The sequence below is a fragment of the Homo sapiens genome, chromosome 3 (genome assembly GCF_000001405.40).
Source record: "Homo sapiens chromosome 3, GRCh38.p14 Primary Assembly".
Classification (NCBI taxonomy): Eukaryota; Metazoa; Chordata; class Mammalia; order Primates; family Hominidae; genus Homo; species Homo sapiens.
In genome coordinates this window covers 196042443-196595329 of record NC_000003.12, presented here as the reverse complement: position 1 = coordinate 196595329, position 552887 = coordinate 196042443, and the positions used below count along the sequence as shown (strand labels likewise).

Here is a 552887-nt window from a genome sequence, read left to right as displayed (position 1 = left end):
AACACAAAATCAAAGTTGCCTCCAGAAAGAAATAGAATTGGTAGAGAGAAAAATTAAAAGGTGTGTTTCCTAGGGTTGCCACAGCAAAGTACCACAAAGTTGGTGGCTTCAACGACAAAAATGTATCGTCCCTTGCCGGGCGCAGTGGCTCCCGCCTGTAATCCCAGCACTTTGGGAGGCCGAGGCAGGGGGATCACCTAAGGTCAGGAGTTCAAGACGAGCCTGACCAATATGGTGAAACCGCGTCTCTACTAAAAATACAAAAATTAGCCGGGCATGGTGGTGGGCGCCTGTAACCCCCGCTACTCAGGAGGCTGGGACAGGAGAATTGCTTGAACCCGGGAGGCGGAGCTTGCAGTGAGCCAAGATTGCACTACTGCACTCCAGCCTGGGCGACAGAGCGAGACTCCGTCTCAAAAAAAAAAAAAGAAAAAAGTATCGTCCCACAGTCCTGGAGGCTAGAAGTCTGAGATGAAGGTGTCAGCAGGGCTGGTTTCCTCTGAGGGTGGTGCGGAAGAATCTGCTTCGCGCCGCTGCCCGGTTTCTGTTGGTTTGCTGGCAGTTTTTGGCACTTGGCATCTGCTGGATGGCCCTGATCGCTGCCTTCATCTTCACATGGGATCCTCCCTGTGTGCATGTCTGCGTCTAAATCTCTTTTTCATAAGGATACCAGTTATCTTAAATTAGGGACCCAGTCTTTTCTGGTATGACCTCATCTTAACTAGTAACATCTGAGATGACCCCATTTACAAATAAGGTCACATTCTGCGGTACTGGAGGATTTCAACATATAAATTTTCAAGGGGATGCAACTCAGCCCATGACATTAGGTTTTATTGTTTCTTTCCTGTAGCAATTTTCAATCATTATATCTCCTTTTATCAGAGATAAGAAGTTTGATTTTAAGATGTGACAAACCACAGGTGCAGCTGCTCAGCTTTGGTTAGGCACCCAAATGTCATTGCCACTCCGATATAGGAAGGACCAAAGCACTAATTCCTGAAAGAATCCTGATAAGGACACCTCTTTTTTTTTTTTTTTTTTTTTTTCCTGAGACGGAGTCTCACTGTGTGGCCCAGGCTGGAGTGCAGTGGCACCATCTTGACTCACTGCAACCTCTGCCTCCTGGGTTCAAGCGATTCTCCTGCCTCAGCCTCCCGAGTAGCTGGGATTACAGGCACCCACCACCACACCCAGCTAATTTTTGTATTATTAGTAGAGCTGGGGTTTCACCATGTTCGCCAGCCTGATCTTGAACTCCTGATCTCATAATCTGTCCGCCTTGGCCTCCCAAAGTGCTGGGATGGCAGGCGTGAGCCACCGCACCCGGGCTAGAACCTCTTTTAAATGACAGCCTCACTTTAGCTCACTAAGGGCCATAGAAAGACCCACAGAAGAGACAGTCTTGCCTTAGGTGCTCACTCTGGCACTGCCATCACCTTGCTCTTGGTCTCTAGAGCTAGAGCTCTTTTTTCTCATACAATTTTCCTGGTTATAAACCAGAGATTTTTGCCTGGCACGGTGGCTCACGTCTGTAATCCCTGCACTTTGGGAGGCCCAGGCGGGTGGATCACAAGGTCAGGAGTTCGAGACCAGCCTGACCAACATGGTGAAACCCCGTCTCTACTAAAAATACAAAATTTAGCTGGGCATGGTGGCACTTGCCTGTAATCCCAGCTACTCAAGAGGCTGAGGCAGGAGAGTCGCTTGCAGCCAGGAGGCAAAGGTTCCAGTGAGCCAAGATCGCGCCACTGTATTCCAGCCTAGGCAACAGAGTGAGACTCCGTCTCAAAAAATAAAATAAATAAAATAAAATAAAATAATCAAATCGTAACATAAAATAAACCAGAGATTTTTGCCTCCACTTGAGGCTGCTCAAATGTCATTCCTGAATGGTGGTCTCCTAGTTCAGGGGAGAAGTACCTGGAGACTTAAAAACAAACAAAAGGCTGGGTGCGTTGGCTCACACCTGTAATCCCAGCACTTTGGGAGGCCGAGGGGGGTGGATCACGAGATGAGGAGATTGAGACCATCCTGGTTAACACGGTGAAACCCCGTCTCTATTAAAAATGCAAAAAATTAGCTGGGCGTGGTGGCGGGCGCCTGTAGTCCCAGCTACTTGGGAGGCTGAGGCAGGAGAATGGCGTGAACTCGGGAGGCGGAGCTTGCAGTGAGCCGAGATCGGGCCACTGCACTCCAGCCTGGGAGAGAGTGAGACTCTGTCTCAAAAAAAACCAACAACAAAAACAAACAAACAAAACTCCACTCTACTACTCCATGGAATTTAATTTGCTAGGGCATCTTATTTATTTATTTGAGAAGGAGTTTTGCTCTTGTTGCCCAGGCTGGAGTGCAATGGCTGGATCTCAGCTCACTGCAACCTCCCCCTCCCGAGTTCAAATGATTCTCCTGCCTCAGTCTCCCGAGTAGCTGGGATAACAGGCACGCGCCACCACACCCGGCTAATTTTTGTATTTTTAGTAGAGACGGGGTTTCTCCATGCTGGTCAGGCTGGTCTCGAACTCCCGACCTCAGGTGATCCGCCTGCCTCGGCCTCCCAAAGTGCTGGGATTACAGGCGTGAGCCACCGCGCCCGGCTGCATCTTATCTTTTAAAAGCTTCCCACATATAGGCTATCTTGATTGTGATGGATATATACATACATCAAAGCTTATCAAATTGTGCACTGGTAAATAGGTATAGCTTGTTTGATGTCAGTTATTATCTCAATAAAGCTAATTTAAAGAAATAAAAAACTCCCCAGGTGATTCTAGTGGGCATCCCAAAATGAGAAGCATTGAGCTAGGTCAGCCTCAGCAACAGCCCCAGGAAGGAAGACATCTGCTCCGGAATCGCGTCGTGACCAGCAGCGCCCCCAGGACTTAGACCGCATGAGTCCTGTGCTGTTGATCCAGTGGTCTTGCCTCAAGACCAAAATGATAGAACATTGCTGAGCTTCTCCCAAAATTAAAAAGAGGCACCTAAAAATTTTGAACTGAGGCTGGGCGCGGTGGCTCACGCCTGTAATCCCAGCACTTTGGGAGGCCGAGGCGGGCAGATCACGAGGTCAAGAGATCAAGACCATCCTGGCTAACACGGTGAAACTCCATCTCTCCTAAAAATACAAAAATTAGCCGGGCGTGGTGGCGGGCGCCTGTAATCCCAGCTACTCGGGAGGCTGAGGCAGGAGAATGGCTGGAACCCGGGAGGCGGAGGTTGCAGTGAGCCGAGATCACACCACCGCACTCCAGCCTGGGCGACAGAGCGAGACTCTGTCTCCAAGAAAAAAAAAAAAAATTGAACTGCTAGGATTGTTATTCAGAGGTGTGGGGTATGTAAGGAAAAGAAAAATCCCGAAACAACAAAACACCCCCGCAGCCTTTAGTTGGCAGAGTCACGGTTTAGAAGGCAGTTGGTTGTCCTTTGGGGGTATTGCAGGCCCGCCTCCCTCGCTCTACCCGCTGGGCTGTGGAGCCCGTACGGCCAGTGAGGAACGCGGCACACCAGCAGCTCTCTCATCCAGCTGGCTGCCGATCTCCTTAACTCCAGGCTCACTAGTTCCAACTGCCTTTTCTGTATTTCCACCTCCGATTTAACATGTTCAAAACCGCACTCGTTACCCTCACCCCCCAATCTTTTTTTTTGAGACAGAGTCTCGCTCTGTCACCCAGGCTGGAGTGCAATGGCGCGATCTCGGCTCACTGCAAGCTCCGCCTCCTGGGTTCCCGCCATTCTCCTGCCTCAGCCTCCCGAGTAGCTGGGATTACAGGCACCTGCCACCACAACCGACTAATTTTTGTATTTTTAGTAGAGGCGGGGTTTCACCACGTTGGCCAGGCTGGTCTCGAACTCCTGGCCTCAGGTGATCTGCCCACCTCAGCCTCCCAAAGTGCTGGGATGACAGATGTGAGCCACTGCGCTCGGCCCCTCACCTCCCAATCTATTCCTCCTTTTCAATACCCTTTCTTAATAAGCAGTACCTTATAAATGTCTGCACCAAAAAGCTTCTCACTCTTGACATACAAATGGTGTCCACATGTGTTCCTGCATTCTCTTAAATACATCCCTCCTCCATCTTTAGTCACCTTAGTTTAGGTCCTCATCATTTTCTGCCTAGACCTCCTGACTCCCACCTTTCAGATATTGGTTTTTGTAGCTAATCATGCCCCTGCTGAAAACTTTTGAATGGCTTCCCCCATGAAAAAATAGACAAAACCCAAACTATTTGGTATGGCAATTATAATCCAGACGCAATTTCCCTGTTCCATGCCCTCCCCCACCACTTGTCCAGCATGGTTCCAGACATAGCGGACCTATCTGTGCCTCCGTATCATAGCACGTCCTATCCCACTTGCCTGGAACAGTGGATTTATCCTCATTAGCTCCCACCTACTATCTTCTAAGCTCAGCTTAAACATCGCCCCAGGTTAACTATTCCCTCTCCTATGCCACCCTGGACCTCACCTGTAATTTCGTTAAAGCAGTTACCTCAGTTTCACAGTAGTCTGTTTCCACATTTGCTTTCACAGAAGCTTGTCAGCAACTTCGATTTTTCCTTCTCATCTTTCCATCTCTAGTACCTGGTAAAAGCCTGCTAGATAACGGATGTTAGAAAATAATTTGATGAATGATCTTTCCTGCCTTTTTCATTCTGTCTACATTACCAAGTGGATGACTAGTAGCTGGGTGGGCAGGGAGATCCTTCAAAATTTCAGAAGCTCAACTATGGCCATGTAAAACCTAGAGTGGCCTCCGTGACTCCGTCGGCACTGAAGTTCCTGTAGGCTGTGCTCAGAAGGGTGGATTGCGCTGGGCTTTGCCACCAGTCTCTGCTCAGAGCAGTGTCTTTGCTACCAACATGTCTTTTAGCAAAGTAACCATCTGTCCGTGCTATTCTGGGCAATTGGATCATGAACTACATCACTCTTTGGCCTACTGAGGGGTTAGAGATGTCATCAACAACTCTCATTGCAACCTTAAGCCTCCTTTCCTTCCAAGGTGAAGATGACCAACAAGGGGGCACAGATCAATCATATGCTCTTTAAACATGGGTTGGGAATATGAACAAGTTAGCTATATTAAAATAAACAAAGATATCTGGTCTGTTCCCACTACAATATGCCTCTAATGAATCTAACTTGAGACGCTAGAATTTTAATACATTATTTCAGGGAGACTTTCTTAAGGGAGCTATGACCTCAAAACCATTACTTGATTTTATCCCCATTTTATTTATACAGGAAAGGGGGCAGAAATATAACATGGTGTACAAGTATCATATCATATCATAGACAGGACTTGACTTCTCTAATCTTTTCTTAATGTTTTCCTGCCTTAAACAGAAATTAAACACTATCAACAGGGTGACCTAAGGAAACTCCCCAAATGATTCCTACTTCTTGAGCCACTCATCATGAAATCCTACATACAAAAGCTGAATAACAATCTTAAATCTTAAAGGGCTACTTCTTTCAGCAAACTATTATTCTGAAGACTAGAGAACATGTTGCTCTCAACAGTATTTTAGTGAACACATTAAATAAGAAGCAAACAGTTCGAGGGAGGATCCAAAAAAGAAATCAGGACAACAGACTGGTAAAGCTGTCTCTGGCGTCTCTTTCCACTAAACAAAGCGGCAAATACAGAACATTTACACCTATTTTTCTTTTATAAAATTTAAATGCTTTGGGCTGGGCACGGTGGCTCATGCCTGTAATCCCAGCACTTTGGGAGGCCGAGGCACACGGATCACCTGAGGCAGGGGTTGCAATGAGCCGAGAGCACATCAACTGCTCTCCAGCCTGGGTGACAGAGCAAGACTTTGTCTCAAAAAAAAAAAAAAAAAAAAAAAAAAAAAAAAAAAAAAAAAAAAAATTAAAATGCTTTGAACTTTAACATATCAGCCAACTTGTTTAGCAACATCATCAACTGATTCTCTTTTAAGCTTTTGGATCACAGGAGCCGTGTATTCAGCCAGTTCAGGAATAGCATGCCTGTCTCTCATAATTCTTGGCAAACAACTGCATTATCAAACAAATGTCAGCAGGAGGGTGGGGTGGGGGGCGGTAGAGGCAATTGGGAAATAAGACCCTAGTGAATTACTGTTCTCTGTCCACTTTCCATTCTAAACATGGGGAATGTGGATTCTATTATTAAAGCCATGGAATTTATAGGTAAATTCCATCACCACCTCTGGCTATTAAGGCACCCCAATTTTTCTTTCTAACCAATGTGTAAAAAATGTCTTTAAATGTAAGCAATCACAGGTGGTTAATGTTTAACTTTTTATTAAGAAACTAAGGCAAAACAACAGAATTCCAAAAAATAAAGATACAGAATTCTAATTTAAATTCTAAACAAATATAAAAATCAGAGTTTACCAGTATTTTTGAGTAGAGGGGAGTGGCTAAATGCATTCACAGTAATTATTTCTTCCTTACCAGCCTCAAGTTTGCAACCCTTTCCTTCCTGCTTCACTGGGACTAGAACAGAATTTCTCATTCATCTTTTGCTACTATAATTTTTGCTTCTATAGTCTAAAACTTCAGAGGAGCTTTTGTCTTTCTCCGCAGTTCTTTCTCTGTTCCTTCAGCAAATATGTGAGCACCTGCCTATTGGGCTTACATGTTGTGGCACAAAGATGAGTCCGTTAGAGATCCTGTCCCAGTTTAGGGGCGATATGACACCAATAAATAATCAATAAATAATTTTAAACAAGGTATAAATAAATACAGCATGAGTCAACTATAGATATATAAAACTAGGGAAATTTCAAGGAGAGATTACATTCAGCTAGAGAAACTGAGGAATGTTTTTGAGGACAGCATTTGGGCTGGGTGTGGGCTGTTCCTAATAAAGGCTTCCAAGTGGTCCTGATTATCTACCACAGTCCCAATTGTGGAACTGTGGTGGTCTCAATTTCTGGAAAGTAATCTTTTCAATGCTAACCTTTAAAACTCCTTAAATTTCTGGCCTGGCACGGTGGCTCGCGCCTGTAACCCCAGCACTTTGGGAGGCGAGGTGGGTGGTGTTGGCCAGGAGTTCAAGACCAGCCTGGCCAACATGGCATAAACCCCCTCTACTAAAAATACAAAGATTAGGCCCGGGAACAGTGGCTCATGCCTGTAATCCCAGCACTTTGGGAGGCTGAGGTGGGTGGATCACAAGGTCAGGAGTTCGAGACCAGCCTGGCCAACATGGTGAAACCCCGTCTCTATTAAAAATACAAAAATTAGCCAGGCATGGTGGCAGGTGCCTGTAATCCCAGCTACTCGGGAGACTGAGGCAGGAGAATCACTTGAACCCGGGAGGCAAAGGTTGCAGTGAACTGAGATCACACCACCGCACTCCAGCCTGGGCAACAGAGCAAGACTCCGTCTAAAAGAAAAAAGAAAAAAATTAGCCAGGTGTGGTGGCACATGCTACTCGGGAGGCTGAGGCACGAGAATTGCTTGAACCTGGGTGGCAAAGGTTGCAGTGAGTCAAGATCGTGCACTCCAGCCTGCGTGACTCTGTCTCCAAAAAAGAAACACACACACCACTCCCTAAGTTTCTATCTCTTCAAATTACTCACTTCTTCAAAATAACAAAAAAAAATTAATATTAATATGACAATCTACATAGTTTGGGGATTTAAAAGTTAAAGCTGGGTATAGTGGCATACACCTGTAATCCCAGCTACTTGGGAGGCTGAGGCAGGAAGACTGCTTGAGCCCAGGAGTTCAAGACCTGCCTAGGCAGTAGAGTGAAACCCTGTCTCCAAAAACAAACAAAAGTTCATTATACAGTAGTAGTTTCTTTATGGTTTAGGGCTCTGCTATTTTTGAAACTCTTTCTCCAGTCAAATAATTCTAAAAGGCAGAAAATGCCTAATCACTGAACAATGATTTTAAATATTAACTGGGTAAATCTTACTTTCTTTTGGTGTCTTATTGAATCCATATCTACACTTTATGTGAATGAGGGAGATGAAATAAATGGCTTAACATTTAAGTCAAATAATGAGAAAATAATGGCAACTATGAAATGACATTAACCACAAATTCCTTGTATGAAAAGATTTAATGAATTATGAGCCATTGATCATTACAAACTTTAAGCCTTAATATTTCTTCTTTCCTATGTAAAACCAGGTAATTAAAACAGCCTGTCTCAGTATGACAGAAGACCATAGTAGGGATAATAGTAACGTCTGCTTCCACATCTGCATGCTTCGTTAACCAACCAAAGAAAGTGCTCCAGGTTTCCCAAGTCAACAAAGTATACTCAGTTACACTTTCCCTGATCATACTATGAATTGAAACAGAACACTCCTTTGACTTTTAATAGCACTTTTCATCCACGGCACAAGCACTTTCCCATTATTTTCTCCTTTACCCTCAATATCCTTGTGAGGTAGTGAAGGGAGGGAGCAAGGATTTTTTTTTTTCTATTTTGCAGATGAGAAAACTCAAGGTGAATTTTACAACAGTGGTTCTCAACCTTGGCAGCATATTGAAATGACCAGAAAGTTTTTAAAAATCCTTATGACCAGCTCATATTCCAGACCAACATCAGAATCTTGGCATACGGAACCCAAGCATCGATGTGTCTTCCAACATTCCAAAGTGACTACAAAGTGTATACAGCCAACACTGAGAACCACTGGTTTGAATGATTTACACTCAATCTTCAGGCGCAACTGTCTTCTACCGAAATGCTCTCCTCAGCACCAATGACAAAGATATTCCATCTCCTTGAGCACTGCAGCAGTTTAAGATTTTGTAGAGCTACTACTGGGTTTTAGTGACAAATTTACGTAAATGAAGGCCCTCATGACCCAGATGCTCATGCTGCTCACTTCAATTGCATATGATTTGCGAATGGGACATTCGGGAATTTAAATCTTTGAGATAAGAATGGCTTGTTGTTAAATATTGAGGCAATTATTTCATTCTAGGTCCAATACGCAATAACCATGTGTTTCGGTTTTCCACTCAGCACCTTCAAAACTGTTGCAAATGAATGTTTACTAACAAGACAAAAGAGACAATTATAAACCAAACTCTCAACAAAATTCGGAATGGCCACATCACAACCTGAAAAAGAAACAAGTACTTAAAGGACTTGATCACTTCCTAACAAGTCCATCTTCAACCTGAACCACTTCTCTTGTTTAATCAAATTTTAAACTTTGCCGAACTGAGTTGTTCTACACCAAGAAAAATCAATTTCTATACCACCTACATTCTCTAATACATTTAACATATAATTTCACTCAATACAAGGAGGTTTCTTCTTAACCTGGACATCGAAAAGAATCTTTAACAGATTTCATCTTTTCAAGCAATGTATCAAATACACAATAAATACTTGTAAACTTTTCAGGTGGCAACAATAAATCTTTGTTCTATGGCTGAAATCCCTTGCTTCACAGGAGTATTGACAATCTTAACTCCCAAGGAGCAATCCAAGAATCCCGGCCAGCTGCTGGGTGTCCCTAATCAGATTTAAAACAAAACATACATACAGCAAGAACTCAGAAGTACAAAGATTTCGCTCGCTTTTGTCAATTCTTATGTATCTAAAACCATACAATTTATACTTTCATACAGAAAGATGTCTGTTTCTTTTCTAACAAAAGAAAAACTCTCAGCTCATGTGGGTTGGATTATTAATTCAAAAGCATTTTAGTGATGAGAAACAAGATTTGTAAGTCAAAATAGGAGTTAATGTTAAACTCTTCTACAACGAAACCTTCAAATATTGCCAACCTGAAGTTTTCAGCACAAGGTGTTGTATTTCAAGTCCCATGGGGGCAATTATCTATAATGAGATTAAGAATATTCTTAACCTGTTTCAGCTGGGTAAGTAAACGTTTTCTTTATAGCCCCAATAACGAGTTTGAGGCTTAGATTAGTTGCATGATGTAAACAATATGAAATTAAAATTTTTTTGATAATATCTACAGCATTTATAAGGTTACAAAATAAAAGGACCATTAATCAATTCTTTTTTTCCTAGGCTCTATGACTAATAGCTTTCATATTTGAGGCCTACAAGAGCAAATGGCAATGTTCTGTGTTATGAGACACTTTCTTAGAAGGCCAAAAATAAAACTGGATACCAAAAGATACACATTACTATTATGTTGAGATCATCCTTACTGATATATGTATAATTAGAAATAGATTTGCCTTCCTTCAATCTTTAGCCAGGAGACTGAGAGATCTTTACTATGATTTTGAGAGTAAAAACAAAAACAAACCAGACTCTAACAGCTATGGGAACTGTAAGCCAAAAATAATACAAAATGAGTCAATACAACACATCTCCTCTTAAAATCCTCTTCTTTGTAGTTAACCCAGTTGTCCCCAAATGTTATTCCAATTTTGTAACCATGTAGTGGTTTTTAAGAAATTAGAACTAGAACAAAACAACCTGTTTGTCCTTTCTTTTTTACAGTTTTTTTTTTTTACACACATATTATATACAACTTTTAAAATAGCTGCACAATTTTATATCTCACTTTTAGAGAAGTGCAGTCCAGGCAGACCATGCTTCTCAATATATTAAAAATATTAAATAAAACCCAACCAGTTTCATACTTTTCTAATAGTCAAGCTGGCTGGAAAAAAAAGGACTGGAGAAAGAACAGGCAGTTGTAAAATGGGATCAGTCTTCACAAACACACTACTTAAAAATCTTGCTATTTCCTTATCCCTTTGACAGCATCTCTACAATCTCACCTTTAAAGCTGGAAATAACACATTGCTAACTTAGAGACAACATCGGGTGCAACATGCATATGTCAACTGCCCACTCAACCAACTGCAACCCTGAGGATTTTTCTGGCCCAGTAGAAAGAGGAAACACGAAGATAATCTCTGCTGTAGAGCTGCTTCTCCAGTTTACGACTTCATGTGTTTTCAGGATGTTTCTTGGACATGCATGTGTGACAGTCACTTCATGGTTCTACTTCCCATAAGCAGATCTCTCCTCCATTCTGTCTGTCATCACAAGAAAGCCACTGTCATCCGTCCAAAGGTTTTCCAAGGTAAACCAAAGTCACTTCTGTGTTGCCATATACAGCAGAAACTGCTGGGTATAAGCAGACCTTTGGAAGTCCTCTAAAAGCAACCCCCAGGAACTCATATCCACGTTCAAAAGCTAAAGTCTTATCTTCCATGTCCAAGATGACTCGAATTCTTTCTCCTATCTGCAAACAGATATCAAAAGGTTAGAAGAAAATCTGCCAAGGGTGTAGCTAGAAGAAACAAGACACAAATCAAGAAGTTGAAAATATTAAGAATATTATCCTGAAAGCTATCTAGAAAAATCAGAAGGGAAGCTTTCTAGTCAGGAAGAAACATCTATAAAAAAAGGACATACATCTGGCCGGGCATAGTGGCTCATGCCTATAATCCCAGCACTTTGGGAGGCTGAGGCGGGCGGATTGCTTGAGCCCAGGAGTTCAAGACCAGCCTGGGCAACATGGTGAAAACCCATCTCTATTAAAAATACAAAAATTAGCTGGGTGTGGTGGCGCAAAGCTGGTATCGCACCACTGCCCACTGCACTCCAGCCTAGGTAACACATCACAAATGCTTACTTTGATAGTTTTGTTTTTAAGACTCACATGGAATCTACACTTAATTACTTACAATTTAAATGTTCCACCTGAACACTACCTAGATTGATTTTATTTACTCTTTGTTTAAAGGTTTTTCTTAAGGTTAACACTAAAATCTATAACTTGGCATATTTTACCAAAAAGAGCAATCTAAATCAGCTTCTCAAATTACTATACTATACATACAACGGAACTTTTTTTTTTTTTTTTTTTGAGACGGAGTCTTGCTCTGTCGCCCAGGCTGGAGTGCAGTGGTGCAATCTCAGCTCACTGCAAGCTCCGCCTCCCGGGTTCATGCCATTCTCCTGCCTCAGCCTCCCCAGTAGCTGGGACTACAGGTGCCCGCCACCACGCCCGGCTAATTTTTTGTATTTTTAGTAGAGACGGGTTTCACCGTGTTAGCCAGGATGGTCTCCATCTCCTGACCTCGTGATCCACCTGCCTCAGCCTCCCAAAGTGCTGGGATTACAGGCATGAGCCATCGCGCCCGGCCGTACAATGGAATATTATTCAGCCATAAACAGAAATGAAATTTTGATATATGCTACAACATAGATAGACCCTGAAAATATTATGCTAAGTGAAATGAGCCAGACACAAAAGGCTAAATGGTATGATTCCACCTATATAAAGTATCTAGAATACTCAAATATATATAGTTGTAGAGCAGAGTTTACCAGGGGTGGGGAGTGAAGGAAATAGGGAATGAACATAATAGAGATTATGTTGGGGTGAGGAAAAAGTTTTGGGTATAGAGAGAGGTGTGTGAATGTATTTAATGCCACTGAATTGTATACTTACAAATGGTTAAAATAATAAATATGTATGTTTCACCACAATTTTAAAAATCACCTTAGTAAGACACACAGCTTTTAAAGTTTACAAAGCAGTTCCACATGTAATGTGGAATCATGAATAATCCAATCTGGCTACAAATTCTAATGTAGAATATAGAATAGGCTTATTAAACAATTTGTGGTTCACAACTCTGAAACACCTGTTTGTTATAAAAAACAGCAGCACTGATTATTAAACGAAACTGGAAGCAGAATATATCCAGTTTTTTCCCATTTGGAAAAGTAAGCAAAAAAAAAAAAAGGATGTTTCATCTTTTTAGTTTGCCTTTATAAAAAGATGTTGCATCTACAAAATTGGAAACAGAAAGTCCTAATGTTTGCAATCAAAATTTAATTCTACCTGATTATAACCCCTACTATTGTCATTTACTTTCCTTCACTGTATTTCCTGTTAACAGTAACTGCCAACATCTGCTTTTTTCCTCCCTTTGCCCACCTCACAGATTAACCCACACCTCATTTTATGGATCTAAGAACCTCCAAATCATCATCACCACCACTCCTACCAACAAAATATTAACAAAGTAGAAATGAAAAGCTAATTTTGTTGGGTATTTGTGTTGTGTCGTATTTGTATTATCCCATTTAATCCTCACACTAATCCTAGGAACTATCCCTATTTTACAGAAGTTGAAACTAAGTAACGATTACTCCTGGTGAAATCTGCAAATCTGCTTCACCTTTGAGCACACAGCACGCACAAAGCCCAGGGTGGAGAAAGCGAAGTCTTACCATCTTTAGGTGCTGGGGTAAAACGTGGGGAGATGGCAGAGCAACTGGAAACTTAGAGGAGGAACTCCAGAAGCAACAGAACCACAGAAAGGATGAACCCCAAAATCTGAGAATTAACTTCCCAAATCCCTGAGTGACCACTATATTACAAAGGCACAGGGTAAACCTCCAGGACTAAAAAAGCAGCAAAGCTGAAAAAACTGAGCAGACATTAGCTGCCACACATCACATGAGACAGAGTTTATAGTTTGAGTATAGGCAAGTTAACTGCCTACTAAAACAAGAAAACCTATACTTTTCAGAGAATAAAGCAGTTTCTAGAAACAAAACATTCAGGAGTTACTACTACATATTATCTACACATCTAGGTTTCAGTTAAAAAAATTACTAGATATGAAAAGAAACAGGAAAGCGTGATTCATATTTAGGGGAAAAAAGCAATCAACAGAAGCTGAATCCAAGTGGTCCTAAGTGTTGGATTTGGTAAAGACTTCAAAGCAGCTGTTATGAATATGTCCAAAGATTTTTTTACAAATATAGTATAAGTAAATAAATAAGGAATCTCGAAAAGGAAATTTACTCTAAAAAAGAACCAGGCCCAGTGTGGTGGCTCACGCCTGTAATCCCAGTACTTTCACTTTGGGAGGCCGAGGCGGGCGGATCACGAGGTCAAGAGATCGAGACCATCCTGGCCAACATGGTGAAACCTCATCTCTACTAAAAATACAAAAATTAGCTGGGCATGGTGGCACACACCTGTAGTCCCAGCTACTCAGGAGGCTGAGGCAGAAGAATCACTTGAACCCGGGAGTCGGTGGCTGCAGTGAGCCCAGATCGTGCCACTGCACTCCAGCCTGACGACAGAGTGAGACTGTCTCAAAAAAAAAAAAAAAAAAAAAAAAAAAAGGAAAAAGAAAAAAAAGGAAATTCTAAAGCTGAAGTGTACAATAAGCAAAATTTACTAGCCCAGTTCAATAGCAGAGGTGAGATGGCAAAAGAAAAAAATTTATAACCTTGAAGACAGAACAGAAATTATCTAATTTAGGTCAAGCCCAGTGGTTCATGCCTATAATCCCAGCACTTTGGGAGACTGAGGCAGGCAGCTGCTTGAGCTCAGGAGTTTGAAACCAGCCTGGGCAAAATGGCAAAACCCTGTCTCTACAAAAAATACAAATATTAGCCAGGCATTGGTGGGGAGCACCTGTAGTCCCAGCTACTCTGGAGGCTGAGGTGGGATGATCACTTGAGCCTGGGAGGCAGAGGTTTCAGTGAGCCAAGATCATCACGCCACTGCACCACTGCACCACTCCAGCCGAGGTGTCAGAGCGAGACCCTATCTCAAAAAAAAAAAGGAAAAGAAATTATCTAATGCAAAGATTAGAGAGAAACAAGGTTGGGGGAAAAAACAAGAACATAGTTTTAGAGGCAGAGATAAGGACAACATCAAGCAATCCAACACTTACATTAAAGGTAAATGAACTAAACACTTAAAAGTCAGAGACCGAAGCTGGGCGCAGTGGCTCACAACCTGTAATCCCAGCAACTGGGAGGCCAAGGCAGGTGGATCACTTGAGGTTGGGAGTTCGAGACCAGCCTGACCAACATGGAGAAACCCCGTCTCGCCAGGCATGGTGGCTCATGCCTGTAATCCGAGCACTTTGGGAGGCTGAGGCAGGCGGATCACGAGGTCAGGAGTTCGAGACCAGCCTGGCCAACGTGGTGAAACCCCGTCTCTACTAAAAATACAAAAATTAGCTGGGTGTGGTGGCGCATGCCTGTAATCCCAGCTACCCAAGAGGCTGAGGTAGGAGAACTGCTTGAACCGGGACCCGGGAGGCAGAGGTTGCGGTGAGCTGAGATCATGCCATTGCACTCCAGCATGGGCAACAAGAGTGAAACTCTGTCTCAAAAGGAGAAAAAAAAAAAAAAGAAACCCCTTCTCTACTAAAAAAATATAAAATTAAATTAGCCGGGCGTGGTTTAGAGGCGCATGCCTCTAATCCCAGCTACTCGGGAGGCTGAGGCAGGAGAATCACTTGAACCTGGGAGGTGGAGGTTGCGGTGAGCCGAGATTGCGCCATTGCACTTCCAGCCTGGGCAACAAGAGTAAAACTCCGTCTCAAAAAAAAAAAGTCAGAGACAGAGACTGGGTTAGATAAAAATCAAGATCCAACTATGTGCTGTGTAGGAGCTCCACTTTAAATACAAAGACAGATTGACAGAGGATTACTAGAGTCAAAGGAAGTCATTTCATAATAAAAGAATAAATCAGGCAGGGAGATAAAACAATTAGAAATGTATATGCACCAGTAGTAACAGAGCTCCAAAATACATGAAGCAAACACTGAGAGAACTAAAAGAAGAAAGACAAATTAGCAAGGATAGATGGAGATTTCAATACTCCTCTTAGTAAATAATAGAAGGGTAGAAAAAAATCAGTAACACTATGTAAGACTTGAACATTATCAATCGACTTTGCCTAATTCTCATTTACAGAATATTCCATTCAGCAAAAGAATATACATTTTTTCAAGCACACATGGGACACTCATCCAGACAGACCACATATTAGAATAAAACAAATCTCAATAAATTTAAAAGGACTAAAACCATAGAGCATGTTCTCTGAAAAACAGACTTAAGGACTTTCACTTACAAAATCATTACAAGGGTGGCGACAGGACTTCGTTTTTAGTGATAAAGTCTACACACCCTTCTCCTTATAGTATCCGCAGAGCCTAAAAGGATAGTGAGGAAACATTCCATGAAAAAAATCCTTCCAGCTTTTATACCTCAGAAAATGGGATGTATTTTTGGTTCTTCTGCTTTAGTATGCCTGACTTGAGGTCATTACTGAGGCTGGAACTTTCACGCCACAGGTGGCTCTGAAATATGCAATCTATAGTTCTTTAAAGACTTCCAATTTCTTATCAGATTATTGTATATTACACCCTGTTAAGTCTGTAGTAATAAATACGGCTTTTACAAATAGGAACTATAATTTTAACTTGAGTCAAATGAGTATGCCTTAAGCCTAAGATGAAAAGAATAAAAAATACAGCAGTTTGCCTGAATTTGCCTGTCTCTGCAGAACTCACTGATGCCTCCAGGGGCTTTGAATCCACAAACATGTGCATGCACAGAGCTGTATTTACTGGGGTAAGGAGCCTAGAAAAAGATTTGGATGTGCCGTGATACAGGAAAGATGACCATCTAGAGCAGGGGTATTCAATCCTTTGGCTTCCCTGGGCCACACTGGAAGAATTGTTTTGGGCCACACATAAAATACACTAACACTAAAGATAGCTAATCAGCTTTAAAAAAAAAAATTGCAAAAAAATCTCATAATGTTTTAAGAAAGTTTATGAATTTGCATTGGGTCACAATCAAAGCCATCTTGGGCTGCATGCAGGCTGTGGGTTGGACAAGCTTGATATAGAGCATGAACTGGCAAACTACAGCCCCTGGACCAAATCTGTCCTGCAGCCCATAAATAAGGTCTATGGAATACAGCCATGTTCGTTCATTTACGTATTATCGATGACTGCTTTTGTACTATAAATAGAGTTGAAACTCGTGATAGATCCTTACCTTGAAAATGACATTAAAAAAAAAAAGTTGTGACAGAGACCATATGGACTGCAAAGACTTAAAGATTTACTACGTGGCCCTTACAAAAAGTTTGCCAACCCCTGATCTGGAGCAAAAATAGGCTGCTTAAAGTTGTATTAGGAAACAAATATTGAGATAGATCATTTATACATTTATTTAAAAATGGTCAAAAAATCTCCTTGAGGCTGGGCATGGTGGCTCACGCCTGTAATCCCAGCACTTTGGGAGGCCAAGGCAGGTGAATCACGAGGTTAGGAGTTCAAGACCAGCCTGGCCAAGATGGTGAAACCCTGTCTCTACTAAAAATACAAAAATTAGCCAGGCATGGTGGTGGGCGCCTGTAATCCCAACTACTGAGGCTGAGGCAGAGAATTGCTTGAACCTGGGAGGTGCAGGTTGCAGTGAGCCGAGTTGGCGCCACTGCACTCTAGCCTGGGCAACGGAGTGAGATTCTGTCTAAAAAAAAAAAAAGAATATTTTTCTGCATAGCCAAAATCAAAATATAACACCCAACAAAATTAACTATAACCCCCTAACATTAAAAAAAAAAAATCTCCTTGAAGTCTGGGTATCTGAAAAAATAAAAAAATAATAAAAATAAAAATTACCAAAAAGACAAAAACTGCTATATAAAAATTTGTAAATTTAAAACAAATTAAGGCGTGATTTGACAAAGGCCCATACTTGAGAAAAACCCCAGTTTCTCACCTGATATTTTGGTGCGTTGTTGCACTGTGGAAAACTGCCATTGACTTCTCCATTATGTAGTAGATTATTGTCCACCAGATTCCAGCCCCAGCTCTGGTCATCACTGCCCAGCAATGCCACATAACCTTGGCACTGCATGGGGGCCCGTTTTGTGGCAATTCCAATCACTGCCACAGTGCCCAGAGGGCCCTCCCACCACACTTCCCATGCATGGCGGCCCTCACTGAAACCAATCTTGGTCCTTGCACCATCAGTGCTCTGAGCAATGGGGTTTCGATGTAAAGTAAAGCCATTCTTCTTAATGTAGACATTCCTGGAGCAGTCATTAGTGCTGAAGGCATGTTGAAAAGCACGTATCTAAAAAGATGAAAAACAGACCAAATAAATAACAATTTTATTTTTCTTAAATATTAAAAATTACCCAAACTTCACGCTGTATGTTTTTAAATAACGAAGTTATATATTTTAAAATAACACAAGTATTTCCAAATAATGGCTGAAGTTTCAGGATGGAATACTAACAGAATAAATAACATTAAAAAATAAATGCCAACCGTTTCATCACTGACCAAAATTTTAAATTGTAGTATTTCCTCAAACAGACTTCTTAAAACATCAAAAGATACAAAAAAGAAAAATCCTTATATCTTACAGATAATACTGAAACGTTTATGGATAAAATAATGGTATCTGGGAATTGCTTTGAAATATCCAGAGATGGAGTGGGAGAGTGTGCAATAGAAACATGAAACTAGACTGGCCATAAATTAATCATTGGCAAAGCTTGGTGATGGGTATAAGGAAGTTCATCAAACTATTTTCTCTACTTTTGTTTATATTTGATATTTTTATACCAAAAAGTTGAGATGTACAGTTTTCATATGGGCAATGCTGTCATCAAAAAGAATTATATTTTACATAAAACAGAAACTTTAATCCTAGCAGCTCTAAAGTTTATGAAAAATTTTAGTAAACACAAACTACCTTAGATCCTCAGCCTACTTGCTGGATATGACTTACACAATAAAAAAATCACCAATCTCATTTTACCAAATCAAATAATCCCTTAGATAGCATCTAGGTTCAACTACTAGAATTTATGAAGAGAAGCTATCAATAAGACAAGTTAGTTGACTCTTCAGTAAATACAAAGGTTTACACTTCCAAAATAAAGAGGGTATGAAAATAGCTCTTCTATACAAACAATAACAATTTCTCATAAACAATTTTAAACTTTTAGTTTGTGTATTTTAAATTTTTTTTAGACAACGTCTCACTCTGTCACCCAGACTGCAGTGCAGTGGCACAATCGTAGCGCACTGCAGCCTTGAACTCCTTGGCTCAAGTGATACTCCCATCTCAGTCTTCCGAGTAGCTGGGGTTACAGGTTCGAGTCACTACGCCTGCCTGGCTAGTATGTTTTTAAAAAATCCCTTCTCTACTTTAGTCAAACTACCCAAAGCAGTGGAAGGCTGGGACCTATGCTTCAGCTAACCTGAGAAAAATCAACTCCAGAGGCATAGAATGTCAGCATTTAGGAAGACCCTTAAAGGTCACCTAGTCCTTCTCAGGGATTTCAACCGCGAGTTAGTGCAAGAGGCCCAAAGAGAGATCAAGGATCCAGTCCCCTCACCACCTGTTCGTTTACCATTCGCTGGCACTCTACCGTTTCAGTGAGCTGCAGAGCGCAGATTTAAAAACAGAGAACTATTTGTTTCCAGTATCCCATGCATTCACAATAAAACTGAGGCATTCCCAATGTTTTTCCTATCTGCTCGTATTATAAAATACTTTAAGGCACTTATAAGACCAAAACGTAAGATTCAATGAAGGGGCCGGGCGCGGTGGCTCACCCCTGCAATCCCAGCACTTTGGGAAGGCAAGGTGGGCAAATCGCCTGAACTCGGAGTTCAAGACTAGCCTGGGCAACATGGCGAAACCCCAACTCTAGTAAAAATACAAAAAATTAGCTGGGCGTGGCAGTGCACGCTTGTAATCCCAGCTACTTGGGAGGCTGAGGCAGAAGGAATGCTTGAGCCCAGGAGGCAGAGGATGCAGTGAGCCAAAATCACACCACTGCACTCCAGCCTGGGTGACAAAGTGAGACCCTGTCTCAAAAAAAAAAAAAGAAACAAAGAAAAGAAAGGAAAAGAAGATTAAATGGGGAAGGAACATGTCCCCAAAATAGCAAATACTGTCTAAATAACTCAAGAGAATAATATCAATAATTCACTATAAAATATTTAATTAATATTTCCCTATGCCTACTCCCCAATTCTTATAAATTCCAATTTCACATTGACACTATTGACAACCTCTTCCTTAAACTTCCTTTTCTTTTTTTTTTTTTTTGAGACAGAGTCTCACTCTGTCACCCAAGCTGGAGTGCAGTGGCTCAATCTCAGCTCACTGCAACCTCTGCCTCCTGGGTTCAAGCGATTCTCCTGTCTCAGCCTCCCCCGAGTAGCTGGGATTACAGACGTGCACCACCACACCCGGCTAATTTTTGAATTTTGAATAGAGACAGGGTTTCACCATGTTGGCCAGGCTGGTCTCAAACTCCTGACCTCAGGTGATCCGCCTGCCTTGGCCTCCGCAAGTGCTGGGATTACAGGCGTGAGCCACCACGCCCGGCCCTCTCTTCCTCAAACTTCTATGACATCTTCCTATTTCCCTGAACTGATCCTGTATCATTTCCTTTTTTGGTGACCACCCTTCCTCTGCCCCAACCAAATTCTCCAAACTCAGTCCTCAACTCTCTATCTGAATTATTTCCAAACCTGTCTTTCTAAAACAGCACCTTTACTACATATCTCATCCCAGTTCTATAACCTCTGGTAGTTCCATACTTAGTAGCATCACCAACTGCAAATTCTTCTGCCTGGCTTTCACAGCCCTCCAAATCTGATTCTTCCTATTTCCCTTTCTACCTTGATGATGTTCTTCTTGCTGAAAGTATTATATGTGCTTTCTTCTCCCACACATTCTCTAAGATCACCTCTATTAAGCTATTCTTAACCAGGGCCACCCAATTCCCTTGATGTCTCTCTCTGCCGGGTGCTTGCCCACCACTTTCTGTGCCACGTAACAATTTAGCAGCTCTTATTTTCTAACACACTTTTAACCACTGAGTCTAGTACAAAATAACTTGCAAAAAAAATCTAATCTAATCTAAATTGATCACACCTCAGTAGGAAATAGAGGACAGAAGAACATGTCAAGCAACACGATGATAATGAAATCCGCAAAATCGAGCTGAGAGTAAACCACCTTGTTTCCTCAACAAATAAGGTGGGAGGTTGGGGAGATGGTGAGTGAATATGTAGACTAAAATAGCCTTAAGAGACATATCAACCTTTGCCATGGGACCCTTATATAGATCTTGATTATATAAAATATAACTTTAAAATGCAACATTTAACATTTATGAGACAACTGGCAATTTGAACACTGCATTTTTGATATTAAGGAATTAATGTACATTTATATTTAGATGTGATAACCATATTGTGATTACATTAAGTGTCTTTACTTTTTAGAAACAGATACTGGAAACTTCATATGAAATGGGAAAATAGGCCGGGCATGGTGGCTCACACCTATAATCCCAGCACTTCAGGAGGCCGAGGCAGGCGGATCACGAGGTCAAGAAATCGAGACCGTCCTGGCCAACATGGTGAAAGCCTGTCTCTACTAAAAATACAAAAATTAGCTGGACGTAGTGGCAGGCTCCTGTAATCCAAGCTACTTGGGAGGCTGAGGCAGAATCACTTGAACCCAGGAAGCAGAGGTTGCAGTGAGCTGAAATTGTGCCACTGCGCTCCAGCCTGGGCAACAGAGCAAGACTCTGTCTCAAAAAAAAAAAAAAAAAGGAAAATAAAGACCAAATTAATAAATTAAAAACAACCCATAGCCTCACATTCCCATGCACAACCTGAATTTTGTTATGGCAAAAGCAGCATGAAGACCTAGCTTAAAATCTAAGTCTGAACTTTAGAGAATTCTCATCAGATGCCAAGTATGACTTAAATAATTAATGCTACGGGGTGATATGTAAAATATGAACTTAAAAAAAAAACAACTGAACAGATTAATAAACTCCACTTTCCTGTTCTATGCTATCCCTAAACCTTTTCCTATCATTCTCTGTTATCCAGGCTCCTGGGAAAATCCATTTGACACATCCATCTTCCTCATCCCATTCACCCAGTCAGCTGTCTACCTATGTATATTGTTTTCTACGACAGCTCTCCAGCCATCCCCTTCTCTCCTCGATGTACCTGTTCCAGTCTTAAGTATCTCTGGTATAGGCACTAACCGCTGCCCTCTCCAACTCATCTATGGCCTAGTCTTTTTGAAGTAGAGCCTTTGTCACTCTGCTGTTCAAACTTCTATGGTTTACAACTGTAGTACAAAACCCAAACTATAGACTGAAGGCTATATTTCAAAGCCCTCCATGATATATCTAGTCCCATAATATAGCTTTATAATATTTCCCACTACTTCCTTTCATTCAATCTAACTATATTATTTTATATCTTTAGCGCAGATCTCTCCTCTAAGCTCCAACCTCCAACAGCTGCCTATTGGAAATCTCTGTCTCAAAAATACTGTAAATGCTGCTCTCCCAAAACTGAACTCACTGCCATTTCTTCGAAACCTAGCCCACCAGCCTGGGCAACATAATGAGACATCTCTACAAAAAAAAATAATAATAAAAATTAGCTGGGCATGGTGGCACATGCCTGTAGTCCCAGCCACACAGAAGGCTGAAGTGGGAGGATCGCTTGAGCCCAGGAGTTCAAGGCTGCAGTGAGCTATGATCATTCCACTGCACTCCAGCCAGGGCAACAGAGCAAGACCTCATCTCAAAAAAAAAATCTAGATCAACTGATCTCTACATTATGTGAGCCAAATACTAGGAGTCATCCTTACCACTTCCCTCTTCCTCATCCCTATTTCAAATCTATTGCCAATTCTATAGATTTTACTTACTAAATCTGCCCATTTCTATCTCCTCCACTACCTATTTCCTAATTGATCTACCATATTTCTAAGGTCCTCTTCCAACCAACAATTTAGTTCTCCATACTAAAGTCAGAAATAATCTCTTAAAATGCAAAATAATCATATCACCAATCCCCACACCTCAAATCCTTCTTGCTTACAACTCAAAATGGCTTCCCTACGCTTTGGTCCCAGTCCACTTCTTCCATCTTATCTCAAACCAGCATCACCTTTGCTCTCTGTGCTCCAGCCACATTGACATATTTTCCATCCCTCACACTCATAAGGTTCCCTCCTGGAAGGCTGTTCTCTCTCCCCTTTGCCTACTTATCATCCTTCAGGTCTCAGTACATGGATCTGAGAAAGCCTTCCCTCACCTCTCCACCAGGTTAAATCCTCCACTACTGACAATCAGAGCACTAGGTATTTTTCCTTCATACTACTTACCAGATGCGGTTTTACATCTGTGTGATTATTTGATTAATATCCATTTCCCCTACTAGACTGTAAGCTCCATAAGGCAAGACATCCATTAAGAGACTGTGTTTGTTTTATTTGCCATTGCATCTGCAAATGAGCATAGTGCCTGGCACTCATTTTTTTAAATAAAAATATATGTTGTACAAACCCTTTACTTTCCTCTTGTCCTGCTTCTGCTCAGAGTACTTCCTCTTCCTAAAATACTAAACTCCTCCTCATCTTTAAAATTCAGCTCAAATATAAGCTCAACCTCAAATCTCCTCCAATCCTCCACTCAGTTTGTAAATTCCTCCTTTCACTGAACTTCTAGTATACTTTTTTATGTCTGTAACAGTAAGGAGCAATTTCTACCACACATTAGCAGTTCTTTCTATACATTTTTCTCTCCTCTACTAGACTGAAAGATTTCCTACTAGACTATTTGACTCCTTTTGAATTAATCTTTTATCCTCAAAATATTCAAGGGAAGTCCTACAATGTGTGAATGAACAGTGATTGGTACAAGTCTACAACATCTATAATGCACATAGCAGAAAAGCAAAGTATTAAAAACCTCAGAAACCTAAAATATCTCTGGAAGGATACAAAAGAAAAAGTAAGACAGGTTGCATACATGGAGAGGAACCGGGTAGCTGAGCGACAAGGATGAAAGGAAAACATTTTGCTTGATATCATTTTGCTTCTATTGAAGCTTGACTCACACGAACACATTATCTATTACATATTATAATATGAATCTTGAATCATGTGAACATTTCTATTACAAGTCAATTATCAAAACAACAACTCCTAATTTAGGCTGGGTGCAGTGGCTAATGCCTGTAACCCCAGCACTTTGGGAGGCTGAGGCAAGAAGATCGCTTGAGTCCAGGAGTTTGAGACCAGCTTAGGCAACAAGGTGAGACCCCGTGTCTCTAAAAAATAAAAAATTAGCCAGTGTGGTGGCACATGACTGAAGTGCCAGCTACTCGGGAGGCTAAGCTAAGGAGGATCCCTTGAGCTCAGGAGGTCGAGGATGCAGTGAGCTATGATTGTGCCACTGCACTGCAGCCTGGGCGACAGAGTTTTGTTGTTTTGTTGTCTCAAAAACAACAACAAAAACTCCTAGTTTAAAATAAGTAAAAACAATAAACTTTACAGAAAAATAAAAACTAAATAAAATTTATGAAACCGACACATTTATCAAAGTAGGACAAAATTCCAATCGTCTGTACTCACCTATATAAATTACAACCAGTATCCACTGAATAGCCACCACGCACAAACAGTCCTAGTAAATTATTGTTATTTCGCTTAATAGAAAAACAACTTGAGGCCGGGCGCATGAGCTCACGCCTGTAATCCCAGCACTTTGGGAGGCCAAGGCGACGGATCACGAGGTCAGGAGATTGAGACCATGCTGGTTAACACGGTGAAACCCTGTCTCTACTGAAAGTACAAAAAATTAGCCGGGCGTGGTGGCGGGCGCCTGTAATCCCAGCTACTCAGGAGGCTGAGGCAGGAGAATGGCGTGAACCCGGGAGGCGGAGGTTGCAGTGAGCTGAGATCCCGCCACTGCACTCCAGCCTGGGTGACAGAGCGAGACTCCGTCTCAAAAAAAAAAAAAAAAAGAAAAAAGAAAAGAGAAACAACTTGATAGTTTACATATTTAATGGCAATGTTCCCTATCTTCTATAACTAAAACCGGTTTTACTACATAAGTATAAATTTTACATGCTTCACATGAAAAAAAAATTTTTACTTCTTACTCCGACCCCTGTTGGCAAGCTAGCATTAAAAAGGGGGTGTTATCGCGCGGTGGCTCACGCCTCTAATCCCAGCACTCTGGGAGGCCGAGGAGGGCGGATCACCTGAGGTCGGGAGTTCGAGGCCAGCCTAACCAACAAGAAGAAACCACAACTCTACTAAAAATACAAAATTAGCCGGGCATGGTGGCGCATGCCTGTAATCCCAGCTACTCGGGAGGCTGAGGCAAGACAATTGCTTGAACCTGGAAGGCGGAGGTTGCGGTGAGCCGAGATCACGCCATTGCACTCCGTCTCAAAAAAAAAAAAAAAGGGGGGGATGTTATCGTTTTAGTTACTAATGCATTCATTATGTTTAACACATTGCAATCAGACTTTATCTTCTCTTATATATGATCTTGATTGACTGCTATACTGAATAGCTGTTAACCATTCAACTCAACTCAAGACCAAGACCCTTTGTTTATTCGGCCTGAGAGTCCTTTCAGCCGTACCACAACTTGTTCCTTGACATTTTTATTTTGTATATGAAGGCGGGCGGAATATGCAGGAAGGATGCAGCGAAACTGTAATCAGCACGTTAGATGACAAATAGAAAAAGAGAGACACCATCAATGTGGAACTATTAAAAAGTTAGCAAGGAAACAGCCAATAACAGCAGGACAAAGCAGTATGTTAGGTGGTGCCCGTGGACGTTCTATAAAAGCCTGTATCTTGTAAGTGAGCAGGATGACTAGAACTACACTCACTTGTAAGCCTCCAATATAGTGGAGGGAACTAAAGAGAACTTGGGGGAAAATAATGAAAACAAATGGTTAAAAATCAGAGCTTGGAAAAGATGAGATAAACGTGGAGTGAAAGCAAACTAGAAACTTAGAAACTTAGAAACTAAGCCCATGTTAAGGTGGCCGGGATTATTTAATATAATGAAGTCTATCTGGAGGCCGGGGAGAAAAGTAGGATGAGGGCATTAAAAGGTACAAGAGTGGTGGTCTGTCTTTAACGGGGAAAACTGTCAAAAGTTGAATGAGTGAGGCAAACTACCTAGTTGTTTGAAAAGTGGATCACGGAAGTGGGATGGGTTAAGGAGCAGAACTTCGATCCAAAGAAAAGAGAATCTTTATCTTGGGGGGAGGTGAGGAAGATACTGACTGGAGCCGTGGAAAGGCGGGCTGGTGAGGCGAAGCTTCTGACTCAGAAGCTCGGATGAGAAACACCGCGAACGACGCCGGGGAGCGGGACTGGGGGCAGCGGTGTGGCCCGGGGCTCTCTCACCTTGGCCTTGTAGCTGGGCAGGTTGCACAGGATGTCCGTGCGCAGAGCCTCTTCTGCCAGGCTGCGGGCGCACAGGCTCCGCCACACCTCGCTGTTCTCATCGCCGTGCAGGCAGCGGTACCAGTGCTTGCACACCAGGGCGCAGCTCCGCAGCTCGGACAGCTCCAGGTAAGAGAACACCAACTCCAGCACCCGGCTGGGCAGCCGGCCCCCGGCCCCCGCGGCCCCAGAGCCCGAGCCCGCGCCCGCGCCCGCGCCGCCGCCGCTACAGCCAGCGCCGCCCGAGGCTGCCCCAGCCCCCGGGGCCGGCGCCGCCATCGCCTCACCAGCCGGCCCTAGGGCCGCCGCTGCCGCCGCCGCTTCCCGCCGTCTCTGCTCGGAAGGCCAAGCCTCGCCCGGAGACCGGAGCGGCTCGCTCACCGCCCCTGTCAGTGCCAACCGCCGGCGCCTCCACCACTCCCGCCCCTGCCCGGGGGCGTCCGCCGCGCGCCCCGCCTCACTGAGGGCAGACGCACCGGCTGCAGGGGCGTCCTCCGCCCCTCCTCCGCGGCTCAGCGCGGGCGCCGAAACCGCCCGACTCGCCCGGCCTCTCCGCGGCGCGCCAGCGGCTCCGCCATGCGGGTTGAGGGCACGAAGCAAGGGCGCACGCCCAGCTCGTTCGCGGTTCCTCTCGGCCCCGGATGTGACTGTTTGGCTGCGCCGCCTCACGCCTGACGCTCGACGGGATTGGGCGCCGGCGGGTGAGGTTATCACTAGGCGCCGAGGAGGGGAGCGGGAAGCGCAGGTATGAGGCTGGCGCCGGTGGCTTCGATGCTGCTTTCCGGTGACTTCGATGCTGTTTTCCAGTGCTTTTTCCTTTTTCTGGTCTGGTGGCTCCGCGTCTGCTCTCCTGGGCTCCCTTTCCTGTGACGTTTCCCTGTGTCCGTTAGGTCCTTGCTTCAGACTCCAGCTCAACGCATGAAACTTTTCTCTCCTTGCTTGCCGGGTCCTGGCTCCCCAACCTTTTTGTGTAGCTTGGGCAGCGGAGGCCGTCTTTACCTGGTCAGGCCCTCTCGTTCTCCCTAAGTATCGGCACTTAGCGAACGTCTGTCCCTGTGTGCCTTCGCAAAGTAAGGTGGCTGCGACTGAACACCCCCTCGCCCAAACGTTCGAGTGCCATTTGAGCGCTAATTAAGTGCTGCCGTCTTTTGGACAAGATGTGGTCTTTACTGGATCCACCGCTTAGTAAGCAGATGAAGGCAATGTAGTTTTAGTCAATTAAACATTCCAATAGGGAGAATGACGTGGAGGCTATAATTATAGATGGATTCTTGGAAGGGGAAGAATTTCAGCATCCCAGCTTGGGCAACATTGCGAGGCAGTGTCGCTACAAAAAAATAGAAAAATTAGCCGAGGGTGGTGGCGTGCGCCTCTGGTCCCAGCTACTTGGGAGGCTGAGCCCGGGAGGTCGAGGCTGAGGTGAACCGTAATCGCCCTGCTGTGCTCCAGCCTGGGCGACAGAGTGAGCCCCTACCTCACACACACACACACACACACACACACACACACACAAGAATTTCAGCATTATTTGATTATACTACGATTTCCTAGGTGGCCCCAAAGTTTTCCGACAGCCTTTAAAGCATGCTTAGTAAGAGAATAATAATAACCATCATTTGAGCCACGGTGTGAACCAGGCACTGTATACTACGTCATTTACGCAGATTTTTATATACGTAATCCTCAAAACAACTCCATGAGCTGAGTAATTAAAATAATAGGGTTCACAGACTCCCTTGGTCAACTCCAATGTCTTGGAACCTTTATGTAGTAAGAAATCTTTTCTGAAGCTTCTTGCTATGTATAATCCATTTCTTAGTCTCTAGTAAAAGCAAAGGAACGGTGGCTACCTTCCCTACCCTCTGATTCATGGTGTTTGATTATTATTTGCCTGTCCCTTCTCCTCATGTCTTTTTCACCAAGTCCAGTAACCCTAATTCTTTTCATTCTTACCAGTGCCAGCGCCACAGCCCTTCAATCATTTTGGTTGCTATCCAGCTTCTCCACATCAAGTCCAACTTCAGAAACCCCAAGCCTGTAGAGAAAAGTTGACCTGTGCTGACTCTGGTGATGGTGACTGTCTCTCACTAATTTCTTTGAAGTCTTCAAGGATAAGCAGAGTTGATCCATCTGAGAAAGGGATCATGAACTAGACAGAATGAACAGCCTTAGAGGCACAGACTCTTGAACGGGACGGTGGTGGTATGACTAGTGCAGAGTGTTTAGAGATCACTCAGTTTTTAAAGACTGGCCTTTATCGTGTCTCAGTGCAGCCGAGGCAGAGCCTTTGAAGGATGCGATGTTGTCATTCTTACTAATCTAGTCCAGCCGCTGAGGTGACTTTCAACGGCAGACCGTCTCCTGAGCGCCCCAGGTAGAATTTCAAAGTAAGATTACCCTTCTCAACCCCTCCTTTTCTTTTTTACAAATCTTTCACCTGCTCATCACCCACCCCACCAAGCCCCTTCCCCATGTTCAGTACTCTCATTCTGCGCTCTGGCTGATGAGAACTGCCGGCTGTGGCACTTCACCCTTTTAAAAAATGCTCTCGGCCGGGTGCCGTGGCTCACGCCTGGAATCCCAGCACTTTGGGAGGCCGAAGCGGGCGGATCACCTGCAGTCAGGAGTTTGAGACCAGCCTGGCCAACATGGTGAAACCCCATCTCTACCAAACATACAAAAATTAACCGGGCGTGGTGGTGCATGCCTGTAGTTCCAGCTACTCAGGAGGCTGAGGCACAAGAATCGCTTGAACCTGGGAGACGGAGGTTGCAGTGAGCCGAGATTGCACCATTGCACTCCAGCCTGGGCGACGAGAGCGAAACTCTGTCTCAAAAAAAAAAAAAAGAAAAAAATGCTCTCAAAATAACTCACCTGGCAGGGCACAGTGGCTCATGCCTGTAATCCCAGCACTTTGGGAGGCCGAGGTGGGTGGATTGCTTGAGCTCAGGAGTTAGACCAGCTTGGGCAACATGGTGAAATCCTGTCTCTACAAAAAATAAGATAATTAGCTGGGCGTGGTGGTGCATGCCTGTAATCCCAGCTACTTGGGAGACTGAGGTGGGAGGATTACTTGAGCCCCGAAGGTGGAAGTTGCAGTGAGCAGAGATTGGGCCACTACACTCCAGTATGGGTAACAGAGGGAGATACTGTCTCAAAAAAAAAACACAAGAAAAAACTCACCTTTCCCTCACCCACTCTGTGTGATTTCTTTAGGTATTAGAAGGAAGTGATCTATTATCTAATTAAAGTAATTTACAGTAGGATATGATTAACTGCTGTGCTTAACGCTTTAGGCAACTCCATAGGAAAAGAGAAGCTTGTTGACTTGATACGTGAATGTGGGGATGGTGACACTTCACCTCTTTCTGCCAGGCTTTCCAGTTGCAGTCATAGAAAAGCAAGAAACAGTGGCTTGCCAACTCATTTCTGAAAAATTGTTTTGATTTAACCCAACTTTAATTACATTTTTTCCCACTACCCTTCTATCACAGCAATCTGATTAACTTTTTCATAGTGTTCTTTGGTGTGTTTCAAATAATAACAAATCATTTTAGTTTTATAGACTAAGTAAACAATTTTGGAGGCTCTAGTTGAATCGCTGATCAATAGTTTGCATAATAAATCTTGATTGACTAAAATTAATAGCCTCAGAGTTTATGGATTTCTGTTTCTGGGGCTTTCCAAACTCCCCCCTGCCCCCTCACCCCGACTCTCACCCAGGCTGGAGTGCAGTGGCACAATCTCAGTTCACCACTGCAACCTCCACCTCCCAGGTTCAAGCCCTCAGCCTCCCGAGTAGCTGGGATTACAGGCACGTACCACCACACCCTGCTAATTTTTGTATTTTTAGTAGAGACAGGGTTTCTCCATCTTGGCCAGGGTGGTCTTGAACTCCTGACCTCAAGTGATCCGCCCTCCTCAGCCTCCCAAAGTGCTAGGATTGCAGGCGTGAGCCACCACGCCCAGCCTCCCCTGGCCCCTGCCTTTTTTTTTTTTTTAACATTCCCAGTAACAGTTATTTATTTTTCTGACTAGATAAATGATCAGTAAATATTATCTATGTGATTTAGAGAGTAGGAGTTTAGTGTGTAGAGTTTAATAAGATGAAAGTGTTCTTGGGGTCTTGTGAGACTAATAGAACAAGAGTTACTACTGGTTCCACTGTGGAAAAATTTATAGGAACTGTAGTCTTTATAATAATCCCTTTAAGGACAAAATTCGTTTATTGCCTGTCTTCTCACACTTCGGAGCAAAACTTAACTGAATGAACCTTGAAGATTGAGTTAATCTTTTCTAGAAAAGAATTAAATTAGGAAGAAAACCTGCTAAAACTTTTGTCTGTCAGTCAGCATTTATTTGGCTCTCCTGTGGGTAGATTTGTAATGGAGAAACAGGAGCACTAGAAACCTTGCCTCATTCTTGTTTCAGAGAAAACCTAAAATCCCAGCTGGGATCCAAAACCTGTATGCACACAAATATCAGCAAATCTTAATGCTCTAGAGTACAGACTTCCTGACTTCAAAGTTGATTCATCATAGCAAAATTAAAACTATAACTTGGCAAAAAAGTGATCGACATTCTAAAGATTTGAAAGCATTGGCTGGGTGCAGTGGCTCATGCCTGTGATGCCAGCACTTTGAGAGGCTGAGACGGGAGGATCACTTGAGCCCAGGAGTTCAAGAACAGCCTGGGGAATGTGGGGAAACCTCATCTCTACAAAAAAAATACAAAAAATTAGGTGGGTTTGGTGGTGAGAGCCTGTAGTTCCAGCTACTCAGGAGGCTAAGGCGGGAGGATCACTTGAGCCTGGGGAGGTCAAGGCCTGCATGACAGAGCAAGACCCTGTCTCAAAAAAAAAAAAAAAAGAAAAAAGAAAAAAAATTGAAATCGTTAAACAAAATTATTTGTAACTTAAATTGACTTTTCAATACTCAATTCAAATTTGTAGGATAGCATCTTTATCATGAGGTAAGTCAGTATTACAGTTCCTAAGCCTAAATACTATCAGTGCCTTTCGTTTAAAATCTAGGTTTATCTGGAACTTTTGGCAACAGTCTTCGTTACGGCATATTTACCTGCTGCTGTTTCAGTACTTGTCAGCAAAAATCAAACCACCAGGGCTCCCTGTTTTTACCTCCCTCTGAGTCATTTCCTCTCCAATTCTCTCCTTTAAATATTATTGCTTCAGTCTCCAGTTAGTTTCCTCTGTATATTAGTTGAGTGCTTCTGCTTGAAAACAAAAGTTTAATTTTGTTTTTTATTTTGTTATTTTTATGAACATTTCTGTATTTGATTTTGTGATCACGTTTCCGTTACCTTGATTACTAATAGATCAGTGATTTTTTTGCAGTCTAATTAGTGATCGTATGTGTGACTAAAAGTAGGGGGAGGCTGGGTGCGGTGACGCACGCCTATAATCCCAGCACTTTGGGAGGCTGAAGTGGGTGGATCATGTAAGGTCAGAAGTTCAAGACCAGCCTGGCCAACATGGTGAAACCCTGTCTCTACTAAAAATGGAAAAGTTAGCCTGGCGTGGTGGCAGGCGTCTATAATCTCAGCTACTTGGGAGGCTGAGGCAGGAGAATCGCTTAAACATAGGAGGCAGAGGTTGCAGAGAGCTGAGATTGTGCCATTGCACTCCAACCTGGGCGACAGAGCAAGACTCCGTCTCAAAAAAAAAAAAAAGCTTTGTGTTGGGAATGGAAACTTTGGGCAGATTGCCAGATTATTTTAAATGATTTTATCTCTGTACCACTGGGCTAAATTCAAGTATCTTATCTGAAAATAGCACAACAGCTCTGGGGGCTGGCACTCGGGTAAGCTCTCCTTTCGCTTATGAAATGAAAAATTAAATTTGTCCAGGTAGATTTATTTGCTTCCTTTTGTCTTGACCAAGATTAGAGTTGTATAAATTGCCCTGATTTCCTTTTTGCCTTGACCAGCAGGCGGGCACGGCAGGCCGGTATTATGTGGCATTTCCAGTGTGTGTATATCTGGGATTCCTAGAGGATGAGAAATCTAAATTTTACACTGTTGTGTAAGTGCAGGTAGATGATAATATGATTAAACATATGTGAGTACATTTTCAAGCACTGATGACTTACTAGTAACTTTTGGTCATTTTCTGTTTCTTCAAAGAATAATAACAAAACTGTTGTCAGGTGGAGTTGTTAGAAAAGGACCTTCATTATTTAAATATTTGGAGCCTGGGCAACATAGGGAGACCCCGACTTTGCAAAAAAAAATTTAATAAAATAAAAATTAGCCAGGCATGGTGGTGCACATAAGTGGTCTGAGCTACTCAGGAGACTGAGGTGGGAGGATTGCTTAGGCCTGGGAGGTCAAGGCTGCAGTGAGCCACGATTGTGCCACTGCACTGCAGCCTGGGTGACAGAGCAAAACCCTGTCTCAAAACAAAAACAAAACATTTGGGATCTGTTACAAATCCTAAGAGTCAAGTGACCTTGGGAAAATTATTTAACATTTCTGAGACTCGGTTTTATTATCCCTAAAATGGAATAATACCAATCAAAAGGGTTGTTTTGAGATAAAATTAGATAACCTACTGAATAAGTGTCTGGTGGGGAGACCAAGGGCCTGCCATTTTCACCATTTCCCCAGGTGGTCATTAGTTTAATACAGATTCTGCAATTCCACTGTACATCAGGATCACCTGGAGGACTTACTAAAACACATTGCAGCCGGGCGTGGTGGCTCACGCTTATAATCCCAGCACTTTGGGAGGCCAAGGTGGGTGGATCACCTGAGGTCAGGAGTTTGAGACCAGCCTGGCCAACATGGTGAAACCCCGTCTCTACTAAAAATACAAAAATTAGCCAGGCATGGTGCCGGGTGCCTGTTATCTCAGCTACTCGGGAGGCTGAGGCAGGAAAATTGCTGGAACCCGGGAGGCGGAGGTTGCAGTGAGCCGAGATCATCCATTGCAGTCCAGCCCGGGCTAACGGCAGCGAGACTCCATCTCAGAAAACAAAACAAAACAACAACAACAAAAACACACTGCTTGGTCTCACCCCCATTTTCAGATTCAGTAGATCTAGGGTTGGGTCTGACAATTTGCATTTCTGACAAGTTCCTAGGGGATGCTGATGCTGCTAGTGTGGAGACCACACTTTGAGAGTACTGGTGCAGTGTATGTAATGCCGCTTTGCACCGGCCTAATAAAAATCGAAAAAGTAACAATAGCAATGCTTGTTGAGGATTCATTATGTATCAGGCACTATTATGTGTGATTTACATATATTATGATCCTATGAAATGAGTGTCATTATTATCCTCATTTTATAGAGAAGAAAAGTGGGTGACAGGTTCAGTAATTTGCCCAGTCCCCTAGCTACTGCAAACCTGGAGAGCCTAGCTGCAGAGCTCACCATCTAAAACATTATTCAGATAAGAGGCATAACCTGATGATTTTGCAGCCCTCTCTTTAAAATAATTTTTCTTAATTTAAAATATGTAGTGTTTATTCTTCTGTGGGTTCCATATGAAAGACTGGAGGACTGGCCTTACCTAGATCCCTGATGGCAAAGGAAGCCCACTGAAGTATTTGCCAGCCAGGATACAACCCTGTGTTCAGCTAGGCTTTTGGAGATGTGATCTTTAAGTGTCTTTTTTTTTTTTAATTAATTGAGTTTTTTTAAGATGTATTTTTAAAACATTTTAAAAGATGAAATATTGTTTATTACATCTGTCTCCTCCCATCAAGTCGATGTATAAAACATGAGATTACAGTTGTTTCCCCCACTTCACAGAGTCTCCGGGACCATTATGGCAGTCAAGTGGACGGGTGGGCATTCTTCTCCTGTCCTCTGCCTGAATGCAAGTAAAGAAGGGCTGCTGGCTTCTGGAGCAGAGGGCGGAGATCTCACGGCTTGGGGTGAAGATGGAACTCCATTAGGACACACGCGGTTCCAAGGGGCTGATGATGTTACCAGTGTCTTATTTTCTCCCTCCTGTCCCACCAAGCTCTATGCCTCACATGGAGAAACCATTAGTGTACTGGATGTCAGGTCCCTCAAAGATTCCTTGGACCATTTTCATGTGAATGAAGAAGAAATCAATTGTCTTTCATTGAATCAAACGGAAAACCTGCTGGCTTCTGCTGACGACTCTGGGGCAATCAAAATCCTAGACTTGGAAAACAAGAAAGTTATCAGATCCTTGAAGAGACATTCCAATATCTGCTCCTCAGTGGCTTTTCGGCCTCAGAGGCCTCAGAGCCTGGTGTCATGTGGACTGGATATGCAGGTGATGCTTTTGCACAGAGTACTTGGGGAATTTCTAAGTGGGATTTGCTAACAGGATCAAATTATTGATCACACGAAATATCTTTGCTTTTTCTGTTTTCTACTAACATATCCATTTATGAACAATAAGCCTTATTTCTACATTTAATGCTAGTCTGATAAAACCTAATAGAATTTATTCACAAAGTAATCATTAATCCTTTACTTTTCCTTTCTCTATACTGTAAGATACTCCTAAAACCTGAAAATGCAAATATTTGATTGTAAACATCTGTTTAAACAAACAGTGAGTACTAAAGGCAGAGTTGGTCCACCCACTCTCTGTAAACTCTGTTTAAACAAAAAGTTAGAGGGGTCTGTTTTTACTTTAAAGTTCTGGGGTACATTAACTGAAATAGTGTGTATTGGTGATCAGGATCAGAGCACTGTATTCAATGCTGAGTTTTGAAAGGAGCATCACGGCTGGGCACGGTGGCTCACGCCTGTAATCCCAGCACTTTGGAAGGCCGAGGTGGGCAGATCACTTGAGGTCATCAAGACCAGCCTGGCCAACGTGGTGAAACCCTGTCTCTACTAGAAATACAAAAATTAGCCAGGCGTGGTGGTGGGCTCCTGCAATCCCAGCTACTTGGGAGGCTGAGGCAGCAGAATCGCTTGACCCAGGAGGTGGAGGTTGCAGTGAGCCGAGATCATGCCACTGCACTCCTGCCTAGGCAACAGAGTGAGACTCTGTCTCAAAAAAAAAAAAAGAAAAAAGAAAGGAGCATCACAAATTGCCCAAATACAGAGGAAGTCCATCAGGAGAGTAGATGTATCTAGAAACCCATTATGTAGAGAACTGGAGGTGTTTAATTCTTAGTTTTCATGAGGGGAAAAAATGGAATGTGCTGGTCTTCATAAGAGAAGTCATGGGAAAGCAGATTTGGGCTTAATGTAAACGTTTTCAAATAGCTTGAACGTTCCCATGGCAGGATGTGCTTCCTCTTGAGAGAGTAAATCTCATCACTGGAGTGAGTCGTCATGATTTCTGTCTGTTGAGCACTTAGTTCTTGCCAATGCTTTGTGTATATTAGTTTTAATTCTAATCACACCCTCCTAGTTATTTTTTTTAATAAATAAAGAAACTGAAATTCACATGAAGTATCTACATTGCCACCTGACTGAGATTCAAACCTCAATCTCTCTGGCTCCAAAGGCTATGTTTTTTCTCTAAGATGACAGGTATTCAAGCAGAGTATCATCAATAATGTCACAGAAAAGTTTCTTGGTTTGGGGTCAGGTGGCTTCTAGAGAGAGAACCATTGTGAATGACCGATGTGTCCAGCACTGTTCAGGCATTTAATCTCTGTTCTCAGTTACATACAGTATCTTCTAAGATTCCATGTTCTTTTTAATAGCATCAGTTATGACTTCCACCCTCTTGGCTAGTGGTCTTTACCTTTCCCTCCCCAACCCTGCATACCCCTCATAACTGAAGAATGATGAGACTGTTTTTGTTGTCACCATGCTGTTCCCCTCTCCTGCAAGCTACCAGTATTCAGTAGGCAGAATCAGTGGGTGTCCTGCAGTGCTGGGATAGTCTCCAAACAATAAAGAATTGTCTCCCCAAAAACATCTGTAGTGCCTGGGTTGAGACTCACTCTACATGTATGGGGCATAGTGACCCTACAACCTCTATCTTCCTTTTCCACTCCTAGGTTTTGACCAAGCCCTTTATAAATCTCCTACATTCTCCACCCTAGTGGTGATAATCTGCCCTTGTGGTTGTAAAGAAAGACCTATACAACCAGATGGATATGTTTTAAGTAGGCAGATTGTACAGTGTGTCTTTGAGTAGTCATTCTGTCATCCTTCAGCTGTACCACTTTTCCATCAGTGGTTCATTAACCACTAGGCATGGCAATAGACAATTGGGTACGCAAAAGTGATGTGTACTTTTCAGATTAGATGAGGAATGGGCATTCAGAATTTACTGTCTTGCCCCCAGTTCCAGGTAAGACGTTTTAGTGGCAGGCACTTGCTAGTGAACAGCCCTGGAAACAAGTATTTTGAAAAAGGGAGGCTCAGGTAATTTCTTATTTTGATTTGCCTGGTAAAATTGCTAAAGGTTCATGGTAGATTTGTTTCTACACTGGGTTGTGATGTAACAGCCATACAACCATGCTTTTAAGAAATGACTTCCTTAACTGAAGTTGAAACTCTATAATTATTTCCACAGTTGTCTTCCTAAAACCTGTTGATCCAGTATTATCCTAAACTTTAAGGATAGCCAGTCTATGGGGGAGCCCAAGAATGTAGGCACAGTAATAGTGGAAGGGAGTTCTGACTATTTTGAGTTACTTCTCTCTGAGCAAACAAATTTTATCTCAAGGCAGGAATTGAATGATTGCCATGTTCAGCATACCTATCTTTTTTCTTATGTAACAGTAATTATAAAGTTATGTCTTTTGACTTAGGTTTAAATAATTAGGCAGGGCCAGGTGTGGTAGCTTATGTGCCTGAGGGCTCATGCCTGGGATCCCAGCACTTTGGGAGGCCAAGGCAGGCAGATCACTTGAGCCCAGGAGTTCGAGACCAGCCTGGACAACATGGCAAAACCCTATCTCTACCGAAAATACGAAAATTAGCCAGGTGTGCTAGCATCCACCTGTGGTCCCAGCTACTTAGGAAGTTGACGTGGGAGGATCACCTGAGCCCAGGGAGGTGGAGGTTGTAGTGAGCCATGATCTCGCCACTGCACTCCAGCCTGGATGACAAAGTGAGACCCTGTCTCAAAAAAATAAAATAGGCAAAGCGCATTCAAAGAGGCAGGGACCCTAAAAGCAAAGTGTGGTTCTTTAAGACACGTGAGACTGCTTAATTTTTTATTTAATAGGTACAAAGTAATATTTATATATATGAGGTGTAAAGGATAACATTAGGCCAGGCGCAGTGGCTCATGCCTATAATCCCAGAACTTTGGGAGGCCATGGCAGGTGGATCGCTTGAGCTCAGGAGTTTGTGACCAGCCTGGGCAACATAGCGAAACCCCATCTCTACAAAAGATACAAAAAGTAGCCAGGTGTGTAGTGAGCACCTGTAGTCCCAGCTACTTGGGGGGCTGAGACGGGAGAATTGCTTGATCCCGAGAGGTTGAGGTTGCAGTGAGCCAAGATTGTGCCACTGCACTCCAGCCTGGGTGACAGTGAGACCTTGTCTCAAAAAAAAAAAAAGAAAAGAAAAAAAATTAAATAAATACCTGTATACCTACCATTCAACTATAGTTTTTTTCTTGAAAGACTTAGAAAATTAAAACTGTCATATTTCTGTAGCATACATGTTGATTTTCTTTCCCTGCCCCTTTCTGCATCTGAAAACAAATGATTGAAAGGTTTGTTGTTCTTTCTGGATTTTTAAAACCAAAATCCCAACACTTACAGACCAGGATGGTAGAGAAGGCTCTTTTGTTTGTTTGTTTTTGAGACAGGGTCTTTGTCATCCAGGCTGGAGTGCAGTGGTACAATTAGAGCTCACCGCAGCCTCGCACTCCCTCAGGTGATCCTCCCACCTCATCCTCCTGCATAGCTGGGACTACAGGCACAAGCCGACACACCCAGCTAATTTTTTTTATTTTTGCTGCAGAGGAGGGCTGGCTCCCTGTGTTCCCCAGGCTGGTCTCGAACTCCTGGGCTCAAGCAGTCCTGCCATGGCCTCCCAAAGTGCTGGGATTATAGGCATGAGCCACTGCACCTGGCCTGAAGAGGCTCTTTATCTTGAAGACGAGTCTTTTATGTGGAAAGAAATGTTTTTGTAAAAGGGGAATTTGTTTTGAAAGGTCACTTTGTTATGATTACATTCACTTCTGAACATTTGCTGGTTCCCCACTTTTTCTCCCTTCGATGTTTTGCAGAACCATAAGCCCCAAACTCTTTATTCTTTTCTTTCAGTATCTCTAGCTCTCTTGATTAGGATGAGAACTGCTTGAACAGCTGGTTGAGAAATTAAGTGTGAAACACCTTGGAGTCTTTAGCATTTTAGAAAAGTCAAGAAGCATAAAGGGAATGTCCAGACAGGAACAGTCTGGAATCCTCAATACGTGGAAATGATTCTAGACTTGGTAGAATCTGGGATGGCTGTTAACACATTTAGATGATTTAAGTCAAATACAAAAGGTGTTTCAGCTGCTGAAACACTCTGGGTGCAGTGCATGTTTGAATGTCTTTGGAGGACAGAAAATACAGTCCATTCATAAGGGCTGTATGAGAAAGAACTGGGTCTATCTGCCAATACAGTGAAGCTAGCAGATTCTAGAATGTCCATTTTCTGTGTGTGTGTGTGTGTATTTTCTTTTTTTTTTTTTTAAAGACGGAGTCTTGCTCTGTTGCCCAGGCTGGAGTGCAATGGTGTGATCTCGGCTCACTGCAAGCTCTGCCTCCCAGGTTCACGCCATTCTCCTGCCTCAGCCTCCCGAGTAGCTGGGACTACAGGCGCCCACCACCATGCCTAGCTAATTTTTTGTATTTTTAGTAGAGATGCAGTTTCACTGTGTTAGCCAGGATGGTCTCGATCTCCTGACATCGTGATCCGCCCACCTCAGCCTCCCAAAGTGCTGGGATTAGAGGTGTGAGCCACCGTGCCCAGCCGTGTTCAGATTTTTTAATAGAAACTGTTTTGGGGCATTGTGGCTGATGCGTGTAATCCCATCACTTTGGGAGGTGGAGATGAGTGGATCGCTTGAGCCCAGCAGTTGGAGACCAGCCTGGGCAACATAGCAAAAACCCCATCTCTACAAAAAAATACAAAAATTAGCTGGGTGTGGTAGCATGCGCCTGTAGTCCCATCTACTTGGGAGGCTGAGGTGGAAGGATCACTTGAACCCAAGAGGTCAAGGCTGCAGTGAGCCATGGTCATGCCACTGCACTCTAGCCTGGGTGACAAAGTGAGACCCTATTTTTAAAAAAAAAACTATTTTCATATCAAGTTTCAGCACTCCTTCGTGTTATATTTTCTAATATTTATTTATTTTACTTTAGCTTATTTCAATTTGTTCGTACTTTAACTTCACCCAAACAGTGATTGTTAGTCACATAGTATAATGTTATAAATCCAATTCAAAGAGATTTTCATCTAAGAGAAGCAGAATGTAAGTGTTACTAGATGTCACTGCTTTTGAAAATAGGCCACTGAGAATAATCATAAGGGAAGTTACCTTGAATAGGAAACCAAATTCTTAATAGCATTAGCAATAGTAATCTTGCCAATTCAGATCTATGCTTTTCACTGTCTAAACAAGCTCATGCTTCTTCCAGTGTCTGTTAAAATTGTGAGTTATAATTCAGGGATGATGGTAAACTACATGATAAAGCTGTCTGTTTGCTTTGAAAGTATTAAGAGTATTTTTCTTTGCAAAATGGTTGATACAGGAAAAGAATGAATCACTAGATGATAATGTAAAACCCATTCACAAAGCTTATTTAAAAAAAACAAAAAGCACCAGGTCGGGAACAACGAAAAGCCAAATGAAATTAATACCAGGATGTCATATTAATCAACAGACATGTTTGGAATTTCTCCTCTTTCTCAGCCATTATGCTAGGCATTAGCAAAGACTAAGTAAGTCTCAAGAAACTGATAAGCTAGTAGAATATGTCAATTAATAGAATAGAAACTAGATACAGGAAGGAGAAGCGGGCTGAAATAGGAAAGCCTTCTTGGAGGCACCAGGACTGAGCTTAAGCCCCTTGGATGGGTAATTGGGTAATGTGAAAGGAAAGGAAGGCATTCCAGATGGAAAGCATTTCAATGATAGTCCAGATCGAGTTTATTTAGTTGATAGGCCTTTTGACCTATAACCAGCATAGACTAAAACTAGCAAATTTGATAATCTTTGGTTTTACTTGAAGAGATGAGAGCAGAAAAACCTTTAGAAACTGGCAGCTGCTTAACAATTACACTTTAATGGAGTTTATTAATCAAAAATTATTCAGGATCTTGTTTAATTCTACCTAACCGCACTCTAGTTTTAGTCCCGGGGTAGCATTCCACTGGCATGTTATGGCAGCATTTGATTATTTTTTAATACTGCTGAGAACGTGCACTACTGCTCATTCTCAGACTACTTTAACGATTTTATTAGAAGCTGAATAAGCATGATAGTTGAGCAAATTGGCTAGCATTTTGTATGACTGTGTAATTTCTTCTTATGTAAAGGTGATGCTGTGGAGTCTTCAAAAAGCCCGACCACTCTGGATTACAAATTTACAGGAGGATGAAACAGAAGAAATGGAAGGCCCACAGTCACCTGGTCAGCTCTTAAACCCTGCCCTAGCCCATTCTATCTCTGTGGCTTCGTGTGGTAATATTTTTAGTTGTGGTGCAGAAGATGGTAAGGTTCGAATCTTTCGGGTGATGGGAGTTAAGTGTGAACAGGAACTGGGATTTAAGGGCCACACTTCAGGGGTATCCCAGGTCTGCTTTCTCCCAGAATCCTATTTGCTGCTTACTGGAGGGAATGATGGGAAGATCACGTTGTGGGATGCAAACAGTGAAGTTGAGAAAAAACAGAAGAGTCCCACAAAACGTACCCACAGGAAGAAACCTAAAAGAGGAACTTGCACCAAGCAGGGTGGAAATACTAACGCTTCAGTAACAGATGAGGAAGAACATGGCAACATTTTACCAAAGCTAAATATTGAACATGGAGAAAAAGTGAACTGGCTCTTGGGTACAAAAATAAAGGGACACCAAAATATATTAGTAGCTGATCAAACTAGTTGTATATCTGTATACCCCTTAAATGAATTTTAAATCCAATAAAAACATTTGAAGAATTGTGGCAAAACTGTTTTTCAGATTAAAAAAAAAAGCTCCTGGTTCTTTATTTAAGCTGTTTGTTATATGTAAAATCATACTCTTCTGCTGTACAAATTTTAAGATATTTGAACAAAAGACAATTGGATATTTATATAGTAAGTGATATGTTAAAGTTTGGAGGAAGAGAATGAATATTCATTGTGTACCATGTACCAGCCATTTTACGTATATTTGATTTCTTGTTCCGAATCATTGAAGTGATTTCCCCCATTTTAGTGCCACAGGAATTAAGACTTAGAAATGTTAAGTAACTTAAAGATCCAGGAAAATTGCAGGCACAACGACTTGTCTGGAAAGGACCTTGTTAAGCTGCCTACCGTAGGGAAGCCCACATCCTGGTCCAAATTGGTCACCATATTAGTTATTTCTGTCCAGGCGCAGTGACTCACGCCTGTAATCCCAGCACTTTGGGAGGCCGATGCGGGCAGATCATCTGAGGTCAGGAGTTAGAAACCAGCCTGGCCAACATGGCAAAAACCCATCTCTACTAAAAATACAAAAATTGGCTGGGCCTAGTGGCACGTGCCTGTAATCCAAGCTACTCAGGAGACTGAGACGGGAGAATCGCTTGAACCCAGAAGGTAGAGGTTGCAGTGAGCCAAGATCACACCACTGCACTCTAGCCTAGGTGACAGAGCGACTCTGTCTCTAAATAAATAAATAAATAACATTAGTTATTTCTGATCCCAGGATGTCATGAGGAGCATTACCAAGTTGGAAGAGGAAACCTGTTCTTGCTTGTTCTGTGTAAAGCCCAAATTGCTTTGCTGACAATTACCTTTTGCTGTGTTTCTAAAAAACAAAAAGGGTTCCAGGGTCAAATCAGTTTAGGGTATTATGCAGCAATCCAGGCCATGATGCTGGTGGAGTGAGAATAAGTTGCAGTTATTAATAAGCAGAAATTCTGACGAAGCAGAAGATAGAAAAGAGAATAGAGGCCTAGATAGGGTGTCAAGAGTTATGTTCCTTTTCATTGAGGCCTGGATTGCTGTCTTCTCTGCATGTTCTTTCAGCTTTCACTCATACTGCCTACTCTTATATTTAGAGTTTTTTAAATTTTAATTTAATTTTTTTATAGAGAGGAGCCTTGCTATGTTGGCCAAACTGGTCTCAAACTCCTGGCCTCAAGCAATCCTCCTGTCTTAGCCTCCCAAAGTGCTGGGAGTACAGGTGTGAGCCACCGTACCTGGCCTATATTCAAAGCTTTGAAGAGATCATCTGATTGGTTACCATTATTCTTGTTTGTGGAGATCTCTTTTTCATAAATTCAGTTTTAGTCAGGACTCCTGTTGCAGGTGACAGAAACCAAATTCAAATTGGCTTAACAGAATAAAAAGGAATGTATTGGCTCACATAGCTGAGAAGTCCAAGAACAGTCAGGTGCATACTGCTGAGGCGGCTACGCTGGCAGGGTAAGCAAAAGAAGCACCCCAGCCTAAGTTTACAGAGAACCAGGACATCATTTTGAATATAACTTAGTTCTAATAGTCAAATGGCCACTCAAGGTGACAAATAGGAACTTCAGTGGTCACCCCTCGGAAGCAAGCTTTCAATGTCCCCCACCTGTAGAAGGCTGAAAAACATCCTCCAAAGATAACAGGTTCCAATCACTGGAACCTGTATTACTTATTACCATTAAATATAAATTTTAATTATTTAATTTAAAATATTGTGAATATTATGAGATTGCTATGTAACTTAAATAATATTGATAATATTAATTATTAATATTTATATTTAATTATAAGTAAATTTATAAACATTTGGCAGAAGGATCTTTGCAGATCCGATTAATTTATGAATCTTAAAGAATTATGTTAAAATAATATTTTGCAAATAACCTATGTACGTCCTCCTATAAACGTTAAATCATCTCGATTACTTATAATCCTTAATACAATGGAAATGCTATATAAATAGTATTCTGTATTTTTTATTTGTATTATTTTTTATCATTGTATAGTTGTATAGTTGTGTTCTGTTGTTTTTTCTTCCCCGAAGACATTTGAGCCACGGTTGATTGACTCCACAGACTGTGGAACCCATGAGTACCGAGGCATAACTACGTGCTTTTCTATTTTTATTAGAGTGTAAGATGCTTGAAGGCAAAGACTACCCTCTTTCACTTCAGAGCATATCGTGTGGCCTGTCCTAGGCTTCCCAGCCAACACAAACAGTACTCATAAGATATTAAATGAATCAAAGGAGATCCAGAAAGTTAAAATGTGGTTAGAAAAAAAAGCCTGAAGGGAACTGGTGGCAGGATTGCCTGACAACTAGACCCAACCCTTTGCTTGTTCTTCAAGTTATTTTTATTTTATTTATTTTTATTTATTTATTTTTATTTTTTGAGATGAAGTCTTGCTGTGTCACCCAGGCTGGAGTGCAGTAGTATGATCTCAGCTCACTGCAACCTACACCTCCCAGGTTCAAACAGTTCTCCTGCCTCAGCCTTTTGAGTAGCTGGGATTACAGGCACCTGCCACCACACCCAGCTAATTTTTGTATTTTTGGTAGAGACTCAGTTTTGCCATGTTGCCCAGGCTGGTCTCAAACTCCTGACCTCAGGTGATCCCCACCTCGGCCTCTCAAAGGGATGGGATTACAGGCATGAGCCTCCACACCCAGCCTCTTCAGATTATTTTTAACGCCAGCTATCAGGGCTACACATTCTCCTAACCAATGCTGAACTCACAGACACCTAAACATGCTCATTTCACATTTCTTTTTTCTTTTTTTTTTTTTTTTTTGAGACAGTCTTACTGTCACCCAGGCTGGAGGGCAATGGCATGATCTTGGCTCACTGCAAACTCTGCCTCCTGGGTTCAAGCAATTCTCGTGCCTCAGCCTCTTGAATAGCTGGGATTACATGGGTTTGCCACTACACCTGGCTAATTTTTTTTGTTGTTGTTTTCAAGATGGAGTTGTACTCTGTCACCCAGGCTGGAATGCAGTGGCACCATCTCGGCTCACTGCAACCTCCATCTCCCAGGTTCAAGCAGTTCTCGTGCCTCAGCCTCCCGAGTAGCTGGGATTACAGGTGCCCGCCACCATGCCCAGCTAATTTGTATTTTTAGTAGAGATGGGGTTTCACCATGTTGGCCAGGCTTGTCTTGAACTCCTGACCTCAAGTAATCCACCCACCTCGGACTCCCAAAGTGTTGGGATTGCAGGTATGAGCCACTGCGCCTGGCCAATTTTTGTATTTTTAATAGAGATGGGGTTTCACCATGTTGGCCAGGCTGGTCTTGAACTCTTGACCTCAGGTGATCCGCCCACCCTGGCCTACCAAATTATTTCACATTTCATGTACCCTCTCCAAATTACAATCAGTTTGTGGTCCTGGATGCACAAACTTGAGGCTGATACAGGGCCACCCAACCACTCCTTGCCAAGGGCAGAAATACTTTTCAGGATTAATCAGTCACATTCTGGCAGAATCGTGTAGTTCTGGTGCCATCAGCCTATGACCAGCTCTCCCTTGACCACAATTTTCCTATTTACAAGGAAAGAATTAGTGAAAAACAGTAATGCACAGCACATATGTTTTGTATGTATGTATGTGTGTGTGTCTTGTTTGCTGAACTATTTGAAAGTGAGGTACCTTGACACTTTGTATTAGTCTGTTTTCATGCTGCTGATAAAGACATACCTGAGTCTGGATAATTTATACAGGAAAAAAGTTTAATGGACTTACAGATCCACGTGGTTAGGGAGGCCTTACAATCATGGTGCAAGGCAAGGAGGAGCAAGTCATGTCTTACATGGATGGCGGCAGGCAACCCGAGAGAGAGCTTGTGCAGGGAAACTCCCCCTTATAGAACCATCAGATCTTGTGAGACTTAATTCACTATCATGAAAACAGCATGGGAAAGACCTGTCCCCATGATTTAATTACCTCCCACTGGGTCCCTCCTACAACATGTGGGAATTCAAGATGAAATTTGGGTAAAGACACAGCCAAACCATATCATTTCACCCTCAGCCCCTCCCAAATCTCATGTCCTCACATTTCAAACCCAATCATGCTTTCCCAACAGTCCCCCAAAGTCTTATTTCAGCATTAACTCAAAAATCCACAGTCCAAAGTCTCACCTGAGACAAGGCAAGTCCCTTCCTCTATAAGCCTGTAAAATCAAAAGCAAGTTAGTTACTTCCTAGATACAATGGGGGTACAGGCATTGGGTAAATACAGCTGTTCAAAATGGGAAAAATTGGCCAAAACAAAGGGGCTACAGTCCCCATACAAGTCCAAAATCCAGCAGGGCAGTCAAATCTTAAAACTCCAGAGTGATCTGTTTTGACTCTCTGTCTCACATCCAGGTCACACTGGTGCAAGAGGTGGGTTCCCATGGTCTTGGGCAGCTCTGCCCCTGTGTGCTTTGCAGGGTGCAGCCTCCCAGCTGCTTTCACAGGCTGGTGTTGAGTATCTGTGGCTTTTCCAGGTGAATGATGCAAGCTATCAGTGAAGCTACCATTTTGGGGTCTGGAGGATGGTGGCCCTCTTCTCACAGCTCCACCTGAAGGTGCCCCTGTAGGGACTCTGTGTGGAGACTCCTACCCCACATTTCCCTTCCACACTGCCCTAGCAGAGGTTCTCCATGAGGGCCCCACCCCTGCAGCAAACTTCTGCCTGGACATCCAGGTGTGTCCATACATCTTCTGAAATCTAGGCAGAGTTTCCCAAACCCCAGTTCTTGACTTCTGTGCACTCACAGGCTCAACACTATGTGGAAGCTGCCAAGGCTTTGGGCTTGCACTCTCTGAAGCCACAGCCCAAGCTCTATGTTGGCCCCTTTTAGCCATGGCTGGATTGGCTGTGACACGGCACCAAGTCCCTAGGCTGCACACAGCAGGGGGACCCTGGGCCTGACCCACTAAACCATTTTTTCCTCCTAGGCCTTAGGACCTGTGATGGGAAGGGTTGCCATGAAGACTTCTGACATGCCCTGGAGACATTTTCCCCATTGTCTTGTGGATTAACATTTGGCTTCTTCTTAACTTATGCAAGTTTCTGCAGCTGGCTTGAATTTCTCCTCAGAAAATGGGATTTTCTTTTCTATTGCATTGTCAGGCTGCAAATTTTCCAAATTTTTATTCTGTTTCCCTTTTAAAACTGAATGCTGGCTGGGTGTGGTGGCTCATACCTGTAAACCCAGCACTTTGGGAGGCCGGGGCAGGCAGATCACAAGATCAGGAGATGGAGACCATCCTGGCTAACACGGTGAAACCCTGTCTCTACTAAAAATACAAAAACAAAATTAGCTGGGCATGGTGGTGGGCGCCTGTAGTCCCAGCTACTCAGGAGGCTGAGGCAGGAGAATGGCATGAACCCTGGAGGTGGAGCTTGCAGTGAGCTGAGATCGCACCACTGCACTCCAGCCTGGGCGACAGAGCAAGACTCCATATCAAAAAAAAAAAAAAAAACCTGAATGCTTTTAACAGCACCAAAATTACCTCTTTAATGCTTTGCTGCTTAGAAATTTCTTCTGCCAGATACCCTAAATCATCTCTCTCAAGTTCAAAGTTCCACAGAGCTCTAAGGCAGGGGCAAAATGCCACCATTCTCTTTGCTAAAACATAGCAAGAGTCACCTTTACTCCAGTTCCCAACGAGTTCCTCATCTTCATCTGCAACCACTTCAGCCTCGATTTCATTGTCCATATCATTATAAGCATGTTGGTCAAAGCCATTCAACAAGTCTCTAGGGAATTCCAAACTTTTCCACATTTTCCTGTCTTCTTCTGAGCTCCCCAAACTGTTCCAACCTCTGCCTGTTACCCAGTTCCAAAGTCGCTTCCACATTTTCAGGTATCTTTTCAATACCACTCTACTGGTACCAATTTACTGTATTAGTTCGTTTTCATGCTGCTGATAAAGACATACCCAAGACTTGGTAATTTATGCAGGAAAAAGGATTTAATAGATGTACAGTTCCACATGGCTGGGAGGCCTCACAATCATGGTGGAAGGCAAGGAGGAGCAAGTCACATCTTAAATGGATGGCAGCAGGCAAAGAGAGAGCTTGTACAGGGAAACTCCCCCTTATATTACTAGTGGAAACAAGAATATAACAGCCTCCCCAAGTGCTCTTACAGGCATGAGCAACCATGCCCAGCCGGAACAAACTTAAATTCAACAATTACATATTTTTGGATTTTAAAAACTGCCTTATTGAGGTATAGTTCACATGCCGTACAATTTATCCACTTAAAGTATACAAATCTACTTCTCTACAAAGTTCACAGAAGAAATAAAGTATAAAAGTCAGTGGTGTTTTTTTTTTTTTTTTAGACCGTGTCTCAGTCTGTTGCCAGGCTGGAGTGCAGTGGCATGATCTCGGCTCACTGCAACCTCTGCCTCCCAGGTTCAAGCCATTCTCCTGCCTCAGCCTCCCAAGTAGCTGGGATTACACTTGCCCGCCACCATGCCCAGCTAATTTTTGTATTTTTAGTAGAGACGCTGGCCAAGTCAATGGTTTTTAATAAATTGAGGAGGTCTTACTGGCATCACCACAAGCTAATTTTAGAATCCCCTTATAGAACCATCAGATCTCATGAGACTTATTCACTATCACAAGAACAGCACGGGAAAGACCTGCCCCCATGATTCAATTACCTCCCACCGGGTCCCTCCCACAACATGGAATTCAAGATGAGATTTGAGTGGGGACACTCAAACCATGTCACACTTGATCTCAAAACTTCAGCATGCGTCTCCTAAAAAAGGACATTTTCCAGTATAACCATAATACTGATATCATGTATGAGAAACTTAGCAATAACTCACATTCTTGGTCTTGACTAGCAATTATGCCTCATGCCATCCTTACTGCACAAAAGCCCTGGTGGCAGGAGAGGGTAGCAGCCAGAACTGGTCAGAAGACAAGCCCCTCAGCAGCCATGAGCAGGGCTTATGGAGGTGAGAGGCTGGGGACAAGAGAAACCTGTAGCTCAGTCTGGGGTTTGAGCAGAGACAGGCCTTCTTTCTAGTCAACCCTCTTCCTGCGGGATATTCCCAGCTGGGGAAGATTGTCCCTTTCACTGAGCTAGAGTTCACTTAGAGACTAAGTTGCTAGGCCAGAGGGGCATTATGGAATAGTGTAGAGTCTCAGCTGGAGTGAACAAGATACGCTGCCATCACCACTACCACCTGGGTCATATCCAGCCAGAGGAGCAAGATTGAATCTAGGCCCAGGAGAGCATGCAGGAAAAATACAGACCACCTCCCCAGTACTTAAGGAGAGCCCCTGCTATTCCCTTACTCTTGGTGAGGAAAGGGGCTGGGCTGGGGCTGAATCTCTAATCAAGTCCTCTCCATAGCCAAAAAAACCGCTTGAACCCGAAGTTTACTTGGGCACGATTTTCCTGTAATTCTAGTCAGTGAATAAAGAAGCATCCAGAGCGTGGAGTGGTCAAGTAAATACAAGTCCTATTGATTTACAAATGTTGACACAACTGGTCACAGGTATGTAGTGGCCTAAAAATTAAGTGCACTTTTTTTACGTTTAGCTACTAAGTACTTAGAATTTCTATGAATGCACTGTCAAATATGTAACATTATAAATTTAACACAGTGAAAAGTGTTTATAAGAATTGTATGCCTTCTGAGTTCACAGACTCTCTGTTTATTTTTTTGAGACAGAGTCTTGCTCTGTCACTCAGGCTGGAGTGCAGTAGTGCGATCTTGGCTCACTGCAACCTCCGCCTTCTGGGCTCAAGTAATTCTCCTGCCTCAGCCTCCCGAGTAGCTGAGATTACAGGTGCCCACCACCATACCCAGCCAATTTTTGTACTTTTAGTAGAGACGGGGTTTCACCACGTTGGTCAGGCTGTTCTCGAACTCCTGATCTCAGGTGATCCGCGCACCTCAGCCTCCCAAAGTGCTGGGATTACAGGCATGAGCCACCACGCCCAGCCCCGAAACAGAATTTTAAACACACAGATGATGGCACATTCCTTCCTTCTTAACTGTATCTTGGCTCTTTCATATAGATCTTTCAAAGCAGAAATTAAACCTCTGGGGAAATGTTGTTTCTAATATAAAAACACAGGATGATATGCAGGAGAACTGGGAAGGCTACAGGACTGAAGTCTTCCTGTACAGGAGAGGCTTGGGGAGGAGGCAGCAGTTCCATACTCTCACTGGTCAGGTGACACCCATGCGTCAGGGGAGCAACCAGATTGAAACTCAGGTCAGTTGGGATTCCCAGTGGTCTGCAGGTTCTCCAGTGTACTTTATTTTTACTTCACTTGCTGTTTCTTTATGTAATTGACCCATCAATGAAACTTACTAAACTTACTTACTAAACTTTTCTTTCTTTCTTAGTATGCCTGTGTGTGTGTGTGTGCTGTGACTTTAGAAAAAATTTTAACAATGTCAGAGAGAAGACACACAGCTGCCGTTTCAAACACTGGAAATAATTGTTTCATAGTAGTAGTGGAAACAAGAATATAACTTTAAGGAACAAAACTATTTTATTTTGAGACGAGGTCTTGCTCTGTTGCCCAAGCTGGAGTGTGTGGCACGATCATGGCTCACTGCAGCCTCGACCTTGTAGGCTCAAGTGATCCTCTCACCTCAGCCTCCCCAAGTGCTGTTACAGGCATGAGCCACCATGCCCAGCCGGAACAATCTTTTAAATTCAACAATTATACATTTTTTGATTTTAAAAACTGCCTTATTGAGGCATAATTCACATGCCATATAATTTACCCACTTAAAGTACACAAATCTACTTCTCTACAAAGTTCACAGAAAAAATAAAGTATACAAGTCGATGGCTTTTAATAAATTGAGAGGGTCGTGCAGCATCACCACAACCTAGTTTTAGAAAATTCCTCTCCCCTAGCCTGGGAGAACCCTCTCCTACCAAAACAAACACACACACACACACACACACACACACACACACACACACACACAAATTAGCTGAGCGTGGTGGTGCGTGCTGGTGGTCCCAGCTACTTGGGAGGCTGAGGGCAGGAGGATTGCTTTAGCCCAGGAGGCAGAAGATGCAGTGAGCCAAGATCGTGCCACTGCACTCCCAGCCTGGGTGACAGAGACAGACTGTCTAAAAAAAAAAGAAGAAAAAAATTATCTTCTCCCAAAAAGAAACCTCACTGGAAACAATTGGAACCCATTAGCAATTACTTCCCATTTCACCTTATACCACCACTTCACCCCTACCCTAGGCAACTGTTACTCCACTTTCTGTCTCTGTAGTTTGCCAACTCCAGACATTTCATATACATTGACTCATGTAATATGAAGTTTCTTCAGGCCGGCTTCTTTCACTTAGCATTATGTTTTCACGATAATGTTTTAGCATGCATCAGTACTTCATTCCTTTTTAGGGCTGAATAATATTCCATTGTACTCATATACTATACCACAATTTGTTTATCTTCTCATTAGCTGATGAGTATGTGGACTGTTTCTGTTTTTGAGGTATTCTGAATAATGCTGCTATGAACAAGTATATACCTAGGAGTGAAACTAATGGGTCATATGGTAAATATGTGTTCATATTTTGAGGAACTGCCAGATGGCTTTCTAAAGTGACTACACCATTTTACATTCCCAGCAGCCTGTCTTTTTTTAATTATAGTTTTCTGAGTGGGTATGAAGTAGAATCTTACTGTAGTTTCAATTTGCATTTCCCTAATTACTGATGATGTTCTGCATCCCTTCATATGCTTACAGGCTTACACGTTCATGGCAAACAGATTTTTAGCAAAGGTACCAGGGTTATTCAATGGGGGAAATTTTAGTCTTTCTAACAAGTATTGCTGGAACAATTGGAAGCCATATGCCAAAAAATGAACCTCAACTGTTACATCATAAGTAATGGGTCATAAAACTAAAAATAAGAGCTAATGCTCTAAAATGTAGGAAACATAAAAGAAGATCTTTGCGACCTTGCATTCAGCAAAGACTTCTTAAGACACAAAAAACATGAAGCGTAAAAGAAAAAATTGGAAAATTGGACCTTATCAAAGTGGAAAAGTTTTGTTCTTCCAAAAAAAAACTATTAAGAAAATGAAAAGCTGGCCAAGTGTGGTGGCTCACGCCTGTAATCCTAGCACTTTGGGAGGCCCAGGCCAGTGGGTAGCTTGACCTCAGGAGTTTGAGACCAGCCTAGGCAACATGGTAAAACTCCGTCTCTACAACAAATACAAAAATTAGCTGAGTGTGGTGGCTCATGCCTGTAGTCCCAGTTGCCCAAGAGGCTGAGGTGGGAGAATTGCTTGAGCCCAGGAGACGCAGGGCGCAGTGAGCCGAGATCGTGCCACTGCACTCCAGCCTGGGTGACAGAGTGAGACCCTGTCTGAAAAAAAAAAAAAAAGAAAAAGAAAAAGAAAGAAAGAAAGAAAAGAAAAGGAAAAAAAAAAGGCAAACCACAGACTGGGAGAAAATATGTGTAGAATGTATACCTACTATAGAGCTTATATCCAGAATCTATACATATGGAACTCTTACAACTTAAAAAGAAGACAAAAAACCTAATTTAAAAATGGGCAAAAGTCCAGAGTGCAGCCTCTGCCCGGCCGCCACCCCGTCTGGGAAGTGAGGAGCGTCTCTGCCTGGCCGCCCATCGTCTGGGATGTGAGGAGCCCCTCTGCCTGGCTGCCCAGTCTGGAAAGTGAGGAGCGTCTCTTCCCGGCCGCCATCCCATCTAGGAAGTGAGGAGCGTCTCTGCCCGGCCGCCCATCGTCTGAGATGTGGGGAGCGCCTCCGCCCCGCCGCCCCGTCTGGGATGTGAGGAGCGCCTCTTCCCGGCCGCGACGCCGTCTGGGAGGTGAGGAGCGTCTCTGCCCAGCCGCCCCATCTGAGAAGGGAGGAGACCCTCCGCCCGGCAGCCACCCCGTCTGGGAAGTGAGGAGCGTCTCCGCCCGGCAGCTGCCCCGTCCGGGAGGGAGGTGGGGGTCAGCCCCCTGCCCGGCCAGCCGCCCCGTCCGGGACGTGAGGGGCGCCTCTGCCCGGCCGCCCCTACTGGGAAGTGAGGAGCCCCTCTGCCCGGCCACCACCCCGTCTGGGAGGTGTACCCAACAGCTCATTGAGAACGGGCCATGATGACAATGGCGGTTTTGTGGAATAGAAAGCGGGGAAAGGTGGGGAAAAGATTGAGAAATTGGATGGTTGCCGTGTCTGTGTGGAAAGAAGTAGACATGGGAGACTTTTCATTTTGTTCTTTACTAAGAAAAATTCTTCTGCCTTGGGATCCTGTTGATCTGTGACCTTACCCCCAACCCTGTGCTCTCTGAAACATGTGCTGTATCCACTCAGGGTTAAATAGATTAAGGGCGGTGCAAGATGTGCTTTGTTAAACAGATGCTTGAAGGCAGCATGCTCGTTGAGAGTCATCACCACTCCCTAATCTCAAGTACCCAGGGACACAAACACTGCGGAAGGCCGCAGGGTCCTCTGCCTAGGAAAATCAGAGACCTTTGTTCACTTGTTTATCTGCTGACCTTCCCTCCACTATTGTCCCATGACCCTGCCAAATCCCCCTCTGTGAGAAACACCCAAGAATGATCAATAAAAATAAAAATTAAAAAAAAAAAAATGGGCAAAAGATTTGGATACCTCTAGCATTGGGAGATATACCTAATGCTAGATGACGAGTTAGTGGGTGCAGTGCACCAGCATGGCACATGTATACATATGTAACTAACCTGCACAATGTGCACATGTACCCTAAAACTTTAAGTATAATTAAAAAAAAAAAAGATTTGGACACCTCACCAATATGGATATATAAATGGCCAATAAGTACATGAAAAGGTGCATGACATGAATAGTCATTAGGTAAATGCAAATTAAAACTACAATGTAACACCTGTATACACCCACTAGAATGGCTACACTTATAAAGACTGACAATGTTGACAGGAATGCGGAGCAACGGGAACTCTCACACATCGTTAGTAGGAATGCAAAATGGTACAGCCGCTTTGGAAAGCAGTTGGGCCACTTTTAAAGCTAAACATATGCTTATAATATGACCTAGCAATTCTATTTTTAGGTATTTACTCAAGAAAAATAAAATACTATCACATTTGGGATTTTTAAGAAAAGAAAAAGAAATAATAAAAAAATTTTAAAGGGAAATGAAAAAATACGTTCACACAAAATTCTTGACCCAAATGTTTATAGCTACTTTGTTCATAATAGCCAAATTGGAAATAACACAAATGTCCCTCAACTGTTCAACCACTCACAGTGTGTCCGTGCAATGGAATACTATTGAGCAATAAAAGGAACAGATTGTGGACACAGGCAAGAACATGGACAAATCTCAAAAGCATTGTGGTATGTGAAAGAAGCAAGTATATGCCTAGCAGACTAAATACTAATGATTCCATTTATATCCAAATACTATATGATTCTATTTATATGACATTCTGGAAAAGGCAAAACAGAAAGCAGCTCAGAGGTTTCCAGGGGTCAGAGGCAGGGTATAGGATTGGCTGCAAAGAAGTACAAGGGAAGTTTTCAGGGTGATGGGGGATATTCTGTGGTCTTTATCATGATTGTGGCAGTCATTATATGACTGTAAACATTTGTCAGAGCTCAGTAAGCCATACTTTTTAAATTATTGAATTTTATTGTATGTAAGTTATATCTCAAAACTAATTTATTTTTATTTTTTAAAATTAGAGATGGGGTCTTGCTATGTTGCCCAGGCTGGTCTTGAACTCCTGGCCTCAAACAATCCTCTGGGCTCAGCCTCCCAAAGTGCTAGGATTATAAGTGTGAGCCACTGAATCGGGGCTGAAAACTTAAGTTTTTTAAAGGTTGCTTGCTACAAAGTGCAGTTTCAAGACAAGTGTCTTACTGCTTTTTCTGGACCTATTACTACCCCAAATCTCTTGTACTAGAGCTTCAAGCTTTCACCACCATTAATGTTTATATTGTCTTGATTTACTTTAATTCTACTAATTTTTCACTTAAAATAAGGATTTTTTTTTTTTTTTGGAAACAGAATCTCGCTCTGTCACCCAGTGCAGTGGTGCTATCTCGGCTCACTGCAACCTCCATCTCCCAGGTTCAAGCCATTCTCCTGCCTCAGCTTCCCAAGTAGCTGGGATTACAGGTGCGCACCACCAGCCTGGCTAATTTTTGTTGTGTGTGTGGTTTTTTTTTTTTTTTTTTTTTGAGACAGAGTCTCACTCTGTCACCCAGGCTGGAGTGCAGTGGTGCGATCTCAGTTTACTGCAAGCTCTGCCTCCCGGGTTCACGCCATTCTTCTGCCTCAGCCTCCCGAGTAGCTGGGACTACAGGCGCCCGCCAGCATGCCCAGCTAATTTTTGAATCTTTAGTAGAGACGGGGTTTCACCGTGTTAGCCAGGATGGTCTTGATCTCCTGACCTCATGATCCGCCCGCCTTGGCCTCCCAAAGTGCTGGGATTACAGGCATCAGCCACCGCACCCGGCCTTTTTCTTTTTTCTTTTTTTTCGAGATGGAGTTTCACTTTTGTTGCCCAGGCTGGAGTGCAATGGTGCGATCTCAGCTCACTGTAACCTCCACCTCCCAGGTTCAAGCGATTCTCCTGCCTCAGCCTTCCAAGTAGCTGGGATTACAGGCGCGCACCACCATGCCTGGCTAATTTTTTGTATTTTTAGTAGAGATGGGGTTTCAGCACGTTGGCCAGGCTGGTCTCGAACTCCTGACCTCAAGTGATCCACCCACCTCGGTCTCCCAAAGGGCTGGGATTACAGGTGTGAGCCACCAAATTTTCATATTTTTATTAGAGACGGTCTCATCATGTTGACCATGCTGATCTCGAACTCCTGACCTCAAATGATCCACCCGCCTCGGTCTCCAAAAGTGCTGGGATTATAGATGTGAGCCGCCATGCCCGGCCTAAAATAAGGATTTTTAAAATTAGGCTTCACAACTTAAATTAATACTTTTTCCATCTTTTCTTTGTCTCGTTTGAAGTTATGATGTTAGAAATAGTAATACAGGCCGGGTGTGGTTGCTCACGCCTGTAATCCCAGCACTTTTGGAGGCCTAGGTGGGTGGATCACCTGAGGTCAGGAGTTTGAGACCAGCCTGGCCAACATGATGAAACCCTGTCTCTACTAAAAATACAAAAATTAGCCAGGCGTGGTGGTGCACACCTGTAATCCCAGCTACTCAGGAGGCTGAGGCAGGAGAATTGCTTGAACCTGGGAGGCGAAGGTTGCAATGAGCTGAGACCACGCCATTGTACTCCAGCCTGGGTGACAAGAGTGAAACTCCGTCTCAAAAAAAAAGAAATAATAATACAAGCTGGGCATGGTGGCACATGCCTGTAGTCCCAGCTACTCAGGAGGCTGAGGCTGGAGGATGACTTAAGCCCAGGAGTTTGAGACTAGCCAGAGTTTGAACTGGGCATGTGTTCAACAGAAACACCTTGACTGGTTTCTCAGCAGACACAGTCCCCCCAGAGTTAACAGTCACTCAAAACAAGGGCCAATAACCTCTTTCCCCAGTGTTCCACCATCAGTTCTCTATTCATCACGGTGGTAGGAGAAGTGACGGAAGAATGTATCTTCCATAACATATCATAGAGTATCTTCGGTTTGAAAACAAACAACATCTAAAATTTTTAAAATAAATGACAGGTATATATATTCAGATTTTTTTCATCTAAAATTTATAAACTGAGAATGCATAAACCAAGTGATGGGTGTAATTCAATTAGAGAAAAATTTTATGATTGAGTCATTTCTCTGCCCAAGGTAGTATCAACTTGCCAAATGCAAAAGAACCTGCTGTAAAGCAGCTTTGTGAAATCTATGATGTGAGAGATGACTTAGCTTCAACAAAGCAGCATCAGCCATCATAGTATGTTAATGCTGTCAATTTAACTTTATTACTTGTAATTTGTTTTGTATTTAATACGTAGGTTTGTTTTGCTCTTATAGTTGCATAAGAGCTATAAGCATAAGAAATTTACACCTGGCCGGGCGCGGTGGCTCACGCCTGTAATCCCAGCACTTTGAGAGGCTGAGGTGGGCGGATCACGGGGTGAGGAGTTTGAAACCAGCCTGGCCAACATGGTGAAACCCCGTCTCTACTAAAAATACAAAAATTAGCTGGGCGTGGTGGCGGGCGCCTGTAATCCCAGCTACTCAGGAGGCTGAGGCAGGAGAATCGTTTGAACCCTAGAGGCAGAGGTTGCAGTGAGCCAAGATTGCGCCACTGCACTCCAGCCTGGGCGACAGGGCAAGACTCCATCTCAAAAAAAAAAAAAAAGAAAAGAAATTTACACCTGATATTGGGTTTAGACATATTTAAGCAGCATTATGCTAAAAACAATTTTAGTATAATAATTGTAATCGATCTTGAAAGTGTAATAATTTTTTCTTTTAGAAGGTGTACAGTGCTCATAGCCTTGATACGGTGGCTCACTCCTGTAATCCTAGCACTTTGGGAGACCAAGGCAGGCAGATCGCTTGACTTCAGGAGTTTGAGACCGACCTAGACAACATGGCAAAAACCCTATCTCTACAAAAATACAAAAATTAGCCAGGCATTTAATTTCAGCTACTCAAGAGGCTGAGAGGTGGGAGGATCACTAGAGTCCAGGAGGTTGAGGTTGCAGTGAGCCGAGATCACACCACTGCGCTCCAGCCTGGGTGACAGAATGAGACCATGTCTCAAAAAAAAAAAAAAAAAAGAAATAAAGAAAGAAAGAAATATACAATACTCAGCCCAGTATGGTGTCTCACACCTGTAATCTCAGCACTCTGAGAGGCTGAGACTGGAGGATCGCTTGAGCCCAGGAGTTCAAGGCTGCAGTGAGCTATGACTGTGCCACTGTATTCCAACCTGGACAAGACAAGGAGACCCTGTCGGAGAAGGAGGAGGAGAAGGAGGAGGAGGAGGAGGAGGAAGAAGGAGGAGGAGGAGGAGACACAATACTCCAGCTTGAGTTCATAGACTTGTAGATAGTGTCCTAAAAATTCTCTTGAGGGGCCTGTAGGATTTCGAGACCAGGACTTGGTCAATGGTGATACTGGGAAATGTGGAGAAGGTAGAAAGGTTAGAACTCAGTTTGCTGCAGAAGCAGTTATTCTGATGGAGCACAAGGATTTTTCAGTCTAAATTCTAAGGTAGCCAGGTAGAAAAGCTAGTGAAATTATCAGTAAGAGATATTGGAGTGGAAAATGGAGCCCAGGTTTCTGGCCTCAGTGACTGGGTGGATCCCGATTTCATAATCCAGGTGGGGAGCACAAGACGGTGAGCAAGTTTGACTACTCAGACCTTATCCGCCTTGACTGGCTCTGACTAGCCGTTTGGGTGACATGACCACCAGTTCTCCAAATAGCACGTCGCTTCTGGTATTAGTCAGGATTCTTGCTGGCATGTGACAGAACCCACCGGAGAGGCCGGGCTGTTTGGAAAAGGCTGTTTGCCTTCCTCTTACCAGAGTAAGGCAGAGGAGGCACTGGGCAGAACTCTTTCTCCTTCTCCTAAATGTCTTACTCTTAGATTTGCTCTTTTTAAAATAACATACTCTAATTTTCTGCTTGGTGTTCCTTGTCTTTTATAGAGAGGTGTTATATGTAGGGTTCTGAGAATTTTAAATTTTCCCTTCCTGAATTGCTCTGTAAAGGTTCAGCGCCCCCTAGCGACACAATCCACAATTTTCCTAGGTGGGCCGATTGATGATTGATTGATTGATTGATTGATTTTCTTTTTTTTAGAGGGAGTCTCGCTCTGTCGCCCAGGTTGGAGTGCAGTGGTGCGATCTCGGTTCACCGCAACCTCTGCCTCCCGGGTTCAAGAAATTCTCCCGCCTCAGCCTCCCCAGTAGCTGGGATTACAGACGCCCGCCACCACACCCAGCTGATTGTTGCATTTTTAATAGAGACGGGGGTTTTACCATGTTGACCAGGCTGGTCTCGAACTCCTGACCTCAGGTGATCCACCCACCTCGGCCTCCCAAAATGCTGGGATTACAGGCGTCAGCCACCGCGCCCCGCCCAGAGATTTTGATATCCTTAATAATCAATTAACTTGACTAGTCACCACCTGAACTTTTTCCATTTTTTTCTTTTCTATGTAAGTTGGGCAATCATACATATCTTTTATCAACTGTATTTCTTGTTAATAAACACTTTATGGCTCTAAGGAACCATTATTATTTCAGTATTCAAATTTAAAATTTTTTTGCCCAAGTAGATTTCTTTACAATCAATCTATTTTAAATTTCCAGGGCTGAGCACATTGGCTCATGCCTGTAATCCCAGCACTTTGGGAGGACGAGGCGGGCAGATAACTTGAGACCAGGAGTTCAAAACCAGCCTGGCCAACATGGTGAAACCCCATCTCTTTTTTTTTTTTTTTTTTTTGGGTTTTTCAAATGTTTATTTTATGTACAAAGAATGATCATGGTTTTTCATTGAGTAGATGCCTTGGATAACCCTTTGAAGGAAGATCATTTAGTCCAACTTAATGAAACCGACATCCTTCGCGTACTGACGGAAACACTGGCGGCGCATATTGAGGCCATATTTCCGGATCAGACCGTGCCGGTTTGAGCAGACGCGACAAGAGCGAGAACCCTGGCCGAATTTTCGCGCGTGGCTCCAGTACAGCTGCTGGTGACCCATCTTGCTCTCAGGAGTGCAACGAGGTAAAAGGGGAACCCCGTCTCTTCTAAACATACAAAAATTCCCCGGGCGTGGTGGCTCACGCCTGTAATCCCAGCTACTCAGGCGGCTGAGGCAGGACAATCGCTTGAATCCAGGAGGCAGAGGTTGCAGCGAGCCAAGATCGCGCCACTGCACACCAGCCTAGGCTACAAAGCGAGACTCTGTCTCAAAAAAAGAAAAAAATAATTTCAAAAGTTTAAAAATTATTTTCCAAAAAATGTTATTTCCCAGGGTCATGGCATCCTTGTTTATGTTTATGAAACATCATTCATCTCTACTATCCCACTGTGTATTCCCATTGTCTCTTCCCATCATTGACTGTGGCCACTTCCCTCAAAGCTACGTCTTCTGAGACCAGTGGTTCATAACCCTGGTTGCAAATCAGATTCACCTTTGTTGATCTGAAAACTATCTAGGCCGGGCACAGTGGCTTACTGCCTGTAATCCCAACACTTTGGGAGGCTGAGGCTGGTGGATCACTTGAGGTCAGGAGTTCGAGACCAGCCTGGCCAGCATGGTGAAACCCCGTTGTCTGTACTAAAAGTAAAAAAATTAGCCAGGCCTGGTGGCTGGCGCCTGTAATCCCAGCTACTCAAGAGGCTGAGGGAGGTGAAACACTTGAACCAGGAAGCAGAGGTTGCAGTGAGCCAAGATCATGCCACTGTGCTCCAGCCTGGGTAACAGAGCAAGACCCTGTCTCAAAAAAAAAAAAAAAAAAAAATTAAAAAATAAAAATAAAATTAAAACTATCTAGATGTCTGGATCCTATCTGTCAAAAAACTGATTCAATACCAATTACAGAATGAGTTTAATAGGTTACAGTATCATTTAGCATGTTGCAAATCAACTTATCCTTCCAGAATACTAACAAAATCTGTATGAAATATTTTTTAAAATGAATATGTGCACTTATCAGAATGGTTAATATAAAAAATAGTGACAATACTAAATGCTGGTGAGTATGTGGAGAAACTGAGTCACTCCTACATTGGTGGTGGGAACGCACAGTGGTACAGCTACTCTGGAAAACAGTTTGGCAGTTTCTTACAAAACTAACCATGCTACTACCGTATTACCCATATTATCTGGCAATTGCACTCCTGGGCATTTATTCCAGAAAAATATTGGACACATATTTATAGCAGCTTTATTTGTGATAGCTCAAAACTGGAATAAGCCAGATTCCTTCCACAGGTAAATGGTTAAACAAATTACAGTACACCCATACTATAGAATACTACTCAGAATTAAAAGAATCAAACTTAGCTTAGCTTTTTGTTTGTTTGAGACAGAGTCTCACTCTGTTGCCCAGACTGGAGTGCAGTGGCATGATCTTGGCTCACTGCAACCTCTGCCTCCTGGGTTCAAGCGATTCTCCTGCCTTAGCCTCCTGAGTAGCTGGGATTACAGGCGCGTGCCACCATGCCGGGCTAATTCTTTGTATTTTTAGTAGAGACGGGGTTTCACCGTGTTAGCCAGGATGGTATAGATCTCCTTGACCTCGTGATCCTCCCGCCTCGTCCTCCCAAAGTGCTGGGATTACAGGCGTGAGCCACTGCACTCAGCCTATAATATCCTCTTAGCTTTTTGTCATCTGTTTACATGTATAATGATGTCCCCTTCTTCAATCCTGTTATTGGTTATCTGTGACTTCTCTTATTTATTAATCTTGTCAGGAGTTTTTCAGTATCAATAACCTTTTCAAAGAACCATTTAAAAATTGTTTATTTATTTATTTGGAGAGATGATCTCACCCAATTGCCAAGGCTGAAGTGCAGTGGCACAATCATAGCTCACTGCAGCCTCAGACTCCCGGGCTCAAGTGATCCTCCTACTTCAGCCTCTCAGGTAGCTGGGACTACAGGTGCACACTGCCTCACCTGGCTAATTTTTAATTTTTTGCAGAGATGGGATCTCCCTACGTTGCCCAGACTGGTCTCAAACTCTTGGCCTCAAGTGATCCTCCAACCTCAGCCTCCCAAACTGCTGGGATTACAGGCTCAACCCACCATGCCTCGCCTAAATTTATTTTTTAATGACAAAAAATATATATATTTATGGTACATAACATGATGTTTTGAAATATGTTTACATGTGGAGTGGCCAAATCAAGCTTGCTACCATATACATTATCTCACAAAAAAAGTCTGCTTTTAAAAAAATGCAACCCTCAAGTGGAACCAGAAAAGACATTTTATTTCTTTAGATATGTGGTCTTGGTAGGTTGCCCATGCCAAGCTCAAGTGATCCTCCTGCCTCAGCCTCCCAAGTAGTTGATACCACAGGCACACGCCACCATGCCCAGCTTCTTACCATTTTTTTTTTTGCGATGAATTGTTGCGGGAACTCAGGGACCCTGAACGGAGGGACCAGCTGAAGCCACGGCAGAAGAACATAAATTGTGAGGATTTCATGGACATTTATTAGTTCCCCAAATTAATACTTTTATAATTTCTTACGCCTGTCTTTACTGCAGTCTCTGAACATAAATTGTGAAGATTTCATGGACATGTATCACTTCCCCAGTCAAGACTCATAATTTCCTGTGCCTGTTTGTACTTTAATCTCTTAATCCCGTCATCTTCGTAAACTGAGGATGTATGTCACCTCAGGACCCTGTGATGATTGCGTTAACTGCACAAATTGTTTGTAAAACGTGTGTTTGAACAATATGAAATCTGGGCACCCTGAAAAAGAACAGGATAACAGCGATGTTCAGGGAACAAGGGAGATAACCATAAGGTCTGACTGCCTGCGGGGCCGGGCAGAACAGCGTCATATCTTTCTTATTGCAGAAAACGAGTAGGAGAAATATGGCTGCATTCTTTTCCCAGCAAGGAATCACCCTGGGAAGGGAACGCATTCCCGGTGGGGGGCATGGACGGCCGCTCTGGGGCTGTCTGCCTCATGCGGTTGAAGATAAGGGATGAAATAACGCCCTGCTCTCCTGCGGCGCCCCCAGGCTTGCTAGGATTAGGAAATTCCAGCCTGGCGAATTGTAGTCAGACCAGTTCTCTGCTCTTGAACCCTGTTTCCTGTTAAGATATTTATCAATGACAACGCGTGCACAGTGGGACGTGAAACCTCATCAGTAATTCTAATTTCGCCCTGGCCTTGTGAGCTTGCTCTGCCCTTATGCCCTTGTGATCTTTTATTGCCATTTGAATGAAGCGTGTGATCTCTGTGACCCACTCCCTATTCATACCCCCTCCCCTTTTGAAATTCCTAATAAAAACCTGCTGGTTTTGCGGCTCAGGTGGGTATCACAGAACCTGCCGACACGTGATGTCACCCCCGGAGGCCCAGCTGTAAAATTTCTCTCTCTTGTACTCTTTCTCTTTTTTTCTCAGACCAGCTGACACTTAGGGAAAATAGAAAAGAACCTACGTTGAAATATTGGGGGCTGGTTCCCCCAATAATGAACACACTTAAGAACTATTCTCTTAGCAAATTTCAAGTATACAATACAGTATTATTAACTATAATCACTGTGCTGTGTATTAGATCTCCAGAACTTATTCACGTTATATTGAAAGTTTGTACCCTTTGGCCAACATCTCCCATCTCCCCAGCCTCCTAACCAACCCTGGCAACCAACATTCTACTCTCTGTCCCTGCTTCTAGAAGTTTCACTTTTTTCAATTCCTCATATAAGTGAGATCATGCAGTACTTGTCTTCCTATGCCTGACTTATTTCTCATAGCATAATGTCGTCCAGGATCTTACATCTTGTTGCAAATGACAGAATTTCCTTCTTTTTAAAGGCTGAATAGTATTCCATTGTGTATATACACCATATTGCTTATTTACTTATTTTTAATGTCATCCATGATGAGCATGTAGCACATTTTTTCAGCATATTGTTTTTCAAATTAATTTTTTTTTTGTTTTGTAGAGATGAGGTCTCACTATGTTGCCTAGCCTGGTTTCAAACTCCTGGGCACAAGTGATCCTCTTGCCTCAGCCTTCCAAAATGCTGGGATTATAGGCATGAGCCACCATGCCTAGCATACCACATTGTTGATGGCTCCTTAAGTTGATTCCATATCTTGGCTATTATGAATAACGCTGCAATTAATGTGGGAGTGTAGGTGTCCCTTCAACACACTGAGTTCATTTCCTCCAGATATGCACCTAGTATATATCATTGCTGGATCATATGGTAGTCCTATTTTTAATTTTTTCAGAAACCTCCATACTGTTTTTCATAATGGCCGTAATAATTTACATTCCCATCAATAGTGCACAAGGGTCAAAGAACTAATATTTGCCTTTGATAATCCTTTCTATTATTTATTTCTTTCTATTTCATGAATTCCTGCTCTAATCTTTATTATTTCCTTCATTCTAATAACTTTAGGTTTAATTTGCTCTTTTTCTAACACCTTGAGATGAACACTTATCTCACGGATATGTCCAGCTTTTATTTTGCATTTGAGACAAAATTTCTTCAAAGTACAGTTTTAGCTACCTCCTTATTGTCTTATGTCACATTTTCATTGTTTTTCAATGAAACATTTAAAATTTTCATTGTATTTTCTTCTTTGAGACATGAATAATTTAGAAACATGGTAAAACACTGAAACTTTCTTCATGATGTTGGTAACAAGAGAATAGAATGAAGCCTATAATCCCAGCACTTTGGGAGGCTGAGGCAGGCAGATGGCCTGAGGTCAGGAGTTTGAGAATAGAATGAAATTCCCTTGATTAATTCTATTCAACATTCTGTTGAAGGTGTAGACATTACAACAAGACAAGAAAAAGAAATGAAAGACATAAGAATTGGAAAGGAAGAACTAAAACTGTCATTCACAGACAACATGATTGTGTTTGCAGAACAAGGACGGATGCGGTGACTCACGCCTGTAATTCCAGCACTTTGGGAGGAAAAGGTGGGTGGATCACCTGAGGTCAGGAGTTTGAGACAAGCCTGGCCAACATGGTGCAACCCTGTCTCTACTAAAAATACAAAAATTAGTCAGGTGTGGTGGCATGTGCCGGTAGTACCAGCTACTCAGGAGGCTGAGGCAGGAGAGCCACTTGAACCCAGGAGGTGGAGGTTGCAGTGAGCTGAGATCACGCCACTGCACTCCAGCCTGGGTGACAGAGCAAGACGAAAGAAAAGAAAGGCGGGCAGGCGGGCAGGCGGGCAGGCGGGCGGGCAGGCGGGCGGGTGGGCGGGCAGGCAGGCAGGCGGGCGGGCGGGCATCTACAGATGAACGACTAAGTGAAAAATGGGTTTAGTAAGGTTGCTGAATAAAAAGGTAAATATAGAAAAATTGGTCGTATTTATAACAGCAATAAGAAAAACATTAAACACTACTTACAACAGCATCAAGAAACATCAAATACCTAGTAATAAATCTAATGGAAAACATGCAAAAACTCTACAAAGGAAACTACAAAACACGACCGAGGAAAATTAAAGAGAATCTAAATAAAGATACGTATCATATTCATGAATTAGAAGGCTAAATATTATGAAGATGTCAATGTAATTCTACTCAATATCCCAGCTCATAGCGTTCTAAAAATTAGCAAGCTTATTGAAAATTTTATATGAAAATGCAAATGGCCCAGAATACCCCAGATAATCTTGAAGAGCATAGCTGGAGGACTCACACTGTATGTTATTAAGACTTTTTAATGAAGCCAAAATAATTAAGGTTGAGTGTGATTTGGGCACAAGAATAAATAAGCAGACCAATGGAACAGAATAGAGGATAGAAATAGATGCTTGCATGTATGCAAACTTGATTAATGACAAAAGTCCACTGCAGAGCAGTGAGGAAACTCTTTATAATAAATGGGATTGAGTCAGTTGTATATCCATATGGAGAAGAAAAGAATCTTGACCTTCTTCACATTAATCCAAAGGTCTAAATTTTAGGCATATTACAGATATAAATGTAATAGGTAAAGTGGTGAAGCTTCTAAAAGGAAAAAAATATTTTCATGACCTTGGGGTAGGAAAAATTTCATATATAAGACATCAAAATGAAAACATGATAAATTGGACTACTTGAAAATTAAGAACATTAGTTCATGAAAACACACCATCAAGATGATGAAAAGAAAGCCACGGAGTGGACCGGGTGCGGTGGCTCAAGCCTGTAATCCCAGCACTTTGGGAGGCCGAGGCAGGCGAATCATGAGGTCAAGAGATCGAGACCATCCTGCCCAACATGGTGAAACCCCGTCTCTACTAGAAATACAAAAATTAGCTGGGCTTGGTGGCATGTGCCTGTAGTCCCAGCTATTCAGGAGGCTAAGGCAGGAGAATCACTTGAACCCGGGAGGCAGAGGTTGCAGTGAGCCGAGATCGTGCCATTGCACTCCAGCCTGGGCGACACAGAGAGACTACATCTCACAAAAAAAAAAAAAAAAAAAAAGATACAATGCACTTTGGGTATTCAGGGGAAAGGGTGGGAAGGGGGCGAGGGATAAAAGACCACACGTTGGGTACCGTGTACACTGCTCGAGTGATGGCTGCACCAAATCTCAGAAATCACCACTGAAGAACTTATGAAACCAAACACCACCTGTTCCCCAAAAACCTATTGAAATAAATAAAAAGTAAGTAAAATATAAAAATGGTAAATTTTGTTATGTATATTTTTGCACAATTTAAACAAACTTTTCTGGCTCACACCTGTAATCCCAGCACTTTGGGAGGCCAAGGCGGGAGGACCACTTGAGCCCAGGAGTTGGAGACCAGCCTGGGCAACGTAGCAAGACTATGTCTTAATTAATTAATTAATTAATTAATTTATGGAGACAGAGTCTCGCCCTGTCACCCAGGCTGGAGTGCAATGGCACGATCTTGGCTCACTACAACCTCTGCCTTCTGGGTTCAAGCGATTCTCCTGCCTCAGCCTCCCGAGTAGCTGGGATTACAGGTGCGCGCCACCACGCCCGGCTAATTTGTTGTATCTTTAGTAGAGATGGGGGTTTCACCATGTTGGCCAGGCTGGTTTCGAACTCCTGACCTCGTGATCCGCCAGCCTCAGCCTCCCAAAGTGCTGGGATTACAGGCGTGAGCCACCGTGCCCGGCCTCAGAAGCTCCACAGTGGGCCTCTTCTTATATTTCATGGGCCAGAATTCTGCCACCTGTCCGTTCCTAAACCAATGATAACGGCAATAATAATAAAATTGCTGTGATTGATTTATTCTAAGACTCACCCCCAACTCTCACACTGGGAAGGGGCTCAGCTTCCCCTGAAGCACGTGGCTGCCCAATACTCAAACAATATCTGGATTTTGCTAAGGAGAAAAAAGTAGTGGCGGGGATCAGGGAGGACCCAGCAAGGTTTTTCTCACTGGGGCAGGGACTGATTCCCTGAGGACGCCGAAGTTCTTCCGGAGACGCACCTGAGACGGACTGACTCCCACCCCGGAGTCCCTGCGGAGTTATAAATGTCCCTTAGATCTGTCCCCTCAGCTCTCCATTCCGGGGACCAGTGTTCTGAGCTCGGCCGCCATCGCCTCACGCTCAGCGACGGGCGTGGCCGGGAGCCGCCTGCGGATGGAGGAAGCGGCCGCCAGCGCCCCCTGGAGGCTCGGGCCGGCTCCACTCCCGCGGCCCCCGCCACCGCCCAGCTCCCCGCGGAGGCGCCCAGGCCGGTCTGAGCCCGACAGGGCGGAACCACCGCGGCGGCGCTGCCCTGAGTGGAAATGCGGCCTCCGCAGCGGGAGAAGATGCTGGGAGCCGGATGGGGCCCGGAGGCGCGACACCGCAGTTCTCCGTACTTGAAGACACCCATCCAGGCCACCTTTTCAGTCGGCTGCAGGGACACGTCCTACAAGGGCGTGCTGGAGGCTGAGCTAGCAAAGCTGGGGCGAGGGCGGGACGGTGGATCATTCGCAGACACATCATCACACCAGGGTGTCCGGCACCTTACCCAAGGCCAGGAATAGCAACTCAGATGTTAAATCGTGTCAAACATCTGTGGAGAAGATGGCACCTTTTTCTTCTCCTTCTTTCTCTCTCTCTCTCTCTTTCTTTTTTTTTTTTTTTTTTTTTTTTTTTTTTTTTTTTTTTTTGAGATGGAGTCTCGCTCTGTCACCCAGGCTGGAGTACAGTGGCGCGATCTCGGCTCACTGCAACGTCCACCTCCCGGGTTCAAGTGATTCTCCTGCCTCAGCCTCCCGAGTAGCTGAGATTAGAGGCATGTGCTACCACGCCCGGCTAATTTTTGTATTTTTAGTAGAGACGGGGTTTCACCATGCTGGCCTGGCAGGTCTTGAACTCCCGACCTCAGGACATCCGCCCGCCTTGGCCTCCCAAAGTGCTGGGGTTACAGATGGGAGCCACCGCGCCTGGCTAATTTTTGTGTTTTTAGTAGAGACGGGGTTTCACCATATTGGCCAGGCTAGTTTCGAACTCCTGTACTCTAGGGATCTGCCTACTTCAGCCTCCCAAAGTGCTGGGATTACAGGCATAAGCCACTGCCCAGCCAAGATGGCACTTTTGACAACATCTGTTTGTCCAGATCAGCAATGAGTCAGCAATTGACTTCTACAGAAGTTTGGCTTTGAGATGACTGAGACAAAGACAGATAAAGGATAAGAGGATGGAGCCTGCAGATGCTCAGGAGTTGCAGAAAAACCTCAAAGTCCCTTCCGATCAGAATGGAGATATGCAAAACACAACTGAACAAGTCACAAAATGAACCTTCTTGCACTTGCTTGTTGACAAAAAAAGACAAGCCCATTGATTTTCACCCCCTCTTTCTTGTAAAGCTTTCCTGCACTGCCATGTTTTTGTTTTTCCTTCTTTCTTTTCTTTTCAAAGTTTTAATACTTTCAAGGACTTTAAAAATGATCATGTTTGGGCCAGGCGCAGTGACTCACTCCTGTAATCCCAGCACTTTGGGAGGCCAAGGTGGGTGGATCACTTGAGGTCAGGAGTTCCAGACGAGCCTGGCCAACATGGTGAAACCCCATCTGTACTAAAAATACAAAAATTAGCCAGGCGTGGTGGCGTGTGCCTGTAGTCCCAAGCTACTCAGGAGCCTGAGACAGGGGAATCGCTTGAACCTGGGAGGCAGAGGTTGCAGTGAGCCGAGATCGTGCCACTGCACTCCAGCCTGGGCCACAGAGCAAGACTCCATCTCAAAAAAAAAAAAAAAAAAAAAAAAAAAAAAAAGATCATGTTTGGATTGTTTCAGTTCTCTTATTTTTGTGAGGTGGTTTGACTGAAGGCAGGAGAAGGTAGATCTGTTTAATTTCACAGTTAAGATAAATGGTTCTAAAAATTTAGGTGTCAAATAATTTCACATTTCTTAGCTTGGAGTTGGAGACCAGCCTGGGCAACATAGCAAGACTCTGTCTCTATTTTTTTTTTTTGGAGACGGAGTCTCACACTGTTGCCCAGGCTGGAATGCAATGGCGAGATCTCAGCTCACTGCAACCTCCGCCTTCTGGGTTCAAATGATTCTCCTGCTTCAGCCTCCTGAGTAGCTGGGACTACAGGCGCCTGCCACCACGTCCGGCTAATTTTGGTATTTTCTTAGTAGAGACAGGGTTTCACCATGTTGGCCAGATGGTCTTGATTTCTTGACTTCATGATCCGCCTGCCTCGGCCTCCCAAAGTGCTGGGATTACAGGCGTGAGCCACCGAGCCTGGCCCTCTTAGTTGTTTTTTCTTAGTCCTGCTTTCACATCGAAGGGCAGAGCCTACAAAATATTGTACATTTCAAAAGACAGAAAGAAGCAGCAGTGATATCTTGTTTTCTAATTCATAGACGAGTTTAGTGTGCTTGTGGTACCTTGGGCTTTGAAAGCCTTTGTGGGATACCAATCCCTAGACATTATCTTCACTCCAGCTTTAGTCCTTCCGAGCACTCTCAGGAGTAGCACCGTTGCTATCTCTGGAAGAAATGCTGAGCATATTTATTATTATTATTATTATTTTGGAGACAGAGTCTTGCTCTGTCGCCCAGGCTGGAGTGCAGTGGCGGATCTCGGCTCATTGCAAGCTCCGTCTCCTGAGTTTAGGCGATTCTCCTGCCTTAGCCTCCCGAGGTAGCTGGGACTACAGGCACGCGCCACCACGCCCGGCTAATTTTTGTGTTTTTAGTAGAAAGAGGGTTTCACCATGTTGGCCAGGCTAGTCTTGAACTCCCGACCTCAGGTAATCTGCCTGCCTTGGCCTCCCAAAGTGCTGAGACTACAGGGGTGAGCCACGGCGCCTGGCCGCATATTTTGATTTTTAAAGCAATTATTTCTTCTCTTCTTGCTGGTGGGTGGGGCACCTTGGGTACGTAGTGTTATACTTTGGTCTAAGTATTTTGAGTTAAACTGCTTTTTTGCTAAAATGAATGGGCTGGTTTTTATCAGGTTTATTTTTCCTGCTGTTGTTACTAATGGCATTAACTTTTAGAGTCGGAAGCGGTAAGACTGATTTTTTAAAATATCCCAGAGATATGGCTTCTAATTGACCTAGAGATTTGTCGTAATTTAACTTTTTTCTCCTGCCCCTTTTCTTCAGTAAATCCAACAATAACCCAGGTGTGGTGGCTCATGTCTGTAATCCCAACACTTTGGGAGGCCAAGGCGGGTGAATCACTTGAGCCCAGGAATTGGAGACCAGCCAGGACAACATAGTAAGATGCCTGTCTGTACATAAAAATTAAAACAAAAAAAAATTAGCTGGGCGTGGTGGTGCATACCTGTAGTCCCAGCTACTTGGGAGGCTAAGGAAGGAGAATCACTTGAGCCCACGAGGTCGAGGCTGCAGTATGCCGTGATCATGCCACTGCACTCCAGCCTGGGCAACAGAGTGAGACCCTGTTTCTAAAAAAGAAAATGTTGGCCGGGTGCAGTGGCTCACGCCTGTAATCGCAGCACTTTGGGAGTCTGAAGACCAGCCTGGGCAACATGGTGAAACCTCATCTGTACAAAAAAAATTTTTAAGTCCATATAGGTTATTACCGCTAAATAAACGGAAGCAGGTGTTTTCTCTTGGACATACTGAAAATATTTAAAAGAAAGCTTAGATGGCAGCATGAGCATGAAGAACCAAGAAAGCATACTTGGAGTCAGTGCAAATGTTAGCTACCTTTCCTTTGCTTAATTCTAGTGCTCGAGTAAGAGCTATCAGCTCAGCTAATTGAGTGCTTGGACGGAGAGACACACTTTCAATGACGTCATTTAGAGTGACTACTGCATATCCTGCCTTATGGATTCCTTGTTCTACAAAAGAGCTCCCATCTGTGAAGAGGGTCCAGTGTGGGTTCTCTAGCGGTTTCCCTGAGATCTTCCCTGGCTGCATAGGTCTGTATCAGGACTTGTTCACAGTCATGTTCAGGTTCCCTAGTTTCCTTGGGGAGGAAAGTGGCTGGATTTAGGCGAGAACAATTTTTTTGTTTTTGGTTTTGTTTTTGTTTTTTTTGAGACGGAGTCTCACTCTGTCGCCAGGCTGGAGTGCAGTGGCACAATCTCAGCTCAATGCAACCTCCACCTCCTGGGTTCAAGTGATTTTCCTGCCTCAGCCTCCCGAGTAGCTGGGACTACAGGCATGCACCACCACCATGCCTGGCTAATTTTTATGTATTTAGTAGAGATGGGGTTTCACTATGTTGGCCAGGCTGATCTTGAACTCCTGACCTCATGATCCACCCACCTCGGCCCCCTAAAGTGCTGGGATTACAGGCGTGAGCCACTGCACAAGTTTTTAATTGGATGTTGGAACCCTCTAACAGCAGGGCCTGATAGTTAAGGAGTCGACTGTTTGTTAGCCAAAGGCTCCCCCTAGAGTACAGTAGTCCTGCCATGTTATGTGGGGTGTAAACAGTTAAATCATTTCCCAGGGTTAATTTGGGGGCTTCTGGGACCAGTAGGGCTACTGAGGCAATGGCTCAAAGGCATGCTGGCCATCCTTTAGCCACCAAATCAAGTTCCCTACTTAGGTAACCCACTGGCTGTTGAGCTGCTCGTCAAGCTTACGTTAAAACTCCCAGGGCCATTCCCTTCCTTTCTGATACGTACAGATGGAAAGTCTTCCCTACAGGAAGGCTGAGAGCTAGTGCCTTAAGCAAGGCTCGTTTTAGCTGGTCAAAGGCCTTTCAAGCTTCAGGTTCCCAGATTAAAAGATGAGTTTTAGGCCGGGCGTGGTGGCTCACGCCTGTAATCCCAGCATTTTGGGAGGTCGAGGTGGGCAGATCACGGGGTCAGGAGATCGAGACCATCCTGGCCAACATGGTGAAACCCCGTCTCTACTAAAAATACAAAAATTAGCTGGGCGTGGTGGCGCATGCCTGTAATCCCAGCTACTCGGAGGCTGAAGCAGGAGAATTGCTTGAACCCGGGAGGTGGAGGTTGCACCACTGCACTACAGCCTGGTGACAGAGCTAGACTCCATCTAAAAAAATAAAATAAAATAAAGATGAGTTTTAGCTCCCTGAGCTTCTTTTATGAGGTTATATAACAGGTGGACTATTTCACAATACCCAGGTATCCATAGTCTACAAAATCCTGTAATGTCCCCAAATCCTCTTAGTTGCTTGAGGTTTTAGGGAGAAGGGAGGAAGAAATAGGCTGAATCATTTCTTCCCCTAATGCTCCAGTTCCCTTGGACAGCACTAAACCCAGGTACTTCACCGAGGTTTTGCAAAGCTGGGCCTTGGGTTTTGAATCCTTATATCCTCTGTTAGCTAAGAAGTTAAGAAGAGCTTCAGTGCCTTCCTGAGGAGCTTCCTTAGTTGGGGCACAGAGCAGAGTATCATCAACGTACTGCAAGACCCTAATTTGAGGATGGGAACACTCAGAGACATCTTTTGACAGTGCCTGTCCAAACAGATGAGGCCTATCTCAAAATCCCTGAGGCAGCAACGTCCATGTTAACTGGGTGGTCTGGCTGGAGGGATCTTTGAAGGCAAACAGGTATTGAGAGTCAGGATGTAACGGTATGCAGAAAAAGGCATCCTTTAAACCTAGGACTGTAAACCATTTAGTTCCCTCAGGTATTTGAGTTAACAGTGTAAAGGGATTAGGTACCATTGGATGGATTGGAACGACAGCTTCATTAATGAGGCAGAGGTCCTGAACTAGTCTCCATTCCTTATTGAGGTTTTGCACTCCTAATATTGGGGCGTTGCAGGGGCTATTACAGGGTTTGAGGAGGCCCTGCATCTTTAGGTTATCGATAATGGCTGCTAGCCCTTTCCTAGCCTCTGGATTTAGGGGATATAGTCTCTGATTAGGAAAAAAAAATGGGATCCTGACTAGGCGTGGTGGCTCACACCTGTAATCCCAGTACTTCGGGAGGCCAAGACAGGTGGATCACCTGAGGTCAGAAGCTCCAGACTGGCCTGGCCAACATGGTGAAACCCCGTCTCTACTAAAAATACAAAAATTAGCCAGGCGTGGTGGCACATGCCTATAATCCCAGCTACTCAGGAGGCTGAGGCAGGAGAATCACTTGAACTCTGGAGGCGGAGGTTGTGGGGAGCTGAGATCACCCCACTGCAGTCCAGCCTGGGTGAGAAAGCAAGACTCCATCTCAAAAAGAAAGAAAAAAAAGGAGAAAGAAAGAAAGGAAAATAAGTGGGATCCTTAAGATGAATCTGGACTGGCCTAGAGATTATAGCTCAACCTCTTCTTTCTGGAGTAGCCCACACTTCTGGATTAATGTTAGCTTCCACCAGGGGGAGACAAAGAGTTTGTCCTGGGGCTGTAAGGATGCCGGCCCCCCTGCGAGCTAGAATATCTCTACCTGATAAAGGAATGGGACTTTCAAGCATGAGTAAAAAGGCATGTGTAAATAATAGGTCCCCTCCATCTGCAGCTAGGGGTGAAGAAAAATATCGGATTAGAGTTTTTCCTGAGACACCCCTTACAGTTGTGCTATGGGAAGAGGGGAGACCTGGATTAGAGAGAAGAGAGAGCCTGCCTCCAGTATCCAGAAGGAGATCTACCTTCCTTCAATTTCCAGAAACACCTGGAGCTCCTGTGCTGTAATGGCAGTTTGAGCTGCTGGAGCAGGGGGTTGAGCCCTGGGACTCATCAGTCCTGCTGGACCATCAGTGAGACTGGTTCTGAACCTAGTGACCTCCATCTCTGGGAGCAGTTCAATCTCCAGTGGTCTCCATCACAGACTGGACAGGGTTGAGCTGGCTTCTTCTTGCTGTTTGGGCATTCCTTCTTAAAATGCCCTGACTTGCCACATCAGTAACAGCTAGTGGATGCACCATGGGGATCCTGGACTTTGCAAGCTTGCAATGCTGCCACTAGAGCCTCTGTCCTTCTCTTGTGCTTCCTCTCTTTTTCTTGGGCCTCCTCCTGATCCCTATTATCAAAGACCAAAGTGGCTATATTCAGGAGGTTTTCCTGGGTGCTATTTGGTCCTATAGATTGCTTCTGTAGTTTCCTTCTAATATCTGGAGATGCCTGTGTGATAAACTTGTCCTTCAGGATGAGCTGTCCCTCAGCTAAATCAGGGGATAAAGAGGTGTGTTTTGTTAGTGTCTCTCTCAGCCTTTCCATAAAGGCTGTGGGATTCTCATCTGGTTTTTGGTCTATCGTAGATAGTTTACAGTAATTAAGAGGTTTGGCTCTGGTTTTTTTAGGCCTCTAATATGCACATTAAAAGTGCTTCGTTTTCCATTCATCGACGGAGCTATTGTGGTTCCCATGAGGGTTGTCTGCCAGAACTGCTTCTCTTCCTAGTGGGAATGGAGTTTCCATTTTTAGTTCACCTTCCCTATTTCCTTTTTCTCTCTTTGGTCTGCTATAGGAGACATGTTGCTTATCTCTGTAGGGTCCAACCCCACAGGGCTTAGCAGGTATTCTCCCCATGTACGGAGACGAAAGATAGTAAGAAATAAAGACACAAGACAAAGAGATAAAGAGAAAACAGCTGGGCCCGGGGGACCACTACCGCCAAGACGCAAAGACCCGTAGTGGCCTCAAATGATTGGGCATGCTGATATTTATTGCATACAAGACAAGGGAGCAGGGTAAGGAGGGTGAGTCGTCCAAGTGATTGATAAGGTCAAGCAAGTCACGTGATCATGGGACAGGGGGCCCTTCCCTTTTAGGTAGCCGAAGCAGAGAGAGAAGGCAGCAAACGTCAGTGTTTTCATCTGTGCACTTATAAGACAGATCAAAGATTTTAAGACTTTCACTCTTTCTTCTACCACTATCTGCTACAAACTTCAAAGAGGAACCCGGAGTACGGGAGGAACATGAAAGTGGACAAGGAGCATGACTATTGAAGCACAGCACCACAGTGAGGGGTTTAGGCCTCTGTATGACTGCAGGCAGGCCTGGATAATATCCAGCCTCCCACAAGAAGCTGGTGGAGCAGAGTGTTCCCTGACTCCTCCAAGGAAAGAGAGACTCCTTTTTGCAGTCTGCTAAGTAATGGGTGCCTTCCCAGGCACTGGCATTACCGCTTGACCCAGGACCCCTCAAGTGGCCCTTATGCAGGCGTTGACAAGAGGGCTCACCTCGTGCTTTCTAGGTCACTTCTCACAATGTCCCTTCAGCACCTGACCCTATACCTGCCAGTTATTCCTTGGCTATATTAGTAATACAACAAAGAGCAATATTAAGAGCTAATGATTAACAATGTTTATACTAATTATTGATAATATCCATGATCATCTCTATATCTAATTTGTATTATAACTATTCTTATTCTAACTATTTTCTTTATTATACTGAAACAGTTTGTGCCTTCAGTCTCTTGTCTCAGCACCTAGGTAATCCTTCACCCACACATCTCCATATTTTTCTGCTGCCTGAAGAACTGCCTGCTTTTCAGCAGCGGTGAGAGTCTGACTTAGGAGCAACACGTGAGATCAAACACCTGAGTTAAATTTTGGAAAGTTTCTATATATCTATCGGGGTCGTCAGAAAATCGGCTTGTCTCCCTTTATTTGCTTAAGATCCTGTAATGAGAAGGGAACATGAAGCTTCATAGCACCATTTCCATCAGGCATTTCCTGCAGAGGTAAGAGCGAAGTGGGCAAAGTGGGTGATATTGAAGATGGTGGAGCTGGAGGAGCTGATGGCATGATTGGAGGGGGTTCTGGATGAGGGGGACTAGAAGGGTTGGGACATTCAATAGCTGTCTCAGATTGCTCCTCTGGAATCTGCTTTAGCTCTGGGGAATTATTACCTATGGGCTTGCCTGCCATGGCTGCTAAAAGAACTGAGTCCATTGTACAAAACTTGTAAAGATCTGGGTTGTCTCACAGGGCAGAGAAAGCCTGTACATAGGGGACCTCAGACCATTTGCCCTTCTGTCTGCAGAAAAGATCGAATTTTTGGATAATATTAAAAGCAAGGCTCCCTCCAGCGGGTTTGTCTGTCCCCAGGATGGTAAGAAGGCCATGCCCTTGTGCAATATAACATGAGGTGCTTTTTCTTCAAAGTCTCAAGGTTGAAGAAGTCCCAGCGTTTTAGAATGCACTTGAGAGGAGTGCAGGTCGTAGATGGTCTGTTTCCCATCTAGAAAGAGAAGTGAGAAAAAGCCATCCATTTAGTCTCCTTCCTTTTGGTGTGTGACCCAGGGTGGAGAAGAAGACAGTGGGAGCGTCCCCCCCGACTGTTTTCCCTCCTTGGTTCCTGGGTCCTGGCACCTTGTTAAATGTGCCGCCCGTGGTTGTAGGTGTGACTCTCCAAGCCATGGAACCAGAGAAACTAGAAGATGGGATTAGTCATGCCTACCCATGCTATCCTAGTTCTCTGCATGTGGTTCCCCTTTTATTTCCTAGACTTGTGTGATCTGTGTGCCTCCCTGGAAAATGGATCTTGGGAAAAACTATGTAAAAGGCAAGGCTTCTTTAACGGAGGGAATGTGCTGGATTGGCTACTATTATGGCCCGCACTAGGGCATTTACCCTTAGAAAATGGTTCAGGTTAACTTCCAGACTTAAAATCCCCTTACTAATTAAGTACTGTTTTAATTGGAGACAGAATAGGTGCCTTAAAGGGACTTAAGGACCTAATGGCGATTTTCCTGCCGATGGGACAGTATCAGGACTAAAATTTGGCTGCAGAGGACATTTTACTCCTAATTGTTGGGGCAGAATTTTCCTATTCACAGAAGCAGCATAAAGAAAGCTGCAAAATGGAAAAATTGGGAAGCTACAGTGGACCAACGTGTCTTACAGAGGGGATTTCTATTTCCACGAGGTGGCGCTGTTGGCTTAAATATACCACGTGCTCGCACGAGGACTAGTAGCGAGTGACCTCACTGTGTGGGAAAGGGGAGGCCCTCTGTTCCTAAAAGATCACAAGATCCTGAACTACATCCATGGTTACTACAGCATTTCCTGATCTTCCCCAACAGGATTACTTCCCTGGGCTGCAAAAATTCCCTCACATTTGACACACAGAGAAAATAAGAGACATAGTGATCGCAGATAGAAAAAGAAGGGAAATTTTGCAACAGGCTAGCTGGGGACCCTTTACCAACACCTGGGCAGGCTATTGGAGGCTGAGTCCAGTCCAGAAGCATTTGAATAACACAAGGGTGTGCACTGGCCAGAAATTCTCAATTGCTTAAGAACTTTTCCTGGCCTCACGGGATGGTTAGGTTTCCTTGTTGAAAGGAAGCTGATTTGAAGCATGGCCAACGTGCCCAGTGACCCATGGGTATTGGGGGGGTCTCCATGTTCTCCCCAGTAAGCCTGACATCCAAGTCTCTAAGAATGGCAGCCACACTAACCGTGTCTTTAACTGGCTGATGGATGCTTGTTATTGATTTGATTAGATTTTAAAATGGAGACCAAGAGCCTTGGAATGAAAGGACAGATTTTGAGTCCGCTCCTCTACTCACTGCTCCATTGAATGTTGTACCTTGGGATTCCGGATGAGCCCCCAAAAATGACATGGCTACGTTGTCTAGGGAAACACCCAGGGTCCTTTGTCTTGTGCCAGGGTCCTTTGTCTCCAGCACTTTGGGAGGCTGAGGCAGGTGGATCACTTGAGGTCAGGAGTTAGAGACCAGCCTGGCCAACATGGCGAAACCCCGTCTCTACTAAAAATACAAAAACTAGCTGAGCATCGTGATATGGCTCCATTGTCTGGGGAAACATCCAGGGTCCTTTGTCACATGCCGAGAAAATTAGCAACATAGACACACGTAGAGTGGATTAAGGAGTGGAAAGTTTAGTAGGCAAGAAGGAAGAGAACAGCTCCCCTGTACAATGGGAGGAGGGCTCCAAATGGAATAACCCCCTTTAGCAGAAAGCAGTTGGTTATGTCAGGAGGCTTGAGGAGGTGGCATCTGATTTGCATAGAGCCCAAGGGATTGGTTTGACCAGGTGTGGCATTCACGTAGCCCACAAAAAAACTGGCCCTCCCACCCTAGCCTTTTATTATGCAAATGCAGCTACCTGGCTGGTTGCCATGATGCCTGTACATGTTACTTCTACCTGGCTGGCTGCCATGATATCTGCACATGTGGCAACAAAGAAAAAGCAGCAGGAACTGCCATATTGGGTGAACCTGGCTCTTAGCCACCAGCATTTACATATGTAAGCCTGTGACTTGCAAATCAATGCTTGCAGGTCTGGTTTTTCCAGCCACTTTCTGTTAGAAAAGAAATGTTTGCGGGGGCTGCTTTTTTATTAAAATAAAAAGCATTACTGAGGACTCTTTTACCCTTTCTAGCTGACTAAAATAATTTTTTAATAACTCCTGTAATAGTGGTGGCACACACCTGGAATCCCAGCTACTAGGGGAGCTGAGGCAGGAGACCTGCTTGAACCTGGGAGGCAGAGGTTGCAGTGAGCCCAGATCATGCCACTGCACTCCAGCCTGGGCAACAGAGTGAGAGTCCATCTCAAGAAAATAAAATAAATAGAATTCAGATGAACAGGCAGTTTTAGTGATGCATAGGGGAAGGCACAGGGGGGTGCTGTTAGATATGTATAGGGAAAGGTATGGGGGGGTGCTGTTAGAGATGCATAGAGGAAGATATGGTGGAGGGTGCTGTAGAGCTTCCACACCCTCTCCCCAGCACCATCCCACCAGCGCTTCCTTATATTTGGCAACCCAGAAGCTCATCAAACCTCATTGTCCAAGAATTTTTATGGAACTTAATCTCCAGCTCACTCATTTCATTTCCTAGAGGTTGGTGGGTGGGGGCTGAAAGTTCCAACTTAGAATCACCTGGTCTTTCTAGTGACCAGCCCCATCTGGAGGCTATTCTAGTTGCACCACCCTAAATCACCTCATTAGCATAAACTCACATGTGATCAAAAGGGGCTCATTATGAATAAAAAAAGACACTCCTATCACTCAGGAAATTCCAAGGGTTTTAGGAGCTTTGTGGCTGAAATGGGGACGAAGACCAAATATATTTCATATTATACTACAATATCACTGCTAGATTAATCTTTTTTTTTTTTTTTTTTTTTTTTTTTTTGCGATGGAGTCTCGCTGTGTCACCCAGGCTGGAGTGCAGTGGCGCAATTGCTATTTCTGCTCACTGCAACCTCCACCTCCCGGGTTTGAGCGATTCTCCTATCTCAGACTCCCAAGTAGCTGGGACTACAGGTGTGTGCCACCATGCCCAGCTAATTTTTGTATTTTTAGTAGAGATGGGTTTTTGCCATGTTGGCCAAGCTGGTCTCGAATTCCTGACCTCAAGTGATCTACCCACCTCAGCCTCCCAAAATGTTGGGATTACAGGTGAGAGCCACTGCACCTGAGCCTAGATTAATCTTCTAGAACCAACAGCTCACATCTGTCCAAACTCCTTACCAAGCTAGCTAGAAGCATCCCCTCTCTTATAAGCCTTATGTGCTGTCTCCCTGCTAGTATGTTCCTTGAGGACAAGGATTTCGCCTTACTTATCACTATATTACCAGTGCCTGGAATAGTGCTGCTCATCCATTCGTAGGTTTTATACATTCAATTAATATCTATGATGCTCAGTAAATATTGAATAAGTGAATAAAGTATTCAGTGAAAGAACAAATACGTGACATGGCTCTTACCAGTTTAAATGGTGTGGTTATTTTCTTTTTCTTATATGAATCTTTTGCTCAAAACATACCTACTCATTGTTTCCTGAACACATCATTTACTTTGCCACCTCTGTGATTTTGCTCACACAATTTCTCCAGTTCGTAACACCCTTAACACTCTTCTCTGATAATCAAAGACCTTGACCTTTAAGGCCAAGCCAAGTACCACCTTCAGGGTGAATATCTCCCCAAGGACCCAAGATTTCAGTGACTTAGTCTCTCACCTTCTATTATTTTTATGGTCTCTATCTACTTAGCACACATCCCATATACATTTTCTATTTAAGGATATATTCTTTCTTCCCAACTAGATTTTAAATCTCATGAAAACAGCAGTCCTATTTTATTTCCACATTTATATTCAATTCCTAATCTAATATATATATAATTATATAAAATTATATATATATTTTATATACGATATAAATTATATATTATATATAATTATATGTATAATTTTATATATAATTATATATATATATATATATATATATATATATATATATATATATCCTATCCTCTTGCCCGGGCTGGAGTGCAGTGGCATGATCATAGCTCACTGCAGCTTCGAACTCCTGGGCTCAAGCAGTCCTCCCACTTCAGCCTCTTGAGTAGCTGGGACTACAGGCATGCACCACCACTCCTGGCTAATTTTTGTATTTTTTGTGGAGACAGTCTCGCTCTGTGGCCCAGGCTGGTCTTGAATTCCTGGGCTCAAGCAATCCTCCCACCTTGGCTTCCCCAAGTGCTGGGATTACAGGAGTGAGCCACCATACCCAGCCATAACAAGTATTTAGTAGTTTCTAATGATAGTTAGATTTTTTGCTTTGATATCATCATCATAAAAGATCTGGGGCACTCTTCAAACCTAATTTAGGTTGTAATTGAATAATGAAGCAGTTAAAATATGACAGTAATATTTCCATCAAACTTAATCCTATACGTTACGTTAATGTATCTGTATATACATTTACCATAATGTACACAGTCATTAATTATACATGGTTGTTGCTGTATGTTAATGTACTATGGTTCAGTTTTCAAAGGCAAATGTTATAGTGCATTCCAGGACACCTGTGTCCACGAGATAAGTTCTTTGAAACTATATTTGGATCTGCAGGCTATTAAAAGCTTCTTGTACTGAGTGACCTTTCAGGCAGAATGTAGACTGAGCGCTCCTGCTACTGCTGCCTGTTGCTGAGAGGAAGACCGCAGAAAATTCTGGATTCAAACATTTATTGCTTTTTTTGTTTTGCTTTGTTTTTGTTTTCTTTCCTTTTGCCTTCAGAAGATGAACAATGAAACCACAACCCTGATATCCTTGAAGGAGGCAATGAAAAGGTTGCTGAGGGCTATAGGGAGGGAGCAAGCATGGGTCTGCTATTCTGGGAAGATGGGTAAGAGAAGAATGAAGAATAGAAATAAAGAACTGCAGACATGCTCATTAGAATTCTGTCTCTGTGGCCGGTGCGGTGGCTCACACCTGTAATCCCAGCACACTGGGAGGCCGAGGTGGGCGGATCACAGGGTCAAGAGATTGAGACCAGCCTGGCGAACATGGTGAAACCCTGCCTCTACTAAAAATACAAAAATTACCCAGGCATGGTGGCGGGCGCCTGTAGTCCCAGCTACTTGGGAGGCTGAGGCAGGAGAATCACTTGAACCCGGGAGGTGGAGGTTGCAGTGAGCCGAGATCGTGCCACTGCACTCCAGCCTGGCAACAGAGCAAGACTCCGTCCAAAAAAAGAATTCCGTCTCTATTACAGTGGTTTAAGTCTTCCAGGCCCAAACCTATGTAAATTAACAATAAAGAAAAGTCTGCTCCCAGGTGCTGTAACTCCATTGAATGTATGCATATGCTAAATCCTAGATTTACAAAAATAAGTAAAATGTGGTTTCTGCCCTCAAGGAGCTCACAGCCTGTAGGAAAGAGAAAAGTTTGAAAAACATTTACAATTTAATGTGACTGACCTTACAATGGTGATGTTCCTAAAGGTCTATGCGAACATGAAGGGAGGATCAACCAATTTTGCCTTTGACACTAGAAAAAGGAACTCTTCATATAGGGTCATTTAAGCTGGATCTTAAAGTGCAAGTAGGAGCTTATGAGGGAGAAAAATATGGGAAGGCATTCTAGGCTGAGGAAACAGTGCATATAAGCCATATGTAAGCTTGGAACCACATAATGTATTCAAGCAGCAACTAGATGTCTCGTGTAATTGGTAACTAGGATGGGTGAGGGGACTGGTGGAAGACAGGAGCAAAGGGTGAAGGCCCTTGACTTTCCTGCTGAGGAGATCCAGTTTGCCTCTGAGTATATCACTGGGCAAGCCAGGATGACATAAACCATTTGTAATCAGTTGAGTCACAGAATCGGAATTGTGTTTTAGAAGAATGTGTCTGGAGGATGGATGGGAAATGGAAAACGGGGGTCCAGTTAGGCTACGGTAATCTTGGGTCCTAGTGAAAGATGATGAGAAACTCATTTGATGGAGATGGAGAGGCAGGAATGGGTTAGAGAGACATAAATCAGGGGAAGAAAAAAGTTGAGAATTATTCTGAGATTTCTAGTTCAAGCAATTGATTGGATGGTGAGGTCATTAACGAAACTAGGGAACTGTACTAAAACAAAACAAAACAGCCTGCGCTGAGATTTGCATGTTGGTTGAGATTTATCTGGAACGGCCTCGGACTGTCCTTTGGTGAGAGGATTCCAAAGAACTGCTGCAACTGTAAATTTTTATACTGATTGACAAGCTAGACTTCTTCCCTAAGTTTCAAACTACAGATGACCTATAAGCAATATAGTCTTAAAGGTCTAAAAGTTAACACAAAATAGTATGCCAAATGGCTTTTTTTTTTTTTTTTTTTTTGAGACAGAGTCTCACTCTGTCACCAGGCTGGAGTGCAGTGGCGCGATTTCAGCTCACTGCAACCTCCGCCTCCCAGGTTCAAGTGATTCTCCTGCCTCAGCCTCCTGAGTAACTGGGACTACAGGTGTGCATCACCACACCCGGCTAATTTTTGTATTTTTAGTAAAGAAGGGGTTTTACCATGTTGGCCAGGATGGTCTCGATCTCTTGACCTCATGATCCACCTGCCTTGGCCTCCCAAATGGCTGGGATTACAGGCGTGAGCCACTGCACCCGGCCAACTTTCTTTTTTTTTTTTTGACACAGGGTCTTGCTGTGTTGCTCAAGCTGAGTGCAGTGGCATGATCACAGCTCACTGCAGCTTTGAACTCCTGGGCTGAAGCAATTCTCATACCTCAGCTTCCCCAGTAGCTGGGACCACAAGTGTGCACACCACCACACTAGGCTAATTTTTTATTTTTTGTAGAGATGAGGTCTCACTATGTTGCCCAAGCTGGTCTCAAACTCCTGGACTCAAGTGATCCACCCACCTTGGCCTCCCAAACTGCTGTGATTACAGTTGTGAGCCACTGCACCTAGCTCAAATCACATGGTTTTGACTTGTAGACAGAAATTACAGGCATATCAGGTCACACAGGCTTCTATTCCTACAAAATGAACATTTTATACTGAGTCTTATCTATGTGTAAAGCAGTGACAACATTTCTTCATAGTAATTTCTGAAGATGGGGGAGGTATTAGTAGGTTAAGCTTAGGAGAGTTGAGTTTGACATCTCCATCTTTGTGGAGATGCACAAAACATATTGAAAATACATCTCTAGGCCGGGTGCGGTGGCTCACGCCTGTAATCCCAGAACTTTGGGAGGCCGAGGTGGGCGGATCGCCTGAGGTCAGGAGTTCGAGACCAGCCTGGCCAACATGGTGAAACCCCATCTCTACTAAAAATACAAAAATTAGCCGGATGTGGTGGCGCCTGTAATCCCAGCTACTCGGGAGACTGAGGCAGGAGAATCACTTGAACCTGGGAGACAGAGGTTGCAGTGAGCCAGGATCGTGCCACTGTACTCCAGCCTGGCGACAGAGCAAGACTCCATCTCAAAAAAAAAAAAAAAAAAAAAGAAAGGAAATACAGGTTTAAAGCTTAGGAGAGATGTAGTACCTGAAGGTGAATTAGCCTAGGGAGAAATTTAGGACCAAGAATAAAAGATGATCAAGCATAGAATGCTGGGCAGTCACAAAGGTATTCAGGTCACTGGAGATACGGAAGCTCAGAGAAGTAGCATGTGTGTTGACGCATCACTTCCCTCATAACGACAATCTAGGTGGCCCAGGCATGTTTCCCTCATAACAACAATCTACTTGGCCCAGGCAAGTTTCCCTCATAACGACAATCTAGGCGGCCCAGGCAAGTTTCTCTCATAACCACAATCTAGGCGGCCCAGGCAAGTTTCCCTCATAACCACAATCTACATGGCTCAGGCAAGTTTCCCTCATAACCACAATCTAGGTGGCTCAGGCAGGTTTCCCTCATAACGACAATCTAGGTGGCCCAGGCAGGTTTCCCTCATAAGGACAATCTAGGCAGCCCAGGCAAGTTTCCCTCATAAGGACAATGTAGGTGGCCGAGGCAGGTTTCCCTCATAACAACAATCTAGGTGGCTCAGGCAAGTTTCCCTCATAAGGACAATCTAGGTGGCCCAGGCAGGTTTCCCTCATAACAACAATCTACTTGGCGCAGGCAAGTTTCCCTCATAAAGACAATCTAGGCAGCCCAGGCAGGTTTCCCTCATAACAACAATCTAGGCGGCCCAGGCAGGTTTCCCTCATAACGACAATCTAGGCGGCCCAGGCAGGTTTCCCTCATAAGGACAATCTAGGCGGCCCAGGCAGGTTTCCCTCATAAGGACAATCTAGGCGGCCCAGGCAGGTTTCCCTCATAAGGACAATCTAGGCGGCCCAGGCAGGTTTCCCTCATAAGGACAATCTAGGCGGCCCAGGCAGGTTTCCCTCATAAGGACAATCTAGGTGGCCCAGGCAGGTTTCCCTCATAAGGACAATCTAGGTGGCCCAGGCAGGTTTCCCTCATAAGGACAATCTAGGTGGCCCAGGCAGGTTTCCCTCATAAGGACAATCTAGGTGGCCCAGGCAGGTTTCCCTCATAATGAGAATCTAGGTGGCTCAGGCAGGTTTCCCTCATAAGGACAATCTAGGTGGCCCAGGCAGGTTTCCCTCATAAGGACAATCTAGGTGGCCCAGGCAGGTTTCCCTCATAACAACAATCTACTTGGCGCAGGCAAGTTTCCCTCATAAAGACAATCTAGGTGGCCCAGGCAAGTTTCCCTCATAAGGACAATCTAGGTGGCCCAGGCAGGTTTCCCTCATAAGGACAATCTAGGTGGCTCAGGCAAGTTTCCCTCATAAAGACAATCTAGGTGGCCCAGGCAGGTTTCCCTCATAAGGACAATCTAGGTGGCTCAGGCAAGTTTCCCTCATAAAGACAATCTAGGTGGCCCAGGCAAATTTCCCTCATAATGACAATCTAGGTGGCCCAGGCAAGTTTCCCTCATAAGGACAATCTAGGTGGCTCAGGCAAGTGAATTGTGTTGCTCCAGTCTTTGTGGTTAATTAGACATAATGCTGGTGCCACAGCAGCCTCTGATGATCATGGCTGTTCGGAGCTACTCAAATCCCCATTTTGGGTTACAGAACTCAGCATTTCATTCTCATCAAAGATGTCAATCATACAGGGAAACTTTTATTACTGTGCAAGACCTTTGCTGGGTATTGGGGGACAGACATAAAGGTATCTAAGAAATAGTCTCTGATTCCTTCCCTCCAAGAACGTAGTTTAGTTCATGAAAGGCTAACCCTAATAGTAAAGCAGGAGGCGGGAGATGGGTCCACAGAGGCAGTGCTTGTAAGCGAGACGCAGGGGGGCAAGGAGATCACCAGGTAGATGGGGATTCAAAAAGGCAGTGGATTTGAGCTGATTCTGGAAGAAAGGATAAGAGTTGGACAATTAGAATCGGGTAGAAAATAGGGTATAAGCCATATGTAAGCTTGGAACCACATAATGTATTCAAGCAGCAACTAGATGTCTCATGTAATTGGTGACTAGGATGGGTGAGGGGACTGGCGGAAGATAGGAGCAAAGGGTGAAGGCCCTTGACTTTCCTGCCGAGGAGATCCAGATTATATACTGGTCTCAGCACTAGCTAACTTTATGACATTAGGTCTCAATCCTCTTGAGACTCAATTTCTTTAATAGTAAAATAGTAAAAATGACTGCTTTACTTTTTATGGTTGCTGTGAACACCAAAGTAATGCTTACATAAAATATTCTCTAAATCGTAAGGTATAGCCCGGGCATGGTGGCTCATGGCTGTAATCCCAGTACTTTGGGAGGCTAAGACAGGTGGATCACTGGAGCCCAGGTGTTGAAGACCAGCCAAACATAGCAATACCTGGTCTCTACAAAAAATATTTTTTAAAAATTAGCCAGGTATGGTGGCACACAACTGTAGTCCTAGCTACTCGGGAGGCTGAGGTGGGAAGATCACTTGAGCCTGGGAGGTAGTGATTGTGCCACTGCACTCCGGTTTGGGTGACAGAGTGAGACTCTGTATTAGAAAATAAATAAATACATAAAGTATAAGGTATAATACAAAAACAAGACACGACAGGCAATTCAAATAATTAGACAATTCAAAAGTTTGCAATATATGGAATGAAAGGACAAGGATGATGGCTAGAGGGAATGGCAAATGGAGCCATTTGTTGAAACTTTCAAATTCAAATAGCTACCCATTTTCCCTTCATAGTTTAAAGTAAAAGTAAAAAAAAAAAAGTTATCCAAATTTGGTAATGGTTGTAAATAATGTATTAGAGCCTCAGCTTAAATCAAAACCTTAGTTTTGTCCTGTAACCTAAACTAACCCTTGATTCTGTTATCCTACAGAGTAGACCACAAACTCCAAGCGTTAGAAACACAGTTCAAAGAACTAGACTTCACCAAGGATAACCTGATGCAGAAATTCGAACATCATAGTAAGGCTTTGGCAAGCCAAGCAGCCCAAGATGAGATGTGGACAGCAGTTCGGGCACTCCAGTGAGTATCAATTGAGAAATCAGTGGGATTCTGTGGCTTTGTGAGAGCTTCCACTGGTCATTGCAAAATTGAATTTCTTAGTATGTTTCCCACAATGGATTGTAAAGCAATTACATTTTCTTAGGTTCATTTATTTTTTTAAAAAAAGATTAATTTGGCCGGGCACAGTGGCTCACACCTGTAATCCCAGCACTTTGGGAGGCCGAGGCGGGCGGATCACGAGGTCAGGAGATCGAGACCACCCTGGCTGACACAGTGAAACCCTGCCTCTACTAAAAATACAAAAAAAAAAAAAAAAAAAAATTAGCCGGGTGTGGTGGCAGGCACCTGTAGTCCCAACTACTCGGGAGGCTGAGGCAGGAGAATGGCGTGAACCCGGGAGGCGGAGCTTGCAGTGAGCCGAGATCTCACCACTGCACTCCAGCCTGGGTGACAAAGCGAGACTCCGTCTCAAAGAAAAAAAAAAGATTAATTTGAGCATCTCTTTATATGCCAGGCACTATAGTACACATCTCATCACAAAGTCTCTTGCTTGCCAAAGCCTTATTTGCATTAATTTTTTTTTCTTTTTTTTTTTTTTTTTGAGATGGAGTCTCACTCTGTCACCCAGGCTGGAGTGCAGTGGGGCAATCTTGGCTCCCTGCAAGCTCCACTTCCTGGGTTCACGCCATTCTCCTGCCTCAGCCTCCCGAGTAGCTGGGATTACAGGCGCCCGCCACCATGCCCAGCTAATTTTTGTATTTTTAGTAGAGACGGGGTTTCACCATGTTGGCCAGGCTGGTCTCAAACTCCTGACCTCAGGTGATCCAACCACCTCGTCCTCCCACAGTGCTGGGATTACAGGCGTGAGCACCACGCCCAGCCTATCTGCATTAATTCTAAAGTGAGTACTGGCTGGGCATGATGGCTCACGCCTTTAATCCCAGCACTCTGGGAAGCCGAGGCGACAGGATCACTTGAGCTCAGGAGTTTGAGAACAGCCTGGGCAACAAAGTGAGACCCTGTCTCTTAAAAAAAAATAAAATGTAAGTATTTGAATTTGAATTTAAATTCTAAAGTAAATATTTTCTAAATTACAACAGCTGGTTCTCCTAGTGGGTTCATATTGAGTTATCCTAAAAGAATTCATTTTCTGTTTCTATATAAAATATTTTTGACCGCTTAAGAAGCTCTCCATATTTTTTGTAGGCTCACTTCAATGGAATTGAATATTTTATACAGCTACGTCATTGAAGTACTTATCTGCTTGCATACTCGTGTGCTTGAGAAGCTGCCAGACCTGGTGAGAGGTCTTCCAACCTTAGCCTCTGTACTCAGAAGAAAAGTTAAGAACAAGCGCGTTAGAGTTGTATGGGAGTCCATACTGGAGGAGTGTGGGCTGCAAGAAGGAGACATCACAGCACTTTGTACCTTCTTTATTGCACGTGGTAACAAGGCAGAACACTATACTGCTAAAGTGAGGCAGATGTACATCAGGGATGTCACGTTCCTAATTACTAACATGGTAAAGAACCAGGCTCTGCAGGACAGTTTGCTGAGGGCTGTGCAGGTAATTGAGAAGGGGAAAGCAGTTAGGACCCCTGAAAAGCAAAAGTCATCCCTCGAAGAGTTGATACCATCTGTCAAAAACTAACCTGTTACCCTATGACCCAGTGATTCCACCTACAGTAATTTATCTTGGAAACAGCAAAAAGTATGCACAATTTATTATAGTCTTATTTTTATAGCAAAGAGTGAGAGGATGTTAAATAAATTATGACAAATTGATACAATAGATACTTTCTTTGCAGCCATATAAAAGAATGAAGAAGCTCTTTGTGTAATGATATGAAGTGATCACCAAATGTATTGTTGTTTTCAAATGTTTATTTCCAATATACATTGCTAAGTGGAAAAAAGGTGACAAATATATATATATAAATATATATATAACACATATTAGTTTACATATCCATAAACTTCTTCTGCAGAGATACACAAGACAGTGATAACATTAGTTGTCAGGAAAGAAAGCTAAGAGGCTAGGGGTCAAAGACAAGAGGAAGTCTTTTCACTGTTAATCCATTTTTTACATTTTCAATTTTGAACCATGTGAATGTATTACCTATTTAAAAAATAAACAAGGCCGGACATGGTGGCTCATGCCTATAATCCAAGCACCTTAGGAGGCCAAGGTAGGAGGATCACTTGAGCTCAGGGGTTTCAGACCAGCCTGGGCAACACAGTGATAGCAATAGGAGGCAGGTAAATTCCTAGGCAGACAGGGAGGGGTCCCTGGTGAAACTCAACCTTCAAGCCAAGGACAGTCTAAAGCCTGAAAACCAAGCTATGAGTTCTGGATAAATCCATGAGCCAGACTGAGAGCTCCCATTCTCGTCTGGCACCCTCTCTCCTGATTGGTCCTTACCCTTCACCTATTTTATACATACCTACCCTTCCGCGATTGGTCCTCTACACTATCGTGCCTATTTCTGAATGGTGCTTTGTCAAGCATAGCCACAGACCAATCAGCATGCACTTGCCCATTTCTAGCCCACAAAAACCCATAGACTCAGGCTCGTGGCCAGCAACCCACCTTCGGGTCCCCTCTCACTGCCAAGAGCCGTTCTGTCACTCAATAAATTCTACTTTGCCTTACTCACTCTCCAGTGTCCGTGTACCTCATTCTTCTCAGTCATGGGACAACAACTCAGAACTCATCAAATTCGGGAGTAAGAGCTGTAACAATAGTGAGACCTCATCTCTATTTTCATAAATTAAAACAAAAACACCTAAAATATACATCATGAGATCCTATAAATTGTATCTTAATGTGTATTTGTTCTCTAATGAAGTACCATAGTTATTTATACCAGAAAGGAGATTCTTACATCTTGACCATTTATTTATAATATTTATCGAATACCAAATGCCATGTACTAGGTACTGTGGATAACAGAAACATTAAAAATGTGGATCCTGCCCTCGAGGTAAAGATTAAGTGCCGATGCTTTATTTGGGAGGTACAAATTCAGGACAGCCAGAGTGAAGAAAGCTGGAAGGAAGTTAGGTAGAGAAGGATGTGAAGTAATACATGGTGATGTGTTACCTTGCTGTCCCCTCCTTGAAAATGAGCCACAAGAGACACAGCAGCTTTTTCAGCAGGCACACTCCCTCAGTCTTGCCTGTCTCCAGACACACTGGAGAAACCATCCTTGGAAGGAAGAAGAAAAGGGAATTTAAGTATTGTGCTCGGTCAGTCCACTGGTTTCAATTGGTGAAAGTTACTCCATGGGGAGTGACCCCCCCACCCTCCCAGCATGCATTACCGAGGCCCTAGCAGCCTCTGAGAAGTCAGCTCCTGCATTGTTCAGAAGTGGCAGGAGAAGCCAGAGATTCCGGAAATGCAACTGGTGAGCCCCAAAAAGAGCAAGTGATTATGGGTACAGAAAGCAAACAAAGTGAAGGAAATCTGAGGAAGTACATGAAATATATCCATTACACAAGACATAAGCACCTGAAGATAGAAATCAAAATACAGGAGTTCAATAGTAAAACTGCAATAAAAATCAGTATCACTGGGCAATATATGACTGGGTGAGTTTAGAAAAGGGGCATTACTGGTGGTGGGGAGTGCATTAAATTGCACATAAAAGTGCACTCTGGAAGAAGTGAATTAATTTTTTTTTTTTTCGAGACGGAGTCTTGCTCTGTCAACCCAGGCTGGAGTGCAGTGGTGCAATCTGGCCTCACTGCAACCTCTGCCTCCCGGGTTCAAGCAATTCTTCTGCCTCAGCCTCCCGACTAGCTGGGATTACAGGCACCTGCCACCATGCCCAGCTAATTTTTGTATTTTTAGTAGAGACTGAGTTTCAACATGTTGGTCAGGCTGGTCTCGAACTCCTGACCTTGTGATCCGCCCTCCTTGGCCTCCCAAAGTGCTGGGATTACAGGCATGAGCCACCGTGCCTGGCCCAACTGCATTAAATTGGTGTTTGAAGTAGGCACAGCCACAAAGCAACCCATTTAGGATGAACCGAGAAAGCAATGTCATGAAAGCAAAACGTTTGGATGACAGAGAATAAATCATAGTTGCATGTTTAAAAGAATAATGGGAGATTCGATGGGAAAAGCAGGTTGTGGACATATTAGGAAGCCTGAAGGCCAGGTGCAGTGGCTCACGCCTGTAATCCCAGCACTTTGGAAGGCCAAGGCCGGTGGATCACCTGAGGTCAGGAGTTCGAGACCAGCATGGCCAACATGGTGAAACCCCATCTCTACTAAGAATACAAAAATTTGCCAGGCGTGGTATTACAATGCACGTGGTATTACAAGGCACGCGCCTGTAATTGCAGCTACTCGGGAGGCTGAGGCATGAGAATCGCTTGAACCCAGGAGGTGGAGGTTGCAGTAAGCTGAGATCAAACCACTGCACTCCAACCTGGGCAACAGAATGAGGAGCCATCTCAAAAAAACAAACAAACGAACAAAAAACAAGCCTGAAATTCCAAGCTAAGGTACTGTTACTGTAGACAACCAGATGACAGTCCCAGGTTTCTTTTTTTTTTCTTTTTTTTGAGACAGGGTCTTGCCCTGTCACCCAGGCTGGGGTGCAGTGGTACGATCACTGTTCACTGCAGCCTTGACCTCCTGGGCTCAAGTGATCCTCCCACCTCAGCCACCAGAGTAGCTGAGAGTATAAGTGTGAGCCAGCACACCGAGTTAATTTTTTTATTTTTTGTAGAGACAGGGTCTCACTATGTTGCCCAGGCTGGACCTGAACTCCTGGGCTCCACTGATCTTCCCGCCTTGGCCTTCCAAAGTGCTGGGACTACAGGTGTGAGCTATCACAGACAATAACAGGTTTCTGAACCCACATTGAAATGAAAGTTCCCAAAGACTTCTACCAACGACCGATGTCTCCTCGTTGTTCTCAACCTGGAAACCATCCCCTACCCAGCCTGAATGCTCTCAGCAGCCTCAAAACAACTTAAAGGCTGCTTTCACGCACAGTGATTTTCTTTTCTCTTCCTTCACACTGATTGATTCCCTCAAAAAATGCAGGTCCGGAGCTGGCTATGGAGTTGCAAGCTCTAGACCCAGCTACTCCAGAGGCTGAGGCGAAAGAATCCCTGGAACCCTGGAGTTGTAGTCCAGCCTGGATAAAACAGTGAGACCCCAATTCTTTTATCTATTTATTTATTTGTATTTTTTGAGGTGGAATTTTGCTCTGTCCCCCAGGCTGGAGTGCAGTGGCACAATCTCGGCTCACTGCAGCCTCTGCCTCCCAGGTTTAGCGATTCTCCTGTCTCAGCCTCCTGAGTAGCTGGAATTGCAGGAGCTTGTCACAATGCCCAGCTAATTTTTGTATTTTTAGTAAGGACGGGGGTTTCACCATGTTGGCCAGGCTGGTCTTGAACTCCTGACCTCAGGTGATCCGCCCGCCTCGGCCTCCCGAAGTGCTGGGATTACAGGCGTGAGCCACCGCACCCGGCCTTGTTTGGCTGTTGATTTTGTTTTGAGGTTTCCCTTTTTCTACCCAGAAACCAAGAAACCAGGGGTGTCTGAGGCCTCGCAGAAATCTCAGGGAAAGGTCAGGCTCCACCCAGGCTGCACTAGGCGGGGCTGCGACGCCAGGGCGGGACCGTCTCCGGCTGGGAGGGAGGGCGGGCGGCGCGCAGACCCCGGAAGTCCCGCCCCGGGAACGTTCGCCCTTGGGCAGTTTTCTGGGTGGGAAGTGCGATTTTGGCGGGCGGTTGTGACGTTGCTAGCGCTTGTCCGGTGGCTGCTGCGCTGCCGCAACGAATAGGGTTTCTGGCTGCGTAGGAGGGACGGGGGCGCGGAGCTCTGGGAAACTGCGCCAGGCGCCCGAAAGGTGAACACGGGAGTCGCGCGTCTCCCCCGCAGCAGCGGTAAAGCGGAAGTTATGCTGCAGCCGGAGCCCGGGCTTCCTCCCGGAGCCGCGTCCCGGGGCCCGGCTGCCCCGAGCTGAGCGGAGCATCCTTTCCGGGTGAGGGGAGGAGAGGACTTGGCGCGTTCCCCTCGCTGCCCCGGGAGCCGCAGCCGCGGTGTTCATGCCGCGGAGCAGCCAGGCTCCTCCGACGAAAACCTGCATTTATTTGCTGGCGGGACGTTTGCCTTGAAAATGGACAAAGACGCCGCCCTCCGGGGTATTCCTGTTTGCCTGACCCTGAGAGCGCCTTTTTGCTTCAAGACGTGTTGGATGCTCCTGTTCTCCGAATTCTGATACGCTTCTGGGCATAATACTGAAACACAAAACTGCTTTTGCTCTCTCTGTGGTTGGCCGAAAATAGGATTCTTTTTCGTGCAGGTGTCGTTGTTTAGTCGGCTTTACTAACATATTGAAATGGCTCTACCCAAAGACGCCATCCCCTCGCTGTCCGAGTGCCAGTGCGGGATCTGCATGGAAATCCTCGTGGAGCCCGTCACCCTCCCGTGTAACCACACGCTGTGTAAACCGTGCTTCCAGTCGACCGTCGAAAAGGCGAGTTTATGCTGTCCCTTCTGTCGCCGCCGGGTATCGTCGTGGACTCGGTACCATACCCGAAGAAATTCTCTCGTCAACGTGGAACTGTGGACGATAATTCAAAAACACTATCCCAGGGAGTGCAAGCTTAGAGCGTCTGGCCAAGAATCAGAGGAAGTGGGTGAGTAAACCATGGCGTGTTTGTTGGCCAAAAGCCGCAAGTCTTTGAAAAGGTGAATCATCACTTTTCCATTTAAAAAGTAAAAACAAACCAAAAAACCCGACTAGTATTTGTCTAAATAGTTCTCAGAGGTTAGGGGGTTTATGGGTCCCCAAATGTCGATGGATTATAAAGTCAAGGGCAAGATTTTGTCCATTGTCAAAATGCCCGCGCTGTGTTCGATGGGTGTTTGTTGTGTTAAAAATTAAAGAATTGCCCGTCTGGAGCCTTCTTTTTTTTTTTTTTGAGACAGGATCTCGCTCCGTCCTCCAGGCTGGAGTGCAGTGGCGCGATCTCGGCTCCCTGCAACCTCCGCCTCCCGGTTTCAAGCGATTCTCCTGCCTCAGCCTCCCGAGTAGCTGGGGTTACACGCGTGCACCATCACGCCCGGGGAATTTTTCTGTTTTTTAGTAGAGACGGGATTTCACCATGTTGGCCAGGCTGATCTCAAACTCCTGACCTCAAGGGATCCGCCCGCCTCGGCCTGCCAAAATGCTGGGATTACAGGCTTGAGCCACCGCGCCCGGCCTCTGATTTACTTATCTATACATCTCCATTCATTTAATTCTTGATTCTCCTAATCATGCGACGAGGCTAAAGTCGCTTTTTTATCACTCAACCCTGCACCCGGTAGACTCAGGAGCCCCAAACTGAACCCTTGACTCTTTCCTCCACTAATGTGAGCAATAAGCCGGGCGGTGGTTCCTGTCTGGGCTTAGGATATGGTGTCTCCGTTCTCTCGTGGACAGGTCTTTTTTTTTTTTTTTTTTTTTTTTTTTCTAATTTTTTTTGGTCACAGTTATATGTGTACCTGCCTTTTAAACATACGTTTATTTTATTGTAAAAAAATGCCATTTTAAACATTTTTAAACAATAGTTAAAAGAAAAAGCTTTATTCAAATGCTCGCAGACCATACAATTCACCTACTAAAAGTGTGCGGTTGGCCGGGAGCGATGGCTCACAGCTGTAATCCCAGCGCTTTGGGAGGCGGAGGTGGGAGGATCTCTTGAACCCAGGAGTTGAGGCCGGTCTGGGTAACATAAATTCAGTAAAATGTTTAAAAGTGTGCAATTTAATGGTTTTTGGTATATTGCGTTATTTTTAAAATATTGTCCAAAATGTATATAACAAACTGACATTTTAACCATTTTTAAGTACAATTCAATAGCATTAATTACATTCACAATGTAACCATCACCACTGTTTCCAGAACTTTTCATCACCCCAGATAAACTCTAACCGTGAGGCACTGACTCCCCATTTCACCTTTCCCCCCAGCCTCGGCACCTTCTATTCCACTTTCTGTCTCTATGAATCTGGCCATTCTAGGTATTTCATAGAAGGGACTCATGCAATATAGGATCTTGTGTGTCTAGCTTATTTCACTTAGCGTGTTTCTGAGGTTCATGTACAGTGTGGCATGGATCAGTACTTCATTTTTCGGGCTGAATAATAATTTGTTTTACGGATATACTTGTTACATTTTGTTTATCCATTGGCTGGACATTGGTTTTTTTCACCTTTTCGTTATTTGAATACTGGCGATACGAACATTTATGTACCAGTATGTGTTTGAATACCTGTGTTCAGTTCTTTTGTCTATATATCTACGAGTGGAATTGCTGGATCCTATGGTAATTCTGTGTTTAGCTTTTTGAGGAACTGCCACATTGATTTCTACAGTGGCTGTACCATTTTACATTTCCATTAGCAGAGTACGAAGTTTCCAGTTTCTTCACTTCCTCACCAACACTTGTTATTTTCCGTGCCATGCTAGTACATGTGAACTGGTATCTTAACTCTGTGTGTCAAAAAATTGCGGGGCCGGGCGCGGCGGCTCACGCCTGTAATCCCAGCACTTTGGGAGGCCGAGGCGGGCGGATCACGAGGTCAGGAGATCGAGACCATCCTGGCTAACACGGTGAAACCCCCTCTCTACTAAAAATACAAAAAATTAGCCGGGCATGTTGGCACGCGCCTGTAGTCCCAGCTACTCGGGAGGCTGAGGCCGGAGAATGGCGTGAACCCGGGAGGCGGAGCTTGCAGTGAGCCGAGATCACGCCACCGCACTCCAGCCTGGGAGACAGAGCGAGACTCCGTTTCAAAAAAAAAAAATTGTGGTAAAATATAGCAAGATTACCATTTTAACCACTTAAAAATGTTTTTGACTAGAAAGAAGGGAGGAAAATTTTAACCGTTTGTAATTGTATGGTTCAGTGGCATCGCCTCCGTTCACACTGCTGTGCATCCGTCACCACCGTCCATCTCCAGAACTTTTTAATCCTCCCAAACTGAATTTCCACACCCTTGAGGCTCACCGTTCCTCCCTCCTACTATCCCCTGGCAACCACCGTTCTCCTTTCCATTTCTGTGAACCCGACTGCTTCTAGGTACCTCCTGTAAGTGGAATTTTCATAGGTTTTGTCCTTTTGTGTCTGGCCTGTTTTACCTAGCGTAATGTTTTCCAGGTTCATCCATACTGCATGTGACAGCATTCCCTTCTTTTCCAGGCTGAATAATGTTCCAGTGTATGTATATGCTACATTAAAAGAAATCTGTTCCTCTGTCAGTGGACACTTGGCTTGCTTCCACTTCTCGGCTATTAGAAATAATGCTGGTGTGAACTTGGGTGTACAAATGTCTGTTCAGGGGCCTGTTTTCTATTCTTTTGGGTGTATACCTGGAAGTGGAATTTCTAGATCCTATGGTAATTCTATGTGTGATTGGTTTTGGAAACCGCCATACTGTTTTCCACAGTGACTGTACCGTTTTACATTCCCACCAACAGTGCGTGGGTGTCCAGTTTCTCTGCACCCTCGCCAACACTTGCTATTTTCTGGGTTTTGATAGTAGCCATCCTGGTGAGTATGAGGTGGTATCCCATTGTGGTTTTTATTTGCATGTCCCCAATGACTAAGGATGGCGAGCATCTTTGCATGCATTTATTGGCCATTTGTATATCATCTTCGGAAAAATATGAAATATCTATTCAAATCCTGTGCTCATTCATTCTTTTTGTTTCTGTTTTTCTCCCAAAACCCAGAAAAAGCCACAACTTTGCCTGTCATTTAATCAGGTTGTTTTTTTGAGTTGTGGGCATTCTCCTGCCTCAGCCTCCTGAGTAGCTGGGATTACAGGCATGCGACACCACACCCAACTAATTTTTGTATTGTTAGTAGAGATGGGGTTTTGCTGTGTTGGTCAGGATGGTCTCAATCTCTTGACCTCGTGATCCACCTGTCTTGGCCTCCAAAAGTGCTGGGATTACAAGCGTGAGCCACCGCGTCCGGGCTGTTTTAGTTTTTATCCACCATAGATGAGTTTTTTCTGTTCTGGAACTTCATATAAATGGAATTCTTTTTATTTCCTAGGGCTACTGTAACAAAGTACCACGAACTTAGCAGAAATTTATTCTCCCTCAGTTCTGAAGAGTAGAACTCCAAACCCAAGATGCTAGCAGGGAGCAGGGACATGTACATTGAAGGCTCTGGGAGAGAATCTGTTCCGTGCCCTTCTCCTTAGCTTCTGGTGTGGCTGGAATCCATGGTGTTCCTGGTTTGCAGCTGAGTCACTCCAGTCTCTGCCTCCATTGGCACGTAGAGTTTCCCGGTGTGTCTGTCTTTACATGGCCGTCTCCTCTGTGTCTCTCTCTTTTTTTTTTACCAGGACACTAGTTATATTGGATTAAAGGCTCTGTACTCTTTGTATGAACTCCATTATATCTGTAACAACCTGTTTCCAGTTAAGACCACATTCTTAGTTACTGGGAGTTAGGACTTAAGCATATCTTTTGGGGGGTTATTCAGCATAAGGTTCAAGATTTATTCTTTTTTTTTTTTTGAGACAGTCTTGTTCTGTCACCCAGTCTGGAATGCAGTGACAGGATCTCGGCTCACTGCAACCTCCGTCTCCTGGGTTCAAGTGATTCTCCTGCCTCAGCCTCCTAAGTAGCTGGGATTACAGGCACGCACCACCATGCCTGGCTAATTTTTGTATTTTTAGTAGAGATGGGGTTTCACCATGTTGCCCAGCCTGGTGTCGAACTCCTGACCTCAGGTGATCCACCCGCCTCGGCCTCCCAAAGTGCTGGGATTACAGGCATGAGCCACCGCGCCTGGCCTCAAGATTTATTCTTGTGTAGATATTCGTTTTTTAAGTATTATTCCACCATTGACTATGCTGTATATGATTGGCCATTCTCCACTGATACAGTGCTTCAGTTGCTTGCAGTTTTGGATATTATGAATAAAGTTGCTGAGAAGGTTCTTGTGCAAGTTTTTGTGTCTCTGTGTGTGTATGTGTGGCCTTATGTTTTCAGGGTTTTTTTGGTTAAATACTTAGGAGCTGGAATTACGCAACGTAGAATAGGTACATATTTTTATAAGAAACTACCTGCCAGGCATGGTGGCTCACGCACTTTGGGAGGCCGAGGCGGGTGGATCACAAGGTCAGGAGTTCAAGACCAGCCTGGCCAAGATGCTGAAACCCCATCTACTAAAAATACAAAAATTAGCCGGGTGTGGTGGCGGGCACCTGTAATACCAGCCACTCGGGAGGCTGAGGCAGAGAATTGCTTGAACCCAGGAGGCAGAGGTTGCAGTGAGCCTAGATCGCGCCACTGCACTCTAGCCTCGGTGACAGAGTGAGACTCCATCTCAAAAAAAGAAAGAAGAAACTACCAGATCTTTTTCGAAAGTGGTTGTGTCATTTTGTAATCCCACCAACAGCATACAGGTTCTGGTTGCCGTACATCTTACCAACTTTTGATGTTATCTGTCTTTTTAGATTTAACCATTCCAGTTGATTTGTATTGATAGTAGTATCTTGTTTTAATTTCAATTTCCAGGTAACTAATGATAGTGTTCTTTTTCATGTGCTTATTGACAGTTTTGCCCTCTTCCATTGTAAAGTGTCTGTTTAATTCTTTTTCCCCTAAATTGTTTATATTCAGTTGTAGACATTATTTATGTATTTTGAATACTGGTACTTTGCCAGATATTCTTAATTGTTTTGACGAGCTGAAATTCTTAATTTTCATGAAGTCTCATAAATTTTTCCTTTTATAGTTTATTGCTTTTTATGGTCTAAGAAACCTTTAGCTACCTTCAGGCTAAGATATTGCTATTTTTTTTTCTAAAAGATTTATAGTTTTACCTTTTTTTTTTGGAGACTGAATTTCGTTGTGTCGCCCAGGCTGGAGTGCAGTGGCGTGATGGCTCACTGCAACCTCCACCTCCCAGGTTCAAGCGATTCTCCTCCCTCAGCCTCCTGAGTAGCTGGGACTACAGGCACGCACCACCATGCCTGGCTAATTTTTGTATTTTTTGTAGAGATGGGGCTTCACCATGTTGGCCAGGCTGGTCTTGAAGTCCTGACCTCGTGATCCGCCTGCCTTGGCCTCCCAAAGTGCGAGGATTACAGGTGTGAGCCACTGTGTCTGGCCAGTTTTAACTTTTATGTTTAGGTCTTTGATCCATTTCAAATTAATTTTGAATATTGTATAAGTTAGGGGGTTGAGGTTAACTTTTTCCCATATGGGTATCAGTTATTTCTGTACCTTTTGTTGAAAAGACTTTTTAAAAAAAATAATGTGGGTCTATTCTATTTCATTGATCCGTTGATTCTAATATTAGTGTCACACTGTCTTGATTACTGTGACTTTAGAGTAAATCTTTTTTTTTCTTTTTGAGACAGAGTCTTGCTCTGTTGCCTAGGCTGGAGTGCAGTGGCGTGATCTCAGCTCACTACATCCTCTGCCTCCCAGGTTCAAGCAGTTCTCCTTCCTCAGCCTCCTGAGTAGCTGCGATTACAGGCATGTACCACCATGCCTGGCTAATTTTTGTATTTTTAATAGAGACGGGAGTTTCACCACATTGGCCAGGCTGGTCTCGAACTCTTGACCTCAGATGATACTCCTGCCTCGACCTTCCAAAGTGCTGGGATTACAGGCGTGAGCCATCGTGCCCGTCCTCCGTATATTTATTCTTTGTATGTAGAGACGGGGTTTTGCTATGCTGCCCAGGCTGGTCTTGAACAGCTCACCTCAAGCAGTCCTCCCGTCTCAGCCTCCTGAAGTGCTGGAATTACAGGCCTGAACCGCCACACCCAGCCTATTTAAATTTTTCAATCAACTTACCAGTTTCTACTAACAGCCTGTTAGGAGTTTGATTGGGGTTGCATTGAACTTAATAGAACAATTTGGGGAGAATTGACATCCAAACAGCAACAGAGTCCTTGTATCCATGAAAATAGTATATTTCTCTGTTTGTGTAGGTCACCTTCAATTTTTTTCAGTAATGAAGTTAAAATAAGGTCATTAGAATGGGCCCTAATCCATTATGACTGGTTTCCTTATAAAAAGGAGAAATTTGGACACAGAGACAGACACGCACAGAAGGAAGATGATGTAAAGACACAGAGTACCACGTGAGGCTGGAGGACTGGAGTGATGTATTTACAACCCAAGGAACGTCTAAGGTTATCAGCATACTGTCAGAAGCAAGGAAGAGGCAAGGAAGGATCCCCTACAAGTTTGAAAAGTGTCATGGCCCTGCTGACACATTTATTTTGGACTTTTAGCCAGAACTGTGAGAAAATAAATTGCTGTATTTTCAAGTCACGCAATTTGTGGTACTTTTCTATGGTGGCCCTAAGAAACTAATATTTATCCCTAATTATATTATGGCTTTTGAGACTGTTTTAAGTAAATTTTAAAAAATTTTCAGTATTGTTCATTGATAATTTATAAAAATATAATTGGTGTTTCTGTGTTAACTTTGTTAACACATAATACATAAAGTGAATCTACTCATTTACTTTATGTATTTTTAATTTATGGAAGGAAGGTTGTAAGAAAGCACATATGAGATAGCTTTAAAAAATGAAGTATTTGAAAGTGAATTAGTGTGACGGAGACAGGTGTGTTTTACATTTGGATTTCTCAAAAAAGAATCCTATAGTAGGGAAGAATCAGCCTTAGAATGTCTAAATTTCCTTTCTGTTTGCGACTGTCACTGTAAAAATTGATGCAGGCAAGAATTACAAACGGATGCCAAAATCCCTGCTTGAAAATTTGCCGGAGAACGGAGGACTCATATAGTCTGAAAATATCATCTTACAGATTGCTTATTAATTACAAAGGGTGAAGGATACAGTCGAGAAGCCTGTTACCACAGTAATGAAGTGATCACAGTTAACGTTATCCATGGAACAAACAAACATTGCGGTCCTCCTGATAGGACGAGTATAAGGCATAACCTGAATCTAACTGTGAGAAAACAAAAACCCAAATTGAAATTCTACAAAACGTAGTTGTTAGTACCTCAAAAATGTCAGTGTCATGAAGGCAAAGCCTTAGGAATCATTCTAGTTGAAAGGGAGATTAAAAGAGAATGACAGCTAAATGCAGTGCATGACCCTGGATTAGAACATGGATTAGGACAAAGGTTGTTATTAAAGACATGGGGATAGTTGGTGAAATTTTTATCATTGATATGATGGGTAATATATCAATGTTAATTTTCTTGAACTTGATCATTGTATATCAAATCAAGAGATAAGGACAGCATCTCTTATGAGGTGGACACGTAAGGATTTGGTGAAGGGTTATGATCATGCAACTTTCAAATGGTTCAGAAAATACACACACACACACACGAAAGGCAATGTGGCAGTTTAAAAACTTCATGAATCTAAATGCAGGTTAAACGGGGGTTTATCATACTATTTTTGCAATTTCTGTAGATTTGAAAATTTTCAAAATAAATATTGAGGCAGAAAGTGCAAATTTAGTTTATGTTATTTTATTTTCGAGACAGGGTCTCACTTAGTCGCCCAGGCTGGAATGCCAGGGAGCGATCTTGGCTCACTGTACCCTCCACCGCCCGGGCTCAAGCAATCCTCCCACCTCAACCTCCTGAGTAGCTGGGACCACAGGCACACACCACTACGCCAGGCTAATTTTTTTATTTTTTGTAGAGATAGGGTCTCACTATGTTACCGAGGCTGGTCTTGAACTCCTGAGCTCAAGTGATACTCCTGCCTCATCCTCGCAAAGTGCTGGGATCACAGGTGTGAGCACTTTGCCCCTGATTGCCATTTATAGCCACACTACTTGGTGATGATCCAGCCACACTGATGTACATACTGCTTCACAAATCATATGCTTATTTTCCAGAGCAACTTTGGGCTTTTTATTTTTTAACTATCTCTTTATTTTGTACCCTGTGCCCAGCCCAGGAATGCACATTTAATTGGGAGAAGGAAACTGCCATTTACATGGAGCTGCAGTCTAGTTCAGTGATGGGAGGGCAGTTTTATGAACAGCTCAACTGTTCAAGTTAAGGCTTATTATTTATTTTTATTTTTCATCCAGTATTATACATTCAGGTCTTTAACTAACTTGAATTTTTCCTTCAAAATAAAATAAAAAGCATGGGGACATATTTCCTTAAATGAGTCCTGGCCGCCTAGGAAGACCACTTGCTGCGAAGAAGCAAAATATCGAGTAGAGTAGGAATGTTTAACCGAAGTGGGTTTCAGCAGAAATTTTAGAGTTAACCAGAACTGAAGAGTGTCGAGAGTTGTTTCCAACAGATGGCAAAAATTGTATAGTCACTTTAAGACTATAAAACTGAGATATTCAAATTTCTTATAAAATTAGAGTTGTTTAAGAAATAGCAAACAGGCCAGGTGCGGGGGCTCACACCTGTAATCTCAGTACTTGAGAGTTCAAGGCAGGCAAATCGCTTGAGCCTGAGAGTGTGAGACCAGCCTGGCCAATAGGGCAAAACCGTCTACAAAAAATACAAAAATTAGCCGGGTGTGGTGGTGGGCGCCTGTAGTCTCAGCTACATGGGAGGCTCAGGCAGTAGCATTGCTTGAGCCTGGGAGGTGGACACTGCAGTGAGCTGAGATTGCACCACTGCACTGCAGCCTGAGTGACAAAGTGAGACTCTGTCTCAAAAAAAAAAAAAAATAAATTTAAAAAAAGAAAGAAATAGCAAATGGAAGGCTGGGCACGGTGGCTCACACCTGTAATCCTGGCACTTTGGAAGGCAGGTGGATCACCTGAGGTCAGGAGTTCAAGACCAGCCTGGCCAACATGGTAAAACCCCCGTCTCTACTAAAATTACAAAAAATTAGCTGGGCGTGGTGGGACATGCCTGTAATCCCAGCTACTCAGGAGGCTGAGGCAGGAGAATTGCTTGAACCCGGGAGGTGGAGGCTGCAGTTACCTGAGATTGCGCCATTGTACTCCAGCCTGGGCAACAAGAGCGAAACTCCGTCAAAGAAGAAAAAGAAATAGCAAATGGACTGGATGCAGTGGCTCACACCTGTTATCCCAGTGCTTCAGGAGGCTAGGGCAGGAGAATCGCTTCAGCCAAGGGGTTGGAGGCTGCAGTGAGCTATGATCCCGCCACTGAACTCCAGCCTGGGCAAGAGTGAGATCTTGTTTCCAAAAACAAAAGAAAAAGGCAAATGAAGACAATTTTAACTTGTGTCTGCAGTTGAATAACTCACTGATCTTAATTTAGATTCAGTTTATGTAGAAATAAGTAAACTTTAAAAATCTGTCATTCCACGGTTTAACAAAAGTTCAGCTCTCTGCTTGCTGTAGTTGGGCATCTTCTGTAAATCGCACGTGCCTTTCCTTTGCCTGTTGTGGTTTTTAATTGATCTGTGGAAGTTCTAGTTATATTCTGGACACTAATTCTCTGGTGATTTATGTATTTGCAAATAACTTCTAGTTTGTTTTTAACTTTGTGATGTCTTTCATCACATGGAAGTTTTAATTGTTTTGGAATTTATCTCATATGTTCTTCTTAGTCGTTTATAGTTTTGTTTTTTTCCATTTTTTAATCCACCTTGAATTCGAGTATTGTATGAGGTAGGCATCTTAACTCCCCCTGCCCTTGATTGCCACTTAATAGCCACACTACTTGGTAGTAATACAGCCACATTGATATACGTACTATTTCACTAATCATATGCTTATTTTCCAGAGCAATTTGGGGCTATTTATTTATTTTATTTATTTATTTATTTATTTATTTGAGATGGAGTCTCTCTCTGTCACCCAGGCTGGAGTGCAATGGTGCGATCTTGGCTCACTGCAACCTCTGCCTCTCGGGTTCAAGCGATTCTCCTGTCTCAGCCTCTTGAGTAGCTGGGATTACAGGCGTGCACCACCACACGTGGCTAATTTTTGTATTTTTAGTAGACATAGGGTTATTTGCCTTGTTGGCCAGGCTGGTTTTGAACTCCTGACCTCAAGTGATCCGCCTGCCTCCACCTCCCAAAGTGCCGGGATTACAGGCATGAGCCATGGCACCTTGCCTGGGCTTTTTATTTTTTAACTATCTCTTTATCAGTAGCTGTGTCAGTACCACACATGCTTAGTTTAATTCTGCTTAATGATATGTTTTGCTTTCTAGTATAATACATCTGTCTTATTATTGTTTTCCTAAATTAGCTACTTAAAAAAAATTTTTTTGAACAAAGATGGGGTCTTGCTATGTTGCCCAGGCTGGTCTTGATAGCCTGAGCTCAAGTGGTCCTCCTGCCTCAGCCTTCCAAAGTGCTGGGATTACAGGCATGAGCCACTGTGCCCAGCCTCTTAGCTACTATTTTATTGTATCTAATGTGTAAAGTGATTTACTTTTTTTCCAGTTTTATTGTAAAAGATACATAACATAAAATCCGCCATGTTAACCATTTTTAAATGGACAGTTGCGTGACATGAAGTACATTCATGTTTTTGTGCAGCCGTCACCACCATTCATCTCTGAACTTTCTCATCTTCCACGCTTGAAACTGCCCATTAAACAATAATTAATTCCCCATTCACCCCTCCCCTGGCTGCTGGCGACCTCCATTCTTTCTGCCTCTACGGGTTTAATTGCTCTAGGTGTCTCGTACGAGTGGAACCCCACACAGTGTCTGTCCTTTGGTGACTGGCTGTTTCACGCAGCGTAGTGTCTTGAAGGTCCATCGTGTTCTAGCACGTGTCCATTCCATTTCCTTTTTTGGCCGCATACTCCATTATGTGTGTGTATATATCTTAATGGATGACTATTATAAAAAAAAAACCAAGTGTTGGCTGTCCTCTGAAGCGGTATCTCCGTACTCAGGATTTGCACTTCCCTAATGACTAGTAATGTTGAACATGTGTTTTTGTTTGTTTGTGAGACGGAGCCTCCCTCTGTCGCCCAGGCTGGAGTGCAGTGGCGTGATCTCGGCTCACTGCAAGCTCCGCCTCCCGGGTTCAAGCAATTCTTCTGTGTCAGCCTCTCGAGTAGTTGGAATTACAGGTGCCTGCCACCACTCCCGGCTTTTTGTATTTTTTGGTAGAGACGGGTTTCACCGTGTTGGTCAGGCTGGTCTCAAACTCTTGACCTCAAGTGATCCACCTGCCTCGGCCTCCCAAAATGCTGTGATTACAGGCATGAGCCACTGTGCCCGGCCTACTGTCAGTTGTTTTATTTGGGTTTTTTGTTTGTTTCTTTGTTTGTTTGTTTTGAGACGGAATCTCCCTCTGTCGTCCAGGCTGGAGTGTAGTGGTGCAATGTCGGCTCACTGCAGCCTCCGCCTCCCGGGTTCAAGCTATTCTACTGCCTCAGCCTCCCGAGTAGCTGAGACTACAGGTGCGTGCCACCACGCCTGGCTAATTTTTGTATTCTTAGTATAGACGGGGTTTCACCATATTGGCCAGGCTGGTCTCGAACTCCTGACCTCATGATCCGCCTGCCTCAGCCTCCCAAAGTGCTGGGATTACAGGCGTGAGCCACCGCTCCCAGCTTACTTTAATTTTTTAAATGAAAATAGTTTGACTCTGCAGTTTCCCTGAAAAAAAGTCTCAGATACCTCCAGGGTTTCGTAGATTCTACTTTAAGACTTGCTGATCTAGGTCTCAGTTTAAGCCAGCTGATTATCCTTCTACTTTTTAAGGAGCCTTATATATGTCTCTCCTGTGTATACCATTGTATTGTCTTGAATAGATCCTCCTTAGTGACTAAAATAAATGAGAATTCAGCATACTGCATCCCTAATTGTTTTGGAGTTACATCACTGTTTTTTAGTCTCTCTGTTGCAGATTTTTCAAACTGCTGGCCTGCAGGCCATAGGAATCCTGTGTGCATGTTTTTTGTGACCCATCCAATGCCACTATTTAAGTTGGAAGATTTCATATTAACATCTTGATTGCTGGATTTTCTTTTTTTTTTTCTTTTTACTTGGATAAATTTATGGGGTGCAAGGGTAATTTTGTTACATGTATAGATTGCACAGTGGCGAAGTCAGGGCTCTTTAGGGTATCTGCTACCCAAATAATGTACATTGTACCCATGAAGTCATCTCTCACCATCCACCCCTGCCGCCTCTGGATTTTCTTGAGAAAGCAAAAAATATGGCACGGACAGGCCTGAGTTTCCTGGTAGTCGTAGTCAGCTGGAGTTGAGTAGCAGCTGCCCCTTGAAACAGACAGATGCGTTCTCTTTTTTGGATGTTCCCTTTTTACACTTTATAAAACAGTGTCTTGTTTTATAGAATAAAATTCTCATCAGATTTGTTGAGGATACATACCCACATTTAGGTTATTTTCTGACCCAGAATTATCTTTCAACTCCAGGGTGATGATTTTTTCTCTTTGTATAGCTTACTGTTTCCCTAGTCCTGCAGATGTATTTCAAATGTCTGACGATCCTTGGATTAGCTTTTAGGTTTGAGAATGAGGCCCAGGAGAAAAGCTCTGTGTATGTGGAAGGGTATTGGTGATGGGCAGACGTTGAGTTCAAGCCGATGGAAACCTGGCCTTTGTGCTTTGCCATCCCTAACTGCCCGATCGCAGAGGACTTTGCTCTGGGTCACCACCTATTACATTAGCTGCTCTGGCTCTCTCTAGATCTGTTTCTTTAAAGAAATATGCGTGTGTGCACCTGCACCCATATCCAGGGAGAAATGCCGGTAAGTCGAGGATTCTGATTTAACAGCTTATAAATCTCGAGTTCTGTTTTCAGTCCCACGGTTACTCACTCTGGACTCTATGAGCCTCTCTCTAGGCAAATAGGAGGCAGATTCCCTTCTAATTCTACCTCAGCTGTAGTCTTCCCTTTCAAGGATTTCTTTTCCTTCATTTCTGCTGTATCAATTATCTCTATTTCATTGCCTTCCCATTTTCTAGAAATTTGTTAAAAATTTTTTAACTGGAGCCGGGCACGGTGGCTCACGCCTGTAGTCCCAGCACTTTGGGAGGCTGAGGTGAGCAGATTGCCCGACATTAGGAGTTCGAAACCAGCCTGGCCAACATGGCAAAAACCGGTCTGTATTAAAAATACAAAAATTAGCTGGGCATGGTTGGGCATGCCTGTGATCCCAGCTACTCAGGACACTGAGGCACAATAATTGTTTGAACCCGGGAGGCGGAGGTTGCAGTGAGCTGAGATTGCACCACTGCACTCCAGCCTGGGTGACAGAGCAAGACTCTGTCTCAAAAAAAAAAAACATTTTTTTTTAATCAGTTAACCTCCTCTGCTAATTTCTGCTGTTGTAGGATTACAGTTTTTAAAAATTCCTTTACTGTTATTTTAATGGAGTTTAGAGGAAGGGTTAAGTATATGCATTCATATGCCATTTCAAACCCAAAACCCTAAACCTCTGGCCTCACAAAATGGAATTCCAGGCCGGGCGTGGTGGCTCACACCTGTAATCGCAGCACTTTGGGAGGCCAAGGCGGGTGGATCACTTGAGGTCAGGAGCTCGAGACCAGCCTGGCCAATGTGGTGAAACCCTGACTCTACCAAAAATATAAAAAATTAGCTGGGTGTGGTGGCGCATGCCTGTAATCCCAGCTGCTCAGGAGAAGGCTGAGGCAGGAGAATCGCTTGAACCTGGGAGGTGGAGGTTGCAGTGAGCCGAGACTGTGCCACTGCACTCCAGCCTGGGCAGCAGAGCAAGGCTCTGTCTCAAAAAAAATAAATAAAATAAATCTAAAATAAATAAATAAAATAAATGTTAAAAATGGAATTCCAAAAGGAGATATTGCTGCAGTTATTAATAGTTGTATATTTTAATTTTTCGTTTTAATGGAAGACCAAAGTTACCATAAAATTGTGTTGCCTATAATGTTATTTTCTTTTTTGATATGAAATAGCTGATGACTATCAGCCAGTTCGTCTGCTCAGTAAACCTGGGGAACTGAGAAGAGAATATGAAGAGGAAATAAGCAAGGTAGGTGCTAAATAGTTTTTTTTTTTGGAATATTTCTCTGCTGTGTTTTTAGTTTCAGATTTTAATTTAGTTTTTTGTGCTTATATAACTAGTATATCTTGAAATATGGATAATTTTTTTTTTTTGAGATGGAGTCTCACTCTGTCACCCAGGCTGGAGTGCAGTGGCGCAATCTCGGCTCACTGCAACCTCCACCTCCCGGGTTCATGCCATTCTCCTGCCTCAGCCTCCCGAGTAGCTGGGACTACAGGCGCCCGCCACTACGCCTGGCTAATTTTTTTGTATTTTTAGTAGAGATGGGGTTTCACAGTGTTCACCAGGATGGTCTCGATCTCCTGACCTTGTGATCCGCCCGCCTCGGCCTCCCAAAGTGCTGGGATTATAGGTGTGAGCCACTGTGCCTGGCCAAAATATGGATAATTTTAATGTACTTTATAAGGGCTTTGTTTTTTGCTGTAATTTACTTCTACATAATTAATGCTCTTATGTGATAGTGTTCCCTAAGCATTTACATATGAAGAAAATTTTTTAATTCTTCTTTTTCCTAATTTAATCCATACCAGGATATATTTTTATTTCCCCAAAGTTTTGAGCTTAAAGTAAAAGGGTGGTAGAGTGTGAGTTTAGATGAGGAAAGGTTAAAGGGCTAGCTGTGAAGTTCCTAAATAGGAAAAGTACCTAAAAAGCAGTGTTTATAGTGAAGCATTATGTTTTAATTACATATGAAGTTATACATAAATAGAGATTTTTCTCTTTTTTTGTTAGTCTTCAAAATTTTGTGTATAATTTTCACTTGTAATACATCTCAGGCTAGGTGTGGAGGCTCACACCTATAATTTCAGTGCTTTGGGAGGCTGAGATGGGACAGCTATCTTGCAGGAATCTACTTCTCCAGATTTGTACTTCATTTGAGATCATTTAAATTTCTGCCAATTTGTTCTTTTTCTACTTTTCTATTCTTGTTATGAAATATTGCAAGTATACCAAAACGTTCAGAGAAGGATTGCTCTTTATTAATCACTTTTAAGGTGGCGGCAGAGCGACGGGCCAGCGAGGAAGAAGAAAACAAAGCCAGTGAAGAATACATACAGAGGTTGTTGGCAGAGGAGGAAGAAGAGGAAAAAAGACAGGCAGAAAAAAGGCGAAGAGCGATGGAAGAACAACTGAAAAGTGATGAGGAACTGGCAAGAAAGCTAAGCATTGATATTGTAAGTTTTAGGAGGGAACGCTAAGGTATGGTCATCCCTTGGTATGCGCTGCTGCAGAACCCGCTCATGGGAAGAGTCAGCTCCTTGTATTTCCAGGTTCTGCATCCCACAAATATTGTCTTTTCCACCCCAGGCTGGTTGGATTTGAGTGTTTGGAACCTGCTGATACGGAAAGCTAACTATTAACATTCCGATTGCTTTGACTGTGGTTTTCAAAGAACAGAAGAGATGGCGTTGCCATAATTAGAAGCTATTGATAACATTTTTGCTTTACTTAAAGTAAAATTGTTTTGCATATTGTTACATATTTGCTCTAATCCAGGTTTTTGGGGTTTTTTGTTTTTTGAGACAGGTCTTACTCTGTCATGCAGGTTGGAGTGCAGTGGCACAATCACGACTCACTGCAGCCTCGACGGCCGGGCTCCGGTGATCCTTCCAACCTCCCGAGTAGCTGGGACTACAGGCTGGCACTACCATGCCTGGCTACTTTTTTGTGGAGACAGGGCTTTGCCATGTTTCCTGAACTGGTGTCGAGCTCCTGGGCTCAAGCCGTCCATCTGCCTCGGCGTCTCAAAGTGCTGGGTTTGTGGCGTGAGCCACCGCAAGTTGTTTAACAACTTTTTTATATGTAGGAAAGCTATTCAGTGAAGAATGAAAGCTTCCTTTTTCCTTCTTCCACCTCTCCACTCCCGTTCCTTTTCCATTTATATCAGTCTCTATCCCCAAAGGTAACCACTATTAACAGTTTCTTACAACTTTTTTCTTGCCAGGGTGCGATGGCTCGGGCCTGTAATCCCAGTACATTGGGAAGCTGAGGCGAGAGGATCGCTTGAGCCCAGGAGTTTGAGACCAGCCTGGGCAACAAAGTGAGACCCTGTTTCTTCAGAAAAATTAATAATGAGCCGAGTGTGATGGTGCGTGCCTGGAGCTCCACCTGCTGGGAGGGGCTGAGGCAGGAGGATCCCTTGAGCCCAGGAGTTTGAGGTTACAGTGAGCTGATCTCGCCACTGCACTTCAACCTGGAAGACCATCTCAAAAAAAAAAGCTTTTTTTCTTTATTGACCTAAAAAGGATTATATAAAGCAATCACACTGTTTTGCTGCTTACATTTTTTCCACTTGATAACATCGTAGAGATTTTTCATATTACTACATGTAGTCAATCTAATTCTTTTAAAGAGTGGAATAATATTCCATTTTATGGATGTAAATCACATTTTGAAAGTAAGGCACATTAAATTTTTAGATAATGTATTAAACTTGGATGTTCTGCTTCCTGTAGTTAAATTGCTGCCTGTAAGAAAATGAATTAAATGGTGTGTGATAAAACACATACTTTAAGATCAGAGGGTACTGTGGGGCCCAGTGGTTTGAACGAGCCTGGCAGAGTAACCTGGGAATGCTGTTGAAATACAAACTCTCATATTTACTCCAAATCTATTAAGTCAGAGTCTCTAGGGATGGGACCTAGGGAATACAATCTTCAGAGGCATGTAGGGAAGTGTGAAACATTCAGGTTTGAGAGCCTGTGAAAACAATTCTTCAGCTTTCAAACAACGAATATCTTAACATACACTTACCATTGAATCATGGGAAGTTCAATAGAATAAAAAAATATATATGTATATACACTTAGCAAAATGAGTATACGCAGAATTGGGAATTTTTTTCTTTTTTGAGAGGCCTACCATTAATAATAATGTACCCAAATTTTGGGTTATATGCCCCTTTTTATGTGTCTTTTTTAAGTAGAATCGCTTTAGAAATACACAATCAGGAAACTAAATAAAAGTCATTGACCAATGGAATAATAAATGGAATAGGGAAGAAGTATATCTAGTTTTCCCATGGTATTATAAGAGTAGATTTATTGATACTGTAGAATAATTTTTTTAACTTTTTTTTTTTTTGAGACAAGAGTCTCACTCTGTCACCCAGGCTGGAGTGCAGTAGTGCAACCTCAACTCCCGGTTCAAGCGATGCTCCTGCCTCAGCCTCCAGAGTATCTGGGATTACAGGTGCCGCCACCACATCCTGTTAATTTTTGTATTTTTAGTGCCGATGGGGTTTCACCATGTTGGCCAGGCTGGTCTTGAACTCCTGGCCTCATGTGATCCACCCACCTCAGCCTCCCAAAGTGCTGGGATTACAGGCATGAACCACCATGCCCAACCTAGAATAATTTTCTATTTATTTATGAAAGTTTGGTGGTTTAAGGCCAAATATTCACCATCACCATATATGAACTTTTCCATTAGGGTAGTAAGAAACTTACGAGACTGGTACAGCAAGTAAATATTTGTGATTTTTATTAATACGCCCTTAAAGTCCAGAACTAAAATATTATTACATAAAACTATTCTTTTGGGTATATCCACAGCTCTCTGAATATGTCCATATAGATAAAAGTAATTATATAAAAGTATTTATTAGAAAAATCAACAGGCTGGGCACAGTGGCACAGACCTATAATCCGAACACTTTGGAAGGCTGTGGTGGGGGAATCACTTGATTCCAATAGTTGGAGACCAGCCTGGGCAACATAGTGAGACCTCATCTTTACAAAGCATTTAAAAAAAAGTAGCTGGGCATGGTGGCACATGCCTGTGTCCTAGCTACTCGAGAAGCTAAGATGGGAGGATTGCCTGAGCCCAGGAGGTTGAGGCTACAGTGAGCTATGATCACTCCACTGCAGTCCAGCCTGGATGACAGAGCAAGACTCTGTCTCAAAATAAAACAAAAACAACCCACCTAACCAAGCCTGGTGGCTCATGCCTGTAGTCCTAGCTACTTGGGAGGTGAAGGTGGGAGGATCACTTGAACCTGGGAGGTCAAGGTTGCAAGGAGCCATGATTGCTACACTGCACTCCAGCCTCGGCGACAGAGTGAGACCCTGTCTTAAAAAAAAAAAAAAAAAAAAAAAAAAGGCCGGGCGCGGTGCCTCATGCCTGTAATCCCAGCACTTTGGGAGGCCGAGGCAGGCAGATCATGAGGTCAGGAAATCGAGACCATCCTGGCTAACACAGTGAAACCCCATCTCTACTAAAAAAAATACAAAAAATTAGCCGGGCATGGTGGAGGGCGCCGGTAGTCCCAGCTACTCAGGAGGCTGAGGCAGGAGAATGGCATGAACCTGCGGGGGTGGAGCTTGCAGTGAGCCGAGATCGCGCCACTGCACTCCAGCCTGGGCAACAGAGCGAGACTGCGTCTCAAAAAAAAAAAAAAAAAGGAAAGAAAGATCAACAGGAATTATCAGCTAATGAGGTTAGTATTATGCCTTATTTTGTGCTTGATGTACAGTAAAAATGTAATTAATTTAGACCAACTTGGATGAACATAGTTTATTCTGATTTTTGCATGGTCAATATTCTTCAAGAGATGTACAGAATTTAAATATAACTATAATTTCTGAAAAATGCTATGGATTTCTGAATTAGTCAAATTAATAGCTTATTTTATCATAAAGTTCTCTCTCATAATGTCTGTTATGCTTTTTCTATTGTTGAAGAACAATTTCTGTGAGGGAAGTATCTCGGCTTCTCCCTTGAATTCCAGAAAATCTGATCCAGTTACACCCAAGTCTGAAAAGAAAAGTAAGAACAAACAAAGAAACACTGGAGATATTCAGAAGTAAGTGAACATGACTATGAATTATTTGTTGACCTCCTACTGTATGCCAGTGTTTTCTGTTCATATAGACTACTACTGATTCTCAAAGTTTGGTCCGTGAACTTTGTATGAAAATAGTCTGAGGTTGAGGTAAATTGAAAAGGAGAGAGCTACTCACACAGCTTCCTCTTGGCTTCTCACTCAGCCACTTACTGTGGCAGATTCATACTTTTATCTTACTGCCTCAGGATTTCCAGTTTTCTCAAAGTGAACCATTGGATTCCTCTTTCTCTTGGTTTAAATTCAGATGAAAAAAATGGGTCCCAGATAGGCTTATCTTCACTGAAAGAGTTTACAATTTGTCATTTCTTCTCTATTACACAAAATGCATGAGTCAGGTAGACAAAGGTGGCGTGATTGAGTTTCACCACAACACCCCTCCAGGGTCAGGTGCCAGGTGGAGTTGGTGGCTTTACGCAAACATCAGCTTTCCCATGGTAACTCACAGTTGGAAAAGTTTAAAAACCACAGTCTAGACTTGAAAAATACATAAGGACTTCTGGTTCAACTGAGGAAATATGTGCAGGTAACTCATCTCCTTCCAAGATTTGTTGAAATTTTGTATTTGAGGTGGGAGGAAGCTTAGGAGAAGAGAATGTTAAATGAGGGAGGTACTATTAAAAAAAAAAAAAGATGTGACAATATCAGTGTCGCCAGTACTCATAATGTGCAAAGTAAAAATGAGAAAACCGCTAAAATGCAGAAGTATTTCATATTGATACAATATGCTGTTTAAGGCTATAACTCATGAATCTTTATATATCTAAATATATACTTTGAAATACATAAAAATAAAAAATTACCAGAGATACAAGAAAAACTAAGGATTTAAAAGCAAAAATTGAGAAACTGATGGATTAAAGTTGTAACAATATTAAAAACAGATAAAGTCTGTTTTCTAGAATATATGAAAACTCTTATAACTCAACAACAGAAGACAAATAATTAAAAACTGGACAAAGGGACTTGAGTAGACATTTTTCCCATGATGTACAAGTGGCCAATAAGTACACGAAAATATGTTTAACATCATTAGTTATTAGGGAAATGCATATCAAAACCACAGTGATATAGCATTTCATACCCATTAGGATGGCTATAATCCACAAAAAGGGAAAATAATAAGTGTTGACAAAGATGTGGAGAAATTGGAATCCTTGCGCATTGCTTGGTAGGAATGTAAAGTGGTATCGTGGCTGCAGAAAACAGTTGGTGATTCCTTGAAAAGTTAAACGGAATTAGCATATGACCCAGCAATTCCACTCCTAGGTATGTACCCAAAAGAATTGAAAGCAGGTATTCAAACAAATACTTGTACATGAATATTTGTGTCAACATTATTCAAATAACCGAAAGGTAGAAACAACCCAAATGTCCATTAACAAATGAATGGGTAAACAAAATGTGGCATTCCATTTTATGTGAATTACACCTCAATTCAAAAGTTTAAAAATGAATAACAGGATTATATAGTTTTAAAATTAAGAAAAATTTCTAAACAACTTGTTGATTAAAGAGTAAATTTTGTTGGAAATACAGAACTGAAAATATGCATGAAAACTGGTATGTGGCTAAAGTGGTATTTAGAAGGCTTTACGTGCCGTATCAGAAAAGAAGAAAGGGCAGCCAGGTGTTGTGGCACGTACCTGTAATCCCAGCTACATGGGAGGCTGAGGCAGGAGGATTGCTTAAGCCCAGGGAGTTTGAGTTTGGGACCAGCTTGGACAGCATAGCAAGATCCTGTCTCTAAAAAAAAAAAAAAAAAAAAGCCAGGGACAGTGGCTCATGCCTATAATCCCAGCACTTTGGGAGGCTGAGGTCTGAGGTGGTAGGATTGCTTGAGGCCAGGAGGAGTTCAAGACCAGCCTGGGCAACATAGTAAGACCCTGTCTCTACACAAAATAAAAAAATTAGCCAAATGCAGTGGCACATGCCTGTAACCCCAGCCACTTGGGAGGCTGAGGTGGGAGAATTGCTTGAGCCCAAGAGGTCGAAGCTGCAGTGAGCTATGATCATATCTCAAAAAAAAAAAAAAAAAAAAAAAAAAACGCAGCTGAAAACGTATTTAAAAAGACAATTCCAGGAATACATTGCTGGTTTAATGGTAGAAAATGAATCACTGTAAGTTATTCAATTAGCTGTATAAATATGAAATACACGAGATGATAATTCTTAATGAAGTGGTAACAGAAAGAAACTTTCTTAACCTGTTGAAGGATATCTACCAAAATCTTACATCACATATCATACTTCATAGTGGAACATCGAAATTATTTCCTTTTTTTTTTTTTCCAGACAGTCTTTCTTGCCCTGTCACCCAGGCTAGAGCGCAGTGGTGCGATCATGGCCCACTGCAACCTCAAACTCCTGGGTACAAGTGATCCTCCCGCCTGGGCCTCCCAAGGTGCCTGGATTACAGGAGTGAGCCGCCACGCCCCGCCATTCCCCTTGTAAGGTCAGGAATACGCAAGGGTGGCCTGCTACTCTCCACCTGCATTCAGACTCATGCTGGAGAGTTTAGTCTGCACAGTAACACAATAAAAGGAGATAAAACATATCAGCCTGGAAAGGAAGGAAAAAGCAGCTATCATTCTTCAGAGGCGGTATAATTATCTATGTAGAAAACCCAAAAAGTCAGAGGTACATTTTTAGAATGAAGAGTTTAGCAAGGTTGCCAGATATAAAATCTGTACAAAAAGTCAATTGTAAAATGTAACTTTAAAAATACTCTGTCGATAGTAGTATCAGAAAATAAAAGTACTTAAAAATAAATGTGTTAAAATCTGAGGCAAGCATGGTGGCTCATGCCTATAATCCCAGCACTTCGGGAGACTGAGGCGAGAGGATTGCTTGAGCCCAGGAGTTCAAGACGAGCCCGAGCTGCACAGGGAGACCCTATCTCTTAAAAAAAAATTAAAAAATTAACCAGGCATGATGATGCACACCTGTAGTCCCAGCTGCTCAGGTGGCTGAGGCAGGAGGATCACTTGAGCCTGGGAGGTTACGGCTGCAGTGAGCTGTGATTTTACCACTGCACTCCAGCCTGGGCAACAGACAAGACCATGTCTCAGAAAAATAAAAATCTGTACGACCCGTGGAGAAAATTGTATTATATTAAATATACAATATTCATGGGTTAGAAGATGCCTAATACTACAAAATGGTCAGATCTCCTCAGACTGATCTATAGAGTCAGTGCAATTCGAATCAGAATTCCAACTTTTCAAATTTTTCTTTTGAGACGGAGTCTCGCTCAGAATCACACAATACTAATCAATAAAGTGTTTAGAGATGCAAAAGTGTGGCAAATCTGTTTTAAAAAGTAAGATATAAGAAACTCAGGATAGTATGAGGTGGGAGATGACGAGGCCCCATAGGAGACTTTCAAACCAATGATTTCTTTTCCCTTCAACCAAGTAATAAGCATATGGGCTTTCATGGTAATACAGATTTTTAAACTTTTTAGAAGAATAACACATTTTTTTGTTTTGTTTTTAATGGACCACAGAGCAGCAAACATATATTTTAAAGTGCACCAGTCTTCGGCACCATAAGACAGGGTAAAAAAGAAAAAGTAAAAAATTTAAAAAGACGGTGCACCAATCCTAAGTATACTTTCTGGTGAATTTTTGTGTGTGTATAAACCACCCACCAGATGAAGACGGAATATTTACAAAGGTTTGCTTGTGCCCTTTCCCTTTCCAGTCAGTGTCCCCCTCCCCGTGACCGTGCTGTACTGTGATTCTTACATGTATTGTATGACTGTTCTCTCATAAACTTTGTTTTCATGAGGCAGACTTGGAAAGATCTTAAGACATTAGTGAAAAAAGCAAATCACAAGCCGGGCGCAGTAGCTTATGCGTGTAATCCTAGCACTTTGGGAGGGTGAGGCAGGCAGATCACTTGAGGTCAGGAGTTCAAAACCAGCCTGGCCAACATGGTGAAACCCCGTTTCTACTAAAAATACAAAAAAATTAGCCAGGCGTGGTGGCGGACGCCTGTAATCCCGCTACTGGGGAGGCTGAGCCAGGAGAATTGCTTGAACCTGGGAGGCGGAGGTTGCAGTGAGCCGAGGTCACACCACTGCACTCCAGCCTGGGCGATAGTCCGTCTCAAAAAAAAAAGCGTGAGGCTGGGTGTGTTGGCTCATACCTGCAATCCCAGCACTTTGGGAGGCCAAGGCAGGTGGATCACTTGAGCCTAGGAGTTTGAGACCAGCCTGGGCAACATGCGGAAACCCTGTCTCTACAAAAAATAACAAAAATTAGCCGGGCGTGGTGTGCCTGTGGTCTCAGATGTTTGGGAGGCTGAGGTGGCAGGATCACGTGAACCTGGGAGGTCAAGGCTGCCGTGAGCTATGATGGTGCTACTGCACTTCAGCCTTGGTGACAGCAAGACCCTGCCTTAAAAAATAATGAAGCCAGGCACGGTGGCTCACACCTGTAATCCCAGCACTTTGGGAGGCCGAGGCGGGTGGATCACCTGAGGTCAGGAGTTCAAGACCAGCCTGGCCAACATGGCGAAACCCCATCTCTACTAAAAATACAAAAATTAGCCGGGTGTGGTGGCGAGCACCTGTAATCCCAGCTACTCGGGAGGCTGAGGCAGAGAGAATTGCTTAAAACTCAGGAGGTGGAGGTTGCAGTGAGCTGAGACTGCACCACTGCACTCCAACCTGGGCAATAGAGTGAGACGCCGTCTCAAAAAAAAATAAATAAAATAATGGCCAGGTGCGGTGGCTCACACCTGTAATCCTAACACTTTGGGAAGCCGAGGTGGGTGGATCACCTGAGGTCAGGAGTTCAAGACCAGCCTGGCTGTCCTGTCTCTACCAAAAATACAATACTTCTGAGGTCAGGCATTCGAGATCAGCCTGTCTCTACCAAAAATACAAAAATTCGCTGGGCATGGTGGTGCATGCCTGTAATCCCAGCTACTTGGGAGGCTGAGGCAGGAGAGTTGCTTAAACCCGGGAGGCAGAGGTTGCAGTGAGCAGAGATTGTGCCATTGTACTTCAGTCTGGGCGATAGAGTGAGACTCTGTCCCCCAAAAAATAAAATAACTAAAATAAACAAAATCAAAAAGAGTGTGTATTTCATAGAAATCATATTTTTAAAAAATTGGTTACATATGTTAAAAGGAGAACCTTAGACAAATTAACAGAGTTTAATTGAGCAAAGGACAATTCACAAATTGGGCAGCCTCTCGAGCCAGAGTAGGCCGAGAGCGACTCCCGTGGAGCCACATGTCGGAAGAAGATTAACAGACAGAAAAGGGAACGTGATGTATGGAAAGCAGAAATGAGGGGCAGAGACAGCCAGAGTGGTTACAGTTTGGCATTTGCCTTATTTGAACATGATTTGAACAGTTGGCCCCCTTTGGCCAAAGCTTGGTGACTGGCACAAGAGTAGTTTACAGGCTGTTCACACCTCCCTTTAGGCTGTAGTTCACTATATACAGAGAAATCTTTGGGCTGAACTTAAAATACGTAAGGAGGCAGCTTTAGGCTAAACTTAATTTAAAACATAAAAGGAAGCAAATGGGAATGGATCCCAAAAATTCAGACTCAAGGAAAAAAGAAAAAAAAAAGTTCTTAAAACATGGGAAGGGAAAGGGTTGATGACATATATTTCCTGTATTTCTGTTTTGTTTAAGAGACAGGGTCTCACTGTTACCCAGGCCACAGTGGCAAGAAAATAGCTCACTGCAGCCTCAAACTCTTGGGCTCAAGCGATCCTCCCACCTCAGCCTTCAGAGTAGCTGGGACTATAGGCACACACCATTATGTCCAGCTAATTTTTCTTTTTAATTTTTTGTAGAGATGGGTCTTGCTGTGTTGTCCAGTTTTCGGACTCCTGGCCTCAAACGATCCTCCCACCTCAGCCTCCCAAAGTGTTAGAATTACAGGCATGAACCACCACGGCCAGTTCTGCTTATTTTCAGAATGAGCATGTATTCATATATTACTTGGTTATTATAAATAAGGAATATCCAAGAGAGTTAATGAATCTTCAGTGATTGTGTTGGATAAGTAATAACATTCTGTTCTCTGCTTATGAACGTCAAAACAACTGTTATAACAGTGATACTTTGGTACTGGTATGCTTCGTAAGTAGTGGTCCCGCATCAGCATTGACAGAAAGAATTCTTCAGCCTAAAGAAACTAAATGAGACTAAGCTTCTTTTCAACTGAAAATTTGGTTCTTGTTCTTCAAAGTTAACAGAGTAAATATATAGATTGATATAACTAAATATATGGGTTAGGTACTCTTGTTTGCCCATAAGGAATATTCATTAGTTCTTTATATGAGATCTTTGTTTAGGTTTGATTGTTCCATATGCTACTTGTTGGTGCTTTTGACACAGTGTAACTTATGGATTTGTCTGTTATTTATAGTCACTTTTTTTCTCTAATTCTAAAAGCCATGGCTAGCTGCTCTTTGAAAATCACCCAAAGTTTCCACCATTTGGAGACAACCAACATTTTGGGAAATTTCTGCCATTTGTAAACATAGTTATATGCATGTTTGGATATTTTACAATTTTTAAACTATACCTACCATCTTGTAGCCTGCCTTTTCTATTCCCCGTTCTTTTATAACATTTTCCATTCTATTAAAACCGTAGTGTTTTCAGTGGCAAACAGCCTGTTATATTGAAGATTCTTAGAAATGTAAAGATATGACCAGGTGCAGTGGCTCACGCCTGTAATCCCAACACTTAGGGAGGCCGAGGCAGGCGGATCACCTGAGGTCAAGAGATTGAGACCATCCAGGCCAACGTGGTGAAACCCTGTCTCTATTAAAAATACAAAAATTAGCAGGGCATGGTGGCGTGTGCCTGTAGTCCCAGCTACTCAGGAGGCTGAGGCAGGAGAATCACTTGAACCCGGGAGGCGGAGGTTGCAGTGAGCCAAGATCATGTCACGGCACTCCAGCCTGGCGACAGAGTGAGACTCTGTCTCAAAAAAAAAGAAAGAAATGTAAAGATATGTGTTTCTAAGAAGAGAGTTGAGGGCCAGGCACGGTGGCTCACGCATGTTATCCCAGCACTTTGGGAGGCCGAAGCAGGCGGATCACCTGAGGTCAGGACTTCGAGACCAGCCTGGCCAACATGGTGAAACCCCGTCTCTACTAAAAATACAAAAATTAGCTGGACGTGGTGGCACATGCCTGTAATCCCAACTACTCAGGAGGCTGAGGCAGGAGAATCACTTGAACCTGGGAGGCGGGGTTGCAGTGAGCCGAGATTGCACCAATGCACTCCAGCCTGGGTGACAGAGCAAGACTCCGTCTCAGAAAAAAAAAAAAAAGAAGAGAGTTGATATAAAAGTATGTATGATAACATCTCTATACCAGAATAGTAAGGAATTTAATCATGGACTTTTTCCCAATAGTAGAGATTTAAAATGTCGTGAACAGCCAACATTTCCAGCATAAAGAAGAAACTAACATATCCTTTCTCCTAGTTTAAAGCATCATTTTCATTACTTTTGGGAAGACTATAGAGTCTTGCATTGTTTTGATGCTATCTGCTTTTTTAAGCTTTTTTCAAGAATTAAGAAATATTTACGCTGGGCGCAGTGGCTCACGGCTGTAATCCCAGCACTTTGGGAGGCTGAGACAGGCGGATCACCTGAGCGTCAGGAGTTCGAGACCAGCCTGACCAACATGGTGAAACCCGTCTCTACTAAAAATACAAAAATTAGCCGGGCGTGGTGGCGGGCGCCTGTAATCCCAGCTACTCAGGAGGCTAAGGCAGAAAAATCGCTTAAACCCGGGAGGCGGAGGTTGCAGTGAGCTGAGATCGCGCCACTGCACTCCAGCCTGGGCGACAGAGGGAGACTCCGTCTCAAAAAAAAGAAAAGAAAAAAAAATATTTAGCCGGGCTCAGTGGCTCACGCCTGTAATCCCAGCACTTTGGGAGGCCAAGGCAGGCGGATCACGAGGTCAGGAGATCGAGACCATCCTGGCTAACACGGTGAAACCTCGTCTCTACTAAAAATACAAAATATTAGCCGGGCGTGGTGGTGGGCGCCTGTAGTCCCAGCTACTTGGGAGGCTGAGGCAGGAGAATGGCGTGAACTCGGGAGGCGGAGCTTGCAGTGAGCGGAGATCACACCACTGCACTCCAGCCTGGGTGACAGAGCGAGACTCTATCTCAAAAAAAAAAAAAAAAGAAAAAATATTTAGATTTGACTTTTACTTCCTTTTCTGTTTTTCACTAAAATATCAATACTCAATCATTTAAGTTTTGTCCTGGAATTGACCAAAATATCTGAAGCACGGAAATGAGATACACTCTGATAAAACAGCCAAGCAGCAAACCAGACAACCTTCGGTATAAATAGCTTTATTATGTTGGGTACATACCATCTGTCTTTGAAAGCATTGAAACTTTGGTAAACTTTTCTTTTAGGTATTTGACACCGAAATCTCAGTTTGGGTCAGCCTCACACTCTGAAGCTGTACAAGAAGTCAGGAAAGACTCCGTATCTAAGGTATGTTGATACTGAAGATGTTCTGAGTTTTGCTGGTTCATTAATGCTGTAGATTAGTGCTATCCATAGTTTTCTACCTTTTAACAAAAGCCCCTATAGTTAATCAAACACCCTGTCTGAGTCCTCTTAGGCTCACCTAGAGAAAAAGCACTTTTTCTCCAAAGGAAACTACAATTTTTTAAATAAACATACTACAAAAAGCAAAGTTTTTCTCTAAGAGAGTGAATATTTTCGCCTTTGCAGTTAGTGTGATCTGTGTCACAGCTTCTCAGCTACGCTGGTGTAGTGTGAAAGCATCTATAGATAATATGTAAACACATCAGCTTGAATGCATTCCAGTAAAACTTTGTTTACAAAAACAGGCAGGAGGCTGGATTTGGTCCATGAGCCATAGATTACTGATCCTTGACCTATGTAATCCAAACTCACAAAACTGAATAGGTTATACCTGGCACCAGCTTCACTTAGAATGTTACAAGATGGAGCTGAATGCGGTGGCTCACGCCTGTAATCCCAGCACTTTGGGAGACTGAGGCAGGTGGATTATCTGAGGTCAGGGGTTCGAGATCAGCCTGACCAACATGGAGAAACCCCATCTCTACAAAAAAATACAAAATTAGCCGGGTGTGGTGGCGCATGCCTGTAATCCCAGCTACTTGGGAGGCTGAGGCAGGAGAATTGCTTGAACCCGGGAGGTAGAGGTTGCGGTGAGCTGAGATCGTGCCGTTGCCCTCCAGCCTGGACAACAAGAGTGAAACTCTGTTTCAAAAAAAAAAAAAAAAAGAATATTACAAGATGGGAGGCCAAGCACGGTGGCTCAGGCCTGTAATCCTAGCACTTTGAGAGGCTGAGGCAGGCAGAAAGTTGGGAGTTCGAGACCAGCCTGGCCAATGTGGTGAAACCCCATCTCTACTAAAAATACCAAAAAAAAAAAAAAAATTAGCCAGGTGTGGCACATACCTGTAGTCCCTGCTACTCAGGAGGCTGAGGCAGGAGTATTGCTTGAACCCGGAAGGCGGAGGTTGCAGTGAGCTGAGATGTCGCCATTGCACTCCAGCCTGGATGACAGAGTGAGACTCCACCTCAAAAAAAAAAAAAAAAAAAAATTGCAAGATGAGAAAAAGTATGCTAGTAAGGCAGCATCAGGCATGTGTGTTCAGCAGGAGTCCTCAGCAGCAGAGCTCCAAGGTGATAGCCTGGAAAAAGGCCACACAAGTGAGTGTATTAACTACTTTGAGACCACATGCCCTGTAAGGGTCAATTATTTCTTATAACAAACAATGGGTCTAGCTTCCAGGGGTCTTGGTGAGAAATACACCCAGTCAAGTTACTTATAGAAGTAACTTATAGAAGTCCCAAGCTTTATCTTCCAAACACTAGGTATTTTTTTTTTGCTTGTTTGTTTTGTTTTGTTTATTTTTTGAGAGAGAATCCATCGTCCAGGCTGGAGTACAGTGGATGCTCGGTGCATCCTCAGCTTCCCTGGTAGCTGGGACTACAGGCTTATACCCCCACGCCCGGCTAATTTTTGTATTTTTAGTAGAGATGGGGTTTCATCATGTTGGCCAGGCTGGTCTCAAACTCCTGACCTCAGGTGAGCTGTCCGCCTCAGCCTCCGGAAGTGCTGTGATTACAGGCATGAGCCACCGTGCCCAGCCATGTTACAGATATCTTTAAATATCATTTATACTTATCTCTACATTGGTATTAGACTGCAGTTGTGCCTTGTGGCAAAACAGAGAGTGGGTGTACTACATCAGGGGTGACACAGATAATTGGGTATTATGAGTTATTAGACTGGCTGGTAGATCCTATTATTTACTGTATTATAGATGCACATTATTACCTCACATTTTTTTGAACCTTTTAATGATTGTGTTTACAACATAAATTGTTCCTTTTGTAAAGCTACTGTATATCTTAATTTTTTAGTTAAAAACATTATTCTCAGAAGTGGTCTGTAAGCTTCACCTAAATGCCAAAAGGAGGGTCCACGGTAGAGAAAAGAGTTAAAAACCCCTATGCTGGCAGACCTTTGTAAGGTGAAAGAAGGTCAGGTCCTGATACCAGCTATTGGCCATATTTGGAATCTAGTCTGTGGGTTTTAATCTGTAGGTTTTCATGGGAGTGAAAATGAAGTAATAGCTTAATCTAAATTTGCCCATGAAATAAAAATACTATTAAGAATAAATATACACCTATTTGGGAGGCTGAGGCAGGAGAATCACTTGAACCTGGGAGGTGAAGGTTGCAGTGAGCTGAGACCGCGCCACTGCACTCCAGCCTGGGCGACAGAGCAAGACTCTGAAAAAAAAAGAAAAGAAAGAAAGAAATATATACCTTATTAGTAATAATAATGTATAGTGACAGTCCAGCTGTAGTATCAGTGTAATTAGACTTACATCTTATGATTTGATATTTTCCCCTGGTTCACTCAGTCTTTTTCTGTTTTCTACAGGACATTGACAGTAGTGATAGGAAAAGCCCAACAGGGCAAGACACAGAAATAGAAGATATGCCGACACTTTCTCCACAGATATCCCTTGGAGTTGGAGAACAAGGTGCAGATTCTTCAATAGAGTCCCCTATGCCATGGTTATGTGCCTGTGGTGCCGAATGGTACCATGAAGGAAACGTCAAAACAAGACCAAGCAATCATGGGAAAGAGTTATGTGTCTTAAGTCACGAGCGACCTAAAACCAGAGTTCCCTACTCGAAAGAAACTGCAGTTATGCCTTGTGGCAGAACAGAAAGTGGGTGCGCCCCCACATCAGGGGTGACACAGACAAATGGAAACAACACAGGTGAGACAGAAAATGAAGAGTCGTGCCTACTGATCAGTAAGGAGATTTCCAAAAGAAAAAACCAAGAATCTTCCTTTGAAGCAGTCAAGGATCCATGCTTTTCTGCAAAAAGAAGAAAAGTGTCCCCCGAATCTTCCCCAGATCAAGAGGAAACAGAAATAAACTTTACCCAAAAACTGATAGATTTGGAGCATCTACTGTTTGAGAGACATAAACAAGAAGAACAGGACAGGTTATTGGCATTACAACTTCAGAAGGAGGTGGATAAAGAGCAAATGGTGCCAAACCGGCAAAAAGGATCCCCAGATGAGTATCACTTACGCGCTACATCCTCCCCTCCAGACAAAGTGCTAAATGGACAGAGGAAGAATCCCAAAGATGGGAACTTCAAAAGGCAAACTCACACAAAGCATCCAACACCAGAGAGAGGCTCAAGGGACAAAAATAGGCAAGTGTCTTTAAAGATGCAGTTGAAGCAGTCAGTTAATAGAAGAAAGATGCCAAATTCTACTAGAGATCACTGTAAGGTATCCAAAAGTGCTCACTCCCTACAGCCTAGCATTTCACAGAAAAGTGTTTTTCAGATGTTTCAGAGATGCACAAAGTAAGGCCTGGTAAAGGGAGTGCTTTGTGATCTAGTAAAGCTGGAATGTGAAGCTCTTTCCTATCATGGAATCTTCATCCATGTGTCATTCATGCTGCTCTCTAGGCACACTCATTGTCCTTAATGAAGGTCTGTGTGATTGTAAGGACTGCATAGACACATGAGCTTCTGCACAGCTCAGCGGTAAGCAGGGGTCCCCTGTCGTTTCCCTTCTTAATAACAGATGTGTATTAAGCTTTACAATTCTTAGAGATATCTTAAGCTTTGGCCAACTCCAGGAAATCTTCAAGTGCCATTGTCTTTCCAAAAACTGCATGTTTTATGGCCTTTGCTCACCTTTTTGTCGTGACTGGTAATCAAAGCAAGATTATACTATTCTGAGTGATTAAGGAACCCATGCAGGGTTTAAAATCCATTTTCTTGCTATTGTCCAATGTTTACAGAGTACTCAAAAGGTTTTCCTAAAGTAATCTAATTTCCATCTCCAATTTAATTCAATTTTCAGCATTGTAGCATTTCCTTTGGTGTTTGTTTTTTTTTTTTAGACGGAGTTTCAAAATTTGGATTCATATTCATATGTGGGAAATCCCAGATTTTTTTTTTTTTTTTTTTTTTTTTTTTTTTTTGGAGACAGAGTCTTGCTCTGTCACGCAGGCTGGTGTGCAATGGCGCGATCTCAGCTCACTGCAACCTCCGCCTCCCGAGTTCAAGCGATTCTTCTGCCTCAGCCTCCCGAGTAGCTGGGATCATAGGCATGTGCCACTACACCCAGCTACCCAGCTAATTTTTTTTTTTTTTTGTACTTTTAGTAGAGATGGGATTTCACCATGTTGGCCAGGCTGGTCTTGAACTCCTGTCCTCAGGTGATCCACCTGCTTCGGCCTCCCAGAGTGCTGGGATTATAGGCGTGAGCCACCACGCCCGGCCTGTTTCCTTTGGTTTAAAGTGGATTCGAATCAGTGTTAAATCAGAAAATCAGGGTTTTCTAGGAAATTGGGAATTAGTTGCCAGAAAGGAAACTGAACTATGCAGAAGGAGTTAAGAGCTGGGATGAGGCTGGATGGGGTGACTGACAGTCCAGATCATTGAAACAGATTGGGTCGTCGGAAACTGGTCCAGATGAGGCTGGATGGGGTGACTGACAGTCTGGATCATTGAAACTGATTAGGTCGTCAGAAACGGGTCCAGACGAGGATGAGGCTGAGGCTGGATGGGGTGACTGACAGTCTGGATCATTGAAACTGATTGGGTGGTTGGTCAGAAACGGGTCCAGATGAGGATGAGGCTGAGGCTGGATGGGGTGACTGACAGTCTGGATCATTGAAACTGATTGGGTGGTTGGTCAGAAACGGGTCCAGATGAGGATGAGGCTGGATGGGGTGACTGACAGTCTGGATCATTGAAACTGATTGGGTCGTCAGAAACTGGTCCAGATGAGGCTGGGTGGGGTGACTGACAGTTTGGATCATTGAAACTGATTGGGTGGTCAGAAACTGGTCCAGATGAGGATGTGGCTGGATGGGGTGACTGACAGTCTGGATCATTGAAACTGATTGGGTGGTCAGAAACTGGTCCAGATGAGGATGTGGCTGGATGGGGTGACTGACAGTCTGGATCATTGAAACTGATTGGGTGGTGAGAAATGGGTCCAGATGAGGATGAGGCTGGATGGGGTGACTGACAGTCTGGATCATTGAAACTGATTGGGTGGTGAGAAATGGGTCCAGATGAGGATGAGGCTGGATGGGGTGACTGACAGTCTGGATCATTGAAACTGGTCCACTATGACGCAGCAGGGGCAGTTTGGCAGAGCATCCTCTTCCCTTGTCCTTGTGAAAGAACACAGGAAACATTTGGGTTTTACAGCTTTTCACACCCTACTATCAGGCATCAGAATCAAAATTAGTTACTAAATTGGGTGAATTTTTGGAAACCTGCATTTCTATGCATCTGCTATTCCAGAAAAAAATGGGAATGTATTACAGGAGAGTTACCTCACAGTGTCTTATGTTGTGGAACCTGAAACATAACCACGTGTTTTCTTATATGATCATTTGTGTTGATACTGCTTTTATTTGAGTTTATGAACAGAAATAGAAAGTATGGTGCTTGGGTTTTGCCCTTTCTTACTCCTGAAAGTTAAATCAGAAGACACTGATTTCATTTTGTGAAATTTAGCTCAGAGACTATTGATCTTTTGTTTCATTAATATGAACAACTATTAGTAAAAAATAGCTTTAACAGCATTTCTGCTGATATCTAGTAATCTATTCTTTTAATGTGAAAATAAGATAAAATGTCCTGGAGCTAATTCTAGCTTAAATTTGCCAGTATTTCTGTATGTCATTAAGTTTTTTTCCTCTAAGGTTGGTAATAGAATTTTGTTAATCTTTGCATACCTGATGGCATCTATGTCAATGCTGATTGGGTAATTATAAATTCTGTGCTAATTTAAAACTTAATTTGCCTCTTAAGGTGATTGTCCTCTGAGTAATGATTGTAGTTAAATGAAGTATAGCTTGCAACTATACTATCACATGGGTCGTTAAGTAAAAATAAATAAACCAAATTTGTCTGAGACAGGCTAAGATCAATCTTCTCATCAAACCAATTTTTCTCTAAGAGCAATTTCACTTTCAGTTTTAGGGTGGACATTCTTGAATGCCTCAAATTAAACGTTATCTATTTAATCTTCCTGGAATAGTCTGTGACCAAAAAGGAGGGTGTGATATATTTAGGTGTAAATATATCACATATATGGTGTGATATATTTGGGATTTATATATTCAGCTCATTCTCTGTGAAGAAGTCTTCCTGACTAAAATTGGTTTCAAGATAAACTAATTTCTGTTAGTATTTCTACTCTGCCTACCATGTATGCCTTTTTGTTAGAAACTAATAAATGTATCAGTCACTAGCAGGTACTGGTCCTTTTTCCTCTCATTTTTGTGGAAAGGATATGCAAACACTGAATTTCTCAGGGAGTACTAAGGCTGTGCAGAGGCTGAGAATCTGAAAAATAAAATACTAAAAATAAAAATGGATTATTATGTGTATTTTACCACAACTTAAAAATATGTAAAAATCAGCTACATGAAAATTAAAAGTTCTGCATAACAAAAACTACCATCAAGGGAAATTGGAAGCTGTGGCAAACTTGGGAAGAAATAGTTGCAGTTCATCACAAAGAGCTAATTTCCTTTATGTAAAGTATCCTCCAGTTCATTAAGAAAAGACCAATAACTCGGCCGTGCATGGTGGCTCACACCTGTAATCCCAGCACTTTGGGAGGCCGAGGCAGGCAGATCACCTGAAGTCAGGAGTTTGAAACCAGCCTGGCCAACATGGGGAAACGCCGTCTCTACTAAAAATACAAAAATTAGCCGGGTGTGGTGGCGTGTGCCTGTAATCCCAACTATTCGGGAGGCTGAGACAGAGAATTGCTTGAACCCAGGAGGCGGAAGTTGCAGTGAGCCAAGATTGTGCCACTGCACTCCAGCCTGGGTGACAGACTGGAGACTCCGTCTCAAAAAAAAAAAAAAAAGAAAAAAAAGAAAAGTCCTCAATAGGAGAACTAGAAATGCGTATGTTCCCAAGAAACATCATTCACAAGAAAGTAACTATAACCGGTTCTGAACTATTAGGTGAAGAGATGCATAATCTTATGCTAATACTCATAAGTTTGTTCATCCTTCAGATTAGCAAAGATAAGGGAATTTTTTGTTTTGTTTTAATCTTGGCAAGACTGCGAGGAACTAGGCATTCTTATACATTGCTTGGTATGAATAGATAATTGAAAATCTCTGGAGGTACGTTTGACTATTCTAGGAATTTCTTAAGGCTGTCTTCACATGTATGCAGAATGACATGTAGGAGAAATTTTTGGCTGGGTGTGCTTGCTCACGCCTGTCTCAAAATAAAAATAAGCCGGGCATGGTGACATGTGCCTCAAAAAAACAAAAACAAAAAAGGTCGGGGGGTCAGGCACGGTGGCTCATGCCTTGTAATCCCAACAACTTTGGGAGGCCGAGGCAGGTGGATCACCTGAGGTCAGGAGTTTGAAACCAGCCTGGCCAACGTGGAGAAATCCCATCTCTATTAAAAATACAAAAATTAGGCGGGTGCCTGTAGTCCCAGCTACTCGGGAGGCTGAGGCACAAAAATCACTTGAACCCAGGAGGTGGAGGTTGCAGTGAGCCGAGAGATCACGCCATTGCACCCCAGACTGGACAACAGAGCAAGACTCCATCTCAAAAAAAAGGTCTTTATAGGAAGTCTGTGATGTTGTTTTTCATAACTCCAACCCGCCCCCAAAATCAGGGTGAATACCCAGAAAACACCTTGAGAAGGGAGTATGTGGCTGGACTCAGTGGCTCACACCTGTAATCCTAACACTGCACTGCGAGGCTGAGGTGGGCAGATCACTTGAGGTGAGGAATTTGAGACCAGCCTGGCCAACGTGGTGAAACCCCGTCTCTACTAAAAATACAAAAAAAAAATCAGCCAAGCGTGGTGCCAGGCCTGTAGTCCCAGCTGCTGGGGAGGCTCAGGCCGGAGAATCGCTTGAACCCAGGAGGCGGAGGTTGCAGTGAGCCGAGATCGCTCCACTGCACTCCAGCCTGGGCGACAGGGCAAGACTGCGTCTCAAAAAAAAAAAAAAAACTTAAAATGTTCTTAAAATATTGCAAGATAAAGGAAGCTTATAAATCTCAGTCTGCACCACTGTAGATGGCCCTTTTCTGCCTTTTAAGTTTTAAAAATTATAATTCAGGAAAGCTTTTTCAGCATTAAGAGAAAAAAGGGGCTGGGCATGGTGGCTCAGGACTGTAATCCCAGCACTTTGGGAGGCTGAGGCAGGCAGATCGCTTGAGCCCAAGAGTTCGAGACCAGCCTGGGCAACATGGTGAAACCCCATCTCTACAGAAAGTAGGAAAATTAACCAGTTGTGGGGGTGCACGCCTGTGGTCCCAGCTGCTCAAGAGGCTGAGGTGGGAGGGTCGCCTGAGTCCCAGAGGTCAGGGCTTCAGTGAACCAAGATTGCACCACTGCGCTCCAGCCTAGGTGATAGAGTGAGACCCTGTCTCGAAAAAGATTTTATTTGTTTTAGTTTTTGTTTGTTTGTTTTGTTTTTTGAGACAGTGTGTCGCTCTGTCTCTCTGGCCGCCCCCAAAATTTTGAAAGCAAAATGTAGGGCCGGGCGCGGTGGCTCACGCCTGTAATCTCAGTACTTTGGGAGGCCGAGGCAGGTGGATCACCTGAGGTCAGGAGCTTGAGACCAGCCTGGCCAACATGGTGAAACTCCATCTCTACTAAAAATACAAAAAAATTAGCTGGGCATGGTGGCGGGCGCCTGTAATCCCAGCTACTCAGGAGGCTGAGGCAGGACAATTGCTTGAACCCAGGAGGTGGAGGTTGCAGTGTGCCCAGATCGCGCCACTGCACTCCAGACTGGGCGACAGAGCAAGACTCTGTCTCAAAAAAAAAAAAAAAAAAGTAGCCGGGCGCGGTGGCTCATGCCTGTAATCCCAACACTTTGGGAGGCCGAGGCGGGCGGATCACGAGGTCAAGAGATCGAGACCATCCTGGCCAACATGGTGAAACCCCATCTCTACTAAAAATACAAAAATTAGCTGGGCATGGTGGCGGGTGCCTGTAGTCCCAGCTACTCAGGAGGCTGAGGCAGGAGAATCGCTTGAACCCAGGAGGCGGAGGTTGCAGTGAGCCGAGATCGCGCCACTGCACTCCAGCCTGGCAACAGAGCGAGACTCTGTCTCAAAAAAAAAAAAGTAAAAGAGGCCTGGTGTGGTGGCTTATGCCTGTAATCCCAGCACTTTGAGAGACTGAGGTGGACAAATTGCTAGAGCTCAGGAGTTCAAGACCAGCCTGAGCAACATGGTGAAACCCCCTTCTCTACCAAGTGTGGTGCACGCTTGTAGTCCCAGCTACATGGGAGGCTGAGGTGGAGGATCGCTTGAGCCTGAGAGGCGGAGGTTACAGTGAGCTGAGATTCTAAGATTGTACCACTGCACTCCAGCCTGGGTGACAGTGAGACCCTGTCTCAAAAAAAAAAAAAAAAGGAAGGGGAAAGAGAAAGAAAAAAAAAAGGAAGGAAAAAGAAAGGAAAATAGCATTGTGAGGAATTTTTGACTTACTTAGCTTTAGTGAACTATTTTTAAAATATTTGAAAAACAAAACTTACGCTTTTCAGATTGGATTGCAGGACATTTACAATCCTGTGAACAATGGGAGAAGCCAGATAAAAATATAAAATTACTTAAAAGCATTAGTGAGCTACTGAAACAATGAGGGCCAAAGGGGCTAAGATTCTGGAGAGGGGAGACCTAAAAGGCAAACTGATGTTTGCAACCACTTTTTTCCCTGCTAGTCTGAGCTAGTTTGTAAGATAAGGCTGGGCGACGTGGCTCATGCCTTTAATACCAGCACTTTGGGAGGCTGAGGCAGGATGATCACTTGAGTCCAGGAGTTAGTTAAAGACCAACCTGGGCAATACAATGAGAATCCAACTCTACATAAAATTTCAAAATTAGCCAGGTGTGGTGGTGCGTGCCTGGAGTTCCAGCTACTTGGAAGGCTGAGGTGGGAGGATTGCTCAAGCCCAGGGGTTTGAAACCACCTTGGGCAACATAGTGAGACCTTGTCTCTACAGAAAGAAAAGAAAAAAAAAATTAGCTGGGCATGGTGGCTTCAGCCTGTAGTCCCAGCCACTTGGGAGGCTGAAGCAGGAGGATCACTTGAGCCTGGGAGGTCAAGGCTGCACTTCAGCTTGGGCAACAGAGTGTGAGAGTATCTAAAAAAAAAAAAAAAAAACCAAAAAGGAAATTGAACTATAGGATCCATAACTTTTTTTTTTTTTTTTGAGAGACAGAGTCTTACTCTGTTCCCCAGGCTGGAGCGCAGTGGTGCGATCATAGCTCACTGTGACCTCCAACTCCTGGACTCCAGCAGTCCTTCTGCCTCAGCCTCCCAAGTGGAAAGGTTGCTAGGACTACAGGAACATGCCACAACACCCTGCTAATTCAAACAATTTGTTTTGGTAGAGATGGGGGTCTCACTGTGTTGCCCAGGCTGGTCTTGAACTCCTGGCTGCAAGCAATCCTCCCGCCTCGGCCTCCCAAAGCTTTGGGATGACAGGTATGAGTCACCACACCTGGCAGGCCCAGTAACTGACATGAGTTTGAGAATCAAAACAGAGTCATGTCGTGCAGGAGGGAAAAAATAAAATAATTTTCTTTTTAACTCGGTCTCTACTTGTGTGACCTTGCGGGAACTAGTTAGCTTTCATTACCTCACTTTTAAATTTGTAATGAGGCTGGGGTGGTGGCTCACACCTGTAATCCCAGAACACTGGGAGGCCGAGGCGGGTGGATCACCTGAGGTCGAGTTCGAGACCAGCCTGACCAACATGCTGAAACCCTGTCTTTACTAAAAATACAAATACTAGCTGGGTGTGGTGGTGCACGCCTGTAATCCCAGCTACTCAGGAGGCTGAGGCAGGAGAATCACTTGAACCTGGGAGGCAGAAGTTGCAAAAGCAGAGATGGCACCACTGCTCCAGCCCGGGCGGCAGAGCGAGAGTCTGTCTTTAAAAGAAAAAAGAAAAAGATTGTAATGAATATCATAATGTAACCACCAGAGTGGCTATGGTAAGTAATATGTGTAGAGCAGCTGGCATGGCCCCTGAGAAAAATAATCCTTAATAAGTGACAGTTCCTTCCTTCTGGCTCTTCTCCACCCCCACTGCTCTGCCAGCCCCACTTTTTTCTTGGAAGAGTCTCACTTATTGGAGTCATCCAGTGACTTTGTGCTGCCGTAAGTCCCCAGATACGGCATCCAGTAGATTGCACTGATCTGTCTTCTGATGAAGCCTCCTCTTACCTCTTCTCTGCCAGATGTATCCTGGGTCACAAAAGACCTTGGCTCCAGAAGAAACTGATTCTCAGAAATACCTTGTGACTTACTCAAGTTCTCATACTAGCTCTGCGTATGTGGTGTGGATAAAAATTTGGAAAACAGACACTAAAAACTTGGAGGTATTAAAAAGGCAGGATCATGCAGGTGCAAAGTAATCCTACCTGTAATCACAACACTATGGGAGGCCGAGCTGGGAGGATTGCCTAAGCCCAGGAATTCGAGACCAGCTTGGGCAACATGTCAAAACCCCATCTCTATTATATTAAAAAATTTAGTTATTTTTTAAAGACACAATCCATTTGGAAGGACATACAAGAAAAATAAGACTGCAGAGTTCAGCCTGTATTGTAGGAGAGTTGAGTCTGTAATGTAGGAGAGTTGAGTCTGTACTGTGGGAGAGTTGAGTCTGTACTGTGGGAGAGTTGAGTCTGTACTGTGGGAGAGTTGAGTCTGTACTGTGGGAGAGTTGAGTCTGTACTGTGGGAGAGTTGAGTCTGTACTGTGGGAGAGTTGAGTCTGTATTGTGAGAGTTGAGTCTGTACTGTGGGAGAGTTGAGTCTGTACTGTGGGAGAGTTGAGTCTGTACTGTGGGAGAGTTGAGTCTGTATTGTGAGAGTTGAGTCTGTACTGTGGGAGAGTTGAGTCTGTACTGTGGGAGAGTTGAGTCTGTACTGTGGGAGAGTTGAGTCTGTACTGTGAGAGAGTTGAGTCTGTATTGTGGGAGAGTTGGGTCTGTACTGTGGGAGAGTTGAGTCTGTACTGTGGGAGAGTTAAGTCTGTATTGTGGGAGAGTTGAGTCTGTATTGTGGGAGAGTTGAGTCTGTATTGTGGGAGAGTTGAGTCTGTACTGTGGGAGAGTTGAGTCTGTATTGTGGGAGAGTTGAGTCTGTATTGTGGGAGAGTTGAGTCTATTGTGGGAGAGTTGAGTCTGTATTGTGCGAGAGTTGAGTCTGTATTGTAGGAGAGTTGAGTCTGTATTGTGGGAGACTTGAGTCTGTATTGTGAGAGTTGAGCCTATTGTGGGAGAGTTGAGTCTACTGTAGGGGAGTTGAGTCTCCATTGTGGGAGAGTTGAGTGTATTGTAGGAGAGTTGAGTCTGTATTTTGGGGGAGTTGAGTCTGTATTGTGGGGGAGTTGAGTCTATTGTGGGAGAGTTGAGTCTATATTGTAGGGGAGTTGAGTCTGTATTGTAGGGGAGTTGAGTCTGTATTGTGGGGGAGTTGAGTCTGTATTGTGGGGGAGTTGAGTCTATATTGTAGGGGAGTTGAGTCTGTATTGTAGGGGAGTTGAGTCTGTATTGTGGGGGAGTTGAGTCTGTATTGTGGGAGAGTTGAGTCTGTATTGTGCGAGTTGAGTCTGCATTGTGGGAGAGTTCAGTCTGTATTGTGGGATAGTTGAGTCTGTATTTTGGGATAATTGAGTCTGTATTGTGGGATAGGTGAGTCTGTATTGCAGGGGAGTTGAGTCTGTATTGTGGGAGAATTGAGTCTGTATTGTGGGAGAGTTGAGTCTGTATTGTGGGAGAGTTGAGTCTGTATTGTAGGGGAGTTGAGTCTGTATTGTAGGGGAGTTGAGTCTGTATTGTAGGGGAGTTGAGTCTGTATTGTAGGGGAGTTGAGTCTGTATTGTAGGGGAGTTGAGTCTGTATTGTGGGGGAGTTGAGTCTGTATTGTAGGGGAGTTGAGTCTGTATTGTAGGGGAGTTGAGTCTGTATTGTAGGGGAGTTGAGTCTGTATTGTGGGAGAGTTGAGTGTATTGTGCGAGAGTTGAGTCTACTGTGGGATAGTTGAGTCTGTACAGTGGGATAGTTGAGTCTGTATTGGGAGAGTTGAGTCTGTATTGTGGGAGAGTTGAGTCTGTATTGTGGGAGAGTTGAGTCTGTATTGTAGGGGAGTTGAGTCTGTATTGTAGGGGAGTTGAGTCTGTATTGTAGGGGAGTTGAGTCTGTATTGTAGGGGAGTTGAGTCTGTATTGTGGGAGAGTTGAGTCTGTATTGTGGGAGAGTTGAGTGTGTATTGTAGGGGAGTTGAGTCTGTATTGTAGGGGAGTTGAGTCTGTATTGTAGGGCAGTTGAGTCTATTGTGGGAGAGTTGAGTCTGTATTGTAGGGGAGTTGAGTCTATTGTGGGAGAGTTGAGTCTGTATTGTAGGGGAGTTGAGTCTGTATTGTAGGGCAATTGAGTCTATTGTGGGAGAGTTGAGTCTGTATTATAGGGAAGTTGAGTCTGTATTGTAGGGGAGTTGAGTCTGTATTGTGGGAGAGTTGAGTGTGTATTGTAGGCGAGTTGAGTCTGTATTGTAGGGGAGTTGAGTCTGTATTGTAGGGCAGTTGAGTCTATTGTGGGAGAGTTGAGTCTGTATTGTAGGGGAGTTGAGTCTATTGTGGGAGAGTTGAGTCTGTATTATAGGGAAGTTGAGTCTGTATTGTAGGGGAGTTGAGTCTGTATTGTAGGGGAGTTGAGTCTGTATTGTGGGAGAGTTGAGCGTGTATTGAGGAGAGTTGTATTTTATTTTTACCCATTTCTTCTTCCTGTGTAAAAGTTATAATAAATAATCATAACTTTAAATTTTGAGTCTGATTTTTTTCTGGAATATTTTGCCTGGTTTTGGCAGGATTTGTAACATGGACCCTGAGTTCAATGTGAGTTGGGGGCGACCTTGACTTTTGTGGTGTCAGGCTGCTACAGTTAGGCTTCATCCCTAAAGCTTGAATTCAGAAGTCTCTCTCGGGGAGGGATCATAAATTGAGTCTGTCTGTCCATACTTTCTTTTTTTTCATTTCTTTTTCTTTTTTCTTTTTTTTTTCAGACAGACTCTTGCTCTGTCTCCCAGACTCGAGTGCAGTGGCGCCATCTCGGCTCACTGCAACCTCCACCTCCCGGGTTCAAGTGATTTTCCTGCCTCAGCCTCCAGAGTAGCTGGGACTACGGGCATGCGTGACCATGCCCGGCTAATGTTTGTATTTTTAATAGAGATCGGGTTTCACCATCTTGGCCAGGCTGGTCTTGAACACCTGACCTCAGGTGATCCACCTGCCTCAGCCTCCCAAAGTGCTGGGATTACAGGTGTGAGCCACTGCACCCGGCCCCTGTCCATACTTTCCATCATTGCCCTCCAAGTCTTAAGGCTCATGAAACGTTCAGTTGTCTCTTTTCACCTCAGGTTAGACTGACTCACTGTGGACTTCCTGAGTTGCAGGATGAGGAGGAGAGCTCATGCTGGTTATGACTGGGGCATTGATCAGGGTCTAGTTGAGAAAACAAATCACAATAAGGATTTCAGCAGAGGGTATTCAGTAGAGGGAATTGGTTACACAGGTTTTGGAGCAAAAGGGAACACTGAGATCACCTAAGGATGATAAGCGGAGGAAGCGGCTGCTGAGAAACTGAAGGGAAGGGTTTCAATCACTAGAATGTAGGAGTTGAGGGCTGGGGTAGGTGGACCCCGCAGACCCTGCAGAAGTGTGCAGATCTCTGAGGAGGAAATACCTCCCAGCTGCTGCTGCTACCTCTGAAATGTCCCAGTGAGTCTACTTCTAGAAGAGCTGGAATAATTTGGAGGCTGGAGTCAACTGGCACTGCTGGGCAACATGGACAAGAGGAACAAAGAAGAAAGAAGCCTCCTTGGCCAGGCGCAGTGGCTCACGCCTGTAATCCCAGCACTTTGGGAGGCCGAGGGGGGCAGATCACTAGGTCAGGAGTTCAAGACCAGCCTGGCCAACATGGTGAAACCCCGTCTCTACTAAAAATACAATAAATTAGCCAGTGTGGTGGCACACGCCTGTAGTCCCAGCTATTCAGGAGACTGAGGCAGGAGAATCGCTTGAACCTGGGAGACGGAGGTCACAGTGAGCCGAGACCATGCCACTGCACTCCAGCCTGGGTGATGCAACAGGACTCCGTCTCAAAAAAAAAAAAAAAAAAAAAGTAGCCCCCTTTTCCTTTCCTCCTTCCTAGAACCGCTTATTGATAGAACTTTACAAGAAGCCAACTGGCAAAGGAGTCTGGGCAAATGGTTTTTATATCAGCAGAGTTTAGAATGGCAGGCTTGACGCTGCAAGACAAGAGGGGGAAAGAAAACACACCAGAGATGTTTTCCTTTAATAGATTCTGGACTAAGGTGTCTTGAAACGTCTAAGGCAAAAACCTATAACGCTCCTATCTAGACAAGATGGGTGTTAGTATGTGTGGAAAAATGATGCTTATCCACAAATTCCCAGGAGAAGTTAAGCCTCATGAAGGATCTATAGGAGAAAACTGGAGAACCTTTATTTTCATTTATTTTATGTTTTTGAGATGGAGTCTTGCTTTGTCACCCAGGCTGGAGTGCAGTGGCATGATCTCGGCTCACTGCAACCTCTGCCTCCCAGGTTCAAGTGACTCTCCTGCCTCAGCCTCCTGAGTAGCTGGAACTACAGGCGCTCACCACCATGCCCAGCTAATTTTTGTATTTTTAGTAGAGACGGGGTTCCACCATGTTGGCCAGGCTGGTCTCGAACTCCTGACCTCAAGTGATCCACCCGCCTCGGCCTCCCAAAGTGCTGGGATTACCAGCATGAGCCACCGTGCCCGGCCACCTAGAGAACCTTTAAGTACCTGCAGAAAGCACTTCCAATTCTTTAGTTTTTGTTGTTGTTGTTGTTCTGATTATGTCCAGAGCTGATGATTCAGAGAATAAGATTGTGTCTGCCATCCCCATACACAAACGGGTGGTCACCTAAAGCTACCATTGTCCCATTTTCCTATGCCCCTACAAGCCCTACAAATCCCACAATTCCTCACCTACCAGGTGAACCCTCTTTGAAATTTCCTCCATAGGAAATTAAGCCATCAGACATCATCACTAAATTCCCAGAGCTCCTAGAAGGATACAATCCAGAAATAATAGAACACCAGGATAAGATTTGATCTTTTTTTTTTTCCCAGGCTGGAGTGCAGCGGTACAATCTCGGCTCACTGTAACCTCTGCCTCCTAGGTTCAAGCGATTCTCCTGCCTCAGCCTCCAGAGTAGCTGGGATTACAGGCGCGTGCCACCACGCCTGGCTAATTTTTGTATTTTTAGTAAACATGGGATTTCATCATATTGGCCAGGCTGGTCTTGAACTCCTTACCTCAGGTGATCCACCCACCTCAGCTTCCCAAACTGCTGGGATTACAGGCGTGAGCCACTGTGCCCAGCCTGATCTGTCTATTAAAAGGAGGGCATTTGCCAGGCACAGTGTCTCACGCCTGTAATCCCAGCACTTTGGGAGGCCGAGGTGGGCAGATCATGAGGTCAAGAGATCGAGACCATCCTGGCCAACATGGTGAAACCCCGTCTCTACTAAAAATACAAAAATTAGCCAGGCATGATGGCAGGTGCCTGTAGTCCCAGCTACTTGGGAGGCTGAGGCAGGAGAATCGCCTGAACCTGGGAGGTGGAGGTTGCAGTGAACCGAGATCACACCATTGCACTCCAGTCTGGGCGACACAGCAAGACTCCATCTCAAAAAAAAAAAAAAAAAAAAAAAGGAGGGCATTGGAATTAATTAAAAATAGATCATAATGAAGTAACTCTCCAGAGTAAACCTACATTACAACAAATCAAGAGAGGGGAGTTGTGTAACAATCCTAGCAAGAGGCACTGACATGATATTAAATCAACTTGGTTTTAACATGTGAGAGAACCTTTCCACCCACAAAGAGCTCGAGGTGCTGTAATTTGTACAACACTATTATCAGTTTATTGACTTGAAAACGGTGCTTAAAAATCTCAGAATCTCAAGAATAACTTCTGGAAAAGCATCTTATAAACAAAAAAAAAATGAATTGATTCCTTCTACTGGCAAATGCTTAGAAAACATTTTAAATCTTTTATTTGGATAAAGCTAAAAATACATGAATTTAGCTAGTTTGATTTTAGAAGACTTTAACTTTTTAAACTAATAGTACTTTTTATTTGTTTTTTACTTGCCAAGCATTGGGCGCAAACCAGTAGTACTTTTTAAAGCATGATCTTAAAAACAAATTTTCCTTTGGGGCTGAGAAGAATAGGTCACAGTCTGAAAAAAAGATGAGGGCTAATTATCTCAGACTTAGGTCTTTAGAGGAGGAAGTGGCAATTTTAATGTTATGTAATAGCAAAAACCCTAAGTTTCTAAGGCAACCAAAAAGGTTCTGAACTAACCACTGCTCTTTTCTTTGGCTTTAAAAAATCATTCGTGGCCAGGCCCGGTGGCTCACGGCTGTAATTGCAGCACTTTGGGAGGCTGAGGCAGGCAGATCACCTGAGGTCAGGAGTTCGAGGCCAGCCTGGCCAACATGGAGAAACCCTGTCTCTACTAAAAATACATTAGCTGGGTATGGTGGTGCACACCTGTAATCCTAGCTATTCGGGAGGCTGAGGCAGGAGAATCGCTTGAACCCGGGAGGCAGAGGTTGCAGTGAGCTGAGATTGTACCACTGCATTCCAGCCTGGGCAACAGACCAAAACCTCTGTTTCAAAAAAAAAAAAAAAAAAAAAAGAGAAAACATTTATTATGAATGGGGTTGAGGTTAGGTTTTTGTCCCCCAGTGTTCTGAGCCATTTGTAATTATTTGAGTTATTTTCCTATTTTTCTATTGGTTTGTTGGTCGTTTTCTTCTCAATTTCTAGGGGCTTTTTTTTTTTTTTTTTTTTTTTAACAGGATGTTGCTGTTTCCCAGGCTGGAGTGCAGTGGCGTGATCATAGCTCGCTACAGCCTTGATCCCCTGGGCTCAAGCGATCCTTCTACATCAGCCTCCCTATTAGCTGGGACTACATGAGTGAGCAACAATAACTGGCTGAATTTTTTTTTTGGCAGGGTGGGTGGTAGAGACAGGGTCTCACTATGTTGCCCAGACTCTTCTCCAACTCCTTGCCTCAAGCAGTCCTACCACGTTGGCCTCCCAAAGTGCTGGGATTGTGAGGGTGGGCCACTGCCCCCAACCTTAGGTGGTCTTTGTATATTAGGAAGATTGACCCTTTCTATATAATGAGTTACAGAAACATTTCCAAATGCAAATCAGAGTTCCCACACTCCTAGGAAAAGATAGATTGTTCTATAGCTGTGCCAACAAGTAACCACTAGAACAGTTTATAAATCTATCACATCAGTCAGGGACAACTTGGTTCATTGAATACACCCCTGAAAACCAACAGTCATTGACAGCCTCATATTTTGAAAGTCAGCTCATGGCCGGGTGCAGTGGCTCTCGCCTGTAATCCCAGCACTTTGGGAGGCCCAGGTGGGCGGATCACCTGAGGTTGGGAGTTCAAGACCAGCCTGACCAACAGGGAGAAACCCCATCTCTACTAAAAATACAAAATTAGCCAAGTGTGGAGGCACCTGCCTGTGATCCCAGCTACTTGGGAGGCTGAGGCAGGAGAATCACTTGAACCCGGGAGGTGGAGGTTGCAGTGAGCCAAGATCACACCATTGCACTCCACCCCAGCCTGGGCAACAAGAGTGAAACTCTGTCTCAAAAAAAAAAAAAAAAAGAAAGTAAGTCAGCTCATATCAGTGATTTCATACCAGAAAATGCAGTTCTTTTTTTTTTTTTTTTTTTTTTTTTTTGAGATGGAGTCTCACTCTGTCACCCAAGCTGGAGTGCAGCGGCACGATCTCGGCTCACTGCAACCTCTTCCTCCCGGGTTCAAGTGATTCTCCTGCCTCAGCCTCCCAAGTAGCTGGGACTACAGGTATGTGCCACCATGCCCAGCTAATTTTTGTATTTTTAGTAGAGATGGGGTTTCTCCATGTTGGCCAGTCTGGTCTCAAAACTCCTGACCTCAGGTGATCTGCCTGCCTCGGCCTCCCAAAGTGCTGGGATTACAGGCGTGAGCCACCGCGCCCAGCCGTCAAAGGAGTTCTTGCTTGACAGCACTAGCTTTCCTAGTCTTCATTGAGAGTAAGCAGGACAGTGGCTAATGAGATTTGCAGAGAGAGACAGTAGAGACACTTCTTTCGATTCCTCTGGTTTACCTTTTTCTTATGGCAGCCACTGCTACAGCAACCAGTTCTTTCTTCTAGTTTTTTTAGAGAAAAGGTATCCCTCTGTTGCCCAGGCTGGAGTGCCGTGACGTGATCTCGTCTGACTGCAACCTCAAACTCCTGGGTCAAATGATCCTCCCACCTCAGCCTCCTAAGTGGCTGAGACCACAGCCATGCACTACCATGCCCAGCTAATTAAAAAAAAAAAAAATGGTAGAGACAAGATCTCCCTATATTGGTCGGGCGCGGTGGCTCTTGCCTGTAATCCCAGCACTTTGGGAGGCCAAGGCAGGTGGATTGGCTGAGCTCAGTTCAAAACCACCCTGGGCAACATGATGAAACCCCATCTTTACTAAAATACAAAAAAATTAGCCGGGTGTGGCAGCAAGAGCCTGTAATCCCAGCTACTCAGGAGGTGGAAGTGGGAGAATCACTTAAGCCTGGGAGGCAGAGGTTGTAGTGAGCCGAGATCACGCTACTGCACTCCAGCCTGGGCAACAGAGTGAGACTCTGTCTCAAAAAAAAAAAAAAAAATCTCCCTATATTGCTCAGGGTGATCTCAAACTCCTGGGCTCAAGCAGTCCTCCTGCCTCAGCCTCCCAAAGTGCTGGGATTACAGGCGGGAGCCACTGGGCCCGGCCTATAGTACCCAGTTGTCACTGGACTCTCAACAGCTTCTTGTGGTTGCCACCACATAGCACCTGACCTCAAGCCTGTGCCATGTGTCAGGGCTGGGATGATTTTACCCTACTCACAAGCTAATAAGTTAGCCTATTACTGCTTCATGAGTGTTGGCAGAAGACATCAAATTCCTGGTATGAGAAAAAGGACTTTATTACTCATGGCACAGCAAGCAGCAAGAATATCATGTTCGTGTCAGTTCTCCTTGCCAAGGAGATGAGAGCGCGGCAGTACTTAATAAAGGAAACTCGTTCTTGGATAGCTACAAGAATCTTTTGGGGAGGCATTTTGAAGGAAGCTGAGGTTCTGTGTGAGCAAATGAGGGGTGACCTGCCAGCAAAATTGTGGGTAAGTGCTGATGTGACCTTATTTGCACCCCTAGGCTGATAAGAACTGGAACATTCAAGTTACACTTTTAAAATGCCTGTAGGTATTGTACAATGAGATGGCAAGGACAGGATCCTAGAATCAGATAGACATGGATTCAAATTCTGCTTCTATTTTTTGTTTTGTTTTCTTTGTTTTTTGAGATGCAGTCTCGCTGTGTCACCCAGGCTGGAGTGCAATGGCACAATCTCAGCTCACTGCAACCTCCACCTCCCAGGTTCGAGCAATTCTCCTGCCTCAGCCTCCCGAGTATCTGGGATTACAGGCGTGAGCCACTGTGCCTGGCCAAATTCTGCTTCTAGCTGTGTAGCCCTAACCTCTCTCCTAAATTGTAAAATAGAATTTATTTCTCATAAAATTGTTGAAAAGATTCAGTGACATCGCATATATGTGATAGGATAAGTTTTTAAAATATTAACCAATATTTTACCCTATCCTTGGATTATGTGGTCCTTCTCTGATTTAGTCATCTGGGCCGTTCTCCATTTCTTCCTTCAGGAAAGGGTTCACCTGGGAGAAAAAGAAGTTAGTTTCATGCTTTTGCATTTCAAAAATCTACCTTTCAGAGAGAAACAGAACGAACTCAACACAAGAAAATAGATTTGTAAGTATACCTGATGTTGGCTGGGCGCGGTGGCTCACACCTGTAATCCCAGCACTGTGGGAGGCCAAGGTGGGTGGATCAGCTAAGGTCAGGAGTTCAAGACCAGTCTGACCAATATGGTGAAACTCTGTCTCGACTAAAAATACAAAAACTAGCCGGGCGTGGTAGCAGGCACCTGTAATCCCAGCTACTCAGCAAGCTGAGGCAAAAGGATCACTGAAACCCGGGAGGCAGAGGTTGCAGTGAGCCAAGATTGCACCACTGCACTCCAGCCTGGGTGACAGAGTGAGACTCCATCTCAAAAAAAAGAAGCATTGGCCAGGCGCAGTGGCTCACGCCTGTAATCCCAGCACTCTGGGAGGCCGAAGCAGGCGGATCACCAGGTCAGGAGGTCAAGACCAGCCTGGCCAACATGGTGAAACCCCATCTCTACTAAAAAATACAAAAATTAGCTGGGCATGGTGGTGCGCGGCTGTAATCCCAGCTACTTGGGAGGCTGAGGCAAGAGAATCTCTTGAATCCGGGAGGTGGAGGTTGCAGTGAGCCGAGATCGCACCACTGCAGTCCAGCCTAGGCGACAGAACAAGACTCTGTCTCAAAAAAAAAAAAAAAAAAAAAAGCAGCATTACAAGTTCAGCTGCAGTGTGAGCTCCTAGAGAATGAGACCTTGAGCCCCAGACCCCTGCAAGCTCCAAAACAACATAGCAAGGTGACAGCCTTAGACAAACTCCGAGTTCTCCTCGCCCCAACATTTCCTGAGGATAATGTTTTTAACTAAAAAATTAAGATATATAGTAGCTTTACAAAAGGAACAATTTATATTGTAACACAATCATTAAAAGGGAATGAAAATGAAGTAATAGCTTAATCTAAATTTGCCCATGAAATAAAAATACTGTTAAGAATAAATATACATCTACTTGGGAGGCTGAGGCAGGAGAATCACTTGAACCTGGGAGGTGAAGGTTGCAGTGAGCTGAGACCGCGCCACTGCACTCCAGCCTGGGCGACAGAGCAAGACTCTGGAAAAAAAAAGAAAAGAAAGAAAGAAATATACCTTATTAGTAATAATAATGTATAGTGACAGTTCGGCTGTAGTATCAGTGTAATTAGACTTACATCTTACGATTTGATATTTTCCCCTGGTTCACTCAGTCTTTTTCTGTTTTCTACAGGACGTTGACAGTAGTGATAGGAAAAGCCCGACAGGGCAAGACACAGAAATAGAAGATATGCCAGACCCCAGTTCTCTTGCTTACACACCCCTCGCTGCTCCACACCTGCCTCGCCCTTGGCAAGCATGAGATCCAGGCTGGTAGCATGAGCTGAGCACAGCCTGCCAGGCTGAGTGGGCAAAATGACCCCAGAGGGCCTGAGTAAAACTCGGGCAAAGGTGCCACCAGCCACAGAGTTTTCTGGCCAGAAAACCAACACTGCAGGGACCCTGCAACACTCCCTCCTCCGCCTCCCCAGGAGCTGGGACTACAGGGCTTGCCACCATGCCCAGCTGTTTTTTTTTCAGTAGAGATGAGGTCTCACTATATGTGCCCAGGCTGGTCTTGAACTCTTGGCCCCAAGTAATCCTCTCACCTCAGCCTCCCAGGCGTGAGCCACCGTGCCTGGTCGATAGTATTTTTAAACCACCATAGCCCTGAACTGCTTTGTAAGAGGGAGTTCCTGGGACCGGGCGTGGTGGCTCACGCCTGTAATCCCAGCACTTTGAGAGGCCAAGGCAGGCAGATCACGAGGTCAGGAGATCGAGACCATCCTGGCTAACACGGTGAAACCCCATCTCTACTAAAAATACAAAAAAATTAGCGGGGTGTGGTGGCGGGCGCCTGTAGTCCCAGCTACTTGGGAGGCTGAGACAGGAGAATCGCTTGAACCTGGGAGGAGGCAGAGGTTACAGTGAGCCAAGACTGCGCCACTGCACTCCAGCCTGGCGACAGAGTGAGGCTCCATCTCAAAAACAAAAAACAAAACAAAACAAAACAAAAACAGAGAAACAATCTTCAATCACTAAAGCCTCTGGTATTCAAATGTTCTGTTATTTGCAGCCAAAACCACTCCTAACTAATGCCATTGACATGGTAGCAGGTTAGGGGAAGGAGGAAGAAAGGAATCAATTGTCAGCTTTTGATTTTTTTTTAAGAGACAAGGTCTTCACTCTAGTTCTCTTCTGAAATAAATAAATGAAAATGTTTTTTATTAAAAAAAGAGAGACAAAGTCTTGCTCTCTTGTCTAGGCTGGAGTATGGTGGCGTGATCATAGTTTGCTGTAACCTCCAACTCCTGGGCTCAAGTGATCCTTCCACCTCAGCCTCCTGAGTAGCTAGGACTACGTGAGTGTACCACCCCACCTGGTCATTTTTTAAACTTTTTGGAGAGAGAAGGTCTCTTATGTTGTCCAGGCTAGTCTTGAACTCTTGGCCTCAAGGCATCCTCCTGCCTTGGCCTCCCGGAGTGATGAGATTAGAGGTGTGACCTGCAGCCACAGCCTTTGCTTTTTTTTTTTTTTTTTTTTTTTTTTTTTTTTTTTGGAGACAGGGTCTCCCTCTGTTACTGAGGCTGGAGATCATGGCTCACTGCAACCTCAGCCTCCCAAGGCTCAAGTGATCCTCCTGCCTCAGCCCCCGGAGTAGCTGGGACAACAGGTGCACACCACCATACTGGGCTAATTTTTGTGTTTTTAGTAGAAACGGGGTTTTGCCATGTTGGCCAGGCTGGTCTCAGACTCCTGAGTTCAGGTAATCCACTCACCTCAGCCTCCCAGGTGCAGGGATTACTGGTTTGAGCCACCATGCCTGGCCAGCTTTTGAATTTTAAAACCTGCAGATGGGTCAAACAAAACTTGACTATAGCCAGGTGTCATGTCTCATGTGTATCCCGGTGCTTTGGGAGGCTGAGGTGGGAGAATCTCTTGAGGCCAGGAGCTTGAGGCTGCAGTGAGCTATGATCATGCTACCGCACTCCAGTCCAGGTGACAGAGACCCTTGTCTCAAAAAAAAAAAAAAAAAGGCTATGGCCGATAGATTTGGTAGAATTGATGACAAGTAAACAGGCTACCACATCCTTAGACTACATAAGGATTCCCTGGTCTGGGAATAGTAACAGTTTTTTTTCATTGTTACTTTTCCTATGGTGCTGATGGGAATAATAAAAGTTAAATTGTTAAATTGTTAAACTGAGTTATAGAAAAATAAAATTATATTTCCTGTTACATGAGTTTGTGTATGAAGATACACACTTACAATATAGCAATTCTCATTTGACTGAAAATGTTATTCCTTTCTTACCTTTTGATGTCTTACTATTACAATTTTCCCTGCGTGTCCATGGGGAATTGGTTCCAGGAAGTCCCTTGGATATCAAAATTTGAGGATTAGCCAGGCATGGTGGCTCACGCTTGTAATCCCAGCACTTTGGGAAACTGAGGTGAGCGGATCACTTGACGTCAGGAGTTCGAGACCAGCCTGACCAACATGGTGAAAACCCATCTCTACTAAAAATCCAAAAAAAAAATTAGCTGGGGCTGGATGCGGTGGCTCACGTCTGTAATCCCAGCACTTTGGGAGGCCGAGGTAGGCAGATTACCTAAGGTCAGGAGTTTGAGACCAGCCTGGCCAACATGGTGAAACTCCATCTCTACTAAAAATACAAAAATTAGCTGGGCGTGGTGGCACGTGCCTATAATCCCAGCTACTCGGGAGGCTGAGGCAGAAGAATCGCTTGAACCTGGGAGGTGGAGGTCGCAGTGAGCTGAGATCGTGGCACCGCACTCCAGCCTGGGAAACAGGGCAAGACTCCATCTGAAAAAAAAAAAAAGTAGCCAGGCTTGGTGGCAGTCACCTATGATCCCAGCTACTTAGGAGGCTGAGGCAAGAGAATCGCTTGAACCCGGGAGGCAGAGGTTGCAGTGAGCAGAGATTGCGCCACGGCATTCCAGCCTGGGAGACAGAGTGAGACTGTCTTACAAAACACACACACACACACACACACACACACACACACACACACACACACACACACAAAATCTGAGGATATTCAATCCTGGGAGACAGTGAGAATCCATCTTACAAGACACACACACACACACACACCAAAATCTGAGGATGCTCAAACTCCTGATATAAAATGTGTAGTATTTGCATATAACCTACATACATCTTCCTGTATACTTTAAATCATGTCTAGGTTACTTAGGATACCTAATAACAACATAAATGGCCAGGTGTGGTGGCTCACACCCATAATCCCAGCACTTTCGGAGGCTGAGATAGGTGGATCACTTGAGGTTAGAAATTCAAGACCAGCCTGGGCAACCTGGCAAAACTTTGTCTCTACAAAAAATACAAAAATTAGACCAGGCGCAGTGGCTCACGCCTGTAATCCCAGCACTTTGGGAGGCCGAGATGGGCAGATCATCTGAGGTCAGGAGTTCGAGACCAGCCTGGCCAACATGGTGAAACCCCATCTCTACTAAAAATACAAAAATTAACTGAGTGTGGTGGCGCATGCCTTTAGTCCCAGCTACTCAGGAGGCTGAGGCAGGAGAGTTGCTTGAACCCAGGTGGAGGTTGCAGGGAGCCATGATCACACCACTGCACTTCAGCCTGGGCGACAGAATGAGACTCCGTCTCAAAAAAACAAAACAAAACAAAACAAAAAACACATAAATGCTATGCAATAGTTGTTATATTGTATTGTTTAGTGAACAATGACCAAAAACAAAACAAAACAAAAACTTATACGTGTCCAGTACAGATACAAACCAAAGTCGGTTGTTCTCTGAAAATTTGCTTTTCTTTCTGACCTTTGCTTTTCTTTCTTTTCTTGCTAGAAACCAACTTTTTTTCATTTTTTTGTTTTGTTTTGTTTCTTTTATTTATTTTTATTTTTATTTTTTTGAAACCATTTTTTAAACCTCCTCCCAGGCTGAAAACCTTGAAGTTGCCCTTCACTTTTTCCTCATCAGCTCCTCGGTCCCTCTGCTGTCATTTCTTGACTTCTCTACCTTTTAGCTGATCTGTGGGGGAAGGTATTTGGATAGACAATGAGAATAACTGAAAAGCTGGATATTGTTTTAAAACAAACAAATATACCTCTTAACGTCATCACAGAGGTGGCAAGATAGTAAGGAATGAGTGGGACAAATCAAATCTCAGAAAAGAAAAGGAAGTCCGGGCGCGGTGGCTCACACCTGGAATCCCAGCACTTTGGGAGGCCAAGGCGGGCGGATCACCTGAGGTCAGGAGTTTGAGACCAGCCTGGCCAACATGGTGAAACCCTGTCTCTACAAAAATTAGCCGGGCATGGTGGCTCACGTCTGTAATCCCAGCTACTAGGGAGGCTGAGGTGGAAGAATTGCTTGAACTCGGGAGGTGGAGGTTGCAGTAAGCTGAGATCATGCCATTGCACTCCAGCCTGGGCAACTGAGCAAGACTCCATCTCAAAAAAAAAAAAAAAAAAAAGAAAGAAAGAAAGAAAAGAAAAGGAAGTGGTGGCTGGGCACAGTGGCTCATGCCTGTAATCCCAGCACTTTGGGAGGCCGAGGCGGGCGGATCACCTGAGGTCAGGAGTTCGAGATCAACCTGGCCAACATGGTGAAACCCCGTCTCTACTAAAAATACAAAAAATTTAGCCGGGCGTGGTGGTGGGTGCCTGTAATCCCAGCTACTCTGGAGGCTGAGGCAGGAGAATTGCTTGAACTTGACAGGCGGAGGTTGCAGTGAGCCAAGAATGCACAGCATTGCACTCCAGCCTGGGCGACAAGAGTGAAACCCCAAGGGGCTGTGAAATAAAAAAGTCAAAGGCCAAGGCCACCAAAGGTGGGGAATTGCATTAGTTTGCTAGGGCTGCCATAATAAAATACCATAGACTGGGGGCTCAAATAACAGAAATGTATTTTCCCACAGTCCTAGAGGCTGGAAGTCCAAGATCAAGACTGGCAGGTCTGGCTTCATCCGAAGGACCCCGTGCTTGGCTTGCAGAGAGATGCCTTCTTGCTGTATGTTCCTGTGGTCTCTCCTCTGTGCGTGCTCCCTTGCCCCTGGTGTCTCTCTGTGTGTCCTAATTTCCTCTTCTTTTTTTTTTTTTTTGAGATGGAGTTTCCCTCTTGTTGACCAGGCTGGAGTGCAATGGTGTGATCTCAGCTCACTGCAACCTCCGCCTCCTGGGTTCAAGCGATTCTCCTGCCTCAGGCTCCCAAGTAGCTGGGATTACCAGGCACCCACTACCACGCCCAGCTAATTTTTGTATTTTTAGTAGAGACAGGTTTTCACCATGTTGGTCAGGATGGTCTTAATCTCCTGACCTCAGGTGATCTGCCCACCTTGGCCTTCCAAGGTGCTGGGATTACAGGCGTGAACCACCGTGCCCGGCCCATTTCCCTTCATATAAGGACACAGTCAGATTGGATCATGGCCCACCCTAAGGCTTCATTTTAACTTAATCCCCTCCTTAAAGGGATACAGTACCATTCTGAGGTACTGGGGAGTGAGAGCTTCAACACAGGAATCTGTTGGGAGGAAGGGGGCACACAGTTTATCTGCCAAAAGAGATCTAATAGGAAATGCTCCACAAAACACTAGGACCTCTCTGGTAACGAGAACCAGAAGTAAACAGCCCTTCTACTCCTTGCATTGTGAGGCTGCAAGCAAGGTTACCTTGGTGATGGGGGGTGAGGAGAGGGGGCTGTCCTGAGAAGCTGTAGCCCCTGGGCAGTTCTTACATGTTGATTTGCAGCCCAAATTCATATTGCGTGTGTGGTTCAGAAAGCTTCAAATGATGAGTTGAGTTAGTTGCTACTGGTGTGGTAGTGCCCATCAATGCCAGGCAGGAGCAAATGTAAATTCCCTCTGGAGAAATGTCCCATCTTAGACCTCAACAAATTCTTACACTTTTTTTTTTGAGTCTCGCATCTCGCTCTGTCACCCAGACTGGAACGCAGTGGTGCTTTTTTTTTTTCTTTTCCTAGGGTCTCACTGCCACCCAGGCTGGAGTGCGGTGATGCGGTCATAGTTCACTGCAGCCTCAAGTTCTTGGCCTCAAGCAATCCTCCCATCTCAGCCTGTCAAGTAGTTGGGACTACAGACATACACTACCACACCCAGCTGCCCGTCAAGTAGATGGGACTACAGACGTATGCTACCACACCCAGCTGATTTTATTTTATTTGTTTGTACAGACAGGGTTTTGCTATATTGTTCAGGCTGGGATTACAATTTCTTCACCCATGATAAACATATTTTATTTTATTATTTTATTTTATTTTATTTTTTTTGAAATGGAGTCTCACTCTGTCGCCCAGGCTGGAGTGCAGTGGCATGATCTCGGCTCACTGCAACCTCTGCCTCCTGGGTTCAAGCAATTCTCCTGCCTCAGCCTCCCAAGTAGCTGGAATTACAGGTATGCACCACCACACCTGGCTAATTTTTGTGTTTTTAGTAGAGCGAGGGTTTCACCATGTTGGCCAGGCTGGTCTCAATTTTCTGACGTCAGGTGATTTTCCCGCCTCAGCCTCCCAAAGTGCTGGGATTACAGGCATGAGCCACCTCACCTGGCCACATACTTATTATATAAATCAATGTCTGAAATTCCAGTATTGAACTATTTGCAAGTCTGTTCACTCTATCTGTTGTTCATACTGCTTCTAATACATGGTACTTGGATTTTGTGTGTGTACTTAGGCATTTTCTTTTTTACTCTGAGCTGCTTATTATTATTATTTTTTTTTACAAAATTATGTGGGCTGGGTGCGGTGGCTCAGCCTGTAATCCCAGCACTTTGGGAGGCCGAGGAGGGCAGATCACCTGAGGTCAGGAGTTTGAGACCAGCCTGACCAACATGGTGAAGCCCATCTCTACTAAAAATACAAAAATTAGCCAGGCGTGGTGGTGCATGCCTGTAATCTCAGCTACTCAGGAGGCTGAGGCAAGAGACTTGCTTGACCCCGGGAGGCGGAGGTTGCAGTGAGCCGAGATCTCACCATTGCACTCCAGTCTGGGTGACGGAGCGAGACTCTGTCTCAAAAAAAAAAAAAAAAAAAAAAAGTAGAAATTTTGATTGCCTGATGGATTCTTCCTGCCCACTGCACAGACAAAACCAGTTCACTGAGACCATGGTATTGCCATAAAAAAAGAGTTTAATTAATGTGACGCCAACCACATTTGAGACGGAGTTACTACTCAAATTAGTCTCTCCCAAGGCTTGAAGGTTAGGGTTTTTGCGGACAATTTGGTGGGCAAGGGGCTAGAAAATGAGTGCTGCTGATTGGTTGGATATAAAATTATAGGGGTGTGGCAGGGCATGGTGGCTCACGCCTGTAATCCCAGCACTTCGGGAGGCCAAGGCGGGCGGATCACCTGAGGTCAGGAGTTCGAGACCAGCCTGGCCAACATGGTGAAACCCGTCGCTACTAAAAATACAAAATTAGCCGAGCGTGGTGGCACATGCCTGTAATCCCAGCTGCTTGGGAGGCTGAGGCAGGAGAATCGCTTGAACCCGGGAGGCGGAGGTTGCAATAAGCCGAGATCATGCCATTGCACTCCAGCCTGGGTGACAAGAACGAAACTCCATCTCAAAAAAAAAAAAAAAAAAAGAGAGAGGGGTGTGGAAAACAGTCCATGTGTGCTGAGTTCACCTCTAGGTGGGGCCACAGTCATGAGTCCCAAGCCCAGGTGGTCAGTCCAAAGAAAAATCTCAAAAAAGTAATCGTAGGTTCTGCAATAGTGACAATATCTATAGAAGCAACTGGGGATGGAGAAACTACACCTGTTTTGTGGCTTCTGGCCACATGATTCCTGAGTAGAAAGGGATTATAGAAACTACACTTACAGGCTGGGCGTGGTGGCTCACGCCTGTAATCCTAGCACTTTGGGAGGTGGAGGCAGGTAGATTACCTGAGTTCAGGAGTTTGAGACCAGCCTGGCCAATACGGTGAAACTCTGTCTCTACTAAAAATACAAAAATTAGCTGGGCATGGTGGCAGGCGTCTGTAATCCCATCTGCTTCGGAGGCCGAGGCAGGAGAATTGCTTGAACCCGGGAGGCGGAGGTTGCGGTAAGTTGAGATTGCACCACTGCATTCCAGCCTGGGCAACAAGAGCAAAACTCAGTCTCAAAAAAGAAGAAAGAAAAGAAAAATAAACTACGCTTACATTTTAGCAGAGTTCAGGCCCCTCCCACAATCCTAATCTTGTGGCCTTTTATTGGTTCCACAAAGGCAGTTTTTGGTCCTTGAGCAAGGAGGGGATTAGTTTTAGGGAGGGACTGTTATCATCCTTGCTTTCAAGTTTAAGGGTAAATTAAATTTATTTCTTTTTAAACTTTTAAAAGTTATTATTATCATTATCATTGCTAGTGACACAGGGTCTCACTCTGTATAGCCCAGGCTGAGTGTAGTGGCTCAATCACAGCTCACTGCAGGCTGGACCTTCTGGGCTCAAGTGATCATGAAACTACCATTGCAAGACTATAACTGAGACAGTAAAAGAGATCTGACCTAACCGACTCCATCTTCCTTCCTTCCTTCCTTCCTTCCTTCCTTCCTTCCTTCCTTCCTTCCTTCCCTCGCTCCCTTCTTTCCTTCCTTCCTCCTTCCCTCCCTCCCTCTCTCCCTCCCTTTTTTCCTTCCTTCCTTTGTCAAAACTTTTCCAAGCTGTCCTTGTTCATTCCTGGGCCAAACTAACTTTGGGAGAAACTTAGTTTATAGTTTGAAACCAAAACAATAGCAGCCCTTTCCCAAAACAAACCCTCTTCTTGCATGGGGAGTAGACTGCTTCTGTAGGACTAACAAATTAGCCAAAAGATAGAAATTACAGTTTACGAGCCATGAAGCTGGAAGCTGTAAGATTGTGGGTTTTTTTTCATTTTCTTTTTCTTTTGTTTCCTGAGACGGAGTCTTGCTGTGTCACCCAGGCTGGAGTGCAGTAGTTTGATCTTGGTTCACTGCAACCTCCGAGGAGGCTGTAAGATTCTGACCCTCTCTGAATTTCTCCTGGAGATAACATCACTATTGTAAAACCTAAGATCAGCGCTTGGGATACTTTGCAGACTCTGCACTTGATGGATCAGCTGGCACCACCCAGATGGATAAACTGGCTCATCTGATCTTCTGGCCCCGACCCAGGAACTGACTCAGCACAAGAAGACAGCTCCCACTTCTTACATCTTCATCTCCGAACCAATCAATCAGCACTCCTGACTCACTGCCCCCCAACCCCCAACCCCCAACCAAATTATCCTAAAAATCTCTAAGTGCTAGGGGAAACTGATTTGAGTAGTAATAAATCTCCCGTCCCAGGCCGGGCGTGGTGGCTCACGCCTGTAATCCCAGCACTTTGGGAGGCCGAGGTGGGCGGATCTTGAGGTCAGGAGATCGAGACCATCCTGGCTAATATGGTGAAACCCCGTCTCTACCAAAAATATAAAAAATTAGCTGGGCGTGGTGGCGCTCGACTGTTATCCCAGTTACGAGGGCAGCCGAGGCAGGATAATCGCTTGAACTCTGGAGGCAGAGGTTGCAGTGAGCCGAGATTGTGTCCCTGCACTCCAGCCTGGGCAACAGAGTGAGACTCCGTCTCAAACAAAACAAAACAAAACACAATAAAACACAACACTCTGGTCTCCCATGCAGCCGGCTGTGAATCGCTGTTTCTTTGTTTAAATTTTCCTGTCTTGGTAAATCAGCTCTATCTAGGCAGTGGGCAAGGTGAACCTGCTGGGTGGTTAGAGTCCTCCCATCTAAGCCCTCCGAGCAAGCTGCCTGTGCCACCATGCCCAGCTAATTTTTAATTAATTAATTAATTAATTTTGTAGAGATAGAGTCTTGTTATGTTGCTGCTCTCAAACTCCTGGGTTTAAGTGATCCTTCCACCTCAGCCTCCCAAAGCGCTATTACAAGTATGAGCCACGGCACCTGGCCCTTGGGAGAAATTCAGTTGAGCTGTGGCTCATGCCCATAATTCCAGCACTTTGGGAGGCCGAGGCAGGAAGATTGCTTTTAATGACCAGGATTCAATCAAAGCTTTGCATCTTCCTGTAATGTCTTTACTCTCTTTTCATTCATAACAGTTCCCCTGTTTCCCTCTCTTGGCCAGGCTGGTCTCCAACTCCTGACCTCCAGTGATCCTCCCACCTTGGCCTCCCAAGGTGCTGGGATTACAGGTGTGAGCCACCGTGCCTGGCCTTTTAAATTAAATTAAATTAATTTTTTTTTTTTTTGAGACTGAGTCTTGGTCTGTGGCCCAGGCTGGAGTGCAGTGGCACGATCTTGGCTCACTGCAGCCTCTGCCTCCTGGGTTCAGGTGATTCTCCTGCCTCAGCCTCCCCAGTGGCTGGGATTACAGGCGCCTCCCTCCATGCCAGGCTAATTTTTGTATTTTTGGTAGTGATGGTGTTTCGCCGTGTTGGTCAGGCTGGTCTCGAACTCCTGACCTCAGGTGATCCGCTTGCCTCGGCCTCCCAAAGTGCTGGATGGACAGGCGTAAGCCACCGAGCCCGGCTGACGTTCACTTTTTGAAGAGACCAGGACAGTTATCTTATGAATGCCCATAGTCTAGATTTGCCTGAGTGCTTCCTCATGGCCTCCTTTAACTTGTATCTTGATCTTCCTATACTTTTTGTAGTCTGGAAATTAGGCCTAGAGGCTTGATTGGTACAGTTTTGCCAAGAATATGTCATAGGTGATACTGAACATTTCCTAACGCATCACATCAAAATTATCAGGTTGTCCCACTCATTAATGTTAAGTTGGATCACTTGGTTAAAGTGATGGTTGCCAGATATCTTCCCCAAATTGACATTTAAGAATCACAGGCCAGGCCAGGCATGGTGGCTCACGCCTGTAATCCCAGCACTTTGGGAGGCCGAGGTGGGTGGATCACCTGAGCTCAGGAGTTCAAGACCAGCCTGATTAACATGGAGAAACCCCATCTGTACTAAAAATACAAAAATTAGCCGGGAGTGGTGGCGCATGCCTGTAATCTCAGCTACTTGGGAGGCTGAGGCAGGAGAACATGCTTGAACCCGGGAGACGGAGGTTGCAGTGAGCCGAGATTGTGCCATTGCACTCAAGCCTGGGCGACACAGCGAGACTCCGTCTAAAAAAAAATAAAAATTAAATAAAAAATAAGGAATCACAGGACAGTTTTTCAGCTTCTTATAATGTCAAACATACACTCACAGCCTGATAGGATGGTTCACGCCTGTAATCCCAGCACTTTGGGAGGCTGAAGCGGGCAGATCACCTGAGGTTAGGACTTCAAGACCAGCCTGGCCAACATGGTGAAACCCCATCTCTACTAAAAATACAAAAATTAGCCAGGCATGGTGGTGGGTGACTCCAATCCCAGCTACTCGGGAGGCTGAGGCAGGAGAATCGCTTGAACCCGGGAAGCGGAGGTTGTGTGAGTCGAAATTGCACCACAGCACTCCAGCCTGGGCGACAGAGTGAGACTCCATCTCAAAAAAAAAAAAAAAAAAAAAAATACACTCACTATATGAGCCAGCAATTCCTCGTGTAGGTGTTTTTAGAAGAGAAATGAAAACTTATGTTCATACAGAAACTTGTACATGAGTTTATAGTAGCTTTATTCATAATTGCCCCTAACGAGATAACCCAAATGCCCTTCAACTGGGGAATGGATAGACAGACTGGGATGCATCCTTATGATGGACTGATACTCAGCAATGAAAAGGAAAAAGATACAGACGCAGACACCGCCATGAGGAACTTTAAATGCATTATGCTAAGTGTAAGAAGCCAGACTCGAAAGGCTACTGCATTCTGTTTGACTCCATTTACATAACATTCTAGAAATAGCAAAAATCGTAGGAACAGAAAACCCTAACCCTAAACCAAAATATCAATTTTTAAATTTAATAGTGAGAGATAGATGTTTTCAGTGACTGACAGACTCATTCAGTACTTTCCTAGTATCAAGAAATCTGGAAAAGTTAAGTGTCAATCAGAAAGATTCTAGGTAAAGGTGGAATCAGAACGAAGGGAAGTGTGGGAATGTTTCACGGTGCTCATAGTGAAGCTTCATGAATGGAGCAGATTTTGTTAATTGCCTAATTAACATTCATTCCCCTCCTTCTTTCTCCTTAAAAGCACCAAACTTTGGGGAGGTATCCACCTTCCTCCACAAAGCCATATGCTTTACTACACCAGTTATGTTTATCTCACATCCCTTGGCAGAGACTGGTTTAGGAACAGAATTGTGACTCAATTCAGACTCAATTCAGACGAATTTTGAAGGAATGTCTCTCCCAGGAGACTTCTAGGAAATGTGTCCTTTCTCACAGAAGAGATGAGCTGATGCTTCTTCCTTTGCATGTCACTGTACCTGAATGTGATGCTTCAGACTACTGCAGCTGTCTTGCTACCAGCCTAGAACAAAGCTCAGACAGTCCTGGGAAAGTCAAGAGAATCAGAGGCAGAGCTGGAGCCCTGTGGTACCCAACACAGGCCCTACCCTAGCTCACCTTGCTATTTAAGCTAGCTAAATTTCGTTTTCCCGACATAACATCCAATACCCTAAACAACTTAATGCCTGTCCCACAATATAATATGTCTTTTTGGTGGTAGCGATATTGGCCCACCTGAGAAGTGCTGAAAAATAACTGAAATATTTTTATTCTTTGAACTTTTTTTTAAAATACTAATTGCTATGCACATCACCTCCCCAAACTTTCTGTCAATTCATTTTGTCTGGGTTCAAATCCCAGTTTCACTTCTTACATTACAGATGTTTCTTTTTTTAATTTTTTTTTGAGACAGTCTCACTCCGTTGCCCAGGCTGGAGTGCAGCGGCGAGATCTCAGTTCACTGCAACCTCTGCCTCCCAGGTTCTAGTGATTCTCATGCCTCAGCCTCCTGAGTAGCTGGGACTACAGGTATGTGCTACCATGCCCAGCTAGTTTTTGCATTTTTGGTAGAGACGGGGTTTCACCATGTTGGCCAGGCTGCTCTCAAACTCTAGGCCTCAAGGGACCCGCCTGCCTCAGCCTTCCAAAGTGCTGTGATAACAGGAGTGAACCACTGTGCCTGGCCAACAGATGTTTCTAATTTTAATGAAGTCAACTTTATTAGTCATTGCCCTTATGGTTTCTGATTTCGTGTCTTCTTTATAAAATCTTCCCCTTCCTCAAGCTGGACTTTCATGATCCACAACTTCAAGGCTGTCCAGTTATGTTGTGTTGTGTGGATGGCATTTCCTGGGATGCAGAGTGGACGGCATCCCCTTTAAGTTGTGCAAAGCAGTTCTATTAGAAATCACTAGAATAAGCCCCTATATTTTCTTGTGAAAGTTGTCAAGTTTCAGCCAGGTGCAGTGGCTCATGCCTGTAATCCCGGCACTTTGGGAGGCCGAGGTGGGCGGGGATCACCTGAGGTTGGGAGTTCAAGACCAGTCTGGCCAACATGGAGAAACCTGTCTCTGCTAAAAATACAAAATTAGCCAGGCATAGTGGCGCGTGTCTGTAATCCCAGCTACTCAGGAAGCTGAGGCGGGAGAATCACTTGAACCCAGGAGGCGGAGGTTGTGGTGAGCTGAGACTGCGCCGCTGCACTCCAGCCTGGGCGACGAGAGCCAAATTCCGTCCCCTCAACCCCCCCACCAAAAAAAAGAAAGTTGTCAAGTTTTGTTATTCTCATTTAAATCTTTCAGAAATATATAATGTATTTTTGTATCCGATTTGGGATTGGAACCCTGGGTCACAGTGCATCCCTTCCTCCATTGGTTAGTCATGCCACTTCTGCCGCACTGTCTGTATATATTCGTGTCTGTTTGTGGACTCTCTATTCTGTACTGGATTTGTTCACTCCCTATCAATACCACACAGTGTGAGTAGTCTTAGTTACTACACCTTTATAATAATTTTTTTTTTGAGACAGAGTCTTGTTCCTGTCACCCAGGCTAGAGTACAGTGGCTCAGTCTCGGCTCATTACAACTTCTGTCCCCCGGGCTCAAGCGATTCTCCTGCCTCAGCCTCCCAAGGAGCTGGCATTACAGGCACGTGCCAACCGCCCGCCCCCCCCCACCCAAGCTAATTTTTGTATTTTTAGTAGAGACAGGGTTTCACCATGTTGGCTAGGCTGGTCTTGAGTTCCTGACCTCAAGAAGTCCGCCTGCCTTGGCCTCCCAAAGTGCTGGGATTACAGGTGTGAGCCACTGTGCCCGGCCTATAAAAATTCTTTTTTTTTTTTCCTTGTCTTGCGCTGTCGCCCAGGCTGGAGTACACTGGCGCGATCTCGGCTCATTGCAAGCTCCGCCTCCTGGGTTCAAGTGATTCTCCTGCCTCAGCCTCCCGAGTAGCTGGGACTACAGGCGGCCGCCAACGCGCCCGGCTAATTTTTTGTGTTTTTAGTAGAGACGGGGTTTCACCGTGTTAGCCAGGATGGTCTCGATCTCCTGACCTCGTGATCCACCCGCCTCGGCCTCCCAAAGTGCTGGGATCACAGGCGTGAGCCACCGCGCCCGGCCTAAAAATTCTTAATACAAGGTAGGGCAAGACTTCCACAAGTCCTTTTACTTCAAAAGTGTTTTGATTATTGTTGACTCTTTACTCGTGAATTTAAAAATAACCTTACACAAATGCTTAGAAACTCTGTGAGATTTTGATTGAAATTACATTGAATTGGCCGGGTGCAGTGGGTCACGCCTGTGATCCCAGCACTTTGGGAGGCCGAGGCGGGCGGATCACCAGGTCAGGAGATCGAGACCATCCTGGCCAACACGGTGAAACCCCGTCTCTACTAAAAATACAAAAAATTAGCCGGGCATTGTGAGGGGCGCCTGTAGTCCCAGCTACTCGGGAGGCTGAGGCAGGAGAATGGCCTGAACTCGGGAGGCGGAGCTTGCAGTGAGCCGAGATCACACCACTGCACTCCAGCCTGGGCGACAGAGCGAGATTCCATCTCAAGGAAAAAAAAAAGAAATTACATTGAATTTGCTGACTAATATATGGAAAACTGGCATCTTTATAATATTGAGTCTTTCCATACATGAATATAGATTTTTTTTTTTTTTTTTTTTTTTTTGAGATAGGGTCCCACTCCATCTCCCAGGCTGGAGTGCAGTGGTGCAGTCATGGCTCAACCTCCTGGACTCAAGTGATCCTCCCATCTTAGCCTCCCAGGTAGCTGGGACCACAGGCATGTGCCACCATGCCTGAATAATTAAAAAACAATTTCTTTTTTGTAGCAATGAGGTCTCACTATGTTGTCTGGGCTGCTCTCAAACACCTGGCTCCAGGCGATGCTTCCACTTAGGCCTCCCAAAGTGTTGGGATTATAGGCGTGAACCAAGGCGCCTGGCCCCTGAATATAGGTTTTTAATTTACTGCCTATTCTTGTCTCACTGCCATGGTTAGAACCTCTAGAATAATATTGAGTAGACGTAATAATAGAACGCATTATTGTTACTGACTTTAAATGTCTAATTATTAACTAGGATGCTGTTTACTCTGCATTTTTGGTAGATACATTTTATTAGATTAAGGAAGTTTCTTTATGTAGTTTGTTAAGGTTTTTAAAACATTTTGTGAATGGATGTGCATTTATATCAATGGTTTTCCTGTGTCTGATCAAATGAATCAAATAATTTCTCTTATTTAATTTGTTTTACTATGGTGAATTACATTGACAGAGGTGTTTTTTTTTTTTTTTTCTGGAGTTTCTGGTGTCCAGGCTGGAGTGTGCAGGGTGCAATTATAGCTCATTCAGCTTCAAACTCCTAGACAATTGGGCTCCAGTGGTCCTCCTACCTCAGCCTCCTAGGTAGCTGGGATTACAGGGGCGAGCAACTGTGCCATTTGTAAGAGCTTTTTACTGTAAAATTATGCTTGCATTCCTGAAGTAAACCCAATAAAAAAAATATGTACATGTATGTGTGAATATGTGGATTTCTAAATTCTGATTTAATTTAAGATATCTGTTTCAGTAGCCATGAGTGAGGATGAATTCTCATTTATTATTTTGTTTGATTTGATTTCAAGGTTATGCTACCCTTATAGAATGAGCTGTTTGTTCCCATTGTTCTTTATCTGGAAGCATTTGTATAAGTTTGGGATAATCTGTTTCTTAACTTTTTTGGTAGCAATCTCCTGTAAAATCACTGGGGTGTGGTCATTTGTGTGGCAGATTTCATTTTGTTAATGGTCATAAGTCTATGCATAGTTGAGTTCCATTTTGTTAATTATTTCTTCTAGGAAACTGTCATTTATCTATTTCCTAATTCATCAGCATAAAATTATTCATAATATTCTCTTATTTTTCAAGCCACGGCTATGTCTGCTATGTCTTTTTTTCATAATATTGTTTGTGTCTTTCTCTTTGTTCTTAATCTGTCAAAGGTTTTATTATTATTTATTTTTTTATTTTTTGAGATGGAGTCTCACTCTGTCACCCAGGCGGGAGTGCAATGGCACAATCTCGGCTCACTGCAACCTCTGTCTCCTGGGTTCAAGTGATTCTACTGTCTCAGCCTCCCAAGTAGCTGGGATTACAGGCGCCCGCCACCACGTCCAGCTAATTTTTGTATTTTTAGTAGAGACGGGGTTTCACCATGTTGGCCAGGCTGGTCTGGAACTCCTGACCTCAGGTGATCCACCCACCTCGGCCTCCCAAAGTGCTGGGCCTACAGGTGTGAGCCACCACACCTGGCCTGTCAAAGGTTTTACATATTGTTATTTCAGAGAACCAGCTTTTGGTTTTATGAATCCTCTCTTCTGTATTTTGTATTCTATTTTGTCAATTTCTGCTCTTTAGCATTTTTTCTTCACATTTTTCCTTGTCTGCTGAGTTGTTGTTCCTTTATTAACTTCTTGATGAAATGCTGAGCTACTTATTTTCCAGTCTTCTTCTCTAATATAACCAGTTAAGCTTATATATTCTCCTTTAGCTTCTGTTAAAACTCCATCAGTTTCGGGCCAGGCTCTGTGGCTCACCCTGTAATCCCAGCACTTTGGGAGGCTGAGACAGGTGGATCACTTGATGTCAGGAGTTCAAGACCAGCCTGACCAACATGGTGAAACCTTGTCTCTACTAAAAATACAAAAATTAGCTGGGCATGGTGGCCTGCTCCTGTAATCCCAGCTACTTGGGAGGCTGAGGCAGGAGAATCGCTTGAACCCAGGAGGCAGAGGCTGCAGTGAGCCAAGATCCTGCCACTGCACTCCAGCCTGGGCGACAGAGAGAGACCCTGTCTCAAAAAACAAAACAAGATGAAACAAAAAAGACCCAAACAAACCAAAAAGCTCCTCAAGTTTTGGAATGTATTTCCATGACCATTCCATTTTACATTTGTGTCCATCAATTTCCTCTTTTCCATCCTGCTCTCTGCCCCGGGGCTGCCTGTGGGAACTACAAGGGGCTTCTTGCTGTGCCCTCTGTCTTCCATTTGGGTTCAGCCATTGGGGATTCCTGGCAGGAGACAGAAGAGGAGATCGAGGTCAGGGTATCTATGTCCCTGAGCTCCTCTCTGAGATTGCCTCAAGCTGCTTATTTATGTCCCTTGACAGAAGGTCATTGCTTCTTGCATGGTGGTTTGCTCTGCAAAAAAATCTCACTTGGGATTTCTCTAACTTCTCTCTGTTCTCATCTCTTTGGACGTATGGGTTGTGACAGTTCTACTGTTACTAGTATGAGATCCTCCACTGTTCCTTGTGATTTCCACATATCTTACCCAGGCTGGAGTGCAGTGGTGTCATCATGGCTCACTGCAGCCTCGACCACCTGGGCCCAAGTGATCCTCCCGCCTCAGCCTCCAGAGTAGGTGGGACTACAAGCTTGCACCACCGCACCTGGCTAATTAAACTTTTTTTTTCTTTTTTCAGAGATAGGGTCTCCCTATGTTGCCTAGGCTGGTCTCAAGCTCCTGGGCTCAAGTGATCCTCCTGTCTTGGCCTCCCAAAGTGCTGGGATTACAGGCATGAGCCACGACACCCATCCTTCATATTCATATTCTTTTTTTTTTTTTTTTTTTTTTTTTTTGAGACGGAGTCTCACTCTGTTGCCCAGGCTGGAGTGCAGTAGCTCATTCTTGGCTCACTGCAAACTTCACCTCCCGGGCTCAAGCGATTCTCCTGCTTCAGCCACACGAGTAGCTGGGATTACAGGCACGCACCATCACGCCCAGCTAATTTTGTATTTTTAGTAAAGATGGTGTTTCACCATGTTGGTCAGGCGGGTTTGGAGCTCCTGACCTCAGGTGATCCCCAGCCTCGGCCTCCCAAAGTGCTGGGATTACAGGTGTGAGCCACCGCAACTGGTCAGTCCTTCATATTCTTTAATAATCCAAAAAAGCTTTTCAAGGTTGTATTATTCATTACTTCTTTATTTATTTTTCCCAGTTCCCTGGTTATCCATGGAAACTGTCTCATTTTCTTCCCTTCTTTCCCCCCCTCCCCCCGACCATGGAATCTTTTTGGCCACCTGTCTAATTTTCTTTTATCTTATTTTTTAATTTCTAAAAAAATGCCTTCTGGAGTTGTGGATGCCACAGACTTTATCACCTTTTCCTGCACTGTTAATCAAAATCATATCATTAAATCTGAATTATAAGATTTTGGAAATAAACCTGATAAACCTGCAGAGCTCATTACTGGCCTCTCCATCTGATGGAGGTACAGTAATCACTGTGTTTAGTTTTTGTAGTTAATGGTGTTATACCATTTTACGTGGAGCTTGATTTTGCATGGCTGGCTAGTGACTCAGCCTTTAGGATGAAGGGAGACAGAGGTAACACTTTCTTGATTTGGCTTTCTTCCCTTGCCTGTTTTTGCACCTCTGCATCAAATGTGAAGGAATCAGCTGCCGAAATTTATGACTGATCCCTGCCCTTCCTCAGCCCATCTAGAGAACTGCAGCAACCTGGAAGGCAGTGCCAGGACCAATCTGTCATTTAACTTAAAATACATTTTTTTTTTTGAGACGGAGTCTTGCTCTGTCACCCAGGCTGGAGCACAGTGGCATGATCTCGGCTCACTGCAACCTCTGCCTCCCGGGTTCAAGTGATTCTCCTGCCTCAGCCTCCCAAGTAGCTGGGATTACAGGTGCCCGCGCCACCACAGCAGCTAATTTTTGTATTTTTAGTAGAGATGGGGTTTCGCCATGTTGACCAGGCTGGTCTGGAACTCCTGACCTCGGGCGATCCGCCCGCCTCGGCCTCCCAAAGTGCTGGGATTACTGGAGTCTGCTTTCTTTTACATCAATCATATCTTCTTGAAACTACAGCCCGACTGGGTGTGGTGGCTCACGCCTGTAATCCCAACACTTTGGGAGGCCGAGGCGGGTGGATCACTTGAGGTCAGTAGTTTGAGACTAGCCTGCTCAACATGGTGAAACCTCGTCTCTATTAAAAATACAAAAATTAGCCAGGCGTGGTGGCGTGTGCCTGTAATCCCAGCTACTTGGGAGGCTGAGGCAGGAGAATCGCTTGAACCCGGGAGGCGGAGCTTTCAGTAAACTGAGATTGCACCACTGCACTCCAGCCTGGGCGACAGAGCGAGACTCCCTGTCAAACAAAACAAAACAAAAAACTATACCCCTTGATTTGACATGGCTCTTTCTTAATTCTCCCCAATAGCATGTTTACTCTTAGGATGTGTCAATTCTTCAGACAGCTCATCCCATCTTTTATTGGGCCATTTTCCTATGAAGATGCAAAATATGTGGGTGGAGGTTGGAAGGTGGGAGGCTAAAACAAACGGAATCACTTGGAATCTCTTTTAACTTTATGGGCAAGGTGGGGGATTATTGGATTTGAGCGCACCCCACTCATGTAACTGTTTTGCAAAATACTTAAAATTATTCAAGGAACACACGAATATCTTTTTTTTTTTTTTTTTTTTGAGATGGATTCTTGATATATTTCCCAGTCTGGTCTCGAACTCCTTGCCTCAAGCGATTCTCCCACCTCGGCCTTCCAAAGTGCTGGGATTACAGTCATGAGCCACCGCGCCCGGCCAATAATGTTTGTTTAAAAATAAAAAGATAAATAAGAAACTCGAAGTAAGGTCCGCTTTGACCATCGTCCCGATCGTTCTCTTCTCTGGAGGTAACCGTTACCAGCGTTTTGAGCACACTTTTCCAGTCTCCTTTCTATATGTTTTCTTTCCTCTACTGCATATACAGAGTTTCTTTTTATACAAATGACGCCTCTTGGGGTCTCATTAAGACCCTAACGGGAGACGTGATGGCCAATTTATTTAAGGAAAGCAGACTAAACAATCGTTTATGAAAACCTACTGGGTGGCAACCCCGCGCTAAGTGCTTTCTTTGGCATGAAGGGTTCTGGTATTTCACTCGTCGCAATCGGTTAGCTAAGCCATTAGTTTAGAGGCTGGGGGGCGAGTACGGGGAGAGTCGCTTCAAAGCGAGGAGGTAGGGTTTGCATTTTGATGGGACCTGCAGGAAACCTAATAGAGTGCGGTACAACCGCAAAACAGAAAAATGCTGTCATCGGCAGTTGGCTCTGTCAATAAAGCTTGCGAAGCTGAAATGCGAAGAACTATCTGCCGAGACCGAAGCTTCCTTCGGAATCTAGGAATCGACACCGCGCCTGCGAGGCTAGCCTTGGAGCCCGGAGAGGAAGGCACCAGCAATGGCAAAAAGGATGCACTGAGCAGGCAGCAACCGAGCAGCCAACCCGAGAGCTGGGAGCGCGCGGGCCCGGTCGGAAAATGCGCCTGCGCAGACCGCTGGGGACGGGAGGGGCGGGGCTCGAGGGGCGGTCAATGCGCCTGCGCACACCGCACGGCGAAGTGGGGGAGGGCAGTCCGTGTGTGTCTGTGTTGTTGTTCGGCGGCGGCGGCGGCGGTAAGATGGCTGCCCACGGGGGCTCCGCGGCGTCCTCGGCGCTGAAGGGGTTAATTCAACAGTTCACCACCATTACCGGTAAGAGACGCGGTTACCGGAAGGTGGAGAGTGGGGTCCGGAGCGGGCAGCGGGTCTGCCCCGGGCTTCCCCTTACCTTCAGGCATTCCTCCTTCGGGCTTTACCCACAGCTGCCGTCCTCCCTCCTGAGGAAGAGGCGACGACGGCGTCGGGGTCTCCGGGTTCAGGCGGGAGACAGCCCCCCCCCGCTCCCGATACCCTCGTTCTCTGTCTCCTAGTAGCGTGGAGGGAGATCCCCCAACCCCCCGCCAGCCCAGACCTGGGAATGGGCCGAGTCCGTCCGCCCCCGCCGGCCCGGGGACCCGGGGGCGGGAGGAGTAGGGGGCCGCACCCGGGCCACCGCCCTCCTCCTCCTCCTTCATCATCTTCCCTTCTCTGTGCAGCCCTGCGGTGCGGTGCATCTCCTCACCTCCTTTTTTCCTTTCTTCCCCGGCCAGGTCATTCTGCCCCGGTCCCCGGCCTGCCCTTCCCCTTTCTGGGCCCCTCGGAGCCATCGCCGTGGCCCTGGCGGGTTCGGGCCCTCCCGCCTTCACGGCAAGGCCGGTGGGTTCGGCCGTGCCTTTACACTTCACGGGGGACAGGCCGCCAGAAGCGGGGGGTGCTGAGGAGGACCTCAGGGACTGAGGCTTTGAGGGAAGAATGAGGGGGAACCCCCAAGCTGAATAGGGGAGGCCTGGAAGAATCCAGGGTGGCGTTTCCCACCTCCCCATAATAAAATCATAAAGACGGAGACGATGGCGCCGGGGCCTCCTGCTGATAAGATAGGGATGGCGGCAGAAACTTCTTTGAGAGAAAATCTGTTTCTGGGTGTCGGTATCCCCGAAACCCTAGGCCTAGGTTCTCTCCCTTTGGACCCCTGCGAAGGACACACGCAGATCCTCTTACCGCCTGGAGGAAAGGCCCTAAAGCCATTCTATGAATTCTCTCTGTCTTGTTTCTCTCTGATGGTGCTGAACTTTTCTTGCATGAGTTATTAGAGGGCGGAGCAAATGATGAAGTTCTCTGTGGAGTGATTTGAGAGAAGAGTACTCCAATGTGCCTGAGTGTAATTTTGCCGTTCTAGTTTGTCGTTTTGGAAGGAGGTCAGAATGTTAGTTCCCTCTCAACGGATCTATACTTTATCTCGTAATTTGTTAGATGCGGAGAATGTTTCCACTGTTAATGTTCCTAGAGTTTAACGTGCAATATCTGGTTAAGTAAAATTTTATATTGTTTTAACTACTACAGGTTGTATACTAGTTACCGTTTTATATTAAAGCAAGTTTTATTTTTTTGCTTTGCAATGATAACGAGATATTTGACGCATTGTTATCTAGCTTGTGGGCATGGAACATCAGGTCAAAGTAAAGTAAAATTTGCAATAAAATTGGGGTGAGGAGTTGCATGATAACTTCTCTTAATATTTTTGAACTTTGTGATTGGATTATTGAAGATATAAAGGATTGGATTATTATATTAAATATGTAAAGGATTTCCTAATGTCTGACAAATCATTGCTATGGAGAAGATTATTGTGTATATAAGTTAGTGTTGCTGCATTATGCTTATATAGAAAAATCTTTGCAGTGAATCTGATAGAGAAGTGAATATCATTATTAATCCTTTAGATTTCCTAGAGATGGTTTATGATGCCACTTGGGCCTGGCGCGGTGTCTCACGCCTGTAATCCTAGCAGTTTGGGAGACGGAGGCTGGAGATTCACATGGGGCGAGGAGTTGCAGACCAGCCTGGGCAAAACATAGTGAGGCCCCATCTCTACAGAAATAAGAAAATGAGCTGGATGTAGTGGCACCGACATGTAGTCCCAGCTACTGGGGAGGCTGAGGTGGGAGGATTGCTTGAGCCTAGGAGTTCAAGGCTGCGGTGAGTAGATCATACCACTGCGCTCCATCCCTGGCAACAGAGCAAGATCATTTCTCAAAAAGAAAAAAAAAGCCACTTATTATTATTATTATTATTATTATTTTGAGACAGTCTCGCTGTGTTGCCCAGGTTGGAGTGCAGATCTCCCAGGCACGATCTTGGCTCACTGCAACCTCCACCTCCCGGGTTCAAGCGATTCTCCTGTCTCAGCCTCCCGAGTAGCTGGGACTACAAGCGCCTGTCACCAGGCCCGGCTAATTTTTGTATTTTTAGTAGAGGCGGGGTTTCATCATGTTGGCCTGGCTGGTCTTGAACTCCTGTCCTCAAATGATCCACTCACCTCAGCCTCCCAAAGTGCTAGGATTACAGGCGTGAGCCACCGCGCCTGGCCCTAAAAGCCACTTAATTAATTTTCAGTTTCTTATGCTAATTACTACTCTTCCCAAACTCTGATTGGTTTAACGCCACATTACTTCTTCTGTTGCAACATTTTTATTAGGTACACACAAAAACCGAAGTGTGGTGAGTTGAATTGACTCACTTAATTGCTTTAATTCTGTTTCTGTTCGTCTACGTAGCTTGATTGCTGGATCAAGTTGGAGTCCCTCAATCAGTAGACAGTGGTATCTGGAGATCTACAGAGCGAAAATACCTTTGAGTGTTCTTCAAATATTGTGAATTTCTATTGATAATTTTTGGGATTCTTTTTACAAGATAGTGATTAACCGTTAGAAACACATGATTGATTTCTTTTTGCCTTTTTTACATGTCTTAAAATTTTTTTGGGGTTCTCTCCACATACGTTTTAATCGTAGTGTTTATAATTAAAAGGTATTTTATATTTATTTTAGTGACCTTAATAGCTTATGCTCTGATTTCACAAAGGTTTTACTTGGAAGCTCAATATTCTTGTAAAAACAAATGCATCATCAAAAATGTGAGTCCTTACTTTTTAGGCAGGAGCAAAAAAAAGAAAAAGAAAAAATAAAAATAAATGTGAGTCTTATCTTTTTTTGGCATTTAGAAATAGAACGGAAAATTGAAAGATTTTAGAAAAGTCTTATTTCTTACTGAATAGAACAGATCTCTCTCTGATTCAGTGAGTATGAAATAATGACTGATGTTTTTTTTTTTTTTGAGACGGAGTCTCGCTCTGTCACCCAGGCTGGAGTGCAGTGGCGTGATGTTGGCTCACTGCAAGCTCTGCCTCCCAGGTTCACACCATTCTCGTGCCTCAGCCTCCCAAGTAGCTGGGACCACAGGCGCCTGCCACCACGCCTGGCTAATTTTTTGTATTTTTAGTAGAGACGGGGTTTCACCGTGTTATCTGGGATGGTCTCGATCTCCTGACCTCGTGATCCGCCTGCCTCGGCCTCCCAAAGTGCTGGGATTACACGTGTGAGCCACCGCGCCTGGCCTAATGACGGATTTTTGATTTTTTTTTTTTTTTTTTAAGAGATGGAGGTCTCCTCTCTTTGTTGCCCAAGCTGTTCTCCAGTTTCTGGGCTCAGCCATCCTCTTGCCTCAGCCCTCCCAGTAACTGGGGCTACAGGTGCACATCACTGTGCCTGGTTCAGTAATGGCTGATTAAAAAAGATTATTAAAAAGACAATATCATAAAAACTTTTTTTTTTTTTTTTGAGACGGACTGGGTCTCACACTGCCACCCAGACTAGAGTGCAGTGGTGTGATCACGGCTCACTGCAGCCTCTAGGGTAACTTTCTTTATTTTTTGTGGAGATGGGGTCTCACTTTGTTGTGCAGGCTGGTCTTGAACTCCTGGGCTCAAGCAATCCACCCACCTTGGCCTCCCAAAGTGCTGGGATTACAGGCGTGGGACACTGCACCTGGCCGAAATAATTTTGATAAAAGGGAAAAGAACTAATTCTCCTTCTCACAACAGCAATATTTATTTTACATATTATCTTCCACTTCTTGTTTATATGCTTATTTTTACATTGTGGATCATAGTATATACAATTTCTGAGATTTCTTTTTCTTTTTTTTTTTTTAAAGACGGTCTTGTTCTGTCACCCAGGCTGGAGTACAGTGGCACAATTATAGCTTGCTGCATCCTTACCGCCTGGGCTCAAGTGATTCTCCTGCCTCAGCCTCCAGAGCAGTTAAGACTACAGGCATGTGCCACCATGCCCAGCTAAAATACACGGTTCTGAAATTTTCACTTAACATTATGCTACAAACCTTTTTTGCATGGTCAGACTGATAAGCAGGTAGCCAAGAGAAGTGATGACCTTTGAAGTAACCACACTGAGAAGCTGTATACAGTATGGTTTACCATTGATGCTTGCTTTTTGTTTGTTTTTGTTTTTGTTTTTGTTTTCGACAGAATTTCACTCCGTCACCCAGGCTGGAGTGCAGTGGCATGATTTCGGCTCACTGCTGTCTCCGCCTCCTGGGTTCAAGCAGTTCTCCTGCTTCAGCCTCCGCAGTAGCTGGGATTACAGGCTCAAGCCACCATGCCCGTCTGATTTTTGTATTTTTAGTAGAGATGGAGTTTCACCATGTTGGGCAAGCTGGTCTCAAACTGACCTCAAGTGATCTGCCCTCCTCAGCCTCCCAAAGTGCTGGTATTATGGGCGTGAGCCACTGCAACCGGCCCCACTGATGCTTTCTGTGTCATTTAAAGCTACATAAGAAAACCAGTCTTGTTACTTTTATAGTCATTCCACATTTTACAATACTACTGTTTGATCTCCTCTGATATTTATCATACATGGCTTTGAATTACTGTTGAAAACTCAGAAGTCATATCAATTCTCAAAACATGAAGGAAAAATATGCAGCTGGATCTATTCTGAAAGAGCAATTTTTAAAAATGTTTTGAAGCCAGGTGCGGTGGCTCACGCCTGTAATCCCAGGCACTTTGGGAGGCCAAGGCGGGTGGATCACCGGAGGTCAGGAGCTTCAGACCAGTCTGGCCAACCTGGTGAAACCCTGTCTCTCCGAAAAATACAAAAATTAGCTGAGCATGGTGGTGCACGCCTGTAGTCCCAGCTACCCAGGAGGCTGAGGCAGGAGAATCTCGTGAACCCAGGAGACGGAGGTTGCAGTGAGCCGAGATCCAGCCACTGCACTCCAGCCTGGGCGACAGAGCGAGACTCTGTCTCCAATTTTAGTATATGTGCTGCTGAAGCGAGCACAGAGCGAGACCCTGTCTCAAAAAAAGAAAAAGTAAATAAAAGTAAAAATGTTTTGAGCCATGGCAGTATTCCATTAGCACCAACTTTGGGCTGACATCCACTACACATATACACTGGTGCACATGTGTAATCAGAATAATTCATGGAGTGAAGGTGAGGGATACATAGACACTATAGAACAGGTGAAAAATAAGCTAGCAGTCTAAGGACAAATGTGAGGGCATAGAAAGTGGAGGCTAAGAAGAGTACAAGAGGTTACTGGTACGGAAATTCATAGAGCTTTGTGCATAGCGGCAATAACATACTTGAGAAAATTATAGAACCTCAGTTGTAGAAGAGACCTTAATCTTTCAGATGGTTGATGAGTGCATATTTATTATAAAAATTAGGGGCTGTCATGTTTGTGGTATTTAACTTTATGGCCAATTTCCATTCATGTTCTTTTTTTTTTTTTTGAGACAGAGTCTCACTCTGTGGCCCAGGCTGGAGTGCAAAGGTACGATCTTGGCTCACTGCAGCCTCCACCTCCCGGGTTCAAGCGATTCTCCTGTCTCAGCCTCCTGAGTAGCTGGGATTACAGGCATGCGCCACCACGCCCGGCTCATTTTGTATTTTTAGTAGAGACGGGGTTTCTCCATTTTGGTCAGGCTGGTCTCGAACTCCCGACCTCAGGTGATCCTCCTGCTTCGACCTCCCAAAGTGCTGGGATTACCGGTGTGAACCACCGCGCCTGGCCTCATTCATATGCTTTTGTACAGAACATTTCCTTTCTCTTGGGTTAATATTAAACTATGATTAAGTTCTCTGTGTCTGGAAAGGTGGTCACAGTATTATAGATGTTAAGAGAAAACTTCAGGAATTTTAAGAATAGTTTCAATAGGGAATACATTTCAGAATTTCTTTTTTTTTTTTTTTTTGAGACGAAGTCTTATCCTGTCACCCAGGCTGGAGTGCAGTGCTGTGATCTTGGCTCATTGCAACCTCCGCCTCCCCGGTTCAAGTGATTCTCCTGCCTCAGCCTCCTGAGCAGCTGGGACCACAGATGCGCGTCACGACACCCAGCTAAATTTTTTGTATTTTTAATGGAGATGGGGTTTCATCTTGTTGGCGAGGCTGGTCTCAAACTCTTGACCTCAGGTGATCCACCCACCTCAGCCTCCCAAAGCGCTGGGATTACAGGCTTGAGCCACCATGCCTGGCTGAAGTTTCAGAAATTTAAGGGAGGTAATTTTGAGTTGCGAATGGAATCTTACTAGTAGATTCATTTATTGGTAGACTGCTACGTGCCAGGCATGGTTCACATCTTAAGGATACAACTGTGAGCAAGGCGTGGTGTCTGTCCTCAGAAAGCTTAAAGGTTAACAGGAATAGAGACACACGAATAGGTATTAGAATACAGTGAGAGAATGGTAAGGAGCTAATACTGGAGCACAAAAGAGGGAGGTCAAGAAAACCTTCCCAGAATAAATACTTTTTTATCTAAAATCTGGAAGATGTTTCTTGCAGGAGAAACATGCAGAGACTTGGAGGGGAATTGGGCAGACATGTATACAGACAGAGATGAGAGAGGGGAGACAATCGGTTTAGGGAATTGATAATTCCAAATGAGTAAAGCACAGCTAGTGCAATAAATGGACCTCAAGAGATAAATGGGAGATTGGGTTGGGCCTTATAAGCCATGTTAAAAAAAATCTTGTCTTTATTCTGAGAATAGTGGGGAGTCAAGGGTTTTAATTAGAGGAGTGAGACTGGGCACTGTGGCTCACACCTATAATTCCCGCACTTTGGGAGGCTGAGGTGGGAGGCCTGGAGCTTGAGATCAGCCTAGGCAACATAGTGAGACCCCATCTCTACAAAATGTATTAAAATTTTATTTATTAAAAAAGGAGTTACATCTGATTTGACCTTTTTTTTTTTTTTAAAGAAAGAGTTACTTGGCTATAATGGAGAAGAGATAGGCACAGAGATCAGTAGAAGGCTGTTATATTAACCCAAGAAAGATAGTGGTGTCCTGAAAAAAGTTAGTGGCGGAGAAGTGGACTCCAAAAGGTATGGGAAGAAATCAGAGTCAAAATGAAGTTTAGGATTCTGTTTTGGACACCTAGGTATGTAACAGTGCTATTTATGAAGGTATGGAATAGCAGAAAGGTGTGGGGAGAAGATGGTTAGCTCAGTTTTGGATAAGTTAAGGTGCTGCTAATAGGACTTCCAGATGGAGCTGTTGAAGCAGATGAATATTTGGGTCTAGAAAGAAGAGTGAGAAATCTGTCATATTCATGGCAGTTAAAGTTATAAAAATGGGGCTAGGTGCGGTGGTTCACACCTGGAATCCCAGCACTTTGGGAGGCCGAGGCGAGTGGATCACCTGAGGTCAGGAGTTTGAGACCAGCCTGACCAACATGGTGAAACCCCGTCTCTACTAAAAATACAAAACTAGCCGGGCATGGTGGTGTGTGCCTGTAATCCCAGCTACTCAGGAGGCTGAGGCAGGAGAATTGCTTGAACCTGGAAGGCGGAGGTTGCAGTGAGCTGAGATCACGCCATTGCACTCCAGCCTGGGCGACAGCGAGACTCTGTCTCAAAAAAAAAAAAAAAAAAAGGTTATAAAAATGGATGAGGCGAGGCCTAGTGGCTCACACCGGTAATCCCAGCACTTTGGAATGCCAAGGTGGAAGGATTGCTTGAGGCCAGAAATTCAAGACCAGCTTGGGCAACATAGCAAAGAGCCTGTTTCTACAAAAAGTAAAAAAAAATTAACTGGGCCTGGTGGTGTGCACCTGTAATCCTGGTTGACTTGGGAAGATTGCTTGAACCCAGAACTTTGAGGCTGCAGTGAACTATGCTCCTGCTGCTATACTCCAGCCTGGGTGACAGAGAGAGACCTTGTCTCTTAAAAAAAAAAAAAAAAAAAAAAAAAAATTAGGAAAAGAGAAAGGATGGCATCTTGCAGGAGGGAGTGTAGTGTGGGAAATAGTAGACTCCAGGACACAATGCTGAAGGAACACCAACATCCGGGGGACTGCAAAGAAGAAAGTGCAGAGAAGACTCAGGAAAAACCAAAGATGTAGGAGGAAAACCAGGAGAGTATCATGGCACTTAAAGCATCAGGAGTGGCCACGTGTGGTGGCTCATGCCTGTAATCCCAGCACTTTGGGAGGTTGAGGCAGGTGGATCACATGAGATCAGGAGTTTGAGACCAGCCTGGCCAATATGGTGAAACCCTGTCTCCACTAAAAATACAAAAAATGAGCCGGGCATGGTGGTGGGCACCTGTAATCCCAGCTACTCGGGAGGCTGAGGCAGGTGAATCGCTGGAACCCGGGAGTCAGAGGTTGCAGAGAGCCAAGATCTTGCCACTGCACTCCAGCCTGGGCAAGAGAGTGTGACTCTGTCTCAAAAAAAAAAAAAAAAAAAGTGAAAAATTATTTTGTAAATGGAATAATTAGTCTCTAATTAGTCCTTTGTTTAGCTAACACAATTAGCTTCAAGATGGCTCTCTTCTGTCCCTGTGGTGCTTCAGAATCTTAGAGTTGATAAAATTCACATCCATGCAGGACTTTAAGTGCCCCAAGGTACTTTGGGTTTATCCACTCACCTTGTCAAGTGGATAAGTCAGATGGGGGTTGGAGGCCAGGCAGATAAGCAACTTGTCTCCAAGACTGGGATTGTCCTGCTATGCCCCACCTTATGCTCCCTGAGGCTCTGAGCTGAGTTTCAGGCCTCTGCCATGTCCCCACTCTTCCATGACCCAGCTCCACAGTTTCCCAAGGATACAGTGAAGCCAGCTGGCACCTAATGGTCAGGCAGGAGGGGAACAAGTACCCCAAGCCCCATCACAGCCAAGAAAAGAGGCACAGTGGCCAGGCCACAATCTGGAGCGGATGAGGGGGCCAGCTCCACAGAGGGTCCATTGGCCCACACAGGCACTGTCCACATGCTCCTCTCAGGGACCGGCTTGTTGGAGGGCTTGTTGCCAATGTTCTTATACGTGGTAGATACTCAGTAAATGTTTGCTGGCGTGGAAACACTTACATGTTGCGGTGACCTGCCAGTTTAGCCCACATGCCTGGCCTTCCGCCCTCCCCAGGGCAGCTGTGCCTCAGCCGCTTGTGGTAGAGATGATCCCCAGACCAGGTGGTGACTGGCCCCGCTAGGTTGGGCTGTTGTGTCCTCTGGTTATGGCTTGATCAGGCTGGCATGCAGCCAGGCGAGGACTTGGCGGGCTGGGCTGCCCATAGCCTAGTCTGTTTTTAGTCTCCTGTTTTCCAGAATGTCATGTAAGTGTAATCACAATATGTAACCTTTTGAGTCTGGCTTCTTGCTCTTAAACTATTGTGTTTGAGATTCATTCATGTTGTCATGGTTAGTAGTTCCTTCCTATTTATTGGGGAATAGTATACCATTGTATGGTTGTACTGTGGTTTGTTTATGCATTTATCAAATGAAGGACACTTTCCAGTTTGGGGACATTATAAATAAAGCTGCCAAAAACAGTCGTGTACAAGTGTGTGAATATCTTTTGATAAATACCTAGGAGTGTGTTTATTGGATCATATAATAATAGTTATATTAACTTTCTAAGAAGCTGACAAATAATTTGTGACTTTCTGGTATAGTGACTTTCCAAAGTCACTTTGGAAAGTATAGTGGCTTTGAGAGGCTGATGCGGGAGGATTGCTCTAGGCCAGGAATTTGACGCCAACCTGGACAACAAAGAGAGACCCCCACATCTGTATTAAAAAATAGTAATAAAAGAGAGTTCCAGTTGTTCTGCATTCTTTCCATCATTTGGTATTTTTAATTGTCTTTTTTTTTTTTCTTTTGAGACAAGATCTCATTCTCTTGCCCCTGGTGGAGTGCAGCCGTGTTATCATAGCTCACTGCAGCCTCAAGCTCCTGGGGTCAATAATCCTCCTGCCTCAGCCTCCTGAGTAGCTGGGACTACAGGCACACACCACCATGCCCAGCTAATTTTTAATTTTCTGTATAGATGAGGTCTCCCTGTGCTGCCTAGGTTGGTCTCAAACTCCTGCCTTGGTCTCCCACAGTGCTGGGGTTACAGGTGTGAGCCTCCACGCCTGGGCTTTTTTGTTTTTTGTTTTTGAGATGGAGTCTCACCCTGTCACCCAGGCTGGAGTGCAGTGGTGTGATCTTGATTTATTGCAGCCTCTGTCTCCTGGGTTCAAGCGATTCTCCTGCCTCACCCTCCCAAGTAGCTGGGACTACAGGCGTGCACCACCTTGCCTGGATAATTTTTGTATTTTTACTAGAGACTAGGGTTTCACCACATTGGCCAGTCTGGTCTTGAACTCCTGGCCTCAAGTGATCTGCCCGCCTCAACCTCCCAAAGTGTTGGGATTACAGGCGTGAGCTACCGTGCCTGGCCATTGTTTTTTTTAAAGCCATTTCAATAAGTGTGTAATGGTATGTCATTGTGGTCTTAATTTGCATTTCTCAGGTGACTAATGATTTGGGGCATTTTTCATGTAATAACTTACCATCTATAAATCTTTTTTTTTTTTGGTTTGAGATGGAGTCTCGCTTTGTTGCCAGGGTGGAGTGCAGTGGTGCGATCTTGGCTCACTGCAACCTCCACCTCCCAGTTTCAAGCTGTTCTCCTGCCTCAGCCTCCCAAGTAGCTGGGACTACAGGCGCCTGCCACCACACCCAGCTAATTTTTTGTATTTTTACTAGAGACTGGGGGGGGGTTTCACCATGTTGGCCAGGATGGTCTCAATCTCCTGACCTTGTAATCCACCTGCCTCAGCCTCCCAAAGTGCTGGGATTATGGGCATGAGCCACCACACCCGGCCACTATCCATAAATCTTTCAAGCCCCAACTTTTAATTATGAGATTCAACAGACATAAAATTACTCTCTCAAATTGCTGTAAACGTTTCTGAATGCTTCCACTGGAATTTGTATTTTTATCTTGTCACAGACTAGTAAGAGATAGCTGGTCTAAGGACTACCATTTGGGTAGTACTGGCCTAGGTGATGGCAGAACAGGGCCTGGAACTCTGGCATCTTGGCTCCTGGGCGCATGCATTTCCCACCATTAGCACTACTTCCTGCACCATTGGTTCCTTTTGTGAACTAATGAATGTTTGCCTTATCTGTCCCCTAACTTAGTAATTCGATTTCTCTGTACTCAGTTTTTTCTGGTATGCATTTAAAAATGTTTTCGATATTTGAAAGCTTAAAAACTCCAGGATTAGAGACTGAGGTTAAAATTTCAGCTTATTTCTCACAACTGTCATCCACTCCCATATCCTTGGCAAATAGTTTAGCTTACTTTGGTATCATTGCTGGGGAAAATGTGGAACCGAAAAGTAACCTCTTGTCCCTATCATTTCTATAGAGGGATGATGATGATTGTTTTTAAAAGTCTCTGTGACTGCTATACTTTGGTTTCTGGATGGTAGTGAAGAGATGATCACTGTCCGTCTTTTGGCACTGAGAGTAGTGTAGACAATGTGCATTAGAGTATAAACTAGGAGATAGCAGCATGAAAATGGCCATCATAAGTTGTGTGCCACAGCTGGGTTAAGGAAGGCCGTTTGGTGCCATTCAGTAGCAAGTGTAAAACAGATGGAGAGAAGGACAGATAAAGGATGTTTTAGAAGGGGGTTCATGTGGTGAGAAACAAAGTAGGACTCCTGTCATGGAGTATAGATGACTGGATTAGATTAAGCCACCCTGCTGCTGCCTACAATATCGGAGCCTCAAAATAAGTCCGTTTTTTAATTTAATTTAATTTTTTTTTTTTTTTGAGATGGAGTCTCGCTCTGTCACCCAGGCTGGAGTGCAATGGCGCAATCTTGGCTCACTGCAACCTCCACCTCCCGGGGTCAAACGATTCTTCTGCCTCAGACTCCTCAGTAGCTGGGGTTACAGGCACGCATCACCATGCCTGGCTAATTTTGTTTGTACTTACAGTAGAGACGGGGTTTCGCGGTGTTAGCTGGTCTCAAACTTCTGACTTCAGGTGATCCACCCACCTTGGCCTCCCAAAGTGCTGGGATTACAGATATGAGACACTGCACCCAGTCCCAAAAAGCCCATTTTTAACAAGTTTGCAAATAGTTTAAATCGTAAACTTGTCAAACTTGTTTTATTAGCCCCCCCTTAAAAAAAAAGGTATGTTCTTCTAACTGTAGTAAGATAGAAGTCCAAATTCTTTACAGCTGATCCATCAGAAATTGTTAAGTCCCTCTTGGGTGCATAGGTAAAATGTGGGTAAAATGTGTAACTTCACTAAACTTGTTTATCACTGTTCCCTCACTTACATCATTTAGCCCTCCTTACTTTTCCTCTTCCCTTTCAGTTAACCTTCACTTCTTCATATTCCTCTGTGTAGCTCAGTGGTAGTGTTATTGGCAATTACAGTAGGACTGTTCTATCCATTCCAGAAGTTTAATACTTTTAGTTGCCTTTGACTGCTGACAAATTACCGCAAATTGAGTGGTTTAACACAGATTTATTCTGTGATGGTTCTGGAGGCCGGAAGTCTGAAATGAAGGTTCGAGTAGTCTTTTGGAGGACGTTTTTCAGTCCACCACATCACCCCTGGCCTCTCTCCATGAAATGCCAGTAGTATCCCCGACTCCCCAGGCATGAAACACCAAAAATGGTCTCTCATGTTACTGAATGCCTCTAGTGCTTCGACACTAAGAACCACTGGAACCTTTAATTATCTTTCAGTTAGCTCCTGTTTCTGAAATGATTCACTAAGTGATACGCTAAGAACAACTGATGATACGGGAACAGATGGCTTAGCTTGGCTTTGTTTAAGAAAGTGGATGGTATACTTTGCTTCATGGGCTTCTTTCTAGCACTGGCTTTGTTCAGACTTAACCAAGATTTAGCATGTGCTTCCTTTTAAAAAATCTGCATGTGTAGTGGTACTTTCTTTGGAACGCTCTTGCAGTTCACTATCCTGACAGACTCCAAAGATGGAAGTCATCCTGTCACATTGTTTATTTATTTATTTATTTATTTATTTATTTAATTTATTTAGAGACAGGGTCTTGCTCTGTTGCCCAGGCAACAGAGTGCAGTGCAGTGGCGTGATCTTGGCTCACTGCAACCTACGCCTTCTGGGTTCAAGTGATTCTTCCACCTCGGCCTCCCTAGTAGCTGGGACGTCCCTAGTAGGTGGACGCCCGCCACCAGGCCCAGCTAATTTTGGTTATTTTTAGTAGAGATGGGGTTTCACCATGTGGGCCAGGCTGGTCTCCAACTCCTGGCCTCAAGTGATCCACCCACATCGGCCTCCCAAAGTGCTGGGATTACAGGCGTGAGCCACCGCGCTCGACCTCAGATTGTTACCAGTGGTATGGTAGCACCATCTCAGGAATATGCTCCCTAAAGGTTAGGTTCTCGCATTAAATGATTGTGTGAAGATTGTAGATAGGATGGCAAAGTAGTCTTTCCCTATCCTCTAACTCTGGACCCTGAGTGTTGACATCATGTGCCCCAAAATATTACAGTTGTTACTTCCGTTACTATGGTTTTATTTGTTGTGTCGTAATGTCATTCTCTGTAGAATCCTTTCTGTTTTAATGTTTAGCTCTATAGACCTGTGAATCTTTAGAAATTCTAGAATACATACATACTGTACTTGTATTTAGTTTTCTACTGCCTCCCTATCACCTCTCAGTGCTTCTCAGTCACACTGGAGTGCTGTTATAGATGTCTTTGAAGCAGATCCCTTTCGTGTATCATGTTGTTCTCTATGCATACCATTCACTTTTTTCTAGTGTAATAGGTTTTTGCTGTCTTCATTGTACTGCTTTTAAAAAAATGAGTGTTCAACTTGAATGAGACACATGTTCATAGCATCAGATGAGTGAGAAAAAGAAAACTGAGATGTCTTTCTCTGCCTGTTTACTGTCAAAAATGTATTTCTCCATAAGCTATATATATTCACACTTTATACTTCCATGTCATTTACGTATAGAGTACTGTAAACTTGGGACTATCTGTCCGTCATTCCGTCATTCCTTCCTTCTCTCTTTCCCTCCTTCCCTCCCTCCCTCCTTCCTTCTTTTCTTCCTTTCTTTCTTTCAATGGAGTCTTGCTGTCGCCCAGGCTGGAGTGCAGTGGCGTGATCTCGGCCCACAGCAACCTCTGCCTCCTGGGTTCCAGCGATTCTCCCACCCCAGCCTCCCGAGTAGCTGGGATTACAGGCTCCCACCATCACGCCCAGCTAATTTTGTATTTTTAGTAGAGACAGGGTTTCACATGTTGGTCAGGCTGGTCTTGAATTCCTGACTTCAAGTGAACCACTGTGCCTGGCCAGTCTTTATTAATAGCTAACTGCTAATTAAGAGGTATCCCAAGTTCTTTAATGTGAATTTTCTTTTCTTTTTTTTTTTTAGAGACAGGATTTTGCTCTGTCACCCAGGTTGGAGTGGTATGATCATAGCTCACAGCAGCCTCAAAACTCCTGGACTTAAGCAATCCTTCCACCTCAGCCTCCTGAGTAGCTGGGACTACAGGCATGTGCCACCACGCCTGGCTAATCTTTTTTGTAGAGATGGTTTTTTTTTTTTTTTTTTTTTTTTTTTTTTTTTAACCATTTTGCCCAGACTGGTCTCAAACTTGTGAGCTCAAGCAGTCCGTCTGCCTCGGCCTTCCAAAGTGTTGGGATTACAGTGTGAGCCACCACGCCCAGCTGAATTCTTTTAATTCATGGTAGCACTTCATGAAGTTGATAAATCCCCATTTTATAACTGAGGAAACTGATGCCTAGAGAAATTAGTATCTTACTCAGAGTCACACTAGTGAATGACAGAAGTAGAAGGTCGAACCCAGGTTTAGCTGAGTAGTTCCCAGGCTCTTATTAAATCATATCTTCTGTGCTCCTTAGCATGAGTACAGAAGGGAATTTGAAGAATATTTTCTCTTTGTTACTGGGCATAAGACAGGGCGGAGGCAAAGGTTTTTATACATTTATTTATTTATTTGATTTATTTATTTAGTTTTCGAGATGGAGTCTCGCTCTGTCTCCCAGGCTGGAGTGCAGTCGCGCGATCTCGGCTCACTGCAAGCTCCGCTGCCGGGTTCACGCCATTCTCCTGCCTCAGCCTCCCCAGCAGCTGGGACTACAAGCGCCCGCCACCACGCCCGGCTAATTTTTTGTATTTTTAGTAGAGACGGGGTTTCACCGTGTTAGCCAGGATGGTCTCGATCTCCTGACCTTGTGATCCGCCCGCCTCGGCCCCCCAAAGTTCTGGGATTACAGGCGTGAGCCGCCGCGCCTGTGTGTACATTTATTTTAACTTCTTGCTGTGTCTGTGGCTCCAGGTGTTCAGTGTCTTTTCCTGCCCTAAGTTGCCCTCACGTGGTACTGCAGGCCTTTCTTACCTCTCCCCAAAAAGGCACTTGTGACACTAAAGCTACTTACATCCCTCTTCTTCTAAATCAACACCCTTTTCCTCTGTATATCGACTCTAAATGTATTGTTACTAGCTTTTAAGAGAAGGCAATATGATTGAATTAATTTATGTTATGAAATGATTGATACATCCTTAACTCTAGTAAGTCTTCATATTTTTAAATAGAATGTTTGTTTACCCAAATTAATCTCTGAATTGGAAGTATTTTAGGTAGCATAATAACGTGGAAAAAAACTGCACTTAGGAAAAGACTTGGGCTAGGCAGACTAAAATGTTGACAGGCCTGCTTGCTTGAGGATTGACTTCACAAGTTCTGATTCTCATCAGAACCCACAAATTCTCTAAATGGTTCCCCTGGCAGTGGCATTGGAGTTCTGGTAGATGAAGGGTGGTAGAAAGGGTGGCAACAATATTTGTATGCAGTGGCATTTTTAAGTTGAATTTCCTTTTTCCTTTTTTTTTTATTTTTGAGACAGAGTCTTGCTCAATCGCCCAGGCAGGAGTGCAGTGGCGCAATTTCAGCTCACTGCAACCTCTGCCTCCTGGGTTCAAGTAATTCTCCCGCCTCAGCCTCCCGAGTAGCTGGGATTACACGCACCCACCATCGTGCCCGGGTAATTTTTGTAGAGATGGAGTTCCACCATGTTGGCCAGGCTGGTCTTGAACTCCTGGCCTCAGGTGATCCGCCCCCCGCTCAGCCTCCCACAGTGCTGGGATTACAGGCGTGAGCCACCGCACCCGGTGTAAGTTGAATTTCCTATGACCAGATAAGTTTGTGAATGAAAGTAGCCAGCATTGGTTGCTGTTATGGCAGAAGTGAGTTTCACTTCACCATCAACATGTTCTTTCTGCTTTTTTGTGGTGCTGTAATGCGGTGTGAGCACTTAGACAAGAGCCAAAATAGTGTGAACTTGGCCACTTAATTCTCTGAAAAGAAAGTTTGGTCCATACATTGAGAAGCTAGTTTTAGGGTTCATTGGGACGCAGATGTTAACAGATTGTGCATCTCTGCTAGAACAAGCAGCCGAAAGTAGTCTTCCTGTAAGAAACCTTTAATTTTTAGCTGCTGTCTAAATTAAAATGGTAGAGCACAGTAGTCACTGAACTTTTTTTTTTTTTGAGATGAAGTCTCGCTCTGTCACCAGGCTGGAGTGCAGTGGCACAATCTTGGCTCACTGCAACCTTTGACTCCCTGGTTCAAGCGATTTTCCTACCTCAGCCTCCCGAGTAGTTGGGATTACAGGCACGCGCCACCATGCCCAGCTAATTTTTTTATTTTTTATTTTTTAGTAGAGACGGGATTTCACCATGTTGGCCAGGATGGTCTTGAGCTCCTGACCTCGTGACCACCTGTCTCGGCCTCCGAAAGTGCTGGGATTACAGGTGTGAGCCACCGCACCCAGCCTGCTGAACTTGTATAGTCCAGCATTCAAGAAGTATGATAATATGGCTGGGTGCGGTGGCTCACGCCTGTAATCCCAGCACTTTGGGAGGCTGAGGCAGGCGGATCACAAGGTCAGGAGATCGAGACCATCCTAGCCAACATGGTGAAATCCCGTCTCTACTAAAAATACAAAAATTAGCTGGGAGTGGTGGCGTGCGCCTATTGTCCCAGCTCCTCGGGAGGCTGAGGCGGGAGAATCACTTGAACCCAGGAGGTGGAGGTTGCAGGGAGCCAAGATTCGCACCACTGCTTTTCAGCCTGGCAACAGAACGAGACTCTGTCTCAAAAAAAAAAAAAAAAAAGAAGTATGATAATACAACACAATGTAACTGGAGGCAATGTACAAATATTAGGGAAACACTGAAACAAAGCCTCAGGTTTTATGAGTAAGAATATGGTAGCATATGTGTCTTGAAATTGTTTATCAAATTTGTGCTGTTTTTGCCCCAAGAATTTGTATTTAGTTACATAAGGTTGGCTGTGGGGATATTAGAACTTTTCCTTTCCTTCAAAAAGTTGCATTTGTGTTTTTGTTTTGATATTTCATTTTTTAAAGTGTTTTCTGTTGGTTAGAATGTTAAATTTGTATATACTACAACTTAACTTTTGGTTCAGCTCCACTGAGAACTTAGGAAGAATGTAACTGGGATGAGAAAAGTGAGATCTGCGCTAGTTGAGTGAGCTTTTAAAGTCTGAGAGACAGAGCAGCTAGCAGAGACAAGGGTAAAGATTATGACTCAATGGAAAAGTATATATTTGTTCCTGCTTCAGAGTGAGGAGGCAGAGGAAATGTTCAGAACGTAACAGAAAGGTGGGTGTTTGGTTTGTTGTCCCAACCACTATCCAAATCATGCAAAGATAGGGTTTTATAAAGTCCTACCAAGGGAACTGCCTAGATGATGCCGGTAGGTCCATGTGGCTGAAGGGAATGGTACAGAGGTGAGATGAGAGTAGAGGGATATAACATGGGAGGGGTAAGGAACAAATCTTGTATGCAGCTTGAGATGGATTAAAACTTTTTCAATCAGCAATACAGAACTGTTGAAATAGGAAGACAGACAATTGAACTTACATTATTTTGCTGTGTCGAAGGTACATCTGGCCCTCCATATTCATGGGTTCCGTATTGGTGAATTTAGCCTGCGTATTGAAAATATTCAGGGAAAAGGCCGGGTGCAGTGGCGTATGCCTGTAAATAATCTCAGCACTTTGGGAGGCCAAGGCAGGCGGATCACCTGAGGTCAGGAGTTCAAGACCAGCCTGGCCAACATGGTGAAACCCTGTCTCTACTAAACATACAAAAATTAGCCAGGTATGGTGGTGGCAACAGAACAGCTACCTGGGAGGCTGAGGCAGGAGAATCACTTGAACCTGGGAGGCAGAGGTTGCAGTGAGCGGAGATCGTACCACTGCACTCCAGCAAAAAAGAAACAAAATATTCAGGGAAAAAGAAAACATTGTTCCATCTCTACTGAACACGTAGAGACTTTTCTGTTTGTCATTATTCTCTATAGTATAACAACTGTTTACGTTGTATTAGGTACAATGTAATAGCATTTACATTGTATTAGGTGCTATAAGTAATCTAGAGATGATTTAAAGTATAGATTGTTTGCAAATACTGTACCATTTTATATGAAGAACTTGAGCATTCTCAAATTTTGGTATCCTTGGACAGTCATGGAACCAGTGCCCCATGGATACTGGAGGGATGACTATATCAAAGGGGGCCATGAGGTGTGAGATACAGTAATTCATGTAAGAGATGTTGAGGGCTTGAACTAAGACTGTAGCAGTGGACATAGAAAAGGTTGGTTAGGAGTGGTATTAACTAGAAGGAACTATAGCTCTCTTTGGTTAACTGATGGGATGTTCACTCGGGGGAGAAAGAAGGGTCTAAGAATGTTTCTCAAATTTGAGTAATGTATGAAGCTCTTTTAAAGGAAAAACCTCCCTGGTTCTGTGTAACTTAAATTACCATATATACCTAGATAAAAGGCAGACCCCAAATGAAAGGCGATTTTCTCTAAATTTCCCAAAAAGGGTGTTTGTTTTTTCAATTTTTTAAATTGTATTAACACGTATATAACAAAATTTATCATTTTAACCTTTTTTTTGAGACAGAGTTTCGCTCTTGTTGCCCAGGCTGAAGTGCAATGGAGCAACCTCGGCTCACTGCAACCTCTGCCTCCTGGGTTCAAGCGGTTCTCCTCCCTCAGCCTGCCCAGTAGCTGGGATTACGGGTGCCCACCACCACACCTGGCTAATTTTTGTATTTTTAGTGGAGACGGGGTTTCACCATGTTGGCCAGGCTGGTCTCTAACTGACCTCAAGTGATCCGCCCACGTCGGCCTCCCAAAGTGCTGAATTACAGCCATGAGCCACCGTGCTTGGCCCATTTTAACCATTTTTCAGGGTACAGTTCAGTGGTATTAAATACATTAATAATGTGTAACCATTACCACCGTCCCTCTCTATAACTCTTTGTTTTGTAAAACTGAAACTCTATACCCATTAAACAAGAACTCCCTGTTCCTCATTCTACCTTCCTCCAGCCCCTGGCAACCATCATTCTACTTTCTGACTCGATTTTTAGTGCTCTAAATGTCTCACATAAGTAGAATCATATGGCGTTTGTAATTTTGTGACTGGCTTATTTCACTTAGCATAATGTCCTCAAGGTTCATTCATGTCCGAATTTCCTTCTTTTTCAAGGCTCCATGAGATTCCATTGTATGAATATACTACTTTTGTTTATCCATTCATGTGTTGATGTATACTTGGGTGGCTTCCATGTTTTACCTACTGTGAATAATGCTATTATGAAAGTGGGCATATAAATATATTTTTGAGACCCTGCTTTCAGTTCTCTGGGTATATCTCCAGAAGTGAAATTACTGGATCATATTCTGTTGTTAGCTTTTTGAGGAATCTCCATAGTTTTCCACCCTCGTTGTACCATTTTATATTCCCATCAAGAGTGCATGGTGGTTCCAGTTTCTCCACATGCTCACCCACACTTGTTATTTTTTGTTTTTTAATAGTAGCCTTTTTAATGGGTATAAGCTGGTACTAAAAAAAACAGTTGACCGTCAACTATTTGCGTTTCTAGAGATTTAAGTGAAATGATCAGGTGCTTTCTTTGGTAATATTTATTGATTTAACATTATTACACACGTTGTATATTCATGCTTTTTTCTTTTTTCTTTTTTTTTTTTTTTTTTTGAGACAAAGTCTCGCTCTGTCACCCAAACTGGAGTGCAGTGGTGTGATCTCAGCTCACTGTAACCTCCGCCTCCTGGATTCAAGCAATTTTCCTGCCTCAGCCTCCCTAATAGCTGGGAGCTATTAGGCACCTGCCACCACGCCTGGCTGATTTTGTATTTTTAGTAGAAGACGGGGTTTCACCCTGTTGGCCAGGCTGGTCTCGAACTCCTGAGCTCAAATGATCCACCTACCTCAGCCTCCCAAAGTGCCAGGTTTACAGGCATGAGCCACCGCACCTGGCCGGCCGCCTTTTTTCAGTCATATTTTATGAAATGAGTTTATTTGGTTGTTTTCATTTGCACCTTAAATATATATCTTTATCAGCTATCAGAAAAGGCTATAGCTACTCCATGTCATCTGCTAGTTTGTTTGTTTTTTGAGACGAAGTCTCACTCTTGTGCCCCAGGCTGGAGTGCAATGGCACGATCTTGGCTCACTGCAACCTCCGCCTCCCAGGTTAAGCGATTCTCCTGTCTCAGCCTCCCGAGTAGCTGGGATTACAGGCGCCTGCCACCACGTCCGGCTAATTTTCATATTTTTAATAGAGAAGGGGTTTCACCATATTGGTCAGGTGGACTCGAACTCCTGACCTCAGGTGATCTGCCTGCCTTGGTCTCTCAAAGTGCTGGGATTACAGATGTGAGCCACTGTGCTCGGCCATCTGCTAGTTTTTTGAAGCCTGTTATTTTCACTTCTCTTTAAATTTATCTTAAATCCATGAATCCAGCGTATCCATTTGCTATTTATTTCCACAGCATAACTGTACTGCTTTATAAATTAATTTTAAAACATAAGTATATGCACAAAGTGCAAAATTAAATTGTTATAAAAGGGTTGCCAGTGGTTTTGACTAAGGCCTACTCCCTCTCTCTAGTATGTAGCTAATGAGTTAAAGTACTATGAGATATCACTAAGTTTATCAGACATTGATCACATGCAAGCAAAGTGTGATGCCAGGTGCTGGGAGATACCAAGGCAAGAAAACCAGTTCCTCTGTTCAAGAACCTTCTATTCTTTTGGGGGAGCCAGAAAAGGAACCAGCATTTACTAGTAGTATATCCATGGATATAATAGAACATTATCACAGGGATGGGAACGGGCAGGTAGGCTAGTGCACAGATCAACAGAGTAACATTTCGGTTGATTTCAGCATGCATGAACTAGATGAGGGGACGATGGGGAGGATAAGGGCATTCTAAGCATGTAATTTAGTTTGACTATAGTAAACTGTGTAGGATGAGGAAGAAGAAAGGCAAAGCCAGAGAAATAAGCTGAGGCCTGATCACAAAGGGCTTTCCAGATCATAAAGACTTGAATTTATACTGCAGGCAGCAGAAGAAAGCCATTAAGGGATTTTTTTTTTTTTTGAGATGGAGTCTTGCTCCGTTGCCCAGGCTGGAGTGCAGTGGTGTAATCTCAGCTCACTGCAACCTCCGCCTCCCAGGTTCAAGAGATTCTCCTGCCTCAGCCTCCTGAGTAGCTGGGATTACAGGTGTGTGCTCACATGCTTGGCTAATTTTTGTATTTTTAGTAGAGATGGGGTTTCACCATCTTGGCCAGGCTGGTCTTGAACTCCTAACCTCGTGATCTGCCCACCTTGGCCTCCCAAAGTGCTGGGATTATAGGCGTGAGCCTCCGTGCCTGGCTGCCATGAAGTGATTTTAAACAGAGGGATGATATAATGAGACTTGTATTTTGGGAGATACCCTCTGCAGCAAGGTAGAAAATGGAATAATGATCAGTTAGTAGCCTATTGAAGTAATTGAGGTAAGTATTAAGGATTTGCCTTAGAGACAGTAGTACAGAAGAGAAAACAAATGAGAGACATTAAGAGTAGAGTTAGCACTTCCATTTCTTGCAGTAAGGGTAATGTAGAGTGATAACATGAGTAACCCTGCTGCTGAGAAAAAAAGTGCTGAAGAATGTATGTATTTAAAAAACATTTTTTAGGCCAAGTGTGGTGGCTCACTCCTGTAATCCCTGCACTTTGGGAGGCCAAGGCGGGTGGATCACCTGAGGTCAGGAGGTCAGGACCAGCCTGGCCAACATGGTGAAACCCTGTCTTTACTAAAAATAGAAAAATTAGCCCGGTGTGGTGGCAGGCGCCTGTAATCCCAGCCACTTGGGAGGCTGAGACAGGAGAATCGCTTGAACCCTGAAGTGGAGGTTGTAGTGAGCCAAGATCGCACCATTACACTCCAGCCTGGGTGATGAGAGTGAAACTCCGTCTCAAAAAAAAAAAAAAAAAGTTTCTTTTAAAATACATTATTGGTTAGCACCAGGCTAAAAATGAAGAATGCAGAAATTAGCTACCTTTAAAGCAGGTCTGGTGGAATCTGTCCACACTGGATGGCTTTGAACTTCCCTTTTGGTAGACTCATGGGTCACAGGAAAGAAAGCTTGGGGCCTTAGCAAGGAAAGGGGCCTGAAAGAAGGCTCCTCCCCTTCATAAAGCAGAGAGTAGGACGCTTCTACCTTGGCAGTGGGGAGGGGATGTATGGAGATGAACATCTTCACAGAGAATTTATAACAAAGATTGTTACAGTCACATTTCTCATGTGGTCTTGAAAAACCTCCAAGTCAGAAGTGTATTTAAAGTGGTCTCAGTTTGGTAGTGCCTGTGGGTGCCTTGCAAAGTCTGTCAAATCATATCCTCTTAGGAGGAAATGTACCTTCAACCCAGGCTTCAGAATTCTGTAGATTAAAATTTCAAGGCACATGACATCACAGTAAAAAAATCACAAATCACACAAAAACTGTGACACAGTGAGCAAGATCCAGCAGAAACAAGAAACAGTGACCTATAGAAACTGTAGAAAATTTATTTTTTTCCTTAGTGATTAGTGATTCCAATAAGTTGGGTTAATATGTTTGAAGAAATGAAAGATTGGAATAGTAGGAATTAAGGATCTCCAAAACATGATCAAGCAGATGAGGACGTAAACAAAAACAGAACTTCTAGTTATAAAAAATTAGCTGAAATCAAAAGCTCAGTGAGCAAGTGAAGAAACAGATTGGCACAGCTAAAGGGAGAATGTGTGAACTGGAAGATAGCATTGAAGAGATTACCCACAATGCACCATAGACAGCTCAAAGAGACAATATGCATATGAAAGAAAGGTTGAGACATAAGGGTTAGAGTGAAGAGTTGTAACATACATCTAATTGGAGTTACAGAGGAAATAAGTATGAATGGAGGGGGCGAGACAACGATCAAATATAAATCACTGGGAATTTTTCAGAATTGATAAAAGATAATCTTCAAGTGGTAGAAGTCCATTGAATTCCAAAGAGGATAAATAAAATCACCCTGACAAATCAGAGTGAAATTGCAGAAGGCTAAAGACAGAGGGTCTTAAAAGCAACTAGAAACAACAGATTGCTATAAAAACATTTTTCTTTAGTCTGGCAACTGATTTCCCAGCAGCAACAACAGAAGCCAGAGGACATTGGAATGCTGTCTTCAATATTCTGAGAGAAAATAGCTGTCAGCTTTGAAATGGAATACCCAGTAAAACTGTCAGGAATGACAGCGAAATAAAGACATTTGCAGACAAAAACTTAAGAGCATTTACCACCAAGAGAAGGAGATTCTAAGGGACATAATTCAGATAGAAGAAAAATCATCCCAAATGGAAAGCTTGAGGTGCTTTTTAGTGGCCAGAAAATGTTCAATTTACATTCTATCACTAGACATTTATGTTATTTCCAACTTTTCAATATAAACTGAAGCTATGCTGGACATGTGTATGAACATGTTTATGCATATAGTATTTTATGTAGATTTTATTTTCTTTTGACTAGAAGCCCAAATTACTGAGTCAAAAAAGGAATGAGTATTTTTGTTTCTGGAATACATGTTGTAAAATTGTTGTCTTAAAGGACCTTACCAATTTACATTTCATTTAGCAGACTCTGTTAGCTTTACTTTATTTACAAATGAGTACATTTGTAATAGGGACATTTTTAAATGATGAAGATTGACATTTCTTACCAGATTTTGACTTAGTTATGTCTTAGACAAAAAATGTTCCATCTCACTTCTTTGCCATTGGTATTAAAGATGCTTTTTTTTTTTTTTTTTTTTTTTTGAGACAGAGTCTCGCTCTGTTGCCCAGGCTGGAGTGCAGTGGCGTGACTTCGGCTCATTGCAACCTCTGCCTCCTGGGTTCAAGCAATTCTCCTACCTCAGCCTCCCAAGTAGCTGGGATTACAGGTGTGTACCACCATGCCTGGCAAATTTTTGTGTTTTTAGTAGAGACGGCATTTCACCACGTTGGTTAGGCTGGTCTCCAACTCCTGACCTCGTGATCTGCCCGCCTCAGCCTCCCAAGGTGTTGGGATTACAGGTGTGAGCCACTGCGCCCAGCCTGATGCTTTCTTTTTAACAGAAACAGAAATGCTAACTGAAATGTATTCTTTCTAACAAAGCATTTCTAACTTTCTAGAATGTAGTCTTTCATTTTTCTTTATCTTTTTTCAGCTTATTCCCAAATATATACTTTGGCCATTTAAATAAATGGCCAAAGAAATGGCCAAAAAATGCTTTATTTAGTTTTTGTTTTATTATGAAGGATGATTACTCTTTAATGCTGCTAAATTCTTTTCTAGCTCTGTATTTCACTTCAAGAATGTCTACATTTTTTTCTAGCTCTGTGTATTTCACAAGAAAGTCATTCATTCTAAAAGGGAAAAATACTATTAATTTACTTGGGAATTCTAATATGAGCTGAAGAAAGAGGCTGTCTTTTTTTTTTTTTTTTTTAACGTTTTTCCTGTCTTTTTACTGTTTCAGGTGCAAGTGAAAGTGTAGGAAAACATATGCTTGAAGCGTGCAACAATAATCTGGAAATGGCAGTCACTATGTTTTTGGATGGTGGAGGAATCGCTGAAGAGCCCAGTACCAGTTCAGCAAGTGTCTCTACTGTCAGACCACACACAGAGTATGAATTTATTATGTGTTGTCAGGAGCTATCCATTGCCTAAATTAAGTAGTTGCATTTTTATCAAAGCTAGGTCGATTCTCTGGTTTTGAAATAAATGAAAGGCTGAAAGCCTCTGAAAAAGTATGAAGTGGAAATTTTTGTAGTTACATACTTTAAATTCTTTAGAGTACTGTCTTGCTTATTTAATCCTCAAAGGAACCGTGTAGGCTCTGTGAAGTCGGGGAGATGGGGTTGGTTGGAGTGTGTGGTGGTGCTCTGCTAGGATTGGCCCGTGGCCAGCAGGGCCTGTGTGCCTCACGGCAGCAGCAAATAAACAAACACCTTATTGGATGGCATTATCAACATTTTACCAATAAGGAAGCAGAGGCATAGCCATTTCCCCAAGCTACACAGCAATTAAGTAGCAGTAGAGCCCAGTAAAGTTCAGATTTCCCAATTTTAGGTTTTTCTACATTGTCACAGAAATGTTTTGAGTTGCTATGAAAAATGCTTGAAGCTAGGCTGGGCGCGGTGGCTCATGCCTGTAATCCCGGCACTTTGGGAGGCCGAGGTGGGCTGATCACGAGGTCAGGAGGTCGAGACCAGCTTGACCAACATGGTGAAACCGTGTCTCTACTAAAAAAAAAAATACAAAAATTAGCCAGGCGTGGTGGCATGCGCCTGTAATCCCAGCTACTCGGGAGGCTGAGGCACAAGAATTGCTTGAGCCCAGGAGGCAGAGGTTGCAGTGACCAGAGATCGTGCCACTACACTCCAGCCTGGGTGACAGAGCAAGACTCTGTCTCAAAAAAATAATAAAAATAATATTGTGTAGAGTTTTTTCTGTTAATGTTGGCCATGTATTTCGCTCCCAATATAGCTCAAACTCTTAACAGAAATCAGTATGAAAACCTTAATATTTAAAAAAAAAGTCCAGGCATGGTGGCTCATGCCTGTAATTCTAGTACTTTGGGAGGCCAAGGCAGGAGGATGGCTTGAGCCCAAGAGTTTGAGACCAGCTTGGGCAATATAGCAAAACCCTGTCTCTACAAAAAATACAAAAATTAGCCGGGTGTGGTGGTACGCGACTGTAGTCCCAGCTACTTGGCAGGCTGAGATGGGAGGATCACATGAGCCTGGGAGGTTGAGGTTGCAGTGAGCCATGATTGTGCCACTGCACTCCAACCTGGATGACACAGAGTGAGGCCTCCTGTCTCAAAAAAAAAACAAAAAACAAAAAAAACACAAAAAACCACCTAATACAGAAACTTGAATAGCAAATATTCATAGTTGTTTTGGGAGAGCATATTTATCCTCATTGTATAAAACATGTTTTCTCAATTGTGTTGAAAAATAGTTTTGATAAATGAATATCTTTTCCTAATGAATTGCCCTATATATAACTTGGCTTAGATAGTTTGTATTGCTAATTGATTAACATTTGATAATGGCTCCTAATTCCTAAAGTGTGATTTTCTTTATTCACTTTTTTCTGTTCCATCCTTCCATTCTTGGTAGCTGACAGTCTTGGTACAGATACCCTCAGATAATGTAGTAATCAAGTCTTTTCGTGTAAGGACAAGTGTACTACTTAATCCACCCCTCTAATTGATGCATTTCATCAGATTAAAGTTTGTTTATAGAACAACTGAGTTGTCTGAGATTGAGACAATTATATATATATACACACACACACACACACTGTAAAGCGAGGTATAACAATAATGGAAAGTTTTGTTTAGGTAAAAGTTTTCTTTCTTTCTTTCTTTTTTTTTCTTTTCTTTTTTTTTTTTTGAGACGGAGTCTCTCTGTGTCGCCAGGCTGGAGTGCAGAGGTGTGATCTTGGCTTGCTGCAGCCTCTGCCTCCTGGGTTCAAGTGGATTCTCCTGCCTCAGCCTCCTAAGTAGCTGGGACTGCTGGTACACTCCACCACGCCCGGCTAATTTTCTTATTTTTAGTAGACATGGGGTTGCACCACGTTGACCAGGATGGTCCCGATTTCCTGACCTCGTGATCCACCTACCTCGGCCTCCCAAAGTGCTGGGATTACAGGCGTGAGCCACTGTGTGCACCAGTTTTCTTAAGATAATTAACTCTTTTTTTAAAAACACAGTCTTGCTCTGTAACTCAGACTGGAATGTAGGGGTGTGATCTCTGCTTACTGCTCTCAACTCACTGCAACCTCCTCCTCTCGGGTTCAAGCAACCTCGGCGCCTCAAGTAGCTGGGACTATAGGCGCATGCCACCACACTTGACTAATTTTTGTATTTTTTGTAAAGATGGGGTTTTGCCTTGTTGCCCAGGCTGGTCTTGAACTCCTGAGCTCAAGCGATCCACCTGCCTTGGCCTCTCAAAATGCTAGGATTGCAGGTGTGAGCCACCATGCCTGGCTGGCCTATTTCCTTTTGATGAAAGGATTGACAGAGCTTACTCTTATAGATGTGTCGTCTGTTTCTTCAGATTATCGAAATTTTGTGTGTGAGCAGTAGGAAAGGGTACTTAACATAATTTTGAATTATCCTTTTGTCACTTGGTTTATTGGAAATTTCTTTAACTGGTTGTTCTTTGATTACAGGATGTAATTATTGACAAATGAGTATTCCTACTTCATTTCATAAAGGATGTTTTGGAGTTCCAACACTTAAATGTCAAAAACAAGATCTTTAGTTAATACTGTTCAGAACACCTGAATGAAAACCATTGGCCGGGCGCGGTGGCTCACGCCTGTAATCCCAGCACTTTGGGAGGCCGAGGTGGGCGGATCACGAGGTCAGGAGATTGAGACCATCCTGGCTAACGCAGTGAAACCCCGTCTCCACTAAAAATACAAAAAATTAGCCGGGCGTGGTGGCGTGCGCCTGTAGTCCCAGCTCCTTGGGAGGCTGAGTCAGGAGAATGGCGTGAACCTGGGAGGCGGAGCTTGCAGTGAGCCGAGATCATACCACTGCACTCCAGCCTGGGCCACAGAGTGAGACTCCGTCTCAAAAAAAAAAAAAAAAAAACCATTAGGGCTAACATAAATTTATATGGAATTTGCATGCTTATATAATAATACTTATAAGCAGGAAGATAATGAATTAGGAAGTTACTATTTGCTGTGAACATTAATCAGCAAAGTTCAATAGTTGAGTTACAACTGTAAAACAAAGTAATTTTTTTTTTTCTTTTTCTTTTTTTTTTTAGAGATGGAGTCTTACTATGTTGCCAAGGTTGGTCTCCAGCTCCTGGGCTCAAGTGAGCCTCCTGCCTCCTCTCCCAAAGTACTGGGATTACAGGCATGAGCCACCATGCCCAACCTAAAATAAACTAATCTTTAAAGGCACACACCATTTTTACAGTATATCTAAATGAGTTTTTTCTTATTGGAAGAGATGGATTATCAGTAAACCCTATGAATGTAAACTTTGAAGAAAATAGGCTTTTAAAAGATGAGTAATTACTTTTTTTGTTCTGTATATTAGGATCTTTTTAGTAAATAATCCAAGATCATACCTGTTAGCCTCTTTCATAATTAGCATGAAATTCACTGCCTTTTAAAGTTTATTTTAATATGTCCTTGTGATTTAATTATTCTTTGATATAGTAGTAATGTGATATTGCTTCTATTAAGCCTATATTTTTCTGTTCATTTCTGCCTGATTTTTTGGGGGAAAATTTTTTTCTTTTTTTCTGACAGAATTTAAGGTAGGAAACTTGAGAGGGAAGGGGAAATTGTTTTTATTTCCAAACCATTTGAGCTATATATGCCAGGTACTCTTTTCCACTTGAGCTTTATGTGGAAACTATCTAAAACTCATTTATCAGCCGGATGCAGTAGCTCATGCCTGTAATCCTAGCACTTTGGAAGGCTGAGGTGGGTGGATTGCTTGAGCTCAAGAGTTTGAGACCAGCCTGGCCAACATGGCGCGACCCTGTCACTACTAAAAATATGAAAACAAATTAGCCAGGTGTGATGGTGTATGCCTGTAGTCCCAGCTGCTAGGGAGGCTGAGGCACTAGATTTGCTTTAACTCGGGAGGTGGAGGTTGCAGTGAGCCAAGATCGTGTCGGTCCACTCCAGCCTGGACGACAGAGTGAGACACTGTCTCCACCGCCCCCCCAAAAAAATAGCAACACAAAAACTTATTATTACTGTGCTTCTAAAAGTCACTACGTTAATTTGAATATATTCACAGTATTTACAGAAAGCAAACAGGTAGCAGAAAACAGTTTTCATTTTTTATTTTCCCATTTTTTTTTAATAGAGAAGAAGTTCGTGCCCCAATTCCTCAAAAGCAGGAAATACTGGTGGAACCAGAACCATTATTTGGTGGTAAGTTCACTTTTTTCCCTTAGCCTTATTTGATTTTGTTCTTTAGGATTTTAATGAAACCATCAAAAGATGTGAAGGCTTGCTAGGAGACTGTTAGAAGTGTGGTGTCATTTCTTATTTTTTCTATAGTCCTGTCAAGAAAGTTGCACAGTTGACTCACAAAGAGTGAAGCAGATGTTAAAAATTGATATTTGTTGGAAAATGCCAAAAGGAGGGACGTTAGCAAAAAGAATTACTGCCTTGTAATGGGAATGAATAATGAAAAGATTCTGATTATTTTTATTTTCTGGATACCTACTTGACTGCCATATCCTTACTCTCTAGATATGCCTTACCTTCTCTCTTAGTTTGTAGAAGTGCTGTTCCTCATGTGGATGAAGGGCACAGTAACCCCTCATTCATGTGAAAAATTGTGATATGAATCTGGATAGAGACTGGCGATAGAGAATGGGACATTTAATCAGATTAATTTATCGTTAAGCATTTATTTCCCTTTTGTAAGCCAAAGAGTTTGTGTTAATCATGAGTTTATATAGAAAAAAATACAAGATGGAATTACAATCTGCTTGGGCAGACCAAGACAGAAAACTGTATATAGTATATATTGAGAACAGTTAATGCAGAGAAATACTTTGTGTTGAGGTGGCTCACACCTGTAATCCCAACACTTTGGGAGGCTGAGGTGGGCAGATCACTCGAGGCCGGGAGTTCAAGACCAGCCTAGCCAACATGTCAAAATCCCATCTCTACTAAAAGTACAAAAATTAGCTAGGCATGGCAGCACATGCCTGTAATCCCAGCTACTTAGGAGGCTGAGGCATGAGAATTGCTTAAACCGGGAGGCTGAGGTTGCAGTGAGCCGAGATACTGCCACTGCACTCCAGTCTGGGCAGCAGAGTAAGACTCTCTCTCAAAATAAATAAATAAATACAATTGAGTACAAGAGACATACAAATTTTTTTCCCTCCAACTTTTATTTTAGGTTTGGGGTACATGTGCAGGTTTGTTACATGGGTAAATTGCATGTTGCGTGGGTTTGGTGTACAGATTATCACCTAGGTAATGAGCGTAGTACCCAATAGGTAGTTTTTCTTCTCTTCTCTTCTCTTCTCTTCTCTTCTCTTCTCTCTTCTCTTTTCTTTTCTTTCTTTCCTTTCTTTACTTTTTTTTTTTTTTTTTTTTTAAAATAGAGATGGAGTCTTGCTATGTTGCCCAGGCTGGTCCCAAACTCCTGGGCTCAAGCGATCCTCTGGCCTCAACCTCCCAAAGTGCTGGGATTACGGGAGCGAGCCACCACGCCTGGCTTATAGGTATTTTTTTCAATCCTCGCCCTCCACCCTCAACCAGGCCCTGGTGTCTGTTCCCTTCTTTGTGTCTGTTTGTACTCAGCTCTCTCTTATGAGAACGTCCGGTATTTGGCTTTCTGTTCCTGCATTAATTCACTTAGGATAATACATACATAGCCTTCATCGGTAAACTAAGAGGAGGAAATATACGTTGTAACAAAAGGATGAATAAAATTATATGTATGTCTTTTGATAAAGTACTTTAGTTGAGAGTTTTTATGAGATAAACCTTTTTATTTATTTTTTTAATTTTTATTTTTTGTATATATGTGTATATATATATATGTGTGTGTGTGTGTGTGTGTGTATATATATATATATATATATATATTTTTTTTTTTTTTTTTTTTTTTTTTTGGAGAGACGGGGTTTCTCCATGTTAGTCAGGCTGATCTTGAACTCCCGAGCTCAGGTGAGCCGCCCGCCTCGGCCTCCCAAAGTGCTGGGATTACAGGCATGAGCCACCATACCCGGCCGAGATAAATGTTTTTAACTTGGCAGCTTTGGTGTTTATTATAGCAAGAAACAAAAGAATATACTGTCTAGATTTGGAAATAAAAGGCAAGAGGAAAGCTGTAAAGTCTGAATACTGTAGTGTAATGAAGTGCTTTCTGGACTGCTCACTGCAGATAGTCATTATGCTGTTAATATACCATATTGCTCATAATTTTAAAAATATAAATGCTAGGAATAGATTTGGAGCAAAAGAGTAATGCCCTTGGAAGCTTTATCTTCTCTTTATTGCAAGGAATAATACAGCGTCTTTGTAGGACTATAGGAAGTAAATTCTGTGCTGTATTGCTTTTGAACAGAGGCAGAAGAATTCCATTTGGAAGCCCCACTTTACTCTTTTTTTTTTCTTTTGTTTTGCAGAAATGGAGTCTGTTGCCCAGGCTGGAGTGCAGTGATACAATCCTTGCTTACTGCAGTCTCAAACTCCTGGGCTCAAGGATTCCTCCCACCTCAGCCTTCTATAGGTGCATGCCACCACGCCTGGCTAATTGTTTTGTTTTGTGGAGACAGGGCATTGCTGTTTGCCCTGGCTGCTATGGAACTGATCTCAAGCAAGCTTCCTGCCTGCCTTGGCCTTGGCCTTGGCCCATATTGGAGTTACGGGCGTGAGCCACCACACCTGGCCGCTTTCTTCCTTTTTTTATCTCTGAATTGGTGTACAGTAAGGACGACACTGAGAATGACTTTTTACAGTTAGGAAGTCATTCTTACCTTTCATTATTAGACGTTATAACTTGAAATGGGTCTTTAGAAACTATTTTCTTAAGACAGTATTGATTTAAATCACAGTTCAGGTGTGGGCTCAGGTCCCTAATATTCCCTTTCAGGTTGTCTGTAAAGTTAAAACAACTTACGTAATAATACTAAGGGTTTTTTTTTTTTCCCAAGATGGGGTCTTGCTGTGTTGCCCCAGGCTGGAGTGCAGTGGTTGCTCACAGGCGTGATCCCACTAGTGATCAGCACAGGAGTTTTGACCTCTGTTTCCAACCTGGGCCAGTTCACCCCTCCTTAGGTAACCTGGTGGTCCCCCTACTTCCGGGAGGTAATTATATTGATGTCGAGCTTAGTGTAGACACCTGACTGGCATAGCACACTACAGGCCAGAACTCTTAGGCTCAGGTGATCTTCTTATCTCAGCCTCCTAAGTAGCTGGGATTATAGGCATGCACCATTATACTGGACATCAAATTATTTTCATTGTGGTGACATTTAGACTGATAGTTCAGAAACAATGATGAGTCAGACTGCTGGCATCTTGGTTGAATTCATGTGGTGGCTTCAGGCTGTATCACTAGATAGTGAATTCTTCACTGCTGCATATTTGAAGTTTACAAAAAAAATCTAAAAGGCAGGGCCAGGTGCAGTGGCTCATGCTTGTAATCCCAGTCCTTTGGGAGGCCACAGTTGAACAGATCACTTGCAACCAGGAGTTGGAGAGTAGCCCAGACAACATAGGAAGACTCTTATCTCTACAAAAAATAAAAATAAATTCGTTAGGCATGGTGGCACGTGCCTGTAGTCCTAGTTACTTGGGAGTCTGAGGTGGGAGGATCGCTTGAGCTTGGGAGTTCTAGGCTGCAGTGAACTATGATCATGCCACTGCACTGCAGCCTGTATAACAGAGTGAGGCCCTGTCTATAAAAGAAACATAAATAGGACAGTTGCAGTGGCTTACACCTGTAATCTCAACACTTTGGGAGGCTGAGGCGGGAGGATTGCTTGAGCCCAGGAGTTTGAGACCAGCCTGGGCAACGTATTGAGACCCCAACTCAAAAAAAAATAATAAATTAATTTAAAAGCAGTTTTCTTTAATAATGTTCTTGATGAAGCAATAAAAATGATTAATTTCATTAAATCCTGATCCTTGAGTACACAGTTTTAAAATATTGTTTGAAATAGGATGTATGCACAAAGCACTTTGGCATAATGAAGTACTATGATTACCTTAAGGAAAAGCACTTGTGTGATTGTTAGAGTAGCGAGCTGAAGTAGGCAGCTTTTTTCATGGAACATTCTTTTTACTTGAAAAATCGCTGACAGACTATCAGTTTACACTTTGACAGTTGGCATTTTCTTGAAAATGTGAGCTTGTTACTTCAATACAACTGAGAGTGTTTGTTATCAGTGATTTTAAAAAAGAGGTTTGGCCGGACGTGGTGACTCACACCTGTAATCCGAACACTTTGGGATTACTTTCGGAGGCTGAGGCGGGAGGATTGTTTGAGCCTGGGAGTTCCACACCAGCCTGGGCTACATAGGGAGACCCCCATCTCTACAAAAAATTAAGAAAAAAATGAGCTGGGTGTGGTGGCACATGCCTGTAGTCCCAGCTACTCAGGAGGCCGAGGGGTGAGAAGATGGATTGAGCCTGGGAGGTCAAGGCATGAGCCATGATTGCACCACTGCACTTCAGCCTACTGATGACAGACCTCATCTCAAAAACAATGATAAATTACAAAAGAGCTTTCAGGCAAAAAACAGGATTTTAGAAAATTTTTTGTACCCACCTTTGTGAGCTTGATACTTTCCCAGTACTTGAAGGCTTTCTGATAAGATCAGTGGTGACATGAAACAGATGATTTTTAAAATACTGTGTAATGAAACCATTAATATTTGAAATGTTTGCATTACTCAGTAAACAAGTATTTTTGAATAACCAATGCATGATACTACAAAATTGTGCATAGGTAAAAGATCCATTCAGACTGCGAGATGAATTGTATTAGATATTTATTGCTGAGTGAAAAATTGTTCCAAAATTAAACTGCCTGAAAAAAACAAACGTTTGTTATCTCAGTTTCTTTGGGTCAGCAATCTGGGTGTGGCCTTTGGTTAGGGTCTCCTACAAAGGTGTGGTCAACATGTCAGCTAGGCTACCATTCATCTCAAAGCCTGAATGGAGGAGGATCTCCTAAACTCATTCATGTGGCTATTGCCTGGGGGCATCCATTCTTAACACAGAGCAAATGAGAGAGCCAGAGAGGGCAGCCCAAAACGGAAGCCACTGTCTTTTTGTAACGTAATCTGGAAGTGAAATCCCATCATGTCTGCCACATTCTGTTCAATCCTGCCTGTACTCAAGGTATTCACCCACAGGTTATCAATACTGGGAGACAGGGAAAATTGGGGGCTGTCTTAGACACTGCCTACCACATAGTACAGTGGGTTTTAATGAAACAGTATGAAAAACTCATTGATAAGATTTCAGATTCCACTTTGCAGCTGTCCTCTAAGAAACTACCATTGGTTAAGTATTGGTGTACTGTTAAAGAGGAATATCCACAATCATCTAAGACTTTAAAACACTCCTCCCTGCTGGGTATGGTGGCACAGACATGTAGTCTCAGCTACTCTGGAGGCTGAGGCGGGAGTATGGCTTGAGCCCCAGGAGTTCTTGGCTGTAGGGCCCTATGCTGATTGGGTGTCTGCACTAAGTTCGGAATCAATATGGTGACCTGCCAGCAGTGGAGGACACCAGATGACCTAAGGAAGAGGAAACGGAGCAGGTGCAGATCAGTAGTGGGATTGTGCCTGTGAATAGCCACTGCCCTTCAGCCTGGGCAACATAGTGAGACCCCCATCTTTTAAAACAAAAAGCCCACTACTCCCTTTTACAACTGCGTGTCTGCGTGAGAGTAAATTTTAGTTTTCTTTCTATACTTGAACTAAAAGAATAGCAGCAGATCTAAAGGAATGCAGAAGCAGATCTGAAGATCCAGATGTCTTCTCTGAAGCCAAATACGAACAGATATGTGGACATGTAAAACAGTGCCACTCTTCTCACTACATTTTTTCTCCACCTGTCCCTCCCCTATGCTGACTTTGAAGCTCCTGAATTTCTTTTAGCTCTTTATAGCTTAGTCTCTTTGGCTTCAGTGACCAGTACTTCTATTATGTGGGCAGTAGAGTGAGGACAGAGGACTGATGTTTCCTTGTGGCAGACGGCTTGGAAGAGCCAGGAGACCACATTGAAAAGGCAGGTAGCAGTAATAGTCTTAGGGCTAGAGGTGGTGTGGTCTGAGGAGAGGTTTTTGCTTAGAAATAGGGTAAACGAAGGGAAGACAAATGGGAAGAGGGTTATTAGCCCAAGAAGTAAAAGGAATTGGGTAGAAGGATAGCAATAAGAGGAACTAGTGAGTATACGGAGATCAGTCCCTTATAGAGAAGGGGGAGGTTGGAAAGGTGATGTGGAATATTGACTAACCTATCTTTGGCAGTTTAAAAGTAGAAGAAAATTACCTTTTATGTGCTACCTTCCTAAAATAATATACTTTCTTAGGCAGCTATTCTTATTCTAAGACATCCTTGGTTTTTATTTTTTATTTTTTTTGAGATGGAGTCTCGCTCTGTGGCCCAGGCTGGAGTGCAGTGGTGCGATCTCAGCTCACTGCAAGCTCCACCTCCTGGGTTCACGCTGTTCTCCTGCCTCAGCCTCCCGAGTAGCTGGGACTACAGGTACCCGCCACCACGCCTGACTAATTTTTTCTATTTTTTAGTAGAGATGGGGTTTCACCGTGTTAGCCAGTATGGTCTCAATCTCCCGACCTCGTGATCCACCCACCTCGGTCTCCCAAAGTGCTGGGATTACAGGCGTGAGCTACCATGCCCAGCCTCCAGCCAGTTTCTTAATTGTTACAGTTAAAAAGTTTCAGATATCTAGTTATTTTTAAAAAGTTAATTTTTTTTTTTTTTTTTTAAGAGACAGGGTGTCAGTATGTTGCACAGACTGTACTCGAACTCCTTGGCTCAAGCGATCCTCTCACATCAGCCACCTGGGCAGCTGGGACTATAGGCGCACATCACTGCACCAGGGCCAGATAACTAGTTTTAGAGGCATTCTTTGGCAGGCTATATTATTCCTGCTAGAGGCCATGTACATTTGAAATAGGAGCTCTTGATCAAAAATAGTTCTAAGATTGAAAAGTATGACATTTCTTGCTTTTTCTTGAATAGAAATGAAGAAAGGAGGGAGGGAGGAAGGTAGAGAGCGACACAGGGTGCAATATTTAAATTAAAAATAAAATTCAGGCCAGGCTCAGTAGCTCACTCCTGTAATTCCAGCACTTTTGGTAGCCGAGGCGGGTGGATCACTTGAGGTCAGGAGTTTGAGACCAGCCTGGCCAACATGGTGAAACCCCCTCCCTACTAAAAATACAAAAATTGGCTGGGCGTGGTGGCACATGCCTGTTGTCCCACGTACTAGGGAGGCTGAGGCAGGAGAATGCCTTGAACCTGGGAGGCGGAGGTCACAGTGAGCTGAGATCATGCCACTGCACTCCAGCCTGGGCAACAGAGTGAGACTCTGTCGCAATAAATAAATAAATTAATTAATTCAGGCTGGGCATGGTGGCTGGTGCCTGTAATCCCAGCACTTTGGGAGGATGAGATGGGAGGATTCCTTGAGCCCAGGAGTTCCAAACTAGCCTGGGCGATATAGTGACATGCCCGTCTCTTAAAAAAACAAACAAACAAACAAACAAAAAAACTGAACATGGTGCTGCACACTTGTAGTCCCAGCTGCTTGGGAGGCTAAGGCAGGAGGATGGCTTGAGCCTAGGAGGATGGAGTCTGCAGTGAGCCATGATCACACCACTGCACTCCAGCTGGGCAACAGAGTGAGACACTGTCTCAAAAAAAAATAAAATAAAACATGACAGTGTATTACAAAATCTCTTTTCCCAGAGATGATAGTGTGATTGTTTAACATAAAAACATACACATATACACAGGAATGATATGCATATGAATATATGTTTTAAACAAAAATGAAGTTTTTAATATGTTGTGCATTTTTTTGTTGCTTTGTTTTGCCTTTTACTCGGTAGTTCTGGATATAAAGAATTATCCTATGTAATCACAAACACGAGTTATTGGGAAAGATGTTTTGACACGCGTTAAGGGGATTCTGTAGTCTCTGTCTAATCTTGATACTAATCATTTATTAACAGATAATTATTCTGGTTACATGCTGGCCAGCCTTGCCATAAGCCAACTTAGTTACTTACCCATATTGAGGGAATCATGAAAAGCCTTTATTTATTGTAATGTACATAAATGATCTGGTAATTTGTTTAGGTTTAAGAACACATAGATATAGGAAGATAACATTTTGATTCTAGCATTCTACACCTTATCTGTAAAATACTTAAAGACTGGGTAATAGACACTCTACAGGGGTAGTGGAATACCTTAGGTGGATCTGTTTACTTTTCTGTCATTAAACCATTGTGTAACTGTGAAAAAAGTTTCCAGAATTAAAGATGTTTTTTGTCTTTATGGTTCTGCACGTGGGTCCAATCCAATCCCTAAGAAATAGTCCTTAAGTCTTATGGTTTAGAATGTAGAGTTACTCTATACAACAGGGCTAACCTGAATTGGATATCTGCAGCATGTGTGTGGCTTCATCTCTACGTGGCATCATCCTCAAAATCTTCTTTCTTCCTGATATCACCACTTGGATATTAAGATAGTAAACTTTTTTTTTTTTTTGAGACGGAGTTTCACTCTTCTTGCCCAGGCTGGAGTGCAGTGGCGTGATCTTGGCTCGCTGCAACCTCCACCTCCCAGGTTCAAGTGATTCTCCTGCCTCAGCTTCCCAAGTAGCTAGGATTACAGGTGCGTGCCACCACACCTGGCTAGTTTTTTTGTATTTTTATTAGAGACAGGGTTTCATTATGTTAATCAGGCTGGTCTTGAACTCGACTTCAGGTGATCCACCTGCCTTGGCTTCCCAAAATGCTGGGATTACAGGAGGTGTGAGCTACAGTGCCTGGCCAGGATAGTAAACTTTTTTTTTTTTTTTTTTTGAGATGGAGTTTCGCTCTTGTTGCCCAGGCTGGAGTGCAATGGCAGTCTTGGCTTACTGCAACCTCTGTCTCCTAGGTTCAAGTGATTCTCCTGCCTCAGCCTCCCAAGTAGCTGGGATTACAGGCATGCACCATCACGCCTGGCTAATTTTTTGTATTTAGTAGAGACAGGGGCTCACCATGTTGGTCAGGCTGGTCTCAAACTCCTGACCTCAGGTGATCCACCCACCTTGGCCTCCCAAAGTGCTGGGATTACAGGCATGAGCCACCATGCCCAGCCGATAGTAAACTTTTTACACAAGTTTGATTAAGTCTATTGTAACTGGGCCTGAATTTTCTCATTTGTAATACAAGATGACTGGATGGAAGATGTTTGGATTAATTATACATGAATGATTTGAAAGTTTTTAAACTTTTTTATTTTTTGAGGGAAGGCACCATATGAATCTTGAGTGTTTTAAAACAAGAAATACTGTGCTCGCTGCGGCAGCACATTTACTAAAATTGGAACGAGACAGAGATTAGCACGGCCCCTGTGCAAGGGTGACATGCAGTTCGTGAAGGGTTTCATATGTTTTATTAAAAAAATACTTTTAGATAAGGACATTTTTAGAATTGTTTCAAAATTAATTTAAAAAATTTTCAATTCTATTTTTTCTCCCCAAAGCTCCTAAAAGACGACGGCCTGCACGTTCAATTTTTGATGGTTTCCGGGATTTTCAGACTGAAACTAGTAGGTATCTATGGACCAGTTTATCATCTCCCTCTTCTCTTCCTATTAAAAAGACAAAGATGATTACTATTAGGCCCAATTACTTTTAAGTTTTCACCTTCTTTAAAAAGTGAAATTATGGATCCAGAATGTGATTAATTCTCCCCTGAGCTAAATTGTTCCAAATTCTAACCTATTTGGTTATAGAAAAATAGTAAAGGAGATGGAGATAATGTAGGAAATATGGTAATTGATAAACTTAATTCGCTTGTGAATAAACACTTAAAATGCTTACTATAATAAAATAAACTGATTTCCCTCAGGATCCTGACTTCTGTCAATGAAAGGAATATATAATGAAAATGGTTATTATAAGAGATTGAAAAATAGGAGGAAAAGCCATGCCACCCAAAGCAGCCACTATTAATATTTTGGCTACAGTTATTTGAAATATTTTTGTGTAATAAATTAGAATGAGAATCTTGGTCTTATGCTTTTAGAGGATTTAGTATTGATTTAGCAATGGAATCCTAAAGAAAGGACAGTTAGGTTAGGATATATGAGAAACCCTTGGACCATGCTTGATTTTGTAGTTTATTTAGAATGAGTTCATTGAGGCACAGATAGGTCTTGTGACTTTGGAGAGAATTGATGGGGAACCTAAACTGACTCAAGTCATCTAGGGAATCCTGTGTCCTTCCAGTGGAAGGTGACAACAGTGGTCATCATCTCTACTGTCATAATCTTTTTTTTATTATTACTATTTATTTTTGAGATGGAGTCTCGCTCTGTCACCCAGGCTGGAGTGCAGTGGCATGATCTCAGCTTACTGCAACCTTCACCTCTCAGGTTCAAACGATTCTCCTGCCTCAGCCTCCCAAGTAGCTGGGACTACAGGCTTGTGCCACCACACCCGGCTAAGTTTTGTATTTTTAGTAGAGATGAGGTTTCACCATGTTGCCCAGGCTGGCCTTGAACTCCTGACCTCAGGTGATCCGCACATCTCAGCCTCCCATAGTGCTGGGACTACAGGCATGCGCCACTACACCTGGCTAATTTTTTTTTTTTGAGATGGAGTCTCACACTCTGTTGCCCAGGCTGGAGTGCAGTGGCGCGATCTCTGCTCACTGCAACCTCTGCCTCCAGGGTTCAGGCTATTCTCCTGCCTCAGCCTCCCGAGTAGCTGGGATTACAGGCATGCTCCACCATGCCCGGCTTTTTTTTTTTGTATTTTTAGTTGAAACGGGGTTTCACCATCTTGGCCAGGCTGATCTCAAACTCCTGACCTCAGGTGATCTGCTGACCTCGGCCATCCAAAGTTCTAGAATTATAGACATGAGCCACCGCACTCAGCCTCTCCCATGTTACAGTTAGTTTCTGAATATGTGAAGAGGTTACTTTGATTAAGTGAATATTTTCAGTTAATTTTCTTTGTATCCTTGGGATAGGGAATACCACCAAGTCTTAAGATTCCTCTTATCTCCCTTTGCATTTTTTTTTTTCAGAGTCAACATTAGATCTTTGTATTTGAGGTCAAGCATATTGACAGCAATTCCTTCAATTGACAGAAGTTTGTGTTTTTTTTTTTTTTTTTTTCAGTGTGATTCATGATTATGGCTAACTGAAACTTTCATCCTTCTGTATTATAGTTCGGCAAGAACAAGAATTAAGAAATGGAGGAGCTATCGATAAGAAATTAACTACCCTTGCAGATCTATTCCGGCCACCCATTGATTTGATGCATAAAGGCAGCTTTGAAACAGTAAGTTGTTGGAGAGTCAGTGCCTTAACTATGAATCCTTTTGCATTTTCAATGCCTTTTTTTAAAAAATTACTTGTTTTAGAGCAGGTCTCGCTCTGTCGTCCAGGCTGGACTGCAGTGACACAATCATAGCTCACTGCAGCCTTGAACTCTTGGGCTCAAGGGATCCTCCTACCTCAGCTTCCCGAGTAGCTAGGGCTATAGGCATGTGCCACCACACTCAGCTAATTAAAAAAATTTTTTTGGTAGAGACAGGGTCTCACTGTGTCGCCCAGGCTGGTCTCGAATGCCTAGGTTCAAGCAATCCTCTTGCCTCAGCCTCCCAAACTGCTTGGATTATAGGTGTGAGCCACTGCACCTGGCCTTCAGTGGCATTTTTTATTTTTATAAGAACAAAAAACCATTGTCAGTGTATAGGGAATTGGCATTATAATAAGTATATCTACATGATATGCCTAAAGGTTACATTGATTTATATTTCTACCAGCAATATATGAAATATATTTCTACCAGCAGTATATGAGATTGATGAAATCCTTTTATTAGCCTTGTGCGGTGTCATTTTAGAATCTTTGCCATTTTGATAGCTTTTTAAAATATCTCACTTGTTCATATATCTTTGACTACTACTGAGAATAGTGTGTGTGGTTTGTTAGCCATTTGTAAATTGTTGATAGGTGTCTTTTGTCTATATTTCTGTGCGGATCGTAATGTGTTTGAAAAGAATATCTCTAATTGGAGAACACATTCACCCTCAGTTCTTCTTGGTTTTATCGTGACTAAACCCAAACAAAAACTTTCCAGAGTATGTTTACTTGGTTGTATGCTAACTTACAGACTTACTTAGGGCAGAGGAAAGATCATTCTTTTTAATAATCCTTGGGACCCATTCTCTTGCATTAGGAGGAACACATATGTTAAATGAAGGAGTTTAGTAAAGATTTTAGATACTCTTCTGTTGAGGTGTTCAAACAGCTTGCCTTTTCGTGTTGATTAACATGTTAATGCTCTTTTGAATTACAATAGCATTTCCATAGATGTAAATCAGTTACATTTCAGTTGAGTCTTTTTTTTTTTTTTTTCCTTGAGATGGAGTCTCGCCGGAGTGCAGTGGCACGATCTCAGCTCACTGCAACCTCCGCCTCCCAGGTTCAAGTAATTCTCCTGCCTCAGCCTCCTGAGTAGCTGGGAAAACAGGTGCGCACCACCACGCCTGGCTAATTTTTTGTATTTTTAGTAGAGACGGGGTTTCACCATATTGGCCAGGCTGGTCTCAAACTCCTGACCTCATGATCTGCCCACCTCAGCCTCCCACAGTGCTGGGATTACAGGCGTGAGCCACCGCGCCCAGCCTTCAGTTAAGTCTTACCTGTTAGGACCCTGTAGGCCAAAGAATAACTGCAAGAATGATGTGTATCAAGCCCAACAGGTGCCCCAAACTAACTACTACTTGGGAGGCTGAGGTGGGAGGATCCCTTGAGTTCAGGAGTTTGAGGCTGTGGTGTGTGATGATCATGCCTATGAAAACCACTGCACTCCAGCCTGGGCAACATAGTGAGACCCTATCTTTCCCTTTTCTTTGTCTTTTTTTTTTGAGACAGGTTCTCATTCTGTCACCTGGGATGGAGTGCAGTGGCAAAATCATGGCTCACTGCAGCCTCCAACTTATGGTCTCAATTGATCCCCTGGTCTTAACCTCCCAAATAAGTAGGGCTACAGACACCCACTACCACACCTGGCCAATTTTAAAAATATTTTGTGGAGAGGGGGTCTTGCTGTGTTCCCCAGGCTGGTCTCAAATTCCTGGTGTCAAGTGATCCTTCTGCCTTGGTTCCCAAAGTGCTGGGATTACAGGCATGAGCTGAAACCCCATTTCTTAAAATAAACAACCGATGTATATCAGCTGCATATTTGAATATGTTATGATTATTTTTTTTTAAATGTGTCCTTTGATATACTTTTACACTGTCATACATGAAGTATTTAGGAGAAGGAATTTCAATGTAAGCTTGTGTGTTAGTTTGCTTGCATTGCTAGAAAGGAATCCCTGAGACTGGGCAATTTATAAAGAAAAAGGTATATTTTGACTCAACGTTTCTACAGGCTGTATAGAAAGCATTGTGCTGACATCTGCTTCTGGTGAGGCCTCAGGAAGCTTGCAGTCATGGCAGAAGGCAAAGGGGAAGCCGGTGTAGCACATGGTGCGAGGAGCAAGGGGTCAAGCCATTCACTAGGGGTCTGCCCCCATGACCCAAACACCACCTACGAGGCCCCACCCCCAACACTGGGGATTACATTTCAGTGTGAGATTTGGAGGGGACAAATTTCCAAACCATATCAGCGTGCTCTCCAGTTTCAATTTTCTGAATCAGAAAACCTTGAAAGTGGTTTGGCTGCATGTAACAGAAAACCCAAATGATGATAATTTGACCAAACAATGCTTTCTTTTTGTCAGTAATAAGCCTAGAGTTGAAGAAATTATTGCTGTTCATTCATAAGCTCAAAGATGTCAGGTTAGATGTCTCCTCAGTTTTCTTCATCTTTCCTTCATGGTCTCAACATGGCAGCTGCCTATCCTTTCTAGTATTCTGGTGATACTACAGCCATTGAGAGAGAGAATAGCAGCAATATTAAAGGCAGAAAAGGATCTTAGTTTGTTTTGGCACGTGTTCTATTTTTATTAGCTTATGAGTTGCTCTAGGACGTAATGCAGTAACTAAGCTTGATTTAGTTTGGTCACTTTGGAGTGAAAAAGCAGTTACTTTTCTGCTTGGTCATTAAGGGAAAATACGAATCTCTTTTGATGTTGTCCCCTGAAATTTAAGTTATATCACCTTTTTTGCCTTGTATTTCATGGCCTGTGTTTACAGCAGTCCATTTTTTTTTTCACTGATAATATTATACTTAACCATCTGCAAGACTTTAAATGAAATAAATATTCCCTTCCAAAAGCAGGTATTTCATTATGGTTAATGATACATGTATTAGTTTTATAACAATTAGGGAGATAACAAGCAAAATTAAGTCATTGAAGTTTAGAAAGATAAATGTTAAAAATTAGAGGGATACTCTTTGGCTGACCAAGGAGGGCCCATAGGTTTGTTCCTCATATTAGATGTAAATGTGAGCCACAGTTTTACAGGCTTAGAAGCTAGTGTAACTAGAGGTAGGTCATGTTCAAGGATTCTTTCTGGCTCATGCTAACCAGATGAGAGAGACTGATTAATTCACTTGTTCACTCAATACATATTTATTGAGGCCTTGTGTTGCAGGACCTAGTTCTAGGTGATCAAGAGTAAGGGTTTGACTGCATGTGAGAGAGACTGGAAAAAAAAAAAACAAACAGTAGCTTATTTATTTCTTTTATTATACTTTAAGTTCTAGGGTACATGCGCATAACATGCAGGTTTGATACATAGGTATACATGTGCCATGTTGGTTTGCTGCACCCATCAACTCATTTACATTAGGTATTTCTCCTAATGCTATCCCTCCCCCAGCCCCCCAGCCCCCCAGCCCCCGACAGGCCCCAGTGTGTGATGTTCCCTGCCCTGTATCCAAGTGATCTCATTGTTCAATACCCACCTGTGAGTGAGATCATGTGGTGTTTGGTTTTCTGTCCTTGTGATAGTTGGCTGAGAATGATGGTTTCCAGCTTCATCCATGTCCCTGCAAAGGACATGAACTCATCCTTTTTTATGGCTGCATAGTATTCCATGTTGTATATGTGCCACATTTTCTTAATGCAGTCTATCATTGATGGACATTTGGGTTGGTTCCAAGTCTTTGCTGTTGTGAATAGTGCTGCAATAAACATACGTGTGCATGTGTCTTTATAGCAGCATGATTTATAATCCTTTGGGTATATACCCAGTAATAGGATTGCTGGGTCAAATGGTAATTCTAGTTCTAGATCCTTGAGGAATCGCCACACTGTCTTCCACAATGGTTGAACTAATTTACACTCCCACCAACAGTGTAAAAGCGTCCCTATTTCTCTACATCCTCTCCAGCATCTGTTGTTTCCTGACTTTTTAATGATTGCCATTCTAACTGGCATGAGATGGTATCTCATTGTGGTTTTGATTTGTATTTCTCTGATGACCAGTGATGATGAGCATTTTTTCATGTGTCTGTTCGCTGCATAGATAGATGTCTTCTTTTGAGAAGTGTCTGTTCATATCCTTTGCCCACTTTTCGATGGGGTTGTTTGTTTTTTTCTTGTAAATTTGTTTGAGTTCTTTGTAGATTCTGGATATTAGCCTTTTGTCAGATGGGTAGATTGCAAAAATTTTTTCCCATTCTGTAGGTTGCCTGTTCACTCTAATGGTAGTTTCTTTTGCCATGCAGAAGCTCTTTAGTTTAATTAGATCCCATTTGTCTATTTTGGCTTTTGTTGCCATTGCTATTGGTGTTTTAGTTGTGAAGTCTTTGCCCATGCCTGTGTCCTGAATGGTATTGCCTAGGTTTTCTTCTAGGGTTTTTATGGTTTTAGGTCTAACATTTAAGTCTTTAATCCATCTTGAATTAATTTTTGTATAAGGTGTAAGGAAGGGATCCAGTTTCAGCTTTCTACCTATGGCTAGCCAGTTTTCCCAGCACCATTTATTAAATAGGGAATCCTTTCCCCATTTCTTGTTTTTGTCAGGTTTGTCAAAGATCAGATGGTTGTAGATGTGTGGTGTTATTTCTGAGGCCTCTGTTCTGTTCCATTGGTCTGTATATCTGTTTTGGTACCAGCACCATGCTGTTTTGGTTACTGTAGCCTTGTAGTATAGTTTGAAACAGATATAGTATATATTTGTTTCGGTACCAGTACCATGCTGTTTTGGTTACTGTAGCCTTGTAGTATAGTTTGAAGTCAGGTAGCATGATGCCTCCAGCTTTGTTCTTTTTGCTTAGGATTGTCTTGGCAATGTGGGCTCTTTTTAGGTTCCATACGAACTTTAAAGTAGTTTTTTCCAGTTCTGTGAAGAAAGTCGTTGGTAACTTCATGGGGTTGGCATTGAATCTAGAAATTACTTTGGGCAATATGGCCATTTTCAGGTATTGATTCTTCCTATCCATGAGCATGGAATGTTCTTCCATTTGTTTGTGTCCTCTTTTATTTCGTTGAGCAGTGGTTAGTAGTTCTCCTTAAAGAGGTCCTTCACATCCCTTGTAAGTTGGATTTCTAGGTATTTTATTCTCTTTGTAGCAATTGTGAATGGGAGTTCACTCATGATTTGGCTCTTTGTCTGTTAATGGTGTATAGGAATGCTTGTGATTTTTGCACATTGATTTTGTATCCTAAGACTTTGCTGAAGTTGCTTATCAGCTTAAGGAGGTTTTGGGCTGAGACGATGGGGTTTTCTAAATATACAATCATGTCATCTGCAAACAGGGACAATTTGACTTCCTCATTTCCTTTTTTTTTTTTTTTTTTTTTTTTTAGTGTTTATTAATCATTCTTGGGTGTTTCTCGGAGAGGGGGATGTGGCAGGGTCATAGGACAGTAGTGGAGGGAAGGTCAGCAGATAAACATGTGAACAAAGGTCTCTGGTTTTCCTACGCAGAGGGCCCTGCTGCCTTCCGCAGTGTTTGTGTCCCTGGGTACTTGAGATTAGGGAGTGGTGATGACGCTTAACGAGTATGCTGCCTTCAAGCATCTGTTTAACAAAGCACATCTTGCACCGCCCTTCATCCATTTAACCCTTAGTGGACACAGCACATGTTTCAGAGAGCATGGGGTTGGGGGTAAGGTCATAGATAAACAGCATCCCAAGGCAGAAGAATTTCTCTTAGTACAGAACAAAATGGAGTCTCCTATGTCCACCTCTTTCTACGCAGACACAGTAACAATCCGATCTCTCCTTCCTTTCCCTACATTTCCCCCCCTTCTATTCGACAAAACCACCATCGTCATCATGGCCCGTTCTCAATGAGCTATTGGGTACACCTCCCAGATGGGGTGGCGGCCGGGCAGAGGGGCTCCTCACTTCCCAGACGGGGCGGCCGGGCAGAGGCGCCCCCACCCCCCCCACTTCCCAGACGGGGCGGCTGGCCGGGTGGGGGCTGCCCCCCACCTCCCTGATGGGCGGCTGCCGGGCGTAGGGGCTCCTCACTTCCCAGACGGGGCGGCTGCTGGGCAGAGGGGCTCCTCACTTCTCAGAGGGGGCGGCCGGTCAGAGAGGCTCCTCACCTCCCAGAGTGGGTGGCGGCGGGGCAGAGACACTTCTCAGTTCCCAGACGGGGTCACTGCCGGGCCGAGGCGCTCTTCACATCTCAGATGGGGTGGCGGGGCAGAGGCACTCCCCACATCCCAGACGATGGGTGGCTGGGCAGAGACGCTCCTCACTTCCTAGATGGGATGACGGCCGGGCAGAGGCGCTCCTCACTTCCTAGACTGGGTGGCGGCCGGGCAGAGGCTGCAATCTCGGCACTTTGGGAGGCCAAGGCAGGCGGCTGGGAGGTGGAGGTTGTAGCGAGCCGAGATCACGCCACTGCACTTCAGCCTGGGCAACATTGAGCACTGACTGAGCGAGACTCCGTCTGCAATCCCGGCACCTCGGGAGGCCGAGGCTGGCAGATCACTCACGGTCAGGAGCTGGAGACCAGCCCGGCCAACACGGCGAAACCCCGTCTCCACCAAAAAATACGAAAACCAGTCAGGCGTGGTGGCGCGCGCCTGCAATCCCAGGCACTCGGCAGGCTGAGGCAGGAGAATCAGGCAGGGAGGTTGCAGTGAGTCGAGATGGCGGCAGTACAGTCCAGCCTCGGCTCAGCATCAGAGGGAGACCGTGCAAAGGGGAGAGGGAGAGGGAGAGCGACTTCCTCATTTCCTAATTGAATACCCTTTATTTATTTCTCTTGCCTGATTGCCCTGGCCAGAACTTCCAACAGTATGTTGAATAGGAGTGGTGAGAGAGGGCATCCTTGTCTTGTGCCGGTTTTCAAAGGGAATGCTTCCAGTTTTTGCCCATTCAGTATGGTATTGGCTGTGGGTTTGCCATAAATATCTCTTATTATTTTGAGATACGTTCCATCAATACCTAGTTTATTGAGAATTTTTAGCGTGAAGGGCTGTTGAATTTTGTTGAAGGTCTTTTCTGCATCTATTGAGATAATCATGTGGTTTTTGTCGTTGGTTCTGTTGATATGATGGATTATGTTTATTGATTTGCATATGTTGAACCAACCTTGCATCCCAGGGATGAAGCCGACTTGATCATGGTGGATAAGCTTTTTCATGTGCTGCTGGATTCGGTTTGCCAGTATTTTATTGAGGATTTTCGCATCAATGTTCATCAGGGATATTGGTCTAAAATTCTCCTTTTTTGTTGTGTCTCTGCCAGGCTTTGGTATCAGGATGATGTTGGCCTCATAAAATGAGTTAGGGAGGATTCCCTTTTTTTCTGTTGATTGGAATAGTTTCAGAAGGAATGGTACCAGCTCCTCTTTGTACCTCTGGTAGAATTTGGCTGTGAATCCGTCTGGTCCTGGACTTTTTTTGGTTGTTAGGCTGTTAATTATTGCCTCAATTTCAGAGCCTGTTATTGGTCTGTTCAGAGATTCAACTTCTTCCTGGTTTAGTCTTGGGAGGGTGTATGTGTCCAGGAATTTGCCCATTTCTTCTAGATTTTCTAGTTTATTTGCATAGAGGTGTTTATAGTATTCTCTGGTGGTAGTTTGTATTTCTGTGGGATCAGTGGTGATATCACCTTGATCATTTTTTATTGCGTCTATTTGATTCTTCTCTCTTTTCTTCTTTATTAGTCTTGCTAGTGGTCTATCAATTTTGTTGATCTTTTCAAAAAACCAGCTCTTGGATTCATTGATTTTTTGAAGGGTTTTTTATGTCTCTATCTCCTTCAGTTCTGCTCTGATCTTAGTTATTTCTTGCCTTCTGCTAGCTTTTGAATGTGTTTGCTCTTGCTTCTCTAGTTCTTTTAATTGTGATGTTAGGGTGTCAATTTTAGATCTTTCCTGCTTTCTCTTGTGGGCATTTAGTGCTATGAGTTTCCCTCTACACACTGCTTTAAGTGTGTCCCAGAGATTCTGTTACGTTGTGTCTTTGTTCTCATTGGTTTCAAAGAACATCATTATTTCTGCCTTCATTTCGTTATGTGCCCAGTAGTCATTCAGGAGCAGGTTGTTCAGTTTCCATGTAGTTGTGCAGTTTTGAATGAGTTTCTTAATCCTGAGTTCTAATTTGATTGCACTGTGGTCTGAGAGACAGTTTGTTGTGATTTCTGTTCTTTTGCATTTGCTGAGGAGTGCTTTACTTCCAACTATGTGGTCAGTTTTGGAATAAGTGTGATGTGGTGCTGAGAAGAAATGTATATTCTGTTGATTTGGGGTGGAGAGTTCTGTAGATGTCTATTAGGTCTGCTTGTTGCAGAGCTGAGTTCAGGTCCTGGATATCCTTGTTAACTTTCTGTCTCATTGATCTGTCTAATATTGACAGTGGGGTGTTAAATTCTCCCATTATTATTGTGTGGGAGTCTAAGTCTCTTCTCTGTAGGTCTCTAAGGACTTGCTTTTTGAATTTGGATGCATATATATTTAGGATAGTTAGCTCTTCTTGTTGAATTGACCCCTTTACCAATATGTAATGGCCTTCTTTGTCTCTTTTGATTTTTGTTGGTTTAAAGTCTGTTTTATCAGAGACTAGGATTGCAACCCCTGTGTTTTTTTCTTTTTCTTTTTTTTTTTTTGGAGATGGAGTCTTGCTTTGTGGCCCAGGCTGGAGTGCAGTGGTGCGATCTGGGCTCACTGCAAGCTCTGCCTCCTGGGTTCATGCCATTCTCCCACCTCAGCCTCTCGAGTAGCTGGGACTATAGGCGCCTGCCACCACGCCCAGCTAATTTTTTTGTATTTTTAGTAGAGACGGGGTTTCACCGTGTTAGCCAGGATGGTCTCGATCTCCTGACCTCGTGATCTGCCTGCCTTGGCCTCCCAAAGTGCTGGGATTACAGGCATGAGCCATTGTGCCCGGCCAACCCCTGCATTTTTTTTGCTTTCCATTTGCTTGGTAGATCTTCCTCCATCCCTTTATTTTGAGCCTATGTGTGTCTTTGCATGTGAGATGGGTCTCCTGAATACAGCACACTGATGGGTCTTAACTCTTTATCCAATTTGCCAGTCTGTGTCTTTTAATTGGGGCATTTAGCCCATTTACATTTAAGGTTAATATTATTGTGTGTGAATTTGATCCTGTCATTATGATGTTAGCTGGTTATTTTGCCCATTAGTTGATGCAGTTTCTTCCTAGCATCAATGGTCTTTACAATTTGGCATGTTTTTGCAGTGGCTGGCACCGGTTGTTTCTTTCCATGTTTAGTGCTTCCTTCAGGAGCTCTTGTAAGGCAGGCCTGGTGGTGACAAAATGTCTCAGCATTTTCTTGTCTGTAAAGTATTTTATTTCTCCTTCACTTATGAAGCTTAGTTTGGCTGGATATGAAATTCTGGGTTGAAAATTCTTTTCTTTAAGAATGTCGAATATTGGCCCCCACTCTTCTGGCTTGTAGGGTTTCTGCAGAGATATCTGCTGTTAGTCTGATGGGCTTCCCTTTGTGGGTAACTTGACCTTTCTCTCTGGCTGCCCTTAACACTTTTCCCTTCATTTCAACCTTGGTGAATCTGACAATTATGTGTCTTGGGGTTGCTTTTCTTGAGGAGTATCTTTGTGGTGTTCTCTGTATTTCCTGAATTTGAATGTTGGCCTGCCTTGCTAGGTTGGGGAAGTTCTCCTGGATAATGTCCTGAAGAGTGTTTTCCATCTTGGTTCCATTCTCCCCGTCACTTTCAGGTACACCAATCAAACGTAGATTTGGTCTTTTCACATAGTCTCATATTTCTTGGAGGCTTTGTTTGTTTCTTTTTACTCTTTTTTCTCTAACCTTGTCTTCTCACTTTATTTCATTAATTTGATCTTCAATCACTGATACCCTTCCTTCCACTTGATCAAATCAGCTATTGAAGCTTATGCAAGCGTCACGAAGTTCTCGTGCTGTGGTTTTCAGCTCCATCAGGTCATTTAAGTTCTTCTCTACACTGTTTATTCTAGTTAGCAATTCATCTAATCTTTTTTCAAGGTGTTTAGCTTCCTTGCGATGGGTTCGAACATCCTCCTTTAGCTTGGAGAAGTTTGTTATTACCGACCTTCTGAAGACTACTTCTGTCAACTTGTCAAAGTCATTCTCCATCCAGCGTTGTTCCGTTGCTGGCAAGGAGTTGCGATCCTTTGGAGGAGAAGAGGCGCTCTGATTTTTAGAATTTTCATCTTTTCTGCTCTGGTTTCTCCCCATCTTTGCGGTTTTATCTACCTTTGGTCTTTGATGTTGGTGACCTACAGATGGGATTTTGGTGTAGATGACCTTTTTGTTGATGTAGATGCTATTCCTTTTTGTTTGTTAGTTTTCCTTCTAACAGTCAGGTCCCTCAGCTGTAGGTCTGTTGGAGTTTGCAGGAGTTTCACTCCAGACCCTGTTTGCCTGGGTATCACCAGCAGAAGCTGCAGAACTGCAAATATTGCTGCCTGAGCCTTCCTCTGGAAGCTTCGTCCCAGAGGGGCAGCCGCCTGTATGAGGTGTCTGTCGGCCCCTACTGGGAGATGTCTCCCAGTTAGGCTACACGGGAGTCAGGGACCCACTTGAGGAGGCCATCTGTCCGTTCTCAGAGCTCAAACACCATGCTGGGAGAACCACTGCTCTCTTCAGAGCTGTTAGACAGGGACGTTTAAGTCTGCAGAAGTTGTCTGCTGCCTTTTGTTCAGCTATGCCCTGCCCACAGAGGTGGAGTTTAGGGGCAGTAGGCCTTGTTGAGCTGTGGTGGGCTCTGCCCAGTTCAAGCTTCCCAGCCGCTTTGTTTACCTATTCAAGCCTCAGCAATGGCGGACGCCCCTCCCTCAGCCAGGCTGCCACCTCACAGATCAATCTCTGACTGCTGCGCTGGCAGTGAGCAAGGCTCCATGGGCGTGGGACCTGCCAAGCCAGGTACGAGAGAGAATCACCTTGCCTGCCAGTTGCTAAGACCTTGGGAAAAATGCGGTATTTGGGTGGGAGTGCCCCGTTTTTCCAGATAGTCTGTCACGGCTTCCCTTGGCTAGGAAAGGGAAATGATTTCCCCGACCCCTTGCACTTCCCAGGTGAGGCGGCACGCTGCCCTGCTTCAGCTCGCCCTCCGTGGGCTGCACCCGCTCTCCACCCAGTCCCAGTGAGATGAACCAGGTACCTCAGTTGGAAATGCAGAAATCGTCCGTCTTCTGCATTGATCATGCTGGGAGCTGCAGACTGCAGCTGCTCCTATTTGGCCATCTTGGAACACCCCACCACAAACAAACAGTAGCTTAAGCAAGATGGAAGTCCAGGCTATTAGGATGATTAGCTCTGTAAAGTTATTAGAGTTGCAGAATTTTTTTCTGTCTTGTTCTGCCATCCCCTAGGTCTTGCTTGCCCTTGTCTGCATGATTCAAGTTGCCTTACCACCATGTTTGCTTACTAAACAGCATGGAAGGCTCCTCTGCCTATGGAGTGGCTGTTCTTCATTCCTTCACATTCTTTTTTTTTTTTTTTGAGATGAAATCTCGCTCTTTCGCCCAGGCTGGACTGCTGGACTGCAGTGGCGCTATCTTGCCTCACTGCACGCTCCACCTCCTAGGTTCACTCCATTCTCCTTCCTCAGCCTCCTGAGTAGCTGGGACCACAGGCGCCCGCCACCACGCTCAGCTGATTTTTTGTATTTTTTAATAGAGATGTGGTTTCACCCTGGTAGCCAGGATGGTCTCGATCTCCTGACCTCGTGATCCACCCGCCTTGGCCTCCCAAAGTGCTGGGATTACAGGCATGACCTTCACATTCTTGATAAACCTGCTTTCACTTTACTCTATAGGCTCGCCCTGAATTCTTTCCTGCACTAGATCCAAGAACCCTCTCTTGGGATCTGGATCCGGACCCCTTTCCAGTAACATCATTCTGGCGACCACAGAAGGGACAATACTGAGGAAACCCCCAACCCAAAGGCTAACTTTGGTTAAGTGGTGGGGCCCAGTAACATCTTTCTGGCGAATCACAGAAGGGATGATACCGAAGATACCCCCAACCCAAAGGAAAATCATCTGTGAGCACCAGTTGGCTGAAGGATACCACCTTCTGTTGGGACTCAAGAGTTAGGAATGGCGCTCGCCATACAGATGCTTTCAGACTGAGGTCCTCTCTACTCTGAATGCAAGAGATCTAATAGACAGGAATACCATCGTCCCTATTAAGCATGAAGAAGTTACGGAAGTTGAATCTTTTTCCCTCTACAACCCTTAGGATTAAGGGTTCTCTTGTAAAAGGGAGGGAGGAAATGTCAGAAGCATTTAAAACAGAGCAACTCCATTTTGAATAGGGGCTCGGTAAAATAAGGCTGAGACCTAGTGGGCTGCATTCCCAGAAGGTTAGACATTCTAAGTCATGGGATGAGATAGGAGGTCAGCACAAGAAACTGGTCATGAAGGCCTTGCTGATGAAACATGTTGCAGTAAAGAAGCTAAAATCCCCCAAAACCAACATGGAAAGAAGCTGGCTAAGATCCCCCAAAACCAACATGGAAAGAAGCTGGCTAAAACCCCCCAAAACCAACATGGAAAGAAGCTGGCTAAAACCCCCCAAAACCAACATGGAAAGAAGCTGGCTAAAACCCCCCAAAACCAACATGGAAAGAAGCTGTGGCTAAAATCCCCCAAAACCAACATGGAAAGAAGCTGGCTAAAACCCCCCAAAACCAACATGGAAAGAAGCTGGCTAAAATCCCCCAAAACCAACATGGAAAGAAGCTGGCTAAAATCCCCCAAAACCAACATGGAAAGAAGCTGGCTAAAACCCCCCAAAACCAACATGGAAAGAAGCTGGCTAAAACCCCCCAAAACCAACATGGAAAGAAGCTGGCTAAAACCCCCCAAAACCAACATGGAAAGAAGCTGGCTAAAATCCCCCAAAACCAACATGGAAAGAAGCTGGCTAAAATCCACCAAAACCAACATGGAAAGAAGCTGGCTAAAACCCCCCAAAACCAACATGGAAAGAAGCTGGCTAAAATCCCCCAAAACCAACATGGTGATGAGGGTGACCTGGTCATCCTCACTGCTCCACTCCCACCAGTGCAGTGGCAGTTTACAAATGCCATGGCAACATCAGGAAGTTGCCCTGTATCGTCTAAAAAGGAGGAGGAGCCCTCAGTTCTCGGAACTGCCCAACCTTTTCCTGGAAAACTCATAAGTAATCCACTCCTTGATTAGCATATAAGCAAGAAATAAACATAAAAATTGGCAACCAGCAGCCCTTGGGCTGCTCTGCCTATGGAATAGCCATACTTTATTCCTTTACTTTCTTAATAAACTTGCTTTCACTTAAAAAAAAATAAACAGCATGGAAGAGGGAGGAGCTGATAAGGGTACAAATTTCCCTTGAAGGGAACAACCTAGAAGTTGTACCCAGCACTTCTGTCTACATTCCATCTACTATAACTTGGCAGCATGGCTACACCCATTTGCAAGGGACACTAGGAAATCCAGATGCTTAGTTAAAAACTGGAGGTTCTATAAGTAAGAGGGACAAGGGGAGAATGGGTTATTTGGTACCTATAAGCAGTTTCTGCCACAGGGAGATAGTGGTAAATTATATAAAATCCTTGCCATTGTAGCGTTTATAATCTAGTAGGAGAAACAGACTATAAACAAATAACGTAAAACAAACACACACAAACACATATATATAATAACAGTGAATATAATACATATGTTTGTCTTTGATGGAGAGAGAGAGTGTGACATTCATTTCAAGTTATAGTAGTTGCTTGGAGAAAGAATAAAATGTAGCTGGATGCAGTGGCTCATGCCTGTAATCCCAGCACTTTGGTGGGAGGCTGAAGGGAGTAGATCACTTGAGCCCAGGAGTTCGAGACCAGCCTGGGCAATATGGTGGAACCCTGTCTCTACAAAAAGTCGAAAAAATTAGCTGGACGTGGTGGTGCACACCTGTGGTCCCCAGCAGCTACTCAGGAGGCTGGGGTAGGAGGATCGCTTGAGCCCAGGAGGTTGAGGCTGCAGTGAGCTGTGGTGGTGCCATTGCCCTCCACCCTGAGCAACACAGTGAGACCCTGTCTCAAAAGAAAAAAAAAGGAGAATAAAATACAATAAGGGAAGGAGAGAGGGGGGCTGTATTTTGTTCAGGGCCATTTGATGTGTGTGGTCTGAATTGAGTTAAGCATCTGGAAATTTCTAGTGTCCTTTGCAAGTAGATGTGTCCGTGTTGCCAAATTCAGTTTCTTCTTACAGCCAAATTGAAAGCCAGATTGATTTCGTAGGTTCCACATATGTTTATAATTGTGAAGAGAAAGGACTGTATTAGGAAGATTAGGGAAGATTTCTGAAAGGATGAGATATGAATAGAAACCTTAGTGAAGCGAGGGAATGCGAACGATGGGGAGGTCTGAGGGAAAATACAGTGTGAGCATACTGATGTTGGAAAGAGCTGGTACCGTCAAGAAGACCAGCTGAGTGAGCAGAGCACTGAGGCCAAATGGTCTGACCTGGGCAAGGGAATGTTTCCTACGTTTTCCTCTTTCCCCACCATGCTGTAAGCTGTATGAACACAGGGACTTCATTTTCTTGACTGTTGTGTGTCCACGGGGTCTAAAGCAGTTTAATTAGCCTTCATGAAATCATGATTATGCCAGAAGGAATATTGTACAGAAAGAATCAGAACAATTTCGGTAATATTTCTTCCTTTTTTTTTTTTTTTTTGAGACAGAGTCTCACTCTGTCACCCAGGCTGGAGTGCAGTGGCACGATCTCGGCTCACTGCAGCCCCAACTTCCTGGGTTCAAGTGATCTGCCCAACTTAGTCCCCCAGGTAGCCTGGATTATGGGCGTGTGCCACCATGCCTGGCTAAATTTTGTATTTTTTGTAGAGATGAGGTTTTGCCACGTTGCCCAGGTTGGTCTTGAACTCCTGAGCTCCAGTGATTAACCAGCCTTGGCCTCCCAGAGTTCTGAGATTACCAGTGTGAGCCACTGGACCCGGCCAATATTTCTTATTTCATGAGGAAAAAAAACCCACATTTTAAATTGGTATCCCATTACACATGCACCTAGCTCTAATTACTAAGAATATTTTGTTAATTTCATAAGTATTTAGTATAAATGCAAGTGAAAATATGTAGCCGAAAATGTGAAGAAGAGCCTAGTTAGTAACTAATTTTTCCTTTTTCTTTTCTTTTCTTTTTTTTTTTTTTTTTTTTTTTGAGACAGAGTCTCGCTCTGTCGCCCAGGCCAGAGTGCAGTGGCGCGATCTCAGCTCACTGCAACCTCCGCCTCCTGGGTTCAAGCGATTCTCCTGTCTCACCCTCCCGAGTAGCTGGGACTATAGGTACACACCACCACGCCTGGCTAATTTTTTAAATTTTAGTAGAGACGAGGTTTCACCACCATATTGGTCAAGCTGGTCTCGAACTCCTGACCTCAGGTGATCCACCCACCTCGGCCTCCCAAAGTGCTGTGATTACAGGCAAGAGCCACTGCCCCTGGCAATATATAACATTTTTCTGATTAAACTTTATATTGTTTACATTTAGTTTTATTCAAATTAGACAAATCATTGAAATTTAGAAAATGAACAAGGAAAAATAAAATTGTAATTTCCATTTCCATAAAAAAGTACTGTGTATATTTTAATATATTTTCTTCTCGACTTTATGCATATATACTTACTGAAACATATTAAATTTGTTCAAATCCTTCATTTTCTTTTTCTTTCTTTTTTTGAGGCAGTCTTGCCCTGTTGCCTAGGCTGGAGTGCAGTGGCATGATCCCAGCTCACTGCAACCTCTGCCTCCCAGATTCAAGCAATACTTGTACCTCAGCTACCCAAGTAGATGGGATTACAGGCATGCGCCACCACGCTCGTCTAATTTTAGTATCGTTAGTAGAGATGGGGTTTCGCCATGTTGACCAGGCTGGTCTTGAACTCTTGGGCTCAAATGATCAGCCCACATCGGCCTCCCAAAGTGCTGGGATTACAGGCATGAGCCACCATGCCAGGCCTAAATCCTTTTTTATCATGCCTTCCTGATCTGGCTGGTACTGGGACAGACGTTAGTCTCCCGCTGTTTTACTCTGGGGTCTCCATTATAATGGCTTTGAAATGTTGATTCAGAACAACCTAATAGATTCCAAGGATTCCAGTAATCTTCTTCAATGATAATCTTCCATGAGGAGATTATTTTTCTCATGGCCCACTCTCACCTCCAGTCCTTGATTCACATAATTGGTATACTTAGATTATTTTTAAGACTCTCTCTTTTTAAATTGCATATATTCAATTATTTTAAATCTTTTTAGAGATGGGGTCTTGCTGTGTTGCCCAGGGTGGTCTCGAACTCCTTGCCTTAAGCAATCCTCCTGTCTTGGCCTCCCAAGGCAGTGGGATTATAGGTGTGAGCCACTGCTCCAGACTACTGTACATATTTAAGATGTATAACATGAAGATTGGATATACATAGTAAAATGATTACTACAGTCAAGCAAATTAACCTGTCCTTACCTTCCATAATTGTCTTTTTACGTGTGTGTGTGTGTGTGTGTGTGTGTGTGTGTGTGTGTGTGTGGTAAGAGCACCTAATAATCTGCTCTCAGCACATTTTCAATGTATAATACGATATTATTAAGTATAGTCCTCATGTTGTACATGAGATCTCTAGACTTATTCAAGACTCTTCTTTCTTCCTCTCCTTTTTCCTTTCCTTTCCCTTCCTTCCTTCCTTCCTTCCTTCCTTCCTTCCTTCCTCCCTCCCTCCCTCCCTCCCTTCCTTCCTTCCCTCCTTCCTTTTTTTCTTTCTTTCTTTCCTTCCTTCCTTCTTCCCTTCCCCTCCCCCTCCCCCTCCCCCTCCCCCCCTCCCCTCCCCCTCCCCTCCCCTCCCCTCCCCTCACTCTGTTGCCCAGGCTGGAGTGCAATGGCACGATCTTGGCTCACTGCAACCTCTGCCACCCAGGTTCAAGCAATTCTGCCTCAGTCTCCTGAGTAGCTGGGATTACAGGTGCCCACCACCATGCCTGGCTAATTTTGTGTTTTTAGTAGAGATGGGGTTTCACCATGTTGACCAGGCTGGTCTTGAACTCCTGACCTCAGGTGATCCACCCACCTCGGCCTCCCAAAGTGCTGGGATTGCAGGTGTGAGCCACTGCACCTGGCCTATTCAAGACTCTTTTATTCCCTCCCAATATTGTTGTTTTGTTTGAAAATTGTGTCTTTGCACCCTTCCTTTTAGCAGTAACAATTTTTTAACAATATCTTCAATGTGGTTAGTATCATTTCCAAGTTTCTTTTGCTAGTATTAGGTTTCTCCCCCATTGGAAGCTTCACAAAGGCAAAGATTTTTATATTTTAGAACTGCTATTACTTTAATATCTATAACTGTACCTGAAACATGATAGGTACTCAGTATTTGTTGAATGAATAAATCTGAGATAATGAAAGCATGAATGTGAGTAAACAAATTTTTAAAAGCGAAAAAAAAAAGTGACTCTTCCATTTTAAACTCTGGACTTTTATTCATTTTCAGTTTTGTACATTTTTTTCTTGTCATTGTTTTTGGGGCAGACTTATGTAAATTTACCCTGCTGTAGGAATATGTGCGCTCTAGTCTATCTCTAGAACGTATGGTCATTTTTCCGTTTATTTTCAAATACTGTTTCTGTAGTTAAAGCAGCTTAATTATTCATTTATCATTCACTTTTTAAATCTTTGTCCTATAAGGAAGTAAATGGAAATATTACTTCCTATAAGCAAGGAATTATTATATTTGTATATTTTAAAATAAGCCTTTGACCAGTTAAATGCGGCTTCCTGGCTCAATATGAGGATATTTCTTTTTAGACCTTGGGTTTTCACCCATGGAATCAGTAAGCAAATATTAGAAGATAATTTATTCTGGGGCTGAGTGGGGTGACTGACACCTGTAATCCCAAGACTTTTGGAGGCCAGGGCAGGAGGATCATTTGAGGCTAGGTGTTCCAAACCAGCCTGGCTAACATAGTGAAACCCCTGTCTCTACAAAAAATATAAACAACAAAAAAAGAAAATAATTTATTCTGGGGGATTCATACAAAAAAAAAGCTATTTGTGAGATGATGTAGACCTTCTTAAAACAGAAGATATTCTCAGTCTCACATTTTTCAGTACCCACAAAATGATGTCCAGTATGTTCTTGGATTGTTATTACACCAAATTCATTGATTCTTAAGATTTTCCCATGTCACACTGATTTGGAAAAGAATACTGTTCTAGGATAAATTTATTCCAAAACTGTGGTTTCGTGTCACTGTTCTTTCCTAGGCAAAGATTTGAGGCAGCATTTGCTTATTTGCTTTTCTGCCATTGTTTTCCACTCAGCAGCATTTCATGGGTCTTTATGCTGACAAGGGACTGACAGGCAAAAAGTACGCACTAACGATTGATGTATCGATATCTGTTGTACGAATCGTAGAGTTGTTTGGGGATCATTCTCAAACATTCTTTGACCTTGTAATCCCAATTTTTGGAATCTACTCCTAGGAAGACAACTCTTAAGAGAAAAAACTCTCAGCAGTTTTTACTAAAATGTTTAGGGTGATTCTCCAAAACAGCATATATGCCTAATAACTGAGATTAATATGATGTTTAAAAATGTTCCAGAAATGATGTTGAAGAAAACAAAGTAAAATATACACACCAATTGCATTCATTAAAAAGAAGTATAATTGGCTGGGCGCGGTGGCTCACGCCTATAATCCCAGCACTTTGGGAGGCTGAGATGGGTGCGTCACCTGAGGTCAGGAGTTTGAGACCAGCCTGGCCAACATGGTGAAACCCCGTCTCTTTACTAAAAATATATAAAAAATTAGTCAGGCATGGTGGCACACACCTGTAATCCCAGCTACTCGGTAGGCTAAGGCAGAAGAATCACTTGAACCTAGTAGGTGGAGGTTGTAGTGAGCCGAGATCGTGCCATTGTTCTCCGACTTAGGCAACAAGAGCAAAGCTCGTCTCAAAAAAAAAAAAAATTGTTGATGGAGGTTGCAAGAGAATAAAATTACGTGACTTGTTGATCTTAAGTTTGTTGAATCCTTTTCAGGTAAAGATGTTTAAACATACATTAAAAATTCAGCCATTACCGGTCATGATGAGTCACACCTGTAATTCCAGCACTTTGGGAGGCCAAGGTGGACGGGTCATTTGAGGTCAGAAGTTCGAGACCAGCCTGGCCAACATGTTGATACCCCATCTCTACTAAAAATACAAAAATCAGCCAGGCGTGTTGGGGCACGCCTTTAATCCCAACTACTTGGGAGGCTGCGGCGGGAGAATCACTTGAACTCAGGAGGTGGAGGTTGCAGTGAGCCGAGACTGCCCCACTGTACTCTAGCCTGGGCAATAGAGTTAGACTCTGTCTCAAAAAAAAAAAAAAAAGAAAGAAAGAAAGAAAGGAGAGAGAGAGAGAGAGAGAGAGAGAATCAGCTATTATAACAAATAACTGGATAAAAGAGAAATGAGTTCATTTAAATTTGAGCAGTGCTTGAAATGGACAGTATAGCTATAAATGCATATGCGAAGTAAATATATAGAATGTATAAATGCTGAAAACTCTAGATGTCGTATCTGGCAAAAACTTAGTATTTTTAATGAAAGACAACAACCTCTGAACAACTACGGAAACATCTGTCACTAAGTAGAAATTATTTCTAACAAATGTGTAACTTTACTCTTGCAGGCCAAAGAGTGTGGCCAGATGCAAAATAAGTGGCTGATGATAAACATTCAAAATGTTCAAGACTTTGCATGTCAGTGCCTCAACCGCGATGTGTGGAGCAACGAAGCTGTGAAGAATATTATCCGGGAACATTTCATTTTCTGGCAGGTGAGAAGGAGAGTTAATCAGAAGTTTTGTAGAATTTTACTTTTGTAGTGTGGGTTGTTGAGGGAAAGGAATTGGGTTATAATGAATTAAGACATTTAAAAAAAGGTAAAGCCGGCTGGGGGCAGTAGCTCACGCCTATAATCCCAGCACTTTGGGAGGCTGAGGCCGGCGGATCACCTGAGGTCAGGAGTTTGAGACCAGCCTGGCCAACATGGTGAAACCCTGTCTCTCCTAAAAATACAAAAAATCAGCCAGGTGTGGCAGCAGGCACCTGTAATCCCAGCTACTCGGGAGGCTGAGGCAGGAGAATCACTTGAACCCGGGTAGCGGAGACTGCAGTGAGCCAAGATCACACCATTACACTCCAGCCTGAACAATAGAGCTAGACTCCATCTCAAACAAAACAAAACAAACAAACTGTACTGTTCAGTAGAAATATATTGTAAGCTGTACACATAATTTAAATTTTTCCAGTAGCCACATTAAAAAAGATTAATCAAAATAGATGAAATTAACTGTAATAATGTATTTGGTTAAATCAATATATCTATATAACTAATACAAAAATAATGAGATGATCTGCATTTATTTGGTGTTGAGTCTTCAAGATATGGTTTGTATTTTATACTTACACCCCTTCTCCATTTGGAGTAGCAAGATTTCAGGTGCTTCAGTAGCCACTTGTGGGTAGTGGTTGCTGTATTAGACAGTGCAGGTATAGAAGATCTTGAGGTAATTGGAAGCATTTGGCTAAGACTTAGATTTTAGCTTGAGTTTGATACTTTTTAACTCTGTGTTCTTAGACATGTCACTTTAGTCTTCCCAGCTAATGAGATAAGGTTACAGACCTTGTATCATTTTTCCCCCACTGTGAGACAGGGTTTTGCTCTGTCACCCAGGCTGCAATGCAGTGGCATGAACATGGCTCAGCCTTGACCTCCTGGGCTCAAATGATCCTTCCACCTCAGTTTCTTGAGTAGTTGGGACCACAAACATGCACCACTATGCCCATATAATTTTTTTTTTTTTTTTTTTTTTGTAGAGATGGGGTCCTGCCATATTGCCCAGGCTCGTCTCGAACTCCTGGGCCCAAGCCATCTGCTTCCCTTGGCTTCCCAAAGTGCTGGGATTATAGGCATGAATCACCGTGCCGGCTCAATTTTTTTATTTTTTATTTTGTGAAAAGTTATAGAAAATAAAAACTTATGAAGGAGCTTAATTTTTTCCCCTACTGTAAGATATGCTATTAATGTTATTAATTTGCCTGTTTATATTTTACAGGCCCCTAAATTTAATGTAACTTTAATGGTAAAATTCCTTGTATTTTATTCAACAAATATTGATCGAGCAGCTCTTTGCTTAGCACTGTGCTGGACTCTTGAGCTTATAATCTTTTTTTCTTTCTTTCTTTTCTTTTCTTTTTTCTTTTTTTTTTTAAATAAATGGACAGGGTCTTGCTCTGTCACCCAGGCCGGAACACAGTGGTGCAGTCATAGCTCACTGCAGGCTCTAACCCCTATAGGCTCAAGGGATCTTCCCACCTCAGTCTCCTGAGTTGCTGGGACTATAGGTGCACACCATTAAACCTGGCTAATTTAAAAACAAACAAACAAACAAAAAAAAACAAAAAAACTTCTCGTGGAGATGCCCAGGCTGGTCTCAAACTCCTGGCCTCAAGCTGTCCTCTGCCTCTGCCCTACAAAGTGCTAGGGTTATAGGTGCGAGCCACCATGTGGAGCCATAATCTTTTTTTTTTTTTTTTTTTTTTGAGACAAGTCTTGCATTGTCGCTGGGCAGGAGTGCAGTGGCACGATCTCAGCTCACTGCAGTCTCTGCCTCCCGGGTTCAAGCGATTCCCCTGCTTCAGTCTCCCGAGTAGCTGGGACTACAAGCGCCTGTCACCAGGCCCGGCTAATTTTTGTATTTTAGTAGAGACGGGGTTTCACCATGTTGGCCAGGATGGTCTCAATCTCCTGACCTTGTGATCCACTCGCCTCGGCCTCCTAAAGTGCTGGGATTACAGGCGTGAGCCACCATGCCTGGCCCATAATCTTAATATATTGTGATTTATTAAGATGTATATGGTTGAGAGTTATGAATGACATAGTTGACAGATAACTTGAGCAGGAAGAATAATACCTCATCTGAACTGGGAAAGGAGGAGGAATGGGTCAATATGTTTATGGTAAATTTCCAGAGAGTGCTGGAAGTGGGAAGTTGAAGGAGTTCAAACCAGATTTATTTTCTTTTTAGTGTAGGAGTGAGATCTTAATACATAGGCCGGAGGTATATTTGGAGAGCTAATTGATGTTGGTGTATAAGAAGGTTATAGTTGGTTCTTTTCTTAGAGGCTGACTTTTTTTTTTATATCAATGATTTAACAGGTTTATCATGACAGTGAGGAAGGTCAGAGATACATACAGTTTTATAAGTTAGGGGATTTCCCCTATGTTTCCATATTGGACCCACGGACAGGTAAGATTTATATCAGCACGCAGCTTTTAACCTATTACTTGTCTTTCAGTTACCTAAATGATTGATCTTTAATATTTGACTGGATCTGTTTTCAGAATTGCAGTAATTTAGGTGAAGGTTTCGTTTTTTTCCCTTTATAATTATTTAAACATCTATTGATGTATGTATTTAGGACATCTTTTTCTGGCAACATTGGGAGATGGTAGTATTTTATGTTTGTGCAGTTCTGTTCTTTTGAAGAATAACTGATATGTTCATCTTACCTTTTTTAAGGGATTTTTTAAAAGTTTTTTTACCAGCTGGGCGTGGTGGCTCATGCCTGTAATCCCAGCACTTTGGGAGGCCGAGGTGGGCGGATCATGAGGTCAGGCGATCCAGACCATCCTGGCTAACACGGTGAAACCCCATCTCTACTAAAAATACAAAAAAAATTAGCCGGGCATGGTGGCGGGCACCTGTAGTCCCAGCTGCTTGGGAGGCTGAGGCAGGAGAATGGCCTGAACCCGGGAGGTGGAGGTTGCAGTGAGCCGAGATCGCGCCACTGCACTCCAGCCTGGGCAACAGAGTGAGACTCCATCTCAAAAAAACAAAACAAGACAAAAGTTTTTTTTATCATTAAAATATTAAGATTGCCCAGATACTAGTTGTAATCCCACCTGAGAAGCAGAGGGTGGAGCTGGTTTTATTAATTGATGGTGTTTTATATAGATATTGCTTTGTCTGAATCTCTTCTTCCTAAATGGCAGTAAGTGATAGCAGCAGATAAGATAGTTGCCCTATCATTACGGGTGGGAATCTGTTAGGTGAGTATAATTGATGTGACTTCTAGGTTATGAAGACACTATGTAGCATAAGCTGGTGGAGAGGATATGTCTTTACAGTACACTTTATGCATGTGCTGAAAGAGATACTTAATGAGAATGTTCAGAAAGATCCTAGATATTATATTTACAGATCCTGGTTTTTAATGTATGCATATGCTGAAAGAGATAATGAGAATGTTCAGAAAGATTCTAGATATTACCTTTATAGATCCTGGTTTTTAATCTATGCATATGCTGAAAGAGATACTTAATAAGAATGTTCAGAAAGATTCTAGATATTACCTTTATAGATCCAGGTTTTTAATCTATGCATATGCTGAAAGAGATACTTAATGAGAGTGTTCAGAAGGATTCTAGGTATTATATTTATAGATCCTGGAGAATGTTCAGAAGGATTCTAGATATTATATTTATTTATAGATCTTGGTTTTTAATCCTTAGGTCAGAAGCTAGTAGAATGGCACCAGTTAGATGTATCTTCTTTCTTGGACCAAGTGACGGGATTTCTGGGTGAACATGGACAACTGGATGGACTTTCTAGCAGTCCCCCCAAAAAATGTGCCCGTTCAGTAAGTATAATTAGGAGGTGGTGATGGGAAAATAAATGTAATTGGTCATAAGCATCTTATATAAAATGTTCGATGTTAAGATGGTAAAGATAATCTAACTAGTGGACAACTATCACTGTGGCTATAGCATCTTAGATATCCTCCTTATATTTTGATAATTTCCCACATGAGAGTTCCATCTTCTTGGTGAAATCATGATACTCATACTCCTGCCAGTCTGTCTTGCAGCTAGAGTGCAGGCAGATGCCCCAGGATCTGGATTTAGAAGGAAGCAATGTGAATAGGTTGGGCAGGAGGACTGACCTGGCAAGCCTAGTGGTAAAGGTGTCTACTTCCTGAGGGGCAGCTCTGGGAGGGCTTCTGATATCCAGGTCTAAATAGCAGTGAAAGTGGTTGGTTTTTTTGTGTGTTTTGTTTTTTGTTTTGGAGTGGGATCTTGCTGTTTTGCCCAGACTGTCCTAGAACTCCTGGGCTGAAGCAGCCTTCTCACCTCAACTGCCCGAATAGCTAGGACTACAGGTACATGCCACCACAGCCGGCTGGAAGTGGTGTTTTTTGTTTTTGCTGAAACAACTGTCATGGTATAGTTGAGCATTTTTATTGGTTAATATAGCTTTAGGGCCTGGCTCTCTGGCCCTCCTAGAATTTACTTCTATACTTAATTTCTAGAATATACTATTACTAGGTAGACATGTTTGATAATTGGTATCAAGATTGGTTGCAAATAAGAGACTGAACTTGCAAAGATACAGCAATCTCACATTGGTTTTCATGGCTGTTTGGCTTTGATAGCAGTAGGGATAAAAATAGTTTTGTTTTGTTGGTTTTTTTTTTTTCCTTTTTTTGAGCCAGAGTCTTGTTCTGTTGCTAGGGCTAGAGGGCAGTGGTGTGATCTTGGCTCACTGCAACCTTCGCCTCCTGGGTTCAAGCGATTCTCCTGCCTTGGCCTCCCAAGTAGCTGGGATTACAGACGTACACCACTGCATCTGGCTAATTTTTGTAGTTTTAGTAGAGATGGGGTTTCGCCTTGTTGGGCAGGCTGGTTTCAAACTGCTGACTTCAAGTGATCCGCCCTTCTCGGCCTCCCAAAGTGCTGGGATTACAGGCGTGAGCTAACGCGCCCGTCCTGTTTTTTTCTTTGGGCAGGATCTTGTTCCATTTCTCAGGCTGCAGTGCAGTGGTGTGATCATGGCTCGCTACAGCCTCCACCTCTTGGGCTCAAGCGATCCTTCCACCTCAGCCTCCTAAGTAGCTGGGACCACAGATGTGCATCACCATGCCAGCTAAGCTGTTAAAGTTTTGTAGAGACGGAGGCCTCCGTATGTTGTCTAGGCTGGTCTCAAACTGGCCTCAAGCAATCCTCCCGCCTCAGCCTCCCAAAATGTTGGGATTCTGGGTGTGAGCACCACACCTAGCAACATTTTTATTGTATTGTATTGTATTTATTGTATTGTATTGTATTTTTTGAGATGTGGTCTCACACTGTTGCCCAGGCTGGACTGCAGTGGCATGATATTAACTCACTGTAGTCTTTGCAGCCTTGAGAGAACTTTAAAAAAAAAAAAAACTTGCTAGCCTTGAACTCCTGGGCTCAGTCAATCTTCTTGCCTCAGCCTCCTGAGTAGCTAGGACTACAGGTGTGCACCATCATGCCTGGCTAATTTTTTATTTTTTGTGGAGGCAGGGTCTCAATATGTTACTCAGCCTGATCTCAAACTCCTAAGCTCAAGCAATTCTCCTCCCTTGGCCTCCCGAAGTGCTGGGATTATAAGCATGAACCACCATACCATGCCCAGCCTAAAAATAGTTTTAGAAGATGTGAGGAACACTTCCTTCAGTTATCACCTATAATAAAGTGCCTATTTAAGGAAAAGCCCTAAGGGATAGTATAGAAATCTTGTTGGCCAGGATGGTCTCGAACTCCTGGCCTCAAGCAGTTCTCCTGCTTGATTTATAGTTTTTTTGAGAGCATTTTGTTGTTGTTGTTTCCTTTCTTCCATGTAATGCTTTATAATGTCGTTTTCTGCTTTTGGTAACATGTTAATGCTGACCTCACAATGAATTGAGAAGTATTTCTTCCTCTTCTGTTTTCTGCAGTAGTGTCTGTAGAATTGTTGTTATTTCTTCCTTAATGTTTGATGACATTTACCAGTGAAGCTACATGGGCCTAGAGTTTTTTTTTGGTGGAAAATTTTAAACTACAAATTCAATCTTATCGGTAGATACGTGACTACTTGGTATCTGTTTCTTCTTGGATAAGCTTTAGCAAGTTGTATCTTTCTAGGGATTTGTTCATTTTACTATATTGTCAGAGTTCATTATAGTCCCTCGTGATGCCATGAATGAATGTAGAGATTGTAGTTGTCCCCTCTCTTAATTCTGTTTTTGGGAATTTGTGGCTTCCCTTTTTTCCCCCGACTGTCTGGCCAGAGGCTTAGTAGTTTTATTGATCTTACGGAACCAGCTGGGGTGTGGCATGTGCCTATAGTCCCATCTGCTTGGCAGGAATATTGCTTGAGCCCAGGAGTTCAGGAATGTAGTGTGCTATGATCATACCTGTGAGTAGTCACTGCACTCCAGTCTTTGGGCAACAGTAAGACTCTGTCTCTTAAGAAACAAAAAACAAAACAAAACAAAAAACTGCTCTTGGGATTTTGGTGGGTTTTTTTTGTTTTTCTCTATTGTATTTGCTTTCTAGGTCATTTATTAATTTGTGTTTTCTTTGAGCTTAATTTTATTTTCTTTTCCTGGATGTATACTCTTTTTTTTTTTTTTTTTAAGGTGGGGAAGCTTAGGTCATTAATTTGATACCTTTCTCTCTTCTAATATAAGCATTTAATTCTATAATTTTTCGATAAGAATTGCTATTGCTCAATACTATTTTCTAGCTACAAGAGAAATTAGTAAAATGAATTTTTTAGTTGAACACGTTTTATAAACTTAAATAGGGTTATATAAGTAAGGAAATCAGAGGAGAATGAAATTCAATAGGAGCCTGACAGTGTCTGCCATGGCCACAATTTTTAAAATCGAGCTACATGCTATATGTGCAATGTCATTGCTATAAATTTACAATCCACCTAAGCCATTGCATGTCACATAGACACCTCTACTTGCTTTTTAGGGGTGGTAAGTTCGCCTGAAGTTTACTTTAAAATTTTCCTTTGGCCGGGTGTGGTGGTGTGTGCCTGTAATCCCAGCTACTTGGGAGGCTGAGGTGGGAGGATTGCTTGAGCCTGGCAGGTGGAGATAGTAGTGAGCTGAGATTGTGCCACTGCACTTCAGCCTGGGTGACAGAGTAGAACCTCTCTCAAAAAAAAAAAACAACCAGCAAAAAAATGTTTTTCCCTTTAATTTTTTGCTACATGATTGCCTGATAGTAAAAGCCAAAATGTGGTTTCTTTAGTTTTTTATTAGCAACTCACACTTTTTTTTTTTACCTATTTATTATGGAAAATTTTAAGCATATTCAAAAGTTGAAGTAGTTTATTGAGCCTCTTTGTTAGCTAATTTCGGTAATTATCAGCAGATGGCCAGTCTTCTTTCCTCTGTATCCCATCACATCTGAATTATTTTGAAGCTAATCTCAGAATTCATTGTTTCATTAATTAATACTCTGGCATATATATTTAAAAGATAAAGCCTTTTTTATTTTTAAAAATACTATCACAATGTCATTATTATACCCTTAAAAATGAGCAGTAATTCTGTAATATCCTGAAATATCCAGTGTTCAATTTTAGATTATCTTACGATTTCTTTCCTCTATAGTATGTTTGAGTCAGGAGCTAAGTAAGTTCCACTCAAACAACGTATTTTGTGATTCATTAAGTTTAGTAAAATCTGTGGCATTAGAACTTTACCAAGGGAAAAACTGTAGAAGTTTGCATTTCTTGTTATCATAATGAAAACCTTCATTGTAATTAATGGAATTACTAGTTGAAGAATGCAGTGGTGAACAAAGTAAACATTTGTCTCTATGTTTTAGTCATTTTAAAGAATGGTGTTTTGACTTTATAGTTAAAACTTTTAATTCTTGTCTTTCTCTAGGCAGGTAATAGATAAACTTTTCTTGATTTTGTTCGTTTTGATTTTTTTTTTTTTTTGAGATGGAGTCTCGCTCTGTCACCAGGCTGGGGTGCAGTGGCGCAATCTCTGGCAACTTCTGCCTCCCGGGTTCAAGTGATTTTCCTGCCTCAGCCTCCTGAGTAGCTGCGACTACAGGCGCGCACCACCATGCCCAGCTGATGTTTGCATTTTTAGTGGAGATGGGGTTTCGCCATGTTGGCCAGGCTGGTCTCGAACTCCTGACCTCAGGTGATCTGCCCGCCTCAAGCCTCCCAAAGTGCAGGTGTGAGCCACTGTGCCTGGCCTGTTTTGCTTTGTTATCATTTGTGTGTTCACTGGAGTAGCACTTTTAATTTCCTTCAAGAACTTTTCCTTGCATTCATAGCTTGGCTGTTTGGTGCAAGAGGCCTAGCTTTGTGTCTGTCTCAGCTTTCCACATGCCTTTCTCACTAAGCTTAATCATTTTTAGTAGAGGCGGGGTTTCACCATGTTGGCCAGGATGGTCTCGATCTTTTGACCTCTTGATCCACCCACCTGGGCCTCCCAAAGTGCTGGGATTACAGGCATGAGCCACCCGGCCTGGCCTTCATTTTGATATTTAAAAAAATGCGTATGCTTACTTGAATCCAGAAGTGCAAGACCAGCCTGGGGAACTTAGACCCTGTCTCTTAAAAAAAGAAAGAAAAAAAAATATGTGTATATATATATTTATGTATGTATGTATGTATGTATGTATGTATGTATGTATGTATGTATGTGCCAGGTGCGGTGTCTCACGCCTGTAATCCCAGCACTTTGGGAGGCCGAGGTCAGGAGTTTGAGACCAGCCTGGCCAATGTGGTGAAACCCCATCTCTATTAAAAATACAAAAAAATAAATAAATAAAAATTAGCTGGGCGTGGTGGCGGGCGCTTGTAATCCCAGCTACTTGGGAGGCTGAGGCAGGAGAATCGCTTGAACCTGGGAAGGCTGAGGTTGCAGTGAGCCGAGTTCGTGCCACTGCACTCCAGCCTGGGCAACAAGAGTGAGACTCCATCTCAAAAACAAAACAAAACAAAACAACAAAAACGTGTGTGTGTGTATATACACACACATATATATATCTCCATTCCAATTTGGCTGTGTAAGACACAGTCCTTGCTCTTAAAGTAGAAGGGATACAGTCAGCAGAACATAATAATGAATGGCAAGCTATTATATTTCTTATGCCGTTTGACTTGTTTTTTGGTTTAACTTGTTCTTTTTCCTGTGTTTTATGACTCCATCTCACAGGAGAGCCTTATAGATGCAAGTGAAGACAGCCAGCTAGAAGCTGCCATCAGAGCCTCCTTACAAGAAACACATTTTGATTCAACACAGACAAAACAGGATAGCCGCTCAGATGAAGAATCTGAATCTGAACTTTTTTCTGGCAGTGAGGAGTTCATATCCGTTTGTGGCTCTGATGAAGAAGAAGAGGTAGAGAATCTTGCCAAGTCCAGAAAGTCTCCCCACAAAGATTTGGGGCATAGAAAAGAGGAGAATAGAAGGCCGCTGACTGAGCCACCAGTCAGAACTGATCCTGGAACAGCCACAAACCACCAAGGATTGCCAGCTGTGGATTCAGAGATACTGGAGATGCCACCTGAAAAAGCAGATGGAGTAGTGGAGGGGATAGATGTAAATGGTAAGTTACATTTAGACATACTTTACTTCAAACTTAGATATTGGGGCCGGGCGTGGTGGATCACTGAGGTTAGGAGTTCCAAGACCAGCCTCGCCAACATGGCAAAACCCTGTCTCTACTAAAAATACAAAACTTAGCCAGGTGTGGTGGCACGTGCCTATAGTCCCAGCTACTTGGGAGGCTGAGGCAGGAGAGTGGCTTGAACCAGGGAGGCGGAGGTTGCAGTGAGCTGAGATCACGCCACTGCACTCCAGCAAAACACTTGAGTAATTGCTGAATGGCTGTATTTATTTACATATTTATTTAAACTAATATTCTGTCTTAAACTCCTGTATCCCGTTTTTTTTTTTTTTTTAAACCCTTCCTTTAGGACCAAAAGCACAGCTGATGTTGCGGTATCCAGATGGAAAAAGGGAACAGATCACTCTTCCAGAGCAAGCTAAACTGCTAGTAAGTACAGGCTTGCTTTGGTTCAGTTCCGACCACTGCAATAAGACGAGTCCCAAATTGTTTGGTTTCCTGGTGCATATAAAAGTTATGTTTACATTATTCCATAGTCTATTAAGTGTGCAGTAGCTTTATGTCTAAAAAAAAGCACATAACTTAATTAAAAAAAGCTTTTGCTAAAAAGTGCTAATGATCCCCTGAATCTTCAGTGAGTCATCTTTTTGTTGGTGGAGGGTCTTGATATTGATGGCTACTGACTGATTGGGGTGATGGGTACTGTGGCAGTTTCTGAAAATGTGACAGCAGTGAAGTTGCTGCATCAGTTGCTTCCTTCGACAAAAAATTTCTCTGTAGCATGTGCTGCCGTTTGATAGTATTTTACCCACAGTAGAACTTCTTTCAAAACTGGAGTCAGTCTTCTCAGAATTTGCCGCAATTTTATCCACCAAGTTTATGCAATATTCTAAATCCTTTGTTGTCATTTCAACAGTGTTAAAAGCATCTTCAGCAGAAGTAGATTCCATCTCCAGAAATCACTTTCTTTGCTCATCCATAAGAAGCAACCCCCCTCCCTTTAATGTTTGATCATGAGATTGCAGCAATTCAGTCATATCGCCATCCTCCACTTCTAATTCTAGTTCTCTTGCAGTTTTTACCCCACTTGCAGTGACTTCCTCCAGTGAATTCTTAAACCCCTCAAAGTCATCCATGAGGGTTGGAATCAACCTCTTCCAAAGCCCTGTTCATGTTGATATTTTGACTTCCTATGAGTTGTGAATGTTCTTAATGGTATTTAGACTGCTGAATCCTTTCCAGAAGATTTTCAGTTTACTTTGCCCAGATTCATCAAAGGAATCTGTATTTATGCCCAGGCTGGTGTGCAGTGGTCATAGCTCACTGTAACCTTGACTCCCCGCCCCGGCTCAAGTGATCCTCCTGCCTCACCCTCCTGAGTAGATCACCACACCCAATTAATTTTCTTTTTTTTAGAGATGGTTTCTTGCTGTGTTGCCAGGTCTTGTCTCAAACTCTTGGACTCAAGTAATCCTCTCACCGCAGCCTCCCAAAGTGTTGAGATTTGGCTCCGTGCCTGGCCAAAATGTGTTTCTTAAATAAGATTTAAAAGTTGAAATGACTCCTTGATCCATGGGCTGCAGAATGGATGTTGGGTTAGCAGACTGGAAACAGCATTCATTTTTATTTGCATTTTCGTCAGAGCTCTTACGTGACTAGGTGCGTTGTCAATGAGCAGTAATATGTTGAATCTTTTTTCTGAGCAGTAGGTCTGAACAGTGGGCTTAAAATATTTAGTAAGTTATGCTGTAAATTGATGTGCTGTCTTTCCAGGTTTTGTTGTTGCAGTTACAGAACACAGACAGAGTAGATTTAACATAATTTTTAAGGGACCTGGGATTTTGGAATGTTAAATGAGCATTGGCTTCAACTGGAAGTCACCAGCTGCATTACCCCCTAACAAGAAAGTCAGCCTTTTTGAACCTTTGAGTGCAGCCACTGACTTCTCTCTAGCTGTGAAAGTCCTTGATGGCATCTTCTTCCAATAGAAGGCTGTTTTGTCAAACTTAAATCTGTTATTTAGTGTTGTTACCTTCGTGAACTGTCTTCACTACATCTTCTAGATAAGTTTCTGCACCTTCTGCATCAGCACTTGCTGCTTCACCTTGCACTTTGATGTTATGGAGATGGCTTCTTTCCTTCAACCTCATGAACCAACCTCTGCTAGCTTCCAGCTTTTCTTTCGTAGCTTCCTTAACTCCCTTAGCCTTCATAGGATTGAAAAGAGTTAGAACCTTGTTTTGGATTAGGCTTTGGCTTAAGGGAATGTGTGACTGGTTTGATTTTTCTGTACAGACCACTAAAACTTTCTCCTTTTCAGCAGCACAGCAGTAAGGCTGTTTTGCTTTCTTTCCTTTTTTTTTTTTTGAGACAGAGTCTTGCTCTGTCACCCAGGCTAGAGTACAATGGTGCGATCTCAGCTCACTGCAACCTCCGCCTCCCGGGTTCAAGCAGTTCTCCTTGCCTCAGCCTCCCGAGTAGCTGGGATTACAGGCGCCCACCACCACGCCCAGCTAACTTTTGTATTTTTAGTGGAGATGGGGTTTCACCATGTTGGCCAGGCTGGTCTCGAACTCCTGACCTCAGGTGATCCACCCACCTCAGCCTCTGAAAGTGCAGGTGTGAGCCACTGCTCCCGGCCTGTTTTGCTTTGTTATCATTTGTGTGTTCACTGGAGTAGCACTTTTAATTTCCTTCCAGAACTTTTCCTTGCATTCACAGCTTGGCTGTTTGGTGCCAGAGGCCTAGCTTTGTGTCTGTCTCAGCTTTCCACGTGCCTTTCTCACTAAGCTTCATCATTTTTAGCAATTGATTGATTTTGAGGATGGACACTTCCTTTCACTTGGGTACTTAGAGGCCTACACTGGTAGGTTATTAATTGGCCTACTTTCAATACTGTCATGTCTCCGGGAATAAGGAGGCCTGAATAGAGGGAGAGAGATGGGAAAACTCCCATTAGGTGGAGCAGTCAGAACATACTTCTTTATTAAGTTTGCGGTCTTGTGTGGGCGTGGTTTGTGGTGCCCAAAAGCAGAATAGTAACATCAAAGGTAACTGCTCACAGTTCATTATAATAGATAAAATAATGAACTGCAAGCATTACCAAAAGGTGACACAGAGACAGGCAGTGAGCACATGCTGTTTGAAAAATGGAGCCAATAGAGGCACTTGACACAAGGTTGCCGCAGACCTTCAGTAACTTGAAGCACAATGAAACAGGGCGTTGGAAGCATTTTCTCGAAGCAGAGAAGCTAATTCATTGGAGTAAGTTCAGTGAGCTTTGCTTGATAATTCTTTGAAATAGGTGTGGGAGGCCAGGTGCAGTGGCTCACTCCTGTAATCCCAGCACTTTGGGAGGCCAAGGTGGGAGGATCACTTGAGTCCAGGAGTTTGAGACCAGCCTGGGCAACAAAGCGAGACCCTGTCTCTGTTTAAAAAAAAAAAAAAAAAGAAAGAGGTGTTAGATGTTTAGTCTGATCTCTAACTGCAAACTGTGGTGAGTCATCTTGTTGTTGTTGGTTGGTTGGTTGTTTTGAGACAGGGTCGCTCTGTCGCTCAGGCTGGAGTGCAGTGGCCCAATCTCAGCTCACTGCAACCTCTGCCTCCTGGGCTCAAGCGAGCCTCCCACCTCAACCTCCCAGGTAGCTGGGACTACAGGTGTGTGCCACCACACCCAGCTAATTTTTTAAAATTCTTTTTTGTAGAGAAGGGTTCTCACTATGTTACCCAGGCTGGTCTTGAACTCCTGAGCTCAAGTCATCCTCCTTCCCCAGCCTCCCAAAGTGCAGGGATTACAGGTGGGAGCACCCGGTTGTGAATCTTAATTCTAATTAGTTTATTTCCTTCCCAGATTAAATTAGGTAAGCCACGTAAGGTATGTTCCAGTGAAGATTTTTCTGTTTCATGCCTGCATGGAATAGAAACCCAACTGAAATGACTACTTCTGGAAAAGGACGACTGGGGTTATTTGAAGAGGATAGTGGTTTTCCAGCAGCTGGAACTGCAAAGTGTTTAAGAACTGTGTCTGTTTTTCTCTATGTTTCTCTTCTGGGGCCTGTAGGTTTTCTCTTGGGATTCTCTGCTTCACACCATTCTCTGCATACTGGTGGCTTTTGTTTATTCCTCAGCTCGCACGTGGTTCATCATGGTGACGCTGCGGGCATTTTCATCTAACACAGCTGATGAGCTTTCTGTGGTTTTTGGTTTGTGTTGTTTTTGTTTTTTTCTTCCTTTTCTTGTAGACACGATCTGGCTCTGCCCAGGCTGGAGTGCTGTGGGGCACGACCTTGGCTCACTGCAACCTCTGCCTGCCAGGCTTAAGCCATTCTCCTCCCACCTTGACCTTCCCGGTAGCTGGGACTACAGGCACACACCACCATGCCCGGCTAGTTTTTATTTTTATTTTTACTTTTTTTGAGATGAAGATTGGCTCTGTTACCCAGGCTGGAGTGCGGGTGGCATGATCTTGGCTCACTGCAACCTCAGCCTCCCAGGTTCAAGCAATTCTGCCTCAGCCTCCCAAGTAGTTGGGATTACAGGTGCGCACCACCATGCCCAGCTAATTTTTTTGTATTTTTAGTAGAGACGGGATTTCACCATGTTGGCCAGACTGGTCTCGAACTTCTGACCTCAGGTGAGCCACCATGCCTGGCCCATATTTTTTGATGAGATGGGATTTTGCCATGTTGCCCCAGCTGGTCTCCAACTCCTGTGCTCAAGCTGTCCCCCTCCTTGGCCTCCCAAAGTGCAGGGATTACAGGTGTGAGCAACCGTGCCCCGACACCCTCTGTTTTTAACTGCTGGAAACAGAATCTTGAGTCTGACTAGCTTAGCTTAGCTTAGCCTGTGAATGAATCCCTTGCGTCAGGCATTGCTGGCCGTTTGCTGTGGCTGGAGATAATTAGGCTGATTCTTGAAGACTGTGTTACTGAAATGCAAGCAGTGTTGAAGTTTGATGGGAAGCAGAGAGGGAGATGTTGAAGAAACCTGCAAAAGATGGGAATGGTCCAGTTTCTGAGAAGGCAAGAAGAGATTCAGTGCACAGGTGGCAAGATTGGGTGTAGGCAGAATGAAGGACATATCTTCCTTGATAAAAGGGAGAAAGGAAAACGGATAAAATGTTTTAAAATGAGAACAATAATTTAATTTTATGAATAGTGACTGGGTATATTTATTGGGGAGCCAAATAATAACTGTGTATTTCAGTATCACTTAATGGCTGTAAGTAATTGGGGTCAGATTTATCTCCCCGTCCAAAGGTTTATATTGGCCCTTCCCCAAGGGCAAGCTTTGGTTATATGAAAGAAGAACTTACATTTAATAGCTGATCTAATATGATTAAAAAGAGAATGTTTTCTATTTAATTCACTAATATGCTCTTTCCTCTTTTTCCGTCTAATGGCTTTGTCTTTCTCTTGTTTTTATAGGCTTTGGTGAAGCACGTGCAGTCTAAAGGATACCCAAATGAACGTTTTGAACTTCTCACCAACTTTCCTCGAAGGAAATTATCTCATCTGGACTATGATATTACATTGCAAGAGGCAGGCCTTTGTCCTCAAGAGACTGTCTTTGTACAGGAAAGAAATTAACACCATGGCTTGACCTCTCTCAGCTTACCCCTTTTTTCCCTTTTCCTGTGAGATACATGTCACTAAGTATGCATTTTGGCTCATAGGACCACAGAGCCAAAGTTGGGCAAGCAAGTCACCTTCCTTCTCTTATTTCTTGATCTCTCCTATAATCAGTCTCTTTCTCCCCCTTTGTTTCTTTCTCCTCTTCTGTTTTCTCGCTCCCCACTCCGTACCCTTCTGCCTCCCCCTCCCCCCACACTTTTCTTTCTTACCTAATCTGGTGACCAAACTGAAGTGTAAGGATAAGACCTCTCCTAGTACTAGCAGCAGGAATTGTGTGTTCCAGTAAGTGGTCTCTTGCACGGCACTTTTTTGGGATCAAATGTTAACGTTACTCCCCAGACTCTTCGGGCAAAGGAATGGCTAGATTCAGAGTAAGAACAACCCTCCCTTTTTTGTAAGTCCCCGTGTTTAGCAGGGAGAAGAAATTCTCTAACATGGGTTTGGTTTTGTTGTGTTCTTCATGTGGAAATGTCGCTTAACAAAATATCCAGGCTTTTGTTTACGTGGAAAAAGCATCCCTTGTAATGATTGCTCATCATACTTAAAAACCTTTTTCAAAGGATTTTCATGTTCCCAGCTATAAGGACTATTTCCATGACATGTGTTATTGGCAGAATGAGTGTTAAATATGGAGCATATAGCATGGGGTGACTTTCATTGTCCTAACCTGAGACAGTTTTCCTTATTACTCTGTATTGATCCTGCTAGTCCAAGAATGGACATGAAGTGAACCTATCGTGGTGACTGGGATAGGAAGGTGCTTGCTATTTTTGCCAGCACAGCATATTAGTTCCTTTGGAGCCCTCCATTGTCTGAGTCTGCAGTGATCTGTAGGAAGGCAGCTGGTCAATAATCATGTAGTACAATGGCTTGGAATTGTAACCACTATGGTTATTGATTGTCCTGTGTTGTTTCAGGCATACTTAGGTATGTCCCTGGGGAAAAAGAAAACCATTCAGCTGAGAGTTGCTAACCATGTTCTTTTGGTTAGAAATAATGGTTCATTTTTTGCCCCTGGTTGGAATAGTCTCTAAAAGGCTCTGGTGACTGAATTGAACATGAGTCCGCATGCTGTTTTCTTTCAAAAGGTATCAAAACGGAAAGCCTCTCTAAGGGGAAGACCTTTCAACTCCATTCAGAAGACAACATTTAGTAAGGAGGATGGCGGAGGTTACTAGTAATTTTCAGATGTCTTGGGCTTTTTCTGCCAACAAAACCCAAAATCAAATTAGAGTTGGTGAAAGCTTTCTTCAGTGTTTTTAGAAGAGGCCATCTTGAATCTGTAGAATACCATTTACACATCAACTTCACCCTATGCTCATTTCGTATTTTGAGCTTAAATGGAGTCCTCTGAAGGGGGGGTAGTCGTGATTCTGGTGGCAAAACTAGAACTTTTAACTTGTAAAATGAAAAATATTAAATGGACCTTTTTGTCAGTTGAGGATTTAGATTGATTCTTTTATCTGAGGAGCGTATGTTCCTCAGATGTTGCGTAGAGACCTTTAGGTTTTCATCTACTTTAAGATTGCTCTCTTGGCAATTAGGGGATTTGGGAAAAGAAGAAAAAAAGATGCCATGTGTTGCTAGTACACAGTTATAGGATATGGTTTCTAATGGTTGAATTTTGAGGAACTCTCCCTAAAGAATGAGTTTTATATCTCCTCAAGGAAATCATGGAAAAATCTGTTTATTCTTCAGTGAGTCCTTTTGAATTAATGTTCTTAAATTTTTTTCTAAGTCTGTGTAAGTGCTTATGTATAAGTATATAATTGTATAAATATTTATAAATATATTTATATAATTACGGTTTCATTTCTACCTTGAGTCAAAGTTCTGTCTTTAGATTGGTGACTGAGTAATACTTACACTTTGGTGTTTTTTCTTAGGTTCTTGAGGCTTACTTAACTAGCAGCTTCTGATTTATTGAGTGAAAGATGGTTTTCATGTTAATTCCTCAGTTGCATCTCTGAACTTGGATAACATACTTGCCGTTTGAAAAATAGAGCTGTATACTGTCAAAGGTGCACTGGAGGGTAAAACATTTGTTGGTAGTAGACAAGCTCAGAAATCCAAAAATTCAGGGAGGGCACAGGGTAAGAAGAGAGGTTTGCTCAGCTTTGTGCTCTGATGGCACCCATCTGTACTCCAGCAAAGTCATAGCTGAAGCCCAAATCGCTCAAACGTGTGAAGTCAATCATTTTTCCTATAGGGCTCTGTTTCCTTTTCTTTACCTTCTAGCTTCTCTTGATAAAACAGTTGGGAGAACTGCCAACGTGTTCATCAGTGAGAGGGTGTGGTTCTTTCCGATATGTTCAGCACGTGCATATTCATTTATGAGAAACCAAAGTAACTTCTTCAACTCGGGTTACTGTGGGATGATTAAGTAGATATAAAGTGATTTAAAAGACAGCATGGTACTTTCACTCAGCTTAACATGCAGCTGGGATGTCTACAATACAAGATGTGGTGGGTTTTATTTTATTTTATTTTGAGGCAGGAGTGTAATTATCTTAGGGTTGATATAAAGGCCCATGGGAAGAGTTACGGATTGTACATGGGAAGAATCCATAAGGAGTATTGCCTTGCTCAAGAATTTAATCCGCTGACAGTATGCTTCTTCCAGTTTGCCTTACTTCCTCTGCAAGTTTCTTTGCTCCTTAGGGCAGAGGTTTTATTGAATAGATTAAATGAGGTCAGTAAGATTAGTTAAAAATAGTCATTCCTTGTGGGTGTTGGACACAGCTTGAAAGGAGTGTTTAAAAAAAAAAAGCTAGGGAGGAAAAGAACAAGAAAGATAGACTTCGAGAGTGATAAGAGAAAAATACAGGGAGATGGAATGGAAACTACCAGGAAGGCCGGGCGCGGTGGCTCATGCCTGTAATCCCAACACTTTGGGAGGCGGAGGTGGGCAGATCACCTAAGGTCAGGAGATCGAGGCCAGCCTGAGCAACATGGTGAAACCCCGTCTCTACTAAAAATACAAAAATTACCTGGGTGTGGTGGCGTGCACCTGTAATCCCAGCTACTCAGAGGCTGAGGCAGGGGAATGGCTTGAACCTGGGAGGCAGAGGTTGCAGTGAGCCAAGATCGCACCATTACACTCCAGCCTGGGCGACAAAGCGACACTCCATCTCAAATTTAAAAAAAAAAAAGAAGAAGAAGAAGAAAACTAGTGGGAAAAAAGTGAGAGGAATACTTTTTTGAAATTGGTATCGGAAGGAACTGGAGAAGAGAAAACAACAGTGCCAAATGAGAAAAGAACAGGAAACTTAATACTAATTGGCATGCACCAGATACTTTTGTGTACATTTGCCTCTTCAATCTCCCGAAGAATCGTACAAAATGTATACTTTCTTCCCATGTTAAGAAAACAGGTATAGAGAACTTATTCAGGACTCATAGCTAGTGAGTGGCAAATCAGAATTGGAATCCAGAGTCCATGCTGTGGTCTCCTTCAGCAAGAGAATCAAGCTACCCAGATGATTCTCTTCTCATTGTTTGGCTTTGTAAAGTGTCACTTAGTTTTGTTCCCATAAATATAGAGGAAGTAGTTGGGTTAAAGTTGTGGGATTTGCACTATGCCTATACATTTTTATTTATGCCATTATTTTGAGAGGCTGATTATTGCTTTTTTAAAATGATGCACTGGTGAAGATGTGAAAGTAAAATTGCCACGTGGCATTATTTGCCAAGAATAAATGAAAAGGGTAAAAAAACAATTTTTTCTTTTTTTAAACATTTTTCAGAAAAGATACAATTACCTTTTTTAATAGGTGAGCGCCACCACGCCCGGCTAATTTTTGCATTTTTAGTAGAGACAGGGTTTCACCATGTTGGCCAGGATGGTCTCGATCTCTTGATCTCGTGTTCCGCCCACCTCGGCCTCCTAAAGTGCTGGGATTACAGGCATGAGCCACTGCGCCCGATCTACAATTCTGTTTTCTGTGTCCCATCCATACCAGATTATTGAACCCTCTGTGTGTATGTTTTTAAATCTTGTATATAATTCTACTTCCTTGACTTACAAGTCAACAATTAGCTATTGAGTTCTTTATAGAAGTTGGAAGTATTTTGAAATCTGAGATCTAATTCCTGGCCAGGTGTGGTGGCTCATGCCTGTAATCCCAATATTTTGGGAGGCCGAGGTGGGTGGATCACCTGAGGTTGGGAGTTCGAGATCAGCCTGGCCAACATGGTGAAACCCCATCTCTACTGAAAAATACAAAAATTAGCCAGGCATGGTGGCTGTCTGTAATCCCAGCTAATGGGGAGGCTGAGGCACAAGAATCTCTTGAACCTGGGAGGCGGAGGTTGCAGTGAGCCGAGATCACACCACTGCACTCCATCCTGGGCAATGGAGCGAGACTCTGTCTCAAAAAATAATAAATAAGATATGATTCCTGCCTGTTTTATCCAGTTAGAGAGACACACTACACATGAAATAATTGGAGAGCATGTAAATGTTTACCTATTAGTTCAAACTTAGAAAAAGGGAAGAATATGTTTTAGTTAGCAAAGTCTTAAACAAGACTGAAGTGGCAAGCACTGTAGCTCACGTTTTCTTTTGACTCACCTTTTTCTTTAGCTCCACCTTTTGTAACTTCTAGATTTGGGGCATGAAGTTCTGCCACTAAGGCATAACCAGTACCCAAGTAGGAAAGGATTATTGATCCCTGGAGTAAAGATTCCTAGCTTGCGGGGATCTCACTATTGATCCCCCGGAGTAAAGATTCCTAGCTCGCAGGAATCTTACTTGCACACTTAGGGAAAATACCAGAGGGAGCCACTAGCAACCGAAAAATGAAGGAAAGATTTAATTTCTCTACCCAGGTACAAATCCAATGCATAGTATAGTATATGTTATATGCAGAAAGGGCACTGGAGGTGTGAGAGCCCTTTGGGTAACAGCTCTGCTAGTTGTTACCTTCACACTTCTCTTTCTTCTTAATCTCTGGTTTCTCGTCTGAAAAATGAGATAATTGGACTAGATTAATAGTTCTCAGCCTTTTCTAGAACAACAAATTAGATTATCTCTGAAGTCCTTTTCCAAAATTTCATGCTTCCAGTCTCTCCCCGTGATTGCGTATTATCCCTAGGCTAATTAAAAGTGTGCTGGTTAATCAGTTTCTTTACTTTTTTTTTCTCTCTTTTTTTTATTCTGTGTTCAGGTATCATTTGACCAACAACTTGCTCTTAATCTTACTGCGATGACTGAAATCTCCAAAGAGGAGAGTATAGTAGTTATAGGTCTAGTAATAATAATCTTGTAAACAATTCATTATTTTTTAAAACTTAATGCTGTGTGCCTAATCAGTGTTGAGTATGACTAAAATGTAAATGAGAACCAAATATGACACTAACGCTGGCACTAAATTTTATTTTTACTTGTGTACTTAAAGTACTTTACTGGCCTGTTGGGAAATTGATTTGTATAAGATTCACACCTGGTTTTGGCAGAAACAGCTTTTTAAAGATACAATTAGGCTGACTTAAAAATGTTTTTTATTCCACAGAATGTATCTTTATTATGTCATTCTTACCGTCTCTCTGCCTTTTTTGACCATCATGTAACTACGCAGTAGTAAATCATGGGGTGCAGGCTGATGAATTAGTAGTCTTTGTAAAACTAAAATGTAATGAGCATAGGAAGAGACAGCTCTTCTGGTGAACATGGCAGTTTTCCGGTAATACCAGCCTTGATGAATAGGCTAAAGACAGCTGTGTACTATGGACATTCAACTTCACTGGATTGCCTGGCTTAGCTTTTCAGTTATTGTCTTGCCGTGAAACATGGTGTTGCACTGTACACATTTTAGAATAGTGGCAAGAATGTTCTTTAGAACTGCAGATAACCCAACAGAGAATACCATACCAATATATCGGTTTCTCCTGTTACATAGAGATTTGGTATTTCAGTGATGGTTATGGTTTTTGACTCACCTGTGTGTCAGTCCTGCTAGAGAGACAGTATAGAATCAAGAATTTCTTGATGTCTTTTTAAAAATAGAGATTATAATGGCCTTGCTAGTTGTCCTGTGAAGTGACAGACCCTTAATTAGAAATCTTTTAATCCTGCTTTCCATTTTACTTCTCCACCATTTATTTTTAACATTCATTCTCTGAAAATAGTTATGATTTTTAGTGTAATTGGCTATGTTTAAGAAATTCCATTTCAAAGTCTTAATATGTAACAATCTTCATTTTTTATAAAATTGAAGGACATTTTTGAGGCAAACTTACTTTTATAGCTCATTTTCTCCCTAGTTAAGGAGAATTCTCTGGTTTCATATAGAGAATGGCTAGCTCTGTGATACCCCACCCTCTTTGTGGCCTACCAGTTGCTGTTGTGTTGCTTAAAATTGCAGATATTCTCATAAACATGATGATTTTTGGCACAGGCCTTTCTTTGCTATTGATTTCAAAATAAAGTTGGGCAATCCAATTTGAACTACTTTAATAAACATAATTTAGCATTCCTGTAATGAGAAAGTATTTTCAAAAGATAACCAGATTTATTTCTAGGATTAGAGATGGCAAATACCAATGATAGTATTTTTCCCAAGAGCAATCACAGATTAATCTATAAATATGAGAAGTCGCATTATTGTACTTAATTCTTTGGCAACAAACAGCAAGTTTTTATTGTTTAATTGTATTTCCTCTCTAGAGATCACAATACTCTGGGTATTTTATATCCCTTCTAAAGGTCATTTGGGTTTTCAAATGGGAAGAATAGTCAAGCTAAGCTGGACTAAACCTAAGTAATATTTTTTCTCATCAAAAGAAGTTATTAATCTAACTGGGTTAGCATGAGTCATTCATTTTTTAGACATGATAAATGGGAAACATATCAAATCATTAGATAAATTCTGACCTGGAATTGAATTCCCCCTTTCTTAAAATCTTTTTAATTTGCTTTTTTCATAGACTCAGTATGGAACTCTTAACTGATAAGGGAGAGATTCTTGATCTGGAACCGTTCCCTGCCATTCTCCTTTTTTCTCTCTATCTAGGTAGCTGGTTCCATAGTGCCCGTCACGAGGGTCCATTTCAGTTTGATGACATTAGACTGCTTACACTCAGCTGGATGCCTTGCTGTTTGCAGCAACATGATTTTACAGTATGCTTTTCTCAAAGCTTTGCATTCTTAATGGAGATATCAAATGGTGTAATTCCAAATATAAATATGTTTATGACACTAATCATATGCTTTTAACAATAACTTTTTGATAACTTATTGCCCTGTAAGTTAAACCTTACACGGAGTGACTGTTGCCATCAGAAAATCCCCTTTCACCTGCTAGAGAGAGTGAAAGTAGTGCGTGGCCTCCACTTTTCAGTTAACGAGTAGCAAGCTTCTAGTAGGGGCTGCTTATCTGACCCATGTGGGGTCTTGGGCCTTGTTACTTTCCTGGGTTCGTCCCTTCAGCTGGAAAGGCTGTTGAAAACACTTGCCAGGAAACAGTAAAGCTGTGAGAGAATCTTCTAGTCTTAGATATAGAGAAATGAGTACCAGTTGATGCTAACACGATACTTAGACTTTGAGGGGCTTCCATCCAAGCTTTGGCATGAATCTGTTAGACACGGTTTTCTTCACTCCTCTGATAATCTTTTTTTCCAGAATGGTTTTTTGTTGTTGTTGTTGTTAACAAATTCTAAACATCCAGTGTTACTTTTTGTTTTGTTTGTTTTGTTTTGTTTTGTTTTGTTTTGTTTGCCCTTCAGGAAAGTCCTTTTTCGAGTAGGTATTGATTGTTCCCTGGAAACTCTCAGCAGTGTCTGTGCAGGCTCTGTGCATGCTTTGTATGAGTTCGGCTTGAACAATGCATTTGAAGTCACCTGGGATGTCCAGTTCTGGCATGTCTTCATTGATTGTGTTTTTAAACATGTTTCATGTTTCATGTCATTTTCCAAACCTCACTTTACATCTTACTCAGAGAAGTTAATCAAGGAATGAAATTTCTAGGGGGATAGGGATGATGAGGGTGGGTTGGGGGCTTGAGTGAAGTCAACTTGGGGTATTTGCTTTAAAGTGTTTTCTAAAGCAGTTCCTAACAGTATTTAGAGATTCCCTGGGATGTTTGTGGCTCAACTTATTCTGGACAAAGTGTGTGTGGGGGTGGTCTTACTGAGATTTGCATTCTTAATGCAGGACAGGCTCTAAATTTCATCTGTACTCTAAATTTGTGATTGAATCCAAGAAGATAACAGAGACAGTGCTCCTGTTGTAATGTTTCTGGCAAGTGCTCCCTAAAATGCACATCGAATTCTGTTTTCTGGGCCTTTTCTCCAATGGTGCTAGGAGATACCGTTGATTTCTGCAGCTCTTCTCAGTGGTGGGAAGAAGTCTTTGGGATTGTTGAGCAAGGGGCAGCTGGACCATCCACTAAATTTTTTTGTTCAAGACACATTAGAGACCCTCCTGTATATCTAGTAAGTCATAATAAAGGTGCTTGGGAAAGCCTTAAATTTGAAGACACATGGAGGCGGTAGAAAATTAAACTTGTAAGAGGAGAAAAACATGCCATTAGGTAACGCAGAGTTGTAACTACTGGCTAAGACTCAATGGAACTTCCACTTGCTCTAAAACCAGGGAAATCTTAGATAACTGGGTGTGATCTACCTATAGATCTACCTAGTCTATAGGTAATAATTTCCAGAAGGAGGATCTTGCTGTCAGTTGGGGATCCTCTGGTTTGGTCTGTACCAAATTGTGAATACTCTTGCTGTGTTGTACCCAGTTGCTTTATATTAATACTGCAACTTGAAACGGGGAGGGTGGGGGGACAATGGGGTGGGGGAGGGAAGGGAGTGGGACGATAAGTCTTTTGAAGACATCAGCTCACTGTGCTGAGAGAGGGACCAAACTCAAGGAAACCTCTGATCTATACATTCAACTGCTGCATTTTTTTATAAATACATGTAAATGTCCTGTTGTAATATTTGATCTTGGAAATAAAAACAAAAACTTTTCAGTATTAGTTTTTTTTGTGTTGTTGTTTTTACAAGATAAGACTCTGGATATTACTTTCAGTAATACAATTGAGATTCCAAAAGCTTGCCCCCTCACGTTCTCATTTAGGTCAGTTACTATTGATTGACAAAGGTTACTTTGTAGTCCCGTTGTTATGTGTAACGTTTGCTAGCCTTTTTTCTGCTCTTTGTGGTATGTCAAACATTCATGGTAAACACTCTGTAAATATTAGTCCAGTTGTTACAGAAACATTGGGTAAGCTAGGCTTGTTAGGTAAGTATGATTCTGTGTTTGACATACTTGGGCGAATATTCAGTGTCTGTTCTTTCAGACCAGCAGTAATTACTAATGGTTAATTAAGGACTTAGCTTAATTGAAGGAAAGATAATTACTAAATTAATGGGCAAAAAGGAGATACGATTATATGGTATGACAGAAATTGTTATTGCTGCTGGATGCAGTGGCTCATGCATGTAATCCCAGCCCTTTGGGAGGCTGAGATGGGCGGATCACCTGAGGTCAGGAGTTCGAGACCAGCCTGGCCAACATGGTGAAACCCCGTCTCTACTAAAAATACAAACATTAGCTGGGTGTGGTGGCGGCCGCCTGTAATCCCAGCTACTTGGGAGGCTGAGACAGGAGAATCGCTTGAACCCAGGAGGCAGAGGTTGCAGTGAGCCGAGATCGTGCCACTGCACTGCAGCCTGGGCGACAAGAGTGAAACTCTGTCTCAAAAAAAAAAAAAAGAAAAAAGCCGGGCGTGGTGGCAGTGCCTATAATCCCATCTACTCGGGAGGCTGAGGCAGGAGACTTGCTTGAACCTGGGAAGTGGAGGGTGCAGTGAGCCGAGATAGCATCCAGCCTGGGTGACAGAGTGACTCCATCTCAAAAAAAAAAAAAAAAAAAAAAAAAAAGGGACTGCTGCTTAGCTCACAGTTCTACAGTGATGGGTTTGTGCCCCCCCTTTTCTTGTGGAACCATTTCTCATCCCCATGCTCCAGCCTCATGTGCCAAATAATAGGGATGTATGTGATGGGGAGCAAAACAGATACAGCCTCTGCCCTCAAGGAACTTACTTTCTAGTTGGAAACAGACGATAAACATACATGGAAAAACAGATCTGATTCTAATAGAATGAAAAAAAAAAAATAGAAAAGGAGCCAGTAGAGAATTCTTTATTTTTTTAATTTTGAGACAGAGTCTCGCTCTGTTGCCCAGGCTGGAGTGCAGTGATTTGATCACAGCTCACTGGAAGCTCCGCCTCCCAGGTTCAAGCAATTCTCCTGCCTCAGCCTCCCGAGTAGCTGGGACTACAGGTGCCCGCCACCACGCCCGGCTAATTTTTGTGTTTTTAGTAGAGACGGGGTTTCACCATGTTGGCCAGGCTGGTCTCGAATTCCTGACCTCAAGTGATTCACCTGCCTCGGCCTCCCACAGTGCTGGGATCACAGATGTGAGCCACTGCGCCCTGCCTGGTGTTTCTTCTCACTGCCTGCACCTCCTTGATTGGGTCTTTATGGTGGTGATCCCCAGGACCTGGCCCTCTAACTCTCCCTCTGTGATCTCATTCTGATAGTACCAACCGCCATGTATAATGCCAATGATTTCTCACATCTCCAACTCCAGCCCGTCTCTCCTCCAAGCTTCAGACTCACATGTCCGACTTTTTACACTGCGCCTATAGTTGGAAGTATCACACTTACATCTAAGATGACGCCTCCCCACCCAGACCTGCAGTGACACCACTACCTATGAACCTGCCAGAAACTTAAGTCATTTTCTTTTGCTTATTCCCCCATCTCTAATCCAACAGCAAGTCCTTTAACTTCTGCCTCCAAAATGCATAAAAGGTAACCCTACTTTTCAGTCTATTGCCATTACTCTGGTCCAAGTGACCTGCTTTTTATCGTGACCACTGCAGTAGTCTCTGCTCTTACTCTCTTCCGACCCATTCTCCGCATACTGGCTTCTCCTTCCACTCAGAATGCCCAAGCTCCTTGCTTCATGCCACCCCCTTTGCCCCCTGCCTGCCAGCTGACTGGCCTTCTCTCAAACCCCAACATCAAACACCTTCCTGCTCCACAGCCGAGGCATGTCTTCTGCTTGAGTTCTCCTCGTCTTAGCACGGATCACTTTCTTTTATCCTTTAGGTCTCAGCCTAAAAGTAAACTCCACAACGTTCTATTTAAAGGAGAAATCTCAGCCGGGCGCAGTGGCTCACGCCTGTAATCCCAGCACCTTGGGAGGCCAAGGTGGGCAGATCACTTGAGCTCAGGAGTTCTAGACCAGCCCGGCCAATATGGTGAAACCCCGCCTCTACTAAAAACACAAAAATTAGCCGGGTGTGGTGGCACGGTTGCTTGTAATTCCAGGTACTCGGGAGGCTGAGGCAGGAGAATTGCTTGAACCCGGGAGGTGGAGGTTGCAGTGAGCCAAGATGGTGACACTGGACTCCAGACTCCAGCCTGAGGGACAAGAGCAAAACTCTGTCTCAAAAAAAAGAAACAAAAAAACACCAGAGTGGGGTGTCAAGGGAGCCAAGAGTAAGAATGTTCAAGAAGGATCCTGTGGCTAACTATGTCTAGAGTCAAGTAAAGAGGACAGTGTAGCGTTCATCAGAGACACGAAATCACTGGAGACCAAGAACAGTTTCAGTGCAATGTTGGAGGCAGAAATCTACTTTGGGTGGGTGGAAGTTTACGATTTTTATATACTAATGAGAAAACCCTAACTTCCTCTTCAGTGGTCTGGTATAAAAGGCAGCTCTTTCAATATCTTCCCTTTTTTTCTCCCTCCAATTAAGGGAATGTGCTCTCTTGTCAGCTTTCAGTTGAGTTTAGAGCCCACCCACAGGAGGCTGATTAGTCCTGTCGCTCTCATCTGGGGAACACTAGAAAACAGCTGGCCTGGTTGTCTGGCTGTATCATCTTCTCTTCTGCCAGTGAATTCTATTTCATCAACTTCCTCTATTTCTTGCTCAAATACCACCTCCAGATCCCCAAATATACCCCAGAATGGAACATCTGTCTAGCCTGTTCTCCTAAGTCTTTATTTTTTGTTTTTTTTATTTGAGACGGAGTCTCACTCTTTCTCCCAGGCTGGAGTGCAGTGGTGTGATCTCGGCTCACTGCAACCTCCGCCTCCCGGGTTCATCACGCCATTCTCCGGCCTGAGCCTCCCGAGTAGCTGGGACTACAGGCACGTGCCACCACGCCCGGCTAATTTTTTGTATTTTTAGTAGAGATGGGGTTTCACCGTGTTAGCCAGGATGGTCTCGATCTCCTGACCTCGTGATCCACCTGCCTCCGCCTCCAAAGTGCTGGGATTACAGGCGTGAGCCACCGCGCCAGGACTTTTTTTGTTTGTTTTTGTTTTTTGTTTTAAACAGAGTCTCACTCTGTTGCCGAGACTGGAGTGCAGTGGCGCGATCTCGGCTCACCGCAACCTCCGCCTCTCGTACTCAAGCAGTCCTCCCACCTCAGCCTCCCCAGTAGCTGGGACTACGGTTGTGCACACCACGCCCAGCTAATTTTTGTATCTTTAGTAAAGACGGTTTCACCATGTTGGTCATGCTGGTCTCAAATTCCTGGCCTTGAAACCGCCTTTGCAAAATGATGACTGAGACAGTGAAAGAGATCCAACCTAACCGACTCCATCTTGCGTCTAACCTCCAAGCTGCCCTTGTTCATTCCTGGGCGTAGGCTGAACTAACTTGGGGGGAAACTTAATTTATAGTTTAAAACAAAGACGGTAACAGCCCTTTCCCAAAGCAGACCTCCTTCTTGCCGGGGGACTAGACTAACATTAGTCACAAGATTAGAAATGATGGTTTAGGAGCCATGCAGCTGGAGGCTACAAGATTCTGACCCTCCCTACACTGCTCCTAAGATCAGCGCTTGAGATACTTTGCAGACCCTGCACTTGATGGATCAGCTGGCACCACCCAGGTGGATAAACTGGCTCATCTGATCTTGTGGCCCCGACCCAGGAACTGACTCAGCGCAAGAAGACAGCTGACTCCCTGTGATTCCATCCCTGATCAATCAGCACTCCCGGCTCACTGGCTCTCCACACCCACCAAGCTGTCCTTAAAAACTCTGCTCCCCGAATGCTGGGAGAGACTGATTTGAGTAATAATAAAACTGCGGTCTCCCGCACAGCCGGCTGTGCGTGAATTACTCTTTCTCTATGGCAATTCCCCTGTCATGACGAATCGGCTCTGTCTAGACAGCGGGCAAGTGAACCCCTTGGGCGGTTACAGCCTCAAGTGATCCACCGGCCTCTGCCTCCCGAAGTGCTGGGATTACAGGTGTGGGTCACTGGCACCTGGCCGTCTCCCAAATCTTTCAGCCTCAGGAAGCCTTTTGTGGCATGACTGGTTTTCTCAGCCCAGGCCCTGTTCGTCATTTATGTCCTCAGACTCCCATTTGCTCCTCCCTAGGAGCATCACCGACAAAGTAACAGCAAGTAGCTCCATCTCCAGTAGAGCCACACTCCGCGGTTATTAACACGTCTCAAAGAGGTGAAGCTTCAGTGCTTTCATGGCAGCGACCGTGCCTCTGTTGCCCTAGGAGGCTCGCCACATGGAAATGAAGAGATAGTCCCAACGCTAGCCTTACGAGACCCGTTTATCTCAAGTACATGATTTCTTAAAGAAGTGTCTTGTTCAGCCGGGCGCGGCGGCTCACGCCTGTAATCCCAGCACTTTGGGAGGCCGAGGCGGGCGGATCACGAGGTCAGGAGATCGAGAACATCCTGGCCAACACGGTGAAACCCCGTCTTTACTAAAAATACAAAAATTAGCCGGTTGTGGTGGCGGGCGCTGTAGTCCCAGCTACTCGGGAGGCTGAGGCAGGAGAATGGCGTGAACCCGGGAGGTGGAGCTTGCAGTGAGCCGAGATCGCGCCACTGCACTCCAGCCTGGGCGACAGAGCGAGACTCCGTCTCAAAAAAAAAAAAAAAAGAAAGAAGTGTCTTGTCCATAAGATAATCATTGAATTAATCATCACAAGTTTACCCGAAGGAGCAAAAACCCACAGCTGCCATCACCAGCCCCACACTAAGTTTGACACTTTAAGGGATTAAAAACAAATTCCAGCACTTTCCTTTGTCCCACAAGCAACATTTTAATGATATCTACATAAGCCATTGGGTTGGACATGGAGATATCATCTAAAAATCTGAGTGCTAGGCCAGGCGTGGTGGCTCACGCCTGTAATCCTAGCACTTTGGGAGGCCGAGGAAGGCGGAACACAAGGTCAGGAGTTCGAGAGCAGCCTGGCCAACATAGTGAAACCCTGTCTCTACTAAAAATTAGAAAATTAAAAAATTAAATTAGCTGGGTGTGGCAGTGTGAGCCTGTAATCCCAGCTACTGGGGAGGCTGAGGCAGGAGAATCGAGTGAATCCAGGAGGCAGAGGTTTCAGTGAGCCAAGACTGTGCCATTGCACTCCAGCCCGGGTGACAGTACGAGACCCCATATCGAGAGAAAAAAAAAATCTGAGTGATATACGGCAATCAGCCATTCAGTTATTCTGATTGCCTAAATATGAGATGTTCTAACAGACACTGCATGCGAAATCTCTTTTGCTGGCCAGGTGCAGTGGATCACGCCTGTAATCCCAGCACTTTGGTAGGCCAAGGCGGGTGGATCACTTGAGGTCAGGAGTTCGAGACCAGCCTGGCCAACATGGCAAAACCCCGTCTCTACTAAAAATACAAAAATTAGCCAGGCATGGTGGTGGGCACCTGTAATCCCAGCTACTCAGGAGGCTGAGGCAGGAGAATCGCTTAGAACCTGGGGGTGGAGGTTGCAGTGAGCCAAGATTGCGCCACTGCACTCCAGCCTGGGCAATAGAGCAAGATTCCGTCTCAAAAAAAAAAAAAAAAAAAAAAAAACAGAAATTCTTATATAGAAAGCAGCTCATAAACAGTTTAGAAGACTTAAACTGTGCTTGCTTTGACAACACATATACTAAAATTGGGACGATGCAGATTAGTTTAACGTGGTTCCCGTGCAAGGATGACACGAAAATTAATGAAGAGTTCCAATTTTATTTTTAAAAATGGAACTGTGATAGCCAGTCATAACGATCCCTTCTCATGTATGTGCATCAGGGGTTTCCTCAGTAATCGTTTGTTTTCATCACTGGAAGTAAAATCTCTGTGCAGAGACTGTGTTGCATGAATTATGCATTGCACGAATTAATTCATTCATCAAGTCATTCTTGAGCTTCTACCATGTTCCAAGCTCTGTGTGAGGCTCAGAATATACAGAGCAGAGTAAGAGTTAGTCCCTGCCTGCAAGGACCTCACAGCGGTGGAGTAAGAAGTGAGTCACACTCCAGTGGGAAGTGGGCAAAGATTTCCTAAGCAGACACAAAAATATTGACCATAAAAGAAGATGCATAAATGGAGCTTAATTAAAATCAGTACTTTCTCTTCAAGTAAGCCCAGGCGGGGTGGCTCACGCCTGTAATCCCAGCACTTTGGGAAGCCGAGGAGGGTGGATCACGAGGTCAGGAAATTGAGACCATCCTGGCCAACATGGTGAAACCCTGTCTCTACTAAAAATACGAAAATTAGCTGAGCGTGGCAGCCCATGCCTGTAATCCCAGCTATTCGGCAGGCTAAGGCAGGAGAATCTCTTGAACCCGGGAGATGGCGGTTGCAGTGAGCCAAGATCGTCGTGGCACTGCACTCTAGCCTGGCAACAGAGCTAGACTCTGTCTCAAAAAATAAAATAAAATAAAATAAAATAAAATAAAATAAAATAAAATAAAATAAAATAAAATAAAATAAAATAAAATAAGACATAATAAAGAGAGTAAAAAGTCAAACCACAAACTGGGGGAAAACATTCACAATAAATTTACCTGATAAAGGTCTCATACCTGGAATTATAATGAACCAGAAAACAGAAAAAAAGATAACCCATAACAAATGGGCAAAAACCATGGACGGGAACTTCTCAAAGAGGATCTTCAAATGGCTAATACGTATATGAAAAGGTGCTTACTCATCAAGGAGATGCAAATTCAAACACAAGGAGATTACACTAAACACCCACCACAATGCCTAAAATTAAAAATGTTTGTGAGAATGTGTAGAAACTGGAACTGTCACACACTGCTGGTGGGTGTGTAAATTAGGACTACTTTGGGAATCTGTTTGGCAATATCTGCCAAAATTAAATATTCACCTGCCCTATGATAGCAATCCTACTCCTAAGAATATTCCCTGGAAAAATTAGTGCATAGTTCCTTCAAAAGACATGCAGAAGAATATTCATAGCAGCATTATTTATAACAGGCAAAAGTTGAAAATATAAATGTCCATTAAGAGTAGAAAAAGTTGTAATATCCAATGTAATAATACTCAGCAATAAAAGAAAAATAAATTACATGATGGATGAATCTTACATATAGAATATTGAGTGAAGAAAGCCACACACAAAAGCCATACTGGGCTGGGCGCGGTGGCGCACGCTTGTAATCCAGCACTTTGGGAGGCCGAGGCAGGAGGATCACTTGAGCCTAGGAGTTCGAGACCAGACTGGGCTACATGGTGAGACCCCATCTGTACACGAAATTAAAAAATCAGCTGGCGTGGTGGCGCTTGCCTGTGGTCCCAGCTACTCAGGAGGCTGAAGTGTGAGGATCACTTGAGCCTATGAAGGCAAAAGGCTGCAGTGAGTCATGATTGTGCCACTGCACTCCCGCCTGGATGACACAGCAAAACCGCCTTTTTTTTTTTTTTTTTTAAAGAAAACTGTTTGATTCCATTTATGTGAAATTCAAGAACAACTAAAACCTAATCAATTATTATAAGAGCCAAAATGAAAGTTAACACTGGGGACAAGGGATACGAATGACAGGCGACACAATGAAACCTCTGGGGATTTGGAATGTCCTGTATCTTGATTTCTGTGCTGGTTCACCAGGGTATACATGTAAAAATTCATCAGACTTTAACATTAAGATTTGTGCACTTTAGGCTGGGCGTGCTGGCTCACACCTGTAATCCCAGCACTTTGGGAGGCGGAGGCGGGTGGATCGCCTGAGGTCGGGAGTTTGAGACCAGCCTGACCAACATGGAGAAACCGTGTTTCTACTAAAAATACAAAATTAGCCAGGCGTGGTGGCACGTGCCTGTAATCCCAGCTACTTGGGAGGCTGAGGCAGGAGAATTGCTTGAAGCCAGGAGGCAGAGGTTGCAGTGAGCTGAGATTGTGCCACTGCACTCCAGCCTGGGAACAAGAGTGAAACTCCGTCTCAAAAAAAAAAAAAAGAAAAGAAAAGATTTGTGCACTTTACTGTATATAATATCTAGATGTTTAAAATGCAATGGGAGCATAGAGAAAGAAGTACCTAACTCGGAGTAAAGAAATCCTGGCAGACTTCACTGGGAATGTTTGAACTGAATCTTGAATAGGAGCTTGTCCATAGAGGGTCACGGATCTCCCACACAGAGAGCACCACAAAATCCTCAGCAATTTGGTGAGAGTATGGTACAAGATGATAGTGGCCTGGGGCTTGAACAAGAGGCTGAGTGCGGTGGCTCACACCTGTAATCTCAGCACTTTGGGAGGCTGAGGCGAACACCTGAGGTCAGCAGTTCGAGACCAGCCTGGCCAAAATGGCAAAACCCCGTCTCTATTAAAAATACAAACATTAGCCGGGCATGGTGGCAGGTGCCTGTAATCCCAGCTACTCAGGAGGCTGAGGTGGGAGGATTGCTTGAGTGTGGGAGGCGGAGGTTGCAGTGAGCCGAGATCATGCCACTGCACTCCAGCCTGGGTGACAGAGTGAGACCCTGTCTCAAAAAAAAAAAAAAAAAAAAGTTAGACGTCTAGTACAGGAACCATGCAACACATCGAGTCAGCCAAGGGCAAGGTAAGGAGAGTGATGAGGAAAAAGGGGTGGCTGCCCTGCTCGGTGCTGTTCTGTCAAAGAGCCGAAATTCTTCGCGGGGTGGCAGATGAGGACAGGAACAGCTGGGGTGTGGCAAGTGTTGCTGCCTGGGGAGAGCGGAGGGTGAGGTGTTTCTCACGGGTGCATCCAGTGACTCATCAGGACAGCGGAGCTCATGAGGCCATGTCTCCCGTTTCCTGCCTTAGAATCACATGAAAATGAGCAGAGGGTGGGTCATCAGGACAGGGCTCTCCGGGGAGCGGAAGCGCCTTCAATGCAGGCCTGTGGGCAGGGGCGTGGGGGCGCGCACACACACACGCCTGGGTGACCTCTACGTATATACAGAGCCTCCCTGGCCCTCCTGGAAAGAGTCCTGGAAAGACAACCTTCAGGTCCAGCCCTGGAGCTGGAGGAGTGGAGCCCCACTCTGAAGACGCAGCCTTTCTCCAGGTTCTGTCTCTCCCATTCTGATTCTTGACACCAGATGCAGGTAAGCAGAGATGAAAGGGTGAGGTGACGGCCAGGGAACAGCCTAGCCTCACAGATGAGAGTGCACGCTTCCACTCCAGTGAGCCTGGCTCTGCAGCTTGGCGTCTGTGTGACTTTGCGCCATTCACTTACCTTCTCCTGTTGCCTCAGTCTGTCAACTTCTGGCCTTTGCACCTAGAATACTCTTCCTGCCTAGTATCTCATCGTCCATCAAGTTTGGGCATGGGCAGCCCTTCCTCCGGGAAGCTTCGTTTTGCTTCTGCCAGATAGGATTAGGTTCCTCCATGTGCTTCCATGACACCTTAAGTTGGATGCCCCTGCCTGGTACTTACTGTTACCAGCTGTGAATCCAGCGAGTCTGCAGCAAACTCAATCCTTGCCTTCTCGGGGGAGAGATTCGGCTGAGGGGCAGAAGTGGGTTTAAGGCAGAGGGAGAGGCTGAAGCAAGTTTGAGAGCAGGAGTGAAGGTTTATTAAAAAGTTTTTGAGCAGCAATGAAAGGAAGTAAAGTACACTTGGAAAAGGGCCAAGTGCGTGACTTGAGACACCCAAATGTGCTGTTAGACCCTTGACTTGGCGCCTGCCTGCCGCACAGGCACTTGGGAGGGGCCGCATGCGCAGTGTGTTTACTGAAGTCGTGCGCATGCTCACTTGAGGCGTTTTTCCCTTACCCGCGGAGCAGCACTAGAGGAAGGTCACACACACCAGCTAAACTCCACCATTTTGCTTCTTAGTGTAGATGCTTGAGCCCACTCGCCCAATTCCTGAGCTCTTACCAGGAAGCTGCTGATCACCAAGTTCAGGTATTTTCTATCTATTGGGAGACTGTCTTTCCCAACGCTGGCTGTGACCAATATTATTTTAGAAAGACAGTGTAACAACCGCCTGGCCATCACCTGATAGTCACCTGACATTACTGGGGTAGAGGCCCTCTCCCGCCCTGCTCATGTCTGCTCTATTTCTTACCACACTTGATTAGAATTACTTTTTGGCCAGCCTGACCCACATGGCGAAAACCCATCACTACTAAAAATACAAAATTAGCCGGGCGTGGTGCATGCCTGTAATTCCAGCTACTTGGGAGGCTGAGGCAGGAGAATAACTTGAACCCGAGAGGCGGAGGTTGCAGTGAGCCAAGAGCATGCCGCTGCACTCCAGCCTGGGCAACAAGAGCGAGACTGTGTCTCAAAAAAAAAAAAAAAAAAAAAAAAAAAGAATTGCTTTTTGCGTCAGCAGTGTCCCCACTAGACTTTAAGCTCCTCAAGGAAAGGGATTACATCTTTTTCATCGTTATATCCCTAGCCCCCCAAGTGTCTGTCAGGTAGTGATCACTTAATAAATATCCGACTGAAGGAAGAATGAAAGAAAAGCCTTGCTGGGTGGCGAGGGAGAGACACAGATGTAGAGAATGTGCGGTCTCTTCCTCCATGGAATTGAGCCGATCACTTCTGTTGTTGCCTGGACATCTAGCCGATGACGTGCTCACCTAGCTAGGACCTCAGGACAGAACAAGGAACTCCCCAGCAGCCTGGTTTTAAGGTTTTACCTTCTGATCTTGCTTGTCTCTTCAGATATCAAATTAGGCCACCTCTTTGCTAACCTCCTGGTTCACATTTTTGGAAGGGTTTCTCCAAATGTTATAATTTCTAGGGGAATAAAGTCAGGAGGAGGGGTGAAATTCACACGAAGCCGCAGTGCGGCAAGTGCTTTTAGTGTTTGATTGGCGGACAGCCAGGGCTCTGAATTCCACTCATCCAAAAGCCATGCTCCAGCTGGTAGTTTTCCCTCGCTGTCCATCATTTTTAGTTTCCCCTTTAAGAGTTTTCTGGGCTGGGCGCTGTGGCTCACACCTGTAATCCCAGCACTTTAGGAGGCCAAGGTAGGTGAATCACCTGAGGTCAGGAGTTCAAGACCAGCGTGGCTAACCTGGAGAAACCCCATCTCTACTAAAAATACAAAATTAGCCGGGCGTAGTGGTGTGCACCTGTAATCCCAGCTACTCAGGAGTCTGAGGCAGGAGAATCACTTGAACCCAGGAGGCGGAGGTAGCAGTGAGCTGAGGCCGCGCCATTGCACTCCAGCCTGGGCAACAAGAGTGAAACTCTGTCTCAAAAAAAAAACAAAAAACAAAACAAAAACAAAAACAAAAAAAACAGACTTTTCTGATGGGAACGTTTTCTGTAGAAGAGATCGTCAGGGGGGTTGATGTTGCTGAAGTGTGTAGACGGTGCTTTCTCAGAGGTGCCGTGATTTGAAGGCACTAAATGCATTCCTGCACAACGGCGTCTCCTGGCCCCATGATCTAGAGCACCCGCTTGAAAGGCCAACCACACACCCATCTTTCCTTGGGCCCCGGTCAGACATCTGGGTGGGCAGTGGATTAAAGTTGTGAGTTGTTAACACCCTGGGTGGTTAATTTGCCTCAACACAGAATTACACACTGCAAGCCCCGCACTGCACGATGGGACCGTCTCGGAGGGAGGATGTGCAGACATGCGGGGACATCGCAGCAGTGTGGGCAGGCTGTGAGGGGGCCGTTCTCCACAGGCGCCCTGCTCCCAGGAGCAGGACAGGTTCCTTGCTGTGACTGAGGAGTCCGGTGGCCTGTCAGCCAGAGGGTTGATGGGGGAAGAGACACCCCATCCCTCCCGATTCCTGACCCCACCCTGCCCCAGGACCCTTGGGCCCCTGGGGTAGGAGTCACTGTTGCTTCATATCCTACGCCCACCCTCTCAGGGCACCCCACCTCTCTCCTACCCCCACCCTCCCAGGGCACCCCTCCCCTCTCCTACCCCCACCCTCCCAGGGCACCCCTCCCCTCTCCTACCCACACCCTCCCAGGGCACCCCTCCCCTCTCCTACCCACACCCTCCCAGTGCACCCCTCCCCTCTCCTACCCCCACCCTCCCAGTGCACCCCTCCTCTTTCCTACAACCCCTCCCCAAGCACCCCTGCCCTCTCCTGCCCCCACCCTCCCCATGCACCCCTCCCCTCTGCTACCTCCACCCTCCCCGTGCATCCCTCCCCTCTCCTACCCCCACTCTCCCTGTGCACTCCTCCCCTGTCCTCTGGCCACCCTCCCAGGGCACCTCTCCCCTCTCCTACCCCCACCCTCCCAGAGCACCCCTCCCCTCTCCAACCCCCACCTTCTCAGGGCATCCCTTCCCTCTCCTACCCCCACCCTCCCAGTGCACCCCTCCCTTCTCCTAACCCCCACCTTCTCAGGGCATCCCTTCCCTCTCCTACACCCACCCTCCCAGTGCACCCCTCCCTTCTCCTAACCCCCACCTTCTCAGGGCACCCTTCCCTCTCCTACACCCACCCTCCCAGTGCACCCCTCCCTTCTCCTAACCCCCACCTTCTCAGGGCACCCTTCCCTCTCCTACACCCACCCTCCCAGTGCACCCCTCCCTTCTCCTAACCCCCACCTTCTCAGGGCACCCTTCCTCTCTCCTACCCCCACCCTCCCAGGGCACCCCTCCCCTTGTCTTCTTTACCATAAGCTACAGTCTGGCCGGGTTTGGTGGCTCACACCTGTAATTCCAGCACTTTGGGAAACCGAGGCAGGAGGATCACTTGAGACCAGGAGTTCAAGACCAGCCTGGCCAACATGGTGAAACCCTGTCTTTACTAAAAATACAAAAATTAGCCGGGCATGGTGGTGTGCAGCTGTAGTCCCAGCTACTGGGGAGTCTGAGGCAGAACAATCGCTTGAACCGGGGAGGCGGAGGTTGCAGTGAGCTGAGATCGCGCCACTGCACTCCAGCCTGAGCGACAGAGTGAGACTCTGTCTCAAGAAAAAAAAAAATTATTTATCCTGGACCGGGTCTGTTTCTGAGCTCCAGCCTGGGAGACAGAGCAAGACTCCATCTCAAAAAAAAAAAGAAAAAGAAAAGAAAAGCTACAGTCTTGAAAAATGGAAAACACCCGACTAAACAAGTTTCTAAAACAATTCTGAGTTCCTAAGTCGTAAAACTGTTTTTAAAAGGATATGTTGAAGATGAAATATAGGATAGTAGTTCCTAGGAAGGAATCCAGAAAGAAGGCAGGATTGGAGAGGGCACACCTGAGTGTCAGTGATGTGATGGGTAATGACGTATGTTTGATATTGGTTGTGTTTACATGGGTGTTAATTATCTCACACAAGTTACAAATATATTTTACACATTATGTTTAATTCTTTTTTAATGCAATTTTTTTTTTTTGAGACGGAGTCTCGATCTGTGGTCCAGGCTGGAGTGCAGTGGTGCGATCTTGGCTCACTGCAACCTCTGCCTCCCAGGTTCAAGTGATTCTTCTGCCTCAGCCTCCTGAGTAGCTGGGATTACAGGCGCACACCACCATTCCCAGCTAAGTTTTGTATTTTTAGTAGAGATGAGGTTTCGCCAGGTTGGCCAGGCTGTCTTGAACTCCTGACCTCAAGTGATCCACCCGCCTCGGCCTCCCACAGTGCTGGGATTATAGGCGTGAACTACTGCACCTGGCCTTTAATGCAAATTTTAAAAATATAATTTCAACTTTTATTTTAGATCCGGGGATACATATACAGGCTTGTTCCGTGTCTATTGTGTGATGTTGAGGTTAGGGTATGAGTGATTCCCGTCACTCAGGTAGTGAGCGCGGTACCTACAGATAGTTTTTCAGCCCTGGCCCTCCCCCAATGTTTAATTCTTCATGCTGTGAAATATTTCATTATTTATGTGTGATGTAAAGTAATCCCCCCTTAACTGAAGCTTTGCTTTCCAAAGTTTTAGCTATCTGTGGTCAACTGCAGTTCAAAAAACTTACATAAAATATTTTCAATGAGAAAGACCACATTCACATAACTTTCATTACAGTATGTTGTTATAACTGTTCTATTTTATTATTATTGTTGCGAACTTCTTACTATGCCTGATTTATAAATTAAACTTTATTACAGATATGTATGTATAGGAAAAAGCATAGTACAGACAGTCCTCTACTTATAGTGGTTTGACTTCTAAGTTTCCAACTTTACGACAGGTTTCTAGGGACCTAACTCCATCATCAGTGAACTCCTTACCCTTTATGATGGGATTACGGTTTCTACTGAATACTCATTGCTTTTGCACCATCACAAAGTCAAAAGTAAATTGGGACTGGGCGTGGTGGCTTACGCCTGTAATCCCAACATTTTGGGAGGTGGAGGTGAGAGGATCACTTGAGGCCAGGAGTTTGAGATCAGCTTGGGCAACATAGTGAGACCCTGTCTCTATAGAACTAAAACATTAGCCAGGTATGGTGGCGCATGCCTGCGGTCTCAGCTATCCGAGAGACTGAGGTGGGAGGATCACTTGAGCCCAGATCAGGGCTGCAGTGAACAATGATTGTGCTACTGCACTCCAGCCTGGGTGACAGAGCAAGACCCTGTCTCAAAAAAAAAAAAAAAAAAAAAATTGTAAGTTGAACCATTGTGAGTCAGGGACAGTCTACTGTGTTGCCAGCATTAAATGCCTTTTGAACTTAGGATATTTTGACTTACAACGGGTTTATAGGAGTTCGACCCCATCATAAGTGGAGAAGCATCTGAATATACAGAGTTTGGTATGATCTGTGGTTTCAGGTATCCGCTGGAGCTCTTGGAACATATCCCCTGCAGATATGGGGGACTATTGTGTGTGTGTGTGTGTGTACGTACACACATATATACGCACATTATACATTATATGTATATGATATATATGTGTGTGTGCATATATATAGAGCCTCTGATCCATATCTTTTATATATATATATATTTTTTTTCTTCCCTTCCCCTTCCCCTTCCTCTTTCCTTCCTTCCTTTCCTTTCTTCCTTCCTCCCTCCCTCCCTCCCTCTCTCCCTCCTCTCTCTCTCTCTCTTTTGCTCTGTCACCCAGGCTGGAGTGCAGTGGCGTGATCTGGGCTCACTGCCACCTCTGCCTCTCGGGCTCAAGCGATTCTCCTGCCTCAAGCTCCTGAGTAGCTTGGATTACAGGCGCACACCACCACGCAGTTAATTTTTTTTTTTTGAGACCGAATCTCACTCTCTTGCCCAGGCTGGAGTGCACTGGCGTGATCTCAGCCCCCCAGGTTCACGCCATTCTACTGCCTCAGCCTCCCGAGTAGCTGGGACCACAGGCACCCGCCACCATGCCCAGCTAATTTTTTTGTATTTTTAGTAGAGACGGGGTTTCACCATGTTGGCCAGGTTGGTCGGAAACTCCTGACCTCGTGATCCACCCACCTCAGCCTCCCAAAGTGCTGGGGTTACAGGCGTGAGCCACCGTGCCTGGCCTCTATACACATATTTTCTGATTAGGTGCAAAGCAGTGTGTTATAGGCGTGTCAAGAGCCTCAAGTGGCCAAGTGCAGTGGCTCACGCCTGTCATCCTAGCACTTTAGGTGTCTGAAGTGGGAGGGCCCTTGAGCCAAGGAGTTTGAGACCAGCCTGGGCCACATAAGGAGACCTCACCTCTATTACATTTTTTTTTCTTCTGAGACGGAGTTTCACTCTTGTTGTCCAGGCTGGAGTGCAGTGGCGTAATCTCGGCTCACTGCAACCTCCACCTCCCGGGTTCAAGTGATTCTCCTGCCTCAGCCTTCCGAGTAGCTGGGATTACAGGCATGCGCCACCACGCCCGGCTAGTTTTGTATTTTTAGTAGAGATGGGGTTTCGTCATGATGGCCAGGCTGGTCTTGAACTCCTGACCTCAGGTGATCTGCCGGCTTTGGCCTCCCAAAGTGCTGGGATTACAGGCGTGAGCCACTGCACCCGGCTAAAAATAAATTTTTTTCAATAAAAAATAAATAAATAAATTAAATAAATAAATAAATAGCGAGCCTTAAGGGGAGACAGACGTGTAACTGAACTGCACAGTGGGAACAGGCCACTTCCTGGGGATGTCATGACGCTGACTTTTTTCAGATCCACATTGACATGAGTCTGCCCAAATATTACTAGTCCTATTTTAATTCATATATATATGTATATATATATATTTTTTTTTTAGATAGAGCTTCACTCTTGTTTCCTGGGCTGGAGTGCAATGGCACGATCTCTGCTCACTGCAACTTCTGCCTCCTGGGCTCAAGCGATTCTGCTGCCTCAGCCACCCGAGTAGCTGGGATTACAGGTGCCTGCCACCACGTCCAGCAATTTTTTTGTATTTTTTAATAGAGACACGGTTTCACCATGTTGACCAGGCTTATCTCAAACTCCTGACATCAGGCGATCCACCTGCCTTGGCCTCCCAAAGTGCTGGGATTACAGGTGTAAGTCACCGTGCCCGGCCTTAATTCATATTTTTCTAAAAAACAAGAAGTTCACATATCAATGAAAATATAAAAGAGAGGAACATAAGGAGTGGAAGAGGCATTTTATAATTTATCTAGATATGACATTTTAATTGTAATTAGCTTTATTGATATATAGTTAAAATTCAATAAAATTCACCTATTTTAAGTGCAAAGTTTAATGAGTTTTGTCAATATGTACAGTTATGTATTCACCACCAGAATCTAGACACAGAATGCTTCCACCCCTTCAGAAAGCTTCCCATGCCCCATACTAATCCTCTTTCCCATTCTCAGCCCATGGCAACCGCTCATCTGCTCTCCGTTAAAAGTTTTGCCTTTTCTAGAATTTCGTATATATAGAAACATGTGAGTAGTCTTTTGTTTCTGGCTTCTTCCACTTAACACAATGCTTTTGAGATTCATCCATGTTATATGTAGCAGAAATTTACGCATTTTATTACCTAATAGAACTCATTTGTATGGATAACACAATTTGTCTTGATTCACCTATTGATTACTGATAAGGATTTGAGTAATCACAAATTTTTTAATTGATTTTTTATTGTGGTAAAGTAACATCAGATTTGTCATTTTAACCATTTTAAAGTGTATAATTCAGTGACATTAATTACATTTGCAATGATGTGCAACCATTACCATTATCTATTTCCAAAACTTTTCTTCACCCCAAACAGAAAGTCTGTAACCCTTAAACCGTGGGCAGTGGCCCAGATCTGGTCATAGCTACTCTGGAGGCACGGGCTGGAGGATCATTTGAGTCCAGGAGTTGAAGACCAGCTGGGGTAACATAGTGAGACTGCATCTCTAAAAAAACCCCAAAACCACCGCGCGCGGTGGGAGGCCGAGGCGGGCAGATCACCTGAGGTCAGGAGTTCAAGACCAGCCTGGCCAACATAGTGAAACCCTGTCTCTACTAAAAATACAAAAATTAGCCAGGCGTGGTGGCACATGCCTGTAGTCCCAGCTACTTGGGAGGCTGAGGCAGGAGAATTGCTTGAGCCCAGGAGGCAGAGGTTGCAGTGAGCTGAGATTGCGCCACTGCACTCCAGCCTGGCTGACAGAGCAAGACTCTGTCTCAAAAAAAAAAAACAAAACAACACAAAACAAAACCTGAAAACCTCTGTAACCATTAAACAATAACTCCCCATTCTCTCCTCCCTCCCCACAGTCCCTGATAACCTCCAGTCTACTTTCTTTCTCTATAAAGTTGTTATTTTGAATATTTCATATAAGTGGAATCATACAATATTTGTCCTTTAGTGTCTGGCTTATTTCTTTTAGCATGATTTTTTTTTTTTAGATGGAGTCGCTTGCTCTTGTCGCCCAGGCTGAAGTGCAGTGGCGCGATCTCAGCTCACTGCAGCCTCTGCCTCCTGGGTTCAAGCGATTTTCCTGCCTCAACCTCCGAGTAGCTGGGATTATAGGCAAGCACCCAGCTGACATTTAAATTTTTAAGCAGTCTGATTAATCATGTTTTGTGGATTGTACTTTTTGCATTTTAGTAAGAAACCTTTATCTAACCCAAGGTCCCAGTGTTTTTCTCCTTTGTTTTATTCTAGAAATTTTATAAAGCTTTTAGACCCATGCTCCATTTCAAGTGAATTTTTGAATATGTTGTGAAGTAATAGTGAAGGCAGTTTTGTTTTGCATGTGCATTGTTCCGGCACCATTTGTGGAAGAGACTTTTTCCCGCTGAATTGTCATCTTCTTAAAAAATCATTTATTGGCCGGGCGCGGTGGCTCATGCCTGTAATCCCAGCACTTTGGGAGCCCGAGACAGGCGGATCACGAGGTCAGGAGATCAAGACCGTCCTGGCTAACACGGTGAAACCCCGTCTCTACTAAAAATACAAAAAATTACCGGGCATGGTGGCGGGCACCTGTAATCCCAGCTACTTGGGAGGCTGAGGCAGGAGAATCGCTTGAACCTGGGAGGCAGAGGTTGCAGTGAGCTGAGATCGCGCCACTGCACTCCAGCCTGAGCAACAGAGCGAGACTCCGTCTCAAGAAAAAAAAAAAATCATTTTTCCTGGACCGGGTCTGTTTCTGAGCTCCAGCCTGTTCCAGTAGTCCATATGTGTTTCCTTACGCGTGGCTTCAGTGTCTTCAATTACTGTAGCTTTGTAAGTCTTGAAATCACATGGCGTAAGTTCTCCAGCTTTGTTTGTTTTTCAGAATTGCTTTGGCTAATCTTCACAATTGCTTTGCATTTCCATATAAATTTAGATTCAGTTTGTCAATTTCTATAACAAAACTCTCCTAGGATTTTGACTGATATTGCTTTAAATCTTTGCATCAATTTAGGGAGAACATGTTAACTATTTTGAGTCTTCTGGTTCAGGAACATGGTATATGTCTCCATTTATTTAGGTCTCCATTAATTTTCTCAGCAATGCTTTGCAATTCTTACTATATAGGTCTTGCAAATATTTTGTTAAATTCATCCATATGTATTATATTTTTATGCTATTGTAAATGATATATTTTAATTTCAATCCTCAATTTGTCATTGCTTGTATATAGAAATACAATATAATTTTTGTATATTAATCTTTTATTCTATGACGTTGCTAAACTCACCTGTTAATTCTAATAAACTTTAGGATTTTCTACATAATGTGATCACATTATCTGTGAATAATAACAATGTTACTTTTTTTTTTTTTTAAGATGGAGTCTTGCTGTGTCACCCAGGCTGGAGTGCAGTGGCATGATCTCAGCTCACTGCAACCTCTGCCTCCCGGGTTCAAGCAATTCTCCTGCCTCAGTCTCCCCAGTAGCTGGGATTACAGGCACCCACCACCGTGCCCAGCTAATTTTTGTATTTTTAGTAGAGACGGGGTTTCACCATGTTGGCCAGGCTGGTCTTGAACTCCTGACCTCGTGATCCGCCTGCCTCAGCCTCCCAAAGTGCTGGGATTACAGGCCTGAGCCACCATGCCTGGCCGACAATATTACTTCTTTCTTTCCTATCTGTGTGGCTTTTGCTTCCTTTTATTTTCGTATTGCACTGGCCAGGACCAGTACAACGTTGAATAGAAGTGGAGACAATGGACATCATGAAGACACCTTTAAACATTTCTTTTTGTCAGAAATAATCACTGGCTGTAATAGAGGCATAAACAAAATATGATGGAATGCAAACTATGTATGTGTGAACAGGGGTTAGCAGAAAAGGAAACAATTAAATCCTAGTCACTGGGGAAGATTCCTAAGGAGCAGAGTTTTTAAGCAGGTTGCTTGGCTCTCATTGGTCTGACCCTGGAAGGTGGCGGTTTCTGTAGTCTGTTTCCCTCACCCATGATATGCTGCTGGAGTTCCCTTCCCCATCCCCCCACAGCAGAGCTGCTGCGACTCCCTTTCTATCTGTTCCAGGATGGTGTCCTCTCCCTGCACGCAGGCAAGCTCACGGACTTGCTCCCGTATCCTGGGACTGAGCCTTGGGACTGCAGCCCTGTTTGCTGCTGGGGCCAACGTGGCACTCCTCCTTCCTAACTGGGATGTCACCTACCTGTTGAGGGGCCTCCTTGGCAGGCATGCCATGCTGGGAACTGGGCTCTGGGGAGGAGGCCTCATGGTAAGTGTCCGGGGTTCCCTGAACGTGAACTCTCAAAGAGACCCCGGCGGGGAGCAGGAAGGTGGCATGGGAAGAGTGTTTTGATTCCTTGCAGAAAAGTTTATTCTAACAAGCTGATCTTGGGTCTGTAGAAGCTCTAAGAGACAGGAAGCCTAGCTTGGGACCAGGCAGGTCGGGTGTGAAAGTTAACATCCACAGCGTTAGATCAGGCTCGTCATACAAATGTGGGTCCCCAGAGTCAGAGTCAACAGGACTGCGTTCATGTGAGCTGCCAGCCACTCTAACAGCTGTGGGCAGCACCTAGAAACAGCCGGCAAAGTCGATTTCCCCATCTCAACATTCTTCTCTCTCCTGCAGGTACTCACTGCAGCTATCCTCATCTCCTTGATGGGCTGGAGATACGGCTGCTTCAGTAAGAGTGGGCTCTGTCGAAGCGTAAGCACCAGATTCCACTCTTCTAACACCCAGAATGTCTCCACCTCTATTACTCTAGAGGCAGGGCGGTAAAGAGGCAATTTTGGTCTTGGGGCCTGAAGTCAGGTCCTCACTGTGACCCTCAGTAACGCTAAGTTCTTGGGCAAGTTGCTTCATCTTTCCAGTTTCAGGCTTTCATCTGTAAAATGGGAGCTGATCAAGTCAAGGGAGTAGTGCTTAGTGAAGCCCAGACGTCTGTACCAGTGTGAGGACCCAGACGTCTGTACCAGTGTGAGAAACTGTTACTCTCTTAGGGTGTTGGACAATATGGACATGAGTTATGACACTGTAATCATGTGTCATTGATGGAAATTTTCCTAGTTATTTTAACTAATATTTTCTTAGAACAGGAAAGTTTTCCAGAGATCATCTAATCACTAGATTCTAATCTAACCCCTCCATTTTACAGATAAACTGAGGCCCAGAATAAATTTCTACCTTATTAATTACAGCAGCAACTGTATAAACTTGAAAGATCTCAGTATATGTGTGTGTAACAAACACACACACACACACACACACACACTCGTTCTCAGACATGAATCTGTGGCCTTATGGTAACTCCACAGCCTGCTCTGATATCTGCAGCCCACATGTTGGGAAGCCCACTGACTCAGTTACATGTTAAAAAATCAAATATAGGCCAGGCGCGGTGGCTCACGCCTGTAATCCCAGCACTTTGGGAGGCCAAGATGGGCGGATCACCTGAGGTCAGGAGTTTGAGACCAGCCTGGCCAACATGGTGAAACCCCGTCTCTACCAAAAATACAAAAATTAGCTGGGCGTGGTGGTGGGCGCCTGTAATCCCAGCAACTCAGGAGGCTGAGGCAGGAAAATCTCTTGAACCCGGGAGGCGGAGCTTGCAGTGAGCCGAGATGGCGCCACTGCACTCCAGCCTGGGCGACAGAGCGAGACTCCGTTTCAAAATAAATAAATAAATAAGTACATAGATAAATAAATAAACACTTGCACATTTCATTCACTGTCTGTTCTCATTCTGGTTTTCCCCGTGGCACGTAGTTCTGACACTTGAATGTGCATGAGAATCACCTGGAGGGCTTTTGCCGGAACACGGATTGCTGGGCTCCCTCCCCAGAGTTTCTGATTCAGGATGGCGGGGAAGTTTTGCATTTCTAACAGGTTCTCAGGTGATGTGATGCGGCTGGGCAGGGACCCCATTTTGGGAACCACTGCCCTAGGCTTACTGATTCATCTTGACTCCTTTAACTCAGAGTCAAAACTTACTATGCACCTTTGTCTGATCCCTCCCCAACTCCAAACCAGCTTGACCTCAGTGGGAGAATGACTCCATGACTCTGCAGAAAAACGCTATGTAGGTGTTATTCACATTTTTAAAATAGGCATTTTTGGGGGAGGGAGAAAAAAATCTAGAACCCTAAGAAAGAATCCAATATGGGCCGGGCACGGTGGCTCATGCCTGTAATCCCAGCACTTTGGGAGGCTGAAGCAGGTGGATCACAAGGTCAGGAGATTGAGACCGGCATGACCAACACAGTGAAACCCCATTTCTACTAAAAATACAAAAATTAGCTGGGTGTGGTGGCGCATGCTTGTAGTCCCAGCTACTTGGGAGGCTGAGGCAGGAGAATCGCTTGAACTCAGAGGCAGAGGTTGCAGTGAGCTGAGATCGTGCCACTGCACTCCAGCCTGGGCGACAGAGTGAGACTCTGTCTCAAAAAGAAAGAGAGAGAGAGAAAGAAGGAAGGAAGGGAAGGAAGGAAGGAACGAGAAAGAAGCCAATGTAGAAGCAGGCTAGAAACCTGTCAAGGAAGGAAACCCAGTTATTTTCTGGGAGGGCAGTGGGAGCACAGACTGATGGCCAAGAAAGCTCTCAGCTGGAGAAACACAGCGACAGAAGTGGAGTCATTTCAGAGCTTGGCTGCAGCTTCTCTCTCGCTGTTTCTCTCCCTTCTTTCCCTCCCTCCCACTTCTCTCCTTCCCTTCTTTCCTGCTTCTTTCTTTCCTTCCTTCCCTCCCTTCCTTTTTTTTATCCTTGATTTGAAATAGAGAAGAATCAGAGTTGGGAACCTGGAACTTTTGAAAATGCAGCTTTTCCTTAGAAGAGTCAGTGGTGGGCCTGTGGTAGCTTCTTCTTTAGCTCAGAGGCTGAATGGCTGTAATGTGCAAAAGGTTTGTGATGCCAAGCTGCTGAGCAGCTCAGGCGAACTCACGGTCAGGGAGATCCGGGGCCTGCGATTCTGCTTCTTGGTCCTTTCTCTCCTAGAAACCCCTCACGGCCTCCCCACCATGGGTTATGCTTCAAAGGGGGTGCCATGGACAGAATTCTCCCCCATGACAGGACGGAAGAACACTGAGACCAGAGAAGTCAGACCTGTGCAGACCGCCCCACAGACTCCCCAGCTGCGACCCCGTCTTAGCTCAGCGTTTCTCCTCCCTCCGCAGGCTCCCCAGCTGCGACCCCGTCTTAGCTCAGTGTTTCTCCTCCCTCCGCAGGTGCTTACTGCTCTGTTGTCAGGTGGCCTGGCTTTACTTGGAGCCCTGATTTGCTTTGTCACTTCTGGAGTTGCTCTGAAAGATGGTCCTTTTTGCATGTTTGATGTTTCATCCTTCAATCAGACACAAGCTTGGAAATATGGTTACCCATTCAAAGACCTGCATAGTAGGTAAATGGGTGGAGGCTTGGGCTTGGTCTTTTCAGACAGAGAGAGAGAGAGAGACAAAAAGACACACAGACGAACTACAAGCTCCTTTGGGTCACACATCCTAGCATCTTGCTCCTCTGATACTCAGAAAATTGCAAATGGAGCAGTAACGGTCACCCTCATGAGCCCAGTCCCATGACCCGGTCAGGGGAGACCCCAGTTTTCTACTGGGGTTGCCTGTTTGGCTTTCCTTACTTATCGCCTGACCCCTGGTCTCCTTATTTTTTGGGATAGGAATTATCTGTATGACCGTTCGCTCTGGAACTCCGTCTGCCTGGAGCCCTCTGCAGCTGTTGTCTGGCACGTGTCCCTCTTCTCCGCCCTTCTGTGCATCAGCCTGCTCCAGCTTCTCCTGGTGGTCGTTCATGTCATCAACAGCCTCCTGGGCCTTTTCTGCAGCCTCTGCGAGAAGTGACAGGCAGAACCTTCACTTGCAAGCATGGGTGTTTTCATCATCGGCTGTCTTGAATCCTTTCTACAAGGAGTGGGTACGAATTATAAACAAACTTCCCCTTTAGGTATCCCTGGAGTAATAATGACAACAAAATTCACTGCAGGTCGGTGGAATGATAGAATGCATTTTAAATCACATTGTAAACTTCCAGGTGATCCATGGATAGGATAAATAACTAAGTTATTATAATTGTTTAGGAATTTATAGTCCATAAAATATCCTCCAGCCAGGGTCTCATTTCAGCTTCTTGACAATCCCATAAAGTTGGCCATTTGTTACACATAGAGAAGTTGAGGCTCACAGAGGGTAACAGGCTTGCTGTAAAAGCACACAGTGAAGTTAAGGTGAAGTCAGCACCTGACCCCCTATCTCCCTGTTGTTTTGTTGTTGCTGAGACAGGGTCTTGCTCTGTTCCCCTGTCTGGAGTACAGTGGCACAATCATAGCTTACTGTAACCTACAACCCATGCACTCAAGCGATCCTCCTGCCTTAGCCTCCGAGTAGCTGGGACTACAGGCACACACCACTACACCTGGCTAATTTTTAAATTTTCTGTAGAGAGGGAGTCTCGCTATATTGCCCAGTCTGGTCTTGAACTCCTGACCTCAAGTGATCCTCCCACCTTGGTCTCCCAAAGCGCTGGATTACAGGCATGAGTCACTGTGCCTGGCCCCAACCCCCATCTTCTAAATTCAACTTCTCCAGTTATTGTGGACTAAATAGTGTTTCCTCCAAATCTGTAGGTTGAAGCCCTAACCCCCAATATGACAGTCTTTGGTGGTGGCACTTTTTTTTTTTTTTTTTGAGACAGTCTCGCTCTGTCACCCAGGCTGGAGTGCAGTGGCGTGATCTCGGCTCACTGCAACCTCCACCTCCCAGGTTCAAGTGATTCTCCTGCCTCAGCCTCCTGAGTAGCTGGGATTACAGGCATGTGCCACCACACCCAGCTAATTTTTGTATTTTTAGTAGAGACGGGGGTTTCACCATGTTGGCCAGGCTGGTCTCGAACTCCTGGCTGCAAGTGATCCGCCCACCTTGGCCTCCAAAAGTGCTGGGATTACAGGTGTGAGCCACCGCGCCTGGCCATGATGGCACCTTTAAATTAGTAATTAAGGTTAAATGAGACTGGGCGCAATGGCTCACACCTGTAATCTGAGCACTTTGGGAGGCCAATGTGGGAAGATCACTTGTGACCAGGGGTTTGAGACTAACCTGGGCAACACAGTGAGACCTCGTCTCAAAAAAAAAAAACACAACAACAAATGATTAAATGAGGCCATAGGGTGGGACCCTAATTAAATAGGACTGGTGTGCTTATAAAAAGAGGAAGAAAGAACAGAGCTCTCTACACTGGCTCAAAGAAAAAGGCCCTGTAAGGACCCAGTGAGAAGGCGGCTGTCTGCAAGCGCAGGGGCGAGGCCTCAGGAGATACCAAACCTGCTGGCACCTGGATCTTGGACTTCTAGCCTCCAGCACTGTGAGAAAATCTATTTCAGTTGCTTAAGTGCCCAGTTCATGGTATTCTGCAACAGCAGCCTGGCAGACTAATACACCAGCATTCTCTTCACTAGTGTTCAAGAGTTCAACAAGTAGAGGAGCATCACCTCTGTCCACACAGTTTGGATATCTGTCCTCACCCAAATCTCATGTTGAATTGTGATCCCCAGTGCTAGAGGTGGGGCCTGGCAGAAGGTGTGTGGATCATGAGGCGGATCCCTCACGGCTCAGAGCTGTCTTTGTGATAGTGGGTTCCCGCGAGATCTGGTCATTTAGAAGCGTGTGGCACCTCTGGCCTCTCTCTCGCCTGCTCCTGCTCTCACTATGTGACTCGCCTGCTCCCTCTTCACCTGCTGCCATGAGTAAAAGCTCTCTGAGGCCTCCCCAGAAGCTGAGTGATGTGGGTGCTATGCTTCCTGTAACCCCTGCAGAACTGTGAGCCAATTAAATCTCTTTTTCTTTTTTATGGAGTCTCGCTCTGTTGCCCAGGCTGGAGTGCAGTGGCATGATCTCGGCTCACTGCACCCTCTGCCTCCCAAGTTCAAGCGATTCTCCTGCTTCAGCCTCCTGAGTGGCTGGGATTACAGGCACCCGCCACCACACCTGGCTATTTTTTTTGTACTTTTAGTAGAGATGGGTTTTCACCATATTGGCCAGGCTGGTCTTGAACTCCTGACCTTGTGACCCGCCCACCTCGGCCTCCCAAAGTGCTGGGATTACAGGCGTGAGCCACCCAACCCGACCTCACAGCTGCTTCTCACACGGCACCTAGAAGCAGGGGCCTCCTGCTCTCCCACTGCGGGGTTTTCAGTCAGGTCGGGCTGGGTGGTGAGGAGAGTCAGAGCGGAATGAGGAAGATGCTGGTGGGAGAGTGTGGTGTGACAGGCAGGAAGAGGACAAGGCAGGCAGAAGCAGCCTGGGAGGAACCTGGAAGATGGGCACTGGCAAGAAAAGTGGTGGGCGGTCCCCAGAAACGAGTTTGAGAACCCCAGGCTCTGGCCGGGCACGGTGGCTCACACCTGCAATCCCAGCACTTTGGGAGGCCACGGTGGGTGGATCACCAGAAGTCAGGAGTTTGAGACCAGCCTGGCCAACATAGTGAAACTTCAGCTCTACAAAAAATACAAAAATTATATGGGCGTGGTGGTGCATGTCGGTAATCCCAGCTATTCAGAGGCTGAAGCAGGAGAATTGCTTGAAACCAGGAGACAGAGGTTGCAGTGAGCCGAGATTGCACCACTGAACTCCAGCCTGGGGGACAGAGACTCTGTCTCACAAAAAAAAAAAAAAAAAAAAAAAAAGAGGCCGGGTGCAGTGGCTCACACCTGTAATCCCAGCACTTTAGGAGTCTGAGGCAGGCAGATCATGAGGTCAGAAGTTCACGACCAGCCTAGCCAACATGGTGAAACCCCGTCTCTATAAAAAATACAAAAATTAGCCAGGTGTGGTGGTGTGCACCTGTAATCCCAGCTACTCGGGAGGCTGAGGCAGGAGAATTGCTTGAACCCGAGAGGCGGAGGTTGCAGTGAGCCGAGATCATGCCACTGCACTCCAGGCTGGGGGTCAGAGCGAGATTCTGTCTCGGGAAAACAAAAAACAAAAAAAACCCTCCCGGAAACACAGCACCCCAGGCTCTGTTGGAAGGGAATGTGGGGCCCAGGTGCTGCTCTATCCCCTCCTCAGTCCCCTGGATCCCAGCTTGATTCCTCCACTATTCTGCCTCAGTGAGGAGTTGCTGAAGCACTGGGGGCTTCCAGAACACAGGGGTGCCTCCCTCTCCCAGGCTCAGAGGCACGGTTCTGTCATCCGACAGTCCAACCAGCAGAGCTCGTAGGAGGCAGGTCCCTTCAAACACCACCTCACCCTTTCCTCTCCAGGGCTGCTGGCCTAGCAGGCCTGCCAGGGTGGGGAAGGTGGACACAGAGGCCTGTGGGAGACACAAGGAGGCACAGCCTCTTGAGCAGGCAGGAAGTCTCCAAGTCCAGAGAGCACATCCTATTCCTGCATACAACATCCAGGAAGCTTGCCTGGGCTTGTCTCACATTTCCCTCTTGGCTGGTTAGTTTCAGGGTCATGGCTAGGATATGCCTGATATGGAGAAGCTTCTCTTGCTGGGGAAAGGTACTGACACCTCCACACAACTCACGCAGAATTTTTTTTTTTTTTTTTTTTTTTGATACAGAGTCTCATGCTGGAGTGCAGTGGTGTGATCTCGGCTCACTGCAAGCTCCGACTCCCTGGTTCAAGCAATTCTCCTGCCTCAGCCTCCCAAGTAGCTGGGATTACAGGCACATGCCACCACACCCAGCTAATTTTTGTATTTTTAGTAGAGACCGGGTTTCACAATGTTAGCCAGGATGGTCTTGATCTCCTAACCTCATGATCCGCCCGCCTCGGCCTCCCAAAGTGCTGGGATCACAGGTGCGAGTCACCGTGCCTGGCCAACTAATGAAAAGTTTAAAGAATTTATATCTAGTTTTGGATGTTAGGCATGCACACACAAGTGCATGCACACTCATACACATCATCTCCACAAGCCCCATCCTGGCTCAGCCCTATTCTGATGGGTCAGCAGGACCCCAAGGAGAGAAGGGTGGGTCCTTGGCACTAAGACAGTTCACAGTGGTTAGCTGACTCCTTCTTGCCTCCATTCTTTCAGGAACTGCATATAGTACAGAACATGACAGCGATTCGAAAAACAATATCCCAGCTGGCTGTGATGGCTCATGCCTGTAGTCCCAGCACTTCGGAAGGCTGAGGTGGGATAATCACTTGAGCCCAAGAGTTCAATAGTAGCCTGGGCAGCATAGCCAGATCCTATCTCTACAAAAATTAAAAAGATTAGCCACGCGCGGTGGCATTCGCCTGTAGTTCCAGGTACTCCAGAGGCTGAGGTGGGAGGACTGCTTGAGTCCAAGAGGTCGAGGCTGAAGTGAGCGGTGAGTGTGCCACTGCACTCCAGCCTGAGAAACAGAGCAAGACCCTGTCTCAAGTGGGAAAAAAAAAAAAAGGAATCCCTGCCCTTTCAGCCTCTCCTGTAAACAGGGATTACAGGCACGAGCTACCTCATCGGGCCTTAGTTTTTGAAGCTAGCAGAGGCCAAGATACAACAGCCTTCTAAAACAGGACCAGGGACTGGTGCTTATAAGCAGGGAATGCGGCAGAGTACGATGGCTCACGCCTGTCATCCCAGCACTTCGGGAGACCGAGGTGGGCGATCACCTGAGGTCAGGAGTTGGAGACCAGCCTGGCCAATATGGTGAAACCCCGTCTCTAATAAAAATACAAAAAAAATTAGCCGGTCGTGGTGGGGCGCGCCTGTAATCCCTGCTGCTTGGGAGGCTGAGGCAGAATTGCTTGAACCTGGGAGGTGGAGGTTGCAGTGAGCCGAGATCGCGCCTCTGCACTCCAGCCTGAGTGACAGAGCGAGACTTCGTTTAAAAAAATAAAAATAAATATATATTTTTAAAAGCGGGGAATGCAGCCTAAGTCTCTTTCCTTCCTTCCTTTTTTTTTTTTTTTCTTTTTTTGAGACGCAGTCTCGCTCTGTCGCCAGGCTGGAGTGCAGTGGCGCGATCTCGGCTCACTGCAACCTCGGCCTCCTGGGTTCAATAGATTATTCTGCCTCAGCCTCCAGAGCAGCTGGGGTTACAGGCACGCGCCACCACGCCCGGCTAATTTTTGTATTTTCAGTAGAGATGGGGTTTCACCATGTCGGCCAGGATGGTCTTGAACTCTTCCTGACTCAGGTGATCCGCCCGCCTCGGCCTCCCAAAGTGCTGGGATTGCAGGCCTGAGCCCCCGCACCCGGCCGCCGCAATTACTTCTGCACCAGCCTAATACCTCAAGTCCAGGAGCCTCAGGCCCCGCGTCTATTTCCTCCGACTGCGGCGCGGCTGATACTGCCTGAGGCGGGTGGAAGCTGTCGCGCGTCCGGACGCGACCAGTTCCCGCCCAGCAGCCGGTGCGCAGGCGCGGGCAGGGAGGGCGGCTGTGCGGGGCGCTCGCGGGCTTCAGCGAGGCGGGAGGGCGGCCCTGTTGCCCTGGAGACGCTTTCCCTGCTGCCGGCCGCGACCGCAACCCGCTAGGCCTTCATCGCGAGCTACGCCCGGACCGAGAAGCCCCGGCATGGCCACGTCCATCGGAGTGTCCTTCTCGGTGGGCGACGGGGTGCCTGAGGCTGAGAAGAACGCAGGGGAGCCCGAGAACACCTATATTCTGCGGCCTGTTTTCCAGCAGAGGCGGGTAGAGGACGGGCTGTGGCGGGGCGACCTCGAGCGCGCTGGTCTGAGGGGCGGAGCTCGCCTGGGACCTGGGCCACGGAAGGAGCGCGGGGGACGCGCGGGGTCCGCGGGGCGGGAGGCGGGAGGCCGCGAGGCGGGCGGGCGGCCCTGCTGTGACGTCCGGGCGCCCCTCCCGCTGCAGGGGCCGCAGGGGACCCCACCCGCTTCCTCAGTGTTTGGGCGCCGGGCGCGTCTTAGGGTGGCGCGGCGGGAATGGTTGGCCCTGGGAAACCCGCGATGGCGTCCTGAGTAAGGAGATGGGTAGAATAGAGGCAGGAAGCCACTCGCGTCGGATGCCGTTCAGCCGTGATTCGAGGGTGACTGTGCACACGGGTGCCAGGATGGGCTCACTCCCGGCGCGGGAGCTGCATCTGTGCGAAGTCCTACCCGGGTGGGATCTGGAGGCCCTTAGACCACCGCAGCGAGCCCTCGCTAGGATTAAGGCTCACGGGCCAGAGCAGAGGGTACTCAGCTAGGTTTGTGAGATCACTAACTTTACACACACACACACACACACACACACACACTGAAAAAAATATCAGGCTCACGGGCCAGAGCAGAGGGTACTCAGCTAGGTTTGTGAGATCACTAACTTTACACACACACACACACACACACACACACACACTGAAAAAAATATCAGGCTCACGGGCCAGAGCAGAGGGTACTCAGCTAGGTTTGTAAGATCACTAACTTTACACACACACACACACACAACACACACACACACTGAAAAAAAATGTCAGGCTCACGGGCCAGAGCAGAGGGTACTCAGCTAGGTTTGTAAGATCACTAACTTTACACACACACACACAACACACACACACACACACACACACACACTGAAAAAAAATGTCAGGCTCACGGGCCAGAGCAGAGGGTACTCAGGTTTGTAAGATCACTAACTTTACACACACACACACACACACACACACCACACACACACCACACAACACACACACACACACACACACACTGAAAAAAATGTCAGGCTCACGGGCCAGAGCAGAGGGTACTCAGCTAGGTTTGTGAGATCACTAACTTTACACACACACACACACACCACACAACACACACACACACCACACAACACACACACACACACACTGAAAAAAATGTCAGGCTCACGGGCCAGAGCAGAGGGTACTCAGCTAGGTTTGTAAGATCACTAACTTTACACACACACACACACCCCATATTTGCTTGGCAAATATGGAAAACAGGAATTTTGATTATAATGTGATACAAATTTCTTTGTTTATTTTTATTCTCTTGGTAACTCACAGAAAAAGTGATACAAATTTCATACAGGATTTTTCCCTTGGGTAGAATGAACACAGAGAAAGATACCCTCAGTTATCTTGGTAAAAGGTTCTGAATGCCCAGAATGCCATTCAGCCGTATTTTTTTATTTTATTTTATTTTATTTTATTTTGTGAAAGCGTGCAGAACAAAATTAACAACAAGTATATATTTTGTTTTGGGGGAGAGGGGAGTATGAGAAGCTCATTATTGGATGTATTGAGTTGCCTAATAAACATTCATATGGAGCATGAGTTGGAATGTGTTGAAGTTCAGTGCAGGTCCAGGTTGAAGATACACATGTGGCCTATGATTTGTCTTAATTTGTTTATATTTTATAATAAAAAATATGAAAAAGAAGGATTAAGTGGTACTAATGACAAAAAGATGGGAGAAGTTGCGGTATGAAGGTAAGCTGGGGTTGTGGAGTCACCGACTGGATGTTCACAAATTGTTCCATTCAGGTTCAGGCCCTCTGTGGTTAAAGACTGTATCCATGCTGTGCTCAAGGAGGAACTGGCAAATGCTGAATATTCTCCAGAAGAAATGCCTCAGCTTACAAAACATTTATCAGAAAACATTAAAGATAAATTAAAAGGTAATCATGGTGATAACTGGAAATGACTCATTCTCTTCACAGAGTCAGTATTACCCATTTGCCCCCTCTCCATCTTTAAACAAAGGACATTGGGGCCAGGTGTGGTGGCTCACGCCTACAATCCCAACACTTTAGCATGCCAAGGCAGGAAGATTGCTTGAGCTCTGGAGTTCAGTACCAGCCTAGGCAACATGGTGAGGCCTCATGTCTATTTTTCTTTTTTTTGAGATGGAGTTTCACTCTTGTTGCCCAGGCTGGAGTGCAATGGCATGATCTTGGCTCACTGCAAACTCCGCCTCCCGGGTTCAAGTGATTCTTCTGCCTCAGCCTCCTGAGTAGTTGGGATTACAGGCATGCACCATCACGCCTGGCTAATTTTGTATTTTTAGTAGAGACGGGGTTTCTCCATGTTGGTCAGGCTGGTCTCAAACTCCTGACCTCAGGTAATCCACCCGCCTCGGCCTCTCAAGGTGCTGGGATTACAGACATGAGCCACCGCGCCCAGCCGACCTCATGTGTATTAAAAAGCAAAATAAAGGCCGGGCGCAGTGGCTCACGCCTGTAATCGCAGCACTTTGGGAGGCTGAGGCGGGTGGATCACGAGGTCAGGAGATTGAGACCATCCTGGCTAACACGATGAAACCCTGTCTCTACTAAAAATACAAAAAATAGCTGGGTGTGGTGGCACACGCCTGCAGTCCCAGCTGCTTGGGAGGCTGAGGCAGGAGAATCACTTGAACCCAGGAGGTGGAGGTTGCAGTGAGCTGAGATCGCGTCACTGCACTCCAGCCTGGGTGACAGAGTGAGACTCTGTCTCAAAAAAAAAAAAAAGCAAAATAAAAAAATAAAACATCTCTATTAAAAAAACGTAAATAGAATGTTAGCTGTGGATTCTATTAAAGACAACTTTTTCTTCAGTGTCTTGTCTTCTCTAATTATTTGGTGACTTTTACTCATGTAAGTTTTTGCAGATGGGGGAAAAGAGTGAAGATGTGAAATAAAACACTGTCCAAAAAATCTTAGTATTCAGAAAGACCAGAAAGTACAGGGACTCCTTTCCCCTGTATTTCTTGGTTGTTTCTTCCCCCAAGCTGTCAAGTCCTCAGCCTGGCATTTAGTACCTGCAGTCCATCTCTCCTCCCTAATCCTTAGCTACTTCCCTTACTCAACCCTCGACCCCTACCAAACTACATCTGTAGAGCATATTTTGTGCTTTTCCTACCCTGTTCTCTTTGTCTCTCTGATTGTTTTGTTTTTTTTTGTTTTGTTTTGTTTTTGAAATAGGGTCTTGCTGTTTTGTCCAGGGTGGAGTGCAGTGGTGTGAACATGGCTCACTGCAGCCTTGACCTCCTGGCTCAAGCGATCCTCCCATCTCAGCCTCCCAAGTAGCTGGGTCTACAGGCTTGTGCCACCGTGCTTGGCTAATTTTTTAATTTTTAAATTTTTCTGTAGAGATGGTGTCTTGCCATGTTGCCCTGGCTGATCTTGAGCTCCTGGCCTCAAGTGATTCTCCCACCTAGGCCTCGCAAACTGCTGGGATTGCAGGTGTGAGCCACTGCGCCTGGTCTCTCTCTTTTGTTAATAATGTTATACCGTCTGATCTGAAAAGTTCTTTTTTTTTTTTTTTTTCTTTTTGAGACAGAGTCTCGCTCTGTTTCCCAGGCTGGAGTGCAGTGGTGTGATCTCAGCTCACTGCAACCTCCTCCTCCTGGGCTCAAGTGATCCTCCCGCCTCAGCCTCCCAAGCAGTTGGAATTTCAAGCATGCGCCACCACACGTGGCTAATTTTGTCTTGAACTCCTGACCCTCAAGAGATCTGCAAGCCTTGGCCTCCCAACATGCTGGGATTACAGATGTGAGCCACCGTGCCCGGCCTATTTCCATCTGCTCTTCTTAGAAGACATCATTTTTTGAAGAGAAAGAATATCTTCATAAAAGTAATACATGCTCGTTGTAATAAACCTAGACAATACAAAAAAGTATCCATAAGGTTTTTTTTTGAGATGGAGTTTTGCTGTTGTTGCCCAGGCTGGAGTCCAATGGCATGATCTTGGCTCACTGCAATCTCCGCCTCCTGGGTTCAAGCGATTCTCCTGCCTCAGCCTCCTGAGTAGCTGGGATTACAGGCAAGTGCCACCATGCCCGGCTAATTTTTGTGTTTTTAGTAGAGACGGGGTTTCTCCATGTTGGTCAGGCTGATCTCGAACTCCTGACCTCAGGTGATCCGTCCGCCTCGGCCTCCCAAAGTGGTGGAATTACAGGCGTGAGCCACTGTGCCTGGCCCCTTAAAGTTTTAAAATATTAACCAAAGGCAGTTACTATTTAATATTTGTGTTTATTGTTTTTTTCTGAATTTGTTTTTAGTTTAAGAAATTAAAAAATACAGAAAAGTACAAAGAATAGCAATCCTGTGTATTTCTATCACCCAGAATTAACTGCTGTTAGTATATTAGCATTTTTGTTTTTAGACTTTTTAATGAAGGTTCATCGTTAAGATTTTTTGTAAAAAATGGTACACATTCATTATACAAAATTTAAACACTAGAAAAATAAAATGAGAAAAATCACCTGAATGCCACCACCAATAAACAATCATTAATATTGGCCAGGCACAGTGGCTCACGCCTGTAATTCCAGCACTTTTGGAGGTTGAGGCGGGCGGATCTCTTGAGCCCAGGAGTTCGAGACCATCCTGGCCAACATGGCAAAACCCTGTCTCTTAGAAAAATACAAAAATTAGCCGGGCTGGTGGTGTGCATCTGTAGTCCCAGCTATTCGGGTGGCTGAGGCAGGAGGATCACCTGAGCCCAGGGACGGAGATTGCAGTGAGCCAAGATTATGCCACTGTGCTGCAACCTGGGCAACAGAGTGAGACTCTGTCTCAAAAAAAAAAAAAAAATCATTAATACTAGGCAAACATTACAACAGACTTCTACATGTCCATATACATGGACAAATGACAATGGGATATTGTAGACCTGTTTCCCATAGTCATGTCATATTCATTCTGTAACTGGATCAGTTGCCTCCTGTTTAGTTCCTTGACCATGTCATTTTCATTGTTGAGTTCCTTATTTTCTTTTTTTGAGACAGGGTCTTCGTCACCCAGGCTGGAGTGCAGCGGTGTGATTTCAGATCACTGCAGCCTCAACCTCCCGGGCTCAAGTGATTCTCCTGCCTCAGCCTCTCAATTAGCTGGGAAGAGTTCCTTATTTCAACTCCTAGATGATGAGATTTTGTTGTAAGTTGTTTTCAGAAAGGACTCAGAAATGCCGTATTCCCTGGATTCTTTTGTGTTTGAGAATGCCTGCCTTTTGCCTTTAAAGTAGAATATACTATGGGCCAGGCGCGGTGGCTCACGCCTGCAATCCAGGCACTGTGGGAGGCGGAGCCGGGTGGATCACCCGAGGTCAGGAGTTTGAGACCAGCCTTGCCAACATGGTGAAACCCCGTCTCTACGAAAAATACAAAAATTAGCCGGGCGTGGTAGTGGGCATCTGTAATCCCAGCTACTTGGGAGGCTGAGGCAGGGGAATCACTTGAACCCAGGAGGCAGAGTCTGCAGTGAGCCGAGATAGTGCCACTGCACTCCAGCCTGGGCGACAGAGCGAGACTCCATCCCCCGCCCCTCCACCCCCAAAAGTAGAATATACATAGTTTTGAGGTAATAATTTATTTTCTTGACCCTTGTGCTTCATTGCCCTCTGACATTCAGTGGTAACTTGTTGTCAAGAAATCTGAGCCCAGCTTGATGTTCTCTGCTTAAGGAATCCTCACCTTTGGCTGGACGTGGTGGCTCACGCCTGTATTCCCAGCACTTTGGGAGGCCAAGACAGGTGAGTTACCTGAGGTCAGGAGTTTGAGACCACCCTGAACAATATGGTGAAACCCCGTCTCTAGTAAAAATACAAAATTTAGGGGCTGGGCATGGTGGCTCACGCCTGTAATCCCAGCACTTAGGGAGGCCGAGGCGGGCGGATCACTTGAGGTTGTGAGTTCGAAACCAGGCTGACCAACATGGAGAAACCCTGTCTCTACTAAAGATACAAAATTAGCCAGGCGTGGTGGCGCATGCCTGTAATCCCAGGCTGAGACAGGAGAATAGCTTGAACCCAGGAGGCAGAGGTTGCAGTGAGCCAAGATTGCACCATTGCACTCAAGCCTGGCCAACAAGGGCGAAACTCTGTCTCAAAAAAACAAAACAAAAATTAGCCGGGCTTGCTAGTCCCAAACTCCTGACCTCAGGTGACCCACCCGTCTCGGCCTCCCAAAGTGCTGGGATTTCTTGGGAGGCTGAGACAGGAGAATTGCTTGAACCTGGGGGGTGAAGGAGGTTGCAGTGAGCTGGGATCGTGCCAGTGCACTCCAGCCTGGGCAACAGAGCGAGACTCTGTCTCAAAATAAATAAATAAATAAATAAATAAATAAATAAATAAAATAATCCTCATCTTCACCTTTATGCTCAGTAGCTTTTCTAAAGATTCTGACTTTCTAATGAGCATTTTATAGCTTTCAATCTGCAGACTTTATTCTTTCCATATAAAGGAAATTTCCTTATATCTCTGAATATGTTTCCTATTCCATTCGTTACTTCCTTTTCTTCAGGACACCAAATATTGTTATGTTGAGCCATCTTTGTCTTCTATATTTATTAGTTTTTCTTTCCCATAATTTCTTTCTTCTTCTTTTTTTTTTTTTGAGACAGGGTCTCACTCTGTTGGCCAGGCTGGAATGCAGTGGCGCAGTCTTGGCTCACTGCAGCCTCAAGCAATCCTCCCATCTCCGCCTCCCAAGTAGCTGGGACTACAGGCGCCTGCCACCACACCCGGCTAATTTTTGTATTTTTTGTAGAGACGGGGTTTTGCCATTTTGCCCAGGCTTCTTCCTTTTTTATTGCCATTTACTTGTGATTTTCTTAAACCAGTAATTGTTTTCATTTGTGTCTTTTTTCTTGCCATTTTGAATTTATTAGTTCTGGAATGATCTTTTCTGGGTATTCTGTTTGTTCCCTAGGGCCGTGGTCTTTCTTTTCATCTCTTTATGTTGCTTAATAACCTGATTGAGGCTGGGTGCCGTGGCTCACACCTGTAATCCCAGCACTTTGGGAGGCCGAGGCGGGTGGATTGCCTGAGCTCAGGAGTTCATGACCACCCTGGGCAACATGGTGAAACCTCGTCTCTACTGAAATACAAAGAATTAGCCAGGCGTGGTGGTGCACGCCTATGGTTCCAGCTACTTGGGAGGCTGAGGCAGGAGAATCACTTGAACCCAGAAGGCGGAGGTTGCAGTGAGCCGAGATCGCCCCACTGCATTCCAGCCTGGGTGACAGAGGGAGACCCTATCTCCAAAAAAACAAAAACAAAACAAAACAGGCCAGGTGAGGTGGCTCACGCCTGTAATCCCAGAACTTTGGGAGGCAGAAGCAGGTGGATCACTTGAGGTCAGGAGTTCCAGACCAGCCTGGGCAACATGGTGAAACCGTGTCTCTACTAAAATATAAAATTTAGCCAGGTATGGTGGTGCGTGCCTGTAATCCCAGCTACTCAGAAGGCTCAGGTGGGAGAATCGCTTGAACCCAGGAGGTGGAGGTTGCAGTGAGTTGAGATCATCCCACTGCACTCCAGCCTGAGCGACAGAGCGAGATTCCCTCTCAAAAAACCAAACCAAATCAAACAAAATCATAACCTGGCCAGGTGCGGTGGCTCACGCCTGTAATCCCAGCACTTTGGGAGGCCGAGGTAGGTGGATCACCTGAGGTCAGGAGTTCGAGACCAGCCTGACCAAGATGGTGAAATCCCGTCTCTACTAAAAATGCAAAAAAAAAAAAAAATTAGCCGAGCGTGATGGCGCATGCCTATAATCCCAACTACTTGGGAGGCTGAAGCATGAGAATTGCTTGAATCTGGGAGGTGGAGGTTGCAGTGAGCCTAGATCTTGCCATTGCACTCCACCCTGGGCAGAAGAGCGAAACTCTGTCTCCAAAAAAAAAGTTAAAAAATTTGATAACCTGATTGAGTACTTATTTCATTGAGTTTATAAGCTTACATTGTTCTAGTATTGTGAATTAATTGTGAGGAATAACTCTTCGTTCCTTGATTTGTATTACTTCCTAGGTTGATTTTTTTCTTTCTTTTCTTTTCTTTTTTTTTTTGGACTGAGTTTCGGTCTTGTTGCACAAGCTGGAGTGCAATGGCGCAATCTTGGCTCACCTTAACCTCCACCTCCCAGGTTCAAGCGATTCTCCTGCTCAGCCTCCCAAGTAGCTGGGATTACAGGCGTGCACCACCACGCCCTGCTAATGTATTTTTAGTAGAGATGGGATTTCTCCATGTTGTTCAGGCTGGTCTCAAACTCCTCACCTCAAGTGATCCACCCGCCTCAGCCTCCCAAAGTGGGATTACAGGTGTGGGCCACCGTGCCCAGCCAAATTTTTTCTCTTACACAGCTCCTTCCTTCCTTCTTTCCTTCCTTCTTCCTTCCTTCCACTGGAAGTTTCTTTCTTTTCTTCAATATTTTTTGAAAAATTGTTTTGTGGACCAGGTGTGGTGGCTCACGTCCGTAATCCCAGCACTTTGGGAGGCCGAGGCAGATGGATCACCTGAGGTCAGGAGTTCGAGAACAACCTGACCAACATGGAGAAACCCCATCTCTACTAAAAATACAAAAGTAGCCAAGTGTGGTGGTTCATGCCTGTAATCCCAGCTACTCGGGAGTCTGAGGCAGGAAGATTGCTTGAACCCAGGAGGCAGAGTTTGTGGTGACCTGAGATCACGCCATTGCACTTCAGCCTGGGCAACAAGAGTGAAACTCCATCTCAAAAAAAAGAAAAAAAGAAAAATTGTTTTGTGGAGATGGTGGTCTTGTCATGCTGCCTAGGCTGGTCTTGAACTTCTGGCCTTAAGAGATCCTCCCGCCTCAGCCTCCAAAATTGCTGGGATTACAGGCGTGAGCCATGGCACCCAGCAGAAGCTTTGTTCTTCTTTGTTACTCTTTTGTTTTTGCTATTGCATCTTTGTTTATTGCCATTTGGCTGCATTTCATTTTGTTGTGCCCATACATCATAATTGCTCTGATATAATGTGGGGGATTTTTAATTGCTCTGATATGATGTGGGGGATTTTTAATTGCTCTGATATGATGTGGGGGATTTTTAATTGCTCTGATATGGTGTGGGTTTTTTTTTTAAGTTCCCCTCCCCACCATATCTGAGACTATTTTATTTTCCCCTCAGAACCGTGATTTAAGGGCTGAGTATTATTCTAGACACATTTCTGTATAATTTGGGATTGGTTAGAGAAAGGAGGAAGCTCAGCTGAGTTGTGTGCAGTGTTTTTTAAAAATAACTTGGACTCTGTCTTTACACACTCTGAATCAGGTTCATGCCCCACATGGGAGATTGCCTGTAGTCTTCAGATTGTCCCGTTTACAGTGTAATCTTGGAACCTGCACGTTCATCAGAGAGAGCTGGCTCTTTCAGCTTCGCTTATTTCACTTCTTTTGTTTTTTTAAAACTCTTTCCACTATTCCTTGGTCAAAAAAGTAGAAAGATTCAAAAATGCCCATTCCATTTTTTTCTCTTCAGACTTGGTGTTAGTGAGAATTTTCAGGATTTTGCTGCTTTAGCAACGTAGTTTCTGGAGTAAACAGCTAAATGGTGCTGGATCACCTCGTTTTGCTCTGGAATCTTCATTTTTTTTCTTGTCTGTCTTACTGAACAGCTTACAGTTTCTTGGAGATCCCATGCTCTCCTGCTGTGCACATGCCCCTCGTTCTCGGACGTGTGGGGAGATGGGGCTGACCTGGTCCCCTCTTACTCAGCCCTCAAGACTCAGTTTATTGGCCGGCCACATCTTCCAAGAAGTCTTTTCCAGTGATTTCTTGCCACTGCCCAGACAAACAGAGGAACTGCCCCCACTGGCTCTGTGTTCCTGATGTACATCATACATGCCACTCCTTGAATTATAAGCATACTCAATTTATAATTTATTTTTCTATTTTCTTTTTTTTTTTTTTTTTCGAGATGGAGTTTTGCTCTTGTTACCCAGGCTAGTGTGCAATGGTGCGATCTCAGCTCACTGCAACCTCCGCCTCCCAGGTTCAAGCAATTCTCCTGCCTCAGCCTCCCGAGTAGCTGGGGTTACAGGGATCTGCCACCATGCCTGGCTAATTTTTATATTTTTTAGTAGAGACGGGGCTTAACCATGTTGGCCAGGCTTGTCTCAAACTCCTGACCTCAGGTGATCCACTGGCCTCACCTTCTGAGAGTGCTGGGATTACAGGCGTGAGCCACCGTGCCCGGCCTATTTTTCTATTTTCCTTTGAGTTCTTTATTACTGTGAGTTCTTTAAGGCAAGAAAAACGTCTTATTTATTTCTCTATCTTGAAGGTTCAGCTCACTAGCTGACTTATAGTAGGGGAAAAAGGAAGGAAGCTAAGGTTTATTGAAGGACTAGTATTTAACAGCACTGTTTAGATGCTTTAGATATTACTATATCTGACCGGGCGCGGTGGCTCACGCCTGTAATCCCAGCACTTTGGGAGGCCAAGGTGAGTGGATCACCTGAGGTCAGGAGTTCGAGACCAGCCTGGGCAACATGGTGAAACACCTTTTCTACTAAAAATACAAAAATTAGCCAGGTGTGGTGATGCATACCTGTAGTCCCAGCTACTGAGGAGGCTGAGGTAGGAGAATCACTTGAACCCTGGAGGCAGAGGTTGCCGGTGAGCTGAGATCGTGCCACTGTACTCCAGCCTGGGCAACAGAGTGAGAATCCATCTCAAAAACAAAACAAAAAAAAGATACTACTATATCTTACCTAACCTTATAACAATCTTGGGAGGTAGGTACTGATATTCCTGTTTAATAAGGGAGACTTAAACTGAAAAGTTAAATTACTTTCTGAGGTTATACACTTGCTGAGTTATAGTTAGGATCTGCCTTCACGTCCTCCTGACCCCCAAGCTTACCACCATATTCATTAAGTACTTGTGGATTGAATGTTTATGTCCATTTCTGGGCAAATTTGTCTTCAATAAGTAATTTTACTACATATTTGCTTATAAATAACCTTATTTTTTCTTTCTAGAAATGGGATTTGACCGATACAAAATGGTGGTGCAAGTAGTGATTGGAGAACAAAGAGGTGAAGGAGTATTGTGAGTAGCTGGATTTTCCTTCTTGTTTTAGTCATCTATATTTCTTATGAGGTATCTGTCCTTTGGACAATTCAGTAAGAGTGCCTTTACAAGAGTGAGAAGGGCCGGGTGTGATGGGTCACACCTGTAATCTCAGCACTTTGGGAGGCTGAGGCGGGTGGATCACCTGAGGTCAGGAGTTCAAGACCAGCCTGGCCAACATGGCGAAACCCCGTCTCTACTAAAAATTAGCCGGGTGTGATGGCGTGCGCTTGTAGTCCCAGCTACTCAGGAGGCTGAGGCAGGAGAATCACTTCAACGCAGGAGGTGGAGGTTGCAGTGAGCCAAGATCGTGTCATTGCACTCCAGCCTGGGTGACAGAGTAAGACTCTGTCTCAAAAATAAATAAATAAAATATCTTTATTATCTCTAAAATATTGTCAGTCCTTAATATCATAAAATATGCTGTTATTATTCAGATATGCCTCATATATGTATGTATGTGTTTTCTTTCTTTTCTTTTTTTTTTGTTTAAAGAGACAGGGTCTCATTTTGTCACCCAGGTTGGTGTGCAATGGCACTATCACAACTCACTGCAGCCTTGGCCTCCTGGGCTCAAGTGATCCTCCTGCCTCAGCCTCCTGAGTAGCTGGGACTGCAGGTGTGCACCACCACACCTGGCTAATTTTCTTTCTTTCTTTTTTTTTTTTTTTTTTGCAGAGATGGGTCACACTCTGTTGGCCAGTCTGGTCTTAAACTCCTGGGCTCAGGCAATTCACCAGCCTTGGCCTCCTAAAGTGGTGGACTTATAGGCTTGAACCACCATGCCAGACCTATTATTTTCTTTTTACAATTTTTTCAAATTAAGATTCAAACAAGGTCCACACATTGCATTTGGTTAATATGTAAATTAGGATTTTTTTTTAAGACGTAAGATCTTGCTATCTTGCCCAGGCTGGAGTGCAGTGGCTATTCACAGATGTGATCATAACACACTACAGACTAGAACTCCTGGGCTCAAGTGATCCTCCCACCTCAGCCTGCCAGGTAGCTGGGACTATAGGTGCACACCACAGCATCTGGCTTTAAATTTACTTCAATGTGTTGTTTTTGCTGCCTCATTTCTCTCTTTCTTCTTTTAATCCTGCCATTTGATTTTATTTTTATGACAGTCTTGCTTCCTCACCCAGGCTGGAGTGCAGTGGCATGATCTCGGCTCACTGCAACCTCTGCCTGCCGGGTTCAAGTGATTCTCCTGCCTCAGCCTCCTGAGTAGCTGGGATTACAGGCGCTCACCACCACGCCCAGGTAATTTTTGTATTTTTAGTAGAGATGGGGTTTCACCATGTTGGCCAGGTTGGTCTCCAACTCCTGACCTCAGGTGATCCACCCACCTTGGCCTCCCAAAGTGCTGGGATTGCAGGCGTGAGCCACTGTGCCCTGTCAGTTATTTATTTATTTATTTTTTCCTGCCATTTATTTGTTGAAGAAATTGGTTTGTTTGTCCTGTAGAGTTTCCTATATTCTGGCAGTTGCTGATTATATACCTATGGTATTGTTTAATATGTCTTCTATTTCCTGTACTTCTTGAAAATAAGTAGTTAGATCTAGTCTTAATTAGCCATAGGTTTGAGGTTGGGGAAATACTGTTTTCTATACATCCTATTGCATCTTCTCAGAAGGTACAAAATAGCTGGTCATCTCTTTTTGCTTTGTTAAGGTTGATCATGGAGTTCAGATATTGTCAGATGGATCCATCTATTATAAAGTTTCCCATCAGGGCCGGGCGTGGTGGCTCACACCTGTAATCCCAGCACTTTGGGAAGCTGAGGCAGGAGGATCACTTGAGCCCAGGAGTTCCAGACCAGCCTGGGCAACACAGCAAAACTCTGTCTCTACAAAAAAATACAAAAATTAGCCGGGCATGGTGGCACACGCCTGTGGTCCCAGCTACTTGAGAGACTGAGGTGGGAGGACCTCTTGAGCCCAGGAAGGTTGAGACTGCAGTAAGCCGTGATTGTGCCACTGTACTCCAGCCTGGGTGACAGAGTGAGACCCTGCCTCAGATAGGTAGGTAGGTAGGTAGGTAGATAAGTGCTTACCTTGTCTTCTAGTTTCCATTGTTTCTGTTGAGAAGTCAGCTGTAAGTTTTATTATTCAATTTAAGATGGTATGTCCTCTCTAGCCACTATTACTTTCTTTGTATTTATTCTGCTTAGAGCACTCAGAGTCTCTTGAATCTATGGATTGATTTTTTTGTTGTTTTTTTTTTGAGATGGAGTTTCGCTTTTGTCTCCCAGGCTGTAGTGCAATGGTGCGATCTTGGCTCACTGCAAGCTCTGCCTCCCAGGTTCAAGAGATTCTCCTGCCTCAGCCTCCCGAGTAGCTGGGAGTATAGGTGCCAACACCATGCTCGGCCTTCTAAAGTCCTGGGATTACCAGTGTGAGCCACTGCACCCAGCCAGGTTGATTTTTTTTATCAGTTTGGGAAAATTCTTAGCCATTACCTTTGTTTAAAAAAAACAGTTTTTGGCCAGGTGCAGTGGCTCCCACCTGTAATCTCAGCCCTTTGGGGGACCGAGGTGGGTGGATCACTTGAGGTCAGGAGTTCGAGACCAGCCTGGCCAACCTGGCGAAACCCTGTCTCTACTAAAATTACAAAAAATTAGCCGGGCATGGTGGTGCACACCTGTAACCCCAGCCACTTGGAGGCTGAGGCAGGAGAATTGCTTGAACCTGGGAGGTGGAGGTTGCAGTGAGCTGAGATCACGCCACTGCACTCCAGCCTGGGGAACAGAGTGAAACTCTATCTCAAAAAATAAAAAAATAAAAAAACCAAGTTTTTATTTTAAAATAGTTTTAGATTTATAGAAAAGTTGCAGAGTTAGCGTATACTCCACACCCAGTTTCCCTGTTACTGTAAGAATAGTAATTATGCTATTGAGACAGTTCTTGCTCTGTCGCCCACGCTGGAGTGCAGTGGTGCAACCGTGGCTCACTGCAGCTTTGACCTCTTGGGCTTAACCAGTCCTCCTGCCTCGGCTTCCCAAAACACTGGGGTTACAGGCATCATCTACCGCACCCGGACTCCCTATGGTTAACATCTACATAGTATGGAACATTTATTATAATTAATGAAACAATATTGATACAGTGTTATCAAATAAAGCTTTGTTCTGATTTCTAGTTTGTTCCTAATGTCCTTTTTCTGCTTTAGGATTCTATCTAGGATACCACATTAAATGTCTCTTTGGGCTCTTCTTGGCGGTAACAGTTTCTCAGACTTTCTTGTTTTTCATCACCTTGACTTTTTTGAGGAGTACTGGTTAGGTGTTTTGTAGAATGTTCCTTCACTGGGATTTTTCTGCTAATGATTAGTCTGAGGTTACAGGTTTTTGGAAGGAAGATCACAGAGGTAAGACGCCATTCTCGTCATATCATATCAATGGTACATACTGTCAACATGACATGTTACTGTTCATATGAACTTTGCCTCCCTGCCTGAGCTAATGCTTCTCAGGTTTCTTTACTATAAACTTACTCTTTCTATAACTGCTCAGTGGGTTCACTTGCCCGCTGCCTAGACAGAGCCGATTCATCATGACAGGGGAATTGCCATAGAGAAAAAGTAATTCACGCACAGCCGGCTGTGCGGGAGACCGGAGTTTTATTATTACTCAAATCAGTCTCTCCCAGCATTCGGGGAGCAGAGTTTTTAAGGACAGCTTGGTGGGTGTGGAGAGCCAGTGAGCCGGGAGTGCTGATTGATCAGGGATGGAATCACAGGGAGTCAGCTGTCTTCTTGTGCTGAGTCAGTTCCTGGGTCGGGGCCACAAGATCAGATGAGCCAGTTTATCCATCTGGGTGGTGCCAGCTGATCCATCAAGTGCAGGGTCTGCAAAATATCTCAAGCGCTGATCTTAGGAGCAGTGTAGGGAGGGTCAGAATCTTGTAGCCTCCAGCTGCATGGCTCCTAAACCATCATTTCTAATCTTGTGACTAATGTTAGTCTAGTCCCCCGGCAAGAAGGAGGTCTGCTTTGGGAAAGGGCTGTTACCGTCTTTGTTTTAAACTATAAATTAAGTTTCCCCCCAAGTTAGTTCAGCCTACGCCCAGGAATGAACAAGGGCAGCTTGGAGGTTAGACGCAAGATGGAGTCGGTTAGGTTGGATCTCTTTCACTGTCTCAGTCATCATTTTGCAAAGGCGGTTTCATTTCCTCCGTGTTCATCCTGTACTCATTAGGAGGAAATCATCGTGTGCAGCCCACACTGAAAGAGCAGGGAGTTATGACCCACCTCCTCAAGGGCATCGTATCTGCGTAAATTCTTTGGAATTTTCAGCACAGGAAATTTGTCTCTCCTCTCCCATTTATTTATGTATTCTGTCATTTATTTCAACATGGACTCATGGATATTTTATACTTTGGATGATTATTCAATACTACTTTATTTATTTTGTAGTTCTAATTGTTCCAGCTTGGCCATTGAGAGCTTTCAGTGGATTCCTGTGTCCCACTGACTCTACTATTGTGGGTTTCTTTGAGCACTTCCTTACTTTCCAGCACTATCAGAAGCTCCACTGTGTTCATTCCCTACCCCAGCCCTACAATTCAGCCATTTCTCCAAGGAGCCCCTGTTCAATGTGTTGGAGAATGGCATTAGAAACTAAGCTTGGGGCCCTAGAGGTAGCCGTTCTCTTTTAAAACACTGCTGCTGCCCCTTCCACTCCGCTCTCTTTTTAGGATTTAGGTTACATGTATGTTTGGTCTTTTCTCAGTATTCCACATGTCTCTTATGCTTTTTTCTGATTTTTCTATTTCCTCTCTGTGCTTCAGTTTATATATTTTTTCTTTTTTCAGACGGAGTCTCGCTCTGTCACCCAGGCTGGAGTGCAGTGGTGTGATCTCGACTCATCGCAACCTTCACCTCCTGGGTTTAAGCGATTCTCGTGCTTCAGCCTCCCAAGTAGCAGAGACTACAGGCGTGAGCCACCGTGCCTGGCCAATTTGTATATTTTTCTATTGGCCTTTTAGGTCAATCATCCTCTTTTCTGTTGCATCTGATCTGCAGTTAAACCCATAACCTGAGTTCTTAATTTCAGTTATTGTATCTTTCAGTTTGGGAATTTACATTTAGTTTTTATAGATTTCAGTTATCTAGTAAAAGGCTTTATCCTTCAATCTTTTTTAACCCTCCCCACTCTATTTTTACATTTTAGTCATACTAATTATTTTATTTTATTTTATTTTTGAGACAGAGTCTCACTCTGTCACCCAGGCTGGAGTGCAGTGGCGCCATCTCTGCTCACTGCAGCCTCCACCTTCCAGGTTCAAGCAATTCTCCTGCCTCAGCCTCCCGAGTAATTGGGATTACTGGTGCCCACCACCACACCCGCCTAGTTTTTGTATTTTTAGTAGTGACAGGATTTCACCATGTTGACCAGGCTTATCTGGAACTCCTGATCTCAAGTGATCTGCCCCGCTCAGCCTCCCAGAGTGTTGGGATTACAGGCATGAGCCACTGCGCCCAGCCACAGTAGTTATTTTTATGTTGTTATATGCTTACTCTGGTATCTGGGTCATGTGTGAGTTTGTTTCCATTGTATTTTTCTTGATAATCATGTATATGGCTTTGTCTCTTGGCATGCCTAGTTTGAATCTTAGATATTGCTTAAAAGAATTATAGACCTCCAGATGATATTATTTTCTTCCAGAAAGGACTTAACTCTCTCTTCTGCTGTGCAGGAAGAGTATTGGCCGCTTAGCTTCAGGTACTGAGCTGAATTGAGGTTGGGTTACAGTTTTATCTTTTTAAAAAATTTTCTTTTCTTGTGCCAACTCATCTGAGAGTTGTGGTTTTAAAAAGGCCCTATCTTAAATTCATCCCTTTTTTTTTTCTTTTTTGAGACAGAGTCTCAACTCTGTTGCCCAGGCTGGAGTGCAGTGGTGCGATCTCAGCTCACTGCAACCTCTGGCTCCTGGGCTCAAGTGATCCTCCTGCTTCAGCCTCCCAAGTAGCTGGGACCGTAGGCATGAGCCACCACGCCCAACTAATTTTTGTATGTTTTTGTTGAGATGGGGTTTCACCATGTTGCCCAGGCTGGTCTTGAAGTCCTTGGCTCAAGTGATTCTCCTGCCTTGGCCTCCCCAAGTGCCCAAGTGCTAGGATTATAGGTGTGAGCCACCACACCCAGCCTCACCCTTGTTTCTATTTTTTTTTTTTTTTTTTTTTTGGAGACAGAGTTTCATTCTTGTTGCCCAGGCTGGAGTGCAATGGCATGATCTTGGCTCACCACAACCTCAGCCTCCCGGGTTCAAGTGATTCTCCTGCCTCAGCCTCCTGAGTAACCGGGATTAGAGACGCACGCCACCACGCCCGGCTAATTTCTGTATTTCAGTAGAGATGGGGTTTCACCATGTTGGCCAGGCTGGTCTCAAACTCCTGACCTCAGGTGATCCACCCACTTTGGCCTCCCAAACTGCTGGGATTATGGGCGTGAGCCACTGTGCCTGGCCCCCTTGTTTCTTAATTGTAGCCCTCCAAGTCTTTCAACCAAGAACCTCGAATGTTCATTAGGCCTCTGCAGGCCTCTACCTCCAACAGGTGCTGACTTTCAGATCTTGTCTCCTCAGCATAAAACTTTGCTCTTCATGTCAGAGGCTTTTTCCTTAGTGTACTAGTTTCCTGTTGCTGCCGTAACAAATTATCACAAACTCAGTGCTGAAAATGGCACAAATATATTACTTTACAGTTCTGGAGATCAGAAATCCAAAATGGGTTTCATTGAACTAAAATGAAGATGTCAGCAGGGCTGCATTCCTTCTGGAGGCTCTAAGACTGAATCCATTTCCTCGTCTGTTCCAGTTAGAGGCCCCTGAACTCCTTAGCCCATAAGCCGTTTCCTCCAATTTCAAAGCCAGCAGCACAGCATCTTCAACTCTCTGACTCTGACCCACCTACTCCCTCTTTCTTTTGTAAGGACCCTTGTGATTTAGTCATACTAGTTACTTTATTTTATTTTATTCTATTTTTGAGAAAGAGTCTCACTCTGTTGCCCAGGCTGGAGTGCAGTGGTGCCATCTCGGCTCACTGCAAGCTCCGCCTCCTGGGTTCACGCCATTCTCCTGCCTCAGCCTCCCGAGTAGCTGGGACTACAGGCGCCCGCCACCACACCCGGCTAATTTTTTGTATTTTTAGTAGAGACGGGGTTTCACCACGTTAGCCAGGATGGTCTCGATCTCCTGACCTCGTGATCCGCCTGCCTCAGCCTCCCAAAGTGCTGGGATTACAGGCGCGAGCCACTGTGCCCGGCCTGAATTCAGCATGTCTTGAAAAGAAAACCTACCATGTGATACGCTCAGTTCTACTTTCTCCTTTTTTATGGGATCTTCCCTCCAGAATCTGATTTTACCTCCTTAGCTTTGTTAAGACTGCCGACTCTGCTGGGCACAGTGGCTCACTCCTGTAATCCTACCACTTTCGAAGGCCAAGGCGGGCAGATTGCCTGAGCTCAGGAGTTGGAGACCAACCTGGGCAATATGGTGAAACCCCGTCTCTACCAAAAATACAAAAAATTAGGGCCAAGCACAGTGGCTCATGCCTGTAATCCCAGCACTTTGGGAGGCCGAGGCCGGTGGATCACTTGAGGTCAAGAATTCGAGACCAGCCTGCCCAACATGGTGAAACCCCGTCTCTACTAAAAATACAAAAATTAGCCGGGCGTGGTGGTGGGTGCCTGTAGTCCCAGCTACTTGGGAGGCTGAGGTAGGATAATTGCTTCAACCCGGGAGGTTGTGGTTGCAGTGAGCCAAGATTGTGCCACTGCACTCCAGCCTGGGCAACAGAGTGAAACTCCATCTCAAAAAAAAAAAAGAAAAAAAAAAATTAGCCAGGCATGGTGGTGCATGCCTGTTATCCCAGCTACTCGGGAGGCTGAGACATGAGAAGTGCTTGGCCTGGGGAGGCAGAGGTTGCAGTGAGCTGAGATCGTGCCACTGCACTCCAGCCTGGGTGACAGAGCAAGACTCTGTCTCAAAGTAAAATTAATAAATAAAAAAATTTTAAAAAGTAAAGACTGCCAACTCTCCTACTAGTTAAATTTTCCCTCAGTAATTTGTTCTTTACCTGAGCAAGGCCCAGATTCTCAGCATCTAGCCCTGTGCCCTGAATTGGCAAATCCTCCAGGAAAAAAATCTGCTGCGGAATATCAGCTTACCTCCTAGAGTTCACCTCTTTCTGGAATTTTGGCTCCTCTAGGCCTGTTTGCTTTGGCAGCTCCCTGATTCATTTTATCCAGCTTTTCTTACTGTTCTTGGTGGGAGCATTATTAGCCTGCTACAAACTGTACCATTACACTTTTTCCAAGTCACACCTGTAATCCCAGCACTTTGGGAGGCTGAGGTGGGCCGATTGCTTGAGCTCAGGAGTTTGAGACCAGCCTGGCCCACATGGTGAAACCCTGTCTCTACAAAAAATATAAAAATTAGCCAGGCGTGGTAATGCACGTGTGTAGTCCCAGCTACTCGGAAGGCTGAGGCAGGAGAATCATTGAACCCGGGAGGTGGAGGTTGTAGTGAGCTGAGATTGTGCCACTGCACTCTAGCCTGGTTGACAGAGTGAGACTCCCTCTCAAAAAATAAAAATAAAATATAAATAAATAAAACAATTGGGGTCTCACTATTTTATATTTTTGTCTCAAAAAACAAACAACTCTCTCTTGTGGTGTGTGCTTGATTCTGCTTCTTGTCATGTCTTCTCACAAGTCTTTTAAGAGTAAGCGATTCCTGGCCAAGAAACAAAAGCCAAATCGTCCCATTCTCCAGTGGATCTGGTTGAAAACTGGTAATAAAATCAGGCACAACTGGAAAGGAGACATTGCAGAACAGCCAAGCTGGGTCTATAAGGAACTGCACGTGAGCTGGCACACATATTCACGCTGTATCAAGGTCACGGCCATCTTACTATAGCAAGCTGAAAACGTCACCACTGTCTGAACAGTTGGACGTGTTTTATTGGGAATATATTTTTTCTCTTTGCTTATATGCCCTGCGATAGTAGGCTGGGTTCAGTAATAAATATGTGAGACCTTTTGTTTCAGGAAAAAAAAGAACCAATATAATATAAGGTATATGTGTATGTTTCTCTGTGGGTATGGGTTGTGAACTGCCTGGGTGCAAAGCCAAGCTTTGTTACCTAGTTGTATGACCTTGTACACTTAATTTCTCTAATCCTCATTTGTCACATTCACTAAATGGGTAAAATTATAGTACCTCATAGGATTCAGTGAGTTAATACACGTAAAACACTTAGACTAGTGAATGGCACAAAGTAAGTGCTCAATAAGTGTTTGCATGATAAATCATACACATACGTTTAATAGAAATGTAAAACATTTGTAATTTTTTTTTCACTTATTATTATTATTTATTATTAGTTTTTGAGACAGAGTCTCACTCTGTCGCCAAGGCTGGAGTGCAGTGGCACAATCTTGGCTCACTGCAGCCTCCACCTCCTGGGTTCAAGTGATTCTCCTGCCTCAGCCTCCCGAGTAGCTGGGATTACAGGCGTGTGCCACGATGCCCAGCCAATTTTTGTATTTTTAGTAGAGATGGGGTTTCACCATGTTGGGCAGGCTGGTCTCGAACTCCTGACCTCAGGTGATTCGCCCACCTCAGCCTCCCAAAGTGCTGGGATTACAGGTGTGAGCCACCATGCCCAGCCTATTTTTTTCACTCAACATTATATTGTGAATAGCTTTTCATGTTCTTGGAATTTTTTTTTTAAGAGCCAGGGTCCTGCTGTGTCTCCCAGGCTGGAGTGCAGTGGTGCTATCTCAGGTCACTGCAAGCTCCGCCTCCCAGGTTCACACCAGCCTCCTGAGTAGCTGGGACTACTGGTGCCTGCCGCCACGCCTGGCTAATTTTTTGTATTTTTAGTAGAGATGGGGTTTCACCGTGTTAGCCAGGATGGTCTCGATCCCCCGACCTCGTGATCTGCCCGCCTTGGCCTCCCAAAGTGCAGAATTGTTTTTTTTTTAAGAGCCAGGGTCCTGCTGTGTCTCCCAGGCTGAAGTGCAGTGGCTGTTCACAGGTGTGATCTTCACATACTACATCCCTGAACTCCTGGGCTCAAATGATACTCCCTGTCTCAGCCTCCTGAGTTGCTGGGACTACAGGGACACGTCACTGTGTCTTGCAAAACTTTTCTTTAAGGTCTACATAGAATTTCATTGCCAGAAAACATCATTATTTCTTTTTTCTTTTTTTAAAAAATTCTCCCAGATCCTGAGAAATACCATAATTTCATTTACCAATCCAGTCCTATTGGGCATTTAAGTTGTTTCCATTTTTAATTGGCTTTTATTTTGACTAATATTTTTTTCTTATCCAAGAATTGCAGAGAGGAGAATAGCCAATTTCAAGGTAGTTTAGCATTCTGTAGAGATATTTTTGGAGTTATAATTCGTTAGAAGACTGAATTCTAGTTCAGAGTTTGCTCCTTTTTCTGGGACTCTATAAAATGATCAGGTTGGACTAAATCTGTTGGGCTCTTTCTGTGCCTTCCTCGTCCTGTTATTGTGCAGGAGCTGAGCTCATTAAAAGTCACACACAAATCTCTAGTATTGATCCCTGTAGCCATCAGGTAGGGTCTGAGGCTGTCAGAGTACCTGGCTGGTCACCTCTAGTTGCAAGCAGCTTCATCTGACTCTAGTTTCTCCGGTTTACCCAGTATACTCTCTGGTACAAATACAATACTCTGTGGGTACCTACCTGTGAAAGGTTTGGAAGTACAGATCTATGAGAATGTATTAAGGAACACTGTTTCTCGTGGCAGATATGTGTCGTTTAGGTCCTTGTTAGATTGTTGATAATTCTTCATTCTTGGATTTTTTAGCATGGCTTCTCGCTGTTTCTGGGATGCTGACACTGACAACTATACTCATGATGTTTTCATGAATGTAAGTGTATTTGGAAACCTCTTTTCCCTTTCTAAGAACGTGGGCACCGCAAATCAAACTATTTACTGTTGATTGGGATGGAAAGACACTGCTGTCTTAGTCATTCATCTTTGACTTGTGAATGAAATGATTTTACTGTTAGTTTTTGTGTTACTAAAGCAGAAACCTAGAGTGCTGCTTATAGGCAAGGAAACTTACATGTTTACATATGACATAATTTTTCATGGGTTTGAATTTCTGAATAGCATATTATTTAGTTAGCATATTATTTAAACATTATTTTTAGCCACTTCCTCCATAAATCAGTGTTCTAAAACTCAATCCTGATAATCCTTATTAAAGTAATAATTTATAACTAAAATTTTAAAATCACTTATTTGTTCATTTGAACCAATCACACTTTGCTAAGTTGCAAACAAATGTGGATGGCAGGGATTCCATGAGCAAAGGTCATTTTTTTTTAGTAGTAAAATTTATTACTTTATCTTAAAGCCATTTATTAAAATTAAGCAAAAATAAAGAGGAATCTTTAAAAAGATGTTTCAGGCCAGGCGCGGTGGCTCATGCCTATAATCCCAGCACTTTGGGAGGCCAAGGAGGGCGGATCACCTGAGGTCAGGAGTTCAAGACCAGCCTGGCCAACATGGTGAAAGCCTGTCTCTACTAAAAATATAAAAATTAGCCGAGCATGGTGGCGGGCACCTGTAATCCCAGCTACTCAGGAGGCTGAGGCAGGAGAATCGCTTGAACCCCGGAGGCAGAGGTTGCAGTGAGCTGAGATTGTGCCACTGTATTCCAGCCTGGGTGACACACACACACACATAAAAGAGGTTTCATTGAAGTTATTATTTTATATTTACTCCAGAAAGGATTGCATCCTCTATTCGTCTACTCCCAGGTTGTGAATACATAGAGTCAGAGTTAGAGTAGAACAGAAACTAGATTGAGTAAATTAAGAGAGTGAGGCCAGGTGGGGTGGCTCACGCTTGTAATCTCAGCACTTTGGGAGGCCGAGGCATGTGGATCACTTGAGGTCAAGAGTTTGAGAGCAGCCTGGCCAACATTGTGAAACCTCTTCTCTGCTAAAAACACACACACAAAAAATTAGCCGGGTGTGGTGGTGCACGCCTGTAATCCCAGCTACTTGGGAGGCTGAGGCAGGAGAATTGCTTGAACCTGGTGGCGGAGGTTCCAGTGAGCTGAGATCGCACCACTGCATTCCAGCCTGGGCAGCAGAGCAAGACTCTGTCTCAAAAATTAAAAAAAGAAAAAAGAAAAAAGTAAAAAGAAATAAGAGGGGGATTCCATCTCCAGTTCTGTCACTTTCTAATTGAATGACTTCAGGTAAGTCATTGGATTTTTCTCACATTGTATCAGTGACATTAGGAAGCTGAAGTACATTTTCCCAAAGACTGGCTGTGACTGCCTAAGGATCATCTGGGAAGTTGTTTAAAATATAGACGCTGGGTCCCTATTCAAATAGATTCTGATCAAATAGGCCAGGGGTTAGATCAGTGAATCAGAATATTTAAAAAGTTCCCCATGATTCTGCTGACTGCCAGATATGGACACTGCTTATGTAGATGATTTTAAGGTAGCTTTTAGCTCTAAAATTCTATGGTCTCACCAAGGTTTTATTTTTATTTTTATTATTTTTTGAGACAGAATTTTGCTCTTGTTGCCCAGGATGGAGTGCAATGGCACAATCTCAGCTCACCACAACCTCCACCTCCCGGGTTGAAGTGTCCTGCCTCAGCCTTCCGAGTAGCTGGGATTACAGGCATGCACCACCACACCTGGCTAATTTTGTAATTTTAGTAGAGACAGGGTTTCTCCATGTCGGTTAGGTTGGTCTGGAGCTCCCGACCTCAGGTGATCGGCCCGCCTCGGCCTCCCAGAGTTCTGGGATTATAGGCGTGAGCCACTGCGCCCAGCCCCACCAAAGTTTTATTTTATGCTTAACTACCCTAGGGATCAGGGGCTGGACAGTGGGAAGTACTATGTAAATCTTAATTTATCAGCTATCTTTGGGGGAATAGTCAAGCTAAGAAGATGGTTTTTTTTGCCAGGCACGGTGGCTCATGCCTGTAATCCCAGCACTCTGGGAGGCCGAGGCGGGCGGATCATGAGGTCAAGAGATTGAGACCATCCTGGCCAACATGCTGAAACCCCGTCTCTACTAAAAATACAAAAATTAGCCAGGTGTGGTGTTGGGTGCCTGTAATCCCAGCTACTCGGGAGGCTGAGGCAGGAGAATTGCTTGAACCTGGGAGGCAGAGGTTGCAGTGAGGCGAGATTGTGCCACTGTACTCCAGCCTGGAGACAGAGCGAGACTCTGTCTCAAAAAAAAAAAAAAAAATGCATCTTGTTTGTTTGTTTTGAGACGGAGTCTCACTCTGTCACCTAGGCTGGAGAGTGGTGGTGCCATCACGGCTCACTGCAACCTCTGCCTCCCAGGTTCAAGTAATTCTCCTGCCCCAGCCTCCCGAGTAGCTGGGACTACAGGTGCATGCCACCACGCTCGGCTAATTTTTGTATTTTTTAGTAGAGACAAGGTTTCACTATTTGGTCAGGCTGGTCTCCAACTCCTGACCTCAGGTGATCTGCCTGCTTTGGCCTCCCAAAGTGCTGGGATTACAGGCATGAGCCACTGGGCCTGGCCAAAAAATGCATCTTTAGATGATACAATTCATTCATTCAACAAATAGTTCTGAGCTCCTATTATGTGTCAGCTTCTGCACCTGAGGGGCTAGGGACAAAATGATGAATAAGACAGGCATGGTTTCTGCCTATTAACATCCAGTGGGGGCCACTCAATACTCAAATGAACAAATATGTAATAAAAAACTTTAGGCTGGGTGTGGTGGCTCACGCCTGTAATCCCAGCACTCTGGGAGGCCGAGGCGGGTGGATCACCTGAGGTCAGGAGTTCAAGACCAGCCTGGCCAACATGGTGAAACCCCATCTCTACTAAAAATACAAAAACTAGCCGGGCAAGGTGGCGGGCGCCTGTAGTCCCAGCTACTTGGGAGGCTGAGGCAGGAGAATTGCTTGAACCCAGAGGGCGGAGGTTGCAGTGAGCCAAGATTGTGCCACTGCACTCCAGCCTGGGCGAGAGGGCAAGACTCTGTCTCAAAAAAAAAGCACTTTATTTGGGAGATTCCAGGAAACATTAGTAGAGGCAGAGGAAATGAGAAAGGAGGGAAAATCATGTGGTATTGAGCGGAAAACTGCTGGATGACAGGGCTCAGTCCTGTTGGAGAACTCTGGGTGGTGCTGTAGAACAGGGCCACTCACAGTGGGGTGCACAGACCAGCACGGCTCTGTGACCTGTTTGTTACAGGTCCATGATGAGGTAAACAATACACTGAGTATAAGGGTTGGTTTAGAAACTCTTACAGCAATTTGACAAAGTAATCTTCTGTGCAGTGAATCTAAGAAAAAAATTGGGGCTGTATTTGTATGTTCCTTTTTTTCATTTCATGTTCTGAGTTACCTATTTTTATTGCATTTTACAAAAGCATCCTTCCATGAAGGACCGGAAGTTAAAAACAAAGCAGGTCCTTTATCACAGCACTGTCGTAGAACACAGTTCAGAGTTATCCACCCAAGGAGCCAGGGAGCTGGGCTAAACCAAAGAATTTTGCTTTTGGTTAATCATCAGGTACTTGAGTTGGAATTGTTTTAATCCCATCATTACCAGGCTGGAGGTGAGGTTAGTGGTGCAGGAGTTGCTGAGGCAGGTGGAAATCTTGTAATAAATGCCTAAAAATGTTTTAAGCAATTTGACTGGGCTCTGGAAAGCATTTTGTGATTCTGAACTAAAAGATGGACAAGTAAATTTTATCAATTAAGAACAAACACCCAGAGACTATTTCTCTTATCCAGAATTTATGACAAGGTCCTGTTGTTCTTATTATCAGTGATACTTATAATATGGTTTCTTGGGATGAGTAATGGAGTTTACTCCAAGAAACTCAAAGCATTTCATACATTATTTCTGTGATAAATCAGGAAATATGTGAATAATTATTTTATGAATATGTATTACCTAAAGTTCATTAGTTCACATTTTATTTTTGCATTCAGAAAATCTAATTCTTTACCCATCCTAACCTTTTAGCAAGCAATTTTGTAGTCACCCTCAGGCAAGCAATAGTGTAGCTATACTCTGGAAACCCTTCACTTCTTGAAGAAGGAAAAAGTCTTCCTGATTGAAAATTGGTGGCTGGGTGAGGTGGCTCACGCCTATGATCCCAGCACTTTTGGAGACCAACATGGGTGGATTGCTTGATCCCAGGAGTTCAAGAACAGCCTGGGCAACATAGTGAGACCTCATCTTTACAAAAAATAAACAAAATTAGCCTGGTATGGTGGCAGGCACCTGTGGTCCTAGCTACTCTGGAGGCTGAGGTAGAAGGATTGCCTGAGTGTAGGAGGTCGAGGCTGCAGTGAGCTGAGATCACACCACTGCACTCCAGCCTGGGTGATAGAGTGACACCCTGTCTCAAAAAAGAAAAAAAAAATTGGAAAGATCTGAGATGGTGTTAGTTTCAGTTGCCTGTGCTGCTCTCATTCCCTCTTTAGTACTAACATTCTGGATGTGTGTGTGTGTTGTATTTATTTTTTAGGACAGTTTATTCTGCGTTGTAGCAGCATTTGGCTGTTTCTACTACTGAATGAATCTTTGAAAAGCTGGTAAAAGACATGACCATGAAGAAATCTGAACTTTTTAATATTGTTAAATATCTTGACAAAATAAAGATGTTAGTAGTTTGACAACTGAATCTGTTGTGTTTTAGGCCTTATATTTTTAATGTTTTGATTTTGTTACACTATGTTCTGTTTCTTTCTTTCCTTCCTTCTTTCTTTCCTTCCTTCCTCTCTCTCTCTCTGTCTCTCTCTCTCTCTCCCTCTCTCTCTCTTTCTCTCTTTCTTTCTTTTTTTTTTTGAGACAGAGTCTCTCTCTGTCGCCCAGGCTGGAGTGCAGTGGCACAATCTCGGCCCACTGCAACCTCCGCCTCTTGGGTTCAAGTGATTCTTCTGCCTCAGCCTCCCAAGTAGCTGGGACTACAGGCAAGTGCCACCACGCTTGGCTAATTTTTGTATTTTTACTAGAGACGGGGTTTCACCATATTGGCCAGACTGGTCTCAAACTCCTGACCTCATGATCCATCCATTTCAGCCTCCCAAAGTGTTGGGATTACAGGTGTGAACTACTGCGCCCGGCCCTACTATATTCTTGTTACACTGGAACACAGAGAAAAAAGTAGGGGAAAAGCCATTTCAATTGTTCAAACATAACCAATGGTAAAAATTTTGGTATATTTTCTACCAATGTTTTTTATTTCCAAGGTTTAAAAAACATATAATTTTGTACCCTCATTTTTCATTTCTCATGATGTTATGAACAGTTTTTATGTCATTTTATTTGCATTATGATTTTAAGATGCATGACTTAATAGCGGCATTTATTTCAATAGGTTATACCATATTGTTATTTTTGCCAGTTCCTTATTGAGGGTCTGCTTATTTCTGATTTTTCACTATTATAAAAAATAAAGACATGGCTTTATTTGTGCATAAAGCTTTTTCCTACATCTTTAAAATAACTTTTGAATTTATTTATTTTTATTTTCAGAGAATGGGCCTTGTTCTGTTGCCCAGGCTGGGGCACAGTAGCGGGACTGTAACTTGCTGCAGCCTTGAACTCTTAGGCTCAAGTGATCCTGCCACCTCAGCCTCCTGAGTAGCTGGGACTACAGGCATGCCAACACACATGGCTATTTTTAAAAAATGTTTATTTTTATTTTTTTATTTATTGAGACAGAGTGTTGCTCTGTTGCCCAGGCTGGAGTGCAGTGGTACGATCTCGGCTCACTAACCTCTGCCTTCTGGGTTCAAGAGATTCTCCTGCCTCCCGAGTAGCTGGGATTACAAGCAGGCACCACCATGCCCACCTAATTTTTGTATTTTTTTTTGTACAGATGGGGTTTTGCCACATTGGCCAGGCTGGTCTCAAACTTGTGGCTTCAAGTGATCTGCCTGCCTTGGCCTCCCAAAGTGCTGGAATTACAGGTGTGAGCCACCACACCTGGCCAGTAATTTTATTTTATTTATTTAGTTTTTGAGACAGAGTCTTGCTTTGTCACCCAGGCTGGAGTGCAGTGGCGCCATCTTGGCTCACTGAAACCTCAGCCTCCCAGGTTCAAGAGATTCTCCTGCCTCAGCCTCCCAAGTAGCTGGGATTACAGGCATGCGCCCCCACGCCTGGCTAATTTTGTATTTTTAGTAGAGGCAGGGTTTCACCATGTTGGCCAGGCTGGTCTCGAACTCCTGACCTTGTGATCCGCCCATGTTGCCCTCCCAACAGTAATTTTATTTTTTATAGAGATGAGGCCTTGCTATGTTGCCCAGGCTAGTGTTGAACTCCTGGCCTCAAGTGATCCTCCTGCTTTAGCCTCCCAATATGCTGGGAGTACAGGCATGAAACACCATGCCTGGCTGCTTTTTCCTACATTTTGAATTGTTGCCTTCATCTTTCTCACACAGTGTTTTTGCTCAGCTCTTGCCATCCTATGTCTTACATAGCTTATTAGCCTAAACACCCATCCATTTTCTTTGTCCACAGTGTCAGGGTCTTATGAAATTCATCCTCCCTTAAGACTGAGATTCTGATGTTGGTTACTATCTCAACTCTATTTTTGTAGTGATGTTCCCCTTAGAGGCCGCGGTGTCTTCTCCAGCTAACTGTCCTTATTTGGGGTACCTTAGTCTAACCGCCATGTTCAAAGACATATTTGAAATTCAGGTTTAAATCCTTTTTCCCCCTGGAAACTCCTCAGCAGATGCAGTTATACCCATCCTCTTTCTTCTCAGCCACTTTCAAGTTAAGCATGTAGACCAAGCTTGTCCAAGCCGCGGCCCAGAACAGCTTTGCATGCGGCCCAACACACATTTGTAAACTTCTAAAACACATGAGGTTTTTTTTTTTTTTGCGATTTTTTTTTTTAAGTCATCAGCTATTGTTACTGTTAGTGTACTTTATGTGTGGCCCAAGACAATTCCTCTTCTACCAATGTGCCCCAGGGAAGCCAAAAGATTGGATACCCTTGATGTAGACAAAAAAAGCAAAATAAAATAAAAAAAGCAAAGCAACAACAATAGCAACAAAAAGTTGACTGGGCGCGGTGGCCTGTGATCCCAACACTTCGGGAGGCTGAGGCGGGCAGATCACTTGAGGTCACGAGTTCGAGACCAGCCTGACCATCATGGTGAAACCCCGACTCTACTAAAAATACAAAAATTAGCCGGGCGTGGTGGCGCATGCCTGTAATCCCAGCTACTCGGGATGAGGCACGAGAATCCCTTGAACCCTGGAGGCGGAGGCTGCAGTGAGCTGAGATCGCGCCACTGCACTCCAGCCCGGGCGACAGAGCGAGGCTCCGTCTTTTAAAAAAATAAAAGAATAAGTAAATAAGTTTAAAAGGTCTTTTACTTCAGTCCAGTTGGTAACTAAAAAATAATAATACATTTTTTTTACATCCTTCTTCCATAATATTGTGTAGCCTCTTACATCTACGGAATCAAAAGGGATCCTTCCCAAGGTTCATTCTAGCAAAGGAAAACGTTTCTTTCCACCATACACCCTGCGACACGTGTCTTAATCCACTCCTGCTCAACTGGCTCCCAGTGGATCCCTAGGGATTTTTTTTTTTGGAGCCAACGTGGGTCAGAAAAAGGAAGAGGGTGGGTCAGCCACAGGTTTTCAGCGGACTGGGCTGGCGGTCGCAAATTCCCCTTACTTCCCCACGTAGGTAAAAGCTAACGCTGCGGCGAGGCAGCCGCGGTCGGGGCGTCTCCGCTGAAGGCGCCCGGGCCTCCTGCACGTTGGCTGCCCGGGTGCGGGGGTGCGGGCTGCGGTAGGCGCGGAGGTGCAGCGGTAGGACCTCCGCGCACAGGCCCGCCTGGGCGGACACAGCCCGAGTTGGACACGGGAGCAGCCGGGCAGCGCGTCTTGACGGACCGGCGAGCACTTGGGCCGGTTCACATCCGTATCCCACTTCAAGGAGACGTCTTCGCTGCATCCTCCGGTTCCGGGTGGAGGCTGACCCTGGGCCATTCCGTCTCCGGTCTCTGGTATTTCTGCTGGGTCACTTCATCCCGGGGGCCTCTGAGGAGGCGGAACTACTGTGTCAGGAGTCGTGGTTTTCAAGGAGAAGTCGTGGTCGGATTGACAGAGGTAGGGGAAGTAGGCGGAACTTCCGGCTGGCTCTTCCATCAGCTGCCTTCCCCGGGCGTCTCCCCGCAACCTCCTCAACTTCCCTAGTCAGTGACGCGGCGCCGGCCAGAAATCCGACCGGACCGGGCTCGGGGGAGCGTGAGTTGCAGGTGTGTGCCTATCTTTGCGTCTCTGTTTGAGAGGACAAACTGTGGGGCTGGGACCGCGAGGTGACTGTGACTGAGGAAGAGTGGTAAGTGACAGCGAGGGCAGTGGGAGCCAGGGGCTGGGAGGCTACTGTGACCGAGGGCCAGTGACAGCGAGGGGACTGTGACCCAGGAGCAGTGAATGCGAAACACGGTGACCTCGGAGAGCGCGAGGCCGGGGCTGCGACGGCACTTGGACCGAGGAAGTATGAGGCAGTGACTGCAAGGGACTATGATCAAGGGGCAAGGACTCCAAGGAGACTCTGATCGATTGGTAGTGACTGTGGGGGATCCGGACCTAAGGGAACACGAGCAGCGGCCGCGAGGGGACTCCGACCCAGAGCAGTGACTTCGAGGGGCTGACTTGGAGAAGAGGATGGCATCCGTGATGGGCGATGGCGCTGTAGGGTTGTGTTTGGGCACGGGGTGTGATTGGCCGTGACTGGGCAGAGAAGGTCTTTAGTGGAAAGAACACTGGTCTGGAACTTAACAGGCCTGAGTTTAATTTTTACGGACAAACTTCACCACTGAGTTACAGTTTCTTCATCAGTGAATGGGAAGTTTGGACTAGTTTAATGCCTCCCACACTATGGGTTTCTTCCTAGTATTGAGCTGTGAAACCAATTTAGTGGATGGAACCTGTACTTTTTTTCTTTTTCTTTTTTTGAGACAGTTTCGCTCTTGTTGCCCAGGCTGGAGCGCAGTGGCGCGATCTCAGCTCACCGCAACCTCCGCCTCCCTGGTTCAAGCGATTCTCTTGTCTCAGCCTCCCTAGTAGCTGGGATTACAGGCATGCGCCACCACGCCCGGCTAATTTTTGTATTTTTAGTAGAGATGGGGATTCTCCATGTTGGCCAGGCTGGTCTTGAACTGCTGACCTCAGGTGATCCACCCGCCTAGGCCTCCCAAAATGCTGGGATTACAGTGTGAGCCACCGCGCCTGGCCTGAACCTGTACTTTTCTTTTAAAAAGTGGAATAGAATAGAAACTTTCAGTGTGTTTACATAGTAAGGGTAAGTATTGTTTCATGTGATTTGTTTGAGTTATGTGTGTATGAGATTATGATGTAAAATAGATTTTGTACATCTCAAAGTGTAAGAAGCAAAATGTACTTTAAAAGTTTGAAAAACATTGGACCGGATGATTTCTGAGTTTTCTTTTGGTTCTAAAATGTAATGATTCTATGAATAGGGAACTCTTTGGAAGTACAAAGATGCAATTGGGAACAGGCTGTATTAGCCTGGCCTAACTGGAGGAGGCTTCCTGAATGTAATTGAGGTGACTAGCTGTGAGAGCTGAAACTCGGCATCTCAGTTGGGAGAACCAGAAATTATATTGAAATAGGGACACTGGGCGGGTGTGGTGGCGCATGCCTGGAATCCCAGCTACTGGGGAGGCTGAGGTGGGAGGATTGCTTGAACCCAGGAGGCGGTGGTTGCAGTGAGTTGAGATTGTGAGACTGCACTCCAGCCCGGGTGACAGAGGGAGACTCTGTCTCAAAAAAAAAAAAAAAAAAAGGGACAGTGGTATTTGTGATATTTATAGAGGCAGTGAGGATTTAGGGGTTTGTGGTATGAGAAACTGCTCATGAGGAACGGGAAGCTTTGAGCGTAGGAACAAGGGTTGGGAAGGAAACTCAAGATAGGGGCAGAAAATAATCTGCCAACAATAAAATGGAAGTAGGAAGGCAGATATGACCTCCAGAGCCTATTTATCTTGATATTTAGTGATTTGGCAAGTACAGAGAATTGCTAGTAAAAAGACATTGAGAATGGGATTTAGTGCAGTAATAGCAGTAAACTATGACCATGATGAGAAAGAAAGGGGGACAAAATGATGACACTCGCAGTGTCAATAATGGTGATTGGGATGCCACATGGGAGAGACTTCAATGTACTTAGCTCTCTAATTCAATGATTTGTACACTGAGGCCAAGCCTGGCATGCTAGGAATGATACCACACTATGGGTAATGTAAATGAAGCTTTAGCTGCTGACTTTATTTCCTACACATTCCCTTTCTTTAGGGCTGTGAGTGATGTAGATGAAATTAAAGTGAATGTTACTACTTCCTTCTCTCTTACAGCCCTTTTTATTTTATTTATTTATTTATTTATTTTTGAGACAGAGTCTCACTCTGTTGCCCAGGCTGGAGTGTGCTGGCACGATCCCAGCTCGCTGCAACCTCCGCCTCCTGGTTCAAAGCGATTCTCCTACCTCAGCCTCCTGAATAGCTGGGACTACAGGCATGTGCCACCATGCCTGGCTAATTTTTGTATTTTTAGTAGAGACAGGGTTTCACCACGTTGGCCAGGCTGGTCTCAAACTTCCGAGCTTAGGTGATCTACTAACCTCAGCCTCCCAAAGTGCTGGGATTACAGGTGTGACCACCACGCCTGGCCTTACAGCTCTTTTTAGAAGGTGCTATTGATTGTGCCACCAGTGCTTTTTATAATAGGAGAAGTATGAGGTCATTTAATTTATCGTACAGTGTATTAATCTGATAACCACTCCTGCCCCCTACACTCTGTAATAGGGGAATAGAGTTCAGATAGGTTCTTGAATGGGAATGAGTTGAGAATGGTGGGGGATAGCCTTTTCTTGGCTAAATAAATTGGTTAGTTACACCTTTTTCTAGCACATTAGATGTTTACTTGACTTACATTCTACATAGCTAAAAGGAACTACCCAGGGGTTTCTTCTAGAACAGCATCTATGCTTCAAGGTAACAGACTGTGGAAGAGGCTTGGGATTCAGCAGTACTCCCTCTAGGGTCTTTTTTCTTTGCTGAATGAAATGAATCTTTTTGTAGGACAAAAGATTTGCTTTGCAAATTCCCTTTGAAAACTAGCATGATGGCCTGGTTGATAAAGAATGAGCTTCATTCCCCCTCAGTCTATGACTCTCCTCCCATAAGCAGTGGGGTTTTATTTTCCCTGGGGACCTGCTTTTTGGATATGTGATCCCTTAAGAAGAATGACCTCGTCAGATAGAGCCTGGACTTAGCAGTCCCTGGTGACTTTCTCCGATGTTAACATTTACTCGCCCTGTGACTATGTATGGAAAGCATTATTGCTTTCTCTTGTTGTAGATTTTCTAACCATGGCCAGAGGTAACTCTTCTTATGATTAAACAGCCCTTTAATAATCTGAAATATATGTGAACTTACCAAATTTTGTATGTAATTTCATAGAGTTTGTAAACCATCTGACTCCATTTATAATTCAGAGCTGTCTGGCCTTTAAGTTAGACAGTATTTCCCTAGGGAGCTGAATAACCTCTCCTAGAGATGTTATAAGTGCTGATGAGAATTAGTTTTTGAAATGCTCAAATAAAAAGCATAATTTTCCATTGTTATTAATGATGGATAATAGCAAAATATCTGCTAATAATAGTAGAGTTCTTACTTAAGCATCATGCTTTTCTAAGTATTTACATAACTGATCTGAAGCAGACCTTCTGATTTTTCTACTAATAGAAATTTCCCTTTCTGAATCAAGCAGAAATAGGTCTCCCTTACATCAAAGTTTGTGTTACCTTGAAATAGATTGGAAAGAATACATTTTTGTAAAAGTCATTTTTTTCTTGGATTTGTTTCCAGTTGGAGAAACCCTAAAGTCAGGGCACTTGCCAATTATCACAGGACTGTGAGAGTCCCTTTTTTGCTCAAGATTGTGGCTGGCTGCTTGTACATCTTTGACATTATCACACATCAAGCATATTAGAAAAAGGGGTGACTTGGGAGAGTGAGGGGATCAGCACTTTAGGCCTTGTCAACCCTCCTGCTTATCTGCTTGGCAGCTTCTGGCATCTCCTTTTCCCTAAGTCCTTGAACCTCTTTCCTAAGCGTAAACCTTTCTGTTTTTAGTCCTAAACCTCTCTTTTCACAGTATTCCTGTCAAATGAGTACTTAAACACATGTTTCATCTGTGATTTGTTTTGTTAATTGCTTTGTGGATTATTTGTGGCAGAATTTAAATCCTAATTCCTTTCTACAATTTAGCCAGTAAATTCAAGGAATGTACCTTTTTACGTTTGCAGCATGTGCCGAAGCGCCACCTCAGAAGATAAAAAGAAATGAGTCTCATATTTGGCATTCTTTTAGGTTTGTTACCTACCTTATTCATTAATGTAAATAATTGAATTACCTGTATTTTACCATTCGTAAACCAGGTTAATAGATATATATTAATAGCAGGCTTTCTGTGTGTGTCTTTTCCCTCCTTTCTTTCTATTTATTTATTTATTTATTTTTTGAGACCAAGTCTTGCCTTGTTGCCCAGGCTAGAATGCAGTGGTGCAATCTTAGCTCACTGCAAACTCTGCCTCCTGGGTTCAAGCGATCTCCTGCCTCAGCTGGGATTACAGGTGCCCGCCACCACGCCCAGCTAATTTTTGTATTTTAGTAGAGACGGGGTTTCATCATGTGGGCCAGGCTGGTCTTAAACTCCAGACCTCAAGTGATCCATCCGCCTCGGCCTCCCAAAGTGTTGGGATTACAGGCGTGAGCCACTGTGCCTTGCCCCTTGCTTTCTTTTGGGAATTCTCTTGTACCACAAGTTGAAAGTTATATTAGTTTGAGGCTTTCTATGTTTGGACTAGGATGACTGCCAGTGAGCCAGGGGAACCCATGAATCTGCTAGGCTGTTATATCACATTCACAACTACTTGCAAACCAGTTTTGAAGTGAAGGCTGCCAAAAATAATGACATATGGTCCCTGCTCTATAGAAAATGAGCATATGACCCTTAATAAAAAACAGGTAGTTTTTTTATATACAGAAAATTACCCTAAATGTGATTATGTTTCTTTATTTTTTGACCGTAGAACAGGAATCTTAATCTTTTTTGTGTTATGGACTCCTTTGGCAGTGTGGTGAAAGCTTTTAGAGTTCCTTTTTGGAATATGTTTTTATATGCAAAAATAAAATACATAGAACTATAAAGAAAACCAGTTATATTGAATTATATTGATATATAGTTATCAAAATTTAAGAAGTATGATATGGTATGAAAATATCCATGATTTCTACTGGTAACAAATCCATTTGTCTAATAAGTCTGCTATTACTGCTGTAGCTTATGTTCATCACTGAAGTGAAAATAAAGATACAGTCTTTTTCATCCAAATTCACAGACTTCCTGAATTCTATCATAGACCCTGCCTCAGAGATATGAGTTCCATAACCCACTCTAGGAAGATCACATTCTAAACACAAGAGTTTACTCACCAAATATTCTGGTAGAATAGTGGCAGAGTAAAATTGTTCAACTGTAAGAACTATTACATGTGTCCCTCATGGTTTTTTCTTTCCTGAAATATTCTACTACATGTCCAGGCCGAAGAAGTATAAGCTTTATTATGTGTGCCAGTGGCTAACCCAGGGTCTGGCACAGAGTAAGTGCCGCTCAGTGTTTGTTGAATAAGGGTTTCTCTGACGAAATTAGAGGGAAGAGATCCAGTTCAAAGCTAAGGTCTTAAATGTGACAGTTTATAGGGCTCATGACAAGTAACGTTGAACTTTAGTTTAGAACTAATCTGTCAGAGAAGCTCATGTTTTGAAATTCACTTTTACATTTATAAGTTCTCAGCCTGGTGTGATAGTTCATACCTATAATCCCAGCACTTTGGGAGGCTGAGGTGGGAGGATTGCTTGAGGCCAGGAGTTTGAGACCAACCTGGGCAGCAAAGTGAGACCCCCATCTCTACAAAAAATTAGCTGGGTGTAGTGGCATGTGCCTGTAGTCCTAGCTACTTGGGAGGGTGAGGCAGGAGGATCACTTAAGCCCAGCAGTTCGAGGCTGCAGTGAGCCATGATTGCACCACTGTACTCGAAATAATTCTATTTCTAACACTGTTTTTCACTTTAGATTGGGTAAATTTAGGTAGAATTTGCCACCAAATTATTAATAAAGCTGGTCCTGATTTCATCTAGGATGAGAGGTAGCAAACTTTTTCAGTAACGGGCCAGATTGTAAATAGTTTAGGGTTTGCAGGTCACACAGTATCTGTGACTACTCAGCTCTGCTGTTGTAGCACAAAAGCAGCCATGGACAATAAACACATCAGTGAGTGAACATGGCTGTGTTCTGATCGAATTTTAATTACAAAAACAGGTAGTGGGCCATCTTTGGCCAGCTAGCTGTAGTTTGCTGACCCCTGATCTAGATTTTCTGGTTCTTGAGTCCAGCTCTTTTCCCTACTTTCGCTTAGCCATATACTCCTTCAAGCTTCAAAGGCCTTTACATAGGGGGCAATGTCCTTACACTGTTATCTCCAGAAAGACCTGAGTGTACAGCAAGATGATAGGATTAATGAATGCCAGGAATATTAGATGCACTTTAACCCTTGAGTTTCCAGAGCTTGCCTCTTAGAGCACCAGCTCATTAAGCACCACCACGGTAGAAGCAGAGAAACATCCCAAATGTAAAGTCTGCTTGCGCACTCGGCTTTGGAACTGGGCATTGATATGCTGATAGAAAAATACTGGGCATTGGGTTTTAGTGGGGAAGATAATGTAGGCCTAGAGATGGGGAAGGCAGGAATAGAGTGCAAAGGAAAAATTATGCCTCATCTTTTTGCAAATAGTTCCTTGTAGTAATTGGTCAAGTTTGAGTTAGATTTTTGAAATGTGGAATAGCATATGTAATTGCAACTTGCTACTACAAGAGCTCACCCTTAGTCGCAGTTTTACTTTCCGTGGTTTCAGTTACCCACAGTCAGCCACGGTCAGAAAATAGGTGAGTATGATGTAGTAAGATATTTTGAGAGTGAGAGAGAACAGCCACATTCAGATAACATTTATTACAGTATATTGTTATAATTGTTTTATTATTAGTTATTCCTGTTAATCTCTTACTGTGCTTAATTTATAAATAAAACTTTATCATAGCTCTGTGTATATAGGGAGAAAACAAAGTAGAGTCAGCCCTTCGTGGCCATGGGCTCCACATCCGCAGATTCAGCCAAACTTGGATCGAAAATATTCAGAAAAAAAAAAAAAAAAAAACAATAAAAATACCAATACAACAATAAAAAACAGTACAAATAAAAAACCAATATTGTATAATAACTGGTTACATAGTATTTACATTGTATTAGGTGTTGTAAGTAATGTAGAGAAGATTGAAAGTATATAGGGGGTATAGATTATATGCAAATTCGACACCGTTTTATATATATAAGGGACTTTTGAGCATCTGTGGATTTTGGCATCTGCAGGAGATCCTGGAACCAGTGCCCTGCAGATTCTGAGGGACAACTGTCCATATAGGGTCCATACTCTCTAGGGGTTCAGGCATCTGCTGGCGTCTTGAAACATTTCCCCTGTGGATAAGAGAGGACTCTGCTATATTTAGATTGTTACATAGTTCAGGAAGCAAAGTCCAACTCCTCTTTCCCTTGGTAGGTCTGTTTGCAATAAGGAAGTTGAATAGAAAGGATTGGATAGGCCGGGTGCGGTGGCTCACGCCTGTAATCCCAGCACTTTGGGAGACTGAGGCGGGCAGATCACCTGAGGTCAGGAGTTCAAGACCAGCCTCAACATGGAGAAACCCCATCTCTACTAAAAATACAAAATTAGCCAGGCGTGGTGGTGCATGCCTGTAATCCCAGCTACTCGGGAGGCTGAGGCAGGAGAATTGCTTGAACCCGGGAGGTGGAGGTTGTGGTGAGCTGAGATCGTGCCATTGTACTCCAGCCTGGGCAACAGGAGTGAAACTCTGTCTCAAAAAAAAAAAAAAAAAAAAAAAAAGAAAGGACTGGATAGGAGTCCCTAAAACTACTTGTAGGAGCCTATCATCTTTCAGACTCAAGCATAGACATGCCAGCACCTAGATTCTGTCTCCTTCAGGACATTCACATTGGAAAAATATGACTAGCTGTATCCTTAGTGTCTCCTCAGTGCCACCCCTCCCTCCACAAACACATCTTCCACTTGTCTAGCAAAGCTGATGTGCCTCAGCAGGCATGTGTTGGAACGTGGAGGAACAAGGCAAGCAGTGTGTACTGGTAGGTGAGTCAGCAGAAACCAAACCAGGTCTTTGTGAGTCGGAGTAAAAATCACAGGCACAGATACTGCATTCTGTATTTCGAGGGCACTTTGGAGACACTAATGTACTTAGCAGGCAGGGTGTTGGGGGATGGGTTTTTATGTCCATATTTAGAGTCTGTGCTCAAATTTCAGTGATTAAGATAAGGTGACTTATCTAGGGAGTGAATAGGCAGCAGTTGGAAAGATCAGGTCTTAACAATTGCTGTATTCTGGCTGTCAGCCCTTTTTTTTTTTTTTTTTGATAGAGTTTCACTCTTGTCACCCAGGTTGGAGTGCAGTGGTATGATCATGGCTCACTGCAGCCTCCGTCTCTTGGGTTCAAATGATTCTCCTGCCTCAGTCTCCTGGGTAGCTGGGATTACAGGCACCTGCCACCACGCCCAGCTTATTTTTGTAGTTTTAGTAGAGACCGGGCTTCACCATGTTGGCCAGGCTGGTCTCGAACTCCTGACCTCAGGTGATCCTCCCGCCTTGGCCTCTCAAAGTGTTGGGATTACAAGTGTGAGCCACCACACCTGGCCTAGCTTTTTTTTTTTTTTTTTTTTTGAGATGAGGTCTTGCTCTGTCACCCAGGCGGGAGTACAGTGGAACGATCTTGGCTCACTGCAACCTCTGCATCCTGGGTTCAAGCGATTCTGCCACCACAGACTCCCAAGTAGCTGGGACTACAAGCATGTGCCACCACTCCTGGCTAATTATTTGTCTTTTTAGTAGAGATGGGGTTTCGCCATGTTGGCCAGGCTGGTCTTGAACTCCTGGGCTCAAGCAATCCATCCGCCTTGGTCTCCCAAAGTGCTGGGATTATAGGCATGAGCCACTGTACTGGGCTGTTATAGCCTTTTTGACAAAGAAAGTGTTCTGGAGGATGAACCACTAAACAAACAGGAAGTGTTGGCCCATCCTAGTAGGGCTCTTGAGGGAGGTTCTCTATTCTATCTCCAAATACTTTTCTTCCTGTCTCATTCCTAAGGGTCAGTCTGCAGGGCATTGAGTAATGCACTGCCCCATGTTCGCCTCCTACTGTATTGGCTCTGAGGAGGCGCGATCATTTCCCAGTCCCATTGCCCGCTGGACAAACAGGGATATTAAGGCAGCCTGTGTGTGTGCGTGTATTTTTTTTCCCCTTTGAATGTAGATATTTAAAGCCACCTCCTTTTCCAGAGCCATCACTGTACCTTACTTGAATGGTATTGGTTGATGACAGAGGCGCACTTATCATAAACTGAGAGTCCAAGAAATATTGTTCCTCATTGTTGGAGGTATTCCAAATGGTTACTGGGCAGTTATCGATGTTGTAATGGTGGTGTGGCTTTAGGTACACCTAAGTTTCAGTGTAACAAATTAAGAAGCCAACACGATGTTAGGATGTATTTACTGTCTTCAGTACGCCCTCATCCTCCCACACACCTTTTCTCTACACTTTCTCAGTAGCAAAGGTGATGTGTCCGGGCAAGCATCTATTGGAACATGAGGGAGACTGGGGGTACCTTTTTCCATGATTTTAAACATCAGTTATTATTCTGTATGCTTTGGTGCTGCGGTTATAAGTTAGTAGATGTGAGAGAACATTGGGATGGCATAAGAAGGCCGGGAAAAAATGAAAAAAACTTGTGAGACCTACAGAGTAAAAGTTTATTATTGTTATTATTATTTTGAGACAAAGTCTCGCTCTGTCGCCCAGGCTGGAGCGCAGTGGCGTGCGATTTAGGCTCACTGCAACCTCCACCTCCAGGGATCAAGTGATCCTCCTGCCTTAGCCTCCCAAGTAGCTGGGATTACAGGTGCATGCCACCACGCTCAGCTAATTTTTGTATTTTTAGTAGAGATGGGGTTTCACCATGTTGGCCAGGCTGGTTGCGAACTCCTGACCTCATGTGATCCACCCACCTTGGTCTCCCAAAGTGCTGGGATTACAGGCATGAGCCACCGCGCCCAGCCCAGAGTAAAAGTTTAAACAGCAGTAGTTCTAGAGGAAAGTCATGAGGAGTAATCTTTGCATAATTTCTAAATTCTTTTAGGGTTATCATTATGGAATATCTGTGACCCAGATGTTTTCCATCTCCTGAGAAGTGGATGAGATAAAGAAGTGTCTTACACTAAAACCCAAAAAGCAGTGGGTGTGTTTTATTTTAAATCCGAAGGATCTAAAGACTTCAGTTTAAAGAACAGTGTAGAATATAATGTAAAACCCAAAAGTCATCTTTAGAAAATAGAAGAACTGTATGTAAGCAGATAAGGAATAGTATAAACACATAATAGTGTAAGCAGGTAAAGAAAAAAATATATATATTTTTTTGAAATGGAGTCTCACTCTTGTCACCCAGGCTGGAGTGCAATGGCATGATCTTGGCTCACTGCAACCTCTGCCTCCTGGGTTTAAGCAATTCTCCTGCCTCAGCCTCCCAAGTAGCTGGGATTACAGGTGCCCGCCACCACACCTGGCTAATTTTTATATTTTTAGTAGAAACGGGGTTTCACCATGTTGGCCAGGCTGGTCTTGAACTCCAGACCTCAGGTGATTCGCCTGCCTTGGCCTCTCAAAGTGCCAGGATTACAGGCATGAACCACTGCATGTGGCCTTTTTTTTTTTTGAGAAAGGGTCTCACTTTGCTGTCCAGGCTGGAGTGTAGTGGCATGATCATGGCTCAGTGCAGCCTTGACTTGCTGTTCTCAAGTAGTCCTCCCACCTCGGCCTCCCGAGTAGCTGGGACTACAGGCATGTGCCACTACACCTGGTCAATTTTTCGTAACTGCAAATATCCTATTCCTCAGCAAACTTTCACCCCATGGTTTTAGAATCCTGTAGAGCATTTTTATATCATAAGCATTTTTGAGGTGGAGCTCTGTGTGTGTTTTCCATGCCTTAATTGAAGCTTCCTTGAGAAAATAGTTTGTACTTAATTTTTTTTTTTTTTTCATTTTTTGAGACGGAGTCTCACTCTGTTGCCCAGGCTGGAGTGCAGTGGTGCGATCTCGGCTGACTGCAACCTTTGCCTCCCAGATTCAAGTGATCCTCCCGCCTCAGTCTCCTGAGTAGCTGGGATTACAGGAATGCACCACCAAGTCTGGCTAATTTTTGTATTTTTGTAGAGATGGAGTTTCACCATGTTGCACAGGCTGGTCTCAAACTCCTGACCTGAGGTGAGCTGCCCACCTCAGCCTCCCAAAGTGCTGGGATTGCAGGCGTGAGCCATTGTGCCTGGCCTTTAATTTTTTAAATTGATAAATAATAGTTGTTTATATTTATGGGATACAATGTGATACTTCGATATATGTTTACATGTGGAATGATTAAATCAAGCTAATTAACAAATTCCTTGCCTTATATACTTATTTTTTTGTGGTGAAAACATTTAAAATCTACTCTTTTAGCAATTTTGAAATATAAAATGCATTATTATTTATTTTGTTTTGGTTTTTTTTTTTTTTGGAGACGGAGTCTCACTCTGGCGCCCAGACTGGAGTGCAGTGGCACGATCTCGGCTCACTGCAAGCTCTGCCTCCCGGGTTCACACCATTCTCCTGCCTCAGCCTCCCCAGCAGCTGGGACTACAGGTGCCCGCCACCACGCCTGGCTAATTTTTTGTATTTTTAGTAGAGACAGGGTTTCACTGTGTTAGCCAGGATGTTCTCAATCTCCTGACCTTGTGATCCGCCTGCCTTGGCGTCCCAAAGTGCTGGGATTACAGGTGTGAGCCACCGTGCCTGGCTGCATTATTATTTATTATAGTCACCATTCTGTGCAATAGATCACTAAAGCTTATTTCTCCATTCTTTTTTTTTTTCTTTTTTGTTGAGACAGAGTCTTACTCTGTTGCCAGGCTGGAGTGCAGTGGTGCGATCTCAGCTCACTGCAACCTCTGTCTCCTGGGTTCAAGGGATTCTTCTGCCTCAGCCTCCCGAGTAGCTGGGATTACAGATATGCGCCACCACACCCAGCTATTTTTTGTACTTTTAGTAGAGATGGGGTTTCACCATGTTGGCCAGGATGGTCTCGATCTCTTGACCTCGTGATCCACCCGCCTCAGCCTCCCAAAGGCTGAGATTACAGGCGTGAGCCACTGTGCCCAGCCTGTTTCTCCTTTCAAAACTGAATTTTTGTACTCGACATCTCCCTTTTTGCTCTCCACCCTCTTCTGTCCATCTCTTGTAACCACCATTCCATTCTGTACTTCTGTGAGTTCCACTCTTTTAGATTCCACAAATAAGTGAGGTCATTTGTGGTATTTGTCTTTCTCGTCTGGCTTATTTCACTTAGCATAATGTCCTCCAGGTTCAGTTTGTACTTAAAAATTATGATACAGTACTTTGTAAGCAGTAAGTACTCATATTTTTGACTGCCTGATATTATTGACTTGCCAGATGCCAAATTGCTGATTATATTTCTCATAGTGGATTTTGTCTCTCTACACTTAGAAGAATTGAGCAGATACTTACAGAAGAGTACTGTGCAAATTAGAAAACAATCATTAATTGGATGGATTAGGCATTTTGAGTAGTTCACTCAGACCACTGAGATGAGAGTATTGACCTCTGAATATTATGAAGGAATCATTAAGAACAATAGTGAAGACAAGCTCTGATCATCATCACTGAAAGAACTCGGAGTGAAATGTATAGAACCCTTCTTCCATTTTAATTTGCATTTGTGATGAAAGGAAGTTTCTAGGTGGTGCTCATCTTTCACTTTCGACTCTGACATTTTTTCATGTTGGCCATGACTCATGGGGTGTCACCTTCAGCTTCTAAGAATTAGGCCAGTTTCTTGTAGATCTTGTCATATTGCCACTCGGAGTTGAGCCGGAGGAAAGAAAGTAAGGCACAGTTGCAGTTGTTTAGACGAACATCTCAGTCAGGCTTATGAGAGGCAGTAGGGCAGAGCAGACTGTCCTCATTCTGTCTGGCATTGGTTTTCCACCTGTTCTGAAGATTTTTCTCTGAACCGTATCTTGTGCAGAGATGACAGTTTATCATAGAGTTTCCCCTACCCCCAATTTCTGGCTGATTCCTAAAATTTCATCAGTATCAAGAAAGTAATTTATTTGTACAAATTGTGTTACTTAAGAAAAACGCAACTATCCCTGCAGGGGGCTGAAAAGCCAACATCTAAATGATGGCAGCGGTGGCCTGTCTGGATGGGCTGCTGCCATGATGCCGGCTGCAGTCGGGGAGGCATGGTCTGTGCTGCACGCTCCATGGAGCCACTGGGAGCTGGGAGTAGGTGGAAGCCCTGCCCGTTTCCAAGTTGGCAGGGCGGGAGCAGCCGTGGCTACATACCCGGGCTTCCCTGTGCTTTTGGGGGCCCAGGAACCTCCCCTGCCCCTGCAGGCTTGAAGTGCCTGCTCCCACTGCCTGGCCTCTCCTTGCTCCTGGTGCCTGCTCTGATTTTGGAGCAAAGTTGAGGCCAAGCCTGGGCACTGTCATGACCTGGCTGGGTTTGCGTGTGCTAGGGGCAGTGCTGACATGCCAGCCCCCTTCTGCCTTGGCCCCCTCTGGATTTTGGGTGTCCAGCAGCACAGGAGGGGACGCCAAGGCGGAGCTGAGAGCAGCTCCATTCAGGCCTGCAGGCGCCCCTTCGTGAATAGCCTGGGCGCTGTGGACAGCAGGTTGATGACAGCAGGAGGCAGACAGGCTCCTAGGCGGAAATGGGCGGGTCCCTGGTGAAGCCCCACCTTCAAGCCAGGGATGGCCTGAAGCCTGGGGCCCAGGCTGCCAGTTCTGTGGACTGGAATGAGAACTTACGATGCTTTTTCCGGGCTGCCTGTGGCTGCCCATGGACCAATCAGCATGCACTTCCTGCCCGCTGAAGCCCGTAGAAACCCTGGACTCAGCCATACTTGATGGGATGACCTGCCTGCGGATAGGAGCTTCCCACTCCAGGTCTCCTCTCCACTGAGGGCTGCAGAGACGTCAGGATGACCTGCCTGCAGATAGGAGCTATCCACTCTGGGTCTCCTCTCCGCTGAGGGCTGCACAGATGCTGGGACGACCTGCTGCGGAAAGGAGCTACCCGCTTGGGGTCTCCTGAGGGCTGTTGTGTTGCTCAATAAAGCACCTCTTCACCTTGCTCGTCCTCCAGTTGTCCATATACCTCATTCTTCCTGGACGTGGGACAAGAACTCGGGATCTGCCAAATGGTGGGACTGAAAGAGCTGAAACACAAACAGAGCCGAAACACGTCCTCCCCTCCCCCACTGCTTGCCACGCTGTGGGCAACAGAAAGAGAGAAGAGAGGAGAGAGAAAGAGAAGAGCTGTAGCCCTTTGGGAAGCCCAGACCTAGGAGCTCCTTGAGCCAGGGCTGTGACACCCTCTTTGGAGCTCTGTGGTTCCTGGCCTCTCCAAGCTTCTGGGCAGCACCATGTTCCCCAGTGCCTGCAGTGGAAGCTGCTTGTAGTACGCCTGGTTCAGCTGCAGCCTCTCAGGGAGCTGGCGCCTCGAGCTGCTCACCCCCTGGCAGCTGGCGTGCCTGGCTGTGCGCAGTGGCCGGACCCTGTGCTGGCTCGCCTGTGCACCTCTTGCCGCTCCGTGCCTGGCTTGTCCTTGGCATGCATGGAATCTGTGCTGGTAACACAAGCTGAGCATAGCCTACCAGGCTGAGTGGACGGAACGAGCCCGGCGGGCCTGAGCAAAACTCAGGCAAAGGTGCCACTGGCCACAGAGGTTTCTGGCTAGCGAAGTGACACCCCAAGTATTCTGTGACTTAAACATGAAATACAGAATATTCAGAACTTTGCTGTAATAGCTAGTTGCTAGAAACTCTCTGCTAAATGAGACAATAATAAATAAGTTCCTTTGGGGGAAGGAGAATCCCTGAGGGGGTTTTAATAGCTGGAAACTGTGAACAAGCTTGAGGTGTTAAGACCCTGAAAGAGGAAAGGGAAATGAGTACTGAGAAAAGAAGGGGAAGGGCCAGGTGCAGTGGTTCACACCTGTAATTCCAGCACTTTGGGAGGTCGAGGTGGGTGGATCACCTGAGGTCAGGAGTTCAAGACCAGCCTGGCCAACATGACAAAACCCTGTCTCTACTAAAAATACAAAAATTGGCTAGGCGCCATGGCTCACGCCTGTAATTTCAGCACTTTTGGAGGACGAGGCAGGTGGATCACGAGGTCAGGTGTTCGAGACCAGCCTGGCCAACATAGGGAAACCCTGTCTCTACTAAAAATACAAAAAATTAGCCAGGCGTGGTGGTGGGTGCCTGTAATCCCACCTACTCAGGAGGCTGAGGCAGGAGAATCGCTTGAACCTGGGAGGCGGAGGTTGTAGTGAGCCGAGATGGTGCCACTGCACTCTAGCCAGGGTGACGGAGTGAGACTCTTTCTCAAAAAAAAAAAAAAGGAAAGAAGGAGAAGGACATTTAAAAAATACATTATGCTGGTCCTAGCTATTCTGGAGGCTCAGATGGGAGGATTGCTTAAGCTCAGGAGTTTGAGGCTACAGTGTGCTATGATTATGGCTGTGAGAGCCGAGATCGTGCCACTGCACTCTAGCCAGGGTGACAGAGTGAGACTCTTTCTCAAAAAAAAAAAAAAGGAAAGAAGGAGAAGGACATTTAAAAAATACATTATGCTGGTCCTAGCTATTCTGGAGGCTCAGATGGGAGGATTGCTTAAGCTCAGGAGTTTGAGGCTACAGTGTGCTATGATTATGGCTGTGAGAGCCGAGATCGTGCCACTGCACTCTAGCCAGGGTGACAGAGTGAGACTCTTTCTCAAAAAAAAAAAAAAGGAAAGAAGGAGAAGGACATTTAAAAAATACATTATGCTGGTCCTAGCTATTCTGGAGGCTCAGATGGGAGGATTGCTTAAGCTCAGGAGTTTGAGGCTACAGTGTGCTATGATTATGGCTGTGAGAGCCGAGATCGTGCCACTGCACTCTAGCCAGGGTGACACAGTGAGACTCTTTCTCAAAAAAAAAAAAAGGAAAGAAGGAGAAGGACATTTAAAAAATACATTATGCTGGTCCTAGCTATTCTGGAGGCTCAGATGGGAGGATTGCTTAAGCTCAGGAGTTTGAGGCTACAGTGTGCTATGATTATGGCTGTGAGTAGCCACTGCGCTCCAGCCTGGACAACCTAGCAAGACCCCTAAAAAAATAAAAACAATAAAAAAGTAAATAAAAACCATTATGCTACTCCACAATTTTCATGCAAGTAACTCTGGTGAAGTGGTCACTGAAATCTATAGAACTTTTAGAGTTAAGAAATTCACTCAGTGATGTGGTTCATGCCTGTCATCCCAAGTCTTTGGGAGTTTGAGTTGGGAGGATCACTTGAGGCCAGGAATTCAAGACCAGCCTGGGCAACATAGCGAGGCCTGTCTCTTAAAAAAAAAAATAACTAGGTGTGGTGGCATGTGCCTGTAGTCCCAACTACTTGGGAGGCTGGGGCAAGAGGATCGCTTGAGCTAACGAGGTTGAAGCTGCAGTGAGGCAAGATCATACCACTGCACCCCAGCCTGGGCAACAGAGTGAGACCCCGTCTTAAAAAAAATTAGAGTTAAGAAATCCGTGTTTTGTTAATCCAGGACTTGGTGAGAGCCATCCGTTTACAAAAGGCTCTTTTCTCTACCTGCACCAGTCATACCTTCACATTGCCTTATACCTGTCATATCGATGATGCGGAGGATAGTGGGAGAGTCTGTGTAACTATCTTTCTCAGCCAAATTATTCCAATCTTTTGCATGCAATCAGGATTTAAAATGAGCAGTTAGTATGTAGGCTGCACTGTGAGGGGGAATGACTTCCGACTTCAGGCAATTCACTGTGGCCATTGTTGCACAGAGAGGCGTTTCAGTATTTCTACTAGAGCCTGTGTTTTGTGAAGCTTCGCTGGTTTTGCCAGATGCCATTGGCTCATCTTGGTGAAGTGCAGCTGTAGAATTGGTATTTTGCTGAGTGTATCCACGTCAACGTCTCTGAAATACTGGTGACAAACTTTTTCCCACCCCAATGAGAAAATTTTTGTTTTCACTTTCTATGACCAGTTAAAAGAAGATGGATGCACAGTGTTCAGCCAAGGTCAATGCAAGGAAGAGGAGAAAAGAGGCGCCCGGACCCAACGGGGCAACAGAAGAAGATGGGGTTCCTTCCAAAGTGCAGCGCTGTGCAGTGGTAAGTGGAGATTAACCTGGCAGGGGGAGGGTAGAAACCGATATGACATTGATGATATCAGTGTTACATGTCTTCTGAAATAATGAAAAGAAGGAATAGTAAGTGTATTTTCACAGTCACTGGAAATCTGCTGCCTTTTTACTGGATTATGACTCACAGCTCAGTTGTAGAAGCTTTACATTGGGTTTAGAAAAAGAAGTGTTAGGAAAATATGGAAGTTGCATGTGTATTAGGCTGAAACTATTGAAATATGGCCAGGTGCGGTGACTCATACCTGTAATCCCACACTTTGGGAGGCTGAGGTGGGAGGATCACCTGAGGTCAGGAGTTTGAGACCAGCCTGGTGAAACCCTGTCTTTACTAAAAATACAAAATTAGCCGGGCGTGGTGGCGCATGCCTGTAATCTCAGCTGCTTGGGAGGCTGAGGCATGAGAATTGCTTGAACTCGGGAGGCGGAGGATGCGGTGAGCCGAGATTGCACCATTGCATTCCAGCCTGGGCAACAGAGACAGACCCTATCTCAAAAATAAAAATAAAAAGTAAATAAACAAATAAATAAAACTAATGAAATAGAAAAATTGGGGCTCTAGGCAGTGATTTGATCTTCGTATCATCTCATGGTGTCTAGTGCGTCTTTTCTGCTGTTTTTTCTCCCTCTATCATTCCTCCATCCTGTTACTAGTTGTATCTTAGATGAGAACCTTTTTCCGTTTATGCCTACCTTATGCTCCTTTATCTCTGGAAAATTATCTTTGTATTTCCTAATTATTGCCAAACCTTAGATGAAAGACCCCATTCCACACTGCCTATCCCATCTCAGCTTGCTACCCTTCCTAAAGCTTTCCTCCACACTGCCTATCCTGTCTCAGCTTGCTACCCTTCCTAAAACTTTCCATAATAAAAACATGTCAGAGAACACTTACACACAATTGAAGCTACTGTTGTTAATATTATTATGAAATCTGTGTTTCAAAATCCCAGTGACAGAATTGTATGTTTCTTTACCTATATTGACTATTAGCCATTGATCAAACTCAGTTTCCACTGCTTAGTTCTAGAGCTTCCCAGCCCAAAGGGAAAAATCTATTCTGAAACAGTTAATACTTATTCCAAATGAATGCTCTGTCTTGAGCAATAAAAGCAAATAATACCCTACAAATAGACAAGTGCCTGCAGGGCTGATATTGATCATAAGGGCAAGTATATATATTTGTTTCCTGTTGCATTTGTAACAAATTACCATAATACAAATATACAAATGAATTATCTTACAGTTCTGGATATCAGAAATCTGAAATGGGTCTCAGAGGGCTAAAATCAGGGTGTTGGCAGAGCTGGAGGGTCCAGGGGAAAGTCCATCTTCTTGCCTTTTCCAGCTTCTAGAGGGTTCCCACATTGCTTAGTGCTTGGCACCAGCCAGTGCTCACATCACTCTGACGATTGCTTCTGCCATGTCTCCTGCTCTGATTCTGAACCTCCTACTTCCCCTTTTCACTTACAAGGACTCTTGTGATTACGTTCGGTATACCCAGATAAACCAGAATAATCTTCCTTTATTTAATCATATCTGCAAAGCCTCTTTACTATTTTTATTTTTATTTATTTTTATTTGTATTTTTGAGACAGAGTCTCGCTTTGTCACCCAGGCTGGAGTGCAGTGGTGCGGTCCCGGTTCACTGCAACGTCTGCCTCTTGGGTTCAAGTGATTTCCCTGCCTCAGCCTCCCAAGTGGCTGGGATTGCAGGTGCCCACCACCATGCCTGGCTTACTATTTTTATTTTTATTTTTATTTTTAGAGTAAGGGTCTTGCTATGTTGCCCAGGCTGGTCTTGAACTCCTGAGCTCAAGTAGTCTTCCTATCTCGGCCTCCCAGAGTGCTAGGATTACCAGGCGTGAGCCACTGTGCCTGGCCTGCAGAGTCTCTTTTGCCATGTATGGTAAAACAGTCACAGGCTCCAGGGAATGGGTGTGGCCATCTGCAGGGGGGCATTATTCTGCATACTACAGCAAATAAGCTCAGAAAGTGACTCAGCAATCAACAAAACAGGGCATTGTTAGTTTCTGAATATTTCTTAGATAATTCAGATTAAAGAAATGGTGGTGTGTACCAATTCAGCAACATCACTTGGAGTAGGAACAAGTTATAACCAAATAGGTGATACTGTCAGCTAATCAGCCAATCACTGTAGCTAGGAATAAAGCAAAGGAAGCCAGTCTTTTCAGTGGAATGAGCTCTGAGAAAACTTAAATTTCTTGGTCTTTAGACTCTGGGAATCTTTTTTTTTTTTAAATTCTTCTGGGGAGTCTTAATGCTTTAAATTACTTTGCTTCATATATTCATGTGAAATCAGTTCAGTGACTTGCTGCTACCTATTCCACATTCCTCCCTGAAACACACAGACTATTTGGCATAGGTGAATGGTCAGAGATCCACCCAACAGCCTGGCCCACCTTAGTGAGGAGGAATGTCTGCTAGTAAACTTTCTGCCATCTCACTGTACACCTGTACTTTCTAGCTCTGAATCTCCTTTGAACTCTATAACAAAAGCAAGCAAGACTTTTTTCTTTTTTTAACAGCTTTATTGAGTTATAATTGACATATCATTTACAGTATACAATTCAGTGGTTTTCAGTTTATTCACAGAGTTGTGCAACCATCACCATGACCAATTTTAGAATTTTTTTCTTTTTTTTTTTGAGACAGGGTCTTGGTCTGTTACCCAGGCTGCAGTGCAGTGGTGTGATCATAGTTCACTGCAGCCTCAACTTTCTGGGCTCAAACAGTCCTCTCACCTCAGCCTCCCAAGTAGCTGGGAATATAGGTGCACATCACCATGCTTGGCTAATTTTTAAATTTGTTTTTGTAGGGATGGGGTCTCACTATGTTACCCAGACTGGTCTCAGTCTCCTGGATCAAGCGATTCTCCTGCCTCAGCCTGCCACAGTGTGGGATTACAGGTGTGAGCCACCATGCCTGGCCTGGGATATTTTTATCACCCCAGAAAGAAGGCCTGTACTCATTAGCAGTCACTCCCCATTTCCCCCCAGTCTCTCCAGCCTCTGGAAGCCACTAATCTGCTTTCTGATTCTGTGGATTTGCCTGTTCTGGACATTCATACAAATGACATCATACGGTATGTGGTCTTTGGGGCTGGCTTCTTTCACTGAGCTTGTTTTGAAGATTCATTCGTACTGCAACATGTACAAGTACTTAATTTTTTTTTTTTTTTTTTTTGAGACTGAGTCTCGCTCTGTCGCCCAAGCTGGAGTGCAGTGGCGCAATCTCGGCTCACTGCAACCTCCGCCTCCTGGGTTCAAGTGATTCTCCTGTCTCACCCTCCCGGGTAGCTGGGATTACAGGCGCCAGCCACCACATCCGGCTGATTTTTTTTAATTTTTATTTTTGGTAGAGACGGGGTTTCACCATGTTAGCCAGGATGGTCTCGATCTCCTGACCTCAGGTAATCCGCCCGCCTCGGCCTCCCAAAGTACTGGGATTATAGGCGTGAGCCACCGTGCCCGGCAATTTTTTTTTTTGAGACAGAGTCTCACTCTGTTGCCCAGGCTGGAATGCAGCGGTGTGATCTCGGCCTCCCAGGTTCAAGTGATTCTCCTGCCTTAGCCTCCTGAGTAACTGGGACTACAGGCATGCGCCGCCACCACGCCTGGCTAATTTTTGTATTTTTAGTAGAGATGGGGTTTTACCATGTTGCTCAGGCTGGTTTCAAACTTCTGACCTCAAGTGATCCGCCCACCTCAACCTCCCGAAGTGCTGGGATTACAGGTGTGGGCCACCACGTCCGGCCAGTACTTCATTTTTTTTTTATTGACAAATAACATTCCATCATATATCACATACTACTTTTTAGTTATTCATTCTCCAGTTGACATTTGGGTTGAGTAAGCAAGATTTTCTTGCATTTTTATTTATTTATTTTTTTGAGATGGAGTCTTGCTCTGTCGCCCAGGCTGGAGTGCAGTGGCCTGATCTCGGCTCACTGCAAGCTCCGCCTCCTGGGTTCACGCCATTTTCCTGCCTCAGCCTCCCGAGTGGCTGGGACTACAGGCGCCCGCCACCAAGCCTGGCTAATTTTTTGTATTTTTTAGTAGAGACGGGGTTTCACCGTGTTAGCCAGGATGGTCTCGATCTCTTGACCTCGTGATCCGCCCGCCTCGACCTCCCAAAGTGCTGGGATTACAGGCGTGAGCTACTGCACCTGGCCTTTATTGCATATTTACAATGCGCTAGTATGGCAGTAGGTGGTAGACGTGTAAAGATAAACAAGACCTTCCTTTTATGAGATGTGAGCATAGAGTAGAATTCTATAGCCTAGAGCTCATTAGTTTATTTATTTTTTTTTAATGGGCACTTGCAGGCCAGGCACAGTGGCTCACGCCTGTCATCCCAGCACTTCGGGAGGCTGAGGTGGGCGGATCACCTGAGGTCAGGAGTTCGAGACCAGTCTGGCCAACATGACGAAACCTCGTCTCTACTAAAAATACAAAAATTAGCTGGGCGCAGTGGTGGGCGCCTGTAGTCCCAGCTACTCAGGAGGCTGAAGCAGGAGAATGGCGTGAACCCAGGAGGCGGAGTTTGCAAGTGAGCTGAGATCGCGCCACTGCACTCCAGCTTGGGCGACAGAGCGAGACTCCGTCTCAAAAAAGAAAAAAAAAGGGTAGGGGGACTTGCTCTGTTGCCCTGGGCTCAAGCTATCCGCCCACCTCTGCCTCCCTAAGTGCTGAGATGACAGGCGTGAGCCACCACACCCGGTGGAGCTCATTAGCTTTAGAAAAAGTACTTTCCTTGCATGTAAAGAAAGGAATAGGAAGGATCACCAAGTAGTAGATACCTGGGTTGGTGGGTCAGGATGAAATGGATAGAAAAGAGACAAAGGAGTTAAGAAGGAAAAACTAGGAAAAACTTTATGGCTATTTTGTCGATAAGTATAAATCATTTATTGATACAGATGTTTCTAAAGGTTCAATCAAAAGGATCACAAAAGTATTTACAAAACATAAGACGTTTAGCTTATCTTAATATATATCAGGCTGGGCGCAAGTGGCTCACGCCTGTAATCTTAGCACTTTGGGAGGCCGAGAAGGGCAGATCACGAGGTCAGGAGTTTGAGACCAGCCTGGCCAACATGGCGAAACCCCGTTTCTACTAAAAATACAAAAAAAAATTAGCTGGGCATGGTGATGTGCGCCTGTAATCCCAGCTACTCAGGAGACTGAGGCAGGAGAATGGCTTGAACCCAGGAGGCAGAGGTTGCAGTGAGCTGAGATCACACCACTGCACTCCAGCCTGGGCAACAAAGCGAGACTCTGTCTCAAAAAAAATAAATAAATAAATAAAATAAAAATAATAATAAATAAAATAAAATAACTTACAAAGAATATCATATGTATGAATGAGTCATGAAGTATCTAAACTGTGGGGGAAATTGGCCATAGTTCTGCTTATGGCAAAGTAGGCCTCACAATCTCATTTCAACCAAAATGTTTCGAGAACCTCTACTTGCCAGTTGCATTGGAGATGCAAGGATGAAAAGATGACCTTGCCCTTGGAAAACTCACAGACAAAAAAGAGAAAGAAACAGCAGCAAATAATTATGATACAGTATGAAATTATGATACGTATGAAAAGTGCCAAATAGACGGAAGTTACAAAGTCAATCTCTTGAGAAAAAAGGAGTAGGAAGGATACCAGGTATTAGATGCCTGGGTTGGTGGGTCAGGATGGCCATAGTTCTGCTTATGGCTAAGTATAGGCCTCCCAATCTCATTTCAACCAAAATAATCTTGAGAAGCAAGAGACTGACTTTGACCAAGAGGTAGGGGCAGTGGTTTGGGAAAAGCGTCATCAAAAGGGTTATTTCTGAGCTGAACTTTGAAGGATACAAGGAATTCAAGAAATGAACAAGAGATGGGGTACAAGTTCAGAATCATGAAGTAGGGCTTAAACTATGACATTAGGTACAGAGAGTGCGAGATAAACTTTGCACATTTCTAGAAGGTAAAATCGGCTGGGCATGGTGGCTTCACGCCTGTAATCGCAGCCCTTCAGGAGGCCAAGGTGGGAGGATCCCTTGAGCCCAGGAGTTTGAGAGCAGCCTGGGCAATATAGGGAGACCCTGTCTCTATTTTAAATTAAAATTGTAATTTTTAAAAAAGATGTAAAATGGACAGTTCTTGGAGATTACTGAGATATGAAGGACAAAAGGTGTTAAGAGTGACTCCTAGGTTTCAGTCTTAGGTACGTTGTGTAGATGGGGTACTTCCCATTGAGATAAGAAATACCAGGAGGAAAAGCAGGTTTAGGAGGAAGACAAAGAGTTTAACTTAGTACAGGTTCAATTTAGAGGGCCTATAAGACATCCAAATAGTAATTGGACAGATGAGCTCATTGTTTACATTCACTGAAATGGCAATAGGAGTCAGGGAGAATGATTGCTTTTCTTTCATTTTTAAAACCAGATCCTGGCTGGGCGCAGTGGCTCATGCCCGTAATCCCAACACTTTGGGAGGCCGAGGAGGGTGGATCACGAGGTCAAGTGATCGAGACCATCCTGGCCAACATGGTGAAACCCCGTCTCTACTAAAAGTCACAAAAATTAGCCGGGCGTGGTGGTGGGTGCCTGTAGTCCCAGCTACTCCGGAGGCTGAGGCAGGAGAATTGCTTGAACCCTGGAGGTGGAGCTTGCAGTGAGCCGAGATCGCGCCACTGTACTCCAGCCTGGCGACAGAGCAAGACTCTGTCTCAAAACAAAACAAAACAAAAAAACAGATCCCCGGGGGGTGGAATCTTTCAGCTCTGTTCTTTGTCCCTTCTTTCTCATACCACATGGTATTCCTCTTGACTCTGTAGCGTTTCCCGTGGCATTATTGAAAGAATTGGGCCAAGCACAGTGGCTCATGCCTAAAATCCAAGCGCCTTGGGAGGTGGAAGGATCCCTTGAGGCCAGGAATTTGAGACCAGCCTGGGCAATGCATTATAGAGAGACACTGTCCCTACAAAAAAAATGGAAAAATTAACTGGATATGGTGATGTGCCCCTGTGGTCCTAGCTGCTCAGGAAGATGAGGCAGGAGGATCTCTTGAGCTTAGGAAGTCAAGGTTATAGTGAGGTATGGATCGCACTGCTGCATTCCAACCTGGGCAACAGTGAGACCCTGTCTCTTAAAAAATAAAAAAAATAGAAACAATTGGGATCTCGGGAGGACCCTTTATCATTAATACAGAATGTTTGGGTGAAAGGGAAATAAATGTTTTTCTGTGGCATTCAGAAACTTTTTGCTGAAAAATATTTAAGAATCCTTAGAGTTGGATGCGGTGGCTCACGCCTGTAATCCCAGCACTTTGGGAGGCCGAGGCGGGTGGATCATGAGGTCGGGAGTTCAAAACCAGCCTGGCCAACATCGCGAAACCCTGTCTCTACTAAAACTAAAAAAATTAAGCAGGCGCAGTGGTGGGTGCCTGTAATCCCAGCTACTCGGGAGGCTGAGGCAGGAGAATCGCTTGATCCTGGGCGGCAGAGGTTGCAGTGAGCTGAGATCGCGCCACTGCACTCTAGCCTGGGCGACAGGGTGAGACTGTCTCACAAAAAAAAGCCAAAAAAAAAAAAAAAGAATCCTTAGAAAGTAAAAAGTGTACTGGGAAGACAATATCAAGTTCTAGTCTATATTATTTGAATTATGTCCATTTTCCTGTTAGTGTGGATGCCAGAATCTCTTGTTTTCACTGAAATTTTAAGGAATAGTGAAATAATGTGTGTGAATATAGTCTGGAAAAAGTTGTTATGGAAGCAATATTGCATTCAGAGACAATTCATAATTTGGGGACTGTTGATTTCCATTATAACTTTTAGATGCATGCATTTGGAAAGTTTATATAGCATTTTAGAAGCTAACCTCTTAGATTAATAGGAGTTAATTTTGTTAGCATGCTGAAATCTGTGTTCTATAGAATACAAGAGGAAATGAGCTAACGACAAATTCGTCGAGTGCCTACTTTTGTGAAACATTATGCTAATTACTTTGCGGATGCTACTTTGTTTAATCCTCATAGTAAACTTGTAGGGCAGGTATTGTTGTTTTCTATTTTGTAGAAGATGAAATGAAAGCTTTAGAAACTTGCTGTGATTTCACAGGTATTAAATGATAGAGTTGGGATTTAGATCTAAATTTTCCAAGTCCTAACCCCATGTTCTTTCATTTATACCTCACTACCAGATAGTCTTAAGACTTGAAAGCGATACTGTGGCATTCCCTTGAGGTTAAAATGAAGGAGATGTGTTTTAGGAGAACACAGAAATATTTAGTCCTACTTTTATAAACCTCAGCTTCTAGAGACACTGTTCTTTGAGAATAACACAGTGTTTTAAAAAAATACTACCTTTTCTAGCTGGAAACAACTCTAGAAAAAAAGATTTTGCTGCTTTGTTATAGCTGCACAACGTTAGGTTTCACTCCCTATACTTAGGAGAAACGGATTCAGCCTAAACCCCAGCCAGGAAGGACAGCTGTATTTGTCTTCTACCTGGAAATATACACAGTATGTGAGAAAGACTGAAGAAACAGTTGTGAAAGATAAGATACTTAAAATATCTCTTTTTTTTTTTTTTTGAGATGGAGTTTTGCTCCACTGCCCAGGCTGGAGTGCAGTGGCGTGATCTCGGCTCACTGCAACCTCCGCATCCCGAGTTCAAGCAATTCTCCTGCCTCAGCCTCCCGAGTAGCTGGGATTGCAGGCATGCACCACCCCACCTGGCTAAGTTTTGTATTTTTAGTAGAGATGGGATTTTACCATGCTGGCCAGGCTGGTCTCGAACTCCCGACCTAAGGTGGTCTACCCGCCTCGGCCTCCCAAAGTGCTGGTATTACAGGCGCCCACCACTGCGCCTGGCTAATTTTTGTATTTTTAGTAGTGACGGGGTTTCACCGTGTTAGTCAGGATGGTCTCGAACTCCTGACCTCATGATCTGCCTGCCTCGGCCTCCCAGTGCTGGGATTACAGGTGTGAGCCACCACACCTGGCCAATGTATCTTTTAAAATTTGGGTAAAATTCACATAACATAAAATTCACTATTTTAACCATTTTAAAGTATATAAGTCAGTAGTTTATAGTCTAGTCATACTGTTGTACAACCATCACAACCATCTAATTCCAGAACATTTCATCACCACAAAAAGAAACCCCCTGTATTCATTAGCAGTCACTCCCTATTACCCCTCCAGCTACCTCCTGGCAACCACTAATCTGCTTTCTGTCTCTACAGCTTTGCCTAGTCTGAACATCTAATGTAAATGAAATCATACAACTTGTGGACTTTTGTGTCCGACTTCCTTTTTTGGCATAATGTTTTCAAGATCCATCCAAGTGGTAGCATGTATCAGTACTTTATTCCTTTTTATGGGTAAATAATATTCCATTGTGTGGACATACCATTTGTTTATCCATTCATTGATGGACATTTGGGTTGTTTCTACTTTTTGGCTATTACGAGTAATGCAAGTGTGAACATTTTTCATGTATAAGTTTTTTGTTTTTGTTTTTGTTTTGTTTTGTTTTTTTGAGGCAGAGTCTTTCTCTATCTCCCAGACGAGTACGGTAGCACAATCTCAGCTCACTGCAACCTCCACCTCCTGGGTTCAAGTGATTCTTCTGCCTCAGCCTCCCAAGTAGCTGGGATTGCAGGCATGCACCACGCCACCTGGCTAAGTTTTGTATTTTTAGTAGAGATGGGATTTTACCATGCTGGCCAGGCTGGTCTCGAACTCCCGACCTAGGTGGTCTACCCGCCTCGGCCTCCCAAAGTGCTGGGATTACAGGCGTGAGTTACCGTGCCTGACATAGTTGTTTTTTTCTTAATATATGTTTTCAGTTATCTTGGGTATATACCTAGCAGTATAATTTCTGGGTCATATGGTAATTCTATGTTTAACATTTTGAAGAACTGTTTTCCAAAGCTGCACATTATTTTATATTCACAGTAGCAATGTATGATGGTTCTAACTTCTTCACATCCTTACCAAGACTGTTTGTTATTGCCTGTCTTTTTGCTCATAGCCATCCTGGTTGATATGAAGTAGTATTTCCTTGTGTTTTTGATTAATATCTAGGTCCTTGGTTCTATTTTTAAAAGTATTTCAAAGAAGAATAACACATACACATCTAAAAATGAATGTCTTGGCTGGGCATGGTGGCTCAAGCCTGTAATTCCAGCACTTTAGGAGGCCGAAGCGGGTGGATCACTTGAGGCCAGGAGTTCAAGACCAGCCTGGCCGACATGGTGAAACCCTGTCTCTACTAAAAATCCAAAAATCAGCCAGGTGTGGTGGTGCATGCCTGCAATCCCAGCTAGTTGGGAGGCTGAGGCATGAGAATCGCTTGAACCTGAGAGGTGGAGGTTGCAGTGAGCTGAGTTCACACCACTGCACTCCAGCCTGGGCGACAGAGCAAGACTTTGCCTCAAAAAAAAAAAAAAAAAAAAAAAAAAAAAGAATGTTTCCATTTATATCATTAAGTATATCTTAAACTAAACTTATATAAGTGATTTTTTTTTTTTTGAGACAGGGTCTTGCTCTGTTGCCCAGGCTGGAGTGCAGTGGGGCAATCTCAGCTCACTGTAACCCCTGCCTCCCTGGCTCAAGCAGTCCTCCCACCTCAGCTTCCCAAGTAACTGGGACTACAGGCATGTGTCACCACGCCCAGCTAATGTTTGTATTTTTTTGTAGAGACAGGGTTTCGTCATGTTGCCCAGGCTGGTCTTGAACTCCTGGGCTCAAGCAATCCACCAGCCTGGGCCTCCCAAAGTGCTGGGATTACAGGCATGAGCTACTGCACCTGGCCAAAACAAAACAAAACAAACAAACAAACAAAAAAAACGTGTTTTAATGTTAAAACAATTTTGAAAATCTACACTTACCTGAAAACAAAACAGTATCTTCCCAGTCTCTGGATTCAGCCCAATCATGATACGATCTTTTTAGAACGGAACATCACTGCAGCCATACAGAAATTAGAAGGATTATAAGGGAGCAATTTCATGCCAAAAATTTGACAATTTAAATGTAATAGACAATTTCCTAGAAAGAGACAAGTTGCAAAAACTAACCAAGACAAAGGAGAAAATCTTAATAGACTTATATCAAGTTAAAAAAGAAAAAAAAGGAATTAGTCATTAAAAATCTTCTCACAAAGACAGGTCCAGGCCCAAAGTTAAAAAATTAGCTGGGTGTGGTGGTGCATGCCTGTAGTCCCAGCTATTAGGGAAGCTGAGGTGAGAGAATTGCTTGAGCCCCAGAGTTGGAGGCTGCAGAGAGCTATGATCGTGCCGCTGCACTCTAGCCTCGGTGACAGAGTGTCTTTACAAAAACCACAAAAACATTTAAGGAATAAATAATACGAATCTTACACAAAAATAAGGTAAAGAGAACACTTCACAACTTATTTTGTGAGGCCAGATATCAAAGCCAGACATAAACATCACAAGAAACAAACTATAGTTAAAAATCCCAGGCCAGAGGCTGGGCACGGTGGCTCACGCCTGTAATCCCAGCACTTTGGGAGGCCAAGGTGGAATGATTGCTTGAGGCCAGGAGTTTGAGACCAGCCTAGGCACGTAGTGAGACCTTGTCTCTACAAGAATAAAAAATCAGCTGGGTGTCGGGTAGTGTATGCCTGTAGTCCCAGCTACTCGGGAGGCTGAGGTGGGAGGATCACTTGAGTCGGGGAGTTGGAGGTTGCAGTGAGCTGAAATGGCGCCAGTGCACTCCAGCCTGGGCAACAGAGCTGGACCCTCTCAAAAAAAAAAAAAAATCCAGATTGGAAAAGAATAAGCAAAACTATATTCACAGATGACATGATATTATATGTAGAAAATGCTAAGGAATCCATGAAACAACAACGGATACTAGAACTGATAATTAACTTTAGCAAAGTTATAGGACATAAGATCAATATACAGAAAATTTCAGTTACACAAACACAAATACAAATCAATTGCACTGTTACATAATATCAAGGAACAATCCAAAAATAAAATTCAGAAAACAATTCCATTCACAACAGCATCAAGTAGAATAAAATACATAGGAATAACAAAAACTCTTTTTTTTTTTTTTTTGAGGTGGAGTCTTGCCCTGTGGGCTAGGCTGGAGTGCAATGGTCTGATCTTGGCTCACTGCAACCTCTGCCTCCCGGGTTCAAGCGATTCTCCTGCCTCAGCCTCCTGAGTAGCTGGGATTACAGGTGCCTGCCACCACACCAGGCTAATTTTCTGTATCTTTAGTAGAGACCTGGTTTCACCATGTTAGCCAGGATTGTCTCAATCTCCTGACCTCATGATCCACCCACCTCGGCCTCCCAAAGTGCTGGGATTACAGGCGGGAATAACGAAATCTCTTAAACGAAGCCATCTATAATAGAGAGATCAATCTCCTTTCTCTCATCTTTTTTTTTTTTAGTATTACAGTGTATGCCATTGAGTTGAACTTTCTTTTCCTTCACTTTCCATTTCTTAAGGGCTTACGGCAACCAGCTCCTTTTTCTGATGAAATTGAAGTTGACTTTAGTAAGCCCTATGTCAGGGTAACTATGGAAGAAGCCAGCAGAGGAACTCCTTGTAAGTAAATACCTTCTTAATTTGTTGTTTGACTATTGTTTTTAGCATTCCATTGTCTTTATCAAATACACACCTGCTCTCTATATACTGCCCTCTGTTTACTTGCAAAGGCCAGCAGCGAAGGGGTTCTTCTCACCTGTCTTGATGTTCTATTTAGAAGGGTAACTCCACTCCATAAACTTTCATTTTTTTTCTTATTATTATGCACCTGTTTCCTGGGCTGCTGTTGTAGCTGTGAGATACAGTAAAACAGAAACAATATGATATTATATTAGCTTGAGCTGAGTTATGATCTTATCTATTTCTATAAAGTCCAAATCATGTGTCAGGGTGTCACATTCTTCATAGCCTTCAGAATTCCCCACCACCTCTCTACGTTCTGTCAGCTGGCTATGATGCTGCCGATTGATAGAGGACAAAAATATCCCAAGTTGGGAGATGCTCGTCACTTAATTTTATTTTTACTGATATTATAATTTTCCAGGTTTTAAAAAATACTTTATTTTCAAAGCCCTTGCTCTTTATTTGCATGCTTAATTTACATAATTAATTAGCAGTTTTTGACACATAAATTACTAATATATATTCGAGATGCTTTTCTTATGTGGGGCAATTGGTTTTAGAGATCATTATAAAAAGAAACTTCCAAGAGCATTTGTTATGAATACAAAGTCCTATAGGCAAATATTCTTTCTTCTCTGTAAATTCCCCAATTCTCCCTTTTTTTCCAATCCTTTTTCACTTCTTCTGATTACTAAGTGTTCTCTCTACCCTGTAAATATAGGACTGAACTAAGACTCAGACAGACACCAGGGAATAAGAGGGATTTATAGCCACAAATCTGTGCATTTGCAGCATATACAGTATATTTGTGGTTACTTCTTAATTGTGTTGGTATGTTTGCTCTCTGTAGTAACTGAAGAACAGTGAAATACAAATAGAAGTGGGCCAGGAGTGGTGGCTCACACCTGTAATCCCAGCACTTTGGACACCAAGGCGGGCAGATCATCACTTGATGTCAGGAGTTCGAGACCAGCCTGGTTAACATGGTGAAACCCCTTCTCTACTAAAAATACAAAAGTTAGCTGGGCGTGGTGGTGGGCACCTGTAGTCCCAGCTACTCGGGAGGCTAAGGCACGAGAATTATGTGAACCTGGGAGGCAGAGATTGCAGTGAGCTGAGATCATGCCACTGTACTCCAGCCTGGGTGACAGAGCGAGACCCTGTCTCAAAACAAACAAACAAAAAACAAATAGAAGTGATGTACAGTGTCATACTGGGAAATTTTTTTTTCTTTTGAGGCAGAGTCTCACTCTGTTGCCCAGGCTGGCATGCAGTGGCACAATCTTGGCTCAGTGCAACCTCCTCCTCCCGGGTTCAAGCAATTCTTCTGCCCCAGCCTCCCGAGTAGCTGGGATTACAGGTGTGCACCACCACGCCTGGCTAATTTTTGTATTTTTAGTAGAGACGGGGTTTCACCATGTTGGCCAGGCTGGCCTCGAACTCCTGACCTCGTGATCCACCCACCTCAGCCTCCCAAAGTGCTGGGATTGCAGGCGTGAGCCACCGCGCCGGCCAATGCCGGGAATTTTAACACCTATCCTTTGGCCTTATCTTGGGTATATGTATTGTGGGTTTGGGGTCCTCAACAAAAAAGAGGCTAATTCCAGAGAATCCTTTCCTTTTGAAAAAATGTGTAGATATAGTTCATATTGATCACAACCTTCTGATTCATGATAAGATTTTTGAGTTTGGCTTCCCTTATTTGGGTAATAGGTAGGCTCCTGGAGGCAGGGTAAAATGACAAAGAAAACCAGAGACTATGGATTGTGTAATGGTAGCCAGGTCTAACTTCAAAACGCCAGAAGATAGTTCAGGGTTCACATTCAGATGTGATAGTAGAGGCTATTGAAAGCAAGAACTTTTTACATACTCTCTAATGACACACATTTACAATCAGCTATTCATTTAGATTTGATCTGATGGGTTGCATTATCCAGTTTGTTGCTAATTTGTCTATATATCATTTGTGGTACATAAAATTTGAAAATATGTGTACTGTTTCCAAGTTGATCTTTTGTTTTGTTTTGTTTTTGAGACAGAGTCTCGCTTGTCAACCAGGCTGGAGTGCGGTGGTGTGATCTCAGCTCACTGCAACATTTCCCTTCTGGGTTCAAGCAGTTCTCAAATCTCAGCCTCCCAAGTAGCTGGGATTACAGGAGTGAGCCACCGTGCCGGGCCTGTTTCCAAGTTTTAAAGCTTATAATTAACAAGTCCTGACTGGTATAATTGTTTTTAATTTTAGAATTATAGGATTTTACAAATAAGTCATTTTCAAGATTATCTACTTTATAGTTTCTTCATTAAGTACATAAAGCAATTAAGGTCCATAGTAACCAAGAAGCGAAGGCTTCCCCTACAGTAAAACGGATGATTAGTGGAATAGAATTGCAGCTCAAACCTCACCCGGGAATGGTGCTACTCATTGTAAGCATTAGAATAGAAGGCCTTCAGCAAAATAATTGTATTTTTGGTGGAACAAACAGCCACAAATTAGCCTATAAATTTGCCAGCTTAATTTGAACTCTGGTTTTTCTCTTAGATCTCATTTTGTCTGACTGTTTTATGTTAAATCACCAAGTAGGTAACTGCATTCATGCCAGTGCAGGACAAGGAATAAAGCAATAAAGAATGCACCTGCTCTAGTGAAGTTTCAACACCTCCCTCCTGCTCCCCAGGTTTTTACGAGGGAGGTTGTATAATCTAGGAGAAGATTCTCTACTTAGAGAAAAACAAATATGATTTGAGAGACAAGAAGGTCAGCTCTAGGAATCTTTTGGGAGATGAAAAAAATCAGCAATATGTTTAACTCAGAGAAAGGAAGGAAAAGGGAGAGTGTGAAGGGCAATGGAAATGTTAGGAACAGAATGTTTCGGTGGTAGGTATTTGGGAGAGTAAATCTATCAAAAGAGATCATTAACTGAAACCCAGGTTTCTTCTGCCTAAAGGAGGACATATGGTTACTTAGTCACCAGTGGTGCAGCGTATAATTCATAACCCACATAAACCATATAATTTATCATCCAAATCAGGACGGTTTTGAGCATGAAAGGGAGTTGCTGTTAATAATATACAGAGGTTGAGTGTGGTGGCTCATGCCTATAATCCCAGCACTTTGGGAGGCCAAGGCAGAAGGATTGCTTGAGGCTAGGAATTCAAGGCCAGCCTGGGCAATACAGTGAGATCCCATCTCTACAAAAATTTTAATAATTAGCCAGGTGTGGTGGTGTGCATCTATAGTCCCAGCCACTCAGGAGGCTGAGGTGAGAGGATTGTTTGAGCCCAGGAGGTCTAGACCACGGCAAGTCATGATTGCACCACTGCACTTCAGCCTGGGTGACAGAGACCCTATCTTAAAAAATAAATAAATACATAAATAAAAATTAAAAAAATATATATATAGGCCAGGTACAGTGACTCACACCTGTAATCCCAGCACTTTGGAAAGCTGAGGTGGGTGGATCATAAGGTCAGGAGATCGAGACCATCCTGGCTAACATGGTGAAACCCCGTCTCTACTAAAAATATAAAAAATTAGCCAGGCGTGGTGGCACACACCTGTAATCCCAGCTATTCAGGAGGCTGAGACAGGAGAATCACTTGAGCCTGGGAGGCAGAGGTTGCAGTGAGCCTAGGTCACGTCACTGCACTCTAGCCTGGGCGACAGAGTGAGACTCCGTCTCAAAAAAAAAAAATCTATCTATCTATCTATATAACATATATACATATGTAATATATGCATAATATATAAATGATATTAAATATGTATTATATAGTACATTATATAATAGAAACAGGAAAAATTATATTAAAAGTATATAATTTATATAAATATGATTATATATACTATAACATACATTAAATCAGGGGTGTGTTTATCCTGGCCAATAGCCACTTGGTAAAAGAATGGCTAACGCTAGCTTTCTTCCCAGACTAGTTCAACAGTGACCCCTTCTGGCCGTTTGGTTAATATATCAGCCTGGGTTTGCCAAAGACTTGGGATGGAATGGTGGCCAGTTGAGATGTTGGTAGGCTGGGGAAGCACTGGAGAGAGCAAGAGGCGCATCTGGGATTGGTCTGAGAAAAGGTTCAGTGATCTACTTGGCCTAACATAGGATGATTAGCTGTGCTGCAAGCAGCCACTTGATCAACAGCATTCTGTGCTATTGCCACCATCCAGGCAATGTGTTTCTTGAGCAAAATTTCCCTGCTGTATGCTGTCTAGTAGCAAAGAAACAACAAAGTAGTCTTCATTTGTATATTCTATCCCTTGTGTTTCAGGATCGAATAGTGTGAGATCATAGCCCCTCTGGACTTGTTTAGGGAAAATGGAACTATGTTAGTTACTTCATGGACGTGACTTCTGGGATACTTCAATTTTTTTTTTTTTTGAGACAGAGTCTTGCTCTGTCTCGCAGGCTGGAGTGCAGTGGCGCGATCTCAGCTCACTGCAACCTCTGCCTCCTGGGTTCAAGAGATTCTCCTGCCTCAGCCTCCCGAGTAGCTGGGATTACAGGCGCCCACCACCATACCCAGCTAATTTTTGTATTTTTAGTAGACACAGGGTTTCACCATGTTGGCCAGGCTGGCCTCAACTGCTGACCTCAGGTGATCCACCTGCCTTGGCCTCCCAAAGTGCTGGGATTACAGGCGTGAGCCACTGTGCCCGGCCCAAAAATCTTTTTAATGTATTATTTTTTAATAGGCATAGAGCCAATGCAGTGATTTCTGGGACATAGAAGGGGGATTATATGCTCAAATTTTGTTTTATTTTGCTTTGTCTTATTAAAAATTATCTTTTTAAAAATATTTTTTTCTTCTTTTTTTTTAGTTGACACATGCTGGCAGTAAAAAATAATTTTAATAGAGATAGGGTTTCACTGTGTTGCCCAGGCTGGTCTCAGACTCCTGGGCTCAAGCAGTCCTCCTACCTTGGTCTCCCAAGGTGCTGGAATTACAGGTGTGAGCTACTGTACCCAGCCTGCTTTCTCTCATAGATGAGAAAACTGAGGCATAAGGAAGTTAAGGTTACAGAGGAAGAAAGCTGGTTGGAAAGCTTGGTCAAAGCTTGAGCTATGACCTTTCTGACTCTTAAATCCATTAATTAATTCTTAGTTTTTCATTGGATTGGTATATTTAATTTAAAATTTTTATTTCCTGTATTATAAAATCAATACAACCAGCCTGGGCTGGGCATGGTGGCTCACGCCCGTAATCCCAGAACTTCGGGAGGCCAAGGCGGGCAGATCACTTGAGGTCAGGAAATTGAGACCAGCCTGGCCAACATGGGATACGAATATAAAAATACAAAAATTATCCCGGCTTGGTGGCTTTCGCCTGTAATCCCAGTGACTTGGGAGGCTGAGGCAGGATAGTCACTTGAACCCAGGAGGCAGAGGTTGCAGTGAGCCTAGATCATGTCACCACACTCCAGCCTGGGCAACAGAGCAAGACTCCATCTCAAATAAATAAATAAATAAAAATACAACTAGCTTGGGCAACATGTGAAACCCCATCTGTACAAAAAATACAAAAATCAGCTGAGCGTAGTGGTGTGCGCTGTAGCCAGTGGGGCGTGGCGGTGTGCACTGTAGCCAGTGGGGCGTGGCGGGGTGCGCTGTAGTCTGCGGGGCGTGGCGGGGTGCGCTGTAGTCAGCGGGGCGTGGTGGTGTGCGCTGTAGTCCCAGCTTCTCGGGAGGCTGAGGCGGGAGGATCATTTGAGCCTGGGAGGTGGAGGTTTCAGTGATCTGAGACCATGCCACTGCACTCCAGCCAGGGTGACAGAGCCAGACCCTGTCTCAAAAAATCAAATCAAGTGAAATCAATACATTCCCACAGTTTAATATCCATAAAATACAAAAAGGGCATAAAGTAAAATGTCTCCCTCTCAAGACCTGTCTCACAGCCACCTGGTATCCCTATAACAGGCCACCAATATTACCCATTTCTGTGAATATCTAAGTAAATTGTTTATATATCCTCCCACCTTTTAGTGGGTGTATTATGCTATATTCAATCTTCCGTTGAAATGTAGGTCGTTTCCTGACTGTTGCTATTATAAACAGTACTGCAATGAATAACATCTATATTTACTGTGAGATAATTCCCAGAATTAGAAAAGCTGGGCCACAGCTATAAGCATTTGTCGTTTGTCTTTTGATAGATACGACCTAATTGCCCTTCTTGAAAGTTGCTGATACTCCTTTCAGCAGTGTATGATTTCTTGGTTTAAAATCTACTTATTTATGAGTAAAGCTTTTTGAAAACAAAAATTCATAAACCTCCTGAGAACTACTTTCCTTCTCCTTCATTCATTGCCCTGAAGACAGGAAGGAGATGTATCTGATCCTCAACCTCAGCATGGTGTATCTGATCCTCAGCCTCAGCATAGTGTATCTGGTCCTCAGCCTCAGCATAGTGTATCTGATCCTCAACCTCAGCATGGTGTATCTGGTCCTCAACCTCAGCATGGTGTATCTGGTCCTCAGCCTCAGCATGGTGTATCTGGTCCTCAGCCTCAGCATGGTGTATCTGGTCCTCAGCCTCAGCATGGTGTATGTGATCCTCAGCCTCAGCATGGTGTATCTGGTCCTCAGCCTCAGCATGGTGTATCTGATCCTCAGCCTCAGCATGGTGTATCTGGTCCTCAGCCTCAGCATGGTGTATCTGGTCCTCAGCCTCAGCATGGTGTATCTGGTCCTCAGCCTCAGCATGGTGTATCTGGTCCTCAGCCTCAGCATAGGGTATCTGGTCCTCAACCTCAGCATAGTGTATCTGATCCTCAGCATAGTGTATCTGGTCCTCAGCCTCAGCATGGTGTATCTGGTCCTCAGCCTCAGCATAGTGTATCTGATCCTCAACCTCAGCATGGTGTATCTGATCCTCAGCATAGTGTATCTGGTCCTCAACCTCAGCATAGTGTATCTGATCCTCAGCATAGTGTATCTGGTCCTCAACCTCGGCATAATATATCTGATCCTCAGCCTCAGCATAGTGTATCTGATCCTCAGCCTCAGCATAGTGTATCTGATCCTCAACCTCAGCATGGTGTATCTGATCCTCAACCTCAACATAGTGTATCTGATCCTCAGCCTCAGCATAGTGTATCTGGTCCTCAGCATAGTGTATCTGATCCTCAGCCTCAGCATAGTGTATCTGGTCCTCAACCTCAGCATAGTGTATCTGATCCTCAGCCTCAGCATAGTGTATCTGGTCCTCAGCATAGTGTATCTGGTCCTCAGCCTCAGCATAGTGTATCTGATCCTCAGCCTCAGCATAGTGTATCTGATCCTCAGCATAGTGTATCTGATCCTCAGCCTCAGCATAGTGTATCTGGTCCTCAGCCTCAGCATAGTGTATCTGATCCTCAGCCTCAGCATAGTGTATCTGATCCTCAGCATAGTGTATCTGATCCTCAGCCTCAGCATAGTGTATCTGGTCCTCGCCTCGGCATGGTGTATCTGGTCCTCAGCCTCGGCATGGTGTACCTGGTCCTCAGCCTCGGCATGGTGTACCTGGTCCTCTGCCTCGGCATGGTGTACCTGGTCCTCAGCCTCGGCATGGTGTACCTGGTCCTCAGCCTCGGCATGGTGTACCTGGTCCTCAGCCTCGGCATGGTGTACCTGGTCCTCAGCCTCGGCATGGTGTATCTGGTCCTCAGCCTCGGCATGGTGTATCTGGTCCTCAGCCTCGGCATGGTGTATCTGGTCCTCAGCCTCGGCATGGTGTACCTGATCCTCAGCATAGTGTATGTGGTACTCAACCTCAGCATGGTGTATCTGGTCCTCAGCCTCAGTATAGTGTATCTGGTCCTCAGCCTCAGCATAGTGTATCTGGTCCTCAGCCTCAGCATAGTGTATCTGGTCCTCAGCCTCAGCATAGTGTATCTGGTCCTCAGCCTCAGCATAGTGTATCTGGTCCTCAGCCTCGGCATGGTGTATCTGATCCTCAACCTCAGCATAGTGTATCTGATGACACTTTGACCTATCTTTCCCAAATGATGTAAATGCTCCTGTCAGTTTCTGCTGCAGTAAAATAGCTCTTCCTTTATTCACAGAAAGGGAATAAGTTACATGGACTCCTTAGATTTATTATTTAAAGCATGATGGACCATTATGCTGATTCTGTTTTTAATGTTTATTTCACTTTGGAATTAGTCTTGTTCCCCGGGAAATCATTTCCTGGCTTCTAAGTTGACAGTTCTCTGTTATTTGTTGTGCCTGAAAAGTTTGGTACAACCAGGCTAACAGAGGCAGTTAGTGCAGATGATGATGTCAAAAATCTCTTTATAGGCTGAGCATGGTGGCTCACACCTGGAATCCCAGCATTTTGGGAGGCCAAGGTGGGATTGCTTGAGTCCAGGAGTTCGAGACCAGCCTGGGCAACATGGTCTCTACAAAAAAAAAAAAAAAAAATTAGCTGGGCATGGTGGTGTCCATCTGTGGTCCCATCTACTTGGGAGGCTGAGATGGGAGGATCACTTGAGCCCAGGAGGTCAAGGCTGCCGTGAGCTGTGACCACATCAGTGCACTCCAGGCTGGATGACAGAGTGAGACCCTGTCTCAAAAAAAAAATGAAAAGGTCTTTATAGTCATTTTTCATAACCCAACCTACCCCTAAAATCAGGGTGAATACCCAGAGAACACCTAAAGAAAGGAGTATGCAGTTGGGCCGGGCGCGGTTGCTCACACCTGTAATCCCAGCACTTTGGGAGGCTTAGGCGGGTGGATCACGAGGTCAGGAGATCGAGACCATCCTGTCTAACACTGTGAAACCCCATCTCTACTAAAAAATAATACAAAAAATTAGCTGGGCTTGGTGGTGGGCGCCTGTAGTTCCAGCTACTCAGGAGGCGGAGGCAGGAGAGTCGCTTGAATCCGGGAGTTGCAGGTTGTAGTGAGCCGAGATCGTGCCACTGCACTCCAGTCTGGGTGATGGAGCGAGATTCCGTCTCAAGAAAAAAATAAAAAAAAAGAAAGGAGTATACAGTCATGGAACTGTCACACAGAGCCAGTTCCATTTGCCAAGTACAAGATATCGAATCAATGTATTTTTGTGGCTTGGCATGGTGGTTCACACCTGTAATCCCAGCACTTTGGGAGGCTGAGGCTGGCGGGTCATTTGAGACCAGGAATTCGAGACCAGCCTGGCCAACAAGGAAAAACCCCATCTCTACTAAAAACACAAAAATTAGGCAGGCGTGATGACATGCACCTGTAATCCCAGCTGCTTGGGAGGCTGAGGCAGGAGAATCACTTGAACCCAGGAGGCGGAAGTTGCAGTGAGCCGAGATCACGCCACTGCACTCCAGCCTGGGTGACAGAGTGAGACTCGGCCTCAAAAATAAAAATAAAAATGACAAAAAAAAAGGTATTTTTGTGATCAATTCTTTCATTTGGATTTAGGTGAGCGACCTGTGAGAGTTTATGCCGATGGAATATTTGACTTATTTCACTCTGGTCACGCCCGAGCTCTGATGCAAGCGAAGAACCTTTTCCCTAATACGTACCTCATTGTGGGAGGTAAGAAAACATTTGGTGACTTCAGGTGCTGTGCAGAAAAAGATGATAGTACAGTCTGTCTTTCTCAGCTGAGTACACTGGCTCTTGTTTCCATTTTTAAATGAAGGATGTAGTACAGCCTCTCTAACACACATGAAGTATATGGGTACCAGCAAACTAAACCTGGAGAGAGGAGCTTCAAGCTCCTCGACTGTGCCATCTGGCATTTATTCACTGCTTGTAGCTGAGTTTCTGTGGTCACAGGAGCAGCCGTGACTTCCGTTGTCCACTTTAAAACATTTGCTTTAGATTTCAGTTTATCATTTTGAATTAACTGGAGTACAAAAGTCTGCCAAGGAAATGTTAGGTGGTCCAGTCCAGTGTGAATAAAACAGGAAAACATGTTTAAGGACTTAATTGATGCAGACACGCACAGCAGGTTTATTTCAGAGTCAAAGATCTTGGTCACCTGTTGTACTGTCCCTTCTCCAAAGTATGAACATACTGTTTAGTGAGTGTTGCTCCTGAAGGTATACGCTGCATTAGGAAAAGCGTTATCACCCAGGTTCAACCACCTTTAGAAGACTTTTTTCCAGTTGGGGAAGATGGTTGCAGTCCTAAGCAGTGGGAGAAGATGGGAGAGGTCGGTGGCTGAGGAGGTGCTAAGCAAAGAGGACTCCAACACACAATTTATGATGTGGTGAACCAGTTTGCAGTGATGAGCTCACACACAACTTCAAAGGCTTCACGGTGATGAACGAGAATGAGCGCTATGACGCAGTCCAGCACTGCCGCTACGTGGATGAGGTGGTGAGGAATGCGCCCTGGACGCTGACACCCGAGTTCCTGGCCGAACACCGGGTAAGAAACTGGACACATATTCCCATTCCTTGTTTCAGAATCCCCTCAACTCTCAAAGCTGCTGGCACGTAGGCTGGTTTTCCACTAGCCGTGTTTTACTTCTACCTCTTATGTAAGTTTCGTAGGAGATGACAGTGATATTACTAGTGATAACAGTCACCCCTGACGTTTATATGGGGCTGGATGGTTTGCAAGCACTTTTACATCCATTCTATTCCATTTTCTGCCCACAGCAATCCTGTGGTGTGTTTGTCATTTCCGCTTTACATATGAGTAACAAGGGCTAGAGAAACCAAATAACCTGCTCCAAGTTACACCATTGGCAGGGCTGGGAACTGAACTCGCCACAAGTTACACCACTGGCAGGGCTGGGAACTGAACTCGCCACAAGTTACACCACTGGCAGGGCTGGGAACTGAACTCGCCACAAGTTACACCACTGGCAGGGCTGGGAACTGAACTCGCCACAAATTACACCACTGGCAGGGCTGGGAACTGAACTCGCCACAAGTTACACCACTGGCAGGGCTGGGAACTGAACTCACCAGTTACGAGACCTTCCCCCCACACCATAGGCACATCTACCCTTAGAACATGCCAGTCTCCTGAGAATATCCATAGCCCCAGGTGAACTCTGAAGACGGTCACATTACCAGGAAATAAGACGGATTAACATAGACTTTTCTTGGCTTAAGTTTCATTTCAGGGCTTTGATCTTATGCTAGAAATTGGGTGGAATCAGAAATCAAGGATATTTCTCACTGTTTCTCAGTAAGTTATTATCAACCCCTTACCTCCTTTTAATTCTCCCACATTAAAGTAACAGATTTCAGCCAGGTGCAGTGGCTCACGCCTGTAATCCAAGCACTTTGGGAGGCCAAGGTGGGAGGATCGCTTGAGCCCAGGAGCTCAAGACCAGCCTGGGCAACATACCGAGACCCTGTCTCTACTTTAAAAAAAAAAAAGCCACAGGTTTCCTGCAAAAGGTGGGTACAAAAGATGAGAAGGATTGATTAGGCCAGGTTAGAGGCCCCCAAGCCTGAGGAAATAGCAAGCATGTTGTCAGTTCTCTACAGGGGCGCGTGGAATGTTGTAGGTAAATTGTTCAGTGAGGCAGAAAGAATGAAGGCAGCCAAAGTGCTTCTAAAGCAATACGTGGGTAGGCCTGAAGAGGGGATATTTATTAAAACTATTGAGGATTAGGACAGACCTTTTATAATTCTCTGGCTTTTCTACATCAACACCTAGCAGCCAGTGGCACCAAAGGTGGTAAGCAAGTTTATTCTCAGCACCACAGCCCACAGGCCCAGACAGAAGTATGAAGTTAGAGGAATTTCTAACTCCCCTTTTCTCTTTGTTAACAATATATACTCAACCTTGAGTTTTGCTTGTCCCATTCTTTTTTTTTTTTTTTTTGAGACAGAGTTTTGCTCTGTTGCCCAGGCTGGAGTGCAATGGCGTGATCTCGGATCACCGCAACCTCCGCCTCCCGGGTTCAAGTGATTCGCCTGCCTCAGCCTCCCGAGTAGCTGGGATTACAGGTGCGCGCCACCATGCCCGGCTAATTTCTTGTATTTTTAGTAGAGGCAGTGTTTCGCCGTTTTGGCCAGGCTGGTCTTGAACTCCTGACCTCAGGTGATCCACCCGGCCTCCTATTCTTTACTTTGCTGCCTATGGATCCCTGACAAGTTGTTCATGAGTAATTGAGATGCTGGCTGAGAGTCTCTGACATAGTCCCAATGAACATGCTTCACACTACAGTGGTCTCTCGGGGATGGTATAGTGATCTTAGTAATTATCAGCAAAAGGCTGGTGGCCCATACAGGAAGGAGTAAGTGAAGTTTAGCACGCCTCCGAACAACATTATTGATCCCCAGTATCATTCATCTCTTCTTGCCCTTGCAAAGGATATTCATAGCAGTAAAATGGCCAGGCGCTGTGGCTCACGCCTGTAATCCCAGCACTTTGGGAGGCCAAGTCAGGTGGATCACTTGAGGTCAGGAGTTCGTGACCAGCCTGGCCAACACGGTGAAACCCTGTCTACTAAAAATGCAAAGATTAACCAGGCGGGGTGACATGCGCCTGTAGTCCCAGCTACTCGGGAGGCTGAGGCAGGAGAATCGCTTGAATCCAGGAGGCAGAGGTTTCAGTGAGCCGAGACTGTGCCACTACACTCCAGCCTGGGCGACAGAGCGAGACTCGGTCTCAAAAAAAAAAAAAAAAGTAGTGAAATGATAGATCCTGAGGATAAAACTTCTTTTATTTATTTATGTATTTTTATTGATCATTCTTGGGTGTTTCTCGCAGAGGGGGATTTGGCAGGGTCATAGGACAATAGTGGACGGAAGGTCAGCAGATAAACAAGTGAACAAAGGTCTCTGGTTTTCCTAGGCAGAGGGCCCTGCGGCCTTCTGCAGTGTTTGTGTCCCTGGGTACTTGAGATTAGGGAGTGGTGATGACTCTTAACGAGCATGCTGCCTTCAAGCATCTGTTTAACAAAGCACATCTTGCACCGCCCTTAATCCATTTAACCCTGAGTGGACACAGCACATGTTTCAGAGAGCACAGGGTTGGGGGTAAGGTCACAGATCAACAGGATCCCAAGGCAGAAGAATTTTTCTTAGTACAGAACAAAATTGAGTCTCCCATGTCTACTTCTTTCTACACAGACACAGCAACAATCTGATTTTTCTATCTTTTCCCCACATTTCCCCCTTTTCTATTCGACAAAACCGCCATCGTCATCATGGCCCGTTCTCAATGAGCTGTTGGGTACACCTCCCAGACGGGGTGGTGGCCGGGCAGAGGGGCTCCTCACCTCCCAGTAGGGGCGGCCGGGCAGAGGCGCCCCTCACCTCCCGGACGGGGTGGCTGCCGGGCGGAGACGCTCCTCACTTCCCAGACCGGGTCGCGGCCGGGCAGAGGAGCTCCTCACATCCCAAACGGGGCGGCGGGGCAGTGGCGCTCCCCACATCTCAGACGATGGGCGGCCGGGCAGAGACGCTCCTCACTTCCTAGACGGGATGGCGGCGGGGAGGAGGCGCTCCTCACTTCCCAGACTGGGCAGCCGGGCAGAGGGGCTCCTCACATCCCAGACGATGGGCGGCCAGGCAGAGACGCTCCTCACATCCCAGACGGGGTCGTGGCCGGGCAGAGGCGCTCCTCACCTCCAAGACTGGGTGGCGGTCGGGCAGAGACACTCCTCAGTTCCCAGACGGGGTCGTGGCCTGGCAGAGGCGCTCCTCACATCCCAGATGGGGCGGCGGGGCAGAGGCGCTCCCCACATCTCAGACGATGGGCGGCCGGGAAGAGGCGCTCCTCACTTCCCAGACTGGGCGGCCGGGCAGAGGGGCTCCTCACATCCCAGACGATGGGCGGCCAGGCAGAGACGCTCCTCACTTCCCAGACGGGGTGGCGGCCGGGCAGAGGCTGCAGTCTCAGCACTTTGGGAGGCCAAGGCAGGCGGCTGGGAGGTGGAGGTTGTAGCGAGCCGAGATCACGCCACTGCACTCCAGCCTGGGCAGCATTGAGCACTGAGTGAACGAGACTCCGTCTGCAATCCCGGCACCTCGGGAGGCCGAGGCTGGCGGATCACTCGCGGTTAGGAGCTGGAGACCAGCCCGGCCAACACAGCAAAACCCTGTCTCCACCAAAAAAATACGAAAACCAGTCAGGCGTGGCGGCGTGCGCCTGCAATGGCAGGCACTGGGCAGGCTGAGGCAGGAGAATCAGGCAGGGAGGTTGCAGTGAGCAGAGATGGCGGCAGTACAGTCCAGCTTCCGCTCGGCATCAGAGGGAGACCATAGAAAGAGAGGGAGAGGGAGACCGTGGGGAGAGGGAGAGGGGAGAGGGGAGAAGGGAGAGGGGAGAGGGAGAAAACTTCTCTTATGGCCTTCGGTTTGTATTTCTCAGGCCAATAGATGTATCTATTCCAGTCAGAGGGCTCGTGGTTGCTATTTTTATATTCCCTCTTTTCTCACGGACTGAGAGAAACTAGTTAAGAAAGAAGTAACCTCTTTCTCATACTTTTTTTTTTTTTGAGACAGAGTCTTGCTTTGTCACCCAGGCTGGAGTGCAGTGGTGCGATTTTGGCTCACTGTAGCCTCTGCCTCCTGGGTTCAAGCAATTCTCCTGCCTCAGCCTCCCAAGTAGCTGGGACTACAAGCGCCCGCCACCATGCCTGGCTAATTTTTTTGTATTTTTAGTAGAGACGGGGTTTCACCATGTTAGCCACGTTAGTCTTGAACTCCTGACCTCGTGATCTGCCCGCCTTGGCCTCCCAAAGTGCTGGGATTACAGGCATGAGCCACCGTGCCTGGCCTTTCTCATACTTTTAGAAACCCTTATTTGACCAAATCCTTCCAGACCCAGGACAGGGAGATTTCCTTCTTTCCTAGGCTCCACCCACTAACCGGTTCACCAGCAAACCCTCTGGCCCTATTGACCACAGCAAGATGACTGGTATACAGAGTGAGGGTAACAGTTCTAGCAGACTAGGAGAAATAGCTACAAAAGCAGCTGGCTAACTTCATATGTATACTCCATAAATCATTAGGTTGGGTGGTTTGTGAATAGATTGTAGAATTTATGAGCAAAGCAAAGAGAGATATGAAGTCCACTGAGGCCTGGCCTCTGCCTATTGTCCTTTTTCTGGGCCTGAGAACATTGACTGGGTCTTTCTGAATGGCAGTTATCATGGGTTTTAATGATGTTTCCTTATTTTCAGATTGATTTTGTAGCCCATGATGATATTCCTTATTCATCTGCTGGCAGTGATGATGTTTATAAGCACATCAAGGAGGCAGGTGAGTGAGCTGTGCTTCCTCACTGTAGGGGATCTCAGGGCAGCTGCAGATGTTCAGCCATGTTGCTGCTTTACAGAGGAAAATGTGTACATTAGAAATTCAACATCCTCTTTCAGGCCACATTTTGGATAAAAGGTAAAGATGAGCATAGCACCCATCAATTCTTTGTCGTCAGTTCATGACATCCATCAATTCTTGGTCTAAACATCTACTTTGGATATCTCTCTTAATTTCAGGAAACCCTTTCTCATATTTTTCTTAATATTAGGGCTATGTAACTCTTCTTTGCCTTACCTCTGGCCTTTGATTCGGTCTACCTTCTGTATATCAGTATCTTTCAGTTTCATTTAGTAATAACAGATTCTGCTTTTTGAGGAAAGGAAAGGAATGTTGCCCCCAATTTCCATTTAGTCTTAATACCTGAGCTAACCAGAACCTCACAGTGTTTGTCTGTATGTGTTTCTGAGTTAGGCATGTTTGCTCCAACACAGAGGACAGAAGGTATCTCCACATCAGACATCATCACCCGAATTGTGCGGGATTATGATGTGTATGCGAGGCGGAACCTGCAGAGGGGCTACACAGCAAAGGAGCTCAATGTCAGCTTTATCAACGTGAGTTCCAGCCTTACCCCAGAGTTCCCTGACTCTGTAGGAGACATATCACCTCCCACTCCATCTCAGCTGAACTGGCTTTGCAGTTGGCTTTGATGATCACTCCCAAAAGTTCAGTGAATGAATTACCACTATGTTAACTGTTCACAAAAAGAATGAAACAGACAGTTTCTGCCGTTACGGTCTGGTACCAACACATTCGTATAAAGCCATACAGCCAACTAAATAAATGAGTAATTTATATAGTGCAGTATTTCTGTCAATAAATGGAAAACGGTGTCTCTTAAACTTCCTCTCTCTTCTTCGGTTGGATGATGTCTTGGGAACCTGCGAAAGGCTATGAGCCCTCCTCGTGTGGATAGTGACACCCGACACACCACTTCCCACACAGACCTGAGTTTTAAATTTGGATTGACGAAAGTTAAGTTTATCTTAGCTTAATATTGCCTTTTAGAAACTCTATATATTTTTCTGGGCATGGTAGTTCATGCCTGTACTTTGGGAGGCTGAGGCGGGAGGACTGCTTGAGGCCAGGAGTTTGAGACCAGTCTGGGGGCAACATAGCGAGACCCCATCTCTAAACAAACAGACAAACAAAAAAACTAAAAAAATTCATGCAAATATATATATATGTAGTGTTTCTTTCTTTTTGAGACAGGGTCTCGCTCTGTCACCGAGGCTGGAGTGCAGTGGCGTGATCTCGGCTCACTGCAGCCTCTGTCTCCTGGTGCCTTAGCCTCCTGAATAGCTGTGATTACAGGCATGTGCCACCAGGCCTGGCTAATTTTTTTTTTTTTTTTTTTTTTTTTTTTTTTTAGCAGAGATGGGGTTTTGCCATGTTTGCCAGGCTGGTCTCAAACTCCTGGCCTCAAGCGATCGGACCCCCTTGGCCTCGCAAAGTGCTGGGATTACAGGCATGAGCCACCGTATCCAGCCAACACTATACATTTTGTATGTAAATTAGACCTCAATAAAATCGATTTAAAAAGAAGAAAGCTGCTAACTTTAATGTCTTCTACATAACCAGTTTACCATGCTCCCTGACCTACTCCCATCTCTGTAAATTGTGCTATAAGAATGGATAAAATGATTACATCTAAATATGATTTATCTAGGCAGATAAACCCTAGCTCTTGTTAATTTACTTACTATAGCTTTATTTTTCCCATAAAAATCAGGTGTTTAAAAATTCTAAACATAATCCCTTTTCTCTTTATGATCTGGAAATTTTGAGAGTACTTTTCTTTTTCTTTTTTTGAGATAGAGTCACACTCAGTCATCCAGGCCAGAGTACAGTGGCGCAATCTTGGCTTACTGCAGCCTTGACCTCCGGGCTCAAGTGCTCCTCCCATCTCAGCCTCCTGAGTAGCTGGGACTACAGGCACAGGCCACCATACCCAGCTTATTTTTTATATTTTTATTTTTAGTAGAGATGAGGTCTTGCTATGTTGTCCAGGCTGCTCTCGAGTTCCTGGCCTCAAGCAGTCCTCCCACTTCGGCTTCCCAAAGTGCTGGTATTACAGGCATGAGCCACTGTGCCTGGCCAAGGATACTTCTCATTTGACTAAATACTCCCTTCCCTTCCACCGGAGGGTTTATACCATTTTCCTTATCTTTAGCAAAGTTGGTAAGACCAACGAGTATCATCATTTTGCAAATGAGTAAATGGACCTTAAAATACTAAAGGAACAAAAAGCAAAAAACACAATTCATTTAAAATAATAGAATAAGCCAGTGATAGAGGGGAAAAATCCAGTACAATAAGCAGATTAATTAAGTAAAAGATCTAGTATTTTCTCTTTCAATCTATTGTAATTAGTTTATTCTTGGCAGTATTGTGCAGTGATCTTTTAGCTGCCTCTGTATCTCCGTCTGGAATGAGGTTCGGGCCATGCTGCGCATGTTTATGTTCCAAGTTTATGTTTTATCTTTAAAACTCTGACTTTATTTGGCTACGTGCCTGTTACTGGGTATAGCCTATATTTTTAGTTTATTCCCAAATGCCCACAATATTAGAATTACCACTTCTTGTGTGTGCATCCACAGCATATCTTATCTGTTATTATGCTGAGAGTGGGGTAGATTAAAGCAAAGCAAAATTCTAGACTGAAAACAGTGTCAATTGAGTGCTTGAGCCATGTTTTTTCGTTCTCTTATGGTAGAGAAGTTTAGGATGAGCATTATTTCTCAGAAGAGTTATTTCTTTATCTAGGAGAAGAAATACCACTTGCAGGAGAGGGTTGACAAAGTAAAGAAGAAAGTGAAAGATGTGGAGGAAAAGTCAAAAGAATTTGTTCAGAAGGTGGAGGAAAAAAGCATTGACCTCATTCAGAAGTGGGAGGAGAAGTCCCGAGAATTCATTGGAAGTTTTCTGGAAATGTTTGGTCCGGAAGGAGCACTGGTATGTTCTTTCCCACTGGACAATGTAGGGAGTTCCATGTTGTGGAAAGAATGACAGAATCATTGAGCAGGAAGGGGCATCGACACTGAGAAGTTATCTAGTCTATCCCCTTATCTGGGCAGAACTATCTTTCAACTGTCCCCAGCAAGGTTTTTGAAACCTTTACAGAAAGACGTTACACATTCTCCTAGATAATTTTGCCAGCTCTCTCTCAACCTTAAAGTCTGGTGACAAGATAAGCAAGTCGCCTTGCCCAGCTTTTATCTGTGGTATGATTTTAGATAGAAGGAAAGGAAAGAATAAAGAACAATAAAAAGAAAGCAGCCTCCACTACAAGTAGCTGCAGCAGGAACCCCAGGTAAGGTGGGAATTCTGTCTTTGAGGAGTAGCAGTCTTTTCAACCAAATAAAAGATTGAGCAAGTGAGTCCTAGGTTAGATATCAGGAAGGATCTGTCTGTGAAGGTGTTTGGATAAATTAGAATAATCCTAGACTAGATTATTGAGGAAGAATGGGGAATTTCCCGGGTGATGACAGCAGGGGAGAACCCTTAAATAAATAGTACAGCATAGACTATCCCAGTCCTAGATGCTTCAGTGATGATTAAGTAGGATCCACGGTGTTTTTCTGACTCTTCCTTTCGGTTTCTGCAGAAACATATGCTGAAAGAGGGGAAGGGCCGGATGCTGCAGGCCATCAGCCCGAAGCAGAGCCCCAGCAGCAGCCCTACTCGCGAGCGCTCCCCCTCCCCCTCTTTCCGATGGCCCTTCTCCGGCAAGACTTCCCCACCTTGCTCCCCAGCAAATCTCTCCAGGCACAAGGCTGCAGCCTATGATATCAGTGAGGATGAAGAAGACTAATGTTTCCTCCCTCCTTTCCTGTCCTCCCTTTCTGTCCCATTACCTTCAGAAGCTCTCTGTTGAATTCCAAATTGTGACCCCAACACTAAACCTAAGGACAGCTACAAAGGAAAGACAACTGGGGAAAGAAGACCTAGGACTGGGGGAACCCAAACAGCCTGTCCTGCAAGTGACATCACTCACCCACACGAAGGAGGGGGACTGCACCTTAGAAGCCTGCTCTGCATCCATTTACCCCCCCCCAAGGGCTTTGTTTCACTGTTTATGTTCACGTGATCTCAACAGGGAAATTGTCATTTTCATTAATTTTTTAAAAAATTCGTCTTTCAAATGTAGAACTAATTTTTTGCCCCTGAGGAGTGGGCAGAAGAAGGAGGTAGTGTAATACGCAGAGGCCTTTTCTTCCCGGTATACTATAGCATTTGCCTTCCGTTCTGAAGCTATGTGGCTTGCCAAGTCCTTCACGAAATGAGCCACGCTGATGGGTAATTTGTGGAGAAATATCTTAATTTTGATTTCCTTAAGGAAAAGCGAAAAGCAGAGTTACAGTCACAAATCCCCTGAACGTACTGCTGTCACCAGTGTCATTGTGGCTGCGGGAAGGAGATCTGAACCTAACTTTTCTTACTCCCTGAGGAGTTTCTTGTTGGACCCAATGGGGTCCATGAAGACACTGATGGGGATGGAAGCAGACCCATGGCATCAACTGCAGTGTTTCTGCTGTGTTCATCTTCTCAGAAAACTCTGTGACCCAGTTCTTTGGGAGCTTTTGTCAGTCTCTTTCGTGCCATCTACCTTCGAAGGAAGGAACACTTTTAGAGTTACAATGATGAGGAGAGGAGCGGGACAATACTCAATCCTATACCAAGTCGATTGAGATTAGTTTCCTACTGGGAGTAAGTGCCTGGCCCTGCTACTCCTATTTGAATGCTATTAATATTACCTAGCCTTTTACAAAGGATACTTTGTAAATGTCTGCTGTTGGAACTTGATGTTAATCCATTTTGGTCATAGCCATATTAGAGAGATTTGCACAGAATGTAAAGGCAAAAGCATAGGAAACACCTTCCTTTCTAAAGCAACAGCCTTATCACCTTGACCTCTGTCCCTCTTCAGAACATTCTTCCCTGGAACCAGTGCTCCACATCTTTCTTTTCCTCTGAGAGCTGCAGCTGGCAGGGACCTCCCTCTGCTGCTCCTCCAGCAAGCCACAGAGCATACCCTCACGTGACAAGAGTGTGGTAGGTTTTCTCCCCACTTTTCACACACGCCTGGTGGTTGTGGTTCCATCTGCCTTGTTGGCTTGCCCGGGGGGATTCAACACTTGACTTTCAAATCAAAGAATGCTAATGCTTAGCACTTGCTGTTGAGCATGCTCTAACTTTTAAAGCCCTGGCCTCCTGTCTCCTTAGCTGCTTAGCTACGCGGCCTAGCAGATCATCACCCATCAGTAATCCTGTGGCTAGATCCAGGGGAAAATTGCTTATGTCCAGGCCCCACCCCTGTCACTCATAAATACCCCTTGTGGGGGTGGAATTTTAGTGTTTTCAGCTAAGAAAACCACATTTTCTCTTTCCTTGCCTCTGCTAGGACTGTGAGCATCTCATAGTCCACTCCCTAAACACTTTCTGGTAACACCTAGTTTTCCGCCTGAGGGTCAGAGGCTAGAATCATTGCCTGCACAGCAGGACTACCTTGGTTCTTAAAACTTGGATCACCCAGGCAAGGCGTGGTGGCTCACGCCTGTCATCTCAGCACTTTGGGAGACTGAGGCTGGTGGATCACTTGAGGCCACGAGTTTGAGACCAGCCTGACCAACGTGGTGAAACCCCATCTCTACTAAAAATACAAAAATTAGCCAGGCGTGGTGGTGGGCACCTGTAATCCCAGCTACTTGGGAGGCTGAGGCAGGAGAATCCCTTGAACCCAGGAGGCGGAGGTTGCAGTGAGCAGAGATGGTGCCGCTGCAGTCCAGCCTGGGTGACAGAGCGAGACTCTGTCTCCAAAACAAAACAAAAACCACACACACATACAGAAATAAAGAGAAATAATCAACTAGAAAAAAAACAAAACTTGGATCACCCAGAAAGAGCGTCACAGAGGCGAGGGAGAATGAAGCCTCTTGTTATCCTGATCGCCTATGACAACGACATTTCTAACTCTTCTTTGAAGCGCAGTTCTTACTCTTAAATCTGGTCATACAAGCTTTGGCTTGGAATCCTGTCTGTCTTTGAAACAGCTGAAGTTAGTGTTTTCCTGTGTTACCCAGTGTTACATAGTCTCATCTTTGAACTTTTCTGCGTCAGCCTTCTCTCTTTGGGAATGCTGCCTGTTTCTGTCTAACTTATTCTCCCTGGTGTGGTGTGGCAGTGAAGTCTGTGCTGAAGCCCATCTGCTTGGTTCCTCCAAGTGCACATTATGCAAGTGTATTTGGATAGACAGGGAGATGCCCGGAACGTGGTTTTCCTCCTCCCTCCCTATTGGAGCCATACCTCCTAAATATATTGTCTGGGTCCCAAATGTTTGAGCCCTCTTCCTCTGCTCTCAGTGGGCTGCTCTTGGCATGCCCTGTGCTTGGAACGGGACCTGCAGGCTGACAGGCCTCTGAGACTGCTAGGGCCAGCAAACGTACATGTTATTGGGAAACTCCCTTTCCCCTTTTGGTGAGCTTCTACCACCTCAGTCTAATCGTTTTGACTGAAAGCTATTTGTCTGACTGAAAGCTAAAATCTTTTATAGTGTGGCCTGTTAGATACTTTGGGGTAAATGTGGTCTGAGGTGCTGGACTAGCACGGGTAGATGGAGAAAGCTGTTGGGAAGTTGCATAATGTGGTCATCTGTGCCTAATTAAATGAGGTTAGAGGTGTGCACACCACCACAATGCCTGGGATCTAAATCTTCAGATATTAACGTTTGAGGCTATGGAGCTGTTTCCCTGAATCACACACGAGAAAGCAGTCAACATGGGTGGGCCAAATGTGGCCAAGATGAGAGAGCCAGAAGTGTTGGCCTTAGAGCAGAGCCTCTGTGTGTGAGACATTAGAAGGCCAGAGCCGGGGAGGTGCCGGCGCAGCCACTGCCTTCCGGTGGGCCGGACGGAAAGCTTGGTCTTATGCTAGATTCAGAAGCACTGAAGAATGGAGGTTGACACTTTAGAGGACTAGGAAGGGATCATTTGTGCTCTTGCAGCTATTGCTGATAGCTAGAGCCAAAGACCATTATATTGCTGAGGCTTGGGTAAGAAAGTTAGGGATGTGAGGAGGTTGAAAATCCTGAAGAAGAGAAAAAATATGAGGGAGGCTAAGGAAACTTAGCCACTTTCTGATCACTGATGACTCCTTAGGCTGCACCTGAGTGATGGTGGTGTTTTTGGAGGCTGTACCTGAGTGATGGTGGTTTTTGGGGGGCTGCACCTGAGCGATAGTGATTTTTTTTTGGAGGCTGCACAGCTGGTCAGACCATCTCTAGATGTTCTTTCCACAGTGGTTCATAGGGCGTCATTCCCCCTTCCTGGATTATTTTGACTATGGGTAGCTTATTTTCAAGAGCTCTTTGCCTTTTTAATCCTGTTCCAGATCACTTATCCAAAATCTTTCCAAATCAATTATATTTTGCTGCTTTTCTTTAATTCCCTAAAAGCCATAGCTTCTAGATTTTCTATCAGCACACATTCTCACCAGAAGTTGAACCAATACAGGTAGAAAAAGAAAGCCCCCTTAATGTTTTTAACTGATGATATTTTTTTAAGCTTACCAATATAAGTATTTTTAAAGGTTCTATTTTTCAAAGTCATAACAATGATTGTTCTTGTTTTCTCTCATAGAATAGACTGCCATCGGATAAAGAGTGGTCCCTAGCTTCTATTTTTCCAAGTAAATAAGTAGAACATGTTCTTGGGATTATACCATTAAATGTTAATTTTCTTGAAGAAGAAAGATTGTTGTCTGCCAAGATTTTATGTTAGCGCTCGGATTGAGGCAGAAAACGGAAGCACCAGGTTTAACACTGGGATGACTTGGGTTGTGTTCCTGGAGGTTTGAAGTGGGCCTTCCCGCCTTTTGAGGGGGAAAACTGACTGTTTTGAACACATATCCTGGATTAGTTGGGTTGTTTTGTATTGAGGATCCCTAAAAGACAAAAGAGTCTTGGAAAGGACTGCTGGCTTCGTCTTGAACGTTCGCCCCATCACCAGTGTGAGTCCGTGGGGAAGTCTTCCTCAAGTGGGGTTCAGTCTGTAATTTTCCTGTCTGTTCTTAGTTTGTTCTGAGTTATTTTGGATTTTGTTCTTTAGCCAAATAAAGGCAGTGTGGTTTTACCTGATGTTCCATGTCCAGTGGTGTTTTTATTTTTTATTTTTATTTTTTTTGAGACGGAGTTTTGCTCTTCTTGCCCAGGCTGGAGTGCAGTGGCGCAATCTCGGCTCACTGCAGCCTCCGCCTCCCAGGTTCAAGCGATTCTCCTGCTTCAGCCTGCCAAGTAGCTGGGATTACAGGCATGCGCCACCACGCCTGGCTAATTAGTGTTTTTAGTAGAGATGGGGTTTCTCCATGTTGAGCAGGCTGGTCTCGAATTCCTGACCTCAGGTGAGCCACCTGCCTCGGCCTCCCAAAGTGCTGGGATTACAGGCGTGAGCCCCCGCGCCCGGCCGTGTCCTGTGTTTTGACCTGTGTGGTGCATTTTATGGATTTGGGACTTTTACTTGGACTCTCGGTGCCTTTGCTTCCACGTGCTGACTCTCTCCTTAGAAATCAAGCTCCATGACCACAGTGTCAGGAGATTCCTTTTCTAGCTTGTCACTGAAGACTCAAAAGCCATTGTCCCACAAAGTGAGGCTGACCCAGACCACCAGGGCCCCGCGTGGTTGGTGCCGTAGTAGCACACCTGTCAGGGAAAGGTCACCTTCCATCTGTTCTCCAGGGCCCCTGGCTTCTTCAAGACTCTGGGCTGGTGCTATTTCACCTCACCAAGTTCTCCTTTTCTTATGCCAGACACAATACTATATACTCTTCTTTTCATCTGCTTTAGGAAAGCTCAGTAAGCTTTCTTTTTTTTCCAGAGGCAGGGTCTGGCTGTATCACCCAGGCTGGAGTGTATGGCACAACCATTGCTCACTGCAGCCTCAACCTCCTGGGCTCAAGTGATCCTCCCGCCTCAGGCTCCCAAAGTGCTGGGATAGCAGGCATGAGCTGTCGCACCTAGCCAGCAATATACAACCTTGAAGGGTTAATAGTGACATGGACAGAGGCAAGGTGCCCAGTTACACATTTTCAGACATCATCTTGTTTATTACAAAACTTAAAACACCTTCCAGGCAAGATCCAAAGCAATTTTATTCTAACATTGTTCACCTTCATCTGTAGAGTCAAATGTATCTGCCAGCTTGTGTTGACAAGGGGGAATGCTTCCCATTTGGTCAAGGTTGAGGGACAGTAAAGGAATCTTGTATTCTAATGAGTACAGCATCCTTTCATTGTCCAAGCCATCCACCTTAGGCTTTGAGGTTCAAGTCCAGGTCTGGAGAAGAGAAAGTTTCATACCCAACCTTGTGGTCTTTCCTTCGGTAGTACATTCGTGTCAGCACAGTCATTAGAAAAGTCTCCAGTATGAGGAGGTGGCAATTCATCACTGCAGTGTAGGGTGAAATACAGCGTAGGTTATGCTGAGTTACAGAGGTGGTATTTTACTAGCAGCCCGGGCACGGGAGTTGAGCAACACTTTCTCCAGTTTATCCCCAAATCAGGACTTAGGGATACGAAATTGTCATAAATAACACAGCGGGTTAATGGTAGAGCCAGAACCGGAAGTTGGCTGTCTACTTCTGTGCTCTGAGGCTGGCATACAGTCCATTTCTTATGTGTGTTCAATCAACATGGGCTTCTGTTTTTTAACCATTCCCATTCCTCTCCCAGGAGCTGAGGACTGAACCCATGGCTTCCTGGGTTGGCCCTCAGGGCTGGCCTCAAGCTGTGGGGTTTCACTTCTCTTCTGTGTGATCAGAGAGGTCATAGTTTCCTTAAAGCCTCTGTTGGGATTTCCCGAAGATCCCTTCTGAACACTCTGAGCAGAAGTCAGGCTGGCCTAATGTCTGTTCTGGGGCCCCTTCTTTCCTGACTCTCCCCGTCTCATCCATCCCACGATGGGACAGGAGGCTTAACGTGCTCACCTTGAGACCTGGTTTTAGAGGAATAGGGAGGCGAACAAGCAATCTGCCCACCGTTGGCCAAGACTGAGAAGATGGAGGGCTGTAGGGCAGTCAGGATGAGGAGAACCTGCGGAACATAAAAGAGAGGCAAGGGTGGACTGGGCCTGCCCTCACGGCACAGAACGCAGCCAGCCCACTGCCGGGCCTTGCCCTTCCGCTGGGCAGGTTCCACCCACCGTCAGATCTGTGCAGTCACAGAGGGTTGAGGCTCTCACTTCATTAAAAATCTGTGGGATTTTCATCTTTAGGCAAATGACATTCTTATTTTCTACCCAGTAGTTTATTAGAGTTTCTGACAAGATATAAGAACTGATTAAAGGGTTCATTTTTAATTCCCTTTCTCAGCCATGGCTACCAATGAGCACTCAATGGATAAAGAGATGGGTGATTAGAGAAGAGTCATTCCATCTAGCTCAAGTGCCTGAGGTCCCTGCTCCTAGAATAATGGACAATTAACCATTAAAATGCCCTTTGGAAGCTCTGCCATCCCAGAGACTGCAGGGAGAGGGCAATGGGGAATGTGTTTAATGGGTGCCTGGAGATGGACGGTGGTAATGGTAGTGCAACTATGGGAATGTACTTAATGCCACAGAACCTGACACTTCAAAATCATTAATGGCAAATTTTATCAATATTTCACCAAATAAAGAAGGCAAAAGGGGAGAAGAAGAAGATCACTGTCCAGAAGCCCTGGAAGCACCATTTATCTTAGTATTGCCCTCCCTGAGTACATTGTGTGGAAACCTCAGCTTCTTCAAGGCTGGCGTGGCTCACCCAGGCTCCCCCACATTAACCATGGGCAGGCTCGGCCATCACACGGCTTTTATCTTTCGGCCTGGTCTCAAGTACTTCTGGGACCCAGAACCTTTCTGCCCCTTCAGTCCCTGACTCATTCCGGGGACTTCTCTCTCTATTCCCATAGCCCCTTTCATTCTACCTCCTATGTGCCTGGAAGTTCACATTTGGGAGGCATGTACGTAGATCAAATGAGAATGTACGTGAACTCACTCTGTTAAACTGTAGGGCAGTCATTATGCCTTGGGAGTAGAAGACCAGCAAGGAGACAGGATGGAGAGAGAAGGAGAACAAGACTGGGTTAGAAGTCATTGCATTTGGTGGAAAAGTCATCTTTGAGGTTAGAGAAGGCAGCACGTAGAAGGTGGGCCAACATGCCTTTGAGAGAATTTTCAGAAGCGTTGTGAAGATGAAGGGCAGGGTAAGGAGAAGACAGATGTGTGGAGGAGTCAAGACATACCTGGGTATAAATTCTAGCCCCGTTCCTTATGTGCCTTTGAGCAAGAACATCTCTGGGTCTGTTTCTTCCTTTGTAAAATGGGAAAAATGACTCCTGGGGTTGTGAAAATTGAAGTGTAATGTGTGAAAGTGCCCGGCACATGGTGTAGGTAGGTCCTGTAGCTAATGCTAATGCTTCTGCTGGTGTTGATGGGTTATAGGATTTTAGGAAGTCATAGGTAGAAAAGGAAAGGAAGAAGCAAGGAGACAAATGTAAGGTTTGTTAACTAACACACGTGTTACAGGTTAAATTGTGTCCCCAAAAAGCTATGTTGAAGTCCTGCCCCCCGGTACTCGTGACCTTATTTAAGAACAGTTTGTTACAAATGTAATTAGTTAAGATGAGGTCATAATGGAATAGGGTGGGCCCTTAATCCAATTTGACTGGTGTCCTAAAAATAGATGAGATGGAGGGGCACAGTGGCTCACGCCTATAATCCCAATACTTTGGGAGGCTGAGGCGGGTGGATCACCTGAGGTCAGGAGTTTGAGACCAGCCTGGCCAACATAGCGAAACCCCGTCTCTACTAAAAATGCAAAATTAGCCGGGCGTGGTGGTACATGCCTGTAATCCCAGCTACTTGGGAGGCTGAGGCAAGAGAATTGCTTAACCTGAGATGGCACCACTGCACTCCAGCCTGGGCAACAGACCAAGACTCTGTCTCAAAAAAAAAAAAAAAAATAGAAGACACACAGAAACACAAGGGGAGAATATAACGAGATAATGGAGGCAGAAATGGGAGTGACGCAAATGCTGGTCAAGGATGGTCCAGGACTGCTGGCAACTAGGAAACTAGGGAGAGGCTGGGACCCCCTGCAGGGCTCAAAGGGAGCAGGGCCCTGCTGGCTCCTTCGCTGTGGACTTCTAGCCTCCAGCACAATGAGACAAGACATGTCTGTTGTTTTAAGCCATCTGATTTGTGGTATTTTGTCATGGCAGCCCTGGGAAACAATTCCAGCACAGAAAGACAAAAGCGGGAAGCACAGGAATCATTTTCCAAATCTCATGAGAGACGTGAGGCTTATGAAAAAGATTCCCGGCCCACTTTAGCCTTTATTGGCCTCACTTACTAACCCCAACTATCTGTAGCTCGGTTATGAAACATCTTTTCTCTCCCAGGGTATAGTTACCTGGAACAGAGCAAATTTGGCTCCCATGTTCTGCTCACCCAGGTGTAGCCTGGCTTGACGGGAAATGATGCCCAGGGTCCAGAGAGCCAGCAGTGTGGACACGCCAAGGAAAGTGTTGATCCATAGAGCTGTGCTCCCCTCAGAAATCTGGTGGCAACAGAAAGTAGTCAGTGAGGCAGGCAAGCTCTCTCTCTCTCTCTCTCTCTTTCAAGAGATGGTGTCACTCTGTCACCCAGCTGAAAGTGCAGAGGTGCAATGATAGCTCACTGCAGCATCACACTCCTGGCTCCAGTGATCCCCTCGCCTCAGGCTTCTGAGTAGCTGGGACTACAGGTGCACACCACCATTCCCAGCTAACTTTTTTTTTTTTTTAATAATAGAGATGGGCCAGGCGTGGTGGCTCACGCCTATAATCCCAGCACTTTGGGAGGCAGAGGCGGGCGGATCACCTGAGGTCAGGTGTTCAAGACCAGCCTGACCAACATGGAGAAACCCCATCTCTATGAAAAATACAAAATTAGCCGGGGGTGGTGGTGCATGCCTGTAATCCCAGCTACTCAGGAGGCTGAGGTAGGAGAATCACTTAAACCCGGGAGGCGGAGGTTGCAGTGAGCCGAGATGCGCTACTGCACTCCAGCCTGGGCGACAAAAGAGAAACTCCGTCTCAAAAAAAAAAAAAAAAAGAGATGGTATCTCACTATGTTGCCCAAGCTGGTCGCAAACTCCTGGCTTCAAGTGATCCTCCCACCTCAGCCTCCCAAAGTGCTGGGATTACAGGTGTGAGCCACCATGTCCAGCCTAATTTTAAAAACATTTTTAGAAATGGCATCTCGCTATATTGTCCAGGCTGGTCTTGAACTCCCACTCTTGAGCAATCCTCCCACCTCGGCCTCGTGAGCCATGCATCATGGCACCTGGTGCTTCCTTTGAGCTCTCCTCTCCCACGGCAGGAACGGTAATGAAAAAGCCCGGGGGCCTGGCCTATTGCGGTTCTCTCCCTGGCAGTCCCTGAGCCTCTGTTTTCCCACAGCCACCCTTTTCTGGGGCCCTCTGTCAAGGGGTGTTGGCTCTGGTGATTCCTTTTAGAACACAAAGGTACTAAATGAGTCTTGGACTGTGCTGTCCCTTACTCCCGGCTTACGTCTGCTGGGTCATAGATGCCGTCGGGGACGAGAAACAGGCCCACCAGGGTCAGCGTTATCTTCAAGAAGGCGTATTGGAAAGGGCCCAACATCAGCAGCTGAAGCTTCTTCCTGAGTGGGGAAGAGGGTTAGGAACATGGGCCCACAAACCCCCTGCCCCAGGAAGACGCCCCGGCTCCTCACAGGGCTCCTGGGCTGAGGCTCGGCTGCTGTCATAAACACCAACCAGGTTAAGTGGATGGGGACAGAGGAAAAAAGCAGAATGTTGAGAGTGCTGGGAACCCTCTTGGTCTCCCACTCACCTCCAGACAAGAATTCCGTCTTTGGAGCGAGGTCTGGGAGTGTGACCTCAACCTCATTCACCAAAGTGGGCAGAAGGGGCAAGCGAATGGCCCCAAGTCCAGTTTTCTCTGTGTGGCTAAGGCTTGCAGGGTGCAGTGAAGTTCAGTGATGACAATTGAGGAGCTCTCCTTCCTCTGCTCCCCTGTCCCCTGAGGGTGGCGCCCGTGGGTCCTGGCCGTGGGATGCCCACCCTTCCGTCACTGGCTTTGGCCTATTCACGCCTAATTCCCAGAGCCTTGAAGGGGACCAGGGGTCCAGGAGAGGCTCCCCGGCTCCTGGGGAAGGCACCTTGGCCCCGCCTCACCTGGTGAGCAGCAGCCGTGGACAGCAGGGGCAGCAGCAGCAGCAGGGGCCTGTGTGGACCATCATCGGGGTGTCCCTCAGCGTCCTCAGCACTGCCTCCTTCCCCCCAAAGCCTTCCACCATGACCAGCATCAGCAGGTAAAAGCACACGGCATAAAACCTGGGGTGGGGAGAGAAGAGGGCCTACGAGGTCTGCTGCCAGAGAGAAAGACAGCAGGGAGAGGTGGGGCTTACTGAGGAGCAGAGCTAGGGCTGGGCGTTCTGGGTGTGTGACCCAAGAGGGGCGAGGGAGAGGAGACGGCCCACAGGACTGGGAGAAGGGGAATTTCAGACTGTGGGAACAGAGGGCTGGCTGAGGAATGTGCCAGATGCCAAAATGAGGCATTCCCTGAGCAGAGCCAGGAGCGCAAGAGCCCGGAACTAGCACAAGCTGGGAAGGGCCAGATACATGGTCAGCTGGGATCAAGGACACGGACTCGAGTCCTGGTGAGCGGGAGCAGAGGGGCCCTTGGAGGTGGGGCGAGGCAGGGCACTCACGAGGTGATGGTCATTTCCACCAGCACCAGGGAACGAGGGATCCAGAGACCAAAGCAGCACAGCACAGACACCACCTGCTCAGAAGGGGCAGGAGCAGGTGAGGGCGGGAGGGAGACCCTGAGGCTCCGGAAGCCTTTTGCGGCAAGGACACAGGAGGCAAAACCTACACATTCGAGGCAGCGTTCCTTAAACGTTGCCAGCTGGAAAAAGCACTAATTAAGTCAAGCAAACCAAGGACCTGTGGGAGGGTGTTTCAAAAGCCTCAGCGTAAGGGTGGAGCTGAGTGTGACCCTGTGGAATGAGACTTTCCCCCACACTCTGAGGAACCACTGAAGGAAGCTCTTCAAGTGGCAACACTGTAGCGGGGAGCAAGGATGAGGCGGCTGGTGGGCTGAGCAGATCTCCAGCTGTCTCCGCAGCCCTTAGAATGCAAACACTGCACAGCCTTCCAAGCAGAGGATCCTAACTGCAAGGGGAGGTCGGCCTGCAAACCTCGGCCCTCCGCGGGTCGTGGCAGGACACTCTTTGCCGAAGTGACGTGCTGAGTTTAGAGGAATTCTCACCTTGGTCTCTGCCTTCTTTTCAGTTCCCCCCACAGGGCAGCCCCGGGGGCCTCACCGTGGGTGCCGAGCTCTTCCAGAGCAGAGTCCGCCTCTTGATGGGGCAAAGGGTGTTCTTGTACAGGTAGACGGCATCCTCCAGGAAGATGGCAATGGAGCCCAGCGCCAGCAAGGTCAGGATGCTAGTGAGGGCAAGTTCCACAGGGCCCAGGGCTAGAGGAGGAGAAGGCAGAGAGCTGACGACCGGGACTGAGCGGGAGAAGGCCTGGGCTTGTTCCTCGGATCGAAATTGCCTTACTGGATCTAGGCTCCCACCCGTGCACAGGAATGAGGATTTTTTAGACCTAGAGTATTCAACCTAAGAAATAGTCTTTTTTTTTTCTTTTTCTTTTTTTTTTTTTTTTAAGACGGAGCCTCACTCTGTTGCCCAGGCTGGAGTGCAGTGGTGTGAACTTGGGTCACTGCAACCTCCATCTCCTGGGTTTAAGTGATTCTCCTGCCTCAGCCTCCCAAGTAGCTGGGATTACAGACACCCACCACTATGCCCGGCTAATTTTTATATTTTTAGTAGAGATAGTTTTCTCCATGTTGGCCAGGATGGTCTCGAACTCCTCACCTCAAGTGATCCACTCGCCTTGGCCCTGCAAAGTGCTGGGATTATAGGCCTCAGCCCCCGTGCCCAACCCCACTTCACTTTTCTATCTCCAGTGCCAGGTGCTGCACTAGCGAATGTAGATCAATTAACATAATTGAAGCCGAATATAATTTATGGGACATTCTGGATCTGTTTAAGTTGATTTCACCAAAATTATATGGTGAAACCAGGACATTAGCAGAGAACTTTTTTGTGGGGAGGAGGACAGGTTCTCACTCTGTCGCCCAGGCTGGAGGGCAGTGGTGTGATCATGGCTCACTGCAACCTTGACCTTCCGGGTTCAAACCATCCTCCAACCTCAGCCTCCCAAGTAGCCTGGGACTACAGGTGTGCACCCCCACCACGGCCGGCTAATTTTTAACATTTTCTGTAGAGACGGGGTCTCACTACGTTGCCCAGACTGGTCTCAAACTCCTAGGCTTAAGCAGTCCTTCCACCCTGGTCTCCCAAAGTGCTGGGATTACAGACGTGAGCCACCACACTCGGCCAGGGGAGAACTTCAACAAAAGAGAAACGGATCAAATAAAAACCCCAAGGACACCTGACGCACGCTGGCCTCATGCTTGGTCTTACATGAACTATAGTCCAAGGTTTTCAAACTTTCGTGGATATTGCAGTCATTTTGGGAGTTGTTAAAAAGCAGCTAGCTGCCCAGGCCCTACGTTCAGACATGTGCGTCCATAGATCTGAGATGGGCCCAGTCATCTGCATTTTTAACAAGCTCACCTGATAGTGGTCGGAGGATAGCAGACACTTTGACAAATACTGGTAGACCTCATCTGGCCTCACCGTTGCTAACAGAAAAAAATGAATATAGTCACAATATGTGTTTCCGAACAAACGTGATTCATTAATGCAGCCGTTAGTTTTAAAGAAAGGGTTCTAGGTCCTTAGTGAACCTGTGGTCATTTATCTAAGTGTCTTTTCTAGTTATTGGACCCTCCTTTGCACCTGCTACCTGACTAGATAAGAGGAAGAAAGGGAGAAAACTGCCACACTCCAGTCATTGTCCTGTTGCCTTGCGGGGTGAGCACGAGGAAGGGATTAGCTAGTCTGCTCTGTGTTTTGGTGACTAAGGAACATGAGGGCAGCTCAGTGGGAGCAATATGACTGCTGAAACCAAAACAGGGAGAAAGGTGGCCACGGTACAGACTTGAGCTGGAGCTCTTGTCTCGGTCAGTCGCACCTGGTGGCACCACAGGACCAACCAGGACTATGGGTGAATTTGTCAAAAAATACGCTGACCCTCGGCTGGGCACGGTGGCTCACACTGGTAGTCCCAGCACTTTGGGAAGCTGAGGTGGGCGGATCACTTGAGGCCAGGAGTCCAAGACCAGCCTGGCCAACATAGTGAAACCCCACCTCTACTAAAAATACAGAAATTAGCCGGGTGTGGTGGCGCCTGCCTGTGGTCCCAGCTACTCCGGGAGAGGTGAAGGCTGTAGTGAGCCAGGATCACACCGCTGCACTCCAGCCTGGGTGAAAAAAAAAAAAAAAGGAAAATACCTATAATACTGAAAAAAGTTAGCAATGCTTATGTTTGGGTGATGGGACTATGGATGATTTGTGTCTTCTTTTCTACTTACTTTTTTCTATCTTTTCTGAGTAGTCACTTTTTTAAAAATTAAACAACTTAAATTTATTTTCTCATAGTTTTGGAGGCTAGTTCAAGATCAAGGTGTCAGCAGGTTTGATTTCTCCTGAGGCCTCTCTCCTCCACTTGCAGACAACTCTCCTCTCCTCCCCTCCCCTCCCCTCCCCTCTCCCATTCCCTCCCCTCTCCCCTCTCCTCCCCTCTCCTCCCCTCCCATCTCCTCCCCCCCCCGCCCCGCCCCCTTCTCTTCTTTCAACGAAGTTTCACTCTTGTCGCACAGGCTGGAGTGCACTGGTCTGATCTTAGCTTACTGCAGCCTCCACCTCCCAGGTTTAAGTGATTCTCCTGCCTCAGCCTCCCAAGTAGCTGGGATTACAGGCACCTGCCACCACGCCCAGCTAGTAGAGACGGTTTTCGCCATGTTGGCCAGGCTGGTCTTGAACTGACCTCAACTGACCCGCCCACCTCGGCCTCCCAAAGTGCTGGGATTACAGGCGTGAGCCACCGGGTCCAGCCGACAACCGCGTTTCTACTGTGTCCCCACATGGCCTTTTCTCGGTGTGTGAAAATCCCTAGTGTCTTTCTTTTCCAATTATTCTATAATGAATATGTATTTATAACAAAAATAAACCTTTTTTTAGAAAAGAACATATTTTTCCAAATATACAATGATGTGAAAAATTTATTTTGTATCATGCTTACAAAAACAGAACATAAAATTTTAGGAATAGTATGATTTCTACAAATGTTAAATAAAAACATAGAGAAAGGGCTAGGCACAGTGGCTCATGCCTGTAATCCCAGCACTTTGGGAGGCCGAGGCGGGTGGATCACTTGAGGTCAGGAATTTGAGACCAGCCTGGCCAACATGGTGGAACCCCATCTCTACCAAAAATACAAAAATTAGCCAGGCATGGTGGCGAGTACCTGTAATCCCACCTACTGGAGAGGCTGAGGCAGGAGAATTGCTTGAACTGGGAGGTGGAGGTTGCATTGAGCTGAGATCACACCACTGCACTCCAGCCTGGGCCACAGAGCCAGACTCTGTCTGAAAAAAAAAAAAAAAAAAAAGGCATTAAAAAAAAGGAAATTACACTAAGATATTTGCCGTGCCTGTCTCTGGGTGGGACTGTAGATGATTTTTTTCTCTTTTTACTGTTCTGTATTTTCTTTCTTTCTTTTTTTTTTTTTAACTAAACCTGAATGATTTTTATAATAGAAATGTTTAATTAAAAAAACTCAGACAATAGGCAAAGTCCAGATAGGAAAAAGCCAACATTAATGCAGGTGGTTTTCCAAAACCAATGTTCTGTGGTTGGGAAGCGGGGGCCATTGCTAGAGCCTCTCTTACCCCCAGCCCCGTGTGCTCATCAGCCCTTGGAGAGCGTAAAAACTGCCCTTTCACACGCCACCAACCCAGTCCTTCCCAGTCTTCATTTCCCTAACTGCTCCCTGCTCCGTGAAAATCTCCATTCCGGGTAACGTTATGTCCTCCTTCCGCCCACATCAGGGCTATTTGTATTTACACAGCTGTTTACTCGCTTATTCTCGGCTCTCCACCTTGTGGTGCACACTCCACGGAGGCAGGGACCTTGTCAAGCTTGTGCTCTGTTCTCAAACGCCCGGAGGAGTAACGGCTCTGTAACTATTTGTTGAATGAAAGAAATAACCTATGAGAATTCCTATCATCATCTGCATTTCATAGACTTTTTCAGGAAACGAGGCTCAGAGAAGGAAGCACATCTCCCAGGGTCACACAGCCTGGAAGTGAAGGAGCAGAGATTTAAACGCAGGTATTCGTGACTAAGCCCACACTCTTATTAACCATGACACACAGTGACTCCAGGTGTGTGTACTCGTGGATATGGGAGAGATCATCAAAGGCAACCCTGGGAGGGCCGTTCCATTTATGAAGGTGAGGGTGGGGCAGATTCTGACTGTTCAACACAAATGGTTTTGCAGTGTCTTCTAACTGTTGCCTTTGGTACTCTAATTAGGAAAGGAAAAGTTCCTTAGCATCCATAGCCCGATACTGGGTCTGTCCATCAAACTATCTTCTTAGGAGATGGCCTCTTCTTTGCTGGTTAAACTCAATTTCCCCAAAAGGGCATCTAAATAGACACTATGGGACAAAAGTATTCCACAGCTGAAGAATTTTTGGAAATGCATTAAGGTTAAATGTGATGATTCCTGCAGAGCATACTGACATTTTTAATCTGCTAATTTACATTGTAAATTTCCAAAAGGAGGGTCTAGAACGCACCTTTTACAAAACTTAACTTTTTTTTTTTTTTTGAGATGGAGCCTTACTCTGTCGCCAGGCTGGGGTGCAGTGGCGCGATCTCGGCTTACTGCAAGCTCCGCCTCGTGGATCCAAGCAATTCTTCTGCCTCCGCCTCCCAGGTAGCTGGGATTACAGGTACCCACCACCATGCCCAGCTAATTTTTGTATTTTAAGTAGAGATAGGGTTTCACCATGTTGGGCAGGCTGGTCTCAAACTCCTGACCTCAAGTGATCCACCCGCCTCGGCCTCCCAAAGTGCTGGGATTACAGGTGTGAGCCACCGTGCCTGGTCACAAAACTTAACTTCCTACAGAACTCTGTTTCCATGAAGGACTCCTTGGGATTAAGAGTCTGAGACTTTGGGAAATGCTTGTCTAGTTGACCATTTTGAATATAATCATACTTATAGCAACTATTAAATTTCCCACTGTCTCTGGAATAGCAAAGACTACTTTTTAAAATAATGAAAACAGGAACATTAAATAAGAATTTGAAAAAAGAGTAATCACCCATAATCCCAGCTTTCTAACCAAAAATTATTTCCATGCTTGCATATTTGCTTCCAGTAGCTTAGGAGCACAGTGTAGAGCACTGGAGTCAGACACTTGAGTTCAAAGCAAAATGCCAGGCCGGGCGGGGGGGCTCACGCCTGTCATCCCAGCACATTGGGAGGCCGAGGCGGGCGGATCACGAGGTCAGGAGATCGAGACCATCCTGACTAACACGGTGAAACCCCGTCTCTACTAAAAAATATACAAAAAATTAGCCGGGTGTGGTGGCGGGCGCCTGTAGTCCCAGCTACTCGGGAGGCTGAGGCAGGAGAATGGCGTGAACCTGGGAGGCGGAGCTTGTAGTGAGCTGAGATCACACCACTGCACTCCAGCCTGGGGGACAGAGCGAGACTCTGTCTCTTAAAAAAAAAAAACAAAAAACCAAACCAAACAAACAAACAAACAAAAACAAAGTAAAATGCCACTTACTAATAGCTCTATGGCCATAGACAGGTTACTTATCCTCTCCTTAAGCTTCTTAGCAAAGCACCTGGCGTGTAGTATTTGTTCAATAAAAAGTAGCTTTAAGGCCGGGCGCAGTGATTCACGCCTGTAATCCCAGCCCTTCAGGAGGCCGAGGCAGGAGGATCGCTTGAGCTGGAGCGTTTGAGATCAGCCTGGGCAACGAAGTCAGACTCTGTCTCTACAAAAATTGAAAGTTAGCCCAGGCATGGTGGTGTGTGCCTGCAGTCCCAGCTACTCGAGAGGATGAGGTGGGAGGATCACTTGAGCCCAGAGCTCGAGCTGCCGTGAGCCGTGATTTTAAAATTAAAAAAAAAAAATTGATTCAATCATTCTTCTAGAATAATAGCTTTTTTTTCTCTCTCTCTTTTTTTTAAATTGAGACAGGGTTTCGGTCTGTTGCCCAGGCTGAGGCTGGTGGTGCAATCATAGCTCACTGCAACCTCGACCTCCTGGGGTTGCAGCATGGGCCACCGTGACTGGCCTGAAATAGTTTTCTTAGCATTTAATTTTAAGTTCGAGACCAGCCTGGGCAACATGGAGAAACTCCACCTCTACAAAAAAATACAAAAATTAGCTGGGCTTGGTGGCATGTGCCTGTGGTCCCCAGCTACTAGGGAGGCTGAGGTGGGAGGATCACCTGAGCCCAGCAGGTGGAGGGTTGGGGTAAGCCGAGATCGCACCACTGCACTCCAGCCTGAGTGACACAGTGAGACCCTGTCTCAAAAAAAAAAAAAAAAAGAAAAATTAAGGAACAACAAAGTTTACAAATGAAGCGAGGAAGGAGTTTCGCCACAGCCTCCCAGAGGCACTTCTTCCTGCTTCTCCTATTTCTGGCTGTGCCGTCACCATTGCCCAGAACCAGCACTTACACGCCTAGGTCTTTCCTAGATTGCCTGCTCTTTCTTTGAACTGCCTGTTTCCCAACCCTTCCTCTTCTTTCCCTGCCACTGCCCTGCCTCAGACTCTTTTCCCGCATGGCAGGCCGGGGCAACGACCTCTCATTTACATCCCTGCCTATTTTTTGCTGTTGTTGAGACGGAGTCTTGTTCTGTCACCCAGGCTGGAGTGCAATGGTGAGATCTCGGCTCACTGCAACCTCTGCCTCCCGGGTTCAAGCGATTCTCCTGCCTCAGCCTCCTGAGTAGCTGGGATTACAGGCACGCGCCACCACACCTGGCTAATTTTTGTATTTTCAGTAGAGACAGGATTTCACCACATTGGCCAGGCTGATCTTGAACTCTTGACCGCAGATGATCCGCCTGCCTCGGCCTCCCAAAGTGCTGGGATTACAGGCATGAGCCACGGTGTCCGGCCGCATCCCTGCTTCTTAAGCCTCTTCCTCTGCAGTCCATCCTGATTACTAACGAATGGCCGAGAAGCACGACTTTCATCCAGCCACTCCCAGCCTCAGAGCCTTCACGAGCTCCTTCTCGCTGCGGGATAAAGCACAGCTCCTCCGCCAGCCCGGCGCGCAGCGGGCCTCACCTCTCCTGCCCGGCCCTCTCAATTGTCCCCTGCTCTTCCACCAGGATCCTTGAATCCTGCCAGACCTCGCTCCCCTGGGCCTGGGGCGTCCCCGAACTCATCCTCGCAGCTTCCCTGTCCCAGGAGGGCCCGCTGGCCAAATCCTCCCCACTCTGCCTGCGGCGAGGCTTGCTGGACTAGCAGACTCAGAATGGCCTGTTCTGAACAGCCTTGGGGTTTCCGTTTGCACATTCTGAAGCAAAGCAATGTGAGAACCGTTTTCATTGCGTGAGGCAAGGTTTCTCAACCTGAGCACTATTGACACTTTGGCCTGAATAATCTTTTCTGTGGGGGCTCTTCCCGTGCCCTGTAGGAAGTTTAGCAGCTTTCCTGGCCTCTGACCACGAGATGCCAGTAGCACCTTCCAGTGTGGCAACCGGAAGTCTCCCGACACTGCCAAATATTCCCTGGGGGGACAGCTGCTGTGTAAGGGAAGGCTTGTACCACCAGCTGCACTCTCTCAACAGGAGGTTCACTGGAACTAGATGTAGCAGCCACCTACTGCCACTAACCACAGAGTGGCCACCAGGCATCTCCGGACACTGGCAGTTGGCAACCGCTCTGGTTCAGATCATCTGAAATGAAGCCCTACACAGCCCAAGGACACGCCCACGTCTGCAACAGAACGCACACTGAGAGCTTCCTGTTGCCTGGGAAACGTGTTAAATGTGCTACAGAGACACAGACTTGTATCCAACATTTCAGAGGTAGTCAGTATGCAGCAGGAAAACAAAATAAAACGCAGGCGTGAGTCACATTTTCTCTAAGCATGCTCGGGCCGTGATTCTCAATGTTTTTGGTGTCCGGGGAATAAGCTGAGCCCCATCCTATGCCTTTCACTTTCTTTTTCTTTTCCTTTTTTTTCTTTTATTTTTGAGACGGAGTCTCACTCACTCTGTTGCCCAGGCTGCAGTGCAGTGGCGTGATCTCGGCTCACTGCAACCTCCGCCTCCCGAGTTCAAGCAACTCTCCTGCCTCAGCCTCCCGAGTAGCTGGGATTACAGGTGCCCGCCACCACGCCTGGCTAATTTTTGTATTTTCAGTAGAGACGGGGTTTCACCATGTTGGCCAGGCTGGTCTCCAACTTCTGGCTTCAAGTGATCCACCTGCCTCGGCCTCCCAAAGTGCAGGGATTACAGGCGTGAGCCACCGCTCCCAGCCAATGCCTTTCACTTTCAAAAGTAATTCAGTAATAGAATCTTGTTGGCCAACACTGCGAGGACTTTTGCAGGTTCACCTATGTTTTTTTTTTTTTAATTACTGTTTTATTTGGAAAAAGTGCTTCTTGCAAAAGGGAAGCTGCAAAACAGAGACCTCTGCAACAATTACTTGTTTTTTCTTAAAGTGAAAGAATGGGTGGGATCCAAGGAATCAAAGCAGTAGATGGACGACCAGGAGCACCCCAAGTTATCTTCAGGAAACAGAGCGACAAAACGCAAAGGTAAAATTTCCAGTCAAGGAATTCTTCCAACAGCTGAACTTGAGCTGGCCTCGGGGATCCCCACACCCTCCCCTTCAGTGGACAATTATGACTTATTATTGCAAACAAATTACTCCACTACAATAAACACTGTAGAACAGGTTTTTGAATCCCATCTGTCCACCTGAGAGCTCAGGGGTGGAATGAGGCAAATACCCACAAACACACACACAAAAACCCGACAACAGAATGCTCCAGTGAGGACAAAGGTTTTTCAGAAAGGCTGGATCGTAAAACAAATACAACTGGTTCACCTGTGTGAAGCACGTCACTCACCGTAACCACCCTCTAGAGTGACATGGGTCCAGGGCGGATGCCGTGCAGCCCTCCAGGAGACCCGATGGGGCTTGGACCACTTGGGCACCATCTTGGGTCCCCAGATGGCTCTGGGGTCTGAAAAAGCGCCCCAGGTCGCAGTGTCCGCAGTTTGAATGAGCTTTGAGGCCAGTTTTGTGGAGGCCCAACATGACGGTTGCTCTCCGGAGCCAGGCTCTCATGCTACCCTTTTGACCCACTGACTCCTTGAGGCATTGCCCTTCTCCAGAGCCTTAACCACGATGACAGACACCGGGCCAGTTATTCTCCCCGGCTGCCCAGGTGCACCAGCTCAGGGCCGCCTCTCCCCAGCTCCACTCAGCTATCCTGGTTTCCCTCCTCTCAGTTCCCTCTGAGGAGGGTCCCCACTCACCTCTCAGGAGTTGGGCTGCTGTGGGAGGCTGAGAGAAGCAGGCGGAGGGGATGCCGTAATTGGTCTTCAGCACCTCCAGAAGATCTGCTGTGTACCTGGCGAGACACCAGCCTGTGCTCAGAACCATGGGGGCTGGGGGAAGGGGGAGGGTTGCACACTGGACCCTCAACCACTCCTGAGTGCAGGACTTTGTCCATTTCCCCTCAGGGCCTCTTTCTCTCTCTTTCTTTCTTTCCTTCCTTCCTTCCTTTCACTCTCTCTTTCTCTTTCTCTCTCCCTTCCCCTTCCCCTTCTCCTTCCTTCCTTCCTTCTGCTCTCTCTTTCTCTTTCTCTCTTCCTTCCCCTTCTCTTTCCTTCCTTCCTTCCTTCCTTTTTCTTTCTTTTTTTTTCTTTTTGAGACAGGGTCTTGCTCTGTTGTCCAGGCTGGAGTGCAGTGGTCTGTCTTGGCTCATACAGGCAGCCTTGACCTCCTGGGCTCAAGTGATCTACTCAACCCCCATCCCCATGAGTAAGCTGGGACTACAGGTGCACGCCACCAGGCCCGGCTAATTTTTTATATTTTTGGTAGAGACAGGATTTCGCCATGTTGCTCAGACACTGGTCTCGAACTCCAGGACTCAAACTGGAACTGGGCTTAAACTCCTGGACTCCCGCCTCAGCCTCCCAAAGTGCTGGGATTACAGGCGCCCGGCCTCAGGGCCCTTTTCTTAGAGGGAGTGGAGAACTGGCCCAGGTGGGGGAGTAAGACAAGCTGCCACCTAGCCAGGCTGTGCCTGGCTGCCGTGCCTGAAGAGCCCACCGTGGATTCTCTCCATGCGGGTCGGGCAGCAGCCCAGGGACTGACCAGAGAGGAAGAGCAGGATCCCAGAGGAAGGGTGAGTCCTTACAGACGGACGGGCCCCCTGCTGCTGAGGGATGCTGCCATTTCCTCTGCGAATGCCTTCCACAGCCCCCGCTCTGCGACCTTTCTCTCCCCACGCTGGGGGGCAAGGCCGAGGCCCTGGAGTGTCACACCCTGGCCCAAACCCACGTTGTCCCTGAGGACCTAGGAACAGCTAGAGCATTTCCAGTCCTGTCTCATTCTGAGTGCGGCCGCCAAAGGGCTCTGGGAGGGAGAGAGGACAGGCCGCGGGATAGGGGCCACCGCTGCCCAGCGACTGGCCCAGGGCCCGCCGCCCTCACTTACCTGGGGTCAAGCTTTATCTGGGTCCTGCCCGGCTCCATCGCCGCGTTCTCTCCAGCAATCCCGCAGGCACCGGGGTGAGGAAGGGCAGGCGGGGCGGGCAGGTGGGGGCCGGGGGCAGGGTGGCTTGCCTGGGCCGGGGTGGGGGGCAAGCAGAATTGCAGAGTCTTCCCCTCTGCCGCTCTCCCTCCTTGAGCTTCCCGGGCCAACTTTCTATCTCAGAGTTCACCCCGGAGGAATTTGATCCTCTAGGCTGGCGGAGTTCCCTGTGCCTGACTCGTCCCTGCCCCCAGGTGTGGTCCCTCCCACCTCTTGGACAGGTGCCTTTGGCCACCCCTTGCCTCTGGCCCGGCCCATCCTATAGGATTTTGCTGCCAGTCTGCCCTGCCCTTCCAGGAGCCTTCTGGGGTGGGGTGGGCTCACCACGAAGCCCCTGCCCTGGGCCGGGGTGGGGACGAAGTCCTCGCTCCTCACCGCAGTGTTCCCTGGTCAGCGGCCCCTGAAGAACCTGCTGGAACTCAGGCTTGGGCACTCTGCAGCGGGGAGACTCAGGGCTGAGGCCTCGGCCGTGTTTGGTGCTGTCAGCCTGATGTGTGGAAGGGAGGACAGGCTGGAAAAGCCAGATGAGGCCGGTGTGGGTTTCCCAGACCCCAGTTCATCACATCTGGATGATGGGCTTAGCCACCCCCACGCTGGGCCGGAAGATGCTGTATTTAAGAGGCAGAGTTGCAGAGTGAGATTGCTGGGCATTTGACAGGTCTTGAAAACCTGCTGAATTACAGGCTTGCAAACGATTTTATTGGCTGATAGCTTCCCTTTTCTCTCTCTCCACATAGACTGAAATCTCTTCGAAGCCAGACACAGCATCTTGTACTGTGGTACGGTGGTACCTCTAGGTTCCTGGCACGCAGCCTGACACATACGAAGGGCCCCTTAGAATTTGGTTGCATAGCTGATGAAAGCAGCCAGCGTCTGTCAGCATGTCTGGTGTGCCAGGGCCCGCAGGACATGCAGTGTGTTCCTTAGCTTATTTAAACTTTACCACCGCGTTACAAGGGAAGTAGTATCCTTATTCCCATTTTACAGATAAGGAGGCTGAGGTCCAGAGAGGCTAAGAAACCAGGTCAGACAGAAAGCTGTGGGGTGTGGAGAGCGGCCAAAGGGGCCTGGGGGAGGGGCTCTGTTGGGGCATGGTGGAGATGGAGGTAGTGAGAAGAGGGCCCAGGAGAGGGTGCAGAGGGTCAATTCTGGGAAGGGAGAGGGGGCTTCCTGCGCTGGGCTGGTGAGGCCATACAAGCAGTGGAAGCAGTCCCTGATGGGGTACCCGGAGGACTCCCCACTCCTGTGCCCAGACACCTCAAAGTCTCTCCCAAGAGTCAAGCTGCATCCCCCTCCAGCTTCCCCTCCTCCTAAAGTCCAGTTCCTGGGACAGGACAATGTCGTGAGGCAGGCGTCTCAGGGGCCAGCTGCCTCCTAAGGTGGAGGTCAGGGAAGGAAGAGGCCTGCAAGGGCCCTGACCCCCAGAGGGTCACTGGCCTCAGCCCACCCTGACAAAGACGCAGACTGACTCAGCTTCCTCCCAGCATCTCCGCAGGCACGTTCGCCAGGTCATTCACCCCCAGCCCACTGAGAGGCCTTGGGTTTAATTACCCAAAGCCCTGAACTTTAGACTTCCCAGAGCTGACAACAGGGCGCTGGGGATGTTCTTAGAAACTTCAGGACACAGTGGGGAATGGCAGGAAAGGTGAAAGGGCAGGAGGGAGCCGGGGGGGGCTGCGGTTGGGCTGAGACGGGTGCTTCCCCACTGGGCAGCAGAGACTGGGAGACCCCAGGAGAGACCGGCAGGGTGTCAGTGAGGGAAGGGGGCTTCTGCCCCACCCAAGGTCTCTACGGGGTTGTCTTCTGTACAGTGTGGCCCGGGATCCAGCCAGCGGGAGGCCCTGCCTGGAGGCCGGCCCATCCCCAGCTAAGGCTTGGTCAGAGAGGATGAGCTGTGGCCGCCAGGGTCTCCTCTTGGCAGTTGGGGCCTGCCAGCTCTCAGAAACTGATTTTAGAACCAAAAAGAATAAGTCCTTCTGAATTTCATTTCTTTGGCCTATTTTTTCCCACAAAATTATATGATAGCATCATCTGACACTTATTGAGACAGAGGAGGGATGGGACTCGGCTGCCAACTCCACTAATGCATTCGCTAATGCATTCCCCCCCCCAACATTTTTCTTTCTTCCTTTTTTTTTCTTACCTGCTCATTGAAGGACAGTGAAAGCATTAAGATAAGCAGCATTCCACTGTAAATCTTACACAAAATGCCACATCCACTGATCACACGACCTTGAAAAATGAAGATAGGCAGCGTCGCACTTCCAATCTTGTACTTCAGGGAATGAACTCCATTGCCTTTGTGTGCAGGAAGCCGGAAGCACGACCACTCTTTACCCTCGGCCTCATTACAAGACCAAGACCTCTGCCTCGGCGCGGCAGCTCTCACCTGGAATCCCAGCACTTTGGGAGGCCGAAGCGGACGGATCACCTGAGGTGTCAGGAGTTTGAGACCAGCCTGGCCAACAAGGTGAAACCCCGTCTCTACTAAAAATACAAAAATTAGCCAGGTGTGGTGGTGTAATCCCAGCTACTCGGGAGGCTGAGGCACGAGAATCGCTTGAACCTGGGAGGCGGAGGTTGCAGGGAGCCGAGATCTTGTCACTGCACTCCAGACTGGGTGACAGACAGAAACAAAACAAAAGCCTCTGCCAGGGAGAGGCTTTCTCGTCGTGTTCTGATCCTGCGATGTATGTGTTACCGCGATTCCTAACTATCCCTGTGCGTTCTGTCACTCCTGCAGGGACGCTCACCTACCTCATGAATTACGCGTGTCGCCCTCCTCGAGACGCCACAACGCAGTCCCCTGGGGAGCCAGCCGGAGACCTCTCCCTGCGGTGCTGTCTCCCCCGTGGTGGAACGGAAGCCCCTAATAAAGCCTTGTCTGGGAAATTTGCTTGGCCTCGTGTCAATTTTTATCGGAGCCTAAAGAACCTGTGGTCAGTAACACGATCATTTCAGTTATCACTTAAGTTTTGGCTTCCTTAATATGAGAGTCAGTTTTGAAAAATCAAAAAAGAGGCTGGGCGCCGTGGCTCACACCTGTAATCCCAGCACTTTGTGAGGCCGAGGCAGGTGGCTCACTTGAGGTCAGGAATTCGAGACCAGCCTGACCAACATGGTGAAACCCCATCTCTTAAAAATACAAAAATTAGGCCGAGTGCAGTGGCTCACTCCTGTAATGCCCGTACTTTGGGAGGCTGAGGTGGGTGGATCACCTGAGGTCAGGAGTTCGAGACCAGGCTGGCCAACATGGTGAAACTCCGTCTCTACTAAAACTACAAAAAAAAAATTAGCTGGGCATGGTGGCAGGTGCCTATAATCCTAGCTACTTGGGAGGCTGAGGCAAGAGAATTGCTTGAACCCGGGAGGCAGAGATTGCAGTGAGCTGAGATGGTGCCATTGCACTCCAGCCCGGGCGACAGAGTGAGACTCAGTCTCAAAACAACAACAACAAACCTCATCTCTTCCAGTCCCCCTCCTCCCACACCCTGGCAACTGTGAATCTGCTTTTGATCTCTATGGATTTGGCTACTCTGGATATTTCATGTAAGTGGAACCATACAATATGTGGCTTTTTGTGCCTAGTTTCTTCCATTTTGCATAATCTTTTCTTTTCTTTTATTCTGTGTTTTTGAGACATAGTTTCACTCTTGTTTCCCAGGCTGGAGTGCAATGGTGAGATCTCGGCTCACTGCAACCTCCGCCTCCCAGGTTCAAGCGATTCTCGTGCCTCAGGCTCCCGAGTAGCTGGGATTACAGGTGCGCACCACCACACCTGGCTAATTTTTGTATTTTTAGTAGAGATGTTGCAGGAAACTGAGGACTGGCAAGACTGAGACAGAGAACGAGAGGACTGTTTATTTCAGGTACGCACTGGCTTAGTGGACTGTCATCTAAAAAGCTGAGCATCGAACAAAGACAGAGCGGGGTTTTTATAAGCAGACTTCCAATAAATAAAAGTAGTTAATCATATGACAGGTCACATCATCTATAGCATAACTTGTGGCCTTGCATAGCTGGTGACTTTGTAGCTGCATTGAAAGAAAAACAAGAACTGGCTAAATACAGACATTTGTAAAACATAATCATGCTTAAGAAACCTGGGAAAGGAGTAACAGTCAAAGAATTTGTCTTTCTTTTTTTTCTTCAACTTTGCTCTGGAGGCGAGGGGTGTCTGGAGCTTATTCTTTTGGCCTTGGCCTCTTAAACAGCGTTATCTTATAACTGTCCTTGAAGTGAGCTTGCTGGGCAGAGGAAAACTTGTTCTTTTCTTTTTAACTTTTGCCTTGCTTGTTACTTGTCTTGGAGTGAATGAATGCATATTTATTTTTAAATTTCTGCCTCAGTTTCTTCTTTTTGAGGCCTTTTATAAAGGAAGTTTAATATGGCTCATGCTTGTAATCCCAGCACTTTAGGAGGCTGAGGTGGGTGGATCACCTGTGGTCAGGAGTTCGAGACCAGCCTGGCCAACATGACTAAACCCCGTCTCTACTACAAAATACAAAATGAGCCGGGCATGGTGATGCATGCCTGTAATCCCAGCTACTTGGGAGGCTGAGGCAGGAGAACCGCTTGAACCCAGGAGGCAGAGGTTGCAGTGAGCCGAGATTGCGCCATTACACTCCAGCCTGGGCAACAAGAGCGAAACTATCTCAAAAACAAACAAACAAACAAAACAAACCAACAAAAAAACCCAGCAACTTTCTTTCTTTTTTTTTTTTTTTTTTTGAGATGGAGTTTACTCTGCCACCCAGGTTGGAGTGCAATGGCGCGATCTTGGCTCGCTGCAACGTCCACCTTCCAGGTTCAAGTGATTCTCCTGCCTCAGCCTTCTGAGTAGCTGGGACTACAGGCGTGCACCACCACTCCTGGCTAGTTTTGTATGTTTAGTGGAGATGGGGTTTCACCATGTTGGCCAGGCTGGTCTCGAACTCCTGACCTCGAGTGATCTGCCTGCCTCGGTCTCCCACAGTGCTGGGATTACAGGGATTACAGCGCCGGCTGAAAATTACCAACTTTCTTCCCATGTGTTTCTCCAGGTCATATTTTCTCCAACAACATCAGCCTCTCAGGGGCAGGAACTCCCGGTTCCCCAGCACATGTCGGGGTGGGGGTGGGGTTTGCTGTTGGAAGTGCCTGTCACCGGAGGCAGCTAGAGCAGGGCTGCAGACAGTTCTGCTGAGGTCCCCCAGCCTCTGTGATGTCACACTGGGCCTTCTTTCCTTTCACCCTGGGCTGCGGCTCTGAGGCTGCCGTGGCCATGGAGCTCTGGAAGCTGGGCTGGGGGAGGAAGCCTGGTGGCTCTGACCTCCCCTGGAGGCGAAGGAGGCCCAGCCATGACACTCTTAACGGATGCCACGCCGCTGGTGAAGGAGCCCCATCCCCTGCCTCTGGTCCCACGTCCCTGGTTCCTCCCTAGCCTCTTTGCTGCCTTCAATGTGGTGCTGCTGGTCTTTTTCAGTGGCCTCTTCTTCGCATTCCCGTGAGTTTTCCAGGCAAGCCGTTAGGTTTCCCACAAAGAGACAGCCAGGGAAACAGAAGATGATAGGATGGAGGCAGGGGAGTGCAGAAGACCGGGGGAGAGGTCAGGGAAAAGGGGATATTCTGTTCGAGGGAACCGACGTGCAAAGGTGCAGAGGTCAAGGGTGCGGGCAGGGAAAAGGGGATATTCTGTTCCAGGAACCGACGTGCAAAGGCGCAGAGGTCAAGGGTGCCTGTGCATTTTGGGAGCTTTGGGTGGCTGGTCATGCTGGTGACATTTGGTGGAGCCATTATGAGTCTGCCTGGGTATTTGGAGCCTGGATTTTTAGATCTGGCTTGAAGGTCTGTGGGTCCTGACCTGAGCAAGCCACAGGCCTTGGGCCGGGGGCTTTGGGCTGCCCCTGCTCAGGACCGAGCCTGCCTCTGGTCTCAGTTGCAGGTGGCTGGCTCAGAACGGGGAGTGGGCCTTTCCTGTTATCACAGGCTCCCTCTTTGTCCTTACCTTCTTCAGTCTTGTTTCACTCAACTTCTCAGACCCTGGCATCTTACATCAAGGTGAGGCATCAGCCCCCTGGGAAAAGGAGGTGTCACTCAAGGGCTGGGAACCTGCAGGGGGGATTCCTAAAGTGCTCTTCCTACTGACCCTCCTCCAGCCTCTGGACCCCTTCACCCCACGTCTTCATTGCTCTGGCCCTCGCTCACTCTTTCTTCTCTTCTCTTTTCTTTCTTTCTTTCTCTTTCTTTCTTTCCTTCCTTCCTCTCTCTCTCCCTCTTTCTTTCCTTCCTTCCTCTCTCTTTCCTTCCTTCCTTCTTTCTTTCTTTCTCTTTTCTTTCTTTCTTTCTTTCCTTCTTTCCTTTCTTCCTCTCTCTTTCCTTCCTTCCTTCTTTCTTTCTTTCTTTCTCTTTTCTTTCTTTCTTTTTCTTTCTTTCTTTCCTTCTTTCCTTTCTTCTTTCTTTCTCTCTTTCCTTTTCTTTTTGTTGAGACAGAGTCTCGCTTTGCTGCCCAGGCGGGAGTGCAGTGGCGCAATCTCCGCTCACTGCAAGCTCCACCTCCCAGGTTCAAGCGATTCGTCTGCCTCAGCCTCCCAAGTAGCTGGGGCTACAGGAGCATGCTACCACGCCCAGCTAATTTTTTGTATTTTTAGTAGAGATGGGGTTTCACCATATTGGCCAGGCTGGTCTCGAACTCCTGACCTCATGATCAGCCCACCTCGGCCTCCCAAAGTGCTGGGATTACAGGCGTGAGCCCCCGCGCCCGGCCCTACCCCGTTTCTTAAGCCACCAAGGTGTGGAAAAACAGAATTGTTGAGGTTTCCCAGTTGCCTTAGATGGGAGGACCGGGCAGGCCAGGGCCAGAAGCCAGTGGGCTCTTCCAAACCACTGTATGCACTTCCTCCCTTCACTACACAATGACACTCAAAGCAGCACTCACTGTTCCAAACGCCTGAGTTTCATACAAAACTCTCCTGGCTGGAAACCCGTCTTCCCTTTGACTGCCATCCTCTCTGAGCTTGGACAGCTTGCTCAGTGGGGACAGGGGTTCCCCTGCCCACCTTGTCCCCACCCTTCCTTGTGCCCTGTGATGCCGTGGAGCTGCCCCCGCCGCGGGGTGACCGCAGGGCCTTCTGCTGTGCCCAATCCTCTTCCCACGCCAGGCTCCGCTGAGCAGGGCCCCTTGACGGTGCACGTGGTGTGGGTGAACCACGGGGCCTTCCGCCTGCAATGGTGTCCAAAGTGCTGCTTCCACCGCCCGCCCCGGACTTACCACTGCCCCTGGTGCAACATCTGTGTGGAGGTGAGTGCCCCTCTACCTGTCCACCAGCCATCGCCCCACATCTGGCTGGGACCAGGAGCCTCCCTCATACAGGGGCCAGGGCTGGGTGTGAAGCTGTTTTCAGGACTGCTAAAGGCCAAGGGTGGCAGTAACTCCCAGCCACCCTTGGTCACTCATGTGTTCTCCACCTGCACCTGTCCTGGGAGGCTGGCCGTTGCCTGCAGAGGTGCTGACATGCACAGGGCATCCGCATCTGTCCTGGGCTGGGTCAGGCCAGGGGAGGAGAGGCAGCCCTCTGTCCCACCCCTGGGCTCGCTAACACGAGATACCCAAGCCCCTCAGGCTGGCTGCCCGCCTGGTCTGGGAGGCCTTGCCTGTCCTCGCCTGGGTGTCCAAGTTGGAGGGTCTCCTGGCTCTGAGTGACCATCTCTCTCGAGAGCACGGCTTGCATAGGTTTACAAGTGCAGGAGGCTGGCTGGGCAAGGGTGTTACTGTTACTGTCATCTTCATCGAATGGATGAGAAAGTGGAGGTCCAGAGATGGTTTACGTTCTGCCCAGAGTTACAGTAGGATGTGTCTCACAGAAGGCCAGGCCAGTCTTCTCTCTAAAGGTCTTCTGACAGGTGACCGTATATACCAGAGTCCTAACTGTGCTCTAACAAGGGAAATGCCAGCATGAGGCATTCTGTGGCTCAGTTTCTCCCTGGGGGTGGAAGCCAGTGCATGGGCCAAGGGCAGGTGGCCTAGAAGGCAGGGGGAGGGCCTCAGGATTTGGGGTGATGGAATTTGGGCCAGAGGAGAAGTCCTCAAGCCTGGCCCCTCTCCCTGTCGCCCAGGACTTTGACCACCACTGCAAGTGGGTCAATAACTGCATCGGTCACCGCAACTTCCGCTTCTTCATGCTGCTTGTCCTGTCCCTGTGCCTCTACTCGGGCGCCATGCTGGTCACCTGTCTCATCTTCCTGGTGCGCACAACCCACCTGCCCTTCTCCACCGACAAGGCCATCGCGTATCCGCCCACGTGGGGAAGCAGGAGAGGAGGCGGGGACAGCCAAGGAGGGGGCTGCAGAGGGCGGGGCTATGGGGGCGGGGCTAGAGGGAGAAGCCGCCTGGGAGGACCAGTCTGGGACGAGGTGAGGTGGGCGGGGTCGGGGGATGGGCGGGGCTAGGAGAAGGGGCGGAGCGTTAAGCCTCCCCCGGGCCGGCGCGGTGGCTCACGCCTGTAATTCCGGCACTTTGGGAGGCCGAGGCGGGAGGATCGCTTCAGCCCGAGACCCAGACCAGCCTGGGCAACATAGACCCCGTCTCTACAAAAAAATAGAAAAATTAGCCGGGCGTGATGGCTCGCGCCTATAGTCCCAGCTACCTGGAAGGCTGAGGTGGTAGGACCGCTTGAACCGGGGAGGGAGGTCGAGGCTGCAGTGAGCGGTGATTGTGCCTCAAAAGAAAAGAAAAGAAAAGAAAAAGGAATCTGGCGGGGTCACGGAGCGGGTGCTAAAGGTGCACCGCAGATCTGGACGGGCGGGGACAGCGGGGTGGAGTCAGGCTTTCAAGGGGGTGGGCGGGATGAGGGTGGAGCCAGGGGACGGGGCGGGTGGGCGGGCGTCCGGGGGGCGGGGCGGGGCTCGGGGCGGAGTCGGGCCTGAGGGGCGGGGCCAGGGGCGGGGCGGGGCTCGGGGCGGAGTCGGGCCTGAGGGGCGGGCGTCCGGGGGCGGGGCGGGGCTCGGGGCGGAGTCGGGCCTGGGGGCGGGGCCAGGGGCGGGGCGGGGCTCGGGGCGGAGTCGGGCCTGAGGGGCGGGCGTCCGGGGGCGGGGCGGGGCTCGGGGCGGAGTCGGGCCTGGGGGGCGGGGCCAGGCGTGGGGGTCCCGCAGCCCGGTTCCTTAACCCGCGCAGCATCGTGGTGGCCGTGTCCGCCGCGGGCCTCCTGGTGCCGCTGTCCCTCCTGCTGCTGATCCAGGCACTGTCCGTGAGCTCGGCCGACCGCACCTACAAGGGCAAGGTACGCGGGGCCGCGGGTGGTCAGCTTGCACCTCGGGGACCTCCGCGCTTCCCGCGCTTTCTCCACTGCCCTTGGCCCTGATAGCCTGACCCCCACCCGCGATGGTGCCTCGTTAGGTCCCTCCAGACCCAGCTCTTAAGAGGCTCCAATCTCGCCTCCTCCGGGAGCTCAGTGGTCCCTGTCCTTCCTGGGGGCCTACTGTGTGCTAGGCGGTTTGGATTCTTTGAGCGATGGGAATAGAGGTGAGTAAGGCTACATTCCACACTCGTGTTGATGAGGAACCTGAAATCAGAGTAACACCCACCAGATACCCACGAACACTCAGAGAGGGGGCCGGTCCTGAGCTGTGTGGCGCAGACTCAGGCATTGAGGGTTGAGGGAGGACCACATGGTAGGGTAGGACGTGCAGCTTAGGGGTTCGGGAGAGACAGAAGACGGAGAGGAGGGCATTGCGGGTGAGGGGACACCTTTGCAAAAACTCAGGGAAGCCTGAAAGTCTGTGGAATGTTGATAGGATGGAGAGGAAACAATTCTAACTGGGGCAAGAAGGTGGTGTGGGCAACCAAGTCGACTGCTTCTGTTGGCCACATTAAAAAGGTCCAGGCTGGGGAATGGCGTGAACCGGAGAGGCGGAGCTTGCAGTGAGCCCAGATCGTACCATGCACTCCAGCCTGGGCAGCAGAGCGAGACTCTGCCTCCAAAAAAAAAAAAAAAAAAAGAAAAGAAAAGAAAAGAAAAAGTTCCAAGCTGTGCCCCGTGGCTCATGCCTGTAATTCTAGCGCTTTGGGAGGCTGAGGCAGGAGGATCACTTGAGCCCCGGAGTTTGAGACCAGCCTGGGCAACAAAACGAGACTTCATCTCTACAAAAAATTAAAAAATTAGCCAGGCACGGTGGCACGTGCCTTTAGTCCCAGCTACTCCAGAGGCTGAGGTGGGAGGATTGTTTGAGCCCGGGAGATGGAGGCTGCAGTCAGTGAGCTGTGATTGCACCACTGCACTCCAGCCTGGGCAATAGAGCAAGACCCTGTCTTAAAAAAAAATGCCCAGGCTGGGTGCAGTGGCTCACACCTGTAATCCCAGCACTTTGGGAGGCCGAGGTGGCCAGATGACCTGAGACTGGGAGTTCGAGACCAGCCTGGCCAACAAGGTGAAACCCTGTTTCTACTAAAAATACAAAAATTAGCCAGGTGTGGTGGGGCACACCTGTAGTCCCAGCTACTCGGGAGACTGAGGCACAAGAATCGCTTGAACCTGGGAAGCAGAAGTTGCAGTGAGCCGAGATTGTGTCATTGCACTCCAGCCTGGGTGACAGATTGAGACTCTGTCTCAAAAACAAAACAAAACAACCCCAGAAAGTCAGGTGGAGAATTTAGGCTTGATGATGAAATCATGGTATGAGAGCCAGGGTAGAATTTCTTAAAAGCCAAGTTTATTGGACGGGTGCATGGCCCACACCTGCAATCCCAGCACTTTGGGAGGCCGAGGTGGGTGGATCACTTGAGGCCAGGTCAGGAGTTCGAGACCAGCCTGGCCAACATGGCGAAACCCTGTCTCTACAAAAAATACAAAAATTAGCCAGGCATGGTGGCATGTGCCTGTAATCCCAGCTATTTGGAGGCTGAGGCAGAGAATCTCTTGAACCTGGGAGGCAGAAGCTGCAGTGAGCTGAGATCATGCCACTGCACTCCAGCTTGGGAGACAGAGCCAGACTCTGTCTCAAAACAAACAAAAACCAAAACAAAAAGTCGTTTATTGAGCAATAATCTACCTATGTAATACTCATCCTTTTCTAGTATACAGTATGAGTTCTGACACACGGATACAGTCCTGCAGCCACCACCACAATCAATATTTAGAACAGGTCCATCCCACCCAAAAATCAGAGATCATGGTCTTTTGTAGTCAATTTCTCCCCCTACCTGTGGCTTTTGGCAACCACTGATCTGTCCTCTGTCCTTATCACTTTCCTTTTCCAGAATAACTGAAATTGTTGGCTTGTGAGTCTGGCTTCTTTCACTTAGCACAATACATTCGAGATTCATTCATGTTGTTGCTCATAGCAGTCGTTTATTCCTTTTGATTGCCGTACGGTATTGCATTGTATGGATGTTCAATAGATTATCCATTTACCAATTGAAGATGTTTGTGTTATTTCTAGTTTGGGGGATTATAATAAATAAAGCTGCTATAAACACTGGTGTACAGGCATGTGAACATAAGTTTTCATTTCTTTGGGGTAAATACTTGAAGGGGTCATATGGTAATTGAATGTGGTTTTTTGTTTGTTCGTTTGAGATGGAGTCTCACTCTGTCACCCAGGATGGAGTGCAGTGGCTCGATCTTGGCTCACTGCAACCTCCACCTCCCAGATTCAAGTGATCCTCCCACCTCAGCCTCCCAGGTAGCTAAGACAACAGGTGTGAGCCACCACGCCGGGCTAATTTTTGCATTTTTAGTAGAGATGGGGTTCACCATGTTGGCCAGGCTGGTCTGGAACTCCTGACCTCAAGTGATCTGCCTGCCTCAGCCTCCCAAAGTGCTGGGATTATAGGCGTGAGCCACTGTGTCCGGCCTGAATGTTTAATTTCATAATAAATTGCCAAATTGTCTTCCAAAATAGTGGTACTATTTTGCATTCCTACCCGTAATATATAAGAATTCCAATTGCTTTGCATCCTTACGAACGTTTGATGTTGTCAGTTGTTTTTTGTTTAAGCCGGTATAAGACATGTGTAGTGGCATCTCAGTGTGGCTTCAGTTTGTATTTTCCTAATGACTAATGGTTTAAGCATATTTTCATGTTCTTCTTTGCCATCTGTGTAACTATGGTGAAGTGTCTGTTCCAATCTTTTGTCCATTTAAAAAATTGTATTGTTTCCTTATTATTTGTTACAAAAAAATCTGCTAGGATTTTCACTGGAATTTCATTGAGCCTATAGATCAGTTTGGGGAGAATTGACATTCTAACAAGATTGAGTGAATTCATGAACATGCCACACCTCTCCATTTATTTACGTCTTCTTCGATGTCTTTCATCCTTATTTTGTGTTTTTCAGCATATAGATTTTGTATCCATTTTGTTAGATTTATATGTATTTCTTTTTTTGTGCTATTGTAAGCATGTTTTTTAAAATTTCAATTTCCATTTGTTCATTATTATAAGGAAATACAATGGATTTTTTTGAATTGGTGTTGAATCCTGCCATTTTGCTAGACCCATTTATTAGTTCCAATAGCTTTTTTGTTGATTCTACATAGGAAATCCTGTTGTCTGTGAAAAAGGACAGTTTCACTTCTTCTTTTCCAATCTGTATGGCTTTATTTTTTTCTCTTCTTATTGCACTGTCTTGGACCTCTAGCACAATGTGGAGCAGGAGTGGTGAGGGTGGACATCCGCGCCATGAGACTCCTTCAGCAGGTCACTGGCTGTTCTAGGAAAACTGATGGGCAGCATTGATGAGGGAGGAGCTGCAGGTATCAGACAGCTGGAAGGACACAGGCGCCCTCTCTGCCCACCACCTCCCATCCCAGTCACCCTTCAATCACTCCACCACACCCATATTTGGCTCCCCCACCTGTGACTCCCCAGCTCCGCCCTTCCTCATCAGCCCGCTCTGGTCTGCATGTGGACCCTCCCCAGCCTCAGTGCATCGTTTCAGCCTTTTCTGGGCAGCCTTCGCCCTTCTCACATCCTGTGGTTCTTCCTGCCCTCCCTCCCCTGCCCAGAATGCTGCCCTCCTGATCCAGGATCTCCAGCCTCCAGGGACCCTAACGTGGCCTGCGATTCACCAGGCAGGGCTCCTTCCCGCAGCCCGCAGCACCTGCCTCAGGCCTTCTTCACATGCCCCAAATCTCATTCCCTTCCTCCTCCATCCCTGGGCTGCAACTCTGCCTGTGGTTGATAGCAAGGTCTCTGGATCCAGTTCACACATGTTCACATCACAGCTCCACAGCATACCAGCAGAGAGATCCTGGGTATATTACTTAGCCACCTAGGCGTCCACTTTCCCCAACTGTAAAATGGGCAGCATGGGTGAGTTTAAGACATAGAGTAGCAGCTGGTACAAGTGAGTGCTCTAGATGTCGCTACTATTAATACCGTTCAATTTCTCTCTCTCTTTCTTTCTTCTTTCTTTCTTTTTTTTTCTTTTTTGAGACAGAGTATTTCTCTGTCACTCAGGCTGGAGTGCAGTGGTGTGATCTTGGCCTCCTGGGTTCAAGCGATTCTCCTGCCTCAGCCTCCCGAGTAGCTGGAATTACAGGTGCACGTCACCATGCCCACCTGATTTTTTGTATTTTTAGTAGAGACGGGGTTTCACCATGTTGGCCAGGCTGGTCTCGAACTCCTGACCTCAGGTGAGCCACTCGCCTCGGCCTCCCAAAGTGCTGGGATTACAGGCTGAGCCACTGCGCCTGGCACCATTCATTTTCATCACCATTTACACATGCTCCTGTCTCTCTCATCTTAAAAGCAAAGCAAAACCCTCCCTTAACATCGCCAGCCTCCACTCCCGCTGCTCTACTCTGCTCTCCAGCAGCCAAGTCTCCTGACAGGGCCGGCAGTGCTCACTTGCCCCACTCTCCCCCTTCCCCGGCAGCTTCAGCCGGCCGCTGTGCTCACTGTCACACGGATGCTGCTCTCACCAGGCGGCCAAAGCCAGTGGTCAGGCCTCATACTACTCTTTCCGGACCGCACACAGCAGCTTGAGCTTGTGAAACTGCACGCAGGGAAGCGGCCTGTCCCCGCCCCTCAGGGCTCAGCCTCTGGCCTCCTGCGCGGCTCCTCTGCGTGTGCCTGGGCGCCTCTGCCTGGGTTCCTGCTCCTTCCCTCGGTGCTGCCCTCGCCACCCTGAAGGTTGAGGCTGGCCCGGGATATGTCGTGTGCAGTGCGTCCTCAACCCCCAGCACAGTGACTGGAACTTTCCTTTTTTTATTTTTATTTTTTCTTGACGGCAAGGACAGTAGTGAGCAGCGAGGAAAGAGTAGAACAAGGAATTGGGTCTGTAACTTACTGAACAGGCGAGATAAACCACTGCTTTCAGACCAGCCCTTGGAACTTTTTTTTTTTCCTTTTTGAGACGGAGTCTCTCACGCTGTTGTCCCGGCTGGAGTGCAATGGCGTCACCTCGGCTGACCGCAGCCTCCACCTCCTGGGTTCAAGTGATTCTCCGGCCTCAGCCTCCCAAGCAGCTGGAACTACGGGCGTGCACCACCACACCCTACTAAAAATTTTCGTATTTTATTAGAGACGGGATTTCACTATGTTGGCCAGGCTGGTCTTGAACTTGTGACCTCAAATGCTCCACCCATCTTGGCCTCCCAAAGTGCTGGGATTACAGGCATGAGCCACCACGCCCGGCCCCTGGAACATTTTTAAGGCCCCAAAATATTCCTGAAACAGTGAGTGAACCAACCAACAAAGGAATCCATAGCACTTTGGGAGGGACGAAAAGACAAAAAGAGAGAGAAGCCAGATGCCCTGATCCCTGGCGGGGAATGGGGAGAGGGGGGTTGGGTGGGAGACGGAGCAAGAAGCAGCTCACCCTGGCTTTGGTCCCGTGGAGTGTCAGGCAGTTTCAGACACAGAATCGGAGCAGGAGCCCCAGGTCTGGAGACAGTGAGGTGGACAGTCTGAGTGCTTCAGAGCTGTTGGTTTCTTTTTCTTTTTTTATTTTTTGAGACAGAGTCTCACTCTGTCGTCCAGGCTGGAGTGCAGTGGTGCTATCTCGGCTCACTGCAACCTCCACCTCCTAGGTTCAAGCGATTCTCCTGCCTCAGCCTCCTGAGTAGTTGGGATTACAGGCACATGCCACCATGCCCGACTAATTTTTGCATTTTTAGTAGACCGGGTTCTTCCATGTTGGCCAGGCTGGTCTCGAACTCCTGGCCTCAAGTGATCCACCCGCCTTGGCCTTCCAAAGTGCTGGGATTACAGGTGTGAGCCACGGTGCCCGGCCAAGAGCTGTTGGTTTCATTCATATCTGAAAGCATCTTGCGTGGGAGAGGCAGGTACAAATGTATTGGTCAGTTTTGGCCCGGTGCGGTGGCTCACGGCTGTAATCCCAGCACTTTGGGAGGCCGAGGTGGGCGGATCATGAGGTCAGGAGTTCGAGACTGGCCAACACAGTGAAACCCCGTCTCTACTAAAAATACAAAAATTAGCTGGGCGTGATGGTGGGTGCCTGTAATCCCAGCTACTTGGGAGGCTGAAGCAGAAGAATCGCTTGAACCCGGGAGGCGGAGGTTGCAGTGAGCCAAGATCGTGCCACTGCACTCCAGCCTGGGCGACACAGTGAGACTCCGTCTCAAAAAAAAGAAAAATGTATGGGTCAGTCTTATGAATTTATTAAAGATCATCATTCCTTTAAGCATTTTTCTATGCCTCATATACAATCAACATTTTTCTATACCTTATATACATCTAATAAATAAAAATTTATTTCCCTAATGCCGGGTACAGTGACTCACACCTGTAATCCCAGCCCTTTGAAAGGCTGAGGTGGGAAGATCGCTTGAGGCCAGGAGTTCAAGACCAGCCTGGGCAACATAGCCAGACCCCATTCCTGCAAAAAAAATTAAAAATTGGCTGGGCATAGTGGTGCATGCCTGTAGTCTCAGCTACTTGGGAGACAGAGGTGGGAGGATCCCTTGAGCCCAGGAGTTTGAATTTGTGAGGACCTATGATCACTGCACTCCAGCCTGGGCAACAAGAGCAAAACTGCGTCTAAAAAAAAAAAAAAAAAAGGCCAGGCGTGGTGGCTCACGCTTGTAATCCCAGCACTTTGGGAGGCCAAGGTGGGCGGATCACGAGGTCAGGAGATCGAGACCATCCTGGCTAACACGGTGAAACCCCGTCTCTACTAAAAATACAAAAAATTAGCTGGGCGTGGTGGCGAGCACCTGTAATCCCAGCTACTTGGGAGGCTGAGGCAGGAGAATGGCGTGAACCTGGGAGGCGGAGCTTGCAGTGAGCTGAGATCGCGCCACTGCACTCCAGCCTGGGTGACAGAGCAAGACTCCATCTCAAAAAAAAAAAAATTATATATATATATACATATATATATATATATCCCTAAATTTTAAAATTCTGTCAATATATTTTTATTAGATTTTAGTTTTTCTAGAGACAGGGTCCCACTCTGTCATTCAGGCTGGAGTGCAGTGGCGTAATCATAGCTCACTGCAGCCTCGAACTCCTAGGCTCAAGGGATCCTCTCATCCCAGCCTCCCAAGAAGCTGAGACTACAGGTGCACAATGCCACAGCCACCTATTTTTATTTTTTTAGAGATGAAAGTCTCAGGCTGGTCTTGAACTTCTGGGGTCAAGAGATCCTCCCTTCTCCACCTCCCAAAACACTCGGATTACAGGTGCCAATCACCATGCCTGGCCCAAATTCCATAAATTTAATCAAAATCTTCTAAATGACTAATACAATACCAGTTTCTTTTTTCTGAGCCAGAGTGTCGCTCTGTCGCCCAGGCTGGAGTGCAGTGGCATGATCTCGGCTCACTGCAACCTCCGCCTCCCGGGTTCAAGCGATTCTTCTGTCTCAGCCTCCCGAGTAGCTGGGATCACAGGCACCCGCCACCACGCCTGGCTAATTTTTTGTATTTTTAGTAGAGATGGGGTTTCACCATGTTGGCCAGGCTGGTCTCAAACTCCTGACCTCAAGTGATCCACCTGCCTCGGCCTCCCAAAGTGCAGGGATTACAGGCGTGAGCCATCTCACCCGGCCAATACGTTTCTTTTACATGCTTTAAATACCTTAAAGTAGGCAGAATCTCAAATAGTGCAAGGATGCGTATTGCCCTATGGCAACAGTGAGTGGCGACAGTGAGCTGTTATGGAGCTGTCCAGACTTTTCCTCCCTCCAGTGAGTGCCAGCTGTCCTTGCATGGAGTCCTGGTTCCTTTGGTGGAGAATGGTGTTGAAAATCTCAGCCTTTGCGGCGGAGAGCGGGGACATGGGACACAGGGGAGTTGGTGGTGGGCAGAGATGCTGCTGGGCCACTTTCAGTGACAAAACATGACAGCAAAGGCTCTTGAAGTCAGGTGAGGCCCAGCCTGCCCTGTGGCGGAGAGGGAGTTTGGGAGGGGGTGAGGTGGATGGGTAGAGTGAGTGGGCGAAGGGGAGAGAGGAGGGAGAGAACCTGATCAAGGTCAAGAGTGCCCAGGGGACGACTTGGCCTTTACCGCATTGCGTGTTCAAGGCTTTTAGCCCAGATTTTCCTGGGCCATGTGATCATGGTTAGGGAAATACGACTGGGCCTTGCTCAACTGACCTTCCAGACAGTGACATTCAGTATCTGGAAGGAGGTAGCAGGAGGATGTGTGTGGCCAGTGGAGACCAAGAGGAGGAGGATGGGGCAGTGGTGGGGAGGTCCTTCAGTCTCCTGGCCTCCAGCTTGCTGGTGCCCTGGGCTGAGCCCTGGCTAGCTGACCAGCTCAGGGAGGGCCACTGGGCGATGGCCCAGCCATTCCTGCTGGTTCTGAGCTCCTCTTCCGGTTTCCATCCCCGACCAGTGCAGACACCTTCAGGGATACAACCCCTTCGACCAGGGCTGTGCCAGCAACTGGTATTTAACAATTTGTGCACCACTGGGACCCAAGTGAGTTGGCAAGCCAGAGGCCCAACTGGTGAACCCTGGGGGTGGGGCAGAGGTGGGTTCACCCTGGCTCCTTACCACAGCCCCAGGCCCTTACACTCACTGTTCCTGCTCCTCTGGGGTTTTCTCCAGGGCACTGGGAGCTCTGGGGCCTCCCTACGTCCTTGGCTCTGTGTGTTCCTGCCCCACTATGGCATACAGGGCTGCTGCATCCTGGATGAGGCTGGCCTCAGCTTCCTGCAGAGCTAAGCCCTGGGCCGTGTGCTTCCCAAGCTGAGGCGGGCAGGGGAGCCGGACCAGGGAGGACGGTGGCCCCTGCATCTGGCCTGCTGCTCCCCAGGTACATGGCTGAAGCTGTCCAGCTGCAGAGAGTGGTGGGGCCTGACTGGACATCCATGCCGAATCTGCACCCTCCAATGTCCCCCTCTGCTCTCAACCCCCCAGCCCCAACCTCTGGGTCCCTACAAAGCAGGGAAGGGACCCCCGGGGCGTGGTGAGGCTGCAGCTCTCCAGGAGGTAAGAAGCGTGTGTGTGCGTGGGTGTCTGTGCGTGTCGGGAGGGGGGTGTCTGCAGGTTGTGAGGGTGTGGGGGGAGGCCCCTGAGGTTTGGCTGACCCTGAAGCTGGAGCGCTCCGAGCTTGGGGGGAGGAGGGTTCTACACTGGAGGGGCGTTGGAAGCAGGGCCCAGGCCTCTAGAATACACCCAGGAGTCCCTGGAGTCACAAAGACAAATGGAGGATGACTCCCCCACTACATGTGCTGATGGGCCTCAGGCCAGTCACCTACTCGCAGGACTGAGATGAGTCTCGTGGTTTATAATTTGGCCAGGGGGTGCGGGTGGCGGGAGACTCTTTTATTTAAAGGAAACATTGACTCGAAGCCCCGTGAGACATGGAGGTGGAGCATCAGGAGGCCACCGTGGGGCTGGGCAACCCCTGCGCCCCGGGGCCTCTGCAGCACATTCTGTGGGGCCAGCCCGCTCCCTTTGCCTCCAGGAGCAGGAGACCTGGCACGAGCTGCGGGGCGGGGTCTTGTTGAGAGCACTCATGCCCCTGTTCTGTGTTTAGTTCCACACGGGCCCAGTGCTGCCCCTGCTGCTGCAGGAGCCCCCAGGCGAGGTTCGGCCTTCCTCTCGCCCCTGTGCACCCGGAGATGCCCACAGCACCAGCACCTGAGCTCACCTCCGAACCCGCCTCCTGAACCCGCCTCCTGAACCTGCCTCCTTACCTCCCACTTCCTGAGCCCTGAGTGGAAGCCTTTCTGTGCCTTGCCCTTTGCCCACTCCCCTGGTGGGACTGCCAAGACCCTCAATGCCCATTAAATACTCTTGCCTGCCTCTTACAACTGTCACGCTGCGCATGTCCGTCCTGGGTGAGGGCTTGGAGGAGGCTCTAATGGGCCGGGACAAAGACCTTCCGGGATGGAGGACCCAGGATCTGTGGAGGCCTGAGTTCAGGACCTGACACCACCTGGCTCTGTGACCTTGGACAAGACACCTAACATTTCTCTCCTCCTTAAAATTGGGCAACAATAGGCTGGGCGTGGTGGCTCACGCCTGTAATCCCAGCACTTTGGGAGGCCGGAGGCCACCTGAGGTCAGGAGTTCGAGACCAGCCTGGCCAACATAGTGAAACCCTGTCTCTAGTAAAAAATACAGAAACTAGCTGGGCTTGGTGGTACATGCCTGTAGTCCCAGCTACTAGGGAGGCTGAGGCAGGAGAATTGCTTGAACCCGGCAGTTGGAGGATGCAGTGAGCCAAGACCACACCATTGCACTCCAGCCTGGGTGACAGAGTGAGACTCTGTCTCAAAAAAAAAAAAAGGGCAACAACAACAACAGACAATAATAATAATAATAATAATTGCAGCAGTTGACTGGCCTAGCTCCCAGCTAGGGCTGGAGATGATGGAAGAGGAAAATCCACCAATGTCGGGGTGTCCGAGGTTGGGGAGCACCTGGCCTCTGCCCGGCCACACCTTTGTCTGGCTGCAGGGGGCGCTCGCAGCCCAGGGATTCACCAGGCCTGGCCTGGTCCAGCCCTGCCTCTCTGGAGCCTCTGGGGTGGGGTTAGGGCTGGCCTTACCATTTCTGGGGCCCTGAGGCTGGGAGTGGCCCCCTCCTGCCTGCCGCGTCCTGGGGAAGTGGAGGGGTGGGGGCGTTCTCCACCACGGCCCAGCCTTGCATCTTTCCTGCAGCTGTGTCTCACCCTGGTCCCTCTTTCCTGGTGGGAGGTCAGGAGCTGGTTCTGGTCTTGCCCCTGGGGTGGTCCCAGGCCCCACAAGTCTTCAGGCCCCTGGGGTTGGGGGGGTCGGGGGGACACATCTAACTGTGGCTCTGCTAGCGGCCAGAATGTGACCGTGGGACTGGGAATAATGCATCTTTCTGGAAGGCTGGCAGAGGCCGGAATGAGGTGTTTCATGCAAAACATCGGGACACAGGTACACGGTAGGCACACAGTGAGCGCGGTCAGTGTCATCATGATGATTTTCTCCACCACGCAGCTGACACACCACCCAGAGCTTCTCCAAGGACCACCTTCGAGACTGACCTGGGCCCCTTTCTTCAGGGAAGTCCCTTCTGCCAGGCTCTTCTGGCTCAGCCTTTCCGTGTCAGGGGAGGGTGGGAATTTTTATCAGGTGTTCCAGTGATTCTGCCACCTGGAGCGTCAAAATGGGCCCAAGTCACACTGTTTGCTTCCTGCCACCTTCGTATCCGGGTGAAACCAGGGTGTGGAGGAGGGTGGGGGCAGAAGGATGTCACCCAAGGGTTCAGATGAGCCACCCCCAGGTGCCGCGGAGGTGTGTGTGTCTGTGTGCTGGGGTGTGAGCGCATTCTCAGGGGGACGCTGGCCCAGCCCCTGTCCTCTCTACCGCTGGTGATGCAGGACGTCCCTCCAGATCTCCAGCCCAATGGGTCCTGCCACAACCGACCCTGCAGGCTTCAGACCCTTCCCTGTGCAGGCCCAGCCTCACCCACCTGCCTGGCATGGGCCACGGGGGAGGGGGTCCAGGAGCCTGGGCCAAGGCCGGGATGTGAATTATGGAACTGGCTGGTTGAAGAAGTGGTGCCTGCCTGGAGTCCCAGCCCACAGGGGCAAAGAAGCCCAGGCCCAGTATCTGGGGAGGCCCTGACCTTCCTCTGCCACCCTGTCCCTTAGTTCAGGACGGCACCTACTGGTCCTCGCCTCCAGGTATGCAGGGGACACACTCAGCCTCAGGCAGGGGCCTTTCAAGCCTTAAGCCAGCTGTGAGTCATTTCCCCTCACACGCTGGGCCTCAATTTCCCCACTGGGCAGACATAATTTTCCTCATAGTGTCAAAGGAGACCATGAACCCTCTGAGGGCAATGGCCTCCTGCTCTAAATGTGGATTCTAGGTCTCTCTGTCCCTCCCAGCCTGGGATTTCTTTTTTTTTTTTTGGAGACGGAGTCTTGCTCTGTCGCCCAGGCTGGAGTGCAGTGGTGCGATCTCGGCTCACCGCAGCCTCCTCCTCCTGGATTCAACTGATTCTCGTGCCTCAGCTTCCTGAGTAGCTGGAATTACAGGTGTGCACCACCATATCCAGCTAATTTTTGTAGTTGTAGTAGAGACAGAGTTTCACCATGTTAGCCAAGCTGGTCTCAAACTCCTGGGTTCAAGTGATAAGCCCACCTCAGCCTCCCAAAGGGCTGGGAATACAGGCATAAGCCACGGCGCCCGGCCCCAGCCTAGGATTTCTAAGGTTTCTTCAGGAAAGTCACTTGGATCAGGCCCCTTGGCTCCTGGAGGGTTAAGTGAGACTTAGACTGTCCCTTCCTTTGACTCCCCACCACTCCACACTCTCCCCCCTAAGCCAGGGGACCCCTCCGGGATTCTTTGCAGCCGGGCTGAGAGGCCTCGGTTCAGCTGCACCCACTTTTCCTTTCTGCCCCTTCCTTGTTTCTGTGGAATGTACCCTTGATTCTCAGATGCACCCCACCCAGTCCTTGACCCACTGATAAGGGGAGGGGTGTTATCAGAGCCCAGTTACAGGGCCTACTGTCTATACGCCCAGGAAGCCCTGCCATCTCTGCCTTCTGTGGGCTGGAGCCAAGGAGTGACCCCAGGCCTGCAAAGCCGCCAGGTGCCTGACTGTCTAGGGCTCCTCTGAGAGGTCCCCAGCTGGCCCCTAGGACCTGAAGAAAGGGGTTAGACCCTGGGATGGGGTGCCCAGGGCAGCGACCTCCCATCTCCACGCCTTTCCTCCATGGGCCTTCTGGAAGGCTCACAAGCTTCATGGGCATGTGGGGTGGGGCTCAGCCCCATCATTCCTCTCTGTGCCCAACTAGTGTGCTGTGGAGAAGTCACTGTCCTGTGCGTAGCCTCAGCTTCCTCGTCTGTAGGACTGACAGTCATAGCCACCTCCCAGGGATCACAGGATCCTAACTCTCTAGGAGAGGAAGGGACCCGGGCTGCCTCATCCAGCTGCCCCCGACCCCCAATTTCATAAGCAGGGACTCTGGGGCCCGGAGAGGGAAGTGGTTGCATCAGATCACACGGTGCAGCCAGTCTGGTGACTCTCGGGTTCCCAGGCCGCTGCCCCATCCCTGGTCCTGGGCCATTCCAGAGGAGACAGGCTTGGCTGGCAACCCCAGGGCTCTGCTCTCCAGCCCCTGTGCCTCAGAGCTGGGCTGGGCTGGGCACAGGCCCAGGGAACTGATAAGAAGGTTTAACTCTCTTCAGCCCTGTGCTGCCGGTGATAATGACCCCCTCCGCTGCCTCCCACTCAGCCCTGCCCTGCTCTGCCCTGCTCTGCCCTGCTCTGCCCTGACCCTTGGGTGGGGGCCCTGCAGGTGGCTGAGGGTGGAGCAGGGCAGGGACAGATGGGGGAAGGGGAGGTCACCGCACTGCAGGATCCAGGGCCCAGAATCCTAGTACCTCAAAGGACACAGGCACCTTGCTGGCTCTCATGGGCAGCTGGGCACAGTGCCTGACACCCATGCTCCATCTGGGTCTGACTCCCTTCTCTTTAGTTCTTAGCATGCAGAGGAATGGCTGGAGGGAAGCAGCCCAGCGGCTGAGGGCTCGCCAGAACTCCTGTACTAACAAACCCTCGATGGAGCCCTGCCTGGGCCAGGGCCTGTGCTCAGTGTCCAGGCTGCCTCCTTCAATCCTCACGACTGCTCTATGGAACTGTTATTCTAGTTTCTGAGGTGAGGAAACCAGCATGGAGCAAACAAGCAACTCCCCAAGAGGCAGAAGTGCAGCCCCTGTGACTCGTAGCCACCACGAGGTGTGTCTGTGGGCAGTTTCCACATTTTATTTCAACGTGGGGTCACAGTTAAGACGCGGGCTCTGAAGGTGGGCTGCCTGGTTTCTCCCCCTGTAATGTAAGATTAATAATTGTATCTCTAGAAGAAAACACACACACACACACACACACAAGTCGTATCTCATCGTGTGGTTATGACATGGCTTACCTAGTGCATGGAAAGAGCTTGGCACAAACCCCCACACATGACAGGTGCTTCGCAGAGGAAGCAGTGACCATCATAGCCCGATAAAGGAGGCAGGAGGCAGACCAGGCCTTGGGATGCCAGTTACCATGACAACAGCCTCTGACTCCTGTCCGGCTGGGTGCGGGTTTCCCTGTGGCCCTGACAACAGAGGTAAAGGGTGCTGCTTCGGACACGAGGTCTTTGTTACTGTTTTACACAAAACTCCCCAACACTGGTGTCTCCAGGCCAGAAGGGATGGGGGCATGGGCTGAGATTCTTCAAGGGAATGAGAAGAGGGTCACCCAACAACGGCTCTGCCTCCTGTTAAGAAAGCAACTGCTGCTTCTGCTTTGTGGCCAGGCAGTGTTTCAGGCTGAAGGAAGGCAAAAGCAATGGTGTTCCGAGCTCTGTTCCAGGGTGGCTGCTCACAGCCTCCGCCCTCCCTGCTCCTCACCTGACCTCCCCCGCAGGCAGCGTCCCAGGCTCTGCCTCTCCACGTAGGCCTCTGCCTCACCTCTTCTCACCTTTCCACGCTTGCCTCCTCCCTTCCCCTTGCTCCTCCTCCTGTCTTTCTCTTTCTCTTCACACTCTTCTGCTCTCCCTCGATTGCTCTCTCCCTCCTTCTCTCCCTCCCACTTTTCCTGAACCACAGCTTCCAGGAACACAGAGGCAGCTGTCTGACAGCTTCTCACGTCCTGGCTGCGGTTCCAGGAAGGCCCTGGTCTGGGCATGGAAACCCAGGGCACTGTCCACCAGGCTGGAGGCGGGGCCCGCACAGGGCACCTTCGTCTGCCTCTCCCTGGGGCTTCCGCCTCCCACCTGGGCACCCACTTTCCCAGCAGCTTTCTGCTTGGGGAAGTTCTGCTGCTGAAACTGGGGATTCCCAAAGTGGAAGGGGCCCTGCTGAACAGCCAGCCACCTCCCTCACTTCTCAGCAAGAAGAAAACCAAGGCGGTGGGGGACGCAAGGCGGGGCTTCCCCAAGATCACACAGCTGAGCAGAGGCCAGGCCAGGGGGTCCCTGATCTGCCACCTGAGTCCTGGGCCCTTCCTGCCACCCCACGGAGAGGAGACGCCTGGGTCAGAGGCCCGGCCTGTCAACAGGAAGGGCACGTTCTTCCTCCTAAAGGCCTAGTGATCTGACTCCAGTGTAGCAATGACAGCAATGACAACACAGTTGAATGCTAATGGAGGTCCAGGCCTGGGGAAGCACTCGGCCTGCGTTTGCTCACTTAGTCCTCAGCCTCCTGAATGAGGCGCTGCTGTTACTCTTGTGGGTGTCTCGGGCCTGCAAAGACCAGGTGTGCTGGGCTGGGGGCTTCAGGACTACTGTTTTTTATTTTTATTTTTTTATTTTTTTGAGACGGAGTCTCGCTCTGTCGCCCAGGCTGGAGTGCGGTGGTGCGATCTCGGCTCACTGCAGCCTCTGCCTCCCGGGTTCACGCCATTCTCCTGCCTCGGCCTCCCGAGTAGCTGGGACTACAGGCGCCCGCCACCACGCCCGGACAATCTTTTGTATTTTTAGTAGAGACGGGGTTTCACCGTGTTGGCCAGGATGGTCTCGATCTCCTGACCTCGTGATCCACCCGCCTCGGCCTCCCAAAGTGCTGGGATTACAGGCGTGAGCCGCCGCGCCCGGCCCATTCAGAGCTACTCTTGCACTGATCTCCTGCGATTCCTTGACTGAGTGACCAGGGAGGAAGGTCCATGGTCTGAGGACAAGTCCTGAGGTGAACAGGGCTCCAGGCAGGATTTATTCCATGGCCCATTAGTATCCTTTGGCTGAACCTGAGTCATGCTGAACCTCATCTGTCCCCGAGTAGTGGTGGAGGCATGAGGTCAGCAAGTGAAAGCACTGACCCCTGGGCAGGGCCCTGGGCTGTCTGGGCTGGGAGACTCCCCCAGTCAGATTTAGCTCCTAGATGCCTGTTCCTCAGCCCCTAATGGGAGTGGAAAGATCCCTCCTGCCTGCCTTTTCCTGGCAGGGCAGTAAGCGGCTGTGTAGGGAGCACAGGCCGGGCATCCGGAGAGCTGGGTGGACAGGTGGCTCTGCTGCCAGCTGGATGTGTGGCCCTGGATGAAGCCCCGACCTCTCAGAGCTGCTCCGATCTCAACGTGAAGTTGAAACCAAACTCCATGCCCGGCCGACCTCACAGTGCGCTTGTAGGATCAGAAGGGTACATGATGGGCCGGGCATGGTGGCTCATGCCTGTAATCCCAGCGCTTTGGGAGGCCGAGGTGGGCGGATCACCTGAGGTCAGGAGTTCAAGACCAGCCCGGCCAACATAGCGAAACCCTGTCTCTACAAAAAATACAAAAATTAGCCGGGTGTGGTGGCGCACACCTGTAGTCCCAGAGGCTGAGGCAGGAGAATTCCTTGAGATACGGAAGTGGAGGTTGCCGTGAGCCAAGATCGCGTCATTACACTCCAGCCTGGGCGACAGAAGAAGAAAGAAGAAGAAGAAGAGGAGGAGGAGGAAAAAGAAGAAGAAGAAAAGACGAAAAAGAAGAAGAAAAAGAAGAAAAAGAAGGGAGAACCTTCATGGACTTGTATTCCTTTTCTTAGGCCAGGTCCAGGTGGGTGTGCGGTGGTTGTAAAGGAAACAGTGAGAGGGTCTGACTCAGGCGTGGGGACCTGGAGGGAGAAATTCCCTTTCTCTTCTGTCTCCATTTTCTCTCCTTGGGCCCTGAGCCTTTTGCAGGCTCTGAATTTAGATTATCTGGGGGGTGGGGGTGGTGGCTCATGCCTGTAGTCCCAGCACTTTGGGAGGCCGAGGCAAGTGGGTCATGTGAGTCCAGGAGTTCGAGACTAGCCTGGGCAATATATTGAGACCCTGTCCCTATATAATAAAATAAAAAATTAAATTAAACAGGGCATTGGGAAATGGTCAAGTCCGAGGATGGGCCACCTCATTCTGACTCCCAGGCAGACGGCCCGGCTCACCTTTCTTGGGTGACCTTCTCAGCTCCCTCTCTTCCCCACCAAGTATCTATCCCTAGGGGAAGGAGCTGGCCAGACTTGGATTTGGGGCAGAGATGGGGCCCCCTCTGCTCCCAGCTGGCGGCATAGTCTGTTAGCCACCCACAGCCCCCGGCCTCAGAGTGCCCTGGAGTAGAAGCCTCTGGAAGGCCTCAAGGCCTGGTGGTGCCCAGCTCACTCTGAGCCTTTGGTGGGGGCCTGGGCTGCTGGCCCAGCTTGGCCAGGAAGCTCCGGCTGCCTTGCGCCCAATCCAGGCCAGAGAGTAAAGGGGGTTTGTTCCTGAAGCGGAGACCAGAAGTAGGCACACACAGCGCTCTTTGCTTTGGAGTAGAAGACTTTAAAGATTTGTTTTCTTTAAACATCCTGCTGCAGGAAAGAGAAGCTGAAAACCAAACATTCCTAAAACATGGATTTCAGGAGCAATTTGTTTGGTTTCCGTCCCACCCTGTTTCTGCTCAGGGGGGTGTCAGGCACTTGTCCCTGAGGTTGGGTGGAGGGTCCACGCCCTTCCAGGCTCACCCGTCCAGCCTCGGCAGCAGGTCTCCTCCGGCACCAGATCTAGCCTGAGGGCCCCTGGTCGTGGCCCGGCCCTGAGCTTGGTCCCAGGGGAGGGTTTGTACGCATCCACGTCAAGGGAAAAAGGAGGCCACTTTTCCTTTACATTAGCTGCACCTGGCACTGTTGACCACACCCTCTTTCTTGAAACCTCTTTTACTCTGGCCTGAGGAATCAGACATACTTCTTTTGTTGTTATTGCTGTTTTTGAGACAGAGTCTCGCTCTGTCACCCTGGCTGGAGTGCGGTGGCGCGATCTCGGCTCACTGCAGCCTCCGCCTCCCGGGTTCAAGCGATTCTCCTGCCTCAGCCTTCTGAGTTGCTGGGATTACAGGCGCCCGCCACCACACCCGGCTAATTTTTGTATTTTAAGTAGAGACGGGTTTTCACCATGTTGGCCAGGCTGCTCTTGAACTCCTGACCTCAGGTGATCCGCCCGCCTCGGACTTCCAAAGTGCTGGGATTACAGGCGTGAGCCACCGCACCCTGCCAAGGGATCAGACACACTTCTGACCCTCCTGACTCTTGGCTGCTCTTCCCCTCAGCCCCTACCATGAATCTTCTAGGTCCGTCCTTGGTCCTCATGCTCCTGCTACTGGGGAACCAGTGAGGTTCAGCATGACTCAACCTGCTTTTGGAGAAGTCACTCATTCCCTTGGCTTCAGCAGTGCTGGGCCTGCCAAGCCTCCATCTCCAGGCCCTCGGGCCCTCCCAGCAGCCCAGGCCTTGTGCCTTCATTTTCTATGATTGAATTTGAATTATTCCCTGGGGGCTCCCAGGTGTTTAATGTCTTTCCACGTCCCAATACCGGGAGAGAGGAAGCAAAGGTGAGAGGAGCCACAGAGAAGGAGGAACACCTGCTTGTGTGCAGGCAGTTGAGCAGGGCGGGGGGCCCTGGCTTCACAGGGAGGGTATCTGGGTGCCCCAGACCCGTCCCAAGCTTGGGGCTGGGATAAAAAATTCCAAAGGGCTGGGCGTGGTGGCTCACGCCTGTAATCCCAGCACTTTGGGAGGCCAAGGCGGGCGGATCCCCTGAGGTCAGGAGTTCGAGACCAGCCTGGCCAACATGGTGAAACCCCGTCTCTACTAAAGATACAAAAATTAGCCGGGCGTGGTGGCACGTGCCTGTAGTCCCAGCTACTTGGGAGGCTGAGGCAGGAGAATCGCTTGGACCCAGGAGGCAGAGGTTGAGCCAAAATTACACTACTATACTCCAGCCTGGGCAACAGAGTGAGACTCCATCTGGAAAAAAAAAAAAAAAAGTCCAAAGTGTGCCCCAAAGCTAGCCCCAACCAAGAGCGGGGCAGGAATTAGAGGGGCCCTCAAGCAGCCTCACTGGCCTCCTTGCCCCTGGGTGCCCTGATCCAGTGGTCCTGGTAGGAGGGTCCTAGGGGAGGGGGCGTTGAGAGGTGCTGGCATCCAGGGAGGAGCTGGTAATAAGATTGGGGCCTGAATGGGATGATAGAAATAAGAATTCACCTGTTCACACATTTAACAAACACTAAGTAGCCACACCATATCCAAGAGGCAAGGAAATAACTTTTTAAAGAGAATGTATTCATGCATAGTATAATTAGGTATTAATTTAAAATTACAGCCAGGCACAATGGCTCACACCTGTGATCCCAGCACTTTGGGAAGCCGAGATGAAAGGATTGCTTGAGCCCAGGAGTTTGAGACCTGCCTGGGCAACACAGTGGCTCGCCCTATCTCTACAAAAAAATAGAAAAAAGTTAGCCAGGCATGGGGATGCACACCTATAGTCCCAGCTATTCAGGAGGCTGAGGGGGGAGGATCACTTGAGCCCAGGAAGTAGAGGCTGCAGTGAGCTTTAATTTCGCCACTACACTCCAGCCTGGACAACAGAACGAAACCCCGTCTCAAAAATAAAATGAAAAAATAAAAAAAATAAAATAGAATTGCATGTAGGCTGGGTGCAGTGGCTCACACCTGCAATCCCAACTCTTTGGGAGGCTGAGGTGGGAGGATCATTTGAGCAAGGGAATTTTAAAGCAGCCTGGGCTTTGTTGTGAGCAAGACCCCATTTCTACAAAAAATCATATTAGCTAAGTATGGTGGCACATGCCTGCCTGTAGTAGTCCCAGCTACTTGGGAGGCTGAGGCAGGAGAATCGCTTGAGCCCAGGAGGTGGAGGTTGCAGTGAGCCATGATCATGCCACTGCACTCCAGCCTGGCTGACAGAGTGAGACCCTGTTTCAAAAAAAATAAAATAAAATAAAAATAAAACATTTTAAAATAAAATTGCATATATGTATTTTTAAAAGACTAGAGGCAAATTCATCAAATGCTCTTGGTGGCCGAGCGAGCGTTTTCCCGTTGGGGGGTCCTGGCTGTGGGTCTGGGTGGCAGGTCCCCTGCATTCTGGGCCCAGCTTCCCCTGCCTCGCCACGTGACTACAAAAAGCCCTTTTCCTCTGTGGGCCTGTTTCCTTATGTGTAAAATGAAAGCATGGAACCAGAAGATCTACGGCTCTTTCCAGCTCTGAGTTACACGAGGATACTCGGGACTAAGGATTTACACAGAGCTGCACTGGCATGGCGGGGACTGCCCATCCCGCTGCGGGCCTTGCCACTCACACCCTTAATACGACCACAGCCCCTCTCCTGGCAGGCTCCACGGAGGGGAGGAAGCGGCCGCCTGCCACCTGCCCAGCTGTCAGGCTCTGATCTCAAATTAGAATTAGGCCTCTCATCTCTGCTCTGTTTTGAATCTGAGAGGCCTCCCCCGCCCTTCAGCTGCAGCCTTGTGACCAGGAACAGAGCATTCTCTGCGGCCTGGAGGTCTTCATCAGGGAAGGGGGAAGCCACCCAGGCAGGCGGCTTGTATTGATTACATGTGTCCCCGCCCCTACGCCCCGAAGCCAGACACTGTGCTTGTGAGTTGTTACCTAGGTGATATTCATTCTCCGCTGCATCCCTGGGCAGGAAGCGGGATGCTCGCCTCTGTGGCAGGCGGAGGAGGTGAGGCTCAGCGAGGAGAAGGACACGGGGACGGCTGCAGGGTGGGAACCAGCTCTCTCTGCATCGCAGTTGAGAGCAGCTGGAGCTCATTGTCTCTCCCAAGGACCGAGGGGGATTTCCAGCTGCTGAGCTGCTTGCCAGGGACTTGCTTTTTTCTTTCACAGCTTCCCTGTTTGGTCTGCAAATTCTGTCCTTTTTTCCCCAAGCCTGGTCCCAACTAGGTGATGCCTCCTCCCCTCTTTTTTCTTCTTTAAATTCCAGAACAGGAGAGTGGGGGCAATTCTGTCCATTCTTCCATCCGGCCTCAGATTTTCAGGCAGGTATTCAAGATATTAAATAAAAAGTCAGCCGGATGCAGTGGCTCACACCTGTAATCCCAGCACTTTGGGAGGCCAAGGCAGGTGGACCATTTAAGGCCAGGAGCTTGAGACCAGCTTGGCCAACATGGTGAAACCCTGTCTCTGCTAAAAGTACAAAAATTAGCCGGGCGTCGTGACAGGTGCTTGTAGTCCCAGCTGCTTGGGAGGCTGAGGCAGGAGAATCGCTTGAACCTGGGAGGTGGAGGTTGCAGTGAGCCGAGATCGTGCCACTGTGCTCCAGCCTGGGTGACAGAGCAAGACTCTGTCTCAAAAAAAAAAAAAGTAATTTCTTATCAAATGCTATTGCTTTTCTATTTTGACCATTGATGTTGTAATAATATTTGTCAGCTGTTCATTACACTTGTTCAGAAATTCTGGAGTGTTGTGGGTTAACTGGCCCTTGATGGACAAGCCCCAATATCTAAATAAAATAACATTGTTGCAGTGGGAAAATGTGTTTTGACTATACCTTGGAATATAACTTAGTTGGAAATTGGGGCTGCCATAATTTTTACATTTTTAAAATTTTTTTATATTTTTGAGATAGAGTTTCCCTTTGTTGCCCAGGCTGGAGTGCAGTGGCATGATCTCGGCTCACTGCAACCTCCACCTCCCAGGTTCAAGCGATTCTCCTGCCTCAGCCTCCCGAGTAGCTGGAATTACAGGCGTCTGCCACCACGTCCGGCTAATTTCTTGTATTTTTAGTAGAGATGGGGTTTCACCATGTTGGCCAGGCTGGTCTCGAACTCCTGACCTCAGGTGACCCGTCTGCCTCTGCCTCCCAAAGTGCTGGGATTACAGGCGTGAGCCACCACACCTGGCCTTAATTCTTAACAAATTCAAATCAGCTACATCTTGGGTAGGATTCTTCCCCTTGTTTACCTGGCCAGTAGTCCGCAGCTTACGGGCTGTCCCAGGCATGAAGTGGGGTAAGGTCTGGGGCTGTGGCAGTGCATGAGAGGTGCTCAGTAATACCCCCTTGCTGCCCCCCACCCCGGACTGTGCTGAGCGCTCATGTCTCAGTCTTGAAACCCCAGTTTCCTCATCTGTGAACTAGGGTGACTGTCCTGGAGTTGCCTTGCCTGCCTCCTAGGAGGGCTGGGAGATACTGAGCAGGGAGTGGGAAGGACTTTCTATGCTGAAGACACAGAGTACAATTTACTAAACACAGGGCCCACAGCTCCTCTGGATTAATCTGTTTTCGAAGAGAGATGTCTCCAGCCCCCAAGTCCTGGAATCTTTGTAGAGGGTCAGCTCTGAGCTCATGGAGCCAGACCCTGCCCACCCAGCTCTAGAGGCTGCAGTTGCAGTGAGAAACGAATCCGCCCTCACCTCCTTCGCCTGCAGCCAGCCCCCCAGCACTCCGGTCTCAGGTGCTGGCGGGCGGGAGGTGAGGGCTGTGACGGTGGCACGAACGTGGCACTCCCGGGTGAGCGAACGCCACTTTGCTTCGGGTCCTAGGGTTCCTTGTCCCTGGTGTTCCTCCCTTTGTCTCCTGTACTCTGGGGGTGGAGGGCCTTGATCCTGGCTTCCCAGGTGGCTGGTGACTCCCCTAGGATGGACGTTTCCCATGGCCTGCAGTCACCACCCACCTACCTTGGACAGGGGCAGGTGCAGGGCTGCCCCTCTGCTATGCGGGGTTTCCAGTGCATAATAGCCTCTGGCCATGGCCTGGCAGCCGCCCCCCACCCCATTCCCCGCCCAGAGGACTTTCTATTTTAATAGTTAAGCATTTATTTAATGAGTATTAGGAAAAAATAGAGCTAACTCAAAAGAGGCCTGGACTAGAATGGAAGGATTTGGAGACAGTTTATTTATTTATTTATTTATTTATTTATTTATTTATTTTATTATTATTATTATTTTAGAGATGAAGGGCTTGCTCCCAGGCCGGAATGTGAAGGAGAGACCATGGCTCCCTGCAGCCTCCACCTCCCAGGCTCAAGCCATCCTCCTGTCTCAGCCTCCAGAGCAACTAGGACTACAGGTGCACCACCCTGCCCAACTGATTTGTTTAATTTTAATTTTTTTGTAGAGAGGGGGTTTTCATCATGTTGCCCAGGCCAGTCTTGAACTCCTGGCCTCAAGCAATCCTTCCACTTTGACCTCCCAAAGTGCTGGAATTACAGGCCTAGGCCATTGTGCCTGGTCCTAGAGACAGGAGATTTTTGTTTTGTTTTGTTTTGTTTTGTTTTGTTTTTGATGGTGTCTTGCTCTGTCGCCCAGGCTGGAGTGCAGTGGCTCAATCTCGGCTCACTGCAACCTCCGCCTCCCGGGTTCAAGCCATTCTTTTGCCTCAGTCTCCTGAGTAGCTGGGATTACAGGCACCCGCCACCACGCCTGGCTAATTTTTGTATTTTTAGTAGAGACGGGGTTTCGCCATGTTGGCCAGGCTGGTCTCAAACTCCTGACCTCGTGATCCACCCGCCTCGGCCTCCCAAAGTGCTGGGATTACAGGCGTGAGCCACCACACCCAGCCAGGAGACAGGAGCTTTTCAAATGGATCCACTCAAAGGAACGAGAAGGGCTGCGTGTTGGATCTTTCGCAGATGCGCTGGGCTGTTCAGTGAAGCACTTGTTTATACAGTGAAGACTGATTGGGGATTGGCGGGTGAGGGATGGCAGCAGGGAGAACCAGGCCAACTCATGTCTGCAGAGGCCTGACAGGCTGGGCTGCCACAGGGTCCTCGAGTGCGGAGGAGGAGTAACATTTGCTCACAGGCTGAGGTTCTTTTAACCACAGGTTGGCCTGGAACTGGTCTCCTGTTACAGGCCTCTAACATGTAAGCCGGTGATAGGGAAGAAGGATTTGAGTCAAAGGAAAGCTATAAACTCCACAACTACACACACCCGCCCAGACACAGACACAGTCCTCACCACAACCGCCCAGCACACACCGCCACGAATGCTGGACCTTCCTACTGAGGCAGGTGTTTGTCCCGGGGCCTCTTTTAGAACACACAGGGTGTGTTGGAGTGACTCATTGTTCTGTCCTGTCCCTCTGCCTTTGTTCTATTGTCACCCATAAATTTTTTTTTTTTTTTTGAGACAGAGTCTCGCCCTGTCGCCTAGGCTGGAGTGCAGTGGCATGATCTCGGCTCACTGCAACCTCCGCCTCCTGGGTTCACGCCATTCTCCTGCCTCAGCCTCCCAAGTAGCTGGGACTACAGGCATGTGCTACCACGCCCAGCTAATTTTTGTATTTTTAGTAGAGACGGGGTTTCACCGTATTAGCCAGGATGGTCTCGATCTCCTGACCTCGTGATCCACCTGCCTCGGCCTCCCAAAGTGCTGGGGTTACAGGCGTGAGCCACCGTGCCTGGCCATGTCACCCATAAAGTTTAATAGCATGAAGTTTCATATGAGCCTGTGGTTGCCAGAGATGTAAACATTGGTTCAAATAAAACTAACAAAGGTGCACTTGTTTGTTTGTTTGTTTTGAGGCTAAGTCTCGCTCTGTCATCCAGACTAGAGTGTGTAGTGGTGCGATCTCGGCTCACTGCAACCTCTGCCTCCCGGGCTCAAGCAATTCTCCTGCCTCGGCCTCCCGAGTAGCTGGGATTACAGGTGCCCACGACCATGCCCAGCTAATTTTTGTATTTTAGTAGAGATGGGGTTTTGCCATGTTGGCCAGGCTGGTCTCGAACTCTTGGCCTCAAGTGATCTGCCTGCCTTGGCCTCCCAAAGTGCTGGGATTACAGATGTGAGCCACTGCGCCCGGCCTCTCATTTTCCCCATCTGTCTAGTAGGGTTGATTACTCCTGCCCCACCTGGTAGGATCCCACCTGTAATCTTAGCATGTTGAGAAGTCAAGGTGGGCGGATCACTTGAGCCCAGGAGTTTGAGGCCAGGCTGGACAACATGGAGAAACCCCATCTCTACCAAAAACACAAAAATTAGCCAGGCATTGAGTGCGTGCCTGGAGTCCCAGCTACTCAGGAGGCTGAGGTGGGAGGCTCACCTGAGCTCTGGAAGTTGAGGCTACAGTGAGCTGTGATTGCACCACTGCACTCCAGCCTGCCCGATGGCGTGAAATCCTGTCAGAAAAAACAAGAAACAAATAAACAAACAAACAAAAAAAAAAAAAAAAAAGGAAAGAAAAAGAAAAAAGAAGCTGAGGCTCAGGTAAGCTGCTCAGGCCACCAGACTAAGGCAGTTAAAGATGGCATCCAGACCCCTGAAAGGAGGCCAAGCTAAAGATTGGTTTGGGCAACGGGTGGTTACTTCTGGCAGACAACAGAAAAGGAACAAGTAAGAGAAGGAAAGAGTAGGGTCTTGTCTCTGTCCCATAAAAGCAGCCTCAGAAGAAGTGGACTCAGATAATTCACAGCAGAGGCTCAGGGAGGGAGAGGAAGCCTGGGAGGGGTACCCGTATTGGTGAGGGCTGGAGGAGGCCACAGATGGTGGTTACAGTTGGTTGAGAGATAAAGATTTCTGATATTCGTTAAGAGAAACCTCAAAACCCTTCAGTTCCAGAAACTGGCGTCCTGTTCTAGAGATGATTCAATTATCTTTTCTAACCTCATGGGGGAAAAAGAAGCAAAGAGTTTCTCAAGTCAATTCTATTCTTTTTTTTTTTTTTTTGGGACAGAGCCTTGCCGTGTCATCCAGGCTGGAGTGCGATGGCGCGATCTCGGCTCACTGAAACCACTGCCTCCTGGGTTCAAGCAATTCTCCCATGTCAGCCTTCAGAGTAGCTGGGACTACAGGCACCCACCACCACGCCCGGCTAATTTTTGTATTTTTAGTAGAGATGGGGTTTCACCATATTGGCCAGGCTGGTCTCGAACTCCTGACCTCAGGTGATCCACCCGCCTCGGCCTCCCAAAGTGCTGGGATTGCAGGCATGAGCCATTGTGTCCGGCCACTTCTATTCTTTTTAATAGGAGGGAATAGTAGCTGTAATTCACCCAGTCTGTGCTGTGCTGTGAGAACACTGCTAAGAGCCACCTGTATTGGCTCATTGAATCTCTCAGCCACCTGCAGAGGCTTTGACGATTGTCTCCGAAATATAATTGGGGATTAAAATTGGCACCAAGCACTCAAGTAACTAGCTGAAGGCCGCTGAGGAGATGGGCGGCAGAGCTGAGGTTTGGCCTGGGCAGTTTGCTGCAGACCTGGTTGTAAAGCCCAAGCTGCTTCCCCTGGGCACAGCTCCACCGTGCTAAGCCCAGAGTGTGCCTCTGTGAGGTCATGGCTGCCGACCTTCAGAAGACCCCTGCGACCTAAAGTTTGCTTTTATTTTGAAATAGATACTTTTTTTTTTCCTGATTTATACAAGTAAAACACGGCTGGTCGCATTGGCCCACGCCTGTAATCCCAGCACTTTGGGAGGCCGAGGTGGATGGATCACCTGAGGTGAGGAGTTCGAGACCAGCCTGGCTAACGTGGCGAGACCTTGTCTCTATTAAAAATACAAAAATTAGCTAGGTGTGGTGGCACATGCCTGTAATCCCAGCTACTTGAGAGACTGAGGCAGGAGAATTGCTTGAACCCAGGAGGCAGATGTTGCAATGAGCCAAGATCGCGCCACTGCACTCCACTCCGGGCGACAGAGCAAGATTCCATCTTAAAAAAAAAAAAAAAGTAAAACACATATATTTCAGAAATTTTTTAAAGTACAGAAAAACACAAAGAGGAAAAGTAAAATCCTCTGTAATCCCACAGCCCAGAACTAAGCACTGTTAACATCTGGGGACCTCCTTCTAGTCGTTCCTCTTGCTGTCAACATGCATATTTAGTAAAAGTCGCCATCACACCATTCTGTAATTTTTAAACAGCCTTATTGAGATCTAATTGTCTAAAATAGATATTGAAAATATACAATTTGATAAGTTCTGACATATGTATACATCTGTGAAGCCACCACTGCAATCAAGATGCTGAAGCTAAGCTGGGGGCCGTGGCTGACGTCTTGAATTCCAGTTACTCGGGGGCTGAGGCAGGAGGATTGCTTGAGGCCAGGAGTTCGAGACCAGCCTCAGCAACATAGTGAGACCCCCCCCCACCCCCCGCCCCCATCGCTTAAAAGAAAAACCAAACAAAAAGATGCTGACAATCTGTCACCCCCGAATGTCTCCTCAGGCCCCTTTGGTAACCCTTCCCTCGCTGCTCTCCCTTCCCAGTGTGGACATCCAGAACTCAGAGACTTTTGGCTAGGATCACAGGTCTGGGTAGCAGGCACCTGGCCCGGGGGCTGGCCTAAGCTCTGTCTCCTGGCCAGGATGTGCTTCAGGGAGAACCAACAATATCGCCTTGTGCAGGCCAAAGGGTGCGTTTGATTTTGTCAGTTTCCTCCGGCAGCTCAGCTAACTCCCCACGAGTCGGCTTCCTTCCCCGCAGCCCCGTCATGGAACCTTCCAGTTCGCTAAAGGGGGTTCCACCCTGAGTGGGCTCTGCAGCCTTGTCTGGGCCAGTTGCTGGGGCCCCCGTGTGGCTCGTATAATGGGTGCGTGTTGCCCCTCCAGGTGGAGTTGGAGCTGGGGCGGAGCCTGCCCGCGTGTTGGGGTGTGCAGCAGGCTGCCTTGGAGCACCTGACTCGTTTTTAGCCGCTTTTAATGGGTGTCTTTCTGCATCCTGTTACTCATGCACTTCAGTGAGCAGAGTTTCCTGAGTGTAATTTCATCTTTTCTCTATGACTCAGGGCTGTATTTGCAGCCTAATTTGCTAATGTCAGGTGGCAGATGGAGTGAACAGTGTGGGTGGACGGGGCCAGCCCCAGCAGTGCCACTGGAACTTACTTTCCTGCAAAGACCACATGCTTCAGCTGGTCTTTTTGGCTGTGTTCTCCAGCCTCCGGAGGCAGAATGGAGGTTGGGTTTCTGCCTGGCCTACTGGCAGCCTATGACGCTACCAACTGATTAGCAAATCAAAGGCCAAAGCAGCCTTCTCTTAAACGGCTTTGTCACCCTCCAGCAAATCAGCATCGCAGACTCTCTTACTTGTACATTGTTTCACAGTTCTGGACACTTTCACACGCATTTTCTCCTTTGAGCTTCAGAACGCCCCTGTGAGAAAAGCAGGCAATTGTTCCTTTCCCAGTTTAGATCTGACTACACAGCAGGCTCCAAAATCAATGCCAGGTCCATTAACGACCTGACAGGCAGAATACCAACCCTTACAAAGCGAGTATAGGATAATATCTCTTGACCTTGGGGGTACAAAGAATTTCTTGAAAGCACTAATTGTTAAGAAAAAGATGAATAAATTCTACTAATTTTAAAAGGGAAAAGAAAAAAGAAAAGCTCTGTTCATCAGAGGATGCGACGAATAAAGCTTTAGAAAGACCAATGCAGGATCAGAGTCCAGAGTACATAAAGAACTCCTAGAAATAAATAAGAAAAAAGACCAGGAAAACCCGACCAGGTGTTTTGCAAAACAGGAAATATACATTGTCCATCAACATGTAAAAGATGCTTAACTTTATTAGAAATAAAGAAAACGCAAAATAAAGCCACTAGGAAATACCATTCTATAACCATCAGATTGGCAAAGATAAAAAGAATGGCAGTTCCTTCGGGCTGGGTGTGTTGGCTCATGCCTGTAATCCCAGCAATTTGGGAGGCTGAGGCAGGAAGATCGCTTGAGCCCAGGAGTTTGAGACCACCCTGGGCAACACAGTGAGAACTCATCTCTACAAAAAGCACAAAAATTAGTCAGGCATGGTGGCACATACCTGTGGTCCCAGCTACTTGGGAGGCTGAGGCGGGAGGATCACTTGAGCCTGGGAGGACGAGGCTGCAGTGAGCCAAGATCATGCCACCATGATCCAGCCTGGGTGGCAGAGTGAGATCCTGTCTCAAAAACATTTTTTTAAAATAATAAATTAAAAAAACAAAACAAAACTGCAGGGCGGGGTGCAGTGGCTTGCGCCTGTAATCCCAGCACTTCGGGAGGCCGAGGTGGGCGGATCATGAGGTCAAGAGATTGAGACCATCCTGGCCAACATGGTTAAACCTCGTCTCTACTAAAAACACAAAAATTAGCTGGGCGTGGTGGCGGGAGCCCGTAGTCCCAGCTGCTTGGGAGGCTGAGGCAGGAGAATCGCTTGAACCCGGGAGGCAGAGGTTTCAGTGAGCCAAGATCACACCACTGCACTCCAGCCTGGGCAACAGGGTGAGACTCCATCTCTCAAAAAAAAAAAAAAAAAAAAAAAAAAGACTGGAGTTTCAAGTGTTAACAAGAATGTAGGACACAGGGAACTCTGCCTGCCCACTGGCAAGCGTGTAAGTTCCACCCCGTTGAGTAGCAATTAGACTTATCTTGATGAGTTGTTATTGCTCTGATCTGGGCTGCACAGTTAAGACTTACCTTTGCCCTCTTTGACCCAAGTGCAGCTCCACTCCTACGGCACAGTTTGCAGGGAGGTTCGGGGCAGCACAGTTTGCAATTTCAAAACAACAATAAAACCTGTAAGCAAACCATATAACTTTTCAAAGTAAAATGGATAAATTGTGGGATATCATATAATAGAACATGACAGAGAAAATGAATGAGCCTCGGCTTCACTCATTAACAAATGAATTTCAAGAACATGACATGGAATGGTGTCTTTATTTTTTGGGGCTGCTGTAACAAAGTACCGCACACTGGGTGGCTGGACAGCAGAAACGTGTTGTCTCCCAGTTCTAGGGGCGAGGAGATCAGGGTGCCGACAGGGCCACGTTCCCTGGGAAGGCGTGGGAGGAGGACCTGTTCCCCGCCTCTCTCCCGGCTTCGTCCGGAAGCCTGACTCCAGGCTTCATGTGGTGTTCTCCCTGCTGGTGGCTCTGCCTCTGTCCTGTGTTCTGCTTGTTATAAGGACACCAGTCGTATCGAATGAGGGTCCACTCTAATGAGTGCCTCTCACCTTGAGCACCTCTGTAAAGACGGTGTCTGCAAACGGGGTCACGGCTTAAAGTATTAGGGGTTAAGACTCCAACATATCTTTTTTGGAGGGACAGAATTTAATCCATAAATGTTTAAAAGTAGTAGAATACACAAAATGTGATACCATTAGCATAAAGTTTAAGGATACGTACATACATAACCGTCTAATGAAAAGGAAGGGAATGATAAAGGCTAGGTTTGGAATGTGACTCCTCTCGGGTTGAGGGAGGGAAAGGTGACTGGGGCTTCCCATGCCTGGGCATTCGTCTAGTTCTTTTTTTTTTTTTCCCCAAGACAGGGTCTCACTCTGTCGCCCAGGCTGGAGTGCAGTGGTGCGATCTCAGCTCACTGCAAGCACCGCCTCCCGGGTTCACGCCATTCTTCTGCCTCAGCCTCCCGGGTAGCTGGGACTACAGGCGCCTGCCACCACGCCCGGCTAATTTTTGTATTTTTAGTAGAGACGTGGTTTCACCGTGTTAGCCAGGATGGTCTCGATCTCCTGACCTCATGATCCGCCCGCCTCGGCCTCCCAAAGTGCTGGGATTACAGGCGTGAGCCACCGCGTCCGGCCATCTATTTCTTAAGCTCAATGGCAGATGCATAGGTTTGTTTTAATATTCTTGATAACATAAAACATACCAGTTAATGGAAAGTAGGGGGCATAGTGGGGGGTCTGCACAGTCAGCCCGGAGGATTCAACCTGGTGGTGGGTCTGGAATTTAAAAGGTATAAAAAAATTTTGTCCAGGCGCGGTGGCTCACGCCTGTAAACCCAGCACTTTGGGAGGCCGAGGCGGGCGGATCACCTGAGGTCAGGGATTTGAGACCAGCCTGGCCAACATGGCAAAAATTTGTCTCTACTAAAAATAGAAAAATTAACCAGGTGCGGTGGCACATGCCTGCAATCCCAGCTACTTGGGAGGCTGAGGCCGGAGAATCGCTTGAACCCAGGAGGTAGAGCTTGCAGTGAGCTGAGATGGTGCCACTGCACTCCAGCCTGGGCAACAGAGCGGGACTTCATCTCAAAAAATAAATAAATAGATAAAAGTTATAAAAACATTTTTAAAATAAAACATTAAAAAAACCACGTTATGGCAAAGCACGATGGCTCACACCTGTAATCTCAGCACTTTGGGAGGCTGAGATGGGTATATATATGTATATAACGTGTTATTTTTATTTAGGGAGTAATTTATAAGTGAAGATTTATTTATTTATTTATTTATTTATTATTTTTGAGACAGAGTCTTGCTCTGTGGCCCAGGCTGGAGTGCAGTGGCACGATCTCGGCTCACTGCAACCTCTGCCTCCCGGGTTCAAGTGATTCTCCTGCCTCAGCCTCCTGAGTAGCTGCGATTACAGGTGCCTGCCACCATGCCCAGCGAATTTTTGTGTTTTAGTAGAGACAGGGTTTCACCATGTTGGCCAGGCTGGTCTTGAACTCCTAACCTCAAGTGATCTGCTCGCTTCGGCCTCCCAAAGTGCTGGGATTACAGGCATGAGCCACTGCGCTCAGCCTAATAAGTGCAAATTTAAATAAAGAATCAGAGAAAAGAAGTGTAGACAACGCTTCGGAGCCATTTTGCTGCAGAGAGAAGGAAGGCAGCGGGTGACGGCTGGAGGAGGATGAGGGAAGCTTCCCTCTTTTGCACGTGAAGCACTAGGTTCAGAGGTTAAGTGACTCACGCAGGCTCACACAGCCAGCCTGGCTCAGCCTGGAATGGCACCCATGCCTCTGACCCCCAGCACTTTCCTGCCCTAGAGGTGCTGCCTCTTTCTTGTGGTCATTATCAGGGTCATCGGATGCTGCCCCTGCATCCGAGGTAGGGTTGGTCTCCCCTGCTCCTACCAGAGCTCCAAGAGTCCCAGAGCCTTGGAGTGAGAAAGGCCCACCCTGTGACCCCTCAACACACTTGTTAGAACATCCTTCTTGCTCGTCTCTTGCTGTGCTATGAGATCAGCTTCCAGAAGTGGGAGTGATGGCGCATCTCTGGTTTAATGCATGCTTATGTGTGTTGCAGAGCTATCGTGCTGTGTAACGGGAACGCTGCAGCCACTGGGCATTGGGTGGTCAGCCGGGGTAGGGGCCTGACTCTGCCATTTGCTCAGTTTGACCCTTGGTCAAGTTCTTCACCTTTTCGGAGGCTCATCTGCAAAAGGGGGCTAATGCCTGCTCCCAGGATGGTACCGAGGACTGAGCGAGCCCAGCAGGGGGGCTGCCTGCCACACAGCAGGCGCCGAGTGAACGAGTGAACGCAGGGGTTTTTCCCGGGCCCCGCCACCACTCCGTTTCTTTCACAGGCAAGTCTGGGTCTCATTGACCTCTCTGGGACCAAGTGCAGACCACCCACCACACACCGCCCCACTGGCTGAGGAGACTAGGACACGGTTTTCTTTTTCTTTTGAATGTTCCCATAGGTTATTGGGGTACGGGTGCTATTTGGTCACATGAGTAAGTTCTTTCGTGGTGATTTGTGAGATTTGGGTGCAACCATCACCCAAGCACTATACGCTGCACTCTATTTGTAGTCTTTTATCCCCCGACCCCCTCCCACCCTTCCCCGCAAGTCCCCAAAGTTAGGACCTGGTTTTCTGAGTTTAGGAGACAGGGTCGCAGCCACTGCCCTGGAGAGAGTTTTACTGGCTCCTGTGAGTGCCAGGATGTGGGCATGAGACAGCTGACACTCAGGCTGAGTCCAAAGATGGCCCCAACTGACCCCACAGCTGTCCTGGAACCTGCTGCTTGGTCCAGTGAACCACAGAATTTGCTGTGGGCTGTTAAGCCAGCCATTACTCCCTGGGGTGATGGACCAAGCCAGTTCCAGCTCAGTCTGTCCATCAAGAAACGGGAATAGCTGATGCCATGTGTGGCCCTCATTTTTCTGCTTCATAAAATGAAAGAGTGGGAGGAGGCAATCTCTAAGCCTCTTCCTGCAACAGAAATTGAGTTTTTTTGTAAATTTTCTTTCTCTCTCTTTCTTTTCTTTTTGTTCTTTCTTTCTCTCTCTCTGCCTCTCTCTCTCTCTCTCTTCCTTTCAACAGAGTCTCTCTCTGTCACCTAGGCTAGAGTGCAGTGGTGCAATCACAGCTCACTGCAGCCTCAACCTCACGGGCTCAGGTGATCCTCCCACCTCAGCCTCCCAAGTAGGTGGTACTACAGGCGCATGCCACCATGCCCAGTGAATTTTTGTATTTTTTGTAGAGACAAGATTTCACCATGTTGCCTAGGCTGGTCTTGAACTCCTGGGCTCAAGTGATCCACCTGCCTCAGCCCCCCAGAGTTCTGGGATTATAGGTGTAAGCTGCTATACCCGGCCTTAAGATGTCATTTGAGGGCCGGGCGAGGTGGCTCAAGCCTGTAATCCCAGCCCTTTGGGAGGCCAAGGCAGGTGGATCACTTGAGGTCAGGAGTTTGAGACCAGCCTGGCCAACATGGTGAAACCCCATCGCTACTAAAAATACAAAAATTAGCTGGATGTGGTGGTGCATGCCTGTAATCCCAGTTACTTGGGAGGCTGAGGCAGGAGAATTGCTTGAACACAGGAGGTGGAGGTTGCAGTGAGCCGAGATCACGCCATTGTACTCCATCCTGAGTGACAAGGGCGAAACTCTGTCTCAAAAAAAAAAAAAAAAAAAAGATTTCATTTGAGCCTACAGAGTTAGCCCATATGGACACGGGGGCCCCATTTTGCTTACATTCCAGAACTTTTCGTTCGCCAGCACTTACGGGAGTCGAATCTAGCCAAAGTCAAAGGAGAGAAAGTCTGGGGCCTTAGAAGCCTGGAGGGGACAGAGCACAGAGCACAGAGCACTGGGCCAGACGCGGCCCTGTCATCAGGAGGGCCCGATCCGTACGTGCCCCTGGCCTCAAGACACTCAGTCTTTGACTCGGTGAAATGTCTTGTGGGAAATCACCCTAAGGAAATGATCAGAAATATGGATAACAGGGCGGGGTGTGGTGGCTCACACCTGTAACCCCAGCGCTTTTGGAGGCCAAGGCGGGCGAATCACCTGAGGTCAGGAGTTCGAGAAATATGGATAACAGTATATACATAAGGATGTACATCACAGTATTGTTTAAAACACGGAAAAACTTTAAACGACCTAAATGTTCAGAAATAGAAGATTAGTTGAACATTATGTCCATATGATCAAATACCAGGAAGCCACTAAAAATCATATTACAGGAGATTTTAGAAATACTTATAATACATGAAGTGAGAAAGTAGTGTACATAACTGTAGTTATTGAACTGATCTGAATTATAGATGGCTGGAGATAGGTACACACCTGTGTGTGTTCCAAATACAGGAGGAAATAGAGTATACATAACTATAGCTATTGAACTGATCTGAATTATAGATGGCTGGAGATAGGTACACACCTGTGTGTGTTCCAAATACAGGAGGAAATAGAGTATACATAACTATAGCTGTTGAACTGATCTAAATTATAGATGGCTGGAGAGAGGTACACACCTGTGTGTGTTCCAAATACAGGAGGAAATAGAGTATACATAACTATAGCTGTTGAACTGATCTGAATTATAGATGGCTGGAGAGAGGTACACACCTGTGTGTGTTCCAAATACAGGAGGAAGTAGATCATGTCTTTAGCAGCAGTTGTCTCTGGGTAGTAGAGTTACAGGTACTTTTATTTCTTTATGAGTATTTATGTATAATATAAGAGAGATATTACATCTTTGCCTCTTTGGATTTTTCTTTTCTTTTCTTTTCTTTTGAGATGGAGTTTCGCTCTTCTTGCCCAGGCTGGAGTGCAGTGGCGCGATCTCAGCTCACCGCAACCTCCACCTCCCAAGTTCAAGCGATTCTCCTGCCTCAGCCTCCCGAGTAGCTGGGATTACAGCTGGCTAATTTTGTATTTTTAGTAGAGACAGGGTTTCTCATGTCAATCAGGCTGGTCTCGAACTCCCGACCTCAGGTGATCCGCCCGCCTCAGCCTCCCAAAGTGCTGGGATTACAGGTGTGAGCCATCACACCCAGCCCTCTTTCGGTTTTCCTATACATTCAAGATTTTTATTTATTAATTATTATATTTATTTTTTTTTTTTTTGAGACAGGTTCCCACTGTTGCCCAGGCTGGAGTGCAGTGGCAGGATCTCAGCTCACTGCAACCTCTGCCTCCCCGGCTCACGCAATTCTCGTGCCTCATCCTCCTGAGTAGCTGGGATTACAGGCATGTGCCACCATGCTTGTCTAATTTTTGTATTTTTAGTAGAGACAGGGTTTTACCATGTTGGCCAGGCTGGTCTCGAACTCCTGGCCTCAAGGAATCTGCCTGCCTTGGCCTCCCAGTGTTGGGATTACAGGCATTAGCTACTGCGCCTGGGCCATTTATTTATATTTATTTATTTTCCCAGGCTGGAGTGCAGTGGTGCAATTACAGCTCACTGCGTCCTTGACCTCCTGGGCTCAGGCGGTCCTTCCACTTCAGCTTCCCTAGTAGCTGGGACTACAGGCGTGCACTACCATGCCCAGCTAATTTTTATGTTTTATTTTTTGTAGAGGCAGGGTCTTGCTATGTTGCCTAGGCTGGTCTCAAACTCCTGGCCTCAGGTGATCCTCCCCCCTTGGCCTCCTAAAGTGCTGAGTTTACAGGCATGAGTCACTGTGCCTGGGCTCACGATTTTTAATAAATATTTTTTTATATACAGAAAACAAAAGTCATTAAACTTACAACATTTTTAACTGCGGTAAAATACACATAACATAAAATGTACTATCTTAGTCATTTCTAAGTGTACAGATCAGTAGCATTAAGCTCATTCACATTGTTGTGTAACCATCACCCCATCCATCTCCAGAAGTCTCGCTCTTGCAAAACTGCAATGTGGGCCAGGTGCGGTGGCTCACGCCTGTAATCCCAGCACTTTGTGAGGCTGAGGCGGGCGGATCACCTGAGGTTGGGAGTTCGAGACCAGCCTGGCCAACATGGTGGAACTCCCCCATCTCTAGTAAAAATACAAAAATTAGCCAGGCGTGGTGGTGCGTGCCTGTAATTCCAGCTACTCGGGAGGCTGAGGCAGGAGAACCGCTCCAACCTGTGAGGCAGAGGTTTCAGCGAGCTGAGATCGCACCACTGCTCTCCGGCCTGGGTGACAGAGGGAGGCTCTGTCTCAAAACCACCCCCCAAAAACAAAAAAACTGCCATGTTACACCCATTGAACAATAACTCCTTGTTTCCCTCTCCTCCCAGCCCTGACAACCACTTTTTTCTTTCTGTTTGTGGGAATTTGATTACTCGTATAAGTGGAATCATACAATATTTGTCTTTTTTGTAGCTGGCTTATTTCGCTTAGCATAATGTTCTCAAGGCTTATCCACGTTGCAGCATGTGTCAGAATATCCTTCCTTTTTAAGGCTGCATAATATTCCATTTTGTGCATATAACCCATTTGGTTCATCCGTTTGTCCGTCCGTGAAGCTTGAGTTGCTTCCATCTTTTTGCTCTTGTGGTAATGCTGTGTGAGTGTGGGCGTGCAAATACTGCTCTGAGACTCTGCTTTCAGTTGTTTGGGGCATATACCCGGAAGCGGGATTGCGAGATTGTTTGGTAATTGTCTGTTTAATGTTTTGAGGAGCCTCCCACCACACTGGTTTCCACAGCGGCTGCGCCATTTGATTCTGCACCAGCGATGCACCGGGCGCAGTTTCTCCGCATCCTCCCCGATACTTCTTAGTTCCTGTTTTTGTTGTTGTTTTAACAGTAGCCAAAAAATGTCATTTAAAAATTTTTATGGCCAGGAGTGGTGGCTCACACCTTTAATCCCAGCACTTTGGGAGGCCGAGGCGGGTGGATCATTTGAGGTCAGGAGTTTGAGATTAGCCTGACCAACAAGGCAAAACCCCATCTCTACTAAAAATACAAAAAAATGAGCGAGTGTGGTGGCGGGCGCCTGTAATCCCAGCTACTCAGGAGGCTGAGGCAGGAGAATCGCTTGAACCCAGGAGGGAGAGGTTGGAGTGAGCCGAGATCGCGCCACCGCACTCCAGCCTTGGTGACAGCGTGAGACCCTGTCTCAAAAAAAAAAAAAATTATTTATTTATTTTGCGACAGGGTCTTGCTCTGTTGCCCAGGCTGGAGTGCGGTGGTGTGATCAGAGCTCACTGCAGCCTCAAACTCTCAGGCCCAAACGATCCTCCCACTTCAGCCTTCGGAGTAACTGGGACTCCAGGCATGCACCACTATGTCTGGCTAAGTTTTTAATTTTTTTTTTTTTTTTTTTTGGAGAGACAGGTTCTCATTGCATTGCCCAGGCTAGTCTCCAACTCCTGGGTCCAAGCCGTCCTCCTGCCTCAGCCTCCTAAAGTGCTGGGATGACAGGTGTGCACCATCAGGCCTGGCCCAGTGGCTCCCCTCTCTTTCCCTGGCCTCTGAACCTTCTGCTGGTGGTTTGTGGTGAGGCAGATGACATAGCGAGGGACAGGCCACTGTCAACAGCCCCAAGCCAATCCTGGGTGGCTCTTTCTCATGCTGGGGAAGTTGCCGTCCATCCTGGCTTGTGGAAATCCACAGTCACCCTCCTGATGACAGTCACCAGACAGGAACAATTCTCCTCACACAGAAATAGGGAGCCGTGACGCATGGTCAGCAGCTTGGATGAGGCCTGAGGGCCCAACTCCCACAGGGTCTGCCCTGAGCCTGCCTCTCCCAGAGGGACAGCACCTGACCTCCTGGGGTCATGGAATAGCGGCACCCAGGGCCAGCTGCATGGGTCAGTGGCCTGTGTGGTGGTACAGGGCGCCATGCTCAGAGGGCCCTACATTTGGCTTAATGCCCTACTATCACTGAAATTATTATTATTATTATTTTTTTGATAAGGAGTTTCGCTCTCGTTGCCCAGGCTGGAGTGCAGTGGCGCAATCTCGGCTCATGGCAACCTGCGCCTCCCGGGTTCAAGCGATTCTCCTGCCTCAGCCTCCCAAGTAGCTGGGATTACAGGCATGCACCACCACGCCCAGCTAATTTTGTATTTTTAGTAGAGACGGGGTTTCTCCATGTTGGTCAGGCTGGTCTCGAACTCGTGACCTCAGGTGATCAGCCGGCCTCGGCCTCCCAAAGTGCTGGGATTACAGGCGTGAGCCGCCGCGCCTGGCCTATTACCAAGATTCTTAATAACTTTTTGAAAAAGGGGCCCCATAAGTTCTGTAGCTGGTCCTGGTGACACCCCTTCCGCAGTAGCCCCAGAGGACTGCATGCCAAGCCCATGCCACACCCAGGTGGCCTCTGCTGTCTCTGAAGTCCCAGCATTTTGAACGTATGGCTCACATCTCTCACTACCCTGCCTTGTTTTAGAGTTCTTTGCCTGCAGGTGCCATTCTGCAGTGAGACTCTGAACTCCCAGAGGGCCAGGGCCAGCCTCTGAGCAGCAGGGTGCCTGGCTCCTGGACGGTGTTCAACAAATGTTAGCTGAAGTAACTACTGAAGACTTCATGCCAAGTCAATTTTTTATTGGCAAAGGAAAGCAAAACAGATGACCCCTGATTATAACGAATTGGATTTTGTTAGCAGAATGTGGGAAATAAAGTGATGTTGGCTCCCAGGAGCCCAGGTATCGTCCATGGCTGAGTTTCCACTTGGCTGTATCCCCAGAAAGGCACGGATATTTATGGAGCACCTGCTATTTCTTGGCGCTAATCCATGGTCTCCCATTGAATCCTACAACCTCTCAAAGGGGTTACCCCTGCTTAGGAGGCTCAGAGCCAAGTAACTTGCCCAAGGCCACACACTGCCAAGTAGTAGAGTGGGAATTTGAACATGGTTCTGTCTGGCTTCAAGGCCTCCTTCCTGGGTTTTGATCCTGGGGAAGGATCAGAGATGTGTAACTGGACAACTTCCTGTAAGGAGTAGCCAAAGAGTTTAGGACTGAAAACCCGAGGAGGGTCTGGATTAGAGCCCATCACTTCATTATTATTATTATTATTATTATTGCCCGGCTAATTTTTGTATTTTTTGTAGAGACAGGGTTTCACCATGTTGGCCACGCTGGTCTTGAACTCCTGACCTCAGGTGATCCACCTGCCTCAGCCTCCCAAAGTGCTGGGATTCCAGGTGTGAGCCACCACGCTGGTTGAGCCCGTAACATCTTGACCCATATGTGCTCCTCCTGCAAAGGGTGACGTGGTGAAAAGAGAGGATTCTGCGGACAGCACCCCTTGCTCTGCCACTCACAGCCGGTGTGACCTTGGCCTAGTTTCTTTTTTCTTTTTCTTTTTTTTTTTTTTTTGAGATGGAGTCTCCCTCTGTTGCCCAGGCTGGAGTGCAGTGGTGTGACCTCAGCTCACTGCAACCACTGCCTCCTGGGTTCAAGTGATCCTCCTGCCTCAGCCTCCAGAGTAGCTGGGGTTACAGGCGTAGGCCACCATGCCTGGCTAGTTTTTGTCTTTTTAGTAGAGATGGGGTTTCACCATGTTGGCCAGGCTGGTCTCGATCTCCTGACCTCAGGTGATCTGCCCGCCTTGGCCTCCCAAAGTGCTGGGATTACAGACGTGAGCCACCACGCCCGGCCATTGACCTAGTTTCTGAACTTGTCTGAGCCCCTCCTTTTTCATCTGTAGCAAGGGAAATAATAGCATTTCTGTCATCGTGAGGTTGCTAAGAAGACCAAGACAATTAATGTTGACTGAGATGATCGCACAAATGGGTCAGGACCCCGACCTTGGGGTTTTGGGTCGCATTCCCAATGTGGGGCCTCACAGCTTTCTGGAGGCTCTTTCAGATCAACTTTGGAATATTATTGAAACCAATGGCTGAATGGTGGCTCATGCCTGTAATCCCAGCACTTTGAGAGGCTGAGGCAGGAGGATTGATTAAGCCCAGGTGTTTGAGACCAGCCTGGGTAACATAGTGAGACCCTGTCTCTTTCAATTAAAAATAAATAAATAAATAAATAAATAAAGGCCAGGCGCAGTGGCTCATGCCTGTAATCCCAGCATTTTGGGAGGCCAAGGTGGGCAAATCACCTGAGGTCGGGAGTTGGAGACCAGCCTGGAGACCAACATGGAGAAACCCCATCTCTACTAAAAATACAAAATTAGCCAGGTGTGGTGGCGCGGGCCTGTAATCCCAGCTGCTTGGGAGGCTGAGGCAGGAGAATCACTTGAACCCGAGAGGCAGAGGTTGCGGTGAGCTGAGATTGCACCATTGCACTCCAGCCTGGGCAACAAGAGCAAAACTCTGTCTCAAAATAAATAAATGAATAAATAAATAAAATAAAATAAAATTATGACAGTAAGAGAAATTTGACATAGTTGGCTGTCTTACCTCCAGTCTCCAACCTGGGTCATTCCTGCCGGGTTTAGGCCAAGGTAACTTTGAGAGGAATTTTGTTTATTGTTTAACCTTAAAACAAGGATGATAATAGCCCTTCCCCAAACTAAACCACCCTTATAAAATGAATGAAAGCACACAAGATCAGGATTATGAGAAGAGCCTGGATTCTGCTGAGATGTAGGCATAAAGGGTAACCAGCCATTGTTCTGGAGGTCATGAGATTTTCAATTTCCCCAATTGTTCCTGTAGCTAACATCACCATTGTAAAACCTAAGACTGGTGTTTTGAGATGTCTTTTCAGACTTTTCGCATTTCTGACTGGCTGACTCCACTCAACCTGAGACTCATGACTCAGTTGGTCCTGTGGCCCCCACACAGAGGCAGTCTACACACACACACACAGAGGACCGGGTTCCACACCCGTATGGTTTCATTCCCAACCAACCAACATTCCCCGTTTCCTATAGCCCCTGTCCACCAAACTATTCACTATTCTTTTTTTTTTTTTTTTTTTGAGACTGAGTCTCACTCTGTCACCGAGGCTGGAGTGCACGATCTCGGCTCATTGCAACCTCCGCCTCCCGGGTTCAAGCGATTCTCCTGTGTCACCCTCCTGAGTAGCTGGGATTACAGGCGCCCACCACCGCTACCACCTCCAGCTAATTTTGTATTTTTAGTAGAGACGGGGTTTCATCACGTTGGTCAGGCTGGTCTCAAACTCCTGACCTCAGGTGATCCACCCGCCTCGGCCTCCCAAAGTGCTGGGATTACAGGCGTGAACCACCGCATCCAGCCACCAAACTATTCTTGAAATACCTCTGAGCTTTCGAGATTGATTTGTCTGTGCAGTGGGCAGGGCAGGAGATTATATTACCTGAATTTAGCCTTTATTGAAAATGTTTATCAGCCAGGTGTGGTGGCTCATGCATGTAATCTCAGCATTTTGAGAGTCAGGGGGATCGCTTGAGGCCAGGAGTTTGAGACCAGCCTGGGTGACATTGTGAGACCTCAGCTCTACAACAACAACAAAAGGAAAAATGTTTGCTCCCCAGGGTCTCGTGTGGCATGACTGGCTTCCCGATATTCATGTCCCCTTCTTCCTTACTAATGAAACTGCTTTTGTTTGGGGCATAACAGAGTGGTCAGCCAGGGTGAGCCACGGATCATGGCAACTGCCCTGTGCTTCCCCGGCCTACCTTGCAACTGGGAGAAACCACGTGACCTGTTCTGGCCAAGGGACCTGTGTGGAAGGAGGGTGCCTAGGACAGACCGCCTTCTTCCTGCTTTGAAAAGACTCCTGATACGGAAACTGCTGCAGTCTTATTTCCATGGGGAAAGGCCAAGTGAACCCCACAGATGCCAGCCCTGCCCACTTCCAGATTTTTTATTCTGGGAGACAAAGAAACCACTATTTCTTTACACCTGCCAGTCAAGTTTTCTGTTGTTGGCAGCCACGTTTATTCCCAATGCTTAAGCAGAAAACACTTCCTCCCACCTTCACTCCTCTGGGGTGGAGGGGATGCCCTCAGGCCCTGGAATAACCCTCTGTACGGGGGGCTTCTCTCCTGCCCCTATTCCAGCCTTTTATCTGGGGTGCTCTTGGAGCCTAGAGGCCATCCTCGTCTTTCTCTGACCACCCAGTTTGCCCCATGTTTTCCTTATCCATCCTGACCTCAATTTCCCATTTCCTTTGGTTAATCCTCTCTTGAAAGATCACTTTCCAGCCACACAGAGTCAATGTCCATTCCCCACACCATATAGTACACAACCCCCCAGACACACACACGCACCACACAACACACATCACACAACAGACACACACCACACACACTGAGTCACTGTCCATTCCCCACATCATATAGCACACAACCCCCCAGACACACACACACACCACACCACACAACACACAACAGGCACACACACCACACGCACAGAGTCAACGTCCATTCCCCACATCATATAGCACACAACCCCCCAGACACACACACACACCACACACCACACAACACACAACAGATACACACACAACACACAACAGACAACACCACACACTGAGTCAATGTCCCCACATCATATAGCACACAACCCCCCAGACACACACACACAACACACAACAGACAACACCACACACTGAGTCAATGTCCATTCCCCACATCATATAGCACACAACCCCCCAGACACACACACGCACCACACACCACACAACACGCAACAGATACACACACCACAACACACAACAGACAACACCACACACTGAGTCAATGTCCATTCCCCACATCATATAGCACACAACCCCCCAGACACACACACACACACACACACACCAAACAACAGACACACACCACAACCACCCCATACACATATCATGCAACAGACACACCACACAACAAACACACGTACACCACACACACCCCACACACCACCCCATATACACACACTACACAACAGACACACCACACACCACACAACGGACATACATCATACACACACCACACAACAGACACACACATCACACACCACCCCATACATACACACTACACAACAGACACATCACACACAGACACACACACACCACACACCATACAACACCAATACAAACACCACACAACAGACACATCACACACACACAACACACACCACAACAGACACACAGAACACATACAATACACACACAACACAACACAGGTGTACACACACATATCATAAAGACACACAACACCCACACAACACACACATCACACCCCCGCCCCCCATCATACGCCTCTCTCCTGACCCCTTTCTCTTGTATTTTTGTCCTCTGCATGTGTGGAGAGTCACAGATCCAAAACCCAGTGTCCTGGTTATGCTTCTGCCGAATTCCATTTGGTCTTGCCAGATGGAGCGTTCTTAATCTACATCCGATTTTAGAGACAGGAGAGGTTGCCGCGGGGGCCAGTGCCTGGGGAGCCTGCCCTGTCTTTCTCCGCAGCCGTGCCCAGCCGGCCTGCCAGGCGGGGTCTGGGAAGACAGCCTCACCAGGATTCTCAGTGCTAGTGTCTGACCTTGAAGGCCAGAGCTCCCGGGCCCCTGCGGGCTATTTTGGGACACCTCCCCAGGCCCTAGCCCCACAGAGCAGGTGCAGGGCTGGCCAGAGGAGCTGATGCCAGAGGGATTCAGTGCTCTGTCCTCCCCAGGCTACCTCCTGATGTAATGCTGGAGGCCTGGACCCATGGGGAAGTCCTCGACCCTTGCCCAGTTCAGGAGAGGCAGGGCCTCAACCCTTCCCCAGTTTATGGGGCCTGCAGCTTTGCCAGTGAAAGAGGAAAGCTGGAAAGAGACCCAGGGCTGTGGGTCCCGCAGGAGGTGGGGAGCGGCCCCTCCGTTGTGGGAAAGCAACTGCCGCAGGCCGGGCTGACCTCATGGGTTATGCAACCCAGGCCGGCCCGGGGGCTGCAGGGAGCAGCTCCCATTGTGTAGGCCTGCCTGGGGATCAGCAGCTCAGGCTCCTAAACCACAACCCACGTGGCTCCCGATGCCTCCTGACCCGTTTAGCAGAAGGTGGACAGCTTTCCCGCTCACCCTCCTCCTGCCCTGGGCGTGGCAGGGAAATGGAGTAATTAAAGCCTTTTGGGGATTATCAAGAAACTGCTAGATCACAAGTTCCCTCCTTGGGCACTCATGGCAAAGGGGAGATCAACCTGTAGTCTGCTGAGGGTCAAGGACGGGTAGAAGGAAGAGGGTGCCCCACCTTTAAAGGCCCTAGCCCTCAGCCTTCAGCGTGACCCCTTCAGTATCAGCATGTTTTGGAAAGAGGCCTAGTTCTAGTGTCCAAAGTCCTGTAAAGGAAAATTTTAAAAATCAGGACCACTCACACTTCTCTTTTTCTTTGAGACAGGGTCTTGCTCTGTTGTCCAGGCTGAGTGCAGTGGCGCTCATTTCCACCTTCAGATGTTCACCTTATCTTATATAAAATGTAGTGTTCGCCTAAGCCTGACTGCCCGCCTGCCCCTCTTCCTAGGTGTCATCCCAGCACTTTGGGAGGCTGAGGTGGGTGGATCACTTGAGGTCAGGAGTTTGAGACCAGCCTGACCAAATGGAGAAACCCCGTCTCTACTAAGAATACAAAAATCAGTCGGGTGTGGTGGCTCATGCCTGTAATCCCAGCTACTCGGGAGGCTGAGGCAGGAGAATCGCTTGAACCCGGGAGGTGGAGGTTGCAGTGAGCTGAGATCGCGCCACTGCACTCCAGCCTGGGCAACAAGAGTGAAACTCCGTATCAAAAAGAAAAAAAAAAAGGAAGAAATGTACAAATACAAAACTTGGAACTTCTTGGGAAAAACAGCCACAGATGTGTCTGTGGCTTGTTTTTCCCAGAAGCGCCCTAACGTGGCTTAATAAACCTCAGTGATTAAGACTTGCCTCAGTCACTCATTTTGGTTGTCAGTCCTCAATTGAGACTGGCCGGGTGACCCTGGGCAAGCTGCCTCACCTTTCTTCGCTGAGGAATCGCCTGGTGAGCCGCCGAGGAGCCTTACAGGAGGATTTCTGCAGTGGTAGGAGCTTTTCTCACCCACCTCCCGACAGCAGGGACTCTCCTCTCTCATTCCCTCTGTAGGTCCTGGAAACACTCCCTCTCAGGGCCTCTCGCACATCAGATCAAGCATATTAAAACACACCTGTGGCCCACATCAAGTATTTTTTGCTGTAATTTTTTTTTTTTTTGAGACAGAGTCTCGCTCCATTGCCCAGGCTGGAGTGCAATGGCATGATCTTGGCTCACTGCAGCCTCCGCCTCCTGGGTCCAAGTGATTCTCCTGCCTCAGCCTCCCAAGTAACTGGAACTACAGGCTGATGCCAACATGCCTGGCTAATTCTGGTATTTTTAGTAGAAACGTGGTTTCACCATGTTGGTCAGGCTGGTCTCGAACCCATGACCTCAGGTGATCTGCCCACTTTGGCCTCCCAAAGTGCTGGGATTACAGACATGAGTCACCACTCTTGGCTGCTGTAAACTTTTTGAAAGGGCTTTGAGAAAGCTGCTTTATAAATTATTTGACAAATAAATAACTTATTGAATTTTTTTTTCCTTGAGGCAGAATCTTGCTCTGTTGTCCCGGCTGGAGAGCAGTGATGCCATTCTTGGCTCATTCAACCTCTGCCTCCCGGGTTCAAATGATTCTCCAGCCTCAGCGTCCCAAGTAGCTGGGACTACAGGCTCGCACTACCATGCCCACCTAATTTTTGTATTTTTAGTAGAGACAGGGTTTCATCATGTTAGCCAGGATGCTCTCGAACTCCTGACCTCATGTGATCTGCCCACCTCGGCTTCCCAAAGTGCTGGGATTACAGGCATGAGCCACTGCGCCCAGCCAATAAATAATTTATTGAATGTCGATTGGTTATAATTTTTCTTTCCCTTTTTTTTTTTTTTTTTGAGACGAAGTCTTGCTCTGTCGCCCAGGCTGGACTGCAATGGTATGATCTTGGCTCACTGCAGCCTCCACCTCCCAGGTGCAACCAATTCTCCTGCCTGAGCCTCCTGAGTAGCTGGGATTACAGGTGCCCACTACCATGCCTGGCTAATTTTTGTATTTTTAGTAGAGACGGGGTTTCACCATGTTGGTCAGGCTGGTCTTGAACTCCTGACCTCAGGTGATCCAACTGCCTCGACCTCCCAAAGTGCTGGGACTACAGGCATAAGCCACTGTGCCTGGCCAATTTTTCTTTTTTAGAAGTTTATTTTAGGCCAGACGCAGTGGCTCACGCCTGTATTCCCAGCACTTTGGGAGGCCAAGGTGGGTGGATCACGAGGTCAGGAGATCGAGACCATCCTGACCAACATGGTGAAACCCCATCTCTACCAAAAATACAAAAATTACCTGGGCGTGGTGGCAGACGCCTGTAATCCCAGCTACTCCGGAGGCTGAGGCAGGAGAATCACTTGAACCTGGGAGGTGGAGGTTGCCGAGATCATGCCACTGCACTCCAGTCTGGACACAGAGCTAGACTCTGTCTCAGAAAAAAAAAAAAAAAAAAAAAAAAAAAAAAAATATATATATATATATATATATATATTTTAATTTAGTTTTTATTTGGAATGCAGTGGTGTGATCACGGCTCAGTGTAACTTCAACCTCCTGGGCTCAAGTGATCCTCCTGCTTCAGCCTCCTGAATAGCTGGGACCACAGGTGCCTGCCACCAGCTGCCTAACTTTTTTTTTTTTTTTTTTTTTTTTTTTTTGTAGAGATGGAGTCTTTGCTATGTTGCCCAGGCTGGTCTCAAACTCCTGGCCTCAAGTGATCTTCCCTCCTTGGTCTCCCAAATTATTGGAATTATAGGCGTGAGCCACTGCCCCCAGCCTGGTTATGATTTTTTAGTGATCATGGTGTCTATTGGAAATTCTTAGAAAGTAAGAAATGCTACAAAATGTTTCTAAATGTAGTGCCATTTTCTTGAATACTGAATGAATTCATTTACAAGCCAGTTAGTAAACCATTAGCAACTGAAGATTGTCCATGTTGGCAGTATTTACACGACGGAAATAGCAAACACTACAAATCAGTGAAGTGTACAAATCAGTGTGGTCATTCATAGCACCAACCCTGCCCCAGCTGATTTACTCCTGATCACTGGGAAATTATTTGTTTTTTCTTTTAATCTCTGGGTGACTCAAATGTGTAGTCAGCAATCTGGAAGAAGTTCAGGATCTTGAGTCCACTGAGATAGGCCCCAACAGGGACTGTGGCTCAAGAGGAACCCGGACTGAATTCCATCTAGAAGGAGGACTCACTCCGGGAAAGAGGGAGTGCTCCTTAGGGAGGTGCTCCCTGCCTCCAGCCCAGGCCTTGCTCTTGGTGAGTGGTCATTTAGAGCAGGGGTTTCATGTCTTCATGTCTTTGTATTTGCACAGTAGTCAATTTATTTACTGCTGCCACTTTATTCAGTAACCTTTAGCCTATTAATTGTGTTTATTTTATTTCCCTTTTCGTCTTTCAGTGTTACTAGGCCCTGCTGGCAAACAGAATTGAGGGGGGCCTGCCCAGCAGGGAGGAAGGAGGGGCCACAGCGAGGAGTGTCTGGGACTCAGCTGAGCCTTTCTTGCCTCTGAGGCAGGTGGCCTGGGGAAGTCCTTGATCTTGAACCAGCCGGTTACAGTCTGCGGGTGGCCCCACCTTCAAAGTAAGAAATCCCCATGATTCCACTGGGGCGGCTTCAGCCAGAGGAAGCTGATGAGCCCAAGAGCTTCCTGAAAGCTGCCCAGGGCTCCTGAACAAAGGCTCCAGCTCTGAGAGGCCGTGTGAAACCGGCAAGAGCATGGAGTTACTCACGGGGCAATGGAGCATGGCACGTTCAGCGTGGAGTCCAGCGAACTGAAGGACAAATTAGATGTGCGTGTTTCAATGGAGGGGACTCTCAAAACAAGCTGTGGAGTAAAACAATGAAGGTTACCAAACCACGCACAGCACACACTGCCATTTGTGGGAACGCACTCACGTACAAACACTGAACCAGTGAAACGCCGTCTCTACTCAAAATACAAAAAATTAGCTGGGTGTGGTGGCCCGCACCTGTAATCCCAGCTACTTGGGAGGCTGAGGCAGAAGAATTGCTAGAACCTGGGAGGCGGAGGTGGCAGTGAGCCAAGATCATGCCATTGCAGTCCAGCCTGGGTGACGAGCGCGAAACTCCGTCTCAGACAACAACAACGACAACAAAACTAGTGACTGGAGAGGGTTTCGAAAGAACAAGCTGACCTGATGGACAAAGATATACATCAAAGATATATATATATATATACACCATATATAAACACTATTTAGAGTCTTTTTTTTTTTTTTTTGAGATGGAGTCTTACTCTGTTGCCCAGGCTGGAGTGCAGTGGTGTCATCTTGGCTCACTGCAACCTCCACCTCCCAGATTCAAGCGATTCTCCTGCCTCAGCCTCCCAAGTAGCTGGGGATTACAGGTGTGCGGCACCATACGCAGCTAATTTTTTGTATTTTTAGTAGAGATGGGGCTTCACCGTGTTGGCCAGGCTGGTCTCTAACTCCTGACCTCCACCCGCCTCGGCTTCCTAAAGTGCTCAGATTACAGGCATGAGCCACTGTGCCTGGCCACAATTTAGAGTCTTTATAAAGACAGGCTCCAAATAAAATTCGAGGTCTCTCCCCAGGGACATAGAAAAGAGAGTGGTCATGGCTGGACATCATGGTTCATGCCTGTAATCCCAGCACTTTGGGAGGCCAAGGCAGGCGGATCATGAGGTCAGGAGTTCGAGACCAACCTGGCCAATATGGTGAAACCCTGTCTCTACTAAAAATACAAAAATTAGCCAGACGTGGTGGCGTGTGCCTGTAGTCCCGGCTACTGGGGAGGCTGAGGCAGGAGAATAGCTTGAATCCGGGAGGCAGAGGTTGTAGTGAGCCAAGATCGTGCCACTGCACTCCAGCCTGGGCAATAGAGCAAGACTCTGTCTCAGAAAAAAAAAAGAGGCACCTTGAGTTTCCTAAGGGTAGGCCATGTCAGGTGAACAGCCCCTTTTATTCACAGGAGAAGGGAAGGGAAGAAGCAAACATCTGTAACAGGTTTCTCACTCCAGGCTCCATGCTGGGTGACCTGAGCGCTCACAGCAGCCTAAGGGTTAGTCAGGTGTCTCGTTTTACAGATGCCGAAACTGAAGGGCTGCAGTGAGTGTTGTGAGAAACTCCTCTCAGAGTTGTGTGGTGTGTGAAACATTATGGGACTTAATTACTTAAATGTGTTTGGAAATTCAACACCACAGATTAAGAATGTAGACATTATGTCATCAAACCTGGTTTTTAATCACAGCTCCTCTGCCTATTAGCTCAAGGACTTTAAACATATTATTTAATGTCTCTAAGCCTCAGTTTTCATATTTTTAAACTAGTGCTGATTATAATACACCTCTTAGGTTGTTGTGAGGATTGAATAAAATAAAATGAGCAAAGTGAAAAAAAAAAAAAGAAATTTGCTTCAGGGGGCAGTTGAAAATCTGGGTTCAGGCCGGGTGCCATGTCTCACGCCTGTAATCCCAGCACTTTGGGAGGTTGAGGTGGGCAGATCACCTGAGGTCAGGAGTTCGAGACCAGCCTGGCCAACAAAGCAATGTCCTGTCTCTACAAAAAGTAGAAAAATTAGCCAGGCGTGGTGGCACACACCTGTAATCCCAGCTACTTGGGAAGCTGAGGCAGGAGAATCCCTTGAATCCAGGAGGCGGAGTTGCAGTGAGCTGAGACTGTGCCACTGCACTCCAGCCTGGGCAACAGAGCGAGACTCTGTCTCAGTAATAATAATTAATAATAATAAATAGAGAGTTACAGGGATCATGGCGGACGGGAGGCAGGACTAGATTGCAGCTGTGACTCAGATGGACAGAGCAGCTGTGGAGACTCACATAGTGAATTTTTGCTCTGGAATGACTGCAGGAATAAAGCAGGAAAGCTGAGAGCACCCACAGACCCCATGAAGGAAGCAGATCGCTCCTGCAGGACCCATGAGACACCCCAAATACTGTGCTGGTATCCATGGCTGAGAGACTCACACAGACAGTTCACATCACAGGACTCAGTGCAGACAACCCCAGTACCAGCCTGGAGCCTGGTAGACGTGCTGGGTGGCTAAATCCAGAAGAGAGATAACAATCGCTATAGCTTGTCCTCAGGAAGCCACATCCATAGGAAAAGGGGGAGAGTGCTACATCAAGGGAACACCCCGTGGGACAAAAGAATCTGAACAGCAGCCTTGAGCCCTAGACCTTCCCTCTGACAGAGACTACCAAAATGAGAAGGAACCAGAAAACCAACTCAAAACAAGGTTCTTTAACACCTCCAAAAAATCACACTAGCTCACCAGCAATGGACCCAAACCAAGAAAAAAATCCCTGGTTTACCTGAAAAAGAATTCAGGAGGTGAGTTATTAAGCTAACTAGGGAGGCACCAGAGAAAGGCGAACCCCAATGTAAGGAAAAAAATGATACAAGAAGTGAAGGGAGAAATATTCCAGGAAATAGGCAGCATAAATGAAAAACAATCAAAACTTCAGGAAACATTGGACACACCTAATAGAAATGCAAAATGCTCTGGAAAGTCTCAGCAATAGACTCAAACAAGCAGAAGAAAGAAATTCAGAGCTTAAAGACAAGGTCTTTGAATTAACCCAATCCAACAGAGACAAAGAAAAAAGAACAAGAAAATATGAACAAAGGCTCCAAGGATTCTGGGATTATGCTAAACACCCAAACCTAAGAATAATTGGTGTTCCCGAGGAAGAAGAGAAATCTAACAGTTTGGAAAACATATTTGAGGAAATAATCGAGGAAAACGTGCCCGGCCTTGCTAGAGACCTAGACATCCAAATACAAGAAGCTCAAGGAACATCTGGGAAATTCATCGCAAAAAGATCATCGCCTAGGCACATAGTCATCAGGTTATCTAAAGTCAAGACGAAGGAAATAATCCTAAGAGCTGTGAGGCAAAAGCACCAGGTAACCTATAAAGGAAAACCTATCAGATTAACAGCAGATTTCTCAGCAGAAACCCTGCAAGCTAGAAGGGATTCAGGTCCTATCTTCAGCCTCCTCAAACAAAACAATTATCAGCCAAGAATTTTGTATCCAGTGAAACTAAGCTTCATATATGAAGGAAAGATACAGTCTTTTCCAGACAAATGCTGAGAGAATTTGCCACTACCCAGCCAGCACTACAAGAACTGCTAAAAGGAGCTCTAAACCTTGAAACAAATCGTGGAAACACATCAAAACAGAACCTCTTTAAAGCATAAATCTCACAGGACGTATGAAACAAAAACACAATTTAAAAAATAAAAACAAAAAACCGAGCCATATAGACAACAAATAGCACGATGAATGGAATGCTACCTCACATCTCAATACTAACATTGAATGCCAATGGCCTAAATGCTGCATTTAAAAGACACAGAGTTGCACAATGGGTCAGAATTCGCCAGCCAACTATCTGCTGCCTTCAGGATGCTCGTCTAACACATAAGGACCCGCACAAGCTTAAGGTAAAGGGCTGGAAAAAGACATTTCAGGCAAATGGACACCAAAAGTGAGCAGGGGTAGCTATTCTTTCATCAGACAAAACAAACTTTAAAGCAACAGCACTTAAAAAAGACAAAGAGGGACAGTATATAATGGTGAAAGGCCTTGTCCAACAGGAAAATACCACAATCCTAAACATATATGCACCTAACACTGGAGCTCCCAAATTTGTAAAGCAATGACTAATAGACCTAAGAAATGAGATAGACAGCAACACAGTAATAGTGGGGAACTTCAATACTCCACTGACAGCACTAGACAGGTCATCAAGACAGAAAGTCAACAAAGAAACAATGGATTAAAACTATACCCTGAAACAAACGGACTTAACATATATGCAGAACATTCTACCCAACAACCGCAGAATACACATTCTATTCAACAGTACATGGAACTTTCTCCAAGATAGACTATATGATAGGCCACAAAACGAGCCTCAATAAATATAAGAAAATTGAAATTCTATCAAGCACTCTCTCATGGCCACAGTGGAATAAAACTGGAAATCAACTCCAAAAGGAACCTTCAAAACCACGCAAATACATGGAAATTAAATAACCTGCTCCTGGATGATCATTGGGTCAAAAATTAATTCAAGATGGAAATTAAAAAATTCTTCAAACTGAACAACAATAGTGACACAACCTGTCAAAACTTCTGGGACACAGCAAAGGCAGTGCTAAGAGGAAAGTTCGTGGCTCTAAACACCTACGTCAAAAAGTCTGAGGCCGGGCGCAGTGGCTCCCGCCTGTAATCCCAGCACTTTGGAAGGCCGAGGGGGGCGGATCACGAGGTCAGGAGATCGAGACCATCCCGGCTAACACGGTGAAACCCCATCTCTACTAAAAATACAAAAAATTAGCCAGGCGCGGTGGCGGGCATCTGTAGTCCCAGCTACTCGGGAGGCTGAGGCAGGAGAATGGCGTGAACCCGGGAGGCGGAGCTTGCAGTGAGCTGAGATCGCGCCACTGCACTCCAGCCTGGGCGACAGAGCCAGACTCTGTCTAAAAAAAAAAAAATGTCTGAAAGAGCACAAGCAATCTAAGGTCACACCTCAAGGAACTACAGAAACAAGAACAAACCAAACCCAAACCCAGCAGAAGAAAGGAAATAACCAAGATCAGAGCAGAACTAAATGAAATTGAAACAAACAAACAAAAAATTACAAAAGATAAATGAAACCAAAAGCTGTTTCTTTGAAAAGATAAATAAAATTGATAGACCATTAGCAAGATTAACCAAGAAAAGAAGAGGGCCGGGCGCAGCGGCTCACGCCTGTAATCCCAGCACTTTGGGAGGCTGAGGCAGGTGGGTCGCCTGAGGTCAGGAGTTTGAGACCAGCCTGGCCAACATGGCCAAACCCCAGCTCTACTCAAAATACAAAAATTAGCTGAGCGTGGTGGTGGGCGCCTGTAATCCCAGCTACTTGGGAAGCTGAGGTGGGAGAATCGCTTGAACCCAGGAAGCAGAGGTTGCAGTGAGCTGAGATCGTGCCATTGCACTCCAGCCTGGGCAACAATAGTGAGATTCTATCTCAAAAAAATAATAATAATAAAGAAAGAAAGAAAGGAAGAAAGAAAAAGAAAAGAAAAAGAAAAACAGAGAGGAGAGAAAATCCAAATAATCTCACTAAGAAACGGAACAGGAGATACTACAACTGATACCACAGAAATGCCAAAGATGATTCAAGGCTACTGTGAACACCTTTGCATGCATAAACTAGAAAACCAAGAAGAGATGGGTAAATTCCTGGAAAAATACAATCCTCCTAGCTTAAATCAGGAAGAATTAGATACCCCAAACAGAACAACAGCAAGCAGCAAGATTGAAATGGTAATTTAAAAATTACCAACAAAAAAAAGTCCAGGACCAGATGGATTCACAGCAGAATTCTATCCAACATTCAAAGAAGAATTGGTACCAATCCTACTGAAACTATTCCACAAGATAGAGAAAGACGGAACGCTCCCTAAATCATTCTCTAAAACCAGCATCACCCTAATACCAAAGCCAGGAAAACCAAAAAGAAAACTGACCTAAAAAGAAAACTACAGACCAATATCCCTGATGAACATAGATGCTAAAATCCTTCACAAAATGTTAGCCAACCGAATCCAACAACATATCAAAAAGATAATCCACCATGATCAAGTGGGTTTCATACCAGGGATGCAGGGACGGTTTAACATATGTAAGTCAATAAATGTGATACACCACATAAACAGAATTAAAAACAAAAATCACACGATCATCTCAATAGATGCAGAAAAAGCATTTGACAAAATCCAGCATCCCTTTATGATTAAAACTCTCAGTAAAATCGGCATAGAAGGGACACATCTCAATATAATAAAAGCCATCTAGGCTGGGTGTGGTGGCTCACACCTGTAATCCCAGCACTTTGGGAAGCCGAGGCAGGCGGATCACCTGAGGTCAGGAGTTCGAGACCATCCCGGCCAATATGGCGAAACCCCGTCTCAACTAAAAATACAAAAATTAGCTGGGTGTGGTGGCATGCACCTGTAATCCCAGCTACATGGAAGGCTGAGGCAGGAGAATTGCTTGAACCTGGGAGGCAGAGGTTACAATAAGCCAAGATTGCACCACTGCACTCCAGCCTGGGTGACAGAGCGAGACTCTCTCTCAAAAACAAAAACAAAAAACAAACAAAAAATAACAACAGCAAAAAAGAATGACACAATGGACTTTGGGGACTTGGGGGAAGAGTGTGGGGGGAGGGAGGGATAAAAGACTACAAATAGGGTTCAGTGTATATTGCTCGGGTGATGGGTGCACCCAAATCTCACAAATCACCACAAAAGAACTTACTCATGTGAGCAAATACCACCTGTACCCCAATAACCTATGGGGAAAAAAGAGAAGAATATACAAAAAATTTAAAAACTGGGCCGAGCGCAGTGGCTCACGCCTATAATCCCAGCACTTTGGGAGGCTGAGGAGGGCAGATTACCTGCGGTTGGGAGTTTGAGACCAGCCTGACCAACATGGAGAAACCCCGTCTCTACTAAAAATACAAAATTAGCCGGGTGTGGTGGCGCCTGCCTGTAATCCCAGCTACTCAGGAGGCTGAAGCAGGAGAATCGTTTGAACCCGGGAGGCGGAGGTTGCGGTGAGCCGAGATGTGCCATTGCACTCCAGCCTGGCAACAAAAGCGAAACTCCGTCTCAAAAAAAAAAAAATTAAAAAACAATTTTTAAAAAGAAAATCTGGGTTCATAGTTGGTGGGCCAGTGGCACACGCCCGTAGTCCCAGCTACTTGAGAGGCTGAGGCAGGAGGATCACTTGAGCCCAGGAGTTTGAGACTACAATAAGCTATGATGGTGCCACTGCACTGTAGCCTGGGTAACAAAGCAAGACCCCGTCCCTCAAAAAAAAAACAAAAGAAAAGATCTGATTCAAATCTAGCTTTATCTGACTCCCAAGCAGCTAACAGCGGCAACAATTGGCAACGACCACTGCTACTCACGGCTGCCTGGGCTAAGCACTTTACAAATGTGATGTCATTTAATCCTCATAAAGGTGATAGGTTTTTTGCTTTTTGGTTTTCTTTAGACGGATCTCAGCTCACTGCAACCTCCACCTCCTGGGTTTAAGCAATTCTCCTGCCTTAGCCTCCCAAGTAGCTGAGACTATAGGTTCCCACCACTACGCCCAGCTAATTTTTGTATTTTTGTAGAGACAGAGTTTCACTATGTTGGCCAGGCTGGTCTTGAACTCCTGGCCTTGTGATCTGCCTGCCTCAGCCTCCCAAAGTGTTGGGATTACAGGCGTGAGCCACCGCGCCCAGCTGGATAGGTTTTATTATTTACATTTTACAGCTGAAGAAAATGAGTTGCAAGGGAGGCTGAGTAAGCCCAAAGTCACTGAGGTCTGTCTCACGCCATTCTCTTCAGCAAGTCACTCCATGGCCTGCATCCTCCACAACCAGGAGTCTCCAGCCTCCTCCCCCAGGGCAGATTTTGTCTGAATCTCAAAGAGTTGGAAAGGGAGAGGGCAGCCACACAGAGTTCCCGCTGACAACCACCACTCTAGACTGGGTTAGTGGATCAGGTTGACTGGTGTTGGGGGCCAGGGGTACATGGAATCCTATGGCCATCTGGATGTCAGCAAGTGCAGGGCACAGTGGCTCACACCTGTAATCCCAGCCAAAGGAGGAGGATCACTTGAGACAAGGAGTTCAAGACCAGTCTGGGCAACAGAGACCCCATCTCTACAAAAAATAAAAAAATTAGCTGAATATGGTGGCCTGGACCTGTAGTCCCAGCTACTTGGGAGGCTGAGGTGGGAGGATCACTTGAACTCAGGAGGTCGAGGCTGCAGCAAGTTTTCTGATGGAGATGCTCTTCAGAGCCTGGAGGTCAAGGAGACAGAAAGACGGAAACTGATCCTACTTGTGTTGTGGGTTGAATTGTGCTCTCCAAAAAGTTATGTTCAAGTTCTAACCCTTAGTCCCTGGGCATGTGACCTTGTTTGGAAATAGGGGTCTTTGCAGATGTAATCAAATAAGATAAACTCATAATGGATTAGGGTGGGCCCTATATTCAATGACTTGTAAGAGGAGGGACCCCTATGTGGAGATAGAGGTAGGGATGGAAGGATGAGCTACGGCCCACAGAATATCAAGGATACACAACAACCCTGAAAAGCTAGAAGGAGGCTAGGAAGGACTCTTCCCTAGAGCCTCAGAAGGAGCATGGCCCTGCTGACTTAGGACTTCTGATGGCAGAACTGTGAGAGAATGAATTTCTGTTGTTTTAAGCCATCTAGTTTGTGATTACGTGTTATGGCAAAACTGGAAAACGAATAGAGTTTGGTTGTTCCATAGGGATTTGGCTTCACATCCAGAATATGCTAATTATTGTCCACATGTCACGTGGGCTTGGGTGGTGGGACAGAGTTTTATCCTTTTCTTTTCTTTTTTTTTTTTTTTGTGACAGAGTCTTGATCTGTCGCCCAGGCTGGAGCGCAGTGGCGCGATCTCGGCTCACTGTAACCTCCACCTCCTGGGTTCAAGCCATTCTCCTGCCTCAGACTCATGAGTAGCTGGGACTACCGGTGCATGCCAGCACACCCGGCTAATTTTTGTATTTTTAGTAGAGATGGGGGGTGGGTTCCACCACGTTGGCCAGCCTGGTTTCAAACTCCCGACCTCAAATGATCTGCCCGCCTTGGACTCCCAAAAGTGCTGGGGTTACAGGCATGAGCCACCACGCCTGGTTGTGAGTTTTAACCTTGACCCTGATTTATTTTATTATCCTCTTGGATGAAAATTAAGAATGTCTCCATTCAAATGGGTAGATTGTGCAAAACCCGGAGAGATGGTTAGTACTGAAGACAGGATCTATATTCAAAAACACCTCAAAGAACAGCAAAAATGCACTAAGACCTACAATGTGAAATGAACACGGACAAAGTTCTTGATGTAGGTTCAAGAGCCAGTTGCACCAATGGAGAATGAGGAATCCCTGGCTTGATGACAGCTCACATAAAAAAAGATATTGGCTGCAAGCTGAGTAAGAGTCAACAATGCATTCAGTCGTTTGAAAAGCCAGTGCATCTGTAAGTGGCTTTGCTGCCAAGCAGAATTGAGCTGAGCATGCCACTGGCCTCTGGGCTGATCGGGGCACACCTGAAGCTTCATTCAGCCCTGGGTGCTGAATTTTAGTGCCACATTTGACATTACTCAGCATCCAGGAAAGACAGCCAGAAAAGTGAGAGGTCTGGAAACTGTCATGAAAGACAATCAGGAGAATTAGTGTTGTTTTGAGGCAGAAATTTAAAGAAACATAAGTACTGCATTTATTTACTTTAAGGATAGTAACAGGCAAGGCTATAAAAAGGTCGCGGTGACCTAGTCTGAGAAGCAAAAGCTGCAAGAATAGGCTCCAGACACCCCCGAGCATGGTTGAAAAACAAAAAATCCCCAAAACCAAATTCCTTGACTGTCTCTCCTTCTCTGAACTAATAATTCTGACTATGTTTGCCAATGCTTGTACTTAGTCAGATTTGTAAGTTCCTGTTTTCTTTTGCCTCAGCTGCAAGGTTACCCGCTATGCAAGGGCACAGGTTGTGCCAAGTCACTAGTTATGCTGTAGATGACAGAAGCTGTCACTGTGTGATTGACAGCCTTTGCGCTGGCCTATATAAGCTAAACCCTGACTTTGTTCAATGCTCAGCTTTTTGGATACGAATCCTCTGAGCTGGTGCACCTTAAATAAACATCCTCCTGTTTCCCGTATTGGTCTCTCCAGTCCTCTGTTCCTCGCAACAGTTTCCCCTGAAGATGAGAAGACGTGGGAAGAGGGGACTTCTGTAAACATTGACCTGCTTTTGTGAAGCACAGGGAGTGGGTGTGCTAGGAGAATGGTTCCTAACTAGCGGCTTCTGTGCTGATGAAGGCAAACAGCAGTCTCAGTCTTTTTTTTTTTTTTTTTTTTTGAGACAGAGTCTTACTCTGTTGCCCAGGCTAGAGTGCAGTGGCGCACTCTCAGCTAACTGCAACCTTCACTCCCTGGGTTCAAACAAGCACATCTGTCTAATTTGTGTATTTTTAGTATAGATGGGGTTTCGCCATGTTGGCCAGGCTGGTCTTGAACTCCTGACCTCAAGTGATTCGCCTGCCTCCGCCCCCCGAAGTGCTGGGATTACAGGTGTGAGTCATCGTGCCTGGCCTAGTCTCAGTCTTCAGACACAGGGGAGACCTGTTGGTTTTGCAGCGTCTTCTCTCTTTCTAATAAAAGCATCCATATTTTTCTTTGTGAGACCACTCTGCCCCCACTTTGTCCGTGGTTCCAGCGGTCGGCTTAGGACTGGGATTTAGCCAATCCAAGTGCTCTATTCCCTTGGTCACGGCAATCTGTTCAAGGGTGGGTATGTGACCCAAGCCAGATCAATGAGTGTCTGTATTAGTCTGTTCTCACACTGGTGTAAAAAGATACCTGAGACTGGCTGAGTGCGGTGGCTCACGCCTGTAATCCCAGCACTTTGGGAGGCTGAGGCAGGCGGATCACCTGAGGTCAGGAGTTCGAGACCATCCTGGCCAACATGGTGAGACCCTGTCTCTATTAAAAATACAGAATTAGCCAGGCGTGGTGGTGTGTGACTGTGGTCCCAGCTACTTGGGAGGCCGAGGCAGGAGAATCGCTTGAATCCAGGAGGCGGAGGTTGCAGTGAGCTGAGATCACATCACTGCACTCCAGCCTGGGAGACAGAGTGAGACTCCGTCTAAAAACAAAAAACAAAAAACAAAACAAAAAAAACCCTGAGACGGTGTAATTTATAAAGAAAAGAAGAAATCATTTTAATTGGCCAGATGTGGTGGCTCACGCCTGTAATCCCAACACTTTGGGAGGCTGGGGCAGGCAGATCACCTGAGGTTGGGAGTTCGAGACCAGCCTGACCAACATGGTGAAACCTCGTCTGTACTCTACTAAAAATTCAAAAATTAGCCAGGCGTGTTGGTGCATGCCTGTAATCCCAACCATTGCACTATTGCACTCCAGCCTGGGCAACAAGAGCTCCGTTGTTTTTTTGAAACTCCGTTTCAAAAAAAAAAAAAAGAAGAAGTTTAATTGGCTCACAGTTCTGCAGGCTGCATAGGAAGCATGACGCTGGCCTCTTCCCGGCTTTTGGGGAGGCCTCAGGAAACTTCCAATCATGGCAGAAGGCGAAGCGGGAGCAGGCACTTCACACGGCAGGAGCAGAAGCAAGAGAGAGAGCGAGGGGGTGGGGCCACACACTTTCAAACGGCCAGATCTCTCGAGAACTCACTATGGAGAACAGCACCGAGAGGATGGTGCCAAACCATTCATGAGAAATCCACCCCATGATCCAACCACCTCCCACCAGGCCCCACCTCCAACACTGAGGATTAGGACTCAACTGGAGATTTGGGTGGGGACCCAGAGCCAAACCATGTCAGTGTCTATCTGAGGCATTTGGTTGCAACTACCAAGTAGAGACACTCTTTTTCTGTTGGGAGCACTAAGCCAGCAGTATAGAATCCTGCAACCGCTGGAGGCCAGTGTGCTAAGGTCTGAGAGGAGCCTGTTTGAGAGCAAAGTCAACACAGTGAATGGAGCCAAGAAATGGAGACAGCAAGATCTCTGTTGGCACGCTGTGAACGCCTGGATCCAGCCATGCCTGAATTTGATCTGTGAACCTCTTGGACATGACACAATATGATCCCCACTGATTCTTTCCCCATCTGAGTTCAGGCTTTGTTGTTTGCAATCACATCCACCTGTAAGTATAGCAAAAGCTGTTTGATGAAAACGTCATTCCATAGGAATTCTAATGGTTCACGCTTTTGGAGCACCTTCCATATGTAGACATTGTGGTAGATTTTTTTTTTTTTTTGAGACAGAGTCTCGCTCTGTCACCCAGGCTGGAGTGCAGTGGTGCGATCTCGGCTCACTTCAACCTCCACCTCCTGGGTTCGAGCAATTCCTCTGCCTCAGCCTCCCGAGTAGCTGGGATTACAGGTGCACACCACCGTGCCTGGCTAATTTTTCTATCTTTAGTAGAGACGGGGTTTCTCCATGTTGGTCAGGCTGGTCTCAAACTCCTGACCTCAGGTGATCTGCCCGCCTCAGCCTCCCGAAGTGTTGGGATTACAGGCGTGAGCCACTGTGCCCAGCCGTGGTAGATTTGTATTTTAATTTGTAATAGAGTTATACTTGAACATAGTTTTATGAGTTTACTTGGTGTGAAAACCCCCATCCTTTGCAACTCAGACTCCTTTTTCTACTCCTTACAGGTGCTGGAACTCAGAAACCAATACCCCAGAATATGGTGCTTTGACATATGGGACCGAAGAAGCCTTGAGGTCTCTCTGACCTTTCCCCAAAGAAGTTGAAGTTTTTTAATTGGTCAAGTTCCAGACCCACAAGGAGCAATTATTTGTAAAGCCAGGAATGTAACCAAACTTGAACAGAACTTTCCACAAAATAGTATGTAAACTGATCTCTGTTCCTAGATCCATTTACTTTCCCTAGTAATCCTTTATCCCCCTCTTTTCCTGCCTCCCATAAACTGTGCTGCCAGGATGCTGTATGAGCTTCTGAACCCCACTGGGGCGCAGGCACCCTGACTCTCCCTATGTGCATGTAAATTAGTTTTATGCCTTTTTTCTGTTAATTAGTTGGCCTCATGTCAATGATTTTCAACCACTGTCAATTTTTTCAGATGATTCTTTTTTTTTTTTTTCAGACAGGTCTCTCTCTGTCGCCCAGGCTGGAGTGCAGTGGTGTGATCTTAGCTCACTGCAGCCTCGACCTCCAGGGGCTCAGGTATCCTCCTACCTCAGCCTTCTGAGTAGCTGGGACCGCGGGCATGCACCACCACACCTGGCTAATTTTTAAAATTATTTGTAGAGACGGGGTCTTCCTATGTTGCCCAGGCTGGTCTCGAACTCCTGGACTCCAGTGGTCAGCCGGCCTCAACCTCCCGAAGTGCTGGGATTACAGGTGTGAGCCACTGTGCCCAGCCTGAGATAAATCTATTGAGTTTTCACTGTGAACAATGAGGATGTAGCTCATTTTTGTTCTCCCTGTCCCCACCACACAGAAACTCTCTGCCCTTCTCTTCCTCCTGATTGAGTTACGTTGTGATTTTGTTTAGATCCACATTCACTGCTTGTTTTTTGTTTTTTTTTTTTGAGACGGAGTCTGGCTCTGTCGCCCAGGCTGGAGTGCGGTGGTGTGATCTCGGCTCACTGCCAGCTCCGCCTCCCGGGTTCATGCCATTCTCCTGCCTCAGCCCCCTGAGTAGCTGGGACTACAGGGGCACGCCACAGCGCCCGGGTAATTTTTGTATTATTAGTAGATGAGGGGCTTCACCGTGTTGTTCAGGCTGGTGCCCTTGGTCATCCACAGGTGTGGGCCAAGCTAAGTTTGGGAGAAATGTAGTTTATAGTTTAAATGATAATAGCCCTTTCCAAAACTAAATTGCCTTTGTAAAACTAATGAAAGGCCACCGGGTTAGGGGGATGACAGGGGCATGAATTCCACGAAGATGTGGGTGCCGTGAGATGATTCCCAGCCACTATTCCAAAGGCCACTGGGTTAAGAGGAGGAAAGGGGCATGAATTCCGCGAATATGTGGGTGCTGTGAGATGATTCCCATGAGAAGTCACAAGATTTGCAACTTCCCCAATGACTCCTGTAAATAACATCACTACTGTAAGACCTAAGATTGGCCTTTTGAGATCTCTTTTCAGGGTTTCAGGTTACTGATGACCGGAAGGCCCCACCCAAACCAGCAGCTCCTCTGTGGCCACTACCCAGAGGCTGCCTCAGAGCACAAGGGCCAATTTCCACACCCCCGTGATTGCCCCCCCAGCTGATCAGCAGCACACGTCCCATAGCTCCCTGCCCACCAAACTCTCCTTAAGAGACCTTCGCCTCTGAATTTTGGGGCAGGCTGATTTGAGTAATAATAAAACTCTGGTCTCCCATTTCGCTGGCTCTACGTGTATTAAACTCTTTCTCTATTGCAATTCCCCTGTTGTAATAAATCAGCTCTAACTGGGCATTGGGCAAGAAGAGCACATGGGCAGTTACAGATTCTCCTGGTTTGAAGTGAATCAATCAGAGCCAGGCGTGGTGGTGTGCGCCTGTCAGTCAGAGCCAGGCGTGGTGGTGTGTGCCTGTCAATCAGAGCCAGCTGTGGTGGTGTGTGCCTGTCAATCAGAGCCAGGCGTGGTGGTGTGCGCCTGTCAGTCAGAGCCAGGCGTGGTGGTGTGCGCCTGTCAGTCAGAGCCAGGCGTGGTGGTGTGCGCCTGTCAGTCAGAGCCAGGCGTGGTGGTGTGCGCCTGTCAGTCAGAGCCAGGCGTGGTGGTGTGTGCCTGTCAATCAGAGCCAGCTGTGGTGGTGTGTGCCTGTCAATCAGAGCCAGGCGTGGTGGTGTGCGCCTGTCAATCAGAGCCAGGTGTGGTGGTGTGTGCCTGTCAATCAGAGCCAGGTGTGGTGGTGTGTGCCTGTCAATCAGAGCCAGGTGTGGTGGTGTGCGTCTGTCAATCAGAGCCAGGCGTGGTGGTGTGCGCCTGGATTCCTGGCTACTAGGGAGGCTAAGGTGGGCAATCACTTGAGCCCGGGAGTTTGAGGCTGCAGTGAGCTATGATTATGCCACTGTGCTCCAGCCTGGGCAATAGAATGAAAAATAAATTTAAAACTGTCTCTGAAAAATAAATTAAAAAGTGAGTCAATTAGCCCAGCCCACATTCAAGGGGACGGTTTTACACAGGAAATACCAAGAGGCAGGGATCACTGAGCGTCATCTTAGAGGCTGCCTCCCACAGCAGGCGAATGAAGTATTAGAACACCCTCGGTAGCGAGTGCTGAGAGGGCCAGACACGGTGGCTCATGCCTGTCGTCCCAGCACTTTGGGAGGCCGAGGCAGGAGGATCACCTGAGGCTAGGAGTTCACAACCAGCCTGGGTAACATAGTGAGATCCTGTCTCCCCGTCGAAATTTTTTTGATTAAAAAAAAAAAAAGCGCTGAGAGAGGAAATCCCAGGCTGTTGCAGGCATATGAGAGAAAAACACCAGCCTCTGCCCGAGGACGCATGAGAGAAAAACACCAGCCTCTGCCCGAGGACGCATGAGAGAAAAACACCAGCCTCTGCCCGAGGAGACCAATGAGGGTTTCCCAGAGGAAGCAGCTCTGGGTTGAGACTTAACAGATGAGAAGATATCCCAGGGGGCCAGGGGGTATAAGAGCATCCCAGGGAAAGGGAAAGCAAAAGACGGAAGTGTGGGTTCAGGGGGCAGCAGCACGGGCAGAGCCTGGGGCAGAGGGTGACAGGAAGGTGGGGGAGAGCTAGCTCCGGGAGGACTCACCTGCTGTCCTCAGGTGTTGGTGCTTTATCTTGGAGGCACTGGGAAGCCGTGGCCAGGGTTAAGGGGGTGAGATGCCAGGACTGTGCTTTAGTGCTCTCTGCAGTTACTGGCTGGGTAGAGGAGACCGAGGAGCAGAGGTGGGAGGCCGGAGACCAGGGAGGAGGCTGTGGCAGGCATCCAGGTCAATGCTGGGGGGCTGGTCTGGGCAGGAGCAGAGGGAGAGGGAAAGAGGAGATAATTGGGAGGTCGATGTGAACAATGGGGCTTCTACAGTGCCGGCCCAGAGGGATGAAGTAGTTCGTGGGGTAGGCGAAGGGAGGCAGGGAGAGGGAGGGCCAACTGTGTGAATGGAGGGAGCGGCCCAGGGCAGCTCAGCGAGGCCCGTTGGCTGCACAGGCAGGTGGTGAGCGGGCGGGGTCTTGCTCCTTGCGGGGTGCGAAAGTTGGCAGGGTTGGGTGGTAACCTTGGGAACCTGAGAAGAAAGGTCAGGGTGGAGATGTCAGCCGCCATTTTGGCCCCAGGAGGTCCATCCCTATGCCCGGTTGATTGCTCTGCTTTGTGAACACAACCATGGCTCAGCCGCAGACCCAGGATTAGAACTCTACAAAAAGGGCTTCTTGGCTTGTTGTGGTGGCTCAGGCCTGTAATCCCAACACTTTGGGAGGCCAAGGCGGGTGGATCACCTGAGGTCAAGAGTTTGAGACCAGCCTATCCAACATGGTGAAACCCCGTCTCTACTAAAAATACAACAATTAGCCGGGTGTGGTGGCGGGTGTCTGTAATCCCAGCTACTCCGGAGGCTGATGCAAGAGAATTTCTTGAACCTGGGAGGTGGGGGTTGCAGTGAGCCGATATCACGCCACAGCACTCCAGCCTGGGTGACAGAGCAAGACTCCGTCTCAAAAAAAAAAAAAAAAAAAAAAAAAAAAAAAAAAAAGAGGCTTCTTGAACACTCCCCTCGAACCTACCCCGGCGGCCTCCAGAGCTCCGCCCATCCTCGCCCTTCAAAGTTAGTGGAAGCCCTCAAGGCCTTGAACTAACTGCTCGCTGCTGACCTGCCGGCCTCGTTGCCCTCCTTCTCTCTGTGGCTGTGGGCAAGTGACTCACTTCTTAGTCTTCTCTCTTGGAAAACCGGCGGCTGGACCAGCTGCTCCCCGTGGTCCCTGCCAGCGCTGGCTCGCCGGGATTCCATCTCCCCACCCTCTCTGGGTTCTCCACGCTCTGGGCTGTCATTGCAGCGTGGATCGTAATGCACGTAATGCAGTGTGACATGCATTCCAGCACCCTGATGGCCATGGGCTCTCCCTCGGCTCAGGCCCGCCCTGGGGAGCTGCGGAGGCTGTGTTGAGCTCAGCTCCTCATCTTAATTCTGCAAACCTGTTTTGAGGTCTGGTCTGGTTCCCAGCTGAGCACTCAGGTACTGTGGGTGGGGTCTCTTGGCCTGGGGTCTGCCCGGCGCACCATGAATCATCAGCCAGACAGGGTCTTTCAGAAGCGGGACTGTCCATCCCTGTTCTCCAGGCATGATCATGTCTGTTCATCAGAGATCATCTTTACGGAGGTAGAGAAGAGCTTCCGTCTCCGGGGTCACGTGTTGTACTTTGCACATCCTCCGTGGTGAGGTTCTTTTCTAGATCTAGCCCAAATCTTCAAGAAGGCTTAAAACAAAGCTGCATTTTAAGGGCTTCTGGGTGGAGGAATCAGATTAGATCCATTCTGCTCAGCTTTCTCTCACCAGAAGTGGGGGCTCCGCCCTCTGAGTGGGAAGGGACCCATTCCTTTCACTTCCCCGCTCCCTGGCTAGGTCAGCCCACACCTGGCTTGGGCCAGAGCTGCAGTTGCTGTTGGCACCCAAATGGTCTGAGGCTGTTAGGTAACAGGTCTTGGCCAGACATTCTGGTTCCGCAGGTACAGCCTACAAGTTAAAAATTGTTCTAAAAATGCAGGGCAAGCTGTCTAAACACACACAGGCCTGGGGAGGGGGGAGGTTGTGGGACAGAGGCCATAGTCAGTGGAGGGATGTGTTTTCCACAGGGACTCTGGGCTCAGAGCCCTGACTCCAAACCAAGCATCAAACTCAGGGAAGAGTGGCCCAGACCTGCTGCAGGGACGAGGGGCCCAGACCCGCTGCAGGGACGAGGGGCCCAGACCCGCTGCAGGGACGAGGGGCCCAGACCTGCTGCAGGGACGAGGGGCCCAGACCCGCTGCCCAGAGATAGGATTTGCAGCCCAACCCCCTCTTAGCTTCCCTCATTTCCCTCCCTTCCCTCCCTCCCTCTCTCTCTCTCTTTTCTTTCCTTCCTTCCTTCTTTCCTCTCTCTCTCTCTTTCTCTCTCTCTCTCTTTCGAAGGACTCTCACTCTGTCACCCAGGCTGGAGTACAGTGGCATGATCTCGGCTCACTGCAAACTCTGCCTCCCAGGGTCAAGTGAATCTCCTGCCTCACTCTCCCGAGTAGCTGGGATAACAGGCATGTACCACCACGCCCAGCTAATTTTTTTGTATTGTTAGTAGAAACAGGGTTTCACCATGTTGGCTAGGCTGGTCTTGAACTCATGACCTTAAATGATCTGCCCACCTTGGCCTCCCAAAGTGCTGGGATTACGGGCGTGAGCCACCACGCGGCTAGTCTTGCTCTTTGTTATTTTGATGTCTTTCCTCCAGTTCCATGCTTTTAGGCATCTCTAACCTTCCCCTTCTTCTTTCCTCTTTCCCCTCTTCTTTCGTTTCCTCTTTTCTCTCCCTTGCCCCTACTCCTCTCTACCCACTAGGTAAGGGGATGTGTTTTTCTTTTTCCCCTCCTTAAACTCAGCCCCCACCTTAAGCCTCTGGAAATCAGCCTGGTAGTGGGAGGCAGCCTCGGGCCCCTCCATCTGTGACCTTGGGGAATTCCTGTCACCTCTCTGGGCCTCTGTCAAATGGGGACAATAATACCCATTTGATCCTCTGCCTCACAGAATGGCTGGGAACATCAAAAGAGGTCAGTTGGTTCATTTGTTCCATATTTATTTAAGCACGTGCAATTTAGCCAGGCACTGTGGTGGGTTCTGGGGTCCATAGCAGGAGTGAAAGACATGTGCAGACTGTCCCTAAATCCGCTCATCCGAAAACCACAGAGGGCTTCGAAAAAGACAAACTCCTTCCCTCCCCCAGATCATCCGGGTGGGACTCTGCAGAGTCGGGCAAAGCAGGTGGGGGCGGCGTCTGTGTTTTGTTGGGTTTTCCTGTGACTTGGAGTCACACTCTGTCACCGAGGCTGGAGTGCAGTGCTGCAACCTCTGTCTGCCTTCTGGGCTCAAGTGATCCTCCCACCTCAGCCTCCCAAGTAGCTGAGACCACCACAAGCACCACTGCACCTAGCTAATTTTGTTGTATTTTTAGTAGAGACGGGGCCTCGCCGTGTTGCCCAGGCTGATCTTGAACTCCTGGGCTTAAGGGATCCTCCCTGCCTCGGCCTCCCAAAGTGCTGGGATTGTAGGCATGAGCCACGGCGGCCAGCCTGATGTCTGAGTGTTTTTGTTTTGTTTTTTTTTTTTTGAGATGGAGTTTTGCTCTTGTTGCCCAGGCTGGAGTGCAGTGGTGTGATCTCGGTTCACTGCAACCTCTGCCTCCCGGGTTCAAGCGATTCCCCTGCCTCAGTCTCCCAAGTAGCTGGGATTACAGACGCATGACATGATGCCAGGCTAGTTTTTTGTATTTTTAGTAGAAATGGGGTTTCACCATGTTGGCCAGGCTGGTCTCGAACCCCTAACCTCAGGTGATCCACCCATCTTGGCCTCCCAAAGTGCTGGGATTATAGGCGTGAGCCACCGTGCCTGGTGGATGTCTGTTTTTATAGCTCTGCAAGTGAGCCAGGCTCCCGGGCGTGGAAACAGTGTGTGCCTGAGTGAAGGAGGACAGGCTGGCAGGGCGACCGAGTCGGCCCAGGGAACCATTAGACGGGCAGAGGTGGGGGGCGGGGGAGTAAGTGGGAGAAGCCGGGGACAGGAAGCAGAGGGGTTTTCCTCCTGCCCCTTGCTGGGTCGGCCCACGCACATCTGTGTCTAGGCTGGCTAGAGATTGAAGGCCTGTGATGGATTCTCTTAAAGAGTGATAAAAGTACCACAAGGGAAACAGAATAGCTCTAACCATTTCTTCATGATAGGGGCTTTCTCCCCTCAGGTATATTTTATAGGATATTTTCCTCAAAGATTAGCCTTTCCTTATTTGTTTTGTCTAGAGGGCGATCCTAAAAGTGGGCCTAGGTTTTCCATGTCGTTTTTGGTGTGTGTAAATTTTTAAAAACAGGTTTTGCTCATTTCTTTAAATATTGGTGTGATATTTCATGTTTGTAAAGCAGTCACTAAGTTTGACTGCCTGGAAATTTTAATGTATGCTCGTTAAGAAATGATGGTCGGGCGCCGTGGCTCAGGACTGTAAACCCAGCACTTTGGGAGGCCGAGGTAGGTGGATCACTTGACGTCAGGAGTTCGAGACCAGCCTGGCAAACATGGTGAAACCCCGTCTCTACTAAAAATACAAAAATTAGCCGGGGATGGTGGTGGGCACCTGTAATCCCAGCTACTTGGGAGGCTGAGGCGGGAGAATCACTTGAACCCAGGAGGCAGAGGTTGCAGTGAGCTGAGATCGCTCTACTGTATTCCAGCCTGGGGGGCAGGGTGAGACTCTGTCTCAAAAAAAAAGAAAAAAGAAAAAAGAAATGAGCAGTAACAACAACAAAAATCCTTAATGCCTCCAACCTTGATGGTTTAGAAAGGTCTTTTAAAGTTTTTATTGGCTGGGCATGGTGGCTCATGACTACAGTCTGAGGTGGGAGGCTGGGGTGGGAGGATCGCTTGAGCCTCGGAGGTTGAGGCTGCAGTGAGTCGTGATGGCACCACTGCACTCCTGCCTGGGCAACAGAGTGACACCCTGTCTTTACAGAAAATAACAATTAGCCGAATATTGCGATGCGTGCTTACAATCCCAGCTATTCAGGAGGCTGAGGTGGGAGGATCTCTTGAGCCTGTGAGGTTGAGGCTGCAGTGAGCCGAGATCATGCCATTGTACTCCAGCCTGGGTGACAGAGTGAGAGCCTGTCTCAGAAAAAAACAAAAAACCGAAGAAAAATGTTAACAGTGAGTTTGTTTTTCATGTGATAATGATTTGAATACTCAGGCACTGTTGATAGCAAGGGCGGGAAGAAAACAGTAAAATTCCTTCCTGAGGGAGTTCACATTCCAGTTGGGGAGAGGTAAGAAGCCAAGATGACCAGATACCTAAGAACGCGTTTAGCGTGGCAGGTCGTGATGAAATGCTAAGGAGGAAAAACAAAGCAGGAGTGAGGAGTATGAAAGTCAGCCAAGGAGATGGGATTGGAATTTTAGGCAAGCTAAGCCTGGGAGTCCTCCTGAGAAGATAACTTTTAAACGTAAGTCACAGAAAACTTCAAATGTACGTAAAAGTAGAGAGAACAATGAAATGAATACTCATATATCCATCATCTAGTATCAACAAATACTGCCAATTTGGTTTTATCTAATTTTCCCCAATCATTTATTTATTTTTGTGTGTGTGCTGGAGTTTTTAAAAGCAAAGCCAAGACGTCACATGAATTTTCCTGTAAATATTCCAGTGAGCATGTAAACTGATAAGGGATTTTGAAAACATACATCTACCCTGCTATTACGCCCTCAACAAAACTAACAAAAATTCCTCAGTATCATCCAACAACCAGTCCATATCTTCATTTCCCAATAGGGTCAAATTATCTTTTCACAGCTGGTTTTGAAACAGGATAATAACACCAGGCACAGCGGCTCATGCCAGAGGATCGTTGAGCCCAGGAGCTCAAGGCTGCTGGGAACCACACTCACAACACTCCAGCTTGGGGGACGGTGCCAGACCCTGTCTCAAAAACAGACAGACAAACAGGATAATAAAGGTTAATTTTAAGTGGTGGCATATATTTTATGACTTTTTCTCTATTTTTCAGATTTTCTACCATAAACATGTATTGCTTTTATAACTTTTTAAAAATATAATTTTGAAAAAGAAAAAGATTTGGAGGAAGAGCTTGCAGCAAATAATGACAAAAGACAAGGTTCATAAATAGCTAATAAGACTGATAAGCTAGGCCAGGTATGGTAGCTCAGACCTGTAATCCCAGCACTTTGGGAGGCTGAAGTGGGAGGATCAACTTGAGCTCAGGAGTTTGAGGCCAGACTGGGCAACATAATGAGACCTCGTCTCTACTAAACATTTTTTTTTTTTTTTGGGGACGGAGTTTTGCTCTTGTTGCCCAGGCTGGAGTGCAGTGGTGTGATCTTGGCTCACTACAACCTCTGCCTCCCGGGTTCAAGCAATTCTCCTGCCTCAGCCTCCCAAGTAGCTGGGACTACAGGCATGTGCCACCATGCTCAGCTAATTTTTGTATTTTTAGTAGAAACAGGTTTTCACCATGTTGGCCAGGATGGTCTCGATCTCCTGACCTTATGATCTGCCCGCCTCAGCCTCCCAAAGTGCTGGGATTACAGGCGTGAGCCACCATGCCTGGCCACATTTTTTTTTTAAATTACCTAGGCCTGGTGACACATGCCTGTAGTCCTAGTTACCCAGAAGGCTAAGGTAGGAGGATTACTTGAGCCTGAGAGATCAAGGCTGCGGTGAGCTGAGATCGCACCGTAGCACTCCATCCTGGCAACAGAACCAGACCCTGTCTCAAACAAAAACAAAAACTGATAATGAGCAAAAAATATGAACTAAATTTTATTCGAGAGGAAGTTCAACAGTGAATAACACCACACTGTACCAGATGAAACTGACAAGATGCAACCATATCAACAGCACAAAAGCCCGTGCCGAGTTGGTTGGAAGGTACTCACATGCTGCTAGAAAAGTGTAAATTATTCCACTCTGGGGAGCAATGTAGCCATAAAGAATTTGGGGCCGGGTGCGGTGGCTCACGCCTATAATCCCAGCACTTTGGGAGGCCAACACAGGTGGATCGCTTGAGGCCAGGAGTTCGAGACCAGCCTGACCAACATGGTGAAACCGTTTATCTGGTAAAAATACAAAAATTAGCTGGGTGTGAAGGCACATGCCTGTGGTCCCAGCTACTCAGGAGGCTGAAGCATGAGAATCGCTTGAACCCAGGAGGTGGAGGTTGCAGTGAGCCGAGATCACTCCACTGCACATCAGCCTGGGCAATACACTGAGACTCCGTCTCAAAAATAAGTAAGTAAATAAATTAAAATTATGTATAAATATGTTGTCCTTCAACAGCAAAAAGAAGAAAATATCCAGCAAGAGAATAATGAAGAAATAACTGATGGCGCATCAGCTTGGTGGCATATCAGGTTGCCATTAAAAATTCTACTTATGGGCCAGGCGCAGTGGCTCACGCCTGTCATCCAGCACTTTGGAAAGCCGAGGCAGGTGGATCACCTGAGGCCAGGAGTCTGAGACCAGCCTGGCCAATATGGCGAAACCCTGTCTGTACTAAAAATACAAAAATTAGATGGGCATGGGGTGGTGCACGCCTGTAGTTCCAGCTACTGGGAGGCTGAGGCAGGAGAATCCCTTGAACCCGGGAGGCGGAGGTGGCAGTGAGCCGAGATTGCGCCATTGCCCTCCAGCCTGGGCGACGAGAGCAACACTCTGTCCTGAAGGGGGAAAAAAAAAATTCTACTTATGAAGACTACAGGATTGTGAATGAACATTTATGATAAAAATATTACACAAGCAAAAAATAAATAATGACTCTGACTACAGCGAAATAAAATATGTACATGCCTGGACAAGCTGGAAGAACTAGACAGGAAGAAAACAACCTTGTTGGGCTCGAATGCTGAGATCATAGGTGGTTCGTTTTTCCTTTGCAGTTTTTTTTAATGCCTTTATATTGTTTATACAATAATTCTTTTGAAGAAGTCAGGATGTGGGTGAAGGGTTGGAGTAAGGTGGAAAATGTACCAGCATGCCTCGTCTCCTCCTTCTTGGAAGTCTGTGCCTCCAGCCTCCTGCTTGGGGTTGTCACTGCCCCACAGCCTGGGAGACTGGAAGGGAGCCGGTGAGGTCAACTCCATTTCTGTGGCCACTGGCAGGCCCTGGTGCCTGAGGCACTGCAGAAACAGACATGCTGGCTGCTCCCTTTTTCTCAGCCCACCTGCCTGCTGAGTTCTTTACATATTTTATCTCGATTTAATCCTTACAGAACTCAATGAGGTAGGTGCCCAATGAGAGTCGGGCAAGTTACCCAACTCTCAAAGCTGGAGAGCTGGGTGAGTTGCCTGAGGTCACACAGTGGGTAGAGAACACAGCCAAGTTCAAGGCTCTGCCCTTCACCTCTGTTTCCCACTGCTGTGCTGAGCTCACCAGGGAGCTATGCCGCCCAGCTGGCTGTGCAGTGGGGCAAGCTCTTCAACCTCTCCAGTCTCCTATGCACTCTTCGGTGATAAGTCGAGGGGTTCTGGGGAGGAATCTGCCTCCCTGGACCTGGACTCAGAGCTCCTCATGGGTCTGAACAGTGCAGAGGATGGTTGGACCATCCCCTCCACGGTCTCACTGTCCATCCATGCATTCAATTCACATCTGCAAGCTCTGTCTATGTACCAGGCACTATGCGACCTCTGAGATATGTGTACTAAGACACAGACCCCATCAGACAAAGGGAGGGACACACATCAACAGAGAAGTATCATGAAATATCCTTTCTTTTTATTTGAGACAGTCTCACTGTTACCCAGGTTGGAGTGCAGTGGTGTGATCACAGCTCACTGCAGCCTCAACCTCCTGGGCTCAGGGGGTCCTCCCACCTCAGCCTCAGGAGTAGCTGGGAGTACAGGTGCACACTACCACGCCCGGCTAATTTTTTTTTTTTTTTAGATGGGGTCTCACTCTTTGCCCAGGCTGGAGTGCAGTGGCACGATCTCGGCTCACTGCAACCTCCGACTCCTGGATTCAAGCGATTTTCCCGCCTCAGCCTCCCGAGTAGCTGGGATTACAGGCACCCACCACCACACCCGACTAATGTTTGTATTTTTAGTAGAGACGGGGTTTCACCATGTTGGCCAGGCTGGTCTCAAACTCCTGAGTTCAGGTGATTCACCCACCTTGGCCTCACAAAGTGCTGGGATTACAGGCATGAGCCACTGTGCCCGGCCTAATTTTTGTATCTTTTGTACAGACAAGGTTTCTCCATGTTGCCCAGGCTCGTCTGGAACTCCTGGGCTCAAGTGATCCTCCCACCTCAGCCTCCCAAAGTGCTGGGATTACAGGTGTGGGCCACCGTGCTCAGCAAATGAAATTCTTGATTCCAATGTCACCTGCTCAGAGAGGATGAGCTGGGCCATGTATTTAGAGTATCTCTGCACAGCCACTCACTGTCCTATCTCCCCGGTGCTTCGCATACATTTTTCACCGTTTGAAATTCTCTTCGTTACGAGTAAGTTCCATAAGGATGGGGACCTTGTCTTGCTCGCCTCTATTTCCCAGGGCTTAGTGCTGAGTAAGCCCTTCCTGAGTGTTTCCTGCTTCCTGAGTTATTGGGATGAAGCTGAGCAGAGTAGGGACGCACAGGACTGTTTCAGAAGGAGAAGAGGGCAGAGAAGTCTCTCCTGGGACAGTCTGGGAAAGGGCAGAAAATATACTTCTATTGACAAGAGGCCATGAAAACACTCAAGACCCTTCAAACCCAGAAGAGCAGTGACCAGGGCACTGGGACACAGTCAGAGGATCTGGAGTGAGAGATCTTGGCCGTAGCCCTGACCCCACAGGGAACCCGGAACGAGAGGATCCATGCTGGAGGGGCCTCCGAGCTCATTCCAGCCGACTTTTCACAGCTTCAGCGTCTGGACTTTGCCGGGAACAGACAGTCAGTGGCTCATGGTTTAGGCTTCCCCAGTTATAGACATACTTGGCTGGGGGCGGTGGCTCACGCCTCTAATCCCAACACTTCGGGAGGCCAAGGCAGGAGGATCGCTTGAGCCCAGAAGTTTGAGACCAGCTTGGGCAACATAGTGAGACCCTGACTCTATAAAAACATTAAAAAATGGCCGGGCACAGTGGCTCATGCCTGTAATCCCAGCACTTTGGGAGGCCGAGGCAGGTGGATCTCCTGAGGTCAGGAGTTTGAGACCAGCCTGACCAATATGGTAAAACCCTGCCTCTACTAAAAATATAAAAATTAGCTGGGCGTGGGGGCGCACGCCTGTAATCCCAACTACTCCGGAGGCTGAGGCAGGAGAATCCATGAACCCAGGAGGTGGAGGTTGCAGTGAGCTGAGGTCGGCGCCATTGCACTCCAGCCTGGGCGACAAGAGCAAAAGTCTGTCTCAATAAATAAATAAATAAATAATAAAAATAAATAAATAAATAGATAAAAATGGGCCAGGCACTGTGGCTCATGCCCGTAATCCCAGCACTCTGAGAGGCTGAGGTGGGTGGATCCCTTGAGCCCAGGAGTTCGAGACCAACCTTGGCAACACAGTGAGACCTTGTCTCTAAAAAAATAAAATACAGTAAAATAATTTTAAAGAGAGATGAACCACTCTCCCCCAGGCCTCTAAGCATGTGCCAGTCCTCCCAGGCACTGCAGTGTGTGTCCCTCTCAAGGACGGAGAGGTGGCAGAGCCTCCTCACTGAAGACTCATTTAAAAAAAAATTAGAGAGACATGGTCTGGGCCGGGCACGGGGGCTCACGCCTGTAATCCCAGCACTTTGGGAGGCCGAGGCAGGCAGATCACTTGAGGTCAAAAGTTCAAGACCATCCTGGCCGACATGGTGAAACCCCATCTCTACTAAAAATACAAAAATCAGCCAGATGTGGTGATGTGCACCTGTAATCCCAGCTACTCGGGAGGCTGAAGCAGGAGAATCACTTGATCCTGGTAGATGGAGGTTGCAGTGGGCCGAGATTGTGCCGCTGCCCTCAAGCCTGGGTAATAAAGAGAGACTCCATAAAAAAAAAAAAGAGAGAGAGAGAGAGTCTACTGTGTTATCCCAGCTGGTCTCCAACTCCTGACCTCAAGCGATCCTCTCATCTCAGCCTCCCAAAGGGCTGGGATCACAGGTGTGAGCCACTGTGCCCGGCCGGTGACCCCTTTTTTGTCAGTCCCCATTCATTCAGGGAGTTCTTCTTTACACCAAGTTACGTTTTCTGCCACTATAATTATAAATATAATAATTTCATTGTTTTCCTCTCATTACAGAGCACTTGAGATATAGGAAAAATATATACTTGGAATACATATGAATTATAAGGAAGGAAAAAATATTACCAATAAACCCCCACCCTGGAAATATAACTTGCTCATGTTTTAGTATATTTTCTTCTGTGCTTTTCTCTCTGCACTTCAAGCCATAGATGTAGGTGTCATTGGCATTGCCTGTTTCCTCCCTGTGAGGTTCTGATCTCTTCATTTACCATCAAGAATGCAGCTTCCCAGGAGGTTCATCTGTTGGGTCCAGCTCTCTGCTCTCCAGGCAGGGCTTTGGCCCCACCAGACACCACTGACTGGAGCAGCTGCCCAGTAGAGACACAGGTATCTTCTCCCCAGTGTCCTCTGTCCTGAAACCCTCAAGGAAGAAGAGCTTCTTATCCGCGGAGCACAAAAAGAGTTTCCCATGGGGAAGGGCGCTTGGAGGGGCAAGACAGAAAGCTGGGGTTGGAACTCGGAGCTGGGCATGGTGGCTCGCGCCTGGAATCCCAGCACTTTGAGAGGCCAAGGTGGGAGGATCTCTTGAGCCCAAGAGTTGGAGACCAGCCTAGGCAACATGGCAAGAGCCCGTCTCTACAAAAGAAAAAAAAAGAAACTCTGAAAGCCCCTGTAATCATGGTTTTTGTGGATCAACATAATCAAGACAGCACCTGGGACAAAGGGAATGGCAACGCCTCCACCACATCTTACACTGGACATAGCTGGCCCTGTGCCACTTCCATCCAGCAGGGCCTGTTAATGTCCAAAGTAATCGACACAAACCCCTCAGGGTCTCCCTCACTTAAAGCTCCACCGGGACAATCATGATTTTGCTTGGCTTCGTAGCTGGTAACTTATGGTGAAACCTACACGGTTTCACCTGGATTCCCCCTCACAAAGCTTGACTTGTTGCTGATTCTCTGATGTGGGAGCCGGTCGTTCCCATCTCCTGGCTTGGATGCCGGGGTGTTTCTGTGGCTCAGCTTGTGAGACCCTGGAGAGCATCAATCTCTGTCCTCATCCAGTTGGTTTACGATATCAAGCCAATCTGCACGGCCCAGCAACCGCTCCCTCATCTATGAGCTGACCCGAGGCCAGGGCCCACCTGCCTCAGCATCCACAATTCTCCCAAGGCTACATTCCAGAAAGCCTCCACCTGGCCCAGCCAGCCATCCGTCTTGCCTCCGGTTTATCAGCAGAATCCGCAGGACCAGGATGCTCCACCTGCCCCCTGCGTGAGCATTCCGTGGAAACTCAAGAACTTTTGACAAGTCGTTGCTTTATCCAAAGCCCCACCCGGGTTTCCTGTTCCACTCAAACCAAGTCCTTATAGTGGCTGTGCTCTCCAATCCACTGGGCTCCTGGCTGTTCCTCCAATATGTCAAGCATGCTTCTGCCTCAGGGACTTTGCATGGCTGCCCCCTCTACGTGGAATGCTCCCACCTCAAGTATCCATTTCGCTACATCTCTCCTTCAAGTTTTTGTTCAAACCTCATCTTCTCAGTGAAACACACCTTATCCCCCATATATGTATATATATTTTTTGAGACAGAGTCTCGCTTTTGTCACCCAGGCTGGAGTGCAATGGTGTGATATTGGCTCACTGTAACCTCCACCTCCCGGGTTCAAGCAATTCTCCTGCCTCAGCCTCCTGAGTAGCTGGGATTACAGGTGCCCACCACCACACCCAGCTAATTTTTTGTATTTTTAGTAGAGATGGGGTTTCACCATGTTGGCCAGGCTGGTCTCGAACTCCTGACCTCAGGCGATCCGCCTGCCTCGGCCTCCCAAAGTGCTGGGACTACAGGCTTGAGCCACCACGCCCGGCTGTCCCCCATGTTTAACAGTGCCGTCTGCATTCCCACCAGCACTCCTGATCCCCGTATCCTGTCACCCTCTCTTTTTTTTAATAGCTCTTATTCTAACATATGACATCATTAACTCATATACTGTGTTTATTTATAACTGTCAACCCTCTCCTTGCCACAACCAGAATGCAGGCTCCATGAGGCCTGTCTCTTCTGTTCACTGATAGATCTGGAGTGTCTAGAATGTGCCCCACACAAAGCAGGGGTACGATCATGAGTGAATGAATCGTGAATGAGTGAAAGGTATGTAGCATCCAATCTGCTTATAGGGGGAAGTTCCTGATGGGAAGGAATAAATATACTTTTACTGCGGACCAGAGGCAGACGTTGGAGGGGCCGTGTCTGCCGCAGTCAGGGATGCTGGTTTATTTCGGAATCTCCAGCTCATTCTTTCACCCTGCCCGATCTGGACGGGAAAGGAAGTGCACTCCGCGGTACCCAGGACATCTACCGGCGATGTGAGGCCTTCCTGGAGGCTTCTACAACAGAAACAGGCAGAGGCCCTCGACTTGCCTCAGCCCCATCTTGTATCAATTAGTTTTGACTTCCAGAGAACTTCTGGGACAGTCGCAGGGGGTGAGGAGCCAGTCCGGGTGACCGAGGGCCTGCAGAAATACTCTCTCGAGACGGTCTTCTTCCTGGGCTCAGCTGGGTTGACGTAAATGATGGCCCAAAGCAGCAGGGATGTGGTGGAAAGAGTTCAGCAGCCAGAGGATCTTCAGCTTCCACCTCTGCCACTTACGAGCTTAGCGACAGGTTTGGAAGCCACTCTGTGGTAGGCGGAATCATGGTCCCCAGGGATGTCCGTGCCCTAATTCCCAGAACTTGTGACTGTGTTATACCACACAGCAAAGTGGACTTTGCAAATGTGAGTGAGGTTTTATCCTTGGTTATCCCAGTGGACCCGGTCTAATCACGGGAGCCCTCAAAAGTGGAAAACTCGCTCTGGATAAAGGCAGAAGAGACGTAAGACACAAAGGATGCCAGACAGCTTGGAAGCATGAGCAGCAGCCACCATCGCTGGCTTTGGAGAGGAAGGAACAGAGCCACAAGCCAAGGGCTGCAGGTGGCCTCTAGAAGCTGAGAAAGGCCCCCAGGTGGCAGCCAGCAGGAAACAAGCCCTTCGTCCCACACCACACGCAACTGAATTCTGCCAGTAGCCCTCACAGGACTGGAAGCGGATTCATGCCCAGAACCTCCAGAAAGGCAGGCAGCCTGGCCTATACCTTGATTTTGGTCTTGTAAAGCAGTGAGCCGTGCTGTGCCTGGACCTCTCACCCACAGAACTGTGACCTAATACATTTGTGGGGTTTTTTGTTTTGTTTTGTTTGAGATGGAGTTTTGCTCTTGTCACCCAGGCTGGAGTGCAATGGCGTGATCTCAGCTCACTGCAACCTCTGCCTCCCGGGTTCAAGCGATTCTCCTGCCTCAGCCTCCAGAGTAACTGCACTACAGGCGTGCACCACCACGCCTGGCTAATTTTTGTATTTTTAGTAGAGATGGGGTTTTTCCAGGTTGGCCAGGTTGGTCTTGAACTCCTGACCTCAAGTGATCCACCAGCCTCGGCCTCCCAAAGTGCTGGGATTACAGGCATGAGCCACTGTGCCCACCCCATTTGTGTGGTTTTAAGATGCTCGATTTGTGTTCAGTTGTTACAGCAACAACAGAAAATAGATCTCTCAGAGCCTTGGTTTTCTCAGATCTTTCTGAGCCTTGGTTTTCTGAGATCTCTCAGAGCCTTGGTTTTCTTTTTTTTCTTTTTTTCTTTTTTTTGAGATGGAGTCTTGCTCTGTCGCCCAGGCTGGAATGCAGTGGCGCGATCTCAGCTCACCGCCAGCTCCACCTCCCAGGTTCACGCCATTCTCCTGCCTCAACCTCCCAAGTAGCTGGGACTACAGGCGCCAACCACCATGCCCAGCTAATTTTTTGTATTTTTAGTAGAGACAGGGTTCCACCATGTTAGCCAGGATGGTCTCGATCTGACCTCCTGATCCACCCGCCTCGGCCTCCCAAAGTGCTGGGATTACAGGTGTGAGCCACCACGCCCAGCCAGGAGCCTTGGTTTTCTCAGATCTCTCGGAGCCTTGGTTTTCTCAGCTGTGACATGGAGATGATGATTATGGCATCCATCTTGCTGACTGGCAGCAACTAAATGAAATAAGCAGAAGGGGCTTTGTGAACTGTTCTCTACAATACAAGACTGTAAATATTCTATAACTGAGCAATCTGCTCCTTAGCAGGGCTCATCTCTCAGCCTGGAGAGAGGCAAAAAGAGAGGAAAGTTCAGCCAACCGCTCAGTTCAGACCAGGATTCCAGGTACATTCAAGAAGAGCGACGGAGCTGGTGTGGTCGTGGGCACCTGTTGCCCCAACTATTCGAGAGGCTGTGTGGGAGGATCTCTTGAGCGCAGGAGTTCAAGGCCAGCCTGGGCAATATAGTGAGATCCTCTCTCAAAAAAAAAAAAAAATGGTGTTGAAGGGCCCTGACTCCTGGAGGCTAGTCCAAAGCATGTCTCCGTCTTCTAGGACTGTGGCCACAAAGCCTCGGGGAAGGGAACGGCCAGGTCAGGGGTGAGGAGCTTGCTTCTGGCTGATCTTCAGGCTTAGTCTTGAAATCCCACATGTTGAGCTGCTGCCCGAGGTGAATTGAGGCGAGGCCAGGCGAGGCCTGGGAGGAGGACACGGAGCCTCATGATGGACGCTTCCCACAGCCCTTCCCTTGTCTTCTTGCTTCGGTTCAGTTCAGCAAGCCTGGCCCTGCTACGCGTGACAGTGATACAGAAGCCAAGAGGGCCACAGAGGACGGGGACAACAGGCAATGGCAGGCGTGAGCCACCGCGCTAATGACAGGCAGTCAATCACCTGTATTCCTTGGCTTGTCGCTCCCTTCTTCATCTTCAAAGCCAGCGATGCGGTGGATGTGGTGCTCATGCCGGCAATCCCAGCACTTTGGGAAGCTGAGGTTGGGGAATCGCTTGAGCCCAGGAGTTTGAGACCAGCCTGGGCAAGAGAGCAAGACCCCATCTCCACTTAAAATAAAAAATTAACCAGGCATCTTGGCACATGCCTGTAGTCCCAGCTACTCAGGAGGTTGTGGCTGGAGGATCACTTGAGTCTGGGAGATGGAGGCTGCAGTGAGCCGTGGTCATACCACTGCACTACAGCCTGGGCAGCACAGCAAATGTGAGCCCCTCTTCTCCTCGACCAGGGCACTGGGGGGGGCCTCCCCTGCTGCTTTCTCATCACTTAGGAGCCCCCTCAGATCCCCCAGGCACCTGAGGGTTGTCTGTGCCCCAAGCACCCCACTTTTGCAAACTTTTCCTCCCTCTGCCTGCCCTGTCCTGGCTGCTCTGTGCTGGTTGAGGCTGGGTGGGGAAGAGGCTGGCCACTGAATCCACTTGGAGCACAGAGGGGACAGTCCCCCAAGCCAAAAGCACAGAGCAGGGGTGTCAGGGGCTCTCTGTTGCTGAGCCTCCTGCCCGGGACAGAACAGCTTCAAGAGTGGGAACTGCATCCTTTTATGGCAGGGGGCCAGTAAGCCCTCTTATCAGCTCCTTCCCAGCTCCTGTGAGACGGCCACGGCCTCAGGTGGTTGAGAAGGAAAGCGGTCAGGGTGCTATTTCCTGTCCCCCCTGCCCTGCACGGTCAGCCCCACCCTCACTCTGGGAAGCACCTCACAGATCCTCTCCCTCAAAACACACACATCAGCCAAGTTCAAAGGGCCTTTTGAGGCAATCTAACCCAAATTCCTTGTTATTCGCTTGCGGAAAATAAGGCCCAGGCAGAGGGATCCTTTCATCACACAGACAGTTGCTCTGATGGCAGTGATGAGGCTTCAGACCTTTTCCTCTCTGAAACTCACCTACTACACAACCAGCAAGCTGCACCAAAAAGGAAGGTCGAGTCTCAAACCAGCTCCTACCACGCCCGTCCTCTGTATCAGCCTGCAGCTTTTAGATTCTAGACAGGGGCCGGGCCATCCTGTTTACTCTTAGCCAGAGGGACTTATCGCAGAGGTAACCACATTCTCCCATGATTAAATAAAAACAGCCACACTTCCAGATATTCACTCATTTATTTATTATTTATACCACACCTACTTCCAAAAAAGCATTTGAGGCAGCTCACAACAAAAGCTACACATACAACAGGACTGTCAACAGCGAGTACGTGTCCAGACCGCCAGGACCTTCCAGCAAAAGCTACACATACAACAGGACTATCAACAGCGAGTACATGTCCAGACCGCCAGGACCTTTCACAACTGCAGACTATGGGAGGAATTTTGTTTTTTAAGGACAAAAGATGTCTTTGACTTCAGGCACTTGAGAGAGTCAGGTCTTGAGTGTGGACATTTAAAGGTGCCTGGTCAGGTCAAGAAGTGAAAATTGGAGCATCTAGTCTAGGCGCGGTGACTCATGCCTGTAATCCCAGCACTTTGGGAGGCTGAGGTGGGCGGATCACAAGGTCGGGAGTTCAAGACCAGCCTGGCCAACATAGTGAAACCCCGACTCTAGTAAAAATACAAAAATTAGCCCAGCATGGTGGCGTGCGCCTGTAGTTCCAGCTACTCAGGAGGCTGAGGCAGGAGAATCGCGTGAACCCAGGAGGCGGAGGTTGTGGTGAGCCAAGATCGTGCCACTGCACTCCAGCCTGGGCGACAGAGTGAGACTCCATCTGAAAAAAAAGGAAGAAAGAAAGAAAGAAAATTGGGGCCTCTAATAAAGTGCAGGGGCAGGCTGGGTGCGGTGGCTCACGCCATAATCCCAGCACTTTGAGAGGCCCGGGTGGGAGAATCACTTGAGCACAAGAGTTTGAGATGAGCCTGGGCAAGAAAGTGAGACCCCATCTCTACAAAAAAATAAAAAGAATTTAAAAATAAATAATTAGCTGGATGTGGTTTGCTCACACCTGTGGTCCCAGCTACTCCAGAGGCTGAGGTAGGAGGAACGCTTGAGCCCAGGAGGTTGAGGCTGCAGTGAGCTGTGATCACTCCCTTGCACTCCAGCCTGGGTGAAAGAGTGCGACCCCATCTCAAAATTAAAATAAAATAAAATAAAATAAAATAAATACAATAAAATAAATAGGCCAGGTGCAGTGGCTCACACCGGTAATCCCAGCACTTTGGGAGGCCGAGGCAGGTGGATCACCTGAGGTCGGGAGTTTGAGACCAGCCTGACCAACATGAAGAAACCCCATCTCTACTAAAAATACAAAAATTAGCCGGGTGTGGTGGCAGGTGTCTGTAATCCCAGCTACTCGGGAGGCTGATGTAGGAGAATCACTTGAACCGGGAGGCGGAGGTTGTGTTGAGCCAAGATTGCGCCATTGCATTCCAGCCTGGGCAACAAGAGTGAAATTCCATCTCAAAAACAAACAAATAAATAAATATATTGATTAAAACAATGAAGTACAGGGATAGATACCAAGGGTAGGAAAAGAGGCCAAGAGCAGGTATAGGAGTCCACACTCAGAAAGTCATTTCTCACCTACTTAAGCAGCTTTGTGGAGAACCTATTATGCTAAGCTCCCTATAGAGCTCCCTATAGAGATCAATAAGGCATAATCCCTACTCCCTATATATGCTAAGCTCCCTATAGAGCTCCCTATAGAGATCAATAAGACATAATCCCTACTCCCTATAGGGACCACTGCACTCCAGCCTGGGTGACAAGAGTAAGACTCCACGAAAAAAAGCGCTTGGCTGGGTGCGGTGGCTCACGCCTGTAATCCCAGCACTTTGGGAGGCCAAGGCGGGTGGATCATGAGGTCAGGAGTTCGAGACCATCCTGGCCAACATGGTGAAACCCCGTCTCTACTAAAACACAAAAAATTAGCCGGGCGTGGTGGTGCATGCCTGTAGTCCCAGCTACTCGGGAGGCTGAGGCAGTGGAATCGCTTGAACCCAGGAGGCAGAGGTTGCAGTGAGCCAAGATCACGCCACTGCACTCCAGCCTGGGTGACAGAGCAGGAGTCCGTCTCAAAAAAACAAAACAAAACAAAACAAAAAAAGCACTAGCGCTTACGATTTGACTCGGGTAACCATAGCACTTCTCAGACTATGGGTGCGTACGAATCACCTGGAGGATCTTGTTCAAATGCAGATTCGGATTCATTGGGTGCAAGGTGGGGCCTGAGAGTCTGCATTTCTAGCAAATTCTCAGCTGATGCCAATGTTGTTGGTCCATGGACCTCAACGGAGCCGAATGATCTACCCAAAGTTCATTTCTCTTATTTCTTGACCACAGAAGCCTGAATGTACCTAGTCACAGGGGATGACCCATGACTGGTCGAAATTAATCATGCAATCCTATTCCCCTTGTCAATGATTAGTCTTGGTTGGTGGGCCCATGACTTGGCACTGGCCAATTAATTATACATAAGGAAATCTCTACTGGGTGCTCCACAGTAAGGATTTTCCGTCTACAAAAAGATACACTCATGAATAAAAGGTGCTTTCCCCCACTGCCTTTCTTCCTTCTTGGACGCTGAGGTGTGAGGATGTGATGCTTGAGGCTGCAGCCACCATCTGGTTGCCATGAGGCAAGACACACCCAGCACACTAAGGATAATAGAAGGGAAAGGTCCTAGGTCCTTGAAGAACTAACCCTAATGGGGCCACTGCCAGATGGCCGAGAGAGGATTATTATTCTTTTTTAAGATGGAGTCTCACTCTGTTGCCAGGCTGGAGTGCAGTGGCACGATCTCAGCTCACCGCAAGCTCCACCTCCCGGGTTCAAGCGATTCTCCTGCCTCAGCCTCCCGAGTAGCTGGGACTACAGGCATGCACCACCACACCTGGCTAATTTTTGTATTTTTAGTAGAGACGGGGTTTCACCATGTTGGCCGGGCTAGTCTCGAACTCCTGACCTCACGTGATCTGCCTGCCTCGGCCTCCCAAAGTGCTGGGATTACAGGCGTGAGCCACTGCACCCAGCCCTGAGAGATAATTAAATGTCTCTATTGCTTAAGCCACTGTTAGTGAGGTGGTCTGTTACTTGCAGCTGAACACATCCAAACGAATAAAATGGTGGATCTGAAATCACGGTGATCAGCATGAGATCCAGTGGAAGCACAAATGATGGATAACTTGCTTTACCAGGACAGACCATAAAAGGCTCCTTGGAAAACCCTTCTCCAAGTGTAACCGCCCAAGGGGTTCACCTTGCCCACTGTCTAGACAGAGCTGATTTATCAAGACAGAGCAGTTACAATAGAGAAAGAGAAATTCACTCAGAGCCGGCTGTGCAGGAGACCGGAGTTTTATTATTACTCAAATAAGTCTCCTGGAAAACTTGGGATCAGAGTTTTTAAGGATAATTTGGTGGGTAGGGGGCCCGTGAATCGGAATGCTGACTGGTTGGCTAGGGGGTGAAATCACAGGGAGTCACCGTCCAGGCGTGGTGGCTCACACCTGTAATCCTAGCACTTTGGGAGGCCGAGGCGGGCAGATCACCTGAGGTCAGGAGTTCAAGACCAGCCTGGCCAACATGGTGAAACCCCATCTCTACTAAAAATACAAAAATTAGCTGGGCATGGTGGTGTGTGCCTGTAGTCCCAGCTACTCAGGAGGATGAGGCAGGAGAATCGCTTGAACCCGGGAGGCAGAGGTTGCAGTGAGCCGAGATTGTGCCACTGCACTCCAGCCTGGGCGACAGAGGGAGACTCCATGTCAAAAAAAAAAAAAAAAAAAAATCACAGGGAATGGAAACTGTTCTCTTCTGCTGAGTCAGCTCCTGGAGTGAAGTTACCTTCAAGACTCACTGTGGAAGCTGCAAATCCTATGGCCTCTGGAATAATGGCTGGGAATATTTAGAATTCCAGCCGCTCTCATCTGGACTTGCTGGCTGGTGGCCTTTCATTTGTTTTAAAAGAACAGTTTAGCCTTCTAGGAAGGGCTCTTCCATAAACCATACACTAAATCCCTTCCCAAAGAGAGTTCAGCTTACACCCAGGAATGACGAAGGACAGTTTCGAGGTTAGAAGAAAGATGAGGTCAGATAGGTCTGGTCTCGTTCACTGTCGTAATTTTCTGTTACGGTTTTTGCAAAGGCAGTTTCACAAGGAGGGTCTTGAGGGATGAGTCAGCGTTTACTGGTCAAGCAAGGGAGGACGGGCACCCCAGGCAGTGGGCCGGCTCGCAGGGAAGCCCAGGGGGAAGAAGGAAAATGCGGTTAGAGAGGCCGCTCAGGCTGGGGGGCGAGGAGGCCTCTGGGGATGTCCGCAGAACACGTGGGGCTTGGGAGCCTGGTAAGAAGTGTGGACTCGGAGGGGTGGTGGGCAGCAGGGAGATGGTGAGGGAGTCTAGCAAGGGGCTAGAAGTAGGAACTGGAAGAAGTCAAGCAGGTTATAAAATATCAAGGTGCTTGGGCCACATGAGGAAAGATGAGTGCTGGGAACAAGTTGAAGGGACCCAGAACCACCGAGAGGAAGCCCAGATCTCTGTCAACACTCGTTCATCCACGAAGTTCTCACCTGCATTTGGGCCTTCACTGGGCGCTCCTTGCTTTGCTAGAACCAGTCACCCTTCGGCATGAAAATCATGCAGAAAATTGGCAGCTGTTGGGGAAACCCTGACAAAGATCAAGACCCCCTCAACAAGAACGCACCACGTCCAGCACTTCGGAGCATCTAGCCAGACCTTTCATGGTACAGATGGGGAAACTGAGGCCCCGAGAAGGGCTATAAGCCGATCAGGCCACACAGCAAACTGGAGACAGAGCAGCACTGGAACCTTCTTATTCTGATCCTTGAACCAGCGATCAGCCCCACCACCACGAGTTCCTCCCGTGACCACACACGGCCATGGATCAAACAACAAACGAGAGGTTAACACGGCCCCGTTTCCCCACAAACTCAGACAAGACAGATCAACAACGTTTGAAGCACATGAATACAACCTGTGCCCCAGAGTGAGGAAGTTCAAGATAAAATTCCTGAAGCCCATACTGATTATTTTAAACACTGTTTCAGAATTCCTAAGAAACTAAGCTTCTATTAAAATACAAACAAGTTTTGAAGTCGTTTGACGATAAAAGATATTTTCTGGGCCAAGCCTGGTGAGGGGGAAGGCTTACAGTATTTTGAAACAAACTTTGGAGAGCTCATCATAGTTTGAAAAGATTCTGATAATAGATCACAGACATGTTTGTCTCAGCCCGGCCGAGACAACACACTCCATCCTGAGTCTTGCGCAACTGCTCACATTCTACAGCCCCAGTGTACAGAAGTACCGGGATCTGTCAAGACCCACAACTCCAGAGCCAGGTGGCCTGGGTTCAAATCCCAGCTTGCTACTCACCAGCCTAGGTGAGTCTCCTGACCTCTCTGTGCTTGGTTTTCTCATCTGTAAATAGGATAATATTAGTCACCTGTTCTTGGGGCGGATTTGAAGATTAAATGAGTTCATGTAAAGGGTGTAGAGCGGTGGTTGTGCTTTCTTGGTGTTCGCTATCATTATTTGTTCCATGAATCTTGATGGGGAGAAATATTCCAGCTGCATCCGGCCTGACTGGTCCTCCTTAGTTACTGACCACTTACCTATGAGTAGATGACTTGCCGCTAAGTATGGTGGCCCTAACTGTTGACTGGGACACGGAGGCTGCACCTGAGGCCCCACCCCAAAACCACTGAGGCAGAGTCCGTATTTTAACACGATTCCAAGGGGACTCAGGCACATACTGAAGCTGGAGGAGCACTGGACGAGGCTGCTGAAATGGGCACTGAAGGCCTCTCCAAGTGGAGGGGCCTTGGCCTCTTTGCAGCCAGGACCCCCATGGCCCTCCTGCCTGCTGGAGAGATGGGGCCACCCTGACTCCTGCCCCTTCGATGTCTGGATGCCACTTCCATGGCGCTATCTTCCGTGTAGGTCTGGTGGGTAGGGGGACATGGGAGACCCTGGCCTGGCCTTACGTTTACCTGGAACAGGGCGTTGGTCGTGTATCTTCCGTGGAGCCTCAAGTTTTGCTCTCCGGTTTTGCTTGGGAGCTGCTTTTACAAATCCTTGTGGCATGTAGAGCTAAAGGCAGTTTCCCCAAAAGCCACCCAAAGGCCAGCTCACCCTACTGCAGAGACGGTCATGGGCTGGCTGTGGGGATGACTGATCTTCGGAGCCAGGTTCTGAGAAGTTGGGGTCATCTAAAAACCCTCAGCAAAACACGGGATTAGCCACTCATTCATTCTCCACAGTAACTTATTTTTATTTTTAGAGACGTGGTCTCGCTATATTGCCCAGGCTGATCTCAAACTCCTGGACGCAAGCATTGCTCCTGCCATGGCATCCTGAGTAGCTGGGATTACAGGGCTGCACCACCCCACTCAGCTCAGTAGCCTTTTTTTTTTTTTTTTTTTTTTTGTGATAGAGTGTGAGGATAATTCTTCAGGTCCTACTTTGGTCACCTGGCAGAAAGATAAATAAAGATCTAAGGTAAAGAGACATGTTAATCCTGAGAATGATGTTGCAATACATTTTCCTGATACAGTAAATTCTTCCCTTGGCTTAGAAGGCAATGCTTGTGTGGCTTAAAGACTGGAAGAGTGGCAGAATTTTAGCAGTGGCTCACAGGAAGGCAGTTATTATACCAGCCGATGATTCTGCGGGTCAGCTTCCTTTCATGACACTTCCTGCAGAAGGCCTGCAGTTATTTGCCATGTGGGTTTGGGGAAACTAGGGTGCCCCCTTCTTGATCTTCGGTCTGGCTTCCTGTCAGCTGTCCGCATGGGAGATGCAGCCTGGATGTTCCTTTTCTCTTGCACGTGTCCAGCCCTTATTCTTCCCGGGCGCCTGCCTGGGCTGGGAGCCAAGGGGTCAGTTAGGGTGGAAGAGGACGAGAGAGGGGGGCTATTTCTTGGCTTTCACCTCTGGGTCTCCCTTAGTCCCTGAGGAAGCCCCATGCCAACCTACAGGCTGGGGGACCCAGCGTGGCCCCCACTTCTGGGTTCTGCTCTCTAGCCCTTGACTGTGAGAGGGCGACAAGGTGGATACGGCGTGTGCCCCATCCCTCCTAGGACACAAGGTGGATGCGGCGTCTGCCCCCATCCCTGGGACTCATGCCTGGCCGCTGGCTCTGTGGGGTACTAGGACTGCGTGGCCTGTGTCCTTCGGGTCGGAGCTGCTTCGCCCAAATCTTATCTACAGTAAGTCCACATTCCCTCAGTGTTTTGAAGAGGAACCAAACCTCCTGGCCCTAAGCGCTCCTGACACAAACAAATCCTCAAAGTGTCTTAGAATGAAATGGACGTGGACATTATGCTTTTGGAATAAAAAACTAAGACACAAAATTCAATAAGAACGGGTGAACAGGGCTGTCTCTGCTCATCCCATGAAGGTTTAAATATTTTATTTTATTTTTGAGATGGAATCTCACTCTGCCACCCAGGCTGGAGTGCAGTGGTGTGATCTTGGCCGCCTCCTGGGTTCGTGATTCTCCTGCCTCAACCTCCCGAGTAGCTGGGATTACAGATGCACCCCACCATGCCCAGCCAATTTTTGGATTTTTAGTAGAGACAGGTTTTCACCATGTTAGCCAGGCTGGTCTCGAACTCCTGACCTCAGGTGATCTGCCTGCCTCGGCCTCCTAAAGTGCTGGGATTACAGCCGTGAGCCACCACGCCTGGCCCATGAAGGTTTTTTGCTCTAGCCTCCATGGGCACCAAGCACTGGGCCTGTTATGAAAAGCTTCCTAGCTCCACCGTCCCAGCAGGGAGGGGCATTGGGTTCAGTCCTTCCATGGAGAAGGGCCCGTGGAGCCCCCAGCATCTGACCTGGACCCGCTTGATGGAATCCAGCCTCCTTCTAATCATTCTTTTTGTTGTTGTTCAGTCCCTTCCTTTTTATTTTTGTATTTTGTATCTTACTTAACATCCATAAATGTAATTGTGATAAAATAGACAATTTGGCACAGTGGCTCACACCTGTAATCCCAGCAGTCTGGGAGGCTAAGGCGGACGGATCACGAGGTCAGGAGTTCAAGACCAGCCTGGCCAATATGGTGAAACTGCATCTCTACTAAAAATACAAAAATTAGCTGGGTATGGTGGTGCATGCCTGTAATCCCAGCTACTCGGGAGGCTGAGGCAGAAGAATTGCTTGAACCCGGGAGGCGGAGGTTGCAGTGAGCTGAGATTGTGCCACTGCACTCCAGCCTGGGCAACAGAGAAAGACTCCATCTCAAAAAAAAAAAAAAAAAAAGGGCCGGCACAGTGGCTCACAGCTGTAATCCCAGCACTTTGGGAGGACGAGACGGGTGGATCACCTGAGGTCTGGAGTTCAAGACCAGTCTTGCCAACATGGTGAAACCCCATCTCTACTGAAAATACAAAAAAATTAGCCGGTCGTGGTGGCAGGTGCCTGTAATCCCAGCTACCTGGGAGGCTGAGGCAAGAGAATTGCTTGAACTTGTGGGGCAGAGGTTGCAGTGAGCCGAGATCACGCCATTGCGCTCCAGCCTGGGCAACAGGAGCGAAACTCCGTCTCAAAAAAAAAAAAAAAAAAAAAGACAATTTACGAATGAGCCAATAATTTGGGGGAATTTATCTCATGAGCTAAACCTATTCAGAGTAAGAGTTCCTGGTTTCAGTGCACCTGAGTTAGGGCCAAGTTGGTTTCTCCTATTAAAAAATGTAAATTGGCCCAGCATGGTGGCTCATGCCTGTAATCTCAGCACTCTGCGAGGCTGACATGGAACAGTCAGCCTGAGCAACATGGTAAGACCTCATCTCTACTAAAACCCAAAGAAACAAACAAATTAGCTGGGCATCACACCTGTAGTCCCAGCTACTTGAGAGGCTGAGGCAAGAGGATCACTGGAGCCCCGGAGGTTGAGGCTGCAGTGAGCAGTGATCTTGCCACTGTACTCCAGCCTAGGTGACAGAAAGAGAACCTGTCTCAAAAAAATTAATTAATGAAGAAAATAAAAATGTAAGTCGGCTATCCATCTCTGAATATCTTTGCTGACGAGAGAGGAAAGTGTCTTAGTTGAGATGGTTTCTCCTCCCAAAGGTCCACCCCCAGAATCCTATGGATTCCCTGAGGCTGAGCCCTGCTGGATATGTGTGGGAGACTCAGTTTGGAGTCAGCTACTGCCTCAGGGACAGAAAGAGGGAGGAACAGGAGAAACAGTGTGGGCATTCTTGCCTTCATCACCAAGGCCCCTTAACTTCTGCCACATGGTCTGGAACAATCCTGTCTAGGTCATGGAGGACTTAAGGAGCTGAGTTTGATTCCCACTCGGCTCTGACACGATTATTTATTTATAGTTCCAACCATTCACCATTGGTTGAGCTCTTGCCATGCGCCAGACCCTGGGCAAGGTATTTTAGACACACTGTGGTTTATAGCTCCGAGAGCCTTATGAGGAAGGAGCTATTATTATGCCCATGTGTAACACCACAAAACAGGTTGGAGACAGTCAGTAACTTTGTTGCAGCATTAATTTCCCGCCTCAACTTAGCCACACTAGCTCCACACGCTTTGTCTGTCTTGGGTGCTGGTTTTTGTTTTCAGAATAGTGTATATAACACACATAAATGGTTTAAAGAATTAGAACATATTTTGTATGCAAATAATTTTTTGATTATGTATGTTAAAATGTTTGTAGCTTGATTTTTGCTTTCTTTATGGAATCTTTTAATAAATATCAATTCTGAGTTTTAATAGAATAAAATTTATCAATAATTTTCTTGTATGGCTTGCACATTTTATGTCTGATTTTGAAAATCACTTCCAGCCAGGCATGGTGGCTCACAACTGTAATCCCAGCATTTTGCGAGGCCGAGGTCCATCTCTACTTAAAAACAAAAACAGGGCCGGGCGCGGTGGCTCACACCTGTAATCCCAGCACTTTGGGAGGGTGAGGGATCATGAGGCAGGGAGATCACAAGGTCAGGAGACCATCGAGACCAGCCTGGCCAACATGGTGAAACCCCGTCTCTACTAAAAATACAAAAAATTAGCTGGGTGTAGTGGTGGGTGCCTGTAATCCCAGCTACTCGGGAGGCTGAGGCAGGAGAATCGCTTAAACCCACAAGGCAGAGGTTGCAGTGAGCCAAGATCACGCCACTGCACTCCAGCCTGGGTGACAGAGCAAGACTCTGTCTCAAAACACAAACAAACAAAAACACAAAAAACTGGAGTCTCTGAGCCTACTCTGGCTCAGGAGGCTGCCAACAAAAAAAAAAAAAAGTGGGGGGTGGGAAAGGAAAAAATCATTTACTATCCCAACGTAATAAGATACTTTTCTATTTAGTTTTTTTCTAAAAGGCTTATAATTTGGACTTTCCCATTCACATCGTTAAATCTCCTGGCATTTTATTTTTATGTTTGAGGTGATATAGGGAAGATGCTTGTGATATCTATTATACTCAGTTATGGGCAATGTTTGTACTCTCTAAACTCACTCAGGTACTACACAAACAAAGCTTACTTCCTTCAATTCAATTGTGTAAGGTTTTATTTAGTATCTGTTGTGGGATTATCTAGAAGCAGGGTAGGCCCTGTATAAGGAAAAAAAATAAAATTATGGATTGCTAAAGTTTTGAATCATTAATTAGGAAGGTAATGTGAAGGGGACAATCACATATTTTCTGGCATCCTGATCTATCGTATTTACATAGAAAGAGAGGCGTATATAGGTTCTGGGGCTGATTTATTGTTTTCACATAGAAAGAGAGGCGCATATAGGTTCTGGGGCTGATTTATTGTTTTCACATAGAAAGAGATGCGTATATACGTTCTCTGGCTGATTTATTGTTTTCACAGAGAAAGAGAGGCATATATAGGTTCTCTGGCTGATTTATTGTTTTCACAGAGAAAGAGAGGCATATATAGGTTCTGGGGCTGATTTATTGTTTTCACAGAGAAAGAGAGGCGTATATAGGTTCTTTGGCTGATTTATCGTTTTCACATAGAGAGGTGTATATAGGTTCTGTGACTGATTTATTGTTCTCACATAGAAAGAGAGGCATATATAGGTTCTGTGGCTGATTTATTGTTCTCATATCGAAAGAGAGGCGTATATAGGTTCTCTGGCTGATTTATTGTTTTCACATAGAAAGAGAGGTGTGTATAGGTTCTGGGGCTGATTTATTGTTTTCACATAGAAAGAGAGGCGTATATAGGTTCTCTGGCTGATTTATTGTTTTCACATAGAAAGAGAGGCGTGTATAGGTTCTGGGGCTGATTTATTGTTTTCACATAGAAAGAGAGGCGTATATAGGTTCTGGGGCTGATTCATTGTTTTCACAGAGAAAGACAAGTGTATATAGGTTCTGGGGCTGATTTATTGTTTTCACATAGAGAGGCGTATAGAGGTTCTGGGGCTGATCTGTTTTCACAGAGAAAGACAGTTGTATATAGGTTCTGTGGGCCTTTGGGGGTTCCCATTCTCACTTCCTTTCTTATGAGTGTGGTGAGCATTGGGGTGTGGGGGTGAGTCTCAGGTTTTTGTTTACATTCAAATATGTTACTTTTCTTTTGCTGCAGAGATATGCTATGGTCCAGAAATTTTTCTTAAGATCCTTCAATGATCCTCTACTTTTTCACAAGTAGAGATGGGTGTTTCAGAACAAGTACGGTACTGTGTGGCTAGTTGCTTCTACCACTGCTGTGAGCATGGTCAAAATTAACCAGGCCATGCTTGGGTCACGTCAAACAATGGGCTTACCATAAGCCTCCCATCGTCACTCTTAAAAAACACTCCAAGCCGATAGCCCGTCATGTTTGAATTTGTAAAGGCAACTAACTTGGGAAGTTCTTTCTCATCCAATGTGAAAAATTCCTTTTCTTCTTAAATCACTATTGCGTATGTTTCAGCAGAGGTTTTTTTGTTGTTGTTGTTGTTGATAACCTATAAATACATACGGAGGCTTCTAAAAGGCCTTTGTGGTCCCTGGGGAGCCATACTCTTAATGCAACAAAAATAGCACTTAAAAAATACATACATATATATATATATAATTATTACATGTAAAAAATAGAAAAGGGAACAAAAATTAGTTGGCATGGTGGCATGCACCTGTAATCCCAGCTACTCAGGAGGCTGAAGCAGGAGAATTACTCGAACCTGGGAGGTGGAGGTTGCAGTGAGCCAAGATCGCACCATTGCACTCCAACCTGGGTGACAGAGCGAGACTGTCTCAAAAAATAAAATAAAAAATAAAAAAGGGAAAAAAAGGAACGTGTCCTCATGCCTCTTTCCAGTCAATTCCTGCTGCTCCCAGTACCCACCTCCTCAGCAAAAGGCAACCACTTTGCAGCTTGCACTTTTTTTTAAGGCAGAGTCTCTCTCTCAGTGGCAAGAACACAGCTTATTGCAGCCTCAACCTCGTGGGCTCAAGTGATCCACCTGCCTTGGCCTTCAGCTAGCTGCAGCTATCCTTCTTCAAAAGGACTCAATGGACCTCGGTTTGTGTATCCATACATGATGAGGAGGGATGAGATGGCCTGCAAAGATCCTGCTTTAGGAAGCTCTGATGCTCAAGGGGCCCACGTGGGCAAATAAATATAATGATGTGCATAAACCTAAACATATTTTTATAAATAACCAACCAATAGTTCATGGTGGGTAGCTCCAGTAAACAAAAAAGAAAAAAAGAAAAGAACCACGCAAGGGTACTGAGGGAGAGGCACCACAGACCAATAAATCCTTGCAAAAGAACAGCTGCTTTGGGCAGGCGCAGAGGCTCACGTCTGTAATCTCAGCAATTTGGGAGGCCAAGGTGGGCTGATCAGTTGAGCCTGGGACTTCAAGACCAGCCTGGGAAACATGGTAAAATCCTGTCTCTACAAAATATAAATTAGCAGGGTGGGTGTGATGGTGTGTGCCTGTAGTCCCAGCTATTCGGGAGGCTGAGGTGGGAGGATGGCTTGAGCCCAGATGTCGAGGCTCCCAAGTTCACGCCACTGCACTCCAGCCTGGGTGAGTGAGACCCTGTCTCAAAAAGAAAAAAGAAAAAAGAAAAGACACTTCTTTTTTTTTTTTTGAGACAGTCTCGCTCTGTTGCCCAGGCTGGAGTGCAGTAGCGCAATCTCGGCTTACTGCAAGCTCTGCCTCCCGGGTTCACACCATTCTCCTGCCTCAGCCTCCCGAGTAGCTGGGACTACAGGCGCCCGCCACCACACCCGGCTAATTTTTTGTATTTTTAGTAGAGACGGGGTTTCACTGTGTTAGCCAGGATGGTCTCGATCTCCTGACCTCGTGATCCACCTGTCTCGGCCTCCCAAAGTGCTGGGATGACAGGCGTGAGCCACCACACTCGGCAAAAGCCACTTTTTAATAAACTATAATGTAAAAGGATGGTTCATATAATATGCCGCTTAAGCAGTAAGTGCATTCTAGAGCATAGACAAGAAAAGTGAGCAAATAAGTGATTCTGGTGGGAGGTGAAGCAAATAATAAAATTAAGTTATATCAACATAAAAGCAGTATGATCTTGGTAACTAGAGTAGTTTTATGCTTGAAACTCAGCATCTATCATGCATGGTATAAGTTGGAAATCCAGAACACTTCTCATCTGACAATAGATTACCAGGATGTGCTTGGTCAACAGACTCATGACCAGATTCCTTTAAAAATAAAGACGGAACTTCCAGTGGAGACCGGAGTACTGTGAGCTCTTTGTACTGAAAAGACAGCTTCTCTCACTTGCTAGCTCTCCCTCTGCCCCACATACCAAAAATATCCTGAGAAAATTTTACCCAAGTAAATAGCTATTATGACTACAGTTAAAAAAAAAAAAAAAGAAAGTAAAAGGTATGTTTAAAGACACATTCATGCCTGGGCATGCTGTCTCACACCTGTCATCCCAGTGCTTTGGGAGGCCAAGGTGGGAGGATTGCTTGAGGCTCGGAGTTTGAAACAAGCCTGGGCAACAGAGCGAGACTCCATCGCCACAAAAAATTTAAAAATTCTCTGGGTGTGGTGGCTCACTCCTGTAATCCCACCACTTTGGGAGGCTGAGGCAAGAGGATTGCTTGAGCCCAGGAGTTCAAGACCAGCCTGGGCAAAATGGTGAAACCCCATATCTACTCTCTCTCTCTACTCTCTCTCTCTCTCTCTCTCTCTCTCTCTCAACATATATATATATAATGAAACACAGGCATGATGGCATGCACCTGTAGTCCCAGCTACTTGGGAGGTTGAGGTGGACCCAGGAGGTCAAGGCCGTAGTGAGCTGTGATCATGCCACTGCACTCCAGCCTGGATGACAGATCAAGACCATATCACAAATAAAAAAATTAAAAATTAGCTGGGTGTGGTGGCCCATGCCCTTATAGTCCCAGCTCCTGAGGAGGCTTAGGTGCGAGGATCCCTCGAGCCCAGGAGTTGAAGGCTGTAGTGAGCTGTGATTGTACCACTGCACTCCAGCCTGGGCAACAGAGTGAGACTCTGTCTCTGAAAACAAAACCAAAAACCCCCCTAAGGATACATTTACATTTGATGTATATGCAATGACAGACTGTGAGGACCCTCTCTGGAAATTTGGAATAGATGCCCCTGAGCCCCTTAAGATTTACTGCCACCCATCCCCTCTCCTCAACTGAACTACTACAGATGCATTTTTTTCCAATATCTGTAGCTACGTCAGTGACCTGAAAGTCTCTCAGGAGAATGGGCCTTGGTTCAGGTCGTGAATTTGCCTCCTGTGTGTGTGCCCTCTCGACTCAGATCCTTGCAGATAGAGCTCCATGAAGAAACTTGGAGCCAGGCGTGGTGGCTCACGCCTGTAATCCCAGCACTTTGAGAAGCCGAGGCAGGTGGATCATGAGATCAGGAGATCGAGACCATCCTGGCTAACACGGTGAAACCCCGTCTCTACTAGAAATACAAAAAATTAGTTGGGCATGGTAGTGGGTGCCTGTAGTCCCAGCTACTCGGGAGGCTGAGGCAGGAGAATCGCTTGAACTCAGGAGGTGGAGGTTGCAGTGAGCCAAAATCATGCCACTACACTCTAGCCTGGGCGACAGAGCAAGACTCCATCTCAAAAAAAAAAAAGAAAAAAAAAAGAAACTCATTACTGTGAACATTTAAAACCTTGATGACCTTTGAAGACTTTTGCGACTTTTCTTACCCCAGGCAGACACTGGGTTTTCCCCTCTTGCTTAACATGAGACTTCAGAGGGAAAACAAAAAAGCTCGATTTTGGTAAGGATCCTTTGAAAAGTTCAGTGCCAAGTACTTCTGAGAAGTCTGATTGGTTTGTTCCTCTTTAGTCGTTTGTGGAATTTTTTTGTTGTTGTTTTGTTTTGTTACTATAGGGTCTCGCTCCATCGCCCAGGCTACAGTGCAGTGGCATGATCTTGGCTCACTGCAACCTCTGCCTCCCACCTCAGCCTCCTGAATAGCTGGGACCACAGGCACACACCACCACACCAGGCTAATGTCTGTGTTTTTGTCGAGACAGGGTTTCACCATGTTGCCCAGGCTGGTCTTGGAGTTGTAATCTTTTGTGTTTTTTTTTGAGACGGAGTTTTGCTCTTTGTTGCCCAGGCTGGAGTGCAGTGGCGCGATCTCGGCTCACTGCAAGCTCCGCCTCCTGGGTTCAAGCGATTCTCCTGCCTCAGCCTCCCGAGTAGCTGGGATTACAGGTGCCCGCCACCACGACCAGCTAATTTTTGTATTTTTTCATTTGGGCAGGGCGAAGTAGGAAGTAAGGATGGGAATTGGTGCAGGAACGATTAGGATTTCTTTTTTTTTTTTTTTTTTGAGACGGAGTCTCACTCTGTGGCCCAGGCTGGAGTGCACTGGCGTGATCTCGGCTCACTGCAGGCTCCGCCTCCCGGGTTCACGCCATTCTCCTGCCTCAGCCTCCCGAATAGCTGGGACTACAGGCGCCCGCCACCACGCCCGGCTAACTTTTTGTATTTTTAATAGAGGTGGGGTTTCACCGCGTTAGCCAGGATGGTCTCCATCTCCTGACCTCGTGATCCGCCCGCCTCGGCCTCCAAAGTGCTGGGATTACAAGCGTGAGCCACCGCGCCCGGCCAGGATTAGGATTTCTGTATTTTCTCCCAGTCTCTAACTTCGATCAGTTTCTAGAAATTACCAGGTCTAGATGCATCCCCAAGAAGACAGTGTACTCTCAGGGGAACTAGGAGGGTACATGCCATTGTGGAGAGAAATACATTAGACTGTCAGAGACAGGGCCATTTAATAACCTCTCCTTACAACAGACAGAGGTTGGGTGTCTGGGAAGCAGACCAAGAGGGAGATTTGTGATCAGGAAGTTTATTAAAGATGCCCTCAGGAGGCCGGGCACTGTGGCTCATGCCTGTAATCCCAGCACTTTGGGAGGCCAAGGTGGGTGAGTCACCTGAGGTCAGCAGTTCAAGACCAGCCTGACCAACATGGTGAAACCCCATCTCTACTAAAAATACAAAATTAGCTGGGCGCGGTGGCGCATGCTTGTAACCCCAGCTACTCAGGAGGCGGAGGCAGGACAATCGCTTGAACCCGGGAGTTGGAAGTTGCAGTGAGTGAAGATTGTGCCATTGCACTCTAGCCTGGGCAGTAAGAGCAAAACCTCGTGCCCCCCCCGCCCCCCGCCCAAAAAGAAAGAAAAAAAATGCCCTCAGGATTAATACCTGTGAGGAGGCAGGGCTGCAGGATTAGGGGACGTCGGCCTGGAGCTCAGGAAACAAAGGCCTCAGCAAATCTCTCAATAGGAGTGACTCTCTGGAGCTGGGATGGCCCTTGTCAGGAATGCAGCTGTCCCTAGGGGGAGCATGACGTTGGGTGACGCAGCTCTCTTTAGCCTCAGGTGATCCCGGACAGGGACTTCCTTTATCCGGATGTGGTGGCTCGTGCTCATAATCCCAACACTTTGGGAGGCCGAGGCGGGAGGACTGCTTGAGCCCAGGAATTTAAGACCAGCCTGGGCAACAGCCAGACTGCATCTCAAACAAAAAAACAAACAAGAAACCCATAATTGTTATACCAGCTACCATTTACTGAGCATGCTATAGGTTGTGTATTGGCTAATTATTTTACATAGATTGTCTTAATCCTCAGAACAACCCCGTGAAGTAGGTATTGTTTTATGGATAAGAAAATAGGCTCTACGTGGCAGGTGCGGTGGCTCACGCCTGTGATCCCAGCACTCGGGGAGGCCGAGGCGGGTGGATCACAAGGTCAGGAGACCGAGGCCATCCTGGCTAACATGGTGAAACCCCGTCTCTACTAAAAAATACAAAAAAGTAGCCAGGCATGGTGGCGGGTGCCTGTAGTCCCAGCTACCCAGGAGGCTGAGGCAGGAGAATGGTGTGAACCCAGGAGGCAGAGCTTGCAGTGAGCCCAGATCACGCCACTGCACTCCAGCCTGGGCAACAGAGCAAGATTCTGTCTCAAAAAAAAAAGTTATTACAAATTGTGTCAAAAATAAGATGACCATTAATCAGGAGAAGCCAGCCTTTTCTTTTTTTTTTCTTTTTTTGAGACGGAGTCTTGCCCTGTCGCCCAGGCTGGAGTGCCGTGGCACGATCTTGGCTCACTGCAAACTCCGCCTCCCGGGTTCACGCCATTCTCCTGCCTCAGCCTCCCGAGTAGCTGGGACTACAGGCACTCGCCACCATGCCCAGCTTTTTTTTTTTTTTTTTTTTTTTTTTGTATTTTTAGTAGAGACGGGGTTTCATCATGTTAGCCAGGATGGTCTCGATCTCCTGACCTCATGATCCACCCGCCTCGGCCTCCCAGAGTGCTAGGATTACAGGCGAGAGCCACTGCACCCAGCCGAAGCCAGCCTTTTCTTGCACTGAAACTCTAGGCAAGTTCTCAGGATCACTAGCTTCCAATAATAGCTCCTACAGTAAGTGCAATATTGAGTTTCATGTGGGTTTTCGTGATAACATTTCTCAATTAAGGCAGATTGCATGATGCTAAAGAAGAATTTAGGCCAGGCACAGTGGCTTACACTTGTAATCCCAGCACTTTGGGAGGCCAAGGTGGGCGGATCACTTGAGGCCAGGAGTTTGAGACCAGCCTGGCCAACATGGAGAAACCCCATCTCTACTAAAAATACAAAAATTAGGCTGGGCGCGGTGGCTCATGCCTGTAATCCCAGCACTTTGGGAGGCTGAGGCATGTGGATCACGAGGTCAGGAGTTTGAGACCAGCTTGGCCAACATAGTGAAACCCCGTCTCTACTAAAAATACAAAAAATTAGCAGGTGGTGGCAGGTGCCTGTAATCCCAGCTACTTGGGAGGCTGAGGCAGGAGAATTGCTTGAAGCTGGGAGACAGAGGTTGCAGTGAGCCGAGATCGCACAACTGCGCTCCAGCCTGGGTGATGGTGTGAGACTCTGTCTCAAAAAAAAAAGAAGAAAAAATACCCCCAAAATTAGCTGGGTGTGGTGACACATGCCTGTAGTCCCTGCTACTTGGGAGGCTGAGGCATGAGAATTGTTTGAGCCTGGGAAGCAGAGGTTGCAGTAAGCCAGGATCACGCCACTGCACTCCAGCCTAGGTGACAGAGCAAGACTGTGTCTCAAAGAAAAAATAAAAAGAAGAATTTCATGAAGCCTTGAGAAGCCAACTGTGTGGTCCCAGGATAAGGGTCTGTGTTCTCGTTCTCACTGTTGTTCGGTTGGCACTCAGCAGTGCTGATGAGGGCTCCCGAGTGGGACTGCTGTGGGTTCTCATGGCAGTTCTGTGTCTGGGCTGTCCAGGATCTTGGGCTTAGACACATTGCCACGTGGAAGCTGTGGGGTGTGCGTGTGTGTGCACGTGCGTCCACACGCAAGAGCGCATGTGCGTGGTGGGGCAAAGGGTGATTCAGTGGTTGGGAAACCTGGGTTCACCTGTCCTGCCCAAGCCTCAGGCTGCAGCTCCCTCTGCTCCCAGCCTCGGGAGGGGCCTTCTCTTATCTCCAGCATGCAGCTCCAGGGCACTGCTTACAAATGCGAATGCCGTTCCCTCACCCTCCACTATCTCCCTTCCCCTAGCTCTCCCTCCTGGGAAGAAGGGGGCCTCCTACTGAGGAGGGTAGGAAAGCTTGATCCTAGCTCCATGACTGAGACCTGGTTTGACCCTGGGGGAACCAAGAGCTCCAGGGGGGCTGTGGCCCTGTGAGGCTGCCAGAGTTGCTGAGGATCTGCCAGCTGACCCTCCTCCCCTCAGCCTGAAACCTGAGCCTCACCCAACACCTGCCAGCCCTCTAGGCTGCGCCTTTCACCCAGCACAGGTGTGTCCCATTGTATGTGTTCGGTAGGAGTGAGCTGTCCATGGGAATCTAGTCTCTGTGCATTCCTTGGCTCATGGCAAATAAGAATTCCTTAAAAAATGTTAAAAAGATGACAGGCGCGGTGGCTCACTCCTGTAATCCCAGCACTTTGGGAGGCCGAGGCGGGCGGATCAAGAGGTCAGGAGATCGAGACCATCCTGGCTAACACAGCGAAACCCCGTCTCTACTAAAAATACAAAAAATTAGCCGGGCGTGGCAGCGGGCGCCTGTAATCCCAGCTACTTGGGAGGCTGAGGCAGGAGAATGGCGTGAACCTAGGAGGTGGAGCTTGCAGTGAGCCGAGATCGCGCCGCTGCACTCCAGCCTGGGCGACAGAGCGAGACTCCATCTCAAATAAAAAAAAAAGTTAAAAAGAACCCAGTATCTGTATCACGTTCAACATAAGAGAAAGATGAGACTCTTATTATAGAAGAGTAGGCCAGGTGCAGTGTCTCACACCTGTAATCCTAGCACTTTGGGAGGCCGAAGCAGGAGGATTGCTTGAGCCCAGGAGTTCAAGACCAGCTTGGGGAACACAGGGAGACCACATATCTTTTGTTATTCCAATTTTTAAATTTTTTCTTTTTTACTTAAAGACCAGTGAGATACTAAGGGAGACTGCATTAGGAAGAGACACTGTGTCTGTAAACAACAACTAAAAATTGGCTGGGCATGGTAGGACGTGCCTATGATCCCAGCTACTCAGAAGGCTGAGGTGGGAGGATCACTCGAGCGCAAAAGGTTGGGGCTGCAGTAAGCAACCTCATGCCACTGCACTCCAGCACCAGAGCGAGACCCTGTCTCAAAATAAAATAAAATAAAATAGGCTGGCTGGGTGTGGTGGCTCACCCCTGTAATCCCAGCACTTTGGGAGGCAGAGGTGGGTGGATCACGAGGTCAGGAGTTCAAGACCAGCCTGACCAATATGGTGAAACCTTGTCTTTACTAAACACACACACACACTAGCTGGGAGTGGTGGCGGGCACCTCTAATCCCAGCTACTCTGGAGGCTGAGGCAGGAGAATTGCTTGAACCCGGGATGCGGAGGTTGCAGTGAGCCAAGATCTCACCATTGCACTCCAGCCTGGGTGACAGAGCTAGATTCTGACTCAAATAAATAAATAAATAAAAATAAAAAAGGCTGAGCGTAGCGGCTCGCACCTGTAATCCCAACACTTTGGGAGACTGAGGTGAGAGGATCACTTGAGCCCAGGAGTTGAAGACCAGCCTGGGCAGTATGGCGAGACCCTGTGTACAAAACATAAGAAATGAACCAAATGTGGTGGCACGCACCTATAGTCCCAGCTAATCAGGAGGCTGAGGTGGAAGGATCAGTTGAGCCCAGGAGTTCAAGACCAGCCTGGGCAATATGGTAAGACCCTGTCTACAAAAAACAAAAAATTATCCAGGTGTGGTGTCACTCACCTATAGCCCCAGCTGCTCAGGAGGCTGAGGTGGGAGGATCACTTGAGCCTGGGGGGGTCAAGGCTGCAGTGAGCTGTGATCATGCCACTGCACTCAGCCTGGGTGACAGAGTGAGATCCTGTCTCAAAAATAGTAATAATATAATAAAATACAAAATATAGAATAGTAATGGGTAGAATACAGTAGAAAGAGAAAGCCAGGGTTACATTTCAAACAAATAAGCATTTTCTATTCTCATAGTTTAAAGAAAAGCATTTTTTATGTTCAAAGTAGTACATATTTATTAAAGAATATTTAATGGAAAAACAAAAAGGTTTTTTAAACTATTTTTTCTTCTGTTCCCTTTTCTGCAACTATGTGTATGTGTGTACATGTGATATGTATGTGTATATTTTTCTCAATAAATTTTTGCTTTAGAATATTTTTGATTTACAAAAAATTTGCAAGGATAGTGTAGAGATGGCTGGGCCTGGAGGCTCAGGACTATAATCCCAGCACACTGGGAGGGCAAGTTGGGAAAATCACCTGAGCCCAGGAGTTCAAGACCAACCTGGACAAGATGTTGAAACCCCATCTCGGCCAGGCCCGGTGGCTCACGCCTGTAATCCCAGCACCTTGGGAGGCCGAGGTGGGTGGATCACCTGAGGTCAGGAGTTTGGAACCAGCCTGGCCAACATGGCAAAACTCCATCTCTATTAAAAATATAAAAATTAGCTGAGTGTGGTGGCGGGCGCCTGTAATCCCAGTTACGCGGGAGGCTGAGGCAGAAGAATTGCTTGAACCTGGGAGGCGGAGGTTGCAGTGAGCTGAGATCGCACCACTGCACTCCAGCCTGGGTGACAGAGTGAGACTCTGTCTCGAAAAAAAAAAAAAAGAGAAAGAAAACAAAGAAACCCCATCTCTTCACAAATTGTAAAAACTGGCAAGGCATGCTTCTGTATTCCCAGCTACTTGGGCAGCTTCGTGAAGATGTTTTGAGCCCGGAATGTTGAGGTTGCAGTGAGTCATGTTCACACCACTGCACTCCAACCTGGGCAACAAAGTGAGACCCTATCTCAATCAATCAATCGATCAAATATAGAGTTTCCATATACCCATACACTCAGTTTCTCCTATTGTTATCCCATTACTATGGTACATTTATCAAAACCTATGAGTCAATATTCATACAGTCTTCTGAAGACCATACATAATTTGGGTTACCTTCGTTCTTACCCAGTGTTCTATTTCTAGCATTTCAGCTAGGATGCCATATCACATTCAGTCATTAGGTCTCCTTACGCTCTTCTGAAATGTAAGTTTCGGCCAGGCGCGGAGGCTCATGCCTGTAATCCCAAAACCAAATACCTAAATAAAATAAAATGTAAGTTTCTCACACAGGGTCTCACTCTGTCCACCCAGGTTGGAACACAGTGGCACAATGTCAGCTCACTGCAACCCCTGCCTCCTGGGCTCAAACAATCCTACCGCCTCAACCCCCCAAGTAGCTGAGACTACAGGTTCGAGCCACCACACCCGGATAATTTTTGTATTTCTAGTAGAGACGGGGTTTCACCATGTTGGCCAGGCTGGTCTCGAACTCCTGACCTCAGGTGATCCGCCCACCTCGGCCTCCTAAAGTGCTGGGATTACAGGTGTGAGCCACCGCGTCCAGCCCTTCTTTTTTTTAAATGAACTTGACGGTTTTAAGGAGTACTGGTCATACATGTTGTAGAATGTCCTTCAACTGGGATTTGTCTGATGTTTTTCTCATGATTAGACTGGGGTTTGGGGTTTGGGGTTTTGGGGAGGAAAACCACAGAGATAAAGTGCCATTTTCTTTTTAGTTTGTTTGTTTGTTTGAGATGGAGTCTCGCGTTATTGCCCGGGCTGGAGTGCAATGGCGCAATCTCGGCTCACGGCAACCTCTGCCTCCTGGGTTCAAGCGATTCTCCTGCCTCAGCCTCCTGAGTAGCTGGGATTGCAGGCACCTGCCACCATGCCTGGCTAATTTTCTGTATTTTTAGTAGAGATGGGGTTTCACCATGTTGGCCAGGCTTGTCTTGAACTCCTAACCTCGTGATCCACCCGCCTTGGCCTCCCAAAGTGCTGGGATTATAGGCGTGAGCCACCGTGCCCGGCCTTTCCTCCGCTTTCCGTACTATACTCTTTAGTAGGAAGTCACTCTATGCAACTCCTGCCTCAGCGGTAGGGAGTTATGCCCCACCTCCTCCATGATAAATGTCAGTATATCATCTAGAGTTCCACTGTACAAGAGAGTTGCCTATTCGTCCTCATTTATTTGTTTAGGCAATCACTTATTTATGGCAGTGGGGTCTCATGGATATTTATTTTTTATACTTTGGGTTATAATCTGTATTAGGCTCTTCATTCTGTAGTATAAATTGCTCCAGCTTTGGCCATTGGGAGCTTCTGTAGTTGGCTTCTGTGTCCATAGACATATCCCCACCATTTTGTTCTTTGAGCTCTTTCGTACTTTCTGGCACTAGAAGATGCTCCAGGTTCATATTGGATATTTCCTGACCCAGGCTTAGAATCAGCCATTTCTTCTGGTACAAGTTTATTTACTAAAAAAAAAAAAAAAAAAAAAAAAAAAACAACAAAACCATCAGGGCCGGGCAGTGTGGCTCACACCTGTAATCCTAGCACTTTGGGAGGCCGAGGCGGGAAGATCATGAGGTCAAGAGATTGAACCAGCCTGGCCAACATGGTGAAACCCTGTCTCTACCAAAAATACAAAAATTAGCTGGGTGTGGTGGTGGGCGCCTGTAATCCCAGCTACTCGGGAGGCTGAGGCAGGAGAATCGCTGGAACCCAGGAGGCGGAGGTTGAGGTAAGCCGAGATCACGCCACTGCACTGCAGCCTGATGACGAGCGAGACCCCATCTCAAAAAATAAAAAAAGAAATCAGGCATTTCTCCAGGGAGGCTGGTTCCTTTGCAATGGGGAATGGTATTAGAAACGAGGGTCCTCTCTACTGGGGAATGGTATTAGAAAGCAGGGTCCTCCGCACTGGCGAATGGTATGAGAAACCAGGGTCCTCTGTTCTGGGGAATCGTATTAGAAAGCAGGGTCCTCTGCACTGGCGAATGGTATGAGAAACCAGGGTCCTCTCTACTGGGGAATGGTATTAGAAAGCAGGGTCCTCTGTACTGGGGAATGGTATTAGAAAGCAGGGTCCTCTGTTCTGGGGAATGGTATTAGAAAGCAGTGTCCTCTCTACTGGGGAATGGTATGAGAAACCAGGGTCCTCTGTTCTGGGGAATGGTATGAGAAACCAGGGTCCTCTGCTCTGGGGAATGGTATTAGAAACCGAGATCTGGACACTGGGTGTGTTCTCATTGCTACCTGGATATTGTTTCTGGGGCCTCTAAGTGGACAGAGCTGGGAAATATACATGTAAATACTAGTAGCTTTTTGTTGGATTCATTAGGATTCTCTCTATATAAAATCATATCATTTATAAGCAGAGATAGTTTCAATTCTTCCTTTCCAATCTGAATACCTTTTGTTTCTTTTTCTTTTATTTTTTTCTGAGATGGAGTTTCATTCGTGTTGCCCAGGCTGCAGTGCAATGGCACGATCTCAGCTCACTGCAGCCTCTGCCTCCTGGGTTCAAGGGATTCTCCTGCCTCAGCCTCCTTGGTAGCTGGAATTAGAGGCACCCACCACCACGACCCCCTAATTTTTTGCATTTTTAGTAGAGACAGGGTATCACTTTGTTGGCCAGGCTGGTCTCGAACTCCTGACTTGTTGATCCACCCGCCTCGGCCTCCCAAAGTGCTGGGATTACAGGCATGAGCCACCGCACCCAGCCTGTTTGTTTCTTTTTCTTGTCTAATTGCTTTGGCTAGAACCTCCTTCACAGTGTTGAACAGGTGAGAGTGGACATCTTTGTTTTGGTAGGGAGAAAGTCTTTCACTTTGTTAGCTGTAGGTTTTTTTGTATGTGCCCTTTATTGGATTGAGGTAGCTCCTTTTAGTTTGTTGAGTGTTTTTGTTGTTTTAGTGTTAATTTTTGTATTAGAGGCAGTGTCTTGCTACATTGTCTAGGCTGGACTTGAACTCATAGGCTCAAGTGCTCCTCCTGCCTCGGCCTTGAAAAGTGCTGGGATTATAGGTGTGAGCCACTGTCAGTATGAATTCAATCTCTTTACTTGCTGTAGGTCTATAGGTCTATTTAGATATTCTCCTTCTTCTTCTGTCTGTTTCAGAAATTTGTGTCTTTCAAGGAATGTGCCCATTTTATTTTATATAAGTTATCTAATTTGTTGGCATATGGTTATTCATGGTATTCTTTTATAATCTATTTTTATTTATTTATTTTTTGAGACAGGATCTCACTTTGTCACCCAGGCTGCAGTGCAGGGCACCGTCAGGGTTCACTGCAGCCTCAACCTCCAGGGCTCAAGCCATCCTCTTGCCTCTGCCTCCCTGAGTAGCTGGGACTACAGGCCTGTGCCACCACACCTGCCTAATTTTTGTATTTTTTGTAGAGATGGGGTTTTGTCATGTTGTCCAGGCTGATCTCAGATCTCCTGGACAACAGATCTCCTGGGCTCAAGCAATCTGCCTGCCTCAGCCTCCCAAAGTGCTGGGACTACAGGCATGAGCTACTGTACCTGGCCACCTTTTATTTATTTTTTTTTCTGTAAGGTATATAGTGATGTCCTCTTTAATTGCTGATTTTCATATATTGAACTTTTTTTCTTTTTTTGAGAGAGAGTCTTGCTCTGTCGCTAGGCTGGAGTGGAGTGGCACGATCTCAGCTCACTGCAACCTCCACCTCCTGGGTTCAAGTGATTGTCCTGGCTCAGCCTCCCGAGTAGCTGGGACTACAGGTGCCAACCACCACGTCCAGCTAATTTTTTTTCTATTTTTAGTAGAGATGGGTTTTCACCATGTTGGCCAGGATGGTCTCGATGTCCTAACCTCGTGATCCGCCTGCCTTGGCCTCCCAAAGTGCTGGGATTACAGGCGTGAGCCACCCTCCTGGCCACTTTTTCTCTTTTTAAAATGGTCAGTTTAGCAAAAGATTTGTCAGTTTTTTAAAAAATCGAGACAGGGTGTCACTCTGCCACTCAGGCTGGAGTGCAGTGGCTTGATCATTGGTCACTCCTCGGCTCAAGCAATCCTTCTTCAGCCTCCCAAGTAGCTAGGACTACAGGTTTCCACTATGCCTAATTTTTAAAAATTTTCGGCCGGGCGCGGTGGCTCACGCCTGTAATCCCAGCACTTTGGGAGGCCGAGGTGGGCGGATCACGAGGTCAGGAGATCAAGACCATCCTGGCTAACATGGTGAAACTCCATCTCTACTAAAAAACACACAAAAAATTAGCCGGGCGCGGTGGCGGGTGCCTGTAGTCCCAGCTACTCAGGAGGCTGAGGCAGGAGAATGGCGGGAACCCGGGAGGCAGAGGTTGCAGTGAGCCGAGATCGCGCCACTGCACTCCAGCCTGGGCACTCCAGCCTGGGCGACAGAGTGAGACTCCATCTCAAACAAACAAACAAACAAAAAAATTCATGTAGAGACTTGGGGGTCAGGAGTCTTGCTCTGTTGCCCAGGCTGGTGTCTAATTCCTGGCCTCAAGTGATCCTCCCACCCCAGCCTCCCAAAGTGCTGGGATTACAGGCGTGAGCGCCAGACTGTTTTGTCAGTTTTGTTGGTCTTTTCAAAAAGACAACTTCAGTTTTCTTGACTTTCTCTATACTTGTTGTGTTTTCTTTTTCAGACTTTTTTTTTTTTTTTTAGAGAGGGTCTCACTCTGTCACCGAGGATGGAGTGCAGTGGTGCGATCATAGCTCACTGCAGCCTTGACCTTCCGGGCTCAGGTGATCCTCCTACCTCAGCCTCCTCGGGAGCTGGGATTACAGGCACCTGCCACCACACCTGGCTAATTTTTGTATTTTTTGTAGACACAGGGTTTTGTCAAGTTACCCAAGCTGGTCTCGAACTAATAGGCTCAAGCAATCCTCCTGCCTTGGTCTCCCAAAGTGCTGGGAATACAGGCATAAACCACCATGTCTGGCCGACTTGCTTTGTAGTTTTTATATGTGTGTACTAACTGGTGCACACATATAAATATATATACATTAACTATCATGTATGTAACACACATACATGATTCTTGTATAATACATACACACACATAAACACATACATGATTATTAGCATATATATTTATATGTGTGTATATATATACACACACACAGTTGTTAATGTATGTATATTTATATACACATTAATATAAGCAAGAGAGAATTGTGTGTGTGTGTGTGTGTGTGTGTGTGTGTGTGTAGACAACGGTGAGCTACCTGGCTCCCTGGCTTGCCATCCATTCAATCCCAGCACAATGTAGAGTGGTTTCACAGTTGTTAACCCATATCCCCATGGGAAACAATTTTGCTGTTAGAGTTCAGTGCTTATGTACAGTTCCTTTTATTTTTAGTCTTATAGTCTTCACTTATTTCCAAAGTCACTTAGACCAGCGCTTCCCTTCCATCCCCTTCAATACCCAGCACTTCCCTTCCTTCTCTTTCAATATCCAGAACTTCCCTTCCATCCCCTTCAACACCCAGCACTTCCCTTCCATCCCCTTCAACGCCCAGCACTTCCCTTCCATCCCCTTCAACGCCCAGCACTTCCCTTCCATCCCCTTCAACGCCCAGCACTTCCCTTCCATCCCCTTCAACGCCCAGCACGTCCCTTCCACCCCCAACGCCCAGCACTTCCCTTCCACCCCCTTCAACGCCCAGCACTTCCCTTCCATCCCCTTCAACGCCCAACACTTCCCTTCCCTCCCCTTCAACGCCCAGCACTTCCCTTCCCTCCCCTTCAACGCCCAGCACTTCCCTTCCCTCCCCTTCAACGCCCAGCACTTCCCTTCCATCCCCTTCAACGCTCAGCAATTCCCTTCCATCCCCTTCAATGCCCAGCACTTCCTTTCCATCCCCTTCAATGCCCAGCACTTCCCTTCCATCCCCTTCAATGCCCAGCACTTCCCTTCCCTCCCCTTCAATACCCAGTACTTCCCTTCCCTCCCCTTCAATGCCCAGCACTTCCTTTCCCTCCCCTTCAACGCCCAGTACTTCCCTTCCATCCCCTTCAACGCCCAGCAATTCCCTTCCATCCCCTTCAATGCCCAGCACTTCCCTTCCCTCCCCTTCAATACCCAGCACTTCCCTTCCCTCCCCTTCAATACCCAGCACTTCCCTTCCCTCCCCTTCAATACCCAGCACTTCCCTTCCATCCTCTTCAATACCCAGCACTTCCCTTCCATCCCCTTCAATGCCCAGCACTTCCTTTCCCTCCCCTTCAATACCCAGCATTTCCCTTCCTTTCCCTCCCCTTCAATACCCAGCACTTCCCTTCCCTCCCCTTCAATACCCAGCACTTCCCTTCCCTCCCCTTCAATACCCAGCACTTCCCTTCCCTCCCCTTCAATGCCCAGCACTTCCCTTCCCTCCCCTTCAACACCCAGCACTTCCCTTCCATCCCCTTCAACGCCCAGCACTTCCCTTCCCTCCCCTTCAACGCCCAGCACTTCCCTTCCCTCCCCTTCAACGCCCAGCACTTCCCTTCCCTCACCTTCAATACCCAGCACTTCCCTTCCCTCCCCTTCAACACCCAGCACTTCCCTTCCCTCCCCTTCAACACCCAGCACTTCCCTTCCCTCCCCTTCAACACCCAGCACTTCCCTTCCCTCCCCTTCAACGCCCAGCACTTCCCTTCCCTCCCCTTCAACGCCCAGCACTTCCCTTCCATCCCCTTCAACGCCCAGCACTTCCCTTCCATCCCCTTCAATGCCCAGCACTTCCCTTCCATCCCCTTCAACACCCAGCACTTCCCTTCCTTCCCCTTGGATGTTAGGTCATGTTTGTAGCATGGTGAGGTTCTTTATAACAGTTTGCATTCCATCCTGGGAACCCTCCCACTCCCGCTTTAACATTTGCATATATTAAGGTTGAAATTTGTGCTGTAGAGAAATTTGTGCTCTATGGGTTTTTGTTTGTTTGTTTTGTTTTGTTTTAGTGACAGGGTTTTGCTCTGTCACGGAGGCTGGAGTGCTGTGGGATGATCATAGCTCATGAACTCCTGGATTCAAGGGATCCTCCTGCTTCACCTTCCTGAGTAGCTGGGACTACAGGCGCGTGCCGCTCAGCCAGCTAAAGTTTTTTTTTTTTTTTTTTTTTTTTTTTTTGAGATGATGTCTCACTGTGTCGCCCAGGCTGGAGTGCAGAAGTGCCATCTTGGCTCACTGCAACTTCTGCCTCCTGGGTTCAAGTGATTCTCCTGCCTCAGCCTACTGAGTAGCTGGGATTACAGGTACCCACCACCATGCCCAGCTATTTTTTGTATTTTCAGTAGAGACGGGGTTTCACCATGTTGGCCAGGCTGGTCTCAAACTCCTGACCTCAAGTGATCCGCTGCCTTGGCCTCGCAAAGTGCTGGGATTACAGGCGTGAGCCACCACACCCAGCCAGTTCTATGGGTTTTGAAAAATGCAGTCTCATGTACCATACAGAAGAGTTTCGCTGCCCTAAAATATCATATATGGTTTACCTATTCAGCCTATACTTCATTCTCCAAGCCTCTGGCAACCACTGATGTATTTTAGGTCTCTATAATTTCACCTTTTCCAGAATGTCATATAAATAGAATCATTATAGTATACAGTCTTTTAAGACTGGTTTCTGGCTGGGCATGATGATTCACGCCTGAAACCCCAGCACTTTGGGAGGCCAAGGTGGGTGGATCACTGGAGCCCAGGAGTTTGAGACCAGCCCTAGCAACATAGAAAGATCCTGTCTCTACAAAAATTACAAAACAACTAGCCAGGGGTGGGGACGTGCTCTTGTAGTTCCAGCTGCAAGCTGAGGTAGGATGGCTGGAGCCTGGGATGTAGAGGCTGCGGTGAGCCATGGCCACTCCACTGCACTCCAGCCTGGGTGACAGAGTGAGACCCTATCTCAAAAAAAGAGAAAAGAACAAAAAGACTTATCAGGTAAAATGGCCCAGAATCTAAATTTATGGCCCTCTACTAATCTTGCTGTTTCTTGCTCTAATGGATTTATGGCCATGAGAAACTGCAGCGAAGTGAAGGTGTGCCTGGAAGGGAGAGATGGACTCTGATTAATTGTATCAGTCTCCTGGCAATAGCTAACCTTATATACATAAGCATTAAAACCAAATCCAAGGACATCCTGTTTTGGAACATTAAAGTGCTGTTGTCACAGAAAGGAAGGCAGTCCTTCCTCTCTAAATTTATAATGTCAATCATTCCTTTGAGAGTTTTCGCTGGCCCTATATATTTTGCACCTGTTCCCAATAATCCAGATGGTACTGTGGGGGCCAAAGTCCTTGGCTCCCTGAAGTTTCACTAAAAAATCAATTCACAGCTTGGCGCGGTGGCTCATCTCTGTAATCCCAGCACTTTGGGAGGCCGAGGCGGGTGGATCACTCGAAGTCAGGAGTTTGAGACCAGCCTGACCAAAACGGTGAAACCCCATCTCTACTAAAATTACAAAAATTAGTTGGGCGTGGTGGTGCACGCCTGTAATCCCAGCTACTCCAGAGGCTGAGGCAGGAGAATCACTTGAACCCAGGAGGCAGAGGTTGCAGTGAGCCACGATCATGCCACTGCACTCCAGCCTGGGCAACAAGAGCAAAACTCCGTCTCAAAAAAAAGGAGAAAAGAAAACTCCTGTTCTTCTCTAGCCCAGGCCCAGTCTGCAGGAGAGGTTTCAGAGCAGGGTTCGTGTGGACTGGCTGTTGAGCTGCGTCTTCCCAGGGGTTCAGGGGAGTCCACGACAGCTGTAGACTGTTCTTCCGGCTCACAGTTTCACAAACTCAGTTTCGTCAGTTCACCAGAGTCATCAGGTAATTCGCTACCCAAGGGCACAAAATCCCGATTCATGAGGCCTATTTATTAATTCGTGTGGGGTAAGAGAACTGCTGTGCAGGCCAAGTCTTCCTGCTGAGGTCTGGTGTCTTCTCAGGAGGGAAAATTGTTTCAAGATCAGGATTAGTGGATTGTTTGGCAGTTGTGCAGTGGCTGCAAAGTAGCTGAATGGTCTTAGGGACCGTTGCTGAAGCTGGGACAGCCCCAGGGATCGCCCTGGTCCACTGAAAAGCTTAGAATGCAAAAAATAGAATGCATTACAGCTACCTAAAAATAGCTGCCAAGCAGAAACCGCTTTCATGCCAGCTGGCCACACAGGGTGCCCTTTCTGTGGGGAGTGTTGTAGAAACAGCTAATAAAAACTTCTTCCTCTAAAGTCTACTCAAGGGTTGGTCTAAGACCAGCAGCAGCCTGGGTATCAGTTAGGAGCTTGTTAGAAACACCGTCTTGGACCCCCACCAGACCTTCTGAATCAGAATCTGCATTTTAACACGTCCCCTCCATGGGACTTATCTGCACATTAAAGTTTCTTTAAAAAAATATTTTCAAGGGCTGGGTATGGTGGCTCACACCTGTAATCCCAGCACTTTGGGAGGTTGAGGTAGGTGGATCACTTGAGGTAAGGAGTTAGAGATCAGCCTGGCCAACATGGTGAAACCCCTTCTCTACAAAAAATACAAAAATTAGCCGGGCGTGGTGGTGGGTGCCTGTAGTCCCAGCTACTCAGGAGGCTGAGGCAGGAGAATCACTGGAACCCGGGAGGTGGAGGTTGCAGTGAGCTGAGATTGCGCCACTGCACTCCAGCCTGGGCAACAAGAGTGAAACTTCGTCTCTTTCTCTCTCAAAAATAAATAAATAAATAATAAATGAAAATAAATAATATATGTATATGAATATATATATTTTTAAGAAACAAGGTCTCACTCTGTAGTCAAGGCTTAGCTGCAGTGGCACAATCATAGCTCAGAGTAGCCTTGGACTCCTGGGCTCAAGCAATCCTCCTGCCTTGGCCTCCAAAGTGCTGGGATTATAGATGTGACACTGCATGGAGCTCACATGAATGTTTAAGAAGCACTAGGCTAGGCTGGGTGTGGTGGCTCATGCCTGTAATCCTAGCACTTTGGGAGGCTGAGGTGATCATGAGGTCAGAAGTTCGAGACCAGCCTGTCCAACATGGTGAAACCCCGTCTCTACTAAAAATGCAAAAATTAGCCGGGTGTGGAGGCATGTGCCTGTAATCCCAGCTACTCGGGAGGCTGGGGCAGGAGAATTGCGTGAACCCAGGAGGCGGAGGTTGCACTGAGCAGAGATCACGCCACTGCACTCCAGCCTGGGAGACAGGGCAAGACTCCGTCTCAAAAAAAAAAAAAAAAAAAGAAGCGCTAGGCTAGAGTCTAGCCTCTATCTGGATCTCAAAACCAATCTAACCTTTATTCATCTTACTACCTGCAGGAAAACCTGCCTGTACCTTAATAAAGCCAAGGCTAGAGCCAGGCATGCTGGCTCTCACCTGTAATCCCAGCACTTTGGGAGGCCGAGGAGGCTGGAAGATCCTTTGAGCTTAGGAGTTCAAGAATAGCCTGGGCAATATAGTGAGACTTTGTCTCTACAAAAAAAAATTAAAAATTAGCCCAGCGTGGTGGCTCACGCTTGTAATCCCAGCACTTTGGGAGGCCAAGGCTGGAGGATCCCTTGATCTCAGGGGTTCAAAAATAGCCGGGGCAACACAGTGAGACTCCATCTCTACAAAAAAAAATTAAAATTTGACAGGTGTGATGGCACATGCCTGTAGTTCCAGCTACTTGGGAGGCTGAGGCAGGAGGATCGCTTGAGGTTACAGTGAGCTATGGTCATGTCACTGCATTCTGGCCTGTACAGCAGAGCTGTCTCAAAAAATACATAAATAAAATAAAGTCAAGGCTGGATTTCAGACCTTGACACAGAAGTGGTCTGCCTGGAATAGGGGGTTGGAGGGGACCTGGCTAGCAGGATTGGCTCACGGGCCCAGAACTGTCTCTCCCTTTGGAATTCTCTGCTCTCATTGCCTACTTGGGCTCGACCTTATCAGAGAAGCCTGCCCCCCTTCGTAGCATGTTGCTCAGGCTGGCCTCTGACTCCTGGGCTCAAATGATCCTCCTGCCTCAGCACCTCCAAGTAGCTGAGAGTATAAACATGTGCCAGGGTGCCCAGCTATGTTACTTCTGGGAAGCATTCTGGAAGATAGTTGTACCAGGCACACTGTACCTTATAACCTTGTCTTTATATATGGGGATCTTTTGCTTTGTGCTCCTGGCATCAAATTCAGCTATAAAGTTGACTCAAACCTTCCAAGGATGGGTATTGTTGTAAGGTCCTGGTCAGAGCCTGGCAGTACGTCAGCCTACCCTGAGTGCAGAGCTTCAACTACCCGCCTGCTACAACAGTGTTTTCATATTTCCATACCTGAGATATAGTAAAAAGTGGTTTTAATACAGAAACCTGGCCAGGCATGGTGGCTCACACCTGTAATCCCAGTACTTTGGGAGGCTAAGGAGGGAGGATTGCTTGAGCCCAGGAGTTTGAGACCAGCCTGGACAACATGGTGAGATCCCCATTGCTATATCTCTTAACATTTATTTAAAAAAAAAAAAAAAAAACAGAAATCACAGAGATCTGAAGTTAGGGTCTTGCTATTTAAAAGCTGTGCCACTTTCAGCCAATCCTTTTATATTCTTCACACTTCTACTTATTCATCTATAAAATAGGTATGATACCTGTTTCACAGAATTGTTGGGGGCCAAAGTAAGATGATACAAATATAAGTTCCCAGCTCAGTACCTGGACACCATAGGTGCTCAGCGAACGTTACCGCACTCTGACACCTGGGCACCCCAGCCCTGGGATACGGGTCTTCCTACCACTTAGGGGATTGTGTGAGATGAACCAAGGGAAGCCACTCCAGCTCTCACAAATGTAACCACTGTACAGCTGCCTCCTTGACCACATTTCCATGTATAAGAAATACAAGTTTTGGCAGGAACATTTTCCAAACCAAAGGAAAATTTGTCTACTGTGTATATTAAAGCTGAAGAAACCAAAAAGTTTCTGCCTATTTGGTATTTTTCCTGAATACTAGATTTGCTGACTTGGGATTTAGATGTAGACGTCTGTTTGCAAATGTTTTCTTCACACATTTGTTCATTTTTCCTATTTACATCATCAGTCATCCCCACTTCACAATGTTCTTTTCAAAGGCCTCTTTCTTAGTCATTTTTTTTAGGCAATGTTTGGCCATCTGGCGCACAGTTTATCAGAAGTATTATTGCTTAAGGTCCCAGCCATAGAGGAAGGGAAACTCAGACATAAGTGAGAGTTGCAAGCTCAGATGTCAAAAGAAGATACAAATAAGAGGCGGGGTACAGTGGCTGATGCTTGCAGTCCCAGCACTTTGGGAGGCCAGGGTGGGAGGATAGCCTGAGGCCAGGAGTTCAAGACCAGCCTGGTCGACATAGCAAGGTCCTGTCTCTACAAAAAAAGAAAGAAAGATAAAGATGCAAATAAGAAAAACCAAACTGACTAATTTATATTTTGGAAACAAAGTTTTTTTTTTTTTGAAGTATTTATTTATTTATTTTTGAGACAGGCTCTTACTCTGTTCCCAGTGTAGTGTAGTGGCATGGTTACGGTTCACTGCAGCCTCAAACTCTTGGGCTCAAGGGATCCTCCCGCCTCGGCCTCCCAAGTAGCTGGGACTTCAGGAGTGTACCACCATGCCTGGCATTTTTTTTTTTTTTTTGGTATTTTTTTGTAGAGACAGGGTTTTGCCATGCGGCCCAGAAACAATGTTTAATATATATACATTCATACGATAATTTTATCAATTCAATAACTCTCCTTATCAAAGGTAGGTACGCATTCTGGAAATTTAAGCAAATGAGCTAGCTTGCAGGGACAATATGAATGCACTGCATTTCTGTCAAATGGTACCCAGATTTCTGGAGCATCAGTTGTACTACAAACTCTTATTTTTAGAAGTATCTGGGATTCTAGCCAGGCGCGGTGGCTCACGCCTATAATCCCAGCACTTTGGGAGGCCGAGGCGGGTGGATCAGGTCAGGAGTTCGAGACCAGCCTGACCAACATGGTGAAACCTCGTCTTTACTAAAAATACAAAAATTAGCCGGGTGTGGTCGCACTTGCCTGTAATCTCAGCTACTCAGGAGGCTGAGGCAGGAGAATCGCTTGAACCCTGGTGTCAGAGGTTGCACTGAGCCGACATCACACCACTGCACTCCAGCCTCAGTGACACAGAGAGACTCCGTCTCAAAAAAAAAAAAATTAGCTGGGCGTGGTGGCGCATGGCTGTAATCCCAGCTACTTGGGAGGCTGAGGCAGGAGAATTGCTTGAACTCAGGAGGTGGAGGTTGCAGTGAGCTGAGATGGCGCTATTGCACCATCCAGGGCAAGAAGAGTGAAACTCCGTCTCAAAAAAAAAAAAAAAAAGGAAAGAAAAGAAAGAAATATCTGGGATTCCCCACATAGGAATATGAATCCAAATTTTGAAATTAACTTAAATCTGAAGTGAAAAAAAATAGATCCCTCAGATACTAGATCTTCTCAAATGGTTCCACCTAGATGGTCCCTGTACCTCTTGAATAGAAATTCTTCCCTGGGGAGGTGTCTGCAGAGCTGTGCGGGTGGTGCAGTCAGTCTGTGTCATGCCTGGGTTTGTAAGGAGGCAGTGTAGTGGAATTTTTTAGGGCCAGGTTAGAAGCTAGATGACCTAGGCTTGAATTCTTGCTGTCACTATTTATTAGCCATGTGACATGGGGCAAGTTACTTTACTTCTGTATTAAGCTAGTTTCCACACCTGAAAATGGGATTACCTCTTTATTTTTAAGAGTTTTTAATTTTTTTTAAGAATTTATTTTTAAGAATTGTTCTGAGGATTGCATGAGCTCATATGTTTAAAGGCGCTAGAATGGAGCACCTGGTAGATGTACAATAAACCTTGGCTATTTTTATTCAGCTCCAAGGCAAGGATGTTCCTAGCCAAATAGATCAGGCTCTTTTCCACCTCCAGCTGAATTAGACTGGTGATAAGCGGGGACAGATCCTCTTCATACGCTATAGTAGACTGTAACAGTACCTGGATATCACATTCTCCATGATAAAAGGAGCATAGAGGGTACTAGTACACGGCAAAACTAGATTTGGGGCCCAGGTCTTTCTGCTCCAAAGATTGATCTATTCCCTTGAACCCTGCTGAAAACTCAACAGAAGTTAACAATAGACAGTGGCTATTAAGGTAGTGAATATGGTGGCAGACAGATGGCCACCAAAAGCTGCAGCATCTACAACAGGGGAATGATGTTCCTGCCCCCTCTGGATTGGCCAAACTATACTTCCAAAAATGACCAGTGGGGCCTGGCGCGGTGGCTCATGCCTGTAATCCTAGCACTTTGGGAGGCCAAGGCGGGCAGGTCACCTGAGGTCAAGAGTTCGAGACCAGCAAACTTCCGTCTGTACTAACACAAAAATTAGCCCGGCGTGGTAGAAGGCGCCTGTAATCCCAGCTACTCGGGAGGCTGAGTTAGGAGAATCGCTTGAACCTGGGAGGCGGAGGTTGCAGTGAGCGGAGATCATGCCACTGCACTCCAGCCTGGGCGACAAAAGCGAAACTCCATCTCAAAACAAAAAAATAAAAAAAAAAACACACAAAAAAAACCACAAAGTGACCAGTGGGTGGGGAGACATGGAATCACGCCCTGTGGTAACCATTAGAAGAGATTTGGATATTTAGCTGGAGAAGACAGCTGTGAACAGGAGAGCAGTCTTCAAACAATAATTAATTTATAGGATGGGCGTGTTGGCTCACACCTGTAATCCCAACACTTTGGGAGGCTGAGGTAGGAGGACTGCTTGATCCCAGGAGTTTGAGACCAGCCTGAGCAACATAGCAAGACCCCATATCTATTTAAAAAAAATATATATATATATAAAATAATTAATATATAGAAGAGGGAGAGAGAATTTAGTTTAGTAGATCAAACTTTTGTTTTTCTTTTGAGACAGAGTCTCACGCTGTCGCCCAGGCTGGAGTGCAGTGGTGCGATCTCAGCTCACTGCAACATCCGCCTCCTGGGTTCAAGCAATTCTCCTGCCTCAGCCTCCTGAGTAGCTGGGATTACAGGTGTGCGCCACCATGCCTGGCTAATGTTTGTAGTTTTAGTAAAGATGGGGTTTCACCCTGTTGGCCAGGTTGGTCTTGAATGACCTCAGGTTATCTGCCCACCTTGGCCTCCCACAGTGCTGATATTATAGACGTGAGCCACCGCACCTGGCCCAGATAAAAACTTTCTGACAGTTCAAACTGCCCAGGTCTTTCTGCTTTGGGAAATTATAGATTTGCTCCCATTGGAGAGGTAAAGGAGACACTAGATAACCACCTGATGAGGTGAAGTAGAGGAATTTTGTTGAATTAATTCAACATACATTTTTTGAGCACCTACTATAGGTCAGAGACAGTACATTAGTTATATAGTTCCTTCTGAACTTGAAACTCTATTATGCAGTGAGTTCTATTTTGCCTCCGAATGGGACTAAATAGAACTTCATATCCTACTCAAAACTTCAACTTAGACCACTGTACTGGTTGGCATAAATGTCCTTGTAATCAATTTAAAAATTGTCTTTGGCTAGGCATGGTGGCTCACGCCTGTAATCCCAACACTTTGGAAGGCCAAGGTGGGTGCATCACTTGAGGTCAGGAGTTCGAGTCCAGCCTGGCCAACATGGTGAAACCCCATCTCTACTAAAAATACAAAAATTAGCTGGGTATGGTGGTGGGCACCTGTAATCTCAGCTACTCAGGAAGCTGAGGCAGGAAAATCACTTGAACCCGGAAGGTGGAGATTGCAGTGAGCTGAGATCGTGCCACTGCACTCCAGCCTGGGTGACAGAGCACAACCCCATCTCAAAAGAAAACAAACAAACAAACAAAAAAAAAACAAAATTAGTTATCTTTCACTGTCCTAAGTAACCTTTCCATTTGCTATAAAATGGGAGCAAACTCCTCCATATTAATCTGAATCTTGCCCCTATTCCATGTTCTCGTGGGTGACCTTCCGTTTGGCAATGGAGAAAGAAAAAATAATTGAGTCAGCAGGATAAGGACAGGAAACTGAGGGTGGAGAAAAAGAAATGCAAAATAAAATGGAAAATAGTATCAACCTCAAATCTATGAGTTGACAGTCCACCTGCCTTTTTTCTAGGTTGCATCCTCTTCCAAAGTGGCAGAGCTCCACATTTTTATTTTATGACTCTGGTCCTAAAGTGATTGCCCGAGGCTTAGGATTCCAAGGAAAATAAAATGGATCCGGCATGTTAAATAGGAGCTAGGGTCAGAGCTAAAGGTAGGTTAGAGTGATTTCTGTAGAAGCTGCTGTGAAGACCAGCCGTGTGACAGGCAGGGTGCTGCCCTCACTGACCGGAGTGTGTGCAGCTATTTGACAGCATTTGAAAAGACTTCAGGCCGGGCATGGTGGCTCAAGCCTGTAATCCTAGCACCTTGGGAGGCCGAGGCAGAAGGATCCCTTGAGCCCAGGAGTTTGAGACCAGCCTGGGCAACATAGGGAGACCCTCGTTCTACATATTTTATTTTAAGAAATTTAAAAAAGTAAAAATAGTGAAAACACTGGGTGTGGTGTCTCACGCCTGTAATCCCAGCACTTTGGGAGGCTGAGGCGGGTGGATCAATGGGGTCAGGAGTTCGAGACCAGCCCGGCCAACATGGTGAAACCCCATCTCTAATAAAAATACAAAAATTATCCAGGCGTGGTGGTGCGCCTGTAGTCCCAGCTACTCAGGAGGCTGAGGCAGGAGAATCACTTGAACCCAGGTGGCAGAGGTTGTGGTGAGCCGAGATTGCATCACTGCACTCCAGCCTGGGTGACAGAGTGAGACTCCATCTCAAAAAAAAAAAAAAGATTGAAAAGACTTTCTCTCTGCCTTCTAACTCAGCCTCCCAACTCATTAAAAACAAACAAACAAGCAAACAAACAAAAAAACCGTAACCAATATTTGCTGAAATGTAGGGCGGTAGAAAGTTGAAACAGCGACAAGCAGAAAGAACAGGGAGAAACCTTGGGAATTGAAATTTAACTTTGAGCATCATTTATCCTGTTCACTAAAAAGTCATTTATCCTGTTCACTAAAAAGTCTTGTGCTCTGAGAGAGGAAATGGCCTAGGACTATGCTTTTCAAAAATAGGTTACGGCCCATTGGGAAATCAATTGAATGGGTTAAAAATTAGCATTTTTACTATTAAATAGAATAGAAAATTCTGGAGGGCTTTCCACACCTCAAGGGTATTATTTCATGAAACTTTTACTTTGGGTTTCAAGGAAATATACACATATATACACACACATCCACGTGGGTATACTGAAGGAAATATACACGTGTATACACACGCATACACACACGCATACACATGGGTGTACTGAGTTGTGAAGTAAGATGGACATTTGTCCATGAAATGCAGTAAAAAACGTTTGAGAAATGCTGAACTAAGAGACTTCATCTGCTGTTTGGGCCACAGGTAGGACCCCAGAAAGAGCAAGTGGCAACTTTGTAACTCTATTACAAAGTTGGCAAATTAATGGTATTTTTGTGGGATTTTTTTTTTTGAGACAGTCTCACTCTGTTGCCCACGCTGGGTGCAGTAATGCAATCCCAGCTCACTACAGCCTCAGCCTCCCAAGCTCAAGCCATTCTCTCACCTCAGCCTCCAGATGCCCAGCTAATTTTTTGTACTATTGGTAGAGATGGGGTTTCGCCATGTTGTCCAGGCTGGTCTCGAACTCCTGCACTCAGGCCATCCATCTGCCTCGGCCTCCCAAAGTACTGCGGATTACAGACATGAGCCACGGTGACTGGCATTATATATTTATTATTATTATTATTGTTATTATTATTATTTGAGAAAGGGTCTTGCTCTGTTGCCCAGGCTGGGTGCAGCAATGCAATCTTGGCTCACTACAGCCTCAGCGTCCCAAGCTCAAGCTGTTCTCTCACCTCAGCCTCCAGATGCCCAGCTAATTTTTTGTATTTTTGGTAGAGATGGGGTTTTGCCATGTTGTCCAGGCTGGTCTCAAATGCCCGCACTCAGGCCATCCACCTGCCTCGGCCTCCCAAAGTACTGGGATTACAGACATGAGCCACAGTGACTGGCATTATATATTTATTCTTATTATTCTTATTATTTGACACAGGGTCTTGCTCTGTTGCCCAGGCTGGAGTGCAGTGGTGCAATCTCGGCTCACTACAGCCTCAGTGACTGGCATTATATATTTATTATTATTATTATTTGAGACAGGGTCTTGCTCTGTTGCCCAGGCTGGGTGCAGTGATGTAATCTCGGCTCACTACAGCCACAGTGACTGGCATTATATATTTATTATTATTATTATTATTATTATTATTAGTTGAGACAGGGTCTTGCTCTGTTGCCCAGGCTGGGTGCAGTGGTGCAATCACAGTTCATTGTAACCCTGAACTCCTGGGCTCCAGCCATCCTCCCACTTCAGCCCCCAGAGTAGCTGGGACTACAGGCAGCACCACCACACCTGGCAATTTTTAAGTTTTTTTTGTAGAGATAGGGGGTCTCACTGTGTTGCACAGGCTGGTCTTGAACTCCCGGCCTCAAGCAATCGATCCTCCTGCCTTGGCCTCTTGAGTGCTGGGATTAGAGGCATGAGCCACCGCACTAGGCCTGGCCTTTAAATATAAGTTCTTATAAATATACATTATGCTTCCCCAGCTACATTGTTTGCCTTTTCAGGGGTACAGACTTGCTTCTTACCTCTTTACACGTCCTTTTCCAGCACATAACAGTACTCGATAAATAATGATGGCATTACCTTTCTGTATCCACTATTATCAATGACCAAGTCACTTTTTCTGGAGTAGGTGCATTCAAAAGCCGTTGAAGGGCCGGGCGCGGTGGCTCACGCCTGAAATCCCAGCACTGTGGGAGGCCGAGGCAGGCAGACCACGAGGTCAGGAGATCGAGACCACCCTGGCCAACATAGTGAAACCGCATCTCCACTAAAAATACAAAAATTAGCTGGGTGTGGTGGCAGGCACCTGTAATCCCAGCTACTCGGGACGCTGAGGCAGGAGAATCGCTTGAACCTGGGAGGCGGAGGTTGCAGTGAGCCGAGACTGCGCCATTGCACTCCAGCCTGGGTGACAGAGCGAGAAAAAAAAATTTTCCTTTTCTTTTTTTTTTTTTAAAGCTTCGACCCGTCACCACCACATTTATTCACTTAGACTGGGCTCTGCACTAGTAACACCTTAAATTTGTATAAACATGTAGTTTAATAAGTTTTCTTACTTTTTATTTCACTGGTAAATGAATGAAGGCAATAAAGGGATATTATTTCCACATGGCAGACAGGGAAAATGAAGTACAGAGCCATGACTGACGCCCATGTTTCCGCAGCACAGTGGGTGACAGTCCCACTGGGACAAGTTGCTAATTTCTAGGCGGGGGCTTTTTATTTTATTTTTGAGGCGGACTCACTTTGTCACCCAGACTGGAGTGCAGTGGCCCAGCCTCAGCTTACTGCAACCTCCGCCTCCCAGGTTCAAACGATTCTCCTGCCTCAGCCTCCTAAGTAGCTGAGATTATGGGCACACAAAACCACGCCTGGCTAATTTTTGTATTTTTAGTAGAGACAGTGTCTTGTCATGTTGGCCAGGCTGGTCTCGAACTCCTGACCTCAAGTGATCCTCCTGCCTCTGCCTCCCAAAGTGCTGGGATTACAGGCGTGAGCCTCCATGCCCTGCCAGCTGGGGCTCTTTCACTAGGTAAGTGGCTTATCTGGTTTGCTTTTCCTGCCAGTTCTCTCTCACCAAAAAGCAAGACTTCTGCTTTCATCTCTTGGTGAAGAAAAAAGAGAGGGAGGCAGAATTTTGCCGTTAATCATCCTGCACTGTTGTTTCCAGCAGTAATTCCCCTGAATTAGCTGTCAGACATCTCCTTAGGAATTTTAACACACACCACAGGCTCCTTCTCACTACAGAGCCTTCAGGTGGCCGGTTCTCCTCTGCTGAAATGCCTTCATCCTTCCTCTTCATGAGCCCACATCCATCCCAGTCTGCAGACATCTTCCACGTCACGTTCCTACCTGACCCCACTCCGCCCCACGAGGACTCTGATTCAACCATGCTGACCAACAGTGTATGATGTGCCAGTCATTGCTTTTAGGGTCTTCTAGACCCTAAAAGAGGTATTTTTGGAATGAGGTATTTTTATTCCCATTTTATTTTTTGAGAAGGAGTCTTGCTGTGTCTCTCAGCCTGGAGTGCAGTGGCACAATCTCAGCTCACTGCACCCTCTGCCTCCCGGGTTCAAGCGATTCTCCTGCCTCAGCCTACTGAGTAGCTGGGATTACAGGTGCCTGCCACCACACCCGGCTAATTTTCGTATTTTCAGTAGAGATGGGGTTTCACCACATTGGTTAGGCTGGTCTCGAACTCTTGACCTCAAATGATACGCCCGCCTCAGCCTCCCAAAGTGCTGAGATTAGACGTGTGAGCCACCGTGCCCAGCCTTTATTCCCATTTTAGAGCTGGTACAACCCAGGCTCAGGAAAGTTGAGAACTCCAGCTTCTTGGCCCTCCAGGCTTTGTGCTCTTTTCTTTTCCCCACAGCTCATGGTATCTTTTTCCTTGCCAACCTCCTTCCCTTTATGAAACTTCTCGTATTTCTGTGTACGATGCAGAAGAACTGCAAGAGTTTTAGTTCCAGGATGAGGTAAGCCTCATGGAATAGTTTGTGGAGGGTTGGAAATTAAATAATTTCCAATAATAATTTCGAATAATTTGGCCAGGCTCGGTGGCTCACGCCTGTAATCCCAGCACTTTGGGAGGCCAAGGCAGGCAGATCATGAGGGCAGGAGTTCACGACCAGCCTGGCCAACATGGAGAAACCCCGTCTCTATTAAAAATACAAAAAATTAGCCATGCGTGGTGGCACGTGCCTGTAATCCCAGCTACTCGGGAGGCTGAGGCAGGAGAATCGCTTGAACCCAGGTGGAGGTTGCATTGAGCCGAGATGGCGCCACTGCACTCCAGCCTGGGTGACAGAGTAAGACTGTTTAAAAATAAATAAATAAATAGTAAAAGTGTTAATAAGTGGACTTTAATTGCAGTGTCTATTAATACTAATAACAGCATAAAAATAAAAATATAATTGATAGCCTCTTTAGTGTCACGTTTATGGTTTTATTTTAGTGAATATAAATTTTTGAGATTTGAATTTTCATGTCCAAATGGTCCTGGCCTCTAAATGTCTCCTAAACATATTTTTCTTTCTTTTCTTTTCTTTCTTTCTTTCTTTTTTTTTTTTTTTTTTGAGACAGAGTCTTGCTCTGCTGCCCAGGCTGAAGGGCAGTGGTGTGATCTCAGCTCACTGCAGCCACCCCCCTCCCGGGTTCAAACGATTCTCCTGCCTCAGCCTCTGGAGTAGCTGGGACTACAGGTGTGCGCCACCACGCCAGACTAAATTTTGTATTTTTAGTTGTGATGGGGTTTTATCATGCTGGCCAGGCTGGTCTTGAACTCCTGACCTCAGAAGATCCACCTGCCTCAGTCTCCCAAAGTGTTGGGATTACAGGGATTAGCCATCGCATCTGGCCACCTAAACCTATGTCCTCCATGAGGCTATAAGATTTTCACCTGCAAATACCAGCATTGTTTGTTTCTTTTTAAAAGATACTTCAGTCAAGGAAAGGCAGAAAGCCAGGCATGTTAGCTCATGCCTATAATCCCAGCACTTTGGGAGACCGGAGGCAGGAGGATTGTTTGAGCCCAGGAGTTCAAGACTAGTCTGGGCTACATAGCAAACCCTGCGTCAAATTAAAAATAAAAAATAAATAGGCTGGGCATGGTGGCTCATGCCTGTTATCCCAACATTTTAGGAGGCCAAGGTGGGCAGATCACCTGAGGTCAGGAATTCGAGACAAGCCTGGCCAACATGATAAAATCCCGTCACTCCTCAAAATACAAAAATTAGCCTGGCATGGTGGCACACACCTGTAGTCCCAGCTACTTGGGAGGCTGAGGCAGGAGAATCGCTTGAATCCGGAGGCAGAGGTTGCAGTGAGCCCGAGATCATGCCACTGTACTCCAGCCAGGGTGACAGAGCAAGACACTGTCTTAAAAGTAAAAATAATAAAAATAAATAAAATTAATAATTAAAGAAATAAAGAAGGAACACCACAGGGGAGCAGGCCTGGTGTCTGAATGTTAAGGTAGGCCCTCTGTGGATGTGCATCCTTAACCTTTTCCTGATTAGATCATTAAAGGTGCAGCAATGCTCCTGCTCATATGACTTTTTTTTTTTTTTGAGATGGAATCTTGCTCTGTCGCCCAGGTTGGAGTGCAATGGCGCGATCTTGGCTCACTGCAACCTCCGCCTCTTGGGTTCAAGCGATTCTTCTGCCTCAGCCTCCTGAGTAGCTGGGATTACAGGCGCGTGCCACTATGCCTGGCTAATTTTTTTTGAAATTTTTTTAGTAGAGATGGGGTTTCACCATATTGGTCAGGCTGGTCTCGAACTCCAGACCTCGTGATCCGCTCACCTCGGCCTCCCAAAGTGTTAGGATTGCAGGCGTGAGCCACCGCGCCTGGCAACTCATATGACTTTTAAACACTTCTCTTTGGGGAGAGAGATTTTAGAGAATGGGAGTAAAGAGAAAGGCGGTGAGAATCCCAAGTACTTTCTCTATCTTAGAGCAGAAGAAATAAAGGGAAGAGTAAAAGCCCAAGGCCCAGAAACGGATTTGCTTCTTAAAGGGCTGTTCTGTGTCCCTACGGGCCTGAAGGTCAGTTTATGTGCAATGCTTTTTAAGGTATGGGTTGCTTTCTTGCATTGTAGCTACTACCTCCCTGGCCTGCTGGTTACTGACCAGAGGGAGGGAGAGGGTGTGATTGTTTGGAAAGAGTTTAAACAGTGACAAGAATTGAATTTTATTTATTTGTTATTCATTGCACAATCCAATAACAGCGATGGCAATGAAAACGAAAGTTAATCTACAATCCTATCACCCTATTAAGTCACTTGTTTCTATTTTCCCTTTTATTCCCTCATGCATTAAACATTACGCAAAGCACTCCGCTAGTCTTGGTTAAAGTGCAGCTTGTATACATTCTGAATAAAAATTTGCATTTTGCTTTTCTTTTCCTTTTTGTATTTCTGAGGCTGCAAAATACATCTTCACAAGAGTGGCTTTAATAGTTACCTAACATTCCATCCTGCACGTACATTTCAAGGCACTGCCGCAGTGCAATATCCAACATTTAAGCGTCAACGCCAACAGATTGGACCTAGCACTGCAGGGACTGGAGGTTGGTCAAGGTCAGGCGGAGGCTGCCAGGCTACCAGGGTGGAGGAAGGCGCCGAGGCAGAGGCCAGTGCGCCCATCGCGCGGCTCCTCGGGGCACCTGCTGCCTTGGCGCCTTTTCCCTTGGCCTTCGCCTCGCCCGCAGCGCCCTCCGCATAGGGCCCCGCCCGCTGCGCGCGCATCCCCGCCCCCCGGGCGATCTGTCAGAGCACCTCGCGAGCGTACGTGCCTCAGGAAGTGACGCACAGCCCCCCTGGGGGCCGGGGGCGGGGCCAGGCTATAAACCGCCGGTTAGGGGCCGCCATCCCCTCAGAGCGTCGGGATATCGGGTGGCGGCTCGGGACGGAGGACGCGCTAGTGTGAGTGCGGGCTTCTAGAACTACACCGACCCTCGTGTCCTCCCTTCATCCTGCGGGGCTGGCTGGAGCGGCCGCTCCGGTGCTGTCCAGCAGCCATAGGGAGCCGCACGGGGAGCGGGAAAGCGGTCGCGGCCCCAGGCGGGGCGGCCGGGATGGAGCGGGGCCGCGAGCCTGTGGGGAAGGGGCTGTGGCGGCGCCTCGAGCGGCTGCAGGTACACGGGGTCGGCGGCTGTGCGCAGAGGCGTCCCTGCGCCTCTCGTCCCTTCGCCTCTCGTCCCTTCCCTTCTCTCTGCCTTCTTGCCCGCCTCCTCGGTCACAGAGCGACGAATGACGAGACCAGGTGTACCCCCACTGTCGCTCTCAGCCCCGGGGACTTCGGGTCCTCGCCCTTGAAGGCCGCAGGCCCTAGTGCGCCGGCTCCGGGCTGCGGGTCCGGGAGCGCGGGCGCAGCCAAGGTGCAGCTGCGCGGCGTGCGGCGCCGGGGGAACACGTGGCTGCTCCAGGAAGTCGCCCCAGGGAACGGCTGGGATTCGTGGGTGACCTTGGGCTCCTAAACCTTCGGTTCCCCGGGCTCCGGGCGGGCCCCGTTCTCACTGCGGAAAGGGACAAAGCTGTCCCCGATTCGGTTACTAGCGTGTTACAGGCATTAATTAGATACGGGTTTCTGTAAACTTACCCTTCGGCTCTGGTACAACCTGATCTTGCCATGCTCTGCCTGTTCGCCTTGTGTGTGGATTCTGTTTTCTCAAGGCAGAATCCGACTGAACGCCGCAGGTGTTCACATTAAGAATATTGCTAGCAGTTCTCACTACAAGACGGGAGCCATAGGAGTGACTTATTTGTGAAAGATACTTGGAGATTAGCGGTGTGGTCAGAGGGCTGTGCTGGATTGATGGGCGCCGGAGAGGCCGATTGTGTCACATTCTGCTGGACAGTTCTTTTAAGGTTGGGAGGGTGGGTAAGAAAATACATTCTGATTCGGCTCTTTTCGGATAACGCTTTCCCTCTGCTTACTGCTTGTAGAGACCTCACTTACCCGGGGGACTGGATTCTGCAGCTTTTTCCATTTTCTTCCCCGTTGATAAGAGGATTAAAGTAGGAAATTGTATTTGGCTACCCCATGCTTATATGCTAAGCTTACTGTGAAAATTAAGGTTAGGCTGTCTAGAGTACTTGTGGACCCTGCTGGTTCCCCCCGCCCCCCGGCCCTGAATTTTGGGTTACAATATGCTTCTCAAGAAAACTCAGAGTTAAGATAATTTTTGTCATCGATTTTGCAAGGTTATATATAGCATAGCATCCTTCAATTTCCTTTGGATGTTCTTATCAAGTAATGGTGGCTGTAAACCTAGCCTGTGTTGAAGATTGTTAGATAGACAGCAGTTTGGCTAACTCCGCCCTAAGGCGAGGCAGTTACTTGCCTCTGATAATGTATTTAAATGTCATGGAGCAAGATTCCCAGCTAAACCTGAATCGATCACAATGCTAGTTAAAAATGACCCTCGGCTGGGCGCATTGGCTCCCGCCTGTAATCCCAGCACTTTGGGAGGCCAAGGCAGGCGGATCACCTAAGGTCAGGAGTTCGAGTCCAGTCTGACTAACATGGTGAAATCCTGTCTCTACTAAAAACACAAAAATTAGCCGGGCATGGTGGCTCACGTCTGTAATTCCAGCACTTTGGGAGGCCGAGGCAGGTGGATCACTTGTGGTGAGGAGTTCGAGACTAGCCTGGCCAACATGGTGAAACCCCGTCTCTACGAAAAATACAAAAATTAGCTGGGCATGGTGGTGCACACCTGTAATCCCAGCCACTCAGGAGGCTGAGGCTCGAGAGTCGCTTTAACCTGGGAGGCAGAGGTTGTAGTGAGCTGAGATCGTGCTACTGCACTCCAGCCTGCGCGACAGCGAGATGCCATCTCAAAAACAACAACAAAAAAACTCCCTACTAAACCAGAAGAGTGATGGGGACGGGAAAAGATTCCTGGTCCAATGTTTTCATTATATTTTTCATATCATTTGGAATCTCATGCATCAGGCATGCCCCAGTACTGTTAAAGACAATATTTTTACTCATTATCAGGTAGTTCAATACCAGTTATTACAGGATAGGGAAGTCAGTCAGAGAAGGCTTCATAGAGATGAAGCCTTGAGCTGAGCCTGGAAGAAATGAGGAGGACCTCAAGGAACAGAGAAGAATGTTGGTGGGTAAAAACAGGGGCTGGATTCTGTCTGATTTTGGAGAAAATAGAGGGTAGTGAAGTTGTTAGGCAGTGAATGTGTTCCATTTCATGGTTCAAAACGTGGGGCTACGTTTTGCCTACCTGAGCTTCATTATTAATGTGAGAAATTGAATTGTTGTTTTCAGTCACCATTGAGAACACCAAAGATAACACAAGTAGCTTAGATTATTATTTATTTATTTATTTTTGACAGAGTTTCACGCTTGTTGCCCAGGCTGTAGTGCAATGGTGTGATCTCGGCTCCCTGCAACCTCCACCTCCCCCAGGTTCAAGTGATTCTCCTGCCTCAGCCTCCCCAGTAGCTGGGATTACAGGCATGCGCCACCATGCCCGGCTAATTTTGTATTTTTTTGGTAGAGATGGGATTTCTCCATGTTTGGTCAGGCTAGTCTCAAACTCTCAACCTCAGGTGATCTGCTCGCCTCGGCCTCCCAAAGTGTTGCTGGGATTACAGGCGTGAGCCACCATGCCCGGCCATCGCTTTGTGTTCTTAAAATTAATTTAAAACAAGAAAACTTGAGGAATGATGGTTCAGATGAGTGTTAAAACTTGCAAGATGTTTTTTCCTAGAAAAGGATGATTAAAATTGGTTCAGGGTGGGGCCTTCCAGTTCTGGCTCTAATGATTGGGTCCTTACTGTTCTGGTGGAGTGGTAGTGATAAGCTTTTTGTAACAGAAGGGGCAAAAGATTGTGCTTCTGGCTGGGCGCAGTGGCTCACGCCTTCGATTTCCTTGGGATGTTCTTATCAAGTAACTAATCTTAGCACTTTGGGAGGCCAGGTGGGTGGATCACCCTAGGTCAGAAGTTCCAGACCAGCCTGGCCAACGTGGTAAAATCCCGTCTCTACTAAAAATACAAAAATTAGCTGGGCATGGTGGTGGGCACCTGTAATCCCAGCTACTCGGAGTCTGAGGTGGGAAAATGGCTTGAACCCGGGAGGGGGAGGTTGCAGTGAGCCGAGATCCTGCCATTGCACTCCAGCCTAGGCAACAAGACCGAAACTCTGTCTCAAGAAAAAAAAAAAGATTATGCTTCTAAGAATATGGTCTATTGCATATGGACACTGGTTTTTAAAGCTTGAATTTAAAAAGAATTTTTTGTAATAGGTTTTAGAGCTTTTTCTTTTTCTTTTTTATTATTTTTTTGAGATGGAGTTTCACTCCGTCACCCAGGCTGGAGTGCAGTGGTGCCATCTCGGCTCACTGCAACCTCCACCTCCCGGGTTCAAGCGATTCTCCTGCCTCAGCCTCCCCAGTAGCTGGGATTACAGGTGCCCACCACCACGCCCATCTAATTTTTGTATTTTTAGTAGAGATGGGGTTTCACCACCTTGGCCAGGCTGGTCTCAAACTCCTGACCTCGTGATCCACCTGCCTCGGCCTCCCAAAGTGTTGGGATTACAGGCATGAGCCACCGTGCCTGGCCAGAAAGCTTTTTCTTAATGCCAGTTATAATACCCTTTGCTTTACAATTTGCGTATACCTCACAGCTTGCTTTGTGCCGTGTGTGTTTAATATGCCCTAAGTGTACTCGTATATAGGAAAAGCTTTAAAATGGTATCCAATAAATGTCCATTTTGCAAATCTCAGGATAATGTCATTTTCAAGTATCTAGATGCCCTCAAACCAAATTAACTGGAAAATTCAGATTTCAGTTAAGGCCTTTAACTTAACTTAGGACTTTGATTACAGAGATGTATTTTGCTTTGACAAAAGTTAAGGTTAATGTCTTAAATTTCCAGAGATGATAACACAATTTCTATAACCCAGTAACCCATTTAACTTCGCTTAGATTATCAATTTTCAGCCTTGAACAGGCCACTTAGTTTCTCTAATAACTGGCCTCTTCATCTGTAAAACAGCGTAATCTGTGTTTCATGTTTCTTCTTGTGTCAAAGATCGAATCACTTGTAGGAACTATTCATTCAGTCAGGATCAGTATTTCTTCCCCTTCCCATTGGAGATGGTTTGTGGTATTTGTAGCATAACTGGTCTTGTCTGCCTTAGTCTTAATTTTGTCTTTTTGTATGTGTCACTTTCTTTTTTTTTTGAGACAGAGTTTTGCTCTTGTTTTCCAGGCTGGAGTGCAGTGGCGCGATCTTGGCTCACTGCAAGCTCCACCTCCTGGGTTCACGCCATTCTCCTGCCTCAGGCTCCCGAGTGGCTGGGATTACAGGCGCCCACCACCACGTCCGGCTAATTTTTGTATTTTTAGTAGAGACAGGGTTTCTCCATGTTGGCCAGGCTGGTCTTGAACTCCTGACCTCAGGTGATCCACCCATCTCAGCCTCCCAAAGTGCTAGGATTACAGGTGTGAGCCACCCCGCCCAGCAGTATGTGTCACTTTTGTCTACTCAGAACATAGTGGTTCGTACTTATAATTGCAGCACTTTGGGAGGCCAAGGTGGGAGGATTGTTTGAGGCCAGGAGTTCAAGACCAGCCTGGGCAACATAGGGTGACCTTGTCTCTACAAAAAGAAAAAAAAAGAATTATGTATATAACAAACTTTAAAAAGGATCCCACTTAATTTAGTTGTCATGTAAACTATGGTTAAATACCTTTTCTAGAAAAGTGATAATGTATTTTAAAAATTTAATGTATCATTTAGCCTGGTAATAGAAAGCTCACTAATCTGATACAGTAGTATCTTTCTCAATAATTCTCTATTCTGATACCTAGGTTCTTCTGTGTGGCAGTTCAGAATGATGGATCAAGCTAGATCAGCATTCTCTAACTTGGTAAGATATTTTCAGTTGTATTTCTGTGTCTGCAAGAATGTGAAATATACAAGCATGACTTTAACTGAGTAAGCATGAAATAATAACCCCAATCTATTATCAGGTATTCATTTACATTTGAATTGGTAGTCTTGAGGCATAACTGATCTCACAAAGAGTTCAGCCTTCAGTAGGGTTAATTATGGAAAGTCTTGGAAGAATTCTCAGAGTGGTTCTGGGTGTGGTAGACGGGGACAGCTTAGTAGATAAGACGAATTAAAGCCCTGATCAAAATGTTTTAGTAGGAGAAGTAAAAAGCAAAGGCTTGCGGGGCGCTGTGGCTCACGCCTGTAATCCCAGCACTTTGGGAGGCTGAGGTGGGTGGATCACCTGTGGTCAGGAGTTCAAGACCAGCCTGACCAACATGGTGAAACTCGGTCTCTACTAAAAATACAAAAAAAAAAAAAATTAGCTGAGTGTCATGGCGCATGCCTGTAGTCCCAGCTACTTGGGAGGCTGAGGCAGGAGAATTGCTTGAACCCGGGAGGCGGAGGTTGCAATGAGCTGAGATCACGCCATTGCACTCCAGCCTGGGCAACAGAGTGAGACTCCGTCTCAAAAAAAAAAAAAAAAGCAAAGGCTGAATGAGGCCAAGTGTGGTGGCTCACTCCCGCAATCCCAGCAGTTTGGGAGGTGAGGCAGGAGGATCACTTGAGGAGTTTGAGACTTGCCTGGGCAACATAGCAAGCCCATCTCTATTAAAAAAAAAATGAAATTTTAAGAAACATTGAGTAGACAGTATGAGTGAAAGCTGAAAGAACATACAAAAAAAACAGCCATCCAGGCCATGACGAGAAGGAGCCTAACTCTTAACACTCTGTCTAGACCTCAATTCTCTCTTATTTGTATTTATTTATTTATTTATTTTTATTTTATTTTTTGAGATGGAGTCTCAGCCTGGGCTCTGTTGCCCAGGTTGGAATGCAGTGTGCAATCTTAGCTCACTGTAACCTCCGCCTCCTGAGTTCAAGCGATTCTCCTGCCTCAGCCTCCTGGGTGGCTGAGATTACAGGCGTGCGACACCATGCCCAGCTAGTGGTTTTTTTTTTTTTGAATTTTTAGTGAGAGGGGATTTCACCATGTTGGTCAGGCTTGTCTCAAACTTCTGACCATAAATGATCTGTGTGCCTCGGCCCCCCCCAGAGTGCTGGGATTACAGGCATGAGCCACTGTGTCTGGTCTATTCTCTCTTTTCTGTCTTCTATCTTATGCTTAGTCAGAATTTCTGCTTATTTATAACTTTGTTTTATTCTTGCTCCCTTGCTCCCACCAACATCATGGTCTGGGTTACTGCATAGTATCCTGAACTGATTTGTGCCCCTAGTCCCAGCTACTCAGGAGGCTGAGGTGGGGGAATCAGTAGAGCCCAGGATTTTGAGGCTGCAGTGAGCTGTGATCACACCACTGTACTCCATCCTGGGAGAGAGAGGGAGACCTTGTCTCAAAAAAAAAAAAAAATTTACAAAAAGGGAGAGACTGACTGAGAAGACCAGTGTGAACTAGCCCTTGACTGGGCCCAGGGAAGAATGTTGGTTTGAAAGGAGAACACCCTAAGGAATATATAGCAAGTTATAGTAATGGCCCAATAACAAGCATATACCTAAACGAGCTTTTCCTAAACATTCCCGTGCCTGTTCTTCATCATGCCTTTTTCCGCAACACAGTTTGGTGGAGAACCATTGTCATATACCCGGTTCAGCCTGGCTCGGCAAGTAGATGGCGATAACAGTCATGTGGAGATGAAACTTGCTGTAGATGAAGAAGAAAATGCTGACAATAACACAAAGGCCAATGTCACAAAACCAAAAAGGTGTAGTGGAAGTATCTGCTATGGGACTATTGCTGTGATCGTCTTTTTCTTGATTGGTGAGAATGACCATTCCAAACTTCAATGTTTTCTATAACCAACTCTGGGAAGTCTGTTATGTCAGCTCAGCATATAGTTATTTTGTACCTTATTTTTTTTTTTTTTTTTTTTGGAGACAGAGGCTTACTCTCTTGCCTAGGCTAGAGTGCAGTGGCACCATGTTGGCTCACTGCAACCTCAGCCTCCCAGGTTTAAGCGATTCTCTGCCTTAGCCTCCTGAGTAGCTGGGACTATAGGCGCCCACGACCACACCTGGCTAATTTTTTTTTTTTTTTTTTTGAGTTGGAGTCTCACTCTGTGGCTCAGGCTGGAGTGCAGTGGCGTGATTTCGGCTCACTGCAATCTCCGCCTCCCAGGTTCAAGCGATTCTTCTGCCTCAGCCTCCTGAGGAGCTGGGACTACAGGCGTGCACCACCACACCTGGCTAATTTTTGTATTTTTAGTAGAGACGGGGTTTCACCATGTTGGTCAGGCTGGTCTCTAACTCCTGACCTCGTGATCTGCCCGCCTCAGCCTCCCAGAGTGCTGGGATTACAGGCATGAGCCACTTTCCCGTCCACTTTATGCCTTTTTAAGTGCCACTAGGAAGACAATCATGAGTAGATTCTATACCTGTCATTGAATTTAATCTGGTTGGAAAGAGAGACCCATGAATTATTTCAATACGACGTGCAAGTGTTTTCTTTTTATTTATGTATTTTTTTGTTTGCTCCCACTCCACCAGGAAGCAAATGCTACGCTAGAAAATATCCGCAGGACACTGGCGGTGCAGCAGCTCAGTCTCATGTTTCAAGGGGGTCTTTTGGAAAAAACTACCTATGTTTTGAATAGGTAGCTATTTGAAATAAAGCTAGTATATAATTTATTAAGTGGTTTAAAGTATACAAAACTGAGATGCATTATATACTTTAAAACTACTTAGAATTTGATGAAAACCAGTATTTTCAAGGCTTACCTGAAAATATTAACAGATTAACAGGGATAGATTACAAATGAAATTCTGAGTTCAGCTCTGGAACTTTGTCTCTTTAGGATTTATGATTGGCTACTTGGGCTATTGTAAAGGGGTAGAACCAAAAACTGAGTGTGAGAGACTGGCAGGAACCGAGTCTCCAGTGAGGGAGGAGCCAGGAGAGGACTTCCCTGCAGCACGTCGCTTATATTGGGATGACCTGAAGAGAAAGTTGTCGGAGAAACTGGACAGCACAGACTTCACCGGCACCATCAAGTGAGTGCCAGCTGCTGTGCAAGTATCTAGACAAGTAATTCAAGAATTATGATAGGCCACGGGGAAACAATAATGGTGACACTGTGGGGAATGGCTTGTTAGAGAAGACAAGACTTGTCATGTTTAGCTAAAGAGGGGAAGGGGCCTGTAAAAAACTGAAACTATACTGGTAGGGGAAAAGGTAGAACTTCTCTGGGGAGTCTCCTTTTTCTTAAAAAATTAATAGGCCCTTGATGTTTTCCCCATCTTTGTAGCTTATTGCTTGCTGTCATTCTCTGGCTCTGATTTTTCTTCTTAACCTCTTGTAACGTTGTACTAAGCTCTGCTTTGCTGACAAGGACATCAGTAGCTTTTCTCTGTTTTAGGAAGCAACACATGCCAGAAGTAGCCTTTTTCATCTCCTTGATCATGGGTAACTGCCTGCCTTAAGTCTCTAGTGCTTCTTAATTTCTGTGATACTCACCCATTAACCCCTAGGCCAGTCAGTATCCAGAGACAATGTCTCCCTCTGGTGGAGGCTGGAATACGGTGGCGTGCTCTCATCTCACCGCAGCTTCATCCCCCTACCATAGCCTCCTGAGTAGCTGGGACTATAAGCACGCAGCACCACACCCAGCTAATTTTTTTTTTTTTTTTTTTAAGAGATGGAGTCTCACCATGTCTCCCAGGCCGGTCTGTTCTTAGATTTTTATTTATTTACTTATTTATTTTGAGATGGAGTCTTACGTGTTGCCCAGGCTGGAGTGCAGTGGCACGATTTCAGCTCAGTGCAACCTCTGTCTCCCAGGTTTAAGCAATTCTCCTACCTCAGTCTCCTGAGTAGCTGAGATCACAGGCTTGTACCACCATGCTCTGCTAATTTTTGTGGGTTTTTTTTTTTTTTTTTTTTTTTTGCAGAAACGGGATTTCACCATGTTGGCCAGGCTGGTGTCTAACTCCTGACCTCAGATGATCCTCCTGTCTTGGCTCCCAAAGTGCTGGAATTACAGGATGAGGCACTGCACCTGGCCAAATTTCTATTTTATATTTATTTATTTATTTTATTTGTAATGGGCTTTCTGGCAAAAACTAGAAAGCATGCTAGACAAATTCTAAAAGAGCTGTAACACTTGTCCATAGAGTTTTACTATCTTTGCACATACATGCCTCTGTGCAAAGAATAAATTTATCTTTTCCTTTTTGCAAGCTTCCTACACTTACAGTGGTACTATAATTCTTTAGTCTTAAGTTATGGCATTTTCTACTTCATCTAGTTGATGCTTTTGTGTTTATTTACTGTACACCAGACCTTATGGTTAAAGTGAGAGTATAGTCCACCCCACAAAAATGTAAGAACTAATATGCTGAGTAAATAGAAAGAAGTATGGGAGATCGGACCAAGGAGCAGTTCTGCTTCAGGGTATTCAGATGCTTCACAAGTAGGTGAGAATTGAAACTATGCACTCTGTTCAGCACAGTATTACTATCTTAGATTTTATAGTAGATCTGGAAGCTACTCATTTCCCCTAAAACTATCCTAAGCAGATACATTGTGTTATGATGAGGCTCTTGAAGGAGTGCTTTGTAGTGGGTAAAGAAGCTTTGAAGTTACAAGATTTGGGGCAAAATTTTTTTTCTTTTGTGATATTCTGGTCAGTCTAGAAGTTTTGGGTCACAGTTCATTTATCTGAACTATGAGGGATAATATTTTGCTTTCAAAACAATTTGTTTAATCCTTGACTTAAATGTTTATTTTAAAGTAAACTTAAGTTCATTTAAAAGGCATTTTCTCCTCCAGGCTGCTGAATGAAAATTCATATGTCCCTCGTGAGGCTGGATCTCAAAAAGATGAAAATCTTGCGTTGTATGTTGAAAATCAATTTCGTGAATTTAAACTCAGCAAAGTCTGGCGTGATCAACATTTTGTTAAGATTCAGGTCAAAGACAGGTATGTTGAAAGATGGTAAACTTATTTTTATACAAGTAGCTATTTTCAGGTGTGCTAAATATAGCAAAGACTTTTTGTTAGTGTTGTTGGCTTTTTTTTGAAATGGAGTCTCGCTCTGTTGCCCAGGCTGGAGTGCAGTGGCACAATCTCTGCTCACTGCAGCCTTTGCCTTCTGGGTTCAAGTGATTCTCCTGCCTTAGCCTCCAGAGCAGCTGGGATTACAGGCGCACGCCACCACGCCCAGCTAATTTTTGTATTTTTAGTAGAGGTGGGATGGTCTCGAACTTTTGACCTCAGGTGATCAGCCCGCCTGGGCCTCCCAAAGTGCTGGGATTACAGGCGTGAGCCACCGCATGCGGCCCAAAGGCTTTTAAAATAAAAATCAAGCTTAAGATTTAGAGGTAAATTTCCTCAAGCCAAATAATGCAAGACATACTAAATGTAAGCTATTGTGTTTTTTGGAAGGATGACCTTAGGCTTATTTTAACTTAATCTTTTTAACAGCGCTCAAAACTCGGTGATCATAGTTGATAAGAACGGTAGACTTGTTTACCTGGTGGAGAATCCTGGGGGTTATGTGGCGTATAGTAAGGCTGCAACAGTTACTGTAAGTAAAGCAAAACAGTGCATGAGACTCTTCCCTATTGAATCATTCAAAACTCATCTTTTCTGTTCTTAGGAGTTATAAATTTACCTGTAAAATGTAAATGATCATGAGATATTTTGGTTTTCAACCCTCTAATGACACAGTCAACATGCATTGTCTTCTCTCTCTAATCACTTTCCCCATGTCCTGTTTTATTTTTTCTTTATAGTACTGCTAGCAGCTGACATTATCTATGCCTTTGTTTCCATTAGAATGTGAGCCAGATGAAGAATCATGGGTTAGTTCTATTTACTGCCATGTTGCAGAGCTTTGGAGAATGCCTGACATACATAGTAGTATTTGCTAAACAAATGCATATCCTCCCTGTGGGGACAGATGTAAATATCCATCTTGGCTGGGGCCTAGTCTTAGCTTGATTCGTTAATGCTTGATCTTTTTCTATTTTTGTTTTGAGACAGGGTGTCACTCTGTTGCCCTAGCTGGAGTGCAGTGGCGTGAGCTTGGCTCACTGCATTCTCCACCACCACCCAGGCTCAAGTGAGCCTCTTGAGTAGCTGAGATGTCCAGTTAATTTTTATTTTTTATTTTATTATTATTATTATTATTATTATTATTATTATTTGGTAGAGACAGGGTTTTGCCATGTTGGCCAGGCTGGTCTTCAATTGAAACTCCTGGGCTCAGGTGATTCACCACCCTCAGCCTCCCAAAGTGCTGGGATTACAGGAGGAAGCTGCTTCGCCCAGCCCTTGATCTTTTTAAATTTAGGCAAATATAGTCAAATTAACACAGAAATAGAGAACAGATAGATAGAATAATTTTCAGCTTAAAAATCACATTTGTGGCTGGGCGTGGTGGCTCACGCCTGTAATCCCAGCACTTTGGGAGTCCAAGGTGGGTGGATCACCTAAGGTCAGAGCTACCAGCCTGGCCAACATGGTGAACTCTATTAAAAATACAAAAATTAGCCAGGCGTGGTGGTGGGTGCCTGTAATCCCAGCTACTTGGGAGGCTGGGGCAGGAGAATCGCTTGAAGCCAGGAGGTGGAGGTTGCAGTGAGCGGATATTGCGCCATTGCACTCCAGCCTGAGCAACAAAAGCGAAATTCCATCTCAAAAAAAAAAAAAAAATCACATTTGTAAGTCAGGCGTATCTCTAGTGGATACCTTTCGGGGCTGGTGCAGTTCTGTGTTGATTCCTTGCCTTTCTGGATACTTGTGCTTTATCCCTTTGCCTGGCTGCCTATAAGCCAGGAGTTTAGAGATGGGTAGGTTGTTCTGTTAAAGAACATTGAAGATTTTTGTTCAACTTCAAGCTTTCTGTATTGAGGGCTTGGTTGTTAGTGTCAGTTTATGGCTGTTCATCTGGACTCTTATGAGCTTAGGAACATCATGACACATCTAAAGTTGGTGTATGCAAGTCACTTTGTTGTAATAGATGGTGTTTTAATTTTGGGACAGATTTATTATCAGACCTTTCAGTTAAAACCTATTTCTATGATGTCCTCAAGGCTAAGATTGTTCCAGGCCTCCAGTCCCATGACCAGCCTACATAGGCCTCTTTAATCTAAATGCCCTTCAGATGAAAGGCAGCATGGGATAAAAGCATGAAAGACATAGGAGGCCAAAAATCTTGATTTTATTCCAATAGCTCTGACCTAAAAGTTGTAAAGTTTTTTAGAACTCATGTCTTTTTTAGGCCTTGGCCTCCTTTTATCTCTTACTTGGGTTGCCTGTCTTAGGTTTGATCTATAACACTCTTCTGTCTCAAGATTTTAGAGCTGTTCCGATACCATAATGCTCATTAAATCTAATGTCTTTGTTCTAGGGTAAACTGGTCCATGCTAATTTTGGTACTAAAAAAGATTTTGAGGATTTATACACTCCTGTGAATGGATCTATAGTGATTGTCAGAGCAGGGAAAATCACCTTTGCAGAAAAGGTGAGTATGAGTTATTATAATATTAAATACAGTACTTTTGGTATCTTACTCTTCAGGTAAGTGATATTTCTTGTTAATATTCTTACATTCTGAAAATCAGCAATCTTAAACTCTCATACCAGATAATATAATTTATTAAAATGCTCAACAAATGAAGTAAGTTCCACTTACCTAATCAGAAGTGCTTAAGTGAAAGCTATTTCTCTGTATAACTCAGTTTTACGCATATACAGAATTCAGCTAAAAGCATGTTTTATAAAAAGGAAAATTAATAGCCAAACATACACAAGGAACTAGAGTGGAACATATCAAAAGACAGTGGTGATTTCTGCATTTTTAAAAAAAGTGGCAGGGCTCACACCTGTAATCCCAACACTTTAGGAGGCTGAGGTGGGAGGACTGCTTGAGCCCTGGAGGTTGTGAGATGTGACTCGTGCCACTCCAGCCTGAGTGACAGTGAGACTCAAAAAAGTGGTTGTCTTAGATGGGTTTTTGTTATTTTTCTTTTCTTTTTTTTTTTTTTTTTTGAGACGGAGTCTCTTGTCACCCTGGCTGGAGTGCAGTGGCGTGATCTCAGCTCACTGCAACCTCCGCCTCCCAGGTTCAAGTGATGCTCCTGCCTCAGCCTTCTGAGTAGCTGGGATTACAGGTGCCCACCACCACCATGCCTGGCTAATTTTTGCATTTTTAGTAGAGACAGGGTTTCACGACGTTGGCCTGGCTGGTCTTGAACTCCTGACGTCAGGTGATCCACCTGCCTTGGCCTCCCAGATTGCTGGGATTACAGGTGTGAGCCACCACTCCTGGCCTTTGTTATTCTTTTTTTTTTTTTTTTTTTTTTTTTGAGAGGGAGTTTTGCTCTTTTGTCCAGGCTGGAGTGCAGTGGCGCAATTTTGGCTCACTGCAACCTCTGCCTTATGGTTTCAAGCGATTCTCCTGCCTCAGCTTCCCAAATAGCTGGGAATACAGGCGCCAGCCACTGCGCCCAGTTAATTTTTGTATTTTTAGTAGAGACAGGGTTTCACCATGTTGGCCAGGCTGGTCTCGAACTCCTGAGCTTGTGATCCCCCTGCCTCAGCCTTGCAAGGTGTTGGGATTACAGGCGTGAGCCACCACTCCTGGCCCGTTACTCTTATTTTGCAAACAAGTGAGTTAATTTTTCAGGAAGCAATTAATAAATTACCAGATAAACAATTTGAAATATTTGGAAGTATTATAAGTTTAGTCCTCTGTAACCATTTGGCCTTTAGCATAATGTCCAGGATGTATTCTCATTTCGTATGATCAGATCTTCATTTTCTGAGCTTTATATGTTTTCTTTTAGGTTGCAAATGCTGAAAGCTTAAATGCAATTGGTGTGTTGATATACATGGACCAGACTAAATTTCCCATTGTTAACGCAGAACTTTCATTCTTTGGACATGTGAGTTATTTCTTGAGTAAATCACCGTTTTGAGTTCCTTGAGTTGTTCTTGGATTCCTGTATTAGCAGAAATAGCACTGTGTCTTCCTTAACTGCTCTTTTTTCTGGGAGGGCGTTAGCAGTAAGCAAGAAGATAGATTACATTGACTTTGAGGCTTTATTATTTGTTGCTAAAAGTACTTTGTCAATAGTGCCTTGAATTTGAGAATTTCCATATGCCATGAAAACAGGAGTCACATTGTAGAGCCACTCAGATTTTTGAGGCTTCAAGTTGGTAAACTAAGGTTGGGCTGCAGCCTTATACCAAACCTGAATCTTACAGAGAAGTTTTGAGGAAGTATGTGATGGAGTGAATTGCTCTTTTGTTTTCCTAGGCTCATCTGGGGACAGGTGACCCTTACACACCTGGATTCCCTTCCTTCAATCACACTCAGTTTCCACCATCTCGGTCATCAGGATTGCCTAATATACCTGTCCAGACAATCTCCAGAGCTGCTGCAGAAAAGCTGTTTGGGTAAGTTTTTATTTGAAAGCGGTCTTGCATAGTGAGGTTTTATGATTAGGGAAGAACGGTAATATGTTGATTAAAATGTTAAACATGATGATAATTTTCCACATTTGGGAATTTGGAGGATGGTTAGCTGTTACCTTGGTACAGATATAAATGAATTTTTCTCTATAAAGAGATCTTAATAATGGACTTTGGACTTATAAACACAGGAGAATAAGGAGACTTATAAACCCAGTGAATTCCTTGTGCAAGATTCCTGGCATAGCTTCTGCTCAAGTACTTCTGTGCTGAAGCACGATGCCTATAGCAGCCCATTCAGTTAGTAGAGAGAATCTGTTAGAATTCATATTGGGATAAAATCCTATTCCCCGAAACATCCATTTGTCTGGATTTTTCTTCTAAGCAATACGGTATGATTCCAGTTACCTTGTCTATAGATTGAGAAGCCTTGCTTCTTATGATGGTTTCCAGAGAAACCATTTATGGTTGTGGCTCGCTCCTCTGGATATCCTCCCTGTAACGTTAGTGTCTCTCTTTAAAAACAGAGCCCAGTTCCATTAGAGTACGTAGCATTAATTTTGATTTGGATGTGGACATATTTATCATTTCCTGTTATTACAGGATGGAGATCTAGTTTCAGGCCTTTATGAAAGCATTTATCTCCTGTATGACATAGGTTCTCTGATCCTGTTTCTTTAACATAATTGGATAGTGAAAATATATTCTACTTGATAGTCTCAAATGAAGAACATCTGTATATAAGGAGTATATGAAATACCATGACTGTTGATCATGCTGAGAGGCCTTTAGCATAGGGGAGTGTGTAACATACCATGACTATTGATAACGCTAAGAGGCATTTAGCATAGGTGATTTTTTTGACTCATTCTACCTACCACCTACAAATCGTAACCAACCTGTGAAGCCAGCGTCCCATCTTATCCTTATGTAGTAGGGGAGTAATAATGTTTCAACCTATATTTATGTAAGTAAGCCCCCTTAGGAGCAGCTATTATTTGGGTAACACAGAGGAATTAGATAGGGGAAGCACAAGATTTTTTTTTTATTTTGACAGTCTCACTCTGTTGCCCAGGCAGGAGTGCAGTGGCATGATCCTGGCTCACTGCAACCTCCACCTCCTGGGTTCAAGGAATTCTGCCTCGGCCTTCCAAAGTGCTGGGATTACAGGCGTGAGCCACCGCACCCAGCTGAGGAATATTTTTTATAACTGAGCTAAGAATGTGTACTATCCTTGTTAGTGGTGACAGTTGGGAAACATAAAAGTGTATTAATATTCTTTTATATATTAGAAGAACTTCATTTTGAGTCCATCTTGGTATGTATTCCAAATATAAACTACGTAAGTATGTCTGGCAGAAAGGCGCATAGTTAGAGAAGTGTTTTAAAATATTGCTTAATTAATGGTTTCCAATTGGCTGCCTGCAGATCAAAGTAAGACGCAAATGGTTCACCACTAGAGAGTAAGTTTTTTTTTGTTTTTATTTTGTTTTGTTTTGTTTTGTTTTTTTTTGAGACAGGACTTGTGCTCTGTTGCCCAGGCTGGAGTGCAGTGGCGTGATCTCGGCTCACTGCAGCCTCCGCCTCCCAGGTTCAAGCGATTCTCCTCCTCATCCTCCTTAGTAGCTGGGATTACAGGCGCATGCCACCATGCCCAGTTAATTTTTGTATTTTTAGTAGAGTCGGGGTTTCACCATGTCGGTCAGGCTGGTCTTGAACTCCTGACCTTGTGATCCACCTGCCTCAGCCTCCCAAAGTGCTGGGATTACAGGGGTGAGCCACTTCGCCGGGCTGAGAGTAAGTTTTGTTTATATGTCCTCTTAATCTGTAACTTCACTGGACAGGAGTAAACCCTGGGCAAGGAACAATAACTCAGAACTTACGCCTGCTTTCTGATTCTAGGAATATGGAAGGAGACTGTCCCTCTGACTGGAAAACAGACTCTACATGTAGGATGGTAACCTCAGAAAGCAAGAATGTGAAGCTCACTGTGAGCAATGTGCTGAAAGAGATAAAAATTCTTAACATCTTTGGAGTTATTAAAGGCTTTGTAGAACCAGGTAAAGACCGCCCCCCCCCCCCCCCGCCCCGCTTTTTTTTTGTTTTCTTTTCTGTTCCTAAGGATGTGGCTAGAGAAGGAGCGAGTGTAGGAATGCTGGCTTGGCTTGGTTTTATGAAGTGCTCAATCTTGTCTGTCCTAAAGTTAATTGTTTATGTGTTAGTTTCTTTTTTTTTTTTTTGAGAAAGAGTTTCACTCTTGTTGCCCAGGCTGGAGTGCAGTGGTGTGATCTCGGCTCACTGCAATTTCCGCCTCCCAGGTTCAAGCCATTCTCCTGCCTCAGCCTCCCCAGTAGCTGGGATTACAGGCATGCGCCACCACGCCTGGCTAATTTTGTATTTTTAGTAGAGACAGGGTTTCTCCATGTTGGTCAGGCTCCATGAGGTCAGAGCTCCTGACCTCAGGTGATCTGCCTCCCTCAGCCTCCCAAAGTGCTGGGATTACAGGCATGAGCCACCGCGCCCAGCCTATGTGTCAGTTTTATTGGGAGGTAATAAGGCCCTAGGAAATTCTTGTTAAAAATTGACCATTATGACTAGAAAATCTATTCTAAGTTATTGACTAGACCAGTGATAAGCAAATTTCTTAAGGGGGCAGATAATAAACCTTTTGCCAGGCTATACAGTCTCTCTTTTAGCTGTTCAACTCTGTGGGAGCAAGAAAACAGGCACAGACTGTGCGTAGTGAATGGGCATGCGGGCTGTAGTTTGCCAGTCCCTGGAGTTAACTTTAAATGCAATCAAACAGCCAACACTTACTAAGAAATAAGTCCTTGGACTTAAGTAGTCAGTAAATTTAATTAGTAGTGTAGGAAAAAAGTAGCTCTACTAGTAAGGTAAAATTAATATTCTCATGTGAATTTTTAATTCCCAGAGTTTTTAGTCAGATTTGAAGTAAGGCTCTTTTATCCTTAATACATATACTGTGCTTTTACCTTTCTACTGATGTGCTAATTCTAGAAAAGTTTAGAAGCTGATTATATAAGTTCTTTCTTCCTCTTTTTTCTTTTTTAAAGATCACTATGTTGTAGTTGGGGCCCAGAGAGATGCATGGGGCCCTGGAGCTGCAAAATCCGGTGTAGGCACAGCTCTCCTATTGAAACTTGCCCAGATGTTCTCAGATATGGTCTTAAAAGGTAGAGTACAAATTTTGATTCTTTTGAATATTGGTGCACTGCATACAGTTCTAGATGTTATACTGTGCTTTGCTCACTTTGCCTGCATTCCTGTGGTTCTCATGCTAGACTCTAGTTCTTAAATACAAGGCAGATTGTCTTTTGTTGTAGCTGCCTTTTCCTTTGAAACAGCTTTCCATAAAGTGTCTTAACTGTGCTAGAAATCACCAGTTTCTTTGAGACAGTGGAGTTACTGAGCCCTAGTGCTTAGTGTGGTGGATCCAGAGTGATAAGGTGGATCATAGTCCCTAAGCAATCTATTTGAAAGCAGTAGCATACCTCTCTACTCATGTACTGAGGCCTAACAGCTATTGAAATTTTGTTCTGTTTATTCATTTATTCATTTTTTGAGACAGAGTTTCACTCTGTTGCCCAGGCTGGAGTGCAGTGGTGTGATCTCACTTAGCTCACTGCAACCTCTGCCTCCCGACTTCAAGCAATTCTCCTGCCTCAGCCTCCTGAGTAGCTGGGATTACAGGCACCCACAACCACACCCGGCCAATTTTTGTATTTTTACTAGAGACAGGGTTTCGCCATGTTGGCCAGGCTAGTCTCCTGACCTCAAGTGATTCACCCGCCTCAGCCTCCCAAAATGCTGCTAGTGAGCCACCGTGCCCTGCCTCTTTTGTTTATTTTTGAGCCTTTCTGTCCTACTTTCCACTCTTTCACACTCCTACCCACCCACACATTCAAAATCACGTCACATTCTTGAATCTTTGGGTCTTAGGGCAAACTGCAATGCTTAACTTTAATACAGAGTACATTAATGGAGAAAAAGATACAGTGAGGGAAGTGGGAGGGATGGAGGGCAGTGTGATACATGTAACCTCAAAAGGTGCTGTCACAAATATAGTTTCTCTGCAAACTCTTCTTGTAACTTAAATTTGTGAATTTTTATTTTATTTTAGAATTATTTTTTTAAAAATCCAATGTTTGGATTTACCTCTGAAGATTTTTCTCAAGATGTGCATCATCATGCTTACACTGTTTTCAATGATCTCTGGGTCCAGAAGTTAAGGAACTCCAAGAATGAAATTGTGAAAGGGTGACTACTGGCCCCTGCTATGTACTCAAAATCTTATTTGCAGATCTCCTATCTTGCTCTTTGTAGGTTACTTTAAAAAAAATTATTCCTATTCTTTTATTCTTTTACCTGGGGTCTCAAAAAAAGATTTTGTTAGTTTTTTTTTTCTTTTTTGGCTCAGAAAAAAAAGATTTTGGAATCTGCTATCTTGGAATTAGACCTTCTGATTCATCTTAAGTGGGATACCTTCCATCCTTGTCTGTGTATAACCTTTCCTCAGGTAAAGCTAACTTTTTTCTCTTTCAGATGGGTTTCAGCCCAGCAGAAGCATTATCTTTGCCAGTTGGAGTGCTGGAGACTTTGGATCGGTTGGTGCCACTGAATGGCTAGAGGTATTCTTTATCATCCCTTCCCATATTGGACACGAGCTTGTGGGCTTAGGCTGTTGTCCAGAAGTGATGTTTTTATAGGTTTGATTTTACCACTTTTGCCTTTGCGTTTAGTCTCAGTAGAGTCCAGAATTGAAAATGAATCCCTAATGCTACTGTATGTGATAAATAAACAGATTTATACTTATTAGTGTTTTCCCTTCTCTTCTAGGGATACCTTTCGTCCCTGCATTTAAAGGCTTTCACTTATATTAATCTGGATAAAGCGGTTCTTGGTAAGTATCCCTTTCATTAGCTGTGTATGAATTCAGGTAAACTTTTTTGAGATGGAGTTTTGCTCTTGTCGCCCAGGCTGGAGTGCAATGGCACGATCTCGGCTCACTGCAACCTCTGTCTCCCAGATTCAAGCGATTCTCCTGCCTTAGCCTCCTGAGTAGCTGGGATTACAGGTGCTCACTACCACACCCAGCTAATTTTTTGTATTTTTAGTAGAGACAGGGCTTCACTATGTTGGCCAGGATGGTCTCGAACTCCTGACCTCAGGCGATCTGCCTGCCTCGGCCTGGGATTACAGATGTGGGCCACTGTGCCTGGCCAGATAAACTACTTTGAAGTGGAAGAAAGCTTTTTTTTTTTTTTGAGACAGGGTCTCACTGTATTGCCCAGGCTAGAGTGCAGTGGCACAATCTTGGCTCACTGCAGCCTTGACCTCCTGGGCTCAGGTGATCCTCCCACTTCAGCCACCTGGCTAATTTTTTTTGTAGAGATGGGGTTTTGCCATGTTGCCCAGGCTGGTGTCAAACTCCTGAGTTCAAGCATTCTATGTCAGCTGCCCAAAATGCTGCGGTTACAGGCATGAGCCATTGCCCTCAGCCTGTATCTTAACCTTCCTTTAAATAGTCTGTCAAGTTACACAGTGAGCACAATTGCTTGTCTAGAACAGTGGGTAGTTCTCAGTGTGGCCCCCAGATGAGTAGCATTAGGAACTGTTACGAATGCAAACTGTCATGTCTACCCCAGACCTTTGAGTCAGAAATGGGAGTGTTGGTCTAAAAACTGGGCTTTTTGGGCTGGGCGCAGTGGTGCACGCCTGTAATCCCAGCACTTGGGAGGCCAAGGCAGGCGGATCACCTGAGGTCAGGAGTTCGAGACCAGCCTGGCCAACATGGTGAAACCCCGTCTCTACTAAAAATACCAAAATTAGCCGGGTGTGGTGGCGAGTACCTGTAATCCCAGCTACTCAGGAGGCTGAGGTAGGAGAATCACTTGAACCCGGGAGGCAGAGGTTGCAGTGAGCCAAGATGGCGCCATTGCCCTCCAGCCTGGGCGACAGAGCGAGACTCCATCTCAAAAAAACAAACAAAAAAACTGGGCTTTTTTTTTGGCAACCCTTGGGGAATAAAAACCTATTATTTTCTTAAGGACAAAGTATCCTGAAGCAAAAAAACCCAAACAAAGAAACAAAAAACTTTAACAAGCACTACAGGTAATTCTGATGGACTAAAGTTTTAGGACCATAAGTCTGGACTATATTGAGGTGAGAAGAAACTAAACTATGCCATATAGAATGGTACTTAGAGAGTAATTCACATCCTGTTACGTTGTGGCATCACTGATAGAAATATTGGATAATGAAACTTCTAGAAGAGTTTGAATGTTCACTGGCAGCAGAAAATTGACAAAAGGGTTTGAATGTTATTTAAAGTGCAGCTGTACATTCAACAGGAATGGGGTAAAAAAGAAAGTGCAGATGTAGCTGATGAGCTGAGAATAGTGAAATGTCTACATGGGGGAAAAAAGGAAAGAGTTACAATTAAACCTCTCTAGGTTAGTTATTTCCCTGTTGTATGTTTGCCGCAGAATGTGCTGAGTATAGCAAGCATACTATGTATAGCTCTAACCTGGGTGAACCAGAAAGTTAAACATGAAATTGCTAATGGGGGAGGCTGCACATGTGTGGGGGCAGTGGATTTATGGGACCTCTAGGTACCTTTCTCTTAATTTTGCTGCTGAACCTAAAACTGGTCTGATTTTTTTTTTTTTTTTTTTTTTTTTTTTTGAGATGGAGTCTCGCTTTGTCACCCAGGCTGGAGTGCAGTGGCGCCATCCCAGCTCACTGCAAGCTCCGCCTCCCGGGTTCATGCCATTCTCCTGCCTCAGCCTCCCGAGTAGCTGGGACTACAGGTGCCCGCCACCACACCCGGCTAATTTTTTGTATTTTTAGTAGAGACGGGGTTTCACTGTGCCAGCCAAGATGGTCTCGATCTCCTGACCTTGTGATCCACCCGTCTGGGCCTCCCAAAGTCCTGGGATTACAGGCGTGAGCCACCGTGCCCGGCCTAACTGCTCTGATATTTTTAAAAAAGGTGACTTGGATTAAAGTATGCAAACTCAAGGAGTAGTACGAGCCCACTTGAGTGAAGTTAGCTTAGTTGCTAAAGAGCTTGATACCAAAATTACTTTTGTTTACTTGATGAATGGGATAGTTGTTGCACAGGGCCACTGATCTAGATTACTGTCTTATTTGTCAAGTACTTATAGTTGTAGAAGTAGCAGTGTGAAAATTATCGGAATGGAGAAGGGGCAATGATAAAACAATTTATTTTCAGGTACCAGCAACTTCAAGGTTTCTGCCAGCCCACTGTTGTATACGCTTATTGAGAAAACAATGCAAAATGTGAGTATATACCTCATTACAAAAATGTATGACTTAATTTTTGTTGAATCAACCTGAGATAAAAAACACTGATATGTAAACCGTAGTCAGTAACAAAAAATAGGAATTGAGAATAAATTTTATAGCAGCGTTATTTAAGGGATACTTGCCTATTGAACCATATGAGATGAGGGCTCCAATCTTAAAGAATATGTTGTTTATTTAGGAATATATAACAAAATGCCATGAGGCCTAAGCTGTAGTGCAGGGGCCCACAGGGGATTGTCTATAGAGTCACAATGCTAAGGAAGGCTTAAATCAACTTGAACTATACTTTGAGAAGGCCGGAGGAAATATTCATTGAATAAACAATTACCATAGTTTTGAATGAGGGAGAGCATGTGAAAGAAAATATTTGCCTATGTGGGGTGGGGGGAGGGGAGAGGGATAGCATTGGGAGATATACCTAACGCTAGATGACGAGTTAGTGGGTGCAGTGCACCAGCATGGCACATGTATACATATGTAACTAACCTGCACAATGTGCACATGTACCCTAAAATTTAAAGTATAATTAAAAAAAAAATAAATAAATAAATAAAAAAGAAAATATTTGCCTAATGGGATTAGAGGCTGTATATTGGAGTGAGTAAAGTTAGAAACAGGTCAGATAGCAGACATTGGCCTTGATCCAAGAGATACTAGGGATTATAGGATCTCAAGCAAGGTGATCATGAATTTGCCAGTTAGGTTGGTGGCATAAGATGCACTAGAAGGAAGAAACCAGAAACAAGATAGGCATAGTGTGAAGCCCAGAGAGGGCTTTTACAATTGTGGGTAAGCCACCATGGTTTTGTTTGTTTGTTTGTTTGTTTTTGAGATGGAGTCTTCCTCTGTCTTCCTCCAGCACTCAGGCTGGAGTGCAATGGTGCGATCTTGGCTCACTGCAGCCTCCACCTCCTGGGTTCAAGCGATTCTCCTGCCTCAGCCTCCTGAGGAGCTGGGACTACAGGTGCACACCACCACACCTGGCTAATTTTTGTATTTTTAGTAGAGACGGGGTTTCACCATGTTGGCCAGGATGGTCTCAATCCCTTGACCTCATGATCTCTTGACCTTGGCCTCCCAAAATGCTGGGATTACAGGTGTGAGCCACCGCGCCCAGCTTTTATTCATTTTTTTTTCCTTTTTTTTTTTTAAGAGATAAAGTCTTGCTGTGTTGCCCAGGCTAGTCTCAAACTTCTGGGCTCAAGTGATCCTCCCAGCTCGGCCTCCCAAAGTGTTGGGATTGCAGTTGTGAACTACCCCACCCGGCCTAGGCCCACTTTTAAAATGTTAATTAAGAAGAAAACATTTTTTCCTCACCATAACTAAAGGAACTGACAACATGAGCCTAGTTAGTAATAACTTAAAGTTGAGATTGTTTTAACTATCATAAATAATTTCTTTTCAAGAAGATATAATACAAGTTTTTTATTTAAAAATTGTTATAGAGTAACATGTTAGTGACTAGCCTGAATAAATAAGTTCCAAAAGGTTAGTTTTAATGATAATTTCTTATCTTACAGGTGAAGCATCCGGTTACTGGGCAATTTCTATATCAGGACAGCAACTGGGCCAGCAAAGTGTAAGTTGAGAAAAGTGAATGAACAAACTAATAGAAAAGCAGAGATTCTACCTACTACATTAGGTAGAATCTAAATCTGTCCTTGCATTGAACTTACTTACACCTAAAGATATTCAGCTAAAGAATTTATTTTGGATGGGGGGACTAGCACGATAGAACAGTCTATTCTTTAAAACACTTTCTAAAGACACATTCTTTGTCTTTGCAGTGAGAAACTCACTTTAGACAATGCTGCTTTCCCTTTCCTTGCATATTCTGGAATCCCAGCAGTTTCTTTCTGTTTTTGCGAGGTAAGTCTGTTCATTTAAATGACAAATGGAGAGAGGCTCTCTAAAAGGAAGTGATCTGTATTTGGGAATAGGGCATTGCAATGGGAATGCCTGTGCTATAGTCAACTATGTACATATTCAGAGGAGTAAAGGAAAACAAGTTTTTAAGGACAAATGACGAGGATTACAAAATTACTTTGAGGTAATTATTCTTGGCTACCAAGATCAATAACAAGGATGACACCAGTCCAAGGTTGACAGGCAGTTGCTAGGCAGATTTTCTCACGAGAGAAGTTTTTTGGTGCAAGGTTGCAGTGGCCTTTGTGTAAGGTTGTAGTTTTTGTAAAAAGGAAAAAAAAAAACCCTTAATCCTTGTTATCAGACATACAAGGGTGAGACCCTTCTCTTCAGGGTTGCATTTTTGTTAACACTAGTGACTCCATTTTGATTTTGACAACTTGCACATATCTTAGTTGTTGGGTTTTTTTTGTTTGTTTTTTGTTTTGTTTTTTTTTTTTTTTTTGACAATGGTGACTTGCTCTGTCACCCAGGCTGGGGTGCAGTGGCCCGATCATGGCTCACTGCAGCCTCAAGCAGTCCTCCCCCTTCAGCCTCCAAACTGTTTGGATTATAGGCAAGAGCTACTTACTACACCTGGCCATGGATCTTCTTGTGTCAACTTTGAGACCAAATTTACTGCAGTGCTTAAAATGTTTTAAGAAGTTATACACATGTGCTGGATGTGGTAGCTCACGCCTGTAATCCTGTAGCAGGACAAGCCGCAGACAAATCCCCTCAGACACCGAGTTAAAGAAGGAAGGGCTTTATTTGGCTGGGAGCTTTGGCAAGACTCACGTCTCCAAAAACTGAGCTCCCCGAGTGAGCAATTCCTGACCTTTTTAAGGGCTTACAACTAAGGGAGTCTGCGTGAGAGGGTCGTGATCAATTGGGCAAGCAGGGGGTACGTGACTGGGGGTTGCATGCACCGGTAATTAGAACAGAACAGAACAGGACGGGATTTTCACAGTGCTTTTCTATACAATGTCTGGAATCTATAGATAACATAACTGGTTAGGTCAGGGCTCGATCTTTAACCAGGACCAGGGTGCGGCAGCGCTGGGCTGTCCACCTCTGCCTTTTAGTTTTTACTTCTTCTTTCTTTGGAGGCAGAAATTGGGCATAAGACAATATGAGGGGTGGTCTCCTCCCTTAATCCCAGCACTTTGGGAGGCCAAGGAAGGCGGATTACGAAGTCAGGAGTTTGAGACTAGCCTGACCAAAATGGTGAAACCCCGTCTCTGCTAAAAATACAAAAATTAGTCGGACATAGTGGCGTGTGCCTGTAACCCCAGCTACTCAGGAGGCTGAGGCAGGAGAATCGCTTGAACCTGGGAGGCAGAGGTTGCAGTGAGCTGAGATGGAGCCACTGCACTGCAGCTTGGGTGACAGAGCAAGACCCTGTCTCAAAAAAAAAAGTTATACACATGTAATTATTGCATGTTCCTTCATTATTAGTTTTAACATAGACTTGTTAATCTCAATTAGCTTAATTAGCATTTGAGTTTATTGCTAAAACTTCTTTATGAGTTTTAATAATGAGGCTTGGCCGAGTGTGGTGGGTCATACCTGTAATCCCAGCATTTGGGAGGCCAAGGCGGGTAGATCACTTGAGGTCAGGAGTTCAAGACCAGCCTGGCCAACATGGTTAAACCCCATCTCTACTAAAAATACAAAAAAATTAGCTGGGCATGGTGGCACATGCCTATAATCCCAGCTGCTCAGGAGGCTGAGGTGGAAGAATCGCTTGAACCCAGGGGGCAGAGGTTGCAGTGAGCCGAGATCGTGCCATTGCACTCTAGCCTGGGCAACAGAGCAAGATCGTCTAACAACAACAAAAAAAAAACCAAGGCTGAATTTCTTGAGTGATTGAGCAGTGGCTATCTATTGGACAGTCCAGCTGAACAGTATTTTCCTCAGGCTGGGTGCAGTAACTCACACCTATAATTCCGGCACATTGGGTGGCTGAGGTGGGCAGATCACTTGAGGCCAGGAGTGAGACCAGCCTGGGTAACGTGCCTAGACTATATCTCTACAAAAAATTTTTTAAATTAAGTGGCCCAGTGGCCAGCTGTAGTCCCAACTCCTTGGGAGGCTGAGGCAGGGGGGTCACTTGAGCTAGGAGCTTAAGGCTGTGGGGAGCCATGATTGCATCACCACGCTCCAGCCTGGGTGACAGAGTGACCTCGTCTCAAGGCTGCAGGGAGCCATGATTGCATCACTGCACTCCAGCCTGGGTGACAGAGAGAGGCCTCGTCTCAAGGCTGCGGGGAGCTGTGATTGCATCACTGCACTCTAGCCTGGGTGACAGAGTGACCTCGTCTCAAGGCTAGAGGGAGCCATGATTGCATCACTGCACTCCAGCCTGGGTGACAGAGAGAGACCTCGTCTCAAGGCTGCAGGGAGTCATGATTGCATCGCTGCACTCTAGCCTGGGTGACAGAGACCTTGTCTCAAGGCTGCGGGGAGTCATGATTGCATTGCTGCACTCTAGCCTGGGTGACAGAGAGACCTTGTCTCAAGGCTGTGGGGAGTCGTGATTGCATCACTGCACTCTAGCCTGGGTGACAGAGAGACCTCGTCTCAAGGTATGTTTCATGTATCTTCTCTTTTTTCATTGATAAAGGCCCAAACTTCCCAGAGAGAAAAACATACAGCCTTAAGGAATTTGGCTAGAAGTCTATTCAGGGCATATGATACGATAGAACAGGGATTCTGTAGAACCTGGAAGAAAGTAGTCACTCTAGGAGTAGGTTAGCTTGAGAGAAGTAGCAAGAATGTACTTAAAGCAGCAGATAATGAGATAGAATTGGGGTAAATTGCGGTAGGAATATGTTAGAAGCAAGGGTGGAACTGTCGTCACTGTTACCTCGATGGCGAAGCCAGAATGTGAGGCTCTTGCTCTTAGAACTCACGTGAGTACCATAGCCTCGCGTTGTCTTGCAGGACACAGATTATCCTTATTTGGGTACCACCATGGACACCTATAAGGAACTGATTGAGAGGATTCCTGAGTTGAACAAAGTGGCACGAGCAGCTGCAGAGGTCGCTGGTCAGTTCGTGATTAAACTAACCCATGATGTTGAATTGAACCTGGACTATGAGAGGTACAACAGCCAACTGCTTTCATTTGTGAGGGATCTGAACCAATACAGAGCAGACATAAAGGTGAGCACTGATTCCAATTACGTTTTTATTTTGCTGAATGTCAAGTATTTTGAAATGTGATGTGTTCCTGTGTGTTCCTGTTGGAAGGGTGATTGTAGCCATAGTACATTTTAAAGTGAACTGAGGTATAATTGTATGTAGAATTGGTAACTTGTTTGAGAGAAGTCGGGAGGCTGTGGATTAGAGACCTAGGACAGAGCTCAGCAGGTGTTTCAGAATCCAGAGCAGTGTCAGGTTTTCTGTCACTCATGTCTCCCAGGCAGCCCGTCAGTAGGACACGGAATATGAAGATCTCAGCAAGGAGTTGGGCTGTGTGCCTCTCGGGCGTGACCCGGATGGAAAGACAGCACAGCTAGCAGGATTCCATCTCGTAGTGATCTGCGCATCTAAAAGTCAAATATTCTATTAAACGAAACTGATAAGCAGGGTGAGGTGGTGCATACCCGTAGCCCCAGCTACTTCTGCTGAGGCAGGAGGATTGCTGGAGTCCAGCCCAGGCAACATAGCAAAATCCCATCTCTAAATAAATTAATAAAACTAATATTAAAGTAGCTTCCAGATTGTTTTATGGTACTAGGAGTTGATTTTTAACAGATCTCTTAATTGAAGTAAATCACTGACAACCGAATCTTTTTATATCTTTTTTATTTTTATTTTTATTTTATTTTTTTTGAGAGATGAAGTCTCGCTCTTGTCCCCCAGGCTGGAATGCAATGACATGATCTCGGCTCACTGCAACCTCCACCTCCCGGCTTTAAGCGATTCTCCTGCCTCGGCTCCCCAGGTAGCTGGGATTACAGGCGTGTGCCACCATGCCCAGATAGTTTTTGTGTTTTTAGTAGAAGCCGGGGTTTTACCATGTTGGCCAGGCTGAAGTGCAGTGGCGAGATCTCGGCTCACTGTAAGATGCGCCTCCCGGGTTCACGCCATTCTCCTGCCTAAGCCTCCCGAGTAGCTGGGACTACAGGTGCCGGCCACCACGCCCGGCTAATTTTTTGTATTTTTAGTAGAGCCGGGGTTTTACCATGTTGGCCAGGCTGGTCTTGAACTCCTGACCTCAGGTGATCCACCCACCTCGGCCTCCCAAAGTGCTGGGATCACAGGCATGAGCCACCACGCCCGGCATCTTATGTCTTTCTTGAAACTAATTGTAACTGTTGAAAATGGAACTTACCAGGTGGAAATAACTAAATCCTGAAGTACCTTGAACCAAAATGTTTTCCCCTATAGGGACATTTTCCCCCAAAAGGAGAATTGAACTGGAAACAATATAGTACATAGGATTATATAATTATGTTCAATTTCTTAATGAGAATGGTTTTCTTACATGCTGGGCTCAAATATGAGTGTATATCACAGTCCATAGAGCTTGGAACCCCTGTGCAAGGTGCTTTCGGAGTCTTGAGCTTATCTGCGAGTTCCTTTTATCAGAATCTTACTTAACGCACGTTAAATTAGAAAGGCATACAAAAGAATGTCCTTAGAAATAAAACTTCTCATAGCGAATAATGTCTGTTTCAGGAAATGGGCCTGAGTTTACAGTGGCTGTATTCTGCTCGTGGAGACTTCTTCCGTGCTACTTCCAGACTAACAACAGATTTCGGGAATGCTGAGAAAACAGACAGATTTGTCATGAAGAAACTCAATGATCGTGTCATGAGAGTAAGTGAACTTTTGGGAAAGGAGGAACTAAAGTATGTGTAAAATAACCGATAAATCTTACACTTCTGCAAAGTGGACAAACTCTAGGAGTCTAGAATTCCTTTAAGAAGGGAGCATTAATGGTTTAGCTGTCATTTTCTGTTTCTGCTGTCTAATTCAGAACTTAGTCAAACCTAGTCTTTTTGGAAGAGACTTGCTGTAAAACTTCCATGTATGCTCCAATGGGGAAAAGAATCTGAACACATTTAAAGTTTTCCTTTGTAAAATGAATCAGTTTCCTTTAAAAAAATTTTTTTTTTTTTTGAGACAGAGTTTCACTGTTGTTGCCCAAGCTGGAGTGCAATGGCACGGTCTCGGCTCACTGCACCCTCCACCTCCCAGGTTCAAGTGATTCTCCTGCCTTAGCCTCCCGAGTTGCTGTGATTACAGGTGCCCAACACCACGCCCGGCTCATTTTTTGTATTTTTAGTAGAAACGGAGTTTCACCATGTTAGCCAGGCCGGTCTCGAACTCCCAACCTCAAGTGATCCACCTGCCTTGGCCTCCCAAAGTGCTGGTATTACAAGCGTGAGCCGCTGTGCCTAGCCTCCTTTAGAATTTTAACCTTAGAAGATTAGCATTAGCCTGGTTCTCAGCATTCTTTTTTCCTTACTCTGCTATAGAAAGTCTGATCAGCTGGCTGGGTACAGTGGCTCATGCCTGTAATTCCAGTACTTTGGGAGGCCGAGGCAAGCGGATCACCTGAGGTCAGGAGTTCAAGACCAGCCTGACCAACATGGAGAAACCCCATCTCTACTAAAAATACAAAAATTAGCTGGGCGTGGTGGTGCATGCCTGTAATTCCAGCTGCTCAGGAGGCTGAGGCAGGAGAATTACTTGAACCCGGGAGGTGGAGGTTGCAGTGAGCTGAGATCGCGCCATTGTACTCCAGCCTGGGCAACAAGAGCGAAACTCTGTCTCAACAACAACAAAAAGCCGGGCACGGTGGCTCACACCTGTAATCCCAGCATGAATTGCTTGAACTCGGGAGGTGGAGGGTACCAGTGAGCCGAGATAGCGCTGTTGCACTCCAGTCTGGGCAACAAGAGCGAAACTCTGTGTCAAAAAAAAAAAAAAAAAAAAAAAGTCTGATCGGCATTCTTAAATTTGGGACATTTTACATTTGAAGTGAACTGTTGTTTTACTACAAAAGTCACAGGGCTGTGTAAATTGCCTTGTGTGTTGTTTTCGTAGGTGGAGTATCACTTCCTCTCTCCCTACGTATCTCCAAAAGAGTCTCCTTTCCGACATGTCTTCTGGGGCTCCGGCTCTCACACGCTGCCAGCTTTACTGGAGAACTTGAAACTGCGTAAACAAAATAACGGTGCTTTTAATGAAACGCTGTTCAGAAACCAGTTGGCTCTAGCTACTTGGACTATTCAGGGAGCTGCAAATGCCCTCTCTGGTGACGTTTGGGACATTGACAATGAGTTTTAAATGTGATACCCATAGCTTCCATGAGAACAGCAGGGTAGTCTGGTTTCTAGACTTGTGCTGATCGTGCTAAATTTTCAGTAGGGCTACAAAACCTGATGTTAAAATTCCATCCCATCATCTTGGTACTACTAGATGTCTTTAGGCAGCAGCTTTTAATACAGGGTAGATAACCTGTACTTCAAGTTAAAGTGAATAACCACTTAAAAAATGTCCATGATGGAATATTCCCCTATCTCTAGAATTTTAAGTGCTTTGTAATGGGAACTGCCTCTTTCCTGTTGTTGTTAATGAAAATGTCAGAAACCAGTTATGTGAATGATCTCTCTGAATCCTAAGGGCTGGTCTCTGCTGAAGGTTGTAAGTGGTCGCTTACTTTGAGTGATCCTCCAACTTCATTTGATGCTAAATAGGAGATACCAGGTTGAAAGACCTTCTCCAAATGAGATCTAAGCCTTTCCATAAGGAATGTAGCTGGTTTCCTCATTCCTGAAAGAAACAGTTAACTTTCAGAAGAGATGGGCTTGTTTTCTTGCCAATGAGGTCTGAAATGGAGGTCCTTCTGCTGGATAAAATGAGGTTCAACTGTTGATTGCAGGAATAAGGCCTTAATATGTTAACCTCAGTGTCATTTATGAAAAGAGGGGACCAGAAGCCAAAGACTTAGTATATTTTCTTTTCCTCTGTCCCTTCCCCCATAAGCCTCCATTTAGTTCTTTGTTATTTTTGTTTCTTCCAAAGCACATTGAAAGAGAACCAGTTTCAGGTGTTTAGTTGCAGACTCAGTTTGTCAGACTTTAAAGAATAATATGCTGCCAAATTTTGGCCAAAGTGTTAATCTTAGGGGAGAGCTTTCTGTCCTTTTGGCACTGAGATATTTATTGTTTATTTATCAGTGACAGAGTTCACTATAAATGGTGTTTTTTTAATAGAATATAATTATCGGAAGCAGTGCCTTCCATAATTATGACAGTTATACTGTCGGTTTTTTTTAAATAAAAGCAGCATCTGCTAATAAAACCCAACAGATACTGGAAGTTTTGCATTTATGGTCAACACTTAAGGGTTTTAGAAAACAGCCGTCAGCCAAATGTAATTGAATAAAGTTGAAGCTAAGATTTAGAGATGAATTAAATTTAATTAGGGGTTGCTAAGAAGCGAGCACTGACCAGATAAGAATGCTGGTTTTCCTAAATGCAGTGAATTGTGACCAAGTTATAAATCAATGTCACTTAAAGGCTGTGGTAGTACTCCTGCAAAATTTTATAGCTCAGTTTATCCAAGGTGTAACTCTAATTCCCATTTTGCAAAATTTCCAGTACCTTTGTCACAATCCTAACACATTATCGGGAGCAGTGTCTTCCATAATGTATAAAGAACAAGGTAGTTTTTACCTACCACAGTGTCTGTATCGGAGACAGTGATCTCCATATGTTACACTAAGGGTGTAAGTAATTATCGGGAACAGTGTTTCCCATAATTTTCTTCATGCAATGACATCTTCAAAGCTTGAAGATCGTTAGTATCTAACATGTATCCCAACTCCTATAATTCCCTATCTTTTAGTTTTAGTTGCAGAAACATTTTGTGGTCATTAAGCATTGGGTGGGTAAATTCAACCACTGTAAAATGAAATTACTACAAAATTTGAAATTTAGCTTGGGTTTTTGTTACCTTTATGGTTTCTCCAGGTCCTCTACTTAATGAGATAGTAGCATACATTTATAATGTTTGCTATTGACAAGTCATTTTAACTTTATCACATTATTTGCATGTTACCTCCTATAAACTTAGTGCGGACAAGTTTTAATCCAGAATTGACCTTTTGACTTAAAGCAGAGGGACTTTGTATAGAAGGTTTGGGGGCTGTGGGGAAGGAGAGTCCCCTGAAGGTCTGACACGTCTGCCTACCCATTCGTGGTGATCAATTAAATGTAGGTATGAATAAGTTCGAAGCTCCGTGAGTGAACCATCATTATAAACGTGATGATCAGCTGTTTGTCATAGGGCAGTTGGAAACGGCCTCCTAGGGAAAAGTTCATAGGGTCTCTTCAGGTTCTTAGTGTCACTTACCTAGATTTACAGCCTCACTTGAATGTGTCACTACTCACAGTCTCTTTAATCTTCAGTTTTATCTTTAATCTCCTCTTTTATCTTGGACTGACATTTAGCGTAGCTAAGTGAAAAGGTCATAGCTGAGATTCCTGGTTCGGGTGTTACGCACACGTACTTAAATGAAAGCATGTGGCATGTTCATCGTATAACACAATATGAATACAGGGCATGCATTTTGCAGCAGTGAGTCTCTTCAGAAAACCCTTTTCTACAGTTAGGGTTGAGTTACTTCCTATCAAGCCAGTACGTGCTAACAGGCTCAATATTCCTGAATGAAATATCAGACTAGTGACAAGCTCCTGGTCTTGAGATGTCTTCTCGTTAAGGAGATGGGCCTTTTGGAGGTAAAGGATAAAATGAATGAGTTCTGTCATGATTCACTATTCTAGAACTTGCATGACCTTTACTGTGTTAGCTCTTTGAATGTTCTTGAAATTTTAGACTTTCTTTGTAAACAAATGATATGTCCTTATCATTGTATAAAAGCTGTTATGTGCAACAGTGTGGAGATTCCTTGTCTGATTTAATAAAATACTTAAACACTGAGTTGTCATTTCTTTAGATAAATTTTTTAAAAAGAGCAGTTTTAGGCTCATAGCAAAATTAAACAGAATTCCCACACATCCACTGTTTCTGCCACTTACACATCCTCCATGACGGTCAACAGCTTGCGCCAGAGCGGCATATTTGTTACAATGGGCAGCCTACACGGGTGCACCATTAGCACCGTCAGCATCATTAGTCTACTGTTTACGTTAGGGTTTGTTCTACGGTTTTTGACAAATATGTAATATCATTCTAGTAGCTTACAGAATAGTTTTTATTGCTGTAAATCTTGTGCTCTGCCCATTCATCCATCTCTTCTATAAGGCCCTGGTAACCACAGATCTTACTATATCCATAATTTTACCTTTTCCAGACTGTCATACAGTTGGAATCAGAATATAGCCTTTTCAGATTGGCCTCTTTCACTAAGCAATAGCATTTGTTTCCTCCATGTCTTCATGACATGATACCTCATTTCTTTTTAGCACAGAACAATATTCTGTTGTCTGCAGTTACCATAGTTTATCTAGCTCACCTACTTACTAAGTAATCTTGCTTCTAAGTTTTGGCAGTTATGAATAAACTGATAAGCACCTGTGTGTATATCTTTTCTGTGAACATAGGTCTTCAGCTCTTTAGGTAAATACCAAGGTACATGATTGCTGCTGTCTTCTAAGTGGGCGATCTCAGCCCACTGCAGCCTCCGCCTCAGGCAGTTCTCCTACCTCAGCCTCCGAGTAGCTGGGATTACAGGTGTCTGCCACCACGCCTAGCTAATTTTCATATTTCTAGTAGACGTGGGGTTTCACCATGTTGGCCGGGCTAGTCTTGAACTCCTGATCTCAGGTGATCCGCCTGCCTCAGCCTCCCAAAGTGTTGGGATTACAGGCGTGAGCCACCATGCCCAGCCTCTATTGGCAATTTCTAAATATACAATATATTGTCACCATATACCACATATGTAATTTTATTTATTTTTGAGACAGAATCTTTGCTGTCGTCCAGGCTGGGGCGCAGTGGCGCTATCTCGGCTCCCCGCAACCCCCACCTCCTGGGTTCAAGTGATTCTCCTGCCTCAGCCTCCTGAGCAACTGGGATTACAAGTGTGGGCCACCACGCCTGGCTAATTTTTGTATTTTTAGTAGAGATGGGGTTTCACCATGTTGGCCAGGCTGATCTTGAACTCCTGACTTCAAGTGATCTGCCCACCTCAGCCTCCCAAAGTGTGTGATTACAGGTGTGAGCCACCACCACGCTCTGCCTCCTTTTTTTTTTTTTTCCCGAGACAGTCTCGCCCCATCGCCTAGGCTGGAGTGTAGTGGTGCCATCGCAGCTCACTGCAACCTCCACCTCCCAAGTTCAAGCAATTCTTGTGCCTCAGCCTCCTGAGAGGCTGGGATTACAGGTGTGCTCCATACCGTGTCTTCAAACTCCCTTGTACCTCAAGCAATGCACATCTCAGTTTTGGCTAGCCACATTTCAGGTGCTCAGTAGCCACATGGTTAGTGGACACCAGCTCTATAGCAAAAGGCGTAATTGTTGAGAGTTTTCTTATTTTGGCCTTCTACCGTGTGGTTACCAAAAAATCCATCACACAATTGAATCTCATTGCTATGAGTGCCAGCCAGGATTCTTAAGTATGGCCACGAAAATTGTGGCCCCTAGAATTGGAAGCCTAATTGCCTCACCTATGCCCCAGCTTTCCCGTGTCCAAATTAGCCACATTCATACCCTTGAGAAGCAAGATGATTATTAAACTGCTGTATTCTACGGGAGAAACTGCCTATGTGAAAGGTCATGGGTTAGGAAGCTGTCCTAAACAAATATTTGTAAAACACCTGGTTATCTGCAAGACAGCTTTGCCTAGAATTCAATATCAGATACCAATGTCTTCCTTGTGGCTGTCAACAGGTTTAGGTGCTGAGTTAAATAAAGCCTTTGCAGTTTGCTGCATTTGCCCTTTAAGCTGCCTCATGCTTAATCCACCCCAAATGGACAGCTTTGTATAATTTTCTTTTCTTTTCTTTTTTTTTTTTTTCTGAAATGGAGTCTCATTCTTGTTGCCCAGGCTGGAGTGCAATGGCGTGATCTCAGCTAACTGCAACCTCTGCCTTCCAGGTTCAAGCGATTCTCCTGCCTCAGCCTCCCCAGTAGCTGAGATTACAGGTGCATGCCACCATGCTCGGCTAATTTTTGTATTTTTAGTAGAGATGGGGTTTCGCCATGTTGGCCAGGCTGGTCTCGAACTCCTGACCTCAGGTGATCCGCCCGCCTTGGCTTCCCAAAGTGCTGGGATTAAAGGCGTGAGCCACCGCACCTGGCCAGCTTTGTATAATTTTTAATGCCTTTTTTGAAAATATTCACATACGGTCAAAGTGCAGAAAAGTCTGTATTAAAAAGTATTTTCCTCTTAGTCTCCAGAGTTGTCATCCCTCTAAATCTCCACAATTACCAATTTTTCTTTTTTTATTTTGAGATGGTCTCGCTCTTGTCACCCAGGCTGGATTGCAGTGGCATGATTTCAGCTTGCTGCAACCTCCGCCTCCTGGATTCCAGCTATCCTACCTAAGCCTCCTGAGAGTAGCTGGGACTACAGACAGGCAACACCATGCCCAGCTAAGCTAATTTTTGTATTTTTTGAGAGATGGGGTTTTGCCTTATTACCCAGGCTGGTCTCAAACTCCTGGACTGAAGTAATACACCTGCCTCAGCCTCCCAAAGTGCTGGGATTACAGGTGTGAGCCACTGGGCCTGGTCATTTACCGATTTCTTATGTACATTTTCAAAGTTGTCTGTGCATAAATGAGAATTCTATACCAGATCTTCCTAAAAGCATATATGGGGGCTCTGGTTCCACAGTCACCACATAAGCCTCCTACAACCTATCCCTCCTGCTGCTTACAGCCAGAAGCTCAGTAAGACGGGGGGAAAACTCTCCCAAACCTGAGATGTAAACAAAGGTAGGCAAACAGTGGAGGGGAGTAAAACTTGGAGAAGTGACCTCAAAAGGGAAAGAATTGGCAGGAACCAAAAGAGGAACAAACAAAAAAACTGGTGAAGTGGCATGCTGAGTCCAGCCATATCAATAATTACATTATTGACATGTTAACATTCTAATCAAGACTGATGATTAAAAAACAATCAAGGCCCATTTATATGCTGCCTATAAGAAACTTTAAAGACAGATGAATTGAAAGGGGAAAAAATACAATATGTACACTAGCATACTATGACTGGAATGGTTATATAAATATAAGATTAAATAGACTTTGAACAGATAGTACCGTAAAGATAGGAATATTTTATAATTGTAAAGAGAGCCATTCAGGAAGATAGCAGACTTATAAATACGTATGCACCTTAAAATACATGAAAAAGAAATGAAAATTCTGCCATTAAAATAGATTTTAACACCCATTTCTTAGCAGTAAATAGAGAAGCTAGACCAAAAAAATCAGGACAAATTATTTGAACCACTGTATCAGCCACCTCAATCTACTTGACATTTGTAGAACACCACATTCAACAACTGCAAAATATACTTTTTTTAGGTATATGTGGTATATTCAGCAAGATAGACCATATACTGGGTGATACGGTTTGGATTTGTGTCCCTGCCCAAATCTTAGGTCAAATCGTAATCCCCAGTGTTGGAGGAGGGGGCCTGGTGGGAGGTGGTTGGATCACGGGGGCGGAATGCCCCCTTGCTGCTGTCATGGTAGATCCCACGAGATCGGGTAGTTTGAGAGTGCGCAGCGCCTTTGCTGTCTTCCTCCTTCTCCAGCCGTGTGGGATGCGCCTGCTTCCCCTCTGCCTTCTGCCATGATGGCGCAGTCCCTGAGGCCTCCCCAGTCATGCTTCCCGTGTAGCCGGCGGAACCATGAGCCAATTAAACCTCTTTTCTTTATGAATTACCCAGTCTCAGGTAGTTCTTTAAAGCAATGTGAGAATGGACTAATACATTGGGTGGTAAAACAAGTCTCAATTTTTTTTTGTTTTGTTTTTGACTTGGAGTTTTGCTCTTGTTGAAGATTATGTAGCTCGTTTCGGGAAGCTTCTATCTTCTTACGATCTGCAGCATCTATCCTGTAAACAATAGCCTTGACTCGTCGCTGTCACACGGGCTGGAGTGACGTGGCGCGATCTCGGCTCACTGCAGGCTCCGCCTCCCGGGTTCAAGCGATTCTTCTCCCTCAGCCTCCGAGTAGCTGGGATTACAGGCACCCGCTACCACGCCCGGCTAATTTTTTGTATTTTTAGTAGAGATGGGGCTTTCACCGTGTTGCCCAGGCTGGTCTCGAACTCCTGACCTCAGGCGATCCACCCGCCTCGGCCTCCCAAAGTGCTGGGATTACAAGCGTGAGCCACCGCCCGGCCGGTCCTGGATCTTTATTGTGACATGACCTTTAGTTACTTTCCTCGTGTTGAAACCCACTGTGGCCGTCATATCTCCGCTGAATTCACCTGACGTGATGGCAGTGACGAAGGTGGCCTTGCCCGAGTACTGCAGCCCACGAGCATCGGCTCCATCTCCTCCTTCCAGACGAGCGAAGGGGACCGTCCGGCAGGCGGCAGATGAGCGCTAGCATGATGGCGGCTGTGAGCCAGGACGACCCTCCACAGGAGCAGCCTCCACCCGAGCCCACGACGGCTCCTCCAGGCCCGCGCCACACAGGCGGGCACAGGCCGGCGGTAGCGGCCTTAATTTTTTTTTTTTTTTTTAAAGACAAGCTCTTGCTATGTTGCCCAAGCTGGTCTTGAACTCCTGGCCTCAAGTGATCCTCCCACCTCAGCCTCGAGTTGCTGGGATTCTAGGTGTGAGTCACTGCGTCTGGCTCTCTGAACAACTTTATGTCCCCAAATTTGACAACTTAAATATAAGTAGACGAATTTATTGATATATTCAAATTACCAAAATTAACGTAAAATCAGGACATCTGAGTAGACCCATATATACAATTATTATTTTTAAATCTGCATGTCTATTTTACTTCCATCACAAAAATATTACCTATATAAAATTGTGGTCCACTTTCTTCTCCTTGACCTCAAATTTAACACTTTTTGTTCCTTTTTTTTTTTTTTTTTTTTTGGAGAGAGCATCTCACTCCCTCACCCAGGCTGGAGTACAGAGGTGGCTCACTGCAACCTCCACCTCCTGGGCTCAAGCGATTCTCCTGCCTCAGCCTCCTGAGTAGCTGGGATTACGGGCATCCGCCACCATTCCTGGCTAATTTTTGTATTTTTAGTAAAGACGGGGTTTCACCATATTGGCCAGGCTGGTCTCGAGCTCCCAGCCTCAGGTGATCCGCCTGCCTCACCCTCCCAAAGTGCTGGTATTACAGGTGTGAGCCACCACACCCGGCCAATTTCCACACTTTAATTTCACTCAAGTAAAAGCAGGATCACATTCCTGACATAAGAACTAATATTTCACATCATTAGTTTGGATTCGATATGTTCTTGATTGGTTGTTTCTCGGGAATAGTAACTCATCTTTCCTACGTGTTATTTCTCTTTTATTGATTGAGGAAATAAATGTAATGACCATCATAGATCTGTGACGAATATCTCTTTCCTGTGTTCAGTAAGACAGGTGTACATAGGTGTAATTCAAAACCGTAACGACGCCGGGCGCAGCAGCTCACACCGGTAATCCTAACACTTTGGGAGGCCAAGATGGGTGGATCACTTGAGGTCAGGAGTTCGAGACCAGCCTGGCCAACATGGTGAAGCCGCACGTCTACTAAAAATACAAAAATTACCTGGGCGTTGGTGGTGCGTGCCTGTTATCCCAGCTACTTGAGAGGCTGAGGCAGGAGAATTGCTTGAACCTGGGAGGCAGAGGTTATGGTGAGCTGAGACTGCGCCACTGCACTCCAGCCTGGGCAACAAGAGCGAAACCCCACCTCACAACTCAATTACACAAACTTTTTTAGAACATAGAGGAGGAACAATTGTCCAACTTGTTATGAAGCCAACATAACATGCCCAAAACTAACAAAGATAGTATAAAAACAAAAATTACAGACCAATATTTTCATGAATATATGTGCAAAAATCCTTCACAAAATACAAGCAAATTGAATCCAATATATCATGACCAAGTAGAGTTTATTACAGGAGTGCAAGTGTAGTTTAACATTAAAAAATCAGTATATCTGGCAATTCCATGCGTATGTATATATCCAAGATAAATGAAAACATGTCCACATAAAAATGTATATGGGAATGTTCATAGCAGCATTATTTATAATAGCCTCAAATTGGAAACAGCCCAAAAGTCTATCACCAGATGAACAAATAAACAAAATATGATGTAAGCACACAAGGGAATACGATATAAGCACACATGGGAATACGACGTAAGCACACAAGGGAATATGATGTAAGCACACAAGGGAATATGATGTAAGCACACAAGGGAATATGCTTTGGCAATGAAAAGAAATGGAGTGATGTCATAGGTGGTGGTATATTAGGAAGTGCCAGGAAGCCATCTTTCCACTTAACGACCATTGCGTTGTCAGGAACTGTTCCGAGTCATTATTGTGGAACTGGGGTCTAGTTGAACATGTGCAACATCCAGGAGAGAACCCAATTTTTGGCTTTGTCGGTAGTGCCTCAAATCCCCACTTCCCAGCCCCACAGCAGGCAGCTGAGAGAAGGGTGGTCTCTATTCCTGGGGTGGCTTCCGGAAGCCGGGGTGGGCAATAAGAACCTTGTCTTCCAAACCTCAGGATTCTGTATTTTGATGGCTGATTGCTGCTTTTGACTGGGGAAGGTGACTGCTGAGGTAATAGAACAAAAACCTTAGTGACCACACATAACAAGGCATGCT

The 552887-nt window shown here is 45.7% G+C and overlaps 11 protein-coding genes, 9 long non-coding RNA genes and 9 pseudogenes across 68 annotated transcripts, besides 96 other annotated features; 17 read left to right on the top strand and 12 right to left on the bottom strand.

Moving 5' to 3' along the window:
* Positions 1 to 6270: 6270 nt before the first annotated feature.
* FBXO45 (F-box protein 45) lies at positions 6271 to 26670 on the bottom strand. Its single transcript, NM_001105573.2, has 3 exons — positions 26028 to 26670; positions 17521 to 17877; positions 6271 to 11197 (listed from the first exon to the last, which is right to left on the bottom strand). Exons 1-3 carry the CDS (start codon positions 26343 to 26345, stop codon positions 11012 to 11014), a joined length of 861 nt encoding a protein of 286 aa, NP_001099043.1. The 5' UTR covers positions 26346 to 26670; the 3' UTR covers positions 6271 to 11011.
* Positions 24321 to 24868: an enhancer, noted in NCBI's record as "H3K4me1 hESC enhancer chr3:196297333-196297880 (GRCh37/hg19 assembly coordinates)". NCBI's record gives its function as "activates a minimal SCP1, AML or CMV promoter by ChIP-STARR-seq in primed H9 embryonic stem cells {active_cell/tissue: H9 hESC(primed)}" and the evidence as "EXISTENCE:reporter gene assay evidence [ECO:0000049][PMID:30033119]".
* Positions 24869 to 25417: an enhancer, noted in NCBI's record as "H3K4me1 hESC enhancer chr3:196296784-196297332 (GRCh37/hg19 assembly coordinates)". NCBI's record gives its function as "activates a minimal SCP1, AML or CMV promoter by ChIP-STARR-seq in naive H9 embryonic stem cells {active_cell/tissue: H9 hESC(naive)}" and the evidence as "EXISTENCE:reporter gene assay evidence [ECO:0000049][PMID:30033119]".
* Positions 25758 to 26052: a silencer, noted in NCBI's record as "tiled region #4041; K562 Repressive DNase matched - State 2:TssF". NCBI's record gives its function as "represses a minimal TATA promoter and a strong SV40 promoter by Sharpr-MPRA in K562 cells {active_cell/tissue: K562}" and the evidence as "EXISTENCE:reporter gene assay evidence [ECO:0000049][PMID:27701403]".
* Positions 26174 to 26713: a silencer, noted in NCBI's record as "silent region_15067". NCBI's record gives its function as "represses an Ori minimal core promoter by ATAC-STARR-seq in GM12878 lymphoblastoid cells {active_cell/tissue: GM12878}" and the evidence as "EXISTENCE:reporter gene assay evidence [ECO:0000049][PMID:35858748]".
* Positions 26776 to 41153, top strand: WDR53 (WD repeat domain 53). Of its 15 annotated transcripts, none has more exons than NM_001345908.2 (4): positions 26776 to 26811; positions 28023 to 28440; positions 33839 to 34334; positions 40523 to 41153. In NM_001345908.2, the coding sequence occupies exons 3-4, from the start codon at positions 33855 to 33857 to the stop codon at positions 41117 to 41119; spliced, it is 1077 nt and encodes a 358-aa protein (NP_001332837.1). In that variant the 5' UTR covers positions 26776 to 26811; positions 28023 to 28440; positions 33839 to 33854; the 3' UTR covers positions 41120 to 41153. The 15 variants fall into 15 exon arrangements, with proteins under 15 accessions (NP_001332837.1, NP_872433.1, NP_001332838.1 ...); NM_182627.3 differs by having other exon boundaries at positions 28023 to 28453; NM_001345909.2 differs by having other exon boundaries at positions 26776 to 26891.
* Positions 27435 to 28634: an enhancer, noted in NCBI's record as "BRD4-independent group 4 enhancer chr3:196293567-196294766 (GRCh37/hg19 assembly coordinates)". NCBI's record gives its function as "activates an origin of replication core promoter dependent on BRD2, P300/CBP, MED14 and CDK7 cofactors, and independent of BRD4, by STARR-seq in HCT116 cells {active_cell/tissue: HCT116}" and the evidence as "EXISTENCE:reporter gene assay evidence [ECO:0000049][PMID:35650434]".
* Positions 31005 to 32204: an enhancer, noted in NCBI's record as "MED14-independent group 3 enhancer chr3:196289997-196291196 (GRCh37/hg19 assembly coordinates)". NCBI's record gives its function as "activates an origin of replication core promoter dependent on BRD2, BRD4, P300/CBP and CDK7 cofactors, and independent of MED14, by STARR-seq in HCT116 cells {active_cell/tissue: HCT116}" and the evidence as "EXISTENCE:reporter gene assay evidence [ECO:0000049][PMID:35650434]".
* RPS29P3 (ribosomal protein S29 pseudogene 3) lies at positions 58541 to 58829 on the bottom strand (annotated as a pseudogene).
* Positions 61584 to 62197: an enhancer, noted in NCBI's record as "OCT4-NANOG hESC enhancer chr3:196260004-196260617 (GRCh37/hg19 assembly coordinates)". NCBI's record gives its function as "activates a minimal SCP1, AML or CMV promoter by ChIP-STARR-seq in naive H9 embryonic stem cells {active_cell/tissue: H9 hESC(naive)}" and the evidence as "EXISTENCE:reporter gene assay evidence [ECO:0000049][PMID:30033119]".
* Positions 66273 to 66572: a silencer, noted in NCBI's record as "silent region_15066". NCBI's record gives its function as "represses an Ori minimal core promoter by ATAC-STARR-seq in GM12878 lymphoblastoid cells {active_cell/tissue: GM12878}" and the evidence as "EXISTENCE:reporter gene assay evidence [ECO:0000049][PMID:35858748]".
* Positions 66539 to 67991, top strand: NAA50P2 (NAA50 pseudogene 2; annotated as a pseudogene).
* Positions 67343 to 67412: an enhancer, noted in NCBI's record as "active region_21095". NCBI's record gives its function as "activates an Ori minimal core promoter by ATAC-STARR-seq in GM12878 lymphoblastoid cells {active_cell/tissue: GM12878}" and the evidence as "EXISTENCE:reporter gene assay evidence [ECO:0000049][PMID:35858748]".
* On the top strand, positions 74375 to 88451 carry SMCO1 (single-pass membrane protein with coiled-coil domains 1). Of its 3 annotated transcripts, none has more exons than XM_024453435.2 (3): positions 74375 to 74799; positions 85661 to 85810; positions 86999 to 88451. In XM_024453435.2, exons 1-3 carry the CDS (start codon positions 74756 to 74758, stop codon positions 87441 to 87443), a joined length of 639 nt encoding a protein of 212 aa, XP_024309203.1. In that variant the 5' UTR covers positions 74375 to 74755; the 3' UTR covers positions 87444 to 88451. The 3 variants fall into 3 exon arrangements, with proteins under 3 accessions (XP_024309203.1, NP_001071125.1, NP_001307402.1); NM_001077657.3 differs by lacking the exon at positions 74375 to 74799 and adding an exon at positions 79984 to 80170; NM_001320473.2 differs by lacking the exon at positions 74375 to 74799 and adding an exon at positions 79984 to 80226.
* Positions 82890 to 83390: an enhancer, noted in NCBI's record as "H3K27ac hESC enhancer chr3:196238811-196239311 (GRCh37/hg19 assembly coordinates)". NCBI's record gives its function as "activates a minimal SCP1, AML or CMV promoter by ChIP-STARR-seq in naive H9 embryonic stem cells {active_cell/tissue: H9 hESC(naive)}" and the evidence as "EXISTENCE:reporter gene assay evidence [ECO:0000049][PMID:30033119]".
* LOC105374307 (uncharacterized) lies at positions 88438 to 89978 on the bottom strand. Of its 2 annotated transcripts, XR_924897.3 has the most exons (3): positions 89119 to 89978; positions 88899 to 89003; positions 88438 to 88528 (listed from the first exon to the last, which is right to left on the bottom strand). It is a non-coding gene; the product is annotated as an uncharacterized LOC105374307 (long non-coding RNA). The 2 variants fall into 2 exon arrangements; XR_007096241.1 differs by lacking the exon at positions 88438 to 88528 and having other exon boundaries at positions 88775 to 89003.
* Positions 91313 to 91612: a silencer, noted in NCBI's record as "silent region_15065". NCBI's record gives its function as "represses an Ori minimal core promoter by ATAC-STARR-seq in GM12878 lymphoblastoid cells {active_cell/tissue: GM12878}" and the evidence as "EXISTENCE:reporter gene assay evidence [ECO:0000049][PMID:35858748]".
* RNF168 (ring finger protein 168) lies at positions 91562 to 126547 on the top strand. The gene is made up of 6 exons (NM_152617.4): positions 91562 to 92457; positions 106647 to 106723; positions 107752 to 107931; positions 111439 to 111560; positions 120018 to 120099; positions 122558 to 126547. The coding sequence occupies exons 1-6, from the start codon at positions 92157 to 92159 to the stop codon at positions 123509 to 123511; spliced, it is 1716 nt and encodes a 571-aa protein (NP_689830.2). The 5' UTR covers positions 91562 to 92156; the 3' UTR covers positions 123512 to 126547.
* Positions 92084 to 92767: an enhancer, noted in NCBI's record as "H3K27ac hESC enhancer chr3:196229434-196230117 (GRCh37/hg19 assembly coordinates)". NCBI's record gives its function as "activates a minimal SCP1, AML or CMV promoter by ChIP-STARR-seq in naive and primed H9 embryonic stem cells {active_cell/tissue: H9 hESC(naive and primed)}" and the evidence as "EXISTENCE:reporter gene assay evidence [ECO:0000049][PMID:30033119]".
* Positions 92233 to 92322: an enhancer, noted in NCBI's record as "active region_21094". NCBI's record gives its function as "activates an Ori minimal core promoter by ATAC-STARR-seq in GM12878 lymphoblastoid cells {active_cell/tissue: GM12878}" and the evidence as "EXISTENCE:reporter gene assay evidence [ECO:0000049][PMID:35858748]".
* Positions 92363 to 92432: an enhancer, noted in NCBI's record as "active region_21093". NCBI's record gives its function as "activates an Ori minimal core promoter by ATAC-STARR-seq in GM12878 lymphoblastoid cells {active_cell/tissue: GM12878}" and the evidence as "EXISTENCE:reporter gene assay evidence [ECO:0000049][PMID:35858748]".
* Positions 92768 to 93452: an enhancer, noted in NCBI's record as "H3K27ac hESC enhancer chr3:196228749-196229433 (GRCh37/hg19 assembly coordinates)". NCBI's record gives its function as "activates a minimal SCP1, AML or CMV promoter by ChIP-STARR-seq in naive H9 embryonic stem cells {active_cell/tissue: H9 hESC(naive)}" and the evidence as "EXISTENCE:reporter gene assay evidence [ECO:0000049][PMID:30033119]".
* Positions 93278 to 99116, top strand: LOC105374306 (uncharacterized). Its single transcript, XR_924896.3, has 2 exons — positions 93278 to 94896; positions 98859 to 99116. It is a non-coding gene; the product is annotated as an uncharacterized LOC105374306 (long non-coding RNA).
* Positions 124947 to 125123: a silencer, noted in NCBI's record as "fragment chr3:196197078-196197254 (GRCh37/hg19 assembly coordinates)". NCBI's record gives its function as "represses an EF-1alpha promoter that drives an FKBP-Casp9 reporter gene in an ReSE screen in HepG2 liver carcinoma cells {active_cell/tissue: HepG2}" and the evidence as "EXISTENCE:reporter gene assay evidence [ECO:0000049][PMID:32094911]".
* Positions 131142 to 131301: an enhancer, noted in NCBI's record as "active region_21092". NCBI's record gives its function as "activates an Ori minimal core promoter by ATAC-STARR-seq in GM12878 lymphoblastoid cells {active_cell/tissue: GM12878}" and the evidence as "EXISTENCE:reporter gene assay evidence [ECO:0000049][PMID:35858748]".
* Positions 132162 to 132251: an enhancer, noted in NCBI's record as "active region_21091". NCBI's record gives its function as "activates an Ori minimal core promoter by ATAC-STARR-seq in GM12878 lymphoblastoid cells {active_cell/tissue: GM12878}" and the evidence as "EXISTENCE:reporter gene assay evidence [ECO:0000049][PMID:35858748]".
* Positions 132262 to 132311: an enhancer, noted in NCBI's record as "active region_21090". NCBI's record gives its function as "activates an Ori minimal core promoter by ATAC-STARR-seq in GM12878 lymphoblastoid cells {active_cell/tissue: GM12878}" and the evidence as "EXISTENCE:reporter gene assay evidence [ECO:0000049][PMID:35858748]".
* Positions 132432 to 132481: a silencer, noted in NCBI's record as "silent region_15064". NCBI's record gives its function as "represses an Ori minimal core promoter by ATAC-STARR-seq in GM12878 lymphoblastoid cells {active_cell/tissue: GM12878}" and the evidence as "EXISTENCE:reporter gene assay evidence [ECO:0000049][PMID:35858748]".
* Positions 154960 to 155039: a silencer, noted in NCBI's record as "silent region_15063". NCBI's record gives its function as "represses an Ori minimal core promoter by ATAC-STARR-seq in GM12878 lymphoblastoid cells {active_cell/tissue: GM12878}" and the evidence as "EXISTENCE:reporter gene assay evidence [ECO:0000049][PMID:35858748]".
* Positions 162296 to 163945, bottom strand: UBXN7-AS1 (UBXN7 antisense RNA 1). The gene is made up of 2 exons (NR_046745.1): positions 163889 to 163945; positions 162296 to 163128 (listed from the first exon to the last, which is right to left on the bottom strand). It is a non-coding gene; the product is annotated as a UBXN7 antisense RNA 1 (long non-coding RNA).
* Positions 162586 to 162665: an enhancer, noted in NCBI's record as "active region_21089". NCBI's record gives its function as "activates an Ori minimal core promoter by ATAC-STARR-seq in GM12878 lymphoblastoid cells {active_cell/tissue: GM12878}" and the evidence as "EXISTENCE:reporter gene assay evidence [ECO:0000049][PMID:35858748]".
* Positions 162586 to 163371: a biological region, named in NCBI's record as "NANOG-H3K27ac-H3K4me1 hESC enhancer GRCh37_chr3:196158830-196159603".
* Positions 162598 to 163371: an enhancer, noted in NCBI's record as "NANOG-H3K27ac-H3K4me1 hESC enhancer chr3:196158830-196159603 (GRCh37/hg19 assembly coordinates)". NCBI's record gives its function as "activates a minimal SCP1, AML or CMV promoter by ChIP-STARR-seq in primed H9 embryonic stem cells {active_cell/tissue: H9 hESC(primed)}" and the evidence as "EXISTENCE:reporter gene assay evidence [ECO:0000049][PMID:30033119]".
* Positions 162706 to 162955: a silencer, noted in NCBI's record as "silent region_15062". NCBI's record gives its function as "represses an Ori minimal core promoter by ATAC-STARR-seq in GM12878 lymphoblastoid cells {active_cell/tissue: GM12878}" and the evidence as "EXISTENCE:reporter gene assay evidence [ECO:0000049][PMID:35858748]".
* UBXN7 (UBX domain protein 7) lies at positions 162903 to 247668 on the top strand. 2 transcript variants are annotated; one of them, NM_015562.2, is made up of 11 exons: positions 162903 to 163003; positions 187937 to 188084; positions 192311 to 192378; positions 201711 to 201776; positions 203405 to 203517; positions 223288 to 223434; positions 225819 to 225909; positions 227175 to 227302; positions 232643 to 233036; positions 233407 to 233486; positions 238484 to 247668. In NM_015562.2, exons 1-11 carry the CDS (start codon positions 162931 to 162933, stop codon positions 238643 to 238645), a joined length of 1470 nt encoding a protein of 489 aa, NP_056377.1. In that variant the 5' UTR covers positions 162903 to 162930; the 3' UTR covers positions 238646 to 247668. The 2 variants fall into 2 exon arrangements, with proteins under 2 accessions (NP_056377.1, XP_011510973.1); XM_011512671.3 differs by lacking the exon at positions 187937 to 188084.
* Positions 162976 to 163035: a silencer, noted in NCBI's record as "silent region_15061". NCBI's record gives its function as "represses an Ori minimal core promoter by ATAC-STARR-seq in GM12878 lymphoblastoid cells {active_cell/tissue: GM12878}" and the evidence as "EXISTENCE:reporter gene assay evidence [ECO:0000049][PMID:35858748]".
* Positions 163372 to 164146: an enhancer, noted in NCBI's record as "NANOG-H3K27ac-H3K4me1 hESC enhancer chr3:196158055-196158829 (GRCh37/hg19 assembly coordinates)". NCBI's record gives its function as "activates a minimal SCP1, AML or CMV promoter by ChIP-STARR-seq in primed H9 embryonic stem cells {active_cell/tissue: H9 hESC(primed)}" and the evidence as "EXISTENCE:reporter gene assay evidence [ECO:0000049][PMID:30033119]".
* Positions 163746 to 163795: an enhancer, noted in NCBI's record as "active region_21088". NCBI's record gives its function as "activates an Ori minimal core promoter by ATAC-STARR-seq in GM12878 lymphoblastoid cells {active_cell/tissue: GM12878}" and the evidence as "EXISTENCE:reporter gene assay evidence [ECO:0000049][PMID:35858748]".
* ZDHHC1P1 (ZDHHC1 pseudogene 1) lies at positions 171808 to 172008 on the bottom strand (annotated as a pseudogene).
* RN7SL738P (RNA, 7SL, cytoplasmic 738, pseudogene) lies at positions 195123 to 195419 on the bottom strand (annotated as a pseudogene).
* RN7SL434P (RNA, 7SL, cytoplasmic 434, pseudogene) lies at positions 197552 to 197822 on the top strand (annotated as a pseudogene).
* RNU6-1279P (RNA, U6 small nuclear 1279, pseudogene) lies at positions 201518 to 201620 on the top strand (annotated as a pseudogene).
* Positions 213923 to 214500: an enhancer, noted in NCBI's record as "H3K27ac-H3K4me1 hESC enhancer chr3:196107701-196108278 (GRCh37/hg19 assembly coordinates)". NCBI's record gives its function as "activates a minimal SCP1, AML or CMV promoter by ChIP-STARR-seq in primed H9 embryonic stem cells {active_cell/tissue: H9 hESC(primed)}" and the evidence as "EXISTENCE:reporter gene assay evidence [ECO:0000049][PMID:30033119]".
* On the top strand, positions 253615 to 253721 carry RNU6-910P (RNA, U6 small nuclear 910, pseudogene; annotated as a pseudogene).
* Positions 256219 to 257418: an enhancer, noted in NCBI's record as "BRD4-independent group 4 enhancer chr3:196064783-196065982 (GRCh37/hg19 assembly coordinates)". NCBI's record gives its function as "activates an origin of replication core promoter dependent on BRD2, P300/CBP, MED14 and CDK7 cofactors, and independent of BRD4, by STARR-seq in HCT116 cells {active_cell/tissue: HCT116}" and the evidence as "EXISTENCE:reporter gene assay evidence [ECO:0000049][PMID:35650434]".
* Positions 256558 to 256852: an enhancer, noted in NCBI's record as "tiled region #3422; HepG2 Activating DNase matched - State 10:DNaseD, and K562 Activating DNase unmatched - State 5:Enh". NCBI's record gives its function as "activates a minimal TATA promoter and a strong SV40 promoter by Sharpr-MPRA in HepG2 cells, with weaker activation in K562 cells {active_cell/tissue: HepG2 | K562}" and the evidence as "EXISTENCE:reporter gene assay evidence [ECO:0000049][PMID:27701403]".
* Positions 256638 to 256809: a silencer, noted in NCBI's record as "fragment chr3:196065392-196065563 (GRCh37/hg19 assembly coordinates)". NCBI's record gives its function as "represses an EF-1alpha promoter that drives an FKBP-Casp9 reporter gene in an ReSE screen in K562 erythroleukemia cells {active_cell/tissue: K562}" and the evidence as "EXISTENCE:reporter gene assay evidence [ECO:0000049][PMID:32094911]".
* TM4SF19-DYNLT2B (TM4SF19-DYNLT2B readthrough (NMD candidate)) lies at positions 256910 to 279245 on the top strand. Its single transcript, NR_037950.1, has 6 exons — positions 256910 to 257066; positions 267739 to 267940; positions 268298 to 268375; positions 270890 to 271059; positions 271333 to 271586; positions 279099 to 279245. It is a non-coding gene; the product is annotated as a TM4SF19-DYNLT2B readthrough (NMD candidate) (long non-coding RNA).
* Positions 256942 to 271783, top strand: TM4SF19 (transmembrane 4 L six family member 19). Of its 3 annotated transcripts, none has more exons than NM_001204897.2 (5): positions 256942 to 257066; positions 267739 to 267940; positions 268298 to 268375; positions 270890 to 271055; positions 271333 to 271783. In NM_001204897.2, the coding sequence occupies exons 2-5, from the start codon at positions 267740 to 267742 to the stop codon at positions 271614 to 271616; spliced, it is 729 nt and encodes a 242-aa protein (NP_001191826.1). In that variant the 5' UTR covers positions 256942 to 257066; position 267739; the 3' UTR covers positions 271617 to 271783. The 3 variants fall into 3 exon arrangements, with proteins under 3 accessions (NP_001191826.1, NP_612470.2, NP_001191827.1); NM_138461.4 differs by having other exon boundaries at positions 270890 to 271059; NM_001204898.2 differs by lacking the exon at positions 268298 to 268375 and having other exon boundaries at positions 270890 to 271059.
* TM4SF19-AS1 (TM4SF19 antisense RNA 1) lies at positions 269760 to 276998 on the bottom strand. Of its 2 annotated transcripts, none has more exons than NR_046724.1 (2): positions 276893 to 276998; positions 269760 to 271500 (listed from the first exon to the last, which is right to left on the bottom strand). It is a non-coding gene; the product is annotated as a TM4SF19 antisense RNA 1 (long non-coding RNA). The 2 variants fall into 2 exon arrangements; NR_121665.1 differs by lacking the exon at positions 269760 to 271500 and adding an exon at positions 271657 to 271870.
* On the top strand, positions 277090 to 304111 carry DYNLT2B (dynein light chain Tctex-type 2B). 2 transcript variants are annotated; one of them, NM_001351628.2, is made up of 5 exons: positions 277090 to 277290; positions 279099 to 279232; positions 288318 to 288387; positions 299261 to 299324; positions 303961 to 304111. In NM_001351628.2, exons 1-5 carry the CDS (start codon positions 277178 to 277180, stop codon positions 304024 to 304026), a joined length of 447 nt encoding a protein of 148 aa, NP_001338557.1. In that variant the 5' UTR covers positions 277090 to 277177; the 3' UTR covers positions 304027 to 304111. The 2 variants fall into 2 exon arrangements, with proteins under 2 accessions (NP_001338557.1, NP_689986.2); NM_152773.5 differs by having other exon boundaries at positions 303956 to 304111.
* Positions 277161 to 277260: an enhancer, noted in NCBI's record as "active region_21087". NCBI's record gives its function as "activates an Ori minimal core promoter by ATAC-STARR-seq in GM12878 lymphoblastoid cells {active_cell/tissue: GM12878}" and the evidence as "EXISTENCE:reporter gene assay evidence [ECO:0000049][PMID:35858748]".
* Positions 277321 to 277570: a silencer, noted in NCBI's record as "silent region_15060". NCBI's record gives its function as "represses an Ori minimal core promoter by ATAC-STARR-seq in GM12878 lymphoblastoid cells {active_cell/tissue: GM12878}" and the evidence as "EXISTENCE:reporter gene assay evidence [ECO:0000049][PMID:35858748]".
* On the top strand, positions 277739 to 278888 carry LOC107986031 (uncharacterized). The gene is made up of 2 exons (XR_001740547.2): positions 277739 to 278356; positions 278488 to 278888. It is a non-coding gene; the product is annotated as an uncharacterized LOC107986031 (long non-coding RNA).
* Positions 302494 to 302583: an enhancer, noted in NCBI's record as "active region_21086". NCBI's record gives its function as "activates an Ori minimal core promoter by ATAC-STARR-seq in GM12878 lymphoblastoid cells {active_cell/tissue: GM12878}" and the evidence as "EXISTENCE:reporter gene assay evidence [ECO:0000049][PMID:35858748]".
* Positions 307178 to 307287: a silencer, noted in NCBI's record as "silent region_15059". NCBI's record gives its function as "represses an Ori minimal core promoter by ATAC-STARR-seq in GM12878 lymphoblastoid cells {active_cell/tissue: GM12878}" and the evidence as "EXISTENCE:reporter gene assay evidence [ECO:0000049][PMID:35858748]".
* Positions 307461 to 308120: an enhancer, noted in NCBI's record as "H3K27ac-H3K4me1 hESC enhancer chr3:196014081-196014740 (GRCh37/hg19 assembly coordinates)". NCBI's record gives its function as "activates a minimal SCP1, AML or CMV promoter by ChIP-STARR-seq in primed H9 embryonic stem cells {active_cell/tissue: H9 hESC(primed)}" and the evidence as "EXISTENCE:reporter gene assay evidence [ECO:0000049][PMID:30033119]".
* PCYT1A (phosphate cytidylyltransferase 1A, choline) lies at positions 307604 to 360962 on the top strand. Of its 2 annotated transcripts, NM_005017.4 has the most exons (10): positions 307604 to 307715; positions 311792 to 311855; positions 324789 to 324915; positions 337443 to 337542; positions 347007 to 347123; positions 347812 to 347963; positions 352690 to 352768; positions 353240 to 353382; positions 355595 to 355783; positions 356436 to 360962. In NM_005017.4, exons 3-10 carry the CDS (start codon positions 324799 to 324801, stop codon positions 356640 to 356642), a joined length of 1104 nt encoding a protein of 367 aa, NP_005008.2. In that variant the 5' UTR covers positions 307604 to 307715; positions 311792 to 311855; positions 324789 to 324798; the 3' UTR covers positions 356643 to 360962. The 2 variants fall into 2 exon arrangements, with proteins under 2 accessions (NP_005008.2, NP_001299602.1); NM_001312673.2 differs by lacking the exon at positions 311792 to 311855.
* Positions 307668 to 308017: an enhancer, noted in NCBI's record as "active region_21085". NCBI's record gives its function as "activates an Ori minimal core promoter by ATAC-STARR-seq in GM12878 lymphoblastoid cells {active_cell/tissue: GM12878}" and the evidence as "EXISTENCE:reporter gene assay evidence [ECO:0000049][PMID:35858748]".
* Positions 308121 to 308781: an enhancer, noted in NCBI's record as "H3K27ac-H3K4me1 hESC enhancer chr3:196013420-196014080 (GRCh37/hg19 assembly coordinates)". NCBI's record gives its function as "activates a minimal SCP1, AML or CMV promoter by ChIP-STARR-seq in primed H9 embryonic stem cells {active_cell/tissue: H9 hESC(primed)}" and the evidence as "EXISTENCE:reporter gene assay evidence [ECO:0000049][PMID:30033119]".
* Positions 308238 to 308287: an enhancer, noted in NCBI's record as "active region_21084". NCBI's record gives its function as "activates an Ori minimal core promoter by ATAC-STARR-seq in GM12878 lymphoblastoid cells {active_cell/tissue: GM12878}" and the evidence as "EXISTENCE:reporter gene assay evidence [ECO:0000049][PMID:35858748]".
* Positions 315718 to 316330: an enhancer, noted in NCBI's record as "H3K27ac-H3K4me1 hESC enhancer chr3:196005871-196006483 (GRCh37/hg19 assembly coordinates)". NCBI's record gives its function as "activates a minimal SCP1, AML or CMV promoter by ChIP-STARR-seq in naive H9 embryonic stem cells {active_cell/tissue: H9 hESC(naive)}" and the evidence as "EXISTENCE:reporter gene assay evidence [ECO:0000049][PMID:30033119]".
* Positions 320369 to 320578: an enhancer, noted in NCBI's record as "active region_21083". NCBI's record gives its function as "activates an Ori minimal core promoter by ATAC-STARR-seq in GM12878 lymphoblastoid cells {active_cell/tissue: GM12878}" and the evidence as "EXISTENCE:reporter gene assay evidence [ECO:0000049][PMID:35858748]".
* Positions 321747 to 322246: an enhancer, noted in NCBI's record as "H3K4me1 hESC enhancer chr3:195999955-196000454 (GRCh37/hg19 assembly coordinates)". NCBI's record gives its function as "activates a minimal SCP1, AML or CMV promoter by ChIP-STARR-seq in naive H9 embryonic stem cells {active_cell/tissue: H9 hESC(naive)}" and the evidence as "EXISTENCE:reporter gene assay evidence [ECO:0000049][PMID:30033119]".
* Positions 331035 to 331585: an enhancer, noted in NCBI's record as "H3K27ac-H3K4me1 hESC enhancer chr3:195990616-195991166 (GRCh37/hg19 assembly coordinates)". NCBI's record gives its function as "activates a minimal SCP1, AML or CMV promoter by ChIP-STARR-seq in naive H9 embryonic stem cells {active_cell/tissue: H9 hESC(naive)}" and the evidence as "EXISTENCE:reporter gene assay evidence [ECO:0000049][PMID:30033119]".
* Positions 331586 to 332137: an enhancer, noted in NCBI's record as "H3K27ac-H3K4me1 hESC enhancer chr3:195990064-195990615 (GRCh37/hg19 assembly coordinates)". NCBI's record gives its function as "activates a minimal SCP1, AML or CMV promoter by ChIP-STARR-seq in naive H9 embryonic stem cells {active_cell/tissue: H9 hESC(naive)}" and the evidence as "EXISTENCE:reporter gene assay evidence [ECO:0000049][PMID:30033119]".
* Positions 347356 to 348555: an enhancer, noted in NCBI's record as "BRD4-independent group 4 enhancer chr3:195973646-195974845 (GRCh37/hg19 assembly coordinates)". NCBI's record gives its function as "activates an origin of replication core promoter dependent on BRD2, P300/CBP, MED14 and CDK7 cofactors, and independent of BRD4, by STARR-seq in HCT116 cells {active_cell/tissue: HCT116}" and the evidence as "EXISTENCE:reporter gene assay evidence [ECO:0000049][PMID:35650434]".
* Positions 361903 to 378796, bottom strand: SLC51A (solute carrier family 51 member A). 2 transcript variants are annotated; one of them, NM_152672.6, is made up of 9 exons: positions 378580 to 378796; positions 377394 to 377488; positions 368211 to 368365; positions 367593 to 367666; positions 367057 to 367215; positions 366410 to 366521; positions 365269 to 365415; positions 362806 to 362911; positions 361903 to 362267 (listed from the first exon to the last, which is right to left on the bottom strand). In NM_152672.6, the coding sequence occupies exons 1-9, from the start codon at positions 378615 to 378617 to the stop codon at positions 362131 to 362133; spliced, it is 1023 nt and encodes a 340-aa protein (NP_689885.4). In that variant the 5' UTR covers positions 378618 to 378796; the 3' UTR covers positions 361903 to 362130. The 2 variants fall into 2 exon arrangements, with proteins under 2 accessions (NP_689885.4, XP_047303618.1); XM_047447662.1 differs by lacking the exons at positions 377394 to 377488; positions 378580 to 378796 and adding an exon at positions 369534 to 369601.
* Positions 362299 to 362588: an enhancer, noted in NCBI's record as "active region_21082". NCBI's record gives its function as "activates an Ori minimal core promoter by ATAC-STARR-seq in GM12878 lymphoblastoid cells {active_cell/tissue: GM12878}" and the evidence as "EXISTENCE:reporter gene assay evidence [ECO:0000049][PMID:35858748]".
* Positions 362709 to 362778: an enhancer, noted in NCBI's record as "active region_21081". NCBI's record gives its function as "activates an Ori minimal core promoter by ATAC-STARR-seq in GM12878 lymphoblastoid cells {active_cell/tissue: GM12878}" and the evidence as "EXISTENCE:reporter gene assay evidence [ECO:0000049][PMID:35858748]".
* On the top strand, positions 374939 to 381567 carry LOC105374304 (uncharacterized). 7 transcript variants are annotated; one of them, XR_001740542.2, is made up of 5 exons: positions 374939 to 375972; positions 376571 to 376666; positions 379413 to 380320; positions 380832 to 381145; positions 381419 to 381567. It is a non-coding gene; the product is annotated as an uncharacterized LOC105374304 (long non-coding RNA). The 7 variants fall into 7 exon arrangements; XR_001740544.2 differs by lacking the exon at positions 379413 to 380320 and having other exon boundaries at positions 380986 to 381145; XR_001740546.2 differs by lacking the exons at positions 374939 to 375972; positions 376571 to 376666 and adding an exon at positions 378018 to 378268 and having other exon boundaries at positions 379413 to 379454.
* Positions 375685 to 375864: an enhancer, noted in NCBI's record as "active region_21080". NCBI's record gives its function as "activates an Ori minimal core promoter by ATAC-STARR-seq in GM12878 lymphoblastoid cells {active_cell/tissue: GM12878}" and the evidence as "EXISTENCE:reporter gene assay evidence [ECO:0000049][PMID:35858748]".
* Positions 375685 to 376094: a biological region, named in NCBI's record as "Sharpr-MPRA regulatory region 7098".
* Positions 375738 to 376032: a silencer, noted in NCBI's record as "tiled region #7098; HepG2 Repressive non-DNase unmatched - State 8:EnhW". NCBI's record gives its function as "represses a minimal TATA promoter and a strong SV40 promoter by Sharpr-MPRA in HepG2 cells {active_cell/tissue: HepG2}" and the evidence as "EXISTENCE:reporter gene assay evidence [ECO:0000049][PMID:27701403]".
* Positions 375945 to 376094: an enhancer, noted in NCBI's record as "active region_21079". NCBI's record gives its function as "activates an Ori minimal core promoter by ATAC-STARR-seq in GM12878 lymphoblastoid cells {active_cell/tissue: GM12878}" and the evidence as "EXISTENCE:reporter gene assay evidence [ECO:0000049][PMID:35858748]".
* On the bottom strand, positions 380688 to 383915 carry LOC124909479 (uncharacterized). Its single transcript, XR_007096240.1, has 4 exons — positions 383691 to 383915; positions 382553 to 382709; positions 381433 to 381609; positions 380688 to 380907 (listed from the first exon to the last, which is right to left on the bottom strand). It is a non-coding gene; the product is annotated as an uncharacterized LOC124909479 (long non-coding RNA).
* Positions 383916 to 383929: 14 nt separating this feature from the next.
* On the top strand, positions 383930 to 397878 carry ZDHHC19 (zDHHC palmitoyltransferase 19). Of its 15 annotated transcripts, none has more exons than XR_001740011.2 (9): positions 383930 to 384160; positions 384593 to 384714; positions 385815 to 385954; positions 386770 to 386942; positions 387827 to 387932; positions 396461 to 396541; positions 396671 to 396878; positions 396983 to 397054; positions 397605 to 397878. XR_001740011.2 is itself a non-coding variant. In XM_006713494.3 (8 exons), the coding sequence occupies exons 1-7, from the start codon at positions 384015 to 384017 to the stop codon at positions 397033 to 397035; spliced, it is 852 nt and encodes a 283-aa protein (XP_006713557.1). In that variant the 5' UTR covers positions 383930 to 384014; the 3' UTR covers positions 397036 to 397054; positions 397605 to 397878. The 15 variants fall into 15 exon arrangements, 4 of the variants coding, with proteins under 4 accessions (XP_006713557.1, XP_006713556.1, NP_001034706.1 ...); XR_001740012.2 differs by having other exon boundaries at positions 396456 to 396541; positions 396740 to 396878; XR_924098.2 differs by having other exon boundaries at positions 396456 to 396541.
* Positions 387358 to 387507: a silencer, noted in NCBI's record as "silent region_15058". NCBI's record gives its function as "represses an Ori minimal core promoter by ATAC-STARR-seq in GM12878 lymphoblastoid cells {active_cell/tissue: GM12878}" and the evidence as "EXISTENCE:reporter gene assay evidence [ECO:0000049][PMID:35858748]".
* Positions 387765 to 387884: a silencer, noted in NCBI's record as "silent region_15057". NCBI's record gives its function as "represses an Ori minimal core promoter by ATAC-STARR-seq in GM12878 lymphoblastoid cells {active_cell/tissue: GM12878}" and the evidence as "EXISTENCE:reporter gene assay evidence [ECO:0000049][PMID:35858748]".
* Positions 391077 to 391576: an enhancer, noted in NCBI's record as "H3K4me1 hESC enhancer chr3:195930625-195931124 (GRCh37/hg19 assembly coordinates)". NCBI's record gives its function as "activates a minimal SCP1, AML or CMV promoter by ChIP-STARR-seq in naive H9 embryonic stem cells {active_cell/tissue: H9 hESC(naive)}" and the evidence as "EXISTENCE:reporter gene assay evidence [ECO:0000049][PMID:30033119]".
* Positions 391577 to 392078: an enhancer, noted in NCBI's record as "H3K4me1 hESC enhancer chr3:195930123-195930624 (GRCh37/hg19 assembly coordinates)". NCBI's record gives its function as "activates a minimal SCP1, AML or CMV promoter by ChIP-STARR-seq in naive H9 embryonic stem cells {active_cell/tissue: H9 hESC(naive)}" and the evidence as "EXISTENCE:reporter gene assay evidence [ECO:0000049][PMID:30033119]".
* Positions 392121 to 392656: an enhancer, noted in NCBI's record as "H3K27ac-H3K4me1 hESC enhancer chr3:195929545-195930080 (GRCh37/hg19 assembly coordinates)". NCBI's record gives its function as "activates a minimal SCP1, AML or CMV promoter by ChIP-STARR-seq in naive H9 embryonic stem cells {active_cell/tissue: H9 hESC(naive)}" and the evidence as "EXISTENCE:reporter gene assay evidence [ECO:0000049][PMID:30033119]".
* Positions 392401 to 392500: an enhancer, noted in NCBI's record as "active region_21078". NCBI's record gives its function as "activates an Ori minimal core promoter by ATAC-STARR-seq in GM12878 lymphoblastoid cells {active_cell/tissue: GM12878}" and the evidence as "EXISTENCE:reporter gene assay evidence [ECO:0000049][PMID:35858748]".
* Positions 396297 to 397242: an enhancer, noted in NCBI's record as "H3K4me1 hESC enhancer chr3:195924959-195925904 (GRCh37/hg19 assembly coordinates)". NCBI's record gives its function as "activates a minimal SCP1, AML or CMV promoter by ChIP-STARR-seq in naive H9 embryonic stem cells {active_cell/tissue: H9 hESC(naive)}" and the evidence as "EXISTENCE:reporter gene assay evidence [ECO:0000049][PMID:30033119]".
* Positions 398629 to 398728: an enhancer, noted in NCBI's record as "active region_21077". NCBI's record gives its function as "activates an Ori minimal core promoter by ATAC-STARR-seq in GM12878 lymphoblastoid cells {active_cell/tissue: GM12878}" and the evidence as "EXISTENCE:reporter gene assay evidence [ECO:0000049][PMID:35858748]".
* Positions 398759 to 398828: an enhancer, noted in NCBI's record as "active region_21076". NCBI's record gives its function as "activates an Ori minimal core promoter by ATAC-STARR-seq in GM12878 lymphoblastoid cells {active_cell/tissue: GM12878}" and the evidence as "EXISTENCE:reporter gene assay evidence [ECO:0000049][PMID:35858748]".
* Positions 400884 to 401543: a transcriptional cis regulatory region, noted in NCBI's record as "candidate enhancer chr3.5817 targeted for multiplex CRISPR interference". NCBI's record gives its function as "positively regulates TFRC gene expression with high confidence in K562 cells {active_cell/tissue: K562}" and the evidence as "EXISTENCE:mutant phenotype evidence [ECO:0000015][PMID:30612741]".
* Positions 400952 to 401081: an enhancer, noted in NCBI's record as "active region_21075". NCBI's record gives its function as "activates an Ori minimal core promoter by ATAC-STARR-seq in GM12878 lymphoblastoid cells {active_cell/tissue: GM12878}" and the evidence as "EXISTENCE:reporter gene assay evidence [ECO:0000049][PMID:35858748]".
* Positions 401142 to 401271: an enhancer, noted in NCBI's record as "active region_21074". NCBI's record gives its function as "activates an Ori minimal core promoter by ATAC-STARR-seq in GM12878 lymphoblastoid cells {active_cell/tissue: GM12878}" and the evidence as "EXISTENCE:reporter gene assay evidence [ECO:0000049][PMID:35858748]".
* Positions 402203 to 402866: an enhancer, noted in NCBI's record as "H3K27ac-H3K4me1 hESC enhancer chr3:195919335-195919998 (GRCh37/hg19 assembly coordinates)". NCBI's record gives its function as "activates a minimal SCP1, AML or CMV promoter by ChIP-STARR-seq in primed H9 embryonic stem cells {active_cell/tissue: H9 hESC(primed)}" and the evidence as "EXISTENCE:reporter gene assay evidence [ECO:0000049][PMID:30033119]".
* Positions 402203 to 402891: a biological region, named in NCBI's record as "H3K27ac-H3K4me1 hESC enhancer GRCh37_chr3:195919335-195919998".
* Positions 402822 to 402891: an enhancer, noted in NCBI's record as "active region_21073". NCBI's record gives its function as "activates an Ori minimal core promoter by ATAC-STARR-seq in GM12878 lymphoblastoid cells {active_cell/tissue: GM12878}" and the evidence as "EXISTENCE:reporter gene assay evidence [ECO:0000049][PMID:35858748]".
* Positions 403852 to 404470: an enhancer, noted in NCBI's record as "H3K27ac hESC enhancer chr3:195917731-195918349 (GRCh37/hg19 assembly coordinates)". NCBI's record gives its function as "activates a minimal SCP1, AML or CMV promoter by ChIP-STARR-seq in primed H9 embryonic stem cells {active_cell/tissue: H9 hESC(primed)}" and the evidence as "EXISTENCE:reporter gene assay evidence [ECO:0000049][PMID:30033119]".
* Positions 407567 to 408185: an enhancer, noted in NCBI's record as "H3K27ac-H3K4me1 hESC enhancer chr3:195914016-195914634 (GRCh37/hg19 assembly coordinates)". NCBI's record gives its function as "activates a minimal SCP1, AML or CMV promoter by ChIP-STARR-seq in primed H9 embryonic stem cells {active_cell/tissue: H9 hESC(primed)}" and the evidence as "EXISTENCE:reporter gene assay evidence [ECO:0000049][PMID:30033119]".
* Positions 408186 to 408805: an enhancer, noted in NCBI's record as "H3K4me1 hESC enhancer chr3:195913396-195914015 (GRCh37/hg19 assembly coordinates)". NCBI's record gives its function as "activates a minimal SCP1, AML or CMV promoter by ChIP-STARR-seq in naive and primed H9 embryonic stem cells {active_cell/tissue: H9 hESC(naive and primed)}" and the evidence as "EXISTENCE:reporter gene assay evidence [ECO:0000049][PMID:30033119]".
* Positions 411815 to 411904: an enhancer, noted in NCBI's record as "active region_21072". NCBI's record gives its function as "activates an Ori minimal core promoter by ATAC-STARR-seq in GM12878 lymphoblastoid cells {active_cell/tissue: GM12878}" and the evidence as "EXISTENCE:reporter gene assay evidence [ECO:0000049][PMID:35858748]".
* Positions 413022 to 413511: a transcriptional cis regulatory region, noted in NCBI's record as "candidate enhancer chr3.5812 targeted for multiplex CRISPR interference". NCBI's record gives its function as "positively regulates expression of the TFRC gene with high confidence and the ZDHHC19 gene with lower confidence in K562 cells {active_cell/tissue: K562}" and the evidence as "EXISTENCE:mutant phenotype evidence [ECO:0000015][PMID:30612741]".
* Positions 413576 to 413675: an enhancer, noted in NCBI's record as "active region_21071". NCBI's record gives its function as "activates an Ori minimal core promoter by ATAC-STARR-seq in GM12878 lymphoblastoid cells {active_cell/tissue: GM12878}" and the evidence as "EXISTENCE:reporter gene assay evidence [ECO:0000049][PMID:35858748]".
* Positions 415343 to 415542: an enhancer, noted in NCBI's record as "active region_21070". NCBI's record gives its function as "activates an Ori minimal core promoter by ATAC-STARR-seq in GM12878 lymphoblastoid cells {active_cell/tissue: GM12878}" and the evidence as "EXISTENCE:reporter gene assay evidence [ECO:0000049][PMID:35858748]".
* LINC00885 (long intergenic non-protein coding RNA 885) lies at positions 434440 to 452694 on the bottom strand. The gene is made up of 3 exons (NR_034088.1): positions 452330 to 452694; positions 450953 to 451424; positions 434440 to 435430 (listed from the first exon to the last, which is right to left on the bottom strand). It is a non-coding gene; the product is annotated as a long intergenic non-protein coding RNA 885 (long non-coding RNA).
* Positions 434824 to 434873: a silencer, noted in NCBI's record as "silent region_15056". NCBI's record gives its function as "represses an Ori minimal core promoter by ATAC-STARR-seq in GM12878 lymphoblastoid cells {active_cell/tissue: GM12878}" and the evidence as "EXISTENCE:reporter gene assay evidence [ECO:0000049][PMID:35858748]".
* Positions 435174 to 435373: an enhancer, noted in NCBI's record as "active region_21069". NCBI's record gives its function as "activates an Ori minimal core promoter by ATAC-STARR-seq in GM12878 lymphoblastoid cells {active_cell/tissue: GM12878}" and the evidence as "EXISTENCE:reporter gene assay evidence [ECO:0000049][PMID:35858748]".
* Positions 435394 to 435463: an enhancer, noted in NCBI's record as "active region_21068". NCBI's record gives its function as "activates an Ori minimal core promoter by ATAC-STARR-seq in GM12878 lymphoblastoid cells {active_cell/tissue: GM12878}" and the evidence as "EXISTENCE:reporter gene assay evidence [ECO:0000049][PMID:35858748]".
* Positions 454731 to 454790: an enhancer, noted in NCBI's record as "active region_21067". NCBI's record gives its function as "activates an Ori minimal core promoter by ATAC-STARR-seq in GM12878 lymphoblastoid cells {active_cell/tissue: GM12878}" and the evidence as "EXISTENCE:reporter gene assay evidence [ECO:0000049][PMID:35858748]".
* Positions 454841 to 454890: an enhancer, noted in NCBI's record as "active region_21066". NCBI's record gives its function as "activates an Ori minimal core promoter by ATAC-STARR-seq in GM12878 lymphoblastoid cells {active_cell/tissue: GM12878}" and the evidence as "EXISTENCE:reporter gene assay evidence [ECO:0000049][PMID:35858748]".
* Positions 458780 to 459580: an enhancer, noted in NCBI's record as "H3K4me1 hESC enhancer chr3:195862621-195863421 (GRCh37/hg19 assembly coordinates)". NCBI's record gives its function as "activates a minimal SCP1, AML or CMV promoter by ChIP-STARR-seq in primed H9 embryonic stem cells {active_cell/tissue: H9 hESC(primed)}" and the evidence as "EXISTENCE:reporter gene assay evidence [ECO:0000049][PMID:30033119]".
* Positions 460750 to 460909: a silencer, noted in NCBI's record as "fragment chr3:195861292-195861451 (GRCh37/hg19 assembly coordinates)". NCBI's record gives its function as "represses an EF-1alpha promoter that drives an FKBP-Casp9 reporter gene in an ReSE screen in HepG2 liver carcinoma cells {active_cell/tissue: HepG2}" and the evidence as "EXISTENCE:reporter gene assay evidence [ECO:0000049][PMID:32094911]".
* Positions 468645 to 469146: an enhancer, noted in NCBI's record as "H3K27ac hESC enhancer chr3:195853055-195853556 (GRCh37/hg19 assembly coordinates)". NCBI's record gives its function as "activates a minimal SCP1, AML or CMV promoter by ChIP-STARR-seq in primed H9 embryonic stem cells {active_cell/tissue: H9 hESC(primed)}" and the evidence as "EXISTENCE:reporter gene assay evidence [ECO:0000049][PMID:30033119]".
* Positions 477293 to 477342: a silencer, noted in NCBI's record as "silent region_15055". NCBI's record gives its function as "represses an Ori minimal core promoter by ATAC-STARR-seq in GM12878 lymphoblastoid cells {active_cell/tissue: GM12878}" and the evidence as "EXISTENCE:reporter gene assay evidence [ECO:0000049][PMID:35858748]".
* Positions 481838 to 481955: a silencer, noted in NCBI's record as "fragment chr3:195840246-195840363 (GRCh37/hg19 assembly coordinates)". NCBI's record gives its function as "represses an EF-1alpha promoter that drives an FKBP-Casp9 reporter gene in an ReSE screen in phorbol 12-myristate 13-acetate-treated (for megakaryocytic differentiation) K562 erythroleukemia cells {active_cell/tissue: K562(+PMA)}" and the evidence as "EXISTENCE:reporter gene assay evidence [ECO:0000049][PMID:32094911]".
* Positions 483336 to 483395: a silencer, noted in NCBI's record as "silent region_15054". NCBI's record gives its function as "represses an Ori minimal core promoter by ATAC-STARR-seq in GM12878 lymphoblastoid cells {active_cell/tissue: GM12878}" and the evidence as "EXISTENCE:reporter gene assay evidence [ECO:0000049][PMID:35858748]".
* Positions 498371 to 498420: an enhancer, noted in NCBI's record as "active region_21065". NCBI's record gives its function as "activates an Ori minimal core promoter by ATAC-STARR-seq in GM12878 lymphoblastoid cells {active_cell/tissue: GM12878}" and the evidence as "EXISTENCE:reporter gene assay evidence [ECO:0000049][PMID:35858748]".
* Positions 502701 to 502889: a silencer, noted in NCBI's record as "fragment chr3:195819312-195819500 (GRCh37/hg19 assembly coordinates)". NCBI's record gives its function as "represses an EF-1alpha promoter that drives an FKBP-Casp9 reporter gene in an ReSE screen in K562 erythroleukemia cells {active_cell/tissue: K562}" and the evidence as "EXISTENCE:reporter gene assay evidence [ECO:0000049][PMID:32094911]".
* Positions 509683 to 509855: a silencer, noted in NCBI's record as "fragment chr3:195812346-195812518 (GRCh37/hg19 assembly coordinates)". NCBI's record gives its function as "represses an EF-1alpha promoter that drives an FKBP-Casp9 reporter gene in an ReSE screen in K562 erythroleukemia cells {active_cell/tissue: K562}" and the evidence as "EXISTENCE:reporter gene assay evidence [ECO:0000049][PMID:32094911]".
* Positions 512918 to 513257: a silencer, noted in NCBI's record as "silent region_15053". NCBI's record gives its function as "represses an Ori minimal core promoter by ATAC-STARR-seq in GM12878 lymphoblastoid cells {active_cell/tissue: GM12878}" and the evidence as "EXISTENCE:reporter gene assay evidence [ECO:0000049][PMID:35858748]".
* On the top strand, positions 513240 to 546046 carry TFRC (transferrin receptor). Of its 5 annotated transcripts, none has more exons than NM_001128148.3 (19): positions 513240 to 513287; positions 518208 to 518266; positions 519970 to 520171; positions 521205 to 521400; positions 523178 to 523327; positions 523832 to 523934; positions 525762 to 525875; positions 527200 to 527298; positions 527673 to 527812; positions 529730 to 529887; positions 530902 to 531021; positions 532391 to 532476; positions 532685 to 532748; positions 535083 to 535150; positions 536698 to 536756; positions 536965 to 537046; positions 540029 to 540250; positions 541772 to 541912; positions 543146 to 546046. In NM_001128148.3, the coding sequence occupies exons 2-19, from the start codon at positions 518231 to 518233 to the stop codon at positions 543386 to 543388; spliced, it is 2283 nt and encodes a 760-aa protein (NP_001121620.1). In that variant the 5' UTR covers positions 513240 to 513287; positions 518208 to 518230; the 3' UTR covers positions 543389 to 546046. The 5 variants fall into 5 exon arrangements, with proteins under 5 accessions (NP_001121620.1, NP_003225.2, NP_001300894.1 ...); NM_003234.4 differs by having other exon boundaries at positions 513240 to 513499; NM_001313965.2 differs by lacking the exon at positions 519970 to 520171.
* Positions 513308 to 513607: a silencer, noted in NCBI's record as "silent region_15052". NCBI's record gives its function as "represses an Ori minimal core promoter by ATAC-STARR-seq in GM12878 lymphoblastoid cells {active_cell/tissue: GM12878}" and the evidence as "EXISTENCE:reporter gene assay evidence [ECO:0000049][PMID:35858748]".
* Positions 514489 to 514988: an enhancer, noted in NCBI's record as "H3K4me1 hESC enhancer chr3:195807213-195807712 (GRCh37/hg19 assembly coordinates)". NCBI's record gives its function as "activates a minimal SCP1, AML or CMV promoter by ChIP-STARR-seq in naive H9 embryonic stem cells {active_cell/tissue: H9 hESC(naive)}" and the evidence as "EXISTENCE:reporter gene assay evidence [ECO:0000049][PMID:30033119]".
* Positions 521988 to 522037: a silencer, noted in NCBI's record as "silent region_15051". NCBI's record gives its function as "represses an Ori minimal core promoter by ATAC-STARR-seq in GM12878 lymphoblastoid cells {active_cell/tissue: GM12878}" and the evidence as "EXISTENCE:reporter gene assay evidence [ECO:0000049][PMID:35858748]".
* Positions 522452 to 522510, bottom strand: RNU7-18P (RNA, U7 small nuclear 18 pseudogene; annotated as a pseudogene).
* Positions 536824 to 537325: an enhancer, noted in NCBI's record as "NANOG hESC enhancer chr3:195784876-195785377 (GRCh37/hg19 assembly coordinates)". NCBI's record gives its function as "activates a minimal SCP1, AML or CMV promoter by ChIP-STARR-seq in primed H9 embryonic stem cells {active_cell/tissue: H9 hESC(primed)}" and the evidence as "EXISTENCE:reporter gene assay evidence [ECO:0000049][PMID:30033119]".
* Positions 536824 to 537386: a biological region, named in NCBI's record as "NANOG hESC enhancer GRCh37_chr3:195784876-195785377".
* Positions 537186 to 537386: a silencer, noted in NCBI's record as "peak4990 fragment used in MPRA reporter construct". NCBI's record gives its function as "represses an SCP1 promoter by STARR-seq MPRAs in K562 erythroleukemia cells {active_cell/tissue: K562}" and the evidence as "EXISTENCE:reporter gene assay evidence [ECO:0000049][PMID:32103011]".
* Positions 539300 to 539825: an enhancer, noted in NCBI's record as "H3K27ac-H3K4me1 hESC enhancer chr3:195782376-195782901 (GRCh37/hg19 assembly coordinates)". NCBI's record gives its function as "activates a minimal SCP1, AML or CMV promoter by ChIP-STARR-seq in primed H9 embryonic stem cells {active_cell/tissue: H9 hESC(primed)}" and the evidence as "EXISTENCE:reporter gene assay evidence [ECO:0000049][PMID:30033119]".
* Positions 550076 to 550635, bottom strand: ARL8BP1 (ARL8B pseudogene 1; annotated as a pseudogene).

Excerpts from the sequence above, each read along its gene's own strand:
- DYNLT2B (NM_001351628.2), top strand. The coding sequence starts at position 277,178 with ATGGCCACGTCCATCGGAGTGTCCTTCTCGGTGGGCGACGGGGTGCCT. Across the intron at positions 279,233-288,317 it reads CATTAAAGATAAATTAAAAG|AAATGGGATTTGACCGATAC; the intron begins GTAATCATGGTG and ends TTTTCTTTCTAG. Across the intron at positions 299,325-303,960 it reads CTCATGATGTTTTCATGAAT|TTTATTCTGCGTTGTAGCAG; the intron begins GTAAGTGTATTT and ends TTTTTAGGACAG.
- TM4SF19 (NM_001204897.2), top strand. The coding sequence starts at position 267,740 with ATGGTGTCCTCTCCCTGCACGCAGGCAAGCTCACGGACTTGCTCCCGT. Across the intron at positions 267,941-268,297 it reads TCTGGGGAGGAGGCCTCATG|GTACTCACTGCAGCTATCCT; the intron begins GTAAGTGTCCGG and ends TCTCTCCTGCAG. Across the intron at positions 268,376-270,889 it reads AGAGTGGGCTCTGTCGAAGC|GTGCTTACTGCTCTGTTGTC; the intron begins GTAAGCACCAGA and ends CTCCCTCCGCAG.
- FBXO45 (NM_001105573.2), bottom strand. The coding sequence starts at position 26,345 with ATGGCGGCGCCGGCCCCGGGGGCTGGGGCAGCCTCGGGCGGCGCTGGC. Across the intron at positions 17,878-26,027 it reads TGCCCAGCTACAAGGCCAAG|ATACGTGCTTTTCAACATGC; the intron begins GTGAGAGAGCCC and ends TCATCTTTTTAG. Across the intron at positions 11,198-17,520 it reads ACAACGCACCAAAATATCAG|ATAGGAGAAAGAATTCGAGT; the intron begins GTGAGAAACTGG and ends ATCTGTTTGCAG.
- RNF168 (NM_152617.4), top strand. The coding sequence starts at position 92,157 with ATGGCTCTACCCAAAGACGCCATCCCCTCGCTGTCCGAGTGCCAGTGC. Across the intron at positions 106,724-107,751 it reads ATGAAGAGGAAATAAGCAAG|GTGGCGGCAGAGCGACGGGC; the intron begins GTAGGTGCTAAA and ends ATCACTTTTAAG. Across the intron at positions 120,100-122,557 it reads GGAAAGACTCCGTATCTAAG|GACATTGACAGTAGTGATAG; the intron begins GTATGTTGATAC and ends TGTTTTCTACAG.
- ZDHHC19 (NM_001039617.2), top strand. The coding sequence starts at position 384,015 with ATGACACTCTTAACGGATGCCACGCCGCTGGTGAAGGAGCCCCATCCC. Across the intron at positions 385,955-386,769 it reads GGTGCAACATCTGTGTGGAG|GACTTTGACCACCACTGCAA; the intron begins GTGAGTGCCCCT and ends CCTGTCGCCCAG. Across the intron at positions 386,943-387,826 it reads TCCACCGACAAGGCCATCGC|CATCGTGGTGGCCGTGTCCG; the intron begins GTATCCGCCCAC and ends TAACCCGCGCAG.
- WDR53 (NM_001345907.2), top strand. The coding sequence starts at position 33,855 with ATGGCAGTCAAGTGGACGGGTGGGCATTCTTCTCCTGTCCTCTGCCTG. Across the intron at positions 34,335-40,522 it reads CATGTGGACTGGATATGCAG|GTGATGCTGTGGAGTCTTCA; the intron begins GTGATGCTTTTG and ends TCTTATGTAAAG.
- PCYT1A (NM_001312673.2), top strand. The coding sequence starts at position 324,799 with ATGGATGCACAGTGTTCAGCCAAGGTCAATGCAAGGAAGAGGAGAAAA. Across the intron at positions 324,916-337,442 it reads AAGTGCAGCGCTGTGCAGTG|GGCTTACGGCAACCAGCTCC; the intron begins GTAAGTGGAGAT and ends CCATTTCTTAAG. Across the intron at positions 353,383-355,594 it reads TCAATGTCAGCTTTATCAAC|GAGAAGAAATACCACTTGCA; the intron begins GTGAGTTCCAGC and ends TTCTTTATCTAG.
- SMCO1 (NM_001077657.3), top strand. The coding sequence starts at position 80,121 with ATGAACAATGAAACCACAACCCTGATATCCTTGAAGGAGGCAATGAAA. Across the intron at positions 80,171-85,660 it reads TTGAAGGAGGCAATGAAAAG|AGTAGACCACAAACTCCAAG; the intron begins GTTGCTGAGGGC and ends GTTATCCTACAG. Across the intron at positions 85,811-86,998 it reads ACAGCAGTTCGGGCACTCCA|GCTCACTTCAATGGAATTGA; the intron begins GTGAGTATCAAT and ends TATTTTTTGTAG.
- UBXN7 (NM_015562.2), top strand. The coding sequence starts at position 162,931 with ATGGCTGCCCACGGGGGCTCCGCGGCGTCCTCGGCGCTGAAGGGGTTA. Across the intron at positions 163,004-187,936 it reads ACAGTTCACCACCATTACCG|GTGCAAGTGAAAGTGTAGGA; the intron begins GTAAGAGACGCG and ends TTACTGTTTCAG. Across the intron at positions 188,085-192,310 it reads ACTGTCAGACCACACACAGA|AGAAGAAGTTCGTGCCCCAA; the intron begins GTATGAATTTAT and ends TTTTTTTAATAG.
- TFRC (NM_001128148.3), top strand. The coding sequence starts at position 518,231 with ATGATGGATCAAGCTAGATCAGCATTCTCTAACTTG. Across the intron at positions 523,935-525,761 it reads GTAAGGCTGCAACAGTTACT|GGTAAACTGGTCCATGCTAA; the intron begins GTAAGTAAAGCA and ends TCTTTGTTCTAG. Across the intron at positions 527,813-529,729 it reads GCTGCAGAAAAGCTGTTTGG|GAATATGGAAGGAGACTGTC; the intron begins GTAAGTTTTTAT and ends TTCTGATTCTAG.
- SLC51A (NM_152672.6), bottom strand. The coding sequence starts at position 378,617 with ATGGAGCCGGGCAGGACCCAGATAAAGCTTGACCCCAG. Across the intron at positions 377,489-378,579 it reads CAGATAAAGCTTGACCCCAG|GTACACAGCAGATCTTCTGG; the intron begins GTAAGTGAGGGC and ends GTGTCTCGCCAG. Across the intron at positions 362,268-362,805 it reads CTCTAAAACCAGGTCTCAAG|TGATGAATTGCCACCTCCTC; the intron begins GTGAGCACGTTA and ends CCTACACTGCAG.